We start from the raw sequence: 576,716 nt of genomic DNA, 5'->3' as shown, positions 1-576,716 counted from the left end.
CAGGTTTCACCCCAACAAACACAGCAAGGAACTGCAGTTGAGAAGCATGCAGCGGCGTGCTCCCAATACGAAAACCGGTGGAGGGTTTGTAGAATGATCATCATCTTCTAGACACTCCAGTACGAAGACAATATCGCCGTATTTTCTCGAAAATAGTGAGAGAGAAAATAAAGATATGATGTCAACGTATCCTTGTTTCCCAAGCTGTTCCTAATCCAATTTCTTCCATCATGGTGTCAAGTGTGGGGATCTACCGAGGCACTTCTTCCTTGTGGTGAAAGCGAGAAGGAGGAGAGCAGGTGACCACACACCTGCTTATGAAGGTAAGCTGATGAGGGGTGTGGTCAGACTAATACTGGTATTAGAGGTACATTTGTGGTTTATTCAGTACGCGTGCACGTACGCAAGATAGTGCAGAAGGCGAAGCCAAGCTGAGCCCTAACGATACAGAACAACTTGCCACGGCTATATACGTGCCTCTGGTCCACAACGCATGGCACCGAAACACGTATATATATACGTGGCTGGTCCTTAAAGTGTTAACACAATGGGGGCCAAGGACGGAGATCTCCGTGTTTCGAATCCATGCGTTGTGGACAGAGGCATATCCGTGGGAAGTTGTTATTGCTTTTATTCCAATTTAATAACCTATTCAAGGTCGCCGAGCGGCACTGCAGATTTTCCCGACTCTATGAATTCGACAAGGTGCAATACCGGCCAGATCCTCTTAGGGGCGCTATCGCGATACTGCAGTGTGCCCTGTGGCTGAACGGATCAGTTATTTTTTTCTTTCAACAGAGATTTCAGTAGCAGGATTCTGGATGTGCATCATGTAGCTTGGATTACGTTTCGAATCGCAGATTTCACCATGCAATAAGGGGATTTATCATGATCAGCCAATGGACATATCGATCTACCAGATGGCGATCGATAACGGGGAAATGCTCGGGGGGATCAGCCCGGACCACGGTAAGATCTTTTTCACGTAAATTACAGCCCGATCGGACATTGTTTTGATAGCCATCCAGGCGATCGGCCTATGTGGCTAGTTAGACGAACACGGTTATTGGTAATCAATAATAATAAACAATGTCCCCCACCCCCCCACCCCCCCCCCTTTCATGCATACATGCTTTGGGATAGTCCCGATCATATGCAGTTTGAGTTATTTCTGTAGCATCTGTAAAACGGAAATGCCATTGGATATAACGCTAGCAGCTATTAGCCCTATATCTAGCGTTCCAGAAAATAGACTAGACCAAATCCGGTATAATGCTTATATTCACGGCGCTATAAAATGAGAACCTATTGATGAATTATTTTTTTCTTTAAGCCATTTTGAAGGGACGGTTTATGGACTCAATTGACAATGAGAATGGACAGATAGCAATACTATAAAGTATAGATTTAGCTGTACAAACACCCCCACGTTTGTTTACAAAAGCTGGCCCTCTGCCATGATATTAGACAGGCCCCAATGGCCATCAATGTGTTAAAGGAAAACTCCAACATTTTGGGAAATTAGCTTATTTAACATCTTCCCTGGAGTTAGACAAGAAAAAAAAAACACTTCCAGTGATGAAGCTAAGCTACGCTAACGGAGCGACTGTTCCCTAAGCTAAATGCACGCACAGAGACAAAAAAGGTATGTATCTTCTTGTCTAACTCCAGGGAAGATGTTAAATAAGCTAATTTCCCAAAATGTTGGAGTTTTCCTTTAAGCATGGATTCGAAACACGGATATATACGTGGCCCGTCCCGAATGTGTTAATAGGCACCTAATTTTTCCTCCACGTCTAACGTGATGTTCCTGCGATGTTGTACGTTGCAAAAGTGACGGAGATGTGTAAGTAGAGGAGAATGTCTGTTTGTGTGTGAGAGAAAGGGAGAGAGAGAGAGGGTTTATGTACATCTGTGCATCTTTCAGAATTTGTTCAGCCAGTATGATGTTTTTCATGTTGGACTATTGGTGGCACGTGTCTTTATGTGTGAGTGAGTCAATGTGTCTTGCGTGTTAGAAAGGTGTTGCTATGAGGCGGCTGGGTGGCGCAGCGGACTAATCGCTCGTCACCAACGCAAGAGACACTGGTATCGAATCCGGCTGTCAGCGTTGCCTCCGGCTTGGCCGGCCGTCATACTGGCTCGATTGGCAGAGTCAGCGGGAGGGAAGCCGGTGGGTGGGTCCGGGTCGTTGTAAACAGCGACTCCTACAGTTCGGTCTGGGCGCCTGCACAGCGAGGGAAGGATCTGGAGGGAGGTAGTGTGACCTTCCACACGTTACACTCTCCCATGGTCAGACTACTGACCAAACTGGTCAGACTACTACTTGACCTCACTCCTAGAACCTGCCCACTTTGACTACTGTACCTAGGATGGCTTAGAGTAGACGACAGAGTACAGCAACTTGCAATGGGCCTGGTCTACAAGATACACTATACGACTAAGGTACCCATGTACATGTCAAAATACTTCCCAAAGGTCAGTGAATACCACGACCACAACACCAGAGGGAGCTCAACAAATCATGTTAAACCCAGATTCGGCTCAAACAAGGGACTAAACACGTTTAGCAATTATGCCACATCAATGTGGAATGCCCTACCCAAAGCTGTAAAGGAATGTGAATCCCTACCCACATTCAAAACCGCTCTTAAAGAGCACCTACGGGAGGCTGCAATTCGAAACTGGCCACCGTAAATGTCCAAACCCCCCCCACCCCCTCCTAATAGACAGTCTCCTCCCCACCGTATGTATATTTCTCTCCCACCCACCCACCCCCTCATAATGTACAGTCTCCTCCCCACCGTATGTATATATTCTCTCCCCACTGTATGTATATTTCTCTCCCACCCACCCACCCCCTCCTAATGTACAGTCTCCTCCCCATAATATGTATATACTCTCTGTCAGGATCTATGGGTAACAGTACTGTATATTTGCATATCGTATATGTCACAAATGTAACAGTACTATATACCTGTATGTCATGTATGTCCCTATGCCATAAATGTCATGATGTCATATATGTTGTGTATGTCATAAATGTCACTATATTTGGAGGACATTTTCAGTCCCACCCATGAAATTCCAAACAATCCATGCACAAAATACTAAAACATGCACTTGTTATGTAAATTGTACTTGTCCTGAGACAAAATGTAAATATGGTTGTGGAAAAAGTGGTTCCAAAATATTATTTAAAATACCAAATAGCTCTTGAACACCCCCTAAAATGGCACTTTTCTCTTGTCCCACCTTCTTGATGACCAACTTGCATGTCCAATATAACATTTAAATATATGTTTTAAATATACTTTTTTTGTATTAGATTGTTGATATATGTATTTTGTAATTATAAAAACAATTTGTTTACTCATCAACATATTTCAAATAATAGTAATTATGAACTGAAGTTGTGTCCCACAACATGTGTGCAACCCTGTTACCGAAACCTATTTCACCTGATAGAGGAAAAAAATAAAAACAGTGAGTCACATGACACAGGAAATTACATCATCAAGCCATCTGCTAACAAAATGGCTAGACCAAAGGTAAGTCCTCTCTTCTACTTTTTATATTTTTCTAATCTTTTCAGCCTTGATTGACTGTGTCACTCTAGCTAACGCAACCATGTTACTCATATTATCACAATAAGACACATTTATTTCAAATTTGTCTTTCTTTATTCATATAACTATGTTTAACCTTGACATTGACAGTAACTTACATTCCTCAGTTAGCATCTTTTCCTGAGGTAAAAGATAACATTAGCATTGATTTGCAACCCTGTTACTTGCAACCCTGTTACTATAATTAGAGTAAAGGCCTCTACATGCTACAGCAACTTCAAAGCAACTTCAACACAACATCAGCGCGATTTCAGCGCGGTGGTTGTTTAGGGTCTTGTAGACTGTGTTGCGAGGAATCTGCGTACATGTCTCCAAAATCTAACCTAAACAACCGTTGCGTTGATATTGCGTAGCAGTGATTGGTTGGTTAGCGAATGGGGGCGGGGCTGTCATAGAATAATATTGGTCTAGCAGAGAATACCATCCGCCATTGTTGTAGCCAGTCAGCGTTGATGCTAAATAATTAGCGTCACATAGCTGGCCTTTTTCTGAAAACCCAAGCACATATTGTTCCATAGCATACGCCTTCAGTTGATCATGACAAATCCTCTCTTACCTTGACGATTAAAAAGCCTCCATAATTTAGTAAATAAAGCTGTAGCCAGCCAGCTAGCATTGGTGCTATACAAAATGCTATCCACATTAGCTACATAGCTAACCAACTAAATACAATGGTATCCTGAGGTAACTTTAACGTTAAATACAACGTTTGCTAGTCGAAATGACTGGACACACACAGGGACAAGTTAAACATCAATCAATTAATTTATTCCAATAGGTAGTTTGAGCTGCATGTGAGCCGAGGTCCTCTCCATTGGAAACTAATGTCGTTACGGTAACGTTAGCTCGAAAAGCACAGAAAGTTAAGCTGCTAGCAACAGACACTATAACACTTCCGGTCGGGGGATTTCAAAATAAAAGTGCGACGTCTAAAATCACCGGAAATACGTTTATTTTGTACATTATCTAACGTTAACACGAACCTAAACTAACTTTAGTTAAACTAACTTTGCGCGTCGATGTTGCAGAAGCATAAAGGCAGAGTGTCTAAAACACTGTTGCTTTGTCGATGTTGTGTTGCAGTTGCTTTGAAGTTTCTGTAGCATGCAGAGGCCTTAACAGGGTTGCACTACAGTAACAGGGTTGCATCTCCTTCAGTTCAGCAGTATGTCTTTACAGAAGTAGAACAGGAACATGTGTAATTACACACATTTCTTTGTAATTATTAGATGTCTTGTTCCATCTGTAACTAACTGTACTTACGTGTACTAGTAGTAGTAACAACTATGTTATTAGTGCCTAATAGTAGTGAATGCAGAGTTAATGTAAGGTGTTACCCAAATCATTATTTTATCAAAGGTTAATAGACATTTTGTTTGAAATGTAATTGATTTCTACAGAGTTCTTCCACACCATTGAGCACTGCTGAAAAGCAGAGGCGCTACCGTGCCAGGTGTGATGCTGATGAACAGAGGAGACAGCAGTACTTAGAAAAAGAGAAAGAGAAGGGGAGAAAAGATGTAGAAACAGGGAAGAAGAAAAGGCAAAAAGACTGCAGTATGAGAGAGCAGCGTGCCCAGCGTAAAAAATGGAAGAAGGCTCATAAGAGGAGTGATGCCAGGAAAAGTGTACTTGAAGGATTGAACACCCCTCCAGTCAGCCCTGATGCCCTAGTCAGTCCAGACGTTCCAGTCAGGCCAGAATCCCAAGTCAGCTCTCAAACTGGGACTTCAAGGTCAGGACACAAGTTTAGGTCATTGAGGATATATATTTAAGTAAAGAAAGGTGAATTAACATTATCTCTAGAATGGACAGTGACATAGTGAAAAAAATTATCATTAAATCTTTTACAAAACATTGTAAAGTGCTTTGGATAAAAGTGCTATACAGTAAATGCGCCATTTACCATTTAATTTACTTGATATATGTACTCAGTAATTATTAGGCCCATCTCATCCTGGTAATTACTTTGTTTGGTGCAAAACTACAATTGGGAAAAAGTCCATGCAAGTGAAATGATTATGTGACAATGTATTTATGTTTATATCTTTCTTTTAGGCAATGTGATGCTGGGAGAAGAACATTGAGGGCTACCAAAGAAAAGTTAAACAGGGAGTTCCAGAAAGTACAGGATACGTTGAGGAAAGCTGAACAGAGGGCAGCAAAATACAGAAAGTGACTCCAACGTTTGAAAAAGAACAATCCATCTCCAAGATCCAAAGTCAGCAAGTTGATTCGACACATCTCGGGCACAACCCTAAGGAGAATAACGTATCTGGCCTTGAGAAAGGCCTGTATCGTGGTTCTGTTGGATCTTGTTGGCTACTCTGCGTTGCTCTAAGCCTATATAGGCTGTCTGGTCGCCTGCTGCAGAGGTGCGGCGCCGCGGAGAGTTGAAGGAAATCCAGCCGACAAGTCGCTCAGGGTATAATACCTCGAAGGCGTTTTATTGACTCAAAACGCACACTATACTAGAGTTGGAACCTACTGGAGTTCACTATGACATGATACTCCGCAGGATTCTGCTAAAAAGAACAAGTAATCGAATTATTTCTAGAGTAATTTAGTTCAGGAGTATTCTTGGAAGCAGGAGACTGGGCATCCTCTGGTGACGGTGAATCTGTGGTCTCGTCTCGATGTCCGTTCTTTTTCGTGTTCTCCTGGCCTGTAGAGAGGGATTATAACACTCACAGGACACACCTCGGTAACAGCTCGTCCAATTACATTTGTCGACCGCCATTTTGAAGCTTAAAGGGGCAGTCAACTACTTTATTTAGCACACATTGTGAGAGATTAGTTTTAATCCATTTTAATACGTTATACTCAGTTATTTTAACCCTTTAATCGCCAATGAGGTGTTACGACGTCATTCTCCGCCATGCGTAATCTGCCAATGACGTCGTACAGCGTCTTTGAGATCAATATTTCAATTAATTTGAATCTCCTCTCAACTCTCCAACGGTTCAAGACCGCCACCTGGTGGCCGATCGGCGAGTTGCCAAAACCGGAAGTGAGCAGCCGGAAGTGGTGCTCACCCATATTTCGTCCGGCCACTCGCTATCGCTCACGGGACTCCATCTTGACACATTGGATAATCGATCGGTTGCCATAACTCAATAAACAACGTTATTTGGACGTATATATTATTATACAACCCGGAAATGGTTCATCTAGATCATAGGTGTCAAACTCATGGCCCGCGGGCCAAATGTGGCCCGCCACGTTATTTGATGTGGCCCCCCAAGAGATTTGGTAAAAAAAAAAAAAAAAAAAAAAAAAATTTTACATTAATCTTGGGTTGAAAAATAGCGGCGTTAAAATAATTGTGGGTTAATGTGTTAATAAAGCTTTAACTTTGACAGCCTTAGTTATTACACATTCTTACACATACATGTATGTTGAACATCTGAGGTATTGATAACAGGTAACAAAGGAAAAAAGCCAAAAGCACTTACTCCTCAGACATTCTTTGACAATTTTACAGCCCAAAATCCAGGCGGAATAGGTAACAAAGGGTTGAAGAAATATTGTCTGAACTGTCAGATGCAAACTGGCTGTGTGACATAACCGAGCATCTCGCTCAATTGAATAAGAAGCTGTAGGGACGCAAACAAGTCCCACCCAAAACTTGACCAATATAGTTGTGAACTGAGACAACCCTTATTTTGTTATTTTTTAGTACAGTTACAGTTGTGTGTTCATGCAGACACATAATAGCAATTTCATTACGAATTGAAAATGGTGGACCCTGATGTAAACAAGTCGAAAGTCTTTCTCTGGTCTGCATACCCTTAACAATTGTGTGTATTGAGCTGTACTGTACTGTACCCATTCTGCAATCTGTTAATTAAAGTTAATTAAACTATCTTCCATTAGTTGGATGTATGGCCTCTGCAAGGTTGTGTGCAGCCATTTGTTTTTGTAACATCTGCTACATCTGTCCCACGTGTTCTTTGCAGCTCAGTTGTTAGTTCTGCCCCTCTTGACTGTGACAAAAAGGTTTTGAACAAACTTAATGTCATAGCTTGTATTTGATGATCTTCTTCTTTGTTATTTACTTGAATGGTTTGATCATTGATTAACAAAATTATTTGTTAAAATAACATAAGCTAACATATATTTTTACATCTATGCAAATGCATATGCAATATGTATAACTTGAATAAGTAATAAATACAGAAACAACATGTTTAACAATATGTAAATGAGTAGCTACATTTATTTTACATTACATTAACATTTATACGGTCTTTGGCCCTTTGAGGGCAACTGTAACTGAGGGGTACAATTCCCTGACTGTATTACTAGATATGATACTTACTACCACTACCTTTGTACTTAATATTCGGCCACCCAGTACTCGGCATAAATATATTATGATGAACACTGTCACGTAGATGAAACGGATCCAACACAAATGTACAAATTAGAAATAGGTCTTTATTTCTACACAGCGATGGTGTGTAGAGCAAGCACTTAATCAAATCAATCACATTTATGAATGGGAATTAGTATGCACTTTTATGGCAAGAGTATTCGTCGGTATATCAATAGAGAATGTCCAATCTCTGAAGGCGCAGGTGGCACATATACGACCTGGAATAGTTAAGGAATAACGGCAATGATACTTTAATGATTATAGGCTGGATACACTAGGGGGGGTTAATCCAGTCGCTTGTAAGCCGACAGGAGTAGGAAGGGGGGGGGGGTAGAATCCGGCTGCCTCATCCGGCCAAGGGTATCCCAGGTGAACCCACTGTAGTGCCGTTCAATGCGCCGGCGATCCTTGGACCACAGATGAAAGCAGATGGACTCTTTGTGGGCCGGCGTCCTCCGGTCCACGGAGGAGAGACGTGAAGCGACCTCGTCTTGCAGAGCGTCTCCTCACCTTGCGTCCTCTCCAGGGGGGGGGGTTCCAACACACGGCAGTGTCGGGGGTCTTTATCCATGGAATAATCAACGTATACAAAGCATAATCCGTGCCTGGGAAGGCGGGCTGTCGTCGGTAGAATAATCCGGTATACAGGTCCACTCGCTCGTCGGCTCTGGGGCTCCTCGGGTGCAGCTTCACGTGGGGTCAACCACCCTGGATAAGCAGCCAGTTCTCTGCCCGAAACGATGGGGTACTGACTACGGTAGTATTCTCACCGCACGAAGCACTATATATTAACAGACTATTATTAGCTTAATAGACTACGTCCAACTCGACGATATAGTGCCAAATATGACTATTCAAATATTAATATACACGATGTCTCAATACCGATGGTAAGCCGAACTTGGCCTTACTCCCACACGTGGCGTCGCGGGGAGGCTTTACGTCTGTGACTCTATTGGAGGGTAAGAAACTGGACTGAAAAGGAAGTCCTACTTTAGTAGCGCAGTATATATACGCACTATGAACAAATAGTCCCATTAGTGGTGCGGTAGCCAGATTCCTACGCGGAACTAGGACTTGTTCGTACATGTTGAGCGGTACGTTTGAACTGGGTCTGAGGGGTATGGCAGCCTGGCACCAAGGTCTCGACCAATAGTAGAATGGAGACTATTATGGGATGTTCAGTAGGCTAGAATGGATATTCAATGCATATTGTACAAGGAATATACAAGGGATATCAGGGAATATTAGAGAATATACAAATACAATTAAATATATATATATAAATAAATATATATATATTCGGTTTAATCTGGCCCTTCACAACAGCAACCATAATGCTGATGTGGCCCTCTGTGAAAATGAGTTTGACACCCCTGATCTAGATCAACATCCCATAATAGCGAACTTTTTGCTCATCACCCAAAGGTAAGAGGAGACTGGGGTGAGTTTCAGCGTTTTTCTTTACCATTTTCGATACAAACTGCTCTGATCTATATATCACCCATACTACATAAATGATTTAACGTTGGCCACGGAATTATAAATGACCCCCCCCCCCTCCGGTCAACATCAGATGATGAGTCATGACGTTTAGGACCTTGTACAATTGAAATTTTTAATCTGACGTCAATCGCTAGCAAACTGCATTTGATGATGTAATATATGCATAAATGGCTATATCTCACGTTCTAGGAATTACTGCAGAAAACGATAAAAACATATTTATACTCTAGACAGTATTTTTATATGAATGTGTGAATGAAAAAGTAAAACGTTCCTACACCCTGAACAATAGCTAATCGATGTTGAATGGGCCATAGTAATGTCAATTTAGCAATACAATTTAAAAAGTTATAGCCCTGCAAAGTAGGTGAACATCTCCATAGACAAATAGAGCTGGCAGTGATCAAACATTGATGGATATAAGCGTGGCAGAGAAAGGGTTAACTTAACATTTAGATTTTGTTTTGTATCTGTTATAGACACACAACCTAGTCTTTCTTGTAATATTTGTAGTGTAACTATAACTGAGATAACACAATTTGGCATTTTGCAATCATTGTCTTACTGTGTATCATTCCAAATTGTGATCTAATTTATCAGACATTTGCCTGTTCCATTCTAAGCACAATACCAGAGTTAGCTTAAACTTAAAAGTAGTTTTCTCAGAATTCCGTGTTACCAGGTACTAGAAAACTGCAGTTTGATATCCCTTGGTTCGTCTATTAAATTACTAAACAGTGATATTATTCTCTTGTGCACTTTCCGTCTAGATTAAGCCTTTATTAGACTTTCTAGTTTGAATTACTGAAACTACGTGGGAGGGTCCAATCTCATCAGATAGTCTGTTTCCCCAGCTGTCTGAGGCAGCCACAGGCCAGATAGCCAGGGTCCTTTGATCCTTTTAGAAACTATCAAGTCATATATTTTTCTACTGTATGTAGATTTTCACAGCTGCTAGCAGACCATTGATAAAGCTTCTTATCAATAGGCCCCATCTGGTTCCACTCCTTCTAAGTAGAAGCAACTGTTTGTCACATAATATCTTGATTAGTTCAAACCTACTTGTTGCCTTAAAGCATGTAATTTCTTAATTGTATTGTTTTTCTCTGTATCTGGATTTAAACTAGTTCTATTTCAAAGGTTCTAATGTGTGAATCACTTGTTATTTTATTTAGTTATGAAATACATGGTAAACCAGTTATTTTGTATATTAAGAGAGATAGAGGTTAATCTTAAACACAGTCCTGCTTCTCCAAATAGCCTCTGGTTCCTCTCAGCTGCTATTTTGTCCTAACACGTCCTTGTGAACTCTATGTTCCCAGGATCTCTTGATTGTTATCCTGCCCAGGGATTAAAGCAAAAAAAATCTCCTGACTGAACTTTTTTTCTGGCCAAGTCATATTCTTATTTTAACCTCTACTGTATTTTTTTTTTTAATAGCGTTAGCGTTTTAAGGGAGCCTACTTGTAGAGCGAGCCTACTGTCCTGACTGTGACTATAGAGACCCTACTGTTGTGTGCTGGAGAGCGTGAATGCAAGTCTTGTGGCTAGCTTCTGATTGATGGCGAGCTAGCACCCCTCCCCACTTTGAACCATGAACTAAATGGCTTGTTATCATACAAACAAGGGACTAAACACGTTTCGCAATTATGCCACAACAACAATGGACAGTCTCCTTTGCAACATCCGGCTTCAACATGGACGGTCGCATTTTACGTAGCTCCCGTAACCAACGCAACAGAGCAACAACAAAAAAGTACTTTGCGCATTTTCTACTTTCCCTCCTGTGGATTATGGATTTGTACCTGAATTCACAACTCAAGCAGCAACTCCAGACAGAAGTGGAGGGTAGCGAAAACGTAAAACAGCAGTCCCATTGCGACTTCTATTTGTTAACGGGCTCGGAGAGGAAACATCCAGCCTTCGGAGCCACGACCATCCACACAGTACTTACTGCAAATCCGGAACGAAAGAAATTACCCCCGGCAGGCAAGTGTAATAAGAGATCAATGTTTTTATTATATCTGCTCATGTCGGGTGACATTCATCAGAACCCTGGTCCCGTAATGACACGGAACCAGAGACTACAGTCAAATCTGCTGACCCAAGAAGCAGCAGCCAGCACAACTGATCAACGGCTACCCACACATACTGCGGCTAACGACATGATCAACGGCAACATTCCTCCTCTGCCACCTCTGCAAAAGAACCCACGAGAGGCCACAGCGAGAGGGAAGGAACCGGGGTTCACAACCGAGGCGCCCAGCACGTCGCAGGGACAAAACAGCGAGGCATCGCTCCTCACACCGGCGCCGGAGATCAACAGCATCCACGCAATTGACGCTTCAGCCAGCAGTTGCACCAGCCGACCAGCAAGCGGCGACATACCCTCACAGAAGCCCCAGCGGACTCGGCGAGTGGCTAAAGGGAGAGCGGCGCGGAACATCAAGGTCACCAAGGACCCGACGGTTAGCTTGGCTGGCCCCGCCAAGGCTGCCATGCCAGCTAGTCTACCCGGGCCGAGGCCAGGACAAAAGGCACCCCCCCTCCCCCACAATGGAGTACAATCAGACATATCTGTAATCAACCAGCCCCCCCCCCCACATCGCGGGCTTTCACACAAAGGAATACAGACTCCAGCAAAGGACAAAGCATCACCCCCTCCCCCCCTCCCCACCCACGGCACAAACAGCAACAACGCCCCCCCTCCCCCCACCACAGGACAGGACACAATTGAACAGAGTTACCTCAACTGTGACGACGTCAATCTTATTACAAGCAAAAATGGACTTCACATATTTCATCTAAATACAAATAGCCTGAGACCGAAACTGGCTGAAATCAAACAGTTGTTTTTAAACGGTAAGGCTAACATATTGTGTTTCACAGAAACAAAATTAGACTCATCTGTACAGGATCCAGAGATTGAAATTGAAAACTACTCAATAGTCAGGAGGGATAGGAACCAGTATGGAGGTGGCGTCTGTGTGTATATACACAAGGATACCAAATACATCAACCGTACTGACCTTAACCATGATGAAATTGAAACTGTTTGGATTGAAATCTTATTAGACAGGGCGAAACCAGTACTAGTAGGCACAATCTATAGACCACCAGAACAGAGTGGGTTTTATGACACACTTGATGGGTGTTTAGCTGGGGTGGAGGGGGTAGAAAAAATTCTTATTGGGGACTGGAACACGGATATGCTGCGTAAATCAGCACCCGTCTTCAAGGCCTTCAGTAGATTTTCTGACCTGCACGGTTTCAGCCAGCTAATCACACAACCCACAAGGGTATGCGATTCAACACAAACCACCATTGACCTCATTTTGACCTCTGACAAGTCCATGATCTCCAGTAAAGGGGTGATAGCATGCGGGTTAAGTGATCATTATATGATTTTCTGTACCCGCAAAAAGCTAAAACAGAAGGCCGGCTGTCACAAAACAGTCACATCTAGAGACCTCAAAACTTACTCTAGAGAGGCCTTTAACCTAGAACTGGGGAGCTTGGACTGGTCAGATGAGCTCAGTGGTACACAGGTTGAAGAAACATGGCTTGGATTCAAAACCAAATTCACAGCAATACTCAACAACATGGCACCGATAAGAACCACCAGGGTTAAAAATCGCGCTGAGGCATGGATGCACACTGAAATACTGGCCGCTATGAAAACCAGAGACAAAAAATGCTCTGAACTTCATAAAAGTCAGACAAACCTTTCCAAAAGCTCAAACAGTGAACTCCAAGCCCACGTGGTTGAACTAAAAATCCAAAGAAACAGACTAAGAAATGACGTAAACATCATGATCAGAACCGCAAAAAGAAATTTCATCAACGACAAAACGGAGGAAAACAAAAACAAACCCCGCGAACTTTGGAAATTACTCAATAATCAACTAGGCTGCAGTAAAAAACTTAAAACCAGATTCTCAAACATAAACATAAAGACGGACAACACGCTCATCACAGACAAGCTGGATGTAGCCAATTACTTAAACATCTTCTTCACAAACATAGCCACAACACTGGTAAACAAACTACCCTCCCACTCAGGGCATTATGGGGTAGAACACATAGTAGCATACTACAAAAACCTAGGGGTCCACAAAGACGACTTCAAACTTGAAATGGTAACAACCGATGAGGTACTCAAAAAATTGAGCGCCCTCCAACCTAACAAGGCCACTGGCCATGACAACATCCCCTCCAAATTCCTCAGAGACGCAGCAGCCGCCATCACCCCAGTCATCACACACATAATAAACCTCTCTATAAGACAGGGGCACGTCCCCAAGGACTTCAAAATTGCGAGAGTGACCCCTCTACACAAAAAGGGCAGCAAATTAGACCCAGGCAACTACCGCCCTGTTTCTATTCTTACCTCCATCTCGAAAGTCATGGAAAAAATAGTCTACGAACAGGTCGAAAAGTACCTGGCGGAAAAAAACCTAATCTACGAATTCCAATCTGGCTTCAGAACGTCCCACTCCACTGACACATGCCTCCTCTATTTGAACGACCACATCAAACAAGAGGTGGACGCTGGCAAATACTGCGGCATGGTCATGCTGGACCTACAAAAGGCCTTCGACACTGTCAATCACTCCATTCTAATGGACAAGCTAAAAGCAATTGGTTTTGATAGCCTATCAGTGAGCTGGATGCAATCCTACCTGGAGGGGAGAGAACAGATGGTAGAGGTAAACGGTACTCTATCCCCCCCCCTCACAGTGAGCTGTGGTGTTCCACAAGGAAGCATACTAGGACCGCTACTCTTCCTAATTTATGCAAATGACATGTCGTCAGCCTGTGACTGCAACTTGTTCCTGTTTGCGGACGACTCAGCCCTGCTGGTCTCTGACAAGAACAAATTGCAGGTTGAAAAAACCCTCAGCACAGAACTAGGCAAAATCTGCATATGGCTCGCTGATAACAAACTATCATTACACATGGGCAAAACAGAGTCCATTCTCTTCGGTTCAAATAACAAACTCAGCAAGACCGACGGTTTCTCAGTTACAGTGGGTGACAATATTGTCACAAGGAAAGACGAAATTACCTACCTGGGTTCCATCCTAGAGGCAAATCTTTCCTGTGACAAAATGGCATCCAATGTAATAAAAAAAGTCAACCAACGAACTAGATTCTTGTACCGGATCTCCTCTCTGGTAAACAAGAATACCCTGAAGACTCTGGCAGGAGCACTCATTCAAGGGTACTATGACTATGCGTGCACCTCATGGTACCAAAGCACCTCAAAGGCGCTTAAAACAAAATTACAAACATCACAAAACAAACTGGTCAGACTACTACTTGACCTGAACCCCAGAACCCACCTCACCCCTGCCCACTTTGCCAACCTAGGATGGCTTAGAGTAGACGACAGAGTACAGCAACTTGCAATGGGCCTGGTCTACAAGATACACTATACGACCGGGGTGCCCATGTACATGTCAAAATACTTCCCAAAGGTCAGTGAATACCACAACCACTACACCAGAGGAAGCTCAACAAATCATGTTAAACCCAGATTCGGCTCAAACAAGGGACTAAACACGTTCCGCAATTATGCCACAACAATGTGGAACGCCCTACCCAAAGCTGTAAAGGAATGTGAATCCCTGCCCACATTCAAAACCGCCCTTAAAGAGCACCTACGGGAGGCTGCAATTCGAAACTGGCCACCGTAAATGCCCAAAACCCCCACCACCTCCTAATAGACAGTCTCCTCCCCACCGCATGTATATATTCCCTCCCCGCCGTATGTATATTTCCCTCCCACCCACCCACCCCCTCCTAATGTACAGTCCCCTCCCCATCATATGTATATACTCTGTCAGGATCTAGGGGTAACAGTACTGTATATTTGAATACCGCCTATGTCACAAATGTATCAGTACTAAATACCTATATGTCCCTATGCCATAAATGTCATGTATGTTGTGTATGTCATAAATGTCTATATGAATTGAAAATGGGGGACCCTGATGGAAACAAGACAAACGTCTTTCTCAGGTCTGCATCCCCTTAACAATTGTATGTATTGAGCCGTACTGTATTGTACCCATTCTGCAATCTGTTAAATAAAGTTTTCATTCATTCATTCATTCCTCCCCACCGTTTGTATATATTTATTTACCACCCACTCACTCACCCCCTCCTAATGTACAGTCTCCTCCTCATCATATGTATATATTTACTGTTAGGATCTCTGGGTAACAGTACTGTATATTTGCATATCGTATATGTGACAAATGTAACAGTACTATTACTATATACCTGTAAGGCATGTATGTCCCTATGTCATAAATGTCATGATGTCATGTGTATGTTGTGTATGTCATAAATGTCACTATGAATTGAAAATGGGGGACCCTGATGATGTAAACAAGACAAACGCCTTTCTCTGGTCTACATCCCCTTAACAATTGTGTGTATTGCTACTGGATTTACAAGATCCAGAGTGAATGAATGAATGAAAACTTTATTTAATACACGAGACCCTCTTCTTGGGACCAAGTAAGGTTTTGTCGATAATCCAATGTATAGTTACAACCCCCCCCCCATCCCACCCAACCACCTCCAATGTACAGTTTCTTCGTCAAATGTATATACTCTTTTTAGACTATTTTTGTATCACAAACAAACAATAGGCTACTGTATTTGTAAATCTGGTATGTCATAAATGTATAGATGTAGCAGTATTGTCTATCTGTATGTCATGTGTGTCATATATGTTATGATGAACTGAAAATGGGGGACCCTGATGTAAACAAGACGAAAGTCTTTCTCTGGTCTGCATCCCCTTAACAATTGTGTGTATTGAGCTGTACTGTACCCATTCTGCAATCTGTATTTAACAGATTGCAGAATGGGTACAATACAGTACAGCTCAATACACACAATTGTTAAGGGGATGCAGACCAGAGAAAGACGTTCGTCTTGTTTACATCAGGGTCCCCCGTTTTCAATTCATAGTGACATACATGACATACAGGTATATAGTAATGTTACATTTGTGACATATATGATATGCAAATATACAGTACTGTTACCCAGAGATCTCCCGGACAAATGGGAGAAAGACGTTTATTGAGCTTAAAAACAATTGATACCGCAAATAACGTTCTGATTAACAAAGTCATTCGTTTTGTGGCATTAACGTTATCTAGATTTATCAACATTCATACATTTATCAGAAAGCGAGCGGCGCAAGCACACACACGAAACACCACCAACAACAACAACAACGACAACAACACACTGCTTGTCGCGTAAATAACGTTCTGATTAACAAAAGGCATTCGTTTTGTGGCATTCACGTTACCTAGATTTATCAATAGCAATAGTAATATATATGTTTCTTTAGACTAGAATAAGTCAAATGAACTTACGGTCTCGTAAAAAGTTGCCGCATGGTGTTGATGAGTCAAGTTTACTCGCGAGTAGAGCTAGACGCTAGAGAGTCTCAAAATGGGCGCTTCCCATTGGTGCTGAGCACAGCGGAGGCGGGTGAAAGGGCTGTAAACTCAGAACAATCTCGCCTTCTGGTTGGTTGCATTTGCCTGAGAATTTGCCGATTGCTCGCAAATGACTGTTTGGTGCGGCCGCGGTAGGGGAAAAAAGGATATTTGACGCCTCTGATTGGCTCAGGTTAAAATCCGTCACGACTCCAAATCAAATGACGGAATCTCCAAATCAAATGGACGGATATCCGTCCCAAGACGGAACGCTTTAATGCCTGTATCCTGCCTCAAGATAAATACTGCCACCAGATAACACGGCCGTGTTACGACCTGCTATCTGTTATCCTAAGGGCTTTGCTGGAATCCTCAGCTGCCCCCCAAATGTTACCAGCCAGCTAACAATATAGAGATTGGTACACTTATGTATTTACAGAACAATTTCTGTTAATCACAGTTACCACTACCTGTATAAAATACAAAAACTTAAAAACACATTTTACTTGTATGCAACATAAAAATTCAAAAAAACATTTCTATATACACAAATCACACCCCCTGTACATTTCTTTGACTCCCCCCTCCCTTAAAATGTTTTAGCATTTCCCCCTCTAGCCCTTTTAAAAACGCTTTATAAACACCATCAGTATCAAAAGACAACTCAACTAATAGAACCTTCCTGATTTTTACTAGGAAGATCCTTTCTTTTAGCTATCGTGGTATTTTAAATCAAATGTGTCTATTTTGTGCTCTTCTCCACCTGTACACCCATCTGAAACCGAAAGATTGTTACACATACTAAGAGAAAAAGAGAAAGAGAGAGGGGATGCGTCAAAGTCATTTTGGTTATGATTATCCTAACGAGAGCAATTATCTCTCTAAAAACCTCTGCGGTCTGATTCTGATTCGTTGTGGTCATGCCTCTGGTTGGATCTGCGCTAAGCGCCACCTCGGACATCGGGACCAGCCTTGGTGCTGCCCTTAAATCCACGGAAGTGAACCCCTGTTCCCCTCCGTCCTTTTATCGCTTTTGTGGAGGTTACTGTTATTACAACAAACAATTGATTGGAACTCCACATTTTTCTCCCTCAGACAAATTTTTTACTGTTCCGAGTTGACAACTTATTTTCCAAATTACTATCTATGTATTTTTCTGGCTTCTGTATGCTATTATTCAATCAAATCACATTTCTCTCATTTCTTTTGTACTGTACTTTTTTACTGGACCAATGTCTCAAGTCTAACACAACATCACCTCCACACTTTGAATGTGTAATATCTTTTACACAATCATACCTTTTATCCAGAGAGATCCTCGGCTTGGACAGGCGATTCTCCGACGGCATCCTCCACCAACCAAACCCTGCGTACGGTTACAAACCATTTTTTTTATCCCACGTCTTTCACACACTCTGCCAGCCTCTTATAAGCTACCGCAGAGCCATTCATAAGACAATCATCAGTATCACATGTCTGCACCCTACATCCATCAACCATTTGGCCAATGGCGACCAAAATTATACGCGGGGTGAATATACTCCCACCCCCCACGACATATACCAGAGCTTATCTACGTACAGAGAACCTTGTTTTCCCAACCCTTACACACACCAAAAGGTGACACAACCGCCCAGATGCTACATCTGGATCTAATGAGCGGAAAAATAGAATTATGAATCTGCTCTAGTTCACTCTTCAGTTTCCAGTTCATCATACAGACTCCTCTATCAGCCCCGTTGTGTCACTCATCATCCTGCCCGACAGATGAGAGCATTCTCCCAGCCTGCCGGTGCCTAAGAACAGAAAAAATCAGAAAACAACAAACAAAATGTGAATCTCATATCATGCAACACAACTTGTAATATACTCATCAAATAAAAAGCAAATATCTATCGGGAGATATGCGTAATTCTCATTGCAAAAACTAGGAAAGAAATGAAAGAATAAAACTATATATATATATATTTCCATTGCATGGTTTTTTTTTTTATTTAGACCAATGATATTCACTGATATTCACTTGCATACATAATCCAATCAGCCAATTTAGCTATATACATATTTTTTATTTATCCCTCCATTTTCTTTTCCTACTATTTTTTTTCCCTTTTTCAATTCTTTACTCACTTATTATGTATTATGTAATATCTAATACCTATATCTATTCTCCGGAGCGGCATAGCCCCTCCATTGCATTGCCTCATCGTTCCTTCTAGCCTGGTGCCTCTGCAGACACAATCTTTGCGGACAGTCTCTTTGCCAGTAATCTAATTGTCCACAGCTCCAACATCGCTGTCCATGACTACTTCCCCCCATATTTCCTCCGCCCCCGACGTACCCCCTCTGTCCTTGGAATTGATTTCCTCGATAGGGGGTCATATTTCCTTGGGGACAGGATCTGGCCACGTGCCCTCGTCCTCCACAGCTCCAGCAGTCCGGCTGCTAGGGCTGGTATCCAGACTGTGGCTGGTATCCATTCTGTCCTCCCCGCCGGTTTCCATTCTGGCTCCGTGGCGGCCAGCCTGGTCCCCTCCTCAACTGTATACACGGCTTGCACAACCTCCACCAGGTCTCTGCGGACTGCCTCACCTCGTTCGGATGCCTCCACAAGCGCCCTCTGTCATTCATGAGAGAGACATGATTGCCTCTCTTCCTCCACCCTGGCGCTGGCTGTCTGGCTCCTTGTCGCTGGGCCTCTCGCCCCGCCCTGGCTCTGTCGCTGGGAGGGACCTGGGTAAGGGGAACTTATGGGCTGAGGTGGTTCCTCATGCATATTTCCATACCTGTTGTCGACCCCATATCCCTGTGGCTCAGGATCTCGCTGTAGTGGCCACTCCACTGGCCTCCCCAGCTCCCGTCTCGTCTCTGTTCCAGCCGTAAGGCCAGGGTGGCTTTGCTCTGACTGCTGTAACAATGCAGCCCTTCTCTGTTTCTTTGTCACTCTGTGGTTACCTGAAGCAGTTAATCCAGTCTGGACCGGTCCAGTTGACCCTTGTTCGACGGACACCAGTTGGACTGAAACCGTTAACCCTGCTTGCCCCTTCTCGTTGACCCCCTGTGTCGGAGTCAAAGTAGTCACTTCAATACTCTCCACCGTATTTGTCTCATGATGGGAGTCTGCCATGTCTAAATCGATCAGGTTAATTTCACTGGACAACACTGTCTGGGGAGTGTCTGCAGAGGTCACTGGCTGTCCCCCACCATTGGCCCTGTGTCGGCCTCTTGCCCATCGTGGCTTCTTTTTCTGTTTTGGCTCTACTTGTGTAAATAAGCATATCAAAGTCAAATCTCCAGTCGCCTCTAACACGGTCTTAACAAGGTTTACCTGCTCTGTATTCGACATTCTCACCATTCCATACACCCTTGTAATTTTACCGTTTGTCAAAACAAGTTCCTCTGTGTTTACTTATCTATCAACTTGGGTTAAAGTCACCCACACTTTTAGGTTTTACTGGTGCAGACAGGAACTGATAACCTTCTTATTTTCATACAATACCTCCAGGCTTCTTTTAGCCGTTTTATGCACCGGTTGGTATTGGAGTCATCAGAATCTCTCCTGTCCTCACCAAGAACCTGCCAAGACAAAAGAAAAATACATGCACTTAATGTCAGTGCCACTTCCTACTTTATTCCGTTCTAGTGTCTTAGTTTCTCAGAATACTGGGCTTTTCTACTCTAATAAAACTATAGAGAGATTTTGTAATTTATTTGAACATAGCAAACGGCCTTAGCTTCGTTTAGTCTCCGTTGTCTGTCCAGTTGGAAAACTCTGGATTTTTAATCACTTTGTCGTGGATCCCTCACATGAATCTCAGAGGAATACAAAACATTGCATTAATCTCTCTGCCCGCTTCGGTATTGCTTTTGGTCATCCTTAAAAGACAATCACTGTTAGTGTCACAGAGACCTATCATTCCTAACATTCTATCATGCACTTGTCCTAATAAACCAGGGGTCTCAAACTCAATTTACCTGGGGGCCGCTGGAGGTAGAGGCTGGGCCGCATCAAATATTCCACAAAAAAAGGGTTTCAAGTATTCAAAAAAAAAGTACAACTGATCCAATCTTCTCAATCTTTAGCAATAACATTTCAGAACATGAACAGTTCTTCAGAACATGAATGGTTCTTCAGAACATAGGCTTCTCAGTGGTGTCAGTTGACTCATCCACAGCTATGGAAATGCACTGTGCATTTTTTTTTATTCTATCACAAAGCTGTTTAATCAAATCACCAGCCAGTATTTCAGTTATTCTGGTTGCTGTGCGATCTGAGGGGGATTTGCTTTTGTTTGCCTTCAAACATGGTCTCCATCACTCAGTCATACATTATTTTCAAATTGCCACCCTTCACAAGAGCTACCGTTTCTTGGCATATAATCACATTGGTTTGGTGCTGGGACTCAGGATGAACGCATATTTTTCAGTCCATTCACATTTGAATTGCAGTCGACTTTTCTTTTACTGACCATCTTTGAAAATGCCATATTTTTCTGCTGGCTGCCTGCTGGCGAAACTAGGCTACTAGTAGCTACATTTATCTCACGGAGATAAAACTGGGAGCGAGTTTACTGTAGATGCGCTGTCAACTGACTCGGACTGAAAGAGAGAGACACTTGCATTCCGTGAAGACCCGCCCTACTCCCCTACTCTGCATCTGATTTGCAGACTGTGGGTGAGGGGGGAAAACGCTGACGGGATGCTGAATGTGATTGGACCAGACCCGTACACAGACACAGACAGTGGCAGTGCAGCTGGACATGCAGAGCACTGCTTGCAGTCAGAGGAGATAGCGAGGATGCATTTGCCTTCCACTTTACTTGATATCACTCCGGAATCACGTTTCAACCAAGTCACTAACATAACGTTGCTGTCATGAGCCTGCGCTATGGTAGCCTACAAGTGATAAAAATAAATAAAACTTCCAACTCTCGCGCAACGACTCGGCAAACAGTTGCGCGCGGGCCGCATTAACACTAAACTTTTATGTCAAGTAGGGGCCCACCTTAATATCACAATTAACATTTACATTTTAATATTTCATCTTTCTTTTCACATAACACCTTATTACCATTTATTTATAATTATTCCAACCGACCCCCCTGGACACCAGCATAGCCTGGAGTCCCACAATTCCTCACACCATCCAACGAGGAGATTTTTTTTTAGAGGCATCATAACCTCAAAATCCCCGCTTCTTGTGCAGTGTCCAGCCGACCGTGTCATAAACCACAGAAGCCAAACACCACACCCCCTTGAATTCCCCACAGCCCTTTTGACACATCAAAGGCCCGTTACTTCCAGCCTAAAACGTCTCACTCCCAGTCACGCGCACAACTTGAAAGCAGTCACTTCGACTCTACTTCATAAGGAATTTCAAGACTCACACAAACTCCACGCTTCCCTACACACTCAAACAAATCAGTCCACCCATACGGTACCCAGACCACTCCAAGCACACACACATACATTACCACACCAACACAATAACCCCAGACGGGACAACAGTCCCATCAAACCAACATTAATATAAACTAAAACCAAACTCCCCAAATCACTACTGCATCCACCCACAAAACGTGCACCCCCCAAACCCACAGTGTCTAACATGTTATGTTGAAAGCCACTCACGAGATTTCTCTGATTTTATTATTATTTTTTTTTTTTTGAGATCTGAAATCATATTGCATCACGCGAGCCTACCCGAGTATACCCGAGCGCCACCGGCGATCAGATGTGGAAAAAAGCGCCCCCTATCGTCTCCCAGATGACATAAGGGATTTTGGAATGGACTCAATGAAAATGGATGGGGAAAAAAATCCGGTACTCCACATTTTCCTGTCCACTGATGCAGCCGGGGTTACCACAGTTAATTCTGGAGCCTCTCAGCCCCGCGGAATCATGTACTGCATGGTACACACGTTGGATCCATACACTTATCGATTTTTTCGAATGGTGATCAGGAATTGGAATATACCAGTTGGATACCATCTGATGTCAGGTAAGGAATCTATGTTATCAGTGTTAGGATAATCAGACAAATTTTGATGAAGATATAGGCTGTTTTGTGAAATGTCCTCTATCGGTTTGACTGTAAAAGTCAGAGAGGAAATGAACACTGCGATTATCCGCGAGCGGCTCGAATGTGCTTGCGTGCACGTATAATATTGATCATCTAGCGTTTATTTGAAAACGATTCATAAATAGGCAGACGAATATCAACGTTCTGGAATATTCCAGTAAAAGACGATTATCATAGAATGGTCTAGAATGAACTGTTTTTCACCTCAAAATGGGTGCTTTTCTAAATGCTCTCAAACGGAAATGAAGCGATAAAAAACCAATCTGCCTTGACAGCACTGACTGGAAAAGGATTTTTTGGTAAGCGACGGGCAGATTAGACACATAATTTAAAACATAGATTAGGCGATATTAAGCGTAACATTGGCGCCGATGGTGGCATTGGAGCGCTACCTCTGGCACCACCTCGTGGCACTCAAAGTGTTAATGAGAACAATTATTTATATTTGATATATTAACGTTATATTGTGCATTGGAAACACAAACATACTTAAAATGAGTAAATATTATTCATTTTAAACATGTTTATTTTATTTCTAGGGCTAAAAAAAAAGAATCTTCTTCTCTCTTTTAACCAGGGAGGGCGGCGCTCTAGCGCCCACTATCGGCCGGCCGCCACTGGCTGCTACACTGAGGTCAACGGTGAGATTGTTCTTTTCACGTGACGATGTCAGCAGGATCACAACTGGAAAAAAGCAAACGCTGACAAAAGAAAAAAAGAAAATGCAGAAAAGGTTACTGATGGATTCAATGAAGAACCACCTCCATTTGAAGTTCCTGGCTGAGCACACCAACCTCCATCTATCATACTCACTGTTCTTCACGCTTCGCCCCTACTGGATTGTGCATCCAACATTGGCAGATTGTGAAACCTGCATGTGCAAACAAAATGAAAATCTAGGCTTTATTGCCAAAAGGCTTCACCAGATGCACATCATTGACACATCCAATTTGGAGAGCCTGACACAAGCCATCATGTGTGACACCACAAGCAAGCAATGTATGTATGGCGAATGTGAGAACTGCAGCAACAATACCTATACACTCACAAGCCACTACAGAGCCACCGATCGTGTCTCCTACCTTCAGTGAGCCACTGTGGACAAAGAGCACAAACATTTTCCTGGAGCAGCCTCAAAGGTCACTTTAAAAAAAGAATGTGAATGCTCCCAAGAAGAGCTGGTGGAAACTTTTCAGATTTTGCTCCAGAAGTTCAGGCGCCATCTCTACAACATCAGGCAGCAATATGCTTTCTCACGGGCCCTGAAGCTGAACCTCCCTGCAAATGAATGTGCAGTCCATATCGACTTCTCAGATAACTACAGCTGCAAGTACAGCACTGAAGTACAGGCTGTCCATTTTGGTGCATCACACCAACAGGCCACTTTGCACACTGGGGTTTACTATGTGGGGGAGGCATCTGCCCCTACCTCCTTCTGCACTGTATCAGCATCCAGAATGAAGGGACCATCTGTCATATGGCAACACCTGCAGCCCATCCTGAGGGAAATCAGAGAGAAACTCCCAGATGTGAAAACCATCCATTTTCTTAGTGACGGACCCTGCACACAGTACAAGCAGCGTGGCAATTTTTACCTGTTTTGTACTGAAATCTTCAAAAGGGGGTTTACAAGAGGATCATGGAACTACTTTGAACCCAGCCATGGAAAAGGTGCCCCAGATGGTGTGGGTGTCACATTGAAGAGGAGGGCCGACAGGCTTGTCGCCCAAGGAGTTGATATCCCTACGGCACTGTCCCTGTACCAAGCTCTGAGTAAGGAACAATCAAAAGTGAAATTGTTTTACATTCAGGAGCAAGCTGTGGATAATGCAGTGAAAGAAATGCCAGCTGACCTTCCAGCCGTACCGTCCACTATGAGGCTCCACCAGGTGGTCACTCTTTCACCTGGGAAAATGCTCTACCACGATGTCAGCTGCATATGTTCTGCAACAGGGAATCTGGAGTGTGATTGCCAAAAAACCAAGAGCTTCAGCTTTAATCCCACAGATGACCACACAGAAGACCCGATACACAGCACACATGTATGTGAAGAAGTGCAGTGGCTCAGTCCAGGCGTTGTGGGGAAATGGTGTGCCCTGCTGTACGACCACACCATCTACCCTGGGATCATCCAGGAGGTGAATGAGACCCACTGCCAGGTGAAATGTATGCATAGAGTGGGGGAAAACCGTTTTTTCTGGCCATTGAGGGATGATCTCCACTGGTATCCCTCAGAGGATATGCTGACCCTCATTCCTCCCCCAGAGAACGTTACCTTGCGCCACATGGCTATAGCAAGAGAGGTATGGGATACTCTGGCCAGCCACGAAAAATGAAATTTGAACATAAAATCAGCTTTCTAAAAGATTGATCAGTTCATTACTATTTTTTATATGCTCATTCAGGTGAGAAATGCAGCAAGAATGCCAGGTTGTTGGCCTGTTCTGATCCAGTTTGTGGTTTTGTTGACATGTTTATTTTGTATCATTCTCAATATATCAGTTAAATACTATTGTTGATATGCTTATTCAGGTGAGGAATGCAGCAAGAATGCCAGGTTGTTGGCCTATTCTGATCCAGTTTGGGGTTTTGTTGACATTTATTTATTTTAGTTTCTTTTGTATCATTCCTACTCATCCTGTTGAGTCCCAAAATAAAATAATATTATTAAACACCATTCCTGTGGTCCTGAGTATGTATTTGTCACATATGTCATTATCTATAATCAAAAGTAAAGTAACTGTTACTTAGCGCAACCCTGTTACTCTAATTTGAAGGCTGTTACCATATAATTTTTATTCAAATAATCGTACATGATTTTCTCAGCTCACAGTGGTTTAACCTATTGTAAATGTAATAGTTTGCATGATTAAATGCATAATGTATTTGAACAAATATTTGAAATGAAATACTGAAATTAGTAAAAAGAAAGATTGTTATGGATAGTGTTGTCTGAGGACCCAATCGCGGAACAGAACGAGGAGAGAACAGGCAGACGAGTGGAACGAGAAGTGAAGCCAGGGGTGAAGTGTAAAAATTGTCTTTACTTCAAAAAGGGTAGCAACCAAAACAAAGAATCTCATAAACAAGAGCAGGTACAAAAACAAACAGAGGAACCACAGCAGAGCTGGTAGGGGAAGGCACAACTAATCTACAAAATAAACACTAATAAAACGAGACTGTAAAAATGAAAACAAAGATGATAATACAAACTGAAAAACTAGACTTACTGAAAAAAGGGAGCCAAGGAACGAATGACAGCGCAAGGATGAGGGTAACAGCAAGGACAGGATACTCAGGAAACATCAAGACAGGGATCTCCAACAATGAACTCCAATAATGAACCAACCCTGGAGGGTAGGGAACACACAGCATATATAGACAGACTAATTAAGACATGGGACACAGGAGGGCTAATTACCAACGAGGCACACATGGGGAGAAACACAAGACTAAATACTCTGGGGAAATAAACAGGGAAACAAACAAAACTAACCACACAAGAAAGACTGAACACTAGACAGAGTAAACAACCACCATACAAGGGACAAATAAAACAATTAACAAGGGAACAAGACTAAAGATAACACAAGGTTAAAACACATGGGAGACAATACAAAAGCCAAGAACAAAAGTATGTCCAAGGGTGGGGGCTGTTGAGGAGAGGAGAAAAGTATGTGCAAGGGTGTGGGCTGTTGAGGAGGAGAGGAAAGTCTGTGCAAGGGTGGGGGCTGTTGAGGAGTAGAGGAAAGTCTGTGCAAGGGTGGGGGCTGTTGTGGAGAGAAGGTCCCAGGGACAGGCGAACCCTCACAGTACCCCCCCCCCCCCTCCAGGGACGGCTCCCAGACGTCAAAAGGGACCGTCCGGGAACGGGCAGGACAGGGGGCCGGGAGCCAGGGAAGGGGAACACAGGGAGAGTCCGGGGGAAAAAGTCAGAACGGACAAGGCCGGGACGAGCGACACTGGGGCAGGGGGGCGGCGACAGAAACCCAGGAGGGGCACAGGAGAAACGGGGCAGAGGAACAGGGCTGGAGAGGGGAGAACGGGGCACGGGATCAGGAGGACCGGAGACGGGGACAGAGGCCAGGAGAGGGGGGCTAGAGATGGGAACAGGGACACGGTGAGGGGGGCTCGAAACGGGGACAGAGGGCCGATGAGGGGGACGAAGGGAACTGGAAGCAGGGACAGAGGGCCGATGAGGGGGTCAAGGGGAACTGGAAGCAGGGACAGAGGGCCGATGAGGGGGTTGAGGGCAAAGGGGCGAGGGTGACAGGCCTGGAGCAGGACCCCGGACGGGGGACCCACCAGGCGCCGGACTTGGGACCGGACGCAGAACCCCGGACGGGGTTCCCTGCAACCGAAGACCACGGCGTAGAACACGGCGTAGACCACGGCATAGACCACGGCGTCGGACTGGACCAGAAGAGGAGTCAGGACCAGACGAGGAGCCGGGACCAGACGAGGAGCCGGGACCAGACGAGGAGCCGGGACCAGACGAGGAGCCATGACCAGATGAGGAGCCGGGACCAGATGAGGAGCCGGGACCAGACGACGAGCCGGGACCAAATGACGAGCCGGGACCAGACGAGGAGCCGGGACCAGATAACGAGCCGGGACCAGACGAGGAGCCGGGACCAGATGAGGAGCCGGGACCAGATGAGGAGCCGGGACCAGACGAGGAGCCGGGACCAGACGAGGAGCCGGGACCAGATGAGGAGCCGGGACCAGATGAGGAGCCGGGACCAGACGTCAGGACCTCCCCGGGAGGTGGAGGAGGAACAGGGGCAGCAAGAGCCGCTCTAGCAGGGGCTAAACTGGCAGTAGAGACCGGGTTAGCTACCTGGCTAGTGCTAGCAGCAGGGGCTCTAGCAGACGAGACTGAGGTGCTAGTAGCAGGGGCTCTAGCATACAGGACTAAGAGGCTAGCAGCAGGGGCTCTAGCAGACGACACTGAAACGCTATTAGCAAGGGCTCTAGCGGACAGGACTAAGAGGCTAGCAGCAGGGACTCTAGCGGACGAGACTGAGGTGCTAGCAGCAGGGGCTCTAGCAGACGAGACTGAGGTGCTAGCAGCAGGGGCTCTAGCAGACAAGACTGAGGTGCTAGCAGCAGGGGCTCTAGCAGACGAGACTGAGGTGTTAGTCGGAGTAACACGGAAATAACCCATCCTGATAACTGACGGGGCAGTTCTAGCAGGATAGTTAACACTGGCTGGAGGGCCAGACCAAGGAACCGAGACCAGAGAAACAGGGGCCATAGGGAACGAGCTAGCTGACGGGGCAGTCCTAGCTGTTGAGGCCTGGTTTGCTGCAGGGGCTAAGCTAGCAGACAGGGCTGAGGTGCTAGCAGTAGCTATGCTAACGACTGGGGCCATGCTGACAGTAGGAGCTAACGGGGTAGCTGTTGAAGCTACAAGGGCTAGGCTAACCACAGGGGCAGGGTTAGCTATCAGGCTTGTGCTAGCTGACGAAGCTACGCTAGCAGTAGAGGCCATGCTGGTGGTTGAGACCTTACCAGCAGTAGAGGCTTGGCTGGAGACTGGAGGCTGGAATAGGCACTTTATCCAGTGTCTGCCCATCTCCTCCAGTTGTGGGGCCAGCTCAGGGTGCCACTCCCTGAGAGAGTAGAGCAGACGCAACATATCCTTCCTCTCCTCCAAGGAGGAAGAAGGAAAATCCCCCAGTCTAAACGCCTCCAAGGCGCTCAAAGCCTCCCTCGTTCTGTTTGCTGGGTCCAAACATGGTTGGTTCATTCTGTTATGGATAGTGTTGTCTGAGGACCCAATCGCGGAACAGAACGAGGAGAGAACAGGCAGACGAGTGGAACGAGACGTGAAGCCAGGGGTGAAGTGTAAAAATGGTCTTTACTTCAAAAAGGGTAGCAAGCAAAGAATCTCATAAACAAGAGCAGGTACAAAAACAAACAGAGGAACCACAGCAGAGCTGGTAGGGGAAGGCACAACTAATCTACAAAATAAACACTAATTAAACGAGACTGTAAAAACGAAAACAAAGATGATAATACAAACTGAAAAACTAGACTTACTGAAAAAAGGGAGACAAGGAACGAATGACAGCGCAAGGACAAGGGTAACAGCAAGGACAGGATACTCAGGAAACATCAAGACAGGGATCTCCAACAATGAACTCCAATAATGAACCGACCCTGGAGGGTAGGGAACACACAGCATATATAGACAGACTAATTAAGACATGGGACACAGGAGGGCTAATTACCAATGAGGCACACATGGGGAGAAACACAAGACCAAACACTCTGGGGAAATAAACAGGGAAATAAACAAAACTAACCACACAAGAAAGACTGAACACTAGACAGAGTAAACAACCACCATACAAGGGACAAATAAAACAATTAACAAGGGAACAAGACTAAAGATAACACAAGGTTAAAACACATGGGAGACAATACAAAAGCCAATAACAAAAGTCTGTCCAAGGGTGGGGGCTGTTGAGGAGAGGAGAAAAGTCTGTGCAAGGGTGGGGGCTGTTGAGGAGGAGAGGAAAGTCTGTGCAAGGGTGGGGGCTGTTGAGGAGTAGAGGAAAGTATGTGCAAGGGTGGGGGCTGTTGAGGAGAGAAGGTCCCAGGGACAGGCGAACCCTCACAAAGATGTGACTATTGAAAAGTTGGGCAAGATCGATTTCAAAGTTGCTTAACACTTTAACTGCCGGAAGACGTGTTTAGGCGTCCTTCCCCGCCATGCTCAAGTTGCCGAAGACGCCGTAACTCGTCTTTGATATCAATATTTCAAAAATCTGTGATCGGATTCATATTTCCCATCCGCTGGCCTGAGACCCACCAAAAAGCCCCACTGAACCCTCTAGCGGTTCAAGAGCGCCATCTGGTGGCCGATCGGCGCAATCGCCAAACAGGAAGTTACTTGGACGATGTGCTGTTCACCCATATTACTTCCGGGCACTCGGTATAGGTTCCGGCACTCTAGCTCGTCACAATACATAGCGATCCGTTGCCAATAACTCGATAAACAACATGATTTGGACGTATATACTATTATACAAGCTGGAAATGGACCGGATATTTCTACATCCCATAATGGAAAACTGTCTACCCCACGCTGATCGCCCAACGGCCCACGGAGACTGGGGTGAGTTTTAGCGTGTAATATTTCCGTGTTCGACACTAACTGCTATGATGAACATTTGACCCACATTAGATGGTATAACGCTGCCCACGGAATTATAAACGCCCCCTCGCCCATCCGGTCAACATCAGATGACGTGTAGTAACTTCCAGAAGTCCGTCCAGTTGGATTTTTTTTATATCGCGCCGATTGCTATCAAACTGTATTTGATCATCAATATAATGCATTTGGGGCTATAAATCACGTTCTGGAGAAAGCTGCAGAAAGAGATGAAAACATACTTATACTTTAGATCATATTTTAGTATGAATATGTGAATGAAAAAGTTTAACGTTCATACACCCTGAACAATACATATAGGACATTGAATGGGCCCTAATAATGGCAATTTAGCAATAGAATTTAAAAAGTTATAGCCCTGCAAAGAAGGGGAACTTCTCCATAGACAAATAGAGCTGGCAACCTATGGTATATCATGAATTTAGCCTTAGGCAATCAAAGTGTTAAATTAATATAAGTGAAGTCTTATCTGAAATTAAATCAGTATTCAGTAAGCATGTGACTTTCTTTACTTAACACTTTCTCTGCCAAGGACGCCTAAACTCGTCATTCCCTGCCATGCTAATTCTGCCAATGACGCCGTAACACATCATTGAGATCAATATTTCAAAAATCTGTGATCGCAATCATATTTCTCCCGCGGAGACTTGAGATCTACTGTTGATCCCCTCTCAACTCTCCAACGGTTCAAGAGCGCCATCTGGTGGCCGATCGGCGGATCGCCCAAACCGGAAACCGGAAACGGAAACTGGTGCTCATCCAAATTCGGTCCGATCACTCGCTATAGGTCCCGGGACTCAAGCTAGACACAATGGATAGCAATCCGTTACCAATAACTCGATAAACAACATGATTTGGACGTATATACTATTATACAACCTGGAGATGGATCGCATATTTCAACATCCCATAATAGGAATATTTCTGCTCCACGCTGATCGCCCAATGGCCCGAGGAGACTGGGGTGAGTTTCAGCGTTTTTTTTTACCGAGTTCGATACAAACTGCTCTAATGATCATATCACCCACACTAGATGAATCATCTAACGTTGGCCACGGAATTATAAACGACCCCCCCCCCCATCCGGTCGACATCAGATGATAAGTAGTAACTTCTAGAAGCACGTCCATTAGAATTTTTTTATCTCGCACCGATCGCTATCAAACTGTATACAATCATCAATATAATGCATTTAGGGCTATAAATCACGTTCTGCAGAAATCTGCAGAAAACGATAAAAACATATTTATACTTTAGACCATATTTTAGTATGAATATGTGAATGAAAAAGTATAACGTTGCTACACCCTGAACAATAGATACTTGATGTTGAATGGGCCATAGTAATGTCAATTTAGCAATACAATTTAAAAAGTTATAGCTCAGCAAAGAAGGGGAACTTCTCCATAGACAAATAGAGCTGGCAGAGGATGGTATAATGATGAACATAAGCCTGGCGAAGAAAGTGTTAATTGTAAAGGATTTATTGAAAATATTTTAAAATGTACTTTTTTCAGCTTCCTGAGTATTTGTAACAGGGTTGCGGCAAACATAGCACACAACAAATAAAACAAATCATAAAAAGTGTACCTTTGATACCTGAGCTGGATGAATCCAATTATTTGATGGTTTAATACCTGTTTTTATGAAATACATAACAGAAAATTATCAAATAAAGGGTCCATTTTTCAAAAGTATTGATGCCTAATTGTCCTCCAATTCTGGAATGACCCATGAATTGAAAATGGGGGACCCTGATGTAAACAAGACAAACGTCTTTCTCTGGTCTGCATCCCCTTAACACAATGGCGCCCGGCCACAGAGATGTCCGTGTTTCGAATCCAACGGTTGAGGACAAACCACGGACATGTCCGTGGCAAGGTTGTTTTGGCTTTTATTCCATTTGAATAACCTACTCGATGTCACCGAGCAGCACTGCAGAAGTACCCTACTCTTTGAATTCGAAAAAGTGCATTACCGGCCAGATCCTCTTAGGGGCGCTATCTCGATAATGCAGTGTTCCCTGTGGCAGAAGTTGTCTTGTTTTTTCTGGATCTCCAATGTAGTTTTCTGCTAACATGAAGCGATGCCTATAGCCTGTTACACGGAATACGTTTTGGGATGCGGATTTCAGTGTGCAGTAAAGGAATATATCATCAGCCAATGGACATATCGATCTACCAGATGGCGATCGATAACTGGGAAATCCTTTGGGGGATCCAACCGGCCCACGGTAAGATCTTTTTCACGTAAATTACATGCTGATCAGACCTTGTTATGATAGCCATCCACCCGATCAGCGAATGTGGCTACTGAGGCTAACGCGGTTATTGGTAATCAATCATCAGAAATTAGGTCCCCCGCCCCCCCCCCCCCCTTTCATGCATTCATGGTGGACCATCATATCCATCATATGCAGTTTGATTTTTAACTCTAGCTTCTGTATAGCCGAAATGCCATTGGATTTAACGTTACTAGCTTAGCGGCCTGTATCTCGCCTTCCAGGAAATATACTAGCCGAAAACCCTTATAACGCTTATATTCAAGATGCTATAAAATGAGAACGTATTGATGATTTTTTCTTTTTCTTTAAGCCATTTTGAAGGGACGGTTTATGGTCTCAATTGACAATGAGAATGGACAGATAGTAATACTATAAAGTATAGATTTAGCTCTACAAACAGCCCCACAGACTATGCAAGTCTGTTTAGAAATGCTGGCCGTCTAGAGTGATTTTAGACGGATCCAAATGGCCCCGAAAGTGTTACCAATTGTGTGTATTGAGCCTGTATTCTGCAATCTGTTAAATAAAGTTTTCATTCATTCATTCATCCCAGTGAGAGTCCGCGCTGCCAGGTGAAAAGAAGTGGTGGGCTGGGTACACATGTGTCAGAGGAAGCATGTGATAGTCTCCACCCTCCCAGACCAACGGTAGGGGGTAGAGTGCGCAACGACCAGGAAGGGGATTGGGAATTGGCATAACGACTAACATTGGGAGGGGAGAAAAACGGAAAAAGAATGGGGAAAAAGATCATTCAAAAAAAATGTGTTGCTATAATGAGGGCAAGCAGGTCAAGTTTCAAGTTCAAGTTTCAAGTTTCTTTAATAGTTGTCATACAGAAGTACAGAATACTTTTATACAAAATGCTTCTTACTGTTACGCTCCAGAGACTGTGCTAGACAAGATAAGTATCAAATAACATAGTATAGCATGTAAATTAGAAGTAGAAAAAGAGGTCACAGTGTTCAGTATAGACATATGTACAATGTTCGATGCAGAATAGACGTAACTGAGTTACCATATAATATACAATACTATGCAGTGTACTAATATACAATACTATATAGTGCAAAGCAGAAATGGGATGAGGTACAATTTAGGTACAATTTACAGTAAGGTGTACGAGTTGTAGTGCAATCCTTTATCAATAAATATAAAGTGTGGGGAGTGGGTGCTACAGTGTGTTTGTTTAAAGTGAGTGTGTGCGTGTGGATGTGTGTGCTATGTGCGTTTGATGGTTGTTGTGTAGTGTTCATTGTTCGTTGAGCAGCCTGATGGCCTGGGGATAGAAGCTTCTTCTGAGTCTTTCTGTGCTCGCCTTGAGACTCCGGTATCGCTTGCCTGACCGCAGCAGTTCAAAGAGGCAGTTGTTCGGGTGACTGGAGTCCTTAATGATTCTCTTAGCCTTGCCCCTGCACCGCTTGTTGTAAATGTTCTGGAGGGTGGGGAGCCCCCCTCCAATTGTGCGTTCGGCTGAACGTGTCACTCTTTGGAGTCTGCTTCGGCCTTGTGCAGTGCTATTCCAAAACCAGGAGGTGATGTTGCCAGTCAGGATGCTCTCTATTGTACATGAGTATAAGTTCTTAAGGATCTTCTGACTGACTTGGAACTTCCTTAGGCGCCTGAGGAAGTAGAGGCGTTGTCGTGCCTTCTTCACAACACTGTCAATGTGTGTGGTCCATGTCAAGTCCTCAGATATGTAGGCTCCGAGGTACTTAAAGCTGTTCACTCTCTCAACCGGTGCCCCGTCGATGCTGAGGGGGCTGTAGTCCTTGACCCCCGACCTCCTGAAGTCCACAATCATCTCCTTTGTTTTGCTGACGTTCAGGGAGAGGCTGTTTTCCTGGCACCATCCCGCCAGGACCTTGACCTCTTCCAGGTAGGCCCTCTCGTCGTTTGCAGAGATCAGGCCCACCACCACTGTGTCGTCAGCAAATTTGATGATTGTGTTGCTACTCCGCTGAGCCACACAGTCGTGTGTGTACAGGGAGTAGAGGAGGGGACTCAGAACACAGCCCTGGGGGGCCCCTATGTTGAGGGTGATGGATGAGGAGGTGCAGTTGCCTGCTCTCACCACCTGGGGTCTGCCCGTCAGGAAGTCCAAGACCCACTGGCAGAGGTCATAGTTCAAGCCCAGGTCCCTGAGCTTGGCTATGAGTTTGGAGGGGACTATGATATTGAATGCCGAGCTGTAGTCGATGAATAGCATTCTCACATAGTTCCCCTTCCTCTTGTCCAGGTGTGATGCTGCTGTGCGCAGCACATGGGCTATGGCGTCCTCCGTGGACCTGTTAGGGCGGTATGCAAATTGCAGGGGGTCCATGTTGATGGGGAGGGAGGAGCAGATGTAGCCCTTTACTAGCTTCTCAAAGCACTTCATGGCTATGGAGGTGAAAGCTAGGTCACTATCAGTGGAGGCTGCTGACCAAATCTTTAGGTGAAGCACAAATTATTATATTATATTTATAAAACATCCCCCAATGTGTGTGTCAGTAGTGGCTGGTGAGTTCAAAAATTGGGGAGGACGGGAGATAAAAATGTTTAATAAAGAAGTACAGACACAGTGTGGTTATGAAGACAGCAGACAGACACTGACAACAGGTAGTAATTTATACCTTTGAGTAACTCTTGACACACACCTCACTTACACACATCACAACAATAGCTTAGTCAAGAAGGCAAATCAAAAACTATTTGTTTACAGCAAGATCAGACCATTTCTCATCCTCACTGTTTCAAACACATCTACATGCAATTTCTTTGCAATTTCATGCAAAAAGAGCTTATAAATGCATGGTAAATGTCCACCCTGGACTCACCACTGTACTCACAGCTTTACTGCCAAGACACAATAGGCTACAAGTCAGGAAGTATCACCACATCAATCCCACATGCACTCATTCCAGTACACACACACACACACACACACACACACACACACACACACACACACACACACACACACACACACACACACACACACACACACACATACACACACACAGTATAAACAAACTATACTGCTGTGACGATTTCAATAAAACAGACCATTCTGAGTCAATGGTACAGAAAAACTGTACATTGGAATATTGGTAAACATATCGGTCAATCCCATTGTCCCGTGGGATTATGCCCCCTCCCCGCGGCGATATTAATATTTGATTATAAACGCAAGCAGGGGGCAATCTACCCGCTGCCCGCGACATGGTTCTTGGTGTATTAAACAGGCAATGCCACGGCGGGCTATTGAGTTCATATGCCATAAATGTCATGTATGTTGTGTATGTCATAAATGTCAATATGAATTGAAAATGGGGGACCCTGATGTAAACAAGACGAAAGTCTTTCTCTGGTCTGCATCCCCTTAACAATTGTGTGTATTGAGCCGTACTGTATTGTACGCATTCTGCAATCTGTTAAAGGGGAACTATTTTACTATTTCTTTCACTATTTGGGCAATTTTACACAATTCCTGTGAGTCTATGGAACACCTCTGTAATATATATATTTTTTTTTATTCATTGTTTTGTATTTCTAATCAAGTCCTCAAAAACAGCATTTTTCTACCTCAAGATCTCGAGCTGTTTTGAGCCTGGGCTGCAGGGCGGCTCCTAAACCACTGCGGAGCGTCGTCTTCGCCTGAACATTAACATGCAGCAGTGACTATATGACATCACATATAGGCACATTTTCAAACGACTCAGTTCAGTGAGGGTGAATATTGTGAGAGGAGAATTGGAAGAATGCGCCAATATGAGAATTTTGAGACATAGATCATATTAATATAAGTTCACATAGCTAGGAAACAATGCTAAACACTCAAAAAGGCCATTTATAAGATAGTTCCCCTTTAAATAAAGTTTTCATTCATTCATTCATTTGCTGTCTCGTTATAACACAAACAGCTCACCATGAACCATGACCAGCTTAATTATGTTAGTTAGCATCCAAGCTAGCGTGATAACGTTAGTAGTTAGAAACGGCTAGGCTGCCTGCTTACCTGCAATAATGTTGTCATCGTCCTGGACAGATAGACTTGTTAAATCATAATATCCACACTTTGTGCTGGTCCTCAGTAAATGTACCGCCGGCAAAAAATAAGTTGCTATTAAAGTGCTAAATGTTAGATTACACTAACACACACTGTGTCTACACTAATATAGAGGTTTCGAACGTGGCCGCTCTGTTAATAAAATTTTCAATCAATCAATCAATCCCGCGAGGGGAGACGCAGCCCCTCCGTGTAGCTGCAGAGCTGCAGAGTAGGAACCATTCTCTGATTGGATCTCAAGGATGTCAATCATTCAACCTCCGTGTAGCTGCAGAGCAGCAGAGATGGCAACATTCTCTGATTGGATTTCAAGGCTGTCAATCATTCAATCCCCCATTCAATGGCAAGAGTTTAAATGCACGGACCGTGCTTAGATGACGTTAATAGCCTATTTTGATTGGCTATTATTTATTATTTATTTAATCCTGGGTCAACCTGTGCAGCCATCTGCACGAATATTTACTGCAGTCATTACTGCAGTGCAGGCCTGCTCAGAGATGGCAATTTTGGCAATTTTTGAAGAAAGAAAAATTCACTGGCATTTTTTTACAGAGGAAAACATTTATAATAAAAAAAAAAAAATAAAAAATAATTAAAAAAAAAAATATATATATGTAAATGAATAATAATTATGAATTATGAGTGAATTTGTGTTTCACGTGTTGTCATAGAGAAACCTCCACTGGTGTGTAGGTGTGAACATGACAGGAACCAAAGAGACGTATGTTAAAAGTAAAACTGTGAGGTTTTGCCCGCTGCTCACCTACTCTTTCCTTCCTTTTAGCCTACTGTTTAGGAATTCCCTTCTCACTCACTCTCACTAGCCCCCACCCTCTCGTTCTTTACTCTCGTTTTCTCTTCAAGCAGCCACACCTGGACTACCTGTCATTATGTGTTTGATTGGTCTGGTGCCGAACTCACACTTTTAGTTCGATTATCAATTACCTCCCGCACCTTTGGTGCATTCTAATTAGTTCCCCTGTGGGCTTTAAATACCTGGCTCTTCCACTCTGTTCCTCGTGGGGTCGTGTTGTAACATGCCGTAACATTCGGTATCATATGCTCTTTCATCAAGACTCCCTTGGGAGGTCCTCTGTTCGGTCTATGCTGTTTTTATCTCCGGCGTAAAGATGTTGCTCCAGCCTTCGCCTCCTGTCGCCGTTGCCTGAGGGGGAGACTGGACTGCGCTCCCTAGACTTCCACGGGAGGTACTCCTGTGATCCACTTCAGACCCCCGCGCAGCAGTCGTCCTGATGCACATCCAGACCTCCGCGCTGCAGACGCCCGCGCATCATCCAGACCTCCGAGCTTGGCACGCTCCTCCGTACCAGCGCGCACTCCCAGCTGACGCGCATCATCCAGACCTCCGAGCTTGGCACGCTCCTCCGTACCAGCGCGCACTCCCAGCTGACGCGCATCATCCAGACCTCTGAGCTTGGCACGCTCCTCCGTACCAGCGCGCACTCCCAGCTGACGCGCATCATCCAGACCTCCGAGCTTGGCACGCTCCTCCGTACCAGCGCGCACTCCCAGCTGACGCGCATCATCCAGACCTCCGAGCTTGGCACGCTCTCTCTGTACCGGCGCGCACGCACTCCAAGCAGTGGCGCACCACTCTGACCTCGGCTCGGACAGCCGGCTCCCCGGTGGCGACGCTCTCGCCCCGCTGCTGTTCCAGCACCATTACGCATTACGTCTGGGTGAGTTTTTATTGACTGTCTTGATCAATTCCGTTTTTCGTGTGTTTCTATAACACTGAAGATTACCACCTTTTTAATCAGACAGTCACTCACCCAGCGTGTGCCTTTGTTTGTTTTCACTGGGATATTTATTTTTGGACTTTACATCTCCCACTGTGTGTTTGTTCACACCGAAGATAGTATTTTCATTGGATTGTTTTTGGAACTTTGCTCATTGTGTATTTTACACAAAGATTGTTTTTACTTGGATAACTTTTGTATTTGGACTAGTCACCTCTCCTGCACCTGCTCTGTTTTCCCCCTTTGTACTCTAACCCTCTCCTCTCTCCCTCTCGGCCCCGTCTACCCACCTTGGAGATCTGCCGAGAGAAGTCTGCAGAGCGGCCCTGATGTTCCCACCTGCTTTCCCAGTCCTCCCTGTCCCCAGCCCGCCTCCGCGGGCCTCTGTCCCTAGTTCTCCCCTCTCTAGTTCCTCCTAGTTCCTCCCGTCCGGTCCTCCTAGTTCCTCCCTGTTTCCCTTAGCCTTCCCTTGCCTTCCCCTAAGCCAGCTCGCCTCTTAAAGGCACTGTACCTTCCCCCTCTTGTTATTCCAGTATTTTGTGTTTCTCCCTTAAAGGGACAGTGCCGTTTTTTCCTTCTGTTTCAATAAATGCCCGTTTCTTGGCTTACCCTCATACCTGTCTTGTGTTGTGCGATTGGGGTCGGTTACAAACCATAACAAAAACAAAACGTTAAAAAACTGTCTGCTCTCTTCCCAAAGCCTGTGAAGGCAGGATAGTTTGCAGATAAAAAAATTCTCAGGTAGTAACACACTCACCCCACAAGGAGGATGTATTGGTATTTGTTGGTGAGGAAAATTGTGCACGACTGAAGTGTTGCACATTTAAATTAGTCATGGTTTGTAAACAAATACAGATGCGCATGGACTAGGGAGATAACTGCAGCTCCCTGGTGTGAATCTATGTATGAGTAGCAGGTGTGTTGCGGTTCAACAGATCTGTCCTGGAGAAGGGTTAATATACTCTTCAACACCTTGTATCTTCAAAAACACTGACTGACAAGAAAATCAGGCTGATTTTCTAATTGATGCCCATGTATTTCAGAATCAATATATTTGAGTTTTAAATGGGTTCTGTTCTGTTAGTAATGATGTGATGGGAGTTAATCTCCATATAAAGCGTATTCTACTTGTGTATTCTACATGCACAGATGTACACACCGCCATTATGGGAACATTCTATTGACTTACATTCATTTCCTAACCTTAATCATAAGCACTACATGCCTAACCCTAATCGTAACTATTAACCCTAAAACAACCGACCATGAAATATTATTCATCCATGGTCAGTTAGTCTCCACAAGGATAGCAAAACAAGGACACACACACAAGTAATATCTTTTTTTATTTGTCACATATAATGAAAGGCTTCTGTATGAGCCTCCTGAAATTGTGTTTAATACAGTACAAAGTAAAATAATGAGGACCAAACACTAAACCACACAAACACAAAACTAAAATGTACAAAATGCAGAACAAAATGCAAAAATTAGGTAGTGCAAATCTTTTAGGAATAAATAGATGAAATTGATTTCAGCCACATTTTAATATATTTATTTGTGTTTACATTTAGACAAAGTTCCATGAACACAAACAAACCTTTGACATCTCAACACATGTATCCACCCTGAATCTATGGATATAAGGAAGCAGCGTCTCCTCCAAATATGGCGACTGCAAATTATCACATAGTTTACCAATGCCTTAGCTCTTGGCTTGGACATTCCTGCCATCTGGAGCCCCCTCACAACTAGTCTGTGGATATTATCTAGGCTTCCAAATATAAACACCAGCTATTTACATTTGTACCCAATCTGTGTAATATAGCATCCATGAGCAGGTGGTACTTTAAAACCTTGGTAAGAAATGCCTCTTCCAAACTGTAATCAAAAGTACATCCTACTCTACTTCTAAATGGGTGATTGCTCTACTGTCCTCTACAACCACATCTGGTGTATTAGCTGTAAGATTTTAAAATACATCATATTCAGTATTGCAGTTTGAACATAGTAGTTGAAACACAAGAGTGTTTGTACACTTTAACAGAAGATGGAGCATATGGCATTATGTCCTTAATAACCAATTATGTCATGCCTTGCGATGTACATTATTTTATACACACACACACACACACACACACACACACACACACACACACACACACACACACACACACACACACACACACACACACACACACACACACACACACACAGGGACTGTGGTGCTTATAGTGACAGAGGGCTCTCTCTCTCTCACACACACACACACACACACACACAACTCTGTGTAACTTCAGCTCAATATAGACATTTATAATAATAGGGCCCCTCTTATCTTACAAATTATTTTCAGTGGAACAGGGACATGCATACCCATAACACCAGAGCCAGCATTGCCGACCTGTGTATTCCAAGGTTCAAAACAAATATGGGCAAATGTTCTTTTAAATTCTGGGGAGCCACAAATTGGAATTTGCTACCTTCACAGCTAAAATGCATTAGTAGCCAACACAATTTTAAGAAAATAGTCAAATCATGGGTCCTCGACAATGTCAAAAACTAGATTATAAAATGCATGAAAATGTTGATACATTGTTGTCTGTGAAATTGTTATTTGTAGTCATGTTTTGTATTGCTTGTCTGTCTGAGACCAAGGACCACAATGGAAATAAGTCTTGATTTTTTTTGTGTAGCATCCTTGACGTTTTTCTGGAATCTTTAATGTCAAATCAAATCAAATCACAAACAAAACAAAACATCAATCAAGTGGGAAGGTTGGAGTGCAGTGATACAGTGAGGAAATGAGGCAGAGATGAAAAAGCATGAGACGTGACTTCAGAAGATCAGAAAGAAATTCCGGGTGGATCAAATGGCTGTTTTATCAGCTGAAAAGAAAATTATGTGTATTTCCAAAACAAAGAAATCTTGCTTTTCAGGAAGTAAGAAAATAATAAAATGTTGTTTCAGTCTGTGTGTTGCACATTATGTGTATTAACGAGTATTTAATTTGTATTTCATTTTATATTATTGTTGTCGTGCTGCTGTACTACCAGATACTTAAACCCAAAATATATACCCTTTACCTTTGTGCCTTTAGGATAAAAAATGGGGAGCATGTCTATGTTCCCCGGGTCCTATGTTCCCCGGGTTCTATGTCCCCCGCTTTGATTGATTGATAGATTGAACATTTTAGACCACAAGCCCTGATTCCAAACTCTAACCTTAACCAGTTCGAACGAGGGCCTAAGCTTAAAGCCCAACCTCCAGGTTAAACCCTACTCTGCAATTATGGGTAGTTTACATCATTGGTATCTAATTCAATTATTTATTTATTTCCATTTGACGCCGGAAATTTCACTCAGAAATGGTTAAAAAGGTCCATGCACGAATAACATGCACGAGCAAATCTAAAAGCTTATCAGACGCTAGCACGGCCGTGACGTCACTTCAGGAGCACGGCCGTGACGTCACTTCAGGAAACGTATGCCTTATGCCCGTCCGGGTCATAGTACTACTCGATATATGGCGCTGGCTAACGTTAGCATTATGTCTACTGTCGTGAACCATTTGAGATCGGGGCATGTAGAGGAGTTTGGGGAACGAGTAAAATCATGTGCAGGTCCTCTTCTCAGACCTGTGTGGCAATTGCACTGCACACGCATCATGCAAGCTACACGTCGCTGCATGTTGATCAATGGTGGCCCACTCGGTGCATCACAGTGGGCTACTATTGTGCTAACAACAACCGCGGTGTCCGGCTTGTCGGCCGGCATGAGTGCTCGATTTGGGGTGGTTCTCTCCTCTTTGTGTGCCCCCGTTCACGCGGGTGTCCTGCCGGGGAGCTTGTGGACGCGACAACAGCGGCGGCCGTAGGGTGTTTGAGCCTGTAGCGTTAGTTAGCTCATAGCTATCGTGTACCACTAGCGTTACGGCGGGCTCGAGCACCCTACGGCTGCCGCCGTTGTCGCGTCCTTGGGCTCCCCGGCAGGATACCCGTGGGGACGAGGGTGTACAGAGAGGAGAGAACCATCTTGTGTCGGGCGTTCTTGCCGGCCAGCGAGCCGGACGTCGGGATATGTTGTTAGCACAATAGCTACCAAGCTAAGCTATGTTAGCTTCTAACGGTGTATACACAATATGTACAACGACACAATGATTTACATTATTACAAATATGGTAACGTGGTTGTGGCTTTTACAAATAGCTTTAGAGATGGATGGCTATGATCACGGAGCAATAGTGTTGTTAGGTGAAACAGATACATTTTCATTCGGCTAGTAGTAGCAAGGCTCTCTGCCTGCAGTGCCTGCCACTAGCTGTGTGTGACTCTCAGAGCCCCCTGGTGAGCCCCCTGGTGCCCTGCACCTGTTGTGACGACATCATTTCGATTACACGCGCACGTTATGAACCATTGATTAAAATATCCACGTGCGTGGTGATTGTGTTGGGCAGACAAAATGTTTGATAAAAACGCTAAAACTGGGTCAATTTCAATACTTTTTTTTCCCTTCTTCATGAAAGTCACCGTTGGCCTAGTCCACATTGTTCATTGAACAAAAATACAACATGAAGGTTGGCCTTTAACCGTTCGAAACAAGGCGGACATTAATAATTAATCAAATAATAAAAATTTATAAAATGTTCAATCTATTAATCAATCAAAGCAGGGAACATAGGACCCGGGGAACATAGGACCCGGGGAACATAGGGATGATCCCAAAAGATTTGGGCTCGTCCGGGATTTGAACCCGGGACCTCTCGCACCCTAAGCGAGAATCATACCCCTAGACCAACGAGCCACTTCACCCTGTTAGGAGAGTCTATCATTTACTGGGATTCTTTTCCACTGTGGAAAAAATAAACAGACTGCAGTCATGGCTCCTCGCATTCCTGGCAGCAGTAATTTGTGGATAATGGCAGGGTTGGATTTATGCTCTACTATTCCCCTAGTGGTTGAACATAGGTACTGATTCTAATATGGTACTGGCATTTACTAAAGTTTCTTTAATAGTTGTCATACAGAAGTACAGAATACTTTTATACAAAATGCTAAACTGCATGGACAACTGGTATATATATGAGACAAGAGTGCAGATATTTCCATTTTGTCATATTTTCATAAGCGACTTAACAGGTAGGACAGCTAGGTATGTCTTTTTGGTGCCTTACATGTGTCCAGTTTGCTACACCTATAGGCTGTACTGGTACACGTCTGTCTTCTAAAATCCTTATTGTTAGGTTCAAAACCAGGGCTCGTCCGGGATTTGAACCCGGGACCTCTCGCACCCAAAGCGAGAATCATGCCCCTAGACCAACGAGCCTTGCTTCCAATGCATGGAGTAGCAGTATTTACTTTTTAGGAATGTGTGACTGACGAGTCTGCCTGCTTTTATGGTGTCCAATTACTGCTCGGTAGCTAGTGGTCAGACAGAGACATCTAGTGGTGACAATAAGGCTGTATGTTGATTGGGGGACAATGTTCGGTAGCACTTTATAATAACACCCTGTTATAATACATTTATAAGGTATTTGTAGATAATGAACTAATCATGAACAAACCATTTATATACATTCATAAATGATTATTAAATCATTTATAACTATATTTGTATAACATTTACAGATTAGTTCTACATTATTTATAACTCATTATCAACATTGTTTGTACTTGATTTGTTCATCATTAAATAATGTTGTTTAATGTGTAGTAACACATTGTAGATGTTTTGAAAAATAGATATGAAAAAACGACTATAGTGTATCTCCATTTATTTTTCATGTTCAACAAATGATTTGTTAAGACATTCATAAAACATTTATAAATCATTTGCAGATGCTATCGTGGGGGCCAATCTGAAGTGAAGCCTATTCATCATTAACAAATGTCTAATACAGTTAATTATTTGTTTACTTTTTCATCACATGTTACAAATGTTGTAGGCAGCTTTCGGATACACCCTTCTTTGTGACATCAAACAGTGACAGAATTAGGACTAAATATAAATGCAATTTTATTAACATAAAATACATGTGCATGACATAGTGTAACTGGGGGGGCACTAGGACCCAGGAGTACCCTGGCCAGGTAGAGTATCTAGAGAGGAAGTCTCACGCGAGCGAGACTTGACGTCATGTGTGTTGCACTGTTGCCGTCTGTTTGAATGGAAGCACAAGTTATCCGTGCTGCGTCTATACTTTCGCTTTTAATAAGGTATGGGCAGGTTAAACACCTTTTTTTGTTGGTAAATCTATTCCATCATTTCCGACCTACAAACAACTCTTATGTTGTGTAGACGTTCGTGTAGATGTGGTGGGCGCCAGTGATGCCACAGATTACTTCCGATTACTGATTACTGATTACTCCTTTAAAAAGTAATCCAAGTTACTTTACTGATTACTTGATTATCAGAGTAACTTAGTTACTTTGAAAGTAACTAGGTTACGAAGTCGTCGTCGTTCCCCCAACAGTTTTTTTTAAACGCTTTATTGAAAGTGCATAAATAGTTTTTAACTTGTTTCTCTGCACATAACGTAAATTGTTAAACTAGTGCTTCAGCTTCTGTACCATCAAGTATGGTAAAGCAACAGTCTATGATGCTCACAGCATTAGAGCAGCCAGCCAGTGGTTGTACAACACCAGTGTATCTATTCACATCTAACAAATGCAGGCTGAACTATTCAATTATATCAACTGTAACTATTAAATTGTTTTTATAAATGTCTCTCTATAAACATACAATCAGTCTCTCTTTAACATGTAAATGAACTGTAAATCTGGCAAATAAGAGCTTTTGCTCTGCCACCATCAAATATACATTAATCAATAGGGAAAGAAACAATCTTTCTCTGGTCTGCATCCCCCTTAACAATTGTGTGTATTGAGCTGTACTGTATTGTACCCATTCTGCAATCTGTTAATAAAGTTTTCAATCAATCAATCAATCAATCAATCAATCTCTCTTTTGCTGTTTGGCTGGCCTCCGAGTCCTCCTGTACCTATTCGAAGCGTCGCCTAGTGTTGTGATTCCAGATGCTTTCAATGCAATTGGATGTGCTGTTTTTAGCGGTAGACAGTATTTTGACTGAGGCTACGTTTAAACGAGCGTTTTGGAGTGGAAGTCTGAACAGAAACCGCAAAACGTCTTCTTGCGGTTTCACTTCGTTTAGACAAGCGTTTTACTTTTGGGGTGGAATTCTCAGACGAACATAACAACGGAGCCCTGCTGTCACACGATTGGCGCATATGTCACATGACGTGCTGTGAAGACCCGCCCTACTCTGCCTCTGATTCGCAGACTGTGGATGGGGAATGTGATTGGGCCAAAGCAGAGTCACTCACAGACAGAGAGTCCAGTCACGCCGCGGGGACACATTCTTGTGTAACCCTTTCACTGCCACACCACGTCACTCCATAATAATAATAAGAAAAACAGCTCAAAATGTATTTTTGACTGTCGAAAACGAAATAAAATACTGCATTCCGCCTGCATTATGAATTTATGATGAGATAGTAACAAAATAGTAATGCACAGCCACTTGGACAAGTAACTGCAATCAGATTACTGGCTTTTAAAGATTAACGCGTTAGATTACTATTTTCGGGGAAAAGTAATCAGATTACAATAACGCGTTACTTAGTAACGCGTTACCGGCATCACTGGTGGGCGCTAACGTTACATTTGTTCCTAATGTGTGCTCAGTGTGCTCAGTGATGATGACACGACACAAATAATTATTACTCTTGTGTGTCGTGTCGAACAAATGTAACGTTAGCGCCCACCACATCTACACCAGGGCTATTCAACTAAATTGTTCAGGGGGCCACATTGTCAGAAACCCAAGGGGCCAGGGGCCGGACTGCCACGGCGCCTCCCCGTGCTATGAATATATGTACACTTGACACAACACCCAACCACATTTTCACAACTTTTATTTAACTACATTGCAAAAGTAGTATACTTTTCAAAAAAAGTGCTTCATTTATGTGCCACATCTACAACATCTCCTGCAAAAAGTGCTTCATTTATGACTGTGCAACAACTGCAACATCTCCTCTTCAACATTTCAATATAAAAATAAAATAAAAAACAAACAAGTGCATGATGTGCATCTGAACATTCTAACATCAACACTTGAACAAAAAAACACATTTATAGTGCAGCTGAGCTTATGAAAAAGTGCTTCATGTCTGTGCAACAACAGCAAATCACAGCATCTTATTAGCACTTATTGTCCACTCTTAACTCTCAAACATCAGGGGGGTGGGGGGCAGACAGGCCTAGCCTACATACACACATCTAATGAGAGCGATTGCACTTCTTTGACTGGGCAATGGCAGAGAAAGAGGGTTCATAGGAAGTGAGGGCTACCCGCAAACAGTGATGCAAATGCTCATTTGCCAAGGAGGCACGGTTGCTTGTTTTAATGGCATTCATGTGAGAGAAACTGGATTCACAGGTGTATGTTGAGCCAAACATTGTTAGCACAGATATTGCCAGCGTTTTTATTTTGGGGAATGTCTTGACATGAATACACTTTATCCAAAATGTTGTGGTGGATTCATTCTCAAGTGCCTGCTTCAGAGCAGATGATGCTTGCATGTCAATTATTTCAAGTTGCAGGAGACCTTCATCAATGTGAAGTGATGCAAGGAACTCTTGTCCTTTTGTGGAAATAGCAGCTACATTGGCAAATGGGTTGCTCACAAAATGCATCAATTCTCTGGACATGTCAAATTCATCAAATCGACTTGCAAAGTTTTCCCTCAATTTATCAATGAAATCTGTCATTAATTGAGTGGATTTTGGCTCAATTGTGCGTGTTAACGTTGACATAAAAAAAAAAAAAAAAAAAATTATTATCGTGTAATCTTTGGCGGGCCGGTCAGAATCAGCCCGCGGGCCGCCAGTTGAATAGCCCTGATCGACACGAACGTCTACACAACATAAGAGTTGTTTGTAGGTCGGAAATGATGGAATAGAACCTGCCCATACCTTATTAAAAGCGAAAGTATAGACGCAGCACGGATAACTTGTGCTTCCATTCAAACAGACGGCAACAGTGCAACACACGTGACGTCAAGTCTCGCTCGCGTGAGACTTCCTCTCTAGATACTCTACCTGGCCAGGGTGCGTGAATATTAAAGGCAACCAACTTGTGTTCAGTGTTTCTCTGATTGGCCACACGGCCAATCAATCAATCCACTAGCACACGCCCTTGCGGCAAGAGAGACGCGGCAGAAGCGCTGGTCGAACCAGCTGTGTTCTGTTGTGTGACTGTACTACAGCGGTGTTCTGTTGTGTGACTGTACTAAACTCTTCCACCACACCTTGAGGGGAGGGAACAGATGGTGGAGGTAAACGGTACCCTATCCCCCCCCCCTCACAGTGAGCTGTGGTGTTCCACAAGGAAGCATACTAGGACCGCTACTGTTCTTAATTTATGCAAATGACATGTCGTCAGCTTGTGACTGCAACTTGTTCCTGTTTGTGGACGACTCAGCCCTGCTGGTCTCTGACAAGAACAAGTTACAGGTTGAAAAAACCCTCAGCTCGGAACTAGGCAGAATCTGCATATGGCTCGCTGATAAACTATCATTACACATGGGCAAAACAGAGTCCATTCTCTTCGGTTCAAATAACAAACTCAGCAAGACCGACGGCTTCTCAGTTACAGTGGGTGACAATATTGTCACAAGGAAAGATGAAATTACCTACCTGGGTTCCATCCTAGAGGCTAATCTCTCCTGTGACCAAATGGCATCCAATGTAATAAAAAAAGTCAACCAACGAACTCGATTCTTGTACCGGATCTCCTCTCTGGTAAACAAGAATACCCTGAAGACTCTGGCAGGAGCACTCATTCAGGGGTACTACGACTATGCTTGCACCTCATGGTACCAAAGCACCTCAAAGGCGCTAAAAACAAAATTACAAACATCTCAAAACAAACTGGTCAGACTACTGCTTGACCTTACTCCTAGAACCCACCTCACCCCTGCCCACTTTGAAAACCTAGGATGGCTTAGAGTAGACGACAGAGTACAGCAACTTGCAATGGGCCTGGTCTACAAGATACACTACACGACCAAGGTACCCATGTACATGTCAAAATACTTCCCAAAGGTCAGTGAATACCACGATCACAACACCAGAGGGAGCTCCACAAATCATGTTAAACCCAGATTCGGCTCAAATAAGGGACTAAACACGTTTCGCAATTATGCCACATCAATGTGGAACGCCCTACCCAAAGCTGTAAAGGAATGTGGATCACTACCCACTTTCAAAACCACTCTCAAAGAACACCTACGGGAGACTGGCCCCTGTAAATGTCCTAACCCAACCCCCTACAATGTACAGTAAATGACCAAGTATGGTTTTGTCAATATTCCAATGTACAGTTGTACAGTGTCCCCCACCCACCCCTCTTACCCAACCTACTCAACCCCCCCACCCCACCCACCCAACCACCTCCGTACAGTCCCCCCCCACCCAACCCCCCCCCCCACCCCACCTACCCAACCTCCTCCAATGTACAGTTTCTACATCAAATGTATATACTCTCTTTTCTAGACTCTTTTTGTATCACAAACAGTACTGTATTTGCAAATCTGGTATGTCATAAATGTATAGATGTAGCAGTACTGTCTATCTGTATGTCATGTATGTCATATATGTTATGATGAATTGAAAATGGGGGACCCTGATGTAAACAAGACGAAAGTCTTTCTCTGGTCTGCATCCCCTTAACACATTGAGTGCCAGCGACATCATATCTCGTTTTATCAGCCCCCCCATTGAGTGCAGACGACGCGAAATGTTGTTTGTTTGCCGTATTCTTTTTATTGGCGATTTGAATTCATATTTCATCAATCGAGCCATGGGTTAGTGCTGCAGAGTCTCTCTGAGCTCAATTGGGAAGATACCGCCCCCTATCGTCTCTCCCTGTGTAACTGCACCCCATCATCTCAGACTGATACAAGGGGGGGTGGCCAGTTTCCTAATTTTATTTTTCCCCCAAGGCATCTGAAGAGACCAAGTGATCGCCGATTATGTATTTACAGTACCAACACTGTAATCAATAAGCGTGATCGATATTTGGAATGGCGATCAGGAATTGGAATAATCTTATTGGATAACATCTGATCCCAGGTAAGGAATCTATTTTACCAGTCTTAGGATAATCAGACCTGTTTTCACGGAGATTTCAGCGGTTGCCCGGTGTGATGTGGCTGTTTGGCTGTGATCGCTGATGAGGAAATAAGAGAATCGATTTTTCAGCTCGCGTCTATAGCGTGCATAAGTACACATAATTATACTATCGATAATCTAGCGTTTATTTGAAAACGATTCATAAATAGGCAGACAAATGACAACGTGTCTAGTGTATTCGAGAATATTCCAATAAATACAGTTTATGGGGGAATCTTTCAATTTTCCGAACGTTTTCGAGAGAACGATAGCTTTTCGAAATGCTATAAAAAGGATATAAACCGATTAAAAAACAATCTGTTTCGACAATGTTGACTGCAAACGAGTCATTGATAAGCGACAGGCAGATTAGACACATAGCCATAATTTAAAACATAGATTAGGCGTTTTTAACGCTAACATTGAAGTGGATGATGGCATTCAACGGGGTAAAAATGTAAACAAGGTCGGCACTGAAACTGTTAACAATTGTATGTATTGAGCTGTACTGTACTGTACCCATTCTGAAATCTGTTAATAAAGTTTTCAATCAATCAATCAAAAACTCCATTCCACGGCTGCTTCTGATCTACAATCAGAGACTGTTGTTCCCCCCCGGACTATAAATTCCTGATCAGCCCAGTGGACAACGCGAGTTTGTTCTGTTGGAACAGTAGGTTGCATCTTAATATTTTACCTCTGACTATTTTTGTCCTTATCTCCAAGTCATTGTGATACATTCTATATTCTAGTGTTAACCTTCGTTGTTGGTTGCACGTGTTATCTGCCTTGTTAATCCTAAACTTCTCTCCCTTCTAGCTTGGGTAGATGTTGGCTGGGTTACTAATCTCGTGTTCTTTTTCTCTTGTGCCTACACGTCACGTTCAAGTTCAAGTTCACTCGTTCTCCCCTGTTTGTTCTTTTCTCCCCTACCTCGCCAAGTCCCTCGCGTGTTATTACCTTGGGGGTATTCCCGATATCTTTTCCTGGCGTTGCTGAGGCAATCTTGTTCCACGACATACAACACGGTAAGACCCCATTACACATATAGATATTAAATACACACACATCTGGTCTCATTCACCAAGGATTTACAACAAAAAGGGCTTTCTCTTAGGGCCATTTGAGACCTTTTCGGGCCGATTTTGGGATTTACCAACCGTCCCAATAAAACATATATAATTAATATTATATTATAAAATATATTGTCTATATTCATGTCTTACCCGAAAAGGTCTCAAATGGCCCTAAGAGAAAGCCCTTTTTGTCGTTCCCATAACAGTACGAACTCGCCATGTCGGACCCTGAGAATGCAACAGGCCCAACGATTAGAACTACCTCGGTTGAGGAATTAAACGCCACTGTTACTGAGCTGGTCACTCAGTTACACTGCACGTTTTCTTCCATCGACGGGAGGCTGGCAGGGTTGGATTTAGCCAGGTCCTCCCTTGGTCCCAGCCCCCCGCCGAGTGATGTGGCTACCGCATCCCTGGCCCGTCATGAGTCTCATTTTCCCCTACCTCCGCGTTATGACGGTAACTTCGAGGAATGTAAAGGTTTCCTCCGTCAGTGTGACCTCGTGTTTGAGAACCAGACTAGCAGGTTTCAGGTTGGTAGTTCGAGAGTGGGGTTCGTGGTGGCACTGTTAACGGGGAGAGCCCTTAGATGGGCCACTGCAGCGGTAGCACCAGGCGATGTATTGGCTACCGATTATGGTGCATTTTGTGACGAGTTTTGTCTTATGTTTGACCACCCTAGGGACGGCCCACTCGCGGCGGCTCGTCTTCATAGCCTACAACAGGGGGCTCGCTCGGTGGCTGAGTATACGGTCGAGTTTCGCACGTTGGCTGCGGGTTGTGGCTGGGGCGATGTGGCCCTACTAAGCGTGTACCGACAGGGTCTTAGTGAGACCGTTAAGGATGGGATCCAGAGGGACCGCCCGATAGTTATTCCGAGCTCATTTCTCTCGCGCTGATGGTTGACCAGCGCGAACGGCGCAGTAAGCGGGGGTCCCGGCTCTCCACCTCGTCAGGTCGTAACCCTGCGGTTGGCACCACCACCAGGTCACCGTCGGCCGAATTATCCAGGTCCGCCTCCGGTAACGCTCCTGCCTCCTCTTCACTTCGAGAGGAGGAACCAATGCAATTGGGTCGTTGGAGCCTTACCGCTGAGGAGCGCGAGTTTCATGTTAAAGGGGGGTTGTGTCTTTATTGTGGGAGGATGGGGCACCTGGTTTGCGCTTGCCCAGCGCGGCCAAAAGATCCGGCTCACTAACTCGAGGGGTGTTAGTGAGCCAAGTAGTATCCAATTTGCGGAGGACCCCTCTAAATAAACTGTTTCCAGTCACGCTGGCGTGGGCACAGGAGTCGTTGTCGATAGGCGCTATGATTGACTCCGGGGCGGATGTGATCATTTACGCAGCGCTGGTTGGACAGCTGGGGATCCCCACCATGCAATTAAAGGCTCCCGTTCATGTGCGCGCTATCGATGGACGCGCCCTAGCTCTGTTGATCCATGGCACCCCCTCCATTTCGCTCACTGTGTCAGGTAACCACTCGGAGAGTATCAGTTTTTTTATTTGTTCCGCACCGTCCACTCCCCTCATTTTGGGTCGCCCCTGGTTGGAACTTCACAACCCTCATATTTGTTGGTTCACTGGGAGGATTCTCGGTTGGAGTGTGGCCTGTCACGCCAACTGTTTACGTTCAGCCTCGACTCCACCTCGTGGTCCAAAACCCGACCCCACATCTCCGGATCTCCAGGGTGTTCCCCCGGAGTATCATGACCTTGCCGCCGTTTTTAGCAAGGAGCGCTCTCTGTCCCTGCCTCCTCACCGTCCTTATGACATAAACATTGAGCTCCTTCCTGGGGCTCGTCTTCCCTCTCATCGTTTGTATAATCTGTCTATTCCTGAGAAGGAGTCAATGCGGGAGTATATCCGTGAGTCTCTGGCGTCGGGGCTTATCTGTCCTTCTTCCTCCCCTGTGGCAGCAGGTTTTTTCTTTGTGAAGAAGAAGGACGGAGGGCTCCGCCCCTGCATAGATTTCCGACCGCTGAACGCTATCACGGTGAGGAATAGTTATCCGTTACCGCTAATGAGCTCTACTTTTGAACCGCTTACCCAGGCCACCGTTTTCACCAAGCTTGACCTCCGTAATGCTTACCACCTCGTCCGCGTTCGGGAGGGCGACGAGTGGAAGACTGCGTTTCGTACCGACCTGGGGCATTTTGAGTATTTGGTAATGCCTTTTGGACTTACTAATGCCCCTGCAGTGTTCCAGGCATTGGTCAACGATGTTTTACGCGACACAATCAATGTGTTCGTCGTTGTGTACCTCGACGATATACTCGTGTTCTCGCGTACCGTGGCAGAGCACACCCGTACCGTGGCATAAGCTCTTTGTTAAGGCAGAGAAGTGCAGTTTCCACGCCGCCTCGTGGAGTATTTGGGTCATATTGTGGGGCGAGGTCAGATGCGTGCTGATCCCCGTAAGATACAGGCGGTGGAGGAGTGGCCCCAGCCCAGTTCCCGCACCCAGATGCGGAGATTCTTGGGGTTTGCGGGTTTTTACCGCCGGTATATTAAGGGGTTTAGTCGGGTGGCTGTGCCCCTGACCGCGCTCACTTTGACGCTCCAACCTTTTGTCTGGACTCAGGAGGCGAAAGCCGCATTTACTGCTCTTGAGAAGTTGTTCGTCACGGCACCCGTGCTAGCTCATCCTGATCCGACCCGTTCCTTCATTGTGGAGGTAGACGAGTCGGATACCAGGGTTGGAACCGTCCTCTCCCAACGATCCGCAGAGGACTGAACTCTCCACCCCTGCGCTTACCTATCTCGTAGGTTCACCCCGGCAGAGCGAAACTACGATATCGGTAACCGAGAGCTGTTGGCGGTTCACGCCGCTTTAGAGGAGTGGATACACTGGCTCGAGGGGGCCAGATATCCATTTTTAGTGTGGTCAGACCACAAGAACCTCACCTATGTTAAGTCCACCCGGAGAGGAAACTCTCGGCAAGCGCGTTGGGCTCTGTTCTTCAGCTGTTTCAATTTTACCCTCACCTATCGCCCGGGGTCGCGGAACGCTAAGGCTGACGCACTCTCCAGGTTATTTCCGGAGAACCCCGCTGAGGCAGGTTCCGACACTATCCTTCCTCCCTCCTGGGTGATAGGTGTGGTGACGTGGGCGCTGGAGAGCCGAGTCCGAACCGCCCAACACGCTCACCCAGACCCCGGGTAATGGACCACCTAACCGTTTGTTTGTCCCCGACCTGATGCGGTCGGAGGTGATTGAGTGGGGGCACACCAGTCAGTTATCCTGCCACGCCGGCGTCCAGAGAACTCTATCCTTCCTGCGGCGGAGTTTCTGGTGGCCAACCATGGAGAGAGATGTTAGGGAGTTTGTGGTTGCTTGTCCGGTTTGTGCCCGCAATAAGGCCGTTCATCGGCCCCCCGCCGGCCTCCTACGCCCGTTACCTGTGCCCACCCGTCCATGGTCCCACATTGCACTGGATTTTGTTACTGGGCTTCCGGACTCCTTGGGTAAGACTGTTATCCTAACTACATTTTTCCAAGGCAGTCCACTTCGTCGCGTTGGAGAAGTCACCATCCTCCGCCGAGACCGTGGAGCTCCTTGTGGACCATGTGGTACGCCTACACGGTATTCCCCAAGACATCGTTTCCGACCGGGGCCCTCAGTTTTCCTCCCAAGTGTGGCATGCCTTCTGTTGAGGGATGGGGGCTACCGTCAGCTTATCCTCCGGCTACCACCCTCAGACGAATGGACAAGCGGAGCGAGCCAACCAGAGTCTGGAGACTGCCCTCCGCTGCGTCACCGCACACAATCCAGCGTCCTGGAGTAAGCACCTTTCCTGGGTGGAATACTCCCTCAACTCCATGACCAGCGCAGCTACGGGTATGTCCCCTTTCGAATGCTCGTTGGGCTACCAGCCCCCTATGTTTTCCTCCCAAGAGTTGGAGATTGCCGTGCCGTCTCCTCACGCCCATCTCCAGCATTGTCTCCGTGTGTGGGAGACTGCCCGCAGTGCTCTGGTCAAGGCTACGGAGCAGGCCCAGCGGAGCGCAAACCGTAGACGTATTCCAGCTCCCGTCTACCACCCGGGCCAGCGCGTCTGGTTGTTGGCGAAGGATTTACCGCTTCAAGTTCTGTGCCGGAAGTTGGCCCCTCGTTACGTGGGACCATTCGAGGTGGAGCGGATCATCAACCTCTCCGCGGTACGTCTGATATTACCCCCCCTCCCTCAAGGTCCATCCCGTGTTCCATGTCTCCCTGCTCAAGCCCCTGTCGTTGCACCCCGCGGGTCCTACAAGATGGCGACCCGGTCTGGACGGTGAAGAAGCTGTTGGACGTCCACCGTTGGGGTCGGGACTTCCAATACCTGGTGGACTGGGAGGGGTACAGCCCGGAAGACCACAGTTGGGTTCCCCCCTCGTACTTGGCCGATCCAGCTCTCCTGGAGGAGTTCTATCGGCAGAATCCTGAGGCCTTGGGGAGGTCGCCCGGTGTCTCCCGTGAGAGGGGGGGTACTGTTGTGAGGGCTGCATCTGAGCAGGTCCCTTTGTCTGACGGTTTCCCCCAGAGGTCGCGTGGCGCTGTTACACAGCCCCAACCCGCGCGTCTCACTAGACACCTCCGTTCCACGGCTGCTTCTGATCTACAATCAGAGACTGTTGTTCTCTCCCGGACTATAAATTCCTGATTAGCCCAGTGGACTACGCGAGTTCGTTCTGTTGGAACAGTAGGTTGCGTCTTAATATTTTACCTCTGACTATTTTTGTCCTTATCTCCAAGTCATTGTGATTCATTCTATATTCTAGTGTTAACCTTCGTTGTTGGTTGCAAGTGTTATCTGCCTTGTTAATCCTAACCTTCTCTTCCTTCTAGCTTGGGTAGATGTTGGCTGGGTTACTAATCTCGTGTTTTTTTTCTCTTGTGCCTAGTTCTGCTTTTGGAAGACGTCGCCCTTGTAGCCGTGCCGCGCACGTCACGTTCAAGTTCACTCGTTTTCCCCCGTTGGTTCTTTTCTCCCTTACCTCGCCAAGTCCCTCGTGTGTAGAGTTGTTCCGATACCGATACCAGTATCGGAAATGCCGCCGATACTGCCTAAAATGCTGGTATCGGTATCGGCGAGTACCCTCTAATGTTGCGCTCCGATACCATATGACGTAATTTATCAACAACACTGCGGACGTTGGGCTCTGTAGATATACCCTACTCGCTGAGTGAGCATTATAAAACAAACGTGTGCTTAATCGACCGTGAATTAAAGTGTCAATTGCCATTTGTCATTTTAACAGCAGAGCAGATACTTTCTTAAAATACCATCGTCCCGACAGAGCGCTGTTGACAGGGAGCTCTGATGGGTTCGCTTGGTGGCTGGTGTTATTAGCATTGAACAGCTAACCGAAAGCTAGCTTTGACGTTACCTTGGCTAAAGTTGGGGCTATTCATAATCCAGCAATAATGGCTGCAGACCTGCAAGCAAAGTACACCAAGTTGGCAAAGGAGTATTCCAAGTTAAATCACAATGTCACCAGTAACGTTACAGTCTTCTATGGTCTTCCCATCTGCCGGTAGCTCCATGCTAGCTAACCTAGCTCACGTTAGCGTCGTCACTGAACCACCTCGCGTACACAATTAATGACATGTTGTGGACAGCCATATCGGCGACAATGTTTAGCTTTTAGTGCCAAATGATAAGAGTCTGAGGCGGAGTCTCAAAAGAGAATGTTGAATATTTATTGTGCAAAAATCACAACAGATCCTCTCCAACGGAGCCTTGTAGACTGAGTAGGGTATATCTGCAGAGCCACTGGGTAGCGAGTGCAAAGCGAGTGGATCATTGGAGTAGGGTATATCTGCAGTGCTGCAGCCCCATACCCAGACTATCTATGGCAATAATAAGCCATGGTTTAATAAAGAGGTTAAAAGTCTCTGGGTTAAGAAGAATCAGGCTTTCAAAAGTGGAGATGCAGATCTCTATAAAATTGCCAGGTATGAATTTGAACGAAGTGTGAAAACAGCTAAGGCTAAGTACAGAGACAGTCTTGAGGACAAATTGAAAGCTGGGGATGCAAAAGGGGTCTGGCAGGGTCTACATATGATTACTGGGTACAAGAATAAACAGTCAGCTCAGAATGGGGACCCCCTACTCCCTGACAAGCTCAATGAATTTTATTGCAGATTTGATGCGCACTCAGGTGATCAACCCAGGGTAGCTGATAGAATGGGTCCTGTAACCCCCCCCCCCTTTGTAGTCGAGGAACACCAAGTCAGAGCCTTACTCCGCAAACAAAATGTTAGGAAGGCTGCAGGGCCAACTCGCTACCGTTTTTACAGATCTTTTTAATTGGTCTCTCAGCACACTTAAAGTCCCGGCATGCTATAAATCTGCCATAGTTATACCTGTGCCCAAGAAATCTAGCGCTGCTTGTCTGAATGATTACAGGCCCGTCGCTCTGACCTCTGTCATTATGAAGGTGTTTGAGCGGCTTGTCTGTGATCATTTATCTAGTATGGTTAAATTATCAGTTTGCTTATCAGCCCAACAGGTCTGTAGGGGATGCTGTATCTATGTGTTTACACACCATCCTGCAGCACCTGGAGGCCTCTGCCACTTATGTACGAATTTTGTTTATTGATTTTAGTTCAGCGTTTTAACACGATTGTGCCTTTTAAATTATTTGAAAAACTTAAATTGCTCGGAATTGATGAGTCTCTGTGCTATTTTATTCTAGATTTTCTCTCAGACAGAGAACAAGTGGTTAAAGTAGGTAATTTGTTCTCTATTTCCAGGACCTTGAACACCGGGGCCCCCCAGGGCTGTGTTCTCTCTCCTCTGCTCTACTGTCTATACACTAATGACTGTGCCTCCCACTCTGATTCTGTTCGATTTTTTAAATATGCGGATGACACAACAGTAGTGGGACTAATTAAGAACGGGGATGAATCGGCCTATAGAGCTGAAGTCGATAGCTTTGCTGTATGGTGCAAGGAGAACGACCTGCTTTTGAACATCTCCAAGACAAAGGAAATCATAGTTGACTTCCGGCGCGGGGAGGTAGTCCACCCTCCTCTGTACATAGACGGCCAGCAGGTGGAGAGGGTGGACAGCTTCAAATTCCTCGGCATCACCATATGTGATAATTTAAAATGGGAAGTTAACACCAGCCTCATAATTAGCAAAGCCCACCAGAGGCTCCACTCCCTGCGCCAGCTTAAAAAGTTTGGCGTGTCCAGGGAGGCGATGCTCAGTTTTTATAGAGCCACTGTAGAGAGTGTCCTTACCTTCTCATTGACTGTGTGGTACGGAAACACCACCGTCCATGATAGGGGACATTTAGAACGTACTGTACGCACAGCGTCAAAAATCATTGGCTGTGAGCTCCCCTCTGTGGCCTCCATTTATGCCACACAAATACGGCGGAAAGGGGAAAAGGTGATCAGGGACCCTTCTCACCCTGCTTACGACCTCTTTAACCCCCTTCCCTCTGGCAGAAGACTCCAAAGTCTCAGGTGCAGAACATCCCGTTTTAAAAACAGTACATATCCCGAGGCTGTCCGTCACCTGAACTCAAGTACAAATGTACAGGCACTTTGCACAACAAGGGCTAGCACCAGCCAACATGCACTTTAAGGCAATATGCACTTTAAAACTGGTACACTGAGCAATTTATTTTAGGTATTGTAGCATTTTTTTCTTTTTAATTGTTTGTGTAAAACTCTTTATTGTGGGGATTGTACTCTTGTGTTCTTATATTGTATTCTTGTGTTTTTATATTGTACTCTTGTGTTTTTATATTGTATTCTTGTGTTTTTATATTGTATGTTTTTAACATTGTCTGTACTGTACGTGGCACCAAGACAAATCCCAATCAACAGTGTTGAAATGGCAATAAAGTTTCTATCTTCTATCTATCTACTCATTGATTAATGATACTAATACAAATCTATACAATCACCTGTTGAATAAATACCATTACTTTCTAGTTATTACTAAAAAACAGTATATATAAAACAGTATCTGTAAAAATATATATATATATATACGCTGCTGTCGGGACAAAACCTCATAACTCCAAAAACCCAACTTTTCAGCAGATGAAAAAAACTAACACAGATTTGAGGGTGAATAGAGTTAGGAGGTTTAGACAGATGATCGGTTTAATGCTTTCCCATTGTTTAAACTTTGTAAAACCCACACACACATATGGAGGATGATCTACGGAGTTGATTTATATAATAAAAAAAAATTCAAAAAATGGAGTTATGAGGTTTTGTCCCGACAGCAGCGAATATATAATTTATATATATTTTTTATTTTTATTTTTTTATGTATGCACTGGTATCGGATAAGTATCGGTATCGGCCGATACCCAAAGCTTAGGTATCGGAATCGGATCGGAAAGGAAAAAATGGTATCGGAACATCTCTACTCGTGTGTTATGCCCTCGGGGGTATTCCCGATATCTTTTCCTGGCGTTGCTGAGGCAATCTTGTTCCACGACATATACAACACAGTAAGACCCCATTACAGATATAGATATTAAATACACACACACATCGTCATTATTCCTACACCACACATTTGGGAGTAACTACACATCTCATTTAACCCAGGCCCCTCCCGGCCTACTCGCACGACACCACCACCTTGTTTGTGTTTGTATTACTCTGCTTGTCTTATGATATTTTTGTTGTAAATAAATATACGCTATTTGTTGCGTTTAAACTGTTGAACTGTTTGCATTCTCTTATTCGGGTCCCGTTCCTCTGTTCCCATAACAGCAATGGGGTGAACAAATACTTCTGGCCAACTTCTGTGTCTTATACACGAGCCACAGGCACTCAACAAGCGCTCTTTCCAACTGGAGAAGTCCACATGGAAATATCTAGAAGACCACTAGGGGAACTACAACTAGAAATGTGCTAGGGGCAGGGTATGGAGCTGGGGCTGGACTTTGGTCTGATACTTTTACACCGGTGGGAGCCCCTACGTCAGAGCTAAAGAGGAGTCTATCATATACATGCACACACGCATAGGCGGGGGGTAATTAAGTCTAGGGTAGGCTAAGCCTACCCACATGTTATGCTGGGAATTTTGAAAATGATATATAATATATGTGTGCAGCATTATATAGGCTACTATATTGTGTGTGTGTGTGTGTGTTGTCGCTGCAGCCCACTGGTGACAATGGGTAGGCTCAGGTTAAATAATGTAGCCAATCACATCCTGATCCCGCAGCAAAGCATAATACATGTTTTGTAAACATCTGCGTTCTGAATTTCCGCCCACCAGCAAACACCAGGGCGCTATTTTGAGTAAAATTTCGAAAAGCAAAATGGATATACGGTCTTTTTCCAAGGCAACATATAAACAAAGTAATTTAGAAGCTGCACCGGGCTGCCCCTGGGCATAACTACGGATCACCTGAGGCTGTATGTTGCTTTATCTTGGCATACTTGCTCTACGAGGGCATGATGAGTCAGAGTTCAACAAATCGTGGAAACTTTTTAGAGCTACTGTATGTACATTGTTTTCAAAGCATGATGAGATCCAAATGACGAAAAACGTTTCCTTCATTGCTGTCGGCACCGCAACTTGTGAACGGTCTTTCTCAGCAATGAGGCGCATCCGAAACTGGCTAAGACAACAATGCGCCAGGAGAGACAGTCAACTCTGAGTCTGCTTCACATTGAAAGTGATCTCACAGACAAATTTAAAGCAGAAAAGATCATTGATGCCAAGACGAAACGTTGCATTTTTCTGCATTAAGGTAAGACAATGGTTAATCATATTGGATGCCTTCATTTGAACACTTAATTTGCACTATATATTAAATGAGTGGGGCTTGCTGTGGTAGCCTAGTGGGTGTGTGTATTGTATGAATTCAGAACCATGGACAGCACAGCAATCATTATGAATTGAAAATGGGGGACCCTGATGTAAACAAGATGAAAGTCTTTCTCTGGTCTGCATCCCCTTAACAATTGTCTGTATTGAGCCGTACTGTATTGTACCCATTCTGCAATCTGTTAATAAAGTTTTCAATCAATTCAATCAATCAATCAACCGTTTGCAGGTGCACGCAGCGTGTGCAAGGAAAAAAGGAAAAACTTTGCGCGCTATGCACGGCTCGCACCTATAGCCTCCCCTAATGTTCGGCTCACCCGCCGCCTATGCACACACGCAAACACAAACACACATATACACATATAAACACACACACAAACACACATACAACCTCTCAACCTCCTTTGACAAGCTCTGTCCCCTCGCCAAGAAGCCCTCTCGCCATTCCATACCCAGACCATGGCTGTCAGATGCAGTGAGGGAAGAAAGACAGACCCTGAGAGAAAAAGGTAGAGAACATCCCCAGCTGCTTCTAGATCTCGGCCTGCCTGCCTAAGCAAATTGAACCTAAGCTAAACAGAGTTACTTCACTTGCCGGCCAAATCCTCCCCGCTGACCGACCTATCGATCACAGTGGACAATGTAGCCACATCTTAAAAATTGGGCAGTGAGTGTGTGGCTCAGGATCCTGGTGGACTGGTCATATTGGGCTCTGAGACCACTTATTTTCTGTGATCTCACTTCACATTTGAGTGGGTATGTTTGTTCAAAACCTTTGTTTTGTCTTTAAAAAAAACAAAAACTTTTAATAACGATTTCTGAAGATTAGAGTATTGATAAGATCCGACGTTATCGGTTCTGTTATTGGTAGGTACTCGAGAAATTATGGACTTTTTTTCAAGGAATTTAAACGTCGCAAACTAATCTTGTTTGCCGCTTTCTCTATCTCTCTGTCTCTCTCTCGGTCTCTCTCTCTTTCTGTGCAAGGGGCGGGCTGTGCTCTTACACACACACACTTGCTCACACACACACATACGGGTACTTGATAGTTGTTCTGAAGCACACAGACAGCTCTGCTCATCATGGCGGAGAGAGCACAAGTGCAACAAAATATTTGCCAGTAGGGGTGGCAATTAGGGGTGTAACGGTACACAGAAGCCACGGTTCGGTACATACCTCGGTATTGGGGTCACGGTTCGGTACAAGTTCGGTACAACAGAAAAAAAATTGTTATAATTATTATTATATATTTATGATAATTATTATTATTAACTAGAATCATTTTCTATAGGATTGCCTTGATAGTCAGTACTAGCGTGCCCACCTGTCCCGCGATTCGCGATATTGTAGCGTCCCGCTACAACAAAACAATGTCCCGCAAGTCAAAGATAAAAAAAAAAATATATATATATATATATATAATAATGTGACCAGGTATGGACTTCAGGGTCATGTTGAGGGATCTTCATTTTTTTTTTTTTTTTTTTACATATTGTGAAAGTACAGATTCATACCTTAAAAATAAGCCATCACTTGAACATTTTGGTGGGATATTTTTCAAGCTACATCCTATGAATCATGGAGATATCAGTAAACGCATTCAGAGATGAATGGTCTTCGAACTTGTGGAGAGGTTCACACCTGTGATTTAATCAACTACAACCCTACCCAGAATGCATTGTATTCCATGGCCCCCCTCTCTCTGGGGACATTAACACCTTGCATCAGGCTCTTTTGTTATGGCAATGACTCTGTCTTGTGGCAAGTTGTTGTGGCAGTTGAAGTATTTGCCTTGTAAGTCTAAAAGCTAAATTACTAAATGTAAATGTATTATAAGGAAAGGTTAACCTTCTGTAGTGTGGTAGTGAAAGGGTTAACCGTCTGTAGTGTGGTAGTGAAAGGTTTGTTGGAAGCCTCACATAAGCCATGTAATGTTGGGGGTCAAGGTATTGGCTGAAGGAAAGGCTACATCAATAAGCATTTAGATGTTTAGATTTAAAGGTTAACCTTCTGTAGTGTGGCAGTGAAAGGGTTAACCTTCTGTAGCTGTGAGATAATTGTTGAATAGATACACAAATGTTCTAGAATGTTTGATTATGACATCATACTGTGACATCACAAATGTTTTCGGGCATTCATAACATTATTTTCTATGATGAATTGAAAATGGGGGATCCTGATGTAAACTAGATGAAAGTCTTTCTCTGGTCTGCATCCCCTTAACAATTGTGTGTATTGAGCTGTACTGTATTGTACCCATTCTGCAATCTGTTAATAAAGTTTTCAATCAATCAATCAAGTTAACCTTCTGTAGTGTGGCAGTGAAAGGGTTAACCTTCTGTAGTGTGGTAGTGAAAGGTTTGTTGGAAGCCTCACATAAGCCATGTAATGTTGGGGGTCAAGGTATTGGCTGAAGGAAAGGCTACATCAATAAGCATTTAGATGTTTAGATTTAAAGGTTAACCTTCTGTAGTGTGGCAGTGAAAGGGTTAACCTTCTGTAGCTGTGAGAGAATTGTTGAATAGATACACAAATGTTCTAGAATGTTTGATTATGACATCATACTGTGACATCACAAATGTTTTCGGGCATTCATAACATTATTTTCTATGATGAATTGAAAATGGGGGATCCTGATGTAAACAAGATGAAAGTCTTTCTCTGGTCTGCATCCCCTTAACAATTGTGTGTATTGAGCTGTACTGTATTGTACCCATTCTGCAATCTGTTAATAAAGTTTTCAATCAATCAATCAAGTTAACCTTCTGTAGTGTGGCAGTGAAAGGGTTAACCTTCTGTAGTGTGGTAGTGAAAGGTTTCTGCCACTCTTCACAAGCAAAGAGACTTTCCATTCCGTGAAAACCCGCCCTACTCTGCTCTGATTCGCAGACTGTGGGTGGGGGGGAGAAACGCTGAATGTGATTGGATCAGAGTAGCCAGACAGACAGGCAGAGCAGCCAGCCGGACAGTGGAGCACTGAGAGAGAGGAAACGGTGGAGGATTTAACGAGGCGCGTTAATACAATTTTGTTTATCTGGCTTATTGCTGCGGATTCAAGCCAAGTTGCAATAATACAGTACAGCTCAATACACACAATTGTTAAGGGGATGCAGACCCAGAAAGACGTTTGTCTTGTCATCAAATGAATTGCCAGCGCGCGTTCGTCTACAACAACAACCAACGCGTCCTATAATAATAATAACTTGTTTGTTATTTTCTTTGAGTTTCCCTATTGAATGAATTTACTTCTTATACCATTAGGTTGCAATAAATTCACTCGAATTAAATTCGTTCGCTCATCAAATTCGTGACATTCTAAATGTGTTTTAACGTTGTTTAATTTAATGACAATACACCCGCGCGGACTCGCGTTTTTTTTAATCTTTTTTATATGGACAGGACACTGCGTTTGTTGCGTTGCTATAACTTATAACATTAAGATAAAGTGTATAAACATTGTTCTTCTCCCTGCTAAGAAAGGAGAGCGTTTGGCTGTGTGTTTCAACACCTCTTAAGTACCTGTTAAGCTGACAGACCCACACGTAAATCCCCTCACCTGTAGTTTTTCCACAGTATTGAGAGACAATACTGTCGAACTATATAACAATAATTACCTCATTTACAAGTTGTATTTAAGTTTGCAAATAAGAGCAAATAAGAGAACACATTATTGACATTTCAAATATGTAAAAAAAAACAGATTTCGATTTTTTTCGATTTTCTGAAGAGCAAGACAATTGTTCCTTTTCTGGCACTTGTTTCTCACCGGATCAAATCGGGTTTGGTCACGTCGAGTCACATATATATATATTATTATTATTATTATTATTATTATTATTATTATTATTATTATTATTATTATTATTATTATTATTATTATTTTTTATTATTATTATTATAATTTTTTTTAAATGTTGTTAATTTAATGCCTCGTTCCAATACCCTCTTATATTTAAAATAAAAAAATCGGGCGACATCACAAACCAATGCATTTGCGCAGCCAGCGGAGCAGCTCACTCGAGTCTCGCGAGTTGCGCTGCCTGTCACCTGTCCGAGCGAGGCCGGGGCAGCTGTGTGTGTGACGTCAGTCACTCGAGTAGTCAGAAGAAAGACCGCCAATATTACTGATACAAGTTGTTTAGCTAGCTAAGAAAAACAAGGAAATGGAGGCAAAAAAAGAGACTTTGCTCATATAACAGAGACTGGGACAAGAAGTATACGTGGCTGAGATCCGTTTCAGATGATCCCCAAAAGGTAGAATGCAGGATCTGCCACAGGAGCTTCACCATCACCCATGGAGGAGAGGGGGACGTCACGTATAGTTGTTCAGAGGAGCGCCTCTTCAGCAAGTCTGGCCCGACTATTATTGAGAACTGAATCAGAGGGTCGGTTTGTTATAATAACAGAATACACTGGGAGTATCGCCGGGACACTGTCCAGAGGGAAGGGGGCAATAGAATCCGGAGGCTAATATCCCCAAAACCGGAGGTGAGTGTCTCAAATGCCTTCATTGTCACCAGTTGGTATCCCGTTGGCGTGAACATTTTAGACAACCAACATGCGCTTCTGCGTTGCTCTGATTGGCCGAGCGCGCGCATGCGCATGAGCCGCGACGCGCTCCTCAGAGGCAGGAATACTAAGCTCCCCCTTAAGCTCCAGGAGAGAGGAGAGAGGCTGAAAACCTGCAGTTCTTGCCCGACTGATGGGAGGCGAATCCCGGATCCGATTTTTCTGATGAATACCCCCAAAACATGGAGGTCCCGAACGCATGGAAGTATTGATTGCGCCGTAACGAATCATTAAAAAAATATACCGTTAACTGGAATATGTTGTGCCTTTACACATATGTTGGATTATGTAATTGGTTTGTCATGACAAACTAATAAAAAATCACGATTTACCCGGTGGCTACAACAACACACAGTGACTACATTCATCATTGTTTACAATGAACGGAAATCGCGATTTTTTATTAGTTTGTCATGACAAACCAATTACATAATCCATTGCATAGTGTTTAATTGTACTGAGTTTTTCTCCACTTGCTCACGGTCCTTGCCATAAATAGTTTTGGCATTTCAATTTGGCTAAGGAGGCTGAGAGACTTGCTTTAGCACAGCAATGGCCGCTAAGCTAACATTCTAACGTGACTCTGCGGCACCAGTTCTATTCGTGAGGAAAGAGGGGGGGGGGGGGGGGGGGGGTATATTGATGAGGCTTGACAACAGAGGTTCAAAGATAACTTCACATTTATTTGGCTATTCGTTTCTTTATATTGCTTTATCCATCGGGGCTGCTCCCGTGTCCAACTCTGTGTTGACAATCATGGTGTGCCATCATCAGCTCTGGCATCTCAGCACGCTCAAACTCAAACCTATTACATCACACTCTCTCTCTCTACGTTGTCAAACATGTACACTAAAGTTAAGTTATGTTGACGTTGTATTGTGTTTGAGTTGTTTGAGGGAAAGAAACCTCCTATCCTGCTGTCGTTTTTATTTTCACTTTGTGCCGCATACCGTCCAGCCCTGCTTGCTATCCTAGGTAAAACTAACAATTACCAACAGCTCAACTCTTCCAGAACATTGAACACTGAACTCTCCACAATGTGGTTCTTTTTTTTATCCACTTTTTCTTCTCTTTTTCTATTTTTCTCCCATCCCAATTTAGCCGTGCCAATTTTCCCCTCCCCTATCTTGAATGTTGCTCGCATGTGCCCCCCCACTGGCCGGTTGTAGGGAGGATAGAAGCCCATCACATGTCCCCTCCGATATATGTGTAGGCAGCCAGTCGCATCTTTTCACCTGCCAGCGCGGACTCTCATTTGGCGAGGAGTAACGTGTAGGAGGCTCACACTGCCCCCGCCATTCTCCTGTCTCTGCTGTGCAGGCGCCCCAACCGACCTCTAGGAGTCGCTGTTTACAACGTCCAGATTACCACCCATCGACTTCCCACCCGCTAACTCTGCCAATTGAGTTGCCAAAACCGGAAGTGACCGGAAATGCTTGGTCCGCACGCAATTCCGTCCGACCACTCGCTATCGCTCGCGGGACTCCATCTTGACACACTGGATATCGATCCGTTGCCATAACTCAATAAACAACATTATTTGGACGTATATAGTATTATACAACCTGGAAATGGATCGCATAGATCAACATCCCATAATAGCGATCTTTTTGCTCCAGTATCATCCCCCATCGCTACGAGGAAGCTGCCGTGAGTTATAGCGTTTTTGATTATTATTATCCATACAAACTGTTCTGATCTATATATCACCCATGCTACATGAATCATTTAACGTCGGTCATTGCATTATAAACGACCCCCCCCCCCCCCCCCTCCGGTCACCAGCAGATGATGAGTCATGACGTTTAGGACCTTGTACAATTGAAATTTTTTATATAACGTTGATCGGTATCAAACGGCATTTGATAATCTAATATATGCATTTAGGCCTATAACTCACGTTCTATGAAATACAGCAGAAAACGATAAAAACATATTTATACTCTGGACGGTATTTTAGTATGAATGTGTGAATGAAAAAGTTAAACGTTCCTACATCCTGAACGATAGATAATTTATGTTGAATGGGCCATAGTAATGTCAATTTAGCAATACAATTTAAAACGTTATAGCCCTGCAAAGAAGGTGAACATCTCCATAGACAAATAGAGCTGGCAGAGGACGGTTTAGGATGAATCAAAGTGGTGGCGGAGAATGGGTTTCCCCAGTTTGCAGTATTACAAGACAAAGTCATTGTAATAACAAAGAACCTCAGACTGGAAAGCTGCCAGGTGTTAATTGCCCTAGAGAGAGGGGGGCCATGGATTACAATGAATTCTGGGTAGTTGTAGTTGTTTTACACTGTAAGTGAATATCTTCTCTTCCGCCATTGGTGTCACCGCGCATGCGCACCAGGCTGGTGCGCATGCGCGGTGACACCAATGGCGTAAATACACGGCTCGCTCTGTAAGTACCACTCGCTTTGTAACAATGATTTAAACTGTTTATTAGCAACTCCGAGCTTCCAGACCCCACTGTAAAGCTGTGTTAAACCCATATTGTACGCTGGGTATCTTTGAAATTCATATCTGATATATTTTTGACCCACCCCCAGCCCCCCGATCACGCTTGGTACTTTCTTTTTAGCCTGGTCGCGGCACACCTGAGAGTGACTGCGGTCACTAGAGCCCCAGGCTTGCACACCGCAGTCACGTAAGGGGCTAGGTCCAACCCACCTTCCAACTCGTAACACATCCCTAGTCATCTGTATCTCTCCCTTTCTGCGTTTCACTCCCCTGTTTCTCAACTTTATCCAGCTCAGTCGTCTGTATATCTCTGTTTTCTCTACCTGGATCACTATCTTCTTTTTCTTTCTACCGTCTTTTCATTTGTAACTTGCCTCTAACTCTCTCAACTGTCTGCATTGTAGAATCACAATGTTTACCACCTGGAATGCACAGACTTGATTGGCTGAATAATATCATGTGGGATGTCTATAACTTGCATGCAATTGGTCTGTGCATTTGCTCATCCACTAAACCACTACCGCAAAGACATACCGGTTATAATAGAAGCACCCCGTCAGGTTTCAAATCATAACCTTCTGTTTTGGCTGTAGGTCCGGGTCCATATGGGACAGCTCCTGGGTCCGGACTCGGACCACGGTCCGCCTGTTAGTGACCTATGCCCTAGACAAGGGGTTCCCAATGCAAGGCATTTTACATTTTTTTTTTAAATAAATACTATGGACATTTCTCCTATGACAATAGCGGCTGCTTTTATTATGAACATCGTAGCGCAGAAAACCTTTATTGTGAAACAGGAAATCAGTTACACAATCAAAACGCCCCACCAAGGGCAGCAGATGAGATTTGGCTTCAGACCAATCAAATCACATTAAAAGCTAAACGTCATCATAGCCTTCGTTCTAGCTAGCTAAACTATGGATGATGAGTTTCTGATAGTGAACGATTTCATAAAGTTACGATTTGAACAACAACAACAACAACAAAAAATGGAAGGCTGACACCGCAATTGTGTATTGTTCAGACAAGAGGGAGTAAGGGACAATTTAATTTTAATAATAATAATAATTCATTTATTTTATATAGCGCTTCTCAATGACCCGAAGTCGCTGACAATAGGCAAAAAAAAACAAAGAAACATAATGGAACAATATGAATACACAAGAACATAGAGTCACGAGTAACAGACAACAAATACAGGAGCCAGTAGGGGAGGGGAGGCAGTCGGGAAGTAAGTAAGGGAAACTGAGGGGGGGAGGGGGGGGGCAGGAGAGGAGAGAAGGTAAGGGAGGGGAAAAGGGGGTGATAGGTTGGAGGAGGGTGGTTATGGGTAGGGAAGGTTAAATGCTAGGGAGAACAGGTAGGTTTTGAGACAGGATTTGGGATATGCAACGAAAAGAAGCACCCGTTTCCAAGTCCTTCAGTAGGTTTTGTGATCTGCACAGTGTCAGCGAGCAAAAACTACCATTGATCTCATTCTGACCTCTGACAAGTCCAGGATCTCCAATAAAGGGGTTATAGCATGCGGGTTAAGCGATCATTATATGATATTCTGTACTCCCAAAAAGCTAAAACAAAAGGCCGGCTGTCACAAAAAAGTCACATCTAGGGACCTCAAATCTATGGGGTACATGCTGGCACTGAATGAGTTAATAGCCTGTTTTTAATTTGTGTTAAACAAACAAGTGTTACGCTTCTCTGCCATGGACAATTACATGTTTTATTTCATGAAAGTCTAGGCCTGCAACCTTTTAACTCATTCAGCGCCAGGGATTAGCCTAATCCCGTTCTAGCTAGGCCACGATTTAAAGATAGGGGTGCGCCACCTTGTTTGTGGAGCTATATCTATATTCTATATTATAGCTATGGAGACAATACTATGGTCATTTGACAGTGACTTTCTTCCGTCGAACATGCAAAAAAGATAAAAAAATTTCATGTATACGTTCGCGCGTTATCCCGTGGTGAATATTGTATAGTTTAGGAGTGATCCGGGATAATTCCTGAAAAGCTGAGTTAGAGTTATAGGGCGCTTAGCGCTACGTGCTACGCTACTATACGCATTGGCGTTTCTTGCCTGGACAGGTATTATATTTCATCATGAATGCATGAAGGGGGGGGGGGTTATGCTTTGATGGCCAGTAATGGCATTCATCTTGAACACCACACACGCTGATCAGCTGGACAGTGGCGAATCCTTATGGAAGCCAACGGAAGCCATGCCTCCCTATTAAAATATGAATTCATATCAAATATGAAATATGAAAAAAAAAAATATATATATATATAATTTTTTTTTAATATAGTTTACATTCTTTTTCATCTGTGCATCTGTGTTATATTTTTTCTTTTCTTTTTTTAATGTCTCCCTCTTCTCCTTCTCACTCCCTCTAACACACTGTCAGCCTCACTATGCTCACTGCAGCTAGTATAGAGGAGAGGAGGCAGGGGGTAGGTCTCTTTCTCCAGGCTTCCAGCATGTGATTCATGTATCTAGAGTCCAAATCCGATCCTAGCCAATCAGATTCGAGCTGACTGCCACACCCTAAAAGTTTAAAACGGGGCTGTGAGGAAGACACATGAGTGTGGCCTCCCCTTTGCACTCAGCATATTTCCCCCCCTGGAGGCGGGGCAGGTCAGAACACGTCTGAATGTCAAACCCTCGCGGGATTGATTGAAAATGTTATTAACAGAGCGGGCACGTTCGAATCCTCTATTAGTGTCTGTGTATCTAACATTTAGCACTTTAATAGCAACTTATTTTCGCCGGCGGGACATTTACTGAGGACCAGCAGAGCACACCACTGTGGATATTATGATTTAACAAATCTATCTGGCAAGAGGAGGACCACATTATTGACCAGGTAAGCACTGAGCAGCCTGACTAAGGACTAACTAACGTTACCAGGCAAGCTTGTAGACCCTTTCATGACTGCAATGCAAGCCAGGGGCTGGAATACGCAGTCACTTATTCCTCGTAGTAGCCAGGTTAATGTGCACCATCAAGCACTGCTTAAAAGCTAGCGGTGGGTCCAAAATATATCGGATATAAATGTCAAAGGTACCCAGCGTTCCATTAGGGTTTCACACACAGATGCGGTGGGGTTTGAAAGCTCGGCGTTGCTAATAAACATTTTAAATCATTTTTATAAACGAGTAAAACTGAGGCTGAAATGGCTGCTTCCTCATTTTACAGTAGGAGCGCTCTGATGGCTGGGCGCGCCGCGCAACAGACACGTGAATGAATGAATGAATGAATGAATGAATGAATGAATGAATGAATGAATGAATGAAATACGTTTGTCTTGTCTGGGACCCTGATGTAAACAAGACGAAAGTCTTTCTCTGGTCTGCATCCCCTTAACAATTGTATGTATTGAGCTGTACTGTACTGTACCCATTCTGCAATCTGTTAATAAAGTTTTCAATCAATCAATCAGTCTTGTTTGTCTAGACTCTAGACGTCATATTCTCTCCCGGCCGTATGTATATTTCTCTCCCACCCACCCACCCCCTCCTAATGTACAGTCTCCTCCCCATCATATACTCTGTCAGGATCTATGGGTAACAGTACTGTATATTTGAATATCGTATATGTCACAAATGTAACCATACTAAATACCTGTATGTCATGTATGTCCCTATGTCATAAATGTCACTATGAATTGAAAATGGGGGACCCTGATGTAAACAAGACAAACGTCTTTCTCTGGTCTGCATCCCCTTATACAATTGTGTGTATTGAGCCGTACTGTATTGTACCCATTCTGCAATCTGTTAAATAAATAAAAATAAAGTTTGACTGGCCGCCGAGCCATACTGTAGTGTACATGGTGACTGCTTGACTTAAAAAAAAAAGAAAAAAAAATATTAATAAAAATATTTAATAAACTTTTTTTTTATAAATTTTTTTTGGCTTCCCCTGTTATTTTACCCACGCGACGCCACTGCAGCTGGATTGATATGAAAACATTGTACGATCAAGCTGGAATTGACGTTGGATAGTCCTTACCTGTGATCGGGGGTATTCCAAAAAGAATATTCAAATTGTTTGATTGCGATTTCCAGTACTGGTGTCCATCTGGTCCGCGACATAGTCCGGCGCAACACATGCATCGAGTGTCCTGGACACATTTCAATGTGATCGAGTGAACCTTTAGGCTTTCCTGGACAAATCTCTGCCCGGTGGGGTTTAAATGTAACACACGGTCTGGAACAGGGTTTACTGCACTCTCGATACTTGCCACCTAGCAGGATCTGGCCGGTACTGCACCCTCTGGGTCCCAGTATGCCTTTTAACACTTTCGGGGCCATCCACGTATATATACGTTATTGGGCGCCAGCGGTTAACAGCCAAAAACGTATATATATCCTATTCAATGTCAGGAACCTGTATGTTGCCGTTAAAAGGCATACTGGGACTCCGAAGGTGCAGTATCGGCCAGATCCTGCTAGTAGGCATTATCAAGATTGCAGTAAACCCTGTTCCAGACTGGGTGCTACACTCAAATGTCTCCGGACTGACTTTTCTAGTAATGGGAAACCTAGGGCTTCACCCGATCACATTGAATCGTTTTCGGGACCCCCGATCCATATATTGTGGTGGGTTATGTCGTGGACCAGATGGACATAGGATGGACCAGATGGCGATCAAATAATTGGAATATTCTTTTTGGAATACCACCGACCACAGGTAAGGACAATCTGACGCGAATTTCAGCTTGATCGTGCAAGGTTATCATACCCACCCCCCTGATCAGCGTGTGTTGTGGTAATAACGAATGACGTTACTGGCAATCAAATAATCAGAAACGACCCCCCCCCCCCCTTTCATGCATTCATGATGAAACATAATACCTATCATATGCATTTGATTTGAAAATAGTAGCGAGTCCAGGGACGAAATGCCAATGGTTTTAGTAGAATTCACGTTGCGCCCTATAGCCAGCCTCCCAGGAATTAGCCTGGATCATTCCGAAATTATACTCATATTCACCACGGGATAACACGTGAACGTATTCATGAAAAAATTTATTCTTTTTTGCATCTTGAACCGAAGATAGTTACTGTTAAATTACCATGGTATTGTATCCATAGCTATAATATAAAATATAGATTTAGCTCTACAAACAAGGTGACGCACAGTGAATGTGTTAACGGCAACATACAGGTCCGTGACATTGAATAGAATATTAAAATCGGAAAAAAGCTAAAACGATCCAAAAATGTGTATATATACGGCGAGCAAACACGTGTATATATACGTGGATGGCGCAGAAAGTGTTAAGCCCGGAGCCCTATTTTTCAGAAAATCCGCCTAAAATACATAAATGGAATATTGCTCAACTTCTACAAGGTCCATTTGCATGTTCTTGGTATCTAGGGACATCTATGGACCTCAGTCAATGTATTCCCAGTGTCAGAAATATTATGTCTATTACTAGGCTTGCTTAAATTGTGATGAAACAAAGGAGAATATGAATTATGATTTTTCTTCGCATCTTTGATAAAAATGACCAGACATGAAAAACTGCCACTGAGCTCGTTCAGTCCCTTCTTGATATCACGTGTACAAGAAATCTAAGGAAATTAATAAAGGGAAGATGATTAAACAGAAGGTTTTGTAGATACAGTACTGAATTCTCCCATCCGGACCAATGCAATTTGAAATATATATTTTTTGATCTACTTTTTCTCCCCATTTTCTATTTTTCTCCCATCCCAATTTCGTGTTATCCAATTCTACCCTCCCCTGTCTCGAACGTTGTTAGACCATGCCTCCCAATGGTCGGATGCAATGTGGACCAAGCCTTGCATCACGTGTCCCCTCCGGTACACAAGGAGGCAGCTGTCGCATCTTTTCACCTGTACAGTGCGATCTCTCAGCGGCGAGGAGTAACACGTGGGAGGCTCACGCTGCCCCCGTTGCTTCCTGATTCTGCTGTACAGGCACACCAACCGACCTGTAGGAGTCGCTGTCTACAATGTCCAATCCCCACCCACCGGCTTTCCCACCCCCTAATACTGCCAATTGTATTAGTATGAACGACCAGCCAAGCCGGAAGCAACGCCGAGAGCTGGGCTCGAACCCAGCATCGCCTGCGTTAGTGGCGAGCGCCTTGCCCACTGCGCCACTTAGCCGTCCTGCAATTTGAAATATTATTATAGAATATAGAATAGCAGGCCTAGAAATTACTTTATTATAGCCAATTCGCACATTTATGGATTGGGCCAAATCTTCTCTTTCAAATGGCAGAGTTCAATTTGGATTTAGTATCACCAGGCGTGCATGAAGAACAGATAATGAAATCTACTGTATGGTAGGTTTTTTATTCTTGGAAGAGCTCCGCCATTTTTAAACTGATTTCAAATCGGATGGTTGCTAAATGCTCAAAATAGGGGAGACAAACTAACTGCGCTCCAATATATGCCAATAACATTCAGTTTTGTGGTATATAATCCTGAGTAATAAAAAAAATTATAATAATAATCAGGAAGTAATTTGCTTGCAGAAAGCTAGAAGCCTTTGGGAAGTGTAGTTTTGAAAAATTCCAACACTCATTGAAAGTTCTGGATGTCCTCTTCTCAAAATGACTCAAAATGACAATGACATTCACCGACGGCCGGTAATTCAAAATGGCCGATTTCCACGATAACAACAACACATTTTTAAAACTAAAATCTCACTAATAACACTTTAACCTATTGGTAAACAAACGTATTGATGAAAATATAAAAAAATATATAATTATGTCATACAGTCTGGAGAGCTTGATTTATGACGTGATGTCATTTTGGGACCGGTACCGATCCCGTCGGGCTTAACACTTTCCCGGCCACTTGGATGCGTCTAATATCACTCTTTAGACGGCCAGCATATCAAAACAGACTTGCATAGTTCGTGAGGCTGTTTGTAGAGCTAAATCTATACTTTATAGTATTGCTATCTGTCCATTCTCATTGTCAATTGAGACCATAAACCGTCCCTTCAAAATGGCTTAAAGAAATAATTTTTTCATCAATACGTTCTCATTTTATAGCGTCTTGAATATAAGCATTATAAGGGATTTGGTCTAGTATATTTCCTGGAAGGCTGGATAAAGGGCTAATAGCTATTAACGTTATAGCCAATGGCATTTCGGTTATACAGAAGCTACAGTTAAAACTCAAAGTGCATATGATCCGTACGATCCTCAACCATGAATGCATGAAAGGGGGGGGCGGGGGACGTCGTTTCTGATTATTGATTACCAATAACTGTGTTCGCCTCAGTAGCCACATTCATTGATCAGCTGGTTGAGTATGATAACAAGGCCTGATCATTGTGTAATTTACGTCAAAAATATCTTACCGTGAGCCGGTTGGATCCCCCAGACCATTTCCCAGTTATCGATCGCCATCTGGTAGATCGATATGTCCATTAGCTGATGATAAATTCCTTTACTGCACACTGAAATCCGCGATCCAAAACGTATTCCAAGCTACAGGCTGCACATCCAGAATCCAGCTAACTGGAAACTCTATTGAAAGTCAAAAAAAAGAAGGCACTGTTATGCCACAGGGCACACTGCATTATCACGACAGCGCCCCTAAGAGGATCTGGCCGGTAATGCACTTTTTCGATTTCAAAGAGTAGGGTACATCTGCAGTGCCACTCGGCGACCTTGAATAGGTTATTAAAATGGAATAAAAGCCAAAACAACCTTGTCATCAACCGGTGGATTCGAAACACGGATATATACGTTGTTGGGCGGGAATGTGTTAAGAGGTTAAAGTGTTTCCAGCAGTAGGCTATAATTGCGCAAATTTGATGCTCCTTCATATAGGCTAACAAAAAAACTAAAATGGTTATTGAATGTTACATTTGGACTTGCATTTCATGTAACTTAAAGGAATGGCATGCAACAGAAAGTACTACTACGTGAGAAGAACAGAACAGCTTATGTCTCCATTTTGAATGAGGGTGGGGTGAGGGGGTCGGGGTTGGCCCACCAAGTCATTTGAATCCTAGAAAGTGGACCAGGCAGAACATTTATTGGGAACCCCTGCCCTAGACCAACAAGCTCGTTTATTTCCGGTTTGTGTATTTACCAGTATTTACTTTTTAGGAATGTGTGTCTGCCTGCCTGTAGCTAGTGGTCAGACAGAGACATCTAGTGGTGACAATAAGGCTGTATGTTGATTGCAATGTGTTATTTTTGTCCTCCTATAACGTTTATATGCGGCCCTCGGTAGATGACGCGTGCGCACAGGCTGGCAGGTCAGAACGAGGTCACGTTGGCTACTAGCCAATAAGCTAGGGTGAGGAAGAGAGGTAACGGTACATGCTCAATAGCTGCAACCTAAAAAATACGACATCTAATTTGTTGAAGCATCACGGCAGTCTCTACCAGTGCCAGTGATGGATATCCTCTGGCAAAATAAAATAAACTGGATCTAAGATCAGGGGGTAAGCAAAAGTAACAAGTAACGCAACTAGTAACGTAACTAGTTTCTTCCCCTAAGCAGCTCGCCTGGTAAACGAGTCAGGTGTCCCCCTGCTCCCCCCCCCCCCCCCCTCGATGGCGAGCTGCTAGGGCTGGACTTCTGGACTTGAACTTTGTGTTGCACTGTATCCATGTCCCCAACCACCGCACTTTCACAGTCTTATTGTTGTCTCACTGTTCTGTCCTGTCTTGCACTTTACTTAAAATTATTTATTTACTGTTGTATTGTTCTTAATTGTGAAAAAAGTATGCACTGTAATGTCAAATCACGTTCCATTTTGTACCTGTATAAAATGGCGAATAAAGTAATCTGAATCCGAATCTGAATCTGAATCTGAACTAATACATTTCCTGAGTAACTTGCTCAACACTGGTGGTGGAAAGTAACAAGTAACGCAACTAATAACGTAACTAATACATTTCCTGAGTAACTTGCTCAACACTGGTGGTGGCTCACAGTAGGGATGCACCGAAATTTCGGTCACCGAAAATATTCGTCTGAAAATAGCAATTAATTACACATTCGGCATTCTGTATAGATATAAATGTGACCTTTTCTGTTTCCAAATAATTAGATTATCTCTATGGCTGTGTCGTTGCTCTCCTGCGACTATTGATTATGCGTTCAAACCCCAACCACATCCCATTCATGCACACTGCATGAACGCTTTCAGTATTCGGCCAAGTGTTTCCTTATTTTCAGTTTCAGCATGTATTTCGTACATCCTTTACTCACAGGCATTGCTTTACCACCACCTCCCCACCTCTGCAGCACCACCTCCACCACCTCCCTACCTCTGCAGCACCACCTCCCCACCACCTCCCCACCTCTGCACCACCACCTCCCCACCACCTCCCCACCACCTCCCCACCTCTGCACCACCACCTCCCCACCACCTCCCCACCTCTGCACCACCACCTCCCCACCACCTCCCCACCTCTGCACCACCACCTCCCCACCACCTCCCCACCTCTGCACCACCACCTCCTTCACCATCACCACCACCACCACCACCTCTGCACCACCACCATCATCACCACCACCTCTGCACCACCACCACCACCATCATTATCATCACCACCATCACCACCACCATCATCACCATCACCACCACCACCATCATCACCACCACCTCCCCACCTCTGCACCACCACCATCATCACCACCACAACCATCATCACCACCACCTCTGCACCACCACCTCCCCACCTCTGCACCACCACCTCCTTCACCATCACCACCACCACCACCTCTGCACCACCACCATCATCACCACCACCTCTGCATCACCACCACCACCATCATCATCATCATCATCACCACCATCACCACCACCATCATCACCATCACCACCACCACCATCATCACCACCACCTCCCCACCTCTGCACCACCACCATCATCACCACCACAACCATCATCACCACCACCTCTGCACCACCATCATCACCACCATCATCATCACCACCACCTCTGCACCACTACCACCATCATCACCACCATCACCAGAAGAGCGAGATGCTTAGGGATGTTTCAGTAAGAGTATAAAGTGAGTCCTTGCATCTCCCCCATATGCCATGAAAGGATGCCATTAGAATAGAGGGAGAGGAGAGGTGTGTGTGTGTGTGTGTGTGTGTGTGTGTGTGTGTGTGTGTGTGTGTGTGTGTGTGTGTGTGTGTGTGTGTGTGTGTGTGTGTGTGTGTGTGTGTGCAGGTGTGTTGGCGTATGATGACTTGTATGATTACTTTTGTGTTTGACTTGGGTGCGTAATTGTCTTTGTATGCTTTTGCTAATGTGTATTTACTGTATGTGTGTGTGTGTGTGTGCGTGTGTGATAGAGAGTGAAATGTGGAGAGAGAGAGAAGTTAGAGCATAGTGGTAAGTGCCTGATAAAGAGAAGGGGGAGAGAGAGAGAGAGAGAGAGAACGAGAGAGAACGAGAGAGAGGGGGGGCACACAAATATGTGTGTCTGTGTGCAGGGCCGCCTGGGAGAAATGCGAGGCCCTGTGCGAGATTTAAACGCGAGGCCCCCCCCCCCCCCCCTAAAAGGTAAAAAAAAATATATATATATATATAATAATAATAATTATTTTTTTTTTTAATACAGTCAACATATTCTTAAATAATAGCGCTGCCCGAGGCTGGGCATGATACAGTCAACATATAGCAAGAGAGAGAGAGCGAGAGAGAGCTCCCGTTCTACAGTCAATATACAGTGTTATCGCTGCACAGACCCGGCAATGCCCCTGACTCTCCACCAGAGCAAGGCCAGAGAGAGAGAGAGAGAGAGACACATTGGAAAGAAGCAACCCAAAACCAGAGCAAATTGAAATGCTATTTGGCCCTAAACAGAGAGTACACAGTGGCACAATACCTGAGCACTGTGACTGACTAAATACTAAGAAGATCCTTGACTACTGTAGGTACAGACTCAGCGAGCACAGCCTAGCCATCGAGAAAGGCCGCCATAGGCAGACCTGGCTCCCAAGCGAAGACAGACCCACTGCACACAAGATGAGGTGGAAACAACCTGCCCACTATACCAAGACATACTTCCCACAAATTGCAAACACCCAAAGAGACTTTGAAAACATCGACAATAACTCAAAACTCCCATACCTACTGGGAGAAATACAAGAATGTGAAATAAAGCCCATTTGAATTGAAGAGAGAGAGATAGATAGAGCATGTCTGTGTGTGTTAGAAAGAGAGAGATAGGGAGCTCCAGTAGCTCACCACGTACCGCGAGTGCTATTTCAGCGCCGTGGACAACCGCGCTCGCGCGGATCTGGGGCTGAGCGCGTTCGAATCCCGGACGGCAGCCGTGCCTTTCCCAGAGTGTCTACCCCCCCCATCTGAACCCTTTCAGCCTGCTTCTGTCGGTCGAACTTGACCAAGTATGAATGCGAAGAAAAAGCGATAAACGCTAAAAGAACCAGGTGACTGGTCAAAGTTTTAAAAAGAAAGAGAGAGATAGAGAGAGAGCATGTATGTTTGTGTGTGTGTTAGAGAGAGAGCATGTATATGTGTGTTAGAAAGAGAGAGAAATATAGAGAGAGAGAGCATGTCATTTTGTGTGTTAGAGAGAGATATAGAGCATGTCTGTGTGTGTTAGAAAGAGAGAGAGAGAGAGAGAGCATGTGTGTTTGTGTGTTAGAGAGAGAGAGCATGTCTGTGTGTGTGTTAGAGAGAGAGCATGTATGAGAGAGATAAGCAAAGATGAGCCCCTAAAGGATATTCAACTTTTAATGGAAGAACAAAACGGAAGGAAAAGATAACTTCACAAAGGCAACATGAATATACATAGATCCAAAAGGACAAAGATCAACACTTAAATCCAAAGAGAAGAGGGTCTATACCAGATAAAACAAAGTAGCAAGGAGCCAATGGCTGACATCAGCTAAATAGGCTAACTGCAAATAGAGTAGCCAGGTACTGACACCAGGTCACACACCGTTAGCTACTACAACAGCTAGCCGGCCCGTTTGGCTCCCGAGAGAGAGAGAGAGAGATATCCACGGCGGGAATAGAATAGAGTGCATTAAAAACTCACCAAACGTCCAAGAGGATGGAGACAACCGCGTGGAGTTGACGAAGTTCATCTGCCGAATGACCGTCCTCTTCATCTTGGCATAACAATGCTGGACACGCTCTCTCTAGGTTAGCTAACGCTAGTTAGCCTTTAGCTAAGCTAGCTACTAGCCGACATCATCATGGCTATCCCGACTGAACCACACGTTAGCACTCGATATTATAACGTAGCTAAAGCTAACTAGCTGTCCCTGCCTTCAGCTAAGCCTGACTGAACTGTCTAACATACAACAACTTTCATCTTCAGTCCATCTGCCGAATGACCGTCCTCTTCGTTTTGGCTGGCATAACTAAGCATAACCTCCAAAGCTGCACGCGCGAAATAGTCAAACGCAGCTGATGCACACGCCGGCGTACACATGATGTAACCCCTCCCTTCGTTGAAACCAATAGTATGTCTGCTGCAGAGCCCCAGAGCTCCAATAGTGAGTATGTCTGCTGCAGAGCCGCAGAGCCAGGAACATTCTACAAACGTGTCTAATGTGAAATATATAAGCATATAAGCAAAACTAGATTTTAGGTCTGTGATGAAAAAGGGCCTCGCGGGAAGGGGGGCCTCGCAAAAAATAAAAAAATTATAAAAATAAATAATAAAAAAAATAATAAATAAAAAATATTTTCTTTTTATTTTTTTTTATTTTTTTTGTGCGAGGCCCCCCTTCCCGCGAGGCCCTGTGCGACCGCACTGCTCGCACACCCCCTGAGGCGGCCCTGTCTGTGTGTGTATGCGTGCCTGTAGAATACTAGAGTCTATGTGGATTAACTCCCATCATCTCATTACTAACGGAACCCATTTAAAACTCAAATGTATTGATTCTAATTAGAAATTCAGCTATATTTTCTTAGTCAGTGTTTTTGAAGATACAAGGTGTTGAAGAGTATATTAACCCTTCTCTACCAGGACAGATCTGTTGAACAGCAACACACCTGCTACACATACATAGATTCACACCAGGGAGCTGCAGTTATATCCCTAGTCCATTATTTTTTACAAACTTTGACTTTCAGTCGTGTGATATTTTCCTCACCAACAAACAACACCACCTCGTCCTTGTGGGGTGAGTGTGTTACTATCTGAGAAAATCTATCTGCAAACAGTCTATCCTGCCTTTCCTGTCAGGCTTTAGGGAGAGCAGAATGGAAGAAAGTGACTTTATTACATTTTTTTCCTTTAACATACGCCTTTGGTTCCTGTCATCATGTTCACACCTACACACTGACCTGTTTGCCCTCATTATATCAACACCTTTCTAACACGCAAGACACATTACATTGCCTCACACATAAAGACACGTGACACCAAGTCCAACATGAAAAACATCATACTGCCTGCACGATTATTGAAAGACCTTCTTTCTTATTATCTAACTCTCTTTGTATCTCTCGTTCTCTCTCTCTTTCTATCCCCCTCTCCTTCCTTCTCTTTCTCACTCCCTTTCTCTCTCGCTGTCTCTCCCTCCCTTTTTTTAAACCCTCTTTCCCCCTCTTTTTTTCTCTTTTCTCTCTCTGACTCTCTCTCCCTTTTTATTTCTCTCTCACACACACACATGTACGTGCATCTTTGGCTAATGAACATACAATACATCTCATTATTATACATCCACAGTGTGTATGTGAGAGAGAGGTTTTGTGTGTGTGTGTGTGTGTGTGTGCAGGGCCGCCTCAGGGGGTGTGCGAGCAGTGCGGTCTCGCGGGAAGGGAGGCCTTTTTTTTTTTTTTTTTTTTTTTTTTTTTTTTTATTATTATTATTATTATTATTATTATTATTATTATTATTATTATTATTATTATTATTATTATTATTATTTTTTTTTGCGAGGCCCCCCTTCCCGCGAGGACACACAAGGACGCTTCTCGTTCAGGGTTAACGGCACCAATTGAAGTCACAAAGGTCTATGTTCTGGTTCTGATGAGATCAGAACCGACTTGATCCTACTCTGCGTTGTGAAATTGTGTCTCCTAAAAACCCTTGTACTTTCAAAAGACCAACTGGTCTTGGTTCGACAGCAGCTAAGCAGGAGAAATTAAGGAGAAGGTGTACCAGCATCTGTTTTAATTCAAAGTTAAGAGTGTAATTACAATAGTTCTGGTTCAATTATAATAAAGAACACTATAATATTCAAGGTACCGGAGCACTATGCCGCTCGTCCTACTAAGAAAGCAGATTAAAGAATGATAGTTGTTCCGTTGTTGATGTTCTTTGTTGTCTGGCTGACAAACAAAGAATAGTCTTTTCTCCCTCCACAAGCTCTTTTCCGTTGGTTCTCCTCTGCCCGCGCCCTCCGCTGTGTGAAAAGGTGGGTGTCGTCCTGTGTCGGTTATGTCTTTAGTCTCCCCCCACCTTCCCATTTTATCCATGAGCCAGAGACCCTGGGCGTGACGTCACCAAGTGACCTCACGCATAGGATTTCCACCCAATCGCGAGCCTTCACAGAGTATTTGAAAAAGAGGGGCCGTCCCCTGAGGCCCACCAGCTATTTCCTTTGTTTTCCAATCAAAGAATAAATACCGTCTAACTAACATAATACTTTGGTTGTTGAACCCAAGATATATATATTCGAATTGAGATTGATTTCATAAACACAGAGATATCATTTTTGAACCGTTTCTTGTGATGCTAAATGAGAATCACAGTAGTTTTATCATTTAAGCCCACTTCCAGTTCTTTTAACTTAAATCAATATCTATTTTATACAGTTATTATTCAACACATTTAAGTATTTTCCAATGTAGATTCAGAAGTGGCCTAATTTCAAACTCTGTGATTCTTATTCATATACATGGCATATTTTATATCATTAGATTCAGACTTGTTACCACAATATAACAGGACCAGTGGTAGTTCATTTTAAACTAATTTAGGTATAGAAACAGACATTTGAAAGTGTACTTGAGTTACTGAGAATGGTGACGCTTTTCTCCTCCCCTACATCTGTCTCAACATGTAATAATCAGACCAGATGGCCTGGCCTCGGGGCATGAGATAACGACTTCCTGTGATGTAGTCAGGCCACAGGACCAGTTTAACAGATAACACAGGATATCTGACTCCTGATCTTTTGTCTGCAGCTGCCAACAGTTGTATGCAAATCACCTCCTGTGGTGAGCCCCCGGTCTCTGTAAACACACACACTCTCTAAGCTTGTCACCCTAGTCAAATCAGGTTTAAACTATATTTGATTGGCAATCTTTCCACTTTGACTGTTTCTACAAGACTAGAACACATGATTTTGATTTGAACACCAGTTTTAGGAAAAATATGTCTATCTATGGTTACCAAATACTACTGCACCTGCTTTGAGAGGGCTTGGAGAGCCCAGTCAGTAACATTACTGTGTAGGCAGTAGCACTGTAGGCTAAATGAAACTTTGCACCAAAGGACCGAAGTATAAATTATCAACATGGAGAGGACTTATGCATCTGGATCAGAAAAAAAGTTGTGGATGAAAAAGTAAGTACAGTGTTTGTAAAAGCTTGTATGCTAACAGTAGCTAGCCAATTTGTTAGCTTCCTTTAGCTTAGCTTATATTACATCACAATTATGATCACCAAGCTAACTTACTGTACACAGTAGGGCTGGGCAATTAATCGAAACAAAATCGCGATATCGATTCATAGACCTATGCAATCTCATTTCTAAGTTATGACGATTTTCTTTTATATATAAAAAAATTATATATATATTTTTTTTTACTTTTTAAATGATTTTATCTGGGTTGAACATGATTTGTGGAACTCCCTCTGGTGTTGTGGTCGTGGTATTCACTGACCTTTGGGAAGTATTTCGACATGCACATGGGTATCTTAGTGGTATAGTGTATCTTGTAGACCAGGCCCATTGCAACTTGCTGTACTCTGTCGTCTACTCTAAGCCATCCTAGGTTGTCAAAGTGGGCAGGGGTGAGGTGGGTTTTAGGAGTAAGGTCAAGCAGTAGTCTGACCAGTTTGTTTTGTGATGTTTGTAAATAATCTTGTTTTTAGTGCCTTTGAGGTGCTTTGGTACCATGAGGTGCAAGCATAGTCGTAGTACCCTTGAATGAGTGCTCCTGTTAGAGTCTTCAAGGTATTCTTGTTTACCAGAGAGGAGATCCGGTACAGGAATCTAGTTTGTTGGTTGACTTAGTTTTATTACATTGGATCCCATTTTGTCACAGGAAAGATTAGCCTCTAGGATGGAACCCAGGTAGGTAATTTCAACTTTCCTTTTAAGATAAGATAAGATATTCCTTTATTGATCCCCTTGGGGAAATTCAGGCATCATAGCAGCATGGGGAAGGGGGGGGGGTACAGGTAGTGAAAACAACACAAGCAGTGTAAACAAATAGGTCAATATAATTTACTATCTAACTAACTGAAATATATATTCACAGTATTCACAGTGTCACATAAGGTGCAGTATGCATAAGGTAGTGTTATAATTTACTATCTAACTAACTGAAATATACATTATTCATTATTCACAGTATCACAGTATCCACATAAGGTGCAGTATGCATAAGGTAGTGTTATTGTCCTACTTGGGTTCTTATTAGTTCTAGGTCGATGTCTGGCAGCAGTCCCTGCCCACTGTTGTGGAGCCTGATGGCCGCTGGTATGAAGGACTGTCCGAGGCGGTTAGTTGAGTGTCGGGGGGGTATGAGTCTGTGGCTTCCTTGTCACCTTCACCTAATATGTTTTGATCTGGTCAGGTGCGCTGTCACCTAATATGTTTTGATCTGGTCAGGTGAGCTGTCACCTAATATGTTTTGATCTGTGTCTGGTTAGGTGTGCCGTCACGCGTCACCTAATATGTTTTCATCTGTCTGGTCAGGAGTGCCGTCACAGAATATGTCGTTTTTTGCATCTGTGTCTTGTCAGGTGCGCCGTCAACGATTATGTCATTTTTTGCATCTGTGTCTGGTCAGGTGCGCCGTCACCTAATGTTAATATGTTTTCATCTGTGTCCACTGACCACTGACACACACAGTGGGGGATGTTTTAAAAATATAATTTAATATATAATATAATATAATAATTTGTGCTTCACCAAAAAATGTGGTCAGCATGCCGCCACTGGTGTCTGTGTGTGTGTGTCTACAATAGAAGATTGCAGATTTGTCCATGTATGTCTCATTATCCATGCTTGACAATGTTGCATACACATTTTTGTAGTACACACACACACACACACACACACACACACACACACACACACACACACACACACACACACACACACACACACACACACACACACACACATGCCTTTTTGGCCTTCACGGTATACACTTAATGAAAAAGGGTTTTATCTTCTGTGTGCACCTCTCTCGCTCTCTCTCTCAATTCTTCTCCTCTTATTCCCTCTCTCGTCCTTTGCAAGGGTAATTAAGCGACGGACTGAAGAGATGTCCTGCCTAATGTTAGCTGGAATATGGAAGAAGAAGATTGTCAGCCATGATTGTGCCTCCTAATTAATGCATCCTCTCTGAAAGGAAAAGATGTGTGAGAGAGAGAGAGAGCCGGAGCAAGTGGAAGAGAACAAGAATAAGAGGAAGAGAGATTCGCCATCATTTGCCTGATAGGAAATATATTTTATTAAGCATCTATCAGGGAGATGTTGTATGAAGCCGGAGTACCACGCCCGATTAGAGCGCTGGTGTCGTACTGTCTTTTCAGATTCGTCAGGAAGATGTCCTTGTTTTTCAACCTCCAGAAGGTTGAGAGAACATTTTTCATTCATCAATTATTATTATTATTATTTTTTTTTACATGGCTGCCACAGTTAGGAGGAAGATTTTCATTCATCAAGTATTAAAGGATAATTTTGGCTATTTTACAATCTGTTTTATATTTTTCCATACTCAAAATATATATATATTTTTAATTCTATTTATTTTTGGGCTTGCAGGTCGTTATGCCTATTCCCTTCCTGGTCATTGTGCGCATTGCCCCACTGTTGGCCTGGGGAGGGTGTAGAACTACTACCACATGCCGCCTCCGATACATGTGGAGTCGCCAGCCGTTTATTTTCACCTGATAGCGAGGAGTTTCACTGGTGGAATGTAATGCGTGCGGAGGTTCATGCTATTTTCCCTGCTGAACAGGCCGACCGACCAGTAGGAGTCGCAGTTTACGACCAGGACACATACCCCACTGGCTTCCCACCCACTAACACTGCCAATTGTGTTAGTACGGACGATTAACCAAGCCGGAGGTACCGCTGACAGCTGGATTCGAGTCTCTGTGGTGGTAGGCGAGTGCTTAGTCCACTGCGCTACCCAGCCGCACCACTCAAATTATATTTTGAGCATAGTAAGTGTGTTTCTACTCATGTACTTTTGCAATGTATTTCTGGTACTTCTCATGTGCTTTCATGTACAAATTTAAAGTGCATGTTTAGTATCATAGTTATTAATATGCTGTAAGTGTAATCTAAGATGTTTACCAAAGACTTAAGTCATACTTTAATAAGCTTATTAAAGGGTTACAATTCTGAAAAGGAATGAATATTTGATATGTATGGTGAGTGAAGTTAATAATGGTATTCATAAAAAGAAATAGAACATCCTCAGACGAGTTCGCCAGCGGAGATTCCAATCATCACGGTCCTCCATACATCCGGCCAGTTCCGTAGAACTCTCCACTCCTGCGTCCTGATCCTCAGTACATCCACGTATGTTGGCGTGGGACGTCCTCTAGGTCGGTGCTCGTGTGTTGGCTCCAAGAGCACTAGCTTGCTAACTGGACGTTCCTGGTGTCCGTGGCAGTGACCTGCAAGTTTCATCCTCCTGGATGCCACCTTAGCTGTATGTCGCTCTCATGGCGGCACCGTCAGCTCTGATGCCAGTCACGGTAAATGCTCTGACAATACACCGGACTTTTTTGTTAGTTTTTCTGTTTTTACTGTCTGTCAAATCAGTTCTCTGTGTTTACACTTACGACCAGGATACGCTACTAAAAATCAGGAAAGCAGCGTATGGATTACACATTTTTGACAGCCCTCTGCCCGAGGAGCTACATGCCGACAGCACCTTACCTGGCTGGATGAATCGGTGACCGACGCTGCAGTCTCTCCACCCGGCTTCACATTATTCCGAGCCGACAGGTCCGAGGCTCTCAGTCAGAAAGCGATTGGCGGTGGAATCAGCTTCATGATCAATGAGCACTGGTGCAATAATTCCACTCTTCTGCACAGGTACTGCTCACCCCACCTCGAATTCATGTCTGTGAAATGCCAACCTTTTTACCTCCCCAGAGAGTTTGCGTCGGTAATCCTAACATGAGTATATATTAGGGGGGGGGGGGGGGGGGAGCGGTGCTAAGTTAACAATATACTCATTATCACCATACATAACGCTTATATTGAAACACGTTGACATTAGGGCCATTCTTTCAACCTAAAAGTGCACTTTCTTCAACCTCGAACCTAAATTCCTTAGCGACCCGTGTTGCCAAAGTAAACAAATCAGCGCGCACATTCGAGACACACACATATGAAACGAGTCATACGGAACAAATAACGTATAACGGAGGCTGAAATTAGACCAATATGACTCACAAACTCACAACAGTAGTAGACAACTACACATACAGACGCACAAAATTTATTCTGCATTGATTAAGTGATAATGAAAACCCAGCTTAAGCCGTTAAACCCCTGTAGTGAATCGCGAAGCCAATACGCACACACACAGTCGAACTGGAACGCTTTACCAAACATACACTCCCAGCATTCATATCTCGTACGTTCATCTTCCAATCGCTTAACCATAACATAACTTACTTACCGGTACCCAAACAACGTGGCCCCGAGTCCACATTCATGCACAAATCCATTTCAAAACATTCGAAAAACGCTCCGTTTCCCGATTCCTCAATTATCCAATGTCTGGAAGTGGACCCATGGTTAATAAACGGACGGCCATCGGTCCATAACCGCATTCTATAGAAGAATAAGTCTTTATTTGTCGTGCAGATTAATACGAAATACCCTGGTATACCGTAATACTGTCATACCGCCCAAGCCTAGTAGCTATGTTAATAAATTCTGAATGGCATTAACGTTAGCTGGCTGGCTACAATGAATTCTCATAAGCTGGCATCGTAAAATATCAACACCAGCCATGGGTATACTGTTTTCTAAATTGTGGAGGCTTTTAATCGTCAAGGTAAGAGGATTTGAAGGCGTATGCTATGGAAGTCCCCTGCGGCTCCACTTTGTTGAAATGTACATAATATGGGCTATAGGATAACCACCGCTTAATTCGTGATTTTTATTGGTTTGTCATGACAAACCAATTACATAATCCAACATATGTGTAAGAAACTAACATATTCCAGTTAACGGTATATTTTTTTAATGATTCGTTATGGCGAAATCAATACTTCCATTTGTATAAATTACGTTAACTCGAGGATAGTATTCCTGCCTGCGGGACCAATATTATTCTATGACAGCCCCGCCCCCATTCACTAACCAACCAATCAATGCAACGGTTGTTCAGATTAGATTTGGGTGAAAGGTACGCATGAGAGAGAAGTCAGCGAGTGAGAACTCCACTGAGAATTGGATCATGTTTTCCGCGCATGTCTTTGATCGGTTTTCAGGATCGGCGAAAATAAAGCATTATCGGAATTCACAGATCTCATATTTATACTGAATATCGGCCGATACCGATTGCTGGCCGATCGATCGGGGCATCCCTAGCAGTGGCGGCTCTACCACTAGGGGCGCTAGGGCGCCGACCCACCTGCTGGCCAGCTGCTGTTAAATCAGAGAAGAAGACAATAAAACTTTTTCGTTTTTGTGTTTTATAGCCCTATAAATAATATAAACATGTTTAAAATTAATAATATTTACTCATTTTAAGTATGTTTGTATTTTCAATGCACAATATAACGTTATTATCTAAATTAAAAAAACATCGTTTTCCAGAGCAGGAAGTGACATCACGTTTTTTTTTGTTTTTTTTTTTTTTTGTATTTCTCGGCCCGGGCTATACGCGATAGCGCTCTGAGTGCGCGTCACAGTTTGATCGCTGTCTCCGTCACAGCCAATCAGTGCATACGGCGTTGTGCGTTGAAATATGACTATTATGTTGGAATCCGAGCGCGATTTGAAGCGGTCTAGAAAGCAGCGTGAACTTCCGTGAGAATTTCCATAGCCGCATTTCGCGGAGACGCTCTCTGATTGGCCGACGCCAGTATTTTTTTCCAAGGCAGAATTTCACAGAGACGATCTCTGATTGGCCGAATCCAATTTCTAATGTTCCAATTCTAGCTTCTAGCTTGGTTCCTGGTACTAGGACTGTTGTTTGTCTTAGAGCGTGCCGTGCCGTGACTGTCTGCAAGTTCTTTAGACTGTTAAGCTTAGGCACTCTTTCAAAGTTGGTTAAGGTTAGAGTTTGTCTTAGAGCATGGCGATAGAACGCCAGGTAGTTTGCAGTCTGTTCGAGCGGAAATGGACAAAGGAATGTACTTGTTGAGTGTTGTGCTAACGTCGACAAGCTCAGCTGAGCTAACACTTGGCTAACAAGCTATATGGCGGATTATACACGTTTTTCAAGCTCTCCTGCCCTGGACGTTTCAACTAAACAGTGAGTCTCTCTCTCTCTCTCTCTCTCTCTCTCTAACGTTAGTACTAGTACTAGACTGGTGCGGGCTAACTGGCTATCGTTCTGGCAGCTAACGTTAGTACTAGTACTAGGCTGGTGCGGGCTAACTGGCTATCGTTCTGGGAGCTAACGTTAGTACTAGTACTAGGCTGGTGCGGGCTAACTGGCTATCGTTCTGGCAGCTAACGTTAGTACTAGTACTAGGCTGGTGCGGGCTAACTGGCTATCGTTCTGGCAGCTAACGTTAGTACTAGTACTAGGCTGGTGCGGGCTAACTGGCTATCGTTCTGGGAGCTAACGTTAGTACTAGTACTAGGCTGGTGCGGACTAACTGGCTATCGTTCTGGCAGCTAACGTTAGTACTAGTACTAGGCTGGTGCGGGCTAACTGGCTATCGTTCTGGCAGCTAACGTTAGTACTAGTACTAGGCTGGTGCGGGCTAACTGGCTATCGTTCTGGGAGCTAACGTTAGTACTAGTACTAGGCTGGTGCGGGCTAACTGGCTATCGTTCTGGGAGCTAACGTTAGTACTAGTACTAGGCTGGTGCGGGCTAACTGGCTATCGTTCTGGGAGCTAACGTTAGTAGTACTAGGCTATCGTTCCGTGATTTGTTTACTTGGTAACACGGGTTGCTAAGGAATTTAGGTTCGAGGTTGAATCTCTCTCTCTCTCTCTCTCTCTCTGCTTAACGTTAACGTTTGTAAATAGTTTTTTTAGGAGCAGTACTACTGCTGGCCATTCATGAAGCGAGACGTTGCTGATTGTTTATTTATCGATGGCTCATTGATTTAACTACTGCAGCTCTCTCGGATTGAAAATACGTGGATTATGGCTTGTTCAATATCGTCTATGTTTGAATGAATGAGAACTTTATTAACAGATTGCAGAATGGGTACAATACAGTACGGCTCAATACACACAATTGTTAAGGGGATGCAGACCAGAGAAAGACGTTTGTCTTGTTTACATCAGGGTCCCAGATTTTCGATTCATATCGATAGTTTAATAGCTAGCCTTGGCTCGTTTAACAATATGCAAAATATGTGTACAGCCCTGTACTCATACTGAAGTTATTCTTGGTATATAATAGGTCTGATTGTGTAACGAATCGATTCCACGTCGCGCTGTGTGTGAGAGAGAGAAGGAGAGAGGGAGAGATCTGCCTGTGTTTGTAGACGGGCGAGTTTTGTTTCTAACTTTTCTATTTATATATTGTGTTTCAAGTTGTGAATTAGAGTCTAGACTATACTTTATTTGACTGGTTGTGTGTTGTTGTAGTAACAGCTGAGCGACTCGTTCATAAGAGCCGATTCATTGCCGTGAGCGTGAGTCGAATCGCTCACGTCTTGCCATGAGTGTTGCGTGGTACTGTACTGTACATGTTTGCATTTTGCAAAATGTTTGGTATAGCGCCCCTAGTGGCGAAGTACCCACCGGCCGCCACTGATCCCTAGTATATATTCCACCCACTCAGTCAACTGAAGTGAGCGACAGGGCTATCAACGAGCTGTCACGCCATATCTCCGACCTGGAACGCAAGCACGCCGACTGTAACATCACGGTGCTGGGAGACTTTAATCGCACCAATTTATCCAAAGAACTCCCACATTATAAACAACAAATCGACCGTCCCACGAGAGAACAGCAGATACTCGATCACTGTTACAACACCATAACATCCGCCTACAGTGCGCTGGTAATGGCTCCCCTCGAAAGCTCTGATCACGCTATGATTCACTTGGTTCCGACCTACACTCAGAAAGTCAGGTCTGTTAAACCTCACACTAGGAAAGTAAAAATCTGGTCAGATGATGCTATTGAGACACTTAGAACCTGCTTTGAATACACTGACTCACTAGCGGACTGGCCAACGGGAGCAGCGGGAGTATTCCCGGTGGCCTGGCAGACTGGCATGGCCTGGCTGCCCTGGCAGACTGGCAAATGCTTTTTTTTATTTTTAAATTTGTTTGTTTGTGCCCGCAGTCAGGCCACTGAACTCCGAAGCAGGCCAGGTCGGTATATATGTTTCTATTTGCACATATATAAGTTCAGGCAGGAATGAGTTAACTTGTTATTCACAACCCAGCGCGATGCAGTGCGCCTGCGCAGGCCTCGCCAGTCGCCAATCTCAAACAAGTCTATTAATTTAAATCATGATGAGATCAACTGCCTAAACCCGGGAGATATGAACGTTTTGGATATCTCTAGAATGGGTGAAGACGAACGTCGGACTAAAATTGAAAGAATGAGACGAAAGCGGGGCGCAATCAGAGGTGTTATTACCAGGGGCGTATCTAGACTGCAGCCGGCCCATCTACGCCCGGAGGTGACGGTAGGGATCATCGAGACCAGCCGCCGATCGTTTACCGTCCCTCCGGGGCTCCACGGGGTGGGAAGCCCCGAGCGGCTCGTGGCAGGCGTCGCTAAGACTTCAGTTGACTTTTTCCCTCTGTGGTCCCCCCCTGTTCCCTTCCCGGCCCCTCTATGATTTTTGTTGGAAAATAAAGAGTCCCTCCTAAAGAGGGATTGTATTTTTTGTTAACAAACTGTGTGTTTATTCACCAAACATATGATGGGGATGCAATGTGTGAATCTTTCGCTAGTATGGGTTTGATAGGAGGGCTAGATGTTATTTTCATGTTAGAGCTTAAGCAAGGCCTGCAGCCTACACTCGGTTGAAAAAGGTTTTTTTCTGCCTCGACCTGAATCTCCACATAAAGGTAGAGGTTAGTTGTGTGCTCTGTTGCTTAAACAGTGATATTGAGCTGCAACACTATTGTTGGTTTGCAGTAATGCTCGTATGAAAACGTACCACGGCTCAGCCGCTCTCTCTCTCTATCAGATTTTCTGTGTCTTACAACATAGATACGGGTGTCGGGTTCACACACACACAACTTGGTCTTGCTATAAACCCTGTTCACAGATGTGTCTGTGGTTAGCGTGCATTGAATTAGCTTGCGCTATTCATTAGCATTGCTACTGAAGGTATCATATGGCTATTGTTGTTGTCGTATGCAAGGGTTGGGCTTGTGAGGGGGTACCGGATAAACCCCTCCTTCCCTCTTCTGATTGGTCAGGGGGGTATTGGAATCTCTTTTCATTCGGTCAGGGCCAAGCTGTTAGGCGGCTTGGCAAGGAGGGGGGGGGGGGGGAGGGTTTCCCAGACTCCGCACCTATCACGGGCGGTTGAGTCTTGGGTTTCCCCCCGTCATAGCAAACGTCACTAGGCACGCTTCTATTAGGGATGCACGATATTGATTTTTTGACACCGATACCGATAACTTTATGCTCCTCAAGCCGATACCGATAACCGATATTTATTGTATTATAATATTTTTTTTTTTTAGTATTTATAAGCTCCGACGTCATCGGTACTGCTATCGGTACTCGAGAAATTATGGAGTTTTTTTTTGAGGAATTTAAACGTCGCAAACTAATCTTGTTGGCAGTTGTCTGCGCGGGGAGCTCTGTGCTCTTTGCCTGCTGTGATCTCTCCTCTCTTCCCCTCCCACACACACACACACACACACACTCACTCACACACACACACACACACAGACACGGGTGCTGCGCTGCCGAGTAGGCTACAGACAGCTCTGCTCTCATAATGGCGGACAGAACGAAATGTTCAAAAGTCTGGGTCTATTTTACTAAAGTCGATCTATCTATCTCTCCTCCCTCGGTCTCTCTCTGCCTGCGCGAGTGGGCTGTGCTCTTACACACACTCACTCTCACACACACACACACACACACACACACACACACACACACACACAGGTGCTGCCGAGTAGACAGCTCTGCTCTCGACAGCACCCGTGTGTGTGTGTGTGTGAGAGTGAGTGTGTGTAAGAGCACAGCCCCCTCGCGCAGGCAGAGAGAGACCGAGGGAGGAGAGATAGAAAACGGCCAACAAGATTAGTTTGCGACGTTTAAATTCCTCAAAAAAAGTCTGGGTCTATTTTACTAAAGTCGATGCTGACAACGCTCGTTGCCACAAGTGCAACAAGACATTTGCCAGTAATGTATAAGCGCTGGTACTTGTCAATGTGGCTGGCGGGGAGATAACGTTAGCTCCGAGTAGAGTAATGGCTGACAATCCGGAGGTAAATAAACGAACGAGAGCTTCTGATTGGTGGTAAGAAGAAGAGGTGGGTGCAAGCCGTGGGACGTAATTGGCAGATCGACTGACTGTCTCCGAATGTAACGTGACTACGTCACAGCCAAGAAAGGGAGCGCTGGATTTGTGAAAAACTCCCTGTTCCTAAACCACACGCTATCAGTTTTACCCACAGTACTGGCAAAACGGGAGGAGGCTATAATAAAAACAAGTGCCCTTCATCCAAATCCACCCACACCGGATTTCTTTTAACCAAAAAATGTATTATATGTTATCGGAGCTATCAATAACGTTATCGAGTTTATCGGGATGACGTCATAATTGCTGATATCGGCCCGATAATTATCGTGCATCCCTAGTTTCTATTGGACGACGGCTTCCGTGAGTTTAGACCCGTATGTAGGATCTGTTGTTGTCAAGTTGTCGGGGCAGAGCGTAGGAACTTACTGTTCTACTACGCTCGATATACGTGTAACTTGAGTCGGTTGGTCACATGACTCAATGTTACCGTGACTTTTCAATCTATGGCTCACGTGGGAAGTCTCTCTGGGGAGTTCCGTCTCGCCTCTGTGGTGAGGGTGGCGGGATGTAAAAATGTAAAAAAAAATGTACCCTCGACTGCGTCACGTGGGATTCATGTCAGTCGGTGTTTGTTTCTTTTTTAATAAAAAGAGTGGAGAATATGAAGCACGACAACCTTCTTGTCGTTCTCCCAGGCGCCTTGAAGGATCAATGTGGGGTCTGGTTAGACTGTCCATTGATATGTTTTGGGTCCCGACGCATACATAGTGCTGGCTCGGGGTGTTTCTGTTAAGAATCATGCAGGAGGCTAGTACGCCTTGGTTGCTTGTTATTAAAACAGCGTTTTTATAGGGCAACTGGGATGGGGGATTTTTTCCTCTTCCGGGAGCCTGTTACTGGGTCTCGACGGATTCTCGTTCATATCTGGGGGATGTTAACGGAATAGATCAGAACATAGGTAGAGGGGTCTCACACCCTTGGGGGTGGGCCACTGAGCGCGGTATAAATAGGACCGTCTGGGTGGCGCCCTCTTTTCATGTTTTAGATCAACACGCATTCCTGCCCCCTCTCCTGGAGTGGGCATGTCGGCGTGGTTAGGGCACGGGACTGGTTCTGGTCACGCTGGTCCAGGTCAGTTAACCCGTTGTCCGCCGGGGATGCAGATCTGCTGTTCTGGTACCCTGAGGGACTTGCGCTTTTTTCAGGGGGAAAAATGCCGGGTCGGCCCGGGTGTCACGGGGTTAGGCGTTATGGAGACCCTTTGTTGGGTACATGTTGTACCTGGCACTATTATAAGGGGCTGGTTCTCCTTTCTTTCGCTCCTCTCTCACGCATGGCGAAGAGGGGGCTGTTGGGGTGGTCTTCTGGACCTCCTCTGGTAACCCTGTGTGCTTCCTGAGCCGCCGGGCCCGGTCCGAAGTAATGTTTAGTTGAAACCGTAGGCCTGGGATAACCCTTTTTCTTGAGGGGTTATAGGAACAACCACCGGTGTGTTGGAACAGAGTCAACTCCCGGGTTACCCGGTTGAGTGTGCCCCTGCACGTTCATGATGTCTGCCAATCGCTTCAGCCTTCTCTGCCTCGACCCCTCTGGGTGGGTTTTTTTTTATGGAGGCTTTGTCATGGTGCTCAACAACGCCAGCATACGCCCCTTCCGCCGGGGGGGGGGCTGTTTTCAGTTGACCCCTTTGGCGCCTGTCTTGTCCGCAGTGCTCCAGGCTCAGGTCTACAGCCTGCTGCCTGGTTTCCCCGGTGCGCTGCCTGCTTCCGTTGGTTAACCTTTTTTGAGTGCTTTACGGCCATGCTGACTGCCTGTGTTGCAGGGTCAGTGTGCCAGGCGGTGTACTATTGGGGGGAAAGGGCCTGCACTGCGGCCCTTGATCTCGCCTTGTGGTGAAAGTTTGGGAAGGAGGCGAGTAGGTGACCACACACCTGCTTATGAAGGTAAGCGGATAGGGGTGTGGCCAGACGAATGTTGGGATGTAAAGGTACATTGTGGAATTTTTTATTCAGTGCTCGTGCACGAACTGAAGTGCGTGCAGATGACGCTGAGCGTCACCAGTATTCATAGAACTTGGTTATATACATAACCTTACGTTATGAGTCATCAGCAGTTTATATGCAGTCCGTTTTGCCTTCAGATTACACATGGCAAATGGTGTAGCCAGCTCACATAGACTAACGTTACGTTAGCATTGTAACTTTCTCAGATAGCAATCTAATATTAACGTTAGTGGAAATCAAACAACTCTAACCCAATACTAATAATAGTTGTTTCACATTCTTGTTGGGTGTTACACTATGAATGACCTCTTGGTATAGCGGTCTGTGTTGTTGCCCGTGACGTTAGAAGTTTGAGGTGACGTTGTCACAACCGTTACATATGTACAAAATATACTGTCTCATAAATATACTCTTCCAATATATAAATATACATATAAATATATTGTTTTAGATGCTGTTGTCACTATGAATAAAAAATGGGGGACCCTGATGTAAACAAGACAGTCTTTCTCTGGTCTGCATCCCCTTAACAATTGTTTGATATTGGATGGTCCCTGTGCTGTTGTTTTTCTTGTACAGAAATACTGTGTAATCTCTGTAACATCTGAAATGGTACTTTGCCTCTGCAGCAACCAGATCCACCCCACGTATATGGAGGAGCAGGTGCTCATCTTTGGGGGCCTCTGCTGCATCACACAGCCTATAAGAGACAAAGATCATAGTGGTAGATCAAGCTAACCACCTCCAATGTACAGTTCCCCCCCCCCAACCCCACCTACCATACCTCCTCCAATGTACAGTTTGTACATCAAATGTATATACTCTCTTTTCTGGACTCTTTGTATCATAAACAGTACTGTATTTGCAAATCTGGTATGTCATAATTAAATGTATAGATGTAGCAGTAGGCCTACTGTCTATCTGTATGTCATGTATGTCATTATGTTATGATGAATTGAAAATGGGGGACCCTGATGTAAACCAGATGAAAGTCTTTCTCTGGTCTGCATCCCCTTAACAATTGTGTGTATTGAGCTGTACTGTACTGTACCCATTCTGCAATCTGTTAATAACGTTTTCAATCAATCAATCAACATTTATAACACAATAACAAGTGTGAAAATAACATGTCAGAAAAAATAAATAACGCACATCCTCCGTTTGTTGGTGCTGAGCCAAACTGTAAAAACAGTAATACATAAGAACAAAGCGGGGCTCGCAACTCACTTGTAGTTCCAAGGTGATTTTAATAAACAAAAAAGGCAGTAGATGCAACGTTTTGACCTTACCGGTCTTCTTCAAGCATGCCATTGACTGTCCCTTTGACCCTAAACATCTTCTCTTCTGCACTTCTCCACTCAGCTCCAGTGGGCAGGATGGGAAGGCAGAGGAAGAGGGTGGTGACCGGTGAAGCTGCTCCCCTCCAGAGGAAAGAGGAGAATCCTGCTGCCTTGCACCGCAAGGAGAAGAAGAAGAAGGTTGACATGGGCAAAGTGTTCATCAACATCTCCATCGGCCTGTGCATATTCAGCCTTGTCTGGTTCTTCTATGCCCTCTACATGCGCTCTGCCCTAGCTAAACGGGTGGTGACAATCCACCCCTCACCTCCTGTGCTTGGCGCCAACAGCACCATGTCTGGGAAAATGTATGCCGCAATTCATATCTTACAAGAGATGCATTGATGTATGTGCAGGCTATTCTGCCTCCATCTGATCAGTATGTAAAAATCACAAAGTTAGGGATATGGATGGGAATATATTTCACTGATTAAAAGAAAAACCAAAAAAAGAAGCAAAACTCATTCTGTCTCTAGTATTATTTGTTCACGCCAACTGTTTGAGATGAGGGTGGAAGGGAAGAAAAACAAAAATGGTAAAGAGCAAGAATAGTTTGGTTTTCCATTATTGTTGATTAATCATCAATTGTAATGCATAATCTTTACATCTCTTACTTCATTTCTCCATTCAATCCCCAAGTTCCTCCTTTCTGTAGTGTTCGCCGTCTTTCTCAACACCTTTTTTTGTTTGTTCATGGTCCGAGTGGATGTAAGAATATTACAATATCACAATGCTGGAAGAAAGTTGGAGCAGCGTGAGGCTGAAGTTGCATTTTCTTTTTCTCAATTCCTGACTATTGTGGTGGTACAGTGTCTTCAACACCCATAATTTGGCAGTATGTTTTTATGGGGGGGGGGGCATTCATTCTGTGTTTATTGTGTCATACTGGGGAATAATATTAATATTATTATGTCCTATTGGGGACATAATTTAAAATTCTGAGCAATTCAATCGTTTTATTTTTTATGGAGAGGACGTCTGACATTGATTGAAAACTGTATTAACAGATTGCAGAATGGGTACAATACAGTACAGCTCAATACACACAATTGTTAAGGGGATGCAGTCCAGAGAAAGACTTTCGTGAGAGACCAACAAAGTGAGGTATGTAATAAACTTGGAATCAAATTGTGGTCGGATAGATCTAACGTTAATATCACGTTAACCATCTAATGGCTAGCAAACTCATATGTGACGTCGGTATGGCTTAATACAGTGCGAAATACAATCTTATAGTAACAAAACAATACACAAGTTGAACATAGTTTTGAACGTTTTATTAGAATAGTATTTACTGTCTTTCACGTTGCAATGTATTTAAATGTATATTTAAATTACTGTGCTGAAGTCTGGGGAAACAATTATAAGTCTACACTACAACCACTTTTTATACTCCAAAAAAGGGCCATAAGGATAGTTCACATTGCAGGTTATCGTGATCACACTAACATATTGTTTCTGGAGTCAAAGACATTGAAGTTAAATGATCTTGTTGAATTTAAAACGGCACAATTAATGTATAAAGCAAAAGGTCATGCACTTCCAAGAAACATTCAAGAATTGTTCTTTGATAGGGAGGGGGGTTATAATCTGAGGGGAGAACACAATTTAAAGGTGCTAAACGTACGCACTACCATGAGAAAACACTGCATCTCAATATGTGGAGTGAAACTGTGGAACAGTCTAAATGTGGTGCTAAAGCAATGTCCAAACATGAGACAATTCAAACTGATGTATAAGGAAATTATGTTCACAAGGTACAGGGATGAAGAAGGGACTTGATATTCACGGGTGTTTACATTTTTATTTTGTTTTCTATTTTATTTTATTTTATACATATATAGTTTTTGTTTTTTGTTTTGCATATATATATATATATTTTTTTTTTCTTTTCTTTTCTTTTCTTTTTTATGTTTAAAATAGTACACTCATTTGAGTAGTGGAAAAGGGGTAGGATTAAATAAGTGTATACTTCTTCCTACTCCTTTTCGAACATGCAGATTGAGTTGTTTTTCTTTTTTGTTATTGTTTGTTGTATTCATTGCATGTTCGAAATAAAGACTTCAAATCAAAAATCAAAATGTATAATCCAGACATAGCTAGCGTTCCAGTCAGATCCATCCTCCGTTGTTGACATGTTGGGGTCCTTAATTCCCGTTTCTGAATCCTTATTGGTTTATCAGCTAGAGGTGTCCAAAGATATGCATGAGCAAACATTTAATTTAAATGTAAGATTACGAAAAACGATGACCACAAATACGGCTGCCAACAAACGTATTTTGACTTAACATAATAACTAGATATCACACACAAAGAATTGTGTCCTCTCTCAACACAGATCAATCAAGTTCACTTTAGACACACTCGGCCTGCCATCTACCTCCAATGTACAGTTTCTTCCCCTTCGAATGTATATATTTTATTTATGATCTCTTTTTCTGAAACAGTACTACTGTATATTTGTATGCCTTGATGAAACAGTACTGTATGACTTGAAAATGGAGGACCCTGATGTAAACAAGACAAAAGTATTTTTCTGGTCTGTATCCTCTTAGCAGTTGTGTGTATTGAGCCGTACTGTATTGTACCCATTCTCCAATCTGTTAATAAAAGTTTCAATCAATCAATCAACCCTTTTATCCCAGAACGTATCTATTAAAGAAAGAATAGTATTGACAGAGCTAATTAATTCAAAAGATGTGGTAATCAAACCTGCTAACAAGGGAGGTGCCATCTGTGTCCAAGATGCAGATACATATTGAATGAAAAATTGTATGAGACATTAAAGTCTGACCCGACTGATTCATTAACACATTGGGCGCCGTGCATTGTACCCATCATTGGGTCCAGTCTGCCACCGCTGTGAGCCTATGGAGATGTTTACCTTCTTTGCAGGGCTATAACTTTTTAAATACTATAGCTATATTGACATTACTATGGACCATTTGCATATTCTTTGTATCTAGGGACATCTATGGACCTCAGGGAATGTATTCACAGTGTCAGAAATATTGTGTCTATTACTAGGCTTGCTTAAATTGTGATGAAACAAATCTAAGGAAATTAATAAAGGGAAGATGATTAAACCGAAGGTTCTGTAGATACAGTACTGAATTCTCCCATCCGAACCAATGCAATTTGAAATATTATTATAGAATATGATGCTAATAAATTACCTTATTATAGCCAATTCGCACATTTATATATATATATATATATATATATATATATATACATATATTATCTTTCAAATGCCAGAGTTCAATTTGGATTTAGTATCACCAGGCATGCATAAGAACAGATAATGAAATCTACTGTAATCTACTGTACTTTTTAATTTTCCCCACAGTGCAACCGTTTTGAAACTAATTTCAGATCTAATTGTTCCTACATGTTAACAATAGGGAAGAGAAACTAACTGCGTTTTAAAATTTGTCAAAAACGTTACCTTTTGTGGCTTATTATCCCGAATAATAACAGTTATTGAAATAATTCATGCAGAGCTCTGAACCTTGAACCCCATATAATCTTCCAGGAAGTGTAGTTCGGAGAAATGTCAACGTTGATCGACAGCTATGCACCCCCTCTACAAAATGGCCGCAAAAAGGCTACAATTCCCGCGTCTCTACTTTCCGTAGCTGCATTTCTGCAGACCCCTCTCTGATTGGTTGAGCCCATTTCTGCAGACCCCTCTCTGATTGGTTGAGCGAAGCCCCTCTCTGATTGGTTGAACGAAGCCTCTCTCTGAGCACAGACCATCGCTAATGTTTCCCAACAGGAGTAAAGTCTGGAACGCATGCCAGCCTGTCACAAGCAGTAGAGATGTGTCGTAGTAATCCGAAGTGACATTGACCACCAGCCTCTTTCTCTTAAGGCATTAACTGGGTTAATTTATATAAATGATTGTTATATTGTAACTGTCTAGTTACACATTGGTTCCGAAACATGTATGTTCCAGGCTGCAATTAAAACTTTGAATCTGAGAGTGCTGGCTTCCTGCTTTCTTCTAACTGTCTAGTTAGGCATTAACTGTGTTAATCTAAATGTTACATTGTAACTGTCTAGTTAAGGCATTAACTGGGTTAATCTAAATGTTAGGTATTGTCACACCAGGATCAGTTGGTATGATGAAACACATGTTATTATATGTTTGATTGAAATGTTGTGTCTTACTAATAATAACTAATTCCTTGGTCAATAGAAGTATCTGTGATACTTTCTGAATATGATTTGGGAACATCAAATGGGCAGGGTTATAATAGAAGAAAGACAGTGTAAACAATATAATTAACTCTGAATATAATAATGAGGAAAAAGAAACAAGGATACACAACAAGGTGCATGAGATGAGGTTATATGTAGGTACAGTTACAGTAAGTGGGGAGTGCGTCATGGTACAGTTACAGTAAGTGGGGAGTGTAAACACTAAACAGTGATTCAAACCCCCTCAATGTACAGTTTCTGACAGCTGGGCTATGTTGAACTTGTCACATGAAATAACGTTATGTGAATAAACCGCGAAATAACATAACGTTATGTTATATAACGTTACAATGTACAGTTTCTGACAGCTGGCTGTGTTGTGAAATGTGCATAACGTTATGAATAAACCACGAAGTCACGCGAAATAACGTTATACGCGAATCTGGTAGTAAATTTCTTTTTATCTTCTTGATATGATAACATTACATCCGCCTTTTGCCACGTGACGAGCTAAACCAATCAGAGAGGGGCTTCGCTCAACCAATCAGAGAGGGGTCTGCAGGAATGGGCTCAACCAATCAGAGAGGGGTCTGCAGAAATGCAGCTACGGAAAGTAGAGACGCACAATTCCCATGGTTAAAATTTTCCAAAATGGTCGCCCTCGCGACTAGACTTCATAAAATCGAAAAGTTTAATCTATCTAAAGGCACTTTTAACCAGTGGCGGCCGGTGGGTACTTCGCCACTAGGGGCGCTATACCAAATATTTTGTACAGTACAGTACTGTACCACGCAAGACTCATGGCAAGACGTGAGCGATTCGACTCACGCTCACGGCAATGAATCGGCTCTTATGAACGAGTCGCTCAGCTGTTACTACAACAACACACAACCAGTCAAATAAAGTATAGTCTAGACTCTAATTCACAACTTGAAACACAATATAAATAGAAAAGTTAGAAACAAAACTCGCCCGTCTCCAAACACAGGCAGATCTCTCCCTCTCTCCTTCTCTCTCTCACAGACAGCGCGACGTGGAATCGATTCGTTACACAATCAGACCTATTATATACCAAGAATAACTTCAGTATGAGTACAGGGCTGTACACATATTTTGCATATTGTTAAACGAGCCAAGGCTAGCTATTAAACTATCGATATGAATCGAAAATCTGGGACCCTGATGTAAACAAGACAAACGTCTTTCTCTGGTCTGCATCCCCTTAACAATTGTGTGTATTGAGCCGTACTGTATTGTAATTTGTACCCATTCTGCAATCTGTTAATAAAGTTCTCATTCATTCATTCATTCAAACATAGACGATATTGAACAAGCCATAATCCACGTATTTTCAATCCGAGAGAGCTGCAGTAGTTAAATCAATGAGCCATCGACATAGTCAGTGTGGTAAGTAACGTTATTATTGCATCCAAGATTGATACACGGCTGGCTAGGCAGTTGGTAGTCATAGTCTTGTGTTATAAAATAAATAAACAATCAGCAATGTCTCGCTTCATGAATGGCCAGCAGTAGTACTGCTCCTAAAAAAAACTATTTACAAACGTTAACGTTAAGCACAGAGAGAGAGAGAGAGAGAGAGAGAGAGAGAGAGAGAGAGAGAGAGAGAGAGAGAGAGACTCACTGTTTAGTTGAAACGTCCAGGGCAGGAGAGCTTGATAAACGTGTATAATCCGCCATATAGCTTGTTAGCCAAGTGTTAGCTCAGCTGAGCTCGTTAGCACAACACTCAACAAGTACATTCCTTTGTCCATTTCTGCTCGAACAGACTGCAAACTACCTGGCGTTCTATCGCCATGCTCTAAGACAAACTCTAACCTTAACCAACTTTGAAAGAGTGCCTAAGCTTAACAGTCTAAAGAACTTGCAGTCACGGCACGGCACGCTCTAAGACAAACAACAGTCCTAGACCAACCTAGGAACCAAGCTAGAAGCTAGAATTGGAACATTAGAAATTGGATTCAATCAGAGATCGTCTCTGTGAAATTCTGCCATGGAAAAAAATACTGGCGTCGGCCAATCAGAGAGCGTCTCCGCGAAATGCGGCTATGGAAATTCTTCACGGAAGTTCACGCTGCTGGCTAGACCGCTTCAAATCGCGCTCGGATTCCAACATAATAGTCATATTTCAACGCACAACGCCGTATGCACTGATTGGCTGTGACGGAGACAGCGATCAAACTGTGACGCGCACTCAGAGCGCTATCGCTTCTAGCCCGGGCGAGAAATACGAAAAAATAAAAAAATTCCCGCGTCTCTACTTTCCGTAGCTGCATTTCTGCAGACCCCTCTCTGATTGGTTGAGCCCATTTCTGCAGACCCCTCTCTGATTGGTTGAGCGAAGCCCCTCTCTGATTGGTTGAACGAAGCCTCTCTCTGAGCACAGACCATCGCTAATGTTTCCCAACAGGAGTAAAGTCTGGAACGCATGCCAGCCTGTCACAAGCAGTAGAGATGTGTCGTAGTAATCCGAAGTGACATTGACCACCAGCCTCTTTCTCTTAAGGCATTAACTGGGTTAATTTATATAAATGATTGTTATATTGTAACTGTCTAGTTACACATTGGTTCCGAAACATGTATGTTCCAGGCTGCAATTAAAACTTTGAATCTGAGAGTGCTGGCTTCCTGCTTTCTTCTAACTGTCTAGTTAGGCATTAACTGTGTTAATCTAAATGTTACATTGTAACTGTCTAGTTAAGGCATTAACTGGGTTAATCTAAATGTTAGGTATTGTCACACCAGGATCAGTTGGTATGATGAAACACATGTTATTATATGTTTGATTGAAATGTTGTGTCTTACTAATAATAACTAATTCCTTGGTCAATAGAAGTATCTGTGATACTTTTTTAATTTTAAACATGTTTATATTATTTATAGGGCTATAAAACACAAAAACTAAAAAGTTTTATTGTCTTCTTCTCTGATTTAACAGCAGCTGGCCAGCAGGTGGGTCGGCGCCCTAGCGCCCCTAGTGGTAGAGCCGCCACTGCTTTTAACCTATTGCTAAACTAACGTATTGATGATAATATACATTCTACATGCTTTTGTGACATGTTAGTGATGTTAATACTTGAAAACGTTTGATATTAAAATCGCAAAATGTATGCAACACTCTGAAAAATATTGATTTATGACCAGATGTCATTTTGGGGGTCGGTACCGGTCTCGTCGGGTGGAACAGGTTAAGCTTTTCTGCTGTAATTCCAAAAACGCAAGTTATAGGCCCTGAAGCATATGATAGATTATCGATTGGCGTTTCTTTCCTCTACACGCTATATTAAAAAATTCAAATGTATATGATCGGTATAAATTATGCTTCATCATCCGTGAAGGAAAGGGGGGGGGGTCGTTTATAATTCCTTGATCGTCAGTAACGGCCAGTGATGCAGTGGTGGTCCCACTCGGTACCACGCCGTCCTAGCAGTTTTTTCTGAGCAGAAGTACGCGCACAAAAATGCGTTCACAATTTTCACTGGACTCGTCGCACAGTGCGCCAAGTACCCGGCACTTATCACCTAGACTTTGCATAATAATAGGATACCGATAGCATAACAAAGAACGAGAAGAGCCAAACCAAAATACAAGCCCTGTACCAATTGGTGGGGGTTTGCTTGATCTGTGGAACCTCTCACTATGTGACAAATGGTCCCGACTGGAAGGATAAGGCATTAAGTTGTGCTTCAGAAGGAAACTGTCCTTCTGTAAACTAAGTTACATTGTTAATTTAGTTTGTATTTACTTTTCTAGTTTAAGTTAATTCAATTAAAGAAATTGTAACTACAATTACATTTAAAACATTGTTTGTTTTTCAACTATATCTGTTGACAATATAATTTCTTTATATATTGAAGGCTACATCCTGCTACCTTTTTCAGCTTCTCTATTTCAAGGCAATATTTACAAAAACTAAACTAAAACTAGTAATTTCCTATACAAACATGTTTCCTACTATTTATGCATAATAATCATCTGTTCTGTGCGACCGCGAGGGAACATGTATGCACGTGCGCGCACGTGCGCCGGAGCGCGCTTGCACGTGGCGTCCAGGCAGTTCTGATATTACGACTGCACCACTGGTAACAGCTTTATTTAGTATGGGTTGATACATTGATCAGATGGATTGCAAACAAAGAAATGGACAATCAAGCTGAAAATAACGTTAGATTCCTCTTACCGTACGCCGATGAGACTGGAGGAAAAATATTCCAATTATTTGACGTCGATCTGCTAGATCCATTTCCTGTTTGTATGACGCAATAAACGCCGAAATCATATAGATTATTGCGTTTCGAAAGCGATCCCAATGCCCTCGAGTGTTTGTCTGGACCCACGTAACAAGATAGTACTGCCGGAGGGATTTCCTCGATGCACCAGCGCCACTTCCGGTTTGGCGTAGAGTGTAGCTCGCCCGATCATCCACCAGGTGGCGGTATTGAGGCGTTGCAATATCAGACAGGGTGCAGCTGCAGTCCCGTAGGGAGGCTGGATGAATTATGAATGCCATGGCAAAAAAATTAAATATTGATCCCAACAACGAATGATCACGTTGTTGGCGTTCAACGCATGGCGGCCAATAACGAATTATGACGTTGTATATATCTTTTTTTGTATTATCTTTTCCCTCCTCCTTTTCCCGTTTTTTTCTCCCATCCCAATGTTAGTCGTTATGCCAATTCCCAATCCCCTTCCTGGTCGTTGCGCACTCTACCCCCTACCGTTGGTCTGGGAGGGAGAAGACTATCACATGCTTTCTCCGATGCATGTGTAGCCAGTCCACCGCTTCTTTTCACCTGGCAGAGCGGACTCTCACTGGGGGAGTGTAACGTGTGGAAGGAACAGATCCTTCCCTCGCTGTGCAGGCGCCCCGACCGAACTGTAGGAGTCGCTGTTTTACAACGACCAGGACCCATCCCACCGACTTTCCCACCCGCTGACACTGCCAATTGTGTCAGTATGGACGGCCGACCAAGCCGGAGGTACTGCAGCTGGATTCGATCCCACTGTCTCTGTGATGGTAGACAGACGCTTAGTCCGCTGCGCTACCCGGCCGCCCTAATTATTTTTTAAGATAAATTAAAAAAAGATATATATTTTATGATACTTGGAAGTTTGACTTTTTGCCAACATCCCATTCAACCTGTATTCTACACCCTTCCTAAAATACATACAGTAAGTCATTGTCGAATTACTTGCTGTCTCCCTTGAAGAATTGATTTCACATTTGGCAGGTTTTGTCATGACATATAGTTACTTCTGCTTTGATAATGATTTCAGACATCTGGCACAAGTATGGGTTTGATTTGTGCCTGGGTTCAAATCCAGCTGTCAAAGGTACCTCTGGCTTGGTCACTCATCCCTATGAACACAATTGGCAGTGTTCGCGGGTGGGAAGCCGGTGGGGTACGAGTCCTGGTCATCTCAAACAGAGACTCCTACTGGTCGGTCGGGCCGCCTGTTCAGCAGGGAGGTGATCTGGGGGAAATAGCATGAACCTCAGTACACATTACGTTCTCCCAGTGAAAAAGGAATTTTTTTTTTAATATTTGAGAATTCAAGCACATGGCCTGCCATCAGCCTATGTGCGAAGTCTCATCCAAATCAGGAGTTACTGTAAGTTATGCAGCTGGTACAGACAGACAGACTGACAGACATGCAGGAGCGATTGCAATACCCCCTCAAGTATGCTTGGTGCTGCGCAGCTATAATGATCAGATGACTGATTATACACATCAGATTGTGTTTTAGTTGTTCAGGAAATGAGTTCCAGCTTTGGTGATGCGTGAACCTTGAGCGACCCAGATGGAGAGAAAGTGAGACCAAGAAGAAGGGAGAGAGAGAGAGAGAGAGAGAGAGAGTGAGAGAAGGAGGAACATTTGTAATATACGTATATAACAAAAACGCAAGTGGAATGAAAGACAGAGAATTGTTGCAGGGGAGAGCTGGACGGTTCTGACTCAGATTCTCATGGTTCACAGTGATCACTTTCCAATCGTAGATTTTGCAGTAAAGCCATCAACTGTGACTTGCTCTGCCCTTCTGTACAGAGCGGGAGTACAGAAATAGCTATCCACCCCTTCATCCATCCTTCCGTCTGTCCATCCCCCCCCCCTTTCTCCTCTCCTCCTCCTTTGGTTGCCATGGAGACAATTAACAAGTTGCTGTAAAGGCATTGATTTTGTGCTCCTTCACGGTCCTACCCCCCCCCCCCCCCCCCACACACACACACATACACACACTCTTTGAGTCCCCATGTTATATACAGAGGCTCCCTGATTCTCAGAGTTATTCCCCCCTGCAGAGAGAGAGGGATGGTCTTAAATGTAACCCCCCCTGCCACATGAGCAGCTCACCCAACTGTTTCATATTTAACCATGAATGTATAGGAAATCTACTGTAATTAGATTAGATTAAATTCAAATGTATTGTCATCACACAGCACAGTACAAAGTACAGTACAACGAAAATGAGTTGGCATCTAACAATACAAATGTAACAGAAAAGTGCAATAACAATATACAATGTACAAGTGATTCAACTGGAATATACTGTATATAAATCAGTACTACTGAGTAATAATGTTGATCTGATCTGATGTATGTACAGTGTTACATTATATTATGTACAGTGTGAAAGAAAGTTGTATGTTATTAGTGATTTCTAAATACAATAGCAAATTATCTATATGCACTTAACAGGTACAAAAGTTCGCTCTACAAACAACCACTGTTTGAACTAGCCACTTAGGCCCACTTCTGTCTACCCCCACCTTTGTGTCATAATGTCCCCAAGCCACTTCTGTACCCCCCTGTCTAGTGTCTACCCCTCCCCAATATCACACCACTATCACGCCACTGTTGTGTTGAACCCAGAGTACACTATACATGCGTGTATGAATCTAATTGGCTAAGAACTGTCATGCCATAAACATGTACACTTCTCTTTTTACCCTATATAAGCTGACTGGAAACGTCCATTAAATGTCTATCAGATCCCAAAGACATCTTGTCTGATGGGAAACCGATCTCCATTCTCGAGAATAAAGACTCTGAACTGAGACCTTGAAAACAAGCTTCCTCTTTTGTGCACACCCCGGATAAGACGGTTTTAATTTCCATAACAACAGTCAGTGTACACCAGTGTACACTCAGCTGGGGGTGCGTGATACATTGGTGTGTTGTGTGAATTGTGTAAATGTATTTATTTGTTTGGCAGGATGGTGTGTGGTATAAACTGAGGTTGTTGTACCTTAAGATTTTAACCAAGGCTTTAACAATTTAAATTCCATTTAATGAGTTTATTGACCAATCCCCACTCACCCCCCAATGTTAATGTAATCTGGGCCACGTCCAGCAGCACATTGTGCTTGCTGGCCCTTCTGTGGTATTGGAAATGCTTCGTATCACATTCTCAAGCAATCTGTTATTTGTATATGTGGAACGCCAATGCTCATGGTTATGTATGTAGAAAAACAAGCAAACTAACAAACAAAAAAACTGTTTGAAACTAGAAATGATCTGATTGGCTGAGGTGAGCCTACCATTCACCTTTGCCATACAAAAAAGCATCCTCTAAGCACCTCATTCTCGAACGGACTTATGAGAAAGTTACCAAGAAATGTGACTGTGACCAGCGATTGTGGCCATATGTCTCCATTGTCATTTTCCTGATTTTTACATTGAAATCTGAGAATGTTTGAAGAAGATGTGCTAATTTGAATCTTGTAAAACCATTATTTTCCTAACTGCTTTAACCCCTTAACCCATTGGTAAACAAACGTATTGTTGAAAATATAAACTATGACTGCTGTTTGTGTGAGGTTTGGTCCGCTCCCCGCCACACGCTTCGTTCCTTTGAGGTACTTTGTTGATTAATTGCATTCCCCGCCACACGCTCCGTTCCTGTAAGGTACCGTGTTGATTGGTGCTTTCCCCACCGCATGCTTCTGGAGCAAGTATCAATTTCATCCCGCAGCTGTCACAGCTTGTAATCAGCGCCCTGTGGCTTTATATACTCTGATCCCCCTACTATCGATGTTGGATCGTTCTGAATTACTCCTGCATTTGCCTGCCTTCCCCGTCGCTGTCTTTTGCTCTCCAGGACTTTCGTGGAGAATCCCTGTGGAGAACCTGGTTCCCCGTTCGGAGCGGCGCCTCGTATTCTGCCCGCTTTACGCGTTGCGCTCTGGTGAGTTTTTAGAAACAGTTCTTTTTGGATCATCAGTTTTTTGTGTGTTTGTGAAACACCGAAGAGATCCCGTTTTTGTTTGTACTGTTCTCACCTATTTTTGTGTTGGATTTACACCTTGGATTACCGTATTGTTTTTTCTCTGGACTCTGCTAAAATTGTGTTGTGGTACACCGAAGATCAAGTCACTTGGAAATATACTGGATCATTCACCTCTCTGCTAATTTGTGTTGTAGTACACCGGAGATCAAGTCACTTGGATATATACTGGATCATTCACCTCTCTGCTAATTTGTGTTGTGGTACACCGAAGATCAAGTCACTTGGATATATACTGGATCATTCACCTCTCTGCTTCTGTTGTGCGCTGGGCTAACTCTGATTTCCCTCTCTCTCCGTTTCCACCGGGAGTGAAAGCTGGGAGGATCTGCAGAGCCGCTTCAAACGTCACAAGCCAATTCCTCACCACCACCTACTGGGAGTATCTGCAGAGCCGCAACAATCTTCACATGCCAGATTCCCCGTTTGTTCGGTTGCTCAACTTCATTCCATCTTGTAACTCTGAAAATAAATACGCCATTGCTTTGGCTAACTCTGAACAACTCTCTCTGTGCCGTTGCGTTTGAGGTCGGTTACAAACCCTAACAGTTTGACAGGATTAGGGTCTTTACTCTTGGCTATATTTGGAAAGAAAACGCAACATTAATCCATACAGTCTGTAGACATGGATTTATAATGTGGGCTTAACACATTGGACGCCAACAACGTGATAATTCGCTATCGTAATTTGATAGGTATAAAAGTAGGCAGAATAAGAATAGTGCAGGTAAAGTACAATTTGTGTCAGGATATCCCTGATCCCTTTAATTTAAATGCCTTTTGAAGATATTTAGTGAGTTGGCTTCCCTGGTGTTTTTGGGTAGTTTGTTCCATAGTTACATTTCGTTCTTGTTTTGCGATCTGATACTCTCTTTTGAACAACTCATCAATACCTACTGTATGTACTGAAAGCTTTTTGCCACATGCACCTTTCATTTACCCGGCCACGCCCATTTCCGGTTACGTATATAACCGTGGGGCATGGCCATACTCATCCTTCAACTACGCCCCAACTCATGTAACTAGGGTTATAAGCAGTGTTAATTTTGTCAACGAAAATTATGACTAAAGATGTTCATCAACGAAGCTTTTTCCCCCGACGACGACGAGACGTGACGTCACGTTAATGTTGATCATGTGACACTAACGTGACTAAATTATTTATGCATGATTGTTGACTACATCTGAGGACACAAACATTTACTTTACAAAAACCATGACGAATTCTTTCTTAATTTATGTTGACTAAAACAAGATGAAACAAAATAATTATAACTTTTAGAATAATTCACGTTATTATTTCAGCATTTTCGTTTCCGGCTAATCGATAGCTATTGCTCCCCACCGTTTATGTTCCACTAAAAGCCAAGCTATGTGAGGCTAAAAACCGCGTCCCAGGTCTCTCGTGACTACAGCTTATACCAATAACCATGAACGGAATCTGCTACTCTCTCAACACTCCTGCGGCAGCCGAACAGTTCTACCAAAATAACATAGCATTTACGACGACGGAGGCTGAGAGGATGGCTAGGCTGCGAGAAGAGCTAATAGGGAGGTGTAGTCTGACGTCACTGGTTGTTCCACCCGTATAGAGATTCATCATTGGGAAAATGGATTATCGGCTATTGTAACGATTCTGCCGCATGAACATTGGCAAGCTTTCCATTTTTGCACAAAATGAGTTCCCTTCTACCACTAACATTATTGTTTAAGCATTTTTGGTTGAAATAAAGGTAGTTACAGATACAGCCGGGAAAAGTCCTGGAACAGCTGTTTGCCGGCCGTTATGACGTCGTTTGGCATGGTTAATGTTAACAATGACCAGCGGGGGCGCTCTCATACAGCTGGTGACAACTGCCCGACGCGCCGGCTTTTTGTTCATTCATTGGAGGAGCTCCGCGCTGGACTAAGCTCGAGTTCCATTCAGTTCCATTACAGCTGGTGACTTCATTCATAGGATACTACAACGTCCTACAGTATGTCTACAGACTGCATGAATGAATGTTGCTGAATTAAAGAATGAATAAGTTAAACGTGTCAATTCAGCAGTCAAAGTGTATATATTAAAACGTGTCAAATCTAACTTCATTAGATGGCCGACGTACGGCTCTCTTGTCCATTCATTTCATCAAAAGAAAGCGTTAGTGTAATGCTTCTTGGTAACAATAAGTTTGTGTACGCAATGTTGCTGAATAAAATAATTAAACTGTTAAGACCTGTCGAATTAGCAGTCAATGTGTATATTTTGTGTGAACGACGTTGCATCTTCATCTGTGATCCTCGAACCGCACGTTTTGCATACTGCGATTCGTTTTTTGTTTATCACCGCATAGTTTTTATAACGAAATGCAACAATCCTGGGTAGCATTTTACATTTCGCCGTTCTGAATGAGTGAACTCAGCTGTAACATTACTTACTGACTGTGGATCGCTCGTGCTATCGCGCAACGTGATTGGTTGTTTCAAAACAAAGTGGGTCTGGGAAATGAAGTGAAGTTGACTCAGAATAACTCATGTACAAATACCGATATGCCCTACTTTGTTTACTTGTTTATTGCACAATGTCGCTCTATTGGTTGGATTCTTATTATATATTATTACTATTGTATTATGCACATCGTTGCGGGCAATTTCATTTTATAAATAATAAAAAAAATATATATATTATACATGCTGGGATTCAAACCCCGGGCGTCAGCTTGAAAGGAATGGGCATAAACCACTAGACCACGGTACTAGACAAAATATATCCATTATAAAGAGAGCCCACCTGGCACCTCCACTAGCTATCTACACAAAATATACACATTGACTGCTAATTCGACAGGTCTTAACGGTTTAATTATTTTATTCAGCAACATTGCGTACACAAACGTATTGTTACCAAGAAGCATTACACTAACGCTTTCTTTTGATGAAATGAATGGACAAGAGAGCCGTACGTCGGCCATCTAATGAAGTTAGATTTGACACGTTTTAATATATACACTTTGACTGCTGAATTGACACGTTTAACTTATTCATTCTTTAATTCAGCAACATTGCTTTAGACATATGGTATGGTATTTATTTTAGACAACAAAACATACAGATCGTTATACAGTATACTGTGTAGGACGTTGTAGCGTCCGTCTAATGACTTTGCGCCTCCTGGCGGCATAAAATAGAACAGCAGCCTGGGTTCCTAATTCATTTCAACGACGTGATATAACCGTGCGCACGTCGCGGCAAAGCGCCCAGGAATACTAAAAGCTTCATCTGTATAAGGTTTTTAATTTGTCGTAACAAAAATAACTACATTTACCACTAGGCAGCCTGTTGTTCACTAGGCAGCCTGTTCAGTGCTGTCGCCTGATCCATATATATAACGCTGTATAGCATATTCTCTAATTAGTATACAAAGAGCCGAGGTGATAACCATTTTAAATCGGGGCATGTAGAGCCCGCCGTAAAACAATAACGTTATAAACTATACACAATATGTACAACGAAACAATGATTTACATTAGTATTTACAGTGATTTAATATGCAGTGAATACAAATAATGATAACGTGGTTGTTGCTTTTAGAAATGGCTTCATCTGATAAATGGATATGATCACCAGAGAGATACTAGCCACAGATTCAGGGTCAGTTATTTTCCCATTGTATGAATTGTTAAGCTTATCAAATGTAAGGGAAATCTGATCCTAGGTCTGTGACTAGTCTGTGAGGAGGCTACGCTGTGGTGACGTCAGTCAGCAGCGCCAAATAGCAGTGTAGTTTCCCAGCGAACGAAAACATAAACGTTGTTATTTTGCTACCTTTACGATTAATTGCGAATATTTTCATGTTGAGCTATACAGTAGATTGTGGATAAAAATACGCACAGAAAGGTACACCATGCCAACGTTAATGCTTTATTTATCTAAAACGAGCAGATTTATAAATGGTCAATGGGGAAATACCTGTACATTAACACTTTCACAGCCCTTGATTAACCTTGATTTATCCCGTTGAATGCCACCATCCACTTCAATGTTAGCGTTAAAAACGCCTAATCTATGTTTTAAATTATGGCTATGTGTCTAATCTGCCCGTCGCTTATCAATGACTCGTTTGCAGTCAACATTGTCGAAGCGGATTGTTTTTTTATCGGTTCATTTTCGTTTTATAGCATTTTGAAAACCCTTGTTTTCAAGGAAAATATAAAGATTCCATGATAAAAGACATTTACTGGAATATTCTAGAATACACAAAAACGTTGTAATTTCTTCGGACTATTTATGAATCGTTTTCAAATAAACGCTAGATTATCGATAGTATGTGTACGTATGCACGCTATAGAAGCTAGCTGAAAAATCGATTCTCTTATTTCCTCATCAGCGATCGCGCACACACAGACACATCACACATAGGGCAAACGCTGAGATCTCAGCGAATACAACTCTGATTATCCCAATGTAGCCACCTGAATATGTCTAGCTATTATTCAGGGTGGCTAACATTAATCTTTTGCATTCCCTGTGCTCACGTGGACGTTGTAACCAGTTGACCGCTCTTGATCATACCTACTCGGACATAGACAATTAACGTGCGGTTCTCTTTGATCACCCCTCACTGACATTGACTATTAACTTGCTGCTCTTTGATTCTCCTTCAAAACATTGACGTTTCATAGCGACACAGGATATAGGTGCCGCCGGGGGGCGGTGGTGGTCGCTGGACAGGAAGGACATCAGGAGAGGAAGAAATGGATCATCGCAAGGTGCAGCGGGGAGTGGCTTTCTCTTTGGCATTCTACACAGAGGAGAGAGGACGTCTTTAACAAGAGCACCAGCGAGCGAGCGAGCGAGGAACAGACTCAGCTACAAAACGGGTTATTCCAGAAATACATGCGGTAGTTGAGCGTTTGATTAATGCGCTGGATAAGCTCAGTTACACAACGGGTTATCCTAGAAATATCTGCGGTAGCTTAGCGTTTGGTTCATGTGCCAGAGACACTGTGAAGGAATCAACAGGCGAGCATCGTCGAAGAGCAGGCGGTAGACATTAGCCACCTTGCGTTAGCTGCTTATAGGCGTCATAGCAGGAGGGTGCAACACGACCCACAGTTTAGCTGTGTTTAGGCGAGTACCACAGTTTAGCATGCGCGCCGTCCCACCACTTCAGCCCAGCAGAGGACGCCACTACACTGCATGCTTCTCCAGCCTCTCCAAGCCATTGCCCAGCATCACCTGTCCCAGCATCTACTCTGCCTCGCTGGCAGTTATCGCGGGATCCCCGTCTGCCATCTTAGCATCAGGACTAGTGGTGCTAAGATTGGGTCCGTCATCTTGGATAAGTATCAGAGGTGCTCTGAGTGTTGAAACGTGTTCGGTAGACAGTCTACTGTGGGGAGCAGGCTCTGTAAGAGTGAAGATAAACGGTGCTTTGAACAGGTACTGGAGAGCAGTGCATAGGGGCGCCCCAAACATTTCAAGCCGGCTTTAGATAGGACTTTATTTGCTAACTGTGGGCCCACTGTTAATTTCTTTTGAGTGTAATAATATGTGTGTTCCTTTATAAAATTCCCATTCAGTAACCTCTTTATCCCTTCCCTCTTCCTCCCCTCTCTCCCCACTTATGGAGTAGTGGGACAGTATATATAAACCCTTAAAGGGAAGGTGTTGTTACTGTGTCTAGCCCAGTGTGGGAAGCACTTCAGTCTGTGTTACAGAGCGCAAGCACTAGACTGTGATTAAGTGTAACTTGCATCAGAACTTCACTAAACAAACACTGAATGGGAGCACTGTGTGTGTCTGTTACTGAGTCCATTGTCTTAACCTTTTTCTGCCCGGGTAATGTTCATTATTATTTAACCCTTTCCCCACCCCTGCCTATAGTTCATTGTTAAAGGTCTCTACAGGTTATTAAGGAAGGGTACTGCATCTTACTGCCATCAGGTGTGGGAGGGCTAAGGAAGTATTGGGGGAAGTGGGGGTGTGTGGGGAGCTACTGCTGATCGCCCTGGAGGGCAAGAAGGGCCAGAGTACCATCCATAGGTCAGTGAATCCTAGGCCCCATCCGCTCCTGCTGCTCGACCTCCACTTCGACATTCCTGGCCTACAGTCGGGGATCCAGCTAGACTCAGCTCTGCTGCGTCCCGCTACCAGGTGGCCGTGTACAACCACTCCCATAAAGCAGGGATAATCCACCCTGCTACATTTGGCGTCACGAACAGGATCAACATCCTAACTTACTTCCTTGAACTTGACCAGTAGAGGGACCCACGATGTCCGAAGAACCGACCCGCGCCGCGCAGGAAATGGCGGCGAAGTATGAGGCGTTTCAGGAGGAGTGTCGGGCTCAGGCGGCACTACTGAAACAACAAACCGAAGCAGTGAGGGATTTGACCGAACAGGCACTCCAAGAGAGGCGCCACGCTCAGGCAGCCCTACGGGAGCAACGAAACGCCCAGAACGCCGGCGCCGAGGTAAAAGAGGAGGAGGCCGAAACGATGGAAAACCTGACTGCACAGGTGAAGGCTCTGACGAACCGAGCCCACGACCAAGCAGGCCTCCTGGACCGACAGGCGGTGGCCATAGAGAAGGCCCAGGCCGCCCTCGACAGGGACGGCCACGAACCCCGCGCGACCCCCTCGACTGTGTATGTCCAACGGGACCGAAAGTGCAGCGAGTTCGGGGGGGGGGAAAAGAGAGGGGAGAGCCGCCAGTGGAGGATTGGATCCGGGAAATGAAAGCGCATTTCTGGACCAACCGAGTGCCAGCCGAAGAGCAGGCGGAGTCTTTACAACAGCACCTGAAAGGCGAGGCTAAACGGACGGTGCGATTTGTGATGGAAGGGACCGCCCCGGAGCCGGACACCGTGTTCCTGTTGCTGGAGGAGACGTACGGAGACAAAACCCCGGTCAGTGTCCGTCTGGGAGAGTTCCTTGACCGCCGACAAACAGACGGCGAGACCGTGAGAGAGTTTGCCTACGACTTACAGGAGAAGATTCGTCGCATACAGTGCCGGGATCCCACGCAGGTCGCAGACCCCGCCACCCGGCTGCAGGAACAGTTCGTGTTAGGATGGCGCTGCTCCGACCGGCTGCCTTTCTGATCGCTCCGTCGAGACTGTGCTTACTTTTGTTAATTTTTATAGTTTTAAGAGTTTTATTTGCACCAACTGTTGGTGCATTATATGTGTATGACCGTCAGTCAATCATTGACATTGGATTAAGGAAAACTTACCGATTGGATTGCTCTCTGGATCGGATTGCTGAACAACAGCAGTGGCCCGCCGAAATCCTTTGTTGTGGCCGTGGCAAGGAGAAGGCGCGACGGCGAGGAAGGAGAGCTGGGGTCCGAAATAGACTGAGGTCCAAACGACACAGAACCACATTGCCCAGCATATTGTTGGCCAATGTGCAATCGATAGGAAATAAACTGGACGACATCAGAGCACGGATCCAATTCCAGAGGGACATTCGGGACTGCAACGTCCTCTGCTTCACAGAAACTTGGCTGTCTCCAGATGTCCCAAATCATGCAATAGAACCGGCAGACCACTTCTTCGTTCTCCGCAAGGACCGGACGGCAGAAGAGTCACAAAAGACGAAAGGAGGCGGCATTGCTTTCATGGTAAACAAGGAGTGGTGCGATATAGGCAATGCAAAAGAATTGTTTAACCACTGCTCCCCAGACCTGGAGTATATTACCATCAAATGCCGACCCTTCTTTCTCCCGAGGGAGTTAACGTCCATCATCATGATCGGAGTGTACATTCCACCACACGCGAACACTGGGGCCGCACTTTCAAAACTACACGACGAGGTAAACAAACTACAGATAGCTAACGTTGACGCTGCCATTTTGGTTCTGGGCGATTTCAACAGCGCGCATCTTAAAAAGGTGTTGCCGAATTTCTATCAGCATGTGACCTGTCCCACCAGAGGCGAGAACATATTAGACCATGTATACTCGCAATTTAAGAATGGGTACAAGTCACAGGCTCTTAGTCCATTCGGTAAATCGGACCACGCCGCCATCTTTCTTTTGCCAAAGTATAAACAAAGTCTCAAGCGAACGCCGGTAGTATCGCGAGAGGTTAAGCGTTGGACTGTGACGTCAGAGGAGACACTGCAGGCTGCACTTGAATGCACAGACTGGAGTGTATTCCGTGATAACACAGCCAATATTAACGAATACACTGAAACGGTGCTTGACTTTGTCTGTACTCTGGTAGAAGAAACAATCCCCTCTACCACAATTAGAATATACCCAAATCAAAAGCCTTGGGTAGATAAATCCGTCCGTGAGGCTCTGAAAGTGCGCACCTCAGCCTACAACACCGGGCTGGCGACAGGCAACATGGAAGAACACAAGACGGCAAGATACAACGTCAGGAGAGCAGTAATAGAGGCAAAACGGCGTTACAGGGATAAAGTTGAACTTCAGTTTGAACAGGCTGACTCTAGAGGTATGTGGCAGGGCCTCAGAACAATGACAGATTACAAAGGCACCTCCCTCAAACTGAACAGTGACATCTCCTTAGCAAATGATCTCAATACCTTCTATGCGAGGTTTGAGGCTGTGAATAACAACACCAGCCTACAAGCCACGGCAATGGGGGGGGGGGGGTCTGCTGATGGAGACTCAGTGTTCAGGGTAACAGAGCATGAGGTGAGGCGGACCTTTAAAAAAGTGAATACAGGAAGGCAGCAGGACCGGACGGCATCCCCGGCCGCGTCCTAAAAGTCTGTGCCGACCAACTGGCCCCGGTATTCACTGACATCTTCAACCTGTCCTTAGAACAGGCTGTCATCCCCACCTGTCTGAAGAAGTCCACCATCATCCCTGTACCCAAAAAATCTACGCCTGCTTGCCTCAACGACTACCGCCCTGTAGCCCTCACCTCCATAGCCATGAAGTGCTTTGAGAAGCTAGTGAAGGGCTACATCTGTTCCTCCCTCCCCATCAACCTGGACCCCCTGCAATTTGCATACCGCCCTAACAGATCCACGGAGGATGCCATAGCCCATGTGCTGCACACAGCAGCATCACACCTGGACAAGAGGCAGGGGAACTATGTGAGAATGCTGTTCATTGACTACAGCTCAGCATTCAATACCATAGTCCCCTCCAAACTCATAGCCAAGCTCAGGGACCTGGGCTTGAACTATGACCTCTGCCAGTGGGTCTTGGACTTCCTGACGGGCAGACCCCAGGTGGTAAGAGCAGGCAACTGCACCTCCTCATCCATCACGCTCAACATAGGGGCCCCCCAGGGCTGTGTTCTGAGCCCCCTCCTCTACTCCCTGTACACACATGACTGCGTGGCACAGCGGAACAACAACACAATCATCAAATTTGCTGATGACACAGTAGTGGTGGGCCTGATCTCTGCCAACGACGAGAGGGCCTACCTGGAAGAGGTAGAGAATCTGTCACAGTGGTGTCAGGAGAACTGCCTCTCCCTGAACGTCAGCAAAACAAAAGAGATGATTGTGGACTTCAGGAGGTCGGGGGTCAAGGACTACAGCCCCCTCAGCATCGACTGGGCACCGGTTGAGAGAGTGAACAGTTTCAAGTACCTCGGAGCCCACATATCCGAGGACTTGACATGGACCACACACATTGACAGTGTTGTGAAGAAGGCACGACAACGCCTCTACTTCCTCAGGCGCCTAAGGAAGTTCCAAGTCAGTCAGAAGATCCTTAGGAACTTCTACTCATGTACAAACGAGAGCATCCTGACTGGCAACATCACCTCCTGGTTTGGGAATAGCACTGCACAAGACCGTAGCAGACTACAAAGAGTGACACGTTCAGCCGAACGCACAATTGGAGGGGGGCTTCCCACCCTCCAGAACATTTACAACAAGCGGTGCAGGGGGAAGGCTAAGAGAATCATCAAGGACTCCAGCCACCCGAACAACTGCCTCTTTGAACTGCTGCGGTCAGGCAAGCGATACCGGAGTCTTAAGGCGAGCACAGAAAGACTCAGAAGGAGCTTCTATCCCCAGGCCATCAGGCTGCTCAACGAACAATAAACACTATGCAGCAACCATCAAATGCACACAGCACACACATCCACACGCACACACTCACTTTAAACGGGCAACTCACTGCAGCACCCACTTTACACACTTTAGAACACCTAAACACACTTTACACTTTATATTTATTGATAAAGGATTTGCACTACAACTCGCACACCTTACTGTAAATTGTACCTAAATTGTACCTCATCCCATTTCTGCTCTGCACTATATAGTATTGTATATTAGTATATTGCATAGTATATTGTATATTGTATGGTAACTCAGTTACTTCTATTCTGCATCGAACATTGTACATATGTCTATACTGAACACTGTGACCTCTATTTTCACTTCTATTTTACATGCTATACTATTTTTATTTTTATTTCATACTATCTTGTCTAACACAGTCTCTGGAGCGAAACAGTAAGAAGCATTTTGTATAAAATTATTCTGTACTTCTGTATGACAACTATTAAAGAAACTTGAAACTTGAACTTGAAGGGACGAAATGCTGCGACGGGAGATGAGAAAATATATAAGGGAGGATGGGACGCGGACGTTCCTCGACTTGATGCTGGCGGCGATCGACTGGTCCGAAGAGGAGATGGTCCTGTATCGCCCGGGGCACGATACACGCCGCCGCCGCGGAGGGACGCGAACCACCTCTTGGCGTAGCCGCGCTACAGGAATCCCTCCGACAGCTGTTAGCGAGCCAAGAACAGCTGGTCGCGAGCCAAGGACAGCTGGTCGCGAGCCAAGGACAGTTGGTTGCGCGCCAAGAACAGTTCTTCCAGTCCTTTCCGCAAGAGCGGGACGCGCCCCAAAGAGGCGTCGCCGGACGCCGACGCAGGGGAGACGTGCCCGCTGCCCCGCGTGGTAGTAACGCTCATGTCATGATAAATCTGGTTAGGTCAAAACTACAGGAATATACATTTAAAAATGTTTTTTATAATACAATAAATATATATATATTATCGGTTATCGGTATCGGTATCGGCCTTGAGGAGCAGAAAGTTATCAGTATTGGGGTCAAAAAATCTATATCGTGCACCCCTAGTTTATTATGTGTGTGATGACTGGGGTGATGGCAGCTTCTGAGTCTCTGAGGAATTTGGAGGGGATATTGTCATAGCCAGTGGCCTTGTTAGGTTGGAGGGCACTCAGTTTTTTGAGTACCTCATCTGTTGTTACTATTTCAAGTTTGAAGTCATCTTTGCGGACCCCTAGGTTTTTGTAGTATGTGTTGTAGTATGTGTTTTTTGTACTATGTGTTCTACCCCCACATGCCCTGAGTGGGAGGGTAGTTTATTAACCAGTGTTGTGGCTATGTTAGTGAACAATATGTTTAAGTATTTGGCCACATCCAGCTTGTCTGTGATGACAGTGTTTTCTGTCTTTATGTTTATGTTTGTAAACCAGGTTTTTAGTTTTTTGCTGCAGCCTATTTGGTTGTTGAGTAATTTCCATGACATCCATTGCCTGGGCCCCCCCCACTACCTGACTGACTTCCTTCTCCTTACCACCCCACCCGATCCCTCCGGTCCTCTTCAACTGTCATCCAAACTCAAATGTTTTGGTGATCGGGCCTTCTTACATGCTGCACCCCGACTCTGGAACACCCTCCCTCTGACCATCAGAGACTCTCTCTCACTCTCCACCTTCAAATCCTATCTCAAAACCTACCTGTTCTTCCTAGCATTTAACCTTCCCTACCCATAACCACCCTCCTCCAACCTGTTGCCCCCCTTTTCCCCTCCCCTACCATCTCTGCCTCCCCTCCCCTACTGGCTCCTGTATTTTATATTATCTGTTACTGTGGCTCTATGTTCCTGTGCATTCATATTGTTCCCTGTTTCCCTGTGGTTCTTTGTTTCTTTGTTTTTCTTTTTGCCTACTGTCAGCGACTTTGGGTTATTGAGAAGCGCTTTATAAAATAAATAAATAATAATTATTATTAAAACTACCAGCTTAAAGTCTTAAAGTCTCCCCTACTCTCGCTATGCTTGTCTAACTCTCTTCGCCCCCCCTGGCACCGCCGTCTCTCTAAACAAAAGGGATGCTCTCTCTCTCTCTCTTACTCTCGCTCTGCCCCATCACTTGAAAGTTGGTGCCATCTCAAGAATGTTGACCTTGAGCCCTGTGCCGGGCTGCCTTATCTGTGTGCCTGGCTTGCCATATCTACCCCACAGGCCCTGCTCACAGAGAAGATGTCTCTTACAGTTTCAGAGTTTAACACACAATACATGTTTAAACGAATATCTATATGTTATAGATATAGAAAGTCACGCCTCACTGCTGACATTGACACATATCACAAACTCTTGTTAACATTCTCCAAAACCGGCGGCTAAGTGGCGCAGTGGGCAAGGCGCTCGCCACTAACGCAGGAGATGCTGGGTTCGAGCCCAGCTCTCGGCATTGCTACCAGCTTGGCTGGTCATTCATACTAACACAATTGCCAGTGTTAGGGGTGGAAAAGCTGGTGGGTGGGGATTGGACGTTGTGGACGGCGACTCCTACAGGTCGATTGGTGCGCCTGTACAGCAGAATCAGGAAGTAACGGGGGCAGCGTGAGCCTCCCACGCGTTACTCCTCGCCACTGAGAGATTGCGCTGTACAGGTGAAAAGATGCGACGGCTGCCTCCTCGTGTACCGGAGGGGACACGTGATGCAAGGCTTCGTCCTCACTGCAGCCGACCAGTGGGAGGCATGGTCTAGCAATGCTCAAGACTGGGGAGGGGAGAATTGAAGGGAGAATTGGCGAGGCGAAATTGGGATGGGAGAAAAATAGAAAATGAGGAGAAAAAGTGGATAAAAAAAAAAACATTCTCCAAAACCATTAATAATGCCAAAGCTTCTTTCTTTCACCATAGGATTGAGGCCTCTGCCAAGAACCTTCGCAAACTGCATGCTACCATGTCCTTCCTCCTCACTCCCACCCCCACCCCTCCCCCCTCATCTTTCTCTGCCGAAGACTTTGCGATCTTTTTTGAAGAAAAAGTGGAGAACATCCGCAGCTCCTTCTCCTACCCCGCACCCATTCCAAATACTGATTCGAGAACCTCATCCTTCACTCTGTCATCTTTCTCTCCCATTACAGAAGCCGAGACCATGACACTGGTCCAGTTACCCTCCCCACTCCTCCAGACCATAGCACCAGATATCCTCCCATTCCTAACTGCAACCATCAACTCCTCCCTCAACTCGGGGGTGGTCTCCACCTCCCTAAAACAAGCCAGAGTCACACCGCTCATAAAAAAACCAACCATGAACCCCACCGTCATAGGCAACTATCGTCCTGTCTTTCTTCTCTCCTTCTTTTCTAAAACACTTGAACGTGCTGTATCCAACCAACTTACTGCTTATCTGTTACAGAATGACCTCCTAGAATCTAATCAGTCAGGCTTCCGGACTGGCCACTCCACAGAAACGGCCCTCATTGCGATCACAGAGGCACACAGAAAGTTTACCCAAATCAAAAACCCTGGGTAGACAAATCCGTCCGTGAAGCTCTGAGAGAGCGCACCAAAGCATACAATGACGGCCTAGTGGCAGGCAACATGAATGACCACAAGGTGGCGCGACACAACGTAAGGAGGACAGTGTCAGAGGCCAAACGGCGCTACAGGGATAAAATTGAACTCCAGTTTGAACAAGCTGACTCTAGAGCTATGTGGCAGGGGCTCAAAACGATGACAGACTACAAAGGCGCCTCCCTCAAACTGAACAGTGACATCTCCTTAGCAAACGACCTCAATACCTTCTATGCGAGGTTTGATGCTGGTAATAACAACACCAGCTCACAAGCCTCAGCAATGGGGGGGGGGGGGGTCGGCTGCTGATGGAGGCGCAGTGTTCAGGGTAACAGAGCATGAGGTGAGGCGGACCTTTAAAAAAGTGAATATCAGGAAGGCAGCAGGTCCGGACGGCATCCCCGGCCGCGTCCTAAAAGTCTGTGCCGACCAACTGGCCCCAGTATTCACTGACATATTTAACCTGTCCTTAGAACAGGCTGTCATCCCCACCTGCCTGAAGAAGTCCACTATTATCCCTGTACCCAAAAAATCCAAGCCTGCTTGCCTCAACGACTACCGCCCTGTAGCTCTCACCTCCATAGCCATGAAGTGCTTTGAGAAGCTAGTAAAGGGCTACATCTGCTCCTCCCTCCCCATCAACATGGACCCCCTGCAATTTGCATACCGCCCCAACAGGTCCACGGAGGACGCCATATCCCATGTGCTGCACACAGCAGCATCACACCTGGACAAGAGGCAGGGGAACTATGTGAGAATGCTATTCATCGACTACAGCTCGGCATTCAATACCATAGTCCCCTCCATACTCATAGCCAAGCTCAGGGACCTGGGCTTGGGCTATGACCTCTGCCAGTGGGTCTTGGACTTCCTGACTGGCAGACCCCAGGTGGTGAGAGCAGGCAACTGCACCTCCTCATCCATCACCCTCAACATAGGGGCCCCCCAGGGCTGTGTTCTGAGTCCCCTCCTCTACTCCCTGTACACACACGACTGTGTGGCTCAGCGGAGTAGCAATACAATCGTCAAATTTGCTGACGACACAGTGGTGGTGGGCCTGATCTCTGCCAACGACGAGAGGGCCTACCTGGAAGAGGTCAAGGTCCTGGCGGGATGGTGCCAGGAAAACAGCCTCTCCCTGAACGTCAGCAAAACAAAGGAGATGATTGTGGACTTCAGGAGGTCGGGGGTCAAGGACTACAGCCCCCTCAGCATCGACGGGGCACCGGTTGAGAGAGTCAACAGCTTCAAGTACCTCGGAGCCTACATATCCGAGGACTTGACATGGACCACACACATTAACAGTGTGGTGAAGAAGGCACGACAACGCCTCTACTTCCTCAGGCGCCTAAGGAAGTTCCAAGTCAGCCAGAAGATCCTTAAGAACTTCTACTCATGTACAATAGAGAGCATCTTGACCGGCAACATCACCTCCTGGTTTGGGAATAGCACTGCAAAAGACCGAAGCAGACTACAAAGAGTGACACGTTCAGCCGAACGCACAATTGGAGGGGGGCTCCCCACCCTCCAGAACATTTACTACAAGCGTTGCAAGGGCAAGGCTAAGAGAATCATTAAAGACTCCAGTCACCCGAACAACTGCCTCTTTGAACTGCTGCGGTCAGGCAAGCGATACCGGAGTCTCAAGGCGAGCACAGAAAGACTCAGAAGTAGCTTCTATCCCCAGGCCATCAGGCTGCTAAACTAACAATGAATGAACACTACACAACAACAACCACCAAACGCACATAGCACACACATCCACACGCACACACTCACTTTAAACAAACACACTGTAGCACCCACTCCACACACTTTATAGCACACACCCACTTTAAACAAACACACTGTAGCACCCACTCCCCACACTTTATATTTATGGATGAAGGATTGCACTACAACTCGTACACCTTACTGTAAATTGTACCTAAAATTGTACCTCATCCCATTTCTGCTTTGCACTAGATAGTACTGTACATTAGTACACTGCATAGTATTGTGTATTGTATATTATATGGTAACTCAGAACATTGTACATATGTCTATACCGAACACTGTGACCTCATTTTCTTCTTCTAAATTCATGCTATATTATGTTATTATGTTATTTGATACTATCTTGTCTAGCACAGTCTCTGGAGCGTAACAGTAAGAAGCATTTTGTATGAAAGTATTCTGTACTTCTGTATGACAACTATTAAAGAACTTGAACTTGAACTTGAACTTCACTTAGCAAAAGCAAAAGGCCTCTCCTCTGTCCTGATTCTCGTAGAATCTAGATCTATCTGCAGCCTTCGACACAGTCAACCATCAGATCCTCCTCGCGTCCCTCGCAGGAATGGGAGTGGCTGGCTCTGCGCTGTCATGGCTGACATCATACCTCAATGACCACTCCTACCAAGTGTCATGGAGAGGGACCCTGTCGGCCACCCGTCCCCCAGGGCTCGGCCCTAGGACCCCTTCTCTTCAAGTCAAGTCAAGTCAAGAGTTTTATTTGTCACGGCATACGAGTATACAATGAAATGCGGGTGGTCTTGCCCGCAACGATGTGCAATACAGTGGGTACAACATATAATAGAATCCAATACAAAAACATTGTGCAATAACAGGTAACAGGTAACATGGTGTGACATCTCGGTATCTGTACATAGTTATTTACAAAGCATATAGGACATGCTAGGTAGCTTTGGTAGTGCAATACACTGTTACTGTTGCTAATACTGATTTAAAGTGGCCTTTCCTTTTGGCAATAAGTGTGGGTGTGTACGGCATGAGTGTGTGCCCGCTCATGTTAAAGTGTTAAAGTAGCTGCTAGTGTGTGCACAGCGTGCGTGTCGTGTGTGTGCTCATGTGTGCTTATGTGTGGATAGTTCAGTGTTCTGTGGTACTCAATGTTCATTGTTCAGGACTCTGATGGCCTGGGGGAAGAAGCTAAGCCTCTCTGTCCTAGTAGCTGGGGTTCGCAGGCGTCTGCCTGACCTCAGCAGCTGAAACAGGCTGTTATTGGGGTGGTGGGGGTCTTTCATTATTCTGCAGGCTCTGGATTTGCACCTCTTGTTGTATAGAACCTGCAGGGGAGGGAGTGCAATACCCGTGGTATGCTCGGCTGAGCGCACCACTCTCTGTAGGGCCTTTTTGTCCTGTGCCGTGCTGTTTCCATACCAGGCAGTGATGTTTCCGGTCAGGATACTCTCTACAGCTCCTGAGTAGAAGGACTGGAGTATCTTCCCCGATACTCTGAACTTCCTTAACTGTCTCAGGTGGTAGAGGCGCTGTTTCGCCTTCTTTACTACTGTGTCTATGTGTGTTGACCATGTCAGATCCTCTGAGATGTGGACCCCCAGGTACTTAAAGCTGCTCACCCTGTCCACGGTAGCCCCGTTAATCATCAGTGGTGTGTGCGTCTCCTGCTGTCCTCTCCTATAATCCACGATCAGCTCCTTGGTTTTACCAATGTTCAGGAGCAGGCTGTTTTCCTGGCACCAGCGTTCCAGTACCTCAACCTCCTCCCGGTAGGCCTTCTCGTCGTTGTCCGAGATCAGCCCCACCACCACCGTGTCGTCTGCGAACTTCACTATGGAGTTGGAGCTGAACTTGGCCACACAATCGTGTGTGTAGAGTGAGTACAGCAGGGGGCTCAGAACACAGCCCTGGGGGGACCCGATGCTCAGGGTGATGGTGTTGGAGGTCTGACCCCCCACCCTGACCGCCTGGGGTCTTTCGCTCAGAAAGTCCAGTACCCAGGCGCTCAGGGCGGAGCTCAGACCTAGCTCGATCAGCTTGTCCACCAGTCTGGTGGGGACTATGGTGTTGAACGCTGAGCTGTAGTCAATGAACAACAGTCTCACATAGCCCCCCTTCTGACGGTCAAGATGAGAGAGGGTGCTGTGCAGTACCTGGGAGACCGTGTCGTCAGTGGACCTGTTTGTCCTGTATGCAAATTGCATAGGGTCTGTTGTGAAGGATCAGATTAAACCGAATATGTATATTTATTTATATATATATATTTGATTGTATTTGTATATCGTTTGATATCCCCTGTATATTCCTTGTACAATATGCATTGAATATCCCCGTTTCTACTAAACAGCCCATAATAGTTTCATTCTACCATTGGACGAGAACCTGGCGCCAGGTTGCCATACCCCTAGGTCCAAGTTCAATCGTGCCGCCTAACATGTCGTGGCAACCCCCGGTTCCGCGCAGTAATATGTCGGGCGAGATACGAATGGTACTATTTGTTCATAGCGCATATATATATGGCGCAAGTAAAGTAGAACTTCCTTTTAGTCCAGTTCTTTACCCTCCACCAGAGTGACAGACGCAAAGCCTCCCCACGACGCACGTGCGGTGTAGTAAGGCCTACTTGGCCCAGAATAGGCATTGAGATATCGTGTAGATTAATAGTTGAATAGTCATAGTTTGGCACTATACCGTCGAGTTGGACGTATTCTATTAAGCTAATAATAGTCTATTTATGTATGGTGCATCGTTCGGTTAGAGTTCTAAAGTTATCAGTACCCCCATCGTTCCTGACGTTATCTGGACGCTTAACCAGGCTGGTCAGACCCCTAGTGGTGATTGCATCCGAGGAGCTCCGGGCCAAGAGCGACTGGACCTGTATATTGGATTACTCTACCCGGACGACGGCGAGCCTTCTACGGCTTGGATTATGCTTTGTGTGCTTTGATTATTCCATGGATAAAGGCCAACACTGCGGAGTGTTGGAATTACCCCCCGGAGAGGACTCCAGGTGAGACGGCGCTCTACACGTGAGGTCGCCTCACGTCTCTCCGTTGTGGACCGGCAGATACCGTTCCACAGAGGGTCCAGCTGTATTCGTCTGCGGTCCGAGGTTCTGTGGGCACCGTGTCCAAGACTTTGGATTCTCCCAAGACACCGTCGGCCAGATGGGATACCGCCAGCGGCTTCTCTAACCCCCCCCTCCTACTGTCTTACAACCAGCGGGACCCCCCCCCCCCCTTAGTGTATCCAGCTATAATCATTTAAGTACCATCGCTATCGTTTCCTAAATATTCCAGGTTGTATACTTACTCCCTGCGTAACCAGAGATTGGACATTCAATGTTGATTTACCTACGAATACTCATTTGCCATAAAAGTGCATATTTCATATTTCAAATCATAAATGTAATTAAGTGATCGTTGTATACACCCTTTGCTGTATTAAACCTTCGATTTGGTACATTTGTGTGGATTCGTTTCATCAGGTGGGAATGTGTTCATCATACTTATATCTTGTACTGGGTGGCCAGAAGTTAAAGTACATGAGGTAGTGGTATTAAATATCATATCTAACAATACAGTCAGGGAATTGTACCCCTCAGTTACAATTGGTCCTTCGAGCCGGAGGGTAACTAGTGTAATATTAATATAGTGTTATTAATATCGAAATGGCCTATGATGAACACTCCACGAAACGATCCTCCTAACCTAGAACGCCTGCGGCGCAGACGACAGACACCTCAGTACTTAGAGGCTTACACTGTCAGTCAACTACCTAGCCTTCGACAAACGGTAAACGCGGTAAAAGTAGAAAGTAAAATTATGTCTGACCTTAACGACCAGGTTTCCCCGACCACAGAGGCCCTAGTAGGTCCTAATGTAACTGACCAAGCTCACGGTGGGGACCAGGAGGGAATTGACATGCCTTTACCCCCCGCCACTACTCAAGAAGTAGTCCCCGACCAGCCCCGGGAGGAAGACAACCCTACAGAGAGAGAACTCTGCACGGAAGAAGAGGAGGAGAGCGCCGAGGAACTATAGCTCCAGGACTCCCCAACGAGTACCCCCAGGAGCGGCTCACGCAGGAGCGGCTCACCTCCACAACCGCCTTCCCCCAGCGAAGCGGAGAGGATACTACAACAGGCGTTCCTCGTCAGCCTGACAGCCTCTACCGAACGCGATCGGCTCCAAGCACAGACGCTTAGCGAGCGTGAACGCCTCCAAGCACAGGCGACCAGCGAGCGCGAACACCTCCAAGCACAGCAACGGAGCGAAGAACAGCGCACGCGCCTGGAGATGAGACGCTTCCAGACAGAAGAGAATATGGCAAGAGACCGGGCCGACGCCCAGCGTGCCGCTGCCGGTGCCCAAAGAGACGCAGAGCGCGACAGACTACAAGCGCAACTAATAGAGCAGCTGATCAAAAGGACAACTCCCTCTCCCTCCGCCAGGGGCTCAAGGAACTCGTCGAGACAACAGTCAAGGGCAGCGTCACCACAACGAGCAAGCGACCCTGAACTTGACCAACAGACCGAGTCTAGACCCCCCGCAGACCCCCTTCCCATACCGGTCCAAGCGAGACCCAGCTACAAGGAAGGAGCGGCATACACTGCGGAGAAGCTAAATAAACGATTACAGGATCTGGAAGATCTGATAGAGGAAGAAGAGGGAGAAGAGGAGAACCAAGCCCGACGACAGCACAGTACTCCACCGGACCAGGAGGTCCCATACAGTCCAGGCTATACCCCCGCGGCGCTGCGCTACAGACCCCCGACTCTATTCACGGGTGAGCACGACGCACGACCAGCCCCGAGGAACAGCACCTGGACCAGCGGGCCATGGTACCCTGCCAGTACCAGCCCACAGCGAGGCGCAAGAGGGGACTCGCCCAGGAGGTCTCTCCCCCAACGCTCGCCGATGTATCAGCCATCCACGGCGTCATACAATGCCACACCGTCATTCCCAGACTTCGCCTATGAGAGTCGAGCACAGTACACGGAGCTCCGGATGTGCTTAGAGACAATGATGGTGGATGTCGCTGATGAACGCCACAAGTATGCAATACTACTGAAGCACCTGAAAGTACCGCGAGCGCACAATATAGCGCTAGCCTATGCTACCTCTTCGACTCCATACACAGCGGCCCTTGCAGCACTGGATCAGAGATATGGACGTATATGGGATTACGTAATCCAAGAGATAAGGCATATTGATCGCCTACCCCCAGCCACAGACAATCGCTCACTAGACGACCTGTCAATCAAAGTGCAGTCCCTGGTGGGGATGCTGGGAGCGCAACGGGAGAAGGGCATGCATGAGCTATACGCCAACTCTAACGTCGAGAGGATTTTGGAGAAGCTGCCACCCGCAAGACAGGAGCGCTTTAGGCGGCAGAGGGATTACCGAGATCCCGACGGCCCCGAGCCATCCCTCCTTGATCTAGCCGACTTCCTGGCGAGAGAGGTCAGCAGCTTACGACTGGACACCTTCGGGCGGAGCACGCCAAGCTCCAGAGAGGGACCCAGGAGAATAAATGATGGAAGAAGATCGGTGACTGTCATGCACCAATCAGAGTCAGTACCGAGCAGTAAGAGTCACAGCACCCCCTCGAGAAAAGAGAAGTGGAAGATAGCGTGTCCCTACTGTGAGAAAGAACACTGGCTGTCACAATGTGACTCATTCACAAAGATGAATGCAGAAGAAGTGAGTCAATGGATAAAGTCCAACCGGCGCTGTTATCGATGTGCGCGGCCTCACATGGCAGCCGAATGCCGCCTAAAGAAAAGGTGCAGCCGGTGCGATGGAGCCCATCTAGATATACTACACGATAGTAACGGAAGACGGCCTATACCTGCACCACGGAGCGGCACCAAGGCAAGTGTCATGTACATTGACCCCGCCAGCAGCAGCGGAGCCCAAGTGCTCTTAAAGGTAGTCCGTGTGACATTGAGCTACCAAGATAAAGTCATGGACACTTACGCCGTCCTCGATGACGGGTCAGAGAAGACCCTTCTGCTCGCCTCCGCTGCGACCCAGTTGGGACTGCGGGGGAGCAAGAACGAAATGACGATTCGGACAATAAGAAGAGATTTAAAGACGATAAAGGGCGAGAATGTCTCCTTCACCATCGCAGCCAACGGGCAGCCAGAGCGACGGTACAAGATCACAAATGCTTTCACCAGCCAAGAAATAGGACTATCGCAGTACACCTACCCTGTCACCAAGTTGATGGATAAATATGTGCACCTGCGCCAATTACCGATCCCGCTCATAGACGGCGCTACCCCGACCCTGTTGATAGGCTCCGACCATGCAGAACTCATAGTCCCGATTGACCGGGTCCATACAGGCCCCCGAGGCTGTCCTGCAGCAGTCGAGATCCGCCTAGGGTGGACCCTCCAAGGCCCCCTCGCTAAATCTCTCAACCGAACAGCAGCCACTAGCTGCTTCCACTCCAGAACGACAGAAGAAGACACCACTCTCCTGCAGCATGTCGAGAGGCTATGGACCCTAGAGACAATGCCCTTTAAGAACAAAAAGAAAGATATTCGCTCTAAAGAAGACATTTACGCCATCAACCTACTCGAGCAGGGGACAAAGAGAGTCACAGTCGGCGGAGTGATGAGATACGCAACTCCACTCCTGAGGCGAGAGGGAATGCCCACCTTTCACGCAAAGAAAGACGCCACGGAGCGCTATCTACTGAACACAGAGCGGCGCCTAGCCAAAGACCCCGCTCAAGAGAGTGTGTACCGAGCTGAGATTGAGAAGCTAATCACAGCGGGACACGTAACAAAGATTGACATTAAAGAGGCCGATCAGACGACCGAATCATGGTACGTGCCGCATCACAAGGTCCATCACAACGGCAAGGATCGCATTGTGTTTAACTGCAGCTACCAGATCGGATCCCAAAATCTGAATAAAGAGCTCTTGCCCGGCCCCACACTCGGCCCCTCCCTACTAGGCGTGCTACTGCGCTTCCGCCAGGACAAGGTGGCTATAAGCGGGGATATCAAAGGGATGTTCTTGCAGGTGAGACTAGTAGAGGAGGACAAGCCTCTGCTACGGTTCCTATGGAGAGAGAAGATCGGAGATGAGAACCCATCCATCTACCAGTGGGAAGTACTCCCCTTCGGAACCACATGCAGCCCGTGCTGTGCTACCTTTGCACTACAGAAACACGTCACAGAGGACCCAGCAGCAGATGAAGAGGTCCAACACAGTGTGAAGAACAGTTTCTACGTGGACAACTGTTTACAAAGCGTCTCGACTCAAGAAGAAGCCGAGGCTCTCCTAATCAAGTTACGCGCCTCCCTAATCAAAGGCGGCTTTGATCTCAGGCAGTGGGCCAGCAGCGACCCGCACGTATTGCGCAGCCTCTCCTCCGCGGACAAGGCTGCCAGCAGCGAGACCTGGATGGCGACAATCCCAGGAGAAGCCCAAGAAATGACACTAGGACTAGTCTGGCGCTTCAAAACAGACTCGCTCCACTATAGACACAAACCCTTGGCTCCAGAGCAAGGAAGGTCGGCGGCGATACCGACCACCAGACGGAGTGTGTACAGAACACTCGCCAGACAATATGACCCGTTGGGATGTATTCTACCCTACACCACCAGGGCAAAGATGATTGTACGAGCACTATGGGACAAGGACCAGGGCTGGGACGACCCAATACCCGCACACCTTGCCTCAACATGGAGAGAGTGGGAGACGGAACTCCGCTCACTCCCAGGTGTCAATATACGCCGCAGCTACTTCCCATCCACAGTGAGGCCAGAGACATGCGAGATTGAGCTACACGTCTTCAGCGACGCCTCCGAAGTAGCCTACGGATCGTGGCCTATTTGCGTGCCCAAGAGATGGGAGGAAAGATACACACTGCCTTCATCCTGGCCCGCTCGAGAATAGCCCCACGTAAGCAACAATCTATCCCACGTCTAGAGCTCTGCGCAGCCCTCGCAGGAGCGCATCTAATCCAACGTGAACTCACCATCCCGATGCATAGAACAATCTTGTGGTCAGATTCCACGACAGTACTCACATGGATCAAGTCTGATTCATGCAGATACAAAGTCTTCGTGGGAGTCAGAGTCACCGAGATTCAAGAATTAACAGAAGAAGCAAGCTGGCGGTATGTGGACACCAAACACAACCCAGCTGACGTCATCACCCGGGGAATGTCTCTGGATGACCTAACCCGTCGCAACATCTACAGTGACAGACCAGCATTCCTCAAGCTCCCGGAAGGAGATTGGCCTACGCCCACCCCGAGGGAAGCAAGTAACGAGGAGGCTGAGAACAAGAAACCTATGTTCTGTGGACTGAGCACTGTCGCCTCCACAGACCCCAACATAGATGACTGCATTACCCTAGAGAGTGCGCAACAAAGAACATTCCTGCGGCACCACCCAGAGATTCAGTCCACCACTGACATGTCAGCAGCTGACTACGAAGAAGCAGAACTTCTTCTACTACAACGAGCCCAGAGAGACTCGTTCCCCGATGAGCTAGACTGTCTACAGGGAGGAAACCCCGTCCCATCAGACAGCAGACTGATTCACCTGGCACCAGAGAGTGACGCCCCCCATAATCTCATCAGAGTGGGTGGTCGCCTGCGGAGAGCCCCCGATCTACCAGATGACATTAAGTACCCGATCGTCTTGAACAGCCGACACAAGGTCACAGAGCTGATCATAAAGAAATACGACGAGGATGTACACCACGCAGGAGCAGAGAGAGTCTTCGCGGAGATCAGACGTCGTTATTGGATATTGCAAGGGAGAGAAGCAGTACGGCGCTTCCAGCGAACCTGTCTAGACTGCCGTAAGTGGCGCGCGCAGCCCAGCATACCACGGATGGTTGACCTACCCCCCTGTCGCCTCCGAATCGGCGACAAGCCATTCCACTCCACAGGCATGGACTGCTTTGGCCCGTTGTATATAAAGAGAGGAAGAGGCACCGAGAAGCGGTGGGGTATTGTATTCAAATGCATGACCACCAGAGCGATACATATCGAGCTCCTTCCGACCATGAGCACAGACTCATTCCTTATGGCCTTCCGGAGATTCACATCACGGAAAGGAAAACCGTCTACATTGTTGTCTGATCACGGGACCAACTTCAAAGGCGGAGAAAGAGAGCTGAGAGAGAGCTTCCAAGCTATGGGCCCAGAACTTAAGACCCACCTCGCTCCAGCCCAGATTGACTTCCAGTTTAATCCCCCGAACGCACCCCACTTCGGTGGAACTTGGGAACGAGAAGTACGTTCTATGAAGACAGCCCTGTACGCCGTACTCGGAGCCCAGACTGTGGCGGAGGAAGTCCTAATGACAGTCCTTACGGAGATCGAGGGAGTATTGAACTCAAAGCCCCTCGGTTACGTCTCCAGTGATGTAGCAGATGTCGACCCAGTCACCCCCAACACACTCCTAATGGGGCGGCTGTACCCCGCGCTACCCCAGACAATGTACAGGCCTGAAGAAGCGAACGGCCGAAGAATGTGGAGGTACAGCCAAGCACTAGCTGACAAGTTTTGGAGCAGCTTCCTACTTCACTACCTACCGTCTCTACAGACCCGCCAGAAGTGGGTAAAAGAGAGAGACAATTTGACAGAAGGAACAGTCGTCATGATTATTGACCAGTCACTACCCAGAGCTATGTGGCCGGCTGGCCGCGTAAGCAAAGTGATCACCGGTGCCGATGGCAAGGTCCGAGCAGCTGAAGTACTCGTCCAAGGGCGCACTTACACACGTCCCGTGGCGAGGCTCATAGAACTGCCCCGACTCCCAGATACTATCGATGATGACCATGACCCCATGACTTTGTGAGTTGACTGACCCTTACAGCGGACCTTGAGTGGTAGACAGTGCGGTTAATCTGTCTCTGCTTAGCTAATTAGGTGGGACTAATTAGGGGGCGGCTGTTGTGAAGGATCAGATTAAACCGAATATGTATATTTATTTATATATATATATTTTATTGTATTTGTATATCGTTTGATATCCCCTGTATATTCCTTGTACAATATGCATTGAATATCCCCGTTTCTACTAAACAGCCCATAATAGTTTCATTCTACCATTGGACGAGAACCTGGCGCCAGGTTGCCATACCCCTAGGTCCAAGTTCAATCGTGCCGCCTAACATGTCGTGGCAACCCCCGGTTCCGCGCAGTAATATGTCGGGCGAGATACGAATGGTACTATTTGTTCATAGCGCATATATATATGGCGCAAGTAAAGTAGAACTTCCTTTTAGTCCAGTTCTTTACCCTCCACCAGAGTGACAGACGCAAAGCCTCCCCACGACGCACGTGCGGTGTAGTAAGGCCTACTTGGCCCAGAATAGGCATTGAGATATCGTGTAGATTAATAGTTGAATAGTCATAGTTTGGCACTATACCGTCGAGTTGGACGTATTCTATTAAGCTAATAATAGTCTATTTATGTATGGTGCATCGTTCGGTTAGAGTTCTAAAGTTATCAGTACCCCCATCGTTCCTGACGTTATCTGGACGCTTAACCAGGCTGGTCAGACCCCTAGTGGTGATTGCATCCGAGGAGCTCCGGGCCAAGAGCGACTGGACCTGTATATTGGATTACTCTACCCGGACGACGGCGAGCCTTCCACGGCTTGGATTATGCTTTGTGTGCTTTGATTATTCCATGGATAAAGGCCAACACTGCGGAGTGTTGGAATTACCCCCCGGAGAGGACTCCAGGTGAGACGGCGCTCTACACGTGAGGTCGCCTCACGTCTCTCCGTTGTGGACCGGCAGATACCGTTCCACAGAGGGTCCAGCTGTATTCGTCTGCGGTCCGAGGTTCTGTGGGCACCGTGTCCAAGACTTTGGATTCTCCCAAGACACCGTCGGCCAGATGGGATACCGCCAGCGGCTTCTCTAACCCCCCCCTCCTACTGTCTTACAACCAGCGGGACCCCCCCCCCCCCCCCTTAGTGTATCCAGCTATAATCATTTAAGTACCATCGCTATCGTTTCCTAAATATTCCAGGTTGTATACTTACTCCCTGCGTAACCAGAGATTGGACATTCAATGTTGATTTACCTACGAATACTCATTTGCCATAAAAGTGCATATTTCATATTTCAAATCATAAATGTAATTAAGTGATCGTTGTATACACCCTTTGCTGTATTAAACCTTCGATTTGGTACATTTGTGTGGATTCGTTTCATCAGGTGGGAAAGTGTTCATCATACTTATATCTTGTACTGGGTGGCCAGAAGTTAAAGTACATGAGGTAGTGGTATTAAATATCATATCTAACAATACAGTCAGGGAATTGTACCCCTCAGTTACAGGGTCCATATCACTGGGGAGGGAGGCACAAATGTGGTCCTTGACCAGCCTCTCGAAACATTTCATGACCACAGAGGTGAGTGCCACCGGTCTGTAGTCATTTGGACATGTTGGGGAGGTTTTTCTTCAGTACAGGGATGATGGTAGACATCTTGAAGCAGGCAGGGACCACTGACTCCGCCAGGGATTGATTAAATATGGCGGTGAACACCGGGGCCAGCTGGTTGGCACAGGACTTAAGTATGCGTCCTGTTATACCATCTGGGCCAGCAGCCTTCCTGGTGTTCACCTGCATAAATGCTCTTCTCACACTGTGTTCCGACAACGAGAGAGCGTCCCCGCCCCCCCGCGGTTGCCCCCCCCCCTCCACAACAGCCGGCGCGCCAGTGACGTCACTAGCCGGAGAGCCAGCAGCGCCACTGTCTACACCAAACCGAGCGTAGAAGGTGTTGAGCTTGTCCGCGAGGGAGGCGTCGTCGCTCCCCATTGAGGGGGCGCTGACTTTATAGTCAGTTATTGTCTTCAGTCCCTGCCATAATCCTCTTGTGTCGTTTTGTGCCATTTGTGTCTCCAGTTTGTCAGCATATGTCCTCTTAGCAAGTTTAACAGCCTTGCGCAGAGTATAGACTGAAGCCTTATACTCCTCCATGTTTCCTGACTCTCTGCCCAGGTTGTAAGCAGTGGTGCGAGAGTTCAGAGCTGCTCTAATAGTACTGTCCACCCACGGTTTCTGGTTTGGGAAAACCTGCACCTTTTTCGTGAGGACGATACCATCAGCTATTGTTGTTATGTAGCTCACCACTGTGTCTGCGAGCTCGCTGACGTCACTGGCGCTGCCTTGGAACATATCCCAATCCGTGTCTTCTAACACGTCCTGGAGCGTGGCCTCTGATTCGTCGGTCCACTTCTTTGTTGGTATGCGGGAAAAAGCAAAATGGAGTCGTGGTCACTCGAGCTTGAGGACCCCGTTAATGGCGGAGCGGCTACTGCCTTGTAGCCGGCTCTGAACGGGGAATAACAGTGGTCGAGTGTGTTCCTCCCTCTAGTGGAGCAGGCGATGTGCTGAAAAAAGGACGGCATCACTTTCTTCAGGTTCGCCTGGTTGAAATCGCCAGCCACTATCATCGCTGCGTCCGGATGTTTGATCTGGTGTCTGTTGAGGTGATCGTGTAGTTCTCCCAGCGCTTTGCCAGTATTCGCCTGTGGGGGAATATATACGGCGGTCATGATGACCGCGGTAAACTCCCGGGGTAGATGGAACGGACGACACAGGATAGAAAGGTGTTCCATGTCCCGGGAACACGAGCTCGAGAGAACATGCACCCCTTCGGGATTAACCCAGGAATTGTTCATGAGGAGGCAGACCCCGCCGCCGATGCTCTTTCCTGAGGCAGCCGTTCGATCTGCACGTAATACGGTGAAGGCGTCCGAGGGAGAGACGCTTTTGTCCGGAGTCGCCGACGTGAGCCATGTTTCCGTGAGACACATGATGTTGATGTCTCTCATCTCCTGTTGGAACCGGACCCTCGCCCTTAGGTCATCCATCCTGCCCTCCAACGAACGGGCATTCGCCAGAAAGATGGATGGAATTGCTGGGCGGTAAGCAGCTCTTTTTAGTCTCAGCCTAATACCTCCACGTCTCCCTCTGTGCCTCTTCCTGCCGCTTCCTTTGTTCTTTTCCTTGCCGCCGTTCTCCCGTCTGATTTCTGCTGGCCATTCTAGGCATAAAGTGTCTCCAAACTCCTCTTTGAGCCCGGGGTTTAGGTCCTTAGGTTTAGGTCCTTAGGTTCTCCCTCTACACTAAATCTCTGGGTCCCCGACCACCAAGAACCTTGGTGTTGTCCTCGACGACCAGTTGAACTTCTCCGCTCACATCGCAGCGACAACCAGAACCTGCAGATTCCTCCTGAGCAACATCAGAAGGATCCGCCCCTTCCTGACAAAAGAAGCCACCCAACTCCTCGTCCAATCAACAGTCATCTCCCGCCTCGACTACTGCAACGCACTGCTCCCGGCCACTGCCACCAAGCCTCTTCAACTCATTCAGAACACAGCGGCCCGCCTGATCTCAAACCTACCGAAGTCGGCCCATGTCACCCCACTTCTTAGGGACCTGCACTGGCTCCCCAAAAATTATAAAAAATATCTAACCCTAACTAACCTTACTGTCATGCACTTATCCTAATAAATGTAAATGTAAATTATAACCAAATGAAAACCAGTGATTTCCTTCACCAGCCATAGGGCTTGGAGGGGTAATCCATCCTCCTTCTGTCCTACCGCATCACATTAGCAAGACCAGTCATAGGGCTTGACGGGGTAATAATCAAATATCACATGGCCCAGCCATGCATGCACACAAACACAGACAATATATTATGCAACACATATGTCTACACAATAAAACACATGGATGTAACATACACATTCATACAGACACACCCACAATCCCCCCCAACCACACACACAGACACACACACACATTATATCTGCTCAGCGGCATGGCCCACCATCTGTGAATTAACCGCACTGTGAATCATGTAGAGCTGATTTACGTCTGTGTCTCTCTATTTCTCCATCTCCTCCTTCTACCTCTCCTTCTCTCCTCCTCTGTACATCGTCTGACATGGTTCCTTGGATGCGCAGGACTGAGAGACACGGATATCATTCTGAATATGATTAACATGGTCATATCCTCCATGAACTCCGAAAACCGCTTTACTGAACGTCTGAGACTTTCTTCAAAGTGTGATGGTAGTTTTTGAGAGAGAGAGAGAGAGAGAGAGAGAGAGAGAGAGAGAGAGAGAGAGAGAGAGAGAGAGAGAGAGAGAGAGAGAGAGAGAGAGAGAGAGGATGGGGGAGAAAGGAGGGAGATAGATATAGACAGAAAGGCAAGCAGGGAGGAAGGCAGACCTTCAGGCAAACTGAATAAAACGGAAAATACACATTAATATGCCTGTAGAAAAACAAGCATCCGGCCATCCAGACAGGGTGAATAGGTTGAAATAGAGATCATTCCATGGCCCCTGGGGACTCTTCATTGACCCCTGTGGCAGGAGTGACACGCAAGAACCAGAAATAGCTCAGACTAATGAGTTTGGTGTGTGTGTGTGTGTGTGTGTGTGTGTGTGTGCACATGTATTTATGTCTGTGTCTGCCTGTGTGTACATTGTGCATGATAGTTAGTGTTTATATGTGTCCATGAGTGTTTTTTTTATGATGCATGTGAATGTGTTTGTGTGCATGTGTCTGTGTGCCTGTGTTTGTGCATGTGTCTGTGTGCCTGTGTTTGTGTATGTGTATGCCTACTGTATGTGTGTGTTTTTCTTTGTGTATATTGAATGTGTGTATGCGAGATTGTGTGTTTGTGTGCGCGTTTATATAGGTGTGTGTGTGAGAGAGAGATGGAGCGAGATATATTGTCGACAGAGAAACTGAAAAACAAGGTGATGTGAGAGAGGAGTGGAAGGGTGGTTAGATATGCCATAGGGCTCACTATAACTACTTCGCATGACTGCCTTTATGGGAGTGGAAATGTGTACTATGGTGAATGTGTCATAAACCCACCATCCCAATGACCACCCCATGACAGTTCCCCATGGGGTCTGACTATAGGAAAAGCACATCTACACACCAGCAGAGATTAGTGAATTATTGTGTCCCATAATAACCATGAGTCAGGTCCTAAATCTCCCACGGCATAACAGACATATTGTCTATATGGTAGCATCTGAATTTAAGCAAGTAATGTGAAAGTGGACTGTGGGTGTGGCAGAGGGGAATGTAATGTATTCTTTAAGTTGTCCTAGTGGTAGAGGTGTGTGGCATGCAGCTACTGTTGTGTGAAAGCATCATAACACCAGATAATGTTATAACACCAATGTTATAGTATCGTATAGCTCCGCTCTGCGTCTACTGGAATACATATCAGTACTAGCACTGAATAAATCTTCACATGCACCTATATACACCCACTCGCCTGGCCAGTGTGGCCACACCCCCATCTGCTCCTCTACATAAGCAGGGGTGTGGCCATACTAACAGCTCCTACCTTGTTTTCACCACCATCAAGTGTTTGTGTACACCACTTGTGTTTAGTGAAGGAGCTACGTGAAGAGAAGGAGCTGCGTTGATATTATATCTTTATTTTCTCTCTCACAATTCTTTGAGGAAATACAGCGATAATGGCTTCGCCACCGGGGTGTCTAGAAGATGATGATCATTCTGACCTCCACCGGCATTTTCGTATTAGGGGCTCGCGTCGCTGAGTTAATCCCCACCGGCATTCCTCCAGCTCTGCAGTTGGACAGGTATTCCCGCCGGCTCTGCAGTTGGACTTTACTTGGGAGGCGCTCGGCCGTGTGAGGGCTAGCTGCCTCTCCGGGCGGGTGATGGTTTTGAGACGCAAGCGCTAGCTGTGTTGCTATGGGGGGAATGGCTGCACGACTTACGAAAGCCGGCTCCAGGCTGGTACCCTTTTTTGCTGCCTCTTAGCGGCGTGGAGAGGGTTCTGGTTTGACGCCCACGTTACATGAGCTCCTCATCGGGAGCTTTGTTGCCTGGGACCGTATCCGAATCTGCGGTTCAATCCCCCGGATCTCTGGACAAACGGATACTCTCTGTCACCGCGCGGGCCCCACCTTTCAAGATGAAAGTTACCCGGCGCGAGGGAATGAATGAATGAATGAATGAAAACTTTATTAACAGATTGCAGAATGGGTACAGTACAGTACAGCTCAATACATACAATTGTTAAGGGGATGCAGACCAGAGAAAGACTTTCGTCTTGTTTACATCAGGGTCCCCCATTTTCAATTCATCATAACATATATGACATACATGACATACAGATAGACAGTACTGCTCCATCTATACATTTATGACATACCAGATTTGCAATTACAGTACTGTTTGTGATACAAAAAGAGTCCAGAAAGAAAAGAGTATATACATTAGGCGTGGAAACTGTACATTGGATTGGGTAGGTGGGGGTGGGGGGGGACTGTACATTGGAGGTGGTTGGGTGGGTGGGGGGGGGGGGGGGGGTTGGGTAGGAGTGGGGGGGGGGGGGGGGTTGGGTAGGAGGGGTGGGTGGGGGACACTGTACAACTGTACAAACAACACTGTACATTGGATTATTGACAAGACCATACTTGGTAATTTACTGTACATTGGAGGGGGTTGTGTTCGGACATTTACAGGGGCCAGTTTCGGGTTGCAGTCTCCCTTAGGTGTTTTTTGAGAGTGTTTTTGAAAGTGGGTAGTGATTCACATTCCTTTACAGCTTTGGGTAGGGCGTTCCACATTGATGTGGCATAATTGCGAAACGTGTTTAGTCCCTTGTTTGAGCCGAATCTGGGTTTAACATGATTTGTGGAGCTCCCTCTGGTGTTGTGATCGTGGTATTCACTGACCTTTGGGAAGTATTTTGTCATGTACATGGGTACCTTGGTCGTGTAGTGTATCTTGTAGACCAGGCCCATTGCAAGTTGCTGTACTCTGTCGTCTACTCTAAGCCATCCTAGGTTGTCAAAGTGGGCAGGGGTGAGGTGGGTTCTAGGAGTAAGGTCAAGCAGTAGTCTGACCAGTTTGTTTTGAGATGTTTGTAATTTTGTTTTTAGCGCCTTTGAGGTGCTTTGGTACCATGAGGTGCAAGCATAGTCGTAGTACCCTTGAATGAGTGCTCCTGCTAGAGTCTTCAGGGTATTCTTGTTTACCACTGAGATCCGGTACAAGAATCGAGTTCGTTGGTTGACTTTTTTTATTACATTGGATGCCATTTTGTCACAGGAAAGATTTGCCTCTAGGATGGAACCCAGGTAGGTAATATCTTCTTTCCTTGTGACAATATTGTCACCCACTGTAACTGAGAAGCCGTCGGTCTTGCTGAGTTTGTTATTTGAACCGAAGAGAATGGACTCTGTTTTGCCCATGTGTAATGATAGTTTGTTATCAGCGAGCCATATGCAGATTTTGCCTAGTTCTGAGCTGAGGGTTTTTTCAACCTGTAACTTGTTCTTGTCAGAGACCAGCAGGGCTGAGTCGTCCGCAAACAGGAACAAGTTGCAGTCACAAGCTGACGACATGTCATTTGCATAAATTAGGAACAGTAGCGGACCTAGTATGCTTCCTTGTGGAACACCACAGTTTACTGTGAGGGGGGGGGATAGGGTACCGTTTACCTCCACCATCTGCTCTCTCCCCTCCAGGTAGGATTGCATCCAGCTCACTGATAGACTATCAAAACCAATTGCTTTTAGCTTGTCAATCAGAATGGTGTGATTGACAGTGTCGAAGGCCTTTTGTAGGTCCAGCATGACCATGCCGCAGTATTTGCCCGCGTCCACCTCTTGTTTGATGTGGTCGTTTAAATAGAGAAGGCATGTGTCAGTGGAGTGGGATGTTCTGAAGCCAGATTGGAATTCGTAGATTAGATTTTTTTCCGCAAGGTATTTTTCGACCTGTTCGTATACAATTTTTTCCATGACTTTCGAGATGGAGGTAAGGATAGAAACAGGGCGGTAGTTGCCTGGGTCTAATTTACTGCCTTTTTTGTGCAGAGGGGTCACTCTCGCAATTTTGAAGTCCTTGGGGACGTGTCCCTGTTTTATGGAGAGGTTTATTATGTGTGTGATGACTGATGGCGGCTGCTGAGTCTCTGAGGAATTTGGAGGGGATGTTGTCATGGCCAGTGGCCTTGTTGGGTTGGAGGGCGCTCAGTTTTTTGAGTACCTCATCTGTTGTTACCATTTCCAGTTTGAAGTCGTCTTTGTGGACCCCTAGGTTCTTGTAGTATGCTACTATGTGTTCTACCCCATAATGCCCTGAGTGGGAGGGTAGTTTTTTTACCAGTGTTGTGGCTATGTTTGTGAAGAAACTATTTAAGTAATTGGCTACATCCAGCTTTTCTGTGATGAGCGTGTTGTCCGTCTTTATGTTTATGTTTGAGAATCTGGTTTTAAGTTTTTTACTGCAGCCTAGTTGGTTATTGAGTAATTTCCAAAGTTCACGCGGTTTGTTTTTGTTTTCCTCGGTTTTGTCATTGATGCATTTTTTCTTTGCTGTTTTGATCATGGAGTTTACATCATTTCTTAGTCTGTTTCTTTCCAGTTTGAGTTCAGTCACGTGGGCTTGGAGTTCACTGCTCGTGCTTATGTTAAGCTTTGACTGACTTTTACGAAACTCAGAGCATGAGTTGAGTTTGGTGTTTCATTATGAGAATACCTCCACGCTCAAGTCGGCTGCAGCCCATGAGGGACTTGTGCCGGCACCGCTGTGTCTGATAATCACCGTTCTGAAGACTGTGTTGACTTCTTTTCCTCTTCTCTCTTCGGATGAGGAGAGGGACAGACAGCGGCTGTCTGAAGTGTTGGCCTATATTGTGTTCTCACGTTGTACAGTTTCGGTGGTAGCTGCTTAGCTTGCGTCCTAGCTGGGTTGAGCTACCTGTTAGCCAGTTAGCTGTTAGCTACGACGCTAGCTCTGTACGCTTGCTCGGCTGGGAACGTTAGCCTGATGCTACCAGTTAGCCTGGAGTTAGATGTTAGCTTGTGCTACACCGTTGAACATTAGCCGTGAGAATAGCAGGCCATAGCACTCTGACTAGGACGTCATCTTTGACAGAAGATGTAGTCGGCCCTGCACCATGATCGGCTGTTGGAGGGGGGCGTCTCGCCGGAGCCTTGCTCCGGCCTTAGCTTCTTTTGTCCCGCCAGCGAGGGCCTTCGTCAACGTGGAGACCAGCCTGTTGCGGTCTTCTCAGCCTGCGTTCATTGGTGCAGGTAAGGGTCCATTGGACATTTCCCCCTCTTCCTTCCTTCCCCTTCCCCTTGTTTTGTAATAACGATGTTTTTTCCAAAACGTATGTTGCTTCACTACATTTGGGGATGCGACATGTGCTGTGTGTGAATTGTCTTGATCGCTGGTATAGCTTTCTCTCTACCTAGAAAATGGCGTTGTTTTTTACATGAGTAAAAATGAACTGGGTTTTTTGTTGTATGATGAGAGGTTGTGTGTGTTCATGTAACGTTAGACAACGTAGCTGAGCTCACAACTGGCTGGGTTAAAAACCCTGCAAAGCTATACATAGTGGCATGTGATCGAGGGATGAGTCCCTCTCTCAGCTTGTGATGACAATAAACAGGTGGCAAGTTTCACATATAAACAGGGCTGTACCTGTTCAAACAAGTCGTATCAGGGGTAAGGTGGTGAGGGAGGGGTGGTTTTTTCCACGGTTTTCCCCTTGTTGTGATGGAGGGTTGTGTGTGTCGTTAAGATCCACAACTGGGTTAGGTGTTGGCCTACAGAAGTTACATGTGTAAGCTCTTGTACCAGGGCCCTTAAAAATAAGGGCCCTCTCTTGGTTCTGCGAAGCGTGAGTGCCGCAGAGCCGAGCGCAAATGGAAGAAGGACAAACTGCATGTATCTCTTCACACACTAAGAGACTGCTGGCATCACTTCCAGAATATTGTACGGGAGGCTAGGACAACATATTTTGCTGACATTATCATGTCAAACTGCCATAAGCCCTGTGTATTGTTTAAGACCATCAATGATGTACTGAATGCACCACTGACTACCTGTGTGGAGGCCTCTCGTGCTGCCTGTGAAGGTTTCCTTAACTTCTTTATTGATAAGGTCTCTTCCATTAGGGCTTCTATTTCACCTCCTGCTTATGACCCCTCCGTTTTTGTCCCCAGCCCCGCTGTATTTAACACATTTGTGCCCATGACGCTGTCTTCCTTACAGGAGGTCATTGGCAAAATGAAGCTATCGGGCTCCCCAGATGATGCTGTTCCACCTCGACTCTTTAAAGGGGCTATGTATTATAAATGTCATTTTTCAGTCTCTAGCATTGTATTATAGTAATAGGAGTTCGTATCAATGTGTTTTAGTGTCTAAATACCATATTGGCGGATTGCTCAGATTCAGCCCAGCCCCTTTCGTCCTGCAGTAAATCAGGTAATTTTCTTTTGAACGGCCAATATGCGTCATACGGCCGCTGGGTGATGCGATTGGCTCTGTGGTTGGAGCTAATGCCCGCCCCCATTCTACCTAGACTAGACAGCGAGTGGAAAGAAAGAAAGAAAAAAAAACACAAGCTGCCGCGAACTCTCATGAACCGAGAGGGAGAGAAAGGAAGAGAGAGGAAGGGAGGGAGAGAGGGGGGCTGTCTTTTTTTTCTCTCTCTCTCTCTCTCTCTCTCTCTCTCTCTCTCTCTCTCTCTCTCTCTCTCTCTCTCTCTCTCTCTCTCTCTCTCTCTCTCTCTCTCTCTCTCTCTCTCTCTCTCTCTCTCTCTCTCCCACCCCCTCCCTCTCTCTCTCTCTCTCTCTGCCGCGCGCGGACTCATCACCGAGAGGGAGAGAAAGGAAGAGAGAGGGAGAGAGAGATGGAGAGAGAGGGGGCACTTGGGGGGGGGGGGTACCTGCCGGCCGCGCGCCACAGACCCGCAAACGGGAGATTGAAAGAAAGAAAAAAGAAAAAACACAAGCTGCCGCGAACTCTCATGAGCTGAGAGGGAGAGAAAGGAAGAGAGAGGAAGGGAGGGAGAGAGGGGGGCTGTCTTTTTTTTCTCTCTCTCTCTCTCTCTCTCTCTCTCTCTCTCTCTCTCTCTCTCTCTCTCTCTCTCTCTCTCTCTCTCTCTCTCCCACCCCTCTCTCTCTCTCTCTCTCTCTCTCTCTCTCCCTCCCTCTACCAGTGTAGACTGTGGACTGATTGTCACTCAAAGTGCTTATGGGCGGAGCCAGGCCATAACAGCCTGATTTCTTGAGACAGAAAAATGATGGTTTTGAGTACTTGATTAGAAATATAAAACAATGCATTTTTTTTTAAACTTACAAATGTCTTCAATAGACTAACAGGAATTGTGTAAAGTTGCCCAAATAGTGCTAGGAATAGCAATACATAGCCCCTTTAAGGAAGTCTTCCCAGCTGTTGGGCCTACTGTACTACTGTATAATACTGTGTATTATAAATAGCAGCCTGTCCTCTGGTGTGGTCGCGGCACTTTTTAAACATGCGGTTGTGCTGCTGCAGCTCCTGATCAAGAAGCCTGGGCTTGATCCTGCAGCCATGTAAAATTTTAGGCCCATCTCTAAACTGCCATTTTTATCAAAGATCCTTGAGAAAATTGTCTATACTCAGCTAATGCATTTTTTAAACGAGCACAATATTCTCGAGGTTTTCCAATTTGGTTTTAAATCCCTGCACAGCACTGAGTCTGCACTTTTAAGAGTTTTTAATGACATCTTTTTAGCTACTGATTCCAGTGACTGTGTTGTCCTGGTCCTTTTAGACCTGTCGGCCGCATTTGACACGGTGGACCATGACATTTTAATTGCCCGCCTTGAACAGTGGGTGGGCATCAGAGGCATAGCCCTTGAATGGTTCAAGTCCTACCTGGCAGATCGATCTTTTTGTGTCAGGCTCGAGGACTCTGTGTCCTCTACTGCCCCCCTATTGTATGGTGTACCCCAGGGCTCGATACTTGGCGCCGTCCTGTTCTCTATTTATTTATTGCCCCTTGGTTCCATCCTCAGAAAGCACGGCATTCCTTTTCACTGCTACGCTGATGACAGCCAGATCTATATGCCACTAAAAAAGTCTGGCTCCTTTTCCATAGAGCCGCTGACCAAATGTCTCGATGACGTTAAATCCTGGATGGCATTGAATTTTTAAAAATGTTATGACAAAAAGACGGAGGTCATGGTTTTTGATGGCCCCTCTGTGACCTCACTGCTAGATCTGGGTTCGCTGGCACAAGATGTCAAACCAATAGTAAAGAACTTACTGTAGGTGTAAAAATTTACCCAGACCTTAAATTTGACAGCCAGATCAAGGCCGTGGTCAAATCGAGCTTTTTCCAGTTGAGGCAGCTGGCCAAAATTAAGCCCATCCTACAGGCGCAGCATTTTGAAGCAGTAATCCATGCATTTGTGACGACTAGGCTGGATTACTGCAATGCACTTTATATAGGGGTGAGTGGATCCTCAGTGGCTCGCCTTCAAATGGTTCAGAACGCCGCTGCACGTCTTTTAACTGGCACTCATAAATATGACCACATCTCACCGATTTTATCCTCACTCCACTGGCTCCCCGTGCACTTTAGGATTCATTTTAAAATTATTTTATTTGCTTAAAGCTCTTCATAACCTTGCCCCACCCTACCTCTCTGAGCTGTTGCAGGTCTATACACCTTCTCGCTCTCTCAGGTCAGCTGACCAGCTGCTCCTAGTAGTGCCTACAACTAGGCGTAAGCTCAGGGGGGACCGTGCCTTCTCCGTTATCGCCCCCAAAATGTGGAACGAGCTTCCACTGCAGATTAGGCAGGCCTCATCACTGCCCCGTTTCAAAGGCCTCCTTAAGACCCACCTTTTCTCTCTGGCTTTCGACACCATGTAGCTTGTTGATTTTATGATCTTATTGTCTTACTGTGTTGTTGTTGTATCGTTTTGTTACTGTGTCCTTTGCTTTTAAATATTTTTGTAAGTACTCTGATCTATTTAAATTTGTATTGCTGCCTATGTTTACCTTCTTTTTTTCTTCTCTTTTTTTGGTACTCTTGTTTTTTTTCTTTTTTTTTTCTATTTTTAGTGCTGCTTATAGTTTTTAATATGCTCCCTCTGTACAGCACTTTGTGCCCCTGTGGCTGTTAAAGCGCTTTATAAATAAAGTTGGATTGGATTGGATTGGTCTGTGTTTTTCTTCCTTTAGGAAAAGATGTAAAAATTCAGGTGGCAGGTTCGCACATGTGAAGCTGTTACCTTGACAGGTATACATGCGCTTCGTGTAGCACGCTATGGTCAAATCAAATCAAATCAAATGTATTTGTAAGGCCCGGCAACACACGTTAATGTCCCCATGGGCCGTACACGTCTTCTTTAAACAAGTCAAGAAGAAACATAACAATAAGTCAAGAACAGAACAAGAACACCATAAGGTCCAACACATTTAAAATAAATGCAAATAAATGAAAGAATGCAAGCACTCCCAGACGCGTGAACACTTAAGGTAACCTACTTGCGTTCAGCGTTTCGTTCAGCGTTTCTCTGATTGGCCACGACGCCCACGTGACCACGCCTAGCACGCCCCCGCGGCAGAGCATTTTGGGGTATTTTCTGGTACTTTGGGGTATTTTGGGGTATTTTCTGGTACTTTGGGGTATTTTGGGGTATACTTTGAGGTATTTTGGGGTATTTTAGGGTATTTTGGGGGTATTTTGGGGTACTTTGGGGTATTTTGGGGTACTTTGGGGTATTTTCTGGTAATTTGGGGTACTTTGGGGTATTTTAGGGTACTTTGGAGTATTTTGGGGTATACTTTGGGGTATTTTGGGGTACTTTGGGGTATTTTGGGGTATACTTTGGGGTACTTTGGGGTATTTTCTGGTACTTTGGGGTATACTTTGGGGTATTTTGGGGTACTTTAGGGTATTTTGGGGTATTTTCTGGTACTTTGGGGTATTTTGGGGTATACTTTGGGGTATTTTAGGGTACTTTGGGGTATTTTGGGGTATTTTGGGGTACTTTGGGGTATTTTCTGGTACTTTGGGGTATTTTGGGGTATACTTTGGGGTATTTTGGGGTACTTTGGGCTACTTTGGGGTATTTTAGGGTACTTTGGGGTATTTTGGGGTATACTTTGGGGTATTTTGGGGTACTTTGGGGTATTTTGGGGTATACTTTGGGGTATTTTGGGGTACTTTAGGGTCACTTTGGGGTGATTAGTAGGACCCCTGGTGACTGGTGTCTTGGCTCTGCTTTGTCATTGCATCGTATCAGGGGTGAGGGGTCATGAGGGGCTGAACTGATAAACCCTCCCTCCCCTTTTTCTGATTGGTCAGGGGGTTGGGCCTCCTGTCCTTCGGGCTTCCTGTCACGTTGCTGGGTCAGCGCGTCACAGGGTAGGGAGGGGGGGGGGGGGTCCTGGTCCCACGCCATATTGGGCGGTGGGCCACGGAATTCCCCCGCCATAGAGTACGTCACTGGGCGCGTTTCTATTGGTTGTGAGACTTTCGTGAGTTCTTTTCAGGCTCCATGTTGTGGACCTCTGTTATTGTCAAGGTGAGTAGAACTTAAAAAGAAGTTCTGCTCTGTTGTATGTGTCTTGAGCTTGGTAGGTGATGCAATGCAGTAGAGACTATTTGTTCTTCTGCTCTGCTCCCTACTAGTAGTGTGTATATTGGGTCAGAGCCTCCTCCTCAGGGAGTTTCAGAGCCTCCTCCTCAGGGAGTTTCAGAGTCTCCTCGGTGAGTTCAGAACCTCCCTATCAGTGATGGAGTTTCAGAGCCTCCTCCTCAGAGCGTCTTAGTCCAATTGTTACATAGCTCAATGTTGCATATGTCTTTTCAATTATTACTCACGTGGGAAGTCTCTCTCTGGGGGTTCCCTGTCTCCTCTCTTTATATGGCAGGGTTGACAGGGGTGTTTTCCCTCGGGCACGTCATATGTGACCCATATCTGTGTCTTGGCCGGCTTCCTGCCGCTCTCCCAGGCGGCTTGGAGGGAACGTTATCTGGGTTCTTGTTAGAATTACCATTGATATGTTTTGGGTCTCAACGTGTACATAGTGCTGGCCCTGGGTGCTTCTGATAGGAGCCACGCATGGGCTTGCGCGCCTTGGTTGCTCATCATTGAAACAGCGTTTTTGTGGGGCAACTGGGATGTTTTGTCTCTTCCGAGCGCCAGTGTACTAGGTTAGTCTCGATGAATTCTCGTTCATCTCTTGGGGGAGATAACGGAATAGATCAAAGCATTGGCGGAGGGGTCTCACGCCTTTGGGGTGGGCCACCGGGCGCGGCTTGGTGGCGCCCTCTGTGATGTTTTAGATCGACACGGGACTGGGAATGGTGGGGTGATTAGGACACGGGACTGGTCTGGTCACGCCGGACCAGGTCAGTTAACCCGTTGTCCGCCGGGGCGCAGATCTGCTGTTCTGGTACCCTGAGGGACTTGTGCTTTTTCGGGGGGAAAATGCCAGGTCGGCCCGGGCGTTGCAGGGTTTGATGTTATGGAGATGTTCGTGATTATGTCACTGCGTGTTATCCTTCACTATTGCTTGGTCCATATTGTGTTGTACCTTGCGCTGTGCTAAGGAGCCTGGTCCTTCTCCATTCTTTTTTCACCCCTCTCTTCTCCTGCTTGGCGGGGCTGGGAGGGGGCTGTCGAGGTGGTTTTTGTAGAACCCCTCTGGCATCCCTGTGTACGTCCCAGTCCGCCGGGCCCAGGTCCGAATTTGTTTTCGTCGACCTGTTGGCCTGGGTTAACCCCTTCTTGAAAACTGAAACACTTGTACTGCTGTATAGCCAGTGTATACCCACAGTTGTGTTTTGGAGTTTTTTCTTGGGGGGTTATAGGAACAACCGCCTCATGTTAGAACCAAGGTGGTGGTTGGTTTCCAGGTGTGTTGGTAGCGGAGTCAACTCTCGGGGTAGGCCGGGCTTGGCCCCGTCTGCCTGTGAGTGTGCCCCCGCACCTTTCATGACGTCTGCCAATCATGTCAGCCTTCTCTGCCTCTGCCCCTCTAGGGGTCGGGTTTTTTTTGTGGAGGCTGCGACATGGTACACAGCATACCAGCGTACGCCCCTTCCGCCAGGGTGCTGTTTTCAGCAGACCCCTTTGGTGCCTGTCTCCAGGCTCAGGTCGAGTGGCCTGTTGCCTGGATTGAGGGATCGACCTCTTTTGGGGGTTGTCTCCCCGGTGCGCTGCCTGGTCCCGCTGTGGGTGTAGCCTCTTGAGTGCTTCGGGGTGGCATGCTGTAGGGGGGAAGGGCCTGCTCTTGGATGGGCCCTGTCCGAATACGCTGGTGATGTGGGTGGTGGTGTCACTAGTGACCACCTGGTGGGGTCTCGATGCTGCGGCGTTGTTGGCCTCACCAGGCCCCCTTTTTCCGGGGGTCCAATCCCTTCCTGGGGCTGGGTCCTCCTTCGCACTCTGCTGCTACGGCCTTGCCACAGGGTTGGGTTTTTGCCCTTGACCCCGTGATATTAGGGGTTGTAACGTTTTTTTTTATTTCTTCCCGTTCGTTCCCTAGTGGCATGTGGGTTGCGCGTTTGTGTACTCGTGGCTTCTTCTGTGGGAAGGTAAGTCCCACGGTCTGCTCACCCTGTGCATTTGAGTTGCTAAACCCCTCTTCGCACAGTCAGATCCGATTCCCTCCCATCCTCCACTAGGGGGGTCCGGGGGGCTCGGGTCCTCCCCGGTTCTGATGGTTGTGGGGGGCCTCAGCGGGTTTTTTTTTGTCAAGCTTCCGCTCTGCTCAGCTCCTGTATTCCAGTAGACGCAGAGCGGAGCTATACGATACTATAACGTACGGTTATATCTATAACCATAGTTATATGAGTATAGTGACGCTCTGCGCCGGACTCACTGAGGACCCCGTGGTCTCCGCCTTGGTGGTGAAAGACTTGGGAAGGAGCTGTTAGTATGGCCACACCCCTGCTTATGTAGAGGAGCAGATGGGGGTGTGGCCAGGCGAGTGGGTGTATATAGGTGCATGTGAAGATTTATTCAGTGCTAGTACTGGCATGGGAGTGTATTCCAGTAGACGCAGAGCGTCACTATACACATATAACTATGGTTATAGATATAACCGTACGTTATAACACCAGGAAGTACCAGGGAACAAATTAGATGTTCTCTCTCTGTTAGTGAGGACATGTGATAATTAGACATAAAACCTACCAACGTGTCTCAAGAGCTCTACTACACCCCCCCTCTCCAAAAACTACTGAGATTGAAATTGAAACAGAGTTTTCAACACCATTTTGGCTTCCCATGATCATGAACACAAGATAATCGAGATAAAACTATTATTGTGCTGCATGCCATGTTGCTCTCATGTTGTCTTGTGTTGCAGCTTCCAGAACTGCAGGTAAGATTGTGGCCGACCCCTACCACCCCGGCCACAACCTGTTTGAGTCACTCCCCTCTGGCAGGAGGCTGCGGTCCATCAGGGCGAAAACCTCACGCCAAAAGAACAGTTTCTTCCCCTCTGCAGTGAGCCTCATCAACAAGGCTCAGGACCCTCACTGACACCCCCCACTGTGTTACATTAACACACCCTACTGGACTATATACTTGCCCACTGTATTGTTACTTCATTCTAATTAGTGTATATAATTGTATAATTGACCACATCTGCCCAATTGCACAGCCCTGGCCTACTCCTATTCCTACTTTATTTTTACTTAAAATTGTACTATAGCTATCTATTGAGCTATATTTAACTTAGTTTATATCACACATAATTGTATTCAACCTCTTATACAGTCGTACAGCCCTGGCCTAGGGCTGGGCGATATGACCAAAAACGTTATCGCGATAAAATTATTTTCATATAATTCTATATCGATAATTATCGTCGATATAATGTATGTCAAGTTTAATTAACTTATTATGCTGCTGCGAATGTCTCGAGTCGAGTTGATGTCGTCATCAGTCCGCGCACGTTAGAAGTTAGCCGACAAGCGGAATATCTCATGGCAATGTAATAAATATGACACTAAAATACTCTCTTCCGCCACAATATATTGAAACGACGTCCACTGTATACCCCACACTACTATGAACGTGGCCTCAGAATTCACAGCGCACACATACTCTGCACGTAAATATATAAAACGTCGCCGTGCAAGCTAGTTAGCCTAGCCAGCCTGTTGTCTTATTATGCTGCTGCGAATGTCTCGAGTCGAGTTGATGTCGTCATCAGTCCGCGCACGTTAGAAGTTAGCCGACAAGCGGAATATCTCATGGCAATGTAATAAATATGACACTAAAATACTCTCTTCCGCCACAATATATTGAAACGACGTCCACTGTATACCCCACACTACTATGAACGTGGCCTCAGAATTCACAGCGCACACATACTCTGCACGTAAATATATAAAACGTCGCCGTGCAAGCTAGTTAGCCTAGCAAGCCTTGTTGTTGAGTGAGTCCTACCTCTCTACCCAGAGGTGCAGCGCTGGGTCTCCTTCCTGGTCTCCTTCGCTCTCGGCCATCTCCTTCACCGATTGGTTGTTAGTGCGTGCTCATATCCAAGCTTGGAAAATCGATATATCGAAACTTTGCGACCACGTTTCATGTTTATTTCGAGGAAATAATTTATCGCGATAGTTATCGTTATCGTTTTATCGCCCAGCCCTACCCTGGCCTATATTTTTAGTCTAGATGGAAACATAGGTCCACCTGCATATAGGGTGGATTTTTTTTCACCACCTTAATCCTTTATTACACCTATCCTGAACCAAAACCTGAAAAAGAAGAAAACAGCATAACTTTTGAAGTTTATTTTACCTTTATTTTACTAGGTAGTCACTTGAGATCAAAGATCTCTTTTTCGAGCAAGACCTGGCAATAATAATAATAATATAGAGACAAATTAAAAATGTTCCCAAACAAGTTTGACCCAAGGAATTCAGTACAATGGTTGTTTTTAAGATTCAAACACATCTTGATTATATTTCAGGACAGAAAAAGCAAAAAACGCTGAAGAAATGTATATCACAACTCTATTTTCCCTTTTGACTAAAATGTAGTGCATTGGACGAGATACATTGTAGGTTAATATTGGAAATAATATTGTAATAAAGATAGTCTCCATGCTGTTATGCCCTAAATATTATAGTTTTGCATAAACAATTCGGTTGGCTGGGAAAAACGAGTATACTCGTTTTTGCCGTTCAATGAGTTAATATCTTCCCCATCCCAGGGTTTTCCTGGCAGTCGGGGTATCTAATGGGCAACTTTTTGGTCACAAGCCCTCTTTAACCTTTAGGCCACTGCTAGTGCCCTAATGAGACCATAATGTTGATTAGGTCAGGAACAATGCACCGCACACTGCAATTAGTGGACCATTGCTCTCCTCCTGGCCTATTTACAGTAAAGTTCCAATCTGGAAGATCTCCATTTCACAGCCTCATCAGAAAATGTAAATACAGTACTTATCGACCACAGGAAAAAAGGTACATGTACGTTATGTTATAGCCATAAGTAATTGTAGAATTACTGTATCCAATGTTGTTACCAAACGTTTTGCAATGGACTTGCAACTTCGGATACAGTTGTATTGAATTCTACAGTTGCATAATGAAGAATAAGGCTCTACTGGAAGCTGCACGCTCAAACAACAAATATAAAGTGAAGAACAATTAAGGTAAGATCAAACTTTGTTTAGATTAGAACAACTAGATTGTATCATAATATATTGTATTACCAATGCAATTGTTAAGGTTTGACACCGACCCCAAACGCAACGACACAAGAGAGTAGGATTCAGAGTTGCCAAAAACAAGGGCTTGTTTATTAAGACTAAATAAACAGCACAGACTTGGAAGAGTTCAAACAAAGATTGGAATACAAGCAAGGATGAATGTTGCTGCTCTGCAGCTTCTCCCGGGATGGTAGTCAGGGGAAGCAGACGCTGACGTCTGAGCCGCTCTGCAGACTTCTCTCGGCAGAATCTCCGAGGTGGTTGCGGGACCGAGAGAGAGAGAGGGAGCGAGTTAACTCAGAGTGCAGGTGGAACAGAGCAGGTGAACAGGAGAGGTGACTTGTACCCGAAAACAGAGTTATCCAAGTGACTGAATCTTCGGTGTAAATACACACTGTGAGTAACGTTCCAAACACAATCCCAAGTGATAGATATCTTCGGTGCAAAATAAACACTGTGAGCGAAGTCCCAAAATACAAATCCAATGTGATAATATCTTCGTGTGTAAACACACAGTGGGAGATGTTAGGCCAAAATATTATCCCAATGAAACAATCCAAAAAAGGCTAAACGCTGGGTGAGTGACTGTCTGATAAAAAGCTGGAAATCTTCAGTGTTATATAAACACACGAAAACGGAATTGGATCAAAGACAGTCATAAAAAACTCACCCAGGCGTTGTGCGTAAAGAGCGTTGGAACAGAATGGAGCGAGCGCGTCGCCTCGGGGAAAGGGTGTCCAAGAGGAATGCTTCTTGAATATCCTGGAGGCAAAGCACAGGGAAACAACAGCAGGCAGCAGGAACGGCGAATGCAACTGAAATATCAAAACGATCCAACAAAACTTGAATGGGGAAACGGGGTATAAATAATCAGGGAAAGCTTAATTGACAAGCAGTGACAGCTGAGGGATGTGATTGACAAGCGTGTGGTTGGGGGAGCACCAATCAACGACGTCTAAGGGAAGAAGCGTGTGAATAGGGGAATGCAATGATTAACAGAAAACAAAAGGAAAAACAGAGCGAGTAGGCTTAAAGGGACAGAGCGAGTGGGTGAGCAGCGGACCAATCATCACAGTACTTCAAGAAGCCCGTGGTGGGGAAAGAACCAAACCTTACAGTACCCCCCCCTCCACGGGAGCCACCCGGCGACCCACTCGGCCCCGGCCTGCCCGGACGGGACCGAAGGAAGCCGGCGAGCAGGGGCACCGGAGAGGGGGACAAAGACAGAGGCCCGGAGAGGGGGACCGGAGACGTGGACAGAGGACCGGTGAGGGAGGCCGGAGACGGGGACTGGGACCCGACAGCGGAGGCCGGGCACGGGGACTGGGGCCCGACAGCGGAGGCCGGGCACGGGGACAGAGAACCGGCGAGGGAGGCCGGAGATGGGGACTGGGGCCCGACAGTGGAGGCCGGGCACGGGGACAGAGGACCGGCGAGGGAGGCCGGAGACGGGGACTGGGACCCGGTGAGGGGGCCGGCCGGCACCTGAAGACACCGGGCACGACAGGAGGAGCTCCACCCCTTGATGGTACCGGAGGACCAGGCGATGTGGGGCTCGTGCAGCGCGAGCCAGGGCCTGCCCAGGACCGCAGGGACAAGAGGAGAGCTGGTGACGAAAAACTGGAGCCTCTCAACGTGGTCACCAGCAACGGTGAGAAGGACTGGACAGGTGCGTTGAGTGACGTCAGCCAGGCGGCGATGATCCATTGCGAAGACCTCCAAGGGCCTCTCGAGGTCCTCAAGTGGAATGTTGGCCCGGGTGGCAAACCCAACGTCCATGAAACTCCCATCAGCACCAGAGTCCATGAGTGCACCCACCGTCGCCCGCTGGTCCGCCCAGGCTAGGGTGACGTCCGCCAGACGGTTGGGTGGTGCACGGGTGGGGGAACAGGAAAGACGGCTCACCAGGATCTCCCGGGGTCCCGGCGAGCCTGGTCCTCTTGGCCGGGCACGGCAATTGGAGACACGGTGTCCATACCGGCCACAGTAGAGGCAACGGCCGGAGAAGAGCCTGGACTCCCGTTCGGCCGGGCTAAGGCGGTTGCGTCCCAGCTGCATGGGATCCTCCTTGGTCACGGCTCGGGAGGGAACAAACCCACCAGTCACGGAGGGGGCAGGGCGGTCAGCACTGTAGAGGCGGCCGCCGGGAAAGGGAGCCCCTGAGCGGAGGTCGATGGCACAGTCGTAAGGCCGGCGAGGCGGAAAGACCTGAGCCCTGGACTCCCTGAAAACCCCCTCGAGGTCGTGGTACTCGGGGGGTACGTCTGGGGTACTGAAACCCTCCTCGAGGTCGTGGTCCTCGGGGGGTACGTCTGGGGTACTGAAATCCTCCTCGAGGTCGTGGTCCTCGGGGGGTACGTCTGGGGGTCCCCGTCGGGTTCTCTCACGTCTTCTCTCCTGGAGGCGTCCGTCGATGCGAATGGCGAGGCTGAACAGGTCCTCGAGGGAGTCAGGCTCCTCCCGGGTCGCGAGCTGGTCCCTGACTGCGTCACTGAGCCCCCTCATGAAGGCTAGGCGAAGTGCTGGGTCGTTCCAACCACTCTCCACAGCCGCCAGTCGAAACTCCAGGACGTAGTCTGTTACCCCGCCGCTCCCCTGTCGGAAGGTACCCAACCGGGCTCCAGGATCCAGACCACGGGCTGGATGGTGGAACACCCTGCGGAGCTCAGCCACGAAGTCTGGATAGGAGAAACAAAAATCTGCATCCATTGCCCAGGAGGAAGTGACCCACTGGGCTGCCCGGCCTGAGAGCAAGCTTGTCATATAGGCCACTCGGGCTCCTTCTGAAGTGAATCGACTGGGTTGATGCCGAAAAACCAACTCACATTGCATGATGAATGTGGCACAATCCTCGGGGTTGCCGTCGAACAGCCGTGGTTCGGAGAAACGGGGTTCCTGAGGTGCGGGATCGGGGAGCGCGGGGCCTGCTAGGGCTGCGGGGGATGCTCCTGCCAATGTTCCTGAAGGAAGTGGGGGTACAAGCAAGGCGTTAACGGTGTCGTTCAGCGTGTGAAGATGAAGGAGTATACTTGACTGTTGTCCTGCCAGAGCGGCCAGGGACCCTTGAATAAGCAGGACCTGCTCTTGGAGTTCCTGTACAGCAGCTGCAGCCGCATCAAGCTGTAGGCTGTGTTCCTTGGGTGACTCTAACTGGACTGCCGCTGCTGTGCTGACTCTCTTGCGGGCGCAGACCGCGCAGGCCAGTACGAACCCCTTGACGTCGTTCCTCATGGTGGGCCACCAGAATCGACGAGCCAGGAAGGAGAACGTGCGATGAACGCCCGGGTGGCAGGCGAACCGGCTGGTATGGCCCCACTGGAGGACCCGGGACCGGACTGAGTTGGGGACAAAGAGACGATGAACCGGTACATTGCCTGGAGCGCGATGGAAGCGTAGGGCACGCCTTACCACCCCTTCGATGCCCAAGGTGACGACTCTCTCTGTGTCGGCTGGGGTCGTCATATTGGTTGGATCGTAATGTTAAGGTTTGACACCGACCCCAAACGCAACGACACAAGAGAGTAGGATTCAGAGTTGCCAAAAACAAGGGCTTGTTTATTAAGACTAAATAAACAGCACAGACTTGGAAGAGTTCAAACAAAGATTGGAATACAAGCAAGGATGAATGTTGCTGCTCTGCAGCTTCTCCCGGGATGGTAGTCAGGGGAAGCAGACGCTGACGTCTGAGCCGCTCTGCAGACTTCTCTCGGCAGAATCTCCGAGGTGGTTGCGGGACCGAGAGAGAGAGAGGGAGCGAGTTAACTCAGAGTGCAGGTGGAACAGAGCAGGTGAACAGGAGAGGTGACTTGTACCCGAAAACAGAGTTATCCAAGTGACTGAATCTTCGGTGTAAATACACACTGTGAGTAACGTTCCAAACACAATCCCAAGTGATAGATATCTTCGGTGCAAAATAAACACTGTGAGCAAAGTCCCAAAATACAAATCCAATGTGATAATATCTTCGGTGTGTAAACACACAGTGGGAGATGTTAGGCCAAAATATTATCCCAATGAAACAATCCAAAAAAGGCTAAACGCTGGGTGAGTGACTGTCTGATAAAAAGCTGGAAATCTTCAGTGTTATATAAACACACGAAAACGGAATTGGATCAAAGACAGTCATAAAAAACTCACCCAGGCGTTGTGCGTAAAGAGCGTTGGAACAGAATGGAGCGAGCGCGTCGCCTCGGGGAAAGGGTGTCCAAGAGGAATGCTTCTTGAATATCCTGGAGGCAAAGCACAGGGAAACAACAGCAGGCAGCAGGAACGGCGAATGCAACTGAAATATCAAAACGATCCAACAAAACTTGAATGGGGAAACGGGGTATAAATAATCAGGGAAAGCTTAATTGACAAGCAGTGACAGCTGAGGGATGTGATTGACAAGCGTGTGGTTGGGGGAGCACCAATCAACGACGTCTAAGGGAAGAAGCGTGTGAATAGGGGAATGCAATGATTAACAGAAAACAAAAGGAAAAACAGAGCGAGTAGGCTTAAAGGGACAGAGCGAGTGGGTGAGCAGCGGACCAATCATCACAGTACTTCAAGAAGCCCGTGGTGGGGAAAGAACCAAACCTTACAGCAATGCCACAATGCTATAATAATGACTCGGCCGGTGTGTGTTTCAGCCAGGTGCTTTCCATGGTTCAAGCTGGCTGCCAGTACCAAGACAAATGTTGAGGGACCAGTTATTCTAATAGAGAAACACAATTTATTTGTATTATACTACACTGTGTTCCCTAGTTCTGTGTTAACAGGAAATATCGAACACAAGACATTCCTGTCAAGTGATAAAGTTTGAATATCACCACCTAACATCTGTTTTAAATATTCTAACTTGATCATGTCTTGTGTTCGATATTCCCTGTTAACACAGAACTAGGGAAAACAGTGTAGTATAATACACAAATAATAATAATACAAATAAATTGTGTTTCTCTATAGAATAACTGGTATTCACTAAATAGATAAAGGTTAAATCAATGCAGTGAAAGGGTTAACGTGTGCCTTTTCAGGTTACAGCCGTGTACTGCAGTGAAAGGGTTAACGTGTGCCTTTTCTGGTTACAGCCGTGTACTGCAGTGAAAGGGTTAAGTTTGACTTGCGGTGGTTGTAATTCCCCCTCCTCGCAGTCCTCGCAGCTGGACCCTTCTCAAATAAGCACGAAAAAGGCTATAAGCTTATAAAACGATTTAATAGGCTAAACTTCGTTTTAAATTATTTAATTCACATTTGTTTATTTCATAAAAATTTTCCCAACTGAAGGATTTGGGGTGCTTTTTCAATGTATGTGATGTATAGATTGGGGGGAGGGGATCACAGTGCATTCATGATCACAATCTACCAAATGGTTTTTTTCTTTTAATTCAGATGTCCATTCATATGCTACACGTCAGTCCAGGGACCTGCATATACCTTATTGTGGTACTTCACTTAGGCAGTTCTCAGTGAGGTATAGAGGGTCCAATCTTTGGAATGCAGCTGATCCTATGCTGAGGAAATCTCCATCTCTGCTTATTTTTAAAGCAAACTACAAAGAAATTCTCATCCAAAAGTAGTAGATAGATAACAGGTCATACATGTAGGTATGTATTTGGTTATGTGGGTGGGTAGGTTTATAGGCAGGTGGGTGGGTTGTTATATATTATTATGTACACAGTATATCCATGTATGTACTGTGTGTATGTATGTTTGTATTAACACGAATCTTTTAATGTATTCTGGTATTTTATAATATGCATATTCTTGTATTTTTGTATGTTTGATTTTATAAAACGGGGGACGTTCTTGATAAGCCTCTAGGCTTCTAACTTCTCCTTCACAATCGTTATAACTTATTATGTATTGTTTTTACTTCTGTTTAACTCTTTCAATGCCATGCCTGGTTTTCCGTTTTACCGCTTGAATGCCACCATCGGCGCCAATGTTAAAGTTAATATCGCTTAATCTATGTTTTAAATTATGGCTATGTGTCTAATCTGCCCATCGCATTATCAAATACTATTTTCCAGTCAGTGCTGTGAAGGCAGATTCTTTTTTTATCGCGTCGTTTCCGTTTCAGAGCAGTTAGAAAAGCCCCCGTTTTGATATAAAAAACAGCTCATTCTGGAGCATTCTATGAAAATCGTCTTTTAGTGGAATATTCTACAACGTTGATATTCGTCGGCCTTTTTATGAATCGTTTTCAAATAAACGCTAGATGATCATGCACGCACGCACATTGCGGCCGCGCACTGATAATCGCCCCGTTGATTTCCTCTCGGACTTTTACAATGAAACCGAAAGAAGACATTTCACAAAACAGCTTATAACTTCATCAAACTTACTCCGATTATCCTACCACTGATAACACAGAGTCCTTACCTGACATCAGATGGTATCCAACTGGTATATTCCAATTCCTGATTCCATTTCCATTCGAAAAAATCGATAAGTGTATGGATCCAACGCGACACAGTAGATCTCTATGATCCGCGGGGATCTGAGGCTCCAGAATGAACTGTGGTAACCCCGGCTGGATCAGTGAACTGGAAAATGTGGAGTACCGGATTTTTTTCCCCATTCATTTTCATTGAGTCCATTCCAAAATCACTTATGTCATCTGGGAGACGACAGGGGCGCTTTTTTCCACAGTGATCGTCGGCGCCCCTCGGCTATACTCGGGTAGGCTCGGGTGATGCAATAATTTTTCAGATCGCAACAAAAAAAAAAAAAAAAAAAAAAATCAGAGAAATCTCGTGAGTGGCTAGCAACCACCTATAAAAAAACACGAGAAATCTCGTGAGTGGCACTGAAAGAGTTAACTGTGTTAATAAACAAACAAACAAACAAACAAAAAAATACACTGCCAGCGAGGGTGTTTGTTGACATTCCTTGTAAGAACATCTGAGTTTAGAGTGTACTGTAGGCCCAGAGCAGGAGGGAGAGAGGTTCATCTTAACACTTTGGCTGCCATGGGTTAAATTAATGATATACCATAGATTGCCAGCGCTATTTGTCTATGGAGAAAGTCCCCTTCTTTGCAGGGCTATAACTTTTTAAATTCTATTGCTACATTGCCATTATTAGGGCCCATTCAAAGTCCTATATGTATTGTTCATTGTGTAGCAACGTTAAACTTTTTCATTCACATATTCATAGTAAAGTATGGTCTAATGTATAAGTATGTTTTCATCTCTTTCTGCAACTTTCTCCAGAACGTGATATATAGCCCCAAATGCATTATATTGATGATGAAATACAGTTTGATGGCAATCAGCGCGATATAAAAAATTCCAACTAGACGTACTTCTAGAAGTTACTACACGTCATCTGATGTTGACCGGATGGGCGAGGGGGCGTTTATAATTCCGTGGGCAGCGTTATACCAATCATCTAATGTGGGTCAAATGTTGATAAAAGCAGTTAGTATCGAAGATGGTAACGTTACACGCTGAAACTCACCCCAGTCTCCGCGCGCCGTTGGGCGATCATCGTCGAGTAGAAATTTTATCATTATGGGATATATTATTACCCGGTCCATCTCCAGCTTGTATAATGGTATATACGTCCAAATCATGTTGTTTATCGAGTTATTGGCAATCGATCGCTATGTAGAGTGACAAGCTAGAATGCCGGAACCTATCCCGAGTGGCCGGAAGCAATACGGACATCTATCACAACCTCCACTGTGCTTCCTGTTAAGCGGTTGCGCGATCGGCCACCAGATGGCGCTCCTGAACCGCCAGAGAGCTCAGTGGGTCCTGCTGGTGGTTCTCAGGCCAGCTGAGGGACATTATGGATCAGATCGCAGATTTTTGAAATATTGATATAAAGACGACTTACAGCGTCCCCCGGCAACTTTAGCATCGCCAGCAAAGACGTTGTAAATCGTTTTTAGGCAGTCAAAGTGTTAATGAAAGTTTAATGGTGTTAAAGGTTATGCAGTTGTCATGACAGCACGTCGCATGACAACCAGGGGGTGGGCTATCGTTGCTACGGCGAGGATCTATAAGTCGAACGGTGTTTCCGGGTGTAAGGCAGACTAGAATCTGACCAAGAGCGAGTAGGACTGAGATCACACAGGAGACACTCTCTCCTCTCATTGAGAGGGGGGGGGGAGGAAGAATGCCACACCATCACTAGCTTTGGCTAACGCGAGGAGGGTTAGGCTAAAGACCAGGCCTGAACACTATTGGACTGAATAACAAAAGGACGATAGACGAACACACCGAAAGATCATTAGAATAGACTCTTCAAGGACGATACAATTTGATAACATCTGATTACATCTGATTATGAGGTTCTGTTTATAGCAATAAAACAACGCTTTTCCTCATAAGGTATTTCACGGTGTCGAAGTGTCGAATTCTTACGGAGGTGGAGAATTAGTATGGTTTATGGATTGCACTAACGGGGGAGATAAGGATCTTATCAGCCAGTGTCGTAGACGTCAGGATCATTAAAAGTACACAACGCAGAGGAATTGGATGGAGAGCCAAGCAGACGAAGACGTGATACTGGCCAGTTTGATCAGGATCTTACAGTTGGTGCCGATGACAGCCGGATTTGCAAGAGATTAAAACAACAGGAGCAGTTGGTTGCCGAGAGATAAGAACAACGGAAAAAGACTTTTTCAATAATGGGACGACAGTGGACAACAGTCATCGTGTGTGGGAGAATCATGATCGAGCAAGGCCGGCCAGCCCTGGGAGAGAGCGGCGAGTCGAGCGGTCAGGAGGCGAACCAGCGCTGTAGGGGAAACAGCGCTCCGATAAAAAATGTGAGTTCACTGTGCACACGGTTGTTTTGATCTTTTAAGCCAAATAAAAACGAACAGATGTGCATCCGTAAACGTAAACATTTCTAGTTCGACACAGAGAGAATGCCAGCTGTAATAATATGAGCAGAGAGCCATGGTGAAAATCGAGGGTGTTATCTACAGAGAATGAAAGCAAACGAGGCAGGCTGCACAGTTTTGGTTTAAGGAGGGTAAATGCGAGATGAGGAAAGGGGGGGGGAACGCTTGAACCAGATCAAAAAATTGTTGATGGCGGGACTGTTTTCATAACAGAAGGAAAGTCGAAAGGAGATTGTACCAGTGTGTATTATGTCCGATCAGGCAAGAGTATTAGTCTGAGAAAGCGTCCCCTGATAATGGATAGGAAAGAGAGGAAAAACAGCTGTGTTTTTAGGCCTTGGAAGGAAGGGCAGCGGCCGTTTGTTGAGAGAGTAGCCATTTGCACCGAGTCAAGATGGCCGCAAAGGAGCCATGAGGAGTTAACAACAGATAAAGAACCAGGAAGTGACACATCAACTAAACCACCATAGAGGAGTAGGTCGCCACCTAGTGGCAGAGAGGGGGTAGTGCTGGGGAGTTTTCATTACCCATAGGGGAATATTTAGATATAGGCCTGTACTACCATCTAGTGGCGGAGTGGGGGAGTGATTCAATAGTGAATCTACTGAGCACAGAGAGTGGATTATTATTATAATGATAATATTAGATATAGAGTTTAATTATACAATGGATTAAATAAGAATTGCACATAAAGATGGTGCAGTTATTTGAATGGGTTAATTATGGAATAAAGAGGGAGTTTGAATTCCAGTGGGGCCTTCTCACACCTAATAGATAGGCAGGGTCTTCAGAAGACACGTCACCAGAAGAACTGGCGCGCGCTGGGGGTCAAACTGGGATGAAGAGTTGCGCGGAGTGGGTATCGGAAACTGCAAGTGTCACGCCGGAAGACAACAAACAGGGAACCGCCCTGTAAGATGGATAATAGGTGTGGAGAAGGTGGTAGACTAATAGCAAAACAAGGGAAGTCGAATGTACAGACGACTGCCGGTGTTGTGTTTCTGCTTTCTAACAGTGGGGAGACACCGACAGCGGTGGAGACGACCAGGTGACAGACTGGAGGAGGAGGAAGCCGCAGGGGCCAGGCACCACAGCCTGGGACACAGATCATCCGCGACGAGAGAGAGGAGACGGCGGCGGTGGAGGAGCAGATGTGGAGAGGACAGCCAGAGACACTGAGCAGGAGCAGACCAGGGGAGACATTTTTGCCTAGGGGACCGCGCCCTGGGAGGGGGACCAGCTCAGGAAAGGAGCCGTCACTGAAAGGGGCCCTTGCCCTAGAAGACGGGACCGGCCCAAGATGGGAGGTGTACTGTAAGAGAGGGAAGGGAGCGCTCTGATTTGTACGTGGGGTACCTAATAGGGGGGCCGAAGGGTTTAGGTGTGTCGTCTGAAAAGTTGCAATCTGTGTTTTTCTCTGTCTCTCTCTCTCTCTCTCCTCCATGACCGTTGTTTATCCTTTCTGGTTTGGGTGTGATGCGGGTAATGGAAAACAAAAGGAAAAACAGCAGACGGCGGGGCCCTCATTGTTATGAGTCTATTTTTGTGTATAATTAATTGAAAAACCAAGTAGTCTGTTGATTCTGAAGGTTGATTAAGAATCAAAGGGGGGAATGAAGGATGTGGGGTGCTTTTTCAATGTATGTGATGTATAGATTGGGGGGAGGGGATCACAGCTAAAACGGTGATCGAAATGTGCATGGAAGACGGTGATAGAACGGTGACCAGTGGATTGAATACACTGCCAGGGTGTTTGTTGACATTCCTTGTAAGAACATCTGAGTTTAGAGTGTACTGTAGGCCCAGAGCAGGAGGGAGAGAGGTTCATCTTAATGAAAGTTTAATGGTGTTAAAGGTTATGCAGTTGTCATGACAGCACGTCGCATGACAACCAGGGGGTGGGCTATCGTTGCTACGGCGAGGATCTATAAGTCGAACGGTGTTTCCGGGTGTAAGGCAGACTAGAATCTGACCAAGAGCGAGTAGGACTGAGATCACACAGGAGACACTCTCTCCTCTCATTGAGAGGGGGGGGGGGGGGGGGAGGAAGAATGCCACATCATCACTAGCTTCGGCTAACGCAAGGAGGGTTAGGCTAAAGACCAGGCCTGAACACTATTGGACTGAATAACAAAAGGACGATAGACGAACACACCGAAAGATCATTAGAATAGACTCTTCAAGGACGATACAATTTGATAACATCTGATTACATCTGATTATGAGGTTCTGTTTATAGCAATAAAACAACGCTTTTCCTCATAAGGTATTTCACGGTGTCGAAGTGTCGAATTCTTACGGAGGTGGAGAATTAGTATGGTTTATGGATTGCACTAACGGGGGAGATAAGGATCTTATCAGCCAGTGTCGTAGACGTCAGGACCATTAAAAGTACACAACGCAGAGGAATTGGATGGAGAGCCAAGCAGACGAAGACGTGATACTGGCCAGTTTGATCAGGATCTTACACAACATAATGCTACCTGCCCCGACCAGATCCGTGGCTCCCTTGCGATACAGATGAATTATCTTCTCAAAATAGTATAAGTGGCTATCTTGGCCCTGAGAGCGTTGCTCTCCAGCTATGCAGCTGGACCCTTCTCAAATAAGCACGAAAAAGGCTATAAGCTTCTAAAACGATTTAATAGGCTAAACTTTGTTTAAAGTTATTTAATTCACATTTGTTTATTTCATAAAAATATTCCCGACATAATGCTACCTGCCCCGACCAGATCTGTGACTCCGTTGCGATACAGATGAATTATCTTCTCAAAATAGTATAACGCTGCTGGCGGGACAAAACCTCATAACTCCAAAAACCCAACTTTTCAGCAGATGAAAAAAACGAACACAGATTTGAGGGCGAATAGAGTTAGGAGGTTTAGACAGATGATCGGTTTAATGCTTTCCCATTGTTTAAACTTTGTAAAACCCACACACACATATGGAGGATGATCTACGGAGTTGATTTATATTAAAAAATATATATATTTAAAATGGAGTTATGAGGTTTTGTCCCGCCAGCAGCGATAAGTGGCTATCTTTTATGAGTATTTTACCACTGGTTGAAAACCACTGCTGTAGATCACTGCCGGTACGTGCGCTGGGGTGGCGAGCCTTTATCGCTACCGGTGTTATGGTTTGTAACCGACCCCAATCGCACAACACAAGACAGGTATGGTGGTTTGCCAAGAAACAGATATTTATTGTGAACAGGGAAAAAGGGCACTGTCCCTTTAAGGGAGAAAACACAAAACACTGGAATAACACAAGAGGGGAAGGTAAAGTGCCTTTAAGAGGCGGGCAGGAAAAGGGAACACTATGGGAAGGTAAGGGAACGCCTAAGGGAAGGTTAAGGGAACGCCTTGGGACAGAGGAACTAGAGACTAGGTAAACCAGGGACAAGGAGAACTAGGGAGAGAGGACTAGGGACTAGGAGAACTAGGGACAGAGGGGACTGAGGCCCGCGGAGGCGGGCTGGGGAACAGGGAGGAACTGGGGACAGAGAACCGCGGAGGCGGGCTGGGGACAGGGAGGAACTGGGGACTGGTGGGAAAACATCTGGGCCGCTCTGCAGAACAGAGGAGAGGGTTAATATTCAAAGGGAACAAACAGAGCAGATGCAGAACAGTCCAAATAACAAAGTAACAAAGTAAATACTATCTTCGTGTGAACAAACACACAGTGGGAGATGAAATGTCCAAAATAATATCCACGAGAGAACAAAACAGAGTGGGAGATGAAATGTCCAAACTAAGAACTAAGTGAGAACTAAAGGAGGCAATACGCTGGGAGAGTGACATCACAATCAAAACTCACCCAGGCGTATGCGTAATGGTACAGGAACAGCAGCGGGACGAGGGCAAGGGGCATTACGCTGAGTGAGTGACATCACAATCAAAACTCACCCAGGCGTATGCGTAAAGGTACAGGGACAGCAGCGGGAACGGGGGCAAGAGGCATTACGCTGAGTGAGTGACATCACAATCAAAACTCACCCAGGCGTATGCGTAAAGGTACAGGGACAGCAGCGGGAACGGGGGGCAAAAAGCATTACGCTGAGTGAGTGACATCACAATCAAAACTCACCCAGGCGTATGCGTAAAGGTACAGGGACAGCAGCGGGAACGGGGGCAAGGGCACTACGCTGAGTGAGTGACATCACAATCAAAACTCACCCAGGCGTATGCGTAAAGGTACAGGGACAGCAGCGGGTACGGGGGCAAAAGCATTACGCTGAGTGAGTGACATCACAATCAAAACTCACCCAGGCGTAAGCGTAAAGGTACAGGGACAGCAGCGGGGCGAGGGCATCGCCACCGGGTGGCTGGCTGTCCGAGCCGAGGGACAGAGTGCTGGAACAGTGGCGGTGGCGAGGGTGTCGTCCACCGGGTAGCCGACTGTCGGAGCCGAGGAACAGAGTGCGCGCCACACCTTGGTGTGCGCGTCGGAACAGTGGCGGTGGCGAGGGCGTCGTCCACCGGGTAGCCGCTGTCGGAGCCGAGGAACAGAGTGCGCGCCACACCTTGGTGTGCGCGTCGGAACAGTGGCGGTGGCGAGGGTGTCGTCCACCGGGTAGCCGCTGTCGGAGCCGAGGAACAGAGTGCGCGCCACACCTTGGTGTGCGCGTCGGAACAGTGGCGGTGGCGAGGGTGTCGTCCACCGGGTAGCCGCTGTCGGAGCCGAGGAACAGAGTGCGCGCCACACCTTGGTGTGCGCGTCGGAACAGTGGCGGTGGCGAGGGTGTCGTCCACCGGGTAGCCGCTGTCGGAGCCGAAGAACAGAGTGCGCGCCACACCTTGGTGTGCGCGTCGGAACCGAGAGACGCATCTGGTGCGTCTGCGTGGAGGAGTGTGCCAAGCAAGAAGGTCTGGAAGATGCGCGTCGGCGCGCTGAGGTCTGGAGAGCGTGCCAAGCTCGAAGGTCTGGAAGATGCGCGTCTGTGCGCTGGTACGGAGGAGCGTGCCAAGCTCGAAGGTCTGGAAGATGCGCGTCTGTGCGCTGGTACGGAGGAGCGTGCCAAGCTCGAAGGTCTGAAGTGGAACACTGGAATACCTCCCGTAGAGGATTAGAGAGCGCAGTACAGTGTCTCCCTCCAGGCAAACGGCGGCAGGTGGCGAAGGCTTGAGCGCATCTGGCGCGCTGGTCTGGAGTGGAACACTGGAATACCTCCCGTAGAGAATTAGAGAGCGCAGTACAATGTCTCCCTCCAGGCAAACGGCGACAGGTGGCCAAAGCCCTTGAAGATGCGCGTTGCGCGCTGGTGACTGGAGAGCGTGCCAAGCCCGAGGGTCCGGGAGATGCGCGTTGGTCTAGATGTGCGTCAGGACGAACAGCTGCGCTGGGGTCTGCAGTGGAGCGCTGGGGTGCCTCCCGTGGAAGTTACAGGGAGCGCAGAACAGTCTCCTCCACAGGCTACGGCGACAGCAGACGAAGGCTGGAGCAAACATCTCAAGGCTGGAGAGATCCATCTTACAGCATTGGTAGACCAGAGGATCTCCCGAAAGAGTCTAGATGTTAGAGAATATGACTCAGCATGAATACAACACGACCCCACCCCGAAACGAGGGGAAGAGCCCTGGTATTTAAAGCCCACAGGGGAACTAATTAGCCTGCCACCACAGGTGCGAGAGGTAATTGATAATAGTCCAGGTGTGGCCACTGAGAGTAAACGAGAGTAAAGAACGAGAGGGTGGGGGCTAGAGAGAGTGAGTGAGAAGGGAATTTCTAACAGTAGGCTTTAAAGAAACAGAGAAAAGGTGGTGAGCAGCGGGCAAAACCTCACAGTACCCCCCCCTCAACGGGAGCCACCCGGCGACCCAAAACAAATACAGACAGAGTGGCAGGGGGCAAAACAAGAGGTACTGGCCAAGCCAGCAGGGGAAGCCACCACAAGAGTGGGGCTAGCAAAAGAAACAGGGTCGCCGAGGGGTAACTAGGGTAGCAGAGGGGCAACTGGTCTAGAGGAACTGGGTCTAGAGAACTAGTCTAGCGAACTGGGCAAGAGAACTGGTCTAGAGAACTGGTTTAGAGAACTGGTCTAGAGAACTGGTCTAGCGCAACTGGTCTAGAGGAACTGAGGGGCAAGCAGGGTAGCTAAGGGGTAACCATGGAAGCACCGGGAAAGGGCTAGCAGAGGGAAGGTTAGCTGCCAGGGCACTGATAGCTACAGGGCCTATGCTAGCTGTACTGCTACATCAACATAGAGGCTGCGCAAGCTGCCGGAGCCAGGCTAGCAGAGGGAAAGGGTAGCTGCCAGGGCACTGATAGCTACAGGGCCTATGCTAGCTGTACTGCTACATCAACATAGAGGCTGCGCTAGCTGCCGGAGCTAGGCTGGCAGACAGGGCTGGACCAGCATGAGAGCACAAGCTAGCTGGAAGGACAGTCCTAGCTGTGTGAGAAAAACTGACCTTGCTAGCTGAAAGGGCAGTCCTAGCAGTGGGATAAACTACACAAAAAAGTGGAGGCCATGCAGAGGGACCGGGTTAGCTGCTTGGGCCTGGCTAGCTACAGGGGGGTCAAACAGGGCAAAACGGGAAGCAAACAGGGGAGCTAACCGGGGAGACTAACAAGCTAAACAGGGGAGTAACAGGCTAACAAGGGAGCTAAACAGGACTAACAGGGAAGCTAAAAGGAACAAGAAAAAAAAAGGCAAACTCAACATACACCGTCTGTGCTGGCTGGGGTCGTCGATTTGGTGGGGTCGTACTGTTATGGTTTGTAACCGACCCCAATCGCACAACACAAGACAGGTATGGTGGTTTGCCAAGAAACAGATATTTATTGTGAACAGGGAAAAAGGGCACTGTCCCTTTAAGGGAGAAAACACAAAACACTGGAATAACACAAGAGGGGAAGGTAAAGTGCCTTTAAGAGGCGGGCAGGAAAAGGGAACACTATGGGAAGGTAAGGGAACGCCTAAGGGAAGGTTAAGGGAACGCCTTGGGACAGAGGAACTAGAGACTAGGTAAACCAGGGACAAGGAGAACTAGGGAGAGAGGACTAGGGACTAGGAGAACTAGGGACAGAGGGGACTGAGGCCCGCGGAGGCGGGCTGGGGAACAGGGAGGAACTGGGGACAGAGAACCGCGGAGGCGGGCTGGGGACAGGGAGGAACTGGGGACTGGTGGGAAAACATCTGGGCCGCTCTGCAGAACAGAGGAGAGGGTTAATATTCAAAGGGAACAAACAGAGCAGATGCAGAACAGTCCAAATAACAAAGTAACAAAGTAAATACTATCTTCGTGTGAACAAACACACAGTGGGAGATGAAATGTCCAAAATAATATCCACGAGAGAACAAAACAGAGTGGGAGATGAAATGTCCAAACTAAGAACTAAGTGAGAACTAAAGGAGGCAATACGCTGGGAGAGTGACATCACAATCAAAACTCACCCAGGCGTATGCGTAATGGTACAGGAACAGCAGCGGGACGAGGGCAAGGGGCATTACGCTGAGTGAGTGACATCACAATCAAAACTCACCCAGGCGTATGCGTAAAGGTACAGGGACAGCAGCGGGAACGGGGGCAAGAGGCATTACGCTGAGTGAGTGACATCACAATCAAAACTCACCCAGGCGTATGCGTAAAGGTACAGGGACAGCAGCGGGAACGGGGGGCAAAAAGCATTACGCTGAGTGAGTGACATCACAATCAAAACTCACCCAGGCGTATGCGTAAAGGTACAGGGACAGCAGTGGGAACGGGGGCAAGGGCACTACGCTGAGTGAGTGACATCACAATCAAAACTCACCCAGGCGTATGCGTAAAGGTACAGGGACAGCAGCGGGTACGGGGGCAAAAGCATTACGCTGAGTGAGTGACATCACAATCAAAACTCACCCAGGCGTAAGCGTAAAGGTACAGGGACAGCAGCGGGGCGAGGGCATCGCCACCGGGTGGCTGGCTGTCCGAGCCGAGGGACAGAGTGCTGGAACAGTGGCGGTGGCGAGGGTGTCGTCCACCGGGTAGCCGACTGTCGGAGCCGAGGAACAGAGTGCGCGCCACACCTTGGTGTGCGCGTCGGAACAGTGGCGGTGGCGAGGGCGTCGTCCACCGGGTAGCCGCTGTCGGAGCCGAGGAACAGAGTGCGCGCCACACCTTGGTGTGCGCGTCGGAACAGTGGCGGTGGCGAGGGTGTCGTCCACCGGGTAGCCGCTGTCGGAGCCGAGGAACAGAGTGCGCGCCACACCTTGGTGTGCGCGTCGGAACAGTGGCGGTGGCGAGGGTGTCGTCCACCGGGTAGCCGCTGTCGGAGCCGAGGAACAGAGTGCGCGCCACACCTTGGTGTGCGCGTCGGAACAGTGGCGGTGGCGAGGGTGTCGTCCACCGGGTAGCCGCTGTCGGAGCCGAAGAACAGAGTGCGCGCCACACCTTGGTGTGCGCGTCGGAACCGAGAGACGCATCTGGTGCGTCTGCGTGGAGGAGTGTGCCAAGCAGGAAGGTCTGGAAGATGCGCGTCGGCGCGCTGAGGTCTGGAGAGCGTGCCAAGCTCGAAGGTCTGGAAGATGCGCGTCTGTGCGCTGGTACGGAGGAGCGTGCCAAGCTCGAAGGTCTGGAAGATGCGCGTCTGTGCGCTGGTACGGAGGAGCGTGCCAAGCTCGAAGGTCTGAAGTGGAACACTGGAATACCTCCCGTAGAGGATTAGAGAGCGCAGTACAGTGTCTCCCTCCAGGCAAACGGCGGCAGGTGGCGAAGGCTTGAGCGCATCTGGCGCGCTGGTCTGGAGTGGAACACTGGAATACCTCCCGTAGAGAATTAGAGAGCGCAGTACAATGTCTCCCTCCAGGCAAACGGCGACAGGTGGCCAAAGCCCTTGAAGATGCGCGTTGCGCGCTGGTGACTGGAGAGCGTGCCAAGCCCGAGGGTCCGGGAGATGCGCGTTGGTCTAGATGTGCGTCAGGACGAACAGCTGCGCTGGGGTCTGCAGTGGAGCGCTGGGGTGCCTCCCGTGGAAGTTACAGGGAGCGCAGAACAGTCTCCTCCACAGGCTACGGCGACAGCAGACGAAGGCTGGAGCAAACATCTCAAGGCTGGAGAGATCCATCTTACAGCATTGGTAGACCAGAGGATCTCCCGAAAGAGTCTAGATGTTAGAGAATATGACTCAGCATGAATACAACACGACCCCACCCCGAAACGAGGGGAAGAGCCCTGGTATTTAAAGCCCACAGGGGAACTAATTAGCCTGCCACCACAGGTGCGAGAGGTAATTGATAATAGTCCAGGTGTGGCCACTGAGAGTAAACGAGAGTAAAGAACGAGAGGGTGGGGGCTAGAGAGAGTGAGTGAGAAGGGAATTTCTAACAGTAGGCTTTAAAGAAACAGAGAAAAGGTGGTGAGCAGCGGGCAAAACCTCACAACCGGGGAACATAGGACCCAGGGAACATAGGACCTTATTTCAGCATTTGGCGAGCCTTTATCGCTACCGGGGAACATAGGACCCGGAACATAGGACCTTATTTCAGCATTTAGCAAGCCTTTATCGCTACCGGGGAACATAGGACCCGGGGAACATAGGACCCTTTTTTTGTTCGGCAGCGGGCAGGACCGGGGAACATAGAACCCTTATTTCGGGAGCGGGGAACATAGGACCCGGGGAACATAGGGATGACCCCTTCTGGACTAGGTTACCCATCTCAACTCTATCTTAAGTACACACAGATCGTGATAGCCTGACTATAATCAGATCTTGACATATTCCTATTCCCATTAATAACGATACTGTATACTGTGGGATTAAATGTATAATTAACTTTCAATGTTAATTTCGTTTATAATGTTATTCTGTTTAATAGGTTGTTTATACAACTAAGTGGTTCCTTATCTCATTGTGGTGTCCTTTATGTCCTGTATATGTATGATAAAGACAGACCACTTTGTGACATTATCCTAGTGGCTGTTTTGTATATAGAATAGAATAGAATAGAATAGAATCTTTATTGTCATTGTTGGTACAACGGAATTTAGTTTGGAACATCACCACTGGAATACAAACATAAAATATAGCATGTGCAAAATAATAATGTCAATAATAATAATATTATAATATAGTATCCATGTCCCAATGTCCTCAATAATAATAATATACCATCAATGTCCCAAGTGCAATAGTGCTAGTGCAAATAAATAAATATTATAGTGACAGTCCAGTGAGTCCAGTGAGGTAGCGGGCGGCAAGTTGATGTTGATCGTTGAGCAGCCTGACAGCCCGTGGATAGAGGCTGTTTGTCAGTCTGCTAGTTCCGGACTGGATGGATCTAAACCTTCGACCAGAGGGCAGCAGTTGAAAAAGATGGTGTGCTGGGTGGTACTGGTCCTGTAAGATGTTATTCACACAACGTAGGCAGCGGGAGGTGAAGACTGTGGAGATATCTGGGAGGCTAGCTCCAGTGATCCTCCTTGCAGCCTTGACCACTCTGTGGAGGGCCTCCTTCTCTGCCCTGGTGCAGCTGGAAAACCACACCAGTAGTCCGTACGTGAGCACACTCTCTACTGCGCAGTGGTAGAAGTTGGCCATCAGTCCCTGTGGGAGTTTAGCCCATTTAAGTTTCCGCAGATAGAAGAGGCTAGTACTATAGCTCCTATAGTTTAATAGGAGCCTAGTACTGCTCTTCTTAAGGCTCACAATCACCCCTGACAAGAAATAGTATAGGCATATTATACATTTCCTGAATCCTTATTGGTCAGAAAGATGATTCACATCTTAGCTTGAATGAAAGATGACAGTCCCCTTTAAAATAATACCAAAGAGAATATGGTGAAACCAGTGTCGTCGTTTCAGTAAAAGCCAAGGTATGGCAATTAGGGAGGGTGGGGGGGTGAAGGGGGGGTTTCCCCCCCTTGGTGGATTTTTTTGTCAAATCAGTTGCGCAATAGTCACTGTTGGTGAGTTGTTTCTATACAATTCACTTATATGCCATTTAGGTATGACACAGGACTACACAAGCATTTTTTGTATAGAAATGTGTCAACAGACTAAAGCAGGGAACCACAATATTTTGCATACAAATTATGCAGAATGTAATATCATAACTGTCTATTATTTTTCTTGCAATTGGGCCAATTTTCCTTAGGTACGGTTTTGAGGTATGTGTTCAACAGAATGTAACTATCAAAAACATGTTAAAAAAAGGTACTGTATGGGTTACTGAATGCTGAACTGCACTGTTATAATCACTAAGCCATTGTAAGACCTTACCTGTGTCCCTGTATCACTTGTCTCTGCTGCCCTTTGATTAAAAAACGTCTGTATGTCCATTTTCCTTTTTTTGTGACATATTTGAGTTAGTCACCTATAGTAAAAGTCACCTAGTAAAAGTGAGATAATTGACAATATCAAAACATGCTAGCGCTGTACCGAATAGTTCGAAGCTTCGTTCATAATGTTGACATTCGAATTCTAAATCAACATTAAAAAAAAATTATATAAAAAAAAAATTGTTTAAATATTTTTATTTGCCAAGGTATGGCGAGTGCCATACCTTGCCATACCAGAATGACGCCCCTGCGTGAAACATTGACAGATGTCCTCTACGTGAGTCTAAAGCAGGATATGCACCAGCATCTGAAATGCATTTACCTGAGGGGGTGGGTATACTTCATGACTTGGTAATTATGATAAAGATACCACTCCGGAAGGGCTATCATACCAAAATATCATCTACAGACATAGATCTTTGAAGAAATGTTATGTACGTTTCGTCACCTTGAGTGGTACCGATATCTGGTCTGGCCCATGGAATAGTAGCTAGCTGTATCTATTGTTTACACTTGAAATGTGTATTTTTATTTAGTGTGCATTTTTATTTTGTCACAATATTATTTGGCTATATATATATAAAATTATTTTTACTAAAAAAATAAATTGGCATCCTGTTATTTTACCCACACGACGCCACTGTACAATTAGCAATTGTAAAATAAAAGACAAGCAAGGTGCCAGTGTCTACTGCAACTGTTGCTGCTGCTGCAATCTTTTCTACAGCATCATCCAGTACACCACCACAACCACCTACTGTAGATGTAGCGGAGTGGTGAGATGATACAAACACTGGATAGCAGGGACACGGAGGAGCTAAGTCCCACGAACCCCCAACTGTAGTAGCCGCGTTGTTAGACGTAAGGGGTAGGGATGCAGTAGGCAGGGCCTTAGGATTTACTAACCTAGGAACAGGTACAGTAGTCATGTAGGATTTTATAATGACAAATACTCGTCAGTACCCTGAAACCCCCCTTAACAACTGCGTCCTGTCTAATAAGCGGCGTACTCCCTCACACCCGGTGAAAGTAGTGATCAATACAGTCTTCCCCAAAATAGTACCTTATCTTTTTGCCGTTGAAGACCTGAAATCAGTGTATCACCCGTTAATGTTAGGAGACAGGTTATACATTGACACTTCGCTGAAACACACACACACAACACAGTGGATCCAATTATCACAGTCCTGTTTACTGTAAATTGCAAATGAACAGTCACAAACACATTATCACAATACTGCTACACAGTACACAGCCTCTTTTGGTGCCGTAGGGAAAGAAAACACTACGTCACCAAAATACCTGCACAGTGGACGCTCCCTTTAAATGCGTCCCGGCAATAGCACCACACATAGCACTGTATATTATGGATAGACCATCGCCCTGTGGCGGCACGCTAATACTACAGTGCACAACTGTGCTACTGTACTGGTGAACACTCGCAGCACACACTTCCCAGCTTGCAAACACTGGTAACACAACACAATTGAAATAAACCAAACTTAAGTGGGGCCCACACTTTACAAGGAACAGTCACTATAGCTAAGCCGGCATTACCAGATAATGAACCCCTGTTGGAGCGCCCTGTTGTGGCTAGAGAACGTAGTGGCCCAAAACAGGACAGCCCCTTTACTCTGTCCCGAGCATGCTACCAAAAGAAACAGTTAATGCTCCAAAACGCGGCAGGTGCGGAATGTACCTTTACTCGAATTGCCCGTGCGTGAGGGTCTATAGACGAAGTGCCGGTTAGCCCTGCACAGCAAATGTCTGGGGTTATTTGGCCGTAAAAAGGTCCAGAGAAACCGTCACCTGTGATACTTAGAAGGGGGCTCATCTGGCGGTCAGCAGGTAGTCGGTAGCAATGTTGTGAACGTCCAGTAGAATCTCTTGTGTCCGAATCCTCCTGCCACTGGAAACCGGCGACGCGACGTGCTAAGCTAAAAAGGCTAGTGCACTACCCTTTAGCTAAGCTAATAGCCGAGATGGCTAGCTTGACTCCCCGACTGTACGTTCTAATACGCAACACTTTAACGTTCGTCTTCACAGTCCATCTGCCGAACGTCCTCTTCGTCTTGGCGTATACTAATCACTATACTTGGTATTGATAAGCTTACGGCACACAGCGTTACTTCTTCTGCTCCTGTGCACAATTGGTATTTCACGTTTTTTTAAAGTAGAATGCTCGTGGCAAACACGTCCACTTGCTCCCGTGGATTGAGCCGAAGAGACCCCGCACATGTGGCTTCTTCGTGGATACACATCCTTTTCGCATCTCTCTACCGACTACCAGACCGATGCTAACCAGCAACCCCTAGTGTTAGTGCTCCCACAATGCTTTGACGGGCACAAAAGTAAACGGGTCATTGAAATAGTTATAATGAACATAGTCAGACACATTCATGTGTCTACATAGACTACAACCCAGAGCTTGCAAAAAGCTATGACACAATTTTTTGTAGCACTCTGCTTCATGTCGAGTATGTAAATAGAGCTATATAAATGATAAACATTTTATATAATTTATGTTTTTTACATTAGTAATGAATTTTATATAATTTTTGGTAATACATTTATTTAAGCAACAAAAAATCTGAGGAGCCGGCTCTTTTTAGTGAGCAGAGCCAAAAGAACAGGCTCTCTAAAAAGAGCCGGAATTCCCATCACTAGAACGGTCCTGAACTGACCAGTGACCAGTCACCGCTGATGGCGAAAATGATTGACCATTGTTGTAGCCAACTCCGAAACACGTTGTGCTCCGAAAGCGATCCCAGACGGGCGCTGAGCGCCGGAATGTGACACTATAGGATTGGTCGGAAGACACTGCTTGACATCATGCAGAGATAAAAAAAAAATACTGGAAGGATAGCAGAATTCTTCCCAGCGTAGTGTGTACTGTAATTGAGAACAGTGTGTAAGTACCGTTTACAATCAACTATACATAGTTTACATTATATATAATAGTGTTTGTTTAGTTTCCGAAAGGTTTTGTAGTGTTTGTGACATGTTTCTGCCGTGATTTATCTGTACATTCGCCATTTTCAGCTCCTCCAGGCGAGCGAGAGCGAACAGCAGGACGCCGCACTACACAATGCTGGAGCTCATGAGTGCGGGCACACGCCGCGTCATACTCTGCTGGAGCTCATGAGCGCGGGCACACGCCGGATGGAGGTTTCCAGATGTGACCAAGCCACACGCTGAGAGCTGACATGAGATACAGCTGAGAGACCCCAGGATCCAGCTGAGACCCCAGACAGTGGTACCTCGAGGAAAATAATGGAATACTGAGCCTGAAAATATCCATTTAGCAAAATACCCATATACTGGACAGCGCCTTAACACATTCGGGACGGGCCACGTATATATCCGTGTTTCGAATCCATGCTTAAGGGACCAACCATGGATATCTCCGTGGCAAGGTTGTTTTGGCTTTTATTCCATTTTAATAACCTATTCAAGGTCGCCGAGCTGCACTGCAGATGTACCCTACTCTTTGAATTCGAAAAAGTGCATTACCGGCCAGATCCTCTTAGGGGCGCTGTATCGATAATGCAGTGTTCCCTGTGGCAGAAGTTGTCTTTTTTTTTCTTTCTGGATTTCCAATGTAGTTTTCTACTCACCTGAAGCGATCCCTATAGCCTGTTGCACGGAATACGTTTTGGATCGCGGATTTCATTATGCAGTAAGGGAATATATCATCAGCCAATGGACATATCGATCTACCAGATGGCGATCGATAACTGGGAAATGGTCTGGGGGATGGTAAGATCTTTTTCACGTAAATTACATGCTGATCAGGGCTTGTTATGATAGTCAACCAGAACACGGTTATTGGTAATCAATAATCAGAAACGATGTCCCCCCCCCCCCCCCCTTTCATGCATTCATGCTTGAGGATCGTACTGATCATATGCAGTTTGAGTTTTAACTGTAGCTTCTGTATAACCGAAATGCCATTGGATATAACGTTAGTAGCTATTAGCCCTTTATCCCTTTATCCAGCTTTCCAGGAAATATACAAGACCAAATCCCGTATAACGCTTATATTCAAGACGCTATAAAATGAGAATGTATTGATGAAATTTTTTTTTCTTTAAGCCATTTTGAAGGGACGGTTTATGGACTCAATTGACAATGAGAATGGACAGATAGCAATACTATAAAGTATAGATTTAGCTCTACAAACAGCCCCACAGACTGTGCAAGTCTGTTTACATACTGTATGCTGGCCGTCTACAGTGATTTTAGACGCATCCAAATGGCCGCCAATGTGTTAATATACCTCATAGTATCTAGTCAAACACCAATACTCAATCATGTAATTCTCACTAGTTGGCGCCGAGGAGAGTGGCAGCCTTTTCATAGCAGCTCCCACCCCCTCTACTTTTTATCGTGTTTACTACTTTCTTAATTATTCTTTTTGTGATTATACTTACATAATAGGTGTATAAGTGACTGTGCGTTGCTTTAGACCAAGTTAAGGCATTTGTAACAACTTCTGTGAAGTTAGCTGAGTTAGGAAAGTTCGGTCGAGCACAGCTCTGAACAATGGACAACACCGGCGGCGGGCTGGTTTACCCGCGGCAGCACAACAACAACAACAACAACAGCAACAACGGCGGGCTGGTTTACCCGAGGGAGGCTCTCCTCTGCTTACGAAACAGAGTTGCAGAACCACCGAGGAATCTACCAGCCGAAATAAGGATTCGCAGACGGGGAAATCGAGCTGGCACGAGCGTGAAGGACAGGAGAGAGGACAGCAGGAGATTCAAGCCTTACCTGCCCGCTGTCGTCATGGGGAACGTGCGATCGCTGGTCAACAAGACCGACGAGCTCTCAGCCCTGATGATCAACCAGCGTGAGTACAAGGAGGCAAGCCTACTGTGCTTCACCGAATCCTGGCTGAACGAGAACATCCCGGACAGTGCAATAGAACAGGAGGGTTTCACGGTGGTGCGCGCTGACCGGAGTAAACAGAGCGGCAAGCGGAGAGGCGGAGGGCTTGTTGTCTTTGTGAACTCCAAATGGTGCCACCCGGGGCACATCACCATTAAGGAACGTATCTGTTCCCCCGACATTGAACTATTGGCACTGAGTCTGCGGCCATACTATTTACCGCGAGAAATAACACACGTCCTGGCTCTCACTGTTTACATCCCTCCCAGCGCGGCGGCGGCGCAGGCGAGTGACGTCATACACTCCACCGTCGCGGCGCTTCAGACAAAACACCCGGATGCATTTATTTTTATCAATGGGGACTTCAACCATGTCAGACTGAACAAGACCCTGACAAACTTCACCCAGTATGTCACCTGCAAAACCAGGGGAGACAAAACTCTGGACCTCCTGTATGCTAACGTGAAGGAGGCTTTCAGTGCGACTTCCCTGCCCCCCCTCGGCCAGTCAGACCACAACCTTGTGAGGCTTGTATCCACATACACGCCTCTCATTAAGAGACAGCCTACGATCACCATGTCTGTCCCACAGTGGTCTGACGACGTCGAGGAGGAGCTACAGGAGTGTTTCAGGTCGACGGACTGGGATATGTTTGAGAGGGCTTACGGTGATGACATTGATGGACTATCCCACTGCATCACAGACTACATCAGGTTCTGTGAGGAGAGCATCGTACCCACAAAGAGGGTACGCTGCTTCTCAAACAATAAACCCTGGATTAGCAAGGACATTAAACACCTGCTAAACAGGAAAAAGAGGGCCTTCATGGCAGGGGACACTGAGCAGGCCAGGGCTGTCCAAAGGGAGCTCAAAAAAGAGCTAAGGGCAGCCAAGGTCAGCTACAAGGACAGGCTGGAGGGCAGACTACAGGCCAACAACACCAGGGAGGTGTGGGCGGGGGTTAGGAAGATCACTGGTTTCAAACAGCAGGGCACAGCTGTGGAGGGCTCTCCAGAGCGTGCAAACGAGTTCAACACGTTCTTCAACCGCTTTGACCAGAGTGGCCTCCCCACACCCCTCCCCCCACCCATCGACACCAGCACCAGATCACACCTACAAAGCAGCCCCCCCACCCCCCACCCCCCCACACCCATCAGCAACGGCACCCCACCCCCAACACCAGCAGACTGCCCACCACCCCCAACCCTGACGATCACAACCAGTCAGGTCAGTAGGCAGCTCTCCAAAATTAATGTGAACAAGGCCAGAGGACCGGACAACACCAATCCCAGGGTGCTCAAGGTATGTGCAGAGCAGCTGGCAGCACCGCTCCAGCATCTTTTCAACCTCTCCCTGAGGCTGGAGAGGGTGCCCCAGCTCTGGAAGACCTCCTGCATTGTCCCGGTGCCCAAGAAGGGACGTCCCAGCACCCCCAACGACTACAGGCCAGTCGCTCTGACGTCACACGTCATGAAGACGTTTGAGAGACTGGTCCTGCAACACCTCAAGCCCCTGGTGCGTGACTCCCTCGACCCCCTGCAGTTTGCATACCAGGCAAACATCGGGGTGGAGGATGCCATCATCTACATGCTCCACAGAGCGTACACGCACCTGGAAAAGCCGCGCAGCTCAGTGAGGATCATGTTCTTTGATTTTTCCAGCGCCTTCAACACCATCCAGCCGTCACTGCTAGCGGAGAAGCTCTCTGCGATGCAGCTGGAGCACGGCTTGGTGGCCTGGATCAAGGACTACCTCACTGAGAGGCCACAGTACGTCAGACTAAAGGACAGTCAGTCTGACGTACTGGTGAGCAACACCGGCGCCCCCCAGGGAACTGTGCTGTCACCCTTCCTCTTCACCCTCTACACCTCAGACTTCTGCCGCAACTCCAGCGGGTGCCACCTGCAGAAGTTCTCAGACGACTCCTCCATCGTAAGCTACATCACCGACGATGATGAGGAGGAGTACAGAGCCCTGGTGGAGAGCTTCGTGGGGTGGAGCGACAGCAACCACCTCCAACTCAACACCAGTAAGACCAAGGAGCTGGTGGTGGACTTCCGGAGGGGCAAGAAGAGGCCCCCCCCGATTCCCATCTCCATCCGAGGGGTGGATGTGGAGATGGTGGACTCATACAAGTTCCTTGGGGTACACCTGAACAATAAACTGGACTGGTCGGACAACACAGAGGCCCTCTACAGGAAGGGACAGAGCAGGCTGTTCTTCCTGAGGAGACTCAGGTCCTTCAATGTGTGCAACAAACTGCTGCAGTCTTTTTACCAGTCTGTTGTGGCCAGCATCCTCTTCTATGCTGTGGCATGCTGGGGAGGCTACATCAACTCAAGGGACACCAACAAGCTCAACAAGCTGGTGAGGAAGGCTAGCTCTGTGGTGGGAGTCGAGCTACCTAGACTTGAGGTGATGGTAGAGAGGGGGATGATAAGGAAGCTGGATGCCATCATGGAGAACCCCTACCACCCCCTCTACGACGAGCTAGTCAAGATGAGAAGCTCGTTCAGCCACAGACTCATCCCCCCCCGACACTCAACTAACCGCCTCGGACAGTCCTTCATACCAGCGGCCATCAGGCTCCACAACAGTGGGCAGCGACTAGCAGCCTCCAGGCCCCACAACAGGGGGCAGCGACAGCGACTGCTACCAGACATTGACCTGGGACTTATAGGAACCCAAGGGGGACAAAGTAGACTACCCTGGTACTTTGATTAATGTATACTCAGTAGATAGTAAATTATTATAACACTACCTCTTGCATACTGCACCTCATGTGACACTGTGAATAATGTGAATATTCCTCAGCTAGTCAGATAGTAAATTATATTGACCATATTGATCAAATTGTTTACACTGCCTGTGTTGTCTTTTTCTTTTACTACCTGTATACTGTGTTGTTTTACTACCTGTACCCCTCCCCCCCTCCCCCCCATGCTGCTATGATGCCTGAATTTCCCCAAGGGGATCAATAAAGGAATATCTTATCTTATCTTAAACAAGAGGGTAGCCCCAGGCCAGCCCCACCACTGAACACCAAAATATGGTATTTGACTTTTTATTTTTTTACTTATTTATTTAGTAGATTGAAACCAATTTGCTGCATTGTATATCTTTAAAAGCTCTGTTGACATGTGAAATGTTTGGAAACCTTGGAGTGAAACAAATCTGTATGAATTATGATGGGTAAAGAAAAAATTAAGAAAAGTGTATTTTTCATCCATACAAGTCAAACTATTCAAGAATATTATGTACCAGTACATACACCAAAAATGTAAATCTTCCCGCCAAAAAAAGTCACATTTTCTAAAAATATTATAAGAAAAAAAAAATCAACAAATGAGCTAGTGATGATGGATAAAAAGAGAAGAATGAAACCAGTGTAAATGATGCAGAACAGCTGGAGGCGTGCCGTGTGGAGATCCTTTCAAGTGCCATTACCACAAATCAACAGCACTTTACACTGCTCCGACTGAGCTAGATCACTTTGCAGCAGAGTAACCAAAACAAACACATAATTCATCCTTGCATGTTCATCGGTTTATTTACGGGCACGTCGTTAACTCATTGGCTGCCAGCTATTAGCCTTATCCTGTAGTAGCTACTGCCACCACTGTAAACGATGGGAGTCGCTCGCCTTGTTTGCAGGGCTATAACTATATATGTAACTGAGGGGTTACAAAACCCTGACTGTATTAAAGATTGTGATAGATTAAACCACTACTACATATTATTATTATTACTTGCCAGACAGTACAGTTAAATATGGCAGACACTCAGAATAGACGGCACGGTGACAAGGAGATATCATTTACAGTATTTATTATTATGCAGCCAATATACAAATGGGAATGACTTGGTCGCTCTTTTATGGCGAATGATATTAGAAAGGATCCGGTCCTTATATATATACATACGGATCCGGTCCTTATAATCCAAGTGCTCAGTAGCAAGGTAATAGCTGTAATCCAATGCTCGATAGCAATGATGATAGCCAGCCAGCTTCGTCCTCGAAGCTAGCCCGAGGTAAGATCTTCAAGGTAGTTAAATCCAAACGACAGTGGGTATTAACGATGCTCTTCTCCACGGTAGTACGTTCCACAATCACTATAATCCAACCAATAATGGTTCTACAATATCGCAGCGGTAGGTTCCAATGTGCACATGTCCAATAGTTCTGCGACTAGGCCCTCCTCGTGTGCTGGCACTAATTACTAAGTCCACACACACTTGCTAAGGTTCACACTAGTTACTAAACGAACAAACTGCTTGTTAATGCTGCACACCGAACGAACTGCTGTAATACGATTCACACTAAATGACGACTCTTTACTTCACATTAAGTTAGGCCGAACTTGACTCTGCTATACGCTAGGTGCAGCTACTGCTGTTGCATTACTCCGGACGAACTTCACGTTACTTCATACAACTGCTACTTAGACGAACACACTGTTTCACCGAACTGCTACTGTTCGCGCCTTCCACGATATATATACTTAGAGGGCTTTCTAGTGCCCAGCCTCAGCTCTTGTCTGGAATCAATGCGCTGGCACCAGGCATGTCCCAACTTGTCCAGACTCGCCTTTGAACCTGTCTCAGGGGCGCGGCCCTTGGCGCCGCGAAAGTCAAGGGCATTATCCAATGAGGAAAGCGAATAATGCTATGATTCAAACGGAGGCTTAAAGGGATATAGCTTATATATATAAATAATATACAAGTTATATAAAACAATTAAACGTAGATTCTCAGTGTTAATCTGGCCCTTCACAACAGCCGCCTCCTAATTAGTCCGCACCTAATTAGTAAAGGGAGACAGATTAATATTAGGGTCCAGTCAACTTCTCCATACTTGTTGTGAGGAGTAGGGCAATCTACAAAGTCAGTGGGTCATGGTCGTCATCAGTGGAGTCAGGGATCTCCGGCAACTCTATCAGCTTCGCCACAGGTCGGGTGTAAGTCCGCCCTTGGACTATGACTTCTGCCGCTCTGACCTTCCCATCGGCACCAGTAATCACTCTGCTCACGCGGCCGGCCGGCCACGTAGCTCGGGGTAGTGACTGGTCTATTATCATGACGACTGTGTCCACCTTCAGGTTGTCCCTGTCCTTTACCCACTTCTGACGGGCTTGGAGGGATGGTAGATAATGGAGGAGGAAACGGGTCCAAAACTGGTCGGCCAATACTTGGCTGTGTCTCCACATTCTCCGGCCGTTCATCTCATCTTGTCTGTACACCGCCTGTGGAAGGGCAGGGTCCAGCCGCGCCATCAAGAGATAGTTTGGGGTGACTGGGTCGACGTCTGCTACATCACTTGAGACGTAACCGAGGGGCTTAGAGTTCAAGACGCCCTCGATCTCCGTGAGGACTGTCATCAGGACTTCCTCCACCACGGTCTGGGCCCCAAGCACGGTGTACATAGCAGTCTTTATAGAACGGACTTCTCTTTCCCAGGTTCCCCCGAAATGAGGGGCGTTCGGGGGGTTGAACTGGAATGTGATCTGAGCGGGAGCGAGGCGGGTCTTAAGTTCTTCACCCATAGCCAGGAAGCTCTCTCTCAGTTCTCTGTCTCCTCCTTTGAAGTTTGTCCCTTGGTCGGACAACAACACAGACGGGGTTCCTCTCCGGGCTTGAAATCTCCGGAAGGACATGAGGAATGAGTCCGTACTCATGGTCTGGAGGATTTCTATATGAACAGCTCGGGTGGTCATACACTTGTACACAATGCCCCACCTCTTCTCTGTCCCTCTTCCTTTCTTGACGTTGAATGGGCCGAAGCAGTCCACGCCCGTGGAGTGGAAGGCCCTCTCGCCGAGTCGGAGGCGGCAGGGAGGCAGGCCGGCCATCATCGGGATACTGGGCTGTGCTCTCCACTTGCGACAGGTTAGGCAAGTCCGTTGGAAGCGACGTACTGCTTCTCTCCCTTGGAGTATCCAGAAGCGTCGTCGGATCTCAGCGAAGACTCTCTCTGCCCCCGCGTGGTGCACCACCTCGTCGTACTTCTGTATGATCAGCTCGGTTATCTTGTGTCGGCTGTTGAGGACGATAGGATGCTTAGCATCGTCAGTCACGTCCGGGGCCCGTCTCAAACGACCACCCACCCTGATGAGGTGCTGGGCGTCGAGCTCTGGGGCCAAAGTGAGAAGTCGGCTGTCTGAGGGGACAGGCTTTTCCCCTGTCAGGCAGTCTAGTTCTTCTGGGAATGAGTCTCTTTGGGCTCTCCTTAGCAGAAGGAGTTCGGCCTCTTTGTAGTTCGATGCGTCAAGGTCTGTGGTGGGGGGAACCTCAGGGTGGTGCCACAAGAATGTCCTTTTCTGAGCACTCTCAAGAGTTAAGCAGTCGTCTAGGTTCGGGTCCGTTGGAGCCGGGGCGTGCGTCAGCCCGCAGAACATAGACTTCTTGATCTCTGCTTCCTCTTGACTCGCCTCCCGTGGTGTGGGGGTAGGCCACTTCTCCTCCGGGAGCTTGAGGAACTCAGGACCGTCACTGTAAGGGTTAAGACGTGTGAGGTCGTCTAAGGACATCCCCCGTGTGATGACATCCGCTGGGTTCTGCTTGGTGTCAACGTATCTCCAACACGCTGATCCTACCAAGTCTTGGATCTCGGTGACTCGGACTCCAACGAAAACTTTGTATCGACAAGAGTCCGACTGGATCCAAGTGAGCACAGTCATGGAGTCTGACCACAGGATTGTCTTTCGCACCGTTATGGTGAGTTCGCTTTGTATCAGCGTGGCGAGTTGCGCGCCTACCAGAGCTGCGCAGAGCTCTAGACGCGGGATCGATTGCTGCTTGCGGGGAGCTATCCTCGAGCGGGCCAGGACGAAGGCTGTATGTACTTCTCCTCCCTCTTCTCGGGCTCTCAAGTAAGCCACTGATCCGTAAGCCACTTCTGAGGCGTCACTGAAGACGTGCAGGTCTATCTGACACGTCTCCAGCCGCACTGTGGGGGGGAAGTAGCTCCGTCGAATGTTCACATCTTGGAGCGAGTCGAGTTCTCCCTCCCATTCTCTCCAGGTGGAAGCCAGGTGCTCGGGTATGGGGTCGTCCCAGCCCTGCTCCTTGTCCCACAGTTCTCGCACCAGCATCTTCGCCCGAGTGGTGTAAGGTAGGATACACCCCAGCAGGTCGTATTGGCTTGCGAGTGTTCTGTATACACTCCGTCGAGTGGTCGGTAGAGGGGTCGACCTTCCCTGCTCCGTGGTCAGGGGTGTGTGCTTGTAATGGAGCGAGTCTGTTTTGAAACGCCAGACGAGGCCCAATGTCATTTCCTGTGCTTCACCTGGGGTGGTCGCCATCCAGGTCTCGCTGCTTGCTGCCTTTGTCTCTGGGGGGAGGCTGCGGAGTACGTGAGGGTCACTGCTGGCTCATTGCCTAAGGTCGAAACCGCCTTTGACCAGGGAGGCTCGTAGCTTCAGCAAGATGCTCTCCGCTTCTTCTGGCGTTGATACGCTCTGTAGGCAGTTGTCCACGTAGAAACTCCTTTCCACGCTGTGTCTGACCTCCTCGTCGGCTCCAGGGTCTTCGGCCACGTGCTTCTGTAGCGCGAACGTGGCGCAGCATGGACTGCATGTGGTGCCGAAGGGGAGGACCTCCCATTGATAGATTGAGGGCTGTTCATCGTCGATCCTCTCTCTCCACAGGAACCGCAGCAGGGGCTTGTCTTCCTCCATCAGTCGCACTTGTAGGAACATCCCTTTGATGTCGCCGCTGATTGCTACTTTGTCCTGGCGGAAACGTAGTAGTACGCCGAGGAGGGAGGGGCCGAGTGTCGGGCCGGGCAGGAGCAAGTTATTCAGGTTCTGTAGTCCGATCTGATAACTGCAGTTAAATACAATGCGGTTCTTGCCATTGTGGTGGACCTTGTGATGGGGCACGTACCAGGATTCAGTCGTCTGGTCTGCCTCGTGGTCGTTGATTTTCTTTATATGTCCAGCCGTGATCAGCTTGTCGATCTCGGCGCGGTATATCGTTGCTTGAGGGGGGTCTTTAGCGAGACGCCGCTCGGTGTTCTGTAGATAGCGTTGTGTCACTTCTTTTGATGCGTGGAGGGTGGGCATCCCCTCCCGCCTCAAGAGTGGAGTTGCGTATCTCATCACTCCGTCGACCTCGACCCTCTTTGTCTTCTGCTCGAGGAGAGCAGGGATAACACGATGGCGCGACCCCGGTCAGTCGCCTTTGGTTTAGCTCCGCAACGATTGTGCAAATTATGTCATACGACCGCCAGACACTTATGGACCTAAACTCCGGACTCAAAGAGGAGTTGGGAGACACTTTATGCCCAGAATGGCTAACATAAATCAAGCGGGAGAACGGCAACAAAGGAAACGGCAGAAAGAAGCATAGAGGAAGACGAGGCGGTATCAGACTTAGATTAAAAAGATCTGCTTACCGTCCAGCAATTCCATCGATCTTTCTGGCGAATGCACGTTCGTTGGAGGGAAGGATGGACGACTTGAGAGCGAGGGTCCGATTCCAACGGGAGATGAGAGACGTTAACATCATGTGTTTCACGGAGACATGGCTCAAGCCAGCGATGCCGGACAACAGCGTCTCTCCATCGGACAATTTCACCGTCCTGAGAGCAGATCGCACGGCAGCCTCTGGGAAGAGCATCGGAGGTGGGGTCTGCATCCTCACGAACAATCTCTGGGTTAATCCCAAGGAAGTACATGTCCTCTCAAGTTCATGCTCCCCAGATATGGAACATCTCCAAATCCTGTGCCGCCCGTACCACCTACCCCGTGAGTTTACCGCGGTCATTATATCCGTTGTATATATCCACCCACAGGCAAATACTGGCAAAGCGCTGGTGGAATTACACGACCACCTCAACAAACAACAGATCAAGCACCCGGAAGCCGCGACGATAGTGACTGGTGACTTCAACCAGGCAAATCTGAAAAAAGTGATGCCGACCTTTCTTCAGCACATCGCCTGCTCCACAAGAGGGGGAAACACACTCGACCACTGTTACACCCCGTTCAGAGCTGGCTACAAGGCTGTAGCGGCTCCGCCACTGATGGGTTCTGCAAGCACGAGCGATCACGACTCCATTTTTTAAATCCCAGCATACAAACAAAGATCGCGTGACGTCGTCGTGTCACGTGAGACAAAAAAGTGGTCTGACGAATCAGAGGCCGCGCTCCGTGATGCGTTCGAGGATACAGACTGGGGCATGTTTAAAGGAAGCGCCAGTGACGTCAGCGAGTACGCTGATACCGTTGTGAGTTACATAACAACAGTGGCAGACGGTATTGTCCTCACAAAGAAGGCGCGGGTTTTCCCAAACCAGAAACCTTGGGTGGACAGCACTATAAAAGCAGCCCTGAACTCACGCACCACAGCTTATAACCTGGGCAGAGAGTCAGGAAATATGGAAGAGTACAAGGCTTCAGTCTACACTCTGCGCAAGGCTGTTAAACTTGCTAAGAGGACATATGCTGAGAAACTGGAGACACAAATGGCACAAAACGACACAAGAGGCTTGTGGAGGGGACTGAAGACAATAACTGACTACAAAGTCAGCGCCCCCTCAATGGGGAGCGACGACGCCTCTCTCGCGGACAAACTCAACTCCTTCTACGCTCGGTTCGGTGTAGACAGTGTCGCCGCTAGCCCTCTGGCTAGTGACGTCACTGGCGCACCGGCTGTTGTGGAGGGGGGGGGGCAACCGCGGGGGGGGCGGGGGCGCTCTCTCGTTGTCGGAACACAGTGTGAGAAGAGCATTTATGCAGGTGAACACCAGGAAGGCTGCGGGCCCAGATGGTATAACAGGACGCATACTTAAGTCCTGTGCAAACCAGCTTGCCCCGGTGTTCACCGCCATATTTAATCAATCCCTGGCGGAGTCAGTAGTCCCTGCCTGCTTCAAGATGTCTACCATCATCCCTGTACCGAAGAAACCCTCCCCAACATGTCCAAATGACTACAGACCGGTGGCACTCACCTCTGTGGTCATGAAATGTTTCGAGAGGCTGGTCAAGGACCACATTTGTGCCTCTCTCCCCAGTGATATGGACCCTATGCAATTTGCATACAGGACAAACAGGTCCACTGACGACGCGGTCTCCCAGGTACTGCACAGCACTCTCTCCCACCTTGACCGTCAGAAGGGGGGCTATGTGAGACTCTTGTTCATTGACTACAGCTCAGCGTTCAACACCATAGTCCCCACCAGACTGGTGGACAAGCTGATCGAGCTAGGTCTGAGCTCCGCCCTGAGCGCCTGGGTACTGGACTTTCTGAGTGAAAGACCCCAGGCGGTCAGGGTGGGGGGTCAGACCTCCAACACCATCACCCTGAGCATCGGGTCCCCCCAGGGCTGTGTTCTAAGCCCCCTGCTGTACTCACTCTACACACACGATTGTGTGGCCAAGTTCAGCTCCAACTCCATAGTGAAGTTCGCCGACGACACGGTGGTGGTGGGGCTGATCTCGGACAACGACGAGAAGGCCTACCGAGAGGAGGTTGAGGTACTGGAACGTTGGTGCCAGGACAACAGCCTGCTCCTGAACATTGGTAAAACCAAGGAGCTGATCGTGGATTATAGGAGAGGACAGCAGGAGACACACACACCACTGATGATTAACGGGGCTACCGTGGACAGGGTGAGCAGCTTCAAGTACCTGGGGGTCCACATCTCAGAGGATCTGACATGGTCAACACACATAGACACAGTAGTAAAGAAAGCGAAGCAGCGCCTCTACCACCTGAGACAGTTAAGGAAGTTCAGAGTATCGGGGAAGATACTCCAGTCCTTCTACTCAGGAGCTGTAGAGAGCATCTTGACCGGAAACATCACTGCCTGGTATGGGAACAGCACGGCACAGGACAAGAAGGCCCTACAGAGAGTGGTGCGCTCAGCCGAGCGTACCACGGGTATTGCGCTACCTCCCCTGCAGGCTCTATACAACAAGAGGTGCAAATCCAGAGCCTGCAGGATAATGAAAGACCCCCACCACCCCAATAACAGCCTGTTCCAGCTGCTGAGGTCAGGCAGACGCCTGCGAACCCCAGCTACTAGGACGGAGAGGCTTAGGCTAAGCTTCTTCCCCCAGGCCATCAGAGCCTTGAACAATGAACATTGAGAGACACAGAAACTGAACTATCCACACACAAGCACACACAAGCACATACACGACACGCACGCTGAGCACGCTCACACACTAGCAGCCACTTTAACACTCATGCCGCACACTTATGGCCAGAGGAAAGGCCACTTTAAATTAGTATAACATCAGGAACAGTGTATTGCACTACTAAAGCTACCTAGCATGTCCTATATGCTCTGTAAATACTATGTACAGATACCGAGATGGCACACCATGTACCTGTTTATTGCACTGTTGTTGTTATTGGATTCTATTAATATGTTGTACCACTGTATTTTTATTGGATTCTATTATATGTTGTACCACTGTATTGCACATTGTCGCGGGCAAGACCAGCCGCATTTCATTGTATACCTGTATGCCGTGACAATTAAAACTCTTGACTTGACTTGACTTGAGCTATGGCGTACTTGTCTTCCTTGGAGCGAACTAGTTTCTGTTCGTTCTTGAAGGGCATCGAGTCTAATGTCCATAGTCTCTCGACGTGCTGCAAGAGGGTAGTGTCGTTGTCGCTCACCTTCGTGTAGAGGCAGCGTGTGGACGTTGGTCAGCCTCTGGGTCCGATGTGGACCGCGTCCGTTGGGACGATGAGGTCTGCGTGGTCGGAGCCTATGAGCAGGGTCGGTGTGGCGCCGTCGATGAGCGGTATAGGCAGTCGGCGTAGGTGCGCGTACTTCTCCATCAGCTGTGGGATGGGGTAGTCATAATGTGACAGACCTATGTCATGGCTTGTAAATGCCTTAGTGATGCTGTACCACTTCTCGGGCTGCTCGACCGCTGCTATTGTGAATGAGACGTTTTCGCCCTTTATTGTTTTTAGGTCTCGCCGAATAGTACGGATTGTCATTGTTTCTTCGGTACCCCGCAGGCCCAACTGGGCTGCGGCGCAAGCGAGGAGGAGAGTCTTTTCTGACCCATCGTCGAGGACGGCGTAAGTGTCCAGGACCTTGTCCTCGTAGCTTAGGAGCACTCGGACCACCTTAAGGAGCACTCGGGAGCTCCCGCTCTTCGCAGGGTCTATGTATAGGACGTCTGCTCTCGAGCTGCTTTGTGGTATGGGTCTCCGCTTGTTGCTCTCGTGTAGGACATCCAGGTGGGCGCCGTCACACTTGCTGCATCTTTTCTTCAGGCGGCACTTAGCTGCCATGTGGCTGCGCGCGCAGCGGAAGCAGCGGCGGTTCGCTTTGATCCACTGACTCACTTCGTCAGCGGTCAACTTCTTAAAGGTGTCGCATTGAGATGTGGTCACAATACTGGCAGGCGATCTTCCATTTTCCCTTCGCGGGGGGGGGGGGGTGTTATGGCTCTTGTGCCGCGGCACTGACTCGGCTTGGTGCATCACGGTCACGGACCGGCGGTTGTCGTTGAACCTTCTCGGTCCATCTTTAGGGTTAGAGCCACCCCACGCGAACGTGTCTATTCGTAGACTGCTGACCTCCCTGGCTAGGAAGTCAGCAAGGTCTAGGAGGGATGGTTCTGGGCCGTGGGGGTCACGGTGGTCTCTCTGCCGCCGAAAGCGCTCTTGACGGGCTGAGGGGAGCTTCTCCAGTATCCGCTCCACGTTGGAGTTGGCATATAGTTCATATCTCCCCTTCTCCTTCTGTGACCCGAGCATCCCTACCAGGGATTGTACCTTTATAGATAGGTCATCTAGGGCTCTATTGTCTTTAGCTGGGGGGAGGCGGTCGATCTCCCGTATTTCTTGAATTACATAGTCCCATATGCGTCCATAGCGCGCGTCGAGGGCCACCAGGGCATCAGAATAGGGGGTTCTTGAGTTAGAATATGCCAGCGCTATGTTGTGCGCTCTGGGTACTTTAAGGTGCTTGAGGAGGATGGCATATTTATAGGACTCGTCCTGTACCTCGGACATAATAGTCTCTAAACACATGCGTAGTTCAGTATACTGTGCTCTGTCCTCACGCGTAAAGTCTGGGAATGTGGGTGTCCCAATGTAAGATGCCATGGATGGCTGGGACACCGATGCGCGTAGGGGGAGAGCCTTGGCGAGTCTCCCCGTACGGGGGGTCGTGGGTTAGTGCTGGGTGGGAACCAGAGGCCGGGCCCCCAGGTACTGCTCCTCGATGCTGACTGTTGATTAAACTCACCCCTGGGTTGGGTCGGGGGTTCGTAACGCAGCGGCTCGGGGCTGAGGTCGGGGCTGTACTGTGCCTCCTGGTCCGAAATAGGTTCATGCTGGTGGGCTTGATGTCCTCCCTCGTCCTCCGCTAGGCCTTGAAGTCTCTTAGTTAGTTTCTCGGCGACGTAGGCGGGATCTTCCCGTTGGCTGGGTCCCGTATAGATTGGTCGGGGAGGGGAAGGTGCCCTCGACCCGTGTAGTGATGATCTCCGGGAGCTCCGGGTGGAGGAGTGGGGGGTCGCCCTCTGGAGCACTTGCTCCATCATCTGCGCCTGCAGACGGTCTCGCTCCGCTTCGCTCCGCTTCGCTCTGTGCATTGGCGGCGTTGCGCTGTGCATTGGCGGCGTCGCGCTGTGCATCGCGTTGCGCGTTGGTGTGGTCTCGCTGGATGTTTTCTTCAGCCTGGAGGCGCCTCTCTTCCAGTCTGATGGTCATCGCGGCGTCAGCCTGGAGGCGACTCTCTTCCAGTCGGATGCGTTCGCGCTCGCTCTGTTGTTGCGCTTGGAGACGTTCTCTTTCCACTGCAGAATGTTCGCGCTCACTCTGTTGTTGCGCTTGGAGACAGTCGCGCTCACCCTGGATGCGGTCTCTTTCGGTTGAAGCTGTCAGCGTGGCGATCAGGGCTTGCGCTAGTCTCTGGTCGGCCTCGCTTGGGGATGACGCTGATGAGGGTGATCTGGCGTTGACAGGACTTGGCGTTGACCTGTTCTCTTTACGCGCTCCGAGGTCCATCTCGAGGGCGCTGCTTCTTATCTTCTCCCGCGCTCCGAGGTCCATCTCTGAGATTGCGCGCCGAGGTCTATCTCGGGTGCGCGCTCTTTATCCTTTTGCGTTCCGAGGTCCATCTCGGTGGCGCTGTCTTTATCCTCTGGCGCTCCGAGGTCCATCTCGGTGGCGCTGTGGTCTTTGGGCATAGTCACGTCATGTCTCGCTTGTCCCCCCCGTGAGCTAAGTCAGTTTCGTTTGAACCCGCTGGGGTCTCTACTAGTGGGGCCGACAAGTCGATAGGATTGGGCATGCTTAAACTATTAGTTTTATCCGTGCTTAACGTCTTTTTAGATAAGCTAGGAGGTAAAACGAAAGCGTAGTCCTCCAATTGTGGAGGGGGCTGACGTTGGCGCCTAGGGCGCGATAGTTTGGGAGAGCCGTTTGGAGAGTGTCCGCCGCTGGCCATATTACTATTAATATGATTAAGATTACTGATACCCTCCGGCTCGAAGGACCAATTGTAACTGAGGGGTTACAAAACCCTGACTGTATTAAAGATTGTGATAGATTAAACCACTACTACATATTATTATTATTACTTGCCAGACAGTACAGTTAAATATGGCAGACACTCAGAATAGACGGCACGGTGACAAGGAGATATCATTTACAGTATTTATTATTATGCAGCCAATATACAAATGGGAATGACTTGGTCGCTCTTTTATGGCGAATGATATTAGAAAGTCAGCGAGTAGCAAAGTCAGTGGGAATGAATAATTCCTAAGCTAGGTATACTAGACCAAACGCCGCCTGGCATGGGATGGCAATATAGGGGGGCAAACGAGGGTACCGCTGGAGACAGGTGATATCCTCCCAGAGTTGTAAGCTCCAGAGGAAGGAAGAAGGTACGGATACTCAGGCTGTTCACTTGAAGAAAAGGGGTTCTCATACGGATCCGGTCCTTATAATCCAAGTGCTCAGTAGCAAGGTAATAGCTGTAATCCAATGCTCGATAGCAATGATGATAGCGAGCCAGCTTCGTCCTCGAAGCTAGCCCGAGGTAAGATCTTCAAGGTAGTTAAATCCAAACGACAGTGGGTATTAACGATGCTCTTCTCCACGGTAGTACGTTCCACAATCACTATAATCCAACCAATAATGGTTCTACAATATCGCCGCGGTAGGTTCCAATGTGCACATGTCCAATAGTTCTGCGACTAGGCCCTCCTCGTGTGCTGGCACTAATTACTAAGTCCACACACACTTGCTAAGGTTCACACTAGTTACTAAACGAACTAACTGCTTGTTAATGCTGCACACCGAACGAACTGCTGTAATACGATTCACACTAAATGACAACTCTTTACTTCACATTAAGTTAGGTCGAACTTGACTCTGCTATACGCTAGGTGCAGCTACTGCTGTTGCATTACTCCGGACGAACTTCACGTTACTTCATACAACTGCTACTTAGACGAACACACTGTTTCACCGAACTGCTACTGTTCGCGCCTTCCACGATATATATACTTAGAGGGCTTTCTAGTGCCCAGCCTCAGCTCTTGTCTGGAATCAATGCGCTGGCACCAGGCCTGTCCCAACTTGTCCAGACTCGCCTTTGAACCTGTCTCAGGGGCGCGGTCCTTGGCACCGCGGACGTCAAGGGCATTATCCAATGAGGAAAGCGAATAATGCTATGATTCAAACGGAGGCTTAAAGGGATATAGCTTATATATATAAATAATATACAAGTTATATAAAACAATAAAACGTAGATTCTCAGTGTTAATCTGGCCCTTCACAACAATATATATATATATATATATATATTATAACTTTATGGATGCAATACTATGGCCCATTTGACATCGAGTATCTATAGTTCAAGATGTGAAAAAGAAATAATTTTTCCATCCATACATTCCCGTTTTATACCGTGGTTTAGTATGGTTTTAGAGCGGTTTAGGGTAATTCCTGGGAGGCTAGTAATAGGCCGCAACGCATATTATACTTAATCCATTGGAATTTCGTCCCTATACATGCTACAATTAAAAATTCAAATGCATATGATCGGTATATTATGTTCCATCATGACTTACGCCGGTAAGCTGTGAGTTTTTCAGAAGAGTAACCAGACTAAGAGACGAAGCAGACGCGTAGACACGGTGACAGAGAGATATCAGTAAGCTGGAGGATGGGGGATGGGAGGCCCTCCACCCTCCGGAGCTACGAGATAGCTAGTTTCGGCTAACAGGGAAGGCTTTTGGCTAACCATCGAGCTGATAACAGGAGAGATCGAAAGAATAATGAATTTAATAGACTTTTCAAAGACTTTCAGAACTGTTTCCATCTTGTACGAGTCTATGTTTATGGAATAAACATAACGTTTCAAGGAAAGGTACCACGTTTCCAGTGTGTCGATTCTTCTGATTACGGATGTATTAACGGAGGAGATAGCGTGTGACAGCCAGTAAGATGAGTAAGAGATAAAATACACAACGCAGACTTCACGGAACCACAGAGAGATTACTGGCTGATAACACGAGAATCCAACACATGGGATGGTGGCGGCACACATGGACACATCACTGATGAGCTCATATTTTAACGACTCAGTCTAGAATTATATGTGTTGTGTTGTCTTTTGGTGGCGGACCTGAAATCATGGTTCGATGACACACTGAACCTTCCTTAGCATGACCCTTCCCCTAACACTATGAAAACAAGCGTGGATATGGAACACTAGCCTGGTCTGACTCTGGAGAGGACGATAAATGCATTTCCCCTTAACAAAATGGCGCCCGACCACGGATATCTCCATGTTTCGATTCCACCCGTTGTGGACAGAAGCACGGATATATCCGTGGCAAGTTGTTTTGGCTTTTATTCCATTTTAATAACCTAGTCAAGGTCGCCGAGCGGCACTGCAGATGTACCCTACTCTTTGAATTCGAGAAAGTGCAATACCGGCCAGATCCTCTTAGGGGCGCTATCGCAATAATAGAGTGTTCCCTGTGGCAGAAGTTGTCTTTTTTTTTTTGGATCTCTAATGTAGTTTTCTACTCATCTGAAGCGATAGCTATTGTCTGTTGCACGGGATACGGTTTGCAGATTTCACTATGCAATAAGGGGATTTATCATCAGCCAATGGACATATCGATCTACCAGATGGCGATCGATAACGGGGTAATGCTCGGGGGGATCCAACCGCCTCATGGTAAGATCTTTTTCACGTAAATTACAGCCCGATCGAGCCTTGTTATGATACGATACGATCGGCCTATGTGGCTACTTAGACGAACACGGTTATTGGTAATCAATAATAAGAAACGACGTCCGCCGCCCCCCCCCCCCCCCCCCCCCCCCCCCCCCCTTTCATGCATACATGCTTGAGGGTCGTGCCGATCATATGCAGTTTGAGTTTTAACTGTAGCATCTGTATAACGGAAATGCCATTGGATATAACGTTAGTAACTATTAGCCCTTTATCTCGCCTCCCAGGAAATATACTAGACCAAATGCCATATAACGCTTATTTTCACGGCGCTATAAAATGAGAACGTATTGATGAAAAAATTATTTCTTTAATCCATTTTGAAGGGACGGTTTATGGTCCCAATTGACAATGAGAATGGACAGATAGCAATACTATAAAGTATAGATTTAGCTCTACAAACAGCCACACGTCTGTTTACATTTGCCGGTCCTCTAGAGATTTATTAGACGCATCCCAATGGCCCCGAATGTGTTAATCTCGGCGTGTTCTTTTAATATTTATTATAAAAAATACAAATAAGAAATTCTGAAACCACAGAATCCATGCTTGACTTTTCTTTTTATAGCCCTTCTAAGTGTCAAATCAGTAAATGGAAAATTTTGCATTTAAATTTGTTTGACCTTTTAGTTTATTATACTTTTTTGAGGACATACAAGTCAAAATATGCATTATTGTATTGCCATTGCCACATAGAACAGATAACAACAACATTAAACTGAGTAAATGGTGCATTATATAGTGTTTTTATCCAAAGCGCTTTACAATTTTTTCCTCACATTTTACCCATTCACTTCAATTAGGGGTTAAGTGTCTTGCTCAAGGACACTTCGACACGCTGCCTGGGAGGAATGGGAATCGAACCAGGAACCTCCGGATTACCAGACGACTGCTCTACCTCCCGAGCCACTGTCGCGCCATGAAGTGAGGGTCATGTTATCTACAAGACAGTAGATACAACAGGAAATTAAGTGGGGTCATGTTATTCACTTGACAGTAGATACAACAGGACATTGAGTGGGGTCATGTTATTCACTTGACAGTAGATACAACAGGACATTAACACATTAACTGCCACGCAGTTTGCCCCTCTCATACCACTCTCTGCCACCACTCTAAGCCTATGGAGATGTTCACCTTCTTTGCAGGGCTATAACTTTTTAAATTGTATTGCTAAATTGACATTACTATGGCCCATTCAACATCGATTATCTATCGTTCAGGATGTAGGAACGTTTTACTTTTTCATTCACACATTCATACGAAAATAACGTCTAGTGTATAAATATGTTTTTATCGTTTTCTGCAGTAATTCCTAGAACGTGAGATATAGGCATAAATGCATATATATGTAGAAGGGTGGATTATCCCTGCTTGTGGGAGTAGTAGTACTGGGTAGTAGGATACTATAGTATTGGACTTATAAGTACCCCCGTCTTTGGCCCGGAACGTCGTACTGGAGGGCTTGCAGCTGGAGTGGATGGGGCCCAGGATTTACTAACCTGGGGACTGGTACTCTGGTCTCCCTCGCCTTCCAAGGCGGTCAGCAGTAGCTCCCCACACACTCCCCACACACCCTCACTCCCTCAGTACCTCCGACAGCCCTCCCACACCCAGTGACTGTCAGTTCAATAGTATTATTGGGCTTCCCTTTAAGCAGTACCCTTCTTTGACCACCTGTACCCTTCAAATGCTATTCTGTAAATGGGGTGTAAGGGTTAAATAATTATGCCATCACAATATTTACCCAGAGAATAAAATAGCAATTGTAACTCAAAGAAAGAGACACACACAACGATCCCGATTAAATCTACGCTTAGTGAAGCCTGGGCAGATTATACATTACAACGTTAATGCTTACTCATATGGCACCGGGTGCTCTTGTTATCAATGTAGGGGAAGCTCTTCCCACCATAGGCACAGAGTGCTCAATACATTAAACCACCCCGCTTGTACTGGGGGAACCCAGGCATAGAACGTAGACAATTTGGGAATCTCAGAATCAAACAGTCAAATAAACAAATAACAAAATAACCAATAAATGTGGGCCCACGTTATCAAAGAAAACCTAACCTAAGCCGGCTTAAATTGTTTGGGGTACCCTTTAGACACTGGTGATTAGCGTTCACTTCAATGGACGTTGCGGTTGATACACGCGGTACTTAGCCAAGATGGCGGACCCACTCTTGTCACCACTAGTCCGGATGACAAGATGGCGTCGGCGATCCGCGAGCACAGCCAGCAGGTTGGGCGAACAGCAGGCAGTGGTTAGCTGGCAGAGCTTGCTGTATGGCGTCCTCTGCTGGTGGGGAGAGGCGTCCTCTGTACCGTCTGGGAAACATCCACCGCTGCTGTTGCTGGCTTGCTTCCGTCGCGCGAGCTAATACTTTGGCTACCTTAAACACAGCTAAGCTTTGGGTCTCGGCGCACCCTCCTGCTATTCGGTTACACTGTTAACGCAACGTGGCTGACTACACCACCGGTCTCTTCAGCGCCTCGCGCCCGGTAGTCTACTCACAGTAACTACTATAACCCGATAACGTTAGACGTTAGTCTCGTTAGCTTAGACGTTAGTCTTTGGGTTCGGTTTCTCTTACTCACACACTATCGCTGATACTTTTAGGATAACCCGTCACTAGCAAGTATGTCTCATCACCTGTCGCTCGCTCCGGCGGGGCTCCCCTTCACTGACTTCTTCAACGGGGCTATTCCAAAGCACCTCCCGTTGTGGCTGCGACCGTTCACGGCCAAGTCCAATGCCGAAGAGAACTTCCTGTTCCCCTCACCTCCAGGTGATTCCCTCTTCCTCGTTGCTTGCTTCTCTCCACTGCTCCACCTGCCACCACTGCACTCCGCCCCCTGCTGGCAACCTCCACCGGTCCCACGCAAAGACCGCTCCAGAAAGGGAAACAAAGGCTCAATGTTATTGCTAGTAATCCATACTGTATCTGGAGAGGAGTAGCACCTCACCTCGTCGTTAGACTGGGCAAGCTATCCAAAGGAACACTGTTAGTCTATCCAAAGGAACACTGTCAGTCTATCCAAAGGAACACTGTAAATCACACGTTATACCCACACAGGGAAAGTAACAGTTAGTTAGCACTACTGAATACTTTGTAGAATATTCAGGCTGCTACATATAGATTATCAAATGTCGTTTGGTTCCGATCCACGCTATATTAAAAATTTCAACTGTAGATGGTCCTAAACGTTATGACTGATCATGCGCGGGTGAACGGGGGCGGGGGGGGGGTCATTTATAATTCCGTGATCGTCGTTAAATTATGCTTCATGTAGTATGGGTGATATATAGATCAGAGCAGTTTGTATGGATAATAATAAACACTCACGCTGAAAATAACGTCAGCCTCCTCTTACCGTTGGGCGATGACACTGGAGCAAAAAGATCCCAGTTATTTGATGGGGATCGAGTAGATCCATTTCCGGTTTGTATAATACTAATACACGCCCAAATCATGTCGATTATTGAGTTATGGCAGCGATCCATATCCACGGTGTGTGTCTTGAGTCCCGCGACGATATGCGAGTGGTCGGATGGATTTAGGAGACGCACCGATATCCAACCGGCATCACTTTTCACATCAAAACAAAGTAGAACTGTAATGTGGACTCTCAAGGAAAGATCTAAAAAAAATGTATTATAAAAATTTAAAATAAAAAAAATGTCAGGGAAAGATCTACAGGGAAAGTCTCAAAAATCGACCAGTCAATTGCGATCGACGGGTTGGTGACTGACCACTGCTTTATAGTATTGCTACCTGTCCATTCTCATTGTCAATTGAGACCATAAACCGTCCCTTCAAAATGGCTTAAAGAAATAATTTTTTCATCAATACGTTCTCATTTTATAGCGTCTTGAATATAAGCGTTATAAGGGATTTCGGCTGGGATATTTCCTGGAACGCGAGATACAGGGCTAATAGCTACTAACATTAAATCCAATGGCATTGCGGATATACAGAAGCTACAGTTAAAACTCAAACTGCATATGATCGGTATGATGGTCCACCACGAATGCATGAAAGGGGGGGAGGGGGCGGGGGACGTTGTTTCTGATTATTGATTACCAATAACCGTGTTAGCCTCATTAGCCTCATTCGTTGATCGGGTGGATGGCTATCAAAACAAGCCCTGATCAGCATGTAATTTACGTGAAAAAGATTTTACCGTGGGCCGAGCATTTCTCAGTTATCGATCGCCATCTGGTAGATCGATATGTCCATTGGCTGATGATATATTCCTTTACTGCATAGTGAATTCGGCGTCGCAAAAGGTATTCCAAGCTACTACGCTGCACATCCAGAATCCAGCTAACTGGAAACTCCATTGAAAGTCAAAAAAATAGTGCACCATTCTGCCACAGGGCACACTGCATTATTGAGACAGCGCCCCTAAGAGGATCTGGCCGGTAATGCACTTTTCAGAATTCGAAGAGGAGGGTGCAGCTCGGTGACATCAAGTAGGTTAATACAATGGAATAAAAGCCAAACCAACCTTGCTACGGACATGTCCGTGGTTGGTCCTCAACCGTTGGATTTGAAACACGGATTTAAACGTGGCCGGCCCCGAATGTGTTAAGGGTTAATATTTTGATAAAAGGTAATTCACTGTATTTTATGGCATTTACACTTAAAGTAGAAAAACAAAAGTAATCTGTAAAATAATACAGTGAATTTCCTGTGAAAAAACATTTATTTTTTACAGTGTATGCCATAGTCACAACATAAAGTAACAGCCTATTCCATAATCATAATGTAAAGTAAAGGTCTATTCCATAGTCACAATGTAAGGATTTATTTTATTGAACCTTTATTTAACCAGGTAGGTCAATTAAGAACACATTTGTATTTACAATGATGGCCTGGTGAGAAAAATGGTCCTTGTTAACACTGTGCTTCACATGAAAATGCTAATCACGAACATCACCAATACAAAAATTTTATCATATCGTGCACGGCAGGGCGTGCACTGGTTTCATCGCTGTATCCTCGCAGCCAATGAAATAGGTCAACCAAAAAAATTTCGCCTATCAGTTAGGGCTGGGCGATATGGCCTAAATATGATATCACGATATTTTCTGACCTTTCGGCGATACACGATACACATCACGATGTTTTTGTTTTTTACCCCAAACAATTCATTATGAGGCTTACCAAGACAGTATTTGAGTTTGCAAGCTAACATTAAAGACAAAATAAAATACCCATGCATTTAGCATTTTTATATTATATATTAGATTTAGATTATTAGATTATATATTGCATATATTTAGCAATGAGATATTATATGATTTAGATATGAAATATGATGAATTGAAAATGGGGGACCCTGATGTAAACAAGACTAAAGTATTTCTCTGGTCTGCATCCCCTTAACAATTGTATGTATTGAGCTGTACTGTACCCATTCTGCAATATGTTAATAAAGTTTTAAATCAATCAATCAATCAATAGCATTTTAGCATTTTTATGAAACTACTGTATATATGTATGTCTCTAAATGTTTTGATGAATTGAAAATGGAGGACCCTTATGTAAAAAAGCCGAAAGTCTTTTTCTGGTCTTCATCCTCCTGTACTGTATTGTACCCATTCTGCAACCTTTTAATAAAGTTTTCATTCATTCATTCTGACGGAAACATAATAATTTTGATTGACAGTCGAGTCTGCCAATTACGTCACAGCGCTTGCACCCGCCCTGCTGTTCTTAGCACCAATCGGCAAGCGCTATATTAGTTTTTGACTTCCTGAATGTCCTGTGTGCTGAACAACAACAAAGCTACTAACGTTAGCTCCCCGCGGCCGTCGAGTAGGAGACCAGTGCTCCACAGGATGACTAAATGAGGCATAATGATTTTACTACAACGAATGTTATAATAAAAGCCTTTCCATACATCTGTCTGATTGAAAACTTTATTAACAGACCGCGGAATGGGCATATCTCAGCACGGGCTGAGATATGAACGAGTAACGTGTGGACAGATTGACGCGACACAATCCTCTTGGGCAAAACATCACGATATCCACGATACGTTGAAAAAGTGTATCGTTAATGAACTGTACCCGATATTTATATAATATCGTCATATCGCCCAGCCCTACTATCAGTGCGTAACGCACTGTGCGTTGAAATATGATGTGATGGAAGCCGGGCGCGTTTTCAAGCGATCTAGATCATCTAAGCAAGCAGCGTACTTTCCGTAGCCGCATTTCTTGGAGACGCTCTCTGATTGGCCGACGTCAGTTTCTACACTGGTTAGGCTTAGGCACTCTTCGAAGTTGGTTAAGGTTAGAGTTTGTCTTAGAGCATGACGGCAAGTTCTTTCTACGGTTAAGCTTAGGCACTCTTTCAAAGTTGGTTAAGGTTAGAGTTTGTCTTAGAGCATGGCGATAGAACGCCAGGTAGTTTGCAGGCTGTTCGACGCGGAAATGGGCAAAGACACAGCTCGTCGTCACAGTACTTGTGGTGCCTAACTTGGCTAACAAGAAGCTATATGGCTAGCTGGATGCAGTCTGGACAGTGGATATACATCAACAGTCTGGGACAGTGGACATTATACACTTTATCAAGCCCTCCTGGACCACGTTTCAACTAAACAAAGTGAGTTGCGGTCTCTCTCTCTCTCTCTCTCTCGCTCTCTCTCTCTCTCGCTCTCTCTCTCTCGTACTCATACTGAAATTATTCTTGATATATACTACACATACTACTAGGTCTGATTGTGTAACGAATCGATTCCACGTCGCGCTGTGTGTGAGTGAGAGAGAAAGAGAGAAAGAGAGAGAAGGAGAGATAGAGGGGGATACTAATTAATTCCGCCCCCCCCGGGGAAGAATTCACGAGCCGCCACTGAATACGGAGTGTGCGTAGGACCCGTGTACGCACGGTTGATAAATCCCGATATTTCTGTGCGTACACACATTCTAAATTCCGTGCGTAGGAACGGATATAGAACACTTTCTACGCAACGCTGATAAATGAGGGCCGGCCTATAAATGACCTTATTATAGCCGTTCAATTTGGATTTAGTATCTCCAGGCGTGCAGGAAGAACCGCGAATGAAATCTACTGTATGTAACGTTCAGTTTTGTGATAGAGAATCCAGAGAAATAAGATAAATAAAAAAAAATGCATACAGAAGTAATTTGCTTGCAGGAAGCTGGAATCGGCTGGGAAAGGTAGTTTTTCGAAATTTCAACGCTCATTGAGAGCTCTGGATGCCCTCTCCTCATATGACTACAATCAGCAACGTGGCGCTAATTCAAAATGGCGGATATTCGCTAAATTATAAACACATTCCATAACTAAAATCTCACTAATAACACTTTACCCTATTGGTAAACAAACGTATTGTTGAAAATATACACTATGACTGCTATTTTGACATGATTATGGTATTTACTCTTGGCTACATTTGAGAAAAAGATCATACAGTCTAGAGAAATTGATTTATGACGTGATGTCATTTTTGGACCGGTACTGGACCCGTCAGGCTTAAGAGGTTAAACAGGTCCACGGTCGCTTCCCTGAACTGATTCCAGATCAGTTTGACTATGTCTGGGTGGGGACCTCCTTGTGTCATTAAGTCTGCTCCCAAAAATGTGGAGAGCCCTCAGGCTGTGTAGATTGCGAAATGCCCATAGCCAGAGCTCAACTGCCGCCTGGTGGAGATGGGGGCAGCACACCCCTCCCTGTCTGTTCACATAAGCTGCTGACGTTATGCTGTCTGTCCTGACCAGTACATGCTTGTCCCCCACCAGAGTCATAAGCTCCCTGGGGACCAAATGCATGGCCTTCAGTTCCAATACATTGATGTGTAGGGTAGACAAAGCAGGCCAAGTGCCCCCTACTTCGTTGGTCCGACATGTCCCGTCCCCCCCCCACCCCGTGAGGAAGGCGTTGGAGAAGACTGTCACGTGAGACGTGACTCTGCCCATGGGGACACCTCTGGTGAGGGTTCTCGGCTTCCTCCAGTGGTTGAGGTCCCCTATCACTGATAGAGGGACTCTCAGGCGCCGTGCACTTGCCTCTGACAGGGACGATTTTCATGCTGGAAAACCACATCTGTATTTCCTCATAAAGCGGAGGCCAAGCGGGACCAGGGAGTGGGCAGATGCCATCCTGTTGAGCAGGTGTAACCGACCTGCGAGGATGAAACTCCCTGAGTGCACCAAGGATATATCCCCGGCATCGCTCCGAGAGAGTTGCCCTCATAGACCTTGAGTTTATGATTAAACCCAAATATTCCACCTGCTGGCTGGGAAGAGGGGTACTCTTCTTCCAGTTCACAGCGAAGCCCAGACTGGACAGGTGTTCCACCACCCACCTGGTCTGGGACCTGGCGACCTCCTCCTCCCACATGGCTGAGGACCAGTATTGTCTAGGTAGAATAAAATCCTTATTCCCTGCCGACGTAGAGGTCCTAGCACGGTCTCCAATCACTTGATGAAAGTGGGAGGGGCCAGAGAATAGCCGAACGGCATCCTCTGGTATTCGTACGCTACTCTGAAAGAGAAAGCGCAGGAATTTCCTGTCAGGAGGAAAAATCGGGATGTGAAAATGTGACCCGGCACAGTCGAACCCGTCTTCTTAACACGTTGTGTGCCGTTAACGTAGAACTACATTTCTGTCGCCCAACCGTTAAGTGCCGGCTACGTCACAGAAGCGTAGATCTACGTTTTTCTCATGGTATTTATTTTAATCGCTATTGCCATTCATAATTCAGCGGGGCACCTTGTGCATACTGTTCTGAGTGTGTCTGAGCTGGCAGACGGTCTTATACCGCCCTCTAACGCCTTCGGCCATTATTGCACCCCGTTAGAAACGGGTTAGTTTATTTTCTCTACCGAGCTGCGGTGTGGGGGCGGGTCCTAAACACTCCGGCAAAACACACGCTTGTAGGGATGGTTTGGACTACAGACCCCGCCCGCCCGTTGAAGTGCAATGCCCAACAACGTCGGAGACAGGATCGCTGTGGATAACTGGAATGGCGATCAGATTTTTTTTGCATTACATCAGATACCATGTAAGGACACTATATATGAAAGCTTGCGTTAATCTGATATTTATTTCTACCGCGATTGAAGCTATCTGTGTTTTATGTATGTGGCTGTTTTCCATTGGGGGGGGGGGGGGGGGGGCACGCCACGCTCCAGGGCACATTTCATGTATTCACAAGGAAGGATGATAATGATAATCTAGCGTTGATTTTAGGAAGATCCGATCATCAGGCGAAAAATGACAACGTGTTTATTGAATTACACAAAAACGCTGTTTTCGCGTCTTTTCCCTGGAATTACTCAGAAGCAACCACACTATATTCATATTCAAAACGGTATAAAATGGAGGCGGTTAGGTGGCCGAGCGGAGATTGCGTTCGTCACCAGCCCCGGAGCTGTGAGCTCGATTCGCCTGTTCGAATCCAGCTCACAGCTCCGGGGTTGTCACCAGCTTGGCTGGCCGTCTGCACTGATACAATTGGCTGTATCAGAGGGTGGGAGAAGCTGGCGGGGTGGGTCCGGGTCGTTGTAAACAGCGACTCCTACAGTTCGGTCGGGGCGCCTGCTAAGCGCGGATTGGACGTGAGGGGGATAGTGTGGTCCTCCCACATGCTACGCCCTCTCAATGAGAATCCGCGCTGCCAGGTGAAAAGAAGCGGTGATTGGCTGGACGTGTGTCGGAGGAAGCACGTGGTAGCCTCCACTCTCCCAGATGATCTGACTGTGGGGGGTGAGTGCGCAGCGATCAGGAAGGGACTGGGAATTGGCATACGACTAACATTGGGATGGGAGAAAAATCGGAGGAAAATGGAGGGGGAAAAAGAAAAAAAAAAAAAAAAAAAACGGTATACAATGGAAATGTACGGATGAAAAAATAATCTGTTTTTTGCACGTTAACTGGAAGCAACTCACGGAGACTCGACGGCGTTATTAGACCCATAGATATACTATAAAATATAGGTTTAGCTCTACAAACTACAACTACGTTTACATGGGGTTAATGGACGGCAAGGCCTGGTCACTTCCCGGAAGGGGCGTAGCACTCAATGTGTTAAGGAGCTCACGATTCCTCAGAAAACCTCAAAATGTTGTGCAATTCAGAAATAGGTCGAAATGGAGATATTGGCCATTTTGAGTGCTTTGAAATGTTCTCTATGTGTCTCATAATTTGCAAAACCTAATACAATTTGTAAATATGTAAATTGTTAGATTGTCCGACAGTATTATTTTCCTTGCTGTGTGAAAAAACGACAGTTGCGTCGGAGGGGAGTGGCTACTGGCTAAGTACTTTCTGTCTCAGGTGTCGGAGAGGAGACGAACAGAAATGAGAGGAGAGGAAATGCACCAAAATCCATTCCAAGACAACAGGCCTAGTACTTTGTTGGCGGTGTGAAAATATGCAGAGAAACATTAATATCTTTGAAACCGTTTGTGTTCAATTGTATCTGAATCGGGATATGATCTTCTCTCCGTCACAATTGAAAGTGTATTTCTCCGTTGCATAACAAATGGCTGTCAGTCGCATAGAATAATCTACTCCAGTACACACTCCGCAAGTCTGTAAGCTTGTGCATAATGGAGTATAGAGAGATGGCTCTATAGCAGAGGTCCCCAACCATCAGGGAGCGGACCGGTACCTGGCCGTGGATCATTTGGTACCGGGCCGCAAAGAAAGAATAAAGTATTTTACTTAGAAAAATTGGCACTTCCACCCGCACCTCACTCTTTTTCGTAAAATAAGTCTCCTGCCATAATGCTCACCTTCGCGTAATTCACTCACAGCTCGGGCTGTGGTTGTGGTAGAGACATGATCATAATCAGGTTTTTATGCACCTGATTCTCCCGAACACAGCATACATACGGTGAGCTATGGTTCGCGCACCTACCCCCTACCAGTGAATGCCTCTCACCTGTAAAATGTGTTAGGTGGGGGAGGGGTTAGGTGGCAAAGGCCAGTGGGTATTTGTAGTTCTGCAATGCATGCATCTTAACTCATTGACTGCCATAAGCTTTCGCCATCTTTACTAAATGGCGCCAGCGTTATTGACAATTTTTGTGATGTTTGTAGACTATGGAGACAATAGTATGGCTCATTTGACAGGCATCGTTCATAGTCCATTACTGACTAATTAGTTCATTTCTACACGCTACATGCTAAACATCACCCCATTTCCAGAATAATCCAGTCTTTTTCCATAGATCGTGAGATATGACACATTATGCAACAAGCCCAAATCGTTCTGGTTGATCGCCTGAAGCTCCAAATACTCCCAAATCAAAGGTATATACCATGTACACATGTGCATTCACAAAATCATCAAGGGGGGGGGGGGGGGGGGGTCGTTTTAATTCAAAACTGTGATCGTGTTTGTCGAGCATGTTTTACGTCCGGTAAAACACAAAACTGTGATCGTTACAAAAACATGTTTCAGGTTCGTTAAAATAGACATAGAATATACCTTACCTTAGCCAGAAGGTATTCCAAAAAGAATAATTCCTAGTGATCGCATTGCCATCGCGATTACCAGTGTATATGTCTATTAGGGATGGGTATACCGTTCACATTTGAACCGATACCGGTACCGGTACCTGTGAATCGATACCGGTACCCAACAGTACTTTTTTCTGTAATTGTATCTACCTAAACATTTTTGTAATTTTGTTTTCAAAACTTAATATTTAATAAATAAATAATGTATTATTATTACTTTATTATTATTTACATCTTACTGATGTAAAGCACTTTGAACTGCAATCCCCTGTATGAAAGGTGCTATACAAATAGTTATTATTTATTTAGAACAACATATATATATATATATATATATATATATATATATATATATATATATATATATATATATATATATATATATATATATATATATATATATACAGTCACACACATATCTTTAAATAAATGTTAGGTTTATTTAAAAAAATATGTTTAACAAAAAAAAAAAAAAAAAAGTACACATCTATATATTTAAATACAAAATAAATAAAGGTATTGTATTTTACAAAATAACAAGTATAAAACAAGGGTAAACAAACCACTCTAGCAGCAATGAACTATTCTGCTTATCAAAAAATAGTCAAATGCACATATATATATATATATATATGCACTATATATTTAAATAACAAATAAATCAAAGTATTTTACAACTGATTAAACAAACAAACAATCTAGCAGCAATGAACTACTCTGCTGCTGATTGAGTATTCTAGCAGTTCTTTTCGCTCCACCCCCGCTTTGGAGAAGACCCGCTCTACAGTGTGTTTGGTCTTACATAACAGCCAGTGGCTTGTTTACCGACGTCACATCTGCTACTCTTCTCTCTACTCTTAGCCTACAGAGCGTGGCGCAGCGGACATTGCGCTCGTCACCAACGCAAGAGACACCGGGTTCGAATCCGGCTGTCGGCATTGCCTCCGGCTTGGGCCGGCCGTCATACTAACTCAATTTGCAGAGTTAGCGGGTGGAAGTCGATGGGTGGTAATCTGGATGTTGTGGACAGCGACTCCTACAGGTCGGTTGGGGGACGCCTCAGTGGCGGCCGGTGGGTGCTTCGCCACTAGGGGCGCTATACCAAACATTTTGCAAACATGTACAAGGCACGCATTGGCGAATATTATCACCATTGCCATCGATCAATATATGATCAGTCAGTCAAATGCAACCACGTTTCCAATAGCCCAACACAAACACGCACAGCTCTCTCTCTCTCTCTCTCTCTCTCTCTCTCTCTCTCTCTCTCTCTCGCTCTTTCTCTCTCGCTCTCTCGCTCTCTCTCTCTCTCTCTCAGATGATGTCAGATCCATTCAATAATAAACACATTTGTAAAACTCGTTATTTTAAACAAGTTACCATTCATTGTCTGAGTGGTTATGCCCCACATGCGGCGAAATTAGAGAGAGAGAGAGAGAGAGAGAGAGAGAGAGAGAGAGAGAGAGAGAGAGAGAGAGCGAGAGAGAGAGAGAGAGAGAGAGAGAGAGCATTTTAGTAAAGTTACATTTTCAACAAGATTGCTGCTATTTAAACACTTCATGGAAACGGGGTAACGTTAACCTTATGTCGACTGTAGTATTGTATGACCTCGACATAACGTTTAAACGTTAACGTTACTCCGTTTCCATGAAGTAATTATAAAAGTGGCCAGCTAAGATAACGGAGCTAACAGCTAGCAGTAGCTAATGTTAGCTGAAAGCTGTAACGTTACAACGTTATGCGGCATCAGTAGACAACGTATCATGTATTAAACTAGAGTTAAGATCGCTAATCTACCTTGTTGTTGGCTTGTTGATAAAGTATATCCACTCCATGGCATTGTCCATCCAGCCTGTGTTGATGTCCATCCATTGTTGTCCCTCCGCATCCATATAGCTTGTTGTTAGCCAACAAGCTGTGTGAGTGAAGAGCTGTGTCTTTGTCCATTTCCGCCTCGAACAGCCTGCAAACTACCTGGCGTTCTATCGCCATGCTCTAAGACAAACTCTAACCTTAACCAACTTTGAAAAAGTGCCTAAGCTTAACAGTCTAAAGAACTTGCAGTCACGGCACGCTCTGCTGCCTGCATCTCACAACAACACAACTATCTCTCACGGACCAACCTAGGAATAAGCTAGAAATTTGGAACATTAGAAATTGGATTCGGCCAATCAGAGATCGTCTCTGTGATATTCTGCTACGGAAAAAAATACTGGCGTCGGCCAATCAGAGAGCGTCTCCGCGAAATGCGGCTACAGAAATTCTTGACGCTACTGGCTAGACCGCTTCAAATCGCGCCCGGATTCCAACATAATAGTTATATTTCAACGCACAACGCGTTATGCACTGATTGGCTGTGACGGATACAGCGATCAAACTGTGACGCGCACTCAGAGCGCTATCGCGTCTAGCCCGGGCGAGAAATACGAAAAAATTAAAAAAAACGTCACTTCCTGCTCAGGAAAACGAGTGTTTTTTTATTTGAGATAATAACGTTATATTGTGCATTGGAAATACAAACACTTAAAATGAGTAAATATTATTCATTTTAAACATGTTTATATTATTTATAGGGCTATAAAACAAAAAACGAAAAAGTTTTATTTTCTTCTTCTCTGATTTAACAGCAGCTGGCAGCAGGTGGGTCGGCGCCCTTGCGCCCCTAGTGGCAGAGCCGCCACTGGGACGCCTGCACAGCAGAGACAGGAAATGGCGGGGGTAGTGTGAGCCTCCCACACGTTACACCTCAGGTGAAAAGATGTGACAGGCTGCCTCCTCGTGTATCGGAGGGGACACGTGATGCAAGGCTTCTATCCTATACAACCGGCCAGTGGGGGGCATTTGCGTGGATAAAAAGTGGATAAAAAAAAATATGTGAAACTATATGGAAGGAGTAAGCCGACCGCTAAAAAGAAAACCCACCGCGGCAGCGCGAGCACATAATAAAATAAAGTTTCGAGAGGAGTGGACGTTTGGAGATAGTAGCAGAGAGCAAGAGCAGAGGTGGAAAACTGAGCTACACTTTCTAACAACCTGCCCACTGTACCAAGATATCAGAGACATAACAACCTGCCCACTGTACCAAGATATCAGAGACAAGTATACTCCCCATGAATTGCAAACACCCAAAGAGAGTTTGAAAACATGTATTGTGCCGTTGACATTAACACTTTCAGTGCCAGCAGGGGGCGCACAATTTAGTGCTTGAATGCCCACCATCCACTTCAATGTTAGCGTTAATAACGCCTAATCTATGTTTTAAATTATGGCTATGTGTCTAATCTGCCCGTCGCTTATCAATGACTCGTTTCCCAGTCAACATTGTTGAAGCGGATTGTTTTTTTATTGGTTCATTTTTGTTTTATAGCATTTTGAAAAGCCCTCATTTTCAAGGAAAATAAAAAGATTCCATGATAAAAGACGTTTACTGGAATATTCTAGAATACACAAAAACGTTGTAATTTTTCGGCCTATTTATGAATCGTTTTCAAATAAACGCTAGATTATCGATAGTATATGTGTACGTATGCACGCTGGGGCCGCAAGCTGAAAACGGATTATCTGATTTCCTCAACAGCGATCGCGCGCACACACACACACACACACACACATAGGGGACATGTTGATATCTCAGCGAATACAACTCTGATTATCCCAAGACTGGTAAAATAGATTCCTTACCTCAGATCAGATGTTCTCCAAAAAGATCATTCCAATTCCTGATCGCCATTCCAAAAATCGATCACTACTGTCTACTATCGATTGGCTACTGTGAATATATATTCCAGGCTGATTCCCGTCCCGCGATCACTTCCATGTTCATCAGACGGCTTGCCAGCTCAGGGAGCCAGCTGGCCCCGCCTCTACATATCACTGATCCCAGGTCAGTCTAAGCGACTGACGTGCAGTTACTCAGGGATAGACGATAGGGGGCGCTTTTTTCCATTCTGAGCTGTTGATGGGGCTGGTGTACCAACGGGAGACTCGGTTGATGAAAAATGAATTCAGATCGCTAATAAAATGATAATTGTCATCGTGGGCATTCAGGCATTGGGCTGATAAAACGTCATATGACGTGATGGGCACTGAAAGTGTTAACGTGCGGTTTAGTTTTGTGGTAAACAAAACGTGACGTCATCAGACTTATTTTTTTCTTCATCATAACTGAAAGTAGGCACCGTTGGATCTCACGTGAATCGATACTCGGTAGTACCAACGTGTTTCGGTAGGTACGAATTCGGTACCCATCCCTAATGTCTATACTCGTTTATATGGGAAATACGCTTCAGGCAACAACATTTTAGGCGATCGCTGTGTCTATCTGTTCAGGCAGGAGGAAGAGCCCTTGTCAAAAAAAATTCAAAGGAAAACGTGTATCCACACCAAGCCATTCCAGTTCAAAGGTAGACTATTATATTCGATCGTCACTGCAATTCCAACGTAGGCATATGATTCAGAGACACCTAGATGGCTCCGGCTGACAGTATAAAACGGGGATCGAAGGAAAAAACAAAGGAGAAATCTCGGGTTTTGGCGTTCAACGCATGGCGAGATAACCCGAGAAATCTCGGGTATGGCAGAGAAAGAGTTAAGAGAACAGCCAACAGCGCCTTTGAAGCTCTGTAGCTCAAAACAGGCTATTGTGTATCTTTGTTAATAAGACATCGATTTAAATGTATCCGCCCGAAGTGTTTGAAGCTTGCTTAACAAGACCCTATAGGGAGGTGTAGTCTGATGTCACTGGTTGTTCCACCCGTATAGGGATTTATCATTGGGAAAATGGATTATCGGCTATTGTAACAATTCTGCTGCATGGAAATTGAAAAGCTTAAAATGTTTGCACAAAATGAGTTCCCTTCTATCACTAAAATTATTGTTTAAACATTTTTGGTTGAAATAAAATTTCGTGATTTTTTTTATTATTAATTGCGAATATTTTCATGTTGAGCTATAGATTGTGGATGAATAAGCACAGAAAGGTACACCATGCCAATGTTAATGCTTTATTTGTTTTAAACGAGGCGATTTAGAAATGGGCAATGGGGAAATACATTGCGTTGGACAGAGGGTAGAACACGAAAAACGGCAATGACATAACCACTACACCTACCTACAAATACACATCCTTCAGGTCTATGGATGTGAACCAGTCTCCCACCCTGACTCCACGCAGCAGGTGTTTGACAGTCAAGATTCTGAACGGTTTCACCGCAATCAACCAATTGAATGGAGAAGCCAGACGCGATGCCAGTATGAAATATAACAGAGGATATCGATGGATTTGTCACAATTGTCTTTCAGTCTCCATCGATCTCAACATGTTTCTGATTGATTGATTGATTGATTGATTGATTGATTGAACATTTTATTAACATATTGCAGAATGGGTACAGTACAGTACAGCTCAATACACACAATTGTTAAGGGGATGCAGACCAGAGAAAGACTTTCGTCTTGTTTACATCAGGGTGGGGGAAACTGTACAACTGTACAAGCAAAACTGTACATTGGAATATCGACGAAACCATTCTTGGTTCCAAGAGGAGGTTCTCGTGTATTCTTGGGTTAGGTCATTTACTGTACATTGGAGGGGGTTGGGTTAGGACATTTACAGGGGCCAGTTTCGAATTGCAGTCTCCCGTAGGTGTTCTTTGAGAGTGGTTTTGAAAGTGGGTAGTGATTCACATTCCTTTACCGCAAATTGATTGATTAATTGCAAATTTATATATATATTTTTTTTGTACCTACTTTCTATAGAAGCAGCTGGGAGGTGCGCTGTTTTAAGTGCGTGTGGATTATTGAATTGATTGATTGATTGATTGCAAATTGTATTACTGTCCGCCTTGTTTCCAACTGGTTAAGCTTGGCGACTCTTTCGAAGTCGCTCTATTTCGAAGTTGGTTAAGGTTAGAGTTTGTCTTTAGAGCAGGGCGATAGACCACCAGCCCTGATTCCAAACTCTAACCTTAACCAACTTCGAAAAAGAGCGACATTGAAAGAGTCGCCAAGCTTAACCAGTTGGAAACAAGGCGGACAGTAATAAAATTAGCAATCAATCAATCAATCAATTCAATAATCCACGCTCACTTAAAACAGCGCACCTCCCAGCTGCTTCTATAGAAAGTATGTTTAAAAAATTAAAAAAATACCTCCTATAGGGCAAAGAAAACTAATTTTTTCGCCCCTATAGGGTAAAGAAAACTTTTTGTTTTTGTTTTACCTACTTTCTATAGAAGAATCTTAGAATGAAGTTCTATAGAAAGTAGGTAAAAAAATTAAAAAGTTGGATGTGTTAGTTTGTTGGATGTCTTAGTTGAAAGACAGTTGGATGTGTTAGTTTGTTGGATGTCTTAGTTGAAAGACAGTTGGATGTGTTAGTTTGTTGGATGTCTTAGTTGAGAGACAGTTGGATGTGTTAGTTTGTTGGATGCACTTCCGAGCTGCTTCCACATGGAGGCAACTTCTCTTATTTTTTTGGGGACAACTTTTTCGGCGGATGGTTTTGTCAATAAATCTTCAATTAATGTGTGTTTATTGTATAGCAATAAGGTTGGATGACATCAGCCATTGTATAAAAGCCATTACACCACGTGCAGTCGTGGGTTATGAGAATTAGACCATGCCTAGGGGGGTCTAACGACCTGCGTGTGATGTAATGCTTTAACGCACCAAAGCTGAATAAAATGTAGGTCAATAAAGTCCAGTTTTTTTAATTTTAATTTTAATTTTTTTATTATCTTTTTCCCCCTCCTTTTTTCCAGATTTTTCTCCCATCCCACTGTTAGTCGTTATGCCCATTCCCAACCCCCTTCCTGGTTGTTGCGCACCCCCCCCCTACTAGTGGTCCTGGAGGCCGGAGACTGTCACATGCTTTCCTCCGACACATGTGCAGCCAGCCGGCAGCCAGCCTGGCAGCGCAGATTCTCACCGGGAGAGTGTAACGTGTGGAAGGTCACACTACCTTTCTCCAGATCCTACCCTCGCTGTGCAGGCGCCCCAACCGAACTGTAGGGGTCGCCGTCCACAATGCCCAGGACCCACCCACGGCTTCCCTCCCCCTAACTCAGCCAAACGAGTTAGTATAGCGATCAGCCCAAGCCAAGGCAATGCTGACTCTCCGAGTCTCCGGGAGTCGAGACCGCAGCCTCTTGCATTGGTGATGAGCACAATCTCCGCTACGCCACCTGACCGCCCAAGTCCAGGTTTTTTAACATTCATAGAATGGACATGATGACAGAATCCAATTATGCATTTAAAAATGCCACAATTATGTGAATCAAGTGCATGGTTAGTAAGGTTGAACCTTCACAAATTGAAAATGTTAATAAATGTGATCATGTACCTGATTGTGATCTGACTGTTGGACACTGACAGAGTGCCTCAATCCACTGTTTCCTTATTTTGTTGCATCATCATCTGTAGCGACTGCTATCAAAGAAAAAAGCCACTAAGAGGCTCTTGATTGTGTTCAAAATAAATCGATTATGATGTCCAGATGTGTTTGGGGTGTTTATTAACTCATTGGACGCCTAGAGGTCGCTGTTTACCTTGTGGTAAGAAGGCCAGCACTGTAATGCAATTTGTCGCTTGATTTATGAATCGTTCTGAAATAAACGCTAGATTATCGGTATTATGTGTCCTCATGCACGAACAGAAGCAGGGGCTGAAAAGTCGGTCCTCCGTGCTTTGGTCAGCGCCAACAGCACGCACACACACACATGCTATGATCGTTACGAAAGAAACATCGGATTAACCCAAGACTGGTAACATAGAGTCCTTACCTCACATCTGATGTACTCAGGGCATGAAATTAGAGCCCGCCACCCGCCAATGGTGGACATATTTTAGGTTTGGCGAGTGACACTGAGAGGTCTGTCCGCCACGTGGCGGGTAACAAAATGAAAATAGTCACGTAAAATTATTAAAACTGCGGTGTGTTTTGGTCTTACGACAGTCGCCTTTTAGCAAATCACAAAGCCTGCGATTTGGGATACGTTATACAGCGAGTTTGATTCAAGTTTTTTTTTCTTGCGTGCCAGTCATGCTTACCAATCAGAAGTGCTGTGCTCTCATTGCTCACCAATCAGAAGTAGCCCAAGGTAGCTACGTATACGCCCAACAACAACAGCTTGTGAAACGTGACAAACGTCCGTGTGTGAAGACATATAGCATAGCTCCAGAGTGCTTTGGTCGCATTTTGCTAACTAAATCAGTCCCAGCTTTTTTTTCCATGCTGTTTCTATGTGCAGTGTAAATTCCAATGCTTCTAACAAGCTTGGCATCCTAGTCATTCATTTCCGTCAGGGGGAAATAACGTTAGCCACTAGCTAAGCTAAACTAGCCAATCCTGCTCAGACAGAAAACAGCTGAGCTGAGGTTAGAAAGGGGGAGCGGGGCTCTCTCTCCATCCCTCTCTCTACTTGTTCAATTAAGGAGCCCTTTCTGTGTGTGTGTGTGTGTGTGTGTGTGTGTGTGTGTGTGTGTGTGTGTGCGCGCGCGCGGAAAAGACCAGATGACATGAGTTTGATAGTATTTACTGAGGATTGCCAGATAATGTTGATATTTAAATGTTAAAAATAATGTCCATGATCATGCAACATAAAATAATTGTTGTAGGAACGGTTTGGGAGAGGGAGGTAGGGAGGGGTTTTAGATTGTGTGTTGTGAAGTTTAGACTTCAGAGAGAGAGAGAGAGAGAGAGAGAGAGAGAGAGAGAGAGAGTACAAATTTAACTCTGGCCTCTTTAAGTGTGTATTCTTCAACGTAATAGCTTATCTACTTGAAATGTACTGAAATTCTTCTTATATATATGTGACACAAAAATGCGTATTTTTTTTGGTCGGTAAAAAATATGCTTGGCGGGTAGAATTTTCCCATCTACCTGCCACTGGCCGGTGAGTTAAAAAGTTAATTCCGTGCCCTGGATGTACTGCTTCTTAGACCAACAATGCACAGCCCAACACAGAGGGATTTCAATGATGTGCAATACCGGCCGCAAGGCGTTAGGCGGCGGTATTGGCCTATTGCGAGCTCAAACCCATTCCCAATGATAACATCAGGCTGGATGGATGAAAAATTAATGGATATAGCGAATAAAAGAAATAACGATTAAAACCCGACTTTTCTCGTGATTGGCGCTCAAGCAATGGCGAGTTAACGCGACTTTTTCCATGATTGGCGCTGAATGAGTTAATGAAGACAAAAATAGACTGATAAGCAATTGTTATACTGAAAGAATCAAAGAAATTTAATTATCCACTTAACCATCAGTGACTCAGGTCTGAGTGTAGGGAAATCCTCCCAGAATGGTCTCTACTTCACTTCCCAACAACACATCCAGTAATGAACTAGAACTATCCATTTGACGCCGGCGGACCGCAGATGACATCACGTCATAAATCTCTCCAGACTGTATGACATAATGTTGCATTTTTTTTTCTTCAAATGTAGCCAAGAGTAAAGACCCTAATCCTGTCAAAACAGCAGTCATAGTGTATATTTTCAACAATACGTTTGTTTACCAATAAGTTAACCCATTCTCTGCCGGAGCTTATATCCATCGCTGTTTGATCTCTGCCATCTCTATTTGTCTATGGAGATGTTCACCTTCTTTGCAGGGCTATAATTTTTTTAATTGTATTGCTAAATTGACATTACTCTGGCCCATTCAACATCGATTATATATCGTTCAGGATGTAGGAACGTTTTACTTTTTCATTCACACATTCATACAAACTTTTCAGGCCGGGACCCAGAAAATAAGGCGTCAGAGAGCAGCGGCCCAATGCACATCGTCAGGCTTTTTTTTCTTTTTTTTTTTTTAGGTGACCGATTTTTTAAGCCAAATATCACTTCAATCCTATTAAGTTAGTTCAAGTTAGTTATTCATTTATATGTGCTATTTATGAGAGGGCTAACTTGTTGCAAAATAATAATGATAATAATAATAGCCTCATTAACACTTTGATCGCCGGGGTTAAATTCATAATTTACCATCCCTCGCCAGCCCTATTTAACATGGAGAAGTTCCCCTTCTTTGCAGGGCTATAACTTTTTAAATTGTATTGCTCAATTGACATTACTATGGCCCATTCAATGTCCTATATCTATAGTTCAGGGTGTAGCAACGTTATACTTTTTCATTCACATATTCATACTAAAATACGGTCTAAAGTATAAGTATGTTTTTATCGTTTTCTGCAGCTTTCTCCAGAACTTGATTTATAGCCCTAAATGCATTATATTGATGATCAAATACAGTTTGGTAGGAATCTGTGCGAGATAAAAAAAATGTCAACTGGACGTGGTTCTAGGAGTTACTACGTATGATCTGATGTTGACCGGATGGGCGGGGGGTCGTTTATAATTCCGTGGGCAACGTTATATCATTAATCTAGTGTGGGTGATATGATCATCAGAGCAGTTAGTATCGAAGACATTAACAAATAACGCTGAAACTCACCGTAGCTTCCTCTCGCCGTTGGGAGATGAGCGTGGAACAGAATTTTTTCTATTATGGGATGTCGAAATATCCGATCCATTTCCAGGTTGTATAATAGTATATACGTCCAAATCATGTTGTTTATCGAGTTATTGGTAACGGATCACTATCCATTGTGTCGAGCTCGAGTCCCGGGACCTATAGCGAGTGGTCGGACCAAATTGAAATGAGCACCAGCTTCCACTTCCTGTTTCTCCCCTGGGCGATCCGCCGATCAGCCACCAGATGGCACTCTTGAACCGTTGTAGAGTTGAGAGGGACTCAACAGTACATCTCATGTCTCCGGGGGAAAAATATGATTTCGATCACAGATTTTTGAAATATTGATATCAAAGATGCTGTCCAGCGTCTTCGGCAGAATGAGCATGGCGGGGAAAGACGTGTTTCAGCGTCAACGGCGATTAAAGTGTTAAAATACTATTGTTATTATTATTATTATTATTATTATTAAAATACTATTGTTGCTTCGGTTGTTTTCAGAGTTTATGTGCATAATCTGTTATTTAGTTTGAAATGTTCATTGAAATAAGTAGTTTTTTCGTTTTTGTTTATTTATTAAGTTAATATAAAACCATATAGTCACATTTTAGAATACAATAGAATAGAATTTTAGAATACAACTAGAAACACTGTCCTGGCCTCAGGGGCGTAACTAAGGGGGGCGTCCGCGGGAAATGTCCCCGGCATGTTTTCAGAATGCAGTTAGTGTCCGCTGCACGATAATAAACGGTGACGCGACGTGATAGGAAAACAGCTGCTTGGCCATCTCTGAGCCATTGTCATGCAAAGTCAAGTGAGCACCCGGCACTAAGTACCACAGCTGTCTTTGCATATCAACAACAGCCCAGTATTCAGGTGTGCTCAAATAGGCTACATACTGTAACACCCCTCCCCAGTTTGGTGTGAAACTGTGATAAATAGCGCAATCTCTCTCTCTCTCTCTCTCTCTCTCTCTCTCTCTCTCTCTCTCTCTCTCTCTCTCTCTCTCATACACACAACGTAGTATGCACGTTCCGAGACTCGCGCTGCATTATGACTTGTCATAAGTAGGGATGTCCGATATTATCGGCCTACCGATATTATCGGCCGATATCTGTGAGGTTTGGTCCGCTCCCCGCCACACGCTCCGTTCCTTTAAGGTACTATGTTGATTGATGCATTCCCCGCCACGCGCTCCGTTCCTTTAAGGTGCCGTGTTGGTTGGTGCATTCCCCGCCACACGCTTTTGGAGCAAGTATCAATCTCATCCCGCAGCTGTCACAGTTTGTAATTAGCGCCCCTGAAGGCTTTATATACACAGACCTCCTTGCTATCGATGTTGGGTCGTTCTGGAATACAACTGCATATACCTGCCATTCCCCGTCGCTGTTCCTGTCTTCTTTGTCTCCAGGACCTTTTTGTGGAGAACCGCTGTGGAGAACCTGGTTCCCCGTTTGGAGCCGCGCCTCGTTATCTGCCCGCTTTACGCTTTGCGCTCTGGTGAGTTTTTGGAAACAGTCCTTTTGGATTATCAGTTTTTTGTGTGTTTGGTGAACACTGAAGAAATACCGTTTTTGTTTTGTACTGGACTCAGCTAATTTGTGTGTTAGGATAACACTGAAGAATTCCGTTTTGTTTCGCACTGGACTCAGCTAATTTGTGTGTTAGAATAACACTGAAGTATACCGTGTTGTTTTTCACTGGACTCAGCTAACTTGTGTGTGGTACACCGAAGATCAAGTCACTTGGGATTAATACTGGACTCAGTCACCTCTCTGCCTCTGTGTGTTCGTTGGGCTGTTTCTGATTTCTCTCTCTCTCTCCGTTTTCCACCGTGAGTGAAAGCTGGGAGTATCTGCAGAGCCGCTACAACGTCACATGCCAATTCCTCACCACTATCTACTGGGAGTATCTGCAGAGCCGCTACATCGTCACATGCCAGATCCCCGTTTGTTTGATTACTGTACCTCATCCATCTTGTGACTCTGTAAATAAATACGCCCTAGCTTTTGGCTAACTCTGAACTTCCTGTCTGTGCCGTTGCGTTTGAGGTCGGTTACAAACCCTAACAATATCGGCATTAAAATGTGATATCGGAAAATATCGGTTTTCAAAATAATTTTTTTTTTTTTTTACATTTCTATAACCTTTCTTTACCCAGGCAAGTAAGTAAGAACAAATTCTGATTTTATTTATTGTCAAAAGTATGCATAATGTTGTGTTAATTCCACAACAAGAGATATGTAATGTTAATTACCTGAAATTATTCCATTTTTGGGGGGGGGGGGGGGACCCTGCATATATCGGTATCGGTTGATATCGGTATCGGAAATTAAGAGTTGGACAATATCGGTATATCGGTATCGGTAAAAAAGCCAATATCGAGCATCCCTAGTCATAAGTGAATTATATAGAAACAACTCACCAAAATTGACTTGCACAACTGATTTAAAAAAAATTAAATACGAAAAGGGGGAAACCCCCCCCTTCACCCCCCCCTGCCCCCACCCACGCAACCATACTACTATACGTTGCACCCTTCCGCCACTGACCACGCCCCCCAATGTGTCCCCCCCAGCAATGACAACAGAATTACGCCCTTGCCTGGCCTGCTTCTAAGTTCAGTGGCCTGAAAAAATTGATTTATTTTATTTATTTTTAATCATCTCGCGGCCCTCCCGTGGCTGCTCGCGGCCCACCTTTGGGTCGCGACCCCGACTTTGGGAACCACTGGTCTAGAGTATAAATATGTTTTTATCGTTTTCTGCTGTATTTCATAGAACGTGAGATATAGCCATGAATGTATATATTAGATGATCAAATGCAGTTTGATACCGATCAACGTTATATAAAAAATGTCAACTGTACATGGTCCTAAACGTCATGACTGGTCATCTGCGGGTGAACGGAGGGGGGGGGGGGGGGTCGTTTATAATTCAATGACCGACGTTAAATGATTCATGTAGTATGGGTGATATATTGATCAGAGCAGTTTCTATCGAAAATGGTAAAGAAAAACGCTGAAACTCACGTCAGTCTCCTCGTACCGTTGGGTGATGAGAGTGGAGCAAAAAGATCGCTATTATGGGATGTTGATTGATGCAATCCATTGCCGGTTGTATATTACTAATACACGTCCAAATAATGTTGATTATTGAGTTATGGCAAAGATCCATATCAACGGTGTCTGTATTGAGCCCCGGGACGATCACCGAGTGGCCGGACGAAAATAGGGGACGGACCAAGCACTTCCGGCCACTTCCGGTTTGGCAACTCGTCGATCGGCCACGAGGTGGCGGTATTGAAGCGTTGCAGAGTTGAGCGGAGTCCTACAGCACCAGCCAAGACTCCGTGGGTGAAATGTGAATACCATGACAAAAATATTAAATATTGATCTCAAAGACGCCTTACGGTGTCATTGGCAGATTACGCATGGCGGAGAATGACGTGTTAACACGTCATCGGCGGAGAATGGGTTAAAGGCAGTAGCGGCCCGTACTATCTACTGTTGGGTGGTCGCAGGGGGTTCACGTTAGGTCGAGTTGAAAATGTAACTTTAATAAATGCTCTGGAGCAATCGCTCTCTCTGTCTCTCGGATCAATCCAATAAAATAATTAACACATGTATATGTTGTCATTTTAAACAACTCACCATTCATTCATTCATCCATTATGCATCAGCAGCAGCTAAAATAATGTTATAGTTCACAACACAGCAGCGCGTTTTGAATCGCTATTATCATCTCAGCAAGCCAAGCACCGTCAATACTTTCCGTAGCCGCATTTCTCGGAGACACAGGAAGCATCGCTGTGTTGAGAGAGCGAGAGAGAGAAAGAGAGAGAGAGAGAGAGAGAGAGAGAGAGAGAGAGAGAGAGAGAGAGAGAGAGAGAGACTCACTGTTTAGTCGAAACGTCCAGGGCAGGACGCAGGAGGGCTTGATAAAGTGTATAATCCACTGTCCCAGACTGTTGATGTATATCCAGACCACTGTCCAGACTGCATCCGCCATATAGCTTTTTGTTAGCGAAGTGTTAGCACCACACAACACAAGTAGTACAGTACTGTGATGATTTCTTTGTCCATTTCCGCGTCGAACAGACTGCAAACTACCTGGCGTTCTATCGCCCTGCTCTAAGACAAACTCTAACCTTAACCAACTTTGAAAGAGTGCCTAAGCTTAACCGTCGAAAGAACTTGCCGTCACGCTCTAAGACAAATAGCTGCATGATCACAACAACACAAGTTACACAACAGCTACAACAGAAACTGGCGTCGGCCAATCAGAGAGCGTATCCGCGAAATGCGGCTACGAAAAAAAAACTGTCGTCGGCCAATCAGAGAGCGTCTCCGCGAAATGCGGCTACGGAAATTCTAGACGCTGCTAAGGCTGCTTGCCTAGACCGCTTCAAATCGCGCCCGGCTTCCATCATAAACATCATATTTCAACGCACAGTGCGTTACGCACTGATTGGCTGCGACGGATACAGCGATGAAACAGTATTGCGTCTAGCCCGGGCCGAGAGAAATACGGCTAGGAGAAATGCGGCTATGCGACAGTGAGTCACTTCCTGTTCAGGAAAACGATTATTTTTATTTGATATATTAACGTTATATTGTGCATTGGAAACACAAACATACTTAAAATGAGTAAATATTATTCATTTTAAACATGTTTATATTATTTATAGGGCTATAAAACAAAAAACAAAACAAAAATATTTCTTGTTCTTCTCTCTTTTAACCAGGGGGGGCGGCGCCCGAGCGCCCCTTGTGGCGAGCCGCCACTGGTTAAAGGGCTCATGTTGATACATATGGGGGGGGGGGGGGGGGGGGGGGCGCTACATAACAATAACACATTTATACTGCTGTAGAATGAAAGACTGAGATGATATTCAATTCAAGTGAACATTTATTACAAGACATCATAAAATACAAAATAAATCACACCACATAAGGACAGTATACATCACATAGAAGGCATCAATAAAACAAATAAACGAAATAAAAAAATATAATATAATCCGAGCAGACCGGCAATCAGTCACCCCACTCTGCCCTGCCTGGCTTGGCCCGGCAATTGGAGTTGGGTTTATTTTTTTATTTACCAGAAATGCGGACTCCATCGTGGTCTGGCGAAACTGCATCTTCTTGATAGTCTTGTTTTTCCTCTTCATGATCTCCAATCGTTCGCTACCGTTCGCAATCGTTCCTGGATTTCCCCAAGGGGATCAATAAAGGAATATCTTATCTTACACACCGATCAATAATGCCACCTTTCTCACAAACCATTTGCTCTGTCTGTGAAGTTCATGGGGACAGGACCACAATGCTTCTTTTCATTTGAATTGACCAATCCTTGCCCAGATGTACTCAAAAGTTTGCCCAGCTGCTAAAGTTCATGCAGAGTTCATGGGGACAAGACCCCCCATGTACTCAAAAGGTAGGCGGGACTGACACCTATGGGGTTATTTCAATTGTATTTATCTCAGGGTTACTAGGATCACACATAAGGTGCGCGAGTGTACAGTATCGTAAAAAAAATTTTTTTAACATAAACCGAATATACTCGTTTTTGCCGTTCACCGCATGGCCGCCAAAAACGAATATACTTGTTATTGGCAGTCAATGAGTTAAAATTGTACTATTTTGGTAGGCAAAAGTAACCAAAAATACATAAAAAGTATTTCTGAGGGCGCGGCTGGGTAGCGTAGCTGTGGTGCTTCCGGGTTGGCCGACCGTCTATACTAACACAATTGGCAGTGTTAGCGGGTGGGAAACCCAGCAAGGGTGGGTCCTGGTCGTTGTAAACAGCGACTCCTACAGTTCGGTCGGGGTGCCTGCACAGCAAGGGAAGGATCTAGGAGAGGTAGTGTGACCTTCCACACGTTACACTCCCAGTGAGAGTCCGCGCTGCCAGATGAAAAGAAGTGGTGGGCTGGGTACACATGTGTCGGAGGAAGCATGTGATAGTCTCCGCCCTCCCGGACCGATGGTAGGGGGTAGAGTGCGCAACGACCAGGAAGGGGATTGGGAATTGGCATAACGACTAACATTGGGATGGGAGAAAAACGGGAAAAAGAAGGTGGAAAAAGATAATTCACAAAAAAAAAAAGTACTTCTGAACTACAACTTTTAACACAAAGTACAACTAGTTGTGTCATTTAAATTGAACACAACTTTAGTATACTTTCAGAAAACATACATAAGTTTACTTAAAAATATATATTTTGGGCAGCCTTACAGTATATCTTGGAACAAACATGCTTATTGGCTCACTTGCGCTGGCAGGATTAACTATTTAGGTACTGAAATTCGGTATCGAATGACACCATTTTTTTTTTTTTTACACTTGATAGATATTCTATCAATACCATAAAAGGAATGGAATTTCAATACTCAACTCTACCTGAAGGACAGCTAAATCAACAACGCTCTGGCCACCGAGTCATCAATCATTCATAGGCTACAAACTGCACGCATTTGTTCCATTGTACCTCCTCAATAATTCAAACACTTGTTTTCGCACCCTCACTCAAGCCATTTACAGTCTGAAAGGCCAGCAGTCGATCACCCACTGCTTTGCCAAACATTTGGCTAATGGATAATTCATGACTGCAACTATACCCTAAATATTGCAAATCAGATCGACAGGTTGGCGCATTGATTACATTTCTCAGCACACGGGGGGGGGGGGGTCTTTTAAAAGCCTTAAAAGCAGAAAATGTGGTGGAAAATGGAAACTATCTTGCAAAGTGGGAATACAATTGTTGTTAAAATCCATGAAGGTCTGATTAAGCTTTTATGCTGTTAGTTATATTGTCCCCCATATTGTAGCTGGGCCTGGGAGAGAGAGAGTCTGTGTGTGTGTGCGTGTGCGTGTGCGTGTGCGTGTGCGTGTGTGTGTGTGTGTGTGTGCGTGTGTGCGTGTGTGCGTGTCTGTGTGTCTGTGTGTGTGTGTGTGTGTGTGTGTGTGTGTGTGTTAGGGTTCCTGCAGGTTTCAACAAGTTAAGTTTAAGACGTTTTTAAGACCACTTTGAATTGAATTTAAAGGAAAACTCCAACATTTTGGGAAATTTGCTTATTTGGCATCTACCCTGGAGTTAGACAACAAGATACATACCCTTTTTCTTCTCTGTGCATGCAGTAGGAGTAGGAAGACGTGCACCGTTAGCCTAGCTTAGCGTCAGTCACTGGAAGTAGGTTCCTCCATTAGCCTAGTTCCCAACGTCTTCCTACTCCTATTGCATGCGCAGAGAAGAAAAAGGTATGCATCTTCTTGTCTAACTCCAGGGTAGATGGCAAATAAGCTAATTTCCCAAAATGTTGGAGTTTTCCTTTAATACCTATTTCACGGCCACACTGGCAATAAATTTGAAGGAAAAGGCAAAGTTATCGCATGATTTACATTACAAAATAGAAGTAACTTCCTAATACAATAGATTTTGAAGACCTATCTAAATCATATATAAGGCCTTTTTAAATACTTTTTAAGGCCAAACAGTCTGATTATTAAATGTAAGTATTTTAAAGACGTTTTAAGACCCCACGGCTGTGTGTGTAATTCCATGTTGCCATGTTGCTTCTTATTTTCTATTATCTTTGTTGGAAGTTAGAAGTCAGAGTGATGGGGAGGAGTGGTGCGTTTGTTTTGATACCATGTGGCACTCCGAGCAATGCCCCATCAAAGACAGATGGGTGGTGAACTCACTCGCTGAACATGCCAACAAACAAGTTACCAGCGTGGGGGAATTAACACCGGCCACAAGACAAATGCTTGTTCATTCTGCGGGCACTGATAAATGTGTCTGCCCTACCCAGACACTTTGGCAAGTGACCAAATGTAATTAGGTCTTCTGTTTAAAATTAATTATCCTATTTCACTGTGACGTTACCATGTGGACAGAGCACATGTCGCTGCCGGGTGAGAGGGAAATAAAATGTTTGTTCTCATTGAAAATGACTACAGCTAGATTGAAATGACCTGTAAATCGTTAGATGTCCTTCATTTCAATTGTAGCGATTAAAGGAACACACCAACATTATGGGAATTATGGGTCTTCTCCACAGTCAGACGTTAGATACCAATTTCCTCTCTGTGCATTCAGTACAAAGCTATCCGGCTGCAAGCTGGCCTAGCTTAGCACAAATGCATGGAAGCGGATACGGACCACTAGCCTAGCTTAAAACTCCGGGAGAGGTGTTTTTGGTCAACAGCTAGGCTAGCTGGCCATTAATTTGTACTTATAGGCTAGCTTGCAGTCAGATAGCTTTCTACTGAACGCACAGAGGAAAATGGTATCTATCTTCTAGTAGTCTGACTCTGGAGAAGACGGTACTGTAAGTGCATTTCCCATAATGTTGGCGTGTTCCTTTAAACCACCTGTGTACCAAACAGCCACTGCAATAGCTAAAAGTGGCACAGAAAAACAACAACATTCATTGATTTGAGATATTCTGTTCACATAGTAACATTACATCATAGTGAAATAGTGTAATTTCTGTGTTAAAATAATTGACAAATAAATGTTTGATTCTAGCCACCACCCACAGTTGGTTTCCTGCCATGCTAAAAACATACAGACCAGATAATGTGGTTGGCTATCTAGTTAGCATCATAGGACTTTGGCTGCAACAACTAATCAACAACTAATCGACAATTAAAAATAGTTGGCAACTATTTGTAGTTGGGTCTATGTTATGATGCATCTCCATGGCCTGTTGTTGAAGCCATTTGATATAACAATGCCTGTTAACACTTAATTTGTGTTTTATGTTTTTCTTTATTATTATTACTGTTCAGCTCTATTTAAAGACTTAAAGATCCTATATAGATAACATTCAGCCACTGATGTCGCACTAAAAGCAATACTTTTATTCTGCACCTTTCTAAAAAGCTCTTTCTTTATTATTATTACTAAATTTGTTTATCTTTAAACAGGTTTTTGTTTAAAAAGAAAATACTATATATTTTGCATTCTTGATGTATTTATGTTTGCTGTCAATTTGCAAGACTAATCGATTAACACAAATATTTGTTAGGATATTTATATACATAGGACGCATGTCACCCTGTTTATATGTTGGTCAGGTATGTTTTCTACAGAGTGTTTATATGTTGGTCAGGTATGTTTTCTACAGAGTGTTTATATGTTGGTCAGGTATGTTTTCTACAGCGTGTTTATATGTTGGTCAGGCATGTTTTCTACAGGGTGTTTATATAGTGATCAGGCATGTTTTCTACAGGGTGTTTATATGTTGGTCAGGGTGCCTGTATGGCTGACCAATCAGACTGGGACAAAAGGAAAAAGGGGAGGCACATAAATGAGATGCCGGACGACACAAATAGTGCAATAAAGGGCTGTGATGAAGACTGCATTTCAGATTATTTTTAATTAATTACGTCTACGAGTGTGCAACCACTTTTTATTTCATTGACCAACCAGATTACCTTCTTGACACCCGTGTAAGCGAATCGTTAGGTCTGGATGACGTTACTCGCCTTCCTGACAGATAGTGTGCTTAGAGGCGACAGGAGGCAGAAACTGGCAAAAAGGCAAATGACCTCACCAAAAAGAGAACTGTTAGCTCACGATGGAGATGGGAAAGCGCTCCCAAGTACTAAAAGCGTAGTGTACCATTTTTGTGGATTTAGGATGGGATTGTACAACCTCTGGGAGGAATCTGAGTTCCTTTGTCATGACGATGATCGCTGTGTTTGTTGCTGTTGTTATTGTTATCTTAATGCTTAACTCTTTAACACATTGGGCGCCATGCATTGTGCCCATCATTATGCCCTCTCTGCCACCGCTGTAAGCCTATGGAGATGTTTACCTTCTTTGCAGGGCTATAACTTTTTAAATATTATAGCTATATCTGCATTACTATGGCCATTCAACATCGGGTATCTATCGTTCCAGATGTGGGAACGTTATATTTTTTCATTCATACATTGTTGTGTTAATACCGTTGAGAATATAAGTATGTTTTTAAGCTTTTCTGCTGTAATTCCAAAAACGCTAGTTATAGGCCCTGAAGCATATGATAGATTATCGATTGGCGTTTCTTTCCTATACACCCTATATTAAAAAATGCAAATGTATATGATCGGTATACATTATGCTTCATCATGCGTGAAGGAAATGGGGGGGGTCGTTTATAATTCCTTGATCGTCAGTAACGGCTTTATTTAGTATGGGTTGATATATTGATCAGACTGATTGCAAACAAAGAAATGGACAATCAAGCTGAAAGTAACGTTAGTTTCCTCTTACCGTTCGCCGATGAGACTGGAGGAAAAATATCACAATTATTTGACGATCTGCTAGATCCATTTCCGGTTTGTATGACGCAATAAACACTGAAATCATATAGATTATTGCGTTTCGAAAGCGATCCAAATGCACTCAAGTGTGTATATTGATCCACACCACAATATATCTCTGGCGGAGGAATTTCCTCGATGCACCGATCGCCACTTCCGGTTTGGCGTGAGTGTAACTCGCCCGACCATTTACCAGGTGGCGGTATTGAGGCGTTGCAATATCAGAACAGGGTCTGGCTGCGATCCGGAGGGAGGCTGGATGAATTATGAATGCCATGGCGAAAAAATTTAATATTGATCCCAAACACGTGATACGCCGTTGTTGGCGTTAAACGCTTGGCGGGCAATAACGATTTTCGCCGTTCTTGGTGCACAATGTGTTAATTTCCAACGACGAGTATACTCATTATAGCCCGCCAATCGTTGGACGCCAACAACGAGTACACTCGTTATTATGATCGTTATTTCTTTTATTCGCTATTTCCATTCATAAACACACAGGCAGCTGTGTGTTATCACTGGGGATGGGTCTGAGATTGCAAAAGTCCAATACCGCCGCCTTGCGGCCGCTATTGCACTCCATTTGAAACTATGTGGCTTGGTGTCTGGGCCGATCTGTGGCTTGCGGAGTCTAACTACTCGGGCAGGGCAAGCGCTTATAACGCATGCATCGACGAGGGTCGGGCCCCCCGGGTTTATGTTCATTGCTGGATTATGTTGGAAACACGATCACGATCAGTACTTGGAATGGCGATCAGATAATTGGAATATTCTTTTCTGGACAGATCCTGGTCAAGGTAAGGGCTAAATGGTATCAATATTGCGTTGATCCAAAAATGCCTTCATGCGATCGGGAGCGTGTGTGTGTGGTGTGTGTGTGGCGTGTTCCGTTGGTAGCGATCAAAGCACGGAGGGGCGCACCCCTCCCCCCTTTCATGCATCCATGATGAAACATAATACCGATAATCAAAATTTGATTTGAGAACAGTAGCTAGTCCAGGGAAGAAACGATAACGCTTTTACTAGAATACGAAGCATTTTGGAAATTACACCAGACTGCCCTGAAACTACACTCATATTCACAACGGTATAAAACGGAAATGTATGGATGGAAAAATTATCTGTTTCTTGCATCTTGACCGGAAGAAACTCAATGACAATCGACTATATTATTAGATCCATAGCTATAATATATAATATACTGTAGCTTTAGGCCTGCAAACACAGCCACGTATCCCCATGTTAAAAGGCGATGGCATTTCAACGGTAAGGTAAACAGTGACCCCTGGCGCTGAATGAGTTAACATGAATGCAAAACTATTACTATATCAAAGTACTATATCACATTGAAGCTGTACTTTCCATCAGAGGCATGTGTTGTTGTTGTTGCTGCTGCTCTTATTGATGATGATGATGATGATGATGATGATGAGGATGATGATGATGATGATGATGATGATGATGATGATGATGATGATGATGATGATGATGATGATGACAACGACAATGATTACACCATCTCTACAAATGAAGAACTTTGTTAATATTTGTTTCACATAATATGATAAAAACTACTCGTACAAAATAATTGCTGGCCTGACATTAAACTCATGGAAAAAGCACTGATGGTAATAATTCTCTTCATAGCTTTGATTACGAAATTGTACCATTTTTTAGGATGAGATTATAAAATTATAATAATAATAAAATAAAGTTCCTTCTCCCATTCCCATAGACAGGGTTTAAGAACCCTTTCTCCACATGTTTCCCCTGCTGTCCTGGGATCAGAACCTGCCAGAGATTTCTCTCCTGAGTGTCTCCTACTTTGTACCCTACAGTATATTAAATCTCCTCTTCCTAAATGGATGTAGTATGTAGGGCTTTTGAATGAAACAGACATGATGTAAACCTCCCCACCTCTTTAACCTGTGTGTGGTGTTTGCGTTTTTAAAAGCCATGTTACAATAAATGTCTTGTACAGTATAATACATCGCAATATAACCTGTTGTCTGCGGTCAAAGCTGATGTTTTTCTACACCACAGTGTGAATAATGCCATCTTTATTTCTCTGCGACTGACCAGGCGTGAATGTGATCTCATTATCGCTTGTGTTTTTATCTTCGTTCCAGGAGTCTGCTTCTCTCCACTCTCGATCAGCGTCGGGCTCTGTGGGATCTTCAAACCCAATGTTGTTGGCTGTGGGCGTTTCTATAGAATCCACCACTTTCCTGTTGTTGGGTGAGAAGTTGGCCATAGGTTTCTTTTCTATTTTATCACTGGTTGATTGGGGTTCTATGCTTGAATGTTCCATGGCTGCTTTCCTGTCATTGGATGGAGACGGTTCTATGGAACCTGCAGCTTTCTTGTCATTAGTTGAGGAGTTGTCAGTCGGTTCATTTCCTTTCTCGTGACTGGCTGAGGGGGATTCTATAGAATCCACGTTGTTCGTGTCGTTGATTGTGGGAATATCTGAATGCTCTTTCCCCTCCACATCAATGGATCCAGGGGTGTTAAAGGAATCAGTTCCCCTCTGATCATTGGCTATCAGGGTATCTGCAACACCCAAGCCTTCGCTATGATTTGATAACGAGGGGTCAGTTGAATCAAGATCCTTACAATCACCGCCTGTCGAGGTTTTGACAGGATCCACAGTACCCTTGAGATCGGCAGGATCGTTCCATTTCCTGCCATTAACCATGGGTGTGTCGGACCCCAAACCGCTCTTCTCTTTTACAGGGACCACATCGCTCCCCTTTCGTTCAGCTACCGTGTCGTACACGACAGCACTGAGACTGGCTCTCCAGCCCTTCTCGTTGGCGCTGTTACTGTTAGTCTGGGAGGTGCGACATTCACGGACAGTGCTGTAGCTGGTCTGCAGCAGAGAGAGCGTCCTCTGGTGTCCCTCTGTCCGCCGGCACTGGTAGAGACCACGGAAGGCAGAGCGGAACTTCTGGGACATGACGTTGTAGATGACAGGGTTAATGGCACTGTTGGCGTAGATGCATATTCGACAGAACAGCAGGAACCATGCGTCCAGGTAGGGCGTGGTCATGAAGGAGTTGATCAGGACCAAGGTCCGGTAGGGCATCCACAGCAGCGCGAACAGGATCACCACCACGGCCAGCATCTTTGTCACCTGGAGACAAAGGGAAAAACAGAAGAGAGGTAGGATTAAGTGGTTGAATTGATAATAGCTAACCTACTCTACATTGTAGGAAAGCCCCTGTTAATAAGATGACTTTGTTCTGTAATAGCCCTTTAATATGTTGTTGTTGACAGGAAAGGGTAATTGATTTATGCCAGTGTGATTGTTCAGCGTGATGTGCTCCAGCTAGTGTCGCATTCTGGTCTGCTGATAAGGTTACTGGCCCTTTAAGAGTTTTTTCTAACCTCGCGCAAGTTTGGTCTCAGTTTAGCAGTCTGATGGTACGCGCTGCAGTTACTTCTGTCCCTTTGGGGAAAGTGTGCGTCAATGACAGATGTAAGTACAGTATTTATGTTTAGTTCCTGCCTACTTCATTCATTCATTCAGCTTACTCTACACTTATGTTCACATTGATCCATTTCTGTCGATGTTGTTTCTCTCTGCTATTGAGATGCTGTTTGCTATGCTACTGTATGTTGGTTAGCTTAGTTGTATGTTAGCTAGGCTATATAACTCACTCATTACTGTTAGTGAATTGAATGTATCTTTACACTTGGTTTACAGTCTGCCTACTTATATTGTTTGCATGTACTGCATGAGTAATTTCCCTGCATAGTCTATGTAGTTTATATAATAACTCTGGTTAAGTGATTGTCTTAGTTACTAGTTGTATTATATTATTAATTAATATTATTGTAGCTATAGACCACATGTTTATGACATTATGTTTATGTACGTCACTACTGTGTTTACTAATGTATTGTAGCGACCCTGGGATTTGGGTCGGGTTGGTCTGTTGAGCTGTCACTCAACACTCCGCCATCCCGGCGCTGGCGGCGTCCCTATTGGACGCGCCAGCCGCGGGTTGACAGAGTCGAGAGTGCACGGGCTGACCTGGGGAGGTATAAGTGGGTGGGGCACCCAGCGTGCACTCTCTCTGGGCATGGGAAATGGTAGCAATGAGTCTGATACCGCAACCTGTAATGGAGAAATGTGAATAAAGACCTGCACTGAGAACTACCAACCTGCCTCGAGAGTCGTCTTATAACGTTGGAAACCACGAACGTTACATTGGTGTCTGAAGTGGGATTTGAGGCGAAGTATGGACATTAAAAGTGTCGGTGGAGAATGAGCTAACATGGGCTAGTGAGGGCTAACGGGAGCTAACGTGGCTAGCGATAGCTAGTGGGAAGCAAGACTGTCTGTTGTGGGAGGGCGTCTTTGTCGGTCTGGGAACAGGAGGACGCGAGCAATCTGGAACCAAAGGATTTGTATAAGTATTTGGTGGTTGTCGTCTCCTGGGGCCTGACAGAGAGGGTTGCAGCCGGTAACCAACAGAGCACGTCGGCAGCTAATGAGCCTAGCTTAGCTTACAGTTAGCATGGCAGAAATGGAAGCCGGCGCCGTTAACATTAAGACGAGAAAAGAGGAAGACGTGAGGAGCGGTCGGGTGACACGGACATGGAGTGTAAAAAAAAGCAGTTTGCAGAATTATATGCCGGCCCAGGCGGGCCATTGCCGGTCCACGGGGGCCCGGTTCCCGCCGGATGGAGGTCAGAGGTGACCCAGGATGTCAACAAACATGGCGGCGCCCATGGCACGAGGGCAGGCCCGGCAGAGAAGACGCGCCGCCGAAGGACCCGGGGAGCCACCGCGGTGGGGTTGGCCAATGACCTGGAAGGCCGGACCCGGGGGACATTGCCGCATGGTACAGAGCCATGGGGACATGGAACTCTCTGCCGGATGCAGAGCCACGGTTACTTGGAACTCTCTGGCGCCTACAGCAGAGTGCTTTCCCCGGAACAAAACCCAGCGGTGAGGCAGGGAGTGCTCCCTCTTCACCAGGACACAGCGGCGTGTCCTCACCCTTCGCTGGGGTGCGGCAGAGACTGACGGATGAATGGGTTATACTGAATGAAAAAAAAAGAAAAGAGTAAAATCTTGTAATGGTGATTTCATTGAGGTGTGGGGTATTGTGTTGGGTACTGCTGGGATTTGAGTACTGGTTAGCGGGTATTGGAGTGGAGCTAGCAGTTAGCGTAGCGTCGCCCAGTGGTTAGGTGTAGCCACCGGTAGCGTCGTGTAGCTAGCTGCGCCTAGCATCGTAACCGGTGGATAGGCGACTGTCTCTGTTGTGAGAGGGCATCTCTCTGTCGGCCTGGAACAGGAGGACGCGGGCAACCTGGAACCAAAGTATTTGTATAAGTAATTGGTGGTTGTCGTCTCCTGTGGCCTGACTGAGAGGGTTGCAGCCCGTAACCAATAAGAGCACTTCCGGACTAGCAGGAGCGTGGCGTCATAACCGGTGGTTAGGCTATAGCCACCGGAAGCGTCGCGTGGCTAGCTGCTGCCCTAGCTTTGCTGGGGGGGGGTAATCTTGTTGACTGTGGGTGAATTTGGTTCGTCTCTCGGGGCGAGAGACTTAGTAGGGAGGGGGTAGTGTAGCGACCCTGGGATTTGGGTCGGGTTGGTCTGTTGAGCTGTCACTCAACACTCCGCCATCCCGGCGCTGGTGGCGTCCCTATTGGACGCGCCAGCCGCAGGTTGACAGAGTCGAGAGTGCACAGGCTGACCTGGGGAGGTATAAGTGGGTGGGGCACCCAGCGTGCACTCTCTCTGGGCATGGGAAATGGTAGCAATGAGTCTGATACCGCAACCTGTAATGGAGAACTGTGAATAAAGACCTGCACTGAGAACTACCAACCTGCCTCGAGAGTCGTCTTATAACGTTGGAAACCACAAACGTTATAGTATATTGTATTGTATTCCTTTGTAGACAACCACACAGATAAATCCCCAAATACAAATCATTAACTGAAGCACGCCTCTGTGATTCTTTAATCGGAGTCACAACCCCATAGTGTCCGCCAGCTCTATCAAACGCACCTGTGGAGGCCCTAGACATCCGTTTTAACATATATTAATTATTGGTCCTTGTTCACAAATAATCAACAAATCTGTGACTGTTTGTTGTGTATCACATTGATTAAGCTTGTCAAATTCAATTATTAAACGAATACGGCGTCAGTATTATGAATTAGATTAGAGGACATCTTCTATCTATCTTTTGAAGAATAACAAATTCACAGCAGATCCAGCAGTATTTGATGGTAAAGTGCGGCAGGGAGAGCGAAGGCTTTCACCTATCACTCTCTTCTGGCCCTGGTCTGACAGGGGAAATTATGCAAATTATACATGTCTTAACATACATAGCGACTGGAAGATAAGCTTCTGGAAATGTGCCAGCAATACGGTCAGTCTGGCATTTGTTGCCCCTCACGTGGGCAGGATTTTACGAGACATATATATCGGTAGGCTACATAACACTAATTATAATTATCATTATAATAGCTCATCATAATAGAATAATCATGTCACCGTAACATTAAATCGGGCAAATGTATTTTCTAACCTAATATTCATTGGCAATGCAATTGACCTCATTTTGGAGCAATACGACCGCAATATCCTCCAGATCCAGACAAAGGGGTTTGCAATATGCAGTGGAGAGATATATCCACAATGTCAACGTACAGAAAGAAGGGGACACAACGACAACCGAAGCGCTCACATACTGGTCACAGATTTAAAGATTTAAAAACCGCTTGAGCTCCATCTATGATTCGACCAGCACAATATTGTGGACCAGGCTTGTTCTTGTACTGCTGTGAAAGTTCTGCTTTTGTAATATCATCGAGTTGTCATTGCTATTGAAATCTTTTACCAGTCAACATATAAGCTAACTAATGCTGTGTACCTATCTAATGCTACTGTGCAACATGCCATCAAGCTGATTTCCAGGAATTAATTACAGGATGCCAGGTTACTGTTCACATGCTGTGGGCCTGATGCACACACTGGACCTTTGGCGTGCAAGAACAGACAAGATCTCCTCCACAAGCAGACCTCAACAATGGCACAAAGCTGGAGGAAAGAAAATAACTGGCCAAGCAATTTTCAATGTCAAGTCAAGTCAAGTCAGTTTTATTTGTATAGCACATTTACAAATGACTAAAAGCCAAACCAAAGTGCTTCACATGATAAAAACACATACAATGCAATAAGAAGTTGCTGTGAAAGAAACCCTGCCTGGTCAACCGTGACTGGGGTTCATTACATGAGGTCGATGTGGGCCTACATTATCGTTGTCCACCAGTTATATTGAATAAATACTATTGTTAATTTAACCTACACTCTCAGTGTCTTTCTTAAGCTAAGAACTTAGCGGGTGTAACACTTGGAACAGACGTATTAGTGCTCGTTGATCTTCGAGATATTCAGCTGGGCATGGGGCCTCCCACACAGTTGGCATCATTCCTCTTGGGTTTTGGGCTTTGGAAAGGGGGAAAATATCACTCCCCCTTCTAAACCTTTGGGATATCTGCTGTCCGATTTGCACAATCCGTATGCACAACGCTTCACCATTTTCTCAATGGGTCTCATTCCCGAATATTTTCCAAAGAGTTCTCTTGAAAGACTTATCTTGGAACCGACTGAGACAGAATCAATGACAAGTTCACTCTTGAGTCCCCAACGTGCGGGGAAGATGTCTATGTAGAGCCTGTAGAGCCCAAATATAGAAAAACATTAGCAATTTCTTTTTACCTTACATATGTTGTTGTAGGAGGCCTCTGATGCAGAAATGAAAGGGTTTTCAAAAAATTTACATTTTTGTACGTTTTTCGGGAAATGTTGTAACATGGCAACATTGGGTCTCATTCTCCAAACATTTTCAAAGAGTTCTTTTGGAAGACTTATCTTGGAACCACTGAGACAGAATCAATGACAAGTTCACTCTGAGTCCCGAACGTGCTGGTAATATGTCTTAAGTGGCTGAAACGGTTGCACAAATGATATGATCTGATATCTGCTTGGCGAATGTGATTCTGTCTTAAACTCAAAAGCGCGTTCCCGTTCAGGTCATTTACATACAAAACAACGCCTCCAGAGCTCCTTATAAGGCAAAGTAATGACGCAGCTGTGTGGAAATGGATGCGGAAGCGCTTTGCGAGTCTTGCGACCCATCGAAATGAGATTAGATTAATGTATTGTCATCATAATACAGCTCGTGGTACACCTGACGCAGCGCGTGCGCGCACACACATACTGTAGCCTACGGTGTAATGAATGCACGCAGTATAGGCTTATTATTCCATTAATGCCTACGGTGTAATGAATGAACGCAGTATAGGCTTATTATTCCATTAATGCCTACGGTGTAATGAATGAACGCAGTATAGGCTTATTATTCCATGAATGACTTGTTGCATTAGGATTTAGTAGATACTATATGCTCTGCGCTACGTACAGTATAGGTACAGTACAGTCTGTACTTATACTGTACGTAAGGCAGAGGCAGAGCATATATAGTATCTACTAAATCCTAATGAAACAAGTAACTAGAATATATTAAGCCTATACTGTTCATTAGACACGTAGGCCATGCTGGCGCACACAAGACTTGCTATTTCCATGCGATTAGCTTTAGTTCTTATTTATGTATTTATCCACTGTCATTTCAGTGTTGGTGTATAGGCTATATAGTGTATTTCAATATAAGTTTAATTGATTAATGATATATTGGAAGGAATGCAGGTTTATAGCTATATCAACCCCCTCCAATGTACAGTAAATTACCAAGTATGGTTTTGTCAATATTCCAATGTACAGTTTTGCTTGTACAGTGATAATGTAAATGTAAATGTAATGTAAACAGTGTCCCCCACTCCTGTATCAGTTCCGCAACCGTTCCTATTTCCGGGGTAGGCCTGATTGGCCCCGACAGGCACGTGACCCGCCGCGGCCACGCCCCGCGGCAGCCCCAGGACGCGGCAACGAGATTGCTGTGGTTCACCGCCGCTTTCCGCCTTCAACGCCGCCCGCAGCAGCAAATTTGCGCGAGCGCAGGATTATTTCAGTGTGTATCATGCAATCATTTATCATTTAACATTTGAAAGGCATACATTGTTGTATGAAATAAAATAGTATAGAGACATATGTACAGCGTTCGATGCAGAATAGAAGTAACTGAGTTACCATACAATATACAATACGCTATAGTGCAAAGCAGAAATGGGATGAGGTACAATTTACAGTAAGGTGTATGCGTTGCAGTGCAAATGCTGACGCGCTCCAGAGACCGTTACTGTACCATACAATATACAATGCAATGTACCAATATACAATACGCTATAGTGCAAAGCAGAAATGGGATGAGGTACAATTTACAGTAAGGTGTATGCGTTGCAGTGCAAATGCTGGCACGCTCCAGAGACCGTTACTGTACCATACAATATACAATGCAATGTACCAATATACAATACGCTATAGTGCAAAGCAGAAATGGGATGAGGTACAATTTACAGTAAGGTGTATGCGTTGCAGTGCAAATGCTGGCGCACTCCAGAGACCGTTACTATACCATACAATATACAATGCAATGTACCAATATACAATACGCTATAGTGCAATGCACGTTAAAAAAAAAAAATTTAAGGGAATCAAACTTGTCACAAACGGACCATAGGATCCACAGCCAAGCAGCGTTACCAATTGAGCTAGTTGTCGATGGTAAAAAAGGTAAGGTTCCTGTCCTTCATCAGGACACTAATTGGAAACCAGCCAGTCATCCCAGCCATCAAGCAAATCACCAGTTGACCAATCGGAAGCCCTCCTCTTGTTTTAAAACCCATGTGGCACTTCCTGTTTCCCCCCTTCTTTTTGTCTATATGCTGTTGGTCGAATGTTTGATTCTGATATATATTTAGCCAACTTAGTACACGTGTATGTGTGTGTGTGTGGGTTGGGAATTGGAGCAGGTAAGGGCCCAATACACTTGGTGCTACACGTAGTGGTATTATTGTCTAGACACACTAGGTAAGGAGTGATGCCACTCATTGTAGGTTTTGGACATAACGTTTGGTTAGTCAGTGTAGGTAGTGAGTAGTAGGTTTTATTTGACCTTTTGTGTTTGTATATAGGTAGACAAGATATTCCTTACTGAGTTAGTTGTGTTTTGTTTTACTTAGTTTATTCCTTTGGCATCATTCAAGCTCCTTTTCCCTTCTCCCCCCCCCCCCCCCCTTTCCCCTTTGGTTGTGTGTATCAAATCCACCATTGTCATTGTTTGTTAGTCTGTTTTGTTTGTATATAAAAAAGGCACAATATATTACTTTCTTTAAACTAAACTTGTTGTGGGCATTGAATTATTTATCCTTTGGTTCATTTATCACTAATTACAACACAATCATCTTTTATGTTATTCACCCCTTCCCCTAGACATACTGGGGTTGTAACAGGGGGATTACTGCTACATAATGCTGCCGCGACGGAGCTCCGCCGCGACAATATTATTAAACAGCGGCTCTGTCATTGAAGTGGGAAAAATGAGCCGTATTGTATATTAGTACATTGCATAGTATATTGTATAGCGTATGGTAACTCTGCGGCGTTGAAGGCGGAAAGCGGCGGTGAACCACAGCAGCCTCGTTGCCGCGTCCTGGGGCTGCCGCGGGGCGTGGCCGCGGCGGGTCACATGCCTGTCGGGGCCAATCAGGCCTACCCCGGAAATAGGAACGGTTGCGGAACTGATACAGGCGTCCCCCACCCACCCCTCCTACCCAACCTCCTCCAACAGTTTCTACGTCAAATGTATATACTCTCTTTTCTGGACTCTTTTTGTATCACAAACAGTACTGTATTTGCAAATCTGGTATGTCATAAATGTATAGAGCAGTACTGTCTATCTGTATGTTGTGTGTCATATATGTTATGATGAATTGAAAATGGGGGACCCTGATGTAAACAAGATGAAAGTCTTTCTCTGGTCTGCATCCCCTTAACAATTGTATGTAATTGAGCTGTACTGTACTGTACCCATTCTGCAATCTGTTAATAAAGTTTTCAATCAATCAATCAAACAAAGGTCTGTCCCATTGTATACCAATCAATGGGATACATTGCATGTTGACCTGCATTCTTTCAAATGTATATAATTAATCATTAAAACAGATGTGTAACAAATAAGAAATACAAATTCCACAGAAGGCATTAAATAATTATTATTTTCAATCATTTCACAATAATTGCATAATTGTGTTTGAATATCTGAGTAATTAAAGTAATTATACATTTGTCCAAAATAGCTGGTTCAGATATGGTTAAGCAGCTGCCCTGTGATCAGATGAATCCATATTATTTATTTTTCCGACATCAAATGCATAATTTCTTATCGTACAAATATTGTCATATTTATTTTAATTATGATTAAGTAATTAATTCCAAGGAGGCCTGTAGCATTAACATGAAGGAATCACTATGAGAACACAGTCTGTCAAGTTAATAAAATGTTCAATTAGTCAATCAATCATAAGAGTGCTCCTCAGCCACGCTCAAATCTGATCTCAAGAAAATTTGGGGAGTCGCGCTTCCAGCCTTAATATGTCTTAAATGGGCAGAAATCTGCCTAAGAGGAAATTTTTGGTCGTTAATTCGTTCGGGAATGAGACCCATTGGTCCTAGCTGACAATTTCTGTATTTGTACTCACATTGTCTGAACAAATATACAGAACAACTAATGGTTATTTTGCAGGGTTGATCGCTTACATAGCCCCATAACAGTAAACATGAATAATAATCACACATCAGTCATATATTTTTATGAATAGACATTATGAAAAAAATAATAATAATGGAGTTACAAGGTTTTGTTCCGCCAGCAGCGTTATATTGAAATACACTATATAGCCTATACACCAACACTGAAATGACAGTGGATGAATAAATAAATAAGAATTAAAGCTAATCGCATGGAAATAGACTGCATTAATATTCCATAACAAGTCTTGTGTGTGCCAGTACGGCCTACGACCTGTCTAATGAATGAACAGTATAAGCTTAATATATTCTAGTTACTTGTTTCATTAGGATTTAGTAGATACTAGGGCTGTCCCCGACTAAGGATTTGGATGGTCGACTAGGATTGGCCAAAATTTGCCGTTAGTCGACTATTGGTCGACTTAAAATATATATTTTTTTATATAAACTTTTTTATCATTCCATTTGGGCTCTGGGGGGTGCTTAATGTCTGAAGGAGTCGACTGAAGGCTTCTTGTGCTCTGCAAAAGCATGCAATTGGTCCACTGATGGATAGATCTTGATATTTGTCTAGTCTAGTGTGTTCATTAGATGGGTGAAATCCTCTTTCAGTGCCTCTGTGCCTGTTTTCGTAGGCAGTTAGCCTCTGGTATGCATGCCATTAGCGTTAGCCACGCTTCTAGGCCTCTTTTCTTTTGGAAAGAATGAAAAAAATATATATTTTTTTTTTTTTTTTTTTTTTTTTTAATTATATTCGACTAAGAGGTTGGCCAGTCGACTACGGCTCCTTTCGACCGATTAGTCGACTAATCGATTAATAGGGGTCAGCCCTAGTAGATACTATATATATGCTCTGCCCTACGTACACACAGTATAAGTACAGTCTGTAGACTTCCGGTTTAGCGCAATATGTAGCGCACGCATTTGGCAATAGCTCCGCTCCCATCAACGTTAATTTAGTTTAAAAACATTATTTGGACAATACCAAAAGAGATTAGACCACATCGTATGTATTGATAAGACCTTCTACTAACTATATCAAAAGACAACATGGGTAAGGATAAGGGAAAGACGGGAAAGAAACAAGAAACGGCAACTTCAGCGGCGCAGAGCGAAACACGATCAAGAAGAAACGTTCAAGACGACGCGGGTACAGATCCGTTGGCGACAAGCCCCGACGAGGAGAATAAAGAGGAAAATACACCGGGACCATCGACTATTGTCCCCGACAGAGAGACAATAGTTGTCAACATAACAGGAGCGACAGGAACAAGCTCCGTGAGAGATATAGCAGCTGATCTTGAGAAGATAATAGCAGACAAATCCATCGTCATCGTCACTGCTCCTATACCACCAACTGGCACAAGCAGTACAACCATACCACCCGATTTCAACTCACTGACTAACCTGATGAAAGAACAGATTACACACATCGAGGAGCTCAAAGCACACGTCGATGCTAAATTCGATCACATCGATGCTAAATTAGAAGAAGTTAAGGAAGCGGTCGCTGCACAGTCCGAGCGAATCACGACAGTGGAGAATTCGTTGACTGATATTACACGGGTAGTCAAAGTGAACGAAAACACCATCTGCATTGGCATGACAGAGATGGCAAAAGAGATAGAAAGTGTGAAAGAAGCATGCCGGAGGGAAATACAAGAGGTTAAAGATGAAGCGATGGAGAGGCTACTCGAATCCCAACGCTACCACAGGCGAAATAACATCCGCATTGTAGGGCTTGATGAAGCAGTCAATTGCGCAGACGACAACTTTCCAACAGTGCTATCAGTGATTTTGGGTAACAACTTTCCAAACACAGTGCCGAAAGTGGACCAAGTTTACAGAATCGGTTCTCGGGATCAAAGAAACAACGGGCCAAGAGTCATCATTGTTACTCTGCGGAAGACATCAATAAGAGATGACATCATCAAAATTGCTCGCATCCAACGTGGGAAGCTGAAACATGGTGATCATTCAATATTTATCTACGAAGATCTAAGCAAAGACGCCATCGCTCGACGTCTACCATACAAGGAGGTGATGCAAAAAAATTTCAAGTCTGGACACAGGCCAAGGCTAACATACCCGGCGCTGTTATCGATCGTGGGCAGGGACGGCCGCAGGTTTGGATTACACACACCTAAAGAGGCTGAGGATTATTGGAATCGATATGGAGCAGATACCCCAAGTCAGAACGACATTGTCTGAAAACAGATAAGCCATCTCCCTCTTTCTCTGTGTATATCAGTATTAGAATGACTTTTATTGTGTTCATCAAAGTAGCAGATGATATGCAGGCCGTCTATACCAATGCGTATGGTGTATAATACGATTCGTAATACATTATAATTTCAGACCTCTGGTCTCCGGGGAGACAAGAACATATCATTGGCAATAAGATCAATCTGGAATATTCTGGGTTTATCGCTCGACTGCCCTGGGTCTCTTAGATCATTCTGGAACACAACAACAGTCTATTAGTTCTAGTGTATTCTACAACCTTCTAGAATATAATGCACCATGACAACGAAGGCCTGCAACTCTAACATTAAACATCCGGTGTGTACAAACATTCTAAGGTTTCTCTCCTCCACATTGCCTGTGGAGCTTTTTTTCCCTATTGTTAGGTTTTAGTGAGTTTTTCCTTACCTTCGCGTGGGGTATGTCTGGGAGTGCTTGCATTCTTTCATTTATTTGCATTCATCTAAAAAATGTTTGGACCCTATGGTGTTCTTGTTCTGTTCTTGACTTATTGTTATGTTGTCTTCTTGACTTGTTTAAAGAAGACCTGTACGGCCCATGGGGACATTAACGTGTGTTGTCGGGCCCTATAAATAAATTTGATTTGATTTGATTTGATATAATCAATTGACTGAAGTTCAATCAGTCCTTAATAATACTTTAAAAATCAACCACACCTAAACGTATGAACACAACAAGGTTATTCTAACAATTTAAGTAATCACTCCACTGATGAAGAGACTGGCACATTGAAGCTCTAAAAGGCTCTGCTTTTCTATTTTATCTAATCACTTAACTCGGTTCTAGTGGCTTCTCCACGTTGAGTATTAATCTATCTCTCACTCCTTATCTTTATCTTTTTTTTTATTATTCTATTTTTTCTCTCTTTCTTTTAACTTACATTGTTCTTTTCCATTGTTCTTCACATTAAGGTGTCAATATTTCTCTACAATCTTTTCCTTTTTCCTGACTTTCCTACATGTTAGTAGAGGGTTCAAATGAATATGTCGATGAAAGTTTATTCTCTTTTTTTTTTCATTTTTCACAATATTTCATTACAGTAAGGGAAGGTGCAAGACCAAAAGCGACATTCTATTGTATTAGAATGAAAATGTTAGATCCTATGGCAATTAGCATAGGAAGATTAGGATTACAATGCTCAGTTTGGGCAATCCGGTGGACTAAGGGAGAAAGTCATACGCGGAGGATGTGTTTTTGGAACACAGGCCTGTATGACTCTCTGGGCGAGGGGAAAATAGGGGATTTTTATTTGTATATATATATGTTTTTAAGCTCGGCTCTCAACGGGACCTCATTAATTGGATGTATATCTATTGTAGCTTCGCACTCCAGAAGCATTACCAAAAACTACACAAAAACATGCATAGATTATGGCTAGTTTGAATATAATGATATGGAACACCGGTGGGATAAACAAACAACACAAACGCAAAAGCGTGCTCACACTGATGAAAAAAGAACATGTGGACGTGGCTCTACTAAGCGAAACGCACATTTTAGAGGAAGACATAGATGGGCGTTTATTTGATTTTGGGCACTTTTGGGAAAATCTATTTATCAAAAATAAAATTGCATAAAACCTTAAATGATCAATTAAGCTTTATATTCATTTTGTCAGGAATCATAATATGAACATTGTTGTAAACATCACTTTATGGAATTTAATATATTTAACACTTTTCCTAGAATGTCAGAGAACATTGTCATTACCATCACGTTACCAAATAACTCTTTAAAATGTAAAAAAAAAAGTAAAACATTTGTGCTTTTAAGGCATTTATGTAACATTATACCTTACTTCTGATGTATTAGTGGTTTGAAATATTTTACTTGAATTTAAACATGCTTTAGATCTTTAGATATGCAGCCTTTTAAATATATTGCTAGATCCTGTCAAGAAAGATACAATTACTACAACAACAGGTCCATGACTCTTGTTTTTCATACATAAAATGTTAAGGGAGGGCTTGTAATATAGGAAAACATGTAGGAAAATGTCAGATTTAAACTATTTGTTACAAATTTGTTAAGAAATATGTCATGTGTTGGTAATGACATACTGTTGTGGTAATGACGAAATGTGATGGGAATGACATTTAGATAGATTTATTGAATTCATTCATGGATACAGTAACACAACATCAGAATCTAGGTATTATCAACAACTTACAACAGGATAGGAACATCTAAGAAACCATCTAAAAAAAACACTGACAACCTTTATGGTTTCAAACAACATACTTTAACAGTAAGAGGTTTGTTCTTTTAACATGCCTACATCTTCTTCTCCATGAGGGAGCATACTTGTTTCCAGACAGAGGCATTGAGCATCATATGTCTTTTAGTAATCAGTTGGGGCTCTGGGACCAGCACAATTTCCATTCTATACCATATTAGGGGAGAACGGGGGACGTTGTCACACTTTTTACTCTAGTGTGAATTGCTCATAATCAAAACATCTTTCAATAGTCATTCCTACATTAAATTGAAGCTTAAGATGTTGGCTTGAAATGTGTATCCCTCTCATTTTCCAAAGTATTGTAACAAAGAGTTAATCACCTATCAAAGACACTCTAACACATTGTGACAACCAACCCCATCATGGGGATGGTTGTCACACACTATGGGGTTGGTTGTCACCATGTGTTTTAAAACTTTTAATGGGAAAATCTTAAAAAGAAGACAAGATTTTGATTTCAGATAATGATTGAAGAAGTGCGTCTTTAGTCGACGGCGAAAGATTGGATGGGTTTCGGCTGTCCTAACTGGGGTGGTTAGTTCATTCCAACATTGTGGGGCAAGGACTGAGAATAGACAAGAAGGCAGAACTAAATTTGAAAGTTTAATTGCATTGACAAGTTGACAAATACATAACTTAATGCATCTTAATGAACATAAACAGGAAACACATCTTTAGGCCATCCTATATAACAAAATAAGAACACAATAAATCGGCCTAACAATAATAGCCTACACAACATGTCTAGTAAAGTACCTGTACAGCAGGATGTCTGGCAACACCACATTAGAATAGTACACAAATATACTAGTATAATATAATAGTATACCCAAAAAATCCAAATATCGGTTATCGAATATCGATAATATAACAACCAAATATCAGTTATTCGATAGTTGCCCTTTATCTGGCACTATTTAAAAGTTTCACTGAGATCGGAATAAAGGAGTTTTTAAACCTATTTAGTCTAGAGCGTGGAACTCTAAACCTTCTCCCATAGGGCAGTAGCTCATACTCGGCATGTAAGACATGGGAGGGGTCCGAGACTATTCTATTGGCTTGTTAAAAAATAGACTGCAGGGATGGGTGACCTTTCACCCCTATGATCTTCCATGCAGTCTGCATCAGACGGACCAGTTTGGACTTTAATTGTACAGACAGGTTACCAAACCAAGCTGTAATACCGTATCTGATGAGACTCTCTAATACAGATTGGTAGAAAAGTAAAACATTTTTTTTATCTACACCATGAACTCTAAGGCGACGTAGAAAGTGCAGTCGTTGTTGTAGTCTGCTACACAGGCTATCTACATGGGTGTTCCAGGTTAGTGTGTTATCGACAAAAATCACAAGATATTTATATGAAGAGACCGGCGAGATGGACTGTGTGTGGATGACCACAGGCCTGTGGTCCCCAACACCTCTGGGGTCAAACACCATCTCCTCAGTCTTAACTGATTGAAAATGTTATTAACAGATTGCAGAATGGGTACAATACAGTAAGGCTCAATACACACAATTGTTAAGGGGATGCAGACCAGTGAAAGACTTTCGTCTTGTTTACACCAGGTCCCCCATTTTCTATTTATAATGAATTGTAAGTAGGGTGCAACTAGCACTGTGCAATCCATTCTTTGTGGATCTAGCCCTTAATGTTTCTAGTCTTTAGCACTTTGTGATGGAGCAGTTTGTCAGCCATCAGTTGAGTGTTTGCATGTGTTTTACCAGCCAGACAGGGTTGCCCTCTTAGTCCCGGACTATTCGTTCTATCATTAGAGCCTTTAGCACAATATATAAGACAATCCCAATACATAGAACCAATCGTAATCAAGGGCACACAACATAAAATTAGTTTATATGCGGACGACGTAATATTGTTCATGCAAAACCCCAACACCACATTGCCGCATCTACTCAAGTTGATAGAGAACTTTGGTGATTTATCGGGATTTAAAATAAATTGGCCGAAGTCGGCTTTCCTTCCTCTTAACATCCATGCAAAAAAAGACACAACCCTCCCAGGTGCGATACCCATGGTAAAACATTTTAGATGCTTGGGTGTGGAAATATTTCCCACCATAAGACAAACGGTGAAGCACAATTACACAAAAATACAGAACAAAATCAAAGACGACCTGGACAGGTGGGCAAAACTTAAAAACTCAGTACAGGCAAGGGTATCAATAGTTAAGATGGATGTATTACCAAGAATCAACTTCATCAGCTCAATGCTACCGTTACCCCCTCCAGAGGGCTACTGGAAAAGATTACACTCCTCCACATACAAATTTATTTGGAATAACAAACCACCTCGCATAAAAAGATCCACCGCACAGAGAAATAAAGCAGACGGTGGCATGGCAGTTCCAGATTTTTTACAATATTTTAAGGCTTTCACATTAAGACCATTGACAATATGGTTTGATCCCCAGGCTTTGGTATCTTGGAGAGAATTGGAAGAAAACATAGTAGCCCCACAGAGACTGAAGGACATAGCACACACTAAACTTTCAATCAAGAACTGTGAGCGGAAATTTGGCCCAATAATTACCCATGCAATCAGAACATGGCGGGAAACACACAAAAAATATCCTAACCCTCAAAAATGGCATAATCACACTCCCATATTCAATAACAATGCACTCTTAATGGGAAAACCTATAAGATTCCCTATATGGGAAGAGCAAGGCATACACTCATTAGGGGATATTTTTAATAACCAGGGCTTCTGTAGTTATGGAGAAATATGCACAAAGTTTAACCTCACCGAGTCCACATGGCTTTTTTACATACAGTTACGCCTATGTTTGAAGTCTCACGGTGTTCCATTATGCATTTGGAGTCTTGTTTAGGACCCATTCTGTTCAGTCTTATAGGAGTCAAGTATGTCCTGTGAATATAGTTAAGATTGATTTGTTGATGGTCCGGGTTCCTTGATGTAAGTCGGACATTTGCCCAGGCTCCTTGCCAATCAAAGTCACTTTCCAGGTCTGGTATATTCCTCCTCCAGACAGAGTCTAGTTGGAGGGTTTCATATGAGGACGTTAGTAATTGATGATAAAAATCTGAAACAAAACCTCTCGATGTCTCTCTTTCATAGAAGAATTTGTGGTATCTGTGGTGTTCAATTGGTATGTCTAATGGAACACCGTGAGACTTCAAACATAGCCGTAACTGTATGTAAAAAAGCCATGTGGACTTGGTGAGATACACAAATTTGCATATTTCTCCATAACTACAAAAACCCTGTTTGTTAAAAACATCCCCTAATGAGTGTATGCCTTGCTCTTCCCATATAGGGAATCTTATAGGTCGTTTTTCAATTAAGAGTGCATTGTTATTGAATAAGGGAGTATGATTGTGCCATTTATGTGGGTTAGGATATTTTTTTTGTGTTTCACGCCATATCCGGATCGCATGAGTAATTATGGGGCCAAATTTTCGTTCACAGTGCTTGATTGGTAGTTTAGTGTATGCTATGTCCTTCAGTCTATGTGGGGCTACTATGTTTTCTTCTAATTTTCTCCAGGATACTAATGCTTGGGGATCAAACCATGTTGTCAATGGTCTTAATGTGTACGCCTTAAAATAGTGGAAAAAATCTGGAAATGCCATGCCACCGTCTGCTTTATTTCTCTGTGCGGTGGATCTTTTTATACGTGGTGGTTTGTTATTCCAAATAAATGTGTATGTGGAGGAGTGTAATCTTTTCCAGTAACCCTCTGGAGGGGGTAACGGTAGCATTGAACTGAAGAAGTTGATTCTAGGTAGTACATCCATCTTAACTATTGATATCCGTGCCTGTACTGAGTTTTTAAGTTTTGCCCACCTATCAAGGTCGTCTTTGATTTTGTTTTGGATTTTTGTGTAATTGTGCTTCACCGTTTGTCTTATGGTGGGGAATATTTCCACTCCCAAGCATCTAAAATGTTTTACCATAGGTATCTCTCCTGGGAGGGTTATATCTTTTTTTGCAGGGGTGTTAAGTGGAAGGAAAGCCGACTTTGGCCAATTTATCTTAAATCCTGATAAATCACCAAAGTTCTCAATCAACTTGAGCAGATGAGGCAATGTGGTGTTGGGGTTTTGCATGAACAATATTACGTCGTCCGCATATAAACTAATTTTATGTTGTGTGCCCTTGATTACGATTGGTTCTATGGATTGGGATTGTCTTATATATTGTGCTAAAGGCTCTAATGATAGATCGAATAGTCCGGGACTAAGAGGGCAACCCTGTCTGGCTGAGCATGATACCGGAAAGATTTTGGAGATGATTGTACCTGTTGTAATCATGGCCGATGGGTCTTTGTATAATACTTTAATCATATCAATGAATCCTTTTCCTAACCCCATCTGTTGTGAAGGATCAGATTAAACCGAATATATATATTTATTTATGGATATATATTTAATAGTATTTGTATATCGTTTGATATCCCCTGTATATTCCTTGTACATATACACTGAATATCCCTTTAGTCTACTAACAGCCCATAATAGTTTCATTCTACCATTGGACAAGAACCTGGCGCCAGCAGCCAAGCCCCTTGGTTCAAGTTCAATCGTGCCGACGAACATGTCGTTACAAGCCCGGTTCCGCGTAGGAATACGTCTGGCGAAATACGAATGGTACTATTTGTTCACAGCGCATATATATATGGCGCAAGTAAAGTAGAACTTTTTTTAGTCCATTAGTCCTTTACCCTCCAACCTAGTAACAGACGTGAAGCCTCACCCACGACGCACGTGTGGTGCAGTATGGCCTACTTGGCCTCAGAATAGGCATTGAGACATCGTGTGGATTAATAGTTGAATTGTCATAGTTTGGCACTATACCGTCGAGTGGGACGTATTTCTATTAAGTTAATAATAGTCTATTATGTATGGTGCATCGTTCGGTTAGAGTTATAAAGTGAGCAGTACCCCCATCGTTCCTGGCGTTATCTAGAGTCTTAACCAGGCTGGGCAGACCACGTGTGGTGCTTGCATCCGAGGAGCTCTGGGCCAGGACGAGTGGACCTGTACATTGGATTACTTTACCCGGACGACGGCGAGCCCTACACGGCTTGGATTATCTACGTGCTTTGGGTGCTTTGATTATGCCATGGATAACGGCCAACACTGCTGAGTGTTGGAACTACCCCCCCGAGAGGAGTCCAGGTGAGACGGCGCTCTACCCCGAGTGAGGTCACCTCACGTCTCTTCGTTGTGGACCGGCAGCGACCGTCTACAAGAGGGCCCAGCTGTATTCATCTGCGGACCGAGGTTCTGTGGGCACCGTGTTCAGCACTCTGAATTCTCCCAAGAAATCGTCGGCCAGATGGGATATCGCCAGCGGCTCTCCTAACCCCCCCCCCCCTACTGACTTACAACCAGCGGGACCCCCCTTTAGTGTATCCAGCTATAATCATTTAAGTACCATCGCTATAGTTCCCTAAAGAACCAGGTTGTATACTTGCTCCCTGCGTAACCAGAGATTGGACATTCAATGTTGATTTGCCTACGAATACTCATTTGCCTTACAAGTGCATTCAAATCATAAATGTCATTAAGTGAACGTTGTATATACCCTTTGCTATATAAAATATTCGATTTATACATTTGTGTGGACTTCGTTTCATCAGGTGGGAAAGTGTTCATCATATCTATATCATGTACTGTGTGGCCAGTATTTAAAGTACATAAAGCAGGTAGTGGTTTAATGATACCATACTTATCAATACAGTCAGGGAATTGTACCCCTCAGTTACAATTGGTCCTTCGAGCCGGAGGGTAACTAGTGTAATATTAATATAGTGTTATTAATATTGAAATGGCCTATGATGAACACTCCACGAAACGGTCCTCCTAACGTAGAACGCCCGCGGCGCAGACGACAGACACCTCAGTACTTAGAGGATTACGCTGTCAGTCAACTACCTAGCCTTCGACAAACGGTAAACGCGGTAAAAGTAGAAAGTAAAATTATGTCTGCCCTTAACGACCAGGTTACCCCGACCACAGAGGCCCTAGTGGGTTCTAATGTAACTGACCAAGCTCACGGTGGGGACCAGGAGGGAGCTGACATGCCTTTACCCCCCGCCAATACCGAAGAAGTAGTCCCCGACCAGCCCCGGGAGGAAGACAACCCTACAGAGAGAGAACTCTGCACGGAAGAAGAGGAGGAGAGCGCCGAGGAAATAGAGCTCCAGGACTCCCCAACGAGTACAGCCAGGAGCGGCTCACCTCTACAACCGTCTTCCCCCAGCGAAGCGGAGAGGATGCTATCACAGGCGTTCCTCGTCAGCCTGACAGCCTCTACCGAACGCGATCGACTTCAGGGTGAACGCGATCGACTTCAGGGTGAACGCGATCGACTCCAGACACAGCAACGGAGCGAAGAAGAGCGCATACACCTGGAGATGAGACGCCTTCAGACGGAAGAGAATATGGCAAGAGACCGAGCAGACACCCAGCGCGCCGCTGACGGTGCCCAAAGAGAGGCAGAGCGCGACCTCGCTCTCAACCAGCGCGACCTCGCTCTCATCCAGCGCGAAACCGAGCGCGACAGACTACAAGCCGAGCGCGACAAGTTACAAGCGCAGCTAATGGAGCAGCTGATCCTCAAGGCAACACCCTCTCCCTCCGCCAGGGGTTCAAGGAACTCGTCGAGACAACAGTCAAGGGCAGCATCTCCTAACCGAGCAAGCGACCCTGAACTTGACCAACAGACCAAGCCTATACCCCCCGCAGACCCCCTTCCCAGACCGGTCCAAGCGAGACCCAGCTACAAGGAAGGAGCGGCATACACTGCGGAGAAGCTAAATAAACGACTACAGGATCTAGAGGACCTGATAGAAGAAGAAGAGGGAGAGGAGGAGAACCAAGCCCGACGACAGCACAGTACTCCACCGGACCAGGAGGTCCAGTACAGCCCAGGCTATACCCCCGCGGCGCTGCGCTACAGACCCCCGACTCTATTCACGGGTGAGCACGACGCACGACCAGCCCCGAGGAATAGCACCTGGACCAGCGGGCCATGGTACCCTGCCGGTACCAGCCCACAGAGAGGCGCAAGAGGAGACTCGCCTAGGAGGTCTCTCCCCCAACGCTCGCCGATGTATCAGCCATCCACGGCGTCATACATTGCCACGCCGACGTTTCCAGACTTCACCTATGAGAATCGAGCACAGTACACGGAGCTCCGGATGTGCTTAGAGACAATGATGGTGGATGTCGCCGATGAACGCCACAAGTATGCAATATTACTGAAGCACCTGAAAGTACCGCGAGCGCACAATATAGCGCTAGCCTATGCCACCTCTACGACCCCATACACCGCGGCTCTAGCAGCGCTGGACCAGAGATATGGACGTATATGGGATTACGTAATCCAAGAGATAAGGCATATTGATCGCCTACCCCCAGCAACAGACAATCGCTCATTAGACGACCTGTCTATAAAAGTGCAGTCCCTGGTAGGGATGCTGGGAGCGCAACGGGAAAAGGGCATGCACGAGCTATACGCCAACTCTAACGTCGAGAGGATTTTAGAGAAGCTGCCACCCGCCAGACAAGAGCGCTTCAGGCGGCAGAGAGACCACCGTGATCCTAACGGTCCCGAACCATCCCTCCTCGATCTAGCCGACTTCCTGGCGAGAGAAGTCAGCAGCTTACGACTGGATACGTTCGTGCGGAGCACGCCAAGCTCCAGAGAGGGACCCAGGAGAATAAACGATGGAAGAAGATCGGTGACTGTCATGCACCAATCAGAATCAGTACCGAGCAGTAAGAACCACAGTACCCCCTCGAGAAAAGAGAAGTGGAAGATGGTGTGCCCCTACTGCGAGAAGGAACACTGGCTGTCACAATGTGACCTGTTCACAAAGATGAATGCAGAAGAAGTGAGTCAATGGATAAAGTCCAACAGGCGCTGTTACCGATGTGCGCGCAGTCACATGGCAGCCGAATGCCGCCTAAAGAAGAGGTGCAGTCGGTGTGACGGAGCCCATCTAGATGTACTACACGACAGTAACAGAAGAAGGCCTGCACCTGCACCATCGAGCAGCACCAAGGCAAGTGTCATGTACATTGACCCCGCCAGCAGTAGCGGCGCCCAAGTGCTCTTAAAGGTAGTCCGTGTAACATTGAGCTACCAAGATAAAGTCATGGACACTTACGCCGTCCTTGATGACGGGTCGGAGAAGACCCTTCTGCTCGCGTCCGCTGCGGCCCAGCTGGGACTGCGGGGGAGCGAGAACCAAATGACGATTCGGACAATAAGAAGAGATTTAAAGACGATAAAGGGCGAGAATGTCTCCTTCACTATCGCAGCAAGCGGGCAGCCAGAGCGACGGTATAGGATTACAAATGCTTTCACCAGCCAAGAAATAGGACTATCGCAGTACACCTACCCCATCGCCAAGCTGATGGATAAATATGTGCACCTGCGTCAACTACCTATCCCGCTCATAGACGGCGCCACCCCGACCCTGCTGATAGGCTCCGACCATGCAGACCTCATCGTCCCGATTGACCGGGTCCATACAGGACCCCGAGGCTGTCCTGCAGCAGTCGAGACCCGCCTAGGGTGGACACTACAAGGCCCCCTCGCTAAATCTCTCAACCGAACAGCAGCCACTAGCTGCCTCCACTCCAGAGCGACAGAAGAAGACACCACTCTGCTGCAGCATGTCGAGAGGCTATGGACACTAGAGACAATGCCCTTTAAGAACGAAAAGAAAGACATTCGTTCTAAAGAAGACATTTACACCATCAACCTCCTCGAGCAAGGGACAAAGAGAGTCACAGTCGGCGGAGTGATGAGATACGCAACTCCACTCCTGAGGCGAGAGGGAATGCCCACCTTTCACGCAAAGAAAGACGCCACGGAGCGGTATCTATTGAACACAGAGCGGCGCCTAGCCAAAGACCCCGCTCAAGAGAGTGTGTACCGCGCTGAGATTGAGAAGCCAATCACAGCGGGACACCTAAAGAAGATTGACTGGCGACGCCGTGCGCTGCTCCGCGCCTCTCTGATCAAAGACGGCTTTGATCTCCGGCAGCAGGCCAGCAGCGACCCCCCAGTATTGCGCAGCCTCTCCCCCGCGGACAAGGCTGCCAGCAGCGAGACCTGGATGGCGACAATCCCAGGAGAAGCCCAAGAAATGACACTAGGACTAGTCTGGCGCTTCAAAACAGACTCGCTCCACTATAGACACAAACCCCTGACCACGGAGCAGGGAAGGTCGACGGCGATACCGACCACCAGACGGAGTGTGTACAGAACACTCGCCAGACAATATGACCCGTTGGGATGTATTCTACCTTACACCACCAGGGCAAAGATGATTGTACGAGCACTATGGGACAAGGACCAGGGCTGGGACGACCCAATACCCGCACACCTTGCCTCCACATGGAGAGAGTGGGAGACGGAGCTCCGCTCACTCCCAGGCGTCAATATACGCCGCAGCTACTTCCCACCCACAGTGAGGCCAGAGACATGCAAGATGGATCTACACGTCTTCAGTGACGCCTCCGAAGTAGCCTATGGATCGGTGGCCTACTTGCGTGCCCAAGAGAAGGGAGGAGAGATACACACTGCTTTCATCCTGGCTCGCTCAAGAATAGCCCCACGAAAGCAACAATCTATCCCGCGTCTGGAGCTCTGCGCAGCCCTAGCAGGAGCGCATCTAGCCACGTTAATCCAACGTGAACTCACCATTCCGGTGCACAGAACAATCTTGTGGTCAGATTCCACGACAGTACTCACATGGATCAAGTCTGATTCATGCAGATACAAGGTCTTCGTGGGAGTCAGAGTCACCGAGATTCAAGAGTTAACAGAAGCAGCGAGCTGGCGGTATGTGGACACCAAACACAACCCAGCTGACGTCATCACCCGGGGAATGTCCCTAGATGACCTCACCCGTCGCAACATCTACAGTGACGGACCAGAATTCCTCAAGCTCCCGGAAGAAGAGTGGCCTACGCCCACCCCACGGGAAGCGAGTAAAGAGGAGGCTGAGAACAAGAAACCTATGTTCTGTGGACTGAGCACAGTCGCCTCCACAGACCCCAACATAGATGATTGCATTACCCTACAGAGTGCGCAGCGAGGGACATTCCTGTGGCACCACCCAGAGATTCAGTCCACTGCCGACATTTCAGCAGCTGACTACGAAGAAGCAGAACTTCTTCTACTACAACGAGCCCAGAGAGACTCGTTCCCCGATGAGCTAGACTGTCTACAGGGAGGAAAGCCCGTCCCATCAGACAGCAGACTGCTCCACCTGGCACCCGAGAGCGACGCCCATAATCTCATCAGAGTGGGTGGTCGTCTGCGGAGAGCCCCCGATCTACCGGATGACGTTAAGTACCCGATAGTCTTGAACAGCCGACACAAGGTCACAGAGCTGATCATAAAGAAATACGACGAGGATGTACACCACGCAGGAGCAGAGAGAGTCTTCGCGGAGATCAGACGTCGCTATTGGATACTTCAAGGAAGAGAAGCGGTGCGACGCTTCCAGCGAACCTGTCTAGACTGCCGAAAGTGGCGCGCGCAGCCCAGCATACCCCGGATGGCTGACCTACCTCCCTGTCGCCTCCGACTCGGCGACAAGCCATTCCACTCCACAGGCATGGACTGTTTTGGCCCGTTGTACATAAAGAAAGGAAGAGGAACCGAGAAGCGGTGGGGTATTGTATTCAAATGCATGACCACCAGAGCGATACATATCGAACTCCTTCCGACCATGAGCACAGACTCATTCCTTATGGCCTTCCGAAGATTCACATCACGGAAAGGAAAACCGTCTACATTGTTGTCTGATCACGGGACAAACTTCAAAGGCGGAGAAAGAGAGCTGAGAGAGAGCTTCCAAGCTATGGGCCCAGAACTTAAGACCCACCTCGCTCCATCCCAGATTGACTTCCAGTTTAATCCCCCGAACGCACCCCACTTCGGTGGAACCTGGGAACGAGAAGTACGTTCAATAAAGACAGCCCTGTACGCCATGCTTGGGGCCCAGACTGTGGCGGAAGAAGTCCTAATGACAGTCCTCACGGAGATCGAGGGAGTATTGAACTCCAAGCCCCTCGGCTACGTCTCCAGTGATATAGCAGATGTCGACCCAGTCACCCCCAACACACTCTTGATGGGGCGGCTGGACCCCGCGCTACCCCAGACAATGTACAGGCCTGAAGAAGCGAACGGCCGAAGAATGTGGAGGTACAGTCAAGTACTAGCTGACAAGTTTTGGAACAGCTTTCTACTCCACTACCTACCGCCTCTACAGACCCGCCAGAAGTGGGTAAAAGAGAGAGACAATTTGACAGAAGGAACAGTCGTCATGATTATCGACCAGTCACTACCCAGAGCTATGTGGCCGGCTGGCCGCGTAAGCAAAGTGATCACCGGTGCCGATGGCAAGGTCCGAGCAGCTGAAGTGCTCGTCCAAGGGCGAACTTACACACGACCCGTGGCGAGGCTAATAGAACTGCCCAGACTCCCAGACACTATCGATGACGACCATGACCCCATGACTTTGTGAGTTGACTGACCCTTACAGCGGACCTTGAGTGGTAGACAGTGCGGTTAATCTGTCTCTGCTTAGCTAATTAGGTGGGACTAATTAGGGGGCGGCTGTTGTGAAGGATCAGATTAAACCGAATATATATATTTATTTATGGATATATATTTAATAGTATTTGTATATCGTTTGATATCCCCTGTATATTCCTTGTACATATACACTGAATATCCCTTTAGTCTACTAACAGCCCATAATAGTTTCATTCTACCATTGGACAAGAACCTGGCGCCAGCAGCCAAGCCCCTTGGTTCAAGTTCAATCGTGCCGACGAACATGTCGTTACAAGCCCGGTTCCGCGTAGGAATACGTCTGGCGAAATACGAATGGTACTATTTGTTCACAGCGCAGCCATATATATGGCGCAAGTAAAGTAGAACTTTTTTTAGTCCATTAGTCCTTTACCCTCCAACCTAGTAACAGACGTGAAGCCTCACCCACGACGCACGTGTGGTGCAGTATGGCCTACTTGGCCTCAGAATAGGCATTGAGACATTGTGTGGATTAATAGTTGAATTGTCATAGTTTGGCACTATACCGTCGAGTGGGACGTATTTCTATTAAGTTAATAATAGTCTATTATGTATGGTGCATCGTTCGGTTAGAGTTATAAAGTGAGCAGTACCCCCATCGTTCCTGGCGTTATCTAGAGTTTTAACCAGGCTGGGCAGACCACGTGTGGTGCTTGCATCCGACGAGCTCTGGGCCAGGACGAGTGGACCTGTACATTGGATTACTTTACCCGGACGACGGCGAGCCCTACACGGCTTGGATTATCTACGTGCTTTGGGTGCTTTGATTATGCCATGGATAACGGCCAACACTGCTGAGTGTTGGAACTACCCCCCCGAGAGGAGTCCAGGTGAGACGGCGCTCTACCCCGAGTGAGGTCGCCTCACGTCTCTTCGTTGTGGACCGGCAGCGACCGTCTACAAGAGGGCCCAGCTGTATTCATCTGCGGACCGAGGTTCTGTGGGCACCGTGTTCAGCACTCTGAATTCTCCCAAGAAATCGTCGGCCAGATGGGATATCGCCAGCGGCTCTCCTAACCCCCCCCCCTACTGACTTACAACCAGCGGGACCCCCCTTTAGTGTATCCAGCTATAATCATTTAAGTACCATCGCTATAGTTCCCTAAAGAACCAGGTTGTATACTTGCTCCCTGCGTAACCAGAGATTGGACATTCAATGTTGATTTGCCTACGAATACTCATTTGCCTTACAAGTGCATTCAAATCATAAATGTCATTAAGTGAACGTTGTATATACCCTTTGCTATATAAAATATTCGATTTATACATTTGTGTGGACTTCGTTTCATCAGGTGGGAAAGTGTTCATCATATCTATATCATGTACTGTGTGGCCAGTATTTAAAGTACATAAAGCAGGTAGTGGTTTAATGATACCATACTTATCAATACAGTCAGGGAATTGTACCCCTCAGTTACACCATCCTTTCCAATACTGCCCATAGATACGACCATTCCAGCCTGTCAAAGGCTTTCATAGCATCCAGGGACAGCATCGCCTTAGGTATGGTGTCGTCCTTGTCGGCATCTAGTACGTGCAGTATTCGTCTTATGTTATCAGTGATCAGGCGGCCTCTTATCAAGCCAGTTTGGTCCAGATGAACTAAAGACGTCATATGCTTTTGTAATCTGATGGCTAATACCTTAGAGTACAGTTTGATATCGGTTCCGAGGAGGCTTAAGGGTCTGTAACTACCGCACTCGGTGGGGTCTTTGTCTTTTTTGAGAAGGACTGTTATGAGTGCAATATTGTCGTTTTTATGGAAGTTCCCCTCCTTGACTGAGTATAAGATCATATTTAGTAATAAGGGTCCAATTATGTCCCAACAAGAAAGGTACATTTCTGGTGGGATACCGTCTCTTCCAGGAGCCTTACCACTTTGCATTTCGGATATGGCCTTCTTGAGTTCCTCTAGTGTGATCGTGTTTCTAACTGTTTAGCGTCATCCTCTGAAAGTTTAGGGAGAATAATTTGATTAAGATATGTGTCCATTTTGTTTTTATCGAAGGTCGTTTCTGATTTATATAAGTCGGAGTAGAATTCTTTGAATGTATCGTTTATTTTTTCAGGGTCTGTTTCAAGTACTTGTTGTGCTCTAATGGTAGTTATATCTGCAAATTTTGCATTAATTCTTAATCGCATGGCTAATAGGTCCCCATCTAATTTCTTAGCTTGTTTCACTGTATTTATCATGCATTGCAACACTAATATATGGTACAGTAGCCCAAGTCAGACTGCCCATATAAAAATAATCTTGGGGGTCTGAGGGCAGTAGCCCCCGACCCCCTCCCTGGGGAAGCACCTAAGTTAAGTACCCTCGCTTTGTTTACAGCAGAACATTTACTTAAGCACTTAAATTAAGTACCCTCGCTTTGTTTACTGCACTAAATTAACACCTAGTGCTAGTTCTAAACTGACATCGAAGTGACATTGGAGTGGCAGAAGGGACCCGATTCTGAAAAGATTCATCTGTAGCATCCACATTCTATTTACACATTCCACATTTACACCTATTTACACCACAAAAGAATGCATGCCCCATTCACCCAGACCCAAGGTGCCCCAATTTACACATTTACATCCCTTTACACAAATTATCGTACTAAAAGGATACATGCATTCACCAACATTCCTGAACATTCAAAACATGTTTCTGCCAGAACCAGAGCAAGTTAAATAAATTAATGTTATTTATTTTTAAACTCATAAGATATAGATACAGTTTGCTATAGATAGAGTTTCAAATAATGCTACCAGAAATAATGTATTAATTTATAAAATTCTGGCCTTAACTCAAAATCTTAACACATTTAGAACTTGGCTATAGTGAATTATCAAAGACATTCTATTTCTATTAGTATTTGTGCAATGTCCCCATGTAATGTGTAAGGTGCACATGCTATTTTTACTACCACTCTCCCCCAAAGTTGTGTAATTTCAACAGAGACATAACAAGCTCAAAATCAAATGTGATGAATGTATTCCACAATAACTAAATATATATGTGTTCTAGACATTGTAATCATCACAAAAAAATTTATATTTAAGGCATTTTACTTATTTGCATCTGACGAATCCAGTCCAATAAAACAAAGAGGTGTTTCCGGCAGGAAGATTTGGAAGTTGTGTGACTTTGGAGGCCAGAGGGTGGGACCTATAAACTGATTTACTATCCAATAGCATTGTGAGGCTGAACAACAGGACCCATTGACTATGTAAATGTGTTAAAAAAAAGAAAAAGAAATTAAATTTTTTTTAGCTAAAAGTGATGTTGTCACCTTGCAACTGAGGGCCTTACAGGGTTAAGTGTCTCAAACGGTCACAGCTGTGATATCTGCGTTGGGGAATGGCACCAGTCTGAAACGCGAACGCGTCCCGTTCAGGTCATTTGCATACAAAACAACGCCTCCAGAGCTCCTTATAAGGCAACTAATGATGCAGCCGTGCCCATCAAAATTTGATTAGATTAATGTATTGTCATCATATATAGTACAGCTCGTGGTGCACCTGCCGCAGTGCGCGCGCACACACGCGCGCGCGAGCGCAGTACTGTATAGCCTATGCGCGTAATGAATGAACGCAGTATAGGCTTATTATTCCAATGACTAGTTTCATTAGGAGAGCAGCAAATACACACTGCGCTGCCCGCCCCGTAGACCGTAGTACTAGTACAGTCAACCATGGAGTCCGCTCATGGTACGCCCGACTCTGGCGGCCTTAATATGTGTACAGTACTGTACAGTAGAGTACTGTACACATATTAAGGCCACCAGAGTCTTGTGTGCGCCAGTATGGCCTACGTGTCTAATGAATGAACAGTATAGGCTTATATTATTCTAGTTACTTGTTTCATTAGGATTTAGTAGATACTATATATATGCTCTGCCCTACGTACAGTATAATATATGCTCTGCCCTATGTACAGTATAAGTACAGTCTGTACTTATACTGTATGTAGGGCAGAGCATATATATAGTATCTACTAAATCCTAATGAAACAAGTAACTAAAATAATATGAGCCTACTGTTCATTCATTAGACACGTAGGCCATACTGGCCCACACAAGACTTGTTATGGAATATTAATGCAGTTTATTTCCACGAGATTAGCTTTAGTTCTTATTATTTATTTATCCACTGTCATTTGCAGTGTTGGTGTATTAGGCTACATAGTGTATTTCAATATCTGTTTTATTGATTAATGATGCATTTGAAGGAATGCAAGTTATAGCTATATCAAACAAATGTCTGTCCCATTGTACCAATCATGTTGGCTATAACCTGCATTCTTTCAAATGTATAATTAATCAATAAAACAGATATGTAACAAATAAGAAATACAAATTCCACAGAAGGCATTAAATAATTATTATATTCAATAATTTCACAATAATTGCATAATTGTGTTTGAATATCTGAGTAATTAAAGTAATTATACATTTGTCCAAAATAGCTGGTTCAGATATATGGTTAATCCAGCTGCCCTGTGATCAGATGAATCCATATTATTTATCTTTCCGACATCAAATGCGTAATTTCTTATCATACAAATATTGTCATTGTCAATATTGTGGGATCGCAAGAAAGGATAAAACGGGAGACGGTAGTCGAGTCTTTCCTTTACTTCCCAACATAAATTACATACATCAAACAGAGTGCAGAGGCGTTTAACGTTACTACTTCAAAGTGACAGCAGCCAGCTGACAGCTGACAGGTGACCTAATATACGTCACCAAATACCCACACCGTTCCCAGAATCCCCAGGCTTAAAGGAGCATTCCTCTGCTCCTCAAGTCCAGTGAATGTCTGCACCAATTGTGCGTGATAAGTGTCACCACACAGGCCCCCCCAGAATTCACAATAACCCCCCAAAAGATCATCCACAGTCAACGAGGCGGGGGGCGGATCAGGCGCCCAAAACGAGTCTGTATCACCCGTGCAGGGGTAGAGGTGGGGATTGGGGCGTGTGGGGCGTGTGGGGGGGATTCAGGAGATATGAGGTGACTAGAGGGAAAAGCAGTTGGCAGGGGCCGGGCAGGGGGTCGTCCACGCCGCGGGGGCCGGGCCAGTTCAACTGGCCTGTCTAGGTCCAAATGGGCAGGCTTGAGCCGGTCGACCGATACCCGCTCTGACCTTCCTCCAATGTCCACCATGAAGTTCTTAGGCCCCGCCTCCAGGACGCGAAAAGGGCCGTCGTAAGGGGGCTGCAGAGGAGTACGGTGACTGTCATGGCGAATGAAAACACTCCCAGAGAACACTTCATTGCCTCGGATTATGTTGTTGGGGGTGGAAGGTTTTTCCAGAAGACCACTAATCAGCTGAAGCCTGATGCGGTTCCCTCGGTCTTCGACAGACAGACCGGCGTTAGCTCTCGGGAGCGATGGCTAGCTAGTTGGCACCAGCCGGGGACCGGCGTTAGCTCTCGGGAGCGATGGCTAGCTAGTCAGCACCAGCCGGGGACCGGCGTTAGCAACCGGGAGCGTCGTGGAGCATTCAGCCTGCTGGCTACCTAGATCCACTTCAACCAGCATCGCAGAGCATTCAGCCTGCTGGCTACACAGCTTGTCGGTGTGCTAATAGCCTCGGCAAGCTAACGGTAGCTGGCTACACAGCTTGTCGGTGTGCTAATAGCCTCGGCAAGCTAACGGTAGCTGGCTACACAGCTTGTCGGTGTGCTGCAGCCTCGGCAAGCTAACGGTAGCTGGCTACACAGCTTGTCGGTGTGCTGCAGCCTCGGCAAGCTAACGGTAGCTGGCTACACAGCTTGTCGGTGTGCTGGAGCCTCGGCAAGCTAACGGTAGCTGGCTACACAGCTTGTCGGTGTGCTGGAGCCTCGGCAAGCTAACGGTAGCTGGCTACACAGCTTGTCGGTGTGCTGGAGCCTCGGCAAGCTAACGGTAGCTGGCTACACAGCTTGTCGGTGTGCTGGAGCCTCGGCAAGCTAACGGTAGCTGGCTCCAGGCTATTAGCACATCGACAAGCTGCTGGAGCTCCCGACGCTCGGCTGGTTGAAGTGGATCTAGGTAGCCAGCAGGCTGAATGCTCCGCGACGCTGGTTGAAGTGGATCTAGGTAGCCAGCAGGCTGAATGCTCCGCGACGCTCCCGGTTGCTAACGCCGGTCCCCGGCTGGTGCTAACTAGCTAGCCATCGCTCCCGAGAGCTAACGCCGGTCCCCGGCTGGTGCCAACTAGCTAGCCATCGCTCCCGAGAGCTAACGCCGGTCTGTCTGTCGAAGACCGAGGGAACCGCATCAGGCTTCAGCTGATTAGTGGTCTTCTGGACAAACCTTCCACCCCCAACAACATAATCCGAGGCAATGAAGTGTTCTCTGGGGATCTTCATTCCCTGTCCAACAGGCTGATCACGCCACCTGAGTGCAGCCAGCCTGAGCCAACATGCCAACAACACTGTTTTTTTCACTGGTAGTTTGTGGAAATTAACCAACTTTCCTCTCTCTCACATGGTAAAATTAGTTTGAACAGCCAGGAGCAATACAAACGGAACCACCGCGGTCCCGTTATTTTGTAGGCAACATTTTATTTACTTACTGACCCATTCACTATAGGCAGCTAACCAGCAGTGTATACACCAAACAAGCCCCATGACGTCAGCCATGACGTCAGCAACAAAATGGCGGCGCCCATGTTGAAAACAGGGATATTATATTTGATTTTTCAGACAAATAAGATAGATTTCACATTTGATTATAGAACCCTGTCTTACACAAGGTACACAACAAACAAACTAGGATCACATTGTTCACTGCTTCATCTCCACTTTAAAGGAGCATTCCTCTGCTCCTCAAGTCCAGTGAATGTCTGCACCAATTGTGCGTGATAAGTGTCACCACACAATTATGATTAAGTAATTAATTCCAAGGAGGCCTGTATTATTGACATGAAGGAATCACTATGAATCCTCCCAAATAAAGCCATTACGAACGGAGAACACAGTCTGTCAAGTTAATACAATTTTCAATCAGTCAATCAATCATAAGTGTGCTCCTCAGCACTCTTAAATTCTGCTCTCAGCCATGGCCAAATCCGATCTCAGGAGAATTTGGGGAATCGCGCTATTAGCGCTAATATGTCTTAAATTGGCAGAAATCTGCCTGAGAGGAATTTTTTTTTCGTAAATCCGTTCGGGAATGAGACCCAATGTTGCCTGGATGTCGGACCTCTTCAAAGAGCCTCGCAGTTGATAGAATATAATTGGACAAAGGGCATTTTGGGGGCGGGGTTTTGCGAAGGATTCTGTGGGTCCAGATTAATCTATCCATGTAAACCATGCCCATTTGTGTCTATATAGAATTTTTCCAAATCAGTTTTTTCACTACTCGTACACATTTTTAGTAGTCTACCCCCAATTTGCTACAGAGCATCTCTGGACCAAGCTGGAAAAAATTACTTATTTTATTTTATATTCCATACAACTATAGCTGACCCTCAAAGTTTGCTCAAATGCTGTGGGCAGGGCTTATATTACAAAAGATTTCACATCTCATAAACGCTTTGTCCTTGCATTTGGTGTAGATATCATGTCTGAGTGACCATGACAATGTATGTGCCATTTGGCCAATAGGTGGCGCTATAGCAGCATCATAAGTTTAAATAATGCTCTCCTTTGCATAATCTTGAGACCTGTTTGTCCGATCAACTTCACACTTGGTGGGTGTATTGCTGAAGGCCCAAATAAGTGCAGGGTTGAATGTGACACTGCAAACAGCACTTCCAGGGTTCAGGAGAGAGTGTGTGTGTGTGTGTGTGTTTCATGCTCATCAGATAGTCGTTTCTTGGTTCATTCATTAAAATGCTGTCAGCATTCTCCAGTCAGCCAGAGAGAACGTTTCCCTTTGCTCCCATGTGATCTGCTCCTGGCAGAGGCCCTCAGTAACGGGTCACTGAGAAGTCTGAATATGGAGCAAGACACACCATCAGAAGAACAGAGAGACTGAGGGTGATGGGAGGGTGATGGGAGGGTGGGTGTGTAAGAAACATCAGAGAGGGGAGGAGAACTGAGGAGTAGTGGAGACTGGAGAGGGGAGCAGAGGAGTAGTGGAGAAGGGAGCAGAGGAGTAGTGGAGAGGAGAGCAGAGGAGTAGTGGAGAGGGGAGCAGAGAGGAGGGCAGAGGAGTAGTGGAGAGGGGAGCAGAGAGGAGAGCAGAGGAGTAGTGGAGAGGGGAGCAGAGGAGTAGAGAGGAGAGCAGAGGAGTAGTGGAGAGGGGAGCAGAGGAGTAGAGAGGAGAGCAGAGGAGTAGTGGAGAGGGGAGCAGTGTAGAGCAGAGGAGTAGTGGAGAGGGGAGCAGTGTAGAGGAGAGGGGAGAAGAGAGGAGAGCAGGGTAGAGGGGAGGGGAAGAGAGTAGAAGGGGAGGAGGGGAGGAAAGAAGAGAAGAATAGAGAGGAGAGGAAAATGTGTGAAAGTGTCCAGGCACGTTGGAAGGGGGGGGTGCGGGGGGTGCTGTTATTGCAATTTTTTTTTTTTTTTTTTATGACAGTATTTATATATTTGTATATTATATACTGTAACTGTATAACTGTAACACTGTATATTATAAGTTTATCCTGCTCAAAGCACTTCACCATTTTAATATTGTGTGTGTTGAGCCGTACTGTTTGTAGCCATTTTCCAATCTGTTAAATAAAGTTTTCATTCATTCATTACACTACTGTACGTACACAATCATACTTGTAAAACCAACAAGATTGCAGCAGAGTAGATTTTCGAGTGATGACAGACTGTCACAGACTGAATGACAGGTGAAACAACTAATTGTATTCACCTCCCGTCTCCCGCCCTTCCCACGCGCAACGAACCACTGAGCTACTGTGATACAGTGCTTGCGCAGTCGATGAGGGATAATAATAATAATAATAATAATAATGGATTGGATTTATATAGTGCTCTTCTCTGACTCAGAGCGCTTCACAGAGTCCATTATTCGTTCATACACAGTCATACCGGTGGTGGTAAGCTACAATTGCAGCCAGAGCTGCCCTGAGGCAGACTCACGGAAGCGTGGCGAATAATCATCGCCTACGGCCCCTCCGACCACCACCAACATTCATTCACATGCATACACATTCATACGAGGCAAGTAGGTTAAGTGTCTTGCCCAAGGACACAACGGCAATGGGATGGACATGGGCTTGAGCGGGATTCGAACCAGCAACCCTTCGATCATTGGACGCCCCGCTCTACCCCTGAGCCATAGCCGCCCCACAATGATGATGATGATGCAAATAGGGATGGGGTGTTATGGCAGCTCATGATGGAAAGAGTGCGCACCGAGTCTGATCCCAAGTTGAAGAATTGGCTCCAAAAGAGAGACAACTGGATGTCCAACAACATCCAAAACGAAATCTTACAGCCCATGATAGTCAGCGACAAATTAGAGGCAAAGCATCCAAAAGCCCATTCTTTGGCTTGAGCGCTGACGGAACCACTGATGTCACTCACTGGAAAAGAACAATTCTCATGTAATATACAGTTCGCCGATGACAACTTGGAAGCTCAGAATTTCTTTTGGGGTTTTTACAATGCCCCAGACACAACAGCCGAAACACTGTTTTTGTGTATAAAATACTTTTACGCCTCGACCTGCCCATGGAGAGGCTGATAGGATACTGTTTTGACGGGGCCAGCAACATGTCTGGGGGGTACAGGCTAGACCAGGGGTTCCCAAACTTGTCAGGCCGCGACCCAAAAAAATACGGTGTCAGAGAGCCGCGACCCCCACTATTATAGGAGGTAAAAAAATTAAAATTAAAAAATAAATAATTTTTTTTTTTTAATAAATGGAAATGTATGTTTGAAACATGCAAACGTTCTAACGCACACACACTAATACGCATTGGAGGCTTTTAACCAGGGCCAGACTGGGGAAATCATTCAGGCCAGGAAATATAGTGCAAAATATAGCCCCAGTCAGGCCACTTTTTAAGCAGGGGGTCTGGGGGTCCCCCACCAGGATTTTTTTTGTTACAAAGACTTCATTTCCTGCATTCTGGTGCAGGAATTTTTTTTATTTGTACCCTTTAAATGCCAGTGTTTGTGATGGCATAGACAGACTAGCATATGTACTGTATGATTAGCAACAACACAGATTTTTATGGATTTTCAGTTTTTTTGTAATTGATAAATACAATATTTTATTCAACTTCAGCCCTGATCATAACACCACATATTCATTTTATAATTCTAACCCTTTAAATGCCAGTGTGTGTGATGGCATATATTTGCAATATATCAAATTCAAAGTAGATTTTTCTGGGGGGGATTATTACAGGCTAGCATGTGTCAATGATTAGCAGTGTCCCGCCTCCACCAATCACATGCGGCTCCCTTTGTGTGTGTGTGAGAGCAAGAGAGAGAGAGAGAGAGAGATAGTTCTCCAACTTGTGTGAGTTGCAGTGATCTCCTGGTTGTTCCCCACCTAGGTTATCTAACTATTGCGCTGGTGCAACTAGAAACACTGGCCTGGCCTGCTTCTAAGTTCAGTGGCCTGACTGCAAAAAAAATAAAGATTTTTATTTTTATTTTAATCATCTGGCGACCCCCCGCGGCGGCTCAAAGGCCACACCCCCTACCGATTTAAAGTTCCAACGTGCCTGAAAGTGTCACAGTGCAGAAAGAGATAATAATAAAAGAGAGAGATAAAACAAACTATCTAGAAAGAAAGAAAAGGAAAAAAGACAGTAAATGAGAAAAATAAAACGAGGGGGTAAAAAAGGAGCGACAGACACAACATCCCTCAGTCTCCTCTTGGCTTTGTGTCCATGGCGACAGCTCAGCCACACCACCGCCCTGAAGAGACTGAGGGGGAATGGAAGCAGTCGGCGTGTGAGACTGCAGTGATTAGCCTTATCGCTCCACAACAATACCACACAACTCCTTCATCCTCTCCCCGCACCCCACCTCCCTCCTCTCTCCGTCCTCTGCACCCCGCCTCACCTTTCTGCCTGTAGGCATTTCAAACCCCCCCCCCCCCCTTCACCAATGTCACAACAACATCTTTTAAGCACGGCTGCATGTCGCTCAGCGCCATATGATTTTCTGATCACAGAGAGGAAACAGCTAAAAGTCAGCCAGTGTTGATACCGGGGGAGGGCAGGGGGAGGGTCATCTGCTCGTCTCTGGGCTTTTAAGATAAGGCTCTCCGTCCCGGCACTTTAGCTGCGAGCCCGGGCGACAGCCACCTAAGCTTAGAGGTAGAATTATAAATAAAAAAATTATAAAAAGATAGCACAACAGAGCGTTTAATTGAACAGGGAGGAAGCGAGGAGGCGCACTTTCTAATTACCCAGGCGCTGCGATAATAAGACGGGGAGGGGGAGGGGGGGGAGTTAACAGTGACATTTTGAATATGCATATCATTACCATCAACGGCACTCCCGTGGGTAAAAGGGGAATTTGATATGACACCAAACAAGCCAACGATGGCAGCTTGGCGACACGCGTGCCTGTGAAAAAGAAATGCATTCCATTGTTCCGATACGATACGGCACTTCTACCGTATTCCATCACGTTTCCTTGACTATTCCATGACACGTAGAGTGCATTTTTCAGTACCAATATTGTCAGTGTTCATGTTTACATGTCACTTTGTCATAGAGCTCATTTGAATCTTGTTCTGATTGGTGCAGCTATTTAGTTGGAATATAATATCCATAACATATCCGATACTTAGCATTATGGTTGGGGTTTGAAAGCATTTTATCAAATCTGAATCCAGCATCAAATGTGCTTATCAAATCCAAATCCTTTCAAATCCCTTATCAAATCTTTTTTAGGTAATTAAACAAATCAAATGTCTTAGGTAAAGAATGTGTACAGCTGTGTATTGCTTTTATTGCTCAGTGCAAAATATTATTTCAGAAATGGTGCAAGTAATTTAACAAAATCATAAAGCCTGGGGTTTAGTTAAGATAAGTTGTAGAAGAGAGAGACTGAACTGCATGGTTAAAAAACTGGACCAGCTAACGTAATCCAACCCTATTTAGCATGTTGTAGGAACTTTTAATGGCTAATAATAAGCATTTAGAACAATGCATGATAACTGAATGCTTCAGTGCTGGTTGGAACCTCAGCCTCTACATGTTCACTGTACCCCCATTGGCCTGGGGTCCCACCAGAACCTGTCTCCCCTATGCTGTCTCCATCTTAGCCTTCCTACTGTCTCAATAAAGAACATTCTCTCCTGTGTCTCCCTCTCAACTTTCCTACTGTCTCAATAAAGAACATTCTCTCCTGTGTCTCTCCTACTCTCTCTCTCTCTCTCTCTCTCTCTCTCTCTCTCTCTCTCTCTCTCTCTCTCTCTCTCTCTCTCTCTCTCTCTCTCTCTCTCTCTCTCTCTCTCTCTCTCTCTGTCTCTCTCTCTCTCTCTCTCTCTCAGCCTTCATACTGTCTCAATAAAGAATAAATAAATATGAACGGGACTGCCCACTTTCCTTAAAAACAAATTTAAAAATATTTTTTACCCAGCAACTAAAACCACCTTTCTTCCTTAACAGACACTTGAGGAGATCAGACCGAAACAAATCAAGCAACTTTAAGATTAGAACAGAATATTACTCTTCCCAGAGCACATTATTATTCTCTAAGCATAATGTTCTTTAGGATACAGAAGTTTATCAAACTCCATCAGATTGTATCAGCCAATCAAACGGCGCAGAGGAATGAGAAGGCATGGAGTGCCTATTGAAGAACAGAGTGTTTAAATCCCCATTCTTCAGTGCTGCACTTCAAATGTAAATCCTAAATCACATTATGCAAATCTCCTGCACTTTAATGGAGCCCCTTCAATACAGTAGATTAGGATCTACGCTCTACCGCTTCAGAGTTCATGGTCTCACACACACACGTTTGCACAAACTCTCTCACACACACACACGTATACACACTTGCTTTCACACATACATGCACAAAAATACACATGCATATCACACATACAGTATGCGAAAAGGTTATGCTTCAAGCACAAAAATACACAAACGCACACACACACACTTGTAACACGCACACACACACACTTTTTATTTATTTTAATTTAACCAGGCAGGTCAATTAAGAACTAAGTCTTATTTACAATGACAGCCTGGCAAGAGGACAAAAGGGCATTTCGAAGGTTAACAGGGAAAGGGGACAAAGAAAGTGTAATTAAATTAAATAGAAAAGAGACAGATGATACATCACGGAGGTAAGGGAAATAATTAAAACACATCAAACAAACAACCAAATAAAATTACAAAGTATAACACATGAAGCAGAACATACAAATGACAGTTAAAAGGCTGGGTGACAGTTGCAGGTGTGCGTAAACAACTTGATAAAATAGGGAGTAGACGTATCAAATAAGGAGGGGTCAGACCAAGGAGGGTTTTGTAAATTAGTGTAAGCCAAATCATTTATCATTGAGAGTGTAATGCTGGCCAATTTACAGATGGGTATACAGTAAGTCACAGTGATGTGTTGAAAAGGGGGTATTTGTAGCAAAGCTAATTTCTGAGTGATACAAAACATTAAGGCGATCAAGGACACATCTACGTTCTGTAAACAATGTGAATATCCAACATTCCTTTCATGTAGGCTATTTATTTGCCATTTTTTATTAATAGTCCATAATACTGTCTTGTTCTCTATTGTTATTTTTTATTGTTGATTTTATTTTATTTCTACCGTGCTTAGTAGTACATTGTAAGCCAGTGGAGAAACATTCCACTGCTCATCTTACTGGTATGATGTTGCATGTGACAAATAAAACCTTGCGGGTGGACTTGAACATCAATCAGGTAAATGTAACCATGCCATCCAATAATCAGTGATCAATTGCTCTATTTTAAATGGGCTGGACCAGACACTCAAACCCTGTGCCACCACACGTCCAGGTACTGTCCACCATGGCCTTATTTAGTAGTGTCAATACGGGGTACAAGGCCACCCAAAAAAAGAAGCATGGGACGAGATAACAGGTGGTGTCAGGAGAGGGGCACACAGCTGCCAGCTGCTACATTCAAACACATCCAAGTATCTTCAGCAGTCGATTAATTATGCACTTACTATGCATCTCCATCATCTCCTGAGAATCAGTAGACCATGTTGAGCAACTGGTTCTGGGCATCGCAGATTATATGAATGTTGATGGACTGGTATTGCTTTCTGTTGAGATATGGAAACGTATCTGGGGAGGGTGCCTTGATGCACACATGTTCCTCCTCAGTGCATGATCACCAATATCCTCCAGTTGCCTGAACGAGTACCGTCCAGTCACACTCACCTCCCTACCAATGAAGGTCTTTGAAAAGACACTCAAGCCCCACATCATCTCTAGCCTCCCACCCGGACTAGACCCCCACCAGTTCGCCTACAGAGCCAACAGGTCCACGGAGGACGCCATCGCCACGACTCTCCACTCTACCCTGTCCCATCTGGAGAGAGCGGGGGGCTACGCACGGCTGCTCTTCGTGGACTTTAGTTCTGCATTTAACACCATCCTGCCTGACAGACTAGTGCCCAAACTCATGGACCTTGGACTAAACCATCCCCTCTGCCGGTGGTCTAAGGACTTCCTCTCTGACCGCCCACAGAGGGTCAGAATAGGCCCCCACACCTCCACAGCCATCCCCCCAGGGCTGCGTGCTGAGTCCCCCTTTTTAGTCTATTTATACGCACGACTTCACCGCAGTCCACCCTAGCAACACCATCATCAAGTTCGCTAACGACACCACCGTGGTGGGCTGCAGGGCCGCCTGGGAGAAATGCGAGGCCCTGTGCGAGATTTAAACGCGAGCCCCCCCCCCCCCCCCCCCCCCCCCCCCCAAAGGTTAAAAAAAATATATATATATTAGAGCTGGGCTGCGTTAACGTGCTGCGTTATCGCGAGACTAGTGTCGTGCGATAATATAATTGACGCCGTTAATCTTTTTCTCAACGTTGGGTCTGTATTGTCCTTAAATACTTGCCGTAGTTCCCAGCTGTGGTACCAGGAAGTGATTGCACTACCGGAGCTGTAGTCAGAATAATGTGTTAAACTAAAGTAGTGGTCCGGTAATCAGGGCCGCCTGGGAGAAATGCGAGGCCCTGTGCGAGATTTAAATATATATATATATATTTTTTTTAATATATACAGTCAACATATTCTTAAATAATAGCGCTGCCCGAGGCGGGGCATGATACAGTCAACATATAGCAAAAGAGAGAGCGAGAGAGAGCTCCCGTTCTACAGTCAATATACAGTGTACAGAGAGAGAGAGAGAGAGAACATGTGTTTGTCATGTGTGTGTGTGTTAGAGAGAGACTAGAGCATGTATGACAGATTCAAAAGGACAAAGATCAAAAGAGAGAGAGAGAGAGAGAGAGACACATTGGAAAGAAATTGAAATGCTATTTGGCCCTAAACAGAGAGTACACAGTGGCAGAATACCTGAGCACTGTGACTGAAGATCCTTGAGCACAGCCTAGCCATCGAGAAAGGCCGCCATAGGCAGACTGTGTGTGTTAGAAAGAGAGAGAGAGAGAGAGAGAGAACATGTGTGTTTGTCATGTGTGTGTGTGTTAGAGAGAGACTAGAGCATGTATGACAGATTCAAAAGGACAAAGATCAACACTTAAATCCAACAAGAAGAGCAGGGTATACCAGAGAAACCAAAGCAAGGAGCCAATGGCCGACATCAGCTAAATAGGCTAGCCAGGTACTGTGAGACACCAGGCCACACACAGCTTTGGCCAATGGCCCAACGCTACCCAAGCTACACAAGCTACACAAGCTACACCATTCACACACAGCACATGTCGTATCTCCAAATGTTGTGAAGTAGCATATGTTTTGCCTGGAAAAAAACATCGTTATTAACAAAACATTCGGGAGGGGAAGGAAGGAAGAGTGGGGTAATGTCATGACATTTTCATTAATCTTAGTTACCTGCACGAGGGCGCAGGGCGAAAGGCCGCAACACAGGTCTCCACGTTGACGAAAGGCCTCTCGCTGCCTTGTCATGGTATACATGCATACAGCCAGGTGCTCTCACCACCAGGCACACACCGTTAGCGTTAGCTACTAGTAGTATTAGCTAGTCGACCAGTTTGGCTCCAGAGAAAGAGAGATGTCAGATCCACGGCGGGTATATAATCATAGGTTGACTCACGGTCACTCACCATAACGCAGTATCAACGTGGAAGGAGACTTTCTTGGCCCCACGGTGTAATTTCTTCTTCTTCTTCTTCGAGTACTTTCCGGCAGACTGGACACCTTTCGGCGTATTGCTGCCTAACAGATTTATCTGCTCACAAGTTATCTTCTCCTTCTTTTGAAAAGACATCCACTCGCCTCGCCCCTCTGGATAGGTTAGCTAACGCTAGTTAGCATTTAGCTAAGCTAGCTAATAGCCGACATCATGGCTCCGGCCATTTGTCCCACTAGCGAGAGGCCTTTCGTCAACGTTCCTTGACGAAACGTTCCGACCAACTGCTAATGATGATAATGACCGACCTCTTTCTTCATAACTAAGCATAGTCAAAAGCTGCACGCTGAAAATGAAATAGTCAAACGCAGCTGACTCACGCTGGAAGCATCTCGACTCACGCGGCGCCGGCGGGCGTACTACTGTCTACACATGACGTAAGTAAAACCACTCCCTTCGTTGAAACCTGCCTGCTGCTGCAGAACCCCAGCTGAGCTCCAATAGTGAGTATGTCTGCAGGACCCAGGAACAAGTCAGACACATTCTACAAACGTGTCTAATGTGAAATATATAAGCATATAAGCAAAACTAGATTTTAGGTCTGTGATGAAAAAGGGCCTCGCGGGAAGGGGGGCCTCGCAAAAAAATAAAAAAAAAAATAAAAAAAAATAATAAAAAAAATTAATACTTTTTTTTTTTTTTTTTTTTTTTGCGCGAGGCCCCCCTCCCGCGAGGCCCTGTGCGACCGCACTGCTCGCACACCCCCTGAGGCGGCCCTGCCGGTAATCATTGTTATACAGGTGAGGTTAAGAAGTCCTCAGGATATAACACAATTCGGCGATGAGGACGTTTGAATCTGCGCAATGCAAGAAAAAAGAAGTCCGTTGCAAGCCTTGTTTACATTATTAACGTTAGCGAGTTAGCATGTTAGCTCACGTTCATACGGGCGGCACTGGGAAACATCTACAAGAGGAGGAAATCCACTTTATACACTAAAGGAAGGATCGACTGGACTATCGTGAGTGTTTACAACAGAAATGGCTTGGGTTATTGGAAATATTGGACCGTTTGATGACAATGTAGCCCCTTTCGTGACTGTGATGCACGGAGTGAATCCACAGTCACTTGCTCCTCAATAGGAAACTAACCTAGATTTACCATGAAGGACTGGTTCTGGCTGAACCGTTCGTTATACAAGAATCACAGAGACGTTTCAAAGGTGCTCACAGTTGCACAAGGGTTTCGGACAGAGATACGGGATGGTTTGAAAGCTCTGCGTTGCTAATAAACATTTTAAATAATTTTTATAAACTGCTCAAAACGGCATTATTTCCGCCGTTGGGTGATCACAGCTAGCGCATGCGCACCATCCCTTATCTCTGTCTGAAATCCTCGTGCAACTGTGAGTACCTTTGTAATTTCTCTGTGATTCTTGTATAACGAACGGTTCGGCCAGAACCAGTCCTTCATGGTAAATCTAGGTTGGTTTCCTATTGAGGAGCAAGTGACTGTGGATTCACTCAGTGCATCACAGTCACGAAAGGGGCTAATGACAATGTGGAGCAAATAAATGAAAATGGGGGACCCTGATGTAAACAAGACAAACGTCTTTCTCTGGTCTGCATCCCCTTAACAATTGTATGTATTGAGCCGTACTGTATTGTACCCATTCTGCAATCTGTTAAATAACGTTTTCATTCATTCATTCATTCATGGAACTGTTACACTGAGCTTGCACTGAATTTGTTGAGAAACCTGCTTCTGCAGCAGTCTGTGTGTGAGCAACCAGTCAGCAGCATTGTGAATTTAGAGATTCACTAAAAGACACATTGAGAGACAGGTTTGTCTGTGGATTAAGAAATGAAGGTTCACAGAAGAAACTGACAGAGAGTGATTTGACACTGGAGAGAGCTGTCAATATCAGTGTAACAATGTTAATGGCATCAAAGGAAGGGCACAGAAAATTACGATAAATCTGGTTTTAAAAGAAACACTGGAAATTACAAAAAGAAGAGACATGTTCATGCTGTTGAACAAGGAGATAGAACAGCTAGTGACTCCTCAGATGAAGAGGAGAGGATAAATCTCCTCCTCTGGTCATTATTTGGGTAGAACACACCTATTTTGAACACCTTTGGCAGATTTTTTTTCTTTTTTAGCCATTTTAATCTAGATTAATCTAGATTAATTCCAGGATTGCAGGTAGATTAATCTAGATTAAAAAAAATTATCTATGCCCAGCTCTAATATATATATATATATATATATATATATATAATTTTTATTTTTTTCATACAGTCAACATATTCTTAAATAATAGCGCTGCCCGAGGCTGGGCATGATACAGTCAACATATAGTAGCAAGAGAGAGAGCGAGAGAGAGAGCTCCCGTTCTACAGTCAATATACAGTGTACAGAGAGAGAGAGAGAGAGAGAGAGAGAGAGAGAGAGAGAGAGAGCGAGAGACACATTGGAAATAAATTGAAATGCTATTTGGCCCTAAACAGAGAATACACAGTGGCAGAATACCTGAGCACTGTGACTGAAGATCCTTGACTAGGTACAGACTCAGCGAGCACAGCCTAGCCATCGAGAAAGGCCGCCATAGGCAGACTGTGTGTGTTAGAAAGAGAGAGAGAGAGAGAGCATGTGTGTTTGTGTGTTAGAGAGAGAGAGCATGTCTGTGTGTCGTGTGTGTGTGTGTTAGAGAGAGAGCATGTATGAGAGAGAGATACGCAAAGATGAGCCCCTAAAGGTGTGGTGGCAGAATGCCATTTAAGTATGCCAACATCATATATAAAAATCCACATATGAATGTAAGACAAATCACGTTTCATGAACAAGACAACTCTGTGTCCATGAAGCGCTCTATTTTTAGAGTTGAGTGAACCAGCTAGGGGGAGGTTATTTATAACCTAAGGAAAGGTTAGTTGAGGTGAGGCAAACTCAGAAGCACTCCTTAGGATGACATCTAAGATCCAGATGAAACCGGTTTGACCAAAAGGTCAGGGAGCCGGTCAATGAACCTGTTAGTAAGTGACAGTAGATAAATCACACACACCTCCCTAATTCAGGACAACCAATGACATAAGAGACATCAGGTCTACCAATGGGAAAAGGATCCACCCATGTTTATAAACACACCCTGGGATGACCTTTATATGAGAGAGTATAAAGGTGGCCTCCAAGATGAACACTGTTAGGTCTTGTTGAATTTCATGTTAACGCATTGAATAAAACAGTTCCTCACACCGCGGAGATCCGACCTGAAAACACCGCCTGCCGTGTCTTTCTTCATCTTTGATCTTTATAATATTGTATAAAGTCAGTCCACCACAACAATTGGAGCCCAACGTTTGCAGAGGAGGTGGGGGGTCCGACCTTCGGGGGCCCAAAACAGCATTCTGCCGGCGTATAAGGTGAGAGATTTGAATTTCTCTAGAATTTAGTTTAAACATTTTTGATTGTTGTGTGGGTTCCCCGGAAGGCTGGGCTGTTCATTCCTCAAAAAGAACCTAAAAAGAAAAATGGATTGAAAAGACACACGGCCGTGGCTCAGATCGGATCATTTTTATTTTTTATTTTATTCCTTTAAAGGCTGTTAGTCTGACAACAGTGATTTCTGTTCTAAATTACCTGTGAGAAACCTGTTTTTATGTTAGTCTGGTAGAAACAGTAGGTAAAAAAAAAAAAATGAACAATGAATAGTCCCATCAGAGGTAACGGATGAACGACTCTGATTGATGGATGTATGGTCCCATCAGAGGTAACGGATGAACGACTCTGATTGATGGATGTATGGTATAGCTGGCACACGCTGCAATGATTATGACTGGTCATGGTAAAGTGATGTAAAGCTGATCAGATTGCTCACGGTGTGCTGTGACCAGAATTCTCACGTGTTGCAGGGTGGGGTGCAGTTTTTTTTTTAAAAAGGGAGTGACCCCTGGCACAAAGGTAACAGATGACTTTGTTTTGTACACAAGTGACAGAGATAACGGCTACGACTCTGGAGTTGTGTGTGTTTAACGATTACGTGTGTGAGTAGCGTTAAGCACATTTTAAGTACCTTTCCTCTAGGAGATCTTGTGTGATCTGAACCTGTGGGAAGGAGACAGATGAGGTAACGAATGACTCTCTGTGTTTATTGTGTGATATATATAGGTATTTTTATTTATATTTTAAATTGTAATGTTTAAAGTAAGTGAGAAATCTCGTGACGAGGCTCTGTGTGTTGTACAAGGTGTCTTGGAGCAGTGGGGAGAGCCAGGGCGTTCTCCACATTCTTTTGTTCTGGGCAAGCACATAGTGGAGGGAGCCAGGGCATGCTCCGCATTCCTTTATTCTGGGCAAGCACAGAGCCACATCTGGTTTCAATATACTTGCTAGTGTGAATGGACGCGTCATTTATTTCAGAAGGGTGGGGGTCTGTGTCTGTGACACAGAGCCATGTCTATTAATAGACAAGGCACAGACAGGCTGTTGAGAAATGAACAGATAGCACACAAGTACATTTGATATTCATATGAATTGAAAATCATTAATGAATTATGTTTCTTGTCTTCCCTGTTAAAACCGGATGGAGCATACCGATAAGAAACCAACTAAACCATGGAATGAGGAAAGGATCCACAGGAGACAATTGTCAGAGAAGCACCGGAGGTCGTATAAGTGCACCAGTACAATCATTGATGCTTCTCCCTCAGGAAAATCCTCACCTCATTACATGTAAATAGGGGAAGGGACAACAAACAACCTTAACTAAAATTAATTTTTGGTTAGTATTTTCATTTTTTAGTTTTGTTTTATTTATATTTTTAAAATAATACTTTGGTTTGAGAAAATCAGAAATTAGTGGCTGGGTGATTGGGGTACATTTGGAAACAACTAAAAGATTTAGTATAAACAAATTAACTACTAAAATGAGTATAATAACGCCAGTTTGCGTTATTGCCGGCCAACACCCGGAGCTTAAAACACAAATTTTGAAAGTTTCCAACAAATGGAGAGAGAGAACGAAATCTTTAGCTACACAATGGCCAGATGGAGGAACTTTCGATGTAAATACGTGTGAAGAAATGGAAATACGAATTAAGGATTACAAATCGAGACAAACATCGAAGAAAAGGCTAAATAAGAGGAAACAGGAGTTGGAAATATTACATTTCTTTAAACAAATAGGATAAAACTACAGGGAAAATATTAGGAATGCCATCAGGGCTACAAATATTATTAACAAACAAACAGACACAGACAAAACAGCAGGACTCTACCCAGCTATAACAGGAACAATAGCCATTAAAGGGAATTATGAGTGGGAGGGGGAAGGTGTCGAGAACGCAGCCCCTCGAGGAGGGACATCTCAAAGTATGGAAGAAGGAGTAAGATTAATCAATCTTGGGACACCAGAACACCAGCACCGCACACATGACAGAGGAGTGACATTTACAGCAGGGAACACATCGCCTGTGTGTGATGTAACAAGGCCACAAACACAGTGGGAGCCAGCACTATGCAGTACTGGGAGAAAAAGTACAGGGCCAACAGGGCCAAGTATGAGACCAATATTGGATTGCTATGCAAAAAGACGAGAGACAAGGGGGAATTGTTGTGAAGGATCAGATTAAACCGAATATATATATTTATTTGTATATATATATTTGAGTAGTATTTGTATATCGTTTGATATCCCCTGTATATTCCTTGTACAATATGCACTGAATATCCCTTTAGTCTACTAAACAGCCCATAATAGTTTCATTCTACCATTGGACGAGAACCTGGCGCCAGCAGCCATACCCCTAGGTTCAAGTTCAATCGTGCCGCCCAACATGCCGAGGCAAGCCCGGTTCCGCGTAGGAATACGTCTGGCGAAATACGAATGGTACTATTTGTTCACAGCGCATATATATATGGCGCAAGTAAAGTAGAACTTCCTTTTAGTCCATTAGTTCTTTACCCTCCAACCGAGTAACAGACGCGAAGCCTCACCCACGACGCACGTGTGGTGCAGTAAGGCCTACTTGGCCTCAGAATAGGCATTGAGATATCGTGTGGATTAATAGTTGAATTGTCATAGTTTGGCACTATACCGTCGAGTTGGACGTATTTCTATTAAGCTAATAATAGTCTATTATGTATGGTGCATCGTTCGGTTAGAGTTATAAAGTTATCAGTACCCCCATCGTTCCTGACGTTATCTGGACGCTTAACCAGGCTGGGCAGACCACTAGTGGTGCTTGCATCCGAGGAGCTCCGGGCCAGGGCGACTGGACCTGTATATTGGATTACTCTACCCGGACGACGGCGAGCCTTCCACGGCTTGGATTATGCTTTGGGTGCTTTGATTATTCCATGGATAACGGCCAACACTGCGGAGTGTTGGAACTACCCCCCGGAGAGGACTCCAGGTGAGACGGCGCTCTACACCAGTGAGGTCGCCTCACGTCTCTCCGTTGTGGACCGGCAGCTACCGTCCACCAGAGGGTCCAGCTGTATTCGTCTGCGGACCGAGGTTCTGTGGGCACCGTGTTCAAGACTTTGAATTCTCCCAAGAAATCGTCGGCCAGATGGGATACCGCCAGCGGCTTCTCTAACCCCCCCCTCCTACTGTCTTACAACCAGCGGGACCCCCCCCCCCCTTAGTGTATCCAGCTATAATCATTTAAGTACCATCGCTATAGTTTCCTAAAGAAACAGGTTGTATACTTAATCCCTGCGTAACCAGAGATTGGACATTCAATGTTGATTTACCTACGAATACTCATTTGCCATACAAGTGCATTTCAAATCATAAGTGTAAACAAGTGAACGTTGTATATACCTTTTGCTATATTAAATATTCGATTTGTACATTTGTGTGGACTTCGTTTCATCAGGTGGGAAAGTGTTCATCATATTTATATCATGTACTGGATGGCCAGAAGTTAAAGTACAAGAGGTAGTGGTTTAATATTACCATACTTAACAATACAGTCAGGGAATTGTACCCCTCAGTTACAATTGGTCCTTCGAGCCGGATGGTAACTAGTTTAATATTAATATAGTGTTATTAATATTGAAATGGCCTATGATGAACACTCCACGAAACGGTCCTCCTAACCTAGAACGCCCGCGGCGCAGACGACAGCCACCTCAGTACTTAGAGGATTACACTGTCAGTCAACTACCTAGCCTTCGACAAACGGTAAACGCGGTAAAAGTAGAAAGTAAAATGTCTGACCTTAACGACCAGGTTTCCCCGACCACAGAGGCCCTAGTAGGTTCTAATGTAACTGACCAAGCTCACGGTGGGGACCAGGAGGGAGCTGACATGCCTTTACCCCCCGCCACTACCGAAGAAGTAGTCCCCGACCAGCCCCGGGAGGAAGACAACCCTACAGAGAGAGAACTCTGCACGGAAGAAGAGGAGGAGAGCGCCGAGGAAATAGAGCTCCAGGACTCCCCAACGAGTACCCCCAGGAGCGGCTCACGCAGGAGCGGCTCACCTCCACAACCGCCTTCCCCCAGCGAAGCGGAGAGGATGCTACAACAGGCGTTCCTCGTCAGCCTGACAGCCTCTACCGAACGCGATCGACTTCAGGGTGAACGCGATCGTCTCCAAGCACAGGCGCTTAGCGAGCGCGAACAACTCCAAGCACAGGCGCTTAGCGAGCGCGAACAACTCCAAGCGCAACAACGGAGCGAAGAAGAGCGCACACGCCTGGAGATGAGACGCCTTCAGACGGAAGAGAATATGGCAAGAGACCGGGCCGACGCCCAGCGCGCCGCTGCCGGTGCCCAAAGAGAAGCAGATCTCGACGCCCAGCGCGAAGTCGAGCGCGACAAGTTACAAGCGCAGCTAATGGAGCAGCTGATCCGCAAGGCAACACCCTCTCCCTCCGCCAGGGGTTCAAGGAACTCGTCGAGACAACAGTCAAGGGCAGCGTCTCCTCAACGAGCAAGCGACCCTGAACTTGACCAACAGACCGAGCATATACCCCCCGCAGACCCCCTTCCCAGACCGGTCCAAGCGAGACCCAGCTACAAGGAAGGAGCGGCATACACTGCGGAGAAGCTAAATAAACGATTACAGGATCTGGAAGATCTGATAGAGGAAGAAGAGGGAGAGGAGGAGAACCAAGCCCGACGACAGCACAGTACTCCACCGGACCAGGAGGTCCAGTACAGCCCAGGCTATACCCCCGCGGCGCTGCGCTACAGACCCCCGACTCTATTCACGAGTGAGCACGACCAGCCCCGAGGAATAGCACCTGGACCAGCGGGCCATGGTACCCTGTCAGTACCAGCCCACAGTGAGGCGCAAGAGGGGACTCGCCTAGGAGGTCTCTCCCCCAACGATCGCCGATGTATCAGCCATCCACGGCGTCATACATTGCCACGCCGTCGTTTCCAGACTTCGCCTATGAGAGTCGAGCACAGTACACGGAGCTCCGGATGTGCTTAGAGACAATGATGGTGGATGTCGCTGATGAACGCCACAAGTATGCAATATTACTGAAGCACCTGAAAGTACCGCGAGCGCACAATATAGCGCTAGCCTATGCCACCTCTTCGACCCCATACACAGCGGCCCTTGCAGCGCTGGACCAGAGATATGGACGTATATGGGATTACGTAATCCAAGAGATAAGGCATATTGATCGCCTACCCCCAGCAACAGACAATCGCTCATTAGACGACCTGTCAATCAAAGTGCAGTCCCTGGTAGGGATGCTGGGAGCGCAACGGGAAAAGGGCATGCATGAGCTATACGCCAACTCTAACGTCGAGAGGATTTTGGAGAAGCTGCCACCCGCAAGACAAGAGCGTTTTAGGCGGTAGAGAGACTACCGGGATCCTAACGGCCCCGAACCATCCCTCCTTGATCTAGCCGACTTCCTGGCGAGAGAAGTCAGCAGCTTACGACTGGATACGTTCGGGCGGAGCACGCCAAGCTCCAGAGAGGGACCCAGGAGAATAAATGATGGAAGAAGATCGGTGACTGTCATGCACCAATCAGAGTCAGTACCGAGCAGTAAGAGCCACAGTACCCCCTCGAGAAAGGAGAAGTGGAAGATAGCGTGCCCCTACTGTGAGAAAGAACACTGGCTGTCACAATGTGACCTATTCACAAAGATGAATGCAGAAGAAGTGAGCCAATGGATAAAGTCCAACAGGCGCTGTTACCGATGTGCGCGACCACACATGGCAGCCGAATGCCGCCTAAAGAAAAGGTGCAGTCGGTGCGACGGAGCCCATCTAGATATACTACACGACAGTAACAGAAGACGGCCTCCACCTGCACCATCGAGCGGCACCAAGGCAAGTGTCATGTACATTGACCCCGCCAGCAGCAGCGGCGCCCAAGTGCTCTTAAAGGTAGTCCGTGTGACATTGAGCTACCAAGATAAAGTCATGGACACTTACGCCGTCCTTGATGACGGGTCAGAGAAGACCCTTCTGCTCGCGTCCGCTGCGGCCCAGCTGGGACTGCGGGGGAGCAAGAACGAAATGACGATTCGGACAATAAGAAGAGATTTAAAGACGATAAAGGGCGAGAATGTCTCCTTCACTATCGCAGCAAACGGGCAGCCAGAGCGACGGTATAAGATTACAAATGCTTTCACCAGCCAAGAAATAGGACTATCGCAGTACACCTACCCTATCGCCAAGTTGATGGATAAATATGTGCACCTGCGTCAATTACCTATCCCGCTCATAGACGGCGCTACCCCGACCCTGCTGATAGGCTCCGACCATGCAGAACTCATAGTCCCGATTGACCGGGTCCATACAGGACCCCGAGGCTGTCCTGCAGCAGTCGAGACCCGCCTAGGGTGGACCCTACAAGGCCCCCTCGCTAAATCTCTCAACCGAACAGCAGCCACTAGCTGCCTCCACTCCAGAACGACAGAAGAAGACACCACTCTCCTGCAGCATGTCGAGAGGCTATGGACACTAGAGACAATGCCCTTTAAGAACGAAAAGAAAGATATTCGTTCTAAAGAAGACATTTACGCCATCAACCTACTCGAGCAAGGGACAAAGAGAGTCACAGTCGGCGGAGTGATGAGATACGCAACTCCACTCCTGAGGCGAGAGGGAATGCCCACCTTTCACGCAAAGAAAGACGCCACGGAGCGCTATCTATTGAACACGGAGCGGCGCCTAGCCAAAGACCCCGCTCAAGAGCGTGTGTACCGCGCTGAGATTGAGAAGCTAATCACAGCGGGACACGTAACAAAGATTGACATTAAAGAGGCCGATCAGACGACCGAATCATGGTACGTGCCGCATCACAAGGTCCATCACAACGGCAAGGATCGCATTGTGTTTAACTGCAGCTACCAGATCGGATCCCAAAATCTGAATAAAGAGCTCTTGCCCGGCCCCACACTCGGCCCCTCCCTACTAGGCGTGCTACTGCGCTTCCGCCAGGACAAGGTGGCTATCAGCGGGGATATCAAAGGGATGTTCCTGCAGGTGAGACTAGTAGAGGAGGACAAGCCCCTGCTGCGGTTCCTATGGAGAGAGAGGATCGGAGATGAGAACCCAGCCATCTACCAGTGGGAAGTACTCCCCTTCGGAACCACATGCAGCCCGTGCTGTGCTACATTTGCACTACAGAAACACGTCGCAGAGGACCCAGCAGCAGATGAAGAGGTCCAACACAGTGTGAAGAACAGCTTCTACGTAGACAACTGTTTACAAAGCGTTTCGACTCAAGAAGAAGCCGAGGCTCTCCTAATCAAGCTACGCGCCTCCCTGATCAAAGGCGGCTTTGATCTCAGGCAGTGGGCCAGCAGTGACCCGCACGTATTGTGCAGCCTCTCCCCCGCGGACAAGGCTGCCAGCAGCGAGACCTGGATGGCGACCATCCCAGGAGAAGCCCAAGAAATGACACTAGGACTAGTCTGGCGCTTCAAAACAGACTCGCTCCACTATAGACACAAACCCTTGGCTCCAGAGCAGGGAAGGTCGACGGCGATACCGACCACCAGACGGAGTGTGTACAGAACACTCGCCAGACAATATGACCCGTTGGGATGTATTCTACCTTACACCACCAGGGCAAAGATGATTGTACGAGCACTATGGGACAAGGACCAGGGCTGGGACGACCCAATACCCGCACACCTTGCCTCCACATGGAGAGAGTGGGAGACGGAACTCCGCTCACTCCCAGGCGTCAATATACGCCGCAGCTACTTCCCATCCACAGTGAGGCCAGAGACATGCAAGATTGATCTACACGTCTTCAGCGACGCCTCCGAAGTAGCCTATGGATCGGTGGCCTACTTGCGTGCCCAAGAGAAGGGAGGAAAGATACACACTGCTTTCATCCTGGCCCGCTCAAGAATAGCCCCACGAAAGCAACAATCTATCTCGCGTCTAGAGCTCTGCGCAGCCCTAGCAGGAGCGCATCTAGCCACGTTAATCCAACGTGAACTCACCATTCCGGTGCACAGAACAATCTTGTGGTCAGATTCCACGACAGTACTCACATGGATCAAGTCTGATTCATGCAGATACAAAGTCTTCGTGGGAGTCAGAGTCACCGAGATTCAAGAGTTAACAGAAGCAGCGAGCTGGCGGTATGTGGACACCAAACACAACCCAGCGGACGTCATCACCCGGGGAATGTCCCTGGATGACCTCACCCGTCGCAACATGGACCAGAATTCCTCAAGCTCCCGGAAGGAGAGTGGCCTACGCCCACCCCACGGGAAGCAAGTAACGAGGAGGCTGAGAACAAGAAACCTATGTTCTGTGGACTGAGCACAGTCGCCTCCACAGACCCCAACATAGATGACTGCATTACCCTGGAGAGTGCGCAGCAGAGGACATTCCTGTGGCACCACCCAGAGATTCAGTCCACCACTGACATGTCAGCAGCTGACTAAGAAGAAGCAGAACTTCTTCTACTACAACGAGCCCAGAGAGACTCGTTCCCCGATGAGCTAGACTGTCTACAGGGAGGAAAGCCCGTCCCATCAGACAGCAGACTGCTCCACCTGGCACCCGAGAGTGACGCCCATAATCTCATCAGATTGGGTGGTCGCCTGCGGAGAGCCCCCGATCTACCGGATGACATTAAGTACCCGATAGTCTTGAACAGCCGACACAAGGTCACAGAGCTGATCATAAAGAAATACGACGAGGATGTACACCACGCAGGAACAGAGAGAGTCTTCGCGGAGATCAGACGTCACTATTGGATACTGCAAGGGAGAGAAGCAGTGCAGCGCTTCCAGCGAACCTGTCTAGACTGCCGTAAGTGGCGCGCGCAGCCCAGCATACCACGGATGGCTGACTTACCCCCCTGTCGCCTCCGACTCGGCGACAAGCCATTCCACTCCACAGGCATGGACTGTTTTGGCCCGTTGTATATAAAGAGAGGAAGAGGAACCGAGAAGCGGTGGGGTATTGTATTCAAATGCATGACCACCAGAGCGATACATATCGAGCTCCTTCCGACCATGAGCACAGACTCATTCCTTATGGCCTTCCGAAGATTCACATCACGGAAAGGAAAACCGTCTACATTGTTGTCTGATCACGGGACAAACTTCAAAGGCGGAGAAAGAGAGCTGAGAGAGAGCTTCCAAGCTATGGGCCCAGAACTTAAGACCCACCTCGCTCCATCCCAGATTGACTTCCAGTTTAATCCCCCGAACGCACCCCACTTCGGTGGAACCTGGGAACGAGAAGTACGTTCTATAAAGACAGCCCTGTACGCCGTGCTTGGGGCCCAGACTGTGGCGGAGGAAGTCCTAATGACAGTCCTCACGGAGATCGAGGGAGTATTGAACTCAAAGCCCCTCGGTTACGTCTCCAGTGATGTAGCAGATGTCGACCCAGTCACCCCCAACACACTCTTAATGGGGCGGCTGGACCCCGCGCTACCCCAGACAATGTACAGGCCTGAAGAAGCGAACGGCCGAAGAATGTGGAGGTACAGTCAAGTACTAGCTGACAAGTTTTGGAGCAGCTTCCTACTCCACTACCTACCGTCTCTACAGACCCGCCAGAAGTGGGACTTCTACAGAAGACAGTCTTGCTTAAGAACAGTCTACAATGATACCCAGACACTCGTGCATGTGGTCAAGTGCTAATCCCAGTCCGGAGCCCGATGGCAAGTCCGCGCAGCTAAGCTCTCCGTATCCGTCCAAGGCGCACTTACACACGACCCGTGGCGAGGCTAATAGAACTGCCCGACTCCCAGATACTATCGATGATGACCATACCCCCATGACTTTGTGAGTTGACTGACCCTTACAGCGGACCTTGAGTTAGACTCGTATCTTAACAGAGCGGTTAATCTGTCTATGCTTAGCTAATTTATTATGACTAATTAGGGGCGGCTGTTGTGAAGGATCAGATTAACCGAATATATATATTTATTTGTATATATAATTAGAGTATTAATCTTGATTTGTATATCGTTTGATATCCCAGTATATTCCTTGTACAATATGCACTGAAAATCCCTTTACGTCCTACTAAACAGCCCATAATAGTTTCATTCTACCATTGGACGAGAACCTGGCGCCAGCAGCCATACCCCTAGGTTCAAGTTCAATCGTGCCGCCCAACATGCCGAGGCAAGCCCGGTTCCGCGTAGGAATACGTCTGGCGAAATACGAATGGTACTATTTGTTCACAGCGCATATATATATGGCGCAAGTAAAGTAGAACTTCCTTTTAGTCCATTAGTTCTTTACCCTCCAACCGAGTAACAGACGCGAAGCCTCACCCACGACGCACGTGTGGTGCAGTAAGGCCTACTTGGCCTCAGAATAGGCATTGAGATATCGTGTGGATTAATAGTTGAATTGTCATAGTTTGGCACTATACCGTCGAGTTGGACGTATTTCTATTAAGCTAATAATAGTCTATTATGTATGGTGCATCGTTCGGTTAGAGTTATAAAGTTATCAGTACCCCCATCGTTCCTGACGTTATCTGGACGCTTAACCAGGCTGGGCAGACCACTAGTGGTGCTTGCATCCGAGGAGCTCCGGGCCAGGGCGACTGGACCTGTATATTGGATTACTCTACCCGGACGACGGCGAGCCTTCCACGGCTTGGATTATGCTTTGGGTGCTTTGATTATTCCATGGATAACGGCCAACACTGCGGAGTGTTGGAACTACCCCCCGGAGAGGACTCCAGGTGAGACGGCGCTCTACACCAGTGAGGTCGCCTCACGTCTCTCCGTTGTGGACCGGCAGCTACCGTCCACCAGAGGGTCCAGCTGTATTCGTCTGCGGACCGAGGTTCTGTGGGCACCGTGTTCAAGACTTTGAATTCTCCCAAGAAATCGTCGGCCAGATGGGATACCGCCAGCGGCTTCTCTAACCCCCCCCTCCTACTGTCTTACAACCAGCGGGACCCCCCCCCCCCCCCTTAGTGTATCCAGCTATAATCATTTAAGTACCATCGCTATAGTTTCCTAAAGAAACAGGTTGTATACTTACTCCCTGCGTAACCAGAGATTGGACATTCAATGTTGATTTACCTACGAATACTCATTTGCCATACAAGTGCATTTCAAATCATAAGTGTAAACAAGTGAACGTTGTATATACCTTTTGCTATATTAAATATTCGATTTGTACATTTGTGTGGACTTCGTTTCATCAGGTGGGAAAGTGTTCATCATATTTATATCATGTACTGGATGGCCAGAAGTTAAAGTACAAGAGGTAGTGGTTTAATATTACCATACTTAACAATACAGTCAGGGAATTGTACCCCTCAGTTACAGGGAATAATAAGTCCCTACACCCGTCCTACTGGATAGATCCATCGCATAGAGAGATACCACGGGAGGATATTCATCAATTGGAAAATGACATAGATGAATATTACAAAACCGTGATTGGTCAAGTCACACAAGAGGGTGGGGCAAGAGGGACAACAGAGGGATCACCGAGGGTAGATAATCAACAGAGAGGAAGCAGGGAGGTGGAGGCAAATTTCGCAGTAACATCCAGACCCGTATATGTTGGACGTCCTGTATGTACAGCTAGGAAACCGGACAGATACACAGAGGGGATGTATCCAATTCTGGTAAAGGGCACAGAAGTTCACTATATCCCGTGGCAGACACAGGATCTTGCAGGGTTAATTGCAAAATTGCCTGACATCCATGAGGGTGCATCAAAATGGATCAGAGCATTTGAGGAAGAGACGATTGACAGGATGTTAGCGATCGGTGACATAAAAGCGATCTGGGCACAAACCTTGGGGGCGTCCACTATGGAAAACATTCTCAAATATCACAGAAATGATTGGATGATAGACCCTATGGCCGATGGAACTGAGTTCAATGCGTACCGAACGGAAGTATGGCAGGCATTGAGAGTTGAGTACCCCACAAGAATAGAACCTAAATCACTAAAAGGGGACGCGCTCAAAGAAACAGAAAACCCTGCGGCTTACATAAACCGTTTGTTATAACAGTGGAAACAGGAGACAGAGGAGGAGATTGAACACATTCCGGTACTAGAGACGTTGTTCAGAAACGCGGTGATTGATGCAATGCCATTAGAAGTACAAAATAAGCTGGAGGATGTGGTTGCTCTCACCTCAAAAACACATCGTGAATTCTGTGAGAATGTTTGTCACGCAGTTGATAGACATAGAAAAAATGAAAAGAGGCAGAAAGGCCAAGATTTAACCACCCAGCGTAAATTGATCCAGTTACAGATCAATGAGATTAACCAAAACAACAAAATAAAAATGCAAGCAACTGTCATGCCTGACATTAGCCCGGCAACACCTACACAGCCACCTGTAGTTAATGTGTACCCACAACGAACGACACCACAACAGTTTGGAGTAAGACAAAATAGTCGCCCAAACGGTCAGCGAAGCATGGATGAGGTTGTATGCTATAGTTGCAGTCAAACTGGGCACATGTCCAAAAGCTGCAGAGCTACTGATACCGGACCAATAGTTTGTTGGTTATGTAGAGATCCAGGACATATGGCAAACGCCTGTCCAAAACAGACGGTGAATCGAGGTGGGGCCACAAGAGGTGGTTATGGAGGAAATAGACAAAGAGGACCTGCCAATCCATGGGCAGGGCCAAACCATGGTTACTAGGGGTGCCCAGAGAATCCTAAAAAGGGAGTTCAATTTCCAATTGTAAACATGATGGCTGATACAGCGCCAATGTTGCAGGTGGAAATTGAAAACAAACAAGTTTCAATGTTGATTGACACAGGAGCAACGTACACATGCGTCAGTCCAGAACATGCTAAACATCTCCCCATGTCTGGTAAAGACGTTAAGACAATAGGATTCTCGGGAGTAAGACAACTATTACCAATGACAGCACCAGTCAGGTTAGTAACACAAGGAAAAGAGACAAGAATTCCTGTCATAGTGTCTGATCAGACCCCGATCAATCTACTGGGACGAGATGCACTATGTAAACTAAAGATTCAAATTTGGTGTACCCCACAAGGTGTTTACATAGATCAATCAGGGGTAGATACACAGTTTGTCATTCAATCAGACCAGGCAAAAGCATACTGGCTGAGCGAGATAACTGAGCCAGTAACAAGAGCTTATGACAGATGGAAAGGATTCATACAAGCACAAATTCCAAAAGCAACAGCACCACAGTTTAAATATCACTGTACAATGTACTATGATCAGTCAGGAAGCACAGGATATGAAAAAGAGTGGGAAAGCAGAACCAAAGATCAAAAAATCGATTTGAGAGGTCAATATATAATAATTGGAGATCAGGGAGCCGCGCTAAACATAGATTCAAAAAACACTTTTATTACTGAATGGTATAATGTGCCTAAATCCAAGCCACATGTTACGCTATTAGTAAACAAGAACTTTGAATCTAAAGACATAGGACCTATGATGAAAGGGGCAACACAAATTACGTGGGAAATAACAGACAATCCATTGATTTTTATGTCACACGACAAAACCATGATCAAAATTATGTGTGATGTGGAATTGACGAGTCAGCCTCAAATAATAATGATACCAGCAGGAATGATGACGCAGCAAGTATCAGATGAGGCAGAGAGGAAAAATCCACTTGTAGAAGACATGTTAAAACAGATCCCAGTTCAGTTGTGGTCGACCCATGACACAGACGTAGGATTGGTTAAATCTGCAAATCCAGTAAGAGTAGAACTGAAACCACATGTAAAGTTTCCAACTCGACCGCAGTATCCGTTGAAGCGAGAAGCATAAGCAAAACAATAGAGGGATTACTGCGATCAGGAGTGTTGGTACAGACTGACAGTAGATGCAATACCCCGATCTTTCCAGTATTCAAAGCTGATAAATCAAAATACAGATTGGTGCACGACCTAAGAGCGATAAATGAGATTGTGGAAGACTGCCAAACAGATGTGCCAAACCCGCACACAATTTTGTCAAACATACCGGTGGACAGTAAATATTTCACAGTGATTGATTTATGTTCAGCCTTCTTTAGCATTCCTCTAGATGAAGAATCGCAATACCTGTTTGCATTCACGTATAGAGGAAGGAAGCTTACATATACGAGATTACCGCAGGGATTCAAAAACAGTCCACAGGTTTTCAATCAGATAATAAAACATGATCTTGAGGGTATGGATACCCATGGGACCATTATTTCTTATGCAGATGACATCATCATATGTGCCAAAACATTGGATGAGTGCCATCTGGATTCGATGAAGGTGCTACAAAAGTTGGCAGAAGGAGGACACAAAGTTTCAAAAACTAAATTGCAATACTGTCTACCAGTGGTAGAGTATTTGGGAAGATCGATCTCAGAAAACTCCATTGCAATATCAGCCTCACAGTTAGAGGGGATTGGCAAAGCGCCACATCCAAAAACGGTCCAACAGATGATGACATTCTTAGGAATGACAGGTTATTCGTCAGAATGGATTGAGAACTATGCTGAAGTAACTGCACCTTTAAGAGAAATAATAAAAGAGGCAGGCAGTCAATCTTTGAAAGCTCCCCTAAGATGGACAGACAGGGCCGAAATAGCATTTGAGACGATTAAACAGGAAATGCAAAGGGCTCCTGCCCTGGCAACACCAAACTATAACAAACCATTCTTGTTATATGTTTCAAACCGACAGAACTTGTACGCATCAGCAGTGTTGATGCAAGACACATGCAGTGGACGTCAGAAACAACCAATTGCATATTACAGTATAAAGTTGGATAATGTAGTTCAGGGCTGGCCACCCTGCTATCAAGGACTAGCAGCTGTACATTATGCATATGAAAAGGCTGCTACTGTAACTATGGGATATCCAATTACCATTTTTACACATCATAAGATCACGGAACTAATAGATCAAGGGACATTTGTGGCAACACAAGCGAGGTGTTTACAGTACACACCACTGTTAACCTATCCTGATATCACAATAAAGAAATGTACGACAACCAACCCAGCCAATACCATACCACTAGAGTTTGAAGGAGAACATCATGAATGCATTGCAGAAACAATGAGGTACACGCGATTGAGGCCTGACTTAGAGTCAGTACCAATATCAAACGCAGATGTAGTTTACTATGTGGATGGATCGTGCTATAGAGATCATGTAGGGAATCATGCAGGTTTTGCAGTAGTACTACAGGAGGGAGACACGTTTACTGTAGCAAAAGCGGAGAGCTGTGATCAGCCCTGCTCAGCTCAGTTGGCGGAACTAAAAGCACTTACTGAGGCATGCAAACTGGCACAAGGAAAAATAGCTAATGTGTTCACAGATAGCAGCTACGCTCATGGAGTGACACACCTGTTCGGCTCGCTGTGGAAACAGAGAGGTTTCAAGAAAACAGATGGTAGCCCGATTCAACATAAACAACAGATAGATGACTTAATGGCAGCTATGATGCTGCCGACACAATTAGCCATCATCAAGTGCCAGGCACATAGAAAAGGTAATGATGATGTAATACGAGGAAACAATGCAGCCGATGAGGCTGCCAAAACAGCGTCAAAATGCCCAATAGCCATTTTTGCACCTGTAGTGTCACTAGAACCTATTATGACACCTGACGACATCATATTGATACAGAAGGAGGCGAACGAGAAAGAGCAGAACACGTGGCGAGAAAGGGGGGCGACAGTGGATGAGAAAGGGTTATGGAGATCACATGAGGGACTCTTGGTAGCCCCAGTAACCCTACTAACAATTCTAACTTCACATGTGCATGATGTAGATCACTGCGCAAGGGGCGAGGTGATGAGAAAGATACGACAACAAGGATACTGGTCACCATACATGCAGGCTATGGTTGATGAGATACTATATCAGTGTGAGGTCTGCGCTGAACGAAACATTCGTAAGGGAATAAAAACACCAGTGGGACATATTCCGGTCCCAGAAGGATCTTTTCGACATTTAGTATTAGATTATGTTGATATGATTAAAACAGTACAAGGAAAACGCTACATGCTCGTAGTAATTGATCGTTTCAGCCGATGGGTGGAAGCCGTTCCATCCAAAGATATGAGTGCTGACACGGTTATCAAATTCCTAACAAGGGAGGTGTTTCCCCGTTTTGGCACAGCGACAGAAATAAGTTCCGATAACGGGCCTGCTTTTCTACAGAAAGTGGCAAGAGGTATTCTGCAACAATTAAGAATTAAGCATAGACTGGGTGCAGTTTACCACCCGGAGAGTCAAGGCATGGTTGAGAGGGTAAATCAGACTTTAAAAAGTAAGATAAGCAAGATCTGTGCAAGCACCAAGCTTAATTGGGTGGACGCTTTACCACTGGCACTCATGAGCTATCGAACTCAAACACATAGAGTTACAAACCTAACCCCTCATCAGATGTTAACAGGTCGTAGTATGCCAGCTCCACAGTTTAGAGGGCCATACAAGGGACCTCCGCTCGAACAGTTGCAGACGGAGAGTATATAGAGCAATTAACTGCCGTCAATAGGACGATCTATTTACAGGAAAAAAGGAGAGAACCAGACCAAGACGAGGAAATCAAGGGACAAGTGGTGCCAGGTGATCTGGTCTACATTAAGGTCTTCCGAAGGAAGTGGAATCAACCACGACAGGAAGGACCTTACACCGTGGTACGAGCAACGCCGACTGCAGTCCAGGTCGAGGGGAGTTTGACCTGGTATCATCTAAACCACTGCAAGAAAGTTCGGATGACAAACAAGGACAGTACTGTGACAAAAGACAAAATTGAACAAAATGACAATGTTGTGTGTAATCTCGATGGTAATCATTCAGTTGTGGATATTACCAGGCAATCTGGGGGTACAGGAGAAGCAGAGTCCGTACGTAAGGCTCAAGAGAGACCTGAAAGACCCAGGAGACCAACTGTTATCCAACTGTTATCTGTCACGTACGTGGGTTGTTCATTATCATTATTGCCATATATTTTAACACCATGTAACATCAGGGTAATATATTATTTGTGTTGTCTGTTGTGTGTGGTGTTGTGTCATCTCCTAATTTCCTGTTTCTATTCACAGATGCCACTCATCTCCCTGATTGGATTGGTTGCATCTGATTGGTGCACCTTGGAACAGGCAGTGGAGATGGGTGGTTAATAGAGTGGAGATGACACACATCGGGGCACCTCACTCTGTCAGTTGCCACTGATCAGAGTTTCGTGAGGTTGCCATTGCTTGCCACTGTGGTGGAATTGATACTGTGCTTGTCTACTGCTTCGTGTGGATTAAAGTACTAGTACATGTACGTAGATATTGTTGGCCTCTGCGCTACTCCTTCCTTGGAGCAAGTATTCTCTTGTTGGCTTTAGGCCTAGTTCCACTGAGAGTGGAACTGTACCTTTGGTACCTTTTGATTTAGTTCTCTTATACCTCACTTTGTCTGTTTTCCAATTACCCTTTTCCCTATTTGTTTACATGTTTGTGGGTTGTTTTTTCCCTTTGTTGCCTTTAAATATCAGTGGAGGTTTAAAGCCCTACCCTGAATAATAAATATAATTTACTATTTGGATCAACGTCTTGTGTTCACTTTATTACCTGCTCGGGACCTTGCTTAAAGCACTACTGGACGGGCTGGTTTTCACATACAGCCCGTTCCAGCTTATATTCTATATTGTCTTGTGACATTGCTATGTGACATTATCCAATAATGATAATACTCCTAACTGGCGGCTAGGTGGTGTAGTGGGCAAGGCACTCGCCACCAGTGTGGAGACGCTAGGATTCGCATGTTCGAATCCAGCTCTCCACATTGTTTTCAGTTTAGCTGGTCGTCCGCAGTAATACACATTGGCCGTATTACGGGGAGGGAAAACTGAAGGGTGGGGATCGAACGTTGTGAACAAGCGACTCCTACAAGTCGGTTGGTGCGCCTGCGCAGTAGAATCAGGAAGTGTCGGGGGCAGCGTGAGCCTCCCACGCGTTACTCCTCGACACTGAGAGATCGAGCTGCGCAGGTGAAAAGATGCGACAGCTGTTACCTCAAGTACCGGAGGGGACTTGTGCTATGTATGACTTAGTCCACATTGCAGCCGGCTTGTGGGAGGCAAGAAACAGTGTTCGTGACAGGGGAGGGTTGAATTGGATGATACGAAATTGGGATGGGAGAAAATATAGAAAAATGGGAGAAAAAGTGGATACAAAAAAAAATTATAATACTCCTAACTCAGATAAGTACAATGCAGACATGACCACGCCAGCCCACTTGGGGCCCATATGCATGCCAGCCTTCCTGAACAGGCTCAGTGAAAATTGTATTGTCACAATTGCCGTTACAGTTGTGAACGAGAGGGAATCACCTCTGTATGGAAAAATAGAAAATAAGTATTCCACTGCGACAATTGACAGCTGGATCATTTAGACGAGAGGTTAAGGTGATGGAAACACAGACAGAGGAAGGGAGGCCACGGACCATTTTGCTGTGTGGGTGGCTACATACACATAGAGCTATGCAAGCAACATGGGGAATGCAGCAGTGTAAATTAAATGTGGTGGTAGAGGAGAATGAGTGGGTGGTAGAAATAGATGCAGGCATGATTCATTCAGATCGGACGTATCAGATAGAAATTAAACAGAGAGATGAAAAGGGGATAGATTACCAAAGAATGTATCCGTGGAAAGTAGATCTTAATGGTCACGTCCCGCAAATGGACCAACCAGGACTAGTCATTCCCATCCTACAGGATGAGGTAGAACAACTAGAACCAGTATTGCCCATACAGGTTGATGAGGTAACAGTGCCCCCTATAGTAAATGTTCTGCCTATTCCACCAAGTCCGGTGGAAAAACAAGGCATAGAGGCATCAGACATTATCAGTATAGTGACAAATCAGACCCAGGTATTCATTAAGTCATTCATTCATTCGTTCATTCATTCAGTCATTCATTCATTTGTCTGATCTAATAGCAACCAAAGAGGTGGTTGTTGTTCGTCAAAATGTAACAGGGGTGATCACACCAAGGACAAGTAGGACTAATGTTAAGGCTTTTGATATATTACTTGATGATGGCAGTAAAATATCAAAGGGAGGAGTTAAAGGGGAAGTACTGATACCAAGGCAGAGGAGTCTGAGAGCATCAACTGACGAATTGTGGACAAGGGCTAGTGAGAATGGTTGGTATAACTGGGCGTTATATACAGTAAAGAGGATGACGTCTGAGGAATGTATCATGTGTGCAGAATCACCATTAGCTCTACCTATGGTAATTCCAGAGCCATATACATTTGAAGAATGTGCTAGAACACAACAGAGAGAGTGTAGAGAAGGGAGATTTACTCGCACAGAGGATATATCACCATTGTTTGAACTTCCAATGTGTGGAGTTCAGTGTAGACTGCTATATGGTTCAAAAAGAATACATGAGCATTTAGTTGCCCCAAATATTTTTCTATTTCAGCATCCCGACATTCAAGCTAATTTTAAGGAAGTCTGTAAGGAATTTGAGACTGCTACGGACCAGAAGGAACCAACCACAGATTATAGAGTAGATGAACTAGCAGAGTATGAATGTTTTGCTAATGGAGGACATACGACAGATGACAATAGAGTTGTGGTGGGTAACACGACAGTAAACTGTAAGACCACATGGGTAGTGTCATGGTTTCCAGAGTCAGGGATGGAGAGTTTGTTCATAAGGAAACCTATTTGGTTTGAGAATCCAGAACCACTGGATCAAACGTGTGCAACTATAACAATGACCAATCCACTTATGTATCTGTTAAGTGAGCAGACATTTGCGGTGGCAGATAGTTATTGGATGTGTGGAAACAATATTCTGCGAAATGAACTTCCACCACGATGGGTAGGCCTGTGTGCCCTGGTAAGACTAAAAATAAATGTAGTCTTATTATATGAAGGAGTGAGTGAAATGATTCAAGTAGAGGAGGCTTTAAATAAGCTCGACAGAACAAAGAGAGGCCTGTGGTCTTCTGGAGTACCAGATAGGGTTGTGTTGAATGAAATTAATCAGCCGACTGGCGTTCCAAAGGAGTTCAGGGCCCAGAATGTAGTAGCAGCAGGATTAGCCTCCATCTTGCCATGGATAACAATTAACACGAACGTCAATTGGATTAACTATCTCTATCTAAATCAACAAAAATACATGAATTATACACATTTACATTTACATTTAGTCATTTAGCTGACGCTTTTATCCAAAGCGACTTACAAGTTCTGTACGACAAGCCATCAGGAAGGGCACAACTCTATCAGCTGAGTAACAATGTTCATCAAAGTGTTGAGTGCTACAGTGTAGGTTAGTTTATTAGGACAAGTGCATGACAGTACGGTTAGTTAGGGTTAGATTTTTTTTTTTTTTTTTATATATATATATATATATATTCTTTTTTTAGATAATGGTTGAAGAAGTGCGTCTTTAGTCGACGGCGAAAGATTGGACGTGATTCGGCTGTCCTAACTGGGGTGGGTAGTTCATTCCACCATTGTGGGGCAAGGACTGAGAATAGGCGACTTCTCTTTGATGACCCTCCCGGAGCTTGGATAGGAGTAGGTCTGAGGCGGCCAGAAGATGCAGAGCGTAGGGGTCTTGAGGGTGTGTAGTTAGAGACCATTGACCGGAGGTAGGCGGGAGCGGTTCCCTTTGCCGCACGGTATGCTAGGTCGAGGGCCTTGAAGCGGATTCGTGCAGCAATGGGGAGCCAGTGCAGGTCCCTAAGAAGTGGGGTGACATGGGCCGACTTCGGTAGGTTTGAGATCAGGCGGGCCGCTGCGTTCTGAATGAGTTGAAGAGGCTTAGTGGCAGTGGCCGGGAGGCCAGCGAGCAGTGCATTGCAGTAGCTTGCTTGCTGCATTCACGGCCATAGGCCAACAATTACACGCCACAAGTATAATGACTTGGCAGAATAGACAGGTGTTGAATTGGTTGATGGCGGCTCAGGGCGGAGTTTGTAGCATGTTCGATAAATTCTGTTGTACCTACATCCCAAATAATACCGCGGCTGACGGTAGTTTTGCGGTCGTTATGGAAAAATTTGCCAAATTGAAAACTGAGCTCAGAGTGAACGCTGGCAGTGAGGGTCTTTCATGGGATTGGCTAGACCTAAATTTAGGGAAATGGGGTGCCATATTAGCCAAGATAGCAGTATCTGTGGTAGTGGTACTAATTGTAATTTTCTTGTTGGCATGTTGCATTGGACCCTGTGTGACGAGATGGTGTCAAAGAGCAATGGATAGACGAATGGACACGGAAATTGGCATACAAGGAGCCATGATGATGAATGGACAAGGTGTACAGGCATCAGCCCCGTATCTGGATCCAGGATACAACAAAGGACTGATGCATGAAGAACAAGAAGGGAACAGATGGGCAACAGGTTGAGCACTAATGTGGGACAATGTATTTAGCAAAATGATCAAGATGTTTTCAACATATAAAAAAGCTTCATACAGTAATCTGCAATATAACAATAATATCGGTTGTAATAGTAAGATGTTGGTAATGAATAAGTAACAAATAAGGAATGAATTTACTAGTTGTCTATGCTTTGATAAAGTTCAATTTGTGCATGCTGATGGTTCACAAAGAACAACAATGAAACACAGCATTTCAGGTGTCCAGAGGAAGACACTGGGGCACGAGCTTTTCCTGTAACAAAATCTGCGGTATCAGGTTTTTCCTCTTGCTAATGGAGTGTTTCATTAATGAAAATGTATTGTATAATCGAGGTATATCTGAGGTACATCTTGCATGACGGTATATGAGTACTTCAGGTGTTATGTTTATACTCACTCATTTTGGTCAGGTGAAGTATTATCACACCATAGTCACTATTATATATGAATCACTATTACACAAATATCATTAGTACATTCATGTACTATCGTGATACATATTCATGGCAATGCCATGAAAGGGAGGATTGTGGTGGCAGAATGCCATTTAAGTATGCCAACATCATATATAAAAATCCACATATGAATGTAAGACAAATCACGTTTCATGAACAAGATAACTCTGTGTCCATGAAGCGCTCTATTTTTAGAGTTGAGTGAACCAGCTAGGGGGAGGTTATTTATAACCTAAGGAAAGGTTAGTTGAGGTGAGGCAAACTCAGAAGCACTCCTTAGGATGACATCTAAGATCCAGATGAAACTGGTTTGACCAAAAGGTCAGGGAGCCGGTCAATGAACCTGTTAGTAAGTGACAGTAGATAAATCACACACACCTCCCTAATTCAGGACAACCAATGACATAAGAGACATCAGGTCTACCAATGGGAAAAGGATCCACCCATGTTTATAAACACACCCTGGGATGACCTTTATGAGAGAGTATAAAGGTGGCCTCCAAGATGAACACTGTTAGGTCTTGTTGAATTTCATGTTAACGCATTGAATAAAACAGTTCCTCACACCACGGAGATCCGACCTGAAAACACCGCCTGCCGTGTCTTTCTTCATCTTTGATCTTTATAATATTGTATAAAGTCAGTCCACCACAACAAAGGATATTCAACTTTTAATGGAAGAACAAAACAGAAGGAAAAGATAACTTCACAAAGGCAACATGAATATACATAGATCCAAAAGGACAAAGATCAACACTTAAATCCAAAGAGAAGAGGGTCTATACCAGAGAAAACAAAGTAGCAAGGAGCCAATGGCCGACATCAGCTAAATAGGCTAACTGCAAATAGAGTAGCCAGGTACTGACACCAGGCCACACACAGCTTTGGCCAACGCTACCCAAGCTACACAAACGACCAAGACAATTCACACACAGTCGTATCTCCAAATGTTGTGAAGTAACATATGTTTTGCCTGGAAAAAAACATCGTTATTAACACTTTGGGTGCCGGCCAAAAATCCGGAAAATGACTGTGGGTTGCCAGGATTCCTGGACGATTCTAGCATATCTCATGATCTTAGCGGAGCTATTTCTATATTTTATATTATAACTATGGGGAAATGGTTGGGCTCATTTGAAGACGACAAGTTGATGTACACAATGCAAAAAACCGTTTGTTTCTGCATGTCTTCGTTCGTTCACAATTACAAGTTAAAAAACGTCAACACAAGGTAAAAGTGGAGGTGAATTATTTAGAACAGAAGTTACAGGCACTTTTATGAAAGGTGTGCCGGCGGGGTGATAATAGGTACTGAACGTGTTATAAAGCAATTTAGACTGGGATGGATGGATGGATGGTTTGATTGATTGATTGTTTGACAGATTGTTTTATTGGTTTGATTGATAGAATGTTTTATTGTTTTGTTGATAGTTTGATTCATAGATTGATTTGTTTGATTGATTGATTACTTTGTTGGTCATTTGATTGATAGAATGTTTGATTGTTTTGTTGATAGTTTGCTTGATAGAATGTTTGATTGTTTTGTTGATAGTTTGCTTGATAGAATGTTTGATTGTTTTGTTGATAGTTTGATTCATAGATTGATTTGTTTGATTGATTGATTACTTTGTTGGTCATTTGATTGATAGAATGTTTGATTGTTTTGTTGATAGTTTGATTCATAGATTGATTTGTTTGATTGATTGATTACTTTGTTGGTCATTTGATTGATAGAATGTTTGATTGTTTTGTTGGTAATTTGCTTGATAGAATGTTTTATTGTTGATAGTTTGATTCATAGATTGATTGGTTTGATTGATTGATTACTTTGTTGGTCATTTGATTGATAGAATGTTTGATTGTTTTGTTGATAGTTTGATTCATAGATTGATTTGTTTGATTGATTGATTACTTTGTTGGTCATTTGATTGATAGAATGTTTGATTGTTTTGTTGATAGTTTGCTTGATAGAATGTTTGATTGTTTTGTTGATAGTTTGATTCATAGATTGATTGGTTTGATTGATTGATTACTTTGTTGGTCATTTGATTGATAGAATGTTTGATTGTTTTGTTGATAGTTTGATTCATAGATTGATTTGTTTGATTGATTGATTACTTTGTTGGTCATTTGATTGATAGAATGTTTGATTGTTTTGTTGGTAATTTGCTTGATAGAATGTTTTATTGTTTTGTTGATAGTTTGATTCATAGATTGATTGGTTTGATTGATTGATTACTTTGTTGGTCATTTGATTGATAGAATGTTTGATTGTTTTGTTGATAGTTTGATTCATAGATTGATTTGTTTGATTGATTGATTACTTTGTTGGTCATTTGCTTGATAGAATGTTTGATTGTTTTGTTGATAGTTTGATTCATAGATTGATTTGTTTGATTGATTGATTACTTTGTTGGTCATTTGATTGATAGAATGTTTGATTGTTTTGTTGATAGTTTGATTCATAGATTGATTTGTTTGATTGATTGATTACTTTGTTGGTCATTTGATTGATATGCCTGGCGCTAATGAACAAGTAAGTTATAACTACTGGTGTAGGTCCAGACAACATTATTATAAAATACAGAATACTTTACAATGCAAAAAACTTGAAACTTTGATGCCATGAACATTTTTATTGTAAAATATGTTCAATAAACTGGGTGACAAGTAATCAGTACCAACCATTGTTGCTGTGCATTATATGCTGGTAACATTCACAGTATAGGATTATGGTAATTTACCAAGACAATACCTTATAAAAAGTGAACACTGGAGGATAATCAACCATTGTTTCAGTGCATTTAGGAGTTTGTTGGTAACATTCACAGTATAGGATTATGGTAATTTACCAATACAATACCTTATAAAAAGTGAACACTGGAGGATAATCAACCATTGTTTCAGTGCATTTAGGAGTTTGTTGGTAACATTCACAGTATAGGATTATGGTAATTTACCAAGACAATACCTTATAAAAAGTGAACACTGTGATGATAACCAACCATTGTTTCAGTGCATTTAGGAGTTTGTTGGTAACATTCACAGTATAGGATTATGGTAATTTACCAAGACAATACCTTATAAAAAGTGAACACTGGAGGATAATCAACCATTGTTTCAGTGCATTTAGGAGTTTGTTGGTAACATTCACAGTATAGGATTATGGTAATTTACCAAGACAATACCTTATAAAAAGTGAACACTGGAGGATAATCAACCATTGTTTCAGTGCATTTAGGAGTTTGTTGGTAACATTCACAGTATAGGATTATGGTAATTTACCAATACAATACCTTATAAAAAGTGAACACTGGAGGATAATCAACCATTGTTTCAGTGCATTTAGGAGTTTGTTGGTAACATTCACAGTATAGGATTATGGTAATTTACCAAGACAATACCTTATAAAAAGTGAACACTGGCTGATGATAACCAACCATTGTGTCAGTGAATTTAGGAGTTTGTTGGTAACATTCACAGTATAGGATTATGGTAATTTACCAAGACAATACCTTATAAAAAGTGAACACTGGAGGATAACCAACCATTGTTTCAGTGCATTTAGGAGTTTGTTGGTAACATTCACAGTATAGGATTATGGTAATTTACCAAGACAATACCTTATAAAAAGTGAACACTGGCTGATGATAACCAACCATTGTGTCAGTGAATTTAGGAGTTTGTTGGTAACATTCACAGTATAGGATTATGGTAATTTACCAAGACAATACCTTATAAAAAGTGAACACTGGAGGATAACCAACCATTGTTTCAGTGCATTTAGAAGTTTGCTGGTAACATTCACGTCACATGAACTACAGGGCATATCTTACTTGGTCTCTCGCATCGATGACTGCATTGTCCATTGATAAATGGATGAAGCGCCAGATGATCTGTGGACCAAAAAATATCCAATACATGCTTCCAAAGTATATAAATAATAGGCCAATGGACTGCATTAGAAAAGTGTGGTATGTTACCTACAGTATATACTTTTATAAACTGGGTGACTGTCAGCAACCATTGGTTCTGTGCAAACGGTAAAAATGAGGGGGGAAAAAGATAAATAAAAAAAAAAACGATATACACACACAATGCAAATTATGAATGGAGTCGATACAGCTAGATCGCTAACATAACGTCTCATCTGCAAGTGGTCCAAACATGCCTATGCAATATCGACAACCGTGGCCCAAATACATGTGTTCAACGCATTTGTCTTGTACAGAAAACAGTGCAACTACCCATACACTATACTATACTATACTATACTACAATATACTATACTATACTATACTACACTATACTATACTACACTCAGCTAGCTATACTATGTACCGGTACACATGGTTCTGTCTGTATCACACAATGATGGATTATTTAGAAGTAATCTGTACTTCTGTGTGCCGGATTATTTAGAAGTAGTCTGTACTTCTGTATGACAACTAATAAAGAAACTATTTAGAGAAATCCCTCTTTGTGTGGTACAGAGCGAAGCATTTGTCACGATGCAGGGGGACTTTGCACGATGTGCAAAAATATCTGGTCTCACTCCTGATGCCACGCCTACTGCAGACACGACATTTCCTACACGGTAGCTTTTTCTTCGGGGTGGCTTTGTATGCAACCATTACATGCTTCACAAAGCCACCCACTAATCTGCTCTCCCAGTGGGGCCCTAGGGTCGACACGCCCCACCTGCTCAGCCCCTGCCTCCTCCTCATCCCCACCCCCTGCCTCCTCCCCTGCCTCCTCCCCTGCCTCCTCCCCTGCCTCCGCCTCCGCCTCCATCTCCGCTGTCACCCCAGGAATCTTCTTCTCCTTACCGTCTGTGTAGGTCCGCGCCACAGCCCTGGTGAACCGGAAGAGGTTGGAGTAATGCCCTTGTGGGTGCTTTTTTTTGTACAAGACAAAAGCGTTGAACATACATATTTGGATCAGATACATCACAAACTTTTTGGTCCACTTTCCAGTCTTACGTGTAACCGGATAGTACGATATATTCTGATCCAGCTGATCGACGCCGTTCATGAATTTATTGTACTCCATGATTGATGATGGCTTGAGCATCTCCACCCTCAGCGCTTTGCCCTTCTTCTGCTTCTGCCACACCATCGCCTTTTCCATGGTGTCCTCGTGGAAGCTGCTGATGGTCTTCACGATTCTTTTATCGCGCCATGCCACGATCATGACCTCCTTGTTGTTGACCGCAATGCGCTCCCCCACACCGATGTCACGTTTGGTCATGTTCTTGATGATGGCTGGCTCGCCCCGGTGCTTCCTGAGGGTACCACAGACGTCGGTCCTCAACTGTCGGAGCCTGGCGGACATACGTACCGAGTTATAGAAGTTGTCCATAAAGAGCGTATAGCCGGCCCCAGACAGACATCCAAGCAGACCGACGACCGTGTCCCCCAGGAGCGAGCCTTCCCGACAATATGGCTTAAATGAAAAGCAATATCCTGTGCGAGATTCGCACAGGAAGTAAGACTTGATACCATAGCGGGTGGGCTTGTTTGGGTTGTAGACCCGGAAGGTCAGGCGGCCTCGCCATGCCATCACCCCCTCGTCAATGGCGAGCTCGCGTTCAGGCTGGTACAGCTCCTTGCACCTCGCGTTTACATGGTCGACTACAGGGCGTACTTTGCACAATTTGTCTCTAACCTCCAGGGAAGTATTGTCCGCAAAGTGGAGGAATCGCCAGATCAATTGAAACCTGTTGCGTGGCATGGTCTCAGAGTAGTATGGTGTGCACATCATGTCGTCAGTGGTCCACATCTGGTCCACGCGAGGCTTCCGCAGGACACTGCTAAGGAAATTGAGTCCAAGGAACTTCTTCAGCTCCTTCAATGTGAGGGGCTTCCAAAGCAGTGCCCTGCTACTGGTTAGCGTGGGGTCCAGCCGGGCAATGGACTGCTCAGCGTAGAGGTTGGACTGGGCAACAATGGAGTTCAGAAAAGCATCCGTCAGGAACAGATCCATCCATTTCGCAGGCCGGTACGATTTGAGTGCCTTGGCGTCCTGGAGCAACCCCGGTTGGGCTGTGAAGGGGATCCTGTGAGGCACCCAGCCCTCACGAGACCAGGCATTCTCTTCTTCCTGGCGGATCGCAGCCCTGCTCTTCGCTCCTCCGCGTCGCACGCCACGACCTGTCAATTATACAAATATACTATAACACCCCTACTGTAGACATTCATATGCCACGTAGTTACAAACTGTGTGAGTGAATGAGTGAGTGTGTGTGGGGTTCAGATGTCAGAGCTGGACGTGGTGTGGGGGTCAGAGGTCAGAGCTGGAAGTGGTGTGCAGAGTGAGGCCAACTTACCTCTCTTAGATGTGCGTTTCCGCCCTGCAACGGGTCCCCCCCCCCCCCCCCTCTTGTCCCAGCTCCCTGCGTCCCAATTACCTGCAGGAGTAGAATGTGATCCCATGTCGTTGCCAGTCTCAGCGTCACTATCGGCAGGGTCTGCGCCAGAATCTGAATTGGATTAAATTCATTCAGTAAGTAAGTCTCACAAAACACAATAGTAATACATTTACACATACATAAATGTAGTTAGTACATACCCAAGCATGTTGGTGTATTGGCCCCGGATTCGGTTTCGGAGCCTGTGTGAACACAAAATAAATCAGCGGCCATTGTACATCAAAGCATGTACATGTGTGTTTGTTGTAATCAATGGAATTTTACATATGATACACAACCATGCATTTAAATATAGGCCTCGCCATGTGCCCATGCCATTGTGTATGTGTGTGCTGTAATCAATGGAATTTGCATATAGAGGCCTCACCATGTACTGCGAAGTTCAAAGGTGTTGGAGAGGATGGATGTGTGTGTGTGTGTAGATGCCTCACCCCATGCCTTTTGATCTTGTGTGTGTGTGTGTGTACACACACTGCACACACACACACACACACATACACACACACATCAAATGGCATGGGGTGAGGCATCTACACACACACACACATCCATGTAACTAAATGTAGTGGCCTGTACATGCCTACTATATCCTATATCATTCAACTATCGATTTGAACATGCACAAAACAATATTCACATTGCAACATGATACCAATTACCACGTCGACCACCACCACGTCGTATCATGCCCAGCATGCAACTATTATCACTTACATGATAGCTACACACTTCAAAGAGCCACTTCAAAGGGCGTGCACATGCACACACACACACACGCACACAAGACCATTACAACCTAACGTGTAGCACATGGTGGCGTGGCCTGTACATGCCTACTATATCCTATATCATTCAACTATCGATTTGAACATGCACAAAACAATATTCACATTGCAACATGATACCAATTACCACGTCGACCACCACCACGTCGTATCATGCCCAGCATGCAACTATTATCACTTACATGATAGCTACACACTTCAAAGAGCCACTTCAAAGGGCGTGCACATGCACACACACACACACGCACACAAGACCATTACAACCTAACGTGTAGCACATGGTGGCGTGGCCTGTACATGCCTACTATATCCTATATCATTCAACTATCGATTTGAACATGCACAAAACAATATTCACATTGCATTAGTAAACATGACATACCGTTGCCCCGTCGACCACCACCGCGTCCGACTCCCACGTCTGAATCGTGCGATGAATCAGACTCATACCTCCGACCCAAGCCGAGATCATCGTCAGATGATTCCGGAGCTAGAATATAATAAATGCATATCAGCGTTAGGTTTGGCAAACTAACGTTACATAGTCACAGAATAAGCGGTAGGTAAATCATCAAATACACGTTTCACACACACACACAATCACATGCATATCGGCGTTGGTTTGTCGAACTAACGTTACATAGTCATAGTATGTAAATCATCAAATACACGTTTCACACACACACACAATCACATGCATATCGGCGTTGGTTTGTCGAACTAACGTTACATAGTCACAGTATGTAAATCATCAAATACACGTTTCACACACACACACAATCACATGCATATCGGCGTTGGTTTGTCGAACTAACGTTACATAGTCACAGTATGTAAATCATCAAATACACGTTTCACACACACACATATATATATATATATATATATAAGACCGTGTAATTACCTGGTGGTTCCCAATCGGCGCTCCCATCAGATTCGTGGGCGGTCGAATCGCTGTCCCCTGACTCGCATGAAGAAGCTATGACCACAGCGACAGCCTTCCTCTTCCTCGAACTGCGTCGGGTAGAGCCGCTCCCGGTCCCGGGGCGAGACGCGTTACTGGGCCCAGCAACGGTCTCACGGCTCTCTCCGATCGGAGCTACCAAAGACGTTGGTGCTGCTGCTGCTTGAACAACCGCGGGTCCAAACGCCAGCTTCGTCTGAACAAAGCGACCCGCCGCCGGATTGTCCCCTCGCTTTCCTACACTACGTCTCTTCATACTGATCTAATAATCTAAATGAAACTACTAACTGATCAAACTACTATTACTACTACTGAAATATACTACCTAGACTACACACTAATCCCTCGAATAGTACTACTACTTAGCACGACTAAGTACTTTCTAAAGCACAGCTGAAACCTTACAATTAGTCTGATACTACCACTATACTGTATAACACTATAAATATAGACTATAGGCTGATCTCAATTCAAATATCTCTCTCAATCTCTCTCTCTCTCTCTATCGCTCTATCTATCTCTCTCTCTCTCTCTCCTCCAAAACCTCGTCGATTCTGGGATCGCGCTAACGTTTTATACCTGTGGTTACATTGGCCAGGTATGCTGGCCAATCAAATGCCAGATTCATTGTGGGGTACAATATTCCCCCTATTGTGATAGTGTTAGAAAATAGGGGGACACTGCCACCTAGTGAAATTTGAGAGGAAATGCAGTTTCCGGTTAAAATTTTCTTCCAAAAGCTTGGCGGTGAAGTTCAGACGGGGAAAATCGAAAAAAGATGTAAACAGATCAAAGACGCTGTACAGCGTCCTCTGCACCTTGAGCATGGCCGGGAAAGACGTTGTAAATCGTTTCTAGGCACCCAAAGTGTTAACAAAACATTCGGGAGGGGAAGGAAGGAAGAGTGGGGTAATGTCCAATGGACATCTTACCTGCACCAAGGAACGCAGGGCGAAAGGCCGCAACACAGGTCTCCACGTTGACGAAAGGCCTCTCGCTGGCGGGACAAAAAGAAGCTATGGCCGGAGCCTTGTCATGCTGCAGGCCCGACTACATCTTCTGTCAAAGATGATGTCGTAGTCAGAGTGCCAGGTGCCCCTGCTATTCTCACGGCTAATGTCAATGGTCGTAGCACAAGCTAACAGCTAACTCTAGGCTAACTGATAGCATCAAACTAATGTTCCCAGCCGAGCGCAGCCGGCAGCTAACGTTGTAGCTAAACAGCTAACTGGCTAACAGTTAGCTCAACCCGGCTATTGCTAACCATTAGCTAACGCAGAAGCAAGCTATGCGGCTACCACTGAAAAACTGTACAACGTGAGAAAAGCAATACAGGCCAACACTTCAGACAGCCGCTGTGTTTTCCTCTTCTCATACGAAGAGAGAAGGGAAAAAGAAGGCAATACACGTCCCACTACAGAGTGGTGTTTACCATAGCGGTGCCGGCAACAAGTCCCTCGCGGACTATAGCCGACTTGAGCATGGAGATATTCTCATAATGAAACACCAAGCTCACCTCCCTCGCACCAGGTGCCGACACCAGGCCACACACCGTTAGCTACTAGTACTACAACAGCTAGTCGGCCCGTTTGGCTCCCGAGAGAGAGAGAGAGAGAGAGAGAGAGAGAGAGAGATATCCACGGCGGGAATAGAATAGAGTGCATTAAAAACTCACCAAACATCCAAGAGGATGGAGACAACCGCGTGGAGTTGACGAAGTTCATCTGCCGAACGACCATCCTCTTCATCTTGGCATAACAATGCTGCACGCGCTGTCTCTAGGTTAGCTAACGCTAGTTAGCCTTTAGCTAAGCTAGCTACTAGCCGACATCATCATGGCTATATCCCGACTGAACCACACGTTAGCACTCAATATTATAACGTAGCTAAAGCTAACTAGCTGTCCCTGTCTTTAGCCGGGATGGCTAGCCTGACTGAACTGTCTAACATGCAACAACTTTCATCTTCAGTCCATCTGCCGAACGATGTCCTCTTCATCTTGGCTGGCATAATCTCCAATGCTGCACGCGCAAAATAGTCAGACGCTAGTGATGGGTCGGTCATGAGCGACTCGTTCATAAGAGCCGATTCATTGCCGTGAGCGTGAGTCGAATCGCTCAGATACAGATTCAGATTCAGACAACTTTATTGGTCCCCGTGGGGCAATTCATATTTGCAGCTTCACCACAAGCAACAAAGACAAACAACAAAACATCTCAACGACAGCACGGAAAATAAAAAGAGAAACACTCCATGTGATACAATCCAGCAATAAAAGTAAAAGTAAAAACAGAAAACCAAGTGCAAAAGGCTACTTAAAATGACTACTGTCTGTGTTTAAAAGTCTGATAGCCGAGGGGACAAAAGATTTGGCGTAGCGGTTGGTCCTACTTGGTGGGACGTCATAACGGCGGCCAGAAGGCAACAGTGAAAACCGCTGAGACAGAGCATGGAGAGGTTGATTTGTGATGCTCGTCCCCTTCTTGACCACCTGGTCCGTCCAGAGAGAACATAGCTCACGTCTGGCAATGAGTCGTTCACCCCCCCCCCCCCCCCCGGCACGCACACAGACACACACAATGAACTCAACAGACGCTACCTTACCTGTAACCCCTCCCCTCATTGAAACCAATTCTGCTGCCTGCAGAGCCTCAGAGCTGCCTGCAGAGCCTCAGAGCCAGGAACAAGTCAGACACATTCTACAAACGTGTTTAATGTGAAATATATAAGCATATAAGCAAAACTAGATTTTAGGTCTGTGATGAAAAAGGGCCTCGCGGGAAGGGGGGCCTCGCAAAAAATATAAAAAAAAAATAAAAAAGAAATAATAAATAATTTTTTATTTTTATTTTTTTTTGAGGCCCCCCTTCCCGCGAGGCCCTGTGCGACCGCACTGCTCGCACACCCCCTGAGGCGGCCCTGGTGGGCTGCATCACAAAAGGTGACGAGACCGCGTATCGCGATGAAATAGAGCAGCTGTCAGCCCTGTGCAAGGATAACAACCTACAGATGAACAAGCTAAAGACCCAGGAGATGATCGTGGACTACAGGAGGAAGAAGACCGACATACAGCCCCTGTATATCGACGGGGGATGTGTAGAGAGAGTCTCGGTCATCAAGTTCCTGGGTGTCCACCTGGAGGATGACCTGACCTGGAGAATCAACACCACGGCGATAGTGAAAAAGGCACAGCAGAGACTCTACTTCCCGATAGTACTGAGAAACTACCACCTCAGACAAGACCTGCTTGTGTCTTTTTACCGCTGCTCTGTGGAAAGCATCCTCACCTACTGCATAAATGTGTGGTTCCTCAGCTGCACAGCCGCAGAGAGGAGGGCGCTCCAGAGGGTCGTCAACTCGGCCCAGAAGATTATCGGCTGCCCCCTCCCCTCACTGGAGGGACTATACAACTCCCGCTGCCTCAAAAAAGCAGTAAAAATACTGAAGGACCCACACCACCCGGGCAACAAGCACCTTGTGCGTTTCAGCGTCATGCCCACCCGGACTAACAGACTGAAGTTTAGTTTTTATCCCAGGGCCATATGTGCACTAAACTCAGCAAAATTTTAAAACAACAGTCTCCCTTGCACCCCCCCCCCCCCCCCCCACGCACACACAACATTAGGGATAGTGCAATTATCTTTTACACCCCCCTGTTTATATGAATGTTATTTATGCCCCACCCCTGTTTTTATATTTAATACTGTGTTTAGGACTGTTTTTATATTTTTACTAGCACCTAGGGTTGCATTTTTTTATTTCGTTGTAACAACTGTAACAATGGGTCTCATTCCCGAAAGTTTTTCAAAGATATATTCTGGAAGACTTATCTTGGAACCACTGAGACATAATCAATGACAAGTTCACTCTGAGTCCTGAACGTGCTGGTAATATGTCTTAAGTGGCTGAAAAGGTCGCACAAATTATATGATCTGATATCTGCTTGGAGAATGGCATTTTGTCTTAAACTCGAAAGCGTGTTCCCGTTCAGATCATTTGCATACAAAAAACACCTCCAGAGCTCCTTATAAGGCAACTAGTGACGCAGCTGTGTGCAAATGGAAGGGCGGAAGTGCTTTGCGAGTCTTGCAAGCCGCGTGATTACGAAACCTAGCGTCAGTCAGTGCCAATCAGAGAGCGTCTCCGAGAAATGCGGCTAGGTTTCGTAATCACGCTTGCGTGCCATCAAAACTAGATTAGATTAATGTATTGGCATCATTCATATACAGCTTGCGGTACACATGCCGCAGCACGTGCACACACACACACACGCATGCGCGCGCAGTACTGTATATGAATGAATGAATGAAATATAATATATAGCCTACGGCGGGCGTAATGAATGAACGCAGTATGGCTTATTATTCCATAATTAAGCCTATAGGCTACTGTTCATTCGTAGGCGCACACAAGACTTGTTATGGAATATTAATGCAGTCTATTTCCACCGATTAGCTTGAGTTCTTATTTATTTATCCACTGTCATTTCAGTGTTGGTGTATAGGCTATATAGTGTATTTCAATATAAGTTTAATTGATTAATGATATAGTTGAAGGAATGCAGGTTTATAGCTATATCAACCCCCTCCAATGTACAGTAAATGACCAAGTATGGTTTTGTCAATATTCCAATGTACAGTTTTGCTTGTACAGTGTAAGTCTATCCCCCACCACCCACCCCTCCTACCCAACAGTTTCTACGTCAAATGTACTCTCTTTTCTGGACTCTTTTTGTATCACAAACAGTACTATATTTGCAAATCTGGTATGTCATAAATGTATAGCAGTACTGTCTATCTGTGTCGTGTGTGTCATATATGTTATGATGAATTGAAAATGGGGGACCCTGATGTAAACAAGACGAAATTCTTTCTCTGGTCTGCATCCCCTTATGTAATTGAGCTGTACTGTACTGTACCCATTCTGCAATCTGTTAATAAAATTTTCAATCAATCAATCAATCAATCAATCAATCAAACAAAGGTCTGTCCCATTGTATACCAATCAATGGGATACATTGCATGTTGCATTCTTTCAAATGTATATAATTAATCATTAAAACAGATGTGTAACAAATAAGAAATACAAATTCCACAGAAGGCATTAAATAATTATTATTTTCAATCATTTCACAATAATTGCATAATTGTGTTTGAATATCTGAGTAATTAAAGTAATTATACATTTGTCCAAAATAGCTGGTTCATATATGGTTAAGCAGCTGCCCTGTGATCAGATGAATCCATATTATTTATTTTTCCGACATCAAAAGCGTAATTTCTTATCGTACAAATATTGTCATATTCATTTTAATTATGATTAAGTAATTAATTCCAATGAGGCCTGTATAGCGTTGGCGTGAAGGAATCACTATGAGAACACAGTCTGTCAAGTTATAATGAAATTTTAAATTAGTCAATCAATCATGAGATTTGATTGTGGCTGAGAGCAGATTTAAGAGTGCTGAGCACTCTTCTGCACGAAATCTGGCTAAGACGAATTTTTTTGTCGTAACTTCGTTCGGGAATGAGACCCATTGACAATAAAGATCTATCTATTCTATTCTATTCTAGCAGTAGATATGCCATATTATGTGTGTAGGCCTAGGGTGCAGACTTGGTCATTTTAAATTGTGTGATTGATCACTGATTATTGGATAGCATGGTTAAATTTACATGATTGATGTTCAAGTCCATGTGCAAGTTCAAGGTTGTATTTGTCACATTTGTCATACCAGTAAGATGGACAGTGGAATGTTTCTCCACTGGCTCTTACAATGTGCAAACTAAGCAAGGTAAAAATAACAATAGAGAACAAGATATGGACTATTAATACAAAATAGAAAATATCTAGCCTACATGAAAGGAATGGGATGTGCTGAGAGTAGAATGTAGATGTGTCCATTATATTCCACTATGGCTATATCCATGCAGGTTTAGTTCTGATTTATTTATTTATTCACTGCCATTTGCAGTGTTTGTGTAGTGCTTTTATCTATTTTAGGACACGATGCCTTGAAGAATCATCATTCTAAATGTGAAATGTAATTGTTAATGATACAAATATTCTCATAATTATTATTATTATTATTATTATTATTATTTAAATCCGAGGATGTCTATAGAATCGATGTGAATGCAATCACCAATGATTTCTCACAAATTAAGCCCTTAAGAACACACCAACCTGGCTTATCTACAGCTGCTTTTCCGCATTCTTAATAAAGCCTGTTCTTAGCTAAGAACAAATCCCAGATAAGAAACCATCTTCAATAGAGGGGATTAGACTGATGTCATGCAGAAAGGCTTGCTCAAGTTTTTCAAGCAACGTTTATAACAGACCAAAGTAATTTCTTTAATGGAACAATTTGCATGGATACAAGCTGTAAAACAATGATCACTGTTTGTGAGTATAGAATAGAATAGATCTTTATTTGTCATTGTTGGTACAACGAAAATTTGTTAGGAACATCACCACTGGCATACAAACATAAGATATAGCATGTGCAAAATAATAATGTCAATAATAATAGTAATATAATAATAAAGTATCAATGTCCCAATGTCCTCAATAATAATAACATACCATCATTGTCCCAAGTGCATTTAGTGCTAGTGCAAATAAATAAATATAAATATAAATATTTCAGTGATAGTCCAGTGAGTTAATGGAAGGAGGGGAGGGGGGACGTTGACTTGCAATGGATGAAATAGTGTATAGTGCAGCAATGCAAGTCCGGTTCACAGTTATTGTTGTAATGTGGAAGTGGGAGTTATGTCACCGGGGGTTGGGGACGGGGTGTGCGGGATGTGGGATGCGGGGGGGGCAAGTTGATGTTGATCGTTGAGCAGCCTGACAGCCCGTGGATAGAGGCTGTTGGTCAGTCTGCTGGTTCCGGACTGGATGGATCTATACCTTCGACCAGAGGGCAGCAGTTAAAAAAGATGGTGTGCTGGGTGGTACTGGTCTTGTAAGATGTTATTTACACGCCGTAGGCAGCGGGAGGTAAAGACTGTGGAGATATCTGGGAGGCTAGCTCCAGTGATCCTCCTTGCAGCCTTTACCACTCTGTGGTGTGGATGGCCTCCTTCTCTGCCCTGGTGCAGCTAGAAAATCACACCAGTAGTCCGTACGTGAGTACACTCTCTACTGCGCAGTGGTAGAAGTTGGCCATCAGTCCCTGTGGGAGTTTAGCCCATTTAAGCTTCCTCAGATAGAAAAGGCGCTGCTGTGCTTTGCCCACAGCAGAGGCAATGCTGACCCCCCAGGACAGGTCATCAGACATTGTCACGCCCAGAAACTTAAATTTTGAAACCCTCTCCACCTCCTCATTCCCAATGAGGAGTGGAGAGTGGCTGAGGTCACCAGTCCTGCGGAAATCGATGATCATCTCCTTGGTCTTCGTGGGGTTGAGAGCAAGGTTATGACCATCGCACCACTCCACTAGTTGCTCAACCTCCCTCCTGTATGAGGTCTCATCATTTCCTCTGATGAGGCCAAGCACTGTTGTGTCGTCTGCAAATTTGACTATGAGGTTAGATGGAGAGGAGGAACAACAGTCGTGTGTGAAAAGTGTGTAGAGAAGTGGGCTGAGTACACACCCCTGAGGGGCCCCGGTGCTAATGGCCAGGGTGGGGGATGTGTGCTTGCCAATCCTGACATGTTGTGTGCGATTTGTAAGAAAGTCCAAGATCCAGTTGCATAGTGTGGTGTTCAGTCCGAGTTTGTGTAGTTTACTGTGAAGCTTGTTGGGTAGAATAGTGTTGAAGGCTGAACTAAAGTCAACAAAAAGGAGTCTACCATATGTGTGCCTAGTATCAGTGAGAGGTGCCATTTCTGACTGCTTGGTATCATATCTTGTCAGAGTATAAAAAAATACTTTGTGAGAGATTAAGACTATCTCTGGTGATTTGTTTCAGCATATCCCAGTTCTGTATCGTTAGTGGCTTAGCTTGGCATCACACTGCACTATCTCGCGTACGTGCACGCGTACTGAATAAACCACAAATGTACCTCTAATACCAGTATTAGTCTGACCACACCCCTCATCAGCTTACCTTCATAAGCAGGTGTGTGGTCACCTGCTCTCCTCCTTCTCGCTTTCACCACAAGGAAGAAGTGCCTCGGTAGATCCCCACACTTGACACCATGATGGAAGAAAGGTTTAGGAGCAGCTTTGGGAAACAAGGATACGTTGACATCATATCTTTATTTTCTCTCTCACTATTTTCGAGAAAATACGGCGATATTGTCTTCGTACTGGAGTGTCTGGAAGATGATGATCATTCTAAAAACCCTCCACCGGTTTTCGTATTGGGAGCACGCCGCTGCATGCTTCTCAACTGCAGTTCCTTGCTGTGTTTGTTGGGGTGAAACCTGTCAGGCCACAGCTGAACTGTCGGACATGCCGCTGTTGTGAGAAGCGGTGCGTTCCAGGTTGGGTGAGTAGTGTTTGCTGGCGGGCTCCACTTGTCTGTTAGTGCTATGGGGGCTACTTGACAAAGTTTATGGAAACCGGCCCCAGGCTAGGGTCCTTTGTTTAGCCGCCTAGGCGACAGAAGGCCTTGGTCTGGAGACCATTATAGTTTTAACTAGTGGGCCGCGACCATTGACACTGGTGATCCCTGTGTGTTCTGGACGAGTGGATTCTCTCTGTCACCGTGTTAAGGCCCCATCTTTCATATCCAAATGAGAGTATTCCTTCACGAGGGGATATGTGCATGTAATGTGCGATAGCGGCAGATTCATGTTCAAAGTCAGCTACACAGGCCAGTTGGTACTGTGCTGATTCCGTCGGATGTGGTAAAGTCACCGTTGTGAAGCGGTGTTGACATCTTGTTTTCTCTTTTCTCTTAAAAAGTGAGGAGAGGTTCAGAACGGCGGCCTGTCTGGGTGAGTGTTATGTCATTGTTTACATGTTCATAGCTTACGGTTAGCCAGTCAGCTGTTAACTGCTGCGTTAGCCTGCTGGATCGCTGCATGGCCTGCTTAGGGCCTACTATTAGTCAGTCAGCTGTTAGCTGCGGGGCTAGCATGTCGTGGTCGCTAGGTAACGTTAGCTTGCTGCTATGGCCATGGCTGGCGCGGGGTAGCTTAGCTTCTCGCGCGCCGCCGTGAGCTCGCTTCTGATCGCCGTTAGCTTGATGCTATTCTGTTGAACGTGCTTTGATTTTAACATGTTTTACACTCTTGACCGCGACGTCATCCTTGACAGGGGATGTTTCGTCAACCCTGCCCTGAGCCTGGACGGCAAGGTTGCATCAACGGGGGACTGTAGTACGGGTTGGGGCGGTGACGCTACCCAGTTCGGACAACACAGGACGGCTGTGTTCCTACGGTGTCTGTGACTGCACTTCGCTGATCTGCGTTCCGGGTAGGAACGGGGTTGACCAGACCTCATAACACGTCTTCTGGTTTTACTTTGCTAAATGTATTGTGAATAACGGTGTTTTTTCCCAAAACGTGTGTTGTTGCAATGCATTTAGGATACGTTGCGGGTTATGTGTGAGCTGTTTTTTGTCACTGGCAGTTAGCTTCTCCGTGCAAATCGTGATGTAATGATCTGGTTGTTGTGTGAGAAACATCATGGTGTTTTATGTGTACCGTGTACTCACTACTAAGGCAACTAACCTATGAAGCTATGCTTGGTGACAAGTGAGTAAAAGAATGTTCTTTCTCAGACTGTAATGACAATGAACAGTGTGTTCACACATTAACAGGTTTTCCTGTTTTAACTGGCCGTATTGAGGGTAAAATAGGAGGATTGTGTTTTCCCCCCCGGTTCCCTGGGGACTTTTTCATCCTCCTGTCAGACATGTTGTGCATTAATTGTGTCTTTTGTGTGGTAGGGATACGATGTAAACTCTTAGCTTGATTGCTGAGGTTGTGCTAAATCTGCTGGAGAAACTTATTTCCTAAAGGGAAATTGGTTTGGTTGCTGTCATGTGTGCTTAGCAAGGCCTGTGGTCGATACTAATCAAGAATGATGTATTCTCTCATTGTGAAAAAAACGGCGTTCCTCTGTTGAGTGTTTTTGCCATTTTTTGTAGGTGATGATGGGTTGTGTGTGTCATGTGACCTACAACTGGGTTGTACTGGCCACAGAAGCACATGTGTATGTTGGACCGGGGTTCTTAGAGCCCTCTCTATTCTGTGTTTTTCCTTAGTAAAAATCAGATAGCAGGTTAGCTCATGCGCTGTGTGGAGCTGTGAAACGCTTCATAGAGCTGACTATGACTGTGTCATATTCTCTTTTTGTCGTTACATCGTATCATGGGTGTGGGGTCGTAAAGGGGTGAACTGGTAACCTTTCCTCTCCCCATTGTTCTGTCGGTCAGGGGTACACCCCCTGTCCTTCAAGGTTCCCGTCACGTGGCGGTTCGGCACGTTACGGGGGGGGGGGAGGGAGTTCCTGGTCCCACGGCCTGGTATATTGGGCGTGTGCACCGCAGGAATTCCCCCGCCATAGAGTACGTCACCGTGCGCGTCTCTGTTGGTAGGACTTCCGTGTGCTGTTCAGGTCCATGTGATGGATCTGTTTTCAGGGGGGGTGGTCAGGGCTCCTCCTCACCAAGCGCCTATTCAGGCCTTCTGTGAGTTCGGACTCCTTCTTCCATGTGAGGAAGCCTCCATCAGAGTACAGAGCCTTCCTCCTCAGATTGTCAAAGTGAGTGGACCCTCTAGAAGGGTCCTTTTCTATTGTATGTATATTCGATTCAATTCGTTTATTGAGTGTGTATGGGTTCAGTGCCTCTTCCCCGGAGGCCCTAAAACCAGTTTTTTACATGGCTCAAGGTGCAATATATTCTTTTCAATCTGTACAGCTCGCGTGGGAAGTCTCTCTGGGGATCCCCGTCTCTTTCCTATGGGAGGGTGGTGGGATGTAAAAATGTGAACATTTTTTACCCCGGCTGTGTAGACTGGGATACATACTGTTGATGCTTCCTTCTTTCTATTCCAGAAGTGTTGGAGTTAGGGAGTGTCACACCCCTCTTGTCGTTCCCCTGGGCGCCTTGGGGATTCAATGACAGGTCTAATTAGCCTGTTCATTGATGGGGGTGTGTCCCGACGCACGTATAGTGCTAGCTCGCTGTAAACAGGCGATTGACTGGCACGCCTTGGTTGCTTGTGGTTGAAACAGCGTTTTTATAAAGCAACTGAGATGGGGGTTTTTCCTCTTCCGACGACCACATCCCATGACCTGGGTGGGTTGTCGACGGATTCTCGTTCATGTCTGGGGGATGATGACGGGATGGATCTGAACATATGTGGTGGGGTCTCACGCCCTTGGGGTGGGCCACCAGGCGCGGTTCGTCCGAACGTCTGGGTGGCGCCTTCTTTTCATGTTAAGATCAACACGCATATCTGCCCTTCTCCTGGAGTAGGCATGTCGGCGTGGTTAGGGCACGGGACTGGTTCTGGTCACGCTGGTCCAGATCAGTTGAACCCGTTGTCCGCCGGGGATGCAGATCTGCTGTTCTGGTACCCTGAGGGACTTGGGCTTTTTTCAGGGGGAAAAATGCCAGGTCGGTCTGGGTGTCACAGGGTTAAGCGCTATGGAGACCCTGGTTGGGTATGTTTTTACTCAGCACTGTCGTCATGGCTTACAGCCATGCCATTCTGTACGCGCTCGATCTCGTCGGATCTCGGCCGCTACACAGGTTGGTCCTGGTTAGTACTTGGTTGGGAGACCGCCGGGGAATACCAGGTACGGTGTGCTTAGGGGCTGGTTCTCCATAATTTTTCGCTCCTCTCACGCATGGCGAAGAGGGGCCTGTGGGGGTGGTTTTTTGACCTCCTCTGGTGACCCTGTGCTTCCCGTACCGCCAGGCCCGGTCCGAAGTGATGTTTGCGACCCGTAGGCCTGGGTTAACCCTTTTTGGAAACTGAAACACTTGTACTGCGGTATAGCCGGTGTATACCCGCAGGTGTGTTTTGGAGTTTTTTCTTGAGGGGTTATAGGAACAACCACCGCATTGGGTAACACCGAGGTGGTTGATTCCCTGGTGTGTTGGAGCAGTGTCAACTCCCGGGTTCACCGTTTGAGGGTGCCCCTGCACGTTCATGACGTCTGCCAATCGTGTCAGCCTTCTCTGCCTCGACCCCTCTGGGTGGGGGTTTTTAAATGGAGGCTTGGTCATGCAACACCGCCAGCTTACGCTCCTTCCGCCGGGGCGGCTGTGTTCAGCTGTCCCCTCTGGCGCCTGTCTCGTCCGCAGTCTCCAGGCTAGGGTTAACAGCCTGTTGCCTGGTTTTTCCCCGGTGCGCTGCCTGCTTCCGTTGGTTAACCTTTTTTGTGTGCTTACGGCCATGCTGACTGCCTGTTCTGCAGGGTCAGTGTGCCAGGCGGTGTACTATTGGGGGGACGGGGCCCGCTCGGCTTACGGCCATACCAACCTGAACACGCCCGATCTCGTCCGATCTCGGAAGCTAAGCAGGTTCTGGCCTGGTTAGTACTTGGATGGGATTCCGCCTGGGAATACCAGGTGCAGTAACTGAGGGGCCTTTGTCCGAATACGCTGGCGATGTGGGGGGCGGGGCACTACGTGCCCACCTGGTGGGGTCTTGATGCTGGCATCATGGACTTCTCCGGGCCCCCATTCTAGGGAGTCCAGTCCTTTTGGTGGGTCTGGGTCTTCCTTCGTGCTCCGCTGCTACGGCCTTGCCACGGGGTTGGGTTTGCCCTTGACCCCGTGATTCTGGGGGCAGTAACGAGGTTGTTCCTCCGTTCGTTCCCGGGTGGCATGCGGGTTGTGCGTGTGTGTAGTCGTGGGGTCAAGCCACGGTCTGCTCACCCTGTGCGTTGAGTTGCTTGAGTGCCTCTTCGCACGGTCGGGTCCGTCGCCCTCCCGTGACGTCCCTAATAGGGGGGCTACCCGCCATTAGGGGGGGTCGGGGGGGCTCGGCCCTCCCTGTTCTGATGGTTGTGGGGGGGCTGTCAGCGGGGTGTATTTGTCAGCCAGTGGCTCCGCTTGGCCTCCCTTGTGCAGTGTGATGCCAAGCTAAGCCACTAACGATACAGAACGATAGGTTATGACTATAACCAAGTTCTGTTAGTTAGGGGCGATGCTTGGCATCAGACGGCCGCTGCAGCCCTTGTCCTCACCTTGTGGTGAAAGCTTGGGAAGGAGGAGAGCAGGTGACCACACACCTGCTTATGAAGGTAAGCTGATGAGGGGTGTGGTCAGACTAATACTGGTATTAGAGGTACATTTGTGGTTTATTCAGTACGCGTGCACGTACGCGAGATAGTGCAGTGTGATGCCAAGCATCGCCCCTAACTAACAGAACTTGGTTATAGTCATAACCTATCGTTACGGTCTTCTAATAAGACAACCTCAGACCTGAGGTGGAGCAAGGAGACAGTTTACGGCTGTGAGGGCACCAAATGGTGGTGATGGTGGACGATAACACCCAGCAACGTTTATACAGGAATTGTTGGAAAGCTTAATCTGTAAACAGATCAAACAGTTTAGGCACAGATTTGGCAGTGATCACAGCACTGGAGCTGCTCCAGTATATATAGCAACTAAAGCTGTCAAAGTTAACGCGGTATTAACGCGTTATCGCCCGATTCTATTGACGCCACTATTTTTTTTAACTCACGATTAACTAAAACTAGACTTCACTCAGGTGTATTATTGATGCTCTCATTCTTAATTTTTTTTATTGATATTTTTGCACAAATCTTTCCAATATTCAAAATACATCTTCCCACAGCATAATATGCAACATCCAAAATTCGTCTTTTTCTTTTTTGTAACAACAGGTATGTGTTGCATCTTTCTCCATATTGCATGTGAGAGGATGCATCTCAGATATATGTAGGTGTGCGTGAGAGCATGTATGAATGTGTGTCTCAGATATGTGTATGTGGGTACGTGTATCACGTATGTGTGTATGTCTCATACGTGTGTGTGTGTGTGCATCTCTCAGGTATGTGACTGTCTGTAATCCTACCTTTTGTGTGTGTCTCGTATCCATGTGTGTCTCTGCCACCTGTGTGAGTGTGTATCTCAGGTATGTATATGCATGTGCGTCTCAGCTATGTATGTGTGTGTCCCCTATGTATGTGTATATCCCCTATATGTGTAAGTGAGAGCTTATGCTTCAACTATGTGTATAAGTACGTGTGTGTATGCCTGTTTCCTACAAGTGAGTATGTGCATGTATGTGTGCCTCTGGCATGTATATCTCAGCCTTGTGCATATGAGTGTGTGTAATTCTGTTATGTACACATACGAGTATGTGTGTCCTAGACATGCGTATGCGGCTAGATATGTGCATGTGAGAGTGTGATAGAGAAAGTGGCCATTCCATAGATACACCATCCGGACATACAATCTATGCATATACATACATAATACAATATAAAGTATAGGTACCATCATGTCAGATCCCCTTTTTTTCACATTCATCCTTGATAACACTGTAACCCCGCCTTAATCATTTGTCCCCAGACCGTTCAGTCAGGTGTAGAAAACTGTCCCATACCTCAGCAAAGATATCCTCTCTCCCTGCGACTCTATATGTCACCCTTTCATATGATGCTGTCCGGAACATTAGTTCCATCCATTCTTTTAAAATAATATCAATGGGTGATTTCCAATGTCGTAATGCAATTCTACATCCTGATATCATGGCCATTCTATACCACATTCCCCGGTATTTAGGCAGTTTAATCCCTTTCGGTACTATACCCAAAACACATGCCATTGGGGAGTTATTTACCTTTACATTCAGAACTTTACTTAGGAATATCACAATTTGATCCCACATTTTCCGGACTTTCTCACATTCGTATAACATATGTAGTAAAGTGCCTGTCTCCTTCTCACATCTCCAGCAGATGTCACTGTCCCTTAATTTTTGTCTGGCCAGTTTACTAGGCGTCCAATAGCTTCTGTTTAAAACTTTGTAAAAGATAAGTTGTGATTGTGCCTCCCAAGAGAATTTACCCCATTTGGACACCAGCTTCTCCCATATTTCCTCAGTAATATCCTCACGTACATCGTTCTCCCAGCTCAACCTCAGACCCGCCAACTTGGGTGCATTATGTTCCCTTATAACATCATAGAATCTTGACGCACCGCCTTTCCTATGCCATCCTTTATAAAATATTTCTTGAATTGCAGTAATCGGGCCACATTTTGGCCCTCCCATTGATGACGATATACAATGTCTAATCTGTAGGAATTTATAGACGTTTTTATTATCTATACCAAAGTCCTCTCTAATATCCTCAAAAGGTAATACCCCATCTTCCCCGGCTATATCACCTAGTACATGTATCCCCCTTTCAATCCAGTCATCCCATATGACTGATTTCTTGCCAATCTTTAGTTTTTTATTATACCATATAGAGGCTCTTGTAGTTAGATATGGGTTGGGTTATCACCAGTCAGCCTGTGCGATTGATTCCCAGTTTCCCTGGCAAACGCCATTAGAGGGTTCTTAAAAGGTATAGGTCTGTCTGATTGTGTCAGGAAGGATTCCAGAGATGAGGGATATACCATTTCCTCCTCTATCCTGACCCAAGCAGGTGCCTCCTCAGTCGAGTGATTCAATTTGGAGAGCTGGGAGAGTGAGAACGCATAGTGATACCAGTCTAGCTTAGGCAGGGATAAGCCGCCATTTTCCTTTGCTGAATACATTTTGGCCCGTCCAAATAGCGGCCTTTTGCCCCCCCACAAATATACATTAATGACTTTGTCATACTGTTTGAGTAACTGTGTCGGGAGAGTCAGCGGCAGCATATATAGGATATAATTTAATTTGGGAGCCAAAATCATTTTTTACTAAGTTTATCTTCCCAAGGAGGGACATATTCATCTTGGCCCAATTCTGGGTCAGAGCACTAACGTGTTCGATTATAGGGGCAATATTGGCTTGTACTATCTCTTTCAGACCTGGGATCAGCTTTATTCCTAGGTATATCAACCCTGACGGCATCCACTTGTACTGCCATCCCCTCCTAATAGCAGGGGGACAGCACTTAGAGAGAGGCATTGCTTCTGACTTGCTCCAGTTGATTGTGTATCCAGATATTTCGGAGAAGGACTCGATAACAGTTCCAATGACCCCAGCTGCTGTTTGGGGATTGCTGGATACCAATAAGATATCATCCGCATATAAAAATAGTTTATGTTCCACCTGCCCCGCTATTACCCCTTTGATGTCTTGATAACACACACACACACACACACACACACACACACACACACACACACACACACACACACACACACACACACACACACACACACACACACACACACACACACACACACACACACACACACACACACACACACACACACACACACACACACACATGCACACACAGACCCTGTGTAAAAAAGAGAGAAAAGTTATACTTCACTCACAGAAATACACAGACACACACACACCCTGTGTGAGACGACAAGGTTATTTTCAGGTTATTATCCCTTGTCTTGAATATGGCATGTAAATAATATCTAGCCAGCCCAGGTGACACACTCACTTACTTCCCCAGAGAAGAGAACATACTGTATTTTCTTTTTCTTTCTTATTCTTTATTCTTGTTTTTTATATTAACTATATTTATTGTAACATATACTATAACCAATATGGCATACAGACCCTCATCTGCACCTTTGTTTACACTGTTTATTTTCTCGTATTTTTATATTCAGATTTTATAAAAAAAAATTACACCGTTTATTTTTCTCATATTCATATATCGTTAGCCTCATACCATAATTGCCTAAGTAATTTGTTGGCCAAATTGAGATTTCTGCCTAACTGTACTCTCCTCACACTGCTGCATCGCCCTGGCTTAGTGCATTATGTCCTCAGCCAATCAGAATGCTTGTTACGTTCAAAAATCCCCATCTGCCTAACTCACACGTGACTTGTGCATTTTAACGTTAAATACACAGATGGCGATCGCATGACTTAGGCAAGTAAAACAACTGCCTAGTGTATGACATGTATGTATGTACGAGGAAAAAATGCCTAAGTCACAACATATTTTGTTTAAAAGTCACCTTGTTAAAAGCTCTTACACATTTGCTGGAAAAGTGTCTTTTCTTCTTTTCCAGAAATCTTGAAAATTTACTTAGGAGATTATCGTATGAGGCTAACGATATTGAGATTCTATTTTATTGCCCATATTTACGTCTTTCTTCTATTAACCTGCCCATAGCTGACCCCCTCTGCTATGATGCTGGATTTCCCCAAGGGGATCAATAAAGGAATATCTGATCTTATCTGTATTCTATCACTTAGGGGAATATTTAATGTAATATAATAATAGAATTTCTATAATAATCATTGATGGTGCTCTCTCTTTTGTGCTTTGCAGAGCTGTGTTCTCTATAGCTGCTGTATTACTGCTTGGTGTGATGCAGCGTTTTTCTAATTTCAGCATCATTAGAGCAGGTCATGTAGACACACGACTCCTCTCTGCCTCAGCAGCTACTGAAATAAGGCTACCTCTTTCTCTCTCTCTCCCACTCTCTTTCTCTCTCTGCTGTGTGTGTCTGTCTGCATACAGTATGTCCTCCTGCCTGTGTGTGTGTCTGTCTGTCTCTCTGTCTGTGTATGTCTTTCTGCCTTTCTATCCGTGTGTGTGTCTGTGCGTGTGTGTCTGTGTGTGTTGATGTTGCGCTCTCCCCCTGTGTGTCAGCTCCTACTCCCTCTGTAGCAGACTTCACAGGTGTCATTTGGCCTTTGAGATGCACTCTGCTCCATCAAGGAAAGGCTGCCCCTACTGTGGGTTGGCATGGTAACTTTAATCTGTCAGTGTGTCTGCCCTGCCAGTCGATTTATAGTCAAGTACTTTCTCTCTTATATATATATGTTGAAGGTAGAGGCTCTGTGTAGGATTGTTAGTAACTGTCTAATTGCATATGTAACTGTTCACACTAGTGTCTGTCTACCTGCATATATATCTGTGTCCACTAGAGGGCGTTCTAGGCGGAGACACTCTGGAGTACTACCAGGTGGCGAGTATAAGTAGCTGTGTATCCTCCCCGTTCTTTCTCCTCAGTGAGAGAAGACCTGTAGATCTGCTGCTTTCCATGTGAATAATAAACCACGCCACGTTAAGGCTCAAGATAGAAACCATGCCTCTTGACCACATTATTGTTGTAACTGCAGCTATTGTCGCCCTATAGCCGAATTCTGTTAAAGGAAAACTCCAACATTTTGGGAAATTAGCTTATTTAACATCTTCCCTGGAGTTAGACAAGAAGATACATACCTTTTTTGTCTCTGTGCGTGCATTTAGCTTAGGGAACAGTCGCTCCATTAGCGTAGCTTAGCTTCATCACTGGAAGTGGGGGGTTTTTACAGCCTGACGTTCCCTACAGTGCCCTACAGTCACCAAATACACTCCAAATACAACTCCAAAACGTTCCTGTAAACATGTTGTGACCTGTGTATTTACCACGTGGATAAATAAAAAATAATTGAATTCGACAATTACGTTTTCTAAGCAGATATATTCTGAACTATTTTTTGCCGAACGACTCCTCTCTGCGCGCAGTCAGTGATTTCTACGTGGAAGCCGTGTTTGTTTACATTCTCATTCATTCAAAGGATCCGAACCGATTGAAGTTTATGGATACCATGACTTAAAATCCTCTTACCTTGACGATTAAAAGCCTCCCCAATTTAGAAAACAGTAATCCAATGGCTGGTATTGATAATATACTACTAACTACTGCACGCTCGGAGCTAACCGGAGCTAATACTAAAGCTAATATAATGACTTCCTTTCTGGGGGGTTTCACAATAAAAGAGCGACGTCTATGGCAGCGTAATACGTTTATTTTGTACATTATCTAACGTTAACACGAACCTAAACTAACGTTACAACTAACCTAAAGTTAGGTTCACATCTAAGACATGTCCTTCTTTGTGTAAAGACCAGTGAGCATAACACAGCTTAATAATACTAAAATCAGAATTATAAATAATGGTAATTTTTCCAGTTTTTTTAAGTTATCAAGGGATGTGAAACAGGGGTGTCCTCTATCACCATATTTATTTATAATTGCTATAGAAATGTTACCAATTAAGTTAAGATTAAATGGTGAAATAGAAGGATTGGATATCCATGGTCTAGGACAGGGGTTGTCAACCCGCGGCTCTGGAGCCACATGCGGCTCTTTAGCCACTCTGCAGTGGATCCATGTAGGTTTGAAAAATTATAATAATATGGAAATAAATAATGGCTATTTTAATATTTAAATGTTTTTTTATTTTGGAGATCGAGGTGATACTGTGAACTGAAATAAAAAAGTGTTTAATATTTCATCAACTAAAATATACATCACACCCGTGCCTCTGCCTTCGGCAGCTAATCTTGATACTACTAGCATGAGTAATACTGCTCGTTGTCCCGTGAGAAAGCCGAGTTATGTATTGGCGCAAGGGGCAGGATATTTGGGAAAACATGGTCGTCATGACTGTTTTGGGTGTTTTCCCAGCTATCCTGGAGCGTGTCTAATGCTAATGCTACAATGCTGGGATGCCGTTCCTTTGTTCCCCGCCGTTGTTACGATGGGGTTGCTAAATGAAGGTTAGAACGCAGTTTGCAGAGAGGGAACGGAGGCAGAGACGAGGATCGATGCTTGGAGAAGGGAAGTTTACTGGAGAACCAAGTACAATACAAATAACATACTGAACTCCTTACAACACTTCTCAATACAAAACAACAAAACACTAACACTTACTAGGATGAAAACAGTGCAACACGACGTGGACAGGAACGGGGGGAAACTGGAGGTATGTCGCCACGACGAGGAGAGGGAGACACACACTTAAATACCCCTACTAATTATCATAGACAACACCTGGCAGCCCAGTCTAAAACATAGAAACAAACAACACAACTAAACACCAAAGCAACTCATAACACAAAACCAAAACAGTGAACCACATCACACAAGGGAAGGGAAAGTCAACGACAGCACACACCAGGACACCACATTAATCACACTATTAATTAAAGTTAAAACATTAGTCAGCATGTCCAATGTGCTGGGCCGTACCGTCTGCGGGTGACCACCAGAGGGTGGTAGGAGACCATTGTTCACCTCATGTCTGTGGTGCTGCCTCTCCCAGGTCTGGCCTGACCTGGGCGTGTGACAGCCGTGGGCTGTCGCCACTCTTCCCTCCTCTTAACCGTTTCATTGCTGAAGGTCAATCTGTGTCTAATGTGGGGGGTTTTGCTGAGGCTTATTTACCCTTTATACGGGTGGATGGGCTGACAACAGGGTGCAAGGCAGGTGTGCCGTGGCTAGAGGGCCAGGTAGCATCGGTTCTTTGCCCTGGCATGATTGAACGGTGTCCCACCCGGAAGCCGGCGCCAGAGGGCGAGTCGGCCCGGTAGGTGGCTGTATGGGCTGATGAAGTTTATACCGCCGCAGGACGGAATTTAGCGGTGACCAGTATCATTGCTCAGTTGGCTGCTTTTCTGTCCACAATGGTGTCGGGTAGTGGGGCCAGCCGACGTCGAAAACATCACGCATGTTTTTGAGGTTATACAGCTTTTAACCCAGTCGCAAGCTATAACTGCAGGGAGGACTAGGATGCTGTCAACGCTCGTTCACAGACATCTTTGGTTGGAGCAGTCTTCCTTTGAGGAGGAGAAAAGGCTTCTCCTCCTCAGGGCTCCCCTCTCCGCAGAGGGACTCTTTGGTCTTTCCGCAGGAGCGCAGGCAGTATTGGACCTAGGCCTCACACGCCTCACACCACGCAGCCAGAGGTGAGGGCGCGGCCTCGCCAGCGGCTGTGGCGAGGCCCCCGACCAGCGGCCATATTTTCCCCGCCTGAGGTACCCTGGGCACAAAGACAACAGGTGATCAGAAGGCCGACGGCCTTGGCGGCCGAGGGATCGGCTACATTAGATGAGCACACCCTAAAAAAACATCGACGTCTAGCTGTGTCTAGCTCGCTCTCCGGTCAATCCCCCCCCCAACACCAGCGGGATACAGGCTCTGATTTGTCCCCTTTGGCTGCGGGCCGCATGCCTTCAGCGAAGCGCAAGCGGCCCCACGTTTCGCTTATCATGGGGACAGGGGCTGACACCCAGTTGCTAGCTAGGCCTGGGTCTGCCTGTGAGAATGCTGTGCTGTCAAGCGGCTTCCACGCCACACGTTCTGCGTCTGTGTTTGGTGAGCCTGGTGTTGTGTCTGTCAACGACGAAGGTTGTCAGCGGGGGAACTCGAGACCCAGGAGGTCGCAGCGTGAGTTCCCCCAGCCCCACCCTCGCCATGCCGGGTATCACGTTAGTGCCTCCCACAGCCGGAAGACCGGCGGTGGTCAGTCAGGCACGTGTGGTTTGGGTGGTAGTAATATCACTGCAGGGCTACGGTGTGTACAGTTTCTACGGTTCCTGGCGGACCAGCGCCAAGTGGCAGCAGGTGCGCTTTGGGATTATCATCACATATGACTACAACAGTGCCATATGTCGAGGTGGATGGAGAGAACGCTGAGGCGGGGACTTGTGTTGCATATTGCACAACCCCAAAGCAAGCCATCGTCGTGGTCCCAAAGGAGGACGCAATGCGTGGCGTTTACTCCCGGTATTTTCTGGTGCCCAAGAAATCGGGAGGTGTCAGACCTATTCTGGATCTGTCTGCGTTCAATCGGCTGATTGTGGCGAGGCGGTTCAGGATGTTGACCGTCAAACACATGATAAACGCTGTCAGAGTGGGGTACTGGTTCACCTTGTGGTATAATATGTCCTCATGTAAATATGTTCCCCTTACCTGTGCCCCCCCCCCCTCTCTGTGGAATCACCCCCCTCCCCTGTGTCCCCAAACCTGTACCCCCTCCCCCCCATCTGACCTATCAAATGGGACCACACACCCCCCTTGTTGAACTATAAAGGGCTCCTCCCGACCACAATCAGGGCTTCTTACCTGGGTAATTTCAGCTGATCACCTGGGGCGAGAGCTTCAGCCATTCTCTCTATGTATTCTATCTGTTTGGTTAATAAACCCTTGTTATTATCCAAGCCTCGGTTGACTGAGACATTCTTCATCAGGATATCCACAAATATCCCACAATTGGCGTCTACGAACTTGTGACGGACTTTTTGCGTCCTCCCGGCATGCTGTATCGTTTCATCTATACAGAGAAAAGTGAGTATATAGACTGGTCGACCAAAAATGTATGGAAAGGAATTAAAAACGTCCCGCTTTTCTCTGTGCCAGGTGAATATTACAGAATGTTGTCAAATATTGAGATCATGGCTGAGTAAGAATAATGTGCATTAATATATCTGATCTGTATTGAGAATCGTTACCAGGGCGCGCGTGCACCTGGGTCCTTATCAGGCGGTTCTGTGAGGATGGGTTATGTGCTATTCCCAAAGGTTTAGGCACAAAGGTTGAAGTGCTATTCCAGGTCGAGTCGGAGCCGACCAAAAGCTAAGGCACACAGTAAAGGTTGTTGGAACCCAAGTCTAGCTGATGCAGACTAAAATCAACAAGGCAAGAAACGTGGGCTTATTAGATGTGATATCCTTGAAAACGCTACTCTGTTAAAAACGTTCTGTGATTCCTTTGCAAAGAGGCGGGAAGTTAGGACCGAGAAGCTGATGGAATCATAATTAGAAATTACCAGAGTAGCGTCATAATATTCATTGTTTCAACCTCAAACTAAGCTCACAATCTCTTCCATTCCTGAAAACGATGTATTTTGGATTAAATTAACCAATTGATCAATACAGATAGCGGGAAGATGATCACGCGATGTCCTAGTTAGTACATGATTACGCGATGTCCCGGGAGTACGTAAATGTACATTAAACGGGACATCAGTCGCGGAAAGTACATTAAACAGGACGTTAGTCGCGGGTTAAGAGGCCGAGAGTATGATTAAAAGGTATATATAATCTAATATATCGCTGGTAAATTTCGAAGTCAGGTTCGGTCGTTATGATTTTAATAACGATGTGTAGTTATATATCAAGGGTATAAAATGCCTTGTCGCAACAGATGTTGGCCGACTAAACGTACAGCGATCCAATACAGTCAGATATACACACACGTTAACTTATATGTATTATTGTTTGTTTGTCTGTTTAAGTCTCGTTCGTATGTGCACAAGTATTATAGGACCCGTCGCGTTGCTTTATTGAGTCAAGAACCGGCTGCGGATAGCGCGACGAGCATTGAGAAACGAGTTACCGTTATACAAAGAATAACATTGAAGTGCAGTTCACGGGAACAAACTAGGATAGTAATTTCCGGATTCCGCAGAACACCGGCCCACGGGAACGGCCATTTGGGGAAGTATAGTTTTATCGTTTCAGTTTGTTTACGTTTCACATATGCACAGGCGCGTTCATTCGGTAACAAAAACGCTGGTATAGGAATTCCAGGCTATTGAGAGCTCGTGGGAAAAATACTGTATGAATTGCAAAGCGTTATTTCCGAGGCGAATGAAAACACACGAACGTCGCATGGAGCAATGACGTGACGCTATGCGCGCCGTTAAGTTATGATTTTATATTAAACTATCCATAGGCAAACGTAAAGTTTAATATGCCCAAGGCCGAAGGTATATGAAATCCATGTGTAGTATATGTTTTATTTGTATATGTATGTGCGCGCTGCTATTGGAAAGTGTTGAGTTGCGGTGGCGAGATGCAGAAGAGTGTTTCCAGGATTACATTATCCCAGACCACCGGAGAAACGAACCGAACATTGCATTAACGACACGTAACGTGCTACAGCCTCAGGAACCGACGTCAACACAAACAGCTTTCCCCGGTGAGTATGAAAATCATAAATATAGATGCTTTGATTGATTGATTGAAAACTTTATTAACAGATTGCAGAATAGGTACAATACAGCACAGCTCAACACACAATTGTTAAGGGGATGCAGACCAGAGAGAGACTTTAGTCTTGTTTACATCAGGGTCCCCCATTTTCAATACCAGATTTGTTTACATCAGGGTCCCCCATTTTCAATTTATAAGTCACATAAAGCTAATTACAATGTCTGTTTCAGAATTATAATACATCTGTGGACGTACCGGTCATACTGACCATGGGAGCTAAACAAACACTTCCGGTTCCCATAATATGGCAGTACAGGAATTGTCCACATAAACAGCGTTAGATTAGACTTTATAAGCTTTCAATGTTGAAAAACTTGGGCACAAACAACATAGATCATGTTTAAAAGTAAGATGTTTAGGTTATATTCACTTGAGTTAATGTGTTTATCTAAAGAACCAATGAAAGATAACTAGCCCTTTCCATTGTAAGACATTTTAAACATGATTCAAAATGTGTGGGTCCACATTCATATGATGCTTGTGTACATATGCGATATGATTGATAAATGATAACACTATCATTACATCCAAGAACGGGATGGATGAGATCTAGCTAATGTTTGTTGAGCACACAGACAGTCAAAGAGGATTCACCCAGGTCTTAGAAAAGAGTGGAAAATTAACATGTGTTTGTATTTACAGATCTGGCTCTGAGGCGAGATGCAAAACAGTGAATGACTACACCCAAATTGTATCACAAAAGACAGAAAATCCAACAATTTGCATGTCAACCGAGAGACAGTGCAGAGCTGAGAGACAATCGATTGACCATTTGGAACAAATCTACATCCAAAACACCCACATGTAAATTTCTTCAGAGTGGGCACTTGGGAGACAAAGCAATGCAAATGCCTACACTCGTGACCACAGACTTGATGAACTCACCTGGCGGTGGATGGCAACAGAGAACCACTTAATTAACATGAATTAGACACCGGTGATGAATTTGCAGTTATGAAAATCTACCTAACTCCCATACTAACAATAACTAACCAGTCGTTTTCATCATCTCTTTTTAAGAGGCACATGAATTAGAGAAGTGCCCGAGATGAAAGATTAATGATGAAAACAACTACTTACAATCCCCTCCTTCTATTCTCTGTTTATAACCAATAACATGCATGACTATTCCTTAGACTATTCTTTTAACAACTAATACTTTCCATGACTGCAAAATTATCAACCACCAAAATTGCTGCACAATTATCTAAATGTACAAGATATCAACAACATTGATCATTTAGCTGACACTTTTATCCAAAGCGACTCACAGGTTCTGTACGACAGGACATCAGGCAAGGCACACCTCTATCAGCTGAGTAACAATGGTCATCAAAGTGTTGAGTGCTACAGTGTAGGTTAGTCTATTAGGACAAATGCATGACAGTAAGGTTAGTTAGGGTTAGATGACAAAACGAATGATTGTTTTTCATGCAAAATTAACTGGCTACCTAGATTTTATGTTTTTTCCCCATGCTATGCTATGATGAGCCACACTGAGATGTGAAGAACAACCGAGAAGTCATGGCGAGGTAAGTATCTTGAAGAAGCACACCATCGTACGCGGCCTGAGGTAAGATCAACTTCAATTTAAGACCATCAGAATATGAAGACAAGGAGCTATTTTATCTGATTCAAGACTTTGGCCATTCATTTACAAATTTTATTTAAAGCCTAATGCTGTAAGATCTAGTTAGATACAAAATCTGATAAAATTGTAGTGAATGTGACCTTCTTGACGTAAGGAATCACTGCTAATGCAATTGGCTTGCATTTCCTATTGTCAATTAAGTGATTTTATTTACAATGAATTGAATTAATCCCAAAATGATTTTCCACTTTAGCAGAAAGGCGTTGAATCATTTATGTGAGGAGTTTTCTAAGGCAGTGTTTATCACCCTCAGATCACGAATTGGTGAGAGGACAGGACGAGTGAGACGACGCGTGACCTGAACCACGAAGCTGCGGACACAACCACGACGCGTGACCTGAACCACGAAGCTTCAGACACAACCAGAGGCGACGACAACAACCGTGGGAGAACCATCCAACCCAGCCCACAGACATCCCCAAGAAAGTGGAGCAGAGGACCACGAAGGAGACTGACCAAGGAGACACTGACGAAGAGGAGATCAACCTTTGACGGCCTCCACCCCGGCACTGCAGACCAAACCCATCACCTGCAGATGGGAACCAAAGCCCCGACCATCAAGGTGGATTCCCATGACAAGATTGTCATCCGTGTGAGAGAGAGCGTCCTACTGACTAGCCACTACACCGGCGGGCCCTCGCCCTCCATCAAGTGGTACCGCAATGACGAGGAGAGGACAGCGAAACCAGCACAACACATTCAAAAACGCCCGCCCCCTCGCCCCTCTAGTACCGCGATGACGAGGAACGGGGGGGACCAACCGTGACCCTTGACAAGGTACACAGGGAGCGGACGGCGACCTCCTGTAGGCCCCCTCTGAATGAACGACGACCAGTGAATGTTCCCGACTGCATCGTCAAGAAGAGACATCATCAGAGACCTGTGGAACAAGATACTTCTGAACACACATTGTCCACATTGTTATGTATGTATTGGCCCTGCCACACGACAGACCGAGAACAGATGATCAACACTTCACAGCAACTATCAGATTCACAAACAAGAACTGTTTCACAGAGTTCATATGTATCTGGAAAATTATTGACTAGGAATATGATGAAATACAATCAGTAAGATTGCATTAACCAATTTTATAATGACAATGAGAAATGATCACAGAGTCACATTGCAAAATGGTATTGTTAAACAGGGCAGAACCAGTTGGATTGTTCCAAGACACCAAGTTTGTTTTGACCATTGATAGTATGCACCACAGAACAATGCATAACGATTATCATAATCACCTTTTATATTAACCACTAGGTTAACGGTTTTCAATTTTATTTTGACACATTAGCCACTAAGGTAATGTCTATTGTATGTATTTATTTAATTTGTATGTGTTACTGTTTGGCCCTGCCACACGACCGACAGAGAACACCTTGTCAACAACGATGCAACATCATTCAGATTAATACCTTCACAAGCAGGAAACTTTTCACACAATTGTATGTATCTGCAAAACGATGAACTAGGGATGTGATGAAAAGAAATCAATGAGAAAGCATTAACAATGGTTAGTAATAATGAGCTAAAATGTATTGCTGAAGGAAGAAGTGACCACATGATCACATTACATCACATTTGAATTACTTAGGTTACAAAATTGTATTGTCAGACAAGAAAGAATCAGTTGTTTTATTCTCTCATAGAAGAGGACATGTAACGTTGTTTTGCACCTGTATGGTGAACCATTGATAGTATATGCACTAGAATGTATACAGAAGCGATGCATAAGACGTTTTATCTCCTCAATTATAGAGAAGAAATGGAGAAAATTGCCTGATTCTAAGTAAAGACCAACAAAACTGAGGCAATCACAGATGAAAGTGACACTCAAACTCAGGGTAAATACAACTGGATCCTAAGTAATTTCATCAAGAATCATCATAAAACGTGCAAAAATATATATATATATATTTTTGAACAGTTTCCCATAATCAATCATGTTAGTTTTATTAACCACCAGGTTAACGGTTGTTAAAATGTTTTTGTACACATTAGCCTTATGTGTAAATCCTATTCCTAATAATTATGCAAACAATTTTGTTTTTTCACCCTGTGCACTCTGACCACACAGACAGTGCATGTATTTAATTGGTGTATTACGATGCCTGTATGCACAACGATCACATTAGCTCCCCAGAGTCACGACATGAATGACTGAAGGTATGCCAAGATATTTGCACAGCGATAGCTTCAAATGATTATGTTAATTGTTGTTTGATATCAGAGATGAGGACCACTCATTGATATAGGTATTTTAAGCGATTAATAAAAGAAAAGGGTGATATCTATTCCCACATCTCTGATATAAAAATAACACAGACCGCAGTCCAGTCGATCATGTCATGAATCATGTATGTAAATAATACTAGTTTAAATTATTAGGCCAACCAACAGAACACATTGGCCAACATTTTCATTATTTTAATTATTTTCTATTTTTTTCATTATCTGATAACCGATGGATTACATCGGTCCCCACTTTTACCTGTTCCAAACAATCCTGGTATATTATACATTAATCTCACCCACATTATAAGAAAGAAAAGTGAGTATTGTGGTATAATATGTCCTCATGTAAATATGTTCCCCTTACCTGTGCCCCCCCCCCCTCTCTGTGGAATCACCCCCCTCCCCTGTGTCCCCAAACCTGTACCCCCTCCCCCCCATCTGACCTATCAAATGGGACCACACACCCCCCTTGTTGAACTATAAAGGGCTCCTCCCGACCACAATCAGGGCTTCTTACCTGGGTAATTTCAGCTGATCACCTGGGGCGAGAGCCTCAGCCATTCTCTCTATGTATTCTATCTGTTTGGTTAATAAACCCTTGTTATTATCCAAGCCTCGGTTGACTGAGACATTCTTCATCAGGATATCCACAAATATCCCACAACCTCCATAGACCTGAATGCGTACTTTCACATCCCGATCTTCCCTCCTCACAGGAAATTCCTTCGCTTCCTTTTTCTCTGGCCCCTCGCACATTCACCAAGTGCGTGGAGACTGGAGCCTCTACGTCGTCAGGGGATACAAGTTATTTTCTATCTCGACGACATTCTGCTCCTCAGCCGGTCGGAGGAGGTCGCCAGGTCTCATACCAGGCTGGTGGTGGAATTCCTCACCAGTCTAGGTTTTGCTGTGAACTGGAAGAAGAGTACTCCTCTTCCCAGTCAACAGGTGGAGTACTTGGGCTTGGTTCTAAGCTCAAGGCCCATGAGGGCAACCCTCTCAGAGCAACGGCGAGAGGATATTCTCGGCGTGCTCAGGTGGTTCCGTCCTGGCAGGACGGTTACGGTGCTGTCTGTGATGCGCCTGCTCGGTATGATGGCATCTGCTCACTATGTGGTCCCTCTTGGCCTCCTATTCATGAGGAGGGTACAGAGGTGGTTTTCCAGTATGAAAATAGACCTGGTGAGAGGCAAGTGGAAGCGACTGAAGGTTCCCGTGTCAGTACTGGGGGATCTCGACCACTGGGGGAGGACTGGTACCCTCACCAGTGGGATCTCCATGGGCAGCAGGCTATCACACGTCACGGTCTTCACCGACGCCTCCCTCGCGGGATGGGGGGGGGGGACGTGTCGAACCAACGCAGTAGGGGGCAGCTGGATGTACCATGCTGCCCGGTCTGCACTGCATATCAATGTGTTGGAATTGAAGGCGGTCCTTCTGGTCCTCAAGCAGTTCGGCCACCTGGTGGTGGGCGAGCACGTGTTGATCAGGACGGACAACATGACGACAGCGTCGTATATCAACAGACAGGGAGGAGTACGCTCCATCCGTCTGCACCGGGCGGCGGTCGAGCTCTGGCTATGGGCGTCTCTCAATCTGCGCAGCCTGAGGGCGCTCTACATCCCTGGCAAGGAGAATGTGGGCGCAGATGTGATGTCGCGGGCGGTCCTCATCCCGACGAGTGGGGACTACGTCCAGACTAAGTCAGACAGGCCTGGGACCGCTTGGGGGGGCCAGGGTGGATCTGTTTGCGAGCAGACAGTCCCACCCGCGCCGGACCGGGGCATGGCTGTGTGGTTCCCGGTCCTGATCCAGGTCTTGGTAGCCCCGCCGTGGCCTGTTCCATGGTCGCCGCGGGCCCTCTCTCAGGCACATGGATCGCTGTGTCTGTTCCCTGTTCTGGGGCAGCCACTGAAGGTTTGGCTGCTGAGAGGGTGAGGCTGGAGGGGATGGGTCTTAACCCTACTGTGGTCGACACCATCCGGAACGCGCGCGCTCAGTCCACTATCGCGGTTTATGCGGGTAAGTGCCGTGCTTTTCAAGAGTGGTGTAAGGTTGGGGGCCTGGATCCGGTGTCCTGCCCCCTGGACGCTGTTCTTTCCTTCCTCCAGTTTATCCTGAATAGACTGTCGGCCTCGACAGTGCAGCTGCAGCTATATCCTCTTGTCATGTGGGTTTTGGGAGCGATACGATGTTCAGCCACCCTCTTGTGAAATGTTTCCTGCTTGGCGCTCGGCATCTCAAGCCTGTGGGACGTTCTTTGTCTCCGAGTTGGGACCTCCAACTGGTCCTGGGCCAGTTGCCGGAGGCCCCGTTTGAGCCTCTTGAGCAAGCGCCATTGGAGCAGCTGTCTTTTAAGACTGTGTTCCTTTTGGCCATCACCTCCGCTAAGCCCGTGGGTGAGCTGTGTGCTCTCTCGGTGCGGCCTGAGTGCCTGTCTATTCGGGCCAATAGTGGTGCGACTCTGAGGCCTAATCCAGTCTTCGTTAGGGATGGGTACCTTTCACATTTGAACCGATACCGGTACCGGTACCTGTGAGTCGATACCGGTACCCAACGGTACCTTTTTTCTGTACTTTAGTCTCAAGAAATGTAATTTACCTACCTCAGTCGTAAAAAAAAATCCAAACTTCAAATAACTACAATTTCGACAGTTTTTGGCTTGTCATTGCTCCGACTGCTTTGTTGTTGAATCAAGTCAAATCCTAGGTAAGCATATATTGTGGGTGTGAACGTTGACATGAACACGTCGGTAGTACCGACGTGTTTCGGTTCGGTACCTCAAAAGTACCGAATTCGGTACCCATCCCTAGTCTTCATGCCAAAGAATATCCGGAGCTCTTTTTGCTCCAGGGATATTGTGGTTCAGGCATTTCATCCGCCTCCTCACGCTAGTGAGTTGGAGGCGAGCCTTCACCTGTCGTGTCCTGTCCGTGCGCTGGGGGTTTACCTCAGTCGGACGCAGGATCTCAGGGCTTCCGATCAACTGTTTGTTTGTTACGGTGGCCCTCGTGCGGGTGAAGCGTTGTCCAAGCAGCGTCTGTCACATTGATTGTGCGAGGGCATTGCCCTTTGCTACACGTTGGCTGGATAGGTCCCCCCTGGGGGTGTCAGGGCGCACTCCACTCATGGAGTAGCGGCCTCTGCTGCCCTGTTAGGGGGGGCCTCGGTGGAGGACATCTGTGCTGCGGCCTCCTGGTCCTCCCCGGGTCCCTTCGTTAAGTTTTACCTCGTGGACATGACTGGGGGTTCTGTCTTCCAGGCGGTTCTGAGGTCTGGGACCTCTCCTGCGTCCCACCATTTGGTGGGCTAGCAGGGGTGTGTGGGTGTGTGCCACGGGGTGCTGTGTCACACGTGGTCCCACCTGTGCTGTGCGTTTTCAGGGGTGTCTGGTTCCCCCTTTTTTCGCACTTTGGTGGAGTTGACTGCCTCCCCCCCTTCGTTAGGACGGGCGGGTGGACGGGACTCCCCTCCTCCCTAGCTGGGGCTTACGGGCCCTCAGGGGGTACACTTGTCGGGCCACGCGTCTGCTCTGCCCCATATCTCATAATGGTGAAGAGCGAGACGCGATTGCCAGTATGATAATATAACGAAAAGTTATCCTATAACCTAGTTATATGAATACTGGCTGAGCGTCTCGCTCTTAGCGCCCTGAGGTCCCTTGGATGGGTTTCCGTGTTGGAAATCTTTCTGAGTGTGACCATGTCCGGTGTCATATAGTGGGACGCAGGGGCGTGACGTGGTCACATGCATGTGAGTGCATTTGTTGTTTCGTGAGCACATTATGTGCTAGGAGATAAGAGATATCTCATAATGGCGAAGAGCGAGACGCTCAGCCAGTATTCATATAACTAGGTTATAGGATAACCTTTCGATAAATCCCAAAAAAGAAAAATAGAGGGTTTAGTTCAGCATGGACAGATTAATTTGCTTTCACTACTAACGATGCAGGCTTGATACCTGCTTGATATGTGGCGATAAATTAGCGAACAACAAAAAAACGTCACTCCCACTCTAAACACGGTTTTATATTAACTTAATAAATAAACAAAAACTAAAAATCTACTTATGTCAATGAAATAACAGATACCGCATAACACGCTACTCACGAAGCAACAAGAGTATTTTCAATGAGGCTATTATTATTTTAAAACATTTTAAAAGAGATATTATTTTGCAACAAGATAGCCTACATAGAACATAAATAGCCTGTCTCAGCTGACTCACATGGTCCCGGGGTGTCAGACCCGCGCAACTCTGCCAGTCTGTGGAATCCCCCCACAAGTGATGGTAACGTAAGGTTATTCTATAACCCTAGTTATATGAGTATAGCGAGCGCTCTGCTATATTGGAACTATCCCTTTATCCAGTCTAATATTGAATAATTTTCTCCACACACCCATCCACCTGGCCACACCCACATCCGCTCCTCTACATAAGCGGGGTCGTGGCCACACCATCAGCTCCTTCCCAAGTCTTTCACCACCGAAGGCGAAGACCACGGGGTCCTCAGTGAGTCAGAGCAGAGCGCTCGCTATACTCATATAACTAGGGTTATAGGATAACCTTACGTTATATTATCGTATAGCTTACGCTCTGCTCTATTGGAACACAGGAGCTGAGCAGAGCGGAAGCTCGACAAATGTACCCACTGAGGCCCCCCACAACCATCAGAACTGGGGAGGACCCGAGCCCCCAGGACCCCCCTAGTGGAGGACGGGAGGGAATCAGATCCGACTGTGCGAAGAGGGTTTAGCACCTCAAACGCACAGGGTGAGCAGACCATGGGACTTACCTTCACTCAGAAGGACCTGCGACCACTCAGGCGCGCATCCCACATGCCACCAGGGAACGGACGGGAAGCAAAAACACCTCCGTCACAGCCCCCAACATCACAAGGTCGAAGGTCAAGAACCCAACCCTGTGGCAAGGCTGTAGCAGCGGAGCGCAGAGGAGGTCCCAGCCCTAGGACAACCTGAGGGCCAGGACCCCCCGAAAAAGGGGGCCTGGTGAGGTCAACGATGCCGTAGCATCGGGACCCCACCAGACGGTTACTGGTGACACCACCCCCCACATCGCCAGCATATCGGACAGGGCCTAAATCAAGAGTAGGCCCCCCCCTTTGGCACGCTGCTCTGAAGCACTCTAGCTTACTGCACCTGGTATTCCCAGGGGGTCTCCCATCCAAGAACTAACCAGGGCCGAACCTGCTTAGTTTCCGACGAGATCGGGCGTGTCCAGGTTGGCATGGCCGTAAGCCCCAAGAGGCTACCCCCCCACAATACTGTGGGACCAGACGGCGTGCCGGGGAGACAACCCCCAAAAGGGGGTTGATCCCTCAATCCAGGCAACAGGCCAGAACTCGACTTGTGCCTGGAGCACTGCGGACTAGACAGGCGCCTAAGGGGTCTACTGTAAGAACAGTACCCGGCGGAAGAGGGGTTTGGTATGCTGTGCACCATGTCATGACCTCAACAAACCCGACCCCTCCAGCGGGGTCGAGGTTCAAAGGAGAGGCAGACACAATTGGCAGACATCATGAAAGATGCGGGGGCACTCTCGGGCAGACGGGGTCAAGCCCGGCCTAAACCCGAGAGCCGACTCTGCTACCAACACACCGGAGAACAAACCACCTCCCTATGTTTAGTTTAACAGGAGGCGGTTGTTCCCTTAACCCACCAAGAAAAACTTAGAAACATAACTGCGCGTATACACAGGCAAGTGTTTCAGTTTTCAAAGGGTTAACCCAGGCCAACAGGTCGACGAGAACGAGTCCGGACCTGAGCCTGGCGGACCGGCACCTACACAGGGATGCCTAGAGGGGTTGACAGCAACCACCTCGACAGCCCCCTCCCATCCCTGCCCAGCAGGGGGAGGGAGGAGTGAAACAAATGGAGAAGGACCAGGCCCCCTAACACAGCGCAAGGTACAACACAGTATGGACCAAGCACGTCACTGTTATGGGCAAGTCGTAGTGGCATACATATGACACACACATCAATCCCTGCGAAGCCCGGACCAACCCGGCATTTTCCCCCCGGAAAAGCACAAAGTCCTTCGGGGTACCAGAACAGCAGATCTGCGCCCCGGCGGACAACGGGTTAACTGACCTGGTCCGGCGCGACCAGAACCAGTCCAGCGTCCTAGTCACGCCACTATTCCCAGTCCTAAGAGGGGGGTAGGTACGCGTGTCGATCTAAAACATCACAGAGGGCGCCACCAAGATGGACAGAACGTGAATGTGCTGCTCCTGGCGGCTCACCTCATGGGCGTGAGACCCCTCCGCCAATGTAATGATCTACTCCGTCATCTCCCCCCGGAGATGCACGTGAGTCATCGAGTCTAACCTAGTGCACTGGCGCTCGGTAGAGATAAAAAATCTCCTTCCTAGTCGCCCGCATAAAAAACGCTGTTTCTATGAATTGGGCAACCAAGGTGCGCCGGCCCATAACGTGGTTCCACATTGGAAGCACCCAGGGCCAGCGCTATATGCACGTCAAGAACCCGAAACACATCAATGGTGAATTCTAATAAGAAACACCAGACAACGTTCCCTCCATGCTGTCTGGGACAAGCAGCAGGAAGCCGGTCAATAAGACACAGACACGCGTCTGAGGGCAACCCCGTCAATTCTGCTCCTCACATAAGAGAGGAAGACAGAAGTTCCCCCAGAGAGACCTCTACGTGAGCACAATTGAAAAAGATACGTGCAATAATAATTGGGCCAAGTGACCAACGGCCCAATACACACTGTAATAGAGAGCAGAGCAGAAAACGAACAGTTTTCGAATGCATCGCATCATCCAACTTTGACAATGACAGCGGTCTGCAGCACAGAGCCTGTAACCTCACGGATGTCTCCTGGCCAATAGGAAAACGCGCCCAGTGACGTATCCCATGGCCGGGGGGAAATCCTGTGACCCACCCATCCTAACATGGAGTGGAACCAGGGACCCCGAACACGATACACACAACCCTCTATCACAATAAAAAAAGGGCAAAGTTCACTCTCACTACTGCAAGAGGAACACCGTTTTTTATGATGAGAAAATACATAAGTCCTCGATCAAGTGCTGGTCACAAGCCTTGCTAAGTCTACATAACAGCGACCAAACAATTTTCAGAAAAACTGCCTCTCTCTAAGCAAGAGCACAACCCCAGCAGAAGCTGGGGGATTTACACCGTATCCCCAAAAATATAGTGAATCAACACACATTTTGTAAACAAAATCATATTTGAGGGGAGGGGGGGGGGGGCAGGGGCAAACCGGGGAATCATTTCACCCACCCCCTCACCACCTCACCCCTGATACGGCGCCAAATGTGTAGAGTAAAAGCTTTACATCATGCACGCCAGCCACAGCCAAAAACCTTGTTTGAAAACAGGTTTCCCACAGCTCTGCTTATGTGTGAAAAAAACTTGCCACTTGTTACTTTCATCATTACCCTCAAGTAAAGAATAACAAGCTAAGATAGGGACTCAGGCCCTCGATCATATGCCACTATGTACAGCATTGTAGGGTAACACCCAGCCAGTTGTGGGCTCAGCCACATTGTCTAAATGTTACATGAACACACACAACTTCTCATCAAACAACAAAAAACCCAGTTCATTTTTACTCACGTAAAAAACAACGCTGTTTTTAGGTAGAGAGAAGACATAAGCCTTGGCCAACGCTAACCTAAGCTATACAAAAGCGACCAAGACCATTTTCACACCACACGTCGTATCTCCAAATGTAGTGAAGTAACATATGTTTTGTTAAACAAAGACATCGTTATTAACCAAAAACATTCGGGAGGGGGAGGAAGGAAGAGTGGTGTATTGGTAATGTCCAATGGACATCTTACCTGCACCAACTAACGCAGGACAAAAGGCCGTAACACAGGTTGGTCTACCACATTGATGAAGGCCTCTCGCTGGCAAGGCCAGAAGAGGCAATGGCCGGAGCCTCGCTCCGGCGTGACGCCCCCCTCCTGCAGCTGGTCATGGCGCAGGCCCGACAACATCTTCTGCCAGAGATGACGTCGTAGTCAGAGTGCCAGGGCCCGCTATTCTCACGGCTAACGTTTCCAGCCGAGCGCAGACGCCAGCTAACGCAGTGGCAAGCTAAGCGGCTACTATTGAAAACTGCACAACGTGAGAAAAAGCAATACAGGCCAACACTTCAGACAGCCGCTGTCTTTTCCTCTTCTTGTCCGAAAAAAAAAGGGAAAAAGGCAACACACGCCCCTCTTCAGAGCGGTGTTTACCAGACACAGCGGTATCGGCAGCAAGCCCCTCGTTGACACGCGGGCTGCAGCCGACCTGAGCCGGAGATATTCTCATAACGAAACACCAAGCTCACCCCCCTTGCGCCCGGTGTTTTTCAACTTGAAAAGCGGGGCCAGCACGGCGGCAGAGGGTATCCGTTTGTCCAGAAACTCAGGGAATTGAACCGCAGATTCTGAATCACGGTCCCAGGAAAACAAAGCTACCACTTCACTGAGGAGGAGCTAATGTTATTGTGGGGCATCAGACTAGAACCCCCTCCGCGCCGCTATGGGGCAGCGAAAAGGATTCTAGCCTGGAGCCGACCTTCGTAAGTTGTGCAGTTGACCCCCTACAACTGACACACCTGGCGCCCGCGTCAAAAAAACATCACCCGCCTAGAGAGGCCGTCAGCCCCCACACAGCCGACCGCCTCCCAAGCATAGTGTCCAGCTGCAGAGCCGGAGACAATGCCGGCGGGGATTGCTCAGCGACGCACGCCCCTAATGCGAAGCGCCGGTGGAGGTCAGAATGATCATCATCTTCTAGACACTCCGGTGGCCAGTGGTGCGTTATTGAAATCATCTGGGGTTGCACGCACCTAATGGCGCCATGTGCACGCGCGCTCCCGCGAATGCACATTTAATGCCCCCTCGCTTGAGCACAGACTAAAGACAGTGCCTAATTGCCTCTACGAATGGAATGTAACACATGTCATTCACAATAAGTTAGGTGTGAATGTATCTGAGAACGTATTTAACACACCTGACGACCGGCGCTATTGATATGCAAATAGCGAGTACTTATCTGTCCCGTCCCATGAAGAACGCATGCCTGCCGGTGGCGAAGACATTATTGCTGTATTTCCTCGAAAAATTGTGAGAGAGAAAACAAAGATATAATGTCAACGCAGCTCCTCTTCTCCAATAACTATTTTGGCACTAAACTTTAAAGTGGTGTATACAGGCACTTTTTCGGTGGTGAAAATAGGGAAGGAGCTGATGGTGTGGCCATAACCCCGCTTATGTAGAGGAGCGGATGTGGGTGTGGCCAGGCGGATGGGTGTGTGCATGTGGAGAAAAGTATTCAATATTAGACTGGATAAAGGGATAGTTTCAATAGAGCAGAGCGTAAGCTATAGGATAATATAACGTTAGGTTATGACTATAACCAAGTTCTGTTAATTAGGGGTGACGCTTGGCATCACTCATGCACTCCCTCGCGTACGTGCACGCGCACTGAATAAATTCCACAAATGTACCTTTAATACCAGTATTAGTCTGACCACACCCCTCATCAGCTTACCTTCATAAGCAGGTGTGTGGTCACCTGCTCTCCTCCTTCCCAAGCTTTCACCACAAGGTGAGGTCAAGGTCTGCAGCGGCCGTCGGATGCCAAGCGTCGCCCCTAATTAACAGAACTTGGTTATAGTCATAACCTAACGTTCTGTATCATTAGGGGATCCGCTTGGCATCACTCATGCACAAAGGGAGGCCAAGCGGAGCCACTGGCCGACAAATACACCCCGCTGAAGGCCCCCCACAACCAACAGAACAGGGAGGGCCGAGCCCCCCCGACCCTCCCTAATGGAGGGCACCCCCCCTATTAGAGGTTTACCGGGAGGGCGACGGACCCGACCGTGCGAAGAGGCACTCAAGCAACTCAACGCACAGGGTGAGCAGCCGTGGCTTGACCCCACGACTACACACACGCACAACCCGCATGCCACCCGGGAACGAACGGAGGGAAACAACCTCGTTACTGCCCCCAGAATCACGGGGTCAAGGGCAAACCCAACCCCATGACAAGGCCGTAGCAGCGGAGCGCGAAGGAAGACCCAGACCCACCAAAAGGACTGGACTCCCTGAAACGGGGGCCCGGAGAAGACCATGATGCCAGCATCAAGACCCCACCAGGCGGGCACTTAGTGACCACGCCCCCCACATCGCCAGCGTATTCGGACAAAAGCCCCTCAGCCGAGCGGGCCCTGGCCTCCCCAACAGTACACCGTCTGGCACACTGGCCCTGTAACAGGCAGACAGCATGGCCGTAACACACAAAGAGTTAACCAACGGAAGCAGGCAGTGCACCGGGGAAAAATACCAGGCAACAGGCTGTTAACCCTAGCCTGGAGACTGCGGACGAGACAGGCGCCAGAAGGAACACAGCCGCCCCGGCGGAAGGGGCGTATGCTGGCGTTGTTGCATGACCAAGCCTCCACAGAGAAGGCTGACACGATTGGCAGACGTCATGAACGTGCAGGGGCACCCTCAACCGGTGAACCCGGGAGTTGACACTGCAGCAACACACCAGAGAACCAACCACCCAGGTGTTACCCCACGCGGTGGTTGGTCCCATAACCCCTCAAGAAAAAAACCCAAAACACACCTGCGGCACTGCCGCAGCCCGTGTTCCAGTTTCCAACAGGGTTATCCCGGGCCTACGGGTCAACGAAACATTACCCCGGACCGGGCCCGGTGATACGGGGAGCACAGGGTCCCCCGAGGAGGCCAAAACCACCCCAAGGCCCCTCTTCGCTACGCGGAAGAGAAGAGCATAAAAAATGGAAAATCAGCCCCAGCACCCCGCACTTGGTATTCCCAGGAGGCCACCCAACCAAGGACCAACCAAGACCAACCTGCACGGCGGCCGAGATCCGACGAGATCGGGCGCGTACAGGTTGGCACGGCCGTAAGCCATTACGACAGTGTAGAATACAATGTACCCAACAAGGGTTCCATAGCGCTCAACCCTGTGACATCCGGACCGACCTAGCATTTTTCCCCCTGAAAAAAGCCCAAGTCCCTCAGGGTACCAGAACAGCAGATCTGCATCCCCGGCGGACAACAGGTTTAACTGATCCGGACCAGCGCGACCAGAACCAGTCCCGTGCCCTAACCACGCCGACATGCCAACTCCAGGAGAAGGGGCAGATATGCGTGTTGATCTCAAAACATAAAAAGAAGGCGCCACCCAGACGTTTCGGTGCGAACCGCGCCCGGCAGCCCACCCCCAGGGCGTGAGACCCTTCCCCCTATGTTCAGATCCATTCCGTCATCATCCCCTGATATGAACGGGAACCCATCGACAACCACACAGGGCGTCGGAAGAGGAAAAAACCCCCATCCCAATTGCTTCATAAAAAACGCTGTTTTAACCCCAAGCAATCAAGGCGCGCCAGTCAGCCAATGTCCAACAGAACATCCTGAGCTAGCACTATGTGTGCGTTTTGACATACCCACATCAACAATAGGCTATTTAGACCATCTTATTGAATCCCCAAGACGTCCAGGGGAACGACAAGAGGGGCGAGATGCAATCAACTCCATGAATGAATGAATGAAAACCTTTACCCAACAGATTGCAGAAAGGGTACAACCCAGTACGGCGCAATACACACAATTGGTTAAGGGGAGGCAGACCTGAGAAAGACGTTAGTCTTGGTTTCATCAGGAACCCCCATTTCCAATTCATATAGACACATCCAACTCTTTATAATAATAAAGAAAAAGCATCACCCGTATGAACCAACGGCACAGCTGGGAGTAAAAAACCCGTTTTCACATGATTTCAAATCCAGTCACTCTTTTTAATCAGAGTGTAAGACCAGACCCTCCCAGAAACACCTTCCCACATGAGTTTATAGTCATGAAAAAGATATGCCAACTGTGAGTCACGTGACCAACCGACTCAAGTTTACACATAAATCGGGCGTAGCAGAACCGTGAGCCCTACGCCCTAACTCGACACCTTTAAGACACCGTAACTCATGGAAGGCGTCGCCATAGCAACACCGCTACAACGGGCGGGGAATCCTGCCGGCTCCTGTCTTGTAATAGGAGTTGGCAGAATAACCCCCCCCCCCCCCCCCCCCCCCCCCTGCCAAGACGTCCCACCGGCTCGGCCCTGACTGGCTCAGCAGAAGAGATAAAAAATCCCCTAAACCAATCAAGTGGGAAAGGAGGGGTTTATTCGACACCCCCTCACAAAAACACACTTCGTTCCCTACACACAGAAAAACAACCGTAGCCATTTTGAAAACCTCCGGTAGAATGCAATGCATAGCATAAGCTAATACAATGCCCGCTACCCACAAAATGTGAACAGGATTTACAACAAAACACAAGTCGCATGTGTGTGAATCCTACACCCGTTGACTATGTCGTACATAGCAAAAAACGCTGACCGAGAGTAACGGCTAGGCCGTGGAATGTGCGTGTACGAGTATTACTGCAACTAAACAACACAGCATTGTGAGACACATATACTTAGTTCAAGCAATGGAATAACACCAGTTTCTACCTGCATGTGGAGCATCAAGCTAATAGAACCTATTACTGAGTGTATGTTGCAGACCTTGCTTAACCTCGTAACACAACACGACTCATCTCACAACGTAAAAGTGCAGATTCATATATACACAACCCCACCATATGAATTGTTGAAGAAACACAGTTTGTTCGGCCAAAACATAGTCCCCCTTATGTCAGGGAACTTTTTTATTTATAATGTTTTTTAAGGCACAAAATCATAGAGAGGCCGGGGAGGGTGTAAAAGAGAGGGGATACAGAGGGGAAAAGTCACTCAGCGGCGTCTACCACCTCGCGCCGCTCGAGTCTTGCCACCCCGAGGAGCCCCGGAGGGACGGTAGGTTACTGTCTGCTGGTCATGACGTTCCCTACCGTCTCCTCCGGTCGTGGATGGGCCGGCGGTGGCAGAAGCGCCGTCTCTTTTCCTGGCCCTCTTAGAAGGGCCAGCAGCGGCGGCGGAGGCAGTGGTAGCGGCGACGGAGACAGCTCGACGTCGCGGAAGCCTTCTGACTCCACCGGCAAGGATGGGAGGCGGAAAATGGGGTTGGAGGATGGATCTCTCCTCTGCCATCTCTCTGCATGTCGAGGTCATCAACCGCAGGGCCTTCCCGAACAGACCAGCGTCGGAGAGGGCGGCCGTCAGAAGAGGGGCTCTCTTCTTCTCTGGCACACGGGCCTGCTCCAGCCAAAGATGACGCTGGCCCAGGGTGGCCAGGGCGCGCACTTTCCCCATGGCTATGGCCAGCACCTGGGAAAGGTGCAGGACAGCTCCTGCAGCCTGGGTGATCTGATCGCATTTTACCTCGTTCAGATCCGTGCCGCCCGTCATGATCCCCGATACAAATCTAGCCAGGTGGGCGATGTTAGACGCCGCAGCCAGCGATTGTGTACCAGCGATAAATGACTGGTCACCCCAATAAGCCAATCGCCTAGCTGATTTCCCCTGGAGGACCGGCTTGCATAGGGGTTCCCACACCATATCCGGACAGAGGAGAGCGGCCATCGGACTGTCAAGCCGCGGCACGCCCTCCCCCATACCTTTGACTAACCCCGACACCTGCGTAACTGGTACGTAGGTGGGAGTTAGTCCCATGATGTTGGACACCGCCTGACCCCGACGAACATAGGCCCCCATCGAGGGGAAAAATGGGTAGACAACGTCCACCCCTCTCACTGGGCGACGCTGCCAGGGATGACCTATGAGATCATCAGGGACAGGTGCAGGCAATGGCAGCGGCAGCGGCACGCCGTTTGCGGCGGCGGCTACCGCCATGAGCTCGGGAAACAAAGCCCGCAGTTCCCCCTGCGGACTTTCCTCCACCGACCCCGCATCCCTCACATGCAGCAGGCTGCGACTGGTTAAGGAGCCACAGTCTGATGTGGCCGACAGTAGGGCATCCTGCTGATGAGGCCAAGGTGGTTCCTCGACATCCTCGAACAGGGAGCCCCATGGAGCCATTTCTCCCCCCTCCGGGGTCTCCTGAGGAGGGATACTCTCCTCCACGGGACCATCATACAAGAATCCGTCCGCCTCTTCCATGAAGTCCTCAGTTTCCATCGGAAATCCAGAGCCGGACGCATCCTCGCTGGTCTCCAGCAGTTCCCCAAACCCAGGCCGTTCGCGTCTGCACGCTACCATCTTGCGACGTGAACGGGCAGACGCGAAAAGTTTGCGTCGCAAATCCTCTGGCTCCAAGACAACCCCCCGTTCACCAACGGACGATTCCTTGGAACCAGAAGAACCAGAGTCGAGATCAGGCCATCGCCGGAGCGACGGCACCGACTCCTCGGCTCTTCGGAGAGGCAAACTATCCATCGGCTGTCTCCTGGGCTGGGTCGGCAACCATGAAAGTGGCAACAGCCCAGCACCAAAACGCACGACGGAGGCGGGAATGGAGAACCGCTGGTGAAGAGTAGGTCTAGCGGGTCTACTCTCCGCGGAATACATTATGACCCAAACTTTTTCTTTACAACAGATGTGAGAGAAGAAAAAATTAAGCACAATGTAAACTCGTCACAACTCTTTTCAACTAACAACACGTCAAGTGGGATACTACCAGGCACTTCCTTGTGGTGAAAGCGAGAAGGAGGAGAGCAGGTGACCACACACCTGCTTATGAAGGTAAGCTGATGAGGGGTGTGGTCAGACTAATACTGGTATTAAAGGTACATTTGTGGAATTTATTCAGTGCGCGTGCACGTACGCGAGGGAGTGCATGAGTGATGCCAAGCGGATCCCCTAATGATACAGAACATAGCTTTCGGTCATCAGGGCAGTCCAGCTGTCTGTCGTTAGGGCAACCTTGCGACATAGTTCTCTCCACAATCACTCCTCTTTCCGTTACGTGCGCGTCTGGCGGCTGAATCTGTCTGACGGCCGAATCTGTCTGACGGCGCACTGGAATAGAGAGAAAACGAATTTCAATAATACATGCCTTATTCTACGTGCACTGTACAGCCAGCCTTTATGCGACGGAGAGAACCTCTTAACGTTCTGCATACTCTATACAGGACGTGTGCACGTCGTGGCACTTTGTCCTCGTCTGCCGGCTCTAGGCTGCATTTATTGTACATACATACATTGTTGGAAAGTTAAATGTGCCGCCTTTCGATCGTCACCAGTCACCACACTCAACCTATTGCATGCTTCGGGTCTCGAGTTAAAAGACTAAAGTCATTTTACAAGCCGTTCCAACGAGTGACCATGTCCGGTTGTAAACAGTCCTGAACTGACCAGTGACCGCTGATGGCAAAAATGATTGACCACCGTTGCAGCCAAGGAGCATCTGCTCCGAAAGTGATCCCAGATGAGCACTGATTGCAACAAGAAGGGGGCAGAAGAAGACCAACAAGCTCTTTGTTTTGACTTGCACATCTGAATGAATGGAAGTGGATGGCCATTTTGGATAATCACGCTGAATTATTGCGATACACACATTACAAAAACCTTTGTAAAACACTCATTTTCAATGGGATCTGGCAACAAGTCAACACAATGGAGCAAATATTTTATTTCAGTGTGTTCAAACCTCTGTTTCTCTATTACATTAGCACTCAAAGTGATTTTTGTTGTGTAAGACACTTCAGAATGTTACCTTTCAAAAGAGACCAGACTCATGCATGTGCTATAAGTATAACGTATAATAAATAGCAAATTACTTTGGGTATGCAATCGTCAGGCGTTTTATGCTAAATGTGGTGTAAGCTTAAGGGGTTAATGTTTCTAGGCATATTTTCACACCACCAACAAAGTACTGGGTCCGTTGTCTCATATTCAGAATGGATTTGGTGCCAGCTGTGATTTCTGCCTGTCTCCTCTCCGACACTTAGGAGTTGAGACTGAACGAAAAATAACAATAGGTACATACTAGCGTTTGAATAAATTGTATAAATATATATAAAACTTTATAGGCCTACACTGTGTTATCTTTATTTTAAGGGTAAATAGGTTTTGCGGCTCCAGGTGAATTTTATTTCGTGCAGGAGGGGGCAAAATGGCTCTTTTGATAGTAAAGGTTGCCGACCCCTGGTCTAGGAGCAAAAGTATCTATGCAAGATTTGGATCTTTTTGCCAATTAGTCTGGTTATAATCCAAATTGCACTTGGGGATTTTGGGGATTGGGTCCTTAGAAAACACTGCTTTTACACTGCCCCTGTAGTCTGCCCATAAAGTGGACTAATGGGGTTGTGGATTTGCTGGGAATCCATATTCCAATGAATCTGACAGAACTCTCAGCAATAAATTTCCAAAGGAGACTAACAAAACTGGATAAGATACTACAGCCATGGTGAGGTAACTACTTAACCTCTTAAACCCGAATTGGGACGTTTTCAGAATTTTATGTTTATATATGCAAATGTTCCATATACCGTCTTGTTATTATTATATTATTTATTATTGGTTTTATTCATTTATTACATTGCTTGCGCACATTTAACCTCTTAACATACAACGGTGCAAAGATCAGGGGATCTAGGTGAAAAGTCAGGAGCACAAACAGGAAGAGAAAAAAACGCAGAATGCATTGGAGTCAATGAGAAATATATTTTTTTGTTTACCAAAATCGCTCATAATCACTCATCTTTTAACAGATTTTTATGAGATTTGGACATGTACTACACAGGACTTCGGGCTATGGACCCAGTGTGTTTTCCAGCTCATACCAATTTTTTTGGAAATACTATATTTGGATTTTGCAACGACTACAGAAGAACATGAGTAACAAGTTTTTCTACAACTCAAGTTCAGACTTATGTTACTCTATTTCATTAGCCCTATAAGTGATCTTTCTTTATTGTATCAGCAACTTCAGCATGTTGTCTTTCAAAAGAGACCAGGCTTATGCATGTGCTATAAGTATAAAGTATAGTATTTTGGTTTGCAAATTATCATTATAATTATGTAATTCCGATGATATCTGTAGAATCGACTTGAAGCAATCACAAACTATTAATCCCAAATGAAGCCTTTTACCAGTTCCATCACCTGTGCATTGTATCTTACTATTGTACTTTAGTATTACATTTGCACTCTGGTTAGATGTTGTATTGTACTTGTGCTGTATGATGACAATACATTTGAATTAGGGATGCTCGATATTGGCTTTTTTACCGATACTGTAACTGAGGGGTACAATTCCCTGACTGTATTGATAAGTATGGTATCATTAAACCACTACCGCTTTATGTACTTTAATTACTGGCCATACAGTACACGATATATGAATATGATGAACACTTCCCACAATGAAATCGGTTCCAGTCAAAGGTATTAATCAAGTATTTAATGGAGCAAAAGGTACATAGGATACTTTACATTATTCTTTGAATGCACTTGTAAGGCAAAGGAGTATGCGTAGGCAAATCAATAACGAATGTCCATTCTCTGGTTACGCAGGAGGTAATTATACAACCTGAATCTTAGGGAATTATATCTATGGTACACTAGTAATAGCGGGAGATACTGGAAGGGGTTCCCACTGGTTGTAAGCCAGCAAGGGGGTAGAAGATCTGTCGGTAGTAGGACGTCTGGTCAACGATGACTAGGGAGACTTCAGGTACAGAAGCCGGTGCAGTAGTCTCTTGATCCACAGACGAATACAGCTTGGTTCTCTTGTAGACTGTAGCTCTACAGTGAAGAAAGCTAGGCGGCCTCAGGCTCTCTGAGCGCCGACTCGACTTGACTCCTCTCGGGGTAAATCCAACACGTGCAGGCGTCGGCGATTATCCGCTCCATAAATCATAGGACCAAAGCAAATATATTCCAGCCGCAAAGGCTATGTAGTCGTCGGGTAGATTAATCCAGTGTACATGTCCATACGGTTCTCGCCTAGGTCTCCTCGGGTGAAGGCGCCATGCGGTCGGCCCAGCCTGGATAAGAACTCTAGCTAATACGAGAAAGCGTTGGAGATGCTGGTCACTATAGAATTCTAACCGCACGATACACTATACACAAATAGACTATTAAAGACTCAATAGAAATATGTCGCACTCGACGGTATAGTGCCAAACTCTGACAATTCAGTTATTAATTCGCACGCGGTCTCGATACTCTATTCTGAGGCCAAACAGGCCATACTTCAACGCACGTTGTATCGTGGGTGAGGCTTCAACTTATCGGTAACATGCTAAGTGCACGAAGGGTACGGAGGTAAGGGGCTAAGGGTCTTCTACATTCACCTGCGCCGTATTTATACGCACGGTGCACAAATAGTGCCACTCTCATTTCTGTCGCCGTATCCCTGGGCAGGGCCGGGCAAGTACAGACATGTCGTGTCGGTGACTTTGAACTTGGCTCCGGGGGCCGGTCCCTGGCGCCGGTGGACCGCTGTCCAATAGGAGAATGAACTATTATGGGCTGGACTAAAGGGATATTCCGTGTATATGTACAAGGAATATACAAGGGATATCAAACGATATACAAATACTATGCAATATATATCAATAAATAAATATATATATTCGGTTTAATCTGATCCTTCGTAACAGATACCGATATACCGATATTGTCCAACTCTTAATTTCCGATACCGATATCAACCGATACCGATATATGCAGGGTTTCCCCCCCAAAAATGGAATCATTTCAGGTAATTAACATTACATATCTCTTGTTGTGGAATTAACACAACATTATGCATACTTTTGACAATAAATAAAAATCAAAATTTGTTCTTACTTGCTTGCCTGGGTAAATAAAGGTTATAGAAATGTAAAAAGAAAAAAGTTTTTTTTTTTTTTTTTTTGAAAACCGATAACGATATTTTCTGATATCACATTTTAATGCCGATATCGGCCGATAATATCGGTAGGCCAATAATATCGGACATCCCTATTGTGATCATTCGCAAATCGGTTCAGCGCTACCTGTTGAATACAAGGATCAACACAGCAGAGATGCAACGGCAGACCCTTATAATGAGCTGTATGCAAATGAGAATAAATGTGAACACGCCTGGAGTTGTGATGTCATTTCATTCAGCGGAGCACAGCTGCAATCATGTTTGCCCACTTACAAAGACCTTTTCACGCATTCAGGAATCCGAGGAGGAAAAAAAAATTTCCACGATATTTACCAAGGCACTTATGAATGAGGACCAATGTTTCTTCTTCTTCTTCTTCTTCTTCTTCTTCTTCTTCTTCTTCTTCTTCTTCTTCTTCTTCTTCTTCTTCTTCTTCTTCTTCTTCTTCTTCTTCTTCTTCTTCTTCTTCTTCTTCTTCTTCTTCTTCTTCTTTCTTCTTCTCCTTCCCAAAACTTTCACCACCTATTGTGTGTCCAGACTGTATCTAGCACGGGGTGTTCATCCGTCATGCCTCAGTGAGACCGATGAATCGATATAGTGGTCATAAGGTGTATGAGCGAGGCGCTGATGGTCCTTAATGGTTTCTCCCTCGGAGGCTCCTCAGTCAGTCTGACTTATTCCTCTGATATAATCAAACCATTCATTCTGAGACTGTAATAGGAATATCATTGATCTATCCGCGGTATAATTATAATTTGTATTAACATTTCACATATTTCTATTGGTAAGAGTAATGGGAATACATTGCACATATTGAGCGGGTGGGTTCATTTCCACAGCTCATACAGTACAATTGCTAGGTGTTTTGAGGAATCTACCCCATGTATCTTACCATTCACTTTTGAATTAATGGGAAATTGCTGTTAGATTGTGCTGCCTAAATTACAAAGGCGCAAACTGAAGAGATTTTTTTTTATTCAGGTAAGATCTTATTGCGGTTCAGAGGCGGGTCAGAGCGGGAATGATTCTGCAGAAATGTGTTTAACATGTGATTTTATATAACCCCACCTCTGGACCTGCATGTACCCCTTGCTGGCCTTCCTACTGTCTCAATAAAGAACCTTCTCTCCTGTGTCTCCCTCTGTCTTCCTACTGTCTCAATAAAGAACATTCTCTCCTGTGTCTCCCTCTTAGCTTTCTTACTGTCTCAATAAATAACATTATCTCCTGTGTCTCCCTCTCAGCCTTCCTACTGTCTCAATAAATAACATTATCTCCTGTGTCTCCCCTACTCTGTTTCCCTCTCAGCCGTACTACTGTCTCAATAAATAACATTCTCTCCTGTGTCTCCCTCTCAGCCTTCATACTGTCTCAATAAAGAACCATCTCTCCTGTGTCTCCCTCTCAGCATTCCTACTGTCTCAATACAGAACCTTCTCTCCTGTGTCTCCCCTACTCTGTCTCTGTCTCAGCCTTCCTACTGTTGCAATAGAGAAAACATACTAAGGGAAGTGTACTGTCCATTCTCCTTTAAAAATACAACCAGTGTGCCAGTACACTCCCTCCTGAACATGACCTTGTGCTAACCTTAACCGCAGGGATATTGACAGGTAGGGGCTTTCAAGACATTAAGTATCCACAGACAAAAAAAACATAGACTAGCCCAACATCATGCTGAGGGCCTGAAGGGCTTGCAGTGGGAAATCTCTTCCACCTGACAGCCCAGAGGAAGAAGAACAGCCATTACTGCTCAGCTGGCCCCCAGGGCACCATAGCGGTCCGGGCACAGAGTGCTCTGCAAACAGCAAACCAAAGTCCACTTATCTCAGACAATAGAATATCCAGAGCAACACCACGCTGTAAAGAGGAAATCAAGGGTCCCTTAATCCCATGAATCACACCCACGCACACAGGCAAAGACTGGTGCTGGGGTCAACTGTGACCAAAGCTGTTGCACGGCAATTACCAGGTGGATAAAAGGAGGTGAAAGAGGAGAGAGAGAGGAGAAGGAGGAGGTGTGTGGGGGTAGTAATTGATGAGGCACACACCTGTTTCCTGGAGGACAGTGCGCTTTTCGGACGGCTGTGATGACCCCCCTTCCCCATCTCGGCAGATTCCTTGCAGCTGCGGCGCAGAGTGGTGCACCCGGTGTCGGGCCGGTTCGGCAGTGGGCTGAAAGACAGGAGAACCGGGCAGTAAGACCAGACACTCCTAATAGAACACTCCAAGGGCACTCTCACACCCGCCTGGTTGAATCGAACCCTTGAGAGTAGGAATGTTCGATATTGGCTTTTTTACCGATATCCGATATACCTGTATTGTCCAACTCTTAATTTCCGATACCGATATATGCAGGGTCCCCCCCCCCCCCCCCCCAAATATCTCTTGTCGTGGAATTAACACAACATTATGCATACTTTTGATAATAAATAAAATAAGTATTTGTTCTTACTTGCTTGCCTGCTGGGTAAATAAAGGTAAAATTAAAAATTAAAAAATTAAAAAAAAATTATATCAATAATTTCCGATATTACATTCAGATTCAGATTCAGATTCCTTTATTAAGCCATTTGTGTAAAACACATTGGTAATTGTTGCGGCATTACAGTGTATGTATTTTTTCATTTATTTTTTCACAGTAACAACAACACCAACACAGACACAAAAAACAGTGCAGTGGAGGATTAATAATTTAAATACATATATATATAAAGTGTAAAGTGCAGAGTTCCAGTGAAGACTAGTGCAGTGCAGTGTCATTGTGCCAGTGTCACTTGGGGGCAGAGGGGGGGGGGGGGGGGACCTGAGGCATTGATCAGCCTGGCGGCTGAGGGGAAAAAGCTCAGTCTGTGATGAGCTTTCACGGCCTTTGGGATCCTCAGCCTTCTCCCAGAGGGGAGCAGGGTGAAGAGGCTGTGTCCGGGGTGGGAGGGGTCGGCCATGATCTTCCTCGCCCTCTTCAGCGCCCTGGAGTCGTGCAGGGACCTGAGGGAGGGCAGGGGACAGCCGATCACCCTCTCCGCAGAGCGAATCACCCGCTGCGAGATATTTTGCCACTGCAGCGGGGAACCAGGAGATGATGGAGTGGGTGAGGATGGACTCAATGATGGCCGTGTAAAATTGGGCCATCATGGTCCTCGGCAGTTTGTATTTATTCAACTGCCGGAGGAAGAACATCCTCCCCTGGGCCTTTTTGAGCAGGCCTGTGATGTTAAGCTCCCATTCAAGTCCCGGGAGATGGTCATGCCAAGGAATCGGCATGACTCCACGGAGGCTACCTGGGTGCCTCCCAGTATGATGGGAGGGGGCAGGGCTGCTTTCCTCCTGAAGTCCACTACCATCTCCACTGTCTGACATTTGAATGGCCGATAATATCAGACATCTCTACTTGAGAGTTTTTCATTATCATAAGGTTATTATTTTCGGTGCTGGCAACAAAAGAGATACATAATGTTGTGATACAAAACAAATGCCTTGGAGTAGCCCAGAAGGTATAGTGCATAATGAGTCACTGGTAGTTATTTGGAACATGTACAGTATAGTCTAGTATTTCATAACATTTGTGCCAAGTAACGTGTGACCAGATGTTTGTTAGGATTCAAAATGATATCCAATAAAAGGCTCAATTGTGTCACATTGCTTCACATGGCTTTGTTCAGAGAGTTTGGTTTGCTTGTCAATTGGCAACGTGAAACATTGAAATGATGACTGCAACAAAGTGACCGTCCCTGATATTATGAATTGTAGTCCTTCTCCTCATCAAGTCCTTGTCATTTCGTCGGGGAGGAATTTCTGTATTTACCACCAACAGAAAGAAGGCTAGGGGTGGCAGCTTGATCAAGTTCAATAAATGTTTAATTTCAGAGGTAAAACTCCTCTTTCTCTCTTCAGGACACATGAAGGAGTTTTGTCTACAAAAGTCGTCGGCATTAATAGAGTTCATTGTAAGGCTTGAGCGACATTCAGCTTAACATTCTTTCAATGGTAATTCCTACTAGGACAGAGCGCTCCGTCAGTAGTCTTGTTGATGTGACTGATTAGCTGATTAATTTGATATGTTTGTGTAAACATTTCCAAGGCTCTTTTCCAAAGATTTTGACTTTTCTAACTGCCAGAAGAGAGGGCAGATGAGAGTGTATTGAACGCTGCATATTGTGTATTCCTTTTCACGTCTCCCTAAAAATCCACACAACCTTTGTAATTCGGCCATCAGCTCTTTCCAGAAGGTACCTGAGGTAGAGGATTCTTGCTATCAGGCCATACAGCACGATGGCCAGGAGCAGCGGGACCACGTAGAAGATGGCGAAGTCGATGAGGTAGATGGGCAGGTAGAGCTCTCTTTTCACCTTGTAGCCGCACTGCACGTGGCCGTCCTCAGTCACCTGTGGTAACAAGAGCTTCTCAGTCATAGTGTTCCCATTCACATACAGTGTTTTCATATAGGCCTATAGTGTTCCCATTCACATACAGTGTTTTTATAATAGGCCTATATGTCACGATGGGGTTAGGTAGAATGCAATAATACAGAAAGGGAAAGAATGGAGGAGGCAGAGGCGAGGAGTGAAGCTTGGAGAAGGGTGTTTACTGTAGAATCCAGTGCAATACAGGGAAAATACAGAAACTAAATAACAAACTTCACAATACAAAACAACAAACACTAAGACTTACTAGAGGGAGAACAATGCGACACGACGTGGAGGAACAGGGGGTAACTGGAGGAATGTCGCCACAACGAAGGGGAGACAGACAGACACCTAAATACCCCGACTAATTAGCAATTAAGAACACCTGGCCAACACAGAATCACAAACAACACCTAGACAATAAGCAAAGCACAACTAAACAGAAAGGCAACTCCTAACAACCCAACACAGTGCATGACATCACACCAGGGAAGGGAAAGACAATGACAGCACACACCAGGACACCACATTGATTACACAATTAATTATTGTTAATACAGTGGTCAAGATATTTGTCATTGTAGCGTGCACCAATTGTTTGTGACCACTAGAGGGTGGTAGGGCGCCAATATCAGGCCGAGGGCCAATGTCAGATGTAGGGCATTGCCCAAAGTTAGGTGGAGGGTACTGCCCACTGTCAGGTGGAGAGCACTGCTCAAAGTTACCATCCTGACCCGTCCAACCATGACCGGGCATAGGATCCTGACAGTACCTCCCCCTCAACGGGGGGCTTCCAGACCATAGCCAGGCGAGGGAGGAAGCTGGAACCCCGGAGAGGATCCAGGGAGGAGACCCGAAGACCAGGGGCCGGGAGGCCGAGCGAAAACCCCAGGAGGGGCATAGCAGCCAGGGGGGTAGAAAACGGGCGCAGATGCCCGGAGAGGGGGGGTGGGGACGGGAACAGAGGCCCGGGGAGGAGGACTGGACCTGGGAACAGAGGTCCGACGAGGGGGGGTGGGGATGGGCACCGAGACCCGGGGAGGGGGGCAGAACCTGAGAACCGAGGCCCGGCGAGGGGGAGTGGGGACGGGCACCGAGGCCCGACGAGGGAGGGTGGGTACAGGTGTAGAAGCCCGGGAAGGGGAGCTGGACCCTGGAGCAGGATCCCGGGCGAGAGACCCTCCAGCCGCCGGACTCGGGGCCGGTTCAGGAGAGCCGGACCGGAGGTGCGGCGGCGACGACCCCTGGAGCAGGATCCCACGCAGACCACGGCGAAGACCACGGCGAAGACCCCGGCGAGGACCCCGGCGAGGACCAGGACGCTGATCACGGCGCAGAGCTGGACCAGACGGGGAGCCAGGATCCGTCGAAGAGCCGGGAGCCGGCACGGCAGCCGGACCAGGTGTAGGGGCCGGGCATGGCGTGGAGACCGGATCGGTCTCGGCGGCGAGGCGTGGTGTAGGATCCAGAGATGAGGAGCCAGGATCCGTCGAGGAGCCGGGAGCCGGCACGGCAGCCGGACCAGGTGGAGAGGCCGGGCAGGGCGTGGAGACCGGATCGGTCGCGGCGGCGAGGCGTGGTGTAGGATCCGGGGATGAGGAGCCAGGACCCAGAGCAGAGGCTGGACTGGGCGTGGAAGCTGGACCAGCTGTGGAGGCCTTACTAGCCATACTAGCCTCGGGGGCTAGGCTAACTGTGGGCCCTGGACTCACTGTGGGAACTGTGCTAGCTGAGAATGCCTGGCTAGCTGCCGAGGCTAAGCTAACAGTCGGGGAGAGCCTAGCAGCTCCTGTCCTAATAGCCCTCCTAGGCCTGCTAGCTGCAGAGACCTGACTAGCTTGGGACATCTGGTCCGTCTCAGCTACCAGGCTCACCCTGAACCTGGAGCCTAGGGTGGCAGTGGGCGTCTGGTTAGATACTGTAGCGGGGCTAACAGGCGGAGCTAGGTTAGCTGGGAGTGGCTGGTTAGCTATTGACAAGAAGCTAACGGGCGGAGCTAGGTTAGCTGGGAGTGGCTGGTTAGCTATTGACACGAAGCTAACGGGCGGAGCTAGGTTAGCTGGGAGTGGCTGGTTAGCTATTGACACTAAGCTAACGGGCGGAGCTAGGTTAGCTGGGAGTGGCTGGTTAGCTATTGACACGAAGCTAACGGGCGGAGCTAGGTTAGCTGGGAGTGCCTGGCTAGCTTGGGACATCTGGTCCGTCTCCGGTACTAGGCTCACCCTGAACCTGGAGCCTAGTCTGGCAGTGGAGACTGTGCTAGCTGGAGACATCTGGTCTGTCTCAGATACTAGGCTCACCCTGAACCTGGAGCCTAGTCTGGCAGTGGAGACTGTGCTAGCTGGAAACGGCCGGTTAGCTATTGACACGAAGCTAACGGGCGGAGCTAGGTTAGCTGGGAGTGGCTGGTTAGCCCTTGACACAAGGCTAACCGGCGGAGCTATGTTAGCTGTGGACGTCTGGTTAGCTGTATGAGCGGAGCTAACGGGTAGAGCTGTACCAACTGGGGACGTCTGGCCATCTATAGTGGCGGAGCTAACAGGCGGAGCTGTGCTAACTGGAGACGACCGGTTAGCTATTGGCACGAAGCTAACGGTCGGAGCTATGTTGGCTGTAGACGACAGATCGGCGATGGACATCCGAGCAGCCTCAGCGGCTGTGGGAGGATCTAGGCTGACCGTAAGCCTGAGAACAGTCGGCAGGCTAGCTACCCTAGCCTCCGACTTGTGCTTCTCCATGAGGCCAGCAACATGTTCAGCCATCTCCCACATCGCTGGCTCCAGTGTCGGATTCTCCATGGCGACCTGGTCGATCTCCCGGAGCAGGAACCCCCACTTGGCCGGTGAGTAATGCTTCATGTCAGTCTCACCGGCCATCAGGCTCAGGACGACCCGAATGGTATCGCTTGCCCTTTCTGCTGTATTCATTATTGGTGGCGACATTCTGTCACGATGGGGTTAGGTAGAATGCAATAATACAGAAAGGGAAAGAATGGAGGAGGCAGAGGCGAGGAGTGAAGCTTGGAGAAGGGTGTTTACTGTAGAATCCAGTGCAATACAGGGAAAATACAGAAACTAAATAACAAACTTCACAATACAAAACAACAAACACTAAGACTTACTAGAGGGAGAACGATGCGACACGACGTGGAGGAACAGGGGGTAACTGGAGGAATGTCGCCACAACGAAGGGGAGACAGACAGACACCTAAATACCCCGACTAATTAGCAATTAAGAACACCTGGCCAACACAGAATCACAAACAACACCTAGACAATAAGCAAAGCACAACTAAACAGAAAGGCAACTCCTAACAACCCAACACAGTGCATGACATCACACCAGGGAAGGGAAAGACAATGACAGCACACACCAGGACACCACATTGATTACACAATTAATTATTGTTAATACAGTGGTCAAGATATTTGTCATTGTAGCGTGCACCAATTGTTTGTGACCACTAGAGGGTGGTAGGGCGCCAATATCAGGCCGAGGGCCAATGTCAGATGTAGGGCATTGCCCAAAGTTAGGTGGAGGGTACTGCCCACTGTCAGGTGGAGAGCACTGCTCAAAGTTACCATCCTGACCCGTCCAACCATGACCGGGCATAGGATCCTGACACCTATAGTGTTCCTATTCACATACAGTGTTTTTCTTATAGGCCTATAGTGTTCCCATTCACATACAGTGTTTTTCTTATAGGCCTATAGTGTTCTCATTCACATACAATGTGTTTCTTATACGCCTATAGTGTTCCCATTCACATAAGGTGTTTTTATTATAGGCCTATAGTGTTCCCATTCACATACAGTGTTATCATACATAATGTTTCTGTACAGTGTTTACCATGCATAGATTTATTTGTTGTGGCTCACCACCAAATTCTAACCATGACTCTAACCATAACCCTAGCCTTAACACTTTGATTGCCTAAGGCTAAATTCATGATATACCATCCGTTGCCAGCTCTATTTAACATGGAGAAGTTCCCCTTCTTTGCAGGGCTATAACTTTTTAAATTCTATTGCTAGATTGCCATTACTAGGGCCCATTCAAGGTCCTATATGTATTGTTCATGGTGTAGCAACGTTAAACGTTTTCATTCACATATTCATACTAAAATATGGTCTAAAGTATAAGTATGTTTTCATCTCTTTCTGCAGCTTTCTCCAGAACGTGATTTATAGCCCCAAATGCATTATATTGATGATGAAATACAGTTTGATAGCAATCAGCGCGATATAAAAAATTCCAACTGGACGTACTTCTGGAAGTTACTACACGTCATCTGATGTTGACCGGATGGGCGAGGGGGCGGTTATAATTCCGTGGGCAGCGTTATACCATTCATCTAATGTGGGTCATATGTTCATCAGATCAGTTAGTATCGAACACGGAAATATTACACGCTAAAACTCACCCCAGTCTCCGCGGGCCGTTGGGCGATCAGCGTGGGGTAGACAGTTTTCCATTATGGGATGTCAAAATACCCGGTCCATTTCCAGGTTGTATAATAGTATATACGTCCAAATCATATTGTTTATCGAGTTATTGGCAACGGATCGCTATGTATTGTGTCGAGATCGAGTCCCGGGACCTATAGCGAGTGCCCGGAAGTAATATGGGTGATCACCACATCATCCACATGACTTCCTATTTGGCGCTTCTGCCGATCGGCCACCAGATGGCGCTCTTGAACCGCTAGAGGATTGAGAGGAGCTCAGAACTGTGTGTGAAGGCTGCGGATGGAAAATATGATTCCGATCACAGATTTTTGAAATATTGATATCAAAGACAAGTTACGGCGTCCTCGGCAACTTGAGCATGGCTAGGAAAGACGCCGAAACTCGTCATTGGCAATTAAAGTGTTAACCTAACCCAACTCGACATTATGTTAATTTAATTGAAGGGAAAACACTTTTTTTCCTACTCCCCCTAGCCTTTTCACTTGATTCTCACAAAACCTGCTGTTATGTGTGGAATGTGGGGACTAACATCAAATGTATAATATAGTGTGATAGATCTCCTCCCCCTCCCATGGATATGTGAAGGATGGGAGATACTTCTGCCACGGAAGGAGTAGAGTCAATTAGGTAGCTCATTAGGTAGCCAACAACCATTCCCTGTTAGCCGAAGCTAGTGATGATGTGTCACTTCCCCTCCCCCACCCAGCGAGGGTGGGGAGGGATCTCAAAGTCTCTGATCAACACGTCTGCTCGCCTGTGCGTCGTGTCTCAATCTGCTTAGTCTCCTGAAGACCCCACAGCTTACCGTCTTCAAGTCTTGCGACGTCGACCTCTCTCTCGTGACTGTTACTTTGGCAACGGCACCCTTGACCCAAATCACTATAGCAACGGCGATGCCGATATTACTAAACGATGTGACCACACCACCATGTGAGAGCCCAGCGCCGGCTGCATACAATGACCGTGGCTCGCTCGAGAGCTCAGCTGATAACAGGCCCTTGTCTGCAGCCCCACTGGAGCCAGACATAGTGACTGCTACTGTCCTCTTACAACTAATATCTAATAGCAGATGCTGTCACCCACCGATATATACATTATATACACATTGAAAAACATAGATTCCTTCACTACTATAATGTTATGTATGTATGTATGTATGTATGTATGTATGTATGTATGTATGTATGTATGTATGTATGTATGTATGTATGTATGTATGTATGTATGTATGTATGTATGTATGTATGTATGTAGGCCTATGTACTGTTTTGTTGTGTGTGGAACCCAGGAAGACTAGTTGTTGCTGCGGTGATGACTAATGGGGATCCGTAATAAAGATAAATATAAACCCATAGGGGCTGGGTATGTTTGTGCTGCATGACACAAAATGAAAAATGTATTATTACCAGACCAAAGCTCAAGACTGAAAAGATTCAAAAACTAATTTGTGCCACATTCAATAAGCCTGCCACATTCAAGTAGGATATAATTGTGGTCACACCTGACACGAGAGACGAGACAGTGCAATATAAGAGGGCTGTGCAATATGAAATAACCTTGGACTTATGGGACTGTGCCACAAAATTAATAATGTTGATTGGGAGGGAAGGAAGAGGTTGATTACATTGTTTCTCTGATGTCTTGTCCCGTTGTCCGTATGTCTGTCTCTGCTGTAACATGGTTGTTTCTCTGATGTCTTGTTGGTATGTCTGTCTCTGCTGTAACATGGTTTGTTGACAGAATCCGGCTATAGGGCGACAATAATGTGGTCAAGAGACATGGTTTCTCTCTTTAGCCTTTAACTGGCGTGGTTTATTTATTCACATGGCAGAGCAGCAGTTCTAGAGTTCTCCTCTCACTGAGAGGCTGGGGGGAAAGAGGAAGAATGGGAGGAGACATCTCTATTTATACTCACCACCTGGTGGTGTTCCTGAGTGGCTCCGCCTAGAGCGCCCTCTAGTGGAAACAGTTATATATATGCAGTTAGACAGTTACTAACAATCCTACACAGAACCTCTGACTTCAACACTCCCACTTAGGGTTTGTATTAGCATACTGGATAACTTCCCTCGAAAAACATTTTACAAAGGAAATAATATAATCCAAAACATCAACAGAGTATGGCAGTCAATATTTACACATTAAACATGACCCTTGCAAAACCCTTCAATTTTTATTTGGAACAGGTTTCCTCATAGTGTCTGCTACCCTGTCGTCCGTTGGACATTAAACCAGTGTCATTCTTTCTTCTCTGATGACAGATCTGATGAGATTATATTTTCTATATTGACATGTTTACATCTATGTCGACACTGGGTTCCTAGCAATCACAATGGTTTCCTGATTGCCCTCATAAACAACAGCCTTCATATATACACAGTGTCCATCATTTTTAAATGATGTTGACAAAACGCCCCTCATCTTCAAAAACCACCATATTTGGTATAGAGGATACATTCCAATTACCTATTACATATTAAGCAATATACTCATAATCTTATCTCCATCACTTCTAGCCGTTGTTCTGGATAAATACACTCCTGTATGGTCATAGCTAGAGCCATATATTCAGCTTCACAAGTTGATAGTGCCACTGTGGGCTGCTTCTTTGTTTTCCACAAAACCAGTGAGCTGTCTGTGTTCAAACTCACACAATATCCTGTGGTACTCCTTCTCAGGGGTGTAGCTCCAGATTCTGGGCCCCATGAAAGAATGTATTTGTAGGCCCCCAGTGAATGCGAGCGCGCGTAAGCGTGCAAGCAGAATTTTTTTTGGCAATTTTTTTATTGATGAAAACGCATAATATGGTTTTTACCTATACTGTACATTCGGATCAGCAGTTCAGCACCTGCACTGTTGGTGGGTGAGCCTAGTAAAGGATGTCGCATTGCGTTCATCTTCAATGAATGGACCAATGCAATAGTCTACCAAAGCTCCCCCTCTCTCTCTATATATCTTACACACACACACACACACACACACACACACACACACACACACACACACACACACACACACACACACACACACACACACACACACATACACACACACACACATACACACACACACACACACACACACACACACACACACACACACTTCAGAAACAAACATAGTATCAATGAGAGCATCAATAATACACCTGAGTGATGTCTAGTAAAAGTGCTGGGCCCTTGGAATCATCCTAAACTACCCCCCCCAGCTACGCCCCTGCTCCTTCTACATGTGATGTCAGCTGCCCAGTCTGCATCACTGGGGGCTTTAAGTCCTAGACCCTTGCTGCTCTTTCTGAAACACAGTTGTTTATCTGCTGTACCTTTAACCTGTTAATCTGTAGACCGTTTTCGCCTAAAGGTACATGCCTAAGTAAATAGAAGATTGCTCCACTTCTGCAAGGTCAATTTGCATGTTCTTTGTATCTAGGAACATCTAGGGACCTGGGGGTATGTATTTCCAGTGTCAGAAATATTTTGTCTGTTACTAGTAATTATTCAATTGTAATGAATAAATTAATTATGATTAATTATGATTTATGATTTTGATGATGATGATAAAAAATTGATACAGGTAGGAGAAAATGCTCACTGAGCTCATTCGCCACCTTATTGAGATCATGTGTACAAAAAATCTAAGCAAATGAACCGCGGGAAGATGATTAAACAGAAGGATTTGTAGATACAGTAATTAATGATAATCGACTTTAATTATAAATTCATATTTGACCTTGAACTTGACCTTGACCTTATTGTGGAGGGGACCTTAAGGCTTAAGACATGTTTGGCTGTAATCCAATGCTCCTCTGTGCAGTCAGCAAGATGCTGTGACAGTCTACTAACTACAAACCATCGGTCAGGGCGGGTACCCATTGTAAATAAATGAGGCTACCCACAGCTAGAGCTGCCGCGGTATTGATATTTTCCTTACCGCACAAATTTGCGAAATATTTCCTACCGCCGCGGTTATTACCGCACAGTGCGCACACAAAAAAAACAAAAAACTCTGTTTGTCTCCGTGTGGGGATGCAGGCGGGGCCGCTTGTGTACACTGAAAGCTCCGTGGGCATGTCCGAGGGCTTGCAGCAAGCCAGAGTTTAACACAGTTTCAATCAATCAATAACAACATTAACCAGACTCTCGTTGTGTCTATTGTGCTAAAGCTAACGTTACCTCATTGTGTCTATTCTACCAAGCAACCCGGGTTTAACGTTACCTCTCGTGTATATCTGCTGACGTTAGTATTAGGCTAATAACAACAAACTTAACACATCAGCGATCTTGTTGTGACACTAAACTTTCCGCTCTGTGGTAAATTGGGTTGATGTCGGTTTTGTTTCATCAATAAATGAGGCCGAATACACAGTGAATCCATCCTTTTCTGTTTATTACACTTGGTGCTGTCGCAAACAAATCCTGAATGAAATACATCCTTAGCGAGGCAGTAAAGATGGCGGCTTTCTGTTTTTGTTCAGAGACTCCAATGTGTGACGCGTCTCTCTTCTGACCAATCAGTGGTCTGCAATGTTTCACATGACTTTTCTGGTACCACTTCTACCCAATAGGGTCGCTTGGAACCGAGTAGGGTATATCTGCAGAGCCGCAAGTCCAACGTCTGGGCGCTACTTTATTATTATTAAAAAAATCAGCGGTGATGCGGTATTCAGCCCAACTCTGCGGTGGGCGTGATGCAACAGCGATACCGCGGTAATGCGGTTATCGCGGCAGCTCTACCCACAGCTTCTCTGTAAATGTTTCCATCTGTCAGTTTCTGAGCATCCTCCTGATAGTCTAGTTTTTGATCACATGGTGTTTCCCTTGATCTACATTCTTACATGTCTAAACGTTTCAGGGTCTCTCCCACATAGTTACATCATTTGAGAACATGGTAAGTCATCCACCTCTGTACTTAAACATGGAATTAAACATAGGATCCATTTCAGTATTTAGACATGGACACCTCTGTACTTTAACATGGAATTAAACATAGGATCCATTTCAGTATTTAGACATGGACTCTTAATCAGGTATTTAAACCTGGATTCTACTCCTCCCGTATTTAAACCTAGAGTATCATCCTCCTGCATCTAAGCAGTGTAGCGACCCTCCTTCAGTAATTAAACATGGAGTACCCTCCTTCAGCATTTAAGCAGTTAGTCACCCTCCTTCAGTATTTAAACATGGAGTACCCTCCTTCAGCATTTAAGCAGTTAGTCACCCTCCTTCAGTATTTAAACATGGAGTACCCTCCTTCAGCATTTAAGCAATTTGCTACGAACCATACTTTGTATTTGTCGTGGCCTTCAATACCTCCTCCTGCATTTAAGCAGTTGGCTACAAACCATACATTTGTATATGTCGTGGCCTTCAATACCCTCCTGGATTGAATACACCCATTTCCCTCCCACTGTCTGTCTGCCCTCTGGTAACTTGGCTGGAGCAAAGGTGTGGCGGACCTCTAGGGACCTCATCTACTCATCCCATTTACTTGATTCGGGGGACAATGTGACCTCTTTAAAGGTCGGGGTACCCCACTGACTACCCTGTAGCAGTAATCAACGGTGGTAAGTGTACTGTCACCCTCGTCACTCCCTTTTCGGGCATAATCTGTCAGATACTTTGGGGGTTTGTGTTCCCTTGAGGGATACCTCCCACTGCTTGGGGCACTTGATGTCACCCTCTGTGAATTACGATGAATTGAAAATGGGGGACCCTGATGTAAACAAGACGAAAGTCTTTCTCTGGTCTGCATCCCCTTAACAATTGTATGTATTGAGCTGTACTGTACTGTACCCATTCTTCAATCTGTTAATAAAGTTTTCAATCAATCAATCAATCAATCGGGTGCTCCTCGTCATCGCCCTCTGGGGGTGGCTGACTGTCTGCCTGCACGACCGTGCTAAGTACACTGGGCTGATGTGTCTCTGTTTCTACACACCTTACTCTGGAGTCCAGCTCTGGCTCCTCTGTCTGTGTCTCGCTCTCACATGTTGTCTTTGTGACAAACTTGACTAGCATGTGTTTCTGCACTCTCCCCTTACCGGGATGATAAACTAGGAAAGCGGGGCTTCCCTTGTCGTGCCCTACAAAAAGTCCTTTTACACATCTGGACTTGGGCTTTCCCCTGTCCTGCAGGTACGCATAACACACTGATCCAAATCGGTGCATTCTGGCTAGATTACACTTCTTTCCTGTCAGTGCTGTATACAGGGTGGTGCCCGAGTGCTTATTAAAGCACCTGTTTCTGGTGTAAGCGGCTTCTTGCACCGCATAATGCCATAGGCTCTTAGGTAAGTTACTATCTACTAGCTTACACCTAGCCATTTCGAAAAGGGTGCGCCATTCCCTCTCTGCCACTCCGTTCTGGTGTGGGGGATATGGACGTGGCGTCTTGTGTCTTATCTTGTACCTTCTCAACAGTGATTGGAACTCTGTTTGTGAACTCGGTTTCGTTGTCGGACCTCAAGCATCCTACGTTACCATAAGGGGCTACGTCTGCCAGGAATTTCTCCGTGGCCTGTAGTGTGTCACTCTTTGCTTTGAGAAAGTAAACAAACAATGCTCCTGTGCACACATCTGTAAAAGACTACATTTCACCTTCAATGTGCATGCCTTCTGTCACTGCTTGCAGTTTCAGTAAATCCTCGTAATTACAATGACCCATAATCTTATGCCATGTCTGAATATCGTGGCTGACAGTTACTTTACACATATCATTGTCACCATTACACTTGTCGTTGTCATTACACTCTGTTTGCAGGTAATACACTCTCTTGTACATCTTTATGTCAAACCGTGTACCGTCAGGTTCTACAAGAAAATGTTTACCTTTATCGAAGAATACCTTGGCACCGCTTGCAGTAGCAGCTCTTACAGAGATTAGAGAATAGTCCTTGTGGGGACGATGGTACGTAGAGAGCGTTCTTTAACGTCACCGTACACCGGCGCCCCCCACTGTCCGTGAGGCATACCTGTGCGTCTCCTCTCTCTTGCGCCAACCCGTAGGTGCGCTTCCCATCTGCCCGCTTCATGCTGAGCCTCTCCGGGTGGAAAGTGTTGTCAAAGTTTTTGAACCGACTCCTGTCGTTGATGACATGGGACGACGCACCTGTGTCCACGATCAGTCCCCTCCTCTGGGCCTGCTGCAGCTGTGCCGGCCCGGTGATGCACGCCGTCCGCGCCCCGAAAGCGTAGTCTTCCTGTCCCGTTATTATCTGGCCGTCGTCTCGATCCGTCTCACGTCGACCGTCGCTGCCATCGTGTCCGCAGCTGCCATCTTGTATGTAGCCGCCGTCTCGTCCATGGCCGCCGTCTCGTCCATGGCCGTCATCTTGTCCATGCGCGTATCGCGCGCTCTGATCGTGTTTCTTCATGCACTCTCTGCCTGTGTGCCCCGTGGATTTGCAGAAGCTACACCAGACAGTCTTTGTGCAGTCGCCTCTCCGATGGCCTTTCTCTCCGCATAGCCAACACGCCAGTCCCGCCGTGGTCCTGGTCCTCTCCCTTGGCGTCGCTCGGGCCTTTAGCACCCTCTCTCCCGCCTCCGCTGAGGCCTCAGAGTTTCTTAACTTGGCCTTGAACTGTCCCAGCGTCATGTCCGCTGAACCGTGTGTTACCAGGAGCAGACCCGGCGCCATGGGCGGGCATTAGGGGGCCGGGCCCGCCCACTGAGTCAGCTGTGCCCACCCTGGTAATTTATTATTTTTTTTTTAATCAAAGTCGATTATCCAAATCCTTAGTCGGGGACAGCCCTAGTGGGCACTGATGTCAACAACATTAAACATTTAGACAGAACAAGTCACGAATAAGAATAACAAAACAAATGGCCTAAGAATAGAATAAAATGAAATAGAATAAAAATTGAATTAAAGATACAGTAAATAAATACAGTAAAAATATACTGAAGTCTACAGTAGGTGTAATATTGCACAGTGCTGTTTAAAAAGTAAGAGTCCAGGAAGATGGTAACTGTCACTCTGTGCTCAGTGATGCAGTGAGGCACAGTGATGCATTGTATAGTCTGATGGCTGTCGGAATGAAGGACTTCCTGTGCCGTTCAGTGCTGCATTTAGGTAGTGTGAGCCTATAACATGCTCCTCCTGTCAGACAAGTCTATGTATAGTGGGTGGGAGGGGTTTTCCCTGATGGCCTGGAGCTTAGCAAGGTTCCTCCTCTCCGCCACCCTCGCTAGAGTCCAGCTCCACCCCAACCACGCTACTGGCCTTCCTGACCATCTTATCCAGCCTGTTTGTGTCCCCTGCTCTCAGTCCGCTGCCCAAGCAGGTCTGTTATATATATCCGTTCAGTCTGTTTTTGTATAAGTGAATGTTCTTAAGATAGAGAGAAATTAGATTTTTCAATTGCCTCTCTGCTGTTTAGTTCAGCACCATGGGCAGCGCAAAGCAAGCCACAGTGCCGTTGTCCCAGCTGAAACGTATAAAAGGGAACCTGTGTTGAAAAACCATTGTGCCCCCCCCCGAGAATATTTTATGCCCCCCCACTAATTTGTTTCTGCAGCCTGGTCTGACCAGGAGTGTGAACGGTTTGTACAGCTCCGGTAGTCCTCTCATCATCATCGCCATCATTAGCCCATCGCTTGGTGCTTCTCCGGCACTCCTCAATGGTGTCGTGATCTACTCCGCTCTGTTGACGTATTCGGTCACATTCTCGGTGTGCCCCTTCCTCAGGGCCGTTAGTGCTATGTAGAGGGCCACGACTCGGGGTCTTCCTCGCCCGATGTAATGCTCTCTCAACACCTCCAGGCTTTCTCGGCCTTTGTCTTTAGTGTCGCGGAATATCAGCCCCAAGCTGGTGTCGTCGAGCAGTGGCGCTAACTCATAGTACGCGTCTGCGTTACGCTGGTCGTCCAGGGCTTGCTCTTCCGCCGTCAGGTCTCCCGTGGGGGCTGCCAGGATCGTCTCCTTCAGTCCCGCACCGTGCATGCAGCATAGCATGCACTCTTCCCAGAGCTCGTAGTCCTCTGCTTTTCCATTGAATGAGGGCCATTTGCTCTTTCCCTTGGTTTCCATCCTCTTCGTTGATGGTAGGCCAAGGCTTTAGCTCTTGTTGGCCTAGCATCTAGCCACGCGCTGCTCCCGGCGCTAACCTAGCCTATACTTTAGCTAAGCTTGCTACCCTTATTATTTCGCCCCGGCGTTATCTGGGCCCATAAACTAGAGGCTCCCAGAAACAGTCAAAAGAGGATCGGTAATGCAGCCTTTATCAACTATGCCCCACACTGTGGAACAAACTACCCCAAAACATCAGAGAAGCCAACTCGCTAGACATCTTTAAAAGACAGCTTAAAACCTATCTCTTTGCTCAGGCATTTCACTGTGGGGTAATGCAGGCAAATATCTGAAGATAGATATCTGCTACCACCTAGTGGCAAGGGGAAATATTATTATAGAAACATCAGGGATATCCTGACACAAATTGTACTTACCTGCACTATTCTTACCCTGCCTAGTTTTATACACTGCCTATCAAAATGTGTCGGTTATCACACTTTTTACTTCTTACTGATGACTATTTTTAAACTGAATCATTTTAAACTATTTTTATTATTTGTATTACTGAATCAAACTGTAAACAGAGCTATATTCTTACCCTACCTACTTTCATACACGTCAAATGAAATTCATATGTATGTTAGAGTGATGCTCTGTTGTGAGGAGAAGATGACTTTTGACCTAAATCTAGCAAAGTTGTTTACCATTCCAGTTAGGTACATCGTGCCAAGGTTGATTCTCCTAACTGGGCCTGTGCCGCCCATTGATGCACGACGAACAGTCAATACTCATACAATTCAGTCAATAGAATTACAAAAACAAAACGAAAAGTGTGAATAAACTTTACGAACCACTTTGGCCTGCTTGCAGCTCAATGGGAGGGGTTTATCTTCAAAACTCTAGTACTTTAGTCTCTTAGCTTTGACAAATAAAGTGCATAAATCTGCTGCACTGTCTTCTCCGACAAGTCTGGACACGTTCTGCCAGATCTGCTCAAAACTACGGCAAGTCAGAGCGTGAGACAGGACGTGATACATCACAAGAGATAAAATGAAATATAAAAATAAACATGCGTCCTCTATAGGCGACAGCCGCATTTACACTCCCACCAATCACATAACATGTGATTTTCAACATAACCATTTTAAAAACATCAGGAACCCTTTATACATTGGGAACCCTTTAAACAAACCAGATACACAAAAACAAAAAAAGGTTTCAATGAGCCTTTACTCTGCTTCCAGTAATAGTACCGTTTTGTGTATGGCTCTCTCTAAATAATGTGGCTGAGATATACGTGCGCCTTTGTTGTCTAGTGTTGTGTCACTGACTAACTGGTTAACTCTTCTGACCCTATTGTCAGCAGCTAACTTCCACTGATTTCTTGGCAAGTTCTCATCTTGCTGGTATTTCTCCTGTCCTTGGTCCATTTTCTTCTGTGTTGCAGATTAAGCAGGTACTCCTTTCTCCACCTAGTCCGGAACTCATTTGACAGGAACTGAACTCTCTTCCATCTTTTCTGAAGATAGAAGTCTTCTTTCACAAACTCTCCTGGTTTTGTTTTCTCTCCTTGTTGATGAGAATGTCTCTCTCCTTGTCGATGAGGTCTCTCTCCTTGTCGATGAGGTCTCTCTCATTGTTGAGAAGGGCTCTCTCCTTGTTGAGAAGGTCTCTCTCCTTGTTGAGCAGGGCTCTCTCCTTGTTGAAGTCTCTCTCCTTGTTGAGAAGGTCTCTCTCCTTGTTGAGACGGGCTCTCTCCTTGTTGAGAAGGTCTCTCTCCTTGTTGAGCAGGGCTCTCTCCTTGTTGAAGTCTCTCTCCTTGTTGAGAAGGTCTCTCTCCTTGTTGAGAAGGTCTCTCTCCTTGTTGAGACGGGCTCTCTCCTTGTTGAGAAGGGCTCTCTCCTTGTTGAGACGGGCTCTCTCCTTGTTGAGACGGGCTCTCTCCTTGTTGAGAAGGGCTCTCTCCTTGTTGAGAAGGGCTCTCTCCTTGTTGAGACGGGCTCTCTCCTTGTTGAGACGGGCCTTCTCCTTGTTGAGACGGGCTCTCTCCTTGTTGAGAAGGGCTCTCTCCTTGTTGAGACAGGCTCTCTCCTTGTTGAGAAGGGCTCTCTCCTTGTTGAGAAGGGCTCTCTCCTTGTTGAGAAGGGCTCTCTCCTTGTTGAGACGGGCTCTCTCCTTGTTGAGAAGGGCTCTCTCCTTGTTGAGACGGGCTCTCTCCTTGTTGAGACGGGCTCTCTCCTTGTTGAGAAGGGCTCTCTCCTTGTTGAGACGGGCTCTCTCCTTGTTGAGAAAGGCTCTCTCCTTGTTGATTCTCATCTTCATTCTTCACACCGTTTGCTGTGGCAGTGCATGGCTCTTGTCCAGTCAGAATGACAGGCTCTTCCTGTTCCTCTCGCTCACTCTCTCCTTGTTGAGAAGGGCTCTCTCCTTGTTGAGAAGGGCTCTCTCCTTGTTGAGACGGGCTCTCTCCTTGTTGAGAAGGGCTCTCTCCTTGTTGAGACGGGCTCTCTCCTTGTTGAGAAGGGCTCTCTCCTTGTTGAGAAGGGCTCTCTCCTTGTTAAGAAGGGCTCTCTCCTTGTTGAGACGGGCTCTCTCCTTGTTGGAACACTGGAGGCGCAAGAGGACGCAGTTCTTCTTGTGGGGTGAGAGCTAGCGAATGTGCTGAATGATAGTGTGGAAGAGGTGACCACAGATGATCTTCTTCATCATCATTATGAACGCTTTCAGTGTAAATCTTTAGCTTTACCTTAACTGCATTGAGTTTCTTGAGTTCCTCTAACCGTTCCACTTCTCTCTTTTTCTCATTCAGCTTTGTTCTTCTATCAGCACTTTCCGTGATGAATATTTTCTCTGCCTGGATCTTGGCGTTCTCTGCGTGGATCTTGGCGTTTTCTGCGTCGTTTTCAGCCGACCGCCTTTCATCTTCCTGCTCCAGTCTTCGGATTTCTTCTTCTTGCTCATGGCGCTCTCTCATTATTTTTAGTACCTCTGTAGCTGCGGCTACTTCCGCTGCAGCTTGTCTTGCGTTGTGTGACACTGAGATTTCAGAACCACCGTTGTTGAGGAACACCCTTTTATTAGCAGTCCTGGTTCTCATCTTGTTGAGGAACTGCTGAGCCTTTTTATTAACAGTCCTGGTGTGCGATTGGCATGTATCATTCCTTCTACGGGTTTCTGAGTCTGGATGATCGGGATGTAAAGTGTCTCTCATTTTTAGATAAATACCATCAACCTCAATTTGGGCTGAATTTATTCTGGCTATATGGGAGGGGGTTATCTTCATTAGGTCAGAGTCGCCCTTATACTTGATGGATCTTTTCAGTCCATTCATGTTGTGCTTCCACCTCTCATATGCCATTTTGAAGTTCACTTTTAGATCCATCACCTTATCGTCTACAAGAGCCTGTCCCTTTTCAGTAAATACGACTGGCTCACTATCGTCTAGCTTGTTGGACTCAATCTGAGATTCAGTTTGCTGGATCTCACCCCTTTGTGACATGTTTACTGTGTAGTAAATAAATCAATTATGTATTCATTAAATATTTATGAACCATATCTATGGAATAGGAAATATGAACTGTAAATAGAGGGGTAGGCTATTATGAATTCAGTCTAAGAAGTATGTAAGCCTAATAATGAAAAGTGTCAACAAATGTCTTAAGTATTCAAAAATAAAATGCTTAATTTAGTTGAACATTGTAGGCTAATTCAAATCTACACCTTTCTTCAATGTGAAATACAAATCACGAAAAATAACAAATAAACCATAGGCCTAGGTTTATATTATAGTAGCTTACTATACTGGGATAACTGGTAAAATGTGTAGGCTAATATGAAATTCAAAAACGAAATGAAAATGTAAGCCTAGTAGGCTATTATGAAAATGCAAGTATTAAGTTCGAATATACCCTTTATGGCCTTTTCTAAATTAACCTTATAAAGCTAGACTTCATTAATGAATATCAACCTATTCTTAAATGGCCAAAAATATTAAACTGTAAACAACCTTATATACAGTCTCAAGAATGTGCGCACTTGCAATGCAATTGTAGTCTACAACAATACTTCTCTCTGAAAAGTCAATACCTGAGACGTGTAGTCAGTCAACTTGGTGAATGGCATTGCCTATGCAGTTCAATTTCAACGTAGGGAAAACGTCTACTGCTTCTTTAAGATGGATGCTGTGAATCTTACTGATACGTGGAAAGGTTCAGCGGCAGAGTCCTGTACCCGTGCCAGCCTCGAGCCGTCTTCTTCCACGAGCTCGCTTGTTTGCCTATGCAGTTCAACTTCAATGTAGGGGAAAGTCTGCTGCTTCTTTTAAGATGGATGCTGCGAAATCCTACTGATACGTGGAAAAGTTCAGTGGCAGAGTCCTGTACCCGCGCCAACCTCGAGCCGTCTTCTTCCACGAGCTCGCTTGTTTGGCCATGTGCACACTGCTGTAGCTCCTTCCCAGCACAAAGGTTCCCCAGACATGACGATACATCTTCGACTGCAGACAATCCTCTACCCGACGTTCTCATATGGAGTCTTCAACTCCACAGTCCAGTGTTCTACTGTGCCGCCCATTGATGCACGACGAGGACTCCGAGTTCTTTAATTACAGATGGCTGTTTATTGATGCAAATCACGTTCATCACCACCATAGAACTACAATTGCAGGAAATAATAACAGTCAATACTCATACAATTCAGTCAATAGAATTACAAAAACAAAACGAAAAGTGTGAATAAACTTTACGAACCACTTTGGCCTGCTTGCAGCTCAATGGGAGGGGTTTATCTTCAAAACTCTAGTACTTTAGTCTCTTAGCTTTGACAAATAAAGTGCATAAATCTGCTGCACTGTCTTCTCCGACAAGTCTGGACACGTTCTGCCAGATCTGCTCAAAACTACGGCAAGTCAGAGCGTGAGACAGGACGTGATACGTCACAAGAGATAAAATGAAATATAAAAATAAACATGCGCCCTCTATAGGCGACAGCTGCATTTACAGGGCCATTTTCATCTGCTTGAACAATCTTATCACACTTTTCACTGTAACCTTGCTATTTACATTTTTTATTTGTATACTCGCTTATGCCTGTATTTTTTACTGTTGTTGTATGTCCGTTCTATTTTAAAATGTTTAGACTATTTTTAAACTTAATCATTTTAAACTATTTTATTATTTGTATTACTGAATAGAGAGCCTATTAGGATGTTAGATCCTAATGTGAAACACTGTGATTTACCATACCTTGCTATGCTCGCTCATGTCTGTATTTTTTACTGTTGTGAAGCACTTTGAACTGCAACCTCTGTATGAAAAGTGCTATACAAATAAAGTTATTATTATTATTATTATTATTATTATTATAACCTGTTGACAGAATCCGGCTATAGGGCGACAATAATGTGGTCAAGAGGCATGGTTTCTATCTTTAGCCTTTAACTGGCATGGTTTATTTATTCACATGGCAGAGCAGCAGTTCTAGAGTTCTCCTCTCACTGAGAGGCTGAGGGGAAAGAGGAAGAATGGGAGGAGACATCTCTATTTATACTCGCCACCTGGTGGTGTTCCTGAGTGGCTCCGCCTAGAGCGCCCTCTAGTGGAAACAGTTATATATATGCAGTTAGACAGTTACTAACAATCCTACACAGAACCTCTGACTTCAACATGGTTGTTTCTCTGATGTCTTGCCCGTATATGTCTGTCTCTGCTATAACATGGTTGTCGTATGTTCTTATTTTTTGTAACGCAGTACACAAAACTATACTTTCTGTACCAACAGACAATAAAGAATTATCTTATCTGAAGAAGCACGTGTTCTCACCAAAATCATGCATTACCGTCTTTTCCCCCACACCATGTTGGATCCTAAACTCATTCAACCGGATGCTTAGTGGAAGGGATGCAAAATAGCTGCTGCAAAATGGCCACATATGGCAATCACATGCAGGGAAAGCAAAGGGATTGAAAAAGTCAGCCTTTAGGGTCTTTGTGCCCAATAAATGGAATGAATTGTTGTTGCGGTTACATTGATCTGTTCAGGTTGGATATTGAGTCCACACTGACAAACACCTGTTTTTTATTTGCTATATCTTTTTTTTATATTGCATTATCATATGCTGTAACAACTGTTTGGATCATTTAAAAAAGTTTATTATTGTGTACTGGATTCTCATCCAAAATAGAATATCTTCTCATGAGACACCAAAGCTATATGAATAAATACAAATGTGTTTCTCATGCTGCATCTGTCCTCAAAAAGCTCTAAGCTGGACACAGTCTTTTGTATCGCTATCAAATAATCATATGCACTTTTGCCTTTCGGACTCTCCTTTTCTTTTCTTCTTGCATATGCTAATGAGCACATTCAAAGCAGTATGCATAGCGTACTTTGTCAGCAGCTGATGCTGATTCTAACTGCTCTATTTTATGGATCAGCTAATATTATAGACCTTATAGACCTATAACTCCCAAATATAGTGAAGTACTGAGGAGACCTTCTTCGTTCAGTTTGTATTCATTGATTCCTGCAGCACGTTAGGGAGGATTGGGCCTGGAGGAACGTACACTTTAATGCATCAGCCAATACAAAGTAATGATCCATGCACAATTACCTTGTCATACTGGACTCCACCCTCTCCTTTCATTCCCATATCAAATCAATAACTACATCAGCTTTTTCCATCTCAGGAACATTTCCAGACTCCGGCCATATCTCCCAGACTCTGTAGCAGAGACTCTTATTCACGCCTTTGTCACCTCCCGTCCCGACTACGCAAACTCTGTTCTCGTAGGGCTACCCAGCAATGCCCTGAACAGGCTACAAACAATATGTCCAAAATTCTGCTGCTAGGGTTCTCACCCGCACCAAGTCCTGGCACCACATCACCCCCCACCCTCATCCACCTCCACTGGCTTCCAGTCAAGTTTAAGATCCTCCTCATCACCTACAAATATCCCTTCACTCCCTTGCCCCCCGGTACCTAGCTGACCTCCTCCATCCCTACATCCCGCCCCGGAGGCTGCGGTCCTCTGACTCCGGTCTCCTCTCCATCCCCACCACCAACATGCACACTCTTGGTCCCAGAGCCTTCTCTGTTGCCGCACCCACCCTCTGGAACTCCCTCCTTCCAAACATCCATAGTGCTACATCCCTGCACTCAACTCAACTCCCAACTCAAAACTCACCTCTTCACCAAATTTATAAATGACTCCTGATTTCCCTCTTTTTTATTTAGATATTTTTGTTTACTTTGTTGTTACGTTGTTCCCCTGATCCCCTTCCCCTAGCTGCCCCCTCCTGTTAAGTGCCTTGGGTCTCACGAAAGGCGCTATATAAATCCAAGATATTATTATTATTATTATTATTATTATTATTATTATTATTATTATTATTATTATTATTATTATTATTATTATTATTATTATTATTATTATTATTATTATTATTATTATTATTATTATTATTACCTTTTGAGTAAGATAGACTTCCACCAATATGGTTGGGGTTATTACGGAGGCTCAACTGTTTTTAATGGAGACATATTATGGAAAATGGGTTTTGTCTGTAGTCTTTGTATGGATTTGGCAGTCTGAAATGTTGTTTAGGCACTGTTTGACCTGAGTTTGAAGTTAGTTAACTTAAAAAGTTAACTAATTATTGCTCTGTCATAAAGGGGTCAAGCAACAAGTTAGCTTCAATTAAACAATTAGCTGTGCTTTTTCAAATTCTGCTAATTGTACTGTCCATTTCGTATAGGTTTTTTATTCTTGGGTGTGGACTAGCCAGGCATGGAAGAGAATAATTAATTAAACATTTGGCGTGTACCACACTCATTGAAAGTGGTGTAAGGGAAGTGCTGGAAAATAAATAATTAAAATTTGATTTAGAAGGTTGATTGATTGATTGATTGATTTTATTTATGGATCCAAAGACACAACAAATCCAAGGGATGACATGCAAAAGTGACAACACTTATTTCCAGCATGGTCCCCGATGTTCTGACCAAAGGACATATACAAATAACATAAAACAACACATAAAGCAAAAGTCCAATACAACAAATCCATATTCTATATTATCTAAAAACAAGTCAATAACATCCTGACCAAATACCATAAAATAGCGCATTTCTTATACCATCATTAAAACAACAATCCAAGTATGACCTGACAGCTATCCGGCCACTTTACCCCAGAGATATGAGCGAACCTGATCTTTAAATATTCCTAGTCTAGATCCTGACAGTTTTATCCTGAGTGGAAGACCACTGTACCATGTTGCGCCATTGGATCAAGGTGGATCATTGGCTAGCGAAAATATGGACTGAACTGGTAGCTTATTGCTTATTCCCAGAGGAAGAGTACGCCCGAGTGCTTCCGCGTTTTCCCTGATTGGCTGCGACACGCCCCGCGGCAGGCGCGGCAGCCGCGGAGCGGAGCGGCAGAGCTTGCGGCAGAGCTTGCGGCATTATGTAGCCATAATCCCAGATGATTTTCATTCGAAGCTTAGCTCAACTGGCAGTGCTGCAGTCCTGTGGTCCTGTGGTCCGTTGGTAACAAGTTTGAATCCCTTCAATTTTTTTTTTTTTTTTTTAACGTGCATTCTTTCGCCGGTTAAGTTTAGGCATTAAGGTTAAGGTTAAAGGGGCTATGCATTGCTATTCCTAGCACTATTTGGGCAACTTTACACAATTCCTGTGAGTCTATGTAACACATCTGTAAGGTTTATTCCAAAAATAATCATTGTTTTATATTTCTAATCAAGTACTCAAAACCAGCATTTTTCAGCTCCAAGATTTCAAGCTGTTATTGGCTTGGCTCCACCCATACTAGCAGAATGCTTTGAGTGACAGCCACCCACCAAATAGCTCCGCCCATCTCCCCGTCCTTCCCTCTCAGGTCTCAGGTCTCAGGTGAAGAGTTTTTATTTCGACACGCAAAACATATACCGATTTTACTAACTAATACAACATGGCTGTACATTATGTTTGGGATCCAGAGAGCGACCCACAGTATGATTCAGAAGAAGAAGTCGATTTGCAACAGCGAGGCTTGCAAATAGTTTCCGATTGGTAAGTTGATTACACCGTATATATATATACAAGTATAATGGCTTGCCGAAATAACGTTACTTACTTGATCGATCAGCCAGCTTTTGCTTCGATAGCTTGCTATAAGTAACGTTACCTTGTTTACCTCTGACTAGTTGTGTTTTTTTATTGAGCAGTTTTTAATTATGACTAGCTTGCTTCAATAGTTTGCTATAACGTTACTTTATAAAGAGCAGCAGTTATATACAGTGTACTTCTGTCGCGTCCCGTCGAACACACACACTAACGTTAGATTGTACTCACCCACCCCCCCAAACAATGGTTACCCCTTCTGTGGGGTTCCCGAATAGTAGGTACAACTCCACTGTATGTCAATTGTAATAATGAATTTCTATAGTTTGCTATAACGTTACTTTATAAAGAGCCGCTACCGTTTTATACAGTGTCCCCCACCCACCCCTCCTACCCAACCCCCCCCCCCCCTCCACTCCTATGTACAGTTTCTACGGCAAATGTATATACTTTTTTTTCTGGGCTCTCTTTGTATCACAAACAGTACTGTATTTACAAATATTGTTACAAAGGATCAGATTAAACCGAATATATATATTTATTGATTGATATATATTGCATAGTATTTGTATATCGTTTGATATCCCTTGTATATTCCTTGTACATATACACGGAATATCCCTTTAGCCTACTACAGACCATAATATTTCATTCTCCTATTGGACAGCGGTCCACAGGCGCCAGAGCCATGCCTCCGGAGTCAGGTTCAAAGTCACCGTCAAGACATGTCTGTGCATGCCCGGCCTTGCCCAGGGATACGAGACAGAAATGTCGTTGGCACTAGTTTGTTCACCGTGCATATAAATATGGCGCAGGTGAATACAGAAGCGCTTAGTCTAAGAGTTACCCAATAAGTTGAAGCCTCACCCACGATACTCCGTGCGGTGAAGTATGGCCTGTTTGGCCCCAGAATAGAGCATTGAGACCGCGTGCGAATTAATAACTGAATTGTCAGAGTTTGGCGCTATACCGTCGAGTGCGACATATTTCTATTAAGTCAGTAATAGTCTATTTGTGTATAGTGTATCGTGCGGCTAAAGTTCTACAGTGACCAGCATCACCAACGCTTCCTCGTACCAGCTAGAGTTCTTATCCAGGCTGGGCTGCTTTCATGGCGCTTTCACCCGAGGAGACCTAGACGAGAACCGTGTGGACATGTACACTGGATTAATCTACCCGACGACTACATAGCCCTTTGCGGCTGGATTATATTTGCTTTGGTCCTGTGATTTATGGAGCGGAGAATCGCCGACGCCTGCACGTGTTGGATTTACCCTGTGAGGAGCCAAGTCGAGTCCGCGCCTCAGAGAGCCTGAGGCCGGCTAGCTTTCTTCACTGTGGAGCTACAGTCTACGGAGAACAGCTGTATTCGTCTGTGGATCAAGAGGCTATTGCACCGTCTCCTGTACTTGGAGTCTCCTTAGTCATCGTTGACCAGACTCTCTACTACCGACAGATCCTCTACCCCTGCTGGCTTACAACCAGGGGGACCCTTCCAGTATCTCCCGCTATATATTACTAGTGTACCATAGATATAATTCCCTAAGATTCAGGTTGTATAATTACCTCCTGCGTAACCAGAGAATGGACATTCATTGTTGATTTGCCTACGCACATTCCTTTGCCTTACAAGTGCATTCAAAGTATAATAGAGAAGTATTATGTACCTTTTGCTGCAATAAATACTTAAAGACAACTTTGTGTAGAACCGGTTCATTGTGGGAAGTGTTCATTATATTTATATATCATGTACTGTATGGCCAGTAATTAAAGTACATAAAGCGGTAGTGGTTTAATGATACCATACTTATCAATACAGTCAGGGAATTGTACCCCTCAGTTACAATTGGTCCTTCGAGCCGGAGGGTAACTAGTGTAATATTAATATAGTGGTATTAATATTGACATGGCCTATGCTGAACACTCCACAAAACGGTTCTCCTAAAGTAGATCGCCCGCAGCGTAGACGGCAGACACCTCAGTACTTAGAGGATTACGTTGCCAATATACTACCTAGCCTTCTACAGACGGTAAACGCGGAAAAAGTAGATAGTAAAATTATGTCCGACCCTATCGCCCAGGCTACCCCGCCAATAGAGGCCCTAGTGGGTTCTAACGTAACTGACCAAGCTCACGGTAGGGACCAGGAGGGACCTGACACGACTTTACCCCCCGCCAAGACCGAAGAAGTAGTCCCCGGAGAGCTCCAGGATAAAGACAGCCCTCCAGGGATGGAACTCTACCCGCTACAAGAAGAGGAGAGCACCCCGGAGATGGATCTCCAGGACTCGCCACAGGAGAACAGATCTCCAACGAGTACTGCCAGGAGCGGATCACCTCAACCAGCGTCTTCCCCCAGCGAGGCGGACAAGATGCTGGCACAGGCATTCCTCGCCAGCCTAGCAGCCTCAACAGAGCGCGATCGACTCCAAGCACAGACGCTTAGTGAGCGTGAACATTCTTCCATGGAAAGAGAACGCCTTCAGGCGCAGCAACGGAGCGAAGAAGATCGTATACGTTTAGAGATTAGACGCCTTCAGACGGAAGAGAATATGGTAAGGGACCGGGCCGAAGCCCAGCGCGCCGCCGCCGGTGCCCAAAGAGAAGCAGAGCGCGACCTCGCTCTCACCAAGCGCGAAGCCGAGCGCGAGCGATTACAAGCGCAGATAATGGAGCAGCTGATCACCAGGGCAACACCCCCTCCCTCCGCACGGGGTTCCAGGGCCTCGTCAAGACAAGGGTCAAGGGCACCCTCCCCTACCCGATCAAGCGACCCTGAGCCCGACCACCAGAGAGAGCCTATACCCCCCTCCGAACTCCTTCCCCGACCGGTCCACGCGAGACCCAGCTACAAGGAAGAAACGGTCTACACCGCGGAGAGGCTAAATAGACGACTACAGGATCTAGAGGACCTGCCAGAGGAAGAAGAAGAGGGAGAGGAGGAGAGTCAAGCCCGACAGCAGCACAGTACTCCACAGGACCAGGAGGTCCAGTACAGCCCAGGCTCTACCCCCGCGGCTCTGCGCTACAGACCCCCGACTCAATTCACGGGTGAGCTTGACGCACGACCAGCCCCGAGGAATAGCACCTGGATACGCGGGCCATGGTACCCAGCAGGTACCAGCCCACCAAGAGGCGTAAGAGGAGACTCGCCTAGGAGGCCTCTCTTCCAACGCTCACCGATGTGCCAGCCATCCATGGCATCATACATTGGCACACCGACGTTTCCGGACTTCACCCACGAGAACAGAGCACAGTACACGGAGCTACGAATGTGCTTAGAGACAATAATGTCCGATGTAGCTGATGAACCGTACAAGTATGCTATCCTACTGAAGCACCTCAAGGTGCCCCGAGCGTACAATATAGCGCTGGCCTATGCCACCTCTACTACCCCATACACAGCGGCTCTAGCAGCACTCGACCAAAGATATGGACGCATATGGGACTACGTAATACAAGAGATAAGGCATATTGACCGCCTACCCCCAGCCACAGACAATCGCTCACTAGATGACCTGTCTATCAAGGTACAATCCCTGGTAGGGATGCTGGGGGCGCAAAGAGAAAAGGGTATGCACGAACTGTACGCGAACTCTAATGTCGAGAGGATTTTAGAGAAGCTTCCGCCCGCCCGACAAGAGCGCTTCAGGCGGCAAAAGGACCACCGTGATCCTAACGGTCCCGAGCCATCCCTCCTAGACCTAGCCGACTTCCTGGCGAGAGAAGTCAACAGCCTACGGTCGGATACGTTCATGTGGAGCACACCAAGCTCCAGAGAGGGACCTAGGAGAGCAAACGATGGCCGAAGATTGGTGACCGTCATGCACCAATCAGAATCAGTACCGAGCAGCAAGAACCACAGTACCCCCTCGATGAAAGAGAAGTGGAAGATGGTGTGCCCGTACTGCGAAAAGGAACACTGGTTGTCACAATGTGACACGTTCAAGAAGATGACCGCCGACGAGGTGAGTCAATGGATAAAGTCCAACCGACGCTGTTACCGATGTGCGCGCAGTCACATGGCAGCCGATTGCCGCTTAAAGAAGAGGTGTAATCGGTGTGACGGAGCCCACCTAGATGTCCTACACGACAGTAACAGAAGAAAGCCTGCACCCTCAAGCAGCACAAAGGCAAGTGTTATGTACATTGACCCCGCCAGCAGCGGGGGCGCCCGGGTGCTCTTAAAGGTGGTCCGCGTAACACTGAGTTACCAAGATAAGGTCATGGACACTTACGCCGTCCTTGACGACGGGTCAGAGAAGACCCTTCTCCTCGCGTCCGCTGCGGCCCAGCTGGGGCTGCGGGGGAGCGAAAACCAGATGACGATTTGGACAATAAGAAGAGATCTAAAGACGATAAAGGGCGAGAATGTCTCCTTCACTATCGCAGCAAGCGGGCAGCCAGAGAGACGTATAGGATTACTAACGCTTTCACCAGCCAAGAAATAGGCCTGTCGCAGTACACCTACCCCATCGCCAAGCTGATGGATAAATATGTGCACCTGCGTCAACTACCTATACCGCTCATAGACGGTGCCACCCCGACCCTGCTGATAGGCTCCGACCATGCAGACCTCATCGTCCCGATTGACCGGGTCCACACAGGGCCCAGAGGCTGTCCTGCAGCAGTCGAGACCCGCTAGGATGGACATTACAAGGCCCCCTCGCTAAGTCTCTTAACCGAACAGCAGCCACTAACTGCCTCCACTCCAGAGTGACAGAAGAAGACACCACCCTCCTACAGCATGTCGAGAGGCTATGGACACTAGAGACAATGCCCTTTAAGAACGAAAAGAAAGACATTCGTTCCAAGGAAGACATTTACGCTATAGCACTCCTCGAGCAGGGGACAAAGAGAGTCAAAGTCAACGGAGTGATGAGATACGCAACTCCACTCCTGAGGCGAGAGGGTATGCCTACCTTCCACGCCCCAAAAGAAGCGACAAAGCGGTATCTATTGAACACAGAGCGGCGCCTAGCCAGAGACCCCGCTCAAGAGACTGTGTACCGCGCTGAGATTAACAAGCTAATCACAGCGGGACACATAAAGAAAATTAACATTAAAGAGGCCGATCAGACGACCGAATCATGGTACGTGCCGCACCACAAAGTCCACCACAACGGCAAGGATCGTATTGTGTTCAACTGCAGCTACCAGATCGGATCACAAAATCTGAATAAAGAGCTCTTGCCCGGCCCAACACTCGGCCCCTCTCTACTAGGCGTGTTACCACGTTTCCGCCAAGACAAGGTGGCCATCAGCGGCGACATCAAAGGGATGTTCCTGCAGGTGAGACTAGTGGAGGAGGACAAGCCCCTGCTGCGGTTCCTATGGAGAGAGAGGATCGGGGATGAGCAACCAGCCATCTATCAATGGGAAGTCCTCCCTTTCGGAACCACATGCAGCCCATGCTGTGCTACGTTTGCACTGCAAAAACACGTCGCAGAGGACCCAGCAGCTGATGAAGAGGTCCGACAAAGTGTAGGAAATAGTTTCTACGTGGACAACTGTCTGCAAAGCGTCTCGACGCCAGAAGAAGCCGAGGCCCTTCTACTCAAGCTCCGCGCCTCCCTGATCAAAGGCGGCTTTGATCTCAGGCAGTGGGCCAGCAGCGACCCGCAAGTATTGCGCAGCCTCTCCCCCGAGGACAAGGCAGCAAGCAGCGAGACCTGGATGGCGACCATCCCAGGAGAAGCCCAAGAAATGACATTAGGACTAGTCTGGCGCTTCAAAACAGACTCGCTCCATTATAAACACACACCCCTGACCAAGGAGCAGGGAAGGTCGACTGCACTACCGACCACCAGACGGAGTGTATACAGAACACTCGCCAGACAATATGACCCGTTGGGATGTATTCTACCTTACACCACCAGGGCAAAGATGATTGTAAGAGCGTTATGGGACAAGGACCAGGGCTGGGACGACCCCATACCCGAACACCTTGCATCCACATGGAGAGAGTGGGAGACGGAACTCAGCTCACTCCCAGGTGTCAACATACGCCGCAGCTACTTCCCACCCACAGTGAGGCCGGAGACGTGCCAGATGGATCAGCGACGCCTCTGAAGTAGCCTACGGTTCGGTGGCCTACTTGCGTGCCCGAGAGGAGGGAGGAGAAATACATACTGCTTTCATCCTGGCTCGCTCAAGAATAGCCCCACGAAAGCAACAATCTATCCCGCGTCTAGAGCTCTGCGCAGCCCTAGCAGGAGCGCAACTCGCCACGTTAATCCAACATGAACTCACCATTCCGGTGCAAAGAACAATCTTGTGGTCAGACTCCACGACAGTACTCACATGGATCCGGTCTGATTCGTGCAGATACAAGGTCTTCGTGGGAGTCAGAGTCACAGAGATTCAAGATTTAACAGAAGTAGCAAGCTGGAGGTATGTGGACACAAAACACAACCCAGCTGACGTCATCACCCGGGGAATGTCCCTGGATGACCTCACCCGTCACAACCTATACAGTGACGGGCCAGAGTTCCTCAAGCTCCCGGAAGAAGAGTGGCCTACACCCACCCCACGGGAAGCGAGTAAAGAGGAGGCCGAAAACAAGAAATCTATGTTCTGTGGATTGAACACACTCGTCTCCACAGACCCCGACATAGACGATTGCCTCACCCTAGAGAGTGCGCAGCTAAAGACATTCCTGTGGCACCACCCAGAGGTTCAGCTCACTACTGACATTACAGCAGCTGACTACGAAGAAGCAGAACTTCTTCTACTACAACGAGCCCAGAGAGACTCGTTCCCCGATGAGCTAGACTGTCTACAGGGAGCAAAGCCCGTCCCATCAGACAGCAGACTGCTCCACCTAGCCCCCGAGAGAGACGCCCATGGTCTCATCAGAGTGGGTGGTCGTCTGCGGAGAGCTCCAGACTTACCGGATGACGTCAAGTACCCGATAGTCTTAAACAGCCGACACAAGGTCACAGAGCTGATCATAAAGAAATACGACGAGGATGTGCATCACGCCGGGGCAGAGAGAGTCTTCGCGGAGATCAGACGTCGTTATTGGATACTGCAAGGGAGAGAAGCAGTGCGGCGCTTCCAGCGAACCTGTCTAGACTGTCGTAAGTGGCGAGCGCAGCCCAGTATACCCCGGATGGCTGACCTACCTCCCTGTCGCCTCCGACTCGGCGACAAGCCTTTTCACTCCACCGGTATGGACTGTTTCGGCCCGCTGTATATAAAGAAAGGAAGAGGAACCGAGAAGCGGTGGGGTATTGTATTCAAATGCATGACCACCCGAGCGATGCATATAGAACTCCTTCCAACCATGAGCACAGACTCATTCCTTATGGCCTTCCGAAGATTCACATCGCGGAAAGGCAAACCGTCTATATTATTGTCTGATCACGGGACAAACTTCAAAGGCGGAGAAAGAGAGCTGAGAGAGAGCTTCCAAGCTATGGGCCCAGAACTTAAGACCCACCTCGCTCCATCCCAGATTGACTTCCAGTTTAATCCCCCGAACGCACCTCACTTCGGTGGAACTTGGGAACGAGAAGTACGTTCAATAAAGACAGCCCTGTACGCCGTGCTTGGGGCCCAGACCGTGGCGGAAGAAGTCCTAATGACAGTCCTCACGGAGATCGAGGGAGTATTGAACTCAAAGCCCCTCGGTTACGTCTCAAGTGATGTAGCAGATGTCGACCCAGTCACCCCCAACACACTCTTGATGGGGCGGCTGGACCCCGCGCTACCACAGACAATGTACAGGCCTGAAGAAGCGAACGGCCGAAGAATGTGGAGGTACAGTCAAGTATTGGCTGACAAGTTTTGGAACAGCTTCCTACTCCACTATCTACCGTCTCTACAGACCCGCCAGAAATGGGTGAAAGAGAGAGACAATTTGACAGAAGGAACAGTCGTCATGATTATCGACCAGTCACTACCCCGAGCTATGTGGCCGGCTGGCCGCGTAAGCAAAGTGATCACCGGTGCCGATGGAAAGGTCCGAGCAGCCGAAGTGCTCGTCCAAGGACGGATCTACACCCGACCCGTGGCGAGGCTAATAGAACTGCCAAGGCTCCCCGATACTATCGATGACGACCATGACCCCATGACTTTGTGAACTGACCGACCCCTCACAACAGACATTGAGTAGTGGACAGTGCGGTTAATCTGTCTCTGCTTAGCTAATTAGGTGGGACTAATTAGGGGGCGGCTGTTACAAAGGATCAGATTAAACCGAATATATATATTTATGAATTGATATATATTGCATAGTATTTGTATATCGTTTGATATCCCTTGTATATTCCTTGTACATATACACGGAATATCCCTTTAGCCTACTACAGACCATAATATTTCATTCTCCTATTGGACAGCGGTCCACAGGCGCCAGAGCCATGCCTCCGGAGTCAGGTTCAAAGTCACCGTCAAGACATGTCTGTGCATGCCCGGCCTTGCCCAGGGATACGAGACAGAAATGTCGTTGGCACTAGTTTGTTCACCGTGCATATAAATATGGCGCAGGTGAATACAGAAGCGCTTAGTCTAAGAGTTACCCAATAAGTTGAAGCCTCACCCACGATACTCCGTGCGGTGAAGTATGGCCTGTTTGGCCCCAGAATAGAGCATTGAGACCGCGTGCGAATTAATAACTGAATTGTCAGAGTTTGGCGCTATACCGTCGAGTGCGACATATTTCTATTAAGTCAGTAATAGTCTATTTGTGTATAGTGTATCGTGCGGCTAAAGTTCTACAGTGACCAGCATCACCAACGCTTCCTCGTACCAGCTAGAGTTCTTATCCAGGCTGGGCTGCTTTCATGGCGCTTTCACCCGAGGAGACCTAGACGAGAACCGTGTGGACATGTACACTGGATTAATCTACCCGACGACTACATAGCCCTTTGCGGCTGGATTATATTTGCTTTGGTCCTGTGATTTATGGAGCGGAGAATCGCCGACGCCTGCACGTGTTGGATTTACCCTGTGAGGAGCCAAGTCGAGTCCGCGCCTCAGAGAGCCTGAGGCCGGCTAGCTTTCTTCACTGTGGAGCTACAGTCTACGGAGAACAGCTGTATTCGTCTGTGGATCAAGAGGCTATTGCACCGTCTCCTGTACTTGGAGTCTCCTTAGTCATCGTTGACCAGACTCTCTACTACCGACAGATCCTCTACCCCTGCTGGCTTACAACCAGGGGGACCCTTCCAGTATCTCCCGCTATATATTACTAGTGTACCATAGATATAATTCCCTAAGATTCAGGTTGTATAATTACCTCCTGCGTAACCAGAGAATGGACATTCATTGTTGATTTGCCTACGCACATTCCTTTGCCTTACAAGTGCATTCAAAGTATAATAGAGAAGTATTATGTACCTTTTGCTGCAATAAATACTTAAAGACAACTTTGTGTAGAACCGGTTCATTGTGGGAAGTGTTCATTATATTTATATATCATGTACTGTATGGCCAGTAATTAAAGTACATAAAGCGGTAGTGGTTTAATGATACCATACTTATCAATACAGTCAGGGAATTGTACCCCTCAGTTACAAATATGGTATGTCATAAATATATAGATGTAGCAGTACTGTCTATCTGTATGTCATATATGTTACGATTAATTGAAAATGGGGGACCCTGATGTAAACAAGACGAAAGTCTTTCTCTGGTCTCCATCATAGCATCCTATAGCAGTTGTGTTGGTATTGAGCAGTACTGTATTGTAGCCATTTTGATCATTGATTGATAATTTCCTTCACCCTCAAATCAATCTACTAGGTGCACGTGCGGAAATTGTGAACGGATGCCAACAGAGGCTGAGAATGTCTGCTGCATGGAGGTTCCCCAGATACAGTAGTAACACAACCTTGCATCTTGGTAGCACTGAAAACCATGCATATGGCTAACGATTTAATTTTCTATATATATAGGTCAGACGTAGAATAAATCAGGAACCCGATGGACTTCTGTGCATGGTTGTTCATCCGGGATTGCATCCAGTGTGCTTCAACCCCTATACCATCCAAATGGCAACAAATATTTACAAGGCAGATTTTGGCCAGATACCAGCCAGCGGAATCAATAAGTAAATAATATTTATTACAGATTTATATATTTTTCTCCATCTTGCATCTCTCAGACTATACTAATCTTTCTTGCAAACACAATCTAATCCTTATTGCACATCCCATATAATCAATGCTTGCTACTGTCCAATGACATGACATGACAAATGGTTAATTCACAGCGTTTATTTTTTTTATTTGTGCATAAATATAATACTTCTTCCATCTTTTTCTTTAGCCGTTTAAGATATATCGCGTACCGGTGTTTTGTGGCCTGGTGTTGGGGGTTCTTAGGACGCAGAGTGAGGGTAGTAATCCCTTCCTGTGTAGTGGTTCGAATCCGCACCGAATTTCCGGATGCTGATGGTGTCTACACTGGCTTCAGGCCGGTACAAAATTGAAGCGTGACACATAGGCGGCAACCGCTTCTTCCATGGAAGGCCTGTGGAACTGTGCGCACAGATGTTGTGGGATGGGAATCTGCTCAACCACCTGGAGATATGGTTGGGGGTCACGAATGACGGAGTCAAACAGGAGCTCCATAAGCTGGTTGACATAGTCTGTAAATGAGAAATTGTTATTTGTTTTGTCATGTTAAAAAGGTTATTATTTATTCAATTTATTGTTATTAATGCTGTTCCACTGTAAGTGGAAATATTTTTCTATTTATATAGGTCATGTGTGTGCAATAATAAATGTTGATATTTTGACTTACTGACTGTGGGAGCGATTTTCCTTGGTTTTATAGTGTGTACACCCTTTTTCTGTAAGCCGGGGCTCCCGAAGCATCTGTAGCTTGCTGGCGGTTGGCGTTTTCATTGAAATGCATTGCAGCTAGGTATAGTCTGAAAGGAAAATTTCGATAAGCAATATATTTGTAGTTGATCTGAGGTTATCTAATGCAACATAATGAGTTATTTGACAAATCAGGAGTCCATAATTAGTCATTTGTACACAATATAAAATACCTGCAAAGCATTCCAATGTATGTAAAGACAACGTTTTTTGGGGCAAAACGTAAAATCACACTGTGATAGGACTCCAGTGAAGACGTTTGATGGTGTGGACTTAGTTTGGAGACATCTTTGATGATCCTTGTGTTTAGCAGAACCTTCTCGAGCTGGTGGGCCGGTTTTGAGTCTAAAGTAAAAAAGAAATTGCATTCAGATATTTCATTAGAGTATATTACAGTAGATTAGAATTATTCAAGCAAGTATACATTTGTAAATCACACCAATCTAGAATGAGAACATAAATAAATATGTTGAGTATATAATCATGATGAAAGACAGACAGACATACCAGGTTTAACCCACTTGCTACTATCTCTCGACAAACGGTCAGCATGAAGACAACGTGGATAGAGTGGTTCTTCGTTGTGTTCATGTACATTCATCATGTGATTGAGACATGACTTCCACTTAGCCACCCTCTCAGCGGGCGTCTTCGATGTGGCAGCTGTCCAGTAGAGGTGGTTAGATATGTGTGGGCGCCATTTTTTTATCACCTTGCAGTCTTTAGCTTGTGCCACCTTGTCCAGCTTCTTAGACAGGCCTTGAATTTGAATTAAGCAGAACATAACAGTCGTCAATCTAAACAGAACAGGATAACAACATCCTAAGGGATTGAATGTGGGATGCCTTTCGACATAAGTGTCATACCTTTGGCCACGTGCCACACATCGTAGAAGTGTTTGATGCCCAGATATCTCAGGTACTTTTGAATCTGCGGGTGACGATCTGTGACAATACAGTCCAAGGTCACATCTCGCTCCTTCAGAAGAGCGAGGCTTCTCCTCAAGCCCTCCTTCTCCATATGGTAGCTCATTGCTCTGTTGAGGTACAAGCAAGGAAGGGAAGGGAAGAGCAATGAAATAGCCTTTTCAAAATAGTCACCAGTGTCAAAAACACTACATTCCCCCATCCCACAATTTCCATTTCCTAACCCCCGCTCACACACACAGCCAGACCACTTCACACCTACAGCGATTCAAGATTCAAGAGCGAGAGCTTTGTGAGATGTGTTTGTTTGAGCACAATGAAGGGTGCGGTGTCTTCAGACTTGTTAATTACCTGAATTAGTTGGACGTCTATTAGTGATGCACCGATGTGAAAATTGTGGCCGATACCGATAACCGATATTAATATTGCTGTTCTGGCCGATACCGATATTTACCGATGTCGATATCTCTGTATAGAAAACACTTTTTTATGATAATCAAATAAAGAGCTATTTTCCAAAACGCATAATTTTTTTTACTTTTGTAACTTATTTTCAGAAATGACTGATATTTTGAAACTATTTAAGGCCAAAACATGTAAAAAGAAGAAAAAAAAAATTAAAAAAAAAAAAAAAAAAAAAATAATATCGGCCCTATCTTGATATCGGACCGATACCGATGTGTAAAAAAAACGGCCATATCGGCCGATATTATATCGGCGGCCGATATATCGTGCATCACTAACGTCTATGACATGATTGGTGGCGAGTTCCATCACAGAGTAACTACCGTACTTAGCACTGTGGCCTGTTGAAAATAATAATAACAATTTCAATCAATGTAGTGCAATATTAAAAATGTATTCATAAAGTAGAAATTTGACATTGGGGAGCTTTTTCTAACCTGGAGAGTCTGCGCGCATGTCACCTCCTATTATGACCATCTCCTCCTGGCTTAATCTGGCGAGTGTAACGTCTTGCTCGGTATTCCACATACTCATAACAGCCGGTTCCAAGAACATCTTGGCGTGTTTCCGAAACGCTCTGTACTTGATTGTCGAGACGTGTAACGCATTGAGAACCTAAAAGAATAAATGAATAACGCTTTGTTAATATGCATGTGTGAATCACAAACAAAAACATAATGTATATCTGACTTGTCAATCAAATCAATCAAATCAAATACCTTCTCCATTTGGGTGAAAGATGAGCCAGTGAAAAAAACAGCTGCCGACAGCTGGATATTTCCGGCTGGTGTGCTCCCTATGATTGGTTGACTGGCCCACTTTCGGCTATATTTACAAATCGGGCAGAGCTGGCGGACAGCCAAGAAAGGTCCCTCGCGTAGTCTTCTTGATATGACATCCAGCATCGCACACCGGACACTGTTGGAATAATTCTAGTAGACTGTCTTCGTAAACGATGTATTTCTGGACCTCATAGATTGGTTTTGACGGTTCCCTGCTCGCTCAAGGGAGAAAAACACAAATAAATAACACGGCACAACTATACAGCTTTTCTATTTACCGGCCATGGAGATTTTTGTAACAACTTACGCTACAATCGAGGGCTCGCTCATCAAAGAGTCAATGTTGAAAGTGGAATCATGAGGCTCTGGAACGTCTATCGAGCTGTAGGTCACTTCATCGTCATCAGACTCCAGTTGTGGTCTTTTACTGGGTCTAAACGCCTTCACAGGTGTTGACGTGGAGGGACCCTGTTGACTAGACCAGTAGCCAGTAGTTGTGGTCCCCACCCCAACAGATACAGACACGACTTTCGCCTGAACACCTATTTACAAAACATAGTTTAGTCAAACAAGGGAGTCAAACAAGGGAGACTATAGTTCAAACTGTACATAATTATTGCTATAGATACAAGATTGTTTATTGTCATGTGCAGTTAAACAGGCTGCAGTTAAAAATGTGCTTTAGTGATTGGTTGGGGGGGGAAGGGTGTTGTCTGATCAGGCACAAAACTGGGTGGGGGGGGGGGTTATATGTAAAGGCTATTATATATAGCTGCCAAAACTATGTGTGTTGGAATACATTAATTGCTAATTGATCAGAAATGTTACAAACCATGACTCTTGACATGTGACCGTAGTGTTTTCATAGACAGCTGTGTACCAACAGAACTCATATTTGGGTTGTCGGTCTGGCAACTGATGTCCCTCGAAGCTGGAGGCAGGCGTACATGGGCGCTGGAGCTTGTGGCCTAAGAATGACCAAATAGTAAAACAATTACATTATATAATCCAAGCCACAAATATAAATAAACTCACCCACCGTCGAACACACAGCCAGCTTGCTTCGATAGCTTAAGTAACGTTACCTTGTTTACTTCTGACTAGTTGTGTTTTTTTATTGAGCAGTTTTTAATTATGACTAGCTTGCTTCAATAGTTTGCTATAACGTTACTTTATAAAGAGCAGCAGTTATATACAGTGTACTTCTGTCGCGTCCCAAATAGTAGGTACAACTCCTTTGTTTAGCACCATCCAGGATGCCACCCCAGCATAAAAATTTTTATTATATACCCCACCGTCGAACACACACAGTAACGTTAGATTGTATTGATGATAACATACCTCACCCCACCCCCCAAGGTTCCCCCCCACACACACACAGTGAACGTAGCAACAGTTAGTTAGTTAGCTGGCTAATTACGACATATCTACTTACTACTTGTGTCGGGTCCCGAATAGTAGGTACAACTCCTTTGTTTAGCACCATCCAGGATGCCACCCCAGCATCAAAAAAATAATTATATACCCCACCGTCGAACACACACAGTAACGTTAGATTATATTGATGATAACATACCTCACCTCACCCCCCAAGGTTCCCCCCCACACACACACAGTGAACGTAGCAACAGTTAGTTAGTTAGCTGGCTAATTACGACATATCTACTTACTACTTGTGTCGGGTCCCGAATAGTAGGTACAACTCCTTTGTTTAGCACCATCCAGGATGCCACCCCAGCATCAAAAAGACCTTGATTGACAACGTCTTCGGTGGAAAAATGTGCAGTACAAACCCGAGTATGAGACGTTGCGACAGAACTAGGAGGGTCCCCAAAAACGAACTTGGTCCATTGCTGGCGAAGTTCGGCATCCACGGGAAAAGCGTGCAAAGACGTATTAGTAGCTTTACAGCCAGGAACAGAACATGTTCTGCGGGGTTTGCTCATCGTGGAAGATATGCAAGTGACTGCACTCCTGTTTCTAGGTAGGTACCTCTCTATTCTTGGTAGAATGGGGGCGGGCATTAGCTCCAACCACAGAGCCAATCGCATCACTGTGCGCTACCCACAGCCCGAATGACGTGACTCAGGCCTTCAAATCAAAATGACCCGATTTACTAGAGGACGAAAGGGGCTGGGCTGAATCGGAGCAATCCGCCAATATGGTATTTAGACCCTAAAACACATTGATACGAACTCCTATTACTATAATACAATGCTAGAGACTGAAAAATGACATTTATAATGCATAGCCCCTTTAAGGTTAGGCATTGTTTCGGAGTTGGTTAAGGTTAGAAGGGTTAAGTTTAGGCGCTGTTAAGGAGCTGGTTAAGGTTAGTGTAACTGAGGGGTTACAAAACCCTGACTGTATTAAAGATTGTGATAGATTAAACCACTGCTAGTTATGTACTTTAATTACTGGCCAGACAGTACATCAAATATAGATGGTGAACACCCACAAGAACACGGCATTGACACAGAAATAGTATTTAAGGGTAATTTATTATTATTAGGCAACGTTAGGTTACAGAATGAGAATTAGGGTTGCGCTTGTATGGCGAAGAATATATGTAAAGTCAGTCAAGAGCATGAGTCACTAAGAATAGCAGGAATCCTACGATGGGTCTAAGTTGACACCACCTGTCGTATAGTAGCAACTATATAGGGCAACACTGGTACCGACTGAGACAATGGGTTCCCTCCGGGGTGTAAGGCCTGGAGGGTAGAGGAATGTTCGGGTACTCCGTCTGATTCAATGAGGAATAAAGAGACTCCAGGTACAGGAGTCGGTCCTTGTAAACTCCCTTGATCAGCAGCAAAGTAATAATTGTAATCCAAATGCCCGACAGCATTGATGACAGCTAGCCAGCCCCGTCCACGAGGCCGACCCGAGTTGTAATCCTCACGAGGTTGAATCCCAAACGATAGTGGAAATCAACGATGCTCTTCTCCGGGTACCACGTTCCAAATCAATATAATCCAACCAGTAATGGTTCTGCAATCGCCGACGCTGGTTCTCCTGTGCACTATACTTCACATTAAACTAGGTCGAACTTGACGTTACTTCACTAAACTCTGACACTTTTACTATTCTATTCGCACATGTTCTAAACGCACGGTTGCTCACTTCAATGTTACCGAACTTGTCACACTGATGCTTTAGATGAACTGAATGAACTACTGCTGGGCGCACCTGCGCCAGCATATATACTTAAGTGGTTATCTAGTACCAAACCTCAGTTCTTGTCTGGTATCAATACACTGTCTCCGGGCATGTTCTGACATGCCCCAAACTCGCCCATTGCACCTGTCTGAGTGCGAGACTGCCTGGAGCCTAGGGTGCTATCCAATAAGGAGAGCGAATATTACTCTGGTTTGAACGTAGGTAAAGGGATATTCTGTATATATATATAAATAATATACAAAGTATATCAAACAATAAAGGGATATTCTCAGTTTAATCTGGCCCTTCACAACAGCCGCCTCCTAATTAGTCCGCACCTAATTAGTTAAAGGAAGACAGATTAATAGTCCAGTCAACTGCTCAATGTCTGTTGTGGGGAGTAGGGCAATCTACAAAGTCAGTGGGTCATGATCGTCATCAGGGGGGTCAGGGAGCCTCGGCAACTCTATCAGCATCGCCACGGGTCGGGTGTAGCGGTGAGGCAGGTCGGCCGTCCTGGGTATACTGGGCTGTGCTCGCCACTGGCGACAGTCTGGTCGAGTCCGCTGGAAGCGACGTACTGCTTCTCTTCCGTTCAGTATCCAATAGCGACGTCGGATCTCAGCGAAGACTCTCTCTGCCCCAGCGTGGTGCACATCCTCGTCGTATTTCTTTATGATGAGCTCAGTGACCTTGTGTCGGCTGTTGAGGACTATAGGAAACTTGACGTCATCCGTTAAGTCCGGGGCCCGTCTCAGACGACCACCCACCCTGATGAGGCCATGGGTGTCGCGCTCGGGGGCCAAGTGGAGCAGTCTGCTGTCTGACGGGATTGGCTTTGTTCCCTGCAGGCAGTCTAGCTCGTCGGGGAACGAGTCTCTTTGGGCTCGCTGTAGCAGAAGGAGTTCTGCCTCTTCGTAGTTCGCTGCGTTAATGTCGATAGTGGGGGGAACCTCAGGGTGGTGCCACTGGAATGTCTTTAGCTGCGCACTCCCAAAGGTGAGACAGTCGTCTATGTTAGGGTCAGTGGGGACTGGGGTGTGCGTCAACCCACAGAACATAGATTTCTTGATCTCTGCCTCCTCTTGACTAGCCTCCCGAGGGGTGGGGGTAGGCCACTCTTCCTCCGGGAGCTTGAGGAACTCAGGACCGTCACTGTAGATATTGTGACGTGTGAGGTCATCTAGGGACATCCCCCGTGTGATGACATCGGCTGGGTTCTGTTTCGTGTCCACGTACCTCCAGCACGCTGATCCTACTAGGTCTTGAATCTCTGTGATTCTGACTCCCACGAAGACCTTGTATCTACAAGAATCGGACTGGATCCATGTGAGTACGGTCATGGAGTCTGACCACAAGATTGTTCTTTGCACCGGGATGGTGAGTTCACGTTGGATTAACGTGGCGAGTTGCGCGCCTACCAGAGCTGCGCAGAGCTCTAGACGCGGGATCGATTGTTGCTTGCGGGGGGCTATCCTTGAGCGAGCCAGGATGAAGGCTGTGTGTATTTCTCCTCCCTCCTCTCGGGCCCGCAAGTAAGCCACCGAACCGTAGGCCACTTCTGAGGCGTTGCTGAAGACGTGCAGGTCCATCTGGCACGTCTCCAGCCGCACTGTGGGTGGGAAGTAGCTTCGGCGTATGTTCACATTTTGGAGCGAGTTGAGTTCTCTCTCCCACTCTCTCCAGGTGGAAGCTAGGTGGTCGGGTATGGGGTCGTCCCAGCCCTGTTCCTTGTCCCACAGCTCTCGTACAATCATTTTCGCCCGAGTGGTGTAAGGTAGGATACACCCCAGCGGGTCGTATTGACTAGGGAGTGTTCTGTATACGCTCCGTCTGGTGGTCGGTAGAGGGGTCGACCTTCCCTGCTCCGTGGTCAGGGGTGTGTATTTGTAATGGAGCGAGTCTGTTTTGAAGCGCCAGACTAGGCCCAATGTCATTTCCTGTGCTTCACCTGGGGTGGTCGCCATCCAGGTCTCGCTGCTTGCTGCCTTTGTCTCTGGGGAGAGGCTGCGAAGTACTTGAGGGTCACTGCTGGCCCACTGCCGGAGATCAAAGCCGCCTTTGATCAGTGAGGCGCGGAGCTTGAGTAGGAGGGCTTCGGCTTCTTCTGGCGTCGAGACGCTTTGCAGACAGTTGTCCACGTAGAAACTCCTCTCTACACTTTGTCTGACCTCCTCGTCAGCTTCAGGGTCTTCTGTCACATGTTTTTGCAGTGCGAACGTAGCACAGCATGGGCTGCATGTGGTTCCGAAGGGGAGGACCTCCCATTGGTAGATGGATGGTTGCTCATCTTTGATCCTCTCTCTCCATAGGAACCGCAGCAAGGGCTTGTCCTCCTCCACTAGTCTCACCTGCAGGAACATCCCTTTGATGTCGCCGCTGATGGCCACCTTGTCTTGGCGGAAACGTAGTAGTACGCCGAGGAGAGAGGGGCCGAGTGTTGGGCCGGGCAAGAGTTCTTTATTCAGATTCTGTAGTCCGATCTGGTAGCTGCAGTTGAATACAATGCGATCCTTGCCGTTGTGGTGGACCTTGTGGTGGGGCACGTACCAAGATTCGATCGTCTGGTCGGCCTCTTGAATATCAATTTTCTTTATGTGTCCCGCTGTGATCAGCTTGTCGATCTCAGCACGGTACACAGTGGTACAGAGTGGTACACTCTGCTCGAGGAGGGTTATGGCATAAGTGTCTTCCTTTGAGCGAACGAGTTTCTTTTCATTCTTAAAGGGCATCGCGTCTAATGTCCATAGCCTCTCAACGTGCTGTAAGAGGGTGGTGTCTTCTTCGTTTATCCTCGAGTAGAGACAGCGAGTGGCTGTCGGTCGGTTGGAAGACCCGGAGAGGGGGCCTTGTAGTGTCCAACCCAGGCGGGTCTCGACCGCTGCTGGACAGCCTCTGGGCCCGATGTGGACCCGGTCCGTTGGGACGATGAGGTGTGCGTGGTCGGATCCTATGAGCAGGGTCGGGGTGGCGTCGTCGATGAGCGGTATAGGTAGTTGACGTAGGTGCACGTATTTTTCCATCAGCTTTGGGATGGGGTAGGTGTACTGTGACAGGCCTATGTCGTGGCTGGTGAAGGCGTTAGTGATGCTATACTGCTTCTCGGGCTGCCCGACCGCTGCTATCGTGAAGGAGACATTTTCACCCTTTATGGTCTTCAGGTCTCTTCTAATGGTACGGATTGTCATTGTTTCTTCGCTCCCCCGCAGACCCAGCCGGGCTGCGGCGGATGCGAGGAGGAGAGTCTTTTCTGACCCATCGTCTAGGACGGCGTAAGTGTCCATGACCTTGTCCTCGTAGCTTAAGATCACTCGGACCACCTTCAAGAGCACTCGGGAGCTCCCGCTCTTCGCAGGGTCTATGTACATGACGTTCACTCTCGAGCTGCTTGGGGGTACGGGTTTCTTCTTGTTGCTGTCGTGTAGGACCTCCAAGTGGGCGCCGTCGCACTTGCTGCATCTTTTCTTTAAGCGGCACTCAGCTGCCATATGACTGCGCGCGCAGCGGAAGCAGCGGCGGTTGGCTTTGATCCACTGACTCACCTCGTCAGCGGTCAGCTTCTTGAAAGTGTCACATTGAGACAGCCAATGTTCCTTTTTACAGTACTGGCATACAATCTTCCACTTCCCCTTGGTCTGGGGGGTGCTGTGGTTCTTGTGCTGCGGCACTGACTCGGCCTGGTGCATAACGGTCACTGACCGGCGGTTATCGTTGGACCTCCGAGGTCCATCTCTTGGGCTAGATCCACTCCACATGTGTCCAGTCGTAGGCTACTAACTTCCCTTGCGAGGAAAGCGGCCAGGTCTAGGAGGGATGGCTCGGGGCCGTCGGGATCACGGTGGTCTCTCTGCCGCCGAAAACGCTCTTGGCGGGCTGGAGGGAGCTTCTCCAGTATTCGCTCCACATTAGAATTTGCATACAGTTCATATCTCCCCTTCTCCTTTTGGGACCCCAGCATCCCTACTAGGGATTGTACCTTGATAGAGAGGTCATCCAGTGCTCTATTGTCTTTGGCTGGGGGGAGGCGGTCGATATCCCGTATTTCTTGGATCACGTAATCCCATATGCGTCCATAACGCTGGTCGAGGGCCACTAGAGCCGCGGAGTATGGGGTGCTTGAGTTGGAATATGCCAGCGCTATGTTATGCGCTCTGGGCACCTTGAGATGCTTGAGGAGGATGGCATATTTGTACGACTCGTCGGGGACATCGGACATCATAGTCTCCAAACACATGCGTAATTCCGTGTACTGTGCTCTGTCCTCGCGCGTAAAGTCTGGGAACGTCGGCATGCCAAGGTACGATGCCATGGATGGCTGGTACATTGGTGAGCGTAGGGGAAGAGGCCTCCTGGGCGAGTCTCCCCGTACGTGTGGTCGTGGGTTAGTACTTGGTGGGTACCAGAGGCCGGGTCCCCAGGTGCTGTTCCTCGGTGCTGACTGTACGTCAAACTCACCCGTGAGTTGGGTCAGGGGTTTGTAGTGCAGTGACTCGGGGCTGAAGCCGGGGCTGTACTGGGCCTCCTGGTCCAGAGTACGTTCTTGCTGGTGGGCTTGACATTCCTCCTCTTCCTCTTCTAGGTCCTGGAGTCTTCTAGTCAGTCTCTCGGCGACGTAGGCCGGTTCTTCCCGTTGGCTGGGTCTCGTATGGACCGGTCGGGGAGGGGGCTCGGAGACGTAGACAGGTTCCTCCTGTTGGCCGGGTCCCGGGTCACTTTGTCGGGTAGGGGAAGGTGCCCTAGACCCTTGTCGTGATGATCTCCGGGAGCTCCGTGCGGAGAGAGGGGGTGTCGCCCTGGCGATCAATTGTTCTATCATCCGCGCCTGCAGCCGGTCGCGCTCTGCTTCGCGCTGTGCATTGGCGCGTTCTCGTTCGATGTTCTCTTCCGTCTGAAGGCGCCTCTCCTCCAGTCTTATGCGGTCGTCCTCACTCCTTTGTTGCGCCTGGAGGCGCTCTCGTTCAGTTGCAGAGTGTTCGCGCTCACTAAGGGCTTGCGCTTGGAGTTGCGCGTGAAGGCGCTCTCGTTCCGCTGCAGAGTGTTCGCGCTCGCTTAATTGTTGCGCCTGGAGGCGCTCTCGTTCCGCTGCAGAGTGTTCGCGCTCGCTTACTTGTTGCGCCTGGAGGCGCTCTCGTTGTTCGCGCTCGCTCATCTGTTGAGCCTGGAGGCGCTCTCGTTCCATGGCAGAGTGTTCGCGCTCACTTAATTGTTGCGCCCGGAGGCGCTCTCGTTCCACGGCAGAGTGTTCGCGCTCACTAAGGGCTTGCGCTTGGAGTTGCGCGTGGAGGCGCTCTCTTTCCGTGGCAGAGTGTTCGCGCTCACTAAGCGTCTTTGCTTGAAGCCGGTCACGTTCACCCTGAAGTCGGTCTCTTTCGGTGGAGGCTGTCAGTGTGGCGATCAAAGCTTGCGCCAGTCTCTGGTCCGCCTCTCTGGGGGATGACACTGACGGAGGTGATCGGGTGCTGACAGGGCTTGTTGGAGATCTGTTCTCCTGGCGCGCTCCGAGGTCTATCTCCTGGGCGCGGTTCTCTTCTCTTGGTTGTGTGTCGGGTTCTATCCCTGGAGCGCTTTCTTTATCCTGGAGCGCTCCGGGGTCTATCCCGGTGACGCTGTCTGGAGGTATAGTCATGTCATGTCCCACCTGGTCCCCCCGTGAGCTGAGTCAGTTTCGTTTGAACCCACTGGGGTCTCTACTGGCAGGGTCGCCAAGTCGATAGGATTGGACATGCTTAGACTATCCGCTTTATCCTTATTTAACGTCTGTTTAGATAAGCTAGGGGGTAGAACGAAAGCGAATTCCTCCAGATATGGAGGTAGCTGACGTTTGCGCTGCAGGCGTTCTAGCTTAGGGGAGCCGCTTGGGGAGTGTTCACCGCTGGCCATGTTAATATTAATATTATATTAAATATTACACTGATACCCTCCGGCTCGAAGGACCAATTGTAACTGAGGGGTTACAAAACCCTGACTGTATTAAAGATTGTGATAGATTAAACCACTGCTAGTTATGTACTTTAATTACTGGCCAGACAGTACATCAAATATAGATGGTGAACACCCACAAGAACACGGCATTGACACAGAAATAGTATTTGAGGGTAATTTATTATTATTAGGCAACGTTAGGTTACAGAATGAGAATTAGGGTCGCGCTTGTATGGCGAAGAATATACGTAAAGTCAGTCAAGAGCATGAGTCACTAAGAATAGCAGGAATCCTACGATGGGTCTAAGTTGACACCACCTGTCGTATACAGTGATGCCACAGATTACTTGTAAAAGTAATCTGATTACTGATTACTGATTACTCCTTTAAAAAGTAATCTTAGTTACTTTACTGATTACTTGATTATCAGAGTAACTTAGTTACTTTGAAAGTAACTAGGTTACGAAGTCGTCCCCTCTGCTGCTGCCACAACATAAGAATGACAAAAAAAAATTGTAAAATGTACTCAGTTTGAGTAAAATGTACTAATAGGGCAGGTAGGCCTATCTTGCTATCTATAGATCTATAGATTTCACAAAAGATAAATGGTCAATAACACCACATGTAGGCTGATATGTAGCCTACCTTTGAGGCCTGCCCCATTCAGATATGGTTCTACGTTATTATTATTTATTATTGTGTGAATGAATGAATGAAAACTTTATTTAACAGATTGCAGAATGGGTACAATACAGTACGGCTCAATACATACAATTGTTAAGGGGATGCAGACCTGAGAAAGACGTTTGTCTTGTTTCCATCAGGGTCCCCCATTTTCAATTCATATAGACATTTATGACATACACAACATACATGACATTTATGGCATAGGGACATATAGGTATTTAGTACTGATACATTTGTGACATAAGCGGTATTCAAATATACAGTACTGTTACCCCTAGATCCTGACAGAGTATATACATATGATGGGGAGGGGACTGTACATTAGGAGGGGGTGGGTGGGTGGGAGGGAAATATACATACGGCGGGGAGGGAATATATATACTGCAGTGTTGTCAGTGTGCTACTGACAACCTACATACTGCAGTATGGTGTTCCATGTTCATGAATAGTGCAATGCAAAAGATGTTTAACTCAAAGGTGGAACATACTGTTTGGCTGGTGCAGCTCCGACTCCGAGTCCTGTAGAAGTCGATGGTCGTGCTGTGCTGTATATTCCATATGCGGTAGACAGTATTTTGTTTCCTCCGCAAAGTGAATGTTTTTTTCACCCGGCTTAGCTTACACAAACGTTAAGTAGACTAGTGAACTTCCAGTGCAAGAAAGCGTTACGAGTGCGAGCGTCTCCCTGCTAGCTCGCAGGTCAGCCTGATAATAACAATAACAGCCGCGCCCACCAGCATGGCTCAACACGCGAGGTTGCGTGCTGTGACGTCACTCCCCAATACAAGGAAAAGCTTTCCAAACGTATATTTGACTGTCGAAAACGAAAGAAAATACTGCATTCCGCCTGCATTATGATGAGATAGTAACGAAATAGTAACGCACAGCCACTTGGACAAGTAACTGCAATCAGATTACTGGCTTGTAAAGATTAACGCGTTAGATTACTATTTTTGGGGAAAAGTAATCAGATTACAATAACGCGTTACTTAGTAACGCGTTAGTGGCATCACTGGTCGTATAGTAGCAACTATATAGGGCAACACTGGTACCGACTGAGACAATGGGTTCCCTCCGGGGTGTAAGGCCTGGAGGGTAGAGGAATGTTCGGGTACTCCGTCTGATTCAATGAGGAATAAAGAGACTCTAGGTACACCTGCGCCAGCATATATACTTAAGTGGTTATCTAGTACCAAACCTCAGTTCTTGTCTGGTATCAATACACTGTCTCCGGGCATGTTCTGACATGCCCCAAACTCGCCCATTGCACCTGTCTGAGTGCGAGACTGCCTGGAGCCTAGGGTGCTATCCAATAAGGAGAGCGAATATTACTCTGGTTTGAACGTAGGTAAAGGGATATTCCGTATATATATATAAATAATATACAAAGTATATCAAACAATAAAGGGATATTCTCAGTTTAATCTGGCCCTTCACAACAGTTAGAGTTTGTCTTAGAGAATGGCAATATTCTTTCGGAGTTGGTTATGGTTAAGGTTAGGCATGGTTAAGGTTAAGGTTAAGGTTAGGCATTGTTTCGGAGTTGGTTATGGTTAGAAGGGTAGGCGCTGTTAAGGAGCTGGTTAAGGTTAGAGTTTGTCTTAGAGAATGGCAATAGACAGCCTATTTCCGCGCTGCAGCGCGAGGCAATAGACAGCCTATTTCCGCGCTGCAGCTCTCTCGCGCTGCCGTGGTCACATGGGCGTCATGGCCAATCAGAGAAAACGCGGAAGCACGCGACGTACTCTTCCGCTGGGAATAAGCTACACACGAACTGGTATTACATAAAAAGTGACATGCCTATAAACCGCCACTAGGGGCATTTTGGCTCTGACAGTGACACTGTAACAGTGAGTGAGTGAGTGAAATCCTAGGTCTATGAGGTGCTTCACATCTACACAAGGACACATAATATCATAGGCGTTAATGGGGGAGCTGCAGGCCGTGTTGTAGGTTAACCTTAACCTCTGGACCTCACACTCCATGTCCACTGCTTACTGTACATGGTGCATGACACATTAGGTTAACCTTAACCTCTGGACCTCACACTCCATGGCCGCTGCCTACTGGACACGGTGCATGACGTGCTAGGGGAGATATACATTCTGTAGTGAGTCATGTGTCGTCACAGTGTGGGTTTATGCAGTGATGGGCAGTAGCTTGCTACAAGTAGCGACGCTACATAGCTTAACTACAATTCTCAGTAGCGTGCTGGTAGCTCGCTACTTTTTAACCAGGGTAGCAGTCTCTGTAGCGGAGCTACTTATAGAACGAAGTAGTAACGTAGCGGCGAGAAACGTTACACGCTACTTTCGAGAGAAACAGTCATTCATTCATTCATTCATTCACTAGAATATCTGCGCGGAGAAAAAAAAATCCCCGTAAAAAACCCACTACGATTGGTTGGTTTGTTTAGATATGAGTGACGACTTCACGATTGGGTATGGTAGGCCAAAACGTTATGGGTAGGCCAATCAGAGGCAGGATAGGGCGGGACTCCAGCCGCAAAGCAGGAAGTGAAAATCAAAACAGACGTATTGAATTAATGCAATTTAACGGATTACATGAACAAGAACCAGTCTGAGCGAAATGGCAGAGGGGTTCGATGGCATTGATGAAGATGATGATGTCAATAACAACAATGACTCTCCATGGCCCTATCTGGGACACATTTATGAGTTTGACTGAAAAAACGGCTAAAACTATGCTGCTCTCAACTTGAAGACACATTCAGGTGAGCTGATGAAAATCAACTGTTCCCAAACAGCACACAAGTCAGTACACTTTGTCAACAGCTTTAACTAAGATAGCTGCTATCATGATGTTTCACTGTAGGCAGAAAATGAACAATATTATTGGGGTGGAGAAAAGAAAAAAGAGGGAAAAGCAGTGGTTATCCCCACATGATTTTGGGGCCATGGAATGTTTTGTGAGTTACATATTTAAATACATTTGGTCATTTAGCTGACACTTTCATTCAAAGCAACTTACAAATTGTGTACAACAAGTCAGTAGGAGTGGTACATATCTAGCAGCCAAGGATAAGTAGTATTGTTTGTCAGTGTCAAGCTTGAGTGTTATACTCTGAGTACATACTGTAGTAGTATAGACATATTAGCATAGTTGGTACTGGTAGTAGTATATACATGGTAGCATAATACTAGTAAAATGAAGTAAAACAATTCAGATATTGAAGAAGTGTGTAATACAAGTTCATGTTAAAAGGATGACACAAAAAGCCAGACCGAGGGCTTGTTTCAGTTTTATAATAAACAATCAAACTGAGAATTTTTTTTCCTGCCTATTTGTTTGGTGGAAACTTGGTCACGAAGTAAAAAATAAATAAAAAAGTAGTGCCGATGTAGCTAGCTATTTTTGCCATATTCTTGTAGTGTAGCTTGCTACATTTCCCTGGGGATAGCTTCCATTGTAGTTGAGCTATATTTAATCGAGAGTAACTTGTAGTGTAGCTTGCTACATTTTCCAAGTAGCTTGCCCATCACTGGGTTTATGTAAAGACCAGTATGAAAACATGTAGGCACATGAAATCACTGTTCTACATGAGCACAACAAATGGCAAAAGAGCAAAAAACAACACTGAGGGAATATTTGATGATGCATACATAGTCATCACCAGCATTGGCCAGTGCCTCATTACTCATTTGTCATCGGAAGCCACTTGTCTCATCAGCTGACTCTTTCCCCCCACTTTTTGCAACCACCCACCCACCAGAGTCACCAGCATGACGTGCCGTGCCTCTGGGCCACCTTCCGGTGTGAGCAAAGTCTCTGGGACAGTGGGGGTAGGGGCAGGGCTGCTGGGTGAGAGGGTGATGCACAGGTCTTGAGCTGGGCTGCAGACTGCAGAGGGTGTGCTGGACTGGAGGTCAGAGGTCAGTAGCTAGGTTGTGCTGGACTGGAGGTCAGAGGTCGGTAGCTAGGTTGTGCTGGACTGGAGGTCAGAGGTCAGTAGCTACGGTGTGCTGGACTTGAGGTCAGAGGTCGGTAGCTACGGTGTGGTGGACTGGAGGTCAGAGGTTGGTAGCTGGGGTGTGGTGGACTGGAGGTCAGAGGTCGGTTATGGTGTGCTGGACTTGAGGTCAGAGGTCGGTAGCTGGGGTGTGATGGACTTGAGGTCAGAGGTCGGTAGCTAGGCTGTGCTGGACTGGAGGTCAGACCCCAACCCCAGTCTCGGTGGCCCAGCAGCCTCCTGCCTATGTTCTGCCGGCACAGATCCAGCCTGGAGGTGAGACTGCGGACAACTTGCACTGGACCAGAGTAGCTTTATTGTGACTTTCCCCAAGAGCTGCATCAACCTTGTGACAAGGCTGGCCGTACCTTGTGCACTGAAAGGCTTCATGAGATCTTTTGCATAGTAGCATAGAAGTATTCCTACAAAAAATATAGTTGTTAATGTTGATAAAAGCTATTTACAAACACATTTTATTTAGTTTATTGCCTTGATGGCAACATTGAGATGGAATGGTAAATGGTGCATTTATATAGGGCTTTTATCCAAAGCGCTTTACAATTTGTTCCTCACATTTTACTCATTCACTCACACATTCACACACCGACGGCAGAGGCAACCATGAAAGGTGCCAACCTCCTCATCAGGAGCAGTTAGGGTTTAAGTGTTGCTCAAGGACACTTTGACATGCTGCCCAGGAGGAGCGGGAATCAAACCGGGAACTCTGTATTACCAGGTGACTGTGTTAAAGTTAGAGGTTCTATGTAGGATGGCAAGTAACTGTCTAACTGTATTTAACTGTTTCCACTAACTGTACATATGACTGTTTATCTGTATAGACGAATTGTATCTATCAGTGGTTGCTTTGGTGCATGTATATCTGTCCCCACTGGAGGGCGCTCTGGGCGTAGCCACTCAGGTATCCTACCTCACAGGGACTATAAAAGAGGTGGTGTCCGCCCCTATCTTTCTCTCCCTCAATGGCTCTCAAAGAGAGTAGAGCTCTGTACAACTACTGATCATATGTGAATAAAAGAAGCCAAGCCAGTTCAGGCACAATAGAGAATCCATGCCTCTTGACCACATTATTGACGCCCCAAAATGAGTTCTTTTAACAGGTTATGGGCCCAGATAACGCCGGGGCGAAATAGTGGAGGTACTGTATCAAGCTTAGCTGAGTTATAGGCTAGGATAGCGCCGGGAGCATCGCGTGGCTAGTCGCTAGGCCGACCAGAGTAAAAAGCTAAGCATACTATTAACGAAGAGGATGGAAGGCAAAAGAGAAGACGGGTGGCCGATATTCAACGGAATAGTTCAGGCACAATAGAGAATCCATGCCTCTTGACCACATTATTGACGCCCCAAAGCGAGTTCTGCTCTACCTCCTCACTGTGTTGCCCTTTGTCGGTTTCCAGATATTTGGAAAACAAAAATTCCTCAGCCATCTCCTGACTGTTGGAGGCCTTATAGCGGATATATAGGCCATCAACAGAGCATTGTTGTCAGAGGTGGTTGTCTCATCCAGCTGAAGGCTGAATGGAGAGTCCCGCAGGATGGCACATAACTGCTCCTCTGTATCGGTGCCCATTTCATTTATCCTGTGCACCACAGTGTCATTACTGCGTAATGATTTAAGCACCTGTGTGGGATTACGCTCCATCACAGTAGAGATGACCTCTTTGATGGCAGGGAGCACCACCTTCTCTCATTGTTTTTATATATAAGGCTGTCCTAGGGAAGCTTCCCCTATATCTTTCCAATCTAATTTGCTTTGCCTCTAGCAGCTAACATACCAGGTCCACAAGATGGCTACTTTTAAAAACTCCAATAATACACACTGAACTAGGAAGGACATATTTTTCTCGGTTCGCACCTTGGGCATGGAATGGGCTACAGGACCATATTCACTTATACACCCTGTTCTCTCTGCGAATTTAAATCTCTATTACATAACTTCCTACAAGAAGAATGTCGCTGCTCTCTGTAGTCAGGTCCCCACTGCAAAATTACTGTATTACCCTGTATTATACTGTCATACACTTTTACTATCATGTAGACTATTCTGTTTTGTATTTTGTGTTTTTGTGTTTTCATGTGATGTATTGTATATTGGATACATGCACTTGTATTATGTTCTTGTGTGATGTATCGCACATTTTATTGCTGTGTGATGTATCGCAAATGTTATTGCTGTTATCTTGGCCATGTCTCCCTTGCAAAAGAGATCTTGTATCTCAATGGGACTTCCTGGTTAAATAAAGGTTAAATAAAAAATATATATATATTGTGTATGGCGGGACTTCGTAGCAAAGAGACTACCACCACGCTGCTCTTTGAGGGCCTGGAAGAACGGACTTGTCTGGGTGGATCTTCATGAGGTGCTCCATGAGACGTGAGGGCTTCATGACCTCATTTGAAAACACTTGTTCACACAATAAACACATTGGAAGTTGTGCATTGGTGGGATAAGTTATGAATCCTAAGCTAAGGTATTCATTATATGCACCATTTTGCTGATATGATATGATTGTAGCTATTTCATGATGCTTGATTGGATGGCAACATCCAGCTGCGGTTTAACCAGCTGTGCAAAGGCTAGCTTGGGCGCAAATAGCCTGACATGACAGACCCATGGCAAGCTAGCTCATGTTGGCCAGCAAAATTGTAAAACTTTTAGCTTACCTATTGAGGAACCTGGGGTAATGTTAAATAAATACATATTTACTTAACAGCAAGTGACTAGGCTACATCATTCATGCACAAGGATTTGTGCATGGAGATATAGGCATAAATGTTGTTTTTTATGCTACTGTTTTCCCCTCATAATATGCCTACTGATAATTATATATAATTACAGATTAGCTTATTGCTGTTGGGAGAAGATGAGGCTAATTTTAATTAACTGAAAAATTACATAATTGATGACATAATAAGATTAAATAAGATATTCCTAAATTTATAATAATAGGAATATTGTTACATTCACATGTTCCCTGCTATTTTAACTGTAATGTTTCAGTTCATTCATCTCTATTATTGTTGCATTGCTACATTGCAGCCTAAATATCGGCATCATGAACAAGCTTTAAAATGCACAGCTGCAAATTGAACTCTTGTGAAGTTTGTTCAGAGTCCCTCCCAACCTCTGATGGGCTTTCCCCTGACTTTGAAACCAGCCATACGCTATGCTGCCTTGAAAACATCTCACTTAGTGCCTTGGTTGGCGCAGCTAAACCCCCAACCTGTCTGTTTGACCCTCTTCCAGCAACTCTCATCAAAAAAATCTTCCCAACTCTAGGCCCTGCCCTACTCAATATCTTCAATACCTCCTTGTCTACTGGCGTGGTGCCCCTGGCCTTTAAATCAGCCGTCATTAAACCACTACTTAAAAAACCGAACCTCAACCCTCTAATCTTGAAAAATTACAGACCCATCTCCAATCTTCCGTTCCTATCCAAAATATTAGAACGGATTGTCACAACGCAAATTTCTCGATTCTGATTGGCTGAAACAGTCCATTTACACGTATGTATAGGGAACAATCCACGCTCCTGGTCCCAGGACCAGTGGCGAATCCTTGTGGAAGCCAACGGAAGCCATGCCTCCCTATAAATTTCATATCAAATTATGAAATATGAAATATGAAAAAAAAAAAAAATTAAAATATATTTTTTTTTATATAGTTTACATTCATTTTCATCTGTGCATCTGTATTTTTTTTTTTTTTTTTTTTTTTTTTTTTAAATGTCTCCCTCTTCTCCTTCTCACTCCCTCTAACACACTGTCAGACTGTGCTCACTACTGCAGCTAGTATAGGAGAGAAGCAGTGGGTAGGTCTCTTTCTCCAGGCTTCCAGCATTATAGAGTGAGTCCAAACTCCAAATCCGATCCTAGCCAATCAGATTCGAGCTGACTGCCACTGGGCCACACCCTAAAAGTTTAAAACGGAGCTGGGAGGAAGACGTTCAGCATAATATTCCACCTGGAGGCGGGGCAGGTGCCATATTTTCCCCTCTGCACTCTGAACATTGTATTAACCCGTAACTGTTCCCACGGGCCGAATATTGCCCCGATCCTCGCGAGATTAAATCCACAGGGACCTCTCGGCGTGCCGAAGCTTTTCCTAAATCACTTCCATCATCGAAAACGAGGGGAAAAGGTCGGCTCGCGACCCTGAAAATGTCGCGTGATTTTAAAAACGCTGTATTAAGTGAGCCTATTATGGGATCCACGCGAGCTTTCTATCGTGGAAACATCTGGGCGTCCCGCAACTTTTACTGATTCACATGTAGCCCCTAAAATGCTTAGAAAAGGAAAACAGAAAGCGTGGAATAAACTCGCCGAAACGGAAAAGTGTCCCACGGGCGCGCCGTGATTCCGATCCGCGTGAAAATATTCACGGCCATAGAGGAGACCGTGGGACACCTTTTTGCAACCGAATATGTGTCTCGAATTTGCTCCCACGCGGCGCGCAAAATCGCGCAAGGAAAAATCGGACCAAAAATTAACCAATGCTCCAGCAGTATTAATGACCCTGATGTAAACAAGACAAACGTCTTTCTCTGGTCTGCATCCCCTTATACAATTGTGTGTGAATGAATGAATGAATGAAAACTTTATTAACAGATTGCAGAATGGGTACAGTACAGTACAGCTCAATACATACAATTGTTAAGGGGATGCAGACCAGAGAAAGACTTTCGTCTTGTTTACATCAGGGTCCCCCATTTTCAATTCATCGTAAATGTGTATTGAGCCGTACTGTATTGTACCCATTCTGCAATCTGTTAAATAAATAAAAATAACGTTTGACTGGCCGCCGAGCCATACTGTAGTGTACATGGTGACTGCTTGACTTAAAAAAAAAAAAAAAAAAATTATTAATAAAAATATTGAATAATTTTTTTTTTAATAATATTTTTTTGGCTTCCCCTGTTATTTTACCCACGCGACGCCACTGCCCAGGACCCGCCCACAACCGAATCACATCACTCCGCGTCTCTGCCGTGCGGATTTTTCGGAGAAAACAAGATGGCGGATAATAATCTTTAACAAATGGATATGTTGATAGCGTCATAACGACTAAATATAATGCGATTCTGTCACGGCGAATGTCTTAGTATATTGTTGGATGATGTAATTGATGGGCCATGAGTCATTGTAGAACAAAAGAAAAATCGCGGATTGATTGATTGATTATTTGCAATTTTATTTTAAATTTCTTCTTCCTTCCCCCTGACTGCAGCGCTCACTCTCACACTGTCCGACGCTGGCGTACCCACCCACCCCCACCCCCACCCCCACCCCCACACACACACACACACACACACACACACACACACACACACACACACACACACACACACACACACACACACACATACACATTCACATACACACACACACTCCTGTCTGCAACGGCGGGGGAGAGTCAGACTGAGAGAGAAGCAGCTGAGTGCTGCGCTGTTTTAAATGAGCATGGTCTATTGAATTGATTGATTGGTTGATTGATAATTTTATTACTGTACGCCTGGTTTCCAACTGGTTAAGTTTAGGCCCTCTAAAGTAGGTTTAAAAAAATAAATAAAAAAATAGGGCGAAGAAAACTTTTTTTTTCCTATAGGGCAAAGAAAACTTTTTAATTTGTTTTACCTACTTTCTATAGAAGCATCTAAGAATGAAGTTCTATAGAAAGTAGGTCTGCATACCCTTAACAATTGTGTGTATTGAGCCGTACTGTATTGTACCCATTCTGCATCTGGTAATAAAATGTTCAATCAATCATTCCAATAACACACAGTTGGATGTGTTAGTTTGTTGGATCCGTTGGATGCACTTCTGAGCTGCTTCCACATGAGGCAACTTCTCTCAATCATTCCAATAACACACAGTTGCAGTGGCGGCTCGCCACTAGGGGCGCTCGGGCGCCGCCCCCCCTCAGGCCCCTGGTTATATGAGAGAAGAACAAGAAATTTTTTTTTTGTTTTTTTTTTATAGCCCTATAAATAATATAAACATGTTTAAAATGAATAATATTTACTAATTTTAAGTATGTTTGTGTTTCCAATGCACAATATAACGTTAATATATAAAATAAAAAATACTCGTTTTCCTGAACAGGAAGTGACTAATTTTTTTTTATTTTTTTGTATTTCTCTGCCCGGGCTAGATGTATTTAGACCACTATCAGTAGGGCACGTGCCCTACTGATGATCATCTGTGCCCCACTGATTAAAAAAAATAAAAAATAAAAAATTACAAATGTTTTTTATTTCCCCTTTTTTAACATGATCAAATGATCATTTAACATGATCAAATAATTATTATAATATTTTTTACTTCACTTTGAAATATTATAGTGAAATATTTTGCAATGTTGTCACATTTATCTTGTTGAAATCCTCCAACAGGCTCTTTTTTGTAAGTTGACTGGTTTGCACACCAATAATACAGTGCAATAATAGAATAGTAGAATAGATAGTAAAATTATGCAATAGAATGGGCAAGTAAAATAGTGCTACAGTACAATCAACAGCGGGGTGTATTAGAAGGCTATGGTGAAGAGGTACGTTTTTAGCTTATTTCTGAAAATATTAAGAGATCTAGCTTCCCTAATGTCCATAGGTAGTGTGTTCCATAACTTTGGTGCATAGTTAGCAAAGGCTGCATCCCCGATTTTCTTTAGACTGTGGCTTGGAACCTTCAATAGTAGATGATCACAATGTTTATACTTTGTATATAAGGAGGAGGACCTTGAAATCAATTCTAAATGTTACCGGAAGCCAGTGTAGGTTATTTACTTGTAACTTTGGGTTTGATCCAAGGAGTAAGTTGCCCCATATTGCTCTGTAACATTTCTCTTTTTGTTATAGGACCGACTAGTAGGATTTCAGTTTTGCCCTCATTTAATTTTAGGAAGTTGTTCGTCATCCATTTGTTTATTGCTAAGAGACAGGCGGAAATGGAGTTTATAGCTGTGTGATAATTTGGTTCAGCGGAGATGTACAATTGTGTGTAATCTGCGTAACTATGGAAACATACATTGTGCTTTCTAATGATGTCTCCTCAATGTTCAATGTTCAATGCAATGTTCAATGCAAGTAAAGCACTTTAAACTTTAAGTATGACTAAATGCTTTCTTGACTATATATATAGTAACTGTTCCAAAATGCATAGATTTCTATGTATTTTAGGGGTTTGGGGGGCTAGCTCTTTTTAATATAAATGTCAGATTGTTTTATTTATTTCATAGATTTCTATGCATTTCAGGAGTTTGGGGGGCTGGCTCCCCCAAATAATTAAATAACATAACCCTAACCTAACCCTAAAACCGAAATAAAGTTTAAAAAAAAATAGTTACAAAATCCACCCATTTTCGTCCACAAACCGGCCAAAACCGGCCAAATTTTTCTCGCGGTCGCGCTACACGCTCCCGCTTCATGGTTTTTGGTGCCCTTCTGTGCCCTACTGAAGTGCTGGGTCTAGATACGCCCCTGGCTAGACGCAATATCGCTCTGAGTGCGCGTCACTGTTTGATCGCTGTATCCGTCGCAGCCAATCAGTGCGTAACGCGTTGTGCGTTGAAATATGACAATTATGTTGGAATCCGGGTGCGATTTGAAGCCTAGGCAGCAGCGTCAAGAATTTCCGTAGCCGCATTTCGCGGAGACGCTCTCTGATTGGCCGACGCCAGTATTTTTTTCCGTAGCAGCATTTCGCGGAGACGCTCTCTGATTGGCCGACGCCACTTTTCTATGTTCCAATTTTAGGTTTTCTAGCTTGGTAAAGATAGTTGTGTTGTTGTGACTGAGATGCAGCTATTTGTCTTAGAGCGTGACTGCAAGTTCTTTCGACGGTTAAGCTTAGGCACTCTTTCAAAGTTGGTTATGGTTAGAGTTTGTCTTAGAGCATGGCGATAGAACGCCAGGTAGTTTGCAGTCTGTTCGACGCGGAAATGGACAAAGAAATCAAGTACTGTCTTGTTGTGGTGCTAACAGCTAACAAGCTATATGGCGGATGCAGTCTGGACAGTGGACAGTGGTCTGGATATACATCCTCAACAGCGGATTATACACTTTATCAAGCCCACCACGTTTCAATTAAACAAAGTGAGTTTATGCTGTTGTGTTGTGAGATGCAGCTATTTATCTCACACAGTACTTGTTGGCTATAAGCTATATATGGATGCAGTGTGGAGGGACATGCACAATGGACAATGGAGTGGATATACTTTATCAAGCCCTGCTGCCTGCTCTGCTGTCAACTTAACAACAACAACAAGGTAGATTTGCAATATGCTCTCTCTCTCTCTCTCTCTCTCTCTCTCGTCTCTCTCTCTCTCTCTCTCTCTCTCTCTCTCTCTCCTCTCTCTCTCTCTTTCTCTCTCTCTCTCTCCTCTCTCTCTCCCTCTCTCTCGCTCTCTCTCTCTCTCTCACTCTCTCTCTCTCTCTCTCTCTCTCCCTCTCTCTCTCCCTCTCTCCCTCTCTCTCTCTCTCTCTCCCTCTCTCTCCCTCTCTCTCTCTCTCTCTCTCTCTCGCTCTCTCTCTCTCTCTCCCTCTCTCTCTCTCTCTCTCTGCCTATGCGTGTGTTTGGAGACGGAGCGAGTTTGTTTCTAACGTTTCTATTTATATATTGTTTCAAGTTGTGAATTAGACTGTACTTTATTTGGCCAATGCGTGGTACATGTTTGGTATAGCGCCCCCTAGCGCCCCATCTGGAGAATAATCCAGGAGCCGCCACTGCACAGTTGGATGTGTTAGTTGGTTGGATGCACTTCCGAGCTGCTTCCACATGGAGGCAAATTGTCTCAATCATTCCAATAACACACAGTTGGATGTGTTAGTTGGTTGGATGCACTTCCGAGCTGCTTCCACATGGAGGCAAATTGTCTTTTTTGTTGTTGTGGGAAAAACTTTTTCTTGCGCGTGATGTAATGCTTAAATAATCTTAATAAATCTTTTCAATCTGGCTTTAGAGCCTTACACTCCCCTGAAACGGCGGTTACCAAAGTCACAAATGACTTACTGCTCTCTCTCGACTCAAACCTAACTTTTGGGCTCTTATTGCTTGATCTCAGTGCAGCCTTTGACACTATCGATCATTCGATTCTTCTAGGTCGGCTTGAGAATCATGTTGGCATTCGGGGTCACGCACTTGCTTGGTTTAAATCTTATTTAACTGATAGAACACACTGCGTGGTCTATAATGATTTAACATCTGAGACCCTCCCAGTGCAATGCGGTGTCCCACAAGGCTCTGTTCTGGGCCCTTTGCTATTTTCGATTTACATGCTACCAGTCGGCAATATCATATGCAAATTTGGCATAAACTTTCATTTTACGCTGATGACACCCAATTATATATACCTATTAAGCCTAATGACTCCTCCCAATTACAAAATCTTGGGGCTTGCCTGCTTGCCGTCAAAAAGTGGATGTCACAAAACGTTCTACTCCTTAATGCAGATAAAACTGAGATGTTAATTGTTGGCCCCCCAAACCACAGAGACCTGTTTGAGGACATCTCCCTCAACTTTGATACTTGTCATGTATCCCAGAGCTCCACCATTAAAAACCTCTGAGTAATTTTGTATTCCTCCCTCTCATTTAATGCACATATAAAAAATGTCACCAAAATTGCCTTCTTCCATCTTCGTAATATCGCAAAAATTCGCCCCATTTTAACTCTGGCTGATGCTGAAACCCTAATTCAAGCTTTTGTCTCATCACGTCTAGACTACTGTAATGCATTCTTTTCAGGCCTACATAATTCAAGAATAAAAAATCTTCAACTCCTGCAGAATGTGGCCGCACGGATACTAACTAAAACTAGACAATTTGATCACATCACACCAGTTTTGTCCGCCCTACACTGGCTTCCTATTCAAGCCCGATCTGACTTTAAAGTGCTACTCCTCACCTACAACATTTTAAATGGGCTCGCACCGCTCTATCTATCCGATCTCATCTCTCGATACTCGCCCGCTCGTGCTCTGCGCTCACAAAATGCGGGGCTTCTATCGATTCCTAGGGTTAAAAAGAAATCCGCCGGCCACAGAGCCTTTGTCTACCGCGCTTCCCACCTGTGCAACAAATTACCTGCCGTCGTCAGGGGCGCCTGCTCTGTCGAAGCTTTTAAATCCCTGCTTAAGACCCATCTTTTCTCTCTCTCCTTCAACCTACCCTGATCTCACCTGGTCGGGGACTGACCCTTAGATTAATCTGTCTAGTTTAGTTAGGATGTCTATTTGCTCCCATGTCTGCAGAAAAGCAGACATGGGAGCAAATAGACATCCTAACTAAACCTTTTTAACCTCTGTCTCTGTCTCAACCGGTCCCATGGAACAGCTTCATACCGCCTTCTGTCTGGCCTGCAGTGCTGAACCTTCTGAGCGGCTTCTCCTGCCCCCCGGGGCATACGGCCCTGAGCTATTGTCTTGTATCTCATCCTGTATCCATACACTTGCAGTAGTTCTATCTATTACTCAATTTCACAATTTTCTTATATACTATGATTCCACTGTCACCATGTATGCATATGCTCACTACATGTATTTATTGCTCCATCTCCGCCCACTACAAACATGGGAACTCTCTAACCCCCCCCCCCCAACCCCCCCCCCCCCCCCCCCTCTCTCTGAGTGGTTGTCTCGTAGTGCTGACCAAGGTGGTGGATGTCTCCGGTCTTGGCCAAGATTGCAGTGACTGTTCTACGTGCACCACCGAGGCCATGGATCAGCTTCTTACCGTCTTCTGTCCGTGGTCTGTCAACGTGGTTTCATTGCTGGGTCAAGTACATCTATTCTAGTCACATAATATGCTTACTACATATATCTATTCTATTCACATATATGCTTACCACTTGTATCTATTGCTATGTCCACCCATCACAATCACGTGAACTGTCTAACGCCTGTCCCGTCTCCCTGTCTCCCTGTGAGTGGCTGTCTCGAAGTGACAACTGGAGTGTTGGACGTCCCGTGATGAAGACCGGGAGGATGCAACCCTATCTGCGCCGCCACTGCCTCAAAAAAATATCCGCTATCAGCTCTATCTTTAATATTTCAAAATGTTCAGTTGCTATCGCTATCAGCTCTATCTTTAATCTTTCAAAATGTTCAGTTGCTATCGCATGCACTTATCTGTGTTTCACTACACATATGAGTGCATGCCTACCAACTGTTCACCTGTTTTATTGCAACACTACTATCACCAACATCTAAGAAGGGAGATCCCCCCTTGAATGGCCCTTCTAAGGTTTCTCTCCTCCACATTGCCTGTGGTGCATTTTTTCCTATTGCTAGGTTTCAGTGAGTTTTTCCTTACCTTATTTGAAAGGGCGAAATCAGTACTAGTAGGCACAATCTATAGACCGCCAGAACAGAGTGGCTTCTATGACACACTTGATGGGTGTTTAGCTGGGGTGGAGGGTGTAGAAAAGATTCGTATTGGGGACTGGAACACGGATATGCTACGTAAAGCAGCACCCGTTTTCAAGGCCTTCAATAGGTTTTGTGATCTGCACGGCCTCAGCCAGCTAATCACCCAACCCACAAGGGTATGTGATTCAACACAAACCACTATTGACCTTATTCTGACCTCTGACAAGTCCATGATCTCCAACAAAGGGGTGATAGCGTGCGGGTTAAGTGATCATTATAGGATTTTCTGTACCCGCAAAAAGCTAAAACAAAAGGCTGGCTGTCACAAAACAGTCACATCTAGGGACCTCAAAACCTACTCTAGAGAGGCCTTTAACCAAGAACTGGAGAGCATCGACTGGTCAGATGAGCTCAGTGGTACACAGGTTGAAGAAACATGGCTTGGATTCAAAACCAAATTCACAACAATACTTAACAACATGGCACCCCTAAGAACCACCAGGGTTAAAAATCGCGCTGAGCCATGGATGCACACCGAAATACTGACCGCTATGAAAACCAGAGACAAAAAATTCTCTGAACTTCATAAAAGTCAGACAAAGCTTTCCAAAAGCTCAAACAGTGAACTCCAAGCCCACGTGGTGGAACAAAAAATTCAAAGAAACAGACTAAGAAATGAAATGGTAAACACCATGATCAAAACTGCAAAAAAAATGTCATCAATGACAAAACTGAGGAAAACAAAAACAAACCATGTGAAGTTTGAAAATTACTCAATAATCAACTAGGCTGCAGTAAAAAACTTAAAACCAGATTCTCAAACATAAAGACGTACAACACTCATCACAGACAAGCTGGATGTAGCCAATTACTTAAACATTTTCTTCACAAACATAGCCACAACACTGGTAAACAAACTACCATCCCACTAGAACACATAGTAGCATACTACAAAAACCTAGGGGTCCGCAAAGACGACTTCAAACTGGAAATGGTAACAACAGATGAGGTACTAAAAAAACTGAGCGCCCTCCAACCTAACAAGGGCACTGGCCATGACAACATCCCCTCCAAATTCCTCAGAGACTCAGCAGCCGCCATCACCCCAGTCATCACACACATAATAAACCTCTCCATAAAACAGGGACACGTCCCCAAGGACTTCAAAATTGCGAGAGTGACCCCTCTGCACAAAAAAGGCAGCAAATTAGACCCAGGCAACTACCGCCCTGTTACTATTCTTACCTTGTTACGGACTCTGTCCTTATATCATTATGTATGTATCCTTGTAATATTATATTGTATTGTATAGGGATATATATTGTGTTATGTATGTAGGCAAGTTGTATTGTTGTTTTTTTGTCTCCCTCCTGTGTAACCTATCTTTCTCTCAGGGTCAATCAGCAGCAGCAGCAGCTGAGGCTCGTCAGACAATTAACCTCCACATCCCTTCATATATCCCTGTGTGTGCAGTGTTACTGTAGCTAGATCTCTGTCGGTGTCTGTGGGTAATTATATCTGGTGGTGTTGTGGTAGAGTTCTGCTTTTTGGTGTGAGCTAGTTAAAGCTCTGTTGAGCCCATGTTTATTGGTGTGAGCTAGTTAAAGCTCTGTTGAGCTCATGTTTGTTGGTATGAGCTAGTTAAAGCTTGGTTGAGCTCAGTATTGTACCTTTTGTGATCCTGCCTGTTGTACATTTCTGTTTACCCATAACCTGTTTTGTGTATTTGTTTATTCATCGTCACCCAGCTTATGGTGATTGTTTTTCTTGTTTGTTAATCTTTTGTTTCGCACACAGGGACTATGAGGACAGGAAGATACCCTGGGTCTACATTTTGCATCACGTAGGTGACCTACTGTTAAAGACACCAGCTTTAGAAGTGAGCACCACCACCTGTACTTTGGGGCGTCCGCGCGGGGTGGGCTTTTATTTCTTTTTGATATTTCATTTGGTGCTCACTGGTAAGTCCTCCTTGCTCTCTGTGTTGCTGTTTTTGAAGTTTGTGAAATAAATATTATTATTTTGCAAATTGTTTCCTGCGTTGTGTGTCACTGCACCCTCACCTACTCTGTCTGTGGCCTTGTGTTGCGTCTCCCCACTGGGGTACGTAACATAAATGGGGGCTCGTTAGTGGGCAACAGACAGTTGGTGTTGGTGTGCGGTGGGCACGTTGGATAGGGTGGTTTTTGGTAGTGATTTGATCTGTGTATGTTTGCGCTGGTGTCTCTTTGTAGACATGACGTCTTTTAGTGTGGAGGAGTTTCTGGGTGATCCCTCAGTTGATCATTTGGATCAGTGTAGGAAGGAAGATTTATGTGCCATAGCCTCGCATTTTTAGATCAGCCTTGGGAAGAGTCTGGCAAAGGCTGACCTGAGGGAGGAGGTAGTACGGCTACTGGTGTATAAGAAGGTGCTCGGTGCAGGTGAAGGTGCGTCTGCTATTCCTTCTCATTCTGGTTCAGATGAGGATCAGGAGGAAGGAGTAGCTGAGATGGTAGACACTTACAGACGGGTTGGAGGATAAGCCTCCCCTCCCGTCTCCAATGCCCAGACGTGCTTCACCCTTCCCTAGTGGGAGTACTGGGGAGGAGGACAGTCTTAAATTGAGTTTAGCACGGTTGCAGTTTGAGGAGAGGAAGGAGGAGAGGGAATATAGTCATCGGTTAGCTATTAGGAAAATGGAGCTGGAGGCTGAGGCCCGCCGGTTGGACGCTGAGGTTAAAATTAAGCAACTGGAGCTTGAGGCTGCTAAGGCTGGGAGTCCTGCTCAACCCTCTTCCACGGCTGTGGGGGCTTATGATGTAAGTAGACTTATATCTCTGGTACCTCAATTTCGTGAGGCGGAGGTAGACTCCTATTTTAATGCTTTCGAGCGAGTTGCTACCTCATTGAAGTGGCCTAAAGAGGTCTGGGCTCTCTTGCTCCAATGTAAACTCACTGGGAAAGCCCAGGAGATTTTGTCTGCCCTCCCTCTCAGCGACAGTTTGTCTTATGACATAATCAAGACGGCTGTACTTAGGGCCTATGAGTTAGTGCCAGAGGCGTACAGGCAGAAATTTCGCACTCACAGAAAGTTGCCTGGCAGAACTTTTGTGGAGTTTGCTCGTGAGAAGGAATCTCTATTTCATCGGTGGTGTAGGGCTTGTGATGTAGCTGATTTTAATTCTCTAGCTGAGTTGATGTTACTGGAGGAATAAAAAAATAGTCTGAATGACCGTTTGGTAACATATCTCAATGAGCAGAAAGTTGAGACGTTGGCACAGGCTGCGGTACTCGCTGACGAGTTTGTGCTGACTCATAGACAGTCGTTTGGTACTTTACGACATGGGGATAGAGGTTTTTATCCCTTTGCTCAGACTCCAGCTAAGGTACACACTAGCCCACCACGTTTATTATCTCCCCGCTACAAGGAGGAGCGAGAATGTTTTCATTGTCATCGGGTGGGTCACATTAGAGACGACTGTGTTGCATTCAAACGCAAGCAGTCTACGCCAAATAGACGACCAAATGAGGTTGGTTTGGTGCAGACGGTGATAGCTCCGCAGTCAGTAGTCCCCACAAAAATGTGTGACGGCCTGGAGCCCAGTTACGAACCATTTATGTTGGACGGCATGGTTTCTCTCAGTGGTAGTGAGTTGGACCAGCGTCTGGTGCGCATACTGAGAGATACTGGGGCAGCACAGTATTTTATCTTGTCAGACGTGCTTCCGTTTAGTGAAGAGTCGTCAAATGGCTCAAGTGTGTTGGTGCAGGGGATCGAGATGGGTTTTGTGTCGGTGCCCCTCCATCAGGTACATTTAAACTGTGGTTTAGCACAGGGGGTGTTCAAGGTGGGCATACGCCCGTCGTTACCGGTGAGAGGTGTCACTTTCCTGTTGGGAAATAACATCGCTGGTGGCAGAGTTATGCCTGTTGAGCTCATGCTTGTTGGTGTGAGCTGGTTAAAGCTCTGTTGAGCTCATGTTTGTTGGTATGAGCTAGTTAAAGCTTGGTTGAGCTCAGTATTGTACCTTTTGTGATCCTGCCTGTTGTACATTTCTGTTTTACCCATAACCTGTTTTGTGTATTTGTTTATTCATCGTCACCCAGCTTATGGTGATTGTTTTTCTTGTTTGTTTTGTGTTTCTTTTGTTTTGCACACAGGGACATTGAGGACAGGACGATACCCTGGGTCTACATTTTGCATCACGTAGGTGACCTACTGTTAAAGACACCAGCTTTAGAAGTGAGCACCACCACCTGTACTTTGGGGCGTCCGCGCCTGTAAGGGGGGGTGGGCTTTTATTTCTTTTTGATATTTCATTTGGTGCTCACTGGTAAGTCCTCCTTGCTCTCTGTGTTGCTGTTTTTGAAGTTTGTGAAATAAATATTATTATTTTGCAAATTGTTTCCTGCGTTGTGTGTCACTGCACCCTCACCTACCCTGTCTGTGGCCTTGTGTTGCGTCTCCCCACTGGGGTACGTAACATACCTCCATCTCGAAAGTCATGGAAAAAATTATCTACGAGGGCGGCTAAGTGGCACAGTGGGCAAGGCGCTCGCCACTAACGCAGGAGATGCTGGGTTCGCTGGTCGTTCATACTAATATTGGCAGTATTAGGGGGTGGGAAAGCCGGTGGGTGGGGATCGTACGTTGTGGACAGCGACTCCTTCAGGTCGGTTGGTGCGCCTGTACAGCAGAATCAGGAAGTATCGGGGGCAGCGTGAGCCTCCCACGAGTTACTCCTCGCCACTGAGAGATCGTGCTGTGCAGGTGAAAAGATGCGACGGCTGCCTCCTCGTGTACCGGAGGGGACACGTGATGCAAGGCTTTGTCCACATTGCAGCCGACCAGTGGGAGGCATGGTCTAACAACGTTCGAGACAGGGGAGGGTAGAATTGGATAATACGAAATTGGGATGGGAGAAAAATAGAAAATGGGGAGAAAAAGTAGATACAAAAAAAATAATAATTGTCTACGAACAGGTCGAAAAGTACCTTGCGGAAAAAAATCGAATCTACGAATTACAATCTGGTTTCAGAACATCCCACTCCACTGACAACATGCCTTCTCTATTTGAACGACCACATCAAACAAGAGGTGGACGCGGGCAAATACTGCGGCATGGTCATGCTGGACCTACAAAAGGCCTTCGACACTGTCAATCACTCCATTCTGATTGACAAGCTAAAAGCAAGTGGTTTTGATCAGTGAGCTGGATGCAATCCTACCTTGAGGGGAGAGAACAGATGGTGGAGGTAAACGGTACTCTATACCCCCCCCCTCACAGTGAGCTGTGGTGTTCCACAAGGAAGCATACTAAGACCGCTACTGTTCCTAATTTATGCAAATGACATGTCGTCAGCTTGTGACTGCAACTTGTTCTTGTTTGCGGACGACTCAGCCCTGCTGGTCTCTGACAAGAACAAGTTACATGTTGAAAAAACCCTCAGCTCAGAACTCGGCAGAATCTGCACCTGGCTTGCTGATAACAAACGTATCATTACACCTGGGTAAAACAGAGTCCATTCTCTTCGGATCAAATAACAAACTCAGCTAGACCGACGGCTTCTCAGTTACAGTGGGTGACAATATTGTCACAAGGAAAGATGAAATTACATACCTAGGGTCCATCCTAGAGGCAAATCTTTCCTGTGACAAAATGGCATCCAAGGTAATAAAAAAAGTCAACCAACAAACTAGATTCTTGTACCAGATCTCCTCTCTGGTAAACAAGAATACCCTGAAGACTCTGGCAGGAGCACTCATTCAAGGGTACTACGACTATGCTTGCACCTCATGGTACCAAAGCACCCCAAAGGCGCTAAAAACAAGATTACAAACATCACAAAACAAACTGGTCAGACTACTACTTGACCTTACTCCTAGAACCCACCTCACCTACCTAGGATGGCTAAAGGTGCTCCCATAGTCGAGCGGACTGTACACGGACTGGACTTTGTGGAGGTCCACTGGACTCTTTGAGCTTCCATAGTCGAGCGGATCTCCGCGGACGAATTTCCTACATGTCTCGCGCCGGCAGCGTTTTGTGTGACACCAAGTGGGCGCCACGGACGTCCGCGCATCAGAAAATAGGAGCTTCGCACTTGGACTCTGCTTTGGGTCTGCTTTGAGTACCCTTTGGGTCAGCTTTGAGCCTGCGGGAGTCTGCTCCGTGTACGGTCCGCTCGACTATGGGAAGGGCTTTAGAGTAGACGACAGAGTACAGCAACTTGCAATGGGCCTGGTCTACAAGATACACTATATGACTAAGGTACCCATGTACATGTCAAAATACTTCCCAAAGGTCAGTGAATACCACGACCACAACACCAGAGGAAGCTCAACAAATCATGTTAAACCCAGATTCGGCTCAAACAAGGGACTAAACACGTTTCGCAATTATGCCACATCAATGTGGAACGCCCTACCCAAAGCTGTAAAGGGAGGCTGCAATTCGAAACTGGCCACCGTAAATGTCCAAACCCCCCCACCCCCTCCTAATAGACAGTCTCCTCCCCACCGTATGTATATATTCTCTCCCCACCGGATGTATATTTCTCTCCCACCCACCCACCCCCTCCTAATGTACAGTCTCCTCCCCATCATATGTATATACTCTCTGTCAGGATCTATGGGTAACAGTACTGTATATTTGCATATCATATGTCACAAATGTAACAGTACTATATACCTGTATGTCATGTATGTCCCTATGCCAATGCATAAATGTCATGATGTCATGTATGTTGTGTATGTCATAAATGTCACTATGAATTGAAAATGGGGGACCCTGATGTAAACAAGACAAACGTCTTTCTCTGGTCTGCATCCCCTTAACAATTGTATGTATAGGTTGTTTGCAGGTGACGTCATTCGCTCTAGTGGAATGTTGTTGGGGGGCAGGAAGTGATTTGCACATAACGAAGATACTTATAGTCAGTGAGACTCTCTGATTAAAATGCCAAAGTTTTGCGCGGTTTACGGCTGTACCAACCGATCGAATCGGGAAAAAAACAAGGGATACTTTCGAGTCCCGAAAGTGGTTATACATAAAGGGGAGAAGTTTAAAAAAGTCACAGAAAAACGGCGGCAGGCGTGGATCCGAAATCTCCGGTTGAAGTCTGGAGGAGCCGAATCAGACAACGCTCGTATATGCAGTGACCACTTTGTGAAAGGTAAGGCAGTAATTTAGCTACTTACATAGCTGGATAAAACTGACAAAAATACAGACCAACAGGTCCACGGAGGACGCCATAGCCCATATGCTGCACACAGCAGCATCACACCTGGACAAGAGGAAGGGGAACTATGTGAGAATCATCGATTACAGCTCGGCATTCAATACCATAGTCCCCTCCAAACTCATAGCCAAGCTCAGGGACCTGGGCTTGAACTATGACCTCTGCCAGTGGGTCTTGGACTTCCTGACGGGCAGACCCCAGGTGGTGAGAGCAGGCAACTGCACCTCCTCATCCATCACCCTCAACATAGGGGCCCCCCAGGGCTGTGTTCTGAGTCCCCTCCTCTACTCCCTGTACACACACGACTGTGTGGCTCAGCGGAGTAGCAACACAATCATCAAATTTGCTGACGACACAGTGGTGGTGGGCCTGATCTCTGCAAACGATGAGAGGGCCTACCTGGATGAGGTCAAGGTCCTGGCGGGATGGTGCCAGGAAAACAGCCTCTCCCTGAACGTCAGCAAAACAAAGGAGATGATTGTGGACTTCAGGAGGTCGGGGGTCAAGGACTACAGCCCCCTCAGCATCGACGGGGCACCGGTTGAGAGAGTGAACCGCTTTAAGTACCTCGGAGCCTACATATCCGAGGACTTGACATGGACCACACACATTGACAGTGTTGTGAAGAAGGCACGACAACGCCTCTACTTCCTCAGGCGCCTAAGGAAGTTCCAAGTCAGTCAGAAGATCCTTAAGAACTTCTACTCTACATGTACAATAGAGAGCATCCTGACTGGCAACATCACCTCCTGGTTTGGGAATAGCACTGCACAAGACCGAAGCAGACTACAAAGAGTGACGCGTTCAGCCGAACGCACAATTGGAGGGGGACTCCCCACCCTCCAGAACATTTACAACAAGCGGTGCAGGGGCAAGGCTAAGAGAATCATTAAGGACTCCAGTCACCCGAACAACTGCCTCTTTGAACTGCTGCGGTCAGGCAAGCGATACCGGAGTCTCAAGGCGAGCACAGAAAGACTCAGAAGAAGCTTCTATCCCCAGGCCATCAGGCTGCTCAACGAACAATGAACACTACACAACAACCATCAAACGCACATAGCACACACATCCACACGCACACACTCACTTTAAACAAACACACTGTAGCACCCACTCCCCACACTTTATAGCACACACTCACTTTAAACAAACACACTGTAGCAGTGGCACCCACTCCCCACACTTTATATTTATTGATAAAGGATTGCACTACAACTCGTACACCTTACTGTAAATTGTACCTAAATTGTACCTCATCCCATTTCTGCTTTGCACTATATAGTATTGTATATTAGTACACTGCATAGTATTGTATATTATATGGTAACTCTGTTACGTCTATTCTGCATCGAACATTGTACATATGTCTATACTGAACACTGTGACCTCATTTTCTACTTCTAATTTACATGCTATACTATGTTATTTGATACTTATCTTGTCTAGCACAGTCTCTGGAGCGTAACAGTAAGAAGCATTTTGTATAAAAGTATTCTGTACTTCTGTATGACAACTATTAAAGAAACTTGAACTTGAAACTTGACCAGGAGGCAATATTGCTGGAAACATAGCTAACGTTACATCTGTGATATCACCCTGTGTGTTTGTGTTTCGCAGCTAGATAGCTGACGCTATCTTCCGGTGTCTTTGTTTTTAGCAATGCTAACATTAGCTAGCTATCACGGCCAGTGGTTTTCAACGATCTCTTAGGACCGAAACTACTAATTGTTATCCCTCTTTGCTGTCATTGTTGGGTGTTTATCACTTTGCTATTTATTTTATTCAGGCTGCCCGAGTGCTGCCAATGATGTAGACCAGGGCTATTCAACTGGCGATTCAACAGATTCAACAGATCCGACCCGCGGGATGATTCTGACCGGCCCGCCAAAGATTACATGATAATAAAAAAATAAATAAAAAATGTACTTTTTTCTTTTCATGTCAACGTTAACACGCACAATTGAGCCAAAAGTCACTCAATTAATGACAGATTTCATTGATAAATTGAGGGAAAACTTTGCAAGTCGATTTGATGAATTTGACATGTCCAGAGAATTGATGCATTTTGTGAGAAACCCATTTGCCAATGTAGCTGCTATTTCCACAAAAGGACAAGAGTTCCTTGCATCACTTCACATTGATGAAGGTCTCCTGCAACTTCAGTTCAGTTCAGTTCAGTTCAGAGTTTTTATTTGCCACATGGAATAATACAATCATAGTTTCTTCATTAAAAAATCATAAATAGCCATTCCATGGACAAAAAATACTTGAAATAATTGACATGCAAGCACCATCTGCTCTGAAGCAGGCACTTGAGAATGAATCCACCACAACATTTTGGATAAAGTGTATTCATGTCAAGACATTCCCCAAAATAAAAACGCTGGCAATATCTGTGCTAACAATGTTTGGCTCAACATACAACTGTGAATCCAGTTTCTCTCACATGAATGCCATTAAAACAAGCAACCATGCCTCCTTGACAAATGAGCATTTGCATCACTGTTTGCGGGTAGCCCTCACTTCCTATGAACCCTCTTTCTCTGCCATTGCCCAGTCAAAGAAGTGCAATCGCTCTCATTAGATGTGTGTATGTAGGCTAGGCCTGTCTGCCCCCCACCCCCCTGATGTTTGAGAGTTAAGAGTCGACAATAAGTGCTAATAAGATGCTGTGATTTGCTGTTGTTGCACAGACATGAAGCACTTTTTCATAAGCTCAGCTGCACTATAAATGTGTTTTTTTGTTCAAGTGTTGATGTTAGAATGTTCAGATGCACATCATGCACTTGTTTGTTTTTTATTTTATTTTTATATTGGAATGTTGAAGAGGAGATGTTGCAGTTGTTGCACAGTCATAAATGAAGCACTTTTTGCAGGAGATGTTGCAGATGTGGCACATAAATGAAGCACTTTTTTTGAAAAGTATACTACTTTTGCAATGTAGTTAAAGGGGAACTATCTTATAAATGGCCTTTTTCAGTGTTTAGCATTGTTTCCTAGCTATGTGGACTCATATTAATATGATCTATGTCTCTAATTCTCATATTGGCGCATTCTTCCAATTCTCCTCTCACAATATTCACCCTCACTGAACTGAGTCATCTGAAAATGTGCTGATTTGTGATGTCAGAGAGACACCGCTGCATGATAATCAGCTGAGTTTCCACACAGTTCCCACAAGATTTGGCCTTCAGGTTCAATGTTTCCTGTTCCACTGTTTCCAATCCAATCCAATCCACTTTATTTATATAGCACATTTAAAACAACAAAGTTGACCAAAGTGCTGTACAAGTGCACAAACATAGGATAAAACATAAAACATAAAAATGTAATAAAAACACATAATAAAACAGTACAATGTGTCACATAAAAAGGCCAATCTCTCAAAAACGGTTTAAAAAACAAAAGCCAGAGCAAATAAGTGTGTTTTGAGGCGTGATTTAAACACCTGCAGAGTGGGGGCCTGCCTAACATGCAGTGGCAGCTCATTCCAGAGCTTTGGGGCTGCCACTGCAAAAGCACGGTCCCCCCTAAGCTTCAGCCTGGAGTTTGGAACGGCCAAGAGGAGCTGGTCAGAGGACCTGAGGGACCTTAGAGGAACATAGGGTTCCAGCAGGTCTGAGAGGTAACCCGGTGCCAAGCCGTTCAAACATTTAAAAACAAACAGTAAAACCTTAAAATCAATCCTAAAACGCACAGGAAGCCAGTGGAGGGCAGCCAGCACAGGGGAAATGTGCTCCCTCTTTCGCGTTCCCATCAGCAGACGGGCAGCAGCGTTTTGCACCAACTGCAAACGAGAGAGGGAGGCCTGACTGACGCCCACGTACAGGGCATTACAATAATCAAGGCGAGAGGTCATAAAAGCATGGATAACCGTTTCAAAAACGGAACGGGATAAAAAAGGTTTGACCTTGGACAGCCTCCTAAGCTGGAAAAAGCTCGAATTTGGCACAAGATAATTGGCATACTTCATGAAAGATTAGAGTTTATAATAGAGTGGCCAGAGCGAGAGGTGCTGCAAGCTACAATGCCAATGTCATTCAGGCAAGCATTTGGATGCAAGGTTGCCGTAATAGTGGACTGTTTTGAAGTTTTCCTTGAAAAGCCATCTAATTTGCTGGCAAGAGCACAAACCTGGTCAAATTATAAACACCATAACACTAGGGATGCCCCGATCGATCGGCCGATAATCAGTATAAATATGCGATAATTAGTCATATTCGCCGATCGCGGAAACTGATCAAGTGGATATCTCACTCGCTTGTCTCAGACGCACAGGACCTGCAAACTGCTCCTCCTCCCTAGCCCCGCCCGTACCCGTGTAGAGTTTGTAAACACGGAGGCGGACCTCCTCTGCTGAGTCTAGATAGTGCATTCGACCTGAGCTAACGTTAGCTACCTAGCTATCGTTACTGTTTAAACAAAATTACCCAGTCAACTATTCACTTTTAGTAGGCATTGTCTAACGGTATTTAGCCGGCTAGCTACTGATAGCTCCGGATATCAACAAATGCCCCAGGAAGTCCAGTAGCCCATGTTGATATCTCCGTTAGCTTGCGTTAGCTTGCGTTAGCTTGCGTTAGCTGACGTTAGTTCACGGTTCAAAACGAAATGTCCGATTGAACTAAATAGTTGTCTTAACGTCATCTAGCCGGCTAGCAGTAGCTACAGATAGCTCCTGATATCAATGTCTTATAACATTGATTGAATGCGTATTCGAGCTGAGGGCTTGCTGAATGTGAAATGACCAAAGCATAACGTTACCAATAGGGTCCCGCTGCAGTGCCGGAGAATCCTTTTTGGAGCTAGGGCTACTAGAGTACACACAGACAGTGGAGCTGTTTGCAGATAGCGAGCATTTTGACTTGTTGCGTGGTGGCGATGTCTAGCAGATAATACAACTACAAGTCTAATTATATAATATATATATTTTATAAAAAAAAAGATTATATAAAATAATTTTTAATTTCTTTTTAATCAAAAACGATCGGTATCGGATCGGTATCGGCCGATATGGCTCACGACGATCGGTAATCGGTATCGGTGGCAAAAAACGTGATCGGGGCATCCCTACATAACACAGTTAAATTTCTCATTGGCATTGCTCCTCAAGGATATGTCACATACAGCTCTCGTGCTTGGGGAGGGAGAGTGAGTGACAAGCAGATAACTGAAGCCTTCTAAATAATTTGTTACCCGGAGACATTGTTCTGGCAGACTGTGGCTTTACTATAGGGGATAGTGTAGGGTTTTACTGTGCTTCATTGAAGATGCCTGCTTTCACAAAAGGGAAGAGCCAGCTATCTGCATATGAAGTTGAGCAAACAAGAAAACTCGCTAATGTGCGTATTCACGTGGAAAGAGTCATAGGATTAGTGAGAAGAAAGTACCAAATTCTGCAGAGTACCCTGCCCGTTGAACACATGGCTGTAAAAACAGGCGAGTCACTGGCGTTGATTGATAAGATTGGAGTAATTTGCTGTGCATTATCCAATCTTTCGGACTCTGTTGTCCCACTGGAGTAAGCAATATTCTATTCATCCAAAGGTCAAATAGGAAAATAAGATGCATGCCCTGCATAGTTTTGCATTGAATGATTTGAGGTAGATTTATGATTATAAATAATGGGTCGATGTTTTCTCAGACCTCCACTAATGGGTGTGTGTAGTTCTAGCCCGGACTACAAATAGTTTAATGATAATATTGAATAATAATATTTCAAATATATGTATATGTCTCCCTCTACCTGTCTGTGTCATTATTATTTTATTGAAATAAAAATTTATTAATTTCATTCAATTAATCTTTGTCATTTTTAAATCAGTTATAATTAGATTTGAATGGTTGTTTATAGTTAAACTATTTTTGAATCCGTTATTAAATTATCTTTGTCTTGAGAAAATCATATTCATTGTCTATGTAGTCACAATGAAAATACTGGGTGCTTGTTGTAGTAGGATGTAGCTTACACCTGGAAAAAATGGTCCAACTTGGTCGCTTTCTTTCTTCACAACATGTGACCATTTGAGTGAATATCATGTAGTAGTTTTCAGAGGAAACGGCCTAGGGGAAACCCAGGCACAACATGGAAATGTAACTCCTCTTCCCAGCTCCCAAGAACCACCAGCAACAAGCGATGTGAAGCCCTTTAGAAGGTTTATTTTGATCAGGGTGGTTAACAACAAAAATATAACAACCTAGGAATAACTACACAAACAAAAGAAACAATTAATTAACCTAAACTACCTATATATTTCAGATATCAATTTGTTTTATGTGTGCCTATATAACTAAAGCTGTAAGATTTTGACCTGTTGTGATATTCATATTCTATAAACTACCATTTATTTACAATTTATTACAGGAATATGCACAGATTAAAGACAAACATTTCAAACATGATTTGGTTCACTTTGTGAAGTGCTGTCCCAACACTTCAGGAAGAACACAGTGTCTGAAGAACTCTTGAACTTTGGGAATGACATTGACTCAGAGTTCCGCATCAGGCAAAATCCTCTCTACAAAGATGTCATTTGTGTTCCACACTACAAAGTCACAATAGTCAGCACCCACAATGTGGAGCTGAGCCTGTACTTGGTAGTAGTACGCATGCTTCCTGTCCAGTTTCACATCGTCCCCATCGAAGATGAGACAGAAGCCCTGGTCTCCAGCACACAGGCGTAGATTGGCCTCCTCCTGTTTGCTGTGTGGGCACTAAAAGTTCACAATGAAAATAGTCACTTCTTCTGCATAGTATCTCCTTTTCAAATGTTCAGCTTCAAGATCTGTTAATTTCTCTCATGCACCACGTGATGTTTCTATGTCTTTACAACATGTAGGAACATAAACTGTGCATTGAATTACAAAGTACTAGGTTACTCTTCTCACAAATCCCAGTTCCATTAGTCACAATGCCAATACACCTGCTCTACTGTGGTATTGAGGTGTCACGTCACAATGCCAATACACCTGCTCTACTGTGGTATTGAGGACGTCAAAACATGAATGCTAAATGCATATCCAAATCCATACTGAAGAAATAGCTGGTACCTTTATCTCACAAACCCCAGTTCCATGACAGGCGCATGTGACAATTCCATCTGGTGAGGCTCCCATGTATGGCCACTTCGGATTCAGCCAAAGTCCACTGTCCATGCAGGAGAAACCCTCATGGTCCACACTTTGCAGTTGTTCATATTGTCTTCTGGCTGTTGCCTCATATTTACATCCATACCTGCAATGCATACAAGTAGCAATAGGAAGAGAGAGTTGTACAACCATAATTAGTAACTGATTTACTAAATGTGATGTAGGTCAGCATTTATAGGGACAATTGTAGTGCACTGGTTTACATCATCCTACTCCAGACCTCAAAGATTAAACATACTCCTAGCCAGCCCTAACCTATGTGTCATAATAGGTCAATTGCAGATGTCCTTGTCTTGCAATTACTTTCCCCTAATAAATACCTCGTTGCAGCTGTAGAGAGCTTGTGTGCCTCTGGGTAGCATATGGACTTGACCAAGGACTTTGACGGCTGTGAAATACTTGTGTGTAGAACCTGCTTCAGTTTAGAGGCTGTTATCCTTCCTGCTCTTTGGCGGAACCAGATTGTTGATGAGCTCTGGTTTCTGGTCTCCTCCTCTACTGCCTGTACCTGTGACTGTGTTAGCTCTTCCAGTCTGTAATCCTGGCATGCTTTCTGCAACTCTGTTGGAGGTAGCTGCAGTGTCTCTGGTGTCCTATACGCAGTTAGTGGTTTAGGTAGCTTGCTCACAGACTTTGGGACAAATTCTCTGCAATATGGTGACCTGGACATCAGTGCAGCACTTTTTGAGGAGTTTAGGTGTAAAGCCTTGAAAAACTGACTATAAGTTTCTGATCCTTGCTTCACTCTTGGACACTGGACTGTGGGACTCTCAGGTGTTTGTTTCTCTATAAGACAGATATTGCACAGCTTTAAAGTGAAACTTGGAACATATTATTGCACAGGTATTTTGCATTCAGTACTGTACACCTCTGCTCACCTGTCCTCCCTGCAATGGCATGATCTAGTTTTTGCTTCTTAGATTTTGCAGATGAAAAGTCTATCATCGCAACTGGAGCGGCAGGAATCTGAAAGCGCAAGAGGCATAGAGAATATAAACGTTTTAAATGTACCCCTACATACAGCTCACACTGAAACAAAAGTAAATTACGTGCATTTGATTACCTTTTTGACATGTGATGGCATTAACCACTTGCACTTTTCCATAGTGCAGGACTCAGTCTCTCTCATTTTAACACCCACTTCAATGGCGAACAGAACTGCTCCAACATGCGAGCAGGATTCTGACAATCTGTTGGTAGATTTGTAGATCTGGTATGTCATAAATGTCTAGAGATGCAACAGTACTGTCTGTCGTATTCGATTAAATAGAATAATCTTCGGGACGAGGAGATAACGTTTATATGTTTATTCAAAGGTAAGCATCCTTCAGCATGAGTGTAACTCCATTCACGGCTGGCAGCCAACTGCCTGTGAGGACCCCTGGTCAGGTATACATAAGCAAGGTGCGCCTGGCGCGCCTGTCGTAAATGATATATTCACAGCATGAATAATATAGTTAAGATATATTCAAAGCATGAATATTACATCCTCCTTCTTTTAGAGAAAGCTTAATAAGCTATGAACAAAATTGAAATTAGGAATGGTTGTGCAATACTCTGTAAGAGTTTCTTTGTAAACAATAACAAGTGCGTTACCTGTGTCAGGACCAGGCAATGTAAACAGGTAGGATTAATATGTTAAACATAAAGATTCATGTATCAAGGTATTACAGTTCGTATTGTGTGCCCTCTTATTCTGGATAGTCTGCTTTAATATTTGAATACTTCAGCTGTGAATAAGGTATGTATTCATGGCTTATTTGGTCGTGTCTCAACACTCTTACCATATGCAGTTCTTATTTGTAGAAGTAGCTTGCTAACACAATGGGAATATATCAACAATTAAGCGAGGTAAGTAGGTCATAGATTCAACACATATAGTAAGTCATCATTTCAGCATACATTAATATTTGTTACATTTCACCACCCTTTTTTTTTTTTTTTTTTTTTCAATGGGGCAAATGGTGGTATAATAGGGCAGCGATCCGCCTGCACCCTGTACATTTATAGGTCTAAAATGTCCCGAGGCTTCACTGCTCGGCCGGATCTGGTGTAGTATGAAGCTGAGTTCTCTTCTGAGTCCTCTGGCAGTTCAGGGTCGTTGGTCTCCGGCGGTTGATCGACGCTCTCTGGACTCGGCATACCGTCGCTGTCCTGGAAGTGTTCCTCTTTCGTGTCCCTCAGGTGCCTGCGGTTGCGGCGGTATTCGCGTCCATCTTGGGTGCGAACGTGGTATGACCGCGCAGTGTCAGCTGGTTGTATGACTACTGCTGGCCTCCAGCGTCCAAGTTCTTGTAGCCTGACAGATTCACCACAATGTAGTGGGGGCAGCGGTCTAGCTGGTGCTGTTGTCTTTGCACTCGCTTGTTATGTCCATCTCTTTGGCTTACTACCCCTGGCCGCAGCTGTTGGTTGGTGCTCGGGAGGGTTGAGCGTAGCCTGCGGCTCATCAACAGTTGTGCCGGCGATTTGAAGTTGTCGACTGGGGTATTACGATACTCCAGGAGGCTTAGGTACGGGTCTCTTCCGTCTGCCTTAGCCTTGTCCATGAGTGATTTTGCCGTCTTCACGGTTCTCTCCGCTAGTCCGTTGCTTTGCGGATAGTGTGGGCTTGACGTGACGTGTGTGAACTCCCACGACTTGGCGAATGCCTCGAACTCTTTAGACTTGTATTGTGGTCCGTTGTCCGAGACTATGGTCTCTGGGACGCCATGCCTGGCACAGGCTGCCTTTAGCTTGTGGATAACAGCTGCCGATGTGGTGCTGTGAAGTCTGTCTAGTTCGAAGAATCTGCTGTAGTAGTCGACGGTCACAACATAGTCCTGGTTGTTCCAGTTAAAGAGATCTGTCCCTACAACCTGCCAGGGGCGGTCTGGGATACGATGAGGCATCATGGGCTCCTTGGTGTTTGATGGGCGGCGCTCTTGGCATATTGAGCACTTCTCCACGACTTGCTCTATATGTCTACCCATTCCAGGCCAGAACATGATGTCTCGTGCTCTCAGTTTGCATTTTTCCATTCCCATGTGGCCTGCATGGATCTTGATCAGCATATCTCCTCTGAGGCTGGTAGGGATGACTATTTTCTCCCCCTTGAAAATTATTCCATTCGTCTTGGATAGTTCATCTCTGTGATTCCAGTATTCGGTAATGTTCTGGGGGCATTGTTTTCTTTCCTCAGGCCATCCCTCCAGGATAGCCTGGCTGAGCAGCTTTAGCTGTGTGTCATTATCTGTCGTTTCTCTGATCTCCTGTAGCCTGTCGTCGTGTACAGGTAAGCTGTTGTACACCATGTGTACCTGAAGGTCCATCCCTTCACTGAGACCGTCGTCGTGAGAGGTGAGTGATTTCCTGGACAGCGTGTCGGCTACTGGGATGTCTTTCCCAGGGCGGTGTACGATCGTGAAGTTATACTTGTGTAGTTGCAGTATCATCCTCTGTAACCGCGGTGGGGCTGCGGCGATCGGCTTCTTCATGATCGACTCCAGGGGCTTGTGGTCAGATTGCACCATAACATGGCGACCGTAGGCATATTGGTGGAAACGTTTGAATCCATAAAGGACTGCGTACATCTCCTTTTCGATTTGTGCGTAGTTGACCTCGCTGTCCGTGAGTGATCTGGATGCGTAGCTAATGGGCCTTCCTTCCTGCATCAGCACAGCACCCAGACCATACTTTGATGCGTCCACTTGTAAGCTGAGCTCCTTATCTGGGTCAAAGTAGATGAGGACTGGCCCAGGTTCACTGGTAAGTATGTCTTTCATCTTTTGGAATGCAGCGTCGTGCTGCGCGTCCCACAGGAATTCATTCGATTGTTTAAGCAGCTGTCTCATGGGTGCGTTGATCTCGGAGAGGCTCGGGGCGAATTTCGCCAGATAGTTGACCATACCTAGCACGGTTTCCAGTTCTGCACGGCTCTTTGGCGCCTCCATCTCCTTGATGGCAGCTATCTTGCCTGGGTCAGGCTTCATGCCGTCAGCTGAAAGGATGTGCCCGAAGTAGCTCACTTCGGTGGCTCCGATGGTGCACTTGTCTGCGTTGAGCCGAACGCCTCTCTCCCGTGATCTCACCATCATTGCATGTAGGTTCTTATCGTGTTCCTCTCTGGTCGCGCCATGTACAAGGATGTCGTCTACTATAGCTGCTACTCCGTTCAGTCCCTCGTATGTCTCGTTGATTTTTCGTTGGAACTCGTCTTGGGCAGAAGCGAGCCCAAATGGTAATCGTAGGAATCTGTACCGTCCAAACGGTGTGTTGAACGTCGTCAGCTTCGATGATTCTGTGGAGAGCTTGATGGACCAGTATCCCGACCTTGCATCCAGTACGCTGAAATAGCGTGCGCCTGTTAGTCTGGGTGTGATGTCCTCTAGTGTCGGCAGAGGGTAGTGCGGGCGCTTGATAGCCTTGTTTAGCTCCTTAGGATCCAAACATAGTCTGAGCTTGCCTGTGCGTGGTTTCTCAACAATGACCAGTGCACTGACCCACTCCGTTGGTTCGATGATTCTAGCGATGATCTGTGTGTCTTCCATACTCTGTAGCTCCTTCTTTAGTCGGCCACGTAGGGCGATCGGTGTCCTTCTCAGTGGGCAGACTACTGGCTTGGCGTCTGGGTCTATATGGATGTGACACTCTCCTGGGAATAGTCCTATCCCTTTAAACACGTCGTGGTATTCTTCCATGATGGACTGTTTATCTGTGTGTGCATTCACTGACAATACTAGTTTAATGAGGTCCATATTCAGGCATGCCTGTAAACCTAGAACTGGGGGTGCCTGAGTGTCTACTATGTAAAAGTCTAACAACATGCCACGCTCTTTGTATTTACACTTTAACGTGCATGTGCCCTTTACCACTAGCTTCTCTCCACCATATCCTGTCAGTCTGCGTGAGGTAGGCTGTATTTTGCGTTTATCTTGTAAACTGTGATACTCTCTCAAAGGAATTACATTTACTTGTGCACCTGTGTCTAACTTAAATTTAAGCTCTGTGCCCTGTTTTCCTACTTGTATGTCTGCGAACGCTTGTTCTGTTGCATCAAACCGTCTGTCTGTCACGGTGTCTACATACAGTTCGTCTGACTCTTCTCCTGACTCAGAGCGCATGCTAATCTCGTGTACTGAGTTTTTCTGGAAGCTACCGGCCCTGCAGACTTTGGCAAAGTGGTTCCATTTTCCACACTTCGTGCACTGTTTTCCCCTAGCTACACAGTTATCCCCTTCCTTGTGAGCTCTACCCCCACAGTATCCACAGTTCTTACGTGTGTCTGTGTCGCTCGCTCTGTTCGCTCTCTCTGTCCACTCTGCTCTGGGGCGATATCTCTGAGCGCTATGCTTCTGTTCGTGTCTGTGCACCTCGTGCACGAGCTGCTCCTGCGCGCTGCACGTGGCGCCAGTAAAGCTCTTTATCTGTGATTGTGCTAGCTCGTGGGCTCTAGCTATATCTATCGCGTTGTCTAACGACAAGTCTGATCCTACGTTTAATAGTTTCTCTCTTACTTTTGCTGAGTGTATGCCAAACACTATGCGGTCTCTAACCATCTCATCATTGTTCACATATGCACAGTCTTTCACCAGTAGTTTCAATGCAGTGACAAATTGTTCGAATGACTCGCTCGGTTGCTGGGTTTTCTCATGGAATTTGTACCTGGCAAAGATTGTGTTCCTCCTTGGAAGTACGTATGCTTCGAAATTGTCATAGTAGCTCTTCAGTACCTTTGCTTCATCTGCACTGAGAGTCCATGTGTTGTGAATGTCTCTCCCTCTTTCTCCGCTCCACAATAGCAGGTAGCTACATTTCTCGTCCTCTCCTTTCTTCTTGAGTGGGCCCGAAAACATCAACTCTGCATGCTGCCTGAACTTCTTCCATTCTCCCGGTAAGTCCAGAGAATCCCAATTCATCCGTGGCGACGGGACTCTGTTGATATCCATGTTCACCCCGCTTCTGACACCATGTCGTATTCGATTAAATAGAATAATCTTCGGGACGAGGAGATAACGTTTATATGTTTATTCAAAGGTAAGCATCCTTCAGCATGAGTGTAACTCCATTCACGGCTGGCAGCCAACTGCCTGTGAGGACCCCTGGTCAGGTATACATAAGCAAGGTGCGCCTGGCGCGCCTGTCGTAAATGATATATTCACAGCATGAATAATATAGTTAAGATATATTCAAAGCATGAATATTACACTGTCTACCTGTATGTCATGATGAATTGAAAATGGGGGACCCTGATGTAAACAAGACGAAAGTCTTTCTCTGGTATGCATCCCCTTAACAATTGTGTGTATTGAGCTGTACTGTACCCATTCTGCAATCTGTTAATAACGTTTTCAATCAATCAATCAAAGGATAATTATCGGGATAAACAGGAGAGGATTCGGGACAACTGCTCGTTGTTCTGGACGTCTGGCCACCATCAGACACCTTCACGGCAGCTAGTTAGCATCATTTTACAACAGCGTTATGTAGTTAAACATGCCTTGCGTTATTATGATGACTTACCCAGCCATACAATCACAATGTGCTGTGACAACTTCTCCATTTCGTTTCGCCACAATCCACGTTTTTAGCGGTGTTGCACCAGACCTCTGAGAATGGTTGACCTAGTGGCAAGGTAGAAAATAGTAGCTAACGTTTAGCGCATAGCCTGACGCCAGTGGTGTATCCATGTACATTAGAGTTGAAATAGCAATATAAAAGAGTGATTCTCAAGTAGATTTACTCACCCGCGCAAAAACAAGACGACAGTCATTCAATGCTGCTTTCTATCCGAGGTCGTTGACCCAACCACACACCAAATAGTTATAAGCCTCCAGACTCTTGTATACCTTCATCTGGCTAGCAGTGTAGTAGGAGGTCTGGAGGACGAGGTAATTTGTTATATCAATCGCCTCAACGGCAGGCAAATCGGTCAAGACGCGAGAAAAATCGATTTTCCTCAGCGTGTACGGATCATATCCAATATGTTTTGATATTTTCTGATGATACCTAGTGCGTGTAGGCTCATCCAACGCTTTTGCGTATTGACTTTCCATTGTTTTGAATCACTGTTCTTGACTTCCTGCCCCCCAGGTGAGTTTTGCGCGTCATCAAAATCACGTGACTGCAAACAAGCTATTGAGCCGTACTGTATTGTACCCATTCTGCAATGTGTTAAAGGGGAACTATTTTACTATTTCTTTCACTATTTGGGCACTTTTACACAATTCCTGTGAGTTTATGGAACACCTCTGTAATTATATATTTTTTTTAATTCATTGTTTTGTATTTCTAATCAAGTACTCAAAAACAGCATTTTTCTACCTCAAGATCTCAAGCCGTTTTGAGCCTGGCCACCTAAACCACTGCGCCGCGGCGCCGGCGCCTGAACATTAACATGCAGCGGTGTCTTTCTGACATCACAAATCATCACATTTTCAGATGACTCAGTTCAGTGAGGGTGAATATTGTGAGAGGAGAATTGGAAGAATGCGCCAATATGAGAATTAGAGACATAGATCATATTAATATAAGTCCACATAGCTAGGAAACAATGCTAAACACTGAAAAAGGCCATTTATAAGATAGTTCCCCTTTAAATAAAGTTTTCATTCATTCATTCATTCATTCATTCACCTTAGCATGGGGTATGTCTGGGAGTGTTGCATTTATTTATTTTGCATTTATTTTAAAAAAAATTGACTTTATGGTGTTCTTGTTTTGTTCTTGACTTATTGTGATGTTTCTTCTTGACTTGTTTAAAGAAGACGTGTCCGGCCCATGGGGACATTAACGTGTGTTGTCGGGCCTTACAAATACATTTGATTTGATTTGATTTGAGTTAACCTGACGCTTCCTTTATGTCACTTGGTGTAACTGTTTTACCCCTTGGGATTAATAAAGTAAGGTACAATTCGAAGTGTTATGCTGTATTCTTTAATTCTGGACAACCTATTGTCTCATTGAGGAGGACATTGACGTATTATAATAATCCAAGCAAATCACTCTTGATTAAAACACTTTGGTTGCCTAAGGTTAAATTAATGATATACCATAGATTGCCAGCGCTATTTGTCTATGGAGAAAGTCCCCTTCTTTGCAGGGCTATAACTTTTTAAATTCTATTGCTACATTGCCATTATTAGGGCCCATTCAAAGTCCTATATGTATTGTTCATTGTGTAGCAACGTTAAACTTTTTCATTCACATATTCATAGTAAAGTATGGTCTAATGTATAAGTATGTTTTCATCTCTTTCTGCAGCTTTCTCCAGAACGTGATATATAGCCCCAAATGCATTATATTGATGATGAAATACAGTTTGATGGCAATCAGCGCGATATAAAAAATTCCAACTAGACGTACTTCTAGAAGTTACTACACGTCATCTGATGTTGACCGGATGGGCGAGGGGGCGTTTATAATTCCGTGGGCAGCGTTATACCAATCATCTAATGTGGGTCAAATGTTGATAATATCAGTTATTATCGAAGACGGTAACGTTACACGCTGAAACTCACCCCAGTCTCCGCGCGCCGTTGGGCGATCATCGTCGAGTAGAAATTTTATCATTATGGGATATATTATTACCCGGTCCATCTCCAGCTTGTATAATGGTATATACGTCCAAATCATGTTGTTTATCGAGTTATTGGCAATCGATCGCTATGTAGTGTGACGAGCTAGAGTGCCGGAACCTATCCCGAGTGGCCGGAAGCAATACGGACATCTAGCACAACCTCTACTGCGCTTCCTGTTAAGCGGTTGCGCGATCGGCCACCAGATGGCGCTCCTGAACCGCCAGAGAGCTCAGTGGGTCCTGCTGGTGTATCTCAGGCCAGCGGAGGGACATTATGAATCCGATCGCAGATTTTTGAAATATTGATATAAAGACGACGTACAGCGTCCCCCGGCAACTTTAGCATGGCCAGCAAAGACGTCTAAAGACGGCTCCCGGCAGTCAAAGTGTTAAGAGCTTACAATGTTGATATTTCTCCAGTTTGGGTGGTTTGTCTATTTAATTGAACCTGGTAAGCAAGGTTGAAGATGCATCAGCTTGGATTCTGTCATATCATTGGTTTACTGTTTCAGAAGGGAATCCAGTAGGCTTATCTCTTCACGGCTTCCCACTCTCCAGGACAAGTGTTGCAGGGCCAAGGCTAAGAGAATAACCAAAGACTCTAGTCACCCAAACAACTGCCTCTTTGAACTGCTGCGGTCAGGCAGCGTGAACACTTAAGGTAACCTACTTGCGTTCAGCGTTTTATTCCGCGTTTCTCTGATTGGCCGCGACGCCCACGTGACCACGCCTAGCACGTCCCCGTGGCAGAGCGGCAGAGCGCTCTCCTTCGCGAATACGCTCGTTCAGAACGCAAGCCGCCATCTTTAATGTGTCACATACTGTAGGTCGCATAGGTAATATTAATAGGTTGCCGCGGCATTATGCATTCGTAATCCCCCCTACATAATAACCACGCAGTTTAATCAAGCAACGCTCGCGCAATACCTAGCTTAATAATAAGTAGGCAATTGGCACAAGTGTAAATTATACATTCGTCACTCAGTTTTAATATCGACGGATAGCTCAACTCGTTCGTCAGCTTGCTGTAGAGCCTATGGTCAGTCGGTGACAAGTTCAAATCACTTAAATTTTTTTTCTTCTTTTTTTTTACGTTTAATTAATTTATCATCTCTCTATATAAACGTAACTAGCTATTCATATCAATCGAAATAACGTTCATCTCCGATATTTAAACATGGTCCCCAAAATGAATGGAAGCGAATGAGGAGCCTGACACCTGGGAGGAATGGGGGTGTTGCAGCGTTGGGGATGTTTAAAAAATATAATATAATTTAATATATAATATAATATAATAATTTGTGCTTCACCTAAAAATTTGGTCAGCAGCCTCCACTGATGTACAGTGTTGTCACGCGAAATAACGTTATGAATAAAAACGCGAAATAACATTATATAACGTTGCGTTACAATGTACAGTTTCTAGTTAATCAGTAAGAGTGTACTGTACATACAGAGTTAAGAGTGGACTGTACATACAGAGTTAAGAGTGTACTGTACATACAGAGTTAAGTGTGTACTGTACATACAGAGTGTACTGTACAATACATATAGTTAAGTGTACTGTACATACATAGTTAAGTGTGTACTGTACATACAGAGTTAAGTGTACTGTACTGTACAATACAGAGTTAAGTGTGTACTGTACATACAGAGTTAAGTGTGTACTGTACATACAGAGTTAAGTGAGTACTGTACATACAGAGTTAAGTGTACTGTACTGTACAATACAGAGTTAAGTGTGTACTGTACATACAGAGTTAAGTGAGTACTGTACATACAGAGTTAAGTGTACTGTACTGTACAATACAGAGTTAAGTGTGTACTGTACATACAGAGTGTACTGTACAATACAGAGTTAAGTGTGTACTGTACATACAGAGTGTACTGTACATACAGCGTTAAGTGTGTACTGTACATACAGAGTTAACTCTGTATTGTACACTACACTCTGTATGTACAGTACACACTTAACTCTGTATTGTACAGTACAGTACACTTAACTCTGTATGTACAGTTTCTAGTTAATCAGTCAGCAGCCTCCACTGATGTACAGTGATTCAAACCCCCTCAATGGGCAGTTTCTGACAGCTGTGCTGTGTTGTCACGCGAAATAATGTTATGAATAAAAACGCGAAATAACGCTATATAACGTTGCGTTATATAACGTTACAATGTACAGTTTCTGACAGCTGGGCTGTGTTGTCACGCGAAATAACGTTATGAGTGAATCTGCTAGTTGTTTTGATAAATATGTTGTGTATTCTAGCGATTCGATTCGAACATAACATTACATTTCCGCATTTCATTTCCACGAGGGACCTCTGCCGCTCGTGCCGCGCTGCAACACACAGGAGCGGCAGGCGGCGATAAGGGGGCGGGCTAGCGCGCGGTCACGTGGGCGTCGTGGCCAATCAGAGAAACGCTGAACGCAAGTAGGTTACCTTAAGTGTTCACGCGGTCAGGCAAGCGCTACCGGAGTCTCATGACCAGTACAGAGAGACTCAGAAGGAGCTTCTATCCCCAGGCCATCAGGATGCTCAATGACTCCATGTAACAACCCATCATCTACACTCATTGCACACACATCCACATGCACACACTCACTTTTAAACAAACACTCACCTTATTAACACTCACTTTAGACACTTTAATCTATTTATTAAAGAGATTTGCACTACATTCATACCTCATTTGCATTTGCACCTTACCTTAAAGTCACTGTTTACAAATTTGTACTCACTGTACTTAGATTGTACTTAGGCTGTACTTTAGATTGTATATTGTATTGTATATTGTATATTTAAGCATTACATCACGAGCAGGAGTGTGTTATAGGAATTAGATCATGCCTAGGGGTGGTTGTTAGGCCCGACACGCAGCAGAGGGTCGTTAGACCCCCCTAGGCATGATCTACTTCCTATAACACACGACTACAAGTGGTGTAATGTCTTTTATACAATGGCCGAATTCACCCAACCTTATTGCTATAGAATAAACACACAGTAATTGAAGCATAATGGAGATTTATTCACAAAACCATCCACAGAGAAAGTAGATCCAATAGTAGATCCACTAGTTGACACCAGAGGGAGCTCCACAAACCATGTTAAACCCAGATAGACAGTACTGCTACATCTATACATTTATGACATACCAGATTGACAAATACAGTACTGTTTTTGTAGGGTGATTATGGTTTATTTACATTGAGGTTCTGGGGTCACGTGGAGTGTGTTATATGAAATACCCCCCCTCCACCCCACCTACCAATCTCCTACCTACCAAGCTCCAGTTGGTACAGTTTCTTCGTCAAATGTATATACTCTCTTCTTGTATCACAAACAGTACTGTATTTGTAAATCTGGTATGTCATAAATGTATAGATGTAGCACTAGCAGTACTGTCTATCTGTATGCATTGAAAATGTAAACAAGACGAAAGTCTTTCTCTGGTCTGCATCCCCTTAACAATTGTGTGTATAGAGTTGTACTGTATTGTACCCATTCTGCAATCTGTTAATAAAATGTTCAATCAATCAATCAATCAAATAACAACCGGTAACTTTACTGTGCTTCTTAAACAAGATGTAGCAGTACTGTCTATCTGTATTAGGGTTGCCAGTTGCCACTCATCCCGTAAAATACGGAATCGTCCCGTAATTGGAAACTAAAAGACACGTTCCGTATTGAACTGATACGGCACGCACTTTGTCCCGTATTTTAAGGTCAGGGAATCAATATGAAAGACAGGGCGATGATGTGCTGTCCTGTCTCTCCGCTGTGTCAGTCAGTGTTGCCAGTATAGAGAGAGAAATGAGCCAACCGACCTACAAAAACAAGCCAAAAACAAGCAAAATGTTGTCCAAAAGTTGCGGAAAATAAACAGACTCGGCAACTCTGGTATGATGGGAGTGCGCTCAGCAGCTCACGACCAATGAGAATTAGCGCTTTCACGTTGCTAAGATACGTTCTGTGCCGTTGTGCCAATCCTCTGTCTGTTCGCTGCCTGTCATGGTTGCTGTTTGAAAACGTCTACAGCAGACACTCCACCGTGTCCTAAAAAGACAAAACGCCTCCAGAAGTACAGACCTGAGTGGGAAGAGGCAAACCCCTGGCTTGATAGCGTCAGTGGAGATGTTTATAAAGCAAACTGCAAAGTATGTAGGCGTGTGTTTTCTGTGGCACATGGTGGACTAACTGACATCAGACAGCATGCCTCAGTAGAACAACATTCCCGAAATATAAGAACGCAAAGGACCCAAGCACAGGTGTCACAGTTCTTCATGACTGAAACATCTCCTGAGATTGATTCGGTATGGGATATTACATCAATTTATCTGGTTGTGTTTTTAACTAGATGTCAGTATTTCTATTTCAGCTCCCCTGAAAACTTGATTTGTGAGTTTTTGGGGGGTCTCTAAAATACTGACAATAAATGCTATTTTTGCCATGCATTTAAAATGTTTCTGTAATTTTCTGAATCATCATCATCGTGTATAATGCGTAAAATTTGGCTATTTCGATGTATGATTCATGATTTGCGCACTAATTCACCGTAATAGACAATAGCATAAATCTATGGGGTTGCGGCACTGCAGATATACCCTAGATGGCAACATGCATGCTATTCTTGCGTTTACCATTCGGATTGTGACGCTGCAGCCTGCAGGCACAAATCAAACTTCACCCGCCGTTTTAAAAGAAAAAAAATACAGGTATTCAGGATAATGTCGAAAGTTAAACGAAATATCAAAGAAGTAAGCCTTCTAACCCATTTTTGTTTTACAAAGAAGGCGAAGCAGCCAATCGACTCGACTGAGCAGAGCCGGTAGGAGCATCTACTTCTTCAATCGCAGACAATTTAAAATTGACTGCTGGCGAAGCTAACAACGTTACACCTGCTGCGGGGACTACTTCTGTGACATGCATATTTTGAGAATTTGGCAGAACTTCAACCGGTAACTTCACTGTGCTTCTTAAACAAGATATAGCAGTACTGTCTATCTGTATGTCATGTATGTCATACTGTATATGTTATGATGCATTGAAAATGGGGGACCCTGATGCAAACAAGACGAAAGTCTTTCTCTGGTCTGCATCCCCTTAACAATTGTGTGTATTGGGGCGGCTAGGTGGTGTAGTGGGCAAGGCGCTCGCCACCAATGCAGGAGACGCTGGGTTCGAGCCCAGCTCTCCGCATTGCTATCAGCTTGGCTGGTCGTTCATACTAACACAATTGGCAGTGTTAGGGGTGGGAAAGCTGATGGGTGGGGATCGGACGTTGTGGACAGCGACTCCTACAGGTCGGTTGGTGCGCCTGCGCAGCAGAATCAGGAAGCGACGGGGCGGCGTGTCCCTCCCACACAGACCCCCGCCGCTGAGAGATCGCGCTGTGCAGGTGAAAAGATGCGACGGCTGCTTCCTCGAGTACCAGAGGGGACACGTGATGTAAGGCTTCGTCCACATTTCAGCCAGCTTGTGGGAGGCATGGCCTAACAGCGTTCGAGACAGGGGAGGGTAGAATTGGATGATACGAAATTGGGATGGGAGACAAATAGAAAATGGGAGAAAAATTATTATTATTATTATAAATTTTTTGTGTATTGAGCTGTACTGTATTGTACTTCTGCAATCTGTTAATACAATTTTCAATCAATCAATCAATCAAATCTGACACACACAAAAAACGTCTGCCATTTTTTTTTTTTTTATCTCCGCTATTTTTCTTTTGTTTCACAATGAGTCATGACAAATTAATTACATAATCCATGTGTATGTAACAAACTAACATATTCCAGTTGACTGTATCTTTTTTGGAGGATTCGTTCAAAAGCTATTCATACTTCCATTTTTCTATCTATGGCAGATTGATTCAGACAGAAAGAATTAAGTAATTCGGTTGTGGGAGGGATCTGGGGTCACGTGGAGTGTGTTATACTAAATAACAACCGGCAACTTCACTGTTTCAGCCAATCAGAATCAAGAAATGTGCATGCCATTGTATAATCCTCTTTTACTTACTTTTTTACTCACTTTTTTTTACTGTATGAAGCACACTCTCAGGGGCTCATACAAAACCAAGCATTTCACCGTAAAGTACATGTATTTTATTGTGACAACTAATAAACAAACTTGAACTTGAACTTGAGGAACACGACCTGATCTCCATCATGGGTGATCCAGCTGATTAAATAAACCTGACCTGCAGTGGTCTGGCAGAGAGCGTCAAATAAAAAAACTCAGTTGAAAGGTTAAAGGCGCACAGGGATTTAAATGTAGTGAAAACCTGGCAAGTAAGAGTAGAGGCAAATTGAAGTTCCACTTTTGAATAGGCTGCGATCATGCATAAATGATCTAACAAGGAGCAAGGAGAGCCAACTGTACAGACCACTGCCCTATATACCTATACACATGGGCATTCTTGATTTGCAATTTTTTTTATTTTAAAATAATAATAATAATAAAATCTAGGCGAAAGCTGCTGCTATCTCTCTGGTTATAAAGCACAATTTTCCAATGTGCCACAGCGCAAAAGTAGGATAGCTTTCTACTTTGGTGCTCACTAAAAGAACTGAGGCAGAGAAGTTAGTTTAGCCTGAAGCACCGGAGCGACGTTCCATAGAAAACAATGAAAAGCTGCGTGCAAGCTAATCAGAAAAGGAAGCCACATTTTTTTCCCCATATTAGTGTAGCTATAGGCTTATTTTTCATACCTGCAGGTTTCTGCCAGTGATAGATGGTCCCTCTTGCGTTTGCCTTTCACAGTCACATACTTGTCCATTTTCTTGCAAATTATGCACAAGACTGGAAGTACAGGGCCGGCAAAAGCTGGTAGGCCTGTCCTGGATCAAAGTTTTTTCAGATGACTTTCACTTCTGTTCATTCATGTTCTGTAAGCTCAGACCCTACATCCACATCTTGAGCTGCAGAACACATTGTGGCCCGTTTCTCAGCTGTATCCAATTGCTTTTTGTTGATAAAACACCTATAGCAAGTAGCGTATATGCATATACTGTAACATATAACTACTCCGTGGATGGCATGCTAACGTCACGTTAGACTTTACACACATTTGTTGTGGTCTGTAACTTGGCAACAAAGAGGCTGCTATTGCTCGAGCGCAAGACACGTGACAGAACTCGCACCAATTACATCAAATATAACTACACGATGACCAAAGTATCCGTTCGCGAGGAAAGATCTAGTCATGACTTTAAAATGATAATTGCGCAAAACCGGGTGGATTGTAAATGGAGAACTTTTTATTCCTAAATCTACACCAATAGATCTTTCACCCAGAGTGAAAATTGTGTAGTCCCCCGAGGTGGGAACGAAAATAGTTGTCTAGCCACTTCTCAGGCTTCAAATTATGGCCTATGTGTGGAAGTATGATTGATACTGATGTCAAGCTAATGCGTGTGGGATACCACTAGGGGGCAGAGCTGCTAAGTGTGAGTGAATGACAGATGAGTTAGTGATATTGCCCGTCATAGAGGTGCTTTGCATCAAGTTATATTAAATCTTTCTCAATTACAGAGATCTAGCTATCTCCTGTCCATGAAAAGGGAAGAAAGGTCACTTTGCATTGATTTCTGATATGATCCACAATGGTTTTTGATATCAGCCTTTACTACTGGATTTGAGAAACTACACAGTAGTACTACTTGTATGTATGTATGATGTATTTGTGATATCACTGACAACATGAGACAGGCATATCAACATTCAGGGCACTCTCATGTTTTAAACATGTAAACAACATGTAAACTAAATATTAAGTTATTAAAAATTTGATTTTAGATTTTGAATACGTTCAATAACATGAAATTAAAACCCTAACTTTAACCACTCCAGTTCCTTGCATTAATTTGACCCTATCCAGGAAAATATCAGGCCTCCTGATGTATTTGTGTCCCAAATACAAAAAGAAGGACCAAAGTTATACAATTATCTTCCTCAAACTCATAATATAGAAGTGGGGCGGTTGATTGGCGCAGTGGGCAAGGCGCTTGCCTCTAACGCAGGGGACCCTGGGTTCGAGCCCAGCTCTCTGCGTTGCTACCGGAAAGCCGGTGGGTGGGGATTTGACATTGTGGACAGCGACTCCTACAGGTCGGTTTGGTGACGCTGGTGCGACGGAAGCAGGAAGTGACGGGGGCAGCGTGAGCCTCCCACGCGTTACTCCTCGCCACTGAGAGTTCGAGCTGTTGCGGTGAAAAGATGCAACAGGCTGCCTCCTCGTGTACCGGAGGGGACACGTGATGCAAGGCTTCTATCCTCACTACAGCCGACCAGTGGGAGACATAGTCTAGCAACGTTCAAGACAGGGGAGGGAAGAATTGGAAATACGAAATTGGGATGGGAGAAAAATAGAAAATAAGGAGAAAAAGTGGATAAAAAAAGCAATTGGTCACAATCAGCTACAGAACTGAAAAGCATCATCTTATGTAGGGATGCTCGATATTGGCTTTTTTACCGATACCGATATTCCGATATTGTCCAACTCTTAATTTCGATACCGATACCGATACCGATATCAACCGATACCGATATATGCAGGGTTTCCCCCCCAAAAAACGGAATAATTTCAGGTAACTAATAATTTCACTGGATGCATTCAAAAGGCTTTCTAAATGTAAGCATTATCTGTGCAAAATATGATAATTAAAAAAGTAAAAATGAACATTACATATCTCTTGTTGTTGAATTAAACCAACATGCATACTTTTGACAATAAATAAAATAAGAATTGGTTCTTACTTGCTTGCCTGGGTAAATAAAGGTTAAATAAATGTTAAAAAAAAAAAAAATGTTATTGTTTTTTTTTTTTTTACCGATACCGATATTTTCCGATATCACATTTTACTGCCGATATCGGCCGATAATATCGGTCGGCCGATAATATCGGACATCCCTAATCTTATGTTATAAAAGTAAAATATAAATAGAATAAAAAATGATTTCCATATCATCAAGCCTCACCTCACTTATCATTTAGCCCAGTGGTTCTCAAACTATGGGTCGCGACCCAAAGTGGGGTTGCGGGTAGGAAAATTATTATAATATATATATTTTTTTAATGTTCTGGCAACATATTTTGGCTAAATATGCCTCGTTTTAGAAATGTGTATTGATAACATAGTGCTGTAATTACATTTTCTAATAAATATGCATGATCAAGTTTAACAATGTGTGCTTTTATTTTGATATTCCTTAATTCCACATTGAAATTACGCAATACATTAAGTGTGGGGTCCCTAAAAAATATTGGGTTGTGGTATAAAAAAGTTTGACAACACCTGATCTAGCCTAACTTATTATCAACTATTTCCATATCATCTAGCCTCACTTATTATCATCTAGCCTAATTGATTATCCATCTAGCCACACTTATCATCTAGCTTCACTTATTATCATCTAGCGTAATTTATTATCCATTTAGCCACACTTATAATCTAGCTTCACTTATTATCTATTTCCATATAATCTACAGTAGCCTCACTTATTTAAGCATTACATCACACGCAGGAGTGGTTTGTGACCAATAAACCATGCCTAGGGGTGGTTGTTAGGCCCGAGGCGCAGCCGAGGGTCGTTAGACCCCCCTAGGCATGGTTTATTGGTCACAAATCACGACTGCACGTGGTGTAAAGCTTTTATACAACTGCCAGATTCATCCAACCTTATTTCTATACAATAAACACACATTAATCGAAGATTTATTGAAAAAACCATCCGCCAGAAAAAGTAGTTCCCACAACTCCATGTGGAAGCAGCTTGAAGTGCATCCAACCAAACTAACACATCCAACTGTGTATTATTGGAATGATTGAGAGAAGTTGCCTCATGTGGAAGCAGCTTGAAGTGCATCCAACCAACTAACACATCCAACTGTGTATTATTGGAATGATTGATTGAAAATGTATTAAAACGTTTTCTTTGCCCTATAGGAAAAAAACGTTTTCTTCGCCCTATTTTTTTATTTATTTCTTTTAGCCTAAACGTAACCAGTTGGAAACCAGGGGTACAGTAATAAAATTAGCAATCAACCAATCAATCAATTCAATAGACCATGCTCACTTAAAACAGCGCTGCTTCTCTCTCAGTCTGACTCCCCCGCTGTTGCAGACAGGAGTGTGTGTGTGTGTGTGTGCGTGTGTGTGTGTGTGTGTGTGTGCGTGTGTGTGTGTGTGTGTGTATGTGTGTGTGTGTGTGTGTGTGTGTGTGTGTGTGTGTATGTGTGTGTTTGTGGGTACGCCAGCGTCGGACAGTGTGAGAGAGAACGCTGCAGTCGGAAAGTAGGAAGGAAGAAATTTAAATCAATCAATTAATCTATCAATCAATCCGCGATTTTTCTTTTGTTCTAGATTGAGTCAAGACCCATCAATTACATCATCCAACATTGTTTAAAATACTAACACATTCCCCTTGACAGAATCGCTTCATATTTAGTCGTTATGGTGCTTTCAACATAACCATTTGTTCTCCGCGATCCTGTTTTCTCCCGGAGTGAGCCGGGGAGGGTTATGTGATTTGGTTGTGGGCGGGTCCTGAGCCCAGGACCGTGGATTGTTACCAATAAAGACGTGTGAATGGCCAATCAGAATCGAGAAATTTGCATGCCGTTGTATAATATCATCTAACTTCACTTATTATCATCTCTTTCCATATCTTATAGCCTCACTTATTATCATCTAGCCTGGGTTTTTAATTTCCCACTCACAGTTAATTAAGTGGGCGGTCACTGCAAGATAGCTTTCAGTAGCACAGGAGGTCCATCCCTCAGTTATATTATCGTACTTGGCCATCGCGTCCCGCTCTTAAGCCTATCGAGATATACCTCATCTCATGTACCTACTGTACTCCACTAACGAAAAAACAAATACGCCCATCACCTGCCGGGTCCCGCCCCTATGGAGGCGTAGCCTATAAGACACTAGGCATGGTCACCAAACACTCTTCCTCTATTTCGTTTCCATCATAACGGTCGCAGTGCGCCTTATGTAACTAGTTGTTATGAAAAGATTAGAGAAATTGCGTAATGTTGAAAGCTTGAAGAGGCGAGCGTGATTTGGGTGATAGCAATATCACTGCAGGGCTTTGGCGTGTAGGAGCCCATGGGGTCCTCATGCCTTGCGTGTCTAGCTGTAGAACAACTCCTCAGCATGCGCTAGAGGGGTGTTCAGGGGGGGGGTGTGTGTCAACTAGTTTGATGACAGCTTCTCCCGTATCAAACCGGCCCTTTCTGTCGGGGTCCCAGCGGGAGGGACCGGGCCAACTATCTACTGTTCCTTGCGGCCCAGCGTTAGTTGACGGCGGGTGCGCTGTGGGATTATTTTCACATATGGCGACAAGAATGCCGTTTGGGGGGTTGGATAGAGAGAACGTTGAAGGAGGGGCTTGTGTTGCAGTTCGCGCAACCCCACCCTCCGTTCTCAGGTTTGGTGCCGACCCTATTGTCAGGGTCAGAAGCAGTGACAGCCCTGGCCGACGAAATCCAATCTCTGTTGGCGAAGCAGGCCGTAGTCGTGGTCCCGAGAGAGGACGCGATGTCAGGCGTCTACTCCCGTTATTTTCTGGTGCCCAAGAAAACGGGGGGGGTCAGACCTATACTGGATCTGTCCGCGTTCAATCGGTTGATTGTAGCGAGACCGTTCAGGATGTTGACCGTCAAACTCCTTCTGCTTGCTGTCAGAAGGGGAGACTGGTTCACCTCCATAGACCTGAAGGATGCGTATTTTCACATCCCGATTTTCCCTCTTCACAGGAAGTTCCTGCGGTTCCTGTTTCAGGGCGTAGCGTACGAGTACCAGAGGTTGCCGTTCGGCTATTCTCTGGCTCCCCGCACATTCACCAAGTGCGTAGCGACTGCGCTGGAGCCTCTACGTCGTCGGGGAATACGGGTTCTATTCTATCTCGGCGACATTCTACTCCTCAGTCGTTCGGAGGAGGTTGCCAGGTCTCATACCAGGCTGGTGGTGGAATTCCTCACCAGGCTGGGTTTTGCTGTGAACTGGAAGAAGAGTACGCCTCTTCCCAGTCAACAGGTGGAGTACTTGGGCTTGACGTTGAGGTCAAGGCCCATGATTGTAACCCTCTCGGAGCAGCGGCGGGTGTCTATCCTTCGCGCGCTCGGGGGTTTCCGTCTGGGAGGGACGGTCACGGCGCTGCAAGTGATGCGCCTGCTCGGTATGATGGCATCTGCTCACACAGTGGTTCCTCTTGGCCTCCTCTTCATGAGGAGGATACAGAGGTGGTTTTTCTCTATAGGGATAGATCCGGTGAGGGACAAATGGAAACGGTTGACGGTTCCTTTGTCGATATGGGGAGATCTCGCCAATTGGAGGAGGCTGGGTATCCTCACCATTGGGGTCCCCATGGGAAGCAGGCGCTCACACGTCACGGTCTTCACCGACGCCTCTCTCACGGGTTGGGGAGGGATGTGTCGGACCCACGCAGTGGGGGGCAGCTGGACGAAGGTCCATGCTGGCCAGTCTACCCCGCACATCAATGTGTTGGAATTGAAGGCGGTCCTCCTGGTCCTCAAACGGTTCGACCACCTGGTGGTAGGCGAGCATGTTATGGTCAGAACGGACAGTATGACGGCAGCGGCGTATATCAACAGGCAGGGTGGGACTCGTTCCATCCGCCTGCACCGGGCGGCGGTCGAACTTTGGCTATGGGCATCTCGCAGGCTGCGCAGTCTGAGGGCGCTCCACATCCCTGGTGCAGAGAATGTGGGCGCAGATATGATGTCTCGGGCGGTCCTCGTTACGACGAGTGGGAACTCCGCCCCGACATAGTCAGACAGATCTGGGATCGTTTCGGGGAGGCCTCGGTAGATCTGTTTGCGAGCCGACGCTCTCACAAGTGCCCCTTGTGGTTCTCGGTCAGTCGAGCAGATCATCCCCCCTTGGGGGTGGATGCTTTCTCGATCTTTCCATGGCTGCCCGGTCTTCTGTACGCCTTTCCTCCTGTACAGCTGTTGGGTCAGCTGTTGGAGCGGATACGGAGGGAGCGCAAGACGGTGATCCTGGTCGCGCCGGACCGGGGCACGGCAATGTGGTTTCCGGTCTTGATCCTGCTACTGGTCGCTCCGCCTTGGGTTATTCCTTGGTCGGCGACGGCCCTATCTCAGCAACACGGATCGCTGTTCCAGTACCCGGTGTTGAGCCAACTCCTGTTGGTGTGGCTGGTGGGAGGGTAAGTCTGGAGAGGATGGACCCTTCTGTGATTAATACCATCCGGAATGCGCATGCTCCCTCCACTGTCGCGCTTTACGTGGGCAGATGGCGTATGTTCCAAGAGTGGTGTAAGGCGGGGGGCCGGGACCCAGTCTCCTGCCCCCTGGATGCTGTCCTTAGTTATCTCCAGTCTCTCCTTGGTAGACTGTCGGCTTCGACGGTGAGGGTATATGCAGCAGCTATATCCTCCTATCATGAGGGGTTTGAGGGGGATGTCTTGTTCAGCCACCCTCTTGTGAAGTGTTTCCTGCTTGGCGCTCGACGCGTTAAGCCGGTGCAACGCTCTTTGGCTCCGAGTTGGGATCTTCAATTGGTCCTCGGTCGGTTGTCCTTGGCCCCGTTTGAGCCGCTTGAGCAAGCGCCGTTGGGACAGCTGTCTTTCAAGACCGCGTTCTTGCTGGCTGTCACCTCCGCTAAACGCGTGGGTGAGCTCTGTGCTCTTTCGGTACGTCCAGAGTGCCTGTCTTTTCGTTCCGATTGCGGTGCCACTCTGCGGCCTAATCCTGCTTTCGTGCCTAAGAATATCCGGAGTTCCTTCCGCTCCAGGGATATTGTGGTTCAGGCGTTTCGTCCGCCTCCTCACGCTAGTGAGTTAGATGCGGGCCTTCACCTGTCATGTCCGGTCCGTGCTTTGGGAATTTACCTCAGCCGTACTCAGGACCTCAGGGTTACCGATCAGCTTTTTGTCTGTCACGGTGGTTCTCGTGCCGGTAAGGCACTATCGAAACAGCGCTTGTCCCATTGGTTGTGCGAGGGCATTGCCCTCTGCTACACGTTGGCCGGGCTGGATCCCCCTGGGGGCGTCAGGGCGCACTCCACCCGTGGGGTGGCTGCCTCTGCCGCTCTGCTGGGTGGGGCCTCAGTGGAGGACATCTGTGCTGCAGCTTCATGGTCCTCCCCGGGCCCCTTTGTAAGATTTTACCTCATGGACATGACCGGGGGTTCTGTCTCCCAGGCGGTTCTGGGGTCTGTGGCCTTTCCTGCTTCCCGTCCTTTGGTAGGGTAGCAGGAGTGTGTGGGTATGGGCCACAGTGTGTTAGGTCACACGTGGTTCCGCCTGTGCTGTGTGTTCAAGGGGTTCTAGTTCCCTCTTGCTCGCACTCAGGTGGAGTTGACTGCCCCCCCCCCTTCATTAGGAAGGATGGGGTGACGGGACTCCCCAACCCCTTGATGTGGGCTTACGGGTCCTCAGGGGGTACATCTGTCGGGCCTCGCGTCCGCTCTACCCCATATCTCGATAGGCTTAAGAGCGGGACGCGATGGCCAAGTACGATAATATAACGTAAGGTTATGTATATAACCTAGTTATATGAGTACTGGCTGAGCGTCCCGCTCTTAACGGCCCTGAGTTCCCTTTTGAGGAATCTTTTCCTGGAAACGGGTTTTTTTGGCGAGGAAGAGTGTTTGGGGACCATGCCTAGTGTCTTATAGGCTACGCCTACATAGGGGCGGGACCCGGCAGGTGATGGGCATATTTGTTTTTTCGTTAGTGGAGTACAGTAGGTACATGAGATGAGGTATATCTCGATAGGCTTAAGAGCGGGACGCTCAGCCAGTACTCATATAACTAGGTTATATACATAACCTTACGTTGTTAGTGCAATGGCAGGTGCAGTGGACAGCTCGTGCTCAATCACTGCTCGTGTGCACCTGTAAAGGGCTGGGACCACGGACGGGCTTATGTGCACACGGGATGCAACAGTGTAAGGTGGCTCGAGCACTTTTAATAATAATAATAATAATAATATATTTGATTTGTAGGGGGCTTTATAGTTGTGGAGGAAATCTCAAAGCACTACATTGTAGAAGAACATAAAAGCTAGCAAGAGAGTAAAAAAAGATAATGTAAAATAAGCAAGACTAAAACTAGTAAGGAGTAAAAAGAACACTAGAACTAGTAAAAGAGTAGGAAAAAAACATAAAATAAGAAGGGCTAAAACTGGTAAAAGAACATAAAATGTGTGGAGCTAAAACTAGATAAAAATCAACAAAAGGCTCTATTAAAAAGATGGGAGTGATATGTGGTATTTCCGCACTCCCATTAGGATCCTAGCAGCGCTATTTTGGATACATTGTAGCCTTTGGATATTCTATAGGGTGGTGATTGTTGGTGACAGGGTGATGTTCTGGCCGGAAAAGGTGATGGTGGTGATGGTGGATGAGTGGACCTGCTGTGGGGTGCCGATGAGATGGCTTCAGTTTTGGAGCTGTTCAACTGCAAGAAATTGTGTTTCATCCACGCCTTAGTCTCCTCCAGGCAGGTGGTCAGAGTGGATGATGGCAGGACTGTGGATGGGGTAGGGTTTATTTTGAGGTAGAGTTGGGTGTCATCAGTGTAGCAGTGGAATGATATTCCATGCCGGCTGATGACAGAGCCAAGGGGGAGCATTATAGAGAGTGAACAGGGTGGGGCCGAGGACTGATCCTTGAGGGATGGTGGGTGTCGGACCTTGCCTCTCCCAAGGAGACATACTCCATTCTCCCGGTGAGGTATGATCTGAACTAGTCAAGGACAGAGTCTGAAAGTCTGATGGTGGAGTGAAGACGATGGAAGAGGATGTCATGGTCGACGGTATCAAAAGCTGCAGTGAGGTCAAGGAGGATGAGGAGGGAAGGAGAGCCAGTAATAAATGTTTGAAGCCGGGTTCCTCTACTATAACGTGAAGGCGTCCGCCTCATCTTGTTTTGGTGTGTCATCTTATTCTGCTGTTCTTGTTGACGGTTGGCAAATAGCGCTTAGGTGCTTTATCACCACCTTCTGGATTGGGAGTGTGGATCAGAACGGACTGATTCAGACGCATTCTTCGTATGGCTGCACGTACCGAACCGTGACGTCCGTAACGTTAATGGGACGAATACATGTACCGTTACACCCCTATGTACAAGACCTTTGTTTATGGTGAATAAACATCCTTCTGATATGAAATGACAACTCAACTTACTACTTAATGCAACGGGGGAGAAGAGATAGTGTTTTAGCCAGCCAGCGAGTGGGAGTGAGAATTCCACCGAACGATTGCCGCCATGAACCACAAACAATATACAACGCAGAGATGGCCAGGAGAGGCGATGAAGGCTGAACCATCAACGAAAGGCTGAAAACTTCCATTTTCTAACAACTGCAATTGATGTCCCTAACAGAAAACAGAAAACATCTGCAATAAAAATGGTCAATGTATCAATATAATATTGGCACACAAAATATCACAATATATTGCTGTATGGATTTCCCCCCCACTCCTATAAGATACAGTACTGAACTTGCCTACTGTGTTACACTCTCCACTACTCAACTCCACGCTGCTGTCCCTGTCTGCCACCACCACCACAAACAACCTCAGACCCAGAGGGTAGGACACACTGAAGCCCCAGTGAAACGCTGTGCACCTATATTTATCTGACCTGAATGTCAGCTGCATGCAGGTAATATATAACGACTACAGCTTGATGTTTATGTTTAGGCCGACAGCGCCCGCCTGGACCCAGTAGTTTGAGGTTCAATCAAGTGGAATTTCTCACTTAAACGGGCAGTTCACCCAAAATCTTAAATAAAAAACATATTTTCCCTCTTACATGGACTGCTATCTATCCACCCAGATAGTTTCAGTGATTTGCAGAGTTTTGGAGATATCTGCCATAGAGATATCTGCCGTCACTCCAATACAATGGCACTCAGCTTGTGGTGCTCAAAGCAAACGAATACATTTGAGGGGCTACATAATGCTCCAAGGTTTGACCAGGGGTGCAGTGCTGGACAAACGCGGTCAAACGGCGTGTGGCCTTCGTCACTGAGGCCGAAGTGCGCGCATCCTATTATTATGCAAAGTCTAGGTGATAAAATGACTCGTCGCGCCACTTATCACCTAGACTTTGCATAATAATAGGATACCGACAACCAAATACAAGCCCTGTAGGTGTGGTGGGGGGTTGCTTGATCTCCCGACTTCACTGGAAGGATGAGACAAGGTGTATCATCTGTTTTGTGCGCAACAGAGGGAACATGTATGCACGTGCACGCGCGTGCGTGCGCGGGAGCGTGCGTGCACGCGCGTGCGTGCGCGGGAGCGTGCGTGCGCGGGCGTTTGGCCTTCGCCCATATTACGACTGCACCCCTGGGTTTGACAACATTTTGGCGAGGAAAAAACTGTCATGGCCATTTTCAAAGGATCCCCTTGACCTCTCACCTCAATATCTGAATGAAGATGTGTTGTAGCCACGAGTCTCCCCTTTACAGACATGCTCAATTTATGCTAATCTCATGCAGTTTTGCATGTAGTACAAATGTGTTATTCTATTAATCTGTTAAATGTTAAATGTGTCTATTGTAAAAATGGTGTATTTGACCATTCCTGCAGACTGGGGTCCCTAAACAGTCTTGGAATTGCATAAATTGGGAATGACTGAAAATCTAAGACTCTTGTGAATCCAATAAACCCAAATGTTAATCCCTATAGCAGCCATTTCATTGTAGTGAGACAATTTATTTTTTACTTGACCTCACCTATTATGACCAGTAGGATAATCACAGCCTCATGAAACCTTACAAACACAAACTAGAGACCGATCAGGGAATGTACTGTATGGCTTTCCTACATTTATTGACCAAAAGAGGGGGGTTCTGAGCAATTTCCTTAACAGAAGTGCTCACCATTCAATCACTTGAAAATTGTATTCTTACAGAAATCTCCAAATGTCAAAGGTTCAGCATACATTTTCTATGGTGTCTTATTGTGGTATTTTAGAGGGTATTTTAGAGGGTAATTCTCGAGAGGTCAAAAAAAGATAGATTTTACACAAAATCTGTGTAACAAATGGTATCAACTCCAAAACTGCTGCAACAGCATAACTGAGCATGGAAATTGCCATCATACACTTTTATCATACTGTTCTAAACCCTTATACACACCAAACTTTCAAAGTTTGAATGGGCACCTAACAAAAACACAATGTTTATTACGTATTTATGACTAGAAAGTCTTCAGATTAATGTTCCCATGCTTTCAGATGATGTATACCACTTCTATGTTGCATCTACCGTTGACCTGCTATCTCCCCCTAAATATCCCCTATTCCCCCCTAAAAAGAAAATAAATGGGTCTATGTGGGTCTCAGAGAGTAAATACTTCAAAACACTTCAAAACAACATACCGTACATATCATTTAGCATTAGGCATAACATTCTGTGTATGTGTCAGTACTACAGATTGGAAATAGCAACATTGCGTGTATATATTTATGGTTTCCGAGGTCTGGAGTTCAGGGTTCACTATGTCAAAATTACATTCTCAACCCCAGGGGATGTTTTAGTTTTTTTTAACTGTTGGCTCTCAGCCTCCCTTGATGATGTAATTTTGACTTTGTGACTCCTGAATTCCAGACAGAAATCTGAAATATCTGCACAGCTACAGTATGTTCACCCAAGGCCGTGAATTAGATGTATGTTTTTTTGTATAGACGCACCAATACGGATCCTAGCTAAAATAGGTCTGATACCAGGCTAAAATAGATCTGATATCAAGCTAAAAATAGATCTGATATCAAGCTAAAAATTTATCTGAGACTTGGCTAAAATAGATATGATACCAGGCTTAAATAGATCTGATACCTGGCTAAAATAGATCTGATACCAGGATAAAATAGTTTTCTTTTTATATTATACTAATAATAATAATAATTCATTTATTTTGTATAGCGCTTTTCAAAGACCCAAAGTCGCTGACAATAGGCAAAAAAGAAACAAAGAAAACAAAGAAACATAGAACCACAGGGAAACGGAGGACAATAAGAATATACAGGAACATAAAACCACGGGTAAACGGATAACAAATACGGGAGTGAGTAGGGGAGACAGTCGGGAGGAGAGTAAGGGAAAACCAAGGGGGGTGGGGGGGCAGGAGAGGAGAGAACGTGGGGCAGGGGGAAATGGTGGCGAGTTGGAGGAGGGTGGTTATGGCCTGGGTAAGAGAGGTTGAATGCTTGGGAGAACAGGTAGGTTTTGAGTCTGGATTTGAAGGTGGAGAGTGAGGGAGAGTCTCTGATGGTCTGAGGGAGGGAGTTCCAGAGTCGGGGTGCAGCTCGTGAGAATGCCCGGTCACCAAAACTTTTGAGTTTGGATGACGAGACAGTGAGGGAAAGAGTGGAAGAGGACCGGAGGGAACGGGTGGGGCGGTAGGGGAGAAGGAGGTCAGTCAGGTAGGGGGGGGGGGGGGGGGGCAGGCTATGGAGGGCTTTGAAGGTGAGGAGTAGTGTTTTGAAGTTAATGCGTTCCTTGATCGGGAGCCAGTGGAGGGAGTGGAGGACAGGAGTGATGTGTTCGCCGGACCGGGTGTTAGTGAGGAGGGGAGCGGCTGAGTTTTGGACCATCTGCAGTTTATGGAGGGAGCGGGAGGTGATGCCAGTGAGGAGGGAGTTACAGTAGTCCAGGCGGGAGGAGATGAAGGCGTATATACTTATTATTATATATAGTATATATATATATTTATTATATATAGTATTATACTAATACTAAATACTAAAATCTGATACTGAGAATCAAAGCAAAGTGACTTAATTTGCTGTATTTTTAATGTTACATCTCCCTAATGAGAGAAAATGGATGCCATCTCAATTATCTGTGTCCAATGACCCCAAACAGATGTTCTAAATATATACAGTTCAGTAAAAGCGATGGATCAGATTGGCACTGTGTTGGCCGATACCAAAGGTTTAGGACCCGATTCTGTATTGGCAGTGAAAAAGTGGTATCAGTGTGTCCGTGTTGCCTTCCTTTAGGTGATATTGTGATGGGCTGTGCTGTCTGTGTTTGTTTCTCTCACCTGAATATCCACCAGGAACAACCAGAGCATGCAGTAGATGCAGGTGAAGATCCAGACGCCAGCGATGATCCGCTTGGCCCGGGACACAGTACACACAGTCTGGGCCCTCATCGGGTGACAGATAGCGATGTACCTAAGGAGGTACAAGGGATCGGTCTCTTGACAGCAGGTTGGCTTCTATTTACTTTCACTTCAATCCAATCGATCGTTGTTTCTTCCACTTTTGTTAGAATTTCCCCTCCTCTGCAGATTTTGCCTTTGCCTATGGCAAAAATCAATGGGCTCTTTTTTCTAAATCCTTAAAGTAACACGCCAACATTTTGGGAAATTAGCTTATTGTCTTCTCCAGAGAGAGACAAGAAGATAGATACCAGTTTCCTCTCTGTGCGTTCAGTAGGAAGCTATCTAGCTTAGCACAATGAATGGAAGTGGACATGACTGGTTAGCCTTCGGGAGAGGTGTTAGTTGGACAATGCCTAGGCTAACCAGGCATGTCCGCTTCCATTCATTGTGCTAAGCTAGGCTAACATGCAGCCAGATAGCTTTCTACTGAATGCACAGAGAGGAAACTGGTATCTATCTTCTTGTTTCTCTCTGGAGAAGATGATAAGCTAATTTCCCAAAATGTTGGCGTGTTCTTTTAAGTTCAGTGCAGCACACAGATCATGTTGTAATAGCTGGAAAGCCATGAATGAATGAATGAATGAATGAATGAGGAAGAAGTACACAGTTCCTATATTTAGGGTTAACCTTCTGTAGTGTGGCTGTGAAAGGGTTTACCATTTGTTGTGTGGCAGTGAAAGGGTTAACCTTCTGTATTGTCACAGTGAAAGGGTTAACCCTTTGGTAGTGTGGCAGTGAAAGGGTTAAGTAAAAGTAGAAATACCCAGATAAAACATTACTCTGGTCAAAGTAAAAGTCCTCCATTCAGAATTCTACTCAAGTAAAAGTAGAAACACATTTGATATTGCATATACTTAAGTATCAAAAGTTAAAGTACATATTATATGACACTCTTGTATTTCAGTGCTTGGGGCATTCAACCACTTTAGCAGTCTGGGATGGCTTAGGGTTGAGGAAAGGGTACACCAGCTTAAAATGCTACTGGTTTTTAAAGTACTGAAAGAAACGGTCCACAAATACCTAGTAAATTATATTAATAAAGTAAGAGATGTCCACAAACACGCCACAAGAGGAAGCCCCACGGACCTGGTCCCGCCGAGAGTCAGGACATGCATGGGGAAAGATGCATTTTTTTTACTCGGCTACTGTAATGTGGAATGCCCTGCCAACATTCATAAAACTCCTGAACTCCCTTCTCGGATTTAAATCCGCCCTAAAAACATGGCTCAGCAGCAACTCAAATTGGTCTTAATATGGTTTTTATCTCTTTTATCATAACTCGCTTTTATTTCTCTTTATCATGAGTTGCTTTTAAGGGTTGCGGATTTTCTTTTAACATTAGTTGACTGTATGAGTTGTCAGGTTAGGTGTTATTGTACACATTTTTAGGATGTGTCCTGTCTAGTGTACATGTCCATTTGTGTTTTTGTGCCTTTTATGTTCCATGTATGGACCACAATGGAAACAAGCCTTGGCTTTATTGTCTTTTATCCATTTTTGACCAGCGTATTGACACTGTTATTGTTTTGTCTTTTAAATGTTTGTACTACAATTGTGTCAAAATAAAGTATTCAATTCAATTCAATTCAAAAACCCTTGATCAGTTGACTAAAAATTATGTTAAAGATATATGTGGTCCAGTTACGATGGCTCTGATTGATTACATCCTCTTGAAGTCTCACGGTCTCAATAGAAAACATAAATAAAGTACTAATCGACCACAGGAAAAAAGGTACATAATGTACGTTGTGTTATAGCCATAAGTAATATACAGTATTTACGTACTGTATTGTATCGGCAAAAGTCCCAAACAAATGCCACAACCAGGAGTTGAATCAACAATGGACCTCATGATCGAACGGACTTAAAGGGGAACTATTTTACTATTTATTTCACTGTTTGGGCACTTTTACACAATTCCTGTGAGTTTATGGAACACTTCTGTAATTAAATTTTTTTTTAATTCATTAAAAACTGAGCTGACTGTGTGGAGTGGGTACGAGTCTCAGCACCCGCACGAGTTATCATGCAGCGGTGTCTCTCTGACATCACAAATCAGCACATTTTCAGATGACTCAGTTCAGTGAGGGTGAATATTGTGAGAGGAGAATTGGAAGAATGTGCCAATATGAGAATTAGAGACATAGATCATATTAATATAAGTCCACATAGCTAGGAAACAATGCTAAACACTGAAAAAGGCCATTTATAAGATAGTTCCCCTTTAAACTAATTTCTTTGTAACTCGACTTACGAACTTCTCAGGCCGATTTTGGCATGATCGAACAGTTTCTTTTCGGAGATTCATTCATAGCTACTGTTACGTATTACTTTCACATGGTGGATACTTACTGTCTGTGGTGCATATTCACATTGTGGTAGTAGTGTGTTGTCACTAATGGGTGGTTTGATTGACACACAGTTTTCTTTCTGTTGTCTTTTTGGCTTGTCATTAAAATGGCCGCTTTTCTAATTGACACAGGTGTGGTGATGAGGCACCACGCCCTACAAATGCAGAGCAGAGTGCAGGCTGCTGTTGTCAAGTCCTCACTTCACAGAGCTCGTCCTCGTCACAGCTCCAGCGTCTCACCTGCTCTCACTGCTTTATTGTATTTTTGGCTTGTTCTTCCTTTTGCCTTTGTGCATTATTTTTGTTATCCAACTATGGAGTCTGGAGCACCCAGCTCCCCACTCTTTTTGCCAATTTAAATTAGCTGTGCAAATAAATATTGTTATTTTTGATAACTCCTGTCTTGTCCTGTGTCCACCACTTTACATGCAAGGCCTACACGAGCCATATTTTAGGATTGAATGTAACAGCTACGAACAAGATTCACAAACTCGAAAAGGCAGTCGTAAGTCGGACAGACTTGTGTGCCCCGGAGTTCTTAAGGGCTTCATTTGGGAGAAATCGTTGGTGATTGCACTCACGTCAATTCTAGACATTCTCGGAATTAAATAATTATCATATTAATAAATATGACTATATCTGTATCATTAACAATTATGTTTTCCATGTATAGTCATGACTCAACTAGGCATTGTGATGTCCGAAAATAAATAAAAGCACTACATAAACACTGCAGATGACAGTGAATAAATAAATAAATAAGAACTAAACCCAATCATGCGGATTTAGCTATAGTGGAATCGACTGTATTAACATTCCATATACCTACACACACAATATGGCAAATATACTGATGCTGTATATCGCTGAGTGATTGCTCACTGAGGAGGGAGCGCCAGTACCGCGACCATGCAGATCTATTCGCAGAGAGCGATAAATACTTAGTAGGATGCTTCAGGCTACCAAGACCTGTCCTAATGGAACTGTGCAATACCCTGAAGCCAGCACTGAGGACCAGACGCTCAAACCCTGTGCCAACAGACCTCCAGGTATACTGTCCGTCCTGGGCTTTTTATCCACTGGGACATTCAGAGGGAGCTAGGAGACAGAGTGGCCATATCGCAGTCATACATCAGCTGCTGCGTCCCGCGAGTCGTGGATGGAATCATACAACTGGACGCAGAATACATACAATTCCCATATAGTGAAGAACGGTAGGCTTCTATTCTTCTAATGACTTGTTTTATTAGGAGATTGCGGATATGCGCTGGCCCCCTTAAGGCGAGACAGCACCCCCTTTAGGGAAGACAAATATTTGAATAGATATCACTATGAAACTTTCCCAGTTTAGGGAAGAAAAATATTTGAATAGATATCACTATGAAACTTTCCCAGTTTGTTATGTACATATAAACTAAGAAAAAATATATTGTAAGTTTTATGAATTTTATGTTTATATATGCAAATGAGGCACTTCCCCATTAAATATGTGCACATTTATGGATGCAATCAGGCAAAATGAAGTCAAATAAACAACTAAATGTGTGTTATTGACGTTTTATTGTCACTAGTTTTATAAAAGACATAAAAAAAATCTCAATATCGTCGAAAAAAAGCAAAAAGGCGATTTTGGGGGTGCTGTCTCGCCTTAATGACGACCCCCCTCACCAACCCCGGAGCAGGAGGTGGCCTACAATGACAGCCATGTGCGCACCCATTCCACCGTCAAGTGCACCATTGTACTGCTGAAAAGACGCTGGATGTGTTTGGACGCAGCAGGTGGCAAGCTGCTATACAAACCGAATAAGGTGTGTATGAAGGCAACAGCTGAGAAATTGTGTTTCACTCGTGCTAAAACATTAGAGCACCCACCTCAGGCCAATACAGTAATTTGCTGCATGTCAATAATTGTGGCCATTATTTCATTGTTTCAGGTGTGTAGGATAATCATGGCCTGCTGTGTCCTGCACAACATCGCCATGAAAAGTGGTGTACCACTAGCCCCCCAGCCACCTCAACAACCACCTCACCAGGATGTGCGTCATGACCCACTCCTGGGGCCGGACAACAGCAATTAATTGCAAGAATATCAGGATAAATAAAGCCTTTATATACATATTTTGACTTGGCACTATTCTTTGATACAGTTTACAATTTATTTCAAGAACTAAACACTTCAGTAATACTCAAACAAGGGTGTCAGGGAATCTTGCGGTTTATTTCACATAGGTTTCTGTATGCAAAATCAGGTGTACGAGAACACGCTTTCAGTTTAAAGGTCCCATGTTTTGCTATTCTTTTCACTATTTGGGCAATGCTACACAATTCCTGTGAGTCTATGGAACACATCTGTAAGTAAAAAAAAATGCATTGTCTTGTATTTCTAATCAAGTACTCTAAAGCAGCATTTTTCCACTTCAAGATTTCAAGCTGTTTTGGGCTGGGCTCCGCCCATAAGCGCTTTGAGTGACAGTGAGAGAGAGAGAGAGAGTGAGCGAGAGAGAGAGAGAGAGAAGATACATCGCTCCGTGCGAGCGTGTGCGCTGTGTGAGCGGCTCGACTGCGATTGTGTGTAAAATGCAGGTGGACCGTGGAGAGAGAGAGGGAGAGAGAGAGAGGATACATTGCTCCGTGCATGCATGTGCGCTGTGTGAGCGGCTCGACTGCGATTGTGTGTAAAATGCAGGTGGACCGTGGAGAGAGAGAGGGAGAGTCAGGGACAGGGAGACCGCTTCCGCATTATTCCCACTGCTCCGTTGTTGAGCGAATTGTTGATTCTCTCTGTCGGCACCCAAGCACATCAACCCGTTTGAGGAAGTGTCAGTATTTCCACTCGCTCTGTTGTTGAGCGAATTGTTGATTAGGGCGGTGACTACAACCAGTGCCTTATTCACGTCAGCGAGCGAGTCAAATCAGAATGGCTTAGTTCAGTGAGTGAGGATCTCGTGAATTCAAGACTGGACTGATGAGCCAAAATGAGAATTAGAGACACAGACCCCATTGATACAACCCCACATTGCTAGAAAACAATGCTAAACACTGGAAAAGGCCATTTATAAGACATGGGACCTTAAAGAATGAGTTATGTACTTCATTCAGGGGAGTGTAGCTGAGATCTATTTGCCCACTTACGAAGACCATTTCACACATTGAGGCATCTGGAGGAGGATTTTCGTAAATGTGTTCTTACAAAGATAATTACGTACACTTTCGATCATGAGGTCCAATCGTTGCCGTTGCGGATGATTACAGTTTAGATTTTTTTGTAAATGTTTTTTTTTTCTCCTTTTCAAAACATACATAGAACAAGACATCACAATACAATAGATTTACGGTAATAATAATAGAGACACTAACAACAATAACACTAACAATAATAACAACAGAAATGATAGTAAAAATGTGACGTACGTGGGTTGGTCATTATCATTATTACTGTATTTGGAAGACCATGTGAACATCAGGTTAGTATAATTAGTATGTGTTATGTTATTTTTGTTTGTGTGATGTGTCATCTTCTAATCCTGTTTCTCTTTCTCCCTTCCCAGATACCACTCATCCCCCTGATTGAGCTGATTGCACCTGCTTGATTGCACCTGTGGGCAGTCAGTTGGATGAGTGGATATAACCTGGAAGATGACCCACACACGGGGCGCCTCATTTGGATCACTGCCACGTTCCAGAGTGGAGTGAGGAGGTTGCCTTCTTGCCTAGCTGTAGCTGTGGAGCGATACTGTGTGGCTTGGTGCCATTTACCACTTGGTGTGGATTAATCCTGTACCAGTTGTGGTGTCCTATGACGGACATGTTAATATTTTGCTAAGTGTTTGTTTGTCTGTATGTATACCTTGTTTGTTCTCCCCTACCTTTTTCCCTGTGCACCATGGAGGAGGTTTAAAGCCCTACCTCCATTAAATATATAATTTACTATTTGGAAAACATCTTGTGTTGTGGCTTTCTTACCTACCTGGGACATTGCTTTAAACGCATTTACTGAGAGAGGCTTAGACCTTTGTACATGACATGGGGGCTCGTTAGTTTGCACAATTGTATGGTTCCTTGTTTGTTATGTAACATTGTAACTTGTCAATTGGAGCATGTCAGGTAAGATAGCGTTTTTTTTTCCCTTTTGGTAAGTTATTTTATTGTGTTTCCATTGTCCGTGCTACACAGTTTGATTGGTGTAAACCGTTCTTGTATGTGATACTCTTAACTAAATCTTTTTTCTGCCACCTAGGTAACAGGGCGATCACCTGTCTGGTTAGGGGAGGGGGGCACGCGTCATAATTCCGGTGGAGCGTGCAATGAAATCGGTAAGCGACTGAAGATATGTGTAGCCTCATCCCGCTAGAGGAGTAGTTTAGCTGGGGATATGCTATAGTGACACAGGTGATCGTAGTTAAGTGGTTAGGGCCAACGTTTATTGTTTTCATGAATGGTAGATGTGGGCATTAAATCAGATTGGTTGAAATGTATACTGCGGAATGTGGCGATTAAATGTGTTACGCACGGATATTGTGGAGTAGGTGGGTGGATATTTCCTGGTGCCTGTTATTTGTTTGGTGGTAACGCGGGTTGCTAAGGGAGCACAGGGTATTTATACATGGCATTTCCAAGGGGGAGGAGAATGATAGTGATGACTCTGTACACTCAGGGCGTGCCTCTGTTTCTTCTCCCACTCGTAAATCAAGTAGACGTTTGGCCCGTCTCCAGATGGAGGAAAGAGAGGCTATGCGAGTCAGGGAGGAGAGGAAAGAAGAGAGGAAGGAAGAGAAGGAAGAGAGGAAGGAAGAGAGAGACAGGGAAGAGAGAAGGGAAGAAAGAGAGATGCTGAGGGAGGAAAGAGAGATGCTGAGGGAAAAGGAGGAGAAGGACAGGGCGCTGCTGAGGGAAAAGGAGGAGATGGACAGAGTGCTCCAGGTGACTATAAGAAGGATGGAGTTGGAGAGTGGTGGCTCTTCCTCCTCCTCAACTGAAGTCTCCCAGGGCCTTTTTAATATTGGGCAGCATATTTCTTTAGTTCCCGTCTTTCGGGAGTCTGAGGTGGAATCATATTTCTCTGTTTTTGAGCAACTAGCGTGGGCTTTGCATTGGCCAAAGGACCAGTGGGCGATTTTATTGCGATACAGACTCACTGGTAGGGCTCAGGGGGCGTGCCAGTCATTATCGAATGAAGACAGCGTGGTATATGAGAAAGTGAAAAGTGCTGTCTTGCGCGTATATGAACTGGTGCCGGAAGCGTATAGGCAACGATTTAGGGCACTAAGTAATGCTCCCTCTCAAACACATGTTGATTTTTCCCGTGAACAACGGACTATGTTTGATCGTTGGTGTGCAGCATGTAGCATGGATAGTGTCGAAGCTTTGAGCGAGTTAGTCCTCATTGAGCAATTTAAGAAATGTGTGCCCGAACGCATTTTAGTGTACTTAGAGGAACGCAAAGTTTCTACCCTCCAGGAAGCTGCAATTTTAGCAGACGAGTTCGCATTGATCCACAAAAATATTGCTGTGCGAAATAATGTGTATGTAGGAGGTGGTGCGTTCTCTCCTTCTGAGTCGCCGTATCAGGGAGGTGACGAGCGAGCATTCCGGCCTCGCTCACCGCCGTCTCGAAATGCCTTGGGTGACGAGCGAGCATTCCGACCACGCTCACCGCCGTCTGAAAAGGCCACCTTTGTGTGTCATTATTGTAAGAAAGAAGGGCATTTTATGAGGGACTGTCATGCGCTAAGGGATCGACAGGAGACCAGGGAGTCAGCCCAGGAACCGAAAGGGGTGGGGTTGATTGGTACAGTGTCATGTCCTGACCAGAATAGCTCTTTTGAACCCTTTTTGTTTGATGGTTATGTGTCCCTGTCGGGTAAAGTTGGGGACTACCAACGGGTGAGAATACTCCGTGATACAGGAGCCTCTCAATCGTTCACCTGGCTGATGTATTACCATTGGATGTGGACTCCTGTCAGTCGAGTGAATTGGTGAGAGGTATTGACATGGGGTGTGTGCACGTGCCGTTGCATAATGTGCATGTACAGTCTGCACTGATCACAGGTTGTTTTCCGGTCGCGGTTCGCCCATGTTTTCCCGTAAAGGGCGTGGATTTCGTCATGGGGAATGATATCGCTGGGGGTAAAGTCGTCCCTGTGTTGGAGGTTGAAAACGCTCCATTTACTGACTCATTGTGTGATGCGTTCATTGATAATCACCCCAATGTTTCTTCCATTTGTGCTGTCACTAGGGCACAGGAGCGGAAGCGAGACCGAGGTCTAGCATTGGGTGACTCTGTCTGTGGTGAGTTTTGCAAATTGGCGGTGGAGCAACAATTTGAGGCGGGGGATGAGGTGTTTATTGTGCTGCCCACGCCTGGTACTGTGTTCACTGCCCGGTTCTCAGGACCTTATGTGGTAAAGAGAAGGGTGTCTGCCACTAAGTATAAGTTGTGTACGCCCGAGCGGCGGAGAAGGACACGCTGGTGTCATGTGAATAGGCTAATGAAAAGTCCTGCCCGCGTCTCGTCGGAGTTGAGATGTGACAGGACTGTTGTTTCACATGCTGTGTTGTGTTCTAATGTGCCTTACAGGACGCACAGTGTTGATGTTGGGAGCGCGAACCCCATTGAGAAATTCGCGTATGGTTGACTCAGTTACAGTGGGTGACAATATTGTCACAAGGAAAGATGAAATTACCTACCTGGGTTCCATCCTAGAGGCTAATCTCTCCTGTGACAAAATGGCATCCAATGTAATAAAAAAAGTCAACCAACGAACTCGATTCTTGTACCGGATCTCCTCTCTGGTAAACAAGAATACCCTGAAGACTCTGGCAGGAGCACTCATTCAGGGGTACTACGACTATGCTTGCACCTCATGGTACCAAAGCACCTCAAAGGCGCTAAAAACAAAATTACAAACATCTCAAAACAAACTGGTCAGACTACTGCTTGACCTTACTCCTAGAACCCACCTCACCCCTGCCCACTTTGACAACCTAGGATGGCTTAGAGTAGATGACAGAGTACAGCAACTTGCAATGGGCCTGGTCTACAAGATACACTACACGACCAAGGTACCCATGTACATGGCAAAATACTTCCCAAAGGTCAGTGAATACCACGATCACAACACCAGAGGGAGCTCCACAAATCATGTTAAACCCAGATTCGGCTCAAATAAGGGACTAAACACGTTTCGCAATTATGCCACATCAATGTGGAACGCCCTACCCAAAGCTGTAAAGGAATGTGGATCACTACCCACTTTCAAAACCTCTCTCAAGAGACACCTACGGGAGACTGCAATTCAACACTGGCCCCTGTAAATATCCTAACCCAACCCCCTCCAATGTACAGTCATTTACCTAGTATGGTTTTGTCAACAGTCCAATGTACAATTTTGTTTGTTTGTACAGAGTCTCCCCCCCCTCAATGTACAGTTTTGCTTGCTTATACAGTGTGCCCCCCCCCCCCCCCCCCCAACCACCTCCAATGTAAATTACCCAGTATGGTTGTCAATATCCCAGTGTACCCAACCCCCCCCACCCAACCTCCTCCAATGTACAGTTTCTACGTCAAATGTATATACTCCCTTTTCTTGACTCCTTCTGTATCACAAACAGTACTGTATTTGCAAATCTGATATGTCATAAATGTATAGATGTAGCAGTACTGTCTATCTGTATGTCATGTATGTCATATATGTCCTGATGAATTGAAAATGGGGGACCCTGGTGTAAACAAGACGAAAGTCTTTCTCTGGTCTGCATCCCCTTAACAATTGTGTGTATTGAGCTGTACTGTATTGTACCCATTCTGCAATCTGTTAATAAAGTTTTCAATCAATCAATCAATCAATCATACCGTCATGGCCTCGGTATGAGGAATGCACCAGCCACGTCCGACGGCTGATGCATCTGGTATTGGGAGGTGTGCCTAAGGCCGGTATATGTGTTTTGGGTGATGTGGTGGTTGACCGTGCGGGTCCGAGATAGGGGCATGTGGCCTATATGGAGGGTGATTTTTATTTATTTCTGTTCTGTTGGTGCTAATCTGATGTTGGTTAATAATAAGTGATAATGTTTTGCTAACCCTGCGGGTTCGCTCTTATGGGGGGAGGTGTGACGTATGTGGGTTGGTCATTATCATTATTACTGTATTTGGAAGACCATGTGAACATCAGGTTAGTATAATTAGTATGTGTTATGTTATTTTTGTTTGTGTGATGTGTCATCTTCTAATCCTGTTTCTCTTTCTCCCTTCCCAGATACCACTCATCCCCCTGATTGAGCTGATTGCACCTGCTTGATTGCACCTGTGGGCAGTCAGTTGGATGAGTGGATATAACCTGGAAGATGACCCACACACGGGGCGCCTCATTTGGATCACTGCCACGTTCCAGAGTGGAGTGAGGAGGTTGCCTTCTTGCCTAGCTGTAGCTGTGGAGCGATACTGTGTGGCTTGGTGCCATTTACCACTTGGTGTGGATTAATCCTGTACCAGTTGTGGTGTCCTAAGACGGACACGTTAATATTTTGCTAAGTGTTTGTTTGTCTGTATGTATACCTTGTTTGTTCTCCCCTACCTTTTTCCCTGTGCACCATGGAGGAGGTTTAAAGCCCTACCTCCATTAAATATATAATTTACTATTTGGAAAACATCTTGTGTTGTGGCTTTCTTACCTACCTGGGACATTGCTTTAAACGCATTTACTGAGAGAGGCTGTTTTTTGCTCATGTGCAGCCGGCTCCAGTTATTATTCTGTGTGGTCCTTAGACCTTTGTACATGACAAAAAATAATAAAGACATAATATAAACTATAAAAGTACATTATCAGACATGACAAAAGACAAACAACAAAGACATGGCTCAAATATTCACATGTTGTACTGTATATACAGCAGAAGTGGCGGTTAGGGAGTCAACTCCTGGTCCACGATAGCACTCAGTGTACTGATAAACTGTGTGTGTGGAGTGTGTACGTTTATTTTGTATATGTGTGTTTTATATGTGTGTTTAGTATGGATGTGTGTTTTATGTGTGCATGTTTTATATGTGTGAGTGCACGTGTTTCGTGTGTGTGTGTGTGTGTGTGTGTGTGTGTGTGTGTGTGTGTGTGTGTGTGAGAACAGGCATGTACTTCTAAATACATTATGATACCTTCTGCAACGACCCAAAACATCTACACACATGACATTAGTGATCTCTAGGGAGGCTAAGAGTAATGGGGAAATCCGCCGAGTACAGTGGTGGATAGCGCAGGTCCAATATGAGATAGATATGGGTCACATATTTCATAAAAAGTGTCCAACTTGGAGTGCAGCATACATGTGATGTATTCACAAGGAATACAGTCCATAATAATGTTGTGCCATGACCTCTTTGATGGGACCTCGTCCTTGATCCAGAACAACAGAATGTTTTTCCTAGCAGCAAATGTCAACAAATTGAACAGTCTCCTATGTTTGAAATTGGCAATATGAATATCAGAGGGGATCAAGTTTGATGGGGGTCTGGAATATATCAGATAGTTCCTCTACGATGTCGAACCAATAGCTCTGGAGCTTTACACAGGACCAAAAGCAGTGGACGTGGTTTCCAATCTCTATCTTGCATTTAAAGCAGAGTGGGGATGCATTGGGATCCATTTTACTTAAGGGCAGGGGTAATATGAATGCGGTGTAAGATTCTAACTTGGATAGACTTGGTGCGGTTGCAAACAGAGATTTCTTTTGCGTAGGTCCATGCATCCTGCCAGTCCTCGTCCGTGATCTCTATGTCCAAATCTTTTTCCCAGGACTGTTTAGTGACAAGGGAAGATAAAGATGAATTAAGGTTTAGAGTACTATAGAAAATAGATATTTGTTTTTTAGGAATCTGCAAGGAGAGGGCTTTCTCCACCTGCGAGGTGGAACGATAGGTTATGTATATAACCTAGTTATATGAGTACTGGCTGAGCGTCCCGCTCTTAAGCCTATTGAGATACCCCTGTACCTACTGTACTCCACCACAAAAACAACGTGTACACCCACACCTGACCGGGTCCCGCCTCTATGGAGGCGTAGCCTATAAGACCATGGCCATGGTCACCAACACACCCTTCCTCGCCAAAATCCCGTTCCAGTAAAAGATCCCTCAAAAGGGAACTCAGGGCCGCTTAAGAGCAGGACGCTCAGCCAGTACTCATATAACTAGGTTATATACATAACCTATCGTTATATTTCGTATCTGGCTTATCGCGTCCCGCTCTTAAGCCTATTGAGATATGGGTTAGAGCGGACGCGAGACCCGACAGATGTACCCCCTGAGGACCCGTAAGCCCACATCAAGGGGTTCGGGGAGCCCTGTCACCCCATCCTTCCTAATGAAGGGGGGGGCGGAGTCAACTCCACCTGAGTGCGAGCAAGAGGGAACTAGAACCCCTTGAACACACAGCACAGGCGGAACCACGTGTGACCTAACACACTGTGGCCCATACCCACACACTCCTGCTACCCTACCAAAGGACGGGAAGCAGGAAAGGCCACAGACCCCAGAACCGCCTGGGAGACAGAACCCCCGGTCATGTCCATGAGGTAAAACCTTACAAAGGGGCCCGGGGAGGACCATGATCCTCCACCGAAGCCCCACCCAGGAGAGCGGCAGAGGCAGCCACCCCATGAGTGGAGTGCGCCCTGACGCCCCCAGGGGGATCCTGCCCAGCCAACGTGTAGCAGAGGGCAATGCCCTCGCACAACCAATGGGACAGGCGTTGTTCGATAGTGCCTTACCGGCATGAGAACCACCGTGACAGACAAAAAGCTGAACGGTGACCCAGAGGTCCTGAGTACGGCTGAGGTAATTCCCAAAGCACGGACCGGACATGACAGGTGAAGGCCCGCATCTAACTCACTAGCGTGAGGAGGCGGATGAAACGCCTGAACCACAATATCCCTGGAGCGGAAGAACTCCGGATATTTACAGGCACGAAGGCAGGATTAGGCCGCAGAGTGGCACCGCAATCGGATGAAAGACAGGCACTCTGAACGTACCGAGAGAGCACAAAGCACACCCACTCGTTCAGCGGAGGTGACGGCCAGCAAGAACGCGGTCATGAACGACAGCTGTTCCAACGGCGCCTGCTCGAGCGGCTCAGACGGGGCCAAGACAGCGCCGTAACCGTCCTAGGACGGAACCTCCCGAGCGTGTTGACAACACGCTCTGAGAGGGATGCCCATAGCCCTCCAACCGTTGACTGGGAAGAGGAGTACTCTACTTCCAGTCTATAGCAAACCCCAGGCTGGTAGGGACCTGCCTGGTACGAGACCTGACGATCCACCTTGACCGCGAAGGACCAGAACGTCGTCAGGGCAGAATACACTCCGTAACCCCTGACGACGCAGAGGCCCCAGTGCGGCCTCCACGCACTTGGTGAAGATGCGGGGAGCCAGAGAAAACCGAACGGCAGCCTCTGGTACTCATACGCTAACCCTGCAAAGGAAGCGTAGGTAAGCCCTAGGATGGAAGATTGGAGATGCGCATACGCATCCTACAGGTCTATGGAGGAGAACCAGACCCCCACCTGACAGTGTTCAACAGGTAGGAGACGATCCAAAAAATGCTGAACCTTCCCATGGGACAGGTCCAGCCTGGGTCTGACACCCCCCCCTCCCGATTTCTCAGGCACCAGAGAACACCGGGAGGAGAACGCCACAACGATGGTTTGCTTCGTCCACAGAGATTGGATCTCGTTGACCAGAGCTGTTACTGCTGGAGACCCTGACAATAGGGTCTGTACCAAACCCGAAAACGGGTGGGGTTGTGTAAACACAAGTCCCCGCCTCAGCGTTCTCTCCATCCACCTCGACATATGGTACTGCCGTAGTCATATGTGATGACACTCCCAACGCACCCGCCGCCATGTGGCGCAGGTCCGCCAGGAACTGTAGATAGTTGGCCCGGTCCCACCCGCTGTGCGTAGCCAACCCTGGAACCGTGCGAGCAGAGCGTTCCGTGTCGGGACATCTGACCCTGACACCACCCATGAGGCAATCGCACCCAAGGGGGGACCCCGACAGAAAGGGCCGGTTTGATACGGGGGGCTTTCTAGGTGAAACCCCCCCCCCCCCACTGAACAACCCTCCAGAACATGCTGAGGAGTTGTTCTGCAGCCGGACATGCAAGGTGTAAGGACCCCATGGGTTCCTACACACCGTAGCCCTGCAGTGATATTACTACCACCCAAATCACGCGTGCCTGCGAGACCACTGCCAATCTTTCAGGAGTGGGAGGCACCAACATGATACCTGGCCTGGCGAAGGCGAGGCCGGGGAAGCCCGCACTGTGTGACTCAAAAGGTTTCGAGCCCCCCTGCTGACAACACTTATAGTTGACAGACGTAACACCAGGCTCAACCAACACAGCTTATGGTGTGGGAGCCGCTTGACAGCACAACATTCTCACGGACAGACCCAGGCTCAGCCATCAACTGGGTGTCAGCCCCTGTCCCCATGAGAAGCGAAAAGTGGGGCCGCCCGCGCTTCAACGAAGGCACGCGGCCCGCAGCCAAAGGAAACAATCAGAGCCCACTTTTTCCGCTGGTGTTGGGGAAGGGAGTGATCGGAGAGCGGGCTGCTCGCGGCAGGACGGTGACGGCTTGTTGTTCAAGCCGAACCCATCCAACATGGCCGATCCCTCGGCCGCCAAGGCTGTCGGCCTTGTGGACACCTGTCGAATCAACGCCCAGGATACCCCTGGCGGGGGAAAACATGGCCGCCTGTCGAGGGCCTCGTCATCGCCGCTGACGAGGCCGTGCTCTCTCTTCTTCTGGCTGCGCGGTGTGAGGCGGTGTGGGGCCTAGGACAATACCGCCCACGCTCCAGCAGAAGACCAAAATCCCCTGCGGAGAGGGGAACCCTGAGCGGTTATAGCTTGCGGCTAGGTCAAAGCTAATAACATCAACAACCTCGCGCAATGTGTCGACGTCGGCTGGCCCTCAAGGCCCCGCCACCAGACACCATTTTTTTTATAGAAAAAACAGCAATTCGAACACAGTTCTAATCGCTGCCAATTCCATACCGTGGCGGTACAGGCTTTAGCAGCCCACCAGCCACTCGCCAGGCCGACCCACCCATGGCGTCGGCCGGGCGGGGCACTGTTTCAATATGTCAAAAGCAAAGGATTGATGTTAACACGGAGCACCATTGGTGGTTGCAAACAGCAACCTCCACTGTGGTGTGCACCATGAAGGGTTAAATGAATAAAAGAACTAAACCACAAAAAACTGTAGAATGAGCAAACCCATATACACACGTTAAGGGGAGGCGGACCAGAGCGAACTAGTCCCGCCTTCATTCAAAATATTCACAACAGCACACCAGCCCTAGCTTAGCCCATTTACCAAAAAAGGTAAACAAAGCCCCCCCCGCATACTCCCCCAATAGACACCGATTGACCGTCAGCATGAATGGTTGAGAGGAGAGAAAGCTGTAGCATAGACAGACCTTCTCATAGCAGAGTGACAGAACAAAACAGTAGCCCACTACACTACTACAGCCTAGCGTGAGGCGATGTGGAACCCAGATCAACAACCGCCTGCGCACAAACACGCAACATGTTTACAATGTCGGCTGGACCCATAGCCCCACTACCCGACGCCAATGTGGATAGGAACTAGCCAGCTGAGTCATTACCCGCCATTAAGTCCCATCCTGCAGTAGTATAGCTCTACTGCTACACCGCCGAGCTCACGCATCGGCTCCCAGATGGGGACACCGTTCAACAGACCCCGCCGGAACACAAAGGTAACGTATCTGGCTAGGCTACCTAGCCACGGCCTACCCTGTTGTCAACCCATTTACCCGTAAAAAGGTAAATAGGACTCAGCAAAACCCCCACAACAGCTACCGACTGACCTTCATTGATGAACCGGGCAAGAGGAGGGAGAAGTGACAACATCTCATGGCGGAGACATTAGAACAGCGTAGAAGTAGTGTTCAGCATGTAGCATTAGTATTAGCATGTAGCTAGCATTAGTTGTTTAACAGCACGCTTGCAGGACCGTTTGGAACCCGTTCACCGCAGTGAACGTTCACCAAACCATCCCCCCCTGGCGCCGACACACAACATGGTTGTGTAACAACAACCCAGCATTACTAACACTAATACCCGAGCCTGATGACACAGGGCTCACCGTTGTACAAGCCGGCCCGATAGCCAAACCATGTACGCTGCCCCTCGATCTGCTGTCGTCAGACGAGGAAACATCAACATAGGCCCGTCGTGTCGCTGAACATGCTTCGAAGATGCCAGGGGCAACAAACCTCCGGTAAGCTTTCAACATTACGCAATTCCTCCAATCTTTTTCATACTACTAGTTACATAAGGTGCACTGCATCCAATATGATGGAACGAAAGTAGAGGAAGGGTGTGTTGGTGACCATGGCCATAGTCTTATAGGCTACGCCTCCATAGAGGCGGGACCCGGTCAGGTGTGGGTGTACAAGTTGTTTTCGTGGTGGAGTACAGTAGGTACAGGAGATAAGGGGTATTTCAATAGGCTTAAGAGCGGGACGCGATAAGCCAGATACGAAATATAACTGTTAATTAACAGTGAGGTGTCCTTGGTGATAAACTGCCTAATTTGTAAGTATTTAAAAAATTCTGTTTTCAATAGGCCATACCGCTGCTGCAGCTGTAGAAAGGACATTAGGGTCTGGCCATCAAACAAGTGGCCAAGATTAGTTATGCCCTGCGTATGCCAGGTCTTGAAGCCGCTGCCAATTTGGTCTGGCTTAAAGTCAGGATTGCCTACGATCGGGGTAAGAGGAGAAGTCAGCTTAGCTCGGCCCTCCACCTTGATAACCTTGTTTGTCAGCAGCACTGGAATAATTTGGAGAGGGTATAATAGTCTGGGGAGTACGTTCATTTTGACGAGGGCTATCCTACCTAGCCAGGAGATTGGTAAAGGGGCCCATCTAACTAAGTCTGCCCTTATGGTGTCTAAAAGGGGGGGAAAGTTGGCCTTAAACAATGTATCATAGGTGGGTGTCACAAATACTCCTAAGTAAACAAAGCCGGAGGGCAACCAGCGAAATGGGAAGTTAATTTTGTACCCCGAGAAGGTTCCAAATGTGGAAATCATGCGGGTTAGACATGGAATGGAAGAGTCAGGTTTAGATATAAAGATCAGTATGTTGTCCGCGTAAAGAGGGATTTTGTGCTCCCTCTCGCCCACCCTAATACCTGAGATCGTGGCTGACTGCCTTATGGCCTGAGCGAGTGGTTCTATGGCCATGTAAAATAGTAAAGGGCTAAGAGGGTCCCCCTGGGGGTTCCCCCATTGTAGAGGAAAGTTGTTAGACCTAAGCCCGTTAGTCAGAACTGCCGTCATCCGTGAGTTGTAAAGAACCTTGACCCAGTCAATAAAAGTGTTTCCTAGGCCAAATTAGAGGGTTAGAAACAAATACGGCCATTCTACACGGTCGAATGCCTTCTCCGCGTCGAGAGACAGAACCACCGCGGGGTGGTCTATCTCAGGAGTCATTTGGATGATATTAAGGAACCGTCTCATGTTGTCGGTAGAGTTCCTACCCTTAATAAAACCAGTCTGATCTTCGTTAATAATGAAAGGGAGCACTTTTTCTAGGCGCATGGACAGGATCTTGGAGAGAAATTTTTGGTCAGAATTAAGTAGGGCTATAGGCCTATAGGAGGCGCACTTTTCAGGGAATTTACCCTTTTTAAGGTGAAGGCAAATATTAGCCTCCCATAGGGACTGGGGTAATATCCCAACCTCAGAGGAATGATTAAGCATTGCCAGCAGGGGATCCAAGAGAATATGACTGAATTCGCATCCGAAACCGTCCGGGCTCGGAACCTTACCAGATGGCATAGCCTTAAGGGCGCACAGAGCTTCTTCCTTCGTAATTGGGGCGTTAAGGAGCAAGTTCTGTGCTTTCGATACGGGAGGTGCAAGTCAGCGAAAAAAGCTTGCATGTCAGAGAGAGCACCATCGGGTCGTTCAGTCCTATAGAGTTGAGCATAGAAAGACGCAAACCTGAGCCCGTTTGAGTCCGAGATTGAGGCTATCACTTGGGTGTCAGCCCTCTTTTTTGCCAAGTTAGCTAGGCACCTGCAGGCTTGTCACCGTGTTCGTACATTCTCTGTCTGGCTAATTTAAGAGAGTATTCAGCGTCCTGGGTCAGAAGAGTGTTTAACGCAGTTCTGGTGGCCGTAAGCTCTATAAGCACAGCCGGGGCTGGGTTTGAAACATGTTGATTCTCAAGGTCGGCTAGTTTGGATTCAAGAAGTTTGCATTGTTAATTTTTCTTGCGTTTCTTGGATGATACGTAAGACATAATCAGTCCGCGAGAAAAGACCTTGGATGTTTCCCAGAGCAGAGACGGGTTATCCGTAGAATGTGAGTTAATTGAATAGAACATTTTTAATTCCGATTTGAAATAGGAGACAAACCTATCATCCTTGAAGAGGTATGGGTTAAGACGCCAACGTCTCGATAGCGCCCTCTCTTCTGACAAGGAGTAGACCAGATATATAGGGGCGTGATCCGATAAGACAATACTTCCGATTGTGCAGGACGATACCAGAAAGAGCTTAGAGGAAGGGATGAAGAAATAGTCTATTCTACTGTTGCTCTTATGTGGCCCGCTAAAAAAGGTGAACTTCAGTTCGGATGGGCAAAGGGTTCTCCAGACCTCTGAGAATCCAACGTCTGTACATAGGGAGGAGAGCATTTTTGCTTGCCTAGAGGGGGGAGCCGAACTGGGTGGGAGTTTGTCAAGAGACGGTATAAGGTGACAGTTAAAGTATCCGCCCACAAAGGCATTCTCAGAGGCCAGGCCATTAAATTCAGTAAATACTTTGGATAGAAAGTCAGGGGAGTAGCCTGGGGGACAGTATTAGGGATGGGTACCGAATTCGGTACTTTTGAGGTACCGAACCGAAACACGTTGGTACTACCGAGTATCGAATCAAGTGAGAAACCGAAAAAAAATAAAAAAAATAAATTATAAATTTTTCTTTTTTTTTACCCTTTTTATTTTTTTTTTACCCTTTTTTTTCATGTCAACGTTCACACGCACAATATATGCTTACCTAGGATTTGACTTGATTCAACAACAAAGCAGTCGGAGCAATGACAAGCCGAAAACTGTCGAAATTGTGGTTATTTGAAGTTTGGATTTTTTTACGACTGAGGTAGGTAAATTTAATTTCTTGAGACTAAAGTACCGAAATAAGGTACCGTTGGGTACCGGTATCGATTCACAGGTACCGGTACCGGTATCGGTTCAAATGTGAAAGGTACCCATCCCTAGACAGTATACATTCATAAATGTCATTTCTTTACCATTAAGAACCCCTTTGATAATCACGTAGCGACCCTGGCTATCTAAAGAGGAAGTTATGAGTCTAAAGGGGAGATTTTTATTGATCAGTATGGCCACTCCCCTACTAAATGTAGAATAGTTTGTGGCGAAGACCTGTCCCACCCAACTCTTTTGGAGTTTAGCGGCGTCGTTGGGTCCCATATGTGTTTCCTGTAATAAAGCAATAGAAACATTCTCCTTCTTTAAAAAGGTCAGAATCGCCTTCCTTTTCGCTAGTTTCTGAAGCCCTCGAACATTCCAGGAGCAGAGCTTAAAGCTCTCAGAGTTAGCCATAGCCATAGAATATTAGGGGTGTGTAGACAGGGCAGACCTAAAAAGGCCTGTGGGCACACCAAATTCACCTATTTTAACCACTAAGCATATGTACCTAGAGCCATACATAAAACAAATATTTTCAGTAGTAGACATGTGTCCTGAGCCATACATAAAACATACATAAAAAAACATATAAAGGTGCGGGACCGGTGGGCCTTTCCCCAACAACACAGGGACTCACCATAAGGCCTAAAACCCTCAAACCTACCATAAGTAGATTACTCTCTCAGTGGCTGCTTGCCACACTCCCAAACATAAAAAAAATAAAAGAAAAAAAAGCCCCAAAACGTAGAGTAAATGGAAAAGTTCACATTAAACCTTATAAGAACATGGCTAGGTTTAAACAAGAAACCTAGAACAGGAACCATACTGTAGCAAGAGAAAAGGTGGGGGGGGGGGGGGTATATAACCTGTGTACTGCATGATAAACGATGATTACAGTTAGTGTAACTGAGGGGTACAATTCCCTGACTGTATTACTAGATATGATACTTACTACCACTACCTTTGTACTTAATATTCGGCCACCCAGTACTCGGCATAAATATATTATGATGAACACTGTCACGTAGATGAAACGGATCCAACACAAATGTACGAATTAGAAATAGGTCTTTATTTCTACACAGCGATGGTGTGTAGAGCAAGCACTTAATCAAATCAATCACATTTATGAATGGGAATTAGTATGCACTTTTATGGCAAGAGTATTCGTCGGTATATCAATAGAGAATGTCCAATCTCTGAAGGCGCAGGTGGTACATATACGACCTGGAATAGTTAAGGAATAATAGCAATGATACTTTAATGATTATAGAACTGGATACACTAGGGGGGAATTCCGGTCGCTTGTAAGACAACAGGAGTAGGAGGGGGGGGGGGGTAGAGTCTGGCTGCCTCGTCCGGCTAAGGGTATCCTGGGTGAACCCACAGTAGTGCAGTTCAATGCGCCAGCGATCCTTGGACCACAGATGAAAGCAGCTGGACTCTCTGTGGGCCGGCTCTCTCCGGTCCACGGAGGAGAGACGTGAAGCGACCTCGTCTTGCAGAGCGCCTCCTCACCTTGCGTCCTCTCCAGGGGGGGGGGTTCCAACACACGGCAGTGTCGGGGGTCTTTATCCATGGAATAATCACTGTACACAAAGCATAATCCGTGCCTGGGAAGGCGGGCTGTCGTCGGTAGAATAATCCGGTATACAGGTCCACTCGCTCGTCGGCTCTGGGGCTCCTCGGGTGCAGCCTCACATGGGGTCGGCCACCCTGGATAAGCAGCCAGTTCTCTGCCCAAAACGATGGGGTACTGACTACGATAGTATTCTCACCGCACGAAGCACTACATATGAATAGACTATTATTAGCTTAATAGACTACGTCCAACTCGACGATATAGTGCCAAATATGACTATTCAAATATTAATATACACGATGTCTCAATACCGATGGTAGGCCGAACTTGGCCTTACTCCCACACGTGGCGTCGCGGGGAGGCTTTACGTCTGTCACTCTATTGGAGGGTAAGAAACTGGACTAAAAAGGAAGTCCTACTTTAGTAGCGCAGTATATATACGCACTATGAACAAATAGTACCGTTAGTGGTGCGGTAGCCAGATTCCTACGCGGAACTAGGACTTGTTCGTACATGTTGAGCGGTACGTTTGAACTGGGTCTGGGGGGTATGGCAGCCTGGCACCAAGGTCTCGACCAATAGTAGAATGGAGACTATTATGGGATGTTCAGTAGGCTAGAATGGATATTCAATGCATATTGTACAAGGAATATACAAGGGATATCAAGGAATATTAGAGAATATACCAATACAATTAAATATATATATACAAATAAATATATATATTCGGTTTAATCTGGCCCTTCACAACAGCCACCCCCTGATTGGTCCCAGACCTAATCAGTTAAGCAGAGACAGATTAATCGCGTTGTCTATTTACACATAAGGGTTTGCTGTAGGGGTCAGTCAACTTCACAAAGTCATAGGGTTATAGGGTCATGGTCATCATCGATTGTGTCTGGGAGTCGGGGCAGTTCTATGAGCCTCGCCGCGGGACGGGTGTAAGTGCGACCCTGGACAAGCACTTCAGCTGCTCGGACCTTGCCGTCGGCACCGGTGATCACTTTGCTTACGCGGCCGGCCGGCCACACAGCTCTGGGCAGTGATTGATCAATAATCATGACGACTGTTCCTTCTGTCAAATTGTCTCTCTCCTTTACCCACTTCTGGCGGGTCTGTAGAGACGGTAGGTAGTGCAGTAGGAAACTGCTCCAAAACTTGTCGGCTAATACTTGGCTGTACCTCCACATTCGTCGGCCGTTCGCTTCTTCAGGCCGGTACATTGTCTGGGGTAACGCGGGATCTAGCCGCCCCATCAGGAGTGTGTTGGGGGTAACTGGGTCGATATCCGCCACATCGCTGGAGACGTAGCCGAGGGGCTTAGAGTTCAATACTCCCTCAATCTCCGTGAGGACTGTCATTAGGACTTCTTCCGCCACAGTCTGGGCCCCAAGTACTGCGTACAGGGCTGTCTTTATGGAACGCACTTCCCGTTCCCAAGTACCACCGAAGTGGGGTGCGTTTGGGGGGTTGAATTGGAAGTCAATCTGTGCTGGAGCGAGGTGGGTCTTAAGTTCTGGGCCCATAGCTTGGAAGCTCTCTCTCAGCTCTCTTTCGCCGCCTTTGAAGTTTGTCCCATGATCGGACAATAGTGTAGACGGTCTTCCTTTCCGTGATGTGAATCTACGGAAGGCCATAAGGAATGAGTCTGTGCTCATGGTCGGGAGAAGCTCGATGTGTATCGCTCTGGTGGTCATGCATTTGAATACAATACCCCACCGCTTCTCGGTTCCTCTTCCTTTCTTTATGTGCAGCGGGCCAAAGCAGTCCATACCCGTTGAGTGGAATGGCTTGTCACCGATTCGGAGGCGACATGGAGGAAGGTCAGCCATCCTTGGTATGCTGGGCTGCGCGCGCCACTTGCGGCAGTCTAGACATGTTCGCTGGAAGCGTCGTACCGCCTCTCTTCCTTGTAGGATCCAGTAACGACGTCTGATCTCCGCGAAGACTCTTTCTGCTCCTGCGTGATGTACATCCTCATCGTATTTCTTTATAATCAGCTCTGTGACCTTGTGTCGGCTGTTCAATACGATCGGGTATTTAATGTCATCCGGTAGATTGGGGGCTCTGCGTAGGCGACCACCCACTCTGATGAGGGTATGAGCGTCGCTCTCGGGGGCCAGATGAATTAATCTGCTGTCGGATGGGACGGGCTTTCCTCCCTGTAGACAGGCCAATTCATCGGGGAACGAGTCTCTCTGGGCTCGCTGCAGTAGAAGCAATTCTGCTTCCTCGTAGTTAGCTGCTGACATTTCAGCGGGGGACTTACACTCCGGGTGGTGCCGCAGGAATGTCCTTTGTTGTGCACTCTCTATGATAGTGCAATCATCTATGTTGGGGTCTGCGGAGATAACAGTGCTCAATCCACAGAACACAGGCTTCTTATTCTCAGCCTCCTCCTGACTGGCTTCCCTCGGGATAGGCGTGGGCCACTCTCCTTCCGGGAGCTTTAGGAATGCTGGGCCGTCACTGTAGACATTGCGACGGGTGAGGTCATCTAGGGGCATTCCCCGGGTGATGACGTCAGCTGGGTTCTGTTTTGTATCAACGTAGCGCCACTCTGTTTCTCCGGTTAACTCTTCGGTTAGGTCTTGAATCTCGGTGACTCTGACTCCCACGAAGACTTTGTACTTGCATGAGTCCGATTTGATCCAGGCGAGTACTGTCGTGGAATCTGACCACAGGATTGTTCTAGAAACCGGTATGGTGAGCTCACGTTGGATGAGCGTGGCTAGGTGCGCTCCGGCTAGGGCTGCGCAGAGCTCTAGGCGTGGGATAGATTGTTGCTTGCGTGGGGCTATTCTCGAGCGGGCGAGGACAAATGCTGTGTAGATCTCTCCCCCCTCTTCTTGGGCCCGCAAGTAGGCTACTGATCCGTATGCGACCTCTGAGGCGTCACTGAAGACGTGTAAGTCCATTTTACATGTCTCTGGCCTCACCGTGGGTGGGAAGTAGCTTCGGCGCATATTAACGCCTGGGAGTGAGTGGAGCTCCATCTCCCACTCTCTCCAGGTGGATGCAAGGTGTGCGGGAATGGGGTCGTCCCAGCCCTGGTCCTTGTCCCACAATGCTCGTACAATAATTTTTGCCCTGGTGGTGTACGGTAGAATACATCCTAGCGGGTCATATTGTCGGGCGAGTGTTGTGTACACACTCCGTCTGGTGGTCGGCGCCGCCGCCGGCCTTCCCTGCTCCGTAGTCAGGGGCTTGTGTCTGTAGTGAAGCGAATCTGTTTTGAATCGCCACACCAATCCCAGGGTCATCTCCTGGGCTTCTCCCGGGATTGTAGCCATCCAGGTCTCGCTGCTGGCTGCCTTGTCCTCGGAGGAGAGGCTGCGCAGTACTTGCGGATCGCTGCTGGCCCACTGCCTGAGATCAAAGCCGCCTTTGATCAATGAGGCGCGGAGTTTAATCAGGAGAGCCTCGGCTTCTTCCTGGGTTGAAAGGCTTTGTAGACAGTTGTCTACGTAGAAGCTGTTCTTTACGCTGTGTCGGACCTCTTCGTCCGCTGCTGGGTCCTCTGCTACATGTTTCTGTAGTGCAAATGTAGCACAGCAGGGGCTGCACGTCGTTCCGAAGGGGAGGACTTCCCATTGGTAGATGGCTGGGTGCTCATCTCCTGGCTTCTCTCTCCATAGGAACCGTAACAGGGGCTTGTCCTCCTCTACTAATCTCACCTGCAGGAACATTCCTTTAATGTCCCCGCTGATGGCCACCTTTTCCTGGCGGAAGCGGAGTAGAACGCCGAGTAGGGAGGGGCCGAGTGTGGGACCGGGCAGTAACTCTTTATTCAGATTTTGGGATCCGATCTGGTAGCTGCAGTTAAATACTATGCGGTCTTTACCGTTGTGATGGACCTTGTGGTGAGGCACGTACCACGATTCAGTGGTCTGGTCAGCCTCTTTAATGTCCATCTTTGTGACGTGTCCCGCTGTGATGAGCTTCTCAATCTCAGCGCGGTATACACTCTCTTGGGCGGGGTTCTTGGCTAAGCGCCGCTCCGTGTTCAGCAGGTACCGTTCTGTGGCGTCTGTCTTGGCGTGGAAAGTAGGCATTCCTTCTCGCCGCAGGAGTGGCGTGGCGTATCTCAACACGCCGTTGACCGGGACTCTCTTGGTCCCTGTCTCGAGGAGGTGAATGGCGTAAAAATGTCATCTTTAGAGCGAATGTCTTTCTTTCCGTTCTTAAAGGGCATTTGTTCCAAGGTCCATAACCGCTCTACGTGTTGCAGGAGTGCGGTTTCTCCCTCTGTGACTCGGGAGTGGAGACATCTAGTGGCTGTACTTCGGTTGAGAGATTTGGCGAGCGGGCCTTGGAGAGTCCATCCCAAACGGGTCTCGACTGCTGCAGGACAGCCTCGGGGTCCGGTATGAACCCGGTCTATCGGGACAATGAGGTCTGCATGGTCGGAGCCTATCAACAGGGTCGGCATAGCATTGTCTATGAGCGGGATCGGTAACTTGCGCAGATGTGCATATTTCTCCATCAGCTTGGCGACGGGGTATGTATACCGCGACAGTCCTATTTCTTGGCTGGTGAAAGCGTCTGTAATCTGGTACCGTCGCTCAGGCTGGCCGCTTGCTGCGATAGAGAATGAGACATTCTCGCCCTTTATCGTCTTCAAATCTCGTCTTATTGTCCGAATTGTCATTCGGGTTTCGCTTCCCCGCAGCCCTAGCTGGGCCGCAGCGGAGGCGAGCAGAAGGGTCTTCTCTGACCCGTCATCGAGGACGGCGTAAGTGTCCAGGACTTTATTCTGGTAGCTTAGTGTCACACGCACTACTTTTAGGAGTACTCGGGCTCCACTGCTGCTGGCGGGATCGATGTACATGACGCTCGCTTTGCTGCTGGATGGTGCGGGTGAAGGGCGCCGTCTGTTACTGTCGTGAAGTATGTCCAGATGGGCTCCATCGCACTTGGTGCACCTTTTCTTTAAGCGGCATTCGGCTGCCATGTGTGAGCGCGCACAGCGAAAACAGCGCTTGTTGGACTTTATCCATTGACTTGCTTCCTCCGCGTTCAGCTTGGGGAAGGAGTCACATTGCGCTAGCCAGTGTTCTTTCTCACAGTAGGGGCACACTATCTTCCACTTCTCCGTTCTGGAGGGGGTACTGTGGCTCCTGCTGCTCGGTACTGACTCCGATTGGTGCATCACAGTCACCGATCTTCTTCCATCATTTAGTCGTCTGGTTCCTTCTCTGGAGCCAGGGGTGCTCCGTCCGAATGTATCTAGCTGTAGGCTGCTGACTTCTCTCGCCAGGAAGTCTGCTAGATCGAGGAGGTTCGGTTCGGGGCCATTCGGGTCTCGGTGGTCTCTCTGCCGCCTAAAACGCTCCTGTCGAGCGGGCGGCAGCTTCTCCAAGATCCTTTCCACATTTGAGTTGGCATAAAGTTCATGCCTCCCCTTCTCTCTCTGCGCTCCCAACATCCCTACCAGGGACTGCACTCTGATGGACAGGTCGTCCAGTGCTCGATTGTCTATTGCTGGGGGTAAGCGGTCGATGTGTCGGATCTCCTGGATCACGTAATCCCATATGCGCCCATACCTCTGGTCCAATGCTACCAGCGCTGCTGTGTATGGGGTGGTGGAAGTCGCGTAGGCGAGCGCTATATTATGTGCGCGGGGTACCTTTAAGTGCTTCAGTAGGATGGCGTATTTATGGCGTTCATCCAATACATCCACCAACATGGTCTCCAGACACATGCGGAGTTCTGTATACTGGGCCCGGTTCTCTTGGGTGAAGTCGGGTACCATAGGCGTGCCAATGTATGACGCTGACTGTGGATACATCGGCGAGCGTTGGGGGAGAGGCCTCCTAGGCGAGTCTCCTCCCGCTCCTTGGTATGGGCTGGTACCGGCAGTGTACCATGGCCCGCTTGTCCAGGTGCTGTTCCTCGGTGCGGGTCGTGCGTCGTGCTCACCCGTGTATAGAGTCGGGGGTCTGTAGCGCAGCTCCGCGGGAGTATAGCCTGGGCTGTACCGGACCTCCTGGTCCGGTAGAGTACTGTGCTGTCGTCGGGCGTGGTTCTCCTCCTCTTCATCTTCGTCTTCAGTTAGGTCATCCAGTGCTTGTAGTCTCTGGTTTAGCCTCTCCACAGGATATGCTGCTCCTTCCCGGTTGCTAGGTCTCGCTTGGACCGGTGGGGGGAGGTGGTCTGTGGGGGGTATAGACCTCGTCTGTTGGTCAAGTTCAGGGTTGTTTACTCGGCTAGGGGATGCCGCCCTGGAGGTGTGTCTAGACGAGTTCCTGGAGCCTCTGGCGGAGGGAGAGGGTGTTGTCCGTCTGATCAGCTGTTCTATTAGTTGCGCTTGCTGTCTGTCGCGCTCTGCGTCCCGTAGAGCACCAGCAGCTGCTCGCTGGCTGTCTGCTCGGTCTCGGGCCACATTCTCTTCCCTCTGAATGCGTCTTATTTCTAGACGTATATGCTCTTCTTCGCTCCGCTGCTGGATCTGCAGTCGGTCGCGTTCAGCAGCGGCGTTCAGGCTGATGAGGAAGGCCTGCTGTAGGGTCCTCTCTGCCTCGCTGGGAGAAGGCGGTTGTATAGGGGAGCCTTCCCTCGGGGTACTCCTTGCGGAGCCTTGGAGCTCTATCTCCACGGTGCTCTCCCCGTCTTCTTCCGTGCCGAGTTCTCTCTCGGTAGCGTTGTATTCCTCCCGGGACTCATCGGGGACTACTTCTTCAGTACTGGCGGGGTGTGAAGTCATGTCTGGTTCCCACTGGTCCCCACCGTGAACTTGGTCAGTTACATTAGAGCCCATAGGGGCCTCTATGGTCGGGGTAGTCTGGGCGTTGGGGTTAGACATACTTTTACTTTCTAGTTTTACCGCGTTTACTGTTAGTAGAAGACTAGGTTGTTGACTGACAGCGTAAGCCTCTAAGTACTGAGGGAGCCGTCGTTCGCGCTGCGGGCATTGGTTAGGAGGATCGTTTCGTGGAGTGTTCATCATAGGCCATTTCAATATTAATAACACTATATTAATATTACACTAATTACCCTCCGGCTCGAAGGACCAATTGTAACTGAGGGGTACAATTCCCTGACTGTATTACTAGATATGATACTTACTACCACTACCTTTGTACTTAATATTCGGCCACCCAGTACTCGGCATAAATATATTATGATGAACACTGTCACGTAGATGAAACGGATCCAACACAAATGTACGAATTAGAAATAGGTCTTTATTTCTACACAGCGATGGTGTGTAGAGCAAGCACTTAATCAAATCAATCACATTTATGAATGGGAATTAGTATGCACTTTTATGGCAAGAGTATTCGTCGGTATATCAATAGAGAATGTCCAATCTCTGAAGGCGCAGGTGGTACATATACGACCTGGAATAGTTAAGGAATAATAGCAATGATACTTTAATGATTATAGAACTGGATACACTAGGGGGGAATTTCGCTTGTAAGACAACAGGAGTAGGAGGGGGGGGGGGGTAGAGTCTGGCTGCCTCGTCCGGCTAAGGGTATCCTGGGTGAACCCACAGTAGTGCAGTTCAATGCGCCAGCGATCCTTGGACCACAGATGAAAGCAGCTGGACTCTCTGTGGGCCGGCTCTCTCCGGTCCACGGAGGAGAGACGTGAAGCGACCTCGTCTTGCAGAGCGCCTCCTCACCTTGCGTCCTCTCCAGGGGGGGGGGTTCCAACACACGGCAGTGTCGGGGGTCTTTATCCATGGAATAATCACTGTACACAAAGCATAATCCGTGCCTGGGAAGGCGGGCTGTCGTCGGTAGAATAATCCGGTATACAGGTCCACTCGCTCGTCGGCTCTGGGGCTCCTCGGGTGCAGCCTCACATGGGGTCGGCCACCCTGGATAAGCAGCCAGTTCTCTGCCCGAAACGATGGGGTACTGACTACAATAGTATTCTCACCGCACGAAGCACTACATATGAATAGACTATTATTAGCTTAATAGACTACGTCCAACTCGACGATATAGTGCCAAATATGACTATTCAAATATTAATATACACGATGTCTCAATACCGATGGTAGGCCGAACTTGGCCTTACTCCCACACGTGGCGTCGCGGGGAGGCTTTACGTCTGTCACTCTATTGGAGGGTAAGAAACTGGACTAAAAAGGAAGTCCTACTTTAGTAGCGCAGTATATATACGCACTATGAACAAATAGTACCGTTAGTGGTGCGGTAGCCAGATTCCTACGCGGAACTAGGACTTGTTCGTACATGTTGAGCGGTACGTTTGAACTGGGTCTGGGGGGTATGGCAGCCTGGCACCAAGGTCTCGACCAATAGTAGAATGGAGACTATTATGGGATGTTCAGTAGGCTAGAATGGATATTCAATGCATATTGTACAAGGAATATACAAGGGATATCAAGGAATATTAGAGAATATACCAATACAATTAAATATATATATACAAATAAATATATATATTCGGTTTAATCTGGCCCTTCACAACAGTTAGAGTCAAGGTTAGTTTTAATATTCACTTAACGGTTATGGTTAAGACATAAAGTTAGCGAGATCGGACTCCTTGAAATTATCCGGCTTCAAAGTTTTAAAGTATCAACAACTTATGCCATGTTTTTGGTGCAAATGCTGTGTGCTATATCCTTGAAAACCACTCCCACCCCCCACCCCATGATGAGCTAACTGAATAAGAAGCATGTTCAGTCATAGACTTATCCTCCCAGACATACCACTAAGTGCTTCAGACAGTCCTTATTGCCAGTAACCATCAAGCTTGTGCTAACTGCCACAGATCGGGATATCTGATAGGACATTAACAATCTGAACTGGACTCTTTTTGACCTTATTTAGCTTGTTTTTTCTTTTTCTTTTTACTTTACTATGACGTTTGCCTTATATCTTACTATTCTATTCTAATGTTGTGGTTGTTGTTGGAAGTGCCTGGCAAAGAGAAGATACAATTGCAAGACCTGAAGAAACCTCCTTCAAATGCAGAGCCTACTGTATACTAGGGTGACCAAACGTCCTCTTTTGCCCGGACATGTCCTCTTTTCATGCCCTGTCCGGGGCGTCCGGGGGGGGGGTTATAAATTCATGAAAATATCCAGGTTTCATTGTTTTTAACGGGACCATATTAAGTGTGTACTTAAATTGACTGGCACGTTGCACAGAATACTACGGTACTATGTTGCGTGTGACATAATCCCTGAGAAGACTGCTTTGTGGGCAGTGCTACTACGTCACACGCAAACAGAGGAGGCGGACAGATTTTATTCTACTCGCAAACGGAGCATTGTTGATTCTGCTCACAAAGACACAGTGCAAATTCCCAATTTACCGTCCCGGTCGAGACTAGGCATGTGCCGGTATGACATTTTGATGGTATGACTATGATGGTGTCTGTAACTGAGGGGTACAATTCCCTGACTGTATTACTAGATATGATACTTACTACCACTACCTTTGTACTTAATATTCGGCCACCCAGTACACGGCATAAATATATTATCATGAACACTCTCACGTAGATGAAACGGATCCAACACAAATGTACGAATTAGAAACAGGTCTTTATTTCCTACACAGCGATGGTGTGTAGAATAAACACTTAATCACTTAATTACATTTATGAATTGAAATAGTATGCACTTTTATGGCAAGGAGTATTCGTCGGTATATCAATAGATAATGTCCAATCTCTGAAGGCGCAGGTGGTAAATATACGACCTGGAATAGTTAAGGAATAACAGCAATGATACTTTAATGATTATAGGCTGGATACACTAGAGGGGGTTAATCCGGTCGCTTGTAAGCCGACAGGAGTAGGAGGGGGGGGGGGTAGAATCCAGCTGCCTCGTCCGGCCAAGGGTATCCCAGGTGAACCCACTGTAGTGCCGTTCAATGCGCCGGCGATCCTTGGACCACAGATGAAAGCAGGTGGACTCTTTGTGGGCCGGCTCTCTCCGGTCCACGGGGGAGAGATGTGGAGAGACCTCGTCTTGCAGAGCGTCTCCTCACCTTGCGTCCTCTCCAGGGGGGGGGGGTTCCAACACACGGTAGTGTCGGGGGTCTTTATCCATAGAATAATCAAAGTATCCAAAGCATAATCCGTGCCTGGGAAGGCGGGCTGTCGTCGGTAGAATAATCCGGTATACAGGTCCACTCGCTCGTCGGCTCTGGGGCTCCTCGGGTGCAGCTTCACATAGGGTCAACCACCCTGGGTAAGCAGCCAGTTCTCTGCCCGAAACGATGGGGTACTGACTACGGTAGTATTCTCACCGCACGAAGCACTATATATTAACAGACTATTATTAGCTTAATAGACTACGTCCAACTCGACGATATAGTGCCAAATATGACTATTCAAATATTAATATACACAATGTCTCAATACCGATGGTAGGCCGAACTTGGCCTTACTCCCACACGTGGCATCGCGGGGAGGCTTTACGTCTGTGACTCTATTGGAGGGTAAGAAACTGGACTGAAAAGAAAGTCCTACTTTAGTAGCGCAGTATATATACGCACTATGAACAAATAGTCCCATTAGTGGTGCGGTAGCCAAATTCCTACGCGGAACTAGGACTTGTTCGTACATGTCGAGCGGTACGTTTGAACTGGGTCTGAGGGGTATGGCAGCCTGGCACCAAGGTCTCGACCAATAGTAGAATGGAGACTATTATGGGATGTTCAGTAGGCTAGAATGGATATTCAATGCATATTGTACAAGGAATATACAAGGGATATCAGGGAATATTAGAGAATATACAAATACAATTAAATATATATATATAAATAAATATATATATTCGGTTTAATCTGGCCCTTCACAACAGCCACCCCCTGAATAGGTCCCAGACCTAATCAGTTAAACGGAGACAGATTAATCGCGTTGTCTATTTACACATAAGGGTTTGCTGTAGGGGTCAGTCAACTTCACAAAGTCATAGGGTTGTAGGGTCATGGTCATCATCGATTGTGTCTGGGAGTCGAGGCAGTTCTATGAGCCTTGCCACGGGACGGGTGTAAGACTTCAGCTGCTCGGACCTTGCCGTCGGCACCGGTGATCACTTTGCTTACGCGGCCGGCCGCCCACATAGCTCTGGGCAGTGATTGATCAATAATCATGACGACTGTTCCTTCTGTCAAATTGTCTCTCTCCTTTACCCACTTCTGGCGGGTCTGTAGAGACGGTAGGTAGTGCAGTAGGAAACTGTTCCAAAACTTGTCGGCTAATACTTGGCTGTACCTCCACATTCGTCGGCCGTTCGCTTCTTCAGGCCGGTACATTGTCTGGGGTAATGTGGGATCTAGCCGCCCCATCAGGAGTGTGTTGGGGGTAACTGGGTCGATATCCGCCACATCACTGGAGACATATCCGAGGGGCTTCGAGTTAAGTACTCCCTCAATCTCCGTGAGGACTGTCATTAGGACTTCTTCCGCCACAGTCTGGGCCCCAAGTACTGCGTACAGGGCTGTCTTTATGGAGCGCACTTCTCGTTCCCAAGTGCCACCGAAGTGGGGTGCGTTTGGGGGGTTGAATTGGAAATCAACCTGTGCTGGAGCGAGGTGGGTCTTAAGTTCTGGGCCCATAGCTTGGAAGCTCTCTCTCAGCTCTCTTTCGCCGCCTTTAAAGTTTGTCCCATGATCGGACAATAGGGTAGACGGTCTTCCTTTCCGTGATATGAATCTACGGAAGGCCATAAGGAATGAGTCTGTGCTCATGGTCGGGAGAAGCTCGATGTGTATCGCTCTGGTGGTCATGCATTTGAATACAATACCCCACCGCTTCTCGGTTCCTCTTCCTTTCTTTATGTGCAGCGGGCCAAAGCAGTCCATACCCGTTGAGTGGAATGGCTTGTCACCGATTCGGAGGCGACATGGAGGAAGGTCAGCCATCCTTGGTATGCTGGGCTGCGTGCGCCACTTGCGGCAGTCTAGACATGTTCGTTGGAAGCGTCGTACCGCCTCTCTTCCTTGTAGGATCCAGTAACGACGTCTGATTTCCGCGAAGACTCTTTCTGCTCCTGCGTGATGTACATCCTCATCGTATTTCTTTATAATCAGCTCTGTGACCTTGTGTCGGCTGTTCAATACGATCGGGTATTTAATGTCATCCGGTAGATTGGGGGCTCTGCGTAGGCGACCACCCACTCTGATGAGGGTGTGAGCGTCGCTCTCGGGGGCCAGGTGAATTAATCTGCTGTCGGATGGGACGGGCTTTCCTCCCTGTAGACAGGCCAATTCATCGGGGAACGAGTCTCTCTGGGCTCGCTGCAGTAGAAGCAATTCTGCTTCCTCGTAGTTAGCTGCTGACATATCAGCGGGGGACTTGCACTCCGGGTGGTACCGCAGGAATGTTCTTTGTTGTGCACTCTCTATGGACGTGCAATCGTTTATGTTAGGGTCGGTGGAGGCTACGGTGCTCAATCCACAGAACACAGACTTCTTAATTTCCACCTCCTCTGGACTTGCTTCCCTCGGGATAGGCATGGGCCACTGTCCTTCCGGGAGTCTTAGGAATGCGGGGCCGTCACTGTAGACATTGCGACGGGTGAGGTCATCCAGGGGCATCCCCCGGGTGATGACGTCAGCTGGGTTCTGTTTTGTATCAACGTAGCGCCACTCTGTTTCTCCGGTTAACTCTTCGGTTAAGTCTTGAATCTCGGTGACTCTGACTCCCACGAAGACTTTGTACTTGCATGAGTCCGATTTGATCCAGGCGAGTACCGTCGTGGAATCTGACCACAGGATTGTTCTAGACACCGGTATGGTGAGCTCACGTTGGATGAGCGTGGCTAGGTGCGCTCCGGCTAGGGCTGCGCAGAGCTCTAGACGTGGGATAGATTGTTGATTGCGTGGGGCTATTCTCGAGCGGGCGAGGACAAATGCTGTGTAGATCTCTCCCCCCTGGTCTTGGGCCCGCAAGTAGGCTACTGATCCGTATGCGACCTCTGAGGCGTCACTGAAGACGTGTAAGTCCATTTTACATGTCTCTGGCCTCACCGTGGGTGGGAAGTAGCTTCGGCGCATATTAACGCCTGGGAGTGAGTGGAGCTCCATCTCCCACTCTCTCCAGGTGGATGCAAGGTGTGCAGGAATGGGGTCGTCCCAGCCCTGGTCCTTGTCCCACAATGCTCGTACAATCATTTTTGCCCTGGTGGTGTACGGTAGAATACATCCTAGCGGGTCATATTGTCGGGCGAGTGTTGTGTACACACTCCGTCTGGTGGTCGGCGCCGCCGCCGGCCTTCCCTGCTCCGTAGTCAGGGGCTTGTGTCTGTAGTGAAGCGAATCTGTTTTGAATCGCCACACCAATCCCAGGGTCATCTCCTGGGCTTCTCCCGGGATTGTAGCCATCCAGGTCTCGCTGCTGGCTGCCTTGTCCTCGGAGGAGAGGCTGCGCAGTACTTGCGGATCGCTGCTGGCCCACTGCCTGAGATCAAAGCCGCCTTTGATCAATGAGGCGCGGAGTTTAATCAGGAGAGCCTCGGCTTCTTCCTGGGTTGAAAGGCTTTGTAGATAGTTGTCTACGTAGAAGCTGTTCTTTACGCTGTGTCGGACCTCTTCGTCCGCTGCTGGGTCCTCTGCTACATGTTTCTGTAGTGCAAATGTCGCACAGCAGGGGCTGCACGTCGTTCCGAAGGGGAGGACTTCCCATTGGTAGATGGCTGGGTGCTCATCTCCTGGCTTCTCTCTCCATAGGAACCGTAACAGGGGCTTGTCCGCCTCTACTAATCTCACCTGCAGGAACATTCCTTTAATGTCCCCGCTGATGGCCACCTTTTCCTGGCGGAAGCGGAGTAGAACGCCGAGTAGGGAGGGGCCGAGTGTGGGACCGGGCAGTAACTCTTTATTCAGATTTTGGGATCCGATCTGGTAGCTGCAGTTAAATACTATGCGGTCTTTACCGTTGTGATGGACCTTGTGGTGGGGCACGTACCACGATTCAGTGGTCTGGTCAGCCTCTTTAATGTCCATCTTTGTGACGTGTCCCGCTGTGATGAGCTTCTCAATCTCAGCGCGGTATACACTCTCTTGGGCGGGGTTCTTGGCTAAGCGCCGCTCCGTGTTCAGCATGTACCGTTCTATGGCGTCTGTCTTGGCGTGGAAAGTAGGCATTCCTTCTCGCCGCAGGAGTGGCGTGGCGTATCTCAACACGCCGTTGACCGGGACTCTCTTGGTCCCTGTCTCGAGGAGGTGAATGGCGTAAATGTCATCTTTAGAGCGAATGTCTTTCTTTCCATTCTTAAAGGGCATTTGTTCCAAGCTCCATAGCCGCTCTACGTGTTGCAGGAGTGCGGTTTCTCCCTCTGTGACTCGGGAGTGGAGACATCTAGTGGCTGTACTTCGGTTGAGAGATTTGGCGAGCGGGCCTTGGAGAGTCCATCCCAAACGGGTCTCGACTGCTGCAGGACAGCCTCGGGGTCCGGTATGAACCCGGTCTATCGGGACAATGAGGTCTGCATGGTCGGAGCCTATCAACAGGGTCGGCATAGCATTGTCTATGAGCGGGATCGGTAACTTGCGCAGATGTGCATATTTCTCCATCAGCTTGGCGACGGGGTATGTGTACCGCGACAGTCCTATTTCTTGGCTGGTGAAAGCGTCTGCAATCTGGTACCGTCGCTCAGGCTGGCCGCTTGCTGCGATAGAGAATGAGACATTCTCGCCCTTTATCGTCTTCAAATCTCGTCTTATTGTCAGAATTGTCATTTGGGTTTCGCTTCCCCGCAGCCCTAGCTGGGCCGCAGCGGAGGCGAGCAGCAGGGTCTTCTCTGACCCGTCATCGAGGACGGCGTAAGTGTCCAGGACTTTATTCTGGTAGCTTAGTGTCACACGCACTACTTTTAGGAGTACTAGGGCTCCACTGCTGCTGGCGGGATCGATGTACATGACGCTCGCTTTGCGGCTGGATGGTGCAGGTGAAGGGCGCCGTCTGTTACTGTCGTGAAGTATGTCCAGATGGGCTCCATCGCACTTGGTGCACCTTTTCTTTAAGCGGCATTCGGCTGCCATGTGTGAGCGCGCACAGCGAAAACAGCGCTTGTTGGACTTTATCCATTGACCTGCTTCCTCCGCGTTCAGCTTGGGGAAGGAGTCACATTGCGCTAGCCAGTGTTCTTTCTCACAGTAGGGGCACACTATCTTCCACTTCTCCGTTCTGGAGGGGGTACTGTGGCTCCTGCTGCTCGGTACTGACTCCGATTGGTGCATCACAGTCACCGATCTTCTTCCATCATTTAGTCGTCTGGTTCCTTCTCTGGAGCCAGGGGTGCTCCGTCCGAATGTATCTAGCCGTAGGCTGCTGACTTCTCTCGCCAGGAAGTCTGCTAGATCGAGGAGGTTCGGTTCGGGGCCATTCGGGTCTCTGTGGTCCCTCTGCCGCCTAAAGCGCTCCTGACGAGCGGGCGGCAGCTTCTCCAGGATCCTTTCCACATTTGAGTTGACGTAAAGTTCATACTTCCCCTTCTCTCTTTGCGCTCCCAACATCCCTACCAGGGACTGCACTCTGATGGACAGGTCGTCCAGTGCTCGATTGTCTATTGCTGGGGGTAAGCGGTCGATGTGTCGGATCTCCTGGATCACGTAATCCCATATGCGCCCATACCTCTGGTCCAATGCTACCAGCGCTGCTGTGTATGGGGTGGTGGAAGTCGCGTAGGCGAGCGCTATATTATGTGCGCGGGGCACCTTTAAGTGCTGCAGTAGGATGGCGTATTTGTGGCGTTCATCCAATACATCCACCAACATGGTCTCCAGACACATGCGGAGTTCTGTATACTGGGCCCGGTTCTCTTGGGTGAAGTCGGGTACCATAGGCGTGCCAATGTATGACGCTGACTGTGGATACATCGGCGAGCGTTGGGGGAGAGGCCTCCTAGGCGAGTCTCCTCCCGCTCCTTGGTATGGGCTGGTACCGGCAGTGTACCATGGCCCGCTTGTCCAGGTGCTGTTCCTCGGTGCGGGTCGTGCGTCGTGCTCACCCGTGTATAGAGTCGGGGGTCTGTAGCGCAGCTCCGCGGGAGTATAGCCTGGGCTGTACCGGACCTCCTGGTCCGGTAGAGTACTGTGCTGTCTTCGGGCGCGGTTATCCTCCTCTTCCTCTTCGTCTTCAGTTAGGTCATCCAGTGCTTGTAGTCTCTGGTTTAGCCTCTCCACAGGATATGCTGCTCCTTCCCGGTTGCTAGGTCTCGCTTGGACCGGTGGGGGGAGGTGGTCTGTGGGGGGTATAGACCTCGTCTGTTGGTCAAGTTCAGGGTTGTTTACTCGGCTAGGGGATGCCGCCCTGGAGGTGTGTCTAGACGAGTTCCTGGAGCCTCTGGCGGAGGGAGAGGGTGTTGTCCGTCTGATCAGCTGTTCTATTAGTTGCGACTGCTGTCTGTCGCGCGCTGCGTCCCGTTGAGCACCAGCAGCTGCTCGCTGGCTGTCTGCTCGGTCTCGGGCCACATTCTCTTCCATCTGAATGCGTCTTATTTCCAGGCGTATGTGCTCTTCTTCGCTCCGTTGCTGTAGCTGCAATCGATCGCGTTCACCCTGGAGTCTATCGCGTTCAGTAGAGGCTTTCAGGCTGACGAGGAATGCCTGCTGTAGGGTCCTCTCTGCCTCGCTGGGAGAAGGCGGTTGTATAGGGGGGCCTTCCCTCGGGGTACTCCTTGCGGAGCCTTGGAGCTCTATCTCCACGGTGCTCTCCCCGTCTTCTTCCGTGCCGAGTTCTCTCTCGGTAGCGTTGTATTCCTCCCGGGACTCATCGGGGACTACTTCTTCAGTACTGGCGGGGTGTGAAGTCATGTCTGGTTCCCACTGGTCCCCACCGTGAACTTGGTCAGTTACATTAGAGCCCGTAGGGGCCTCTATGGTCGGGGTAGTCTGGGCGTTGGGGTTAGACATACTTTTACTTTCTAGTTTTACCGCGTTTACTGTTAGTAGAAGACTAGGTTGTTGACTGACAGCGTAAGCCTCTAAGTACTGAGGGAGCCGTCGTTCGCGCTGCGGGCGTTGGTTAGGAGGATCGTTTCGTGGAGTGTTCATCATAGGCCATTTCAATATTAATAACACTATATTAATATTACACTGATTAAGATCCGGCTCGAAGGACCAATTGTAACTGAGGGGTACAATTCCCTGACTCTATTACTAGATATGATACTTACTACCACTACCTTTGTACTTAATATTCGGCCACCCAGTACACGGCATAAATATATTATCATGAACACTCTCACGTAGATGAAACGGATCCAACACAAATGTACGAATTAGAAACAGGTCTTTATTTCCTACACAGCGATGGTGTGTAGAATAAACACTTAATCACTTAATTACATTTATGAATTGAAATAGTATGCACTTTTATGGCAAGGAGTATTCGTCGGTATATCAATAGATAATGTCCAATCTCTGAAGGCGCAGGTGGTAAATATACGACCTGGAATAGTTAAGGAATAACAGCAATGATACTTGAATGATTATAGGCTGGATACACTAGAGGGGGTTAATCCGGTCGCTTGTAAGCCGACAGGAGTAGGAGGGGGGGGGGGGTAGAATCCAGCTGCCTCGTCCGGCCAAGGGTATCCCAGGTGAACCCACTGTAGTGCCGTTCAATGCGCCGGCGATCCTTGGACCACAGATGAAAGCAGGTGGACTCTTTGTGGGCCGGCTCTCTCCGGTCCACGGGGGAGAGATGTGGAGAGACCTCGTCTTGCAGAGCGTCTCCTCACCTTGCGTCCTCTCCAGGGGGGGGGGTTCCAACACACGGTAGTGTCGGGGGTCTTTATCCATAGAATAATCAAAGTATCCAAAGCATAATCCGTGCCTGGGAAGGCGGGCTGTCGTCGGTAGAATAATCCGGTATACAGGTCCACTCGCTCGTCGGCTCTGGGGCTCCTCGGGTGCAGCTTCACATAGGGTCAACCACCCTGGGTAAGCAGCCAGTTCTCTGCCCGAAACGATGGGGTACTGACTACGGTAGTATTCTCACCGCACGAAGCACTATATATTAACAGACTATTATTAGCTTAATAGACTACGTCCAACTCGACGATATAGTGCCAAATATGACTATTCAAATATTAATATACACGATGTCTCAATACCGATGGTAGGCCGAACTTGGCCTTACTCCCACACGTGGCATCGCGGGGAGGCTTTACGTCTGTGACTCTATTGGAGGGTAAGAAACTGGACTGAAAAGAAAGTCCTACTTTAGTAGCGCAGTATATATACGCACTATGAACAAATAGTCCCATTAGTGGTGCGGTAGCCAAATTCCTACGCGGAACTAGGACTTGTTCGTACATGTCGAGCGGTACGTTTGAACTGGGTCTGAGGGGTATGGCAGCCTGGCACCAAGGTCTCGACCAATAGTAGAATGGAGACTATTATGGGATGTTCAGTAGGCTAGAATGGATATTCAATGCATATTGTACAAGGAATATACAAGGGATATCAGGGAATATTAGAGAATATACAAATACAATTAAATATATATATATAAATAAATATATATATTCGGTTTAATCTGGCCCTTCACAACAGTGTCGTTGCATGCCGAATAAAGACCTCTGCGACAGGTCCTGCATTTCGGTAAGTGTTATTTATGAATGTGTGAAGACTGTCTGTATTACACACAGAGGGAACTGTCTGACCACTTTCAAACTAAGTACAGAATAAAAAATACTTCCAAATAAACTTTCATGATTATAATAATAATAATAATAATAATAACTTTATTTGTATAGCACTTTTCATACAGAGGTTGCAGTTCAAAGTGCTTCACAACAGCAAAAAATACAGGCATAAGCGAGCATAAAAAGATAGACAGGTAGAATCACAGTGTTTCACATTAGGATCTAGCATCCCAATAGGCTCTCCGCTTACAGTTTTCAGTAACACAAATAGTAAAAATAGTTTAAAATGATTCAGTTTAAAAATAGTCAAAAAATTATAAAATAGAACGGACATAAAACATACAGGCATGAGCGAGCATAGCAAGATATGGCAAATCACAGTGTTTCACATTAGGATCTAGCATCCTAATAGGCTCTCTATTCAGTAATACTCCTGTAATTCATGAACAAATAATCACAGTGTTTCACATTTGGATCTAGCAAATAATAAGAATAAAATGATTCAGTTTAAAAATAGTCATAAATAATCAGTGTTTCACATTTGGATCTAGCAAATAATAAGAATAGTTTAAAATGATCAGTAAGAAGTAAAAAGTGCAATAACCGACACATGAATTTTATAGGCAGTGTAAGAGTAGGCAGGGTAAGAATAAATACAAGTTGTGTCAGGATATCCCTGATGTTTCCTCTTGCCACTAGGTGGTAGCAGATATCTATCAGTGAAATGCCTGAGCAAAGAGATAGGTTTTAAGCTGTCTTTTAAAGATGTCTAGCGAGTTGGCTTCCCTGATGTTTTGGGGTAGTTTGTTCCATAGTTTTGGGGCATAGTTGATAAAGGCTGCATTACCAATCCTCTTTTGACTGCTTCTGGGAGCCTCTAGTAGTCCAGCAGCTGATGATCGCAGTGTTCTTGCTGGTGTGTAATTTATTAGAGTGTTGGCGATGTAGCTAGGTCCCTGTCCATTTAGAGCTTTGTATGTAAGGAGAAGGACCTTAAAGTCAATTCTAAATGTTACAGGAAGCCAGTGTAAAGCGGCTAGGACTGGACTAATGTGCTCTCTCCTTTTGGTTCAAGTTAGCAGTCGGGCTGCAGAGTTTTGGATTAGCTGAAGCCTCTCTGTGGTTTTCTTAGGGAGACCTGTGAAAAGTGCATTACAGTAGTCTAACCGGCTAGATATGAATGCATGAATTAGCTTCTCAGCATCGTTCTGATTAATAAATGGTCGTACTTTTGCTATATTTCTGAGATGGAAGAACGATGTTTTCGTCACTTTGCTAATATGAGAATTGAAGTTCAGTTCTGAATCTATGATAACCCCAAGACTAGTGACCTCAGATTTGATCCAAGGGGTTAGTCCCCCCAGGTTCTTTATTAATGTTTCTTTTTTAGTTTTGGAGCCGATAATTAGAATTTCAGTTTTGTTCTCGTTTAGTTTCAGGAAGTTCTTACTCATCCATTTATTTATTGCCAGTAAGCAGTCTGTAATGGAGCTAATCGCTGTATCATTTGGTTCAGCAGATATGTACAGTTGTGTATCATCCGCATAGCTATGGAAATCTACATTATGTTCTCTGATGATATCACCCAGCGGTAACATGTAAAGGGAGAAGAGTAAAGGACCTAAGCAACTCCCTTGTGCAACTCCATAGTTGTTGTCGTATATATCAGACATGTGATCTCCTAGTTTAACATAGAATTTCCTCCCTCTGATGTATGTTTTAAACCAGCCTAGCACATGTTCTGAGAAACCGACATGGTTTTCAAGACGATCGATTAGAATATCGTGATCGATTGTATCAAATGCTGCACTGAGATCTAACAGGATAAGGATGGAGATCTTATTCTCGTCAGAGTTTAGTCTGAGGTCACTGATTATTTTGGTGAGGGCAGTTTCAGTGCTATGATATTTTCTGAATCCTGACTGAAATTCTTCTAAGATGTTGTTTTCTTCAAGAAAGGAATTTATTTGAACTGAAACTATCTTTTCAAGTACTTTACTAATGAATGGTAGGTTGGATATTGGACGATAATTTGCCATTTCATTACTATCCAAGTTAGGTTTTTTTAGTAATGGCTTTACAACTGCTGTTTTAAAGGCATCCAGGAAAATACCAGTCCTAAGGGAAGTGTTTATGATATCTAGCACAGGGCTTGAAACACTATTAAATACCCGTTTGAAGAAAGCTGTAGGTATAGGGTCAATGTCTGAGGTGGAGGAGTTACATTCTGAGACAGTTTTGCAGAGTACATCTAATGTGATGCATGTGAAACTTCTCATGGTTACATTGCACGGTTTGCCGCAATCAACTTTATTTCCATCATGAGTAATGCTGGCCCTGATCAAGGTTATTTTGTTGTTAAAGAATAGTGCAAGTTCTTCACACTTAACCGTTGATGACTGAGGAGGTGTAGGGGCAGTGTTGAGTAGTACATTAATAGTGGAAAAGAGGATTCTGGAGTTTCCAGCATTTTCTGTAATAATTTTAGAGAAGTAATCTTTCCTTGCTAAGCGGATGGTTTTATTATAAGCAGTTAAAGCATCTTTGTATATATCACAGCATATGGTGGTTTTTGTTTTTCTCCATTTTCGCTCCGCTGCACGACATTTCCTTTTTTCTTCGTTGACCGTATTATAGTTTAACCAGGGCGAGGCTCTAGTTTTCTTCTTTTTCGTTTTTAATGGGGCGACAGAATTTAATATAGATGACATTGCATCATTGAGATTTTCTACCATTTCATTTAGAGAGCTGTCATGATTGTGTGGTTCATGTAGTCTGATAAGATCAATGAACTTTGATTCAGCTTTGTCGTTTAGGAGCCTCTTTTTAACTATGATTTCTTTTTTTGTTTTAGTAAGGGTTATTTGAGTATCAAAAAATATACAGTGATGGTCGGAGAGAGGTAATTCAGTTATTGAGATATTTGTTATGCTTAGCCCAGTTGTTGTTATAACTAAGTCTAGTGTATTCCCAAGCCGGTGAGTTGCATTTGTTATATGCTGTATTAGGTCAAAGCTATCCAGTAGATTTTTTAGTTCCATAGTTTTGGAGTCTGTTTTCTTATTAAAATGGATGTTCAGGTCTCCATTTAGGATCACCTTATCATATCCGGTAACACATAGTGAGATCAGTTCAGAGAGCTCCTGTATAAATATTGGTGAGTGTCTAGGCGGGCGGTATATTGTGACAATAATAGTTGATTCTGTTTTTAGTTCAATGGCAAGATATTCCATTGACATGAACTCGCCTAGTTCTGTGATTCTAAACAAGAGTTTTGAGGAGAAGATTGCTGCAACTCCTCCGCCCCTTTTATTTTTTCTGGGTATTTGAAAAAAGTTATAGTCTGGTGGACAAGCTTCTATCATTATTGATGTAGCTGTGTCATTATTTAGCCATGTCTCTACTAGGCAGATGCAATCTAAGTTATTTTCTTTAATCAGATCATTTACTAAGAATGTTTTATTATTCAGTGATCTGACATTTAGGAAAGCTAATTTTATTTGTTGGACTTCTTTAGAGGAGGTCTGCTTTGGTTTGACCGTGATGGCCCTGAGGTTAATAGCAGGTAAACGCATTGGTGGCGTATATTTTTCACCATGCCATTGGCTAGTTATGATTACTTGTATGTTTTGAGAGATGGCATGGTAATTGTGCTATACTGTACCGTACTGACTGCACTGTGCTTTCGGGGACATTTGATCAGACGAGATGGCCTTGTGTGATATGGGGGGGGGGGGGGGGGACGTCTTGTGCTGTACTTCGTGGTGAGATTGTGTCCTTCATGACTATCTCTCGTGCTGGTATGAGCTTAATATTCTTGGAGGCCATCAAGGCATGACGCATGTTTGCTGATAGGAGCTTTGAACCTAAGCGATTTGGGAAGAAGCCATTTCTTTGAAAACGTTCTGGGTTATTCCAGAAAACATTGAAGTTGTCAATGAATTTCAGGCCGTGTACGAGACATGCAGCCCCTAACCATGAATTAAAATTTAGGAGTCGACTGAATGCTTCCTGTCCTCTGCGAAAGCATGCAATTGGTCCACTGATGGACACATCAGTGTTTGTGTACACAGACTGATGTTTGTCTAGTGTGTTCATTAAACGTGTGAAATCGTCTTTCAAAGTCTCTGTGCCAGTCTTCTTTCGCAGGATGTCAAACGATCCAGAGTGAATGACAATTTTTGTTATTCCTGGTCTGATTAGTGTTGGAAGTTTTTCGGCTAGCTCTTTCACAGTTGTATTGTCTAGACAGATATTTTCTGTGTTTGCCATCTCCACATACCTTGTTATGGAATCTCCAATCAGTATGCAGTCTATTTTCTGTGTGAGGTTAGCATTTTTCTTTCCAACAGTTTTGGGGCCGTTTGTTTTTGGGCTAGGCCTAGTCTGCCGGTTCTTTCCACAGTCCTGTGGCCTTGGTGAAGCCTCGTTAGCCTTCTCAGTAGCCGGCATGTTAACGCTGGTCCCGTACCTTCGGCGTTGGCTACCGCGACGTTCTCGGCGCATGATAGTCTCTTCGCTGTTAGCCGTTCGCTCGGTCTGGGTCGTGTTTGCCAGCCGTGTCGCTAGTGGCTCTGTTTTCCTCGTCGTCTCGTCGTTAGCGTGTGCTTCGCTAGCATTAGCGTGAGCTCCGGCATGCCAGCTGTTTGCTTCGAAGTGTTAGCGTGAGCTCCGGTATTCTTGCTATTAGCGTCGTTAGCGTGAGCTCCGTTACGCTCGCTGTTTTCTTCGTTAGCGTTGTTAGCTACGCTTCTATGTCTCTTTGCCTTGGGTGTTGATATGCGTGTTTCCGAGAGTAGGTTGAAACTATTTCCTGGCGGTACCGGGGGTGAGGTCCTGGATCGTTTATTTCTCCTTTTATCCTTGACAGTGATCCACTGCTTTGGTCTAGCTCCTTGGTTGTGCCAAGGACCGTCTTTTGGGTGGTGCTGTTCTGTAGTTACTAGCATAGGCCAGTTCTCAATCATGGTATTGTTGGCTATATTTGTAGTAGCTTCATAAATAGAGTCAATGAGTTGCTCATCCTGCTGTATTTGGTACAGGGTAGAAACCCGAGCCTCCAGCTCTACAATCCTCTTTCTCATCTCCAAGCAATTAGTACATTCTGTGGGAGAGCCGAGTCCCGGCATCTTCCTTTATTTCTTTTCAGGTTAGGCTAAGCTGAAGCTAAGCTAGGTACTTAGCTGGTGGTGGTGGTGGTGATGATGATGATGATGGTGGTGGTGGTGGTGGTGGTGATGGTGGTGATGGTGGTGGTGATGGTGGTGGGTCACTCACTTCACAACCGGGGTCTTTATGAAATATCATACAAGAGAGCTGTCCGTCGCTCTCTCCTAAACGGGGCAGCTTCCGTCGCCCCGGATATGTCCGTTTCTCTCCCCTACACGGGGCAGTTCCGTTGCCCTGGAGCTGTGCTATTACTCACACTGTCGTCTTCCGTCTCGTTAAAACTCAAAATAACAAGGAAAACCTTCCTCGTCTTTCATAAATATCCTTGCCTTCCGACATAGTCCTTTGTGTGTAGCTGATAAGACGGCTCGCTATTCCTCCCACGGAGAATCTTGCTACTCGTCCTTTCGACTGTGGTAAAAAATCTGAATAGATAAGAAGATTCACAGTTCTGGAGAAGTACCATAGGAATTGGGAGTTAACGTACAGAGTAATTAAAGTTGAAAGGGCTGTAATAAATCATTATAATAGCGATAGGCAAAAGCAGCGGAGCGGAGCGACAGTAAAAGCAGCTTGCTTTGCTGAAGCAGGAAGTAGTAACCTTTCATGATTATGAATATGTAGGCTACATGTCAAAAGGGCAATACGTTTTGTTAATGTAATCTACTTGCACAGATGTTCAATATGTTATATAGCCTAGTACTATTCTTACTGGATTAAACATACATTAAAAAAATTCATCTTTTGTGGTGGATCAATGTAATTCACCCACGGAACTATGTGTTGGGGATAAGGGTTCTGCACGGACCATATTGTTTGTTACTTTCCTGTCTGCAAACGAGTTCCTGTTAGCTAGCAAGTAACAGAGTGTTGACATTGAGTTGATGTTTAATAAACATTTGGCATTGTCTTTCGACACCCTGCCTCAGACTCCTATCCTTCGGCACTACACTTTCATGATTATGAATATGTAACGGAACGTAGGCCAATCTCGCTAACGTTAGTCGACCGAAATCAATTGGCAACATATCACCGGTACTACTAGCTAGCTCCTGTCAAAACTAACTGTTTGGTATGACCATTACGTTATTTATACTTGACATTAACTATTTATGGGTGGAATATTCTGATTCTAGTTCACTAGATCAGTTAGCTATGTAGCTAACGTTAGCTATGCTAACGAAACGTATACCGTCGGCGCCTACCGTCTGAAGGTAATATTAGTGGTATTGACACCGCAACTGGCCCATGCCTATAGTCGAGACAAATGGGAAGCTCACATGGACACAGAAAAACATTACAAATAAAGCTGTGCGAGGGGAGAGTTTGACGGCAAAGTTGACCGATTTGCAGCTATACAGAGAGAGAAAGAACATAATTGATGCCTCAAAATTATGTTTTGGTTTGATTTATGATTACATTAGATGCTTATGATACAATCATTCTAAGGTTTATGTGTGTAATAAATTCGTTTTGTACACTAATTGCAAGTTATGCAAACGTGACAAATCCGAAACTTACTGTTTTATAATTTACATTACATTAAAAAGATACGAAGATATATTTTTTAAAGTTGGATTTTCTAATACAGAAAAGGTATTATTTAGATTTTAGAACCTCTTAGCATGTGTAGCAGCCTGAAAATATTGTCTATTATTCAGAACTGCTGACTTGCCTCTTTATCTCCCCTTTCTGCACCAAGACATTCTAATTAGTTTCATTGATATTCGCACGAACAATGACACAAGCGTCTCCTTCTTCTATCGCTGGAATATGGATTATAAACGGCATCACTGGATTCTATTCTACAGTCCTTTTCCCTGTGGAGCTAGTAGGCGGGACCAGCAGGGGGCGATAGCAGGCAGAGAGTGTCGAAGAGAGATGGGAGGAGATATATGGAGGCAAGAGACGGAAGATGATTCTCTTCGGCAGTGAACTTGACCACGAACAGTCGCAACGGGCGTGGGCTCTGGAAGAGCCCTGTTGCAGAAGTTACGTTGAAGGGCCCCGTGGAATAGTGACGGGTGATAGGAAGTACTTGCTAGTTGACGTGACATCCTAGAAGTACCAGCGATAGTGTGTGAGCAAACGGTACAGAAGAAGGTACTAACATTATCGGGTTATAGTAGTTACTGTGTGCGGTATAAGTAGCGTGCGGCTAATAACATATCTGAGTCCTTAGTAGTCGGGTTATAGCAGTTACTGTGCCGGTATAGAGTGCGAGCCCAGATACGTGTGTGGACCTACAAACAGTCTGCTCCGGCCGTCAGCAGCTGTCTTCACCGGCGTTCTGCATCAGCTCTACACCGGCTGGGAGCAGCCAGCACGGGAGTCGTCCCGTCCAGCAGAGGTCGCCAGCACACAGCACGTGCTCTCAACCCACCACTGCCCCTGCTCCAGCCCCGCTTGCTAGCACCTGCGACGAGAGCGTTCGACGCCATCTTGCCACCCGGACGGTGGTGGAGCGGCGCGGCCGCCATTTTGGTAGAGTACATTAGGGCTTCGGTGCCCAGGATCTATTGCACGTTACACAGTGTGGTGCGGCCTGCGGGCGAAGTTAACGTTGCTAACTACAGACCCCAAACAATATATGCCGGCATTAGAATAGGGCTTTTACAAGGTATTAGTGGGCCCACACATTTGTTTTCTTTCCTTTCCTTTGAGTGTGATAACATGTGTGTTTAATAATATTTTCCCATCCAATTAACCCTTTCCCTGTGGGGAAGTTACAGACCTGGTGTATTATAAATAAAGCCTAGAGAGGTATTATTCTGGCCGTATAATTAAAGCCTTTTGAGGTATTATACAGGTTGAAGACCCAGACGTGGGTGATGAGCCAAACACAGTGAAGTATATTATCCCTGATATTAACCCAGAGGTGGGTGTATAATATACGTGTTTATGAGGTATGGAGTTACCAACGGTACTATAGTGGGACTTCCGTCCAATTGGCCACTAGTAGTAGATCATTGTAACTGACCAGTACATAACATTAAAGAATCGGATGGGAGATTTGTGTGTGTGTCTATCCATGGGCCGGTTGACAATCCTTTTGGTGTGGGTAACGTTAATATAATTAACCCTTTCCTATTCTACCTTTCCCTCTTCATTGTAAGGTTTCTAGGGTCATTGAGGGAGGGTACTGCTTGCGGGGGGAACTCAGAGTATTTAATTACAATTCAGTCACTAGGTGTGGGAGGGTTTAAGGAGCAACTGGGGGGAGTGGGAGCGTGTTGGGGAGTACTGCTGACCGCCCTGCTACAGGGAAGGAAGACCAGAGTCGAATTGAAGGCTTATTTGTTGTTGCCTGTCGACAAAATCCGACAAAATCCGTTCAGCGGTTCTCGAGTTACATGCAGTATTTGAGGCTTGTGCAAAGTACAAAGTATTGCGCAAAATACCACTCCCGACTCAGGCTGCAGTAGTTCCGTCAATCTAGATCCGATCTCGAAAATGATTGTGGATCGTTGTAGCCAATGAGTGTGGCTTACCAATGAAACAAAGGTTATCCTATAACCCTAGTTATATGAATATGGCGAGCGCTCTGCTCTATTGGTACTGTCCCTTTAATCATATGCTATCATGAAAACTTTCAACCACATGCATGCACCTACACCTGCCTGGCCACGCCCACATCCGCTCACATATAAGCGGGGCCATGGCCATACTACCAGCTCCTTCCCCAGTCTTTCACCGCCGAAACGGAAGACACATGGGGTCCTCAGTGAGTCAGAGCAGAGCGCTTGCCATATTCATATAACTAGGGTTATAGTGAGGGACAGGAGGGACAGGAGGGAGACCGGACCCGACTGTGTGAAGAGGGAACTACCTCAAACACACAGGGTGAGCAGACCGTGGGACTTACCTTTGTTTAGAAGGGCCCGCGACTACTCTGTCGCGCATCCCGCACGCCACCAGGGAACGGACGTGAAGCAAAAAACCCACGTCACAGCCCCCAACATCGCGGGGTTGGGGTCAAAAAGCCCCGACCCCGTGGCAAGGCCGTAGCAGCGGGGCGCAGAGGAGGCCCCAGCCCCAGGCCACATCCCAGGGGCCAGGACCCCCCGAAAAAGGGACCTGGCGAGGTCAACGAGGCCGCGGCATCGAGACCCCACCAGACGGTCACTGGTGACACCACCCCCCACATCGCCATCATATCGGACAGGGCCTACAATAGGTGAAGGCCTTTCTCCACCTGGCACGCCGCTCCGAAGCGCTCCAAGGAGGCTTCCCCCCCACAATGTCGTGGGGCCAGCTGGCGCACCGGGGAGACAACCCTCCAAGGAGGTTGATCCCTCAATCCAGGCCAGGTCTGAACAATAGCAGAACTCGATCTGCGGCCGGAGTATTGCAGACTAGACAGGCACGCCTAAGGGGCTAACTGTAAGAACAGTATCCCGGCGGAAAGGGTGTTCGGTATGCCGTGCACCATGTCACAATCTTATGGGCTCACGAACCTCGCGGAGTCTGGGTTAGCCAACTCCGCCAGCGAACAGATTCCACCACTAACCCGGCCCGCCAATTTATTAATCCTGCGGGGTCGAGGTTCAGAGAAAGAGTTTGACACAATTGGCAGACGTCATGAAACATGCGGGGGCATACTCTCGGGCAGCCGGGGTCAAACCCAGGCTCAACCGGAGAGTCGACTCTGCTACAAACACACCGGGGAGACAACCACCCCCCTATGTTTATTAACAGAAAATGGTTGCTCCCTTAACCCATTAAGAAACCCTGGAAACATAACTGCGCATACACACAGGCTATACAATGCAGTTCAAGGCGTTTCAGGTTTAAAAATGGTTAACCCAGGCCAACAGGTCAACGAGGGCAAGGCCCGACCTGGGCCTGGAGGACCGGGACCTACACAGGGATGCATAGAGGAGTTGACAGAAGCAGCCTCCCCGACAGCCCCCTCCCATCCCCGGTTTAGCAGGGAGGGAGGGGTGAAACGAATGGAGAAGGACCAACCCACCTAACATTATGCAAAAAGGTACAACATAGTATGGACTATGGACCAATGCACACCACTGTTAAGGGCAACTCGTAGTGGCATCTATATGACACACACATTCATGACATCAACCCCTGTGACGTCCGGCCCACCCTGGCATTTTCCCCCCGGAAAAGCTCAGGGTCCTTCGGGGTACCAGAACTTGTCTGCTCCCCGGCGGACAACGGGTTAAACTGATCCGGTCCGGCACGACCAGGACAAGTCCCATGCCCTTGTCACGCCGCCGCCCCCAGTCCTAAGAGGGGGGTAGGTATGCATGTCAATCCAAAACATCACAGGGGACGCCACCAAGCCGGTCAGTACGCGAACGCACCGCTCCCGGTGGCCCACCTAACGGGCGTGAAACCCCCCTGCCAATGTTTGATCTACTCCGTCATCTCCCCCCGGAGATGTACGCGAGTCCTCGAGTCTAACCTAGTGCACTGGCGCTCTGTAGAGATAAAAATCTCCTTCCCAGCCGACCGCATAAAAAAACGCTGTTTTTATGATGTTGGGCAACCAAGGTGCGCCGGACCCAAAAGGCGGATTCAATCATTGAAAAACACCCTGGGCCAGCGCTGATCGGTCTCGTAAGACCAAACGCTGATTTATGAAACAACGTGTATGCTCGTAAGGAACCCGAGAACAGTGACAGCGAATTTCTAACAAGAAAGAGCCCCACAATGTTTCTCCCCGCTGTCTGGGACGAGCAGCAGGAAGCTGGTACTAGAGACACAGACACAGGCTCTTATACGACGAGCCTGGGAATAAAACCCCCCGTCAATTCTGCTCTTTATGTAAGAGGGGAAGATAGCGGTTTTCCCAGAGAGACCTCAACGTGAGTGAAACAATTGAAAAAGGTTCATGTAACAGATTGGACTAAGTAGACAAAGCGGCCCAATATACACTACTGTTAGTGTAACTGAGGGGTTACAAAACCCTGACTGTATTAAAGATTGTGATAGATTAAACCACTGCTAGTTATGTACTTTAATTACTGGCCAGACAGTACATCAAATATAGATGGTGAACACCCACAAGAACACGGCATTGACAAAGAAATAGTATTTGAGGGTAATTTATTATTATTAGGCAACATTAGGTTACAGAATGAGAATTAGGGTCGCGCTTGTATGGCGAAGAATATGCGTAAAGTCAGTCAATAGCATGAGTCACTAAGAATAGCAGGAATCCTACGATGGGTCTAAGTTGACACCACCTGTCGTATAGTAGCAACTAGATAGGGCAACACTGGTACCGCCTGGAGACAATGGGTTCCCTCCGGGGGTGTAAGGCCTGGAGGGTAGAGGAATGTTCGGGTACTCCGTCTGATTCAATGAGGAATAAAGAGACTCCAGGTACAGGAGTCGGTCCTTGTAAACTCCCTTGATCAGCAGCAAAGTAATAATTGTAATCCAAATGCTAGATAGCATTGATGACAGCTAGCCAGCCTCCGTCCACGAGGCCGGCCCGAGTTGTAATCCTCACGAGGTTGAATCCCAAACGACAGTGGAAATCAACGATGCTCTTCTCCGGGTACCACGTTCCAAATCAATATAATCCAACCAGTAATGGTTCTGCAATCGCCGACGCCGATTCTCCTGTGTACATGTCCAACGGTTCTCAGCCTAGGACTCCTCGGGTGTGGGCGACGTATTTAGGCCACACACCCTGGCTAAGTACATTAGCTAAAGACACGACGAACCGCTGGGTAATGCTACACACGAACAAACTGTGGCCGCACGATATACAATAAATGAACGACTATTTACTTCACATTAGATTAGGTCGAACTCGACGTTACTTCATTAAACTCTGACACTTTTACTATTCTATTCGCACGTGGTTCTCAATGCTCTGTTAGACGCAAGGTTGCTCACTTCACTGCACGTTGACTCGTGGTGAAGGTGGGTAAGGTACTGAACGAGGCTGAACTACTGGTGTGCGCACCTTGCGCTGTATTTATACTCAAGTGAATATCTAGTCCCAAACCGCAGTCTTTGTCTGGTATCAATACGCTGACTCCGGGCATGTTCTGACATGCCTGAACTTGTCTTTGAACATGCCGTTGGGGGCTTGCGCGCTGGCGCCTGGGGGCGCTGTCCAATAGGAGAGCGAATATTACTCTGGTTTGAACGCAGGTAAAGGGATATTCCGTGTATATATATAAATAATATACAAAGTATATCAAACAATAAAGGTAGATTCTCAGTTTAATCTGGCCCTTCACAACAGTTAGAGAGCAGAGCAGAAGGACCAACAGTCTCGACTGCATCGCATCATCTATCCCCTACAATGACAGCGGTCTGTAGCACAGGCCCTGTAACTCACGGACATGTCTCTTGGCCAATAAGAAAACGCGCCTGTGACGTTTTCAATGGCCGGGGATATTTCTCTATCGGTCTCGTAAGACCAAACGCTGATTTATGAAACAGCGTGTATGCTCGTAAAGAACCCGAGAACAGTGACGGCGAATTTCTAACAAGAAAGAGCCCCACAATGTTTCTCTCCACTGTCTGGGACGAGCAGCAGGAAGCCGGTACTAGAGACACAGACACAGGCTCTTATACGACGAGCCTGGGAATAAAAACCGTATCAATTCTGCTCTTTATGTAAGAGGGGAAGACAGCGGTTTTCCCAGAGAGACCTCAACGTGAGTAAAACAATTGAAAAAGGTTCATGTAACAGATTGGACTAAGTAGACAAAACGGCCCAATATACACTACTGTTAGAGAGCAGAGCAGAAGGACCAACAGTCTCGACTGCATCGCATCATCTATCCTTTCGAAATGACAGCGGTCGGTAGCACAGGCCCTGTAACTCACGGACATGTCTCTTGGCCAATAAGAAAACGCGCCTGTGACGTCTTCAATGGCTGGGGAAATCCCGTGTCCCACTATCTTAATTTGGTGTGGGAGACAGGGAAATCCCCCCCCCCCTCCCTGTGACGAGAGAGAGAACACCTTCGACAGGGAGACTGATAGGTAGAAAGGCACAACCTCTCGGCCAATCAGTTTCGTAAAGGATATAACTATATCCGGGGGGGGGGGGTATTTGTCCACCCCCCTCAACCACCTCACCCCTGATACGACGCAATAAAAAAGGCAGAGCCGTGACACCAGTTGTATAGTGTGCTAAATGAAAGCACATACACCTGTAGTGTAATAGCTTTACATCCTGCACGCCAACCACAGCCGGTAACCTCGTTTGTGTAAAAAACAGGTTTTATCACTGATCTAAAGAGGTGCCCTGCACGTACTTCCAGGTGGTGAAAGTAGGGAAGGAGCTGGTAGTATGGCTATGGCCCCGCTTATATGTGAGCGGATGTGGGCGTGGCCAGGCAGGTGTAGGTGCATGCATGTGGTTGAAAGTTTTCCTGATATCATATGATTAAAGGGACAATTCCAATAGAGCAGAGCGTAAAGCCATATGAAATATAACACCACATGGGGATGTATGAATCTAAAAAACAAAAACAAAAAACGAACGAGCAAAAGCAGGAAGAGAAAAACAGCCGAATGAATTGAAGTCTATGAGAAAACTCAGTTTTTCTTTTGTACACACTTTACCAAAATCACTCCTAATCACTCATTTCTGAATGGATCTTTATGAAATTTGGATATGTACTACATAAGGCTTCAGGCTATGGATCCGTCTGAAGCCATACCACCTTCTGGGGAAATACTACCTCTGGACTACTAACTACTACAGAAAAACTTGAGTAACAAGTTTTTCTTCAACTCAAGTTCAGACCTACGTTACTCTATTACGTTAGCACTAAAAGTGATTTCTCTTTCTGGAATCAGAAACTTCAGAATGTCATCTTTCAAAAGAGACCAGGCTCGGGACAACTGTTTTATGTTTTATTTGCTTAAGTCAGTATTTTTTATTTTTCGTCTTTTGGGTATTCAATTTTTTCTTTATTATTTATGTCTGTTTAATAGTGTTGTTGAGGTTATTGTATATGTCGTGTTGTTTGTCTATAAATGTTTAATAAAAAAAATTAAGTTTAAAAAAAAATAAAAAAGAGACCAGGCTCATGCATGTGCTATAAGTATAAAGTATGTTGTTTTGGTTTGCAAAAAAAGTATGCAGTCATCAAGTTCAAGTAAAAAAAATTCCACTTTTCTGCCCGCTTGATAAGTGGTTTCATATTTCTTTTGTTATTTATTTTGTCCAGTAAGACTTGAAAAGAGCTATTATTTTGTTATAGGTTGATTTTTTTTCTTTTTTCATACCATTGAGATTTGTCAGAGACATTACTTTAGGCATAATAAAGCATGTTAAGTAACTTTGGTTATAGAGATATGTTATTTTGTTATATAAAATAATAGAAATAATAATTTTCTATCCATACAAAGGAGGCATACTTTAAATATTTTACAATTATAAGGCATATTTGCGTAAACTTCGAGTATCATTTAAGTATCTTGAGGCTGGAGGCAGAGTGTCTATAAATCACAATATGGTCACTCTACTGTATACTGTATACAGGCCCAGGCAGGCCGTCAGCCACTCACCTCTCTACGGTGAACGCTGTGATGGAACAGGACGACACGTTGATGCCCAGGTATTGGAGGTAGGTGATTCCCAGGCACCCAGCATGTCCAAACACCCACGTGCCCATCAGACTGTCGGAGACGTTGGGCAGACCGGCCGCCACCAGCACCGTCAGATCAGCTATGGCCAGGCTGACCAGGTAGCAGTTTGTGGGCGTCCTCATGTGGCGCGTGGTGAGCACCACCAGCACCACCATGATGTTCCCCACGATGCCCGCACTGCACACCAGCAGCACCAGGAACACGGAGACGGTCTTGTACTCCAGGGATTCGGACACCAGATCGCCCAAGTTCAGGGAGATGTTGGTGGGGGTGTCGATTCTGGAACTTGCGTTGTCTGCCATGTCTGGTTGGTCAATTGCAGTTTGGTTTGTCTTTGTATCTTTATTTTTCCTTTTGGTTCGACGTCAAGAAATGGCCAACATTTGCTTGGAGGTAGAGCAGTAGTCTGGTAATCTGGAGGTTCCCGGTTTGATTCCCGCTCCTCCCTTGAGCAAGACACTTAACCCCTAACTGCTCCCAATGAGCAGGTTAGCATCTTGCATGGTTGCCCTGCCGTCGGTGTGTGAATGTGTGAGTGAATGGGTAAAATGTGAGGAACAAATTCTAAAGTGCTTTGGATAAAAGTGCTATATGAAAAAATGCATCAAGAAATCAGTCAAAGGCTAGATTCAATTGATGAGAGTTAATTGATCAGGGTTTTGAGAGTCTGAAATGTCACCATGTCTCTGAATGTAATCAAGTTATTCGTTCATTGAGGCTGTCGCTCTCTGGCCAGGATGGAATTAACTTTGGGGCTGATGTGAAAAGCTAAATACTTGGAGGAAAATCACAAGAGATTTTTGTGCATGTTCCAAATGTTCAAAAACATGATGTAATTAATTGTTTTGATGCCAAATTTAACTTTCAAATATTCCGATGGGTCACTATCAACCCAAGGTTTGGAGATGGTCACTTATTAATAAAAACTGAAGAAAAAGAAAACCAAACGCTTGTATTATTTACATTAAGTTAATGTCCAGAATAACTATTTCACTGTAAATGACTCATCTCATTGTACTTATTACTATTAGTGGGAGTCAATTCTTACCAAATACTTCAGTAGAAGTAAATGTACAGACTTTTAAAAGTACAAAAAGGTTGCATTACTGAAAAAAGGGGGGAGGGGGGATTACTCAATTACAAGCAACTAGAGAAATTGTAATTAGTTACTTTCCATCTCTGGTGGTTTATTACCCAGCATTCAATGTTTCTTAACTGATACTTGTTAAGAAAGGGAGGGGGGCATTTTGGTCACACAGTCAACATCTAAAAGTTGTTTTTGTCTCGCTGTCTTTCCAGAGAGGAGGAGCAGTGTGTTAACCACACGCACCGGGGAGGAATGAAATAATGTTTTGTTGTGTTTTTTTTTGTTTCTTTTCTTTCTTGTCTCCAACGTTGAGTGATTCTCTTCTTGTTGGTTTGGTCTGTTTGGTCTTCAGAGCTATGCTTGTGTTTCACGGCTGTGATTTTATTAGATTTTTAATCAAGCTCACACTTCAGGGGTTAATTTTGCCTTCACTCCAAAATGGCCTCCGGGCTAAAGAGGCTTCCATTGATCCACCTGGAAATAGAAACACAAGTGAAGTTAATTGAACAAATTCAGACACAGTCGCTGCCCTCCCTCTGCTTAGAGGATTTCTGCTCAGGCGTGTGTCAATAGTATATAATCATCAGACACACACACACACACACACACACACACACACACACACACACACACAAGCACCACACACAATCACATACAGTCATATATACACACATGCAGGGGTGTAAAAAGTACCCAGAAAGTGAAACGAAAGTATGGGTACCTTCTCAAAATCGTACTCAAGTAAAAGTCAGAGTATCTGGCTAAAAACACACTTGAGTAAAAGTAAAAAAGTTTCTACTTTTAAATGTACTTAAGTACAAAAAAGTTAAAGTTAAAACTTTTTTTTATTCCCGGGAAATTAAATGTTTCATTTCGTCCTCTTCATCACTCGTACTATTGTTTGTGGCCATCTTCTGTAGCTTGTCACTCTGACTGTCTATTCTTCTGATAGCAGGTGTTTAATCAAAGATCCCCGCTTTCTAGTCTTGCACAAGGACCAATCAGCATGGGTATGGGCGGATACATTTTCCATTGATGGGAATTTGATTGGCTGTTTTTAAATAAAGAGCGGCCGCAGGATTAATAACGTTAACGTTAGTTCGGCCAGAGAAACAAATATTGGCTGTTTTTAAATAAAGCGCGGCCGCAGGATTAATAACGTTACCGTTAGTTCAGCCAGATAAACAAATATACTAATTAAAATGGTTGGACCTGCGAGATTTGTACTTTGTACTTTGTAGGTCTGCATTTTAAATGTAAGGAGTAAAAAGTATGTTTTTTTTCTCTGAAATGTAATTGAGTAAAAGTACAAATATACAAACCTAATAATACTTGAGTAAAGTACAAATCCCCAAAAACAGTACTTAAGTATTGTAACGAAGTACAATTACTCAAGTACTTTACACCCCTGCACACATGTACACACAATCTCACACACACAGTCACACACACACACACACACACACACAGTCACACACACACAGTCACACACACACACACACACACACACACACACACACACACACACACACACACACACACACACACACACACACACACACACACACACACACACACACACACACACACACGCACACACACACACACAGTCACACCTACACATGTTCATACAATCACATTTTAGATGCTTTATTTATGTCCACATAAATACAGAGTACATTAACACTTTCCGTGCCACGGGTCCGGTGCCCCGGAACCCCGTTGCGTGCCACCACCCACTTCAATGATAGAGCTCTCATATTTGCGAACGCATAAACTATATCTTAAATTATGGCTATGTGTATAATATGGCCGTCGCTTATCAATAACTTGTTTGCAGTCAACATTGTCGAAACGGATTGTTTTTTTATCGGTTCATTTCCGTTTTATACCATTTTGAAAAACGCTCGTTTTATGAAAGTTCCAGAACATTTCAGAAGATTCTGTGATAATCGCCCCTTTACTGGAATATACTGGAATACACAAAAAACGTTGTCATTTTTCGGCCTATTTATGAATAGTTTTCAAATAAACGCTAGATTATCGATAGTATATGTGTACTTATGCACGCTATAGAAGCGGGCTGAAAAAACGATTATCCATTTCCTGATCAGCACACACACACACACGCACACACACACACATAGGGCCCACGTTGATATCTCTGTGAAAAAAGCTCTGATTATCCCAAGACTGGTAAAAATAGATTCCTTACCTCAGATCAGATGTTCTCCAAAAAGATTATTCCAATTCCTGATCGCCATTCCAAATATCGATCGCGTTTATTGATCCAATGCTGGGTGGTCGAAACACCGATTCCACGCTGTTCTGATGGTCCACAATGAATCCGATCGGCTCGAGTATATACATGCCTGAGAAGTAAAATGTGGATTTTTTTTTCTTCATGCGTTTCATTCAATCCAATCCAAAGGGGTGCAGTACCACAGGGAGCGACGATAGGGGGCGGTATTTTCCCAATGGAGCTCAGAGAGAGTTTGCAGTGGTAACGGGGGCTAGATTGATGAAATATGAATGGAAATCGCTAATAAAAAAAGAAACGATTAAAAACGAGATCTCTCGTCGGCTGGCACTCAACGGTTGGCATGAACTAACGAGAAATCTCATCGCTGGCACTCAAAGTGTTAAGGACATAAACACTAACAGCTCATTGTGAGTTATTCAATTACGTTTGTGACTGTGCAGCATTCATCGTACACATACAATATTGACACAGATGATGTTTCAAAAACAGATATAGCATTTCCATAAAACTATATCTGGGTACAAAAAGCAACGCCGTCTCCAAATAGAGCGGCTACCAATAATAGCAGATATAGAGCAATACCTTGCTAACTGTTTAGCCTTTCTCTTGGAGATGTGGGCCATCTGAATGCCCCTAACCACCAGCTTGTGAACATGACCCAGGCTGCCAAAAATGAAAACTAAAAGTTGACACTTGTAGCCTAGTTGTGAGATGTTCAGCTTGAACTGCTGATATTTCAGCAACTTGGTTAAAAAGGCTTCCTCCAGGCTGTGGTCGAAGGTACAGCCAACCTCTAGAATAAACACCTCTCTACTACTCTCATTAATCACCACAACGTCAGAGGTGTTGGCTGAGATGTTACAGAACACCTCTGAATCATTATCACACAGGCCAAACATGCTGGGCTTAAGTACAGTGCTTGTACAGTGATGTAGAGCAGGGGTTCCCAAAGTGGGGGTTGCAAGCCGCCGTGGGAGGGTCGCCAGATGATAAAACAAAATTAAAAAAACGTTTCCTTTTTATGCAGTCAGGCCACTGAACTTACAGTAGAAGCAGGCCAGGCCAGTGTTTCTAGTTGCAGCAGCGCGATAGTTAGATAACCTAGGTGGGGAACAACCAGGAGATCACTGCAACTCACACAAGTTGGAGAACTATCTCTCTCTCTCTCTCTCTCTCTCTCTCTCTCTCTCTCTCTCTCTCTCTCTCTCTCTCTCTTGCTCTCACACACACACACAAAGGGAGCCGCATGTGATTGGTGGAGACGGGACCCTTACAAAAAACTGTTGTTGCTAATCATTGACACATGCTAGCCTGTAATAATCCCCCCCAGAAAAATATACTTTGCATTTGATATATTGCAAATATATGCCATCACACACACTGGCATTTAAAGGGTTACAATTATAAAATGAATATGTGGTGTTATGATCAGGGCTGAAGTTGAATAAAAGATTGTATTTTTTTCAATCTGACATTACAAAAAAACTGAAAATCCATCAAAATCAGTGTTGTTGCTAATCATACATATGCTAGCCTCTTTTTTTACAATAATTTGTGATGCCATCAAAAACACTGGCATTTAAAGGGTACAAATTAAAAATATTGTCTTTGTAACAAAAAAATTCCTGGTGGGGGACCCCCAGACCCCCTGCTTAAAAAGTGGCTTGACTGGGGCTATATTTTGCACTATATTTCCTGGCCTGAATGATTTCCCCAGTCTGGCCCTGGTTAAAAGCCTCCAATGCTTATTAGTGTGTGTGCTTTTGAAAATGTGCATGGTTAAAAGCCTCCAATGCTTATTAGTGTGTGTGCGTTTGAACGTTTGCATGTTTCAACCATACATTTCCATTTATAAAAAAAATAAATAAAAAAATGATAATTTTTATAAAAAAAAAATTACCTCCTATAATAGTGGGAGTCGCGGCTCTCTGACAGCGTTATTTGGGGGTCGCGGCCTGAAGAGTTTGGGAACCCCTGATGTAGAGGACCCAAGACTAGATCCAATATCTTTCTATATCAAGTCCACAATTCTGTCGTGCCTACAAATGTAAGGCCCCTGTAAGCAGGATGCTCAATGAACAATGATTGCTCAATGAACAATGATTGAACAATGAACAATAACAGGCCAGCAACACACCCACAACACACACACTCACTTTAAATAAACAACACACTGTAGCACCCACTTTATCACACTTTACACTTTATATTTATATTATTGGTAAGGGAACTGCACATCTCTCATTCCTTATTGCACCTCACCACCACAACGGTGGCACCACTATACCTCACCATTTTTGTACCAGATGTATACTGTATATAGAGGTATACTGAACAATTGTTGTTTACACTTGTGTTTACTTGACTTCTTGACTTTCTATTATTTACTTATTATACTTATTTATACTATCTTATTATTATCTAGCACACTCTCAGGAGCGAAACAGAAAGAAACATTTCATGCAAAGTATTCTGTATTTCTGTATGACAAATAATAAAGAAACTAAGCATGGCAACCATTTAGGTCGGATGTGCAACATGGTTTCAGTGATCTGCACATGGCCAGGAAAAGACAAGTACCATCGCTGACAACTCTACTCGGCTTGGGCTTAACATCCACAGAGGGAAGAGCAAGGTCATGAGAATCAATGCTGACAACACATCACCCATCATTCTGGAAGGAGAAGCGTTGGAAGAGGTAGACAACTTCACCTACCTGGGCAGCATGGTTAATAAGCAAGGTGGAACAGATGCTGATGTGAGAGCCAGGATTGGCAAGGCCAGAGGAGCCTTTCTTCAACTAAAAAACATCTGGAGCTCAAGAGACATTTCCATCACAACCAAGATCAGGATCTTTAACACCAATGTGAAGTCAGTCCTACTCTATGGCGCTGAGACCTGGAGGACCACTGTCACCACAACCAATAAACTACAAGTTTTCCTAAACACCTGTCTGCGCCGAATCCTCCAGATTCGCTGGCCTAACACCATCAGCAACAAAGACCTGTGGCAACGAACACAACAACAGCCAGCAGAGAAAGAGATTCTCCAACGGCGTTGGAGATGGATTGGCCATACACTCCGTAAACCATCCCTGAGCATCACAAGACAATCTCTCAGGTGGAACCCCCAAGGGAAAAGAAAGAGAGGCCGACCACGGAACACCTGGCGCAGAGACTTGGAAGATGATGCCAATAAGATGGGACACACCTGGGGCCAGCTTGAGAGGAATGAAAACTGTATTAACAGATTGCAGAATGGGTACAGTACAGTACAACTCAATACATACAATTGTTAAGGGGATGCAGACCAGAGAAAGACTTTCGTCTTGTTTACATCAGGGTCCCCCATTTTCAATTCATCGTAACATATATGACATACATGACATACAGATAGACAGTACTGCTACATCTATACATTTATGACATACCAGATTTGCAAATACAGTACTGTTTGTGATACGAAAAGAGTCCAGAAAAAAAAGTATATACATTTGACGGTTGGCTCAGGATCGGGATGCTTGGAGAACCCTTGTTGACGGCCTATGCCCCAAACGGGGTAAAAAGCATAAGTAAGTAAGTAAGTAAGTAAGTAAGTAAGTAAGTAAGTAAGTAAGTAAGTAAGTAAGTAAGTAAGTAAGTAAGTAAGTAAGTAAGTAAGTAAGTAAGTAAGTAAGTAAGTAAGTAAGTAAGTAAGTAAGTAAGTAAGTAAGTAAGTAAGTAAGCACATGGCCATGGAAGCCAGATGGAAAGATTCAGCTTAGTTGGTAAAACCTGCAGTCTAGCTTTTATAGTGAAGATGATAATACTCTCATCGAGAGTTACACTCTTAAACACTGCATGTGAGACACCACACACACACACACACACACGCTTTATGTGTCTATTCATTCTGTTTAAACCAATTTTTTTCTTCACAGTTGCAGATAAAGAGTTATATTCATTAAAGAAAGTTGATAAAAAAAAAATATATATATATATATATATATATATATATATATATATATATATATATATATACTAATTTAATCAGATTAATCACTTTATTCAAATTGAGGATTTAGTTTGAGGATATTATAAAAAAAAATAAAAAAAATGGTTAGATTTTTTTTTCTTTTTAGTTTTTTTTATTATTCGTCCGACTCGAAAAAAATTGGTCATGACAAACCAATTACATAATCCAACATATGTGTAAAGGCACAACATATTCCAGTTAACGGTATATTTTTTTAATGATTCGTTACGGCGAAATCAATACTTCCATTTGTATAAATTGCGTTAAGGGGAGCTTATTATTCCTGCCTTTCTGAGGAGCTTGTCGCGGCTCATGCGCATGCGCGCGCTCGGCCTATCAGAGCAACGCGGAAGGACAAGTGGGCTGCCGAAAGTATTCACGGTTTGGGTTGGGGACAGCCTTAACACACACACACACACCTCTCTCCACCTCTCTCTCTCTCTCTCTCTCTCTCTCTCTCTCTCTCTCTCTCTCTCTCTCTCTCTCTCTCTCTCTCTCTCTCTCTCTCTCTCTCTCTCTCTCTTTCAGCTATCCCTCCTGCCTGGCTGTACAGGGTAGATAAATGTTGTTGTATTGAGTGTCTGAGTGCCAGTTTACATGGCAGTAAAACTGTCACATTAACTCACTGTTCGGGTCCATTTTCATACAACCACTGTGAGGGAAACATTCTCTACCACTCTGATCATTAAATATGCCCTCCAGATGTATTTTAAACCCTATATCTATATTGAGGCTATCCACCAAATTGTTGCATAAACTACAAAAAATGGCTTAGCAGCATCTCTACACCTTTACCCTCATTGTGAATGCAAATATATGAATTAGCAACAAGCGTGCATTGATATTTACCAAGTCTTTCTCTCAAGACATGTCAATACCTACTTAGCTTTCTGTGTGTGCTGAGGCTAAAGGTGTCAGGATACCACATAATTATTATTGAACCCTGATAGGTTCGACCTATTAGTGACATCACACATGCAACTCAGGGAAGTACAGAGAAGCTCTCCCTCTCCAGTGAAAAAAGTGAAGGTGCTCTGGTGGTTATGCACAAATAACGACAGGTTATGTATATAACCTAGTTATATGAGTACTGGCTAAGCGTCCCGCTCTTAAGCCATACCGAGATATACCTCATCTCATGTACCTATTGTACTCCATCAACGAAAAAACCAAATACACCCCTCACCTGCCAGGCCCGGCCCCTAGTGGCGTGCTACTTAGTACTGGGCATGGCCACCACTCACACACACCACTTCAAAGAAAAGTTTCCCCAAGGGAACTCAGGGCACGCTAAGAGCGGGACGCTTAGCCAGTACTCATATAACTAGGTTATATACATAACCTGTCGTTATATATTTGTACTGGCATTGCGTCCCGCTCTTAAGCCATACCGAGATATGGGGTAGAGCGGACGCGAGGCCCGACAGATGCACCCCCTGAGGACCCGTAAGCCCACATCAAGGGGGAAGGGGAGTCCCGTCACCCCATCCTTCCTAATGAAGAGGGGGCGCAGTCAACTCCACCGAGTGCGAACAAGAGGGAACTAGAACCCCTTGAACACACAGCACAGGCGGAACCACGTGTGACACAACACACTGTGGCCCATACCCACACACCCCTGCTACCCCACCAAAGGACGGGAAGCAGGAGAGGCCACAGACCTCAGAACCGCCTGGGAGACAGAACCCCCGGTCATGTCCATGAGGTAAAACCTTACGAAGGGACCCGGGGAGGACCATGAAGCTGCAGCACAGATGTCCTCCACCGAGACCCCACCCAGCAGAGCGGCAGAGGCCGCCACCCCACGAGTGGAGTGCGCCCTGACGCCCCCAGGGGGATCCAGCCCGGCCAACGTGTAGCAGAGGGCAATGCCCTCGCACAACCAATGGGACAGGCGCTGTTTCGATAGTGCCTTACCGGCACGAGAACCACCGTAACAGACAAAAAGCTGATCGGTAGCCCTGAGGCCCTGAGTACGGCTGAGGTAAATCCCCAAGCACGGACCGGACATGACAGGTGAGGAGGTGGATGAAACGCCTGAACCACAATATCCCTGGAGCGGAAGGAACTCCGGATATTTTTAGGCACGAAGGCAGGATTAGGCCGCAGAGTGGCACCGCAATCGGAACGAAAGACAAGCACTCTGGTCGTACCGAGAGAGCACAAAGCACACCCACGCGTTCAGCGGAGGTGACGGCCAGCAAGAACGCGGTCTTGAACGACAGCTGTTCCAACGGCGCTTGCTCAAGAGGCTCAAACGGGGCCAAGGACAACCGACCGAGGACCAATTGAAGATCCCAACTCGGAGCCAAAGAGCGTTTTACCGGCTTAACGCGTCGGGCGCCAAGCAGGAAACGCTTCACAAGAGGGTGGCTGAACAAAACATCACCCTCAAATCCCTCATGATAAGAGGATATAGCTGCTGCATATACCCTCACCGTCGAAGCCGACAGTCTATCAAGGAGAGACTGGAGGTAACAAGGACAGTATCCACGGGGCAGGACACCGGTCCCTGCCCCCCGCCTTACACCACTCTTGGAACATACGCCATCTGCCCGTGTAAGCGCGACAGTGGAGGGAGCATGCGCATTCCGGATGGTATCAACCAGAGAAGGGTCCATCCTCTCCAGACTTACCCTCTCACCAGCCAAACCATCAGACGTTGGCACAACACCGGGTGCTGAACAGCGACAGTTGTGTAAATACAAGTCCCCGCCTCAGCGTTCTCTCCATCCACCTCGACATATGGTACTGCCGTAGCCATATGTGATGACACTCCCAACGCACCCGCCGCCATGTGGCGCAGGTCCGCAAGGAACTGTAGATAGGCGGCCCGGTCCCACTCGCTGTGCGTAGCCAACCCTGGACCCGTGCGAGCAGAGCGTTCCGTGGAGTCGGGTCGGAACCTGACACTACCCACGAGGCAATCGCACCCAAGGGGGGACCCCGACAGAAAGGGCCGGTTTGATACGGGGGAAGCTGACATCAATCTAGGTGACAAAAGCCCCCCCACTGAACACCCCTCCAGAACATGCTGAGGAGTTGTTCTGCAGCCGGACATGCAAGGCGTGAGGACCCCATGGGTTCCTACACACCGTAGCCCTGCAGTGATATTACTACCACCTAAATCACGCGCACCTCTTCTTTTCAGACCACTGCCGATCTCGCGGGAGTGGGAGGCACCAACATGATACCTGGCCTGGTGAAGGCGAGGCCGGGGAAGCCCGCACTGTGTGCCTCAAAAGGTTTCGAGCCCCCCTGCTGACAACACCTATAGTTGACAGACGTAACACCAGGCTCAACCAACACAGCTTATGGTGTGGGAGCCGCTTGACAGCACAACATTCTCACGGACAGACCCAGGCTCAGCCATCAACTGGGTGTCAGCCCCTGTCCCGATGAGAAGCGAAGCGTGGGGCCGCCCGTGCTTCAACGAAGGCACGCGGCCCGCAGCCAAAGGAAACAATCAGAGCCCCCTTTTTCCGCTGGTGTTGGGGGAGGGAGTGATCGGAGAGCGGGCTGCTCGCGGCAGGACGGCGACGGCTTGTATATTCCAAACCGAGCCCATCCAACATGGCCGATCCCTCGGCCGCCAAGGCTGTCGGCCTTGTGGACACCTGTCGATTCAACGCCCAGGATACCTCTGGCGGGGGAAAACATGGCCGCCTGTCAAGGGCCTCGTCATCGCTGCTGACGAGGCCGTGCTCTCTCTTCTTCTGGCTGCGCGGTGTGAGGCGGTGTGGCGCCTAGGACAAATACCGCCCGCGCTCCAGCGGAAGACCAAAATCCTCTGCGGAGAGGGGAGCCCTAAGCGGTTATAGCTTGCGGCTGGGTCAAAGCTAATAACGTCAACAACCTCGCGCGATGTGTCGACGTCGGCTGGCCCTCAAGGCCCCGCCACCAGACACCATTTGTTGATAGAAAAAAACAGCAATTCGAACACAGTTCTAATCGCTGCCAATTCCATACCGTGGCGGTACAGGCTTTAGCAGCCCACCAGCCACTCGCCGGGCCGACCCACCTCATGGCGTCGGCCGGGCGGGGCACTGTTTCAACATGTCAAAAGCCAAGGACTGATGCTAACACGGAGCACCAGTGGTGGGTGTAAACAGCAACCTCCACTGTGGTGTGCACCATGAAGGGGTTAATGAATAAATGAACTAACACCACGAACATACTGTAGAATGGGCAAGCCCATGTACACAACGTTAAGGGGAGGCGGACCAGAGAGAACCAGTCCCGCATTCATTCATAATATTCACAAGAGCACACCAGCCCTAGACCTAAGCCCATTTACCCATGAAGGTAAACAAAGCCCCCCCCGCACTACTCCCCCAGTAGACACCAATTGACCGTCAGCATGAATGGTTGAGAGGAGGGAAGATTGTAGCATAGACAGACATTCCCGTAGCAGAGAGACAGAACAAAAACAGTAGCCCCACTATAGCATAGCGTTCGACGCTAATGTGGACAGAAAACAGTCAGCTGAGCCACAACATTGGCCGCCGCTAAATTCCATCCTGCAGCAGTATACTGTAGCTCTACTGCCACCCGCCGGGCCGACTAGCTCTCAAGCATCGGCTTTCGGGTGGGACACCGTCCAGCCCCGCCGAGGCACAGGATCGATGCTACCTGGCTAGGCTACCTAGCCACGGTACACCCGCCCTCAGGGCCGCCTCAGGGGGTGTGCGAGCAGTGCGGTCGCACAGGGCCTCGCGGGAAGGGGGGCCTCGCAAAAAATAAAAAATAAAAAAATAAAATAAAAATATTTGTTATTTTTTTTTTTTTTTTTATTATTTTTTTTTTTTTTTGCGAGGCCCCCCTTCCCGCGAGGCCCTTTTTCATCACAGACCTCAAATCTAGTTTTGCTTATATGCTTATATATTTCACATTAGACACGTTTGTAGAATGTGTCTGACTTCCTGCCTCTGCGGCTCTGCAGACTGCAGTTTTCCGGTTTCTGCGGATTTGCTGCTCTACAGATTTTAGGATAGTGTTTCCGGCCCGTCCGCCGTAATACCAAATAGAAGAAGAAGAAGACACACGAGGTAGATAATTCAGCGCTATTCAGAGGAGCGAGGCGAGTGGATGTCTTTTCAAAAGCAGCATGGATCAGAAGAAATTACACCGTGGGCCAAGAAAGTCTCCTTCCAACTTTACCATTGGCGCCGCATTGATACTGCGTTATGGTGAGTCAACCTATGATTATATTCCCGCCGTGGACCTGTCTCTCTTTCTCTCTCTCTGGAGCCAAACTGGTCGACTAGCTAATATAGTACTACTAGTACTAGCTAACGGTGTGTGCCTGGTGAGAGCACCTGGCTGTATGTAGCCGCATAGCTTGCTTCTGCGTTAGCTAATGGTTAGCACAAGCATCAAACGAACGTTCCCAGCTGAAGCTAAACAGCTAACTGGCTAACAGTTAGCTCAATCAGCTGTTAGCTAATTAGCTGTTAGCTTGTGCTAACCATTAGCTAACGCAGAAGCAAGCTATGCGGCTACATACAGCCAGGTGCCTGATTGAGCTAACTGTTAGCCAGTTAGCTGTTTAGCGTCAGCTGGGAACGTTCGTTTGATGCTATCAGTTAGCCTTGAGAATAGCAGGGGGTTCTGCCACTCTGACTACGACATCATCTTTGACAGAAGATGTAGTCGGGCCTGCACCATGACAAGGCTCTGGCCATAGCTTATTTGTCCCGACAGCGAGAGGCCTTTCGTCAACGTGGAGACCTGTGTTGCGGCCTTTCGCCCTGCGTTCCTTTTGTGCAGGTAAGATTAATGAAAATGTCATGACATTACATTTACATTTACATTTACATTTAGTCATTTAGCTGACGCTTTTATCCAAAGCGACTTACAAGTTCTGTACGACAAGCCATCAGGAAGAGCACAACTCTATCAGCTGAGTAACAATGTTCATCAAAGTGTTGAGTGCTACAGTGTAGGTTAGTTTATTAGGACAAGTGCATGACAGTATGGTTAGTTAGGGTTAGATTTTTTTTTTTTTTTTTTTTTATTCAGATAATGGTTGAAGAAGTGAGTCTTTAGTCGACGGCGAAAGATTGGACGTGTTTCGACTGTCCTAACTGGGGTGGGTAGTTCATTCCACCATTGTGGGGCAAGGACTGAGAATAGGCGACTTCTCTTTGATGACCCTCCCGGAGCTTGGATAGGAGTAGGTCTGAGGCGGCCAGAAGATGCAGAGCGTAGGGGTCTTGAGGGTGTGTAGTTAGAGACCATTGACCGGAGGTAGGCGGGAGCAGTTCCCTTTGCCGCACGGTATGCTAGGTCAAGGGCCTTGAAGCGGATTCGTGCAGCAATGGGGAGCCAGTGCAGGTCCCTAAGAAGTGGGGTGACATGGGCCGACTTCGGTAGGTTTGAGATCAGGCGGGCCGCTGCGTTCTGAATGAGTTGAAGAGGCTTAGTGGCAGTGGCCGGGAGGCCAGCGAGCAGTGCGTTGCAGTAGTCGAGGCGGGAGATGACTGTTGATTGGACGAGGAGTTGGGTGGCTTCTTTTGTCAGGAAGGGGCGTATCCTTCTGACGTTGCTCAGGAGGAATCGGCAGGTTCTGGTTGTCGCTGCGATGTGAGCAGAGAAGTTCAACTGGTCGTCGAGGACAACACCAAGGTTCTTGGCGGTCGGGGACGCGGTCACAGCTGCATTCTCGACTGTGATGGAAAGGTCGGTCAGGGGGGAGGATTTGGCCGGCAGGTGGAGCAATTCTGTTTTGCTTAGGTTCAGTTTGAGGTGGTTGGTCGTCATCCAGGCGGAGATGTCGGACAGACAGGCCGAGATCCGCTCAGAGACGTGGATATCTGAGGGAGGGAAGGAGAGGAAGAGTTGAGTATCGTCGGCATAACAGTGGTAGGAGAAGCCATGAGACGTGATAATGTTACCCAGTGATTTAGTGTAGAGGGAGAAGAGAAGGGGTCCTAAAACCGAGCCCTGGGGGACACCCGTCCGCAGGGGGCGGGTGGCCGACAGGGTCCCTCTCCATGACACTTGGTAGGAGCGGTCATTGAGGTATGATGACAACCATGTCAGCGCAGAGCCAGCCACTCCCATTCCTGCGAGGGCCGCGAGGAGGATCTGGTGGTTGACTGTGTCGAAGGCTGCAGATAGATCTAGGAGAATCAGGACAGAGGAGAGGCCTTTCGCTTTTGCTAAGTGAAGTGCCTCTGTGACCGCAATGAGGGCTGTCTCTGTGGAGTGACCAGTCCTGAAGCCTGACTGATTAGGGTCTAGGAGGTCATTCTGTAAGAGATAAGCAGTAAGTTGGTTGGATACAGCACGTTCAAGTGTTTTAGAAAGGAAGGAGAGAAGAGAGACAGGACGGTAGTTGCCTATGACGGTAGGGTTCAGGGATGGTTTTTTTATGAGGGGCGTGACTCTGGCTTGTTTTAGGGAGGTGGGGACCACCCCCGAGTTGAGTGAGGAGTTGATGGTTGCAGTTAGGAATGGGAGGATGTCTGGTGCTATGGACTGGAGGAGTGGGGAAGGTAGCCGGTCCAGCTGGCATGTAGTCGGACGGTTCGACGTTACCAGTGTCAGGGTCTCGGCTTCTGTAATGGGAGAGAAAGATGACAGAGTGAAGGATGAGGTTCTCGATTCAGCATTTGGAATGGGTGGGGGTTGGGAGAAGGAGCTGCGGATGTTCTCCACTTTTTCCTCAAAGAAGATTGCAAAGTCTTCGGCAGAGAAAGATGAGGGAGGGGGGGGTGGGGGGGGAGTGAGGAGGGAGGACATGGTAGCATGCAGTTTGCGAAGATTCTTGGCAGAGGCCTCGATCCTATGGTGAAAGAAAGAAGCTTTGGCATTAGTAATGGTTTTGGAGAATGTTAACAAGAGGTTGTGATATGTGTCGATGTCAGCAGTGAGGCGTGACTTTCTATACTTCCTTTCAGCTGCTCTCAGGACCTGTCTTTGTTCTCTCACTGGATCTGTCAGCCATGGACTGGGTGGGGAACGGCGGGCAGGTTTCTCAACGAGGGGACAGAGCTTGTCGAAGGAGGTTGCAAGGGCTGAGAGGAGGGTGGAGGTTGCCATCTCTGTGGAGAGAGCAGAGAAGGTGTCACTCAAAGGTAGAGTGGATAGTATGTCAGAGGAGAGGGTGGAGGGGGATAGGGAGGGCAGGTTGCGTCTGAGTGAGACGGTTTGAGTTGGGGTGAAGACCTTTCGGTTAAGCATGAGAGTTAGTGAGAAGGATATGAAGGAATGGTCAGATACATGTAGGGGAGTTACCGTGGTGTTAATGATGCTGGAGTTACGGGAAAATATGAGATCCAAGGAGTTGCCTGCTTTGTGGGTGGGAGGCATGGCAGTGGGAGTCAGGTCAAATGATTGTAGGAGGGAGACTACTATGACTGACTGAGATGAGTCAGGCAGGTTGAATTACCCCACTCTTCCTTCCTTCCCCTCCCGAATGTTTTGTTAATAACGATGTTTTTTTCCAGGCAAAACATATGCTACTTCACAACATTTGGAGATACGACATGTGCTGTGTGTGAATGTCTTGGTCGTTTGTGTAGCTTGGGTAGCGTTGGGCCGTTGGCCAAAGCTGTGTGTGGCCTGGTGTCACAGTACCTGGCTAGCCTATTTAGCTGATGTCGGCCATTGGCTCCTTGCTGCTTTGGTTTCTCTGGTATAGACCCTCTTCTTGTTGGATTTAAGTGTTGATCTTTGTCCTTTTGGATCTCTCATACATGCTCTAGTCTCTCTCTAACACACACACACACATGACAAACACACATGTTCTCTCTCTCTCTCTCTCTCTTTCTAACACACACAGTCTGCCTATGGCGGCCTTTCTCGATGGCTAGGCTGTGCTCAAGGATCTTCAGTCACAGTGCTCAGGTATTCTGCCACTGTGTACTCTCTGTTTAGGGCCAAATAGCATTTCAATTTCTTTCCAATGTGTCTCTCTCTCTCTCTCTCTCTCTCTCTCTCTCTCTCTCTCTCTCTCTCTCTCTCTCTCTCTCTCTTGGATTTAAGTGTTGATCTTTGTCCTTTTGAATCTCTCATACATGCTCTAGTCTCTCTCTAACACACACACACATGACAAACACACATGTTCTCTCTCTCTCTCTCTCTCTCTTTCTAACACACACAGTCTGCCTATGGCGGCCTTTCTCGATGGCTAGGCTGTGCTCAAGGATCTTCAGTCACAGTGCTCAGGTATTCTGCCACTGTGTACTCTCTGTTTAGGGCCAAATAGCATTTCAATTTCTTTCCAATGTGTCTCTCTCTCTCTCTCTCTCTGTACACTGTATATTGACTGTAGAACGGGAGCTCTCTCTCGCTCTCTCTTTTGCTATATGTTGACTGTATCATGCCCCGCCTCGGGCAGCGCTATTATTTAAGAATATGTTGACTGTATGTTGTCAACCCATTTACCCGTAAAAGGGAAAAATAGGACTCAGCTAAAAAACCCACATTAGCTACCGACTGACCTTCATCAATGAACCGGTTTAAGAAGAGGGAGAAGCGGCAACATCCCACGGCGGGGAACATTAAAACAGTGCCCAGCATTTCAGCAGTAGTGTTAGCATTTAGCATTAGCATTTAGCGTTAGCATTAGCGTTTAGCAGCACGCTACAGGATCGCTTGGAACCCGTCCACTTCAGTGGAACGTTCACCAAACCATCCCGCCCCTGGCGCCGACACACAACATGGTTGTGTAACTAAACAAACCAACATTACTAACACTAGCATCAATGCCTGATGACACAGGGCTCACCTGTGTGCGAGTCGGCTCGATAGCCAACCCTGCACGCTGTTCCTCGATCTGCTGCCACAAGACGAGGGAACATCAGAATAGACCCGACGTGTCGTTGGAACATACCCTGAATGCCCAGTCCTATGTAGCACGCCACTAAGGGGCGGGGCCTGGCAGGTGAGGGGTGTATTTTGGGTTTATTCGTTGATGGAGTACAATAGGTACATGAGATGAGGTATATCTCGATATGGCTTAAGAGCGGGACGCGATGCAAGTACGCTATATAACACTAGGCAGCCTGTTGTTCAGTACACAGCCGCTATTGGTCTGTTAGGCTGTCGCCTTTTCCCCGTCACAGGTCATAGTACCAAGCTAGCTAGCTAACGTTAATGTTACCCCGCTAACGTTAGCATTATGTCTACTGTCGTGAACCATTTTAAATCAGGGCATGTAGAGGAGTTTCGGGAACGAGTAAAATGTGCAGGTCTTCTTCTCAGATCTGTGGGGCAAAGCACTGCACACGCATCATGCCGGCTAGCAAGCTACCTAGCTACACGCCATGGCATGTTGATACGATAGTAGCCCCATTCGTGACTGTGATGCACTCTGTGCATCACAGTCACGAAAGGGGCTACCACGATAGCTAACTAACATTAACGTTACAAGCTCAAACACCTTATAACTACTACTACTGTCGTGTCCATAAGTTCCCTGGCAGAATACTTTGTTTGTGAGGACAAAGGTATACAAAGAGGAGAGAACCATTTTAAATCAGGGCATGTTAGGTGTTACAAAGGGTCAGATTAAACCGAATATATATATTTATTACTTGAGATATATTGTATAATATTTGTATATCGTCTGATATCCCTTGTATATTCTTTGTATATATACACGGAATATCCCTTTACCTAGGTACAGGCCAGACCATAATATTCGTTCTCCTATTGGACAGCGACCCCTAGGCGCCAACGGCCATACCCCCAATGGCAAGTTCAAAGCTACCGCTAAGACATGTCTCAACATGTCCAGGTTTGCGCAGTAATACGAGACAGAACTGAGGTTGGCACTAGATTATTCACCTTACGTATAAATACGGCGCAGGTGGATACAGCAGCACTTAGTAACTTAGCCTAAAAGTGAGTTGACCCAAAACGTTGAAGCCTTCACCACGATACAACGTGCCGTGAAGTGGGCCCCTTTTGCCCCTAAATAGAGCCTTGAGAACCGCGTGCGAATTGATAGCTAAAGTGTCAGAGTTTAACGCTGTATCGTCGAGTTCGACTTATTCTATTGTAAAGTAATAGTCTATTATTTATAGTGTATCGTGCGGCTACCGTTCTACAGTGACCAGCATTACCACCGGTTCGTCGTACCGAGCTAGTGCACTTATCCAGGCTAGGCGGCCTAAACTCGTGCCGCCATCCGAGGAGTCCTAGACGAGAACCGTTGGATATGTACACCGGAGAACCTACACCGGCGAATGCAGAGCCTTTTCCGGCTGGATTATATTGCTTTGGTACTGTGGCTGCTGGAGCAGAGAACCGTCTACCCCACTGCTGTGTGGGATCTACCCTGTGAGGAGCACCGTCGAGCCCGCCTCTAGGACCCACAGAGGCTGGCTAGCTTTCATCCATGCTGTCTTGCATACCGGAGTATAGCTGTTGCTTTATCTACGGACCAAAGGATTATTGCACTGTCTCCTGTATCTGGAGTCTCTTTATTCCTCGTTGATCCAGACTTTGCTCCCGACCATTCCTCTCCCCTGCTGGCTTACAACCGGAGGGAACCCCCCTTAGTATCTCCAGCTGACTACGAGTGTGCCTTATGTAATTCTTATGCTACAGGTGGTGTCAATTATACCCATCTTAATATGCTCATGGACTTACGCTCTTGACCTACTTAAGTGTTCTTCGCCATATAAGCGCAATTCATAATTCTCAATATTGTAACCTATTGTTGCTGCTCTGATAATAAATACTTCTAAATATAACTTTCTTTGTTAAGCCGTATTCTTGTGTGGGTGTTCACCAGATATACCGTGTACTGTATGGCCAGTAATTAAAGTACATAACTAAGTAGTGGTTTAATGATACCATACTCTCAATACAGTCAGGGAATTGTACCCCTCAGTTACATTAGGAGTTTCGGGAATGCCGACTAGCAAGATAACGTTATGAACTATACACAATATGTACAACGACACAATGATTTACATTAGTATTTACAGTGATTTAATATGCAGCGAAATAACGTTATACGATTTAAATTATAAATACAAATATGGTAACGTGGTTGTGGCTTTTACAAATAGTGGTTAGGGGCGGTTAGGTGGCCGAGCGGAGATTGCGTTCGTCACCAACCCCTGTTCGAATCCAGCTCACAGCTCCGGGGTTGTCACCAGCTTGGCTGGCCGTCCACACTAATACAATTGGCTGTATTAGAGGGTGGGAGAAGCTGGCGGGGTGGGTCCGGGTCGTTGTAAACAGCGACTCCTACAGTTCGGTCGGGGCGCCTGCTAAGCGCGGATAGGACTTGAGGGGGATAGTGTGATCCTCCCACACGCTACGCCCTCTCAATGAGAATCCGCGCTGCCAGGTGAAAAGAAGCGGTGATTGGCTGGACGTGTGTCGGAGGAAGCACGTGGTAGCCTCCACTCTCCCAGATGATCTGACTGTGGGGGGTAAGTGCGCAGCGACCAGGAAGGGACTGGGAATTGGCATACGACTAACATTGGGATGGGAGAAAATCAGAGGAAAAATGGAGGGGGAAAAAGATAAAAAAAATAAAAAATAGTGGTTAGCTTTAGAGATAAATGGCTATGATCACGGAGCACTAGTGTTAGGTGAAACGGATACTAGCCACAGATTCAGGGTCAGTTATTTTCCCATTGTACGAATTGTTAAGCTTATGGAATGTAAGGGAAATCTGATCCTAGGTCTGTGACTACAGGCAGGAGGCAGGCTACCCTGTGGTGACGTCAGTCAGCAGCGCCAAAATAGCAGTGTAGTTTCCCAGCGAACGAAAACATAAGCGTTGTTATTTTGCTACCTTTACGATTAATTGCGAATATTTTTTCATGTTGAGCTATAGATTGTGGATAAATACGCACAGAAAGGTACACCATGCCAACGTTAATGCTTTATTTATCTAAAACGAGCCGATTTAGAAATGGTCAATGGGGAAATACATTGCATTCCACAGAGGGTAGAACAGGGAAAAACGAAAATGACGTAACCACTACACCTCCCTATTGCCATAACAACAACGCCCAAAGCGGCCTGAGCTGTCACCTTAACACTTTGAGTGCCACGGACGCTTTATGTCGTTAGTTCATGCCGCCCGTTGAATGCCAGCAACGCTATAGCGTTTGTTTGTCTTTTTTTTCTTTTTGCGATTTGAATTCATATTTCATCAATCGAGCCTCACGCTAGTGCTCCAAACTCTCTCTGAGCTCCATTGGGAAAATACCGCCCCCTATCGTCTCTCCCTGTGTAACTGCACCCCATTGGATTAGACTGGTGGGGGGGGGGGGGGGCAGTTTCCTCATTTTACTTTTCCGTCAAGCCATCTGAAGGATTGAAGTGATTGCCGAGCCGGAAAAACAATGTGGAATACATATTTACAGTACCCAGCGCTGAATCAATAAACGCGATCGATATTTGGAATGGCGATCAGGAATTGGAATAATCTTTTTGGAGAACATCTGATCTGAGGTAAGGAATCTATTTTACCAGTCTTGGGGTAATCGGATCTGTTTTCACAAAGATATCAGCGTTTGCCCCATGTGTGAGTGTGTGTGCATGTGCGCGCGCTGATCAGGAAATGAGAGAATAGATTTTTCAGCTCGCTTCTCTAGCGTGCATAAGTATTATACTATCGATAATCAAGCGTTTATTTGAAAACTATTCATAAATAGGCCGAAAAATTTCAATGTTTTTGTGTATTCCAGAATATTCCAGTAAATGCCATTTATCACGGAAAAGTTATATTTTCCTGAAAACAAGGGCTTTTCAAAATGCTATAAAACGGAAATGAACCGATTAAAAAACAATCCGTTTCGACAATGTTGACTGCAAACAAGTCATTGATAAGCGACGGGCAGATTAGACACATAATTTAAGACATAGATTATGCGTTCACACAGGGCCGCCTGGGAGAAATGCGATGCCCTGTGCGAGATTTAAACGCAACTGTCAATTAGAGAGAGAGAGAGAGAGAGAGAGAGAGAGAGAGAGAGAGAGAGAGAGAGAGAGAGAGAGAGAGAGAGAGAGAGAGAGAGAGAGAGAGAGAGACTTACAGAGAGCCCCTTTTGTCAACTCATAATGAAACTGGCTGACATCTCACACTCTGACATCACAAACCCTAGCCAGCCTCAGAAGATTAGACCTAACCAAATTATAACCAAAGAAAAAGATAAATTCATTACGTATTGGAATCAACTCACACAATCACAACACAAATTAGAAACATATTTGGCCCTAAACAGACAGTATACTGTGGCAGACTACCTCAGCACAGTAACTGATAAGAATCTAAGAAAGAATCTGACAAGGTACAGACTGAGTGACCATGGTTTGGCAATAGAGAAGGGCAGACACAGACAGACCTGGCTGCCCAGAGAGGAGAGGTTGTGCTGTCTTTGTGATGAGGGAGCCGTAGAGACAGAACTACACTTCCTAACACAATGTGAAAATTACAGAAATATTAGGGAGGAATTCTTTCCAAAAATTGAAATAATTTCCCCAGAATTCCAAAGTATGACAGAAGTGCAGAAATTGCCATTCCTCCTGGGGGAACAGAAAGTGTTGTGAAGGATCAGATTAAACCGAATATATATATTTATTTATGGATATATATTTAATAGTATTTGTATATCGTTTGATATCCCCTGTATATTCCTTGTACATATACACTGAATATCCCTTTAGTCTACTAACAGCCCATAATAGTTTCATTCTACCATTGGACAAGAACCTGGCGCCAGCAGCCAAGCCCCTTGGTTCAAGTTCAATCATGCCGACGAACATGTCGTTACAAGCCCGGTTCCGCGTAGGAATACGTCTGGCGAAATACGAATGGTACTATTTGTTCACAGCGCATATATATATGGCGCAAGTAAAGTAGAACTTTCTTTTAGTCCATTAGTCCTTTACCCTCCAACCTAGTAACAGACGTGAAGCCTCACCCACGACGCACGTGTGGTGCAGTATGGCCTACTTGGCCTCAGAATAGGCATTGAGACATCGTGTGGATTAATAGTTGAATTGTCATAGTTTGGCACTATACCGTCGAGTGGGACGTATTTCTATTAAGTTAATAATAGTCTATTATGTATGGTGCATCGTTCGGTTAGAGTTATAAAGTGAGCAGTACCCCCATCGTTCCTGGCGTTATCTAGAGTCTTAACCAGGCTGGGCAGACCACGTGTGGTGCTTGCATCCGAGGAGCTCTGGGCCAGGACGAGTGGACCTGTACATTGGATTACTTTACCCGGACGACGGCGAGCCCTACACGGCTTGGATTATCTACGTGCTTTGGGTGCTTTGATTATGCCATGGATAACGGCCAACACTGCTGAGTGTTGGAACTACCCCCCCGAGAGGAGTCCAGGTGAGACGGCGCTCTACCCCGAGTGAGGTCGCCTCACGTCTCTTCGTTGTGGACCGGCAGCGACCGTCTACAAGAGGGCCCAGCTGTATTCATCTGCGGACCGAGGTTCTGTGGGCACCGTGTTCAGCACTCTGAATTCTCCCAAGAAATCGTCGGCCAGATGGGATATCGCCAGCGGCTCTCCTAACCCCCCCCCCCCCTACTGACTTACAACCAGCGGGACCCCCCTTTAGTGTATCCAGCTATAATCATTTAAGTACCATCGCTATAGTTCCCTAAAGAACCAGGTTGTATACTTGCTCCCTGCGTAACCAGAGATTGGACATTCAATGTTGATTTGCCTACGAATACTCATTTGCCTTACAAGTGCATTCAAATCATAAATGTCATTAAGTGAACGTTGTATATACCCTTTGCTATATAAAATATTCGATTTATACATTTGTGTGGACTTCGTTTCATCAGGTGGGAAAGTGTTCATCATATCTATATCATGTACTGTGTGGCCAGTATTCAAAGTACATAGTCGGTAGTGGTTTAATGATACCATACTTATCAATACAATCAGGGAATTGTACCCCTCAGTTACAGAAAGAATGTGCAGTTTTAGCTGCAAAATATGTCAATTCATGTCACAAGAAAAGGGACAACCAGTAGGACACATATACTGTATATACATGTACCATGTTTTACTCACCGCACCATCTCCTTTATTTCTTTTGATCTTATATTGTTTGCTGTTTATGTCATAATTGTGCTTTGGCAACATTTGTGAAATTTCATGCCAATAAAGCTTTTTGAATTGAATTGAGAGAGAAATGCGAGAGAGAGAGAGAGAGAGAGACCACGGCGGGTGGGTGTAGCGAGAGAGAGAGAGAGAGACCACGGCAGGTGGGTGTAGCGAGAGAGAGAGACCACAGCGTGAACAGAATAGATTGCTTGAAAAACTCACCCTAACGCAGATTCAATGGCAAAGTTGGAAGGAGACGACGTCGACGCATTTTCATACCGTGGAGATGAAAAGTACCAGTCCCATCCATGATATTGTCCCCCCGGAACAGCACTCGATAACGTTAGCTAATGCTAGTTACCTGTGCCTGCCTTTAGCTAATTGCTACTAGCCGACATAGCTATAGCCTGACTGAAGGTTCTAACACGCAACAACTTTCACTATCTGCCGAACGTCATACTTGGTATTGATAACAAGCTTATGGCACACAGTGTTATTTCTTCTGCTCCATGCTGCTTTTCAAAAGACATCCACTCGCTCCTCTGGATAGCGCTGAATAGATCCTGTACCTGGCTGACTGTAGCCCCTTCCCTCGTGGATCCGGGAAGAGCCCGGAACACTATTCTACAAACGTGTCTATCTGCAGAGCAGCAGAGCCGCAGAACCCGGAACACTATTCTACAAACGTCTAATGTGAAATATATAAGCATGTAAGCAAAACTAGATTTTATGTCTGTGATGAAAAAGGGCCTCGCAGGAAGGGGGGCATCGCAAAAAGAAAAGAAAAAATAATAATAATAAAAAAATAATAATAATTTAAAAAAAAATTGCGAGGCCCCCCTTCCCGCGAGGCCCTGTGCGACCACACTGCTCGCACACCCCCTGAGGCGGCCCTGCGTTCACAACGCTATCATTGAAGTGGGTGCTGGCATTCAACGGGGGTAAGGCGCACCGCATTGCTGGTAATCAAAGTGTTAAGAAGTGCTTGCCCTCCGCCTAGAGGGCAGGAGTAGGAATGGTGAGGTAGTCAAAACACCCACAGCCACATACATCACATTCCTCCCCACTTAATTGTATTGCTGTCCCCACTTCCAAACCCGGTACCTAATGCCCCGAAATGACCCTTCATAATATAACACCGGAATACAATGTGCAATAACCCCCATAGCCCAATTGAGTCTGTCAGAACGTCCCGCTCACAATGTGAGGCGATCAGGGGGCCTAGTTACCCTCGACGGGTACCTCCTACTAGTCTCTGTGGATGTTCTGGTTGGTTCTGAGTCAGTTGCCTCAGTGTGCGTGACTGAGTGACCGGTTAGGGAGGACTCTTGTCTGCCCGCTGGGGAAACAGTCACTGGATCTGGCATAAGGACTGTAGCAGTTTGAGCCAATGGGGCTGGTGGTATTGGCTCCCCTGATGTGAGTAGCATCGGGTCACAGGCCCGCATCTGTTCTGTGTGGCATTTCCAATGCCCCGAGCCAACCCCGACTGTGTACGACACTGGCCCCTCCTGGGAGACCACCACCCCTGGCATCCACTTATCCTCCCCCCGTCACGGACCAGCACCAGGTCTCCCGATGCAAAGTCCTTGTCTCTGGCGAACGGGACTCTGCGACCCTGCTGGACTGTCTGAGCCTGATCCACCACCGCCGCCACACTGGGTTTGAGGAGGTCAAGGCGGGAGCGGAGTCGGCGGCGAAGGAAAAGCACCGCAAGAGATTCATTAGTCATGGCGTGGGGAGCATTTCTGTAGCTGAGCAGAAACTAATCCAGTCTGTGCTGCACTGTCGTTGATCCTCAGGACGCTTTCAATGAGCGTTTTAGCGTCTGTACAAAACACTCCGCTTGACCGTTTGTGGCCTGGTGAAAAGGAGCAGAGCGCATGTGCTTCTCTCCATTTCCTTTGAGAAAAACCGCAAACTCATTTGAAATGAACTGCGGCCCATTGTCGCTAACCAGAACTTCTGGCAGTCCATGGCGACTAAACAACCCCTGCAGCACTTGAATAGTCTTAGTGGTTGTGGTGGAGCCCATCAGCTTCACTTCCGGCCACTTGGAGTGGGCATCCACCACCACCATAAACATATGACCCTGCAAAGTCCACATGTATCCTCTGCCACGGAGTGCCTGGCCATGGCCAGGAGTGAAGTGGGGAGAGACCGGGAGATTTCTAGTTGCGCTGACATGACTGACACACTCTGGCCTGTTGTTCTATTTGAGCTTCAATCCCCGGCCACCAGATGTAACTACGAGCCACAGCTTTCATTTTAACTACTCCCGGGTGGCCTGCATGCAGCTCCTGTAACAATTGCGGTCTTAATTTGAGGCACAATCACCCGATTTCCCCACAACAAACACCCCTGTACCACTGAGAGCTCATCTCTTCTTGTGTAATATGGAGTCAGTCTACTGTCCTGCCCTTGCGCCACAGGAAAGTGACCTGACAAACTCATGTCCATCACCTGAGCGAGCACTGGATCATACCTTGTTTCTTTACGAATGTCAGTGCTGCAATGGCAGTGATTCAAGGTGATGTATCAGTACGGTATCCACTGAACCTGGTTTGTCCTTATGCTCAACCGGCAGTGGTAGGCATGAGAGGCCGTCTGCATTGCCATGTTCCGCCGCCCCCCTGTACTGAATCGTGTAGTTGTGAGCAGCTAATATTAGGGCCCATCGCTGTAGTCTTGCAGCCGCCATCGATGGGATAGCTTTACTGGGGCTCAATATTGTAGTCAGGGGCCTCTGGTCTGTGAGCAGGGTAAAATGGCGCCCGTACAAATAGGTGTGGAACTTGTGCACGCCAAATATGATCCCCTCTCAATCTGAGCATAATTTTGCTCCGCTTTATTCAACGTCCTGTTTTGAACAAACCGGCCATAATAATTAATTAATCCCAGGAAGGAGCGCAGCTGGCCTACATTCGTTGGGGCTGGGGCCTCAGCAATCGCCCTGAGCTTTTCTGGGGATTTATGAAGGCCTGTGGCGTCAATATAATGTCCCAGGTATTCCAGTGAGTCCTTGAAAAACTCACATTTTCCTCGCTGCGCCCTGAGACCAAACTTCTCCAATCGACACAGCACCACTTCCAGATTCTTCAGGTGCTCTGCATCATTACATCCCGTTACTAAGATGTCATCCAAAAAACAGTGCACATTGGGAAGCCCCTGAAGGACTTGATCCATAATACGCTGAAAGATAGAGGGCGCTGACGTTATGCCGAAAGGCAGTCGGTTATAGCAGAACATCCCCTTGTGCGTTGTGATAGTGAGATATTTGCGGGAACTCTCCTGCACCGGAACCTGCAAGTATGCATGAGCAAGATCTAGTTTGCTGAACCGCTGCCCCCCGCTAGGGAAGCAAACATTTCCTCTATCCGGGGTATTGGATAATGTTCAGAACAGAGGGCCGGGTTCAGGGGTGCAGTGCTGGGCAAACGCGGTCAAACGGCGTTTGGCCTTCGTCACTGAGGCCGAAGTGCGCGCATCCTATTATTATGCAAAGTCTAGGTGATAAAATGACTCGTTGCGCCACTTATCACCTAGACTTTGCATAATAATAGGATACCGACAACCAAATACAAGCCCTGTAGGTGTGGTGGGGGGTTGCTTGATCTCCCGACTTCACTGGAAGGATGAGACAAGGTGTATCATCTGTTTTGTGCGCAACAGAGGGAACATGTATGCGCGTGCGCAGGAGCGCGTGTGCGCGGGCGTTTGGCCTTCGCCCATATTACGACTGCACCCCTGGCCGGGTTTAAAGTCACTTTAAAATCCCAGCAGATGCGCACACTCCCATTCTTCTTAGTGATAGGCACAATGGGGGTCGCCCATTCACTGAACTGCACAGGCAAAATCACATTTAGCAGTTGCAGGCGCTCTAGCTCAGCGTCCACCTTTGGCCTGAGCGCATAGGGAACCACCCGGGCCTGACAGAACTTCGGCTGATGTTCTGGCTTGAGTGTCAGGGCTACTTCAAAGCCCTTCAATGTCCCCAGTTCGTCCTTAAATACATTGGCATGCCCCTTTAACACTGGCACAGGCGAATATGACTGAACTTTTCACTATACATTTTCTCTGACATAAGTGAAACGGCTGCCCCTGTGTCTAGCTCCATGTCAATCATTTGCCCCTCCACTTTTGGCCTGACCCAGATTACTGATGAGGCTGAACTGCCCTGCTGAGACATATCATCTGCTGCATCCACCCTGTGCAGGGTTAATTCCACATCTGAATCAGACTCTGTATCGCTCTGCTTCGCCCTGGCGTCCATCTTATTTATCCGCATTTTTTACGTTTCTCCCCCTTTACCTGTCTCTTTGCTCCCACCTTGTGTTACTTCCCCCTCTGTCTTTTTGCTCCCACCTTGTGTTACTTGCTGCTTTATTTTCCTGCTTGCTCTCTCTGCATGTACGTGCAATGTGGCCCCTCTTACCGCAGCGGTGACAGGTCTGGTCCTTGAAAAAGCAGTCACTCTCCATATGGTTGGTCCTTCCACACTGGGTGCATTTTCTCCCAGGTGTAGACGAAAGAGACATTGCATTCACCTTTACGGAGCTGCTGAGTTGTTGGGCCTCCCTCGCCACCGTTTCCATAGCAACGCGATTTCCACTGCTTTGTGATAGGTGAGGGCATTCTCGGTTAATAGTCTCTTCTGTATGGACTCGCTGATGAGACCACACACGAACCGGTCCCGCAAAGCCTCTGATAGGTACACGCCAAACTCGCAGTGCTCCGACAGCTTTTTCAAATCTGCAATATACTGGGCGATTGTCTCCCCCTCTGATTGATGTCTTTTATGGAAACTGAATCTTTCCGCAATCACAATGGGCTTGGGATAAAAATGGGCTTGCAATACTCGCACAGTCTCAGCATAATTTATATCCCCTGGTTTATCCGGAGCAATTAAGCTGCGCAGTAATCTGCATGTTGTTGACCCTATTAGACTAAAAAACACCGGGAGCCTCTTCTCATTGGAAATGTCATTTGCAGCCACAAAATGTTCAAACCGTTCCACATAAGTCGCCCACTGCTCCGTCGATTAATCAAAAGCCACGATATGTCCGATGATCCCAGCCATCTCTCCGCGTAATTGTCCCGTAGATATGCCGACGTTTCATTCAATCAATCACAGTGCAGATTGATTGATTGAATGAAAATTGTATTAACTTATTGCAGAATGGGTACAATACAGTATGGCTCAATACACACAATTGTTAAGGGGATGCAGACTAGAGAAAGACTTTCATCTTGTTTACATCAGGGTCCCCCATTTTCAATTCATAATGAATTTTAAGTAAGGGTGCAACTTGCTCCGTGCAATCCATTCTTTGTGTATTTAGCCCTTAATGATTTTTAGAATATTTCAGCTAATGAAGTTAAATGTTTATTATCATCAACTATCCAGTTAGTTTTCATAGTGTAACGTTTGGCTACTTAGAATCATTGAACATGGAGAGAGGGAGAGTCAGACATTTCTAATAGTTCTCAGGATACATAGTTCTGAGATGGACTCTTGTTTCTCTTTCCACTGTAAGAAACATGAAGGCTGGGAAACGCAGAGAAACATGAGTTATGCCACATGACATCATTTTGCAAGACCCTTGGCAATAAACGTTTTGATCTTTCAGCAGTTCTGTTATGTGTGTCTGTGTGTGTGTATGCTTGGGCAGCTATTATTGTGTATACATAACACCAGGGTCAAGCATAGAATAATTTAAAAACTGTTTGGAAGAGTTATTGAATGGGTTAAATGAGAGCAAAACAACAAGAATTGTTTTGATTTGTGGAGACTTTAACATTGATCTCTTAAAGCAATCAAATCACTGCACTTTTTCGGATGCTCTATATGATAGAGGTTTCTACCCATTGATCACTAAACCCAGTAGAGTAACCTCAACTTGTGCTACATTAATTGACAATATTTTGTATCCACTTTTTCTCCTCTTTTTCAATTTTTTTCCCATCCCAATTTAGCCGTGCCAATTCTCCCCTCCCCTGTCTTGAACGTTGCTCGCATGTGCCCCCCACTGGCCGTTGTAGGGAGGATAGAAGCCCATCGCATGTCCCCTCCGATACATGTGTAGGCAGTCAGTCGCATCTCTTCACCTGCCAGCGCGGACTCTCATTTGGCGAGGAGTAACGTGTAGGAGGCTCACATTGCCCCCGCCATTTTCCTGTCTCTGCTGTGCAGGCGCCCCAACCGACCTGTAGGAGTCGCTGTTTACAATGTCCAGATTACCACCTATCGACTTCCCATCCGCTAACTCTGCAAATTGAGTGTGTATGACGGCCGGCCAAAGCCGGAGGCAACGCCGACAGCCGGATTCGATACCGGTGTCTCTTGCGTTGGTGACGAGCGCAATGTCCGCTGCGCCACCCAGCCGCCTATTAATTGACAATATTTGTATTTACTTATCGCTGTATGAAGAACACTGTCCAATGGTAGTATGGAAGCAAAAATGTAATTATAAAATAAAACCCTGGATGACAAAGGGCTTACAAAATGCAAGTATAAAAAGAAAAACAAACTCTATAGAGATTTTATCAAACTAAGAACAAAGAAGGCTGAAAATCATTATAAAGCCTACAAAAATAAATGAACTACTATAATTATAACTATATTATAAACATTATAATAATGTGTTAAATTAGTATAAGAAAATATAAATAATATCAAAGAAACTTGGAAGATTTTACACAATGTTTTGGAAGTAAATCTGTGTCTGCAGACTTGCCCAATTACTTCATTAATGACAACAATACGGTTATTGTAACTTTAGGTGTCAATGAAGCCAGCATAGCAATCTGGTTAGAGGTGGTGGAGAGAATAAAGGTTAGCATATGAATTTGTAATCCTTGGTTAGAAACAAAATAATGGATGGATTATCCAAGGGGGGTCCTGAAGGGGGGGGAGAAGAGTGAGCAAGAGCATATGTATGTATTGTATTGTATTGTAAGTATTATGTATATATCTCGTAACCTACATTTATATTGATTCAAATACTGGACTGTATAGTCCTGTGATTTATTGTGGATATTTACTGTTAATGTTTGTGTGTCTAGTTTTATGTCATGTCAAAAAAAATATAAAAAAATGTGTTCAAAAAAATAAAGTAACTGTAGGCCCAAACCTTGCTAAGAATATCAAAAGTCATAGTTAAGGGAAATTAAATAAAGATTGGACAGGGGAAAGTAAAGTGTTGCAGTCTATGTTTCTAGGACACGTGAGTGAAAGACAAATTATAGAAATAGCTTTAAATAAAAAAAAGATAAGACATCAACTGACAGTGATGGAATTTACATGATAATTGTGAAGAAGACTTTCAAACAGACACATTTCCAGACAGAATGAAAACTCTGCTAAGGACAGCGCTGCAGAGCCGCAGAACCGCAGAGTAAACTCTGCTAAGGACAGCACTGCAGAGCCACAGAACCGCAGGGTAGACTCTGCTAAGGACAGGGCTGCAGAGCCGCAGAGTCAACCCTGCTGTGGGCAGTGCAGCAGGGCCCTACTTGACTAGAAGACATTCCCCTCTAATGGAGTTACTGTTTTGTTGCACATTTCTGTTTTTTGTGAAAATAAATACGCGTGTCGTTTTTGGCTAACTCTGAACTACCTGTCTGTGTCGTGCTGTTGGGGTTGTTTACAAAACTAACAATCCCCTTCTAAAACGGCCATCCCCCCTTCCCATCCCTTCCATCCCATGAACATGGTATTTAATTACTTCAACATTCAGTTTTGCGCATATTGAATGTCCCCCCCAAATTTGGAAAAATATGAATTGTCCCCCCCAATATTATGTGCTATCAAGAGTAGTGTATCTACTCCCGCTCTGTTATTCTAGTTTCAAAATACTCCTAAAAGCTTTATTTGCATATTAAAATCATTAACATTTTCTATTGGGGAATGATGCCCCCGGACCCCCTACTCTGCGCCCCCCCCCAAACTTGTCATGAGATCTGCAGCCCTGACCATCCGCCCTGTTTTGTTTTCACAACTCGAGTACTGCACGTAGCATAGTTTTATTTGAAGTAATTGGTGCAAGTTCGGTCACAACAAATGACATCCACAGATTAACATTACATCAGAACAGGACGAAAATGGACAAAAAACATCTTCTAAAGTTCGCAAAAAGGTTTCTAAACAATGTTATATGCATCTCACGTCCGTTCAGAAAGAACGTGTACAAGATTTTACACAGACACGTGGGATAGATATATAAACTGCGTAGAACGGTGGCTTAACCCAGTGGTTCCCAAAGTCGGGGTCGCGACCCAAAGGTGGGCCGCGAGCAGCCACGGGTGGGCCGCGAGATGATTTAAAAAATAATAATAATAATAAAAAAAATAAAAAAATATATTATTTTTATTTTTTATTTTTTTATTTTTTATTTTTTTATTTTAATTTTTTTTGTCAGGCCACTGAACTTAGAAGCAGGCCAGGACAGTGTTTCTAGTTGTATTCTAAAATTCTATTCTATTGTATTCTAAAATGTGACTATATGGTTTTATATTAACTTAATAAATAAACAAAAACGAAAAATCTACTTATTTCAACGAACATTTCAAACTAAATAACAGATTATGCACATAAAACGCTGAAAACAACCGAAGCAACAATAGTATTTTAATGAGGCTATTATTATTATCATTATTATTTTGCAACAAGTTAGCCCTCTCATAAATAGCACATATAAATGAATAACTAACTTGAACTAACTTAATAGGATTGAAGTGATATTTGGCTTAAAAAATCGGTCGCCAAAAAAAAAAAAAAAAAAAGCCAGACGATGTGCATTGGGCCGCGGCTCTCTGACGCCTTATTTTCTGGGCCCCGGCCTGAAAAGTTTGGGAACCCCTGGCTTAACCTACCAGGCCAGAATCATACCATTGCGGAGACATACAAACATTGTTTAGCCTCTTAACCTGCGCCCCCAAAATTGGCCATTTTTGTTTTAGTTTTTGAGGACTTCATACTTTTTTTGCAAACCAAAACAACATACTTTATACTTATAGCACACGCATGTGTCATAATCACAGCACGGGCCTACTTCACTCCCCCTCCTTTTCCCCTCACGTCCTCCACACGCTCCTCTTCATCCCCCTCTCCATCCACTGCGCACTCCTCCTCATCCTCTCTTTCTCCAGTCACCCCTTCCTTCACCCTCTTACGCCCAGCTGTATTCCATCCCCCTGATTCACACGCGGTCAAGCACCCCACTCTCCACAGCTGCACTCAATCCTTCCCTGATGGGGGGACTATTTCTACACCTCGACGCTGACCAGAAGCTGTCGTGGTATTAATTACCACTGCCCAGGTACGACGTCTCTGCCGAAAGCTCTGCTGCTAGATACCCACCGTGTATTTGCTTGCTCTAACCCGTTTCTCTCCTGTGCCCCAAAGGACTGCCGTCCCTGCCTGGACGCCACCTGTTCCCGAAGAGGAACACTTGTTCTCCCGCTGCAACCCAGCAGCTCCCAAGACAAGCACCAGGACCGCTTGCTCGCTCACTGCCGCAGCGGCAGCCACAAGACAGAACCCCGTTCTATTTCCCCCCAATTCCTGTGTTGCTCAATTGACATTAAACACCCTTGAAACCGCTCCTATCTCTTCTCGTGTATTCAGCAATTGGGCTGTGCTCCAGACCCCAGTTCTCACAGAATACCACGACCATGATGACAGCACCAGCTGTACACGAGACCGAGGAATGGAAGAAGTTTCAGAAGCAGTCTGTGAGTATCATCAACGGCCAGACCGCCCGTGTTGACCAACTCGCTCACTCCCTAGACGCCGTCACGGCGCAGCTGGCCGCTCTCGCCCTCGACTCCGTTGAGCAAGAAACACAGTATCTACGTATCGAGGCACACTTGGCACAGCAGGGCCCACCAGCCGCTACCCCCGCTGCACCAAGCCCCCCGCATAGAGAACCCCCTGTCCCTGCACCAGAACGTTACGACGGAAGCGTCTCCAAATGCCGTGCGTTTTTATTCCAGTGCTCGTTAGTGTTCAAACAACAACCCCACACGTTTCACAGCGATAGGTCTAAAGTGGCTTACCTGTCGGCGCTGCTCACAGGCGCGGCGTTGAAATGGGCCACCGCTCTCCACTTCAACAATTCCTTCCTCTGCAATTCGTACTCCGAGTACGTCGACGACATGCGTAAAGTGTTTGACCACCCTCCAGATGGCTCAGAGGGGGCCTCCGGCTTGTTTTCGATCCGCCAGGGAAGCCGCAGCGTAAGCGAATACGCTATCGATTTCCACATCCTCGCCGCCGGCTCCGACTGGGGGGACACACCATTGCGAGGCGCCTTTCACCAGGGCTTGAACGACGCTATTAAAGACGAGCTTGCGTCCAAAGAAAGACCCACCTCCCTGAGCGAGCTAATCCATTTGGCCAGGGAACTGGACCTGCGTCTTCGGGAACGTCGTCGAGAGAAAGCTAGCACCGCTCGTTCGCCTATACCCGGTCTGCCTCGTCGCGCCGCCCGCGCTGAAGAAAATAGTTCCTCCGAGCCCATGGATCTCGACCGCTCACGTCTCCCTCCCAGCGAACGCCGACACAGGCTCGCTACAGGAGCATGCCTGTACTGCGGTCAAACGGGTCACTCCGTTGCCTCTTGCTCGCTTTGCCCAAACGACGGGGCTCGACAGTAGCGCTGGGCGTCTGTTCGAGTCTAGATATCGCTCCCAGCTCCGGCCCAAACATGCTATTCCGCGCCACGCTGTGTCTGAATAACCAACCACTCCCGTTATCTGCCCTGGTTGACTCAGGGGCCGACGAGAACCTCATCGACGCCGGAGTAGTCTCCCGTTACAACATCGCTACTGACGCCTTGCCGATACCCCGTGACGCCCGGGGGTTAAACGGGAAACTTCTCACGCGGATTACTCGCCACACCGTACCCCTTCGCCTTCTGCTATCCGGGAATCACAGCGAGAATATTCGGTTTCACGTTACCCACAATCCCATTGTCCTTGGCATGCCTTGGCTCAAGTTACACAATCCCGTTATCAATTGGCCTACCGGCCTGGTGACCAGCTGGAGCGCCCACTGTCACGTCGCTTGTCTGCAGTCGGCTCGGCCGCCACTAGAGGGCGCCGGTTCGCACCCCCCCAAAGAGAACATAGATCTGTCTGCGATTCCGCCGGCCTACCACGATTTGAAAGCAGTTTTCAGCAAACAACAGACTCTTTCCCTGCCTCCCCATCGTCAATACGACTGCGCCATTGATTTACTCCCCGGGGCGCCACTCCCCGCTAGTCGCCTGTTCAACCTCTCGCGCCCAGAGAGAGAATCAATGGAGAAGTACGTTCACGAATCCTTGGCCTCGGGCATAATCACCCCCTCCTCCTCTCCTGTCGGCGCAGGATTCTTCTTCGTTTCCAAGAAGGATCGTTCCCTTCACCCCTGTATCGATTACCGGGGTCTCAACAACATCACGGTAAAGAACAAATACCCCCTACCTTTAATCGACTCTGCTTTTGAGCCCCTGCAAGGTGCCACCATCTTCACAAAACTGGACCTCAGGAACGCCTACCACCTTGTCCGCATGCGGGAGGGAGACGAGTGGAAGACGGCCTTCAAGACACCACTCGGCCACTTCGAGTACAAGGTAATGCCCTTCGGCCTGACCAACGCCCCTGCTGTCTTCCAGGCCTTCGTCAATGACGTTCTCTGTGACGTACTCCACCGCTCCGTATTCGTCTACTTAGACAACATCCTGATCTTCTCCCGCTCCATGGAGGAGCATGTCCAGCACGTCCGCCGGGTCCTCCAGCGTCTTCTAGAGAACAAGCTGTTCGTCAAGGTGGAGAAGTGTGAGTTCCACGTCTCCTCCATCGGCTTCCTCGGCTACATCATAGAGGGCGGCAAGATCCGGGCGGACCCCGAGAAGATCAGAGCGGTGTCCGACTGGCCCCGTCCCACCAACGTCAAACAGCTCCAACGCTTCCTGGGATTTGCCAACTTTTATCTGCGCTTCATCAGGGACTACAGCCTGGTCGCGGCGCCCCTCACCCAACTCACCTCGCCTTCGGTGCCCTTCGTCTGGTCCGACGCAGTGGACTCCGCCTTCGCCAAGCTGCGCCGGCGCTTCACCACCTCGTCCAGCCGGACACGTCCCGCCAGTTCGTGGTGGAGGTGGACGCCTCTTGCACCGGAGTAGGGGCGGTTCTTTCCCAGAGCTCGACCGACCAGAAGCTGCACCCCTGCGCCTTTTTCTCAGGCCGCCTAACCCCAGCCGAGGTCAACTACGACATCGGGAACCTGGAGCTCCTGGCGGTCAAGCTAGCCCTGGAGGAATGGAGGCACTGGCTGGAGGGATCGGAGGTCCCCTTCCTGGTTTGGACGGACCACAAGAACCTCGCCTACGTCTCAATGGCCAAGCGCCTGAACTCTCGCCAGGCTCGCTAGGCGCTGTTCTTCGCTAGTGTAACTGAGGGGTTACAAAACCCTGACTGTATTAAAGATTGTTTAGATTAAACCACTACTAAATATTATTACTTGCCAGACAGTACAGTTAGTTAAATATGGCAGACACTCAATAGACGGCACGGGGACAAAGAGATAACGTTTACAGTATTTTAATAGCAATATCAATATACAACTGAAATTAGTACGTTGCTCTTTTATGGCAAATGATAGTAGAATGTCAGAGTATCAAAGTCAGTGGGAATGAATAATTCCTAGGTTAATAATACTTGACCGGAACGCTGCATGGAGTGAGATGGCGATACAGGGCAAGCGAGGGGTATAGCTGGAGACTGGTGATTTCCCCCACGGAGTGGTAAGCTCCAGAGGAATTGAAGAATAGTCGGATACTCCTGCTGGTCACTGAAGAAAAGGGGTCTTGTACGGATCCAGTCCTTGTAATCCAAGTGCTCGATAGCAGGGTAATAGCTCTTAATCCAAAGCCCGACGGCAGTGATGATAGCTAGCCCGATGCAGGTCTTCAGGTGTAGTTAAATCCAAACGCCAATGGTATTAACTATGCTCTTTTCCACGGTACTTCGCTTACACAATTCACTATAATACACCAACAATGGTTCTACAATATCAGGGTCGTATCTAAGGAGCTACTAGCTATCCGTAACGATACACCGCGGGTAGGTTTCCACTGCTCACATGTCCAATCGTTCTGCTGTTAGGTTACTTCACACTTCACCTCGTGTTCTGATACTAGTTACGTTAAGTTCACACACACTTGCTTGCTAGGTTAGGTTCGCACTTCACTTCACTAAGTTTCACGCGCTTCTCGTTACTGCTGCACACTACGGCTGCTGCGCCTTCCACAATATATACTCAGAGTGATTTCTAGAGCATAACCGAATCACTTGTCCGGAATCAATGCGCTGGCCAAGGGCATGTCTCAACTTGCCCGGACACGTCTTTTAACTTGTCTGGGGGGCGCGACTGCTGGCGCCGCCAGTGTCAAGGGCGGTGTCCAATGAGGAAAGCGAATAATGCTATGATTCAAACGGAGGCTTAAAGGTATATAGCTTATATATATAAATAATATACAAGTTATATAAAATAATAAACGTAGATTCTCAGTGTTAATCTGGCCCTTCAGAACAGCCGCCTCCTAATTAGTCCGCACCTAATTAGTAAATAAATGGGCACAGATTAATATTAATGTCCAGTCAACTTCTCCATACTGTGTTATGAGGAGTTGGAACAATCTACAAAGTCAGTGGGTCATGGTCGTCGTCAGGGGAGTCAGGGATCTCCGGCAGCTCTATCAACTTAGCTACAGGTCTGGTGTAAGTCCGCCCTTGGACGATGACTTCTGCCGCTCTGACCTTCCCATCGGAACCAGTAATCACTCTGCTCACACGGCCGGCCGGCCACGTAGCTCGGGGTAGTGACTGGTCTATTATCATTACGACGGTATCCACTTTCAAGTTGTCCCTGTCTTTTACCCACTTCTGACGGGCTTGAAGGGATGGTAGATAGTGTAGGAGGAAGCGGGTCCAAAACTGGTCGGCCAGTACTTGGCTGTGTCTCCACATTCTCCGGCCGTTCATCTCGTCTTGTCTGTACACCGCCTGAGGAAGGGCAGGGTCCAGCCGCACCATCAAGAGGTAGTTTGGGGTGACGGGTCGATGTCTGCTACGTCGCTTGAGACGTAACCGAGGGGCTTAGAGTTCAAGACGCCCTCGATCTCTGTGAGGACTGTCATCAGGACTTCCTCAACCACGGTCTGGGCCCCAAGTACGGTGTACATAGCAGTCTTTATGGAACGGACCTCTCTCTCCCACGTTCCCCCGAAATGAGGGGCGTTCGGGGGGTTGAACTGGAATGTGATCTGAGCAGGAGCGAGGCGGGTCTTGAGTTCTTCACCCATAGCCAGGAAGCTCTCTCTCAGTTCTGTGTCTCCTCCTCTGAAGTTTGTCCCTTGGTCGGACAACAGCACTGATGGGGTTCCTCTCCGGGCTTTGAATCTCCGGAAGGACATGAGGAATGAGTCCGTACTCATGGTCTGGAGGATTTCAATGTGAACAGCTCGGGTGGTCATGCACTTGTACACGATGCCCCACCTCTTCTCTGTCCCTCTTCCTTTCTTGACGTTGAATGGGCCGAAGCAGTCCACGCCCGTGGAGTGGAAGGCCCGCTCGCCGAGTCGGAGGCGGCAGGGAGGCAGGTCGGCCATCATCGGGATACTAGGCTGTGCCCTCTACTTGCGACAGGTTGAGCAAGTCCGTTGGAAGCGACGTACAGCTTCTCTCCCTTGGAGTATCCAGAAGCGTCGTCGGATCTCAGCGAAGACTCTCTCGGCCCCCGCGTGGTGCACCACCTCGTCGTACTTCTGGATGATCAGCTCGGTTATCTTGTGTCGGCTGTTGAGGACGATGGGATGCTTAGCATCTTCGGTCACGTCCGGGGCCCATCTCAATCGACCACCCACCCTGATGAGGTGCTGGGCGTCGAGCTCTGGGGCCAAGGTGAGGAGTCGACTGTCTGAGGGGACTGGCTTTTTCCCTGTCAGGCAATCTAGTTCTTCTGGGAACGAGTCTCTTTGGGCTCTCCTTAGCAGAAGAAGTTCGGCTTCTTTGTAGTTTGATGCGTTGAGGTCTGTGGTGGGGGGAGTCTCAGGGTGGTGCCATAAGAATGTCCGTTTCTGAGCACTCTCAAGAGTTAAACAGTCGTCTAGGTTCGGGTCCGTTGGAGCCGGGGCTTGCGTCAGCCCGCAGAACATAGACTTCTTGATCTCTGACTCATCTTGGTTCGCCTCCCGTGGTGTGGGGGTAGGCCACTTCTCCTCCGGGAGCTTGAGGAACTCAGGACCGTCACTGTAAGGGTTGGGACGTGTGAAGTCGTCTAAGGACATCCCCCGTGTGATGACATCCGCTGGGTTCTGCTTGGTGTCAACGTATATCCAACATGCTGCTCCTACCAGGTCTTGGATCTCGGTGACTCGGACTCCGACGAAAACCTTGTACCGACAGGAGTCGGACTGGATCCAGGTGAGCACAGTCATAGAGTCTGACCACAGGATGGTCTCACGCACTGGTATGGTGAGTGTTCGGTACACATTCCGCCGAGTGGTCGGTAGAATCTTGGACCTTCCCTGATCCGTGGTCAGGGGTGTGTGTTTGTAATGGAGCGAGTCCGTTTTGAAACGCCAGACGAGGCCCAATGTCATTTCTTGCGCTTCACCTGGGGTGGTCGCCATCCAGGTCTCGCTGCTTGCGGCCTTTGTCTCTGGGGGGAGGCTGCGGAGGACTAGAGGGTCACTGCTGGCCCGTTGCCTGAGGTCGAATCCACCTTTGGCCAGTGAGGCTCGTAGCTTCAGTAGGATGCTCTCGGCTTCTTCTGGCGTAGATACGCTCTGTAGGCAGTTGTCCACGTAGAAACTCTTTTCCACGCTGTGTCTGACCTCCTCGTCGGCTCCGGGGTCTTCGGCCACGTGCTTCTGTAGCGCGAACGTGGCGCAGCACGGGCTGCAGGTGGTGCCGAATGGGAGTACCTCCCATTGGTATATCGAGGGTTGTTCGTCGTCGAGCCTCTCTCTCCACAGGAACCTCAGCAGAGGCTTGTCTTCCTCCATCAGTCGCACTTGTAGGAACATTCCCTTGATGTCGCCGCTGATGGCCACTTTGTCCTGGCGGAAACGTAGCAGTACGCCGAGGAGGGAGGGGCCGAGTGTCGGGCCGGGCAGGAGCAAGTTATTCAGGTTCTGTAGTCCAATCTGATAACTGCAGTTGAATACGATGCGGTTCTTTCCGTTGTGGGTGACCTTGTGGTGGGGCACGTACCAGGACTCAGTCGTCTGGTCTGCCTCGTGATCGTCGATTTTCTTTATATGGCCAGCTTGATCAGATTTTCGATCTCGGCGCGATATATCATTGCTTGAGGGGGGTCTTTGGCGAGACGCCGCTCGGTGTTCTGTAGATAGCGTTGTGTCACTTCCTTTGACGCGTGCAGGGTGGGCATCCCTTCCCGCCTCAAGAGTGGAGTCGCGTATCTTAGCACTCCGTCGGCCTCGACCCTCGTAGTCTTCTGCTCGAGAAGAACTATGGCGTACTTGTCCTCCTTGGAGCGAACCATTTTACGTTCGTTCTTGAATGGCAGCGAGTCTAGTGTCCATAGTCTTTCAACGTGCTGCAAGAGGGTAGTGTCTTGGTCGCTCACCTTGGTGTAAAGGCAGCATGTGGACGTTGGTCGGTTGGAAGGCCCGGAGAGAGGGCCCTGGAGCGTCCAGCCCAGTCGGGTCTTAACCGCGGCTGGGCAGCCTCTGGGTCCGATGTGGACCGCGTCCGTTGGGACGATGAGGTCTGCATGGTCGGAGCCTATGAGCAGGGTCGGTGTGGCGCCGTCGATGAGCGGTATGGGCAGTCGGCGTAGGTGTGCGTACTTCTCCCTCAGCTGTGGGATGGGGTAGTCATAGCGTGACAGACCTATGTCGTGGCTTGTGAACGCCTTGTTGATGCTGTACCGCTTCTCGGGCTGATCGATCGCTGCTATGGTGAACGAGACGTTTTCACCCTTTATTGTCTTTAAGTCTCGACGAATGGTACGGATTGTCATGGTCTCCTCTGGACCCCGCAGGCCCAACTGGGTCGCGGCGGAAGCGAGGAGGAGAGTCTTCTCCGACCCGTCGTCGAGGACGGCGTAGGTGTCGAGTACCTTGTCCCCGTAACTGAGGAGCACTCGCACCACCTTGAGGAGCACCCGGGAGCTCCCGCTCTTCGCAGGGTCTATGTTGAGTACTTCTGCTCTCGAGCTGCTTTGTGGGGCGGGTCTCCGTTTGTTGCTCTCGTGTAGGGCTTCTAGGTGGGCGCCGTCACACTTGCCGCACCTTTTCTTGAGGCGGCACTCAGCTGCCATGTGGCTGCGCGTGCAGCGGAAGCAGCGGCGGTTCGCTTTAATCCACTGACTCACGTCTTCGGCGGTCAATTTCTTAAATGCGTCGCATTGTGACAGCCAGTGTTCGTTGTCGCAATATTGGCATGCGATCTTCCATTTTCCCTTAGCGGGGGGGGGGGTTATGGCTCTTTTGTCGCGGCACCGACTCGACTTGGTGCATCACGGTGATGGGCCTGCTTTGGTCTTTAAACCTTCTCGCTCCCTCTTTAGTGTTAGAGCCGCCCCACGCGAAGGTGTCGATCCGTAGGCTGCTGACCTCTCTGGCTAGGAAGTCAGCAAGGTCTAGGAGTGATTGTTCTGGGCCGTTGGGGTCACGGTGATCTCTTTGCCGCCGAAAACGTTCTTGGCGGGATGGGGGGAGCTTCTCTAATATCCGCTCCACGTTGGAGTTGGCGTACAACTCGTACATCCCCTTCTCTCGTTGTGACCCGAGCATCCCTACCAGGGATTGTACTTTAATGGATAGGTCGTCCAGGGCTCGATTGTCTTTAGCTGGGGGGAGACGTTCAATCTCCCGTATCTCCTGAATGACATAGTCCCATGTACGTCCGTAACGCGCGTCGAGGGCCACCAGGGCATCAGAGTAGGGAGTCTGTGAATTCGAGTATGCCAGCGCTATGTTGTGCGCTCTGGTTACTTTGAGGTGCTTAAGGAGGATGGCATATTTGTAGGACTCGTCCTGTACTCCGGACATAATGGTCTCTAAACACATGCGCAGTTCGGTATACTGCGCTCTGTCTTCTCGCGTAAAGTCTGGGAATGTGGGTGTCTCAATGTAGGATGCCATGGATGGCTGTGACACTGATGCACGTAGGAGAGGCCTCCTTGGCGAGTCTCCCCGTACGTGGGGTCGTGGGTTCGTGCTGGGTGGGAACCGGAGGCCGGGCCCCCAGGTACTGCTCCTCGGTGCTGTCTGTTGCTTAAACTCACCCCTGGGACGGGTTGGGGGTTCGTAACGCAGCGTGTCGGGGCTGAGATCGGGGCTGTACTGTTCCTCCTGGTCTGAGATGGGTTCGTGCGTGTGGGCTTTATGTCCTCCCTCGTCCTCCGCTAGGCTTTGTAGTCGCTTGGTTAGTTTCTCGGCGACGTAAGCAGGTTCTTCCCGTTGGCTGGGTCCCGTGTAGCTTGGTCGGGGAGGGGAAGGTGCCCTCGACCCTTGTCATGATGATCTCCGGGTGGAGGAGTGGGGAGTCACCCTCTGGAGCGCTTGCTCCATCATTTGCGCCTGCAGACGGTCTCGTTCCGCCTCGCGCTGTGCATTGGCGCGGTCTCGCTCCATGGTTTCTTGAGCCTGGAGGCGCCTCTCTTCCAGTCTAGAATGTTCACGCTCACTCTGTAGGCGGTTACGCTCACTCTCTTGTTGCGCTTGGAGATGTTCTCTTTCCAGTCTAGAGTGTTCACGCTCACTCTGTTGTTGCGCTTGGAGGCGTTCTCTTTCCGTTGAAGCGGTCAGCATGGCGATCAGGACTTGTGCTAACCTCTGGTCGGCCTCGCTTGGGGATGACGCTGATGATGGTGATCTGGAGTTGACAGGGCTTGGCGTTGACCTGTTCTCTTTACGCGCTCCGAGGTCCATCTCGGGGGCGCTGTATTTTATCTTCTCCCGCGCTCCGAGGTCCATCTCGGAGGCGCGGTACTCTTTTCTCTGGTGCGTGCCGAGGTCCATCTCGGGGGCGCGTTCTTTATCCTCTTGCGCTCCGAGGTCCATCTCGGGGGCGCGTTCTGTACCTTCTTGCGCTCCGAGGTCCATCTCGGAGGCGCGGTCTTTATCTTCTGGCGCTCCGAGGTCCATCTCGGTGGCGCGGTGGTCTTTGGGCATAGTCAAGTCATGTCCCGCTTGTCCCCCCCCGTGAGCTAAGTCAGTTTCGCTTAAACCAGCTTGGGTCTCTACCAGTGGGGCTGACAGGTCGATAAGGTTGGGCATACTTAAGCTACTAATTTTATCCGTGCTTAACATCCTTTTAGATAAGCTAGGAGGTAGATCTACAGCATAGTTCTCCAAGTGTGGAGGGGGCTGACGCTGGCGCCTAGGGCGCTCTAGTGTGGGAGAGCCGTTTGGAGCAGAGGGGGCCTCCGGCTTGTTTTCGATCCGCCAGGGTTTTGCCAACTTTTATCGGCGCTTCATCAGGGACTACAGCCTGGTCGCGGCGCCCCTCACCCAACTCACCTCGCCTTCGGTGCCCTTCGTCTGGTCCGACGCAGTGGACTCCGCCTTCGCCGAGCTGCGCCGGCGCTTCACCACCGCTCCCATCCTCGTCCAGCCGGACACGTCCCGCCAGTTCGTGGTGGAGGTGGACGCCTCCTGCACCGGAGTAGGGGCGGTTCTTTCCCAGCGCTCTGCCACCGACCAGAAGCTGCACCCCTGCGCCTTTTTCTCACGCCGCCTAACCCCAGCCGAGGTCAACTACGACATCGGGAACCTGGAGCTCCTGGCGGTCAAGCTAGCCCTGGAGGAATGGAGGCACTGGCTGGAGGGATCGGAGGTCCCCTTCCTGGTTTGGACGGACCACAAGAACCTCGCCTACGTCTCAATGGCCAAGCGCCTGAACTCTCGCCAGGCTCGCTAGGCGCTGTTCTTCGCTAGGTTTAACTTCACCCTGACCTACCGGCCTGGTTCCAAGAACACCAAGCCAGACGCCCTCTCCCGGCAGTTCGTCCCTGAGGAGGGGCCCACACACCCCGACACCATCCTTTCCACTTCCTGTCTGGTGGCTAACGGTCCACCTAACCGGCTTTTTGTCCCTGACCTCGTCCGCTCCCAGGTGCTCGAGTGGGTTCACGCTTCCCGGTTCGCGTGCCACCCGGGGATCGACCGGACAATATCCCTGCTGAAGAGGCACTTCTGGTGGGTCACCATGACATTTACATTTACATTTAGTCATTTAGCTGACGCTTTTATCCAAAGCGACTTACAAGTTCTGTACGACAAGACAGCAAGAAGGGTACAACTCTATCAGCTGAGTAACAATGTTCATCAAAGTGTTGCGTGTTACAGTGTAGGTTAGTTTATTAGGACAAGTGCATGACAGTAAGGTTAGTCAGGGTTAGATCTTTTTTTTTTTTTTTATTATTATTAATCATTTCAGATAATGGTTGAAGAAGTGAGTCTTTAGTCGACGGCGAAAGATTGGACGGGATTCGGCTGTCCTAACTGGGATGGGTAGTTCATTCCACCATTGTGGGGCAAGGACTGAGAATAGGCGGCCTCTCTTTGATGACCCTCCGGGAGCTTGGATAGGAGTAGGTCTGAGGCGGCCAGAAGATGCAGAGCGTAGGGGTCTTGAGGGTGTGTAGTTAGAGACCATTGACCGGAGGTAGGCGGGAGCGGTTCCCTTTGCCGCACGGTATGCTAGGTCGAGGGCCTTGAAGCGGATAGGAGGACACCCGCGCTTTCGTCCTGGCGTGCACCGTGTGTGCTCGTGCGAAGGCCTCCCATCGACCGCCCGCCAGGCTCCTTCGTCCGCTCCCAGTCCCCGGTCGGCCCTGGTCGCACGTCGCCCTGGACTTCGTCACCGGCCTTCCCCTCTCACACGGTAACACTGCCATCCTCACCATTGTTGACTGTTTCTCAAAGGCTGTGCACTTCGTTGCTCTTCCCAAACTCCCCTCTGCTGCAGAGACTGCTGACCTGATGGTACTCCACGTCTTCCGGCTCCATGGGATCCCGGCTGACATCGTCTCCGACAGGGGCCCTCAGTTCATATCCCAGGTCTGGAGGGCTTTCTGTCGGGCTCTGGGGGCCACGGTCAGCCTCTCCTCCGGGTTCCACCCACAGACCAACGGCCAGTCGGAGCGGGCCAACTAGGACCTGGGATCTGCACTCCGCTGCGTGACAGCCCGGGACCCCTCCGGCTGGAGCGCCTTCCTGCCATGGGTTGAATACGCCCACAATTCCCTGTCTTCGGCGGCCACAGGTCAGTCCCCCTTTGAGTCATCTTTGGGCTACCAACCCCCGCTGTTCCCTGCCTAGGAAGAGGAGATCGCCGTGCCGTCGGTGCAAGACCATCTCCGTCGCTGCAGGACGATCTGGGAGGAGACGAGGGCTGCGCTGCTCCGGACTGCGGACCAGAACCGGCGCTTCGCCGACCGCCACCGGACCCCGGCTCCCGCCTATGTACCAGGTCAGATGGTATGGCTCTCGTCTCGGGACCTGCCACTCAAATCCGTCTCACGGAAGCTGACCCCCCGTTTCGTGGGGCCCTACAAGATCCTGTCCCTCATTAATCCCTCTGTTGTCAAGCTCCAGCTCCCCCCCCATATGCGCATTCACCCTTCCTTCCATGTCTCCCAGCTCAAACCGGTGGTCTCCAGTCCCCTGTCTCCCCCTGCTCCAGAGCCCCCTCCTCCGCTGGTGATAGACGACCACCCGGCCTACGTGGTCCGGGAGTTGCTGGACGTGCAGCGACGCGGCTGCGGCTTCCAGTACCTGGTCGACTGGGAGGGCTACGGCTTGGAGGAGCGGAGCTGGATCTCCCGGTCGATGATCCTGGACCCAGATCTCGTCCAGGACTTTCATCGGGCTCACCCGGACAAGCCTGGGCTGCCGGGAGGCGCCCGTCGAGGGGGGGGTTCTGTCATAATCACAGCACGGGCCTACTTCACTCCCCCTCCTTTTCCCCTCACATCCTCCACACGCTCCTCTTCATCCCCCTCTCCATCCACTGCGCACTCCTCCTCATCCTCTCTTTCTCCAGTCACCCCTTCCTTCACCCTCTTACGCCCAGCTAGCACCCCACTCTCCACAGCTGCACTCAATCCTTCCCTGATGGGGGGACTATTTCTACACCTCGACGCTGACCAGAAGCTGTCGTGGTATTAATTACCACTGCCCAGGTACGACGTCTCTGCCGAAAGCTCTGCTGCTAGATACCCACCGTGTATTTGCTTGCTCTAACCCGTTTCTCTCCTGTGCCCCAAAGGACCGCCGTCCCTGCCTGGACGCCACCTGTTCCCGAAGAGGAACACTTGTTCTCCCGCTGCAACCCAGCAGCTCCCAAGACAAGCACCAGGACCGCTTGCTTGCTCCCTGCCGCCGCGGCAGCCACAAGACAGAACATAACCCCATTCTATTTCCCCCCAATTCCTGTGTTGCTCAATTGACATTAAACACCCTTGAAACCGCTCCTATCTCTTCTCGTGTATTCAGCAATTGGGCTGTGCTCCAGACCCCAGTTCTCACAGCATGAGCCTGGTCTCTTTTGAAAGATGACATTCTGAAGTTTCTGATTCCAGAAGGAGAATTCACTTTTAGTGCAAATGAAATAGAGTAACATAGGTCTGGACTTGAGTTGTAGAAAAACTTGTTACTGAAGTTTTCTTGTAGTAGTTAGTAGTCCAGAGGTAGTATTTCCCCAGGCTTACAAATCCATACGGACCCATAGCCTGAAGCCTTATGTAGTACATGTCCAAGTTTCCTGAGGATCCATTCAGAAATGAGTGATTAGGAGAGATTTTGGTAAACTGTAACAATAAAAAACTCAGTTTTATCATAGACTTCACTTAATTCTGCAGTTTTTCTCTTCCTGTTTTTGCTCGTTAGTTTTTCACCTAGATCCTAGATCATACATCCCCAGATGAGGTATCATTGGAAAGCCACACTCATTGGCTACAAGCCTCCACAATAATTTTTCGAGATTGCCAAATGATTGATGGAACTAGATCCCCAAGAGTCGGGAGTGGTATTTTGCACAATACCGTGTACTTTGCACAAGCCTCAAATACCGTCATGGAACTCGAGAACCGCTGAACGGATTCTGTCGGATTTTGGCGCTATCGACAGGCAACAAATAATCCTTCAATTCGATATATTGTATTACAAAATATGCACACCCGAGCCACTAGTGGTCGCCAAAGTGCTGGTGGGCAAATCGTCCTAAAAATGGCCCACATGCAGGTTAAGATCGATTTGTGTCATAAATGTCATGATATATATCTGTATATCTGTATGTTGTGTATGTCATAAATGTCATGATGAATTGAAAATGGGGGATCCTGATGTAAACAAGACGAAAGTCTTTCTCTGGTCTGCATCCCCTTAACAATTGTGTGTATTGAGCCGTACTGTATTGTACCCATTCTGCAATCAATAAAGTTTTCAATCAATCAATCAATCAATCAAGATGTGGATACACTATTTGATGCTGTGCTGAGAGACAGTTTAGCTGTGTTTTTGTTTACTATACATTTTCCACTACACTAGCATTCTAGTTTTCTTCAGATACTGTATGCCATCTAGTTTTATTGTTTACAGGGACGTTTATGTAGCTTTGCTAGTTCATAGTGATGTTTAAAGTATGTTAGCTTTCAGAACCAATGCTTGTGTTACCTGTAGAGCATTGTGTTAGTCCGATACACAAGCTTGATACGTGACGGCCTCCGTACTACTCTGACGTCACTCAGGAAGTAAACACCGGTCAGGATAGCAGCAATACGACTATGTCAGGATCCGCCTGTCCAGCAGCCTGGCTTCGTTCCCCCGCCAGTTCAGGGACACTACCCTGCACCTCAGAGAGCCTGCCCTGCACCCCCCTCTAGTGGACTTTTCCCGCTACTCCCCCTACTGCCTTTGTTAATGGCAATTCATATGTGTATCCTCCAAATGTCTTTAATGTTTAATGTATTCTTGTCTATGTTGCCCACTCTGTTTCCCGGTCTGGTCTAGTGTGTTGTCTCTTGTATTTGTATGTATTGTTGTTATTCAGTCCCGTCATGTATTTGGTGTCACTGTTAATGTCAGCTTGCGTGTCTGTCCAGGTGTGTCTTGTTAGTGATTAGTCTCCCTATATATTCTGTCCTTCCCGGTTACTCCCCTGTCGGTTCGTTATCATATCATATTTTGTCATATCAAAGTTTGTGATTCCACGCAGCACCCTTCCGTGCTCTCCACGTTTGTACCCTTTGTTATCGGGTTTTCGTATCGTGTAACCTGCCAGTTTATGCTGAGGTACTATTCTTGTTTTGTTGTTTAAGCCTTGTGTAAATACAAGTAAAGCCTTTTGTTAAACTACATCCCGTTGTGTCCTGCCTGTCTCTCTACCCTCGTCCTGTGATTGCTATTGGGTCCACACCAACACCGAATCACCACAGACTAGGCTGTATCGTGTCATCCCCTGTAAGCTATCTATATTAAATCACCATCTATGCTCACCTGCCTACCTCTCGTCTTTTCTACATGGTGTCAGACGTTGTGGACACAGTCGTCAACCCGCGTCCGAAAGTGAAAAGTGAAGGTTTAGGAGGTAGCCTATAACTAGGCTATATAACGCGCAAGACACTCCCGCCAACCGGAGACTCACATTCAACATGGCGGAAGGATTCCACAAACCGGGTCCACTCGTGTTTGACAGCCATGTTGCGGAGAACTGGAGAATATTCAAGCAAGAGTATGATATATTCATTGCTGCCGCACACTCGCTCTCAAGCCTTCATCTTGCTAAACCTGGCTGGCTCGGAAGCCATAGAGCGGGAACGGGCATTCGTATATGCAGCAGCCGGGCTCGATGGAGAATAAATAGTTCCCGCACAATCAAGAGAAGACCTGGAGTGCCTGAAAAGGAAATTCCGTGAGTTATGTCATCCACAAACAAACGTCACAATGGAAAGGCACAAGTTTAATACAAGGAGCCAGAAACAAGATGAGACAATTGAAGCCTATGTCAGCGATTTGAAAATCAAAGCAAAGAGCTGTCAATTCGGAGATTTGCGCGAAGAGCTAATCAAAGATAGACTTGTGTGTGGCATAATGAATGATGGCATGAGAAAGCTACTACTCTGTGACAGCAAACTAACTTTAACCAAAGCAGTTGAGATATGTCAGATCCACGAAATGACAGAACAACACACTAGGACACTGGCTGCACCAAAGCAAAGCACAACCAACGTAGATAGCCTATGGCACAGAATGAAAGAATGTGTTTACAAGAAAAAGCCAAATACAGAGCATTCAACTCGGTCCATAGCCATCTGCAGCAACTGTGGAGGCAGCCACAAGGCCAGACGAGAAAGGTGCCCTGCATTCGGCAAACAGTGTCACGGATGTGAGAAAATGAATAATTTCAAGCAATACTGCAAATCCACTCCAGGAAGTCACAGAGACAATCAACAGCACCAATACAGAAAAAAGCACGCTGTGAACCAGATTGACAGAACAGTATCATCAGGCGACAGCGACGATTCGTTCTACTGTGATGGGATCACCAGCGACACAGAAGAGTGAAATATTCTGCAGAGTCCAGGTCGAGCTCAAAGTGGACACCGGAGCCAAGTGCAACGTGATATCTCGCAAAACGTTCAACCAAGTGAAATACAAGGAGAGAGTGGATCGCTCCAGAACAGCGAGGCTGATTGCTTACGGAGGAAATTAAATATGCACCATGGGGACAGCAACCCTAGCATGCTACATAACAGATAAGTCCCACTCCCTACAGTTCCACGTGGTGCAACAAGACGTTCAGACGCTGCTGGGTTTACAAGACAGCCTTAGCATGGGACTGGTCACACTCAGCAAGGAGATACACCAGCTACATCTGACAGACGAGGAACGTTTTTCACATAAGATGTTTTCGGACTATTCAGACCTCTTCAAAGACGAGGTGGGTAGGCTCCCCTACACCTACTCCATGAAAATCAACCGAGAGGCCACGCCTGTCGTCAGGCCAGCACGCCGGATCTCAGTCGCTATGCGAGAGAAGGTCAAGATGGAACTGGACAGAATGGCAAGCACAGGCATCATAACCCCAGTCTCAGAACCCACTGAGTGGGTATCTTCTATGGTAGCAACCCACAAGAAGAACTCAGACGACATACGCCTCTGCATTGATCCACGAGACCTAAACAAGGCGCTCAAACGCCCACATCACCCAATGCGCACCATGGAGGAAGTAGCAGCACATATGCCAAACTCAACCGTGTTCTCAACACTGGATGCCAAGAGCTCCTTTTGTCAAATACCACTGGATCACAAATCATCGCTACTGACCACATTCAGCTCGCCATTCGGACGATTCCGTTTCCTCAGAATGCCCTTTGGCATAAGCAGCGCCAGTGAAGTCTTCCAACACACAATGGAGCAAATCTTCGCAGGATACCCCTGTGCAGTGATAGTCGATGACATCATTGTTGGAGGAAGCAGCGAGAAAGAGCATGACGAAAATCTCAAGAAAGTCCTCGACAGAGCATGTGAAGTCAACCTACGGCTTAACACCAAGAAATGCAGGTTCAGACTGAAGGAAGTCGGCTACGTTGGACACCTGTTCACAAGTCAGGGTCTAAAGCCAGACCCATCAAAGACGCAATCGATCAGCGAACTGCCTGCACCAGAAGATGTAACGGCTCTGCAGCGGTTCCGCTGCATGGTAAACTACTTGGCCAGGTTCGTCCCAAACTTCAGTGAAATCTCAGCCCCCTTGCGACACCTAACGCACCATGACACGGAATGGTGTTGGTACAAGCAGCACCAAGATGCATTCAACGCGCTGAAACAGTGTCTCTGAAACCCACCCACGCTGATGTACTACGACGTCCGCAAGCCTGTCACACTCACGTGCAACGCTTCCCAGTATGGCCTAGGTGCGGCATGTCTACAGGACGGTGTCCCAGTCGCTTATGCATCCTGCACCTTGACGGAGACGGAAAGGCGATACGCGCAGATTGAGAAGGAGCTTCTCGCAGTGGTGTTCGCATGCTCCAAGTTCAACGACTACATATAAGGAAAGCACATCCAAATCAAAACGGATCATCAACCGCTGGTCACCATCCTGTCAAAGCCCCTACACACGGCTCCAGCCAGACTGCAGCGTATGATGCTTAGCCTCCAAAAGTACGATTTCGAGCTGAAGTACAAGAAGGGAAAGGACATGTATCTTGCGGACACGTTGTCACGTGCTCTCAGACAAACCACAGACCGGCTTAGTGGTGAAAAGACAGACTTTGAGGTCATGGCAGTGAGACACATTTCCTCATGACGCCTGAACGAGCTCGAGGAACACACAGAAAGGGACCCAACCCTGCAGAAAATATGCAACATCATCAACCACGGATGGCCTGCGAGGGAGTCAACGCTGCCTGCAGGGGCTCGCCAATACTTTGCATTCAGAGATGAGCTCACAATCGACGATGGCGTCATCATGAAGGGCTCAAGAGCCGTCATTCCCAAATCGCTGCAAATGGACTACATCACGATCCTGCACAGAGGCCACCCTGGCACAGAGTCAACCAAGCGCAGGGCGAGGGACATTGTGTTTTGGCCTGCCATGGCAAAGGATATCGAGGAGAAAACGGCATCATGCCACATCTGCAACAGCACAAAACAACACCAACAAAGGGAGCCACTCAAGCTGCATCCCATTCCAGACTTACCTTGGTCAACCGTGGCGACCGACATCTTCGAGTGGAATGGACGTCACCACCTGGTGCTGGTCGACTCATAATCAGGTTGGTTCGAGGTGGACCTGCTGCGTGACATCACATCCAACACAGTGATAACAAAACTGAAAAGACACTTCGCTGTGCATGGAGCCCCACACAAAGTAATAACGGACAACGGGGCCCAGTACACAAGCCAGCGCTTCAAGGAGTTTGCCTCGGCCTGGGACTTCGACCATGTGACCAGTAGCCTGGAGTTCCCGCAGGCGAATGGATTAGCGGAGAGAGCTGTGCGCAGCGCGAAGCAACTCATGGAGAGGTCCAGACGGGATGGAACAGACGTCTTCCTAAATCTGCTCAACCTCCGTAACGTTCCACGTGACCAGTCACTTGGGTCACCGGCTGAGCGGCTCATGTCAAGACAGACACGTACCACCCTACCCATCTGCAAGACACTACTGGTTCCTAAGGCGAAGGACAACAAGATGATCAAAGCACAGCTCGAGAAGAAATGCAGCGTTCAGAAGTCGTGCTATGACAGATCAAGCAGGCCCCTCCAGCCACTGGCCCAGGGACATGTAGTGAGGTTACAGACTCCACATGGATTCGACCGGATGGGCACAATCAAGAGCATCTGTAAGGAACCAAGGTCCTACGTTGTGGAGTCAGAAGGAGGAGAGTACAGAAGGAACCGGAGACACCTTCTTTCCGTCTCGGAACCGGAACCGCCCAGGGTGACCTTAGCGACCCCAACATCACTCTCCAACCTCCGACTGGCCAACCCGAAGGCAACAGTCACCCTGTCACCGAGGAGGCAGACGCTCAACAACACGCCCGAATACAAGAGACTGTTCAAAAGACTCACCCGCACGCTCAGTCTCCGCACATCTCACGGGCAGGCCGCGTCTGCAGGCCAAACAGTAGATATGTGTAGTGTTTGTCACAAGGACTGTTCAGAAAAAAAAAGAAAAAAAAAAGAAAAAAAAAGTAATGATGTTCATACTATACACCTGTTGTGTATTACCACTTGAAGTACAGTTAACCTGTGGTTTGTTCAAATAGCCACATGCTAGATATTAGTAGTAATCACTTTCATGGCTTAATTTGTTATAGCCTACTAGCCTGTAGAGTATTGTTAGTATTTGCATTAGAGCACAACTTAAGAGGAAGGATGTAGAGCATTGTGTTAGTCCGATACACAAGCTTGATACGTGACGGCCTCCGTACTACTCTGACGTCACTCAGGAAGTAAACACCGGTCAGGATAGCAGCAATACGACTAGGCTGTATAGTGTCATCCCCTGTAAGCTATCTATATTAAATCACCATCTATGCTCACCTGCCTAGTCAAGTCAAGTCAAGTCAAGAGTTTTATTTGTCACGGCATACAAGTATACAATGAAATGCGGGTGGTCTTGCCCGCAACGATGTGCATTACAGTGGTACAACATATATAGAATCCAATAAAAAAAATAAAACATTGTGCAATAAACAGGTAACAGGTAACAGGTAACATGGTGGGACATCTCGGTATCTGTACATAGTTATTTACAGAGCATATAGGACATGCTGGGTCCTTTGGTAGTGCAATACACTGTTACTGTTGTTATACTATTTCTAAAGTGACCTTTCCTTTTTGGCCATAAGTGTGGGCGTGTACGGCATGAGTGTGTGCCTGCTCATGTTAAAGTGGCTGCTAGTGTGTGAGCGTGCACAGCGTGCGTGTCGTGTGTGTGCTCATGTGTGCTTGTGTGTGAGAAGTTCAGTGTTCTGTGGCACTCAGTGTTCATTGTTCAAGGCTCTGATGGCCTGGGGGAAGAAGCTGAGCCGAAGCCTCTCTGTCCTAGTAGCTGGGGTTCGCAGGCGTCTGCCTGACCTCAGCAGTTGGAACAGGCTGTTATTGGGGTGGTGGGGGTCTTTCATTATTCTGCAGGCTCTGGATTTGCACCTCTTGTTGTATAGAACCTGCAGGGGAGGTAGTGCAATACCCGTGGTATGCTCGGCTGAGCGCACCACTCTCTGTAGGGCCTTCTTGTCCTGTGCCGTGCTGTTTCCATACCAGGCAGTGATGTTTCCAGTCAAGATGCTCTCTACAGCTCCGGAGTAGAAGGACTGGAGTATCTTCCCTGATACTCTGAACTTCCTTAACTGTCTCAGGTGGTAGAGGCGCTGCTTCGCCTTTTTTACGACTGTGTCTATGTGTGTTGACCATGTCAGATCCTCTGAGATGTGGACCCCCAGGTACTTAAAGCTGCTCACCCTGTCCACGGTAGCCCCGTTTATCATCAGTGGTGTGTGTGTCTCCTGCTGTCCTCTCCTATAATCCACGATCAGCTCCTTGGTTTTACCAATGTTCAGGAGCAGGCTGTTGTCCTGGCACCAGCGTTCCAGTACCTCAACCTCCTCCCGGTAGGCCTTCTCGTCGTTGTCCGAGATCAGCCCCACCACCACTGTGTCGTCTGCAAACTTCACTATGGAGTTGGAGCTGAACTTGGCCACACAATCGTGTGTGTAGAGTGAGTACAGCAGGGGGCTCAGAACACAGCCCTGGGGGGACCCGATGCTCAGGGTGATGGTGTTGGAGGTCTGACCCCCCACCCTGACCGCCTGGGGTCTTTCACTCAGAAAGTCCAGTACCCAGGCGCTCAGGGCGGAGCTCAGACCCAGCTCGATCAGCTTGTCCACCAGTCTGGTGGGGACTATGGTGTTGAACGCTGAGCTGTAGTCAATGAACAACAGTCTCAGATAGCCCCCCTTCTGACGGTCAAGGTGAGAGAGGGTGCTGTGCAGTACCTGGGAGACCGCGTCGTCAGTGGACCTGTTTGTCCTGTATGCAAATTGCATAGGGTCCATATCACTGGGGAGGGAGGCACAAATGTGGTCCTTGACCAGCCTCTCGAAACATTTCATGACCACAGAGGTGAGTGCCACCGGTCTGTAGTCATTGAGACATGTTGGGGAGGGTTTCTTCGGTACAGGGATGATGGTAGACATCTTGAAGCAGGCAGGGACCACTGACTCCGCCAGGGATTGATTAAATATGGCAGTGAACACCGGGGCTAGCTGGTTGGCACAGGACTTAAGTATGCGTCCTGTTATACCATCTGGGCCAGCAGCCTTCCTGGTGTTCACCTGCATAAATGCTCTTCTCACACTGTGTTCCGACAACGAGAGAGCGTCCCCGCCCCCCCGCGGTTGCCCCCCCCTCCACAACAGCCGGCGCGCCAGTGACGTCACTAGCCGGTGGGCTAGCGTCGCCACTGTTTGCACCAAACCGTGCGTAGAAGGAGTTGAGTTTGTCCGCGAGAGAGGCGTCGTCGCTCCCCATTGAGGGGGCGCTGACTTTGTAGTCAGTTATTGTCTTCAGTCCCCGCCATAAGCCTCTTGTGTCGTTTTGTGCCATTTGTGTCTCCAGTTTATCAGCATATGTCCGTTTTGCAAGTTTTACAGCCTTGCGCAGAGTATAGACTGAAGCCTTGTACTCCTCCATGTTTCATGAACGGAGTGGCAGAGAGGGAATGACGCACACTTTTCGAAATGGCTAGGTGTAAGCTAGTAGACAGTAACTTACCTAAGAGTCTATGGCACTATGCGGTGCAAGAAGCCGCTTACACCAGAAACAGGTGCTTTAATAAGCACACGGGCACCACCCCTATTACAGCACTGACAGGAAAGAAGTGTAATCTAGCTAGAATGCACAAATTTGGATCAGTGTGTTATGCGTACCTGCAGGACAGAGGAAAGCTCGAGTCCAGATGTGAAAAAGGACTCTTTGTAGGGCACGACAAGGGAAGCCCCGCTTTCCTGGTTTATTATCCCGGTAAAGGGGGAGTGCATAAACACAGGCTAGTCAAGTTTGTCACAAAGACAACATGTGAGAGCGAGACACAGACAGAAGAGCCAGAGCTGGACTCCAGAGTAAGGTGTGTAGAAACAGAGACACATCAGCCCAGTGTACTTAGCACGTCGTGCAGGCAGACAGTCAGCCACCCCCAGAGGGCGATGACGAGGAGCACCCGAGGGTGACGTCAAGTGCCCCAAGCAGTGGGAGGTACACACTAAAAACAGATGGGTCAATTCTATAACCCAATTTCTTGGTTAATCGTGTTGGGTTAAAATTATGGGTTAATTCTCTGAGCATAACCATTATTTGGGTTATTGAGATTTAATTTTGACCCAATTTTGACCCAATTTGTGAGTTATAATAATTATGGGTAAATTTTCTGAGACATAACCCATGTGTTGGGTCAGAGAGCTGGGTGTTTCCGCCGGGATCTGCAAAGCTACACCCCTCCCCCACTGGGAACTATGGTACACCCCTTTTGTTCCAGTCAGTCAGACGGTCATGTTCACGTTCACAGTCAACACGGTCCAACAAACCCTCTTCACGGAAAATACTTCACTGACTCAAGGTAAGATCTTGTTTCGTTAGCACAGTATTTATATCTCAACCCATCCATTGTGCCTATTGCGTCGTGTTAACCATGCACTGTGAACGTTGTGGAACTAAATTAGCTAGCTCTTCACAGCTAGTCTGTTGCGTTATCAGCTACTGCTAGTGGCTAGCTGGGACTCGTTACCTAGCTAGCTAGCTAACTAGCCACCACAAGTTGCAACTTAGCTACTCATTTCTATAATCGGTTCATCTCTAACCTTGTAAAAATATGTGGTAACCTCTATTAATAAATAAGCCACACGACACGACACATAAATCATTACTGTTCAAGCATGCTACCAAAAGTGACCAAGTCTATGAGTATTACAAAGGTTCTGGCTAGTAGCTAGGCCTAGTTAGCCAGTACTAGTAACGTTACTGTTATTGCTAACGTGTATACCCCCAGCCCCCCGATCACGCTTGGTAGTTCTTTTTTAAACTCGTCGCGGCACACCAGCAAGTGACTGCGGTCACAAAAGCCCCAGGCTTGCAAACCGCAGTCACGAAAGGGGCTAACCCAAGATTCACCTGTATTTAACATTCTTTCTTTGCTTATTTTAGGTTGGGACAAATATGGTGGAGTACCTCCAGCAGGCAAGACGCTCTCCCTCGGTTTTGGTGCTGGGAGAACCACACACATGTTGTGCTCAGGCATTCCTGATCTATGCAGGTCGGGCACACCCTGAAAGCACAATGCTTGGGGCAGTTGATACGTGTTTTAAAGCATTTTATGTATTTGACATAAAGTACCCCAGGCAGTGTGTTCATGCATGGGAGTTTCTCCAGCACGTTATATATAATATTGAGGGACCAGAGTCCAAGCATGTAGCATTCTTAAGGACAGCCGTACGTAACGCAAAACGTACAAATGAGGAGGAGGTGGAATAGGTGAAGTAGCAGGAGGGAAGGTGGGGGAAGAGATGGAGGAGGAGGGAGATGGGTAGACGCTAAGTCCCGTATTTCTTTGTGTTTTATTTTTTTATAATTTTTTAAACAAACATATAGACTAACATGACAACACACGATAAGATATACAAGCATTATTAACAGTGCACATCCAATGAAATCACCTTATAGTTAAATGTCTTATACAGGATATACCCCCAATACCTGCTATCTAATACCCTACACACATATGCTCTAGCTCGTACCCCCACCTCCCGGACCCCCCATTGGATAATCCATCCATTATACCTCGCTCCTAACCAGACACTACCATTATATGCTAGCTTTTATTATCTCCACCACTTCTAACCATATTGTCATTTTGGATTCATTGAGACCCAAAATTCTAGCTGTAGATATTTCTTGATAAATCACATCGAGATATGTAATAATCCAGACCTTTCGGCAATTTTTTTCCGGTTGGAACCATCGTGATTCTATCAGCTTTTTAGCCACTGTGATACCCGATAAAACCAATCTCTTTAACTGTGGATTTACTGCATACTCAAAGTCCCGTATTTCTATATGTATATATTAGTGCTGTCAATCGATTAAAATATTTAACGCGATTAATCGCATGATTGTCCATAGTTAACTCGCGATTAATCACAAATTAATCAAAATTTTTCTACCTTAAACGGATCTTTTTCAAGTTCCAAGTTTTAATACTCTCTTATCAACATGCGAGTCAACAAATGCTTTCGTTATGCAGTCATTTAACACAAAAGGATGACCCTCATGCATTGCAAATTTGCATCAAATTCAAAACAGAGTGATGCACAAAATAACTTAAAAGAAAGAAAATTCATTAAAACAATGAATAAAGTGTACATGAAATAATAGGGGAAAGAAAACGTTAGGAACTTGTTACATTCACCCACACAAGGGCTGAGTAATCACACACCCCCCCCCCCTCTCTCTCTCACACACACTCTCCCAGCTCTCTTTCTCTCTTGCCCCTTCCCTTCTCTCTCACCCCCCTCTCTCTCTCTATATCTCACACACACACACACACACACACACACACACACACACACACACACACACACACACACACACACACACACACACACACACACACACACACACACACACTTCAGAAACAAACATAGTATCAATGAGAGCATCAATAATACACCGGAGTATAGTCTAGTAAAAAAAATCTTAAAAGTTAATCGTGAGTTAAAAGAAATAGTGGCGTTAATAGAATCGGGCGATAACGTGTTAATACCGCGTTAACTTTGACAGCCTTAGTATATATGTGTTTTGATCTATCAATATCTGGGGGAGTGTTCCAACAGGGCAGTAAAGCAGTACAAAACCATACCGATATGTATTATTTATTATTTATTATTTAAACAGGAAATCAGTTTGACATGATGTGTTTCATGGGCACTATAGCAGCACAAGCACTTTTTGATGTCCACACGCCGTGACATGTATGCAACAAGTGTAATACATTTTGTATTTTATTTTTTTATAATTTTTTTAAACAAACACATAAACAAACATGACAACACACGATTAGATATACAAGCATTGTTAACAGTGCACATCAAATTAAATCACAGTTTAAATAAATGTCTTATACAAGATATGCCCCTAATACCTGCTATCTATTCCCCTACACACATATGCTCTTGCTCGCACCCCCCACCCTGGACCCCCCAATGGATAATCCATCCATTATCATTCGCTCCTAACCAGACACTACCATTATATGCTAGCTTTTATTCTCTACACCACTTCTAACCACATTGTCAATTTGGATTCATTGAGACCCAAAATTCTTGCTGTAGATATTTCTAGATAAATCACATAGAGATATGTAAGAATCCAGACCTTTCGGCAATTTTTTTCCGGTTGAATCCATCGTGATGCTATCAGTTTTTTAGCCACTGTAATACCAGATAAAACCAATCTCTTTAGCTGTGGATGTACTGCATACTCAAAAACATCATTCAGCAGTAATACAGAGGGGTGTACAGGTATATTCAGAATTAAGAGATTTGATAATTGCTGGGTCACTTCTTTCCAGAATATCTTAACTGGTGGGCAGTCCCAGTACATGTGCATAAATGTCCCCTCGTCCCCATTTGTACATAAGGAGCATTTGGAGTCTTGTTTAAGACCCATTCTGTTCAGTCTTATAGGAGTCAAGTATGTCCTATGAATATAGTTAAGATTGATTTGTTGATGGTCCGGGTTCCTTGATGCAAGTCGAACATTTGCCCAGGCTTCTTGCCAATCAAAATCTATTTCCAGGTCTGGTATATCCCTCCTCCAAATAGAGTCTAGGTGGAGGGTTTCATACGAGGCCGTTAATAATTGATGATAAAAATCTGATACAAAACCTCTCGATGTCTCTCTTTCATAGATAAATTTGTGGTATCTGTGGTGTGCAATTGGTATCCTTAATGGAACACGTGATAAATTTTGTGTAATAAATAAAGTGTAATACATTTTGAAGTTAAATGTATTCTACGCCTTGGTCTGTTCTTTTCATTGATTTCAGCACATTTAGACTGTTATACCTTTCAATCAAGCATCTGTGCCAACCTAATGTAGTGTACTAACTATAGCAGTTGTGTTAATAGGCCCTTTTCACAGCAGCCATCTTGACACAGCAGGGTAAACCTACATCCTGTGAACCAGACTGACACATGTGTAACTAATCATGTTGCTGTGTCCATCTGTTGGTCAATCGTTGTCAATCTGGCTCACAAGATGGCTGCTGTGAATAGGGTCTATTTGACCCTTTTGATGTAACCCAAGATTCAGTCAAAGCAACTATTGCAACTATATACCCTTAAAATGGGTTGTTTGTATAACCCAATACGGGGTCAAATCAACTAGGAGGTTGGGTTATTTTGACCCTTAAAATGGGTCGTTTGTATAACCCAATATGGGGTCAAATCAACTTAGAAGTTGGGTTATTTTGACCCTTAAAATGGGTTGTTGGTATAACCCAATATGGGGTCAAATCAACTTGGAAGATGGGTTATTTTGACCCTTAAAATGGGTCGTTGGTATAACCCAATATGGGGTCAAATCAACTTAGAAGTTGGGTTATTTTGACCCTTAAAATGGGTCGTTGGTATAACCCAATATGGGGTCAAATCAACTTGGAAGTTGGGTTATTTTGACCCTTAAAATGGGTCGTTGGTATAACCCAATATGGGGTCAAATCAACTTGGAAGTTGGGTTATTTTGACCCTTAAAATGGGTCGTTGGTATAATCCAATATGGGGTCAAATCAACTTGGAGGTTGGGTTATTTTGACCCTTAAAATGGGTCGTTAGTATTCGTTTATTTGACCCAAGTTATGGGTCAAATTAAATAACCAATAATAATGGGTCAAATTAACCCACACACTGGTCGGGCCCTTTTTGACCAGTGAATTGGGTCAAAAATAACCCAAATTGGGTCAAATTTGACCAATCTGTTTTTAGTGTGTATCCCTCAAGGGAACACAAACCCCCAAAGTACCTGACAGACTATGCCCGGAGAGGAAGTGACAAGGAGGACAGTACACTTACCACCATTGATTACTGCTACAGGGTAGTCAGTGGGATACCTCAGACCTTTAAAGAGGCCATAGTGTCCCCTGAATCAAGTAAATGGGAGAGAGCAATGGATGAGGAGATGAGGTCCCTAGAGGACAGCCACACCTTTACTCTAACCAAGTTACCAGAGGGCAGACAGACAGTGGGAGGGAAATGGGTGTACTCAATCAAGGAGGGTATTGAAGGCCACGACAAGTACAAAGCGAGGTTTGTAGCTAAAGGTTACAGTCAGAGGGAGGGGATAGACTACGGTGAAACATTCTCCCCCACAGCCAATCTGACCAGTATAAGGGTAGTGATGCAGAAAGCAGCTGAGGACAATTTGATTTTACATCAGATGGATTTACGGCCTGAAACAGTCTGGGCGAAATTGGAGATGCTTCATACATGTCTTATCGAAGATCACTTCCTACAGTGATATATATATACTAGGGTATATAGTTGCAATAGTTGCTTTGACTGAATAGGTTTACCCTGCTGTGTCAAGATGGCTGCTGTGAAAAGGGCCTATTAACACAACTGCTATAGTTAGTACACTACATTAGGTTGGCACAGATGCTTGATTGAAAGGTATAACAGTCTAAATGTGCTGAAATCAATGAAAAGAACAGACCAAGGCGTAGAATACATTTAACTTCAAAATGTATTACACTTTATTTATTACACAAAATGTATCACGTGTTCCATTAAGGATACCAATTGCACACCACAGATACCACAAATGTATCTATGAAAGAGAGACATCGAGAGGTTTTGTATCAGATTTTTATCATCAATTACTAACGGCCTCGTATGAAACCCTGTGTTTACTCGAGGGAGTCAAAAGAGTCAGGAAAAGTGATCATCGTAATTTGGGTGGATGATTTGATCATCGCAGCAGACAACACTAGAAACCTAGCACAGGTGAAAGGGATGCTCTCCACCAGATTCAAAATGAAAGACCTTGGAAGGTTAAAGCATTTTCTAGGCATGGACTTTGAACAGTCTGCCAATTGTGTTAAAATATCCCAGAAGAGATATGTGAAAAAGATCCTGAAACGTTTTGACATGCAAGAATGTAGATCAAGGGAAACACCATGTGATCAAAAATTTGACTACCAGGAGGATGCTCAGAAACTGACAGATGTAAAAATGTACAGAGAAGCTGTGGGTAGCCTCATTTATTTAACAACATGTACCCGCCCTGACCTATGTTTTGTAGTGAGTAAACTGTCACAGCATTTTGCTGACCCCACGGACGACATGGTAGCAGACGCTATGACGAAACCTGCTTCCAAATTGAAATTGAAGAGATTTGCAGAGGTCATGTTTGGTGTGTAGATATTGACTGCCATATTCTTTTTGATGTTTTTGGATTGTATTATTTTC

The 576,716-nt window shown here is 46.0% G+C and overlaps 1 protein-coding gene across 1 annotated transcript; it reads right to left on the bottom strand.

The window, feature by feature from the left end:
• Positions 1-230,509: 230,509 nt before the first annotated feature.
• Positions 230,510-515,546, bottom strand: trhr2 (thyrotropin releasing hormone receptor 2; the record flags this gene model as incomplete). Its single annotated transcript, XM_084335209.1, has 5 exons — positions 230,510-231,613; positions 354,540-354,663; positions 356,722-356,873; positions 460,609-460,741; positions 515,164-515,546. 5 exons carry the CDS (start codon positions 515,544-515,546, stop codon positions 230,510-230,512), a joined length of 1,896 nt encoding a protein of 631 aa, XP_084191335.1.
• Between the last annotated feature and the right edge of the window lie 61,170 nt (positions 515,547-576,716).

The sequence above is a fragment of the Notolepis coatsorum genome (assembly GCF_963971535.1).
Source record: "Notolepis coatsorum genome assembly, chromosome: 18".
Lineage (NCBI taxonomy): Eukaryota > Metazoa > Chordata > Actinopteri > Aulopiformes > Paralepididae > Notolepis > Notolepis coatsorum.
This window is presented reverse-complemented; position numbering and strand designations above follow the sequence as displayed.